The sequence below is a fragment of the Pseudophryne corroboree genome, chromosome 1 (genome assembly GCF_028390025.1).
Source record: "Pseudophryne corroboree isolate aPseCor3 chromosome 1, aPseCor3.hap2, whole genome shotgun sequence".
NCBI lineage: Eukaryota > Metazoa > Chordata > Amphibia > Anura > Myobatrachidae > Pseudophryne > Pseudophryne corroboree.
In genome coordinates this window covers 126,459,158-127,035,873 of record NC_086444.1, presented here as the reverse complement: position 1 = coordinate 127,035,873, position 576,716 = coordinate 126,459,158, and the positions used below count along the sequence as shown (strand labels likewise).

Below are 576,716 nucleotides of genomic sequence, written 5' to 3'. Positions count from 1 at the left end.
AGAAGTCTGTGGCTGTGATACTCAGTGTCTGCAAAACCTGCCGTGTGCTCCCATCTTCAAACAGTGAGTAACCATGGATAAACTAGCTCCTCCAACAGGCATGCTGATGTCTGGTAACTTGTCTGAAAACTGGAAAAGATTTAAGCAAAGGTTTAATATATATCTTGCTGCATGTGGAGCTGATTCAGAGACTGACAAAATGAAGGCATCCATTTTCCTCCATGTCATAGGAGAGGATGTGCAGGACATTTATAATAGTTTTCAGTTTGCTGAGGGGCAGAATATGGTGCTATCTTCTATAATGCAAAAGTTTGAAGATTACTTTGTGCCAAGGAAAAATGTGACATATGAAAGATATAAGTTTTTCACATGTGATCAGAAGTCTGTAGATGGATTTGATCAGTATGTTACAGAGCTGCAATCACTCAGTAAAACCTGTGAGTTTGGTGATTTAAAGGATTCACTGATTAGAGATCGTATTGTCTGTGGAATACCTGATAATGGACTCAGAGAGAGATTGCTGAGAGAGCAAGACCTAACACTAGAAAAGGCAGTGACTATGTGTAGATCTGCAGAAATAACTAAATTTCAAGCCAAAAAGTTACACAAGGAAGCTGATGTGCATGTAGTGCAGAAAACAGAGCCATGCAAATCTCCATTCTCAAGAATGAAGCAGTCTAATCCACAGTCTAATAAGGAAATGTGTAGTAGATGTGGAAATGCTCACAATCCTAAAATGTGCCCTGCTTATGGTAAAACCTGCATGAAATGTGGTAGACTTAATCACTTTGCCAAATGCTGTAAAATTAAAAGTAAAACAACCAAAGTGCATGCTGTTAAACAAACAGATGAATTCTTTGTGGATTGCATTGAACTTTGCAGTGCAGATAAGAAAGAATGGATTGTCCCTTTAACTGTGAATGAGATTGTCATTCCCTTTAAACTTGATACTGCTGTGCAGGTGAATTTAATATCATTTCAAGACTATAAGACTTTTAGAGTAAAACCTAAAATTCACCCAGCCAAAGTGAAAGTTACAGGGTACACTGGGGAGGAAATTCCTGGGAAAGGTACATGCTTAGTGACACTGAAATATAAGGGACAACAGTTTAAAACATCTCTACTGATTGTGGATAAAAATGTGCAACCGATTCTAGGATTAAGTTCCTGTGAGAAACTAAGCTTGCTAAAGAAAGTTTTTATGGTGACATCACAAGTAGAAGATGACTGCAAATCAATGTTTACAGAATACAGAGACTTGTTTGAAGGTCTAGGTTGTTTGCCTGGAGAGCATACAATAAATATAGACACACAAGTTTATTCAGTGATACACCCCTGTAGAAAAGTGCTGTTTGCACTGAGAGATAAACTGAAACAAGAGTTAAATCTCATGGAAGCCTAGGGGGTGATACAGAAAGTTGATGAGCCTACTGAATGGGTAAGCTCCTTAGTAATTGTTGAAAAGAAAAATGGACAACTCAGAATATGTCTAGACCCCAGAGATTTAAACAAAGCTATTAAATAAGAACATTTCAAACTACCAACCAGAGATGAAATCATGTCGCAATTTGCGGGAGCAAAATGGTTCAGTAAATTGGACGCATCTTCAGGATTCTGGCAAATGAAGCTAGATGAGGCCAGCTCAAAGCTTTGTACTTTTAATACACCAGAATGTCGATACAGATTTCTTCGACTACCATATGGAATATTGTCTGCTCCAGAAGTATATCACAAAAAAATACACATGATTTTTGAACATATTCCAGGTGTTGAAACAATGATGGATGACATTATTGTCTGGGGATCTACAAAGGAAGAACATGATTCTAGATTGAGACAAGTAATGGAACTTGTCAAGAAAGTGAATCTAAAGCTAAACAAGGACAAATGTGAATTTGGCGTGAATACACTTACCTTTATGGGCGACGTGGTCTCGGATCAAGGTGTAAAACCAGACCCAAGGAAAATATCAGACATAGTGAACATGGAACGTCCTAACAACAAAGACGACGTCAGAAGATTCCTAGGAATGATTACTTACTTAGGAAAGTTTATTTCTCAACTCTCTGAACGAACAGCCTGTCTTAGATGGTTGTTGGACAAAGATAACGAGTGGATGTGGTCACATGAACAAGAAGAAAGTTGGCAAAACTTGAAACAGATCATTACAGAGCAACCAGTGCTAAAATTCTTTGATCCAGCGAAAAGAATAAGAATTTCAGTAGATGCTTCGCAATTTGGCCTAGGCTCAGTGCTGTTACAAGAACATGAGGATACATGGCAACCAGTAATCTATGCATCAAGAGCACTGACAAGTGCTGAAACAAGGTATGCTCAGATAGAAAAGGAACTTCTAGCGATCACATATGCATGTGAGCGATTTCATCAGTTTGTGTATGGTCAAACATTTACAGTGGAAACTGACCACAAGCCATTGATAGCTATCATGACTAAATCATTGCATGACTGTCCCATGAGAATTCAATGAATGCTTTTCAGACTACAGAAATATGATGTACACTTGCTGTACTGTCCCGGCAAATACATGTACATTGCTGATACACTTTCTCGTGCTGTGGACAAAAGTGAAGGTTCCAAAAGTCTGATGGATGAAGAGATAGAAGCCTATGTTAATTTGATCGTAGCTTCTCTACCAGTGAACAGATTAGGAAAGAAACTGAGACAGATGACACAATGAAAGTGTTGAAAGATATCATTCTGAAAGGTTGGCCAGCAGAAAAACATGCGTGCCCACTGTCTATCCATGATTATTGGATGTACCGCAGTGACCTTACAGTTGTCGATGGTATTATTTACAAAGGCAATAGGTTTGTCATACCTGCATGACTAAGAAAAACTATGCTGTGCAAGATACATGAAGGCCACTTAGGAGAAGAAAAATGTAAGCGGAGAGCGCGTGAAGTTATGTATTGGCCAAGAATGAACCAAGACATAGCACAGACTAGAGCTAAATGTGAATTATGTCTTACGTATAGACCGAAACAACAAGTCGAGCCACTGAGTCCTCACGCAGTGCCAGAGAGACCGTACCAGAAAGTTGGCGCAGATTTGTTTGATTGTAATGGGAAAACATACATTGTCATGACTGATTATTACTCTAACTACCCTGAGGTGAAGACACTACATACAACTACTAGTAAAGCCGTAATCAATTGCATGAAGTCAATCTTTGCAAGGCATGGTGTTCTTATGGAAGTGTTCACTGACAATGGTCCTCAGTTTTCCAGTGCTGAATTCAGACAATTTGCTGATGAGTGGGAATTTGTCCATACTACGTCAAGTCCCCACTATCCATGCTCAAATGGGTTGGTGGAAAGTTCAGTAAAAACTGTAAAGAGTCTCTTGAAAAAAGCTCAAGAAGGTAAAGAAGATTTCTACAAAAGTCTTTTAATCTACCGCAGTACACCTTTACAGAATGGACTTTCTCCTGTACAAATGCTGATGGGAAGGAGGATTAGAGCAAATCTCCCGATACATGATGCACTGCTTAATACACATAACTCAGCGTTGGTCAGACTGAGTAAGGAACGTCAACAGGCGAAACAGAAACTGTTCCATGACAGGCGAGCAAAAAGCTTTTCTGATCTAAAATCGGGTGACCAAGTCCGTCTAAGAGATCACGAGAAAGGTATTTGGGTGCAGAACGGTATTGTGCAAGCACAAGAAGCACCAAGATCTTATACTATACGTACAGAGCATGGAACGGAAGTAAGAAGAAATCGGGTGGATTTAAGATCTCAACCTAACCATAATGAAGACAACATGACTGAAGAATACCCTTCATCTGACATGTATGATGATCCTCATAATGGTGAACAAACCACGATTCTAGAAAGGTCCAACATGGTAGATGAAACACAGACTGTGTATGGAGACCCAAAAGGGAAATACGCAGACCTGAGAGACTCATTGAAACGTGTTAGATGATGTTCTTAATATGACGTTGTTAATTGTTGCATTGAAGCGTACAGGGCTTATCTTTAAAGAAAAGAGGATGTGATGTTAGTGTATTAATATTTGTAGACACTCCCTTACTAATAGGTGTAAGCCTGAATCTTTAGTGATGGTCCCTGGGACCAGGGGGGTGCTGGGAAGTGGTGGTCCAGTGTGCAGGTGCCTGGAGTTGGAGGGAATAAACAGCACAGCAGTAAACTCACATGTCTCTGTGTCCTGATGACTGGATTTACAAACGTGTGAACAAAACAGTATCATGCTCTAGAATGAGATACATTCTGGAGCTTGGACCCAGTGGGTAATGCCATCTTTAGATGGCATTACCAAATAGAAGCCTATGGGCTTCTTTTCATGTTCTTTCTGTGAAGGATCCAATTGGATCCCTCCCAGCACCCCCTGCGGTGGCGTGTATCATTCTGTTCATGCACAGAACCCGGAAGTCCTTCTATTTCAAAGGACAGCTTCTATATGGGGAGAGCTGTCATTAACGCATTTCTAGGTACATACCGGTGTTATTAGCAGCAGTGTGTACTCGATAAGTGGTGGGATATATCGCATTGCGGATGCTATGGTTAGTAAATCCCACCCAGGAAGTGGGCGGCAGTGAGCAGCAGTGGCCAGTACAGGAGGCTGGTCTAGTCTCCAGAGTGTGGAAGAGCCACCCAATGGTTGTGAGTCCACCACACATTGTGGGAGAGTAGGTAAGTATGGGTTACACATTTCTCAGTGCATTAAAACGTCCACATGCCCTTTCCCTGTAGACAACTGAGAAGTAACATTACTGATACAGAACAGATCACAGTAAGCTATGTGTTTTAAATATTAAAGAATGGAGTTTATGCTTTTGGTTACATTAATTGGTTACAGCTCCTTAAAACAACTCGCCTTATTTTGTTAGTTTGTTGTGCAGATATTTACAAGGAGCTGTATAACTGTTAGGGTGTGTACACACAGTGAGATATTTTCTTACGATTTTGACTATATAGTCAAAATCATAAGAAAAGTTAGTGCAGATTGCAAGGTAAAAGTCACCTTGCGATACCGATGCAATGTGCGGTCAGCATCGCAAGCCTAGATAGACTGTGCAGGCAAGTCAGTTTTGACCATCTCGTAGAAAAGATAGTCAAAACTGACACTTAGCCAAAAAACGCACATTGGGGGTAATTCTGAGTTGATTGCAGCAGGAACTTTGTTAGCAGTTGGGCAAAACCATGTGCACTGCAGGTGGGGCAGATATAACATGTGCAGAGAGAGTTAGATTTGGGTGGGGTGTGTTCAAACTGAAATCTAAATTGTAGTGTAAAAATAAAGCAGCCAGTATTTACCCTGCACAGAAACAATATAGCCCACCCAAATCTAACTCTCTCTGCACATGTTATATCTGCCTCCCCTGCAGTGCACATGGTTTTGCCCAACTGCTAACAAAGGGGGTCATTCCGAGTTGATCGTAGCTGTGCAAAATTTAACACAGCTACGATCACCTTTCCTGACATGCGGGGGGACGCCCAGCACGGGGCTAGTCCGCCCCGCATGTCAGTCCGGCCCCCCTCGCAGAAGTGCAAAGGCATCGTACAGCGGCAATGCCTTTGCACTTCAGGAGTAACTCCCGGCCAGCGCAGCTTTAGCGAGCTGGCCGGGAGCCACTCCTCGCTCCCTGGCCCGCAGCGGCTACGTGTGACGTCACGCAGCCGCTGCGGCACGCCCCCCGTTCGGTCCGGCCACACCTGCTTTGGCTGGACAGCTCCTACGAAACGGCAGCAAAATGCCGCCGTTTCGCCCCCTCCCGCCCATCGTTCGCCTCTGCCTGTCAATCAGGCAGAGGCGAACGCTGTCCTGCCACGGCCGTCGGCCGTCCAGCATGCACAGGCGCACAAAGGCGCCGGCACATGTGCAGCAGAGACCCGTTCGCTCTGCTGCGTGAAAACGCAGCGAGCGAACGGGTCAGAATGACTCCCAAAGTTCCTGCTGCGATCAACTCAGAATTACCCCCATAGTCAGTATCGCAAGCACAGTCATTATATGCTTGTGATACCAACTTAGTCCCTGTCGCATAGTGAGAATCGGGGTTAGTCCGAATCTCACCATATGTAGACACCTTAACTGTGCCACATCTCTATTTATTTACACTAGTAATTTGTAACCTTCATATACTGGTTCACCCAGGTGCATTGCCGAGCTGTGATACAGGAGAAATCGGAATCAGGAAGCACTTGTGAGGTGTCGCATAGTGCTGCTCCACCTGCAGTGTAAGCAGAGACCTGGGGGACGGTGGGAACTGCTCACAGGCTAAAGGAGCATCAGAGTGCTCCTTTCAGCTTTTGGGATCTATTTACTAAGCCTTGGATGGAGATAAAGTGTGGGGAGATAAAGTACCAGTCAATCAGCATCTAACTGCCATATCACAGGCTGTGTTTGAAAAATGACAGGAGCTGGTTGGTTGGTACTTTATCTCCGTCCACTTTATCTCCATCCAAGGCTTAGTAAATACATCCCTTAATATTTAAAGCACTTCACCAAGTCAATAATCCTGTTCCTTTCTTTCGGCCCCTCCAAAGACACTAGGGGCATATTTATTAAAGCTCATTTTGCTGGAAAACTATCAAAAACATATTCAGGGGATCCCTGCAAAATCTAAGTATCCCTTATATGTAACTAGGAGATATCTGCTGCAGTCCCTCCATAGGTTTCTAAGGAGGCTGCTATGCAAGTCAGATCTAACAAACTCCAAGTGCAAGGGGACTTGGGAAGCTGATCATAGGCTGGAGGGGCAGTGGAGTACTGCAGAGGATGTACTGCAGGCCATAAGAAATCAGTTGCTGTCTCAGCTAATAATAACCTCTCACAATAAATATATAATATACATACGTCCAGTGTCGGACTGGGGCATGTAGGGCGCACCGGGGGAATGCAGTGGTAGGAGCCTATGTTAGGGGTGTGGCCAGTCTGCAGAGGGGGTGTGGCCAGCCACCTCATTGGTTTGACTAGACATTAGAGAGTGCAACGTCTGGGACCCTTCATAAACATATACAGTAAATTCAGCTGCTGCATGCATGATAATGTACCAGATTAATAACAGCAATGCACTGTAGAAAATACACCATAGTCCAGTATAATGTAACATATGTATAATATATAATTCAAGTGCACAGTCTGGAACCTGATCCTTAGAGCAGGAGGTGGGCCCCCAGGCAGTAGGGCCCACCGGTGGTTTCCCCTGTACCCCTGTGGGCCAGTCCAAGCCTGCATGCGTCACATATAAAGCAATTAGGATGGCTCCAGAAAAGCCTACAAAGTACATTGCCCGAGCCACAATATGAAGTGCAAGGGATTGTGGGTGCTAGAAAGGTCAGGACAAGAATCCTTGCGTATTAAATCTACAGTATGTGCCTGGTCTGGAGGGAAGATTCAGCGCAACTGTAAACCGTACCCTGTGCTTGCCTGTGATTATTCTAATTAGCACCACAAAGCACACCTTTACTAACGGGACATTCTGTGTTTGCTGTTTGTCTTCTCTCATCCTTTACGTTCTCTTCATTTACTTATTATCTCCAGCACTGTGTTCCTTGGCTCTGCCTAAGCCATACGTATACTTTATTAAGCAGAATTATGTCGGTTGTGACATGCACATCTATAAGGAACTCCTTCAGCAAACAGGAGGGAACGTAAACCTGGTGAGGATGACGTTCAGACTGTTTACAAAGAGTGGCACATTCCCTCACTAAGAAGTCTTCTGTTAGCTGAATGCCATGTAATTACAAAGTGTATAACTCGCTGGCATCTTCTACACTTCACTTTCTTTCCTCTCCATATCTGCGTCATTCTGTAAAAGTAAATATGAGCTGAGCACTTCTCCCAGGGCGTATTGTTAATAGATTCCAGGTGTCTGGAATATAAAATATGTTGCAAAACTGGTAAAGTTAAATATATTTTTTGTCATAGCCCAACTCCCAAGAAGACACACAAAGCATAAACATGTCATTACTCATATTATAAAAGCATAACTTGCAGTGAAATAAAGCCTTATAAATCAAGTATGTATAGTAAACATGTAATGCATACACATTGGTGCTGAGGGGTGGATTGGGTGGGCTGGGGGGGTGGGGGGTGGGCGGGGGGGGTGTCAGGTACTATATTCCCGGGCCCGGGCCTGATGGAGGGGCCCGAGTCTCCCCCCTTCCTTACCTGGCAGAAGCAGCTGCAACTGTTCTCTTCAGCCCAGCACACACTGCTGTGTACTGTGCTGCAATGTGGCCATGCAGAAACTAATTTTTCTGGATTTTTTCTATGCATGCAGGGCCACACCTCCCATGATTAGGCCACACACCCCTGAAAAGTACCTGGGCCTTTCCAGGCTCTCTACTGTCCTGTGTATTAGGGATGGCCATCGGTGTGGTTTCCATCGATGGTGATATGGAAAGTAACCATCGATGGCTGCCAACTATGCAGTCGATAACCGTCGATGGTTCCCATTATTGATGGTCATCCATGTTTTTTCACTGAATGGCCCATGGGCCAATCAGAATACAGGGGCGGGGCTTTGCATGTGTTGGGGAGGAGCTATGCTCTGTGTCCTGGCACCACATTGAAAAAATAAATAAAAATATATTTGGTTATACCTTTCCATCAATGGAGGGAAACCATCTGGTGCTCCCCCATCGATGGCAAAAGTATTCTACATCGGCCATAAACCATCGATGATTTTGAATCATCGATGATCGATGGCCATCCCTACTGTGCATGCATTTGAACATGAGTACATATCTGTAACTGGGCGCTGCCATGATTTCTCTGCATGTGTGTTATTACAAGCAAAAAAAAAAAAAAAAATCCAGACCAGTCCCTTGTTTTTTGGGGGGTTTTATTTGCTGCTAAAATATAAAAAGGTCTAAAAATAAATCATGATGTAAAACACTTTTGTTTCTAACAATTTTGATCAGGGCAGTAACTAGGGGTGCGCGAGCGGTGCTGTTGCTCTGGGGTGGCACGATGGTTGCCCATGACACCCTCGTGGGTTGCCTAAAGCAGCACCTTGCAGTCAGTGGCGCTGTTGCAGATGAAAAGCATGACTGTAGTGCAGGAAGACACTGAAAGTGGGCGTCTCAGTGCTTGCATATATAGATGTACACCAGGGAAGGGCAGTGTATCTGCATGAGCATAAAGTCACAGGCGCAACTGCAGCAAAAGATGCAAGGAAGGCAGTAACTGTGTCCAACTCGGAAACATGCCCTATGAGGAGGGATCTGCCCCATTCGACAGACCCCACCCCCTTGAAGACCACACCCCCATTAGGGCTGCTTACATAAATTTCCTGAGCTGGTTTTGCATCCTAATCTGCCCCTGTTCACACACATATACACTAGGAACCACTTCAGAAACCAATTAACTTACCAGTATATCTTTGGAATGTGGAAAGAAACTAACGTAGCCAGAGGAAACCTACAAAAGCATGGGGAGAATATATAAACTCTACACAGTGCCATGGTGGGAATGGAACCCGAGACCTCAGCGCTGTGTGACAGTAATGCTAGCCATTACACCAAACTTGTCAGCGTTATAGATATTATAGTGTGATGTAATGATCAGGAAGTATAGTCACTATAGAAATAGCAATCAGCCCGTGGCTCCTCTCAGATCCCAGCGCCTTAGGCAGCGGCCTTTCACATTTTAGCATGAAGGTGTGTTGGCTGCTGTCCTCATTGCAGCAGTGGTGAATTGGGAAGGGCAATAAATGTTTGATCTCTCTTTGCCATGACTGATGAATGCTGCCTTCACAAATGTCAGTCTGTCAGCCAGATATCAGAGCTGGAAGGATGTACTGCGTCAGGAGACATTACATGATTCTGCAGTACGTCAGCAGATAGCAGCCAGGCCATCAAGAATAAAAACTTAAATTAAACTGTGCAAAGTAGACAGTTCAAAAGGTCGACAGGTTCAAAAGGTCAACACAACAATGGTCGACATGAGTTTATTTGATTGTTTTCAATATTTAAAAACTTTTTCTTATTTTTTTTTCCATCCATGTAGACTATGATTGGGAATTGCCCCAAGCACGGCGAACAAAGCAGTACATAATGGGACTTTTTTATGGCAGAAATTGACAAAACACCCCAAAAAAACGAAAAAATTAAAATAAAAAAATGGTGTCAACCTTTTTTATGTTGACCATTTACATTTTGACCTTTTGACCCTGTCGACCTTTTGACCCTGTCGACCTAATGCATGTCGACCATTAGTGGTAGACATATTGGAGGAGATTCAAATGTTTGAAAAGTTGGTTGGGTGTCTGTTTTTTCCTGTCTATTAGATAGGGAAAAACAGACTCCCAACTGACTTTTCAAACATTTGACTCTCCCCCATTGACTGTAGACCTAATGATCCACCCCCGATTTTAACAGTGGGGAAAAAACAATATTCCACTACTATATTGTTTAGGATTGGCAGTTTATTAACATACTGTGACATAAAATATATTGTGTACATTTTCTATTAAATTATGACCTGTTTGTGAACCTAAATAACCCACAAAATGAAATGTTAGTTGTACATAGTTTATTTAGTGGGCAGCTTGCTTTACCCTTTTATGCCAAACTAGAGACTTTTGTCTGACTTATGACATGACTGCCATCTGTTAGTGTGCGGCACACGGATACTATAATTACTGTAACAGGCAGATGAGCTGCTAGTCTGAGTCAGCGGTTCTGCACTGACCCACTCGTAGCAGATGGTGGAGCTGACTTTGAGATGCAGTCAACAGGCAAACTGAGGTTTTTAATTATCGCTTTATTCCTCTTCTTTTACATAACAGCCCAAGGACTGACATGTTTATTATTATGTATGTGTGCTATGTTACTTTTATGTGTCACTAAGGGGGATATCAAATTAGCCCCGGTAATTTACCGGGGCTGATTGTCCCGCCGGGGGCTAGCTAATTAGCCCCGATAAGCCGCGGCACGCGCCGGCTTATCAGGGATTTTGTTTCACCCGCCTCCGGCAGGCGAAGCAGAATCCCCGGAAACAGCGGGCTGTTTCACATGAAAACACACAGGTTTCACTGAACCTGTGTGTTTTCGGGAGAAGGGTTTTTCTTTTACAGGCGATCCATCTGGCCTGTAAAAAAAAAATCGGTGAAACATCGGAAACAAGTCCGAAAAACTGCCATTTTTTGGACCCGACATTTTACCGGGGATAATTGGATATCCCCCTTAATCACTTACTGGGGGGAATTCAAATGTTTGAAAAGTCGGTTGGGTGTCTGTTTTTCCCTGTCTATTAGATAGGAAAAAACAGACACACAACTGACTTTTCAAACAATTGAATACCCCCCACTATGTCCAGTTTTTATATAATAAATGGAACAATTACTTGTAAGAAGTACTTTTTGCTAGTGATGAGCGGGTTCGGTTCCTGGGGATCCGGACCCCCCGAACTTCACCCATTTTACACGGTTCCGAGGAAGACTCGAATCTTCCCGCCTTGCTCGGTTAACCGGAGCGCACCCGAACGCCATCATCCCGTTGTCGGATTCTCGCGAGATTCGTATTCTATATAAGGAGCCGCGCGTCACCGCCATTTTCACTCGTGCTTTGGAGATGATAGCGAGAGGATGTGGCTGCGTTCTCTCAGTTTGTGTGTTCAGTGTGCTGCAAATATCTGCTAAGTGTGCTGCAAATATCTGTGCTCAGTGTGCTTGCAAATATCTGTGCTCAGTGTGCTGAAAATATCTACGTTCTCTGTTTGAAAAACGCCCATATCTGTGCTGCATTGTAGTATATAGTAGGAGGACAGTGCAGAATGTTGCTGTGACCACCAGTATATATATATATATAGCAGTACGGTACAGTAGTCCACTGCTCTACCTCTGTGTCGTCAAGTATACTATGCATCCATACCTGTGCTGCATTTTAGTTGTGCGCAGTATATAGTAGGAGGGGACAGTGCAGAATGTTGTTGTGACCACCAGTATATATATAGCAGTACGGTACAGTAGTCCACTGCTCTACCTCTGTGTCGTCAAGTATACTATGCATCCATACCTGTGCTGCATTTTAGTTGTGCGCAGTATATAGTAGGAGGGGACAGTGCAGAATGTTGCTGTGACCACCAGTATATATATATATATATATATATATATTTATATATAGCAGTACGGTACAGTAGTCCATTGCTCTACCTCTGTGTCGTCAAGTATACTATGCATCCATACCTGTGCTGCATTTTAGTTGTGCGCAGTATATAGTAGGAGGGGACAGTGCAGAATGTTGCTGTGACTACCAGTATATATATATATATATATATATATATATATAGCAGTACGGTACAGTAGTCCACTGCTCTACCTCTGTGTCATCAAGTATACTATGCATCCATACCTGTGCTGCATTTTAGTTGTGCGGAGTATATAGTAGGAGGGGACAGTGCAGAATGTTGCTGTGACCACCAGTATATATATAGCAGTACGGTACAGTAGTCCACTGCTCTACCTCTGTGTCGTCAAGTATACTATGCATCAATACCTGTGCTGCATTTTAGTTGTGCGCAGTATATAGTAGGAGGGGACAGTGCAGAATGTTGCTGTGACCACCAATATATATATATAGCAGTACGGTACAGTAGTCCACTGCTCTACCTCTGTGTCGTCAAGTATACTATGCATCCATACCTGTGCTGCATTTTAGTTGTGCGCAGTATATAGTAGGAGGGGACAGTGCAGAATGTTGCTGTGACCACCAGTATATATATAGCAGTACTGTACAGTAGTCCATTACTCTACCTCTGTGTCGTCAAGTATACTACAAAAGTTCAGTAAAATGACCCAAAAATCAAAATTAAAAGCGTCTGATGAGAAGCGTAAACTTGCCAATATGCCATTTACGACACGGAGTGGCAAGGAACGGCTGAGGCCCTGGCCTATGTTCATGGCTAGTGGTTCAGATTCACATGAGGATGGAAGCACTCACCCTCTCGCTAGAAAACTGCAGTGCCACTCCTAGATGGGCCAGGTGTTTGTGTCGGCCACTTGGGTCGCTTAGCTTAGTCACACAGCTACCTCATGGCACCTCTTTTTTTCTTTGCATCATGTGCTGTTTTGGGACTATTTTTTAAATCTGCCATCCCTGTCTGACACTGCAGTGCCACTCCTAGATGGGCCAGGTGTTTGTGTCGGCCACTTGGGTCGCTTAGCTTAGCCATCCAGCGACCTTGGTGCACCTCTTTTTTTCTTTGCATCATGTGCTGTTTGGGGACTATTTTTTAAATCTGCCATCCTGTCTGACACTGCAGTGCCACTCCTAGATGGGCCAGGTGTTTGTGTCGGCCACTTGGGTCGCTTAGCTTAGTCACACAGCTACCTCATTGCACCTCTTTTTTTCTTTGCATCATGTGCTGTTTGGGGACTATTTTTTAAATCTGCCGTCCTGTCTGACACTGCAGTGCCACTCCTAGATGGGCCAGGTGTTTGTGTCGGCCACTTGGGTCGCTTAGCTTAGCCATCCAGCGACCTCGGTGCAAATTTTAGGACTAAAAATAATATTGTGAGGTGTTCAGAATAGACTGGAAATGAGTGGAAATTATGGTTATTGAGGTTAATACATGTTGAGTATCCCTTATCCAAAATGCTTGGGACCAGAGGTATTTTGGATATCGGATTTTTCCGTAATTTGGAATAATTGCATACCATAATGAGATATCATGGTGATGGGACCTACATCTAAGCACAGAATGCATTTATGTTACATATACACCTTATACACACAGCAGGAAGGTAATTTAGCCAATATTTTTTGTAACTTTGTGCATTGAACAAAGTGTATCTACATTTACACAATTCATTTATGTTTCATATACACCTTATACACACAGCCTGAAGGTCATTTAATACAATAGTTTTAATAACTTTGTATATTAAACAAAGTTTGTGTACATTGAGCCATAAAAAAACAAAGGTTTCAATATCTCACTCTCACTCAAAAAAGTCTGTATTTCGGAATATTCCGTATTTTGGAATATTTGGATATGGGATACTCAACCTGTAATACTATGGGATCAAAATGACCCCCAAATTCTATGATTTAAGCTGTTTTTGAGGGGTTTTTGTAAAAAAACACCTGAATCCAAAATACACCCGAATCCGACAAAAAATTTTCAGGGAGGTTTTGCCAAAAAGCGTCCGAATCCAAAAGACGGCCGTGGAACCGAATCCAAAACCAAAACACAAAACCCGAAAAATTTCCGGTGCACATCACTACTTTTTGCTATATGTAGTTTTTGCTATACAGTACGCAGTCCATAGGCTACAATGGGATAATACCATTGTGGCCGGAGAGACTAACCAGCCACACGTGTAATGGCGGCCACAGCACTGAAGGGGTTAACCCCTAGTGCCTGGCGCCATTAGGAAGACAATGGGCGCTTGGCGCCACTTTTAAATTGTGCACTGGCGCTAGTCGCCATCTTTAAATGTATTGTGGGTGCTAGGCACCGGGTATTTAAAAATATATTTAATACTGTGTTTTCACCATGTTATATGTAATGCTCTAGGCACAGTTGTAGGATTGCACATTTACCATGCATGCAAATGCCAGCACTTAGAAGGAATGTGTAAGCTGTGTTGGTTTTAAAATGCTTTTACGTTTGAGGACAAATGGCCTTGGAAGCTTCTCACCTAGGAATTGAGATGCTGATGACCCTGGCACCTGGAAAGGGGTCTATGGACAAGCCATTTCTTTAAGATTGAGATGTGTCTTTGTGTAACTTTATAGACACATGCAGGTAAAAGGATTTGTTTGCTGTCTTCTCTGAATATTGTGTGAACTGGTTTTGCATGGAGAGAGGGTGAATGCAATTGAAATGCAAGTTACATTTACATTTGTGAAAGAGACAGGAACATGGTAATCAGATTGTGTTTGGGAAAGCCACTGGTTTGGTTATATATGAAGAGGAGCAGGAATGTGCTTTATCTAATTCTTAACTTTTGAAATGTAACTTGTATTTATTTATATTTTCTGTGATAACCTGATTGGTTGGAGTAGACAGGGAGGGCTTACCCCCCTGTTGTACTGTGTGTAGAACTGAGATAAAAAGAGGAGGCCTGTGAGCCTCCAGGGGTATTGTACCATCTTCTTTCTGCTGGAACATCTTGCTGTATGCTGTTGCCCCTAGCAATAGGGAAGAGTCTTTTTTAAGACTATTATTGAGCAAATAAACATCATCTGCCTCAAGAAGATTGCTTCATCTTGTGACCTACAGGGTTATGCCAAATATAGCCCCATCCTCCGGCTGTCCAGAGAAGCACCTAACGTCTCCAAGTTCCGCCTTCCGCCAGCTACCGGTAGAGGCCTAGCAAGTGGCTAGTGGGGATTCGTCAATACCACACAGGTGTGGTAAGGCAGTGTGTCGGCACATACAGAGCAGAACCGTGGTTCCAAACGCCACGGCAGGTTAGGAGTTTGGTGGTGGCAGCATAAACCCGCCCACAGCGCAGTGGGTGGAGTCAGTAACAGGCGGTTACTGGCGGTAAGCGGGAATCCCCTATGTGGTCAGGTCCCGTGTGACCTAAACCTTCCATTCTGTGCACTGGGAACGGGATGCGGAAGCGGTGAGTCCTTTCGTACGAAAGGCGTCCGGTCACAGAAATTGTTGGCATAGCGGTGGGATCATCCCAGGCGGCTTTTCGGTCACCCGATTGGAGAAGCCGAGTTACTCAGCAGAGGATTAACTGCAGCACAGGAGAACGCACAAGATGACGGACTTCAGCGGAACATCTAAGGGCGATCTGGAGATCGTGTGCCAGGAGAAGGCTGTGGATATCCCTTTCAACGCGTCCAGGAGCGTCATGAAGGCGGCGCTCATGAGCTTGGAGGAGTCCCATCGGGCGGAGGTGGAGAGCACTGACGGCGTCAGCATCGCAGAGGACGGCCCACCAGTGGACCTTCGTACGGAACCGGTGAGACCCACAAGCCCCGCCCGTTCTAGCAGCAGCCATGTTTCCCAGCAATCCCTAGCAGGGCCAGGATCCCAACGTCCCAGGGGGGGCGGCACAGATAGGCTAGCGGAATTGGGGGAAAGGGCAACGGAGCAAGAGCGCTTGATCATCATCCAGATGTGGCGTGATGAGCGGGCACCACAGGCCGTGGTACCCCGGGAGCCGTTGTCAGCTGGTGTACACAGATCGGGACGCGTTCAGTTTGCCAAGTTTGCAGACAGTGATGGGACATTGATGGACATTTACAAGTTTTTGAAAGGACTTATAAACTACACGATTTACCCAAGTCGGAGTGGGTGAGACACCTTGTGCCCACTCTGCATGGAGAGGCCTTGGAGGCCTATCGAGGAGTGGCCACGGAGGACTGTGGTGATTACGACGTAGTCGCGAAGGCCCTCCTCCAGCGATTCTTCATCACTCCAGAGTCTTACAGGAAGAAGTTCAGAGACTTGCCCAGGAATCCTAGCAGCACCCATGAGCGGTTCGCCACCCAGCTGCGGCAGTACGTGGTGAAGTGGGTGAAGGATTCTGAAGCCACTACATGGGACGCACTGATCGACCTGATCTGCAGGGAGCAGTTCTACCGCAGGTGCGCCCCAGAAGTGAAGGAGTGGGTGCTAGACCGGGAGCCACCCAGCTTAAAGATGGCTGCCCAGTTAGCCGACAAGTATGTGGAAATTCAGCCACAGGGGCAGAAGCGCCCAGCCAGCAGCCAGCTCCAAAAGACTGTACCATCAGGGGGACACCCCTCTTCAGCTCATTACCCCCAAAGACAAGCATCTTCCAACCCGGGTGCTCTTGGCAAGCAACCGCACTGCAGCGTCCCTGCAACTGATCAGAGATCACCGATGCCACGACTGGAGAAGAAGTGCTATGGCTGTGGGAAAATCGGACATCTGAGGATGAACTATCCTGCATCCCAAGCACCCCAGACTCGTGTCCCAAATCCGAGTGCTGGAGCCTGGCTCGCTTGTTTGACGAGAGGAGATGAGCCTACAGAGACTGTTCCCCCTCCAGTCAGTCCGATGGAGTGTGGCGAGAGACAGGTGCACTCTGCGGAGAGAGTCACCTGCATGGCCAAATAGCCCCTACACAACATGTGGAGGCACCTGCAGCCGGTCCACGTGGGACCCCTGCAAGGGGAAGGCCTAAGATACTCTGGGGCCTCAATCACTGTGGTGAGCCCCCACCTTATAGATCCTGCTGCAGTATTGCAGGGTCGCACTGCCAAGGTCACCCTGTCAGATGGAACGGAGAAAGAGGTTCCCATGGCAAGAGTCTACCTGGACTGGGGAGCTGGACCAGAGTTGCGAGAAGTTGCCATCATGGATGGTCTCCCAACTGATGTGGTCCTAGGAAATTATCTGGGTGGTGGGATCATCACCACGTTTGCTGGCGCCATTTCCCGGAGTCAAGTTCCACAACCACTGTTGACATCAGCTATTCTAGCACAGCCCAGCCCAGAGGAAAAGACTACAGCTGCTAGACAACTGCCAGCACAACCAACCACAGCATCAACCAGCCCAGAGGAAAAGATTACAGTGGCTAGATCAGCACATCGACCCCGCATGCCTTTTGCCTCTGGTATGCCTACGTCCCCTAGCAACGCAGAGGATGTCGGTTCCAGCTCGTTTGATCCTGTGGGGGTGCCCAAATGATGCTCCTGACCCAAGTGGTTTTCTAACTCCGGCGGTGAGTATGAGAAACCACACTGACTTTTCCATGACTGACCCCTACCAGACTGACCCTAGTAGTCCCCACCTAGATCCCCCTGTAGTGTGTCCCCATTTAGGAGAGATTGAGGGCCGCAGGCAGGAGTTTAGGGAGGCTCAACTCTCTGACCCATCCCTGAAAGGCATGAGGCGCCACTCTGGCAGCGGCCTTGACAGGGTTGGGGCAGGAAGTGTGACCTGGCGGGAAGGGTTAAGGTACAGGGTAACCGGGAAAGTGGGAGGGGATAGACCAGAGAGGGAACGTGTCCAGCTGGTCCCCCCAGGGAACTTTCCTGCACAACCGGTGTCGGTTGCCAGCGAAACCCCTTTGGACAGCCACTCAGAGATAGACCGTACCCTGAAGTGCCTGTCACAGAGCTTACCCTGGTCTGGAATGTTGGGTGACTCTCAGACCAACTGTAAGGCTGGTGCCATGCGTTGGCATCTGGGGCACTCCAGCAGTTATGTTGTCTCTGGGCCTCTGCCCATAGGAGAACCTTTATAGCAAGTTGCTGTGGACATAGCAGGTCCCCTGCCTGTGCGCTGTAGATCGGGGAAGACACGCAGCCTCCCTGTAGTGGATGCCACACAGGATCCAGAGGCTGGTGGTCTGGCCACCATCACTGTGGCACAAGTAGCGGACGAGGAGGAAAGAGTAGGCCTAGGTGACAGGGTAGGATTCCCGAGTCATAGGTCGACAGAGGAGGATTGGAGGGCAGGTCTGACAGTTAGGGCAGACAGTTGCCAGATAGGTATGACGGAGGTGCAGTGCCTGGGGCACCATGTGGGAGGAGACATGGGTAGGCCCAAACCAGAGGGGGTGGAGGCAACCAGAGGCTGTCCCCGACCCACATCACCCAGACAGGTACTGACCTTAGAACCTGTAAGGCCCTACGGACACGTTGTCATTGACTTTAGTCCTGTAGTGAACCCCTTTACAGAGATGGCTAGGAAGGGCATTCCGAAGTCAGTGGACTTTGCACCCGCTTGCGAGTTGGCATTCCAGTCATTGAAGGAGGCTCTGTTACCCGCTCCAGTGCTGATGGCGCACATTCTTGACCAGGACTTTGTTTTACGAACTACTGCGCCACTGCACGGACTGGGAGCAGTACTGAGCCAGGAGGAGCCATATGGGCAGGAGCACCCTGTGGCCTGTTTGAGCAGAATACTGCTATTGTGGAAGGTGGGATATGCCACAATTGGGACACCTTGGGTGGCACTTGTGTGTAACTGGTCCCCCACCGTGGTGACTTACCACCCACCTGTTAGGTGGCTGCAACCTACCTTAGGGAAATTGGACAGACTTGTGTGGTGGAGCCTTGAACTTGGACTTCAGGTGGACTATTTGAACATTGTGCACCCACGAAGAGAGGCCCACTACACTATGGATGAACTGTCTAGGCCGAAGCCTACACCCCCTAGGTAGCGTCCCCTTCAACACAAGGGACTGCGGGACCAGGAGCCATATCGTTGGGACATGACTCGCTGGTTTTTCCCGCTTGAAATGGGGGGGGGAGGAGTGTGGCCGGAGAGACTAACCAGCCACACGTGTAATGGCGGCCACAGCACTGAAGGGGTTAACCCCTAGTGCCTGGCGCCATTAGGAAGACAATGGGCGCTTGGCGCCACTTTTAAATTGTGCACTGGCGCTAGTCGCCATCTTTAAATGTATTGTGGGTGCTAGGCACCGGGTATTTAAAAATATATTTAATACTGTGTTTTCACCATGTTATATGTAATGCTCTAGCTACAGTTGTAGGATTGCACATTTACCATGCATGCAAATGCCAGCACTTAGAAGGAATGTGTAAGCTGTGTTGGTTTTAAAAATGCATTTACGTTTGAGGACAAATGGCCTTGGAAGCTTCTCACCTTGGAATTGAGATGCTGATGACCCTGGCACCTGGAAAGGGGTCTATGGACAAGCCATTTCTTTGAGATTGAGATGTGTCTTTGTGTAACTTTATAGACACATGCAGGTGAAAGGATTTGTTTGCTGTCTTCTCTGAATATTGGCCCTCATTCCGAGTTGTTCGCTCGCAAGCTGCTTTTAGCAGCTTTGCACACGCTAAGCCGCCGCCTACTGGGAGTGAATCTTAGCTTATCAAAATTGCTAACGAAAGATTAGCAAAATTGCGAATAGACACTTCTTAGCAGTTTCTGAGTAGCTCCACACTTACTCGGCATCTGCGATCAGTTCAGTGCTTGTCGTTCCTGGTCTGACGTCACAAACACACCCAGCGTTCGCCCAGACACTCCTCCGTTTCTCCAGCCACTCCCGCGTTTTTCCCAGAAACGGTAGCGTTTTTTCGCATACACCCATAAAACGGCCTGTTTCCGCCCAGAAACACCCACTTTCTGTCAATCACATTACGATCACCAGAACGAAGAAAAAACCTTGTAATGCCGTGAGTAAAATACCTAACTACATAGCAAATTTACTTGGCGCAGTCGCACTGCGGACATTGCGCATGCGCATTAGCGACTAATCGTTCCGTTGCGAGAAAAAAATTACGAGCGAACAACTCGGAATGACCCCCATTGTGTGAACTGGTTTTGCATGGAGACACAAGTTGCTGCTAAATCAGATTGTGTTTTATGAATGCAAACTAGTGTGTTTCGTTTACCAACAGTTTGATGTAAAATTTCTTAGGCTGCATTATGTGTGATGCAGATTATGTTTAATTTACAGTATAAGAACGTTGTCTATGTGTGAGAGGGTGAATGCAATTGAAATGCAAGTTACATTTACATTTGTGAAAGAGACAGGAACATGGTAATCAGATTGTGTTTGGGATAGCACACTGGTTTGGTTATATAGGAATGTGCTTTATCTAATTCTTAACTTTTGAAATGTAACTTGTATTTATTTATATTTTCTGCGATAACCTGATTGGTTGGAGTAGACAGGGAGGGCTTACCCCCCTGTTGTACTGTGTGTAGAACTGAGATAAAAAGAGGAGGCCTGTGAGCCTCCAGGGGTATTGTACAATCTTCATTCTGCTGGAACATCTTGCTGTATGCTGTTGCCCCTGTTTCATACATTTGAATTTTTCTTTTAGTCCCCAACAACTGTTATTTAATGTAATTTTGAAGAGCAAAAGAGACTTGCATTTACCCTCTGCTCACATGAAAGCAGTACTAGATTATTTCAGCGGCACAAAAAGTCTAAAATTGCTTAGGCGGGCCTCTTTACATATACCTACATTTGCAAATTACTAGGTTAAAAACCTGTAGTAAAAATTATTTATTTTGACAATATTGACTATTAGTTTTTACTACAGGTTTTCAACACGACTAAAAGTAGGTATATGGATAACTGGATATGAAATGGTACCTGCTGGATCCCATTAATGTCACCATGCTTATTAGCATTTGTGCTACTGGACAAGGTTGTGGTATTTCCCACACACTGGGGTCAATTAAATTAGCTATAAGCTGCACTTACAGTACCGTTGGGCTTGCATATTTTTGTTCATAGCCTCATAGTTCTGCAAGCAAAAATGTGCAAATCCTGTATTTTGCCAGAAGAGAGGTGGCAACCCTATCGGGGGGGGAGGGGGGATTCTACTGATCCCGCTCCCAGTACTTTTTCTATATGTAACTCATATGCTACAATGGGCTAACTCCATCTTCAGATTCGTTTAGCCACTGGGCCAAGCTTGGTAAATTTGAATAAAAAACAGACCAGAGCCCTTGTGAGACTGCTTTTGCAAGCGATAATGGGAGACTGTAGCAGATATCTCTGATATCTTCTGCGGTTCCCCGTACACACATTTGGGGGATACTTATAATTTGCGGGATATCCCGCAAATATTTATTGATAAATAGGAGAGTAAGCAAGCATGGTTTCATTTACTGTGACACCTCCTGCTGTAGTTTTGGTTTTGGGTTCGGTTCCGCGGCTGTGTTTTTGATTCGGACGCGTTTTGGCAAAACCTCACCGAAAAAATTTTGTCGGATTCGGGTGTGTTTTGGATTCGGGTGTTTTTTTCAAAAAACCCTAAAAAACAGCTTAAATCATAGAATTAGGGGGTCATTTTGATCCCATAGTATTATTAACCTCAATAACCATAATTTCCACTCATTTCCAGTCTATTCTGAACACCTCACACCTCACAATATTATTTTTAGTCCTAAAATTTGCACCGAGGTCGCTGGATGGCTAAGCTAAGCGACACAAGTGGCCGACACAAACACCTGGCCCATCTAGGAGTGGCACTGCAGTGTCAGGCAGGATGGCCCTTCCAAAAAATTGTCCCCAAACAGCACATGATGCAAAGAAAAAAAGAGGCGCACCAAGGTGGCTGTGTGACTAAGCTAAGCGACACAAGTGGCCGACACAAACACCTGGCCCATCTAGGAGTGGCACTGCAGTGTCAATCAAGACAGGATGGCCCTTCCAAAAAATTGTCCCCAAACAGCACATGATGCAAAGAAAAAAAGAGGCGCACCAAGGTGGCCTTGTAACTAAGCTAAGCGACACAAGTGGCCGACACAAACACCTGGCCCATCTAGGAGTGGCACTGCAGTGTCAATCAAGACAGGATGGCCCTTCCAAAAAATTGTCCCCAAACAGCACATGATGTAAAGAAAAAAAGAGGCGCACCAAGGTGGCTGTGTGACTAAGCTAAGCGACACTGTCAGATTGTGTTTGGGCTGTGTCCCCGGAGGGGGCGCTAGTGGGTCAGTGGAGGTAGATGGGAGAAAACGAGGAGGCTGGATAACGTTCCTGCGCATGAGCGCAATGGTATTTTATTTGGCAGATGATATAACACAGAATGGTAGCAGAAACAATAATAACAGATGAATAAAGTCAATCACTCAGTATGATAACTGAAAGTCTATGGCAATGGATGACAGATGACTTGAGAAAATAATATCCGGTAATATATAAACAGAAGAACAAGTGTTTGTGAAATGGTTCTGGTTTGGAAACCAGTGCAGGTTTTAAAACAGGAAACTTAGGCAGCAAGGTGTAGAATGGCAAACCTGAGCAGAGGCAGGAGTCTGACTTCACAGTGCAGGTGATGAGGCACTGGCAGCAGCAAGCTGTATCACAGGTGGAGGAATGAAACACACCTGGAGTCAGTCTTCAACTGCAGGCTGAAGCACACAAGGTGGTGATGAGTGTGAAGCCTTATTTGCAGGTTGCAGGTATTGCTGGGCCTTGAAGTTCCACGGAGCTGTGCAGAGTAACCAGGAGTACAAGTTCTTAAGCAGAGAACCAGGAACACAGGAGGAACAGGAACAGATCCTTTCACATGGGTCGCTGGAGAGACACAAAGTCCAGGATGCCTGCAGACTGATCCTGCAGTCTCTTATGTACCCCATGGTGCACAGGGATTGGATGAGTGAAGGAAAGTGGGTGCGGCCAAGCACCGGATTGGCCGCAGTATACTGGCTGTTTACAGACTGTCATGGCGGCGCCCACGCTGCGGCCTAGCAGGGACGCGGCGCGCTACATGCCCGCTGTCTCAGGAGTGTTCCCAGGCCCTTGATGATGTCCCATGGCAGGGGCATAGGTGACAGGTGACCGCAGGGAGCCAGGACGGAGTCCGCAGCGGCGGACGGATGTCAGCCTGGTAAGTCGATTCCTGACAGTACCCCCTCCTTTAGGGGTGGACACCGAACACCCACGTGGCTTGGAGGGATGAGTGCTGTGGAAGACACGGACCAACCTAGGAGCATGGACATCGGACGAATTCACCCAACTTCTCTCCTCTGGGCCATAACCGGACCAATCGACCAGGTACTGGAGACGTCCATACCGACAACGGGAGTCCAGAATTTTGTTGATCTCGAATTCCACGCCCCGCTGAGTTCGAACCTTGGGACCTACTGGAAGAGTATTCTGAAAGCGGTTTAGGACTAGAGGTCTGAGGAGAGAAATATGAAAAGCGTTAGGTATACGAAGGGAAGATGGTAACTTTAATTTATAGGCCACTGGGTTGATGACTCTTTCGACAGGGTAAGGACCAATGAAGCGTGGTGCAAACTTCATGGATGGGACCCTGAGACGGAGGTTACGGGTTGATAGCCAAACCTTGTCCCCAGGTTTCAAATGGGGAACCGCACGTCTCTTGCGGTCGGCAAAGACCTTGTACCGACTGGAGGCCTTTTTGAGGGAAACGTGAATTTTTCTCCAAATAGATGAAAACTGAGTCAGAGCAGTAGTGGCAGCAGGAACATCCATATGAGGGAGCTCTTGGAAATCAGGTACACGGGGATGTTGCCCATATACTGCAAAGAATGGTGTCGTTTCAGTGGCAGTATGGTATCGAAAGTTGTGGGCAAACTCGGCCCATGGGAGCAGATCGAACCAGTCATCCTGGGAAGATGAAACATATAATCTTAAAAAAGTCTCAAGTTCTTGATTGACCCTCTCTGTCTGCCCATTCGTCTGAGGATGGTATGAAGATGAAAACTTCAGTTTGACCTGCATGGCAGAACAGAGGGCCCTCCAAAACCTCGCTACAAACTGTACCCCCCGGTCAGATATTATTTCAGAGGGTAAACCATGTAAGCGGAAAATCTCCCGTAGGAAGATTTGGGCAAGTTTTGGGGCAGAAGGGAGACCCTGGAGAGGAACAAAATGAGCCATCTTGGTGAATCTGTCCACTACAACCCAAATGGTATTATGTCCTTGAGAAGGAGGAAGGTCGGTGATAAAATCCATGGACAGGTGTGACCAGGGACGACTAGGGATAGACAGTGGTTGTAACTGACCTGCTGGAGACTGACGAGGAGTCTTGTGCTGCACACATTTAGGACAGGATGCCACGAAATCCTGGATGTCCATTTTCATCTTTGGCCACCAATATGTAGCAGAAAGGAACTTGAAGGTCTTCAGGACCCCAGGATGACCAGTGAACTTGGATTGATGGGCCCAAGATAGCAACTTGGGACGGAGATCTGGGGAAACAAAAGTCTTACCAGGAGGAGGAGCTGGGGAGACTTGAGATGCAGCGAAAACCACGGGACTCAGGATGGAATGTGGCACTGAGTCAGATGTTCCTTCTTCAGATTCCATGGATCGGGATAACGCGTCAGCTTTCACATTCTGCGAACCTGGGCGGAAATGAAGCTTGAAATTAAAACGTGAGAAAAACATAGCCCACCTGGACTGGCGAGGGTTAAGGCACTGAGCTGCCTTTAAATATAGCAGGTTTTTATGATCCGTGTAGATATTAAACGGATGTTTGGCCCCTTCTAGGAGATATCTCCATTCCTCGAGAGCCAGCTTGATCGCCAGTAGTTCTTGATCTCCCACGGAGTAGTTAGCTTCTGCAGGAAGAAACTTTCGAGAATAAAATCCACAAGGGTGGACTTTCCCATCGGATCCCTTCTGGGAGAGAACAGCTCCAACCCCAACTGTAGAGGCATCTACCTCCAACTCGAATGGTCTGTTGACATCTGGCTGAGACAGCACTGGAGCAGACATAAAGGCTAGCTTGATCTTCTGGAAGGCTGCCAAGGCTTCTTCTGACCAGTTGGAATGGTCTGCCCCTTTCCGAGTCAGGTTGGTAATAGGAGCGATGAGAGTGGAGAATCCTCGAATAAATTTTCTATAGTAGTTGGCGAAACCCAGGAATCGCTGGATAGACTTGAGAGAGTTTGGAATGGACCAATTGGCAATAGCTTCCAATTTTGTCGGGTCCATCTGAAGATCCGATCCGGAAATTATATAACCCAGGAAGGGTATAGAGGGAACCTCAAAGGTGCATTTAGATAGTTTCCCGTAGAGCCGGTTCTCACGAAGACGTCGGAGAACTTCACAAACTTGTAGACGATGAGATGGAAGGTCTTGGGAGAAGATAAGGATATCATCTAAGTAAACAACGAGGTACTTATACAGGACATCACGAAAGATTTCGTTCACAAAGTGTTGGAACACTGCTGGGGCATTACTCAACCCAAATGGCATTACCAGGTATTCATAATGGCCATCTCGAGTGTTGAAAGCTGTCTTCCACTCGTCACCACTCCGGATTCTGATGAGATTATAGGCACCGCGGAGATCTAACTTGGTGAAGATGCGGGCTCCTTTAACTCTGTCAAATAATTCGGTAATGAGTGGTAATGGATAACTATTCTTGATAGTAATGTCATTGAGACCCCGATAGTCAATGCACGGACGCAGTCCTCCATCCTTCTTTTTAACAAAGAAGAAACCTGCACCAGCGGGAGATGATGACGGACGGATGAATCCCTTCTGAAGATTCTCTCTGATGTAATTACTCATCGCCTCAGTTTCAGGAACAGACAACGGGTAGGTGCGCCCCCTAGGTGGCTTCTTGCCAGGAAGGAGATCGATGGGACAATCCCATTCCCTATGGGGCGGCAGGATATCAGCAGCCTTTTCACAGAAGACGTCTGAGAAGTCTTGATAAGCTGCTGGGAGACTTGACTGTGTCTTTACTTCGGTAGACTTAATGGGACACACTTGGGCTAAGCAGGATTGATGACAATGTGAACCCCATGAGGTAAGCTGCAACGTTGACCAGTCAAACTGTGGATTATGTAGCTGGAGCCAGGGCATGCCCAAGACAATCTCCTGGGTGGCTTGAGGGATGACCAGGAACTTGATCAGTTCAGAATGGAGAAATCCAACTCCCAGAACCACTGGAACAGTTTGATGAGAAATGTTCCCCTTGGAGATTCGACTACCATCCACAGCAGTAATGTAAACTGGACAAGAAAGTTCACAGGTAGATAGGCAAAATTTATTTACCGCAGCTTGGGTGATAAAGTTTCCTGCAGCACCGCAGTCCACTAATGCTGACGCAGACTGGAGCCCAACTGGAGTCTCTAGCATCACTGGAAGGATGAGGTCTTGTTGAGAAGGAGCTTGACTGAAAGATCCTAACTTGACTCCTCCCTTACAAGTCAGGATCTGGCGTTTCCCGAACGCACCGTGCAGGAGTTAATCTGATGGCCCGCAGCAGCACAGTATAGGCAGAGTCTCTCACGTATTCTTCTTGCCCGCTCTTCAGGAGTTAGGCGGGACCTATTTATCTGCATAGGCTCGTCAGAAGAGGGAGACTGGAACTGTACAGAAGGTATGAACCTTGATCTGCGTGGCTCACTCCGAGCGCGTTCATTATTGCGTTCGCGGATGCGAGAGTCCAACTTAATGCACAGGGAGATCAAATCAGACAGTTGAACAGGAATGTCACGAGTCGCCAGTTCATCCTTGATCCGATCCGAGAGTCCGTGCCAGAAAGCTGCTACCAGAGCTTGGTTGTTCCACTGAACCTCTGCAGCCAACGTCTGGAACTGGATGACATATTGTCCCATGCTTCGGGTACCTTGACGAAGTTGGATCAGGTCTGCCGAAGCTGATGTCGCACGACCAGGCTCGTCAAAGATCCGTCTGAAGGTTGACACGAAGTCTGTGTAGTTGTTAATCAGAGGGTCAGCACGTTCCCACAGAGGAGACACCCAACTCAGAGCAGATCCAGAGAGTAAGGAGATGATGTAGGCAACCTTGGATCTTGGCGTGGGGAAATTATGTGGCAATAACTCAAACTGTATTTCACATTGATTGAGAAACCCGCGACATAACTTGGGACTGCCATCATACTTGCTCGGCACGGGCAGATGCAGACGTGACACTGGAGCTGATGCAGCCGGCATAGAAGAACTCACAGCACTGGCAGGTGCTGGAGTAACAGAAACAGTAGGAGAGAGTACACTAGGCAGGGATTGCTGTAGTGTATCTAATCGGGAGGACATCCCTTGCAGGAATTGAAGCATCTGCTGCTGCGCAACCTCTTGACCATCCAGACGGGAGACCAGATTTTGCAAGGCCTCTGACCCCACACTCCGTCCACCATCCGAGTCCATCGATCCTGGACTTACTGTCAGATTGTGTTTGGGCTGTGTCCCCGGAGGGGGCGCTAGTGGGTCAGTGGAGGTAGATGGGAGAAAACGAGGAGGCTGGATAACGTTCCTGCGCATGAGCGCAATGGTATTTTATTTGGCAGATGATATAACACAGAATGGTAGCAGAAACAATAATAACAGATGAATAAAGTCAATCACTCAGTATGATAACTGAAAGTCTATGGCAATGGATGACAGATGACTTGAGAAAATAATATCCGGTAATATATAAACAGAAGAACAAGTGTTTGTGAAATGGTTCTGGTTTGGAAACCAGTGCAGGTTTTAAAACAGGAAACTTAGGCAGCAAGGTGTAGAATGGCAAACCTGAGCAGAGGCAGGAGTCTGACTTCACAGTGCAGGTGATGAGGCACTGGCAGCAGCAAGCTGTATCACAGGTGGAGGAATGAAACACACCTGGAGTCAGTCTTCAACTGCAGGCTGAAGCACACAAGGTGGTGATGAGTGTGAAGCCTTATTTGCAGGTTGCAGGTATTGCTGGGCCTTGAAGTTCCACGGAGCTGTGCAGAGTAACCAGGAGTACAAGTTCTTAAGCAGAGAACCAGGAACACAGGAGGAACAGGAACAGATCCTTTCACATGGGTCGCTGGAGAGACACAAAGTCCAGGATGCCTGCAGACTGATCCTGCAGTCTCTTATGTACCCCATGGTGCACAGGGATTGGATGAGTGAAGGAAAGTGGGTGCGGCCAAGCACCGGATTGGCCGCAGTATACTGGCTGTTTACAGACTGTCATGGCGGCGCCCACGCTGCGGCCTAGCAGGGACGCGGCGCGCTACATGCCCGCTGTCTCAGGAGTGTTCCCAGGCCCTTGATGATGTCCCATGGCAGGGGCATAGGTGACAGGTGACCGCAGGGAGCCAGGACGGAGTCCGCAGCGGCGGACGGATGTCAGCCTGGTAAGTCGATTCCTGACAGACACAAGTGGCCGACACAAACACCTGGCCCATCTAGGAGTGGCACTGCAGTGTCAATCAAGACAGGATGGCCCTTTCAAAAAATTGTCCCCAAACAGCACATGATGCAAAGAAAAAAAGAGGTGTACCAAGGTCGCTGGATGGCTAAGGAAAGCGACCCAAGTGGCCGGCCTCCCTCCACATTTTTGTTCTCCATCTTTTAATGTGTGGAATTATATGCCAGTATCAATAGCAATGGCCTACTACTATATTTACTGCGCAAAACTAAAATGCACCACAGGTATAGAATGTAGATGGATAGTATACTTAATGGATGACGAGTGACGACACAGAGGTAGGTACAGCAGTGGCCTACCGTACTGCTATAAGTATATATATAGTATACTGGTGGACACTGTCAGCAAACTGCAAAACTGTCTAAAATGCACCACAGGTATAGAATGTAGATGGATAGTATACTTAATGGATGACGAGTGACGACACAGAGTTAGGTACAGCAGTGGCCTACCGTACTGCTATAAGTATATATATAATAAACTGGTGGACACTGTCAGCAAACTGCAAAACTGTCTAAAATGCACCACAGGTGTAGAATGTAGATGGATAGTATACTTAATGGATGACGAGTGACGACACAGAGGTAGGTACAGCAGTGGCCTACCGTACTGCTATAAGTATATATATATAGTATACTGGTGGACACTGTCAGCAAACTGCAAAACTGTCTAAAATGCACTACAGGTATAGAATGTAGATGGATAGTATACTTAATGGATGACGAGTGACAACACAGAGGTAGGTACAGCAGTGGCCTACCGTACTGCTATAAGTATATATATAATAAACTGGTGGACACTGTCAGCAAACTGCAAAACTGTCTAAAATGCACCACAGGTATAGAATGTAGATGGATAGTATACTTAATGGATGACGAGTGACGACACAGAGGTAGGTACAGCAGTGGCCTACCGTACTGCTATAAGTATATATATATATATAGTATACTGGTGGACACTGTCAGCAAACTGCAAAACTGTCTAAAATGCACCACAGGTATAGAATGTAGATGGATAGTATACTTAATGGATGACGAGTGACGACACAGAGGTAGGTACAGCAGTGGCCTACCGTACTGCTATAAGTATATATATAATAAACTGGTGGACACTGTCAGCAAACTGCAAAACTGTCTAAAATGCACCACAGGTATAGAATGTAGATGGATAGTATACTTAATGGATGACGAGTGACGACACAGAGGTAGGTCCAGCAGTGGCCTACCGTACTGCTATAAGTATATATATAGTATACTGGTGGACACTGTCAGCAAACTGCAAAACTGTCTAAAATGCACCACAGGTATAGAATGTAGATGGATAGTATACTTAATGGATGACGAGTGACGACACAGAGGTAGGTACAGCAGTGGCCTACCGTACTGCTATAAGTATATATATATAGTATACTGGTGGACACTGTCAGCAAACTGCAAAACTGTCTAAAATGCACCACAGGTATAGAATGTAGATGGATAGTATACTTAATGGATGACGAGTGACGACACAGAGGTAGGTACAGCAGTGGCCTACCGTACTGCTATAAGTATATATATAATAAACTGGTGGACACTGTCAGCAAACTGCAAAACTGTCTAAAATGCACCACAGGTATAGAATGTAGATGGATAGTATACTTAATGGATGACGAGTGACGACACAGAGGTAGGTACAGCAGTGGCCTACCGTACTGCTATAAGTATATATATATAGTATACTGGTGGACACTGTCAGCAAACTGCAAAACTGTCTAAAATGCACCACAGGTATAGAATGTAGATGGATAGTATACTTAATGGATGATGAGTGACGACACAGAGGTAGGTACAGCAGTGGCCTACCGTACTGCTATAAGTATATATATAGTATACTGGTGGACACTGTCAGCAAACTGCAAAACTGTCTAAAATGCACCACAGGTATAGAATGTAGATGGATAGTATACATAATGGATGACGAGTGACGACACAGAGGTAGGTACAGCAGTGGCCTACCGTACTGCTATAAGTATATATATAATAAACTGGTGGACACTGTCAGCAAACTGCAAAACTGTCTAAAATGCACCACAGGTATAGAATGTAGATGGATAGTATACTTAATGGATGACGAGTGACGACACAGAGGTAGGTACAGCAGTGGCCTACCGTACTGCTATAAGTATATATATATATATAGTATACTGGTGGACACTGTCAGCAAACTGCAAAACTGTCTAAAATGCACCACAGGTATAGAATGTAGATGGATAGTATACTTAATGGATGACGAGTGACGACACAGAGGTAGGTACAGCAGTGGCCTACCGTACTGCTATAAGTATATATATAATAAACTGGTGGACACTGTCAGCAAACTGCAAAACTGTCTAAAATGCACCACAGGTAAAGAATGTAGATGGATAGTATACTTAATGGATGATGAGTGACGACACAGAGGTAGGTACAGCAGTGGCCTACCGTACTGCTATAAGTATATATATAGTATACTGGTGGACACTGTCAGCAAACTGCAAAACTGTCTAAAATGCACTACAGGTATAGAATGTAGATGGATAGTATACTTAATGGATGACGAGTGACGACACAGAGGTAGGTACAGCAGTGGCCTACCGTACTGCTATAAGTATATATATAGTATACTGGTGGACACTGTCAGCAAACTGCAAAACTGTCTAAAATGCACCACAGGTATAGAATGTAGATGGATAGTATACTTAATGGATGACAAGTGACGACACAGAGGTAGGTACAGCAGTGGCCTACCGTACTGCTATAAGTATATATATAATAAACTGGTGGACACTGTCAGCAAACTGCAAAACTGTCTAAAATGCACCACAGGTATAGAATGTAGATGGATAGTATACTTAATGGATGACGAGTGACGACACAGAGGTAGGTACAGCAGTGGCCTACCGTACTGCTATAAGTATATATATATATATTATACTGGTGGACACTGTCAGCAAACTGCAAAACTGTCTAAAATGCACCACAGGTATAGAATGTAGATGGATAGTATACTTAATGGATGATGAGTGACGACACAGAGGTAGGTACAGCAGTGGCCTACCGTACTGCTATAAGTATATATATAATAAACTGGTGGACACTGTCAGCAAACTGCAAAACTGTCTAAAATGCACCACAGGTATAGAATGTAGATGGATAGTATACTTAATGGATGACGAGTGACGACACAGAGGTAGGTACAGCAGTGGCCTACCGTACTGCTATAAGTATATATATAGTATACTGGTGGACACTGTCAGCAAACTGCAAAACTGTCTAAAATGCACCACAGGTATAGAATGTAGATGGATAGTATACTTAATGGATGATGAGTGACGACACAGAGGTAGGTACAGCAGTGGCCTACCGTACTGCTATAAGTATATATATAATAAACTGGTGGACACTGTCAGCAAACTGCAAAACTGTCTAAAATGCACCACAGGTATAGAATGTAGATGGATAGTATACTTAATGGATGACGAGTGACGACACAGAGGTAGGTACAGCAGTGGCCTACCGTACTGCTATAAGAATATGTATATAGTATACTGGTGGACACTGTCAGCAAACTGCAAAACTGTCTAAAATGCACCACAGGTATAGAATGTAGATGGATAGTTTACTTAATGGATGACGAGTGACGACACAGAGGTAGGTACAGCAGTGGCCTACCGTACTGCTATAAGTATATATATAATAAACTGGTGGACACTGTCAGCAAACTGCAAAACTGTCTAAAATGCACCACAGGTATAGAATGTAGATGGATAGTATACTTAATGGATGACGAGTGACGACACAGAGGTAGGTACAGCAGTGGCCTACCGTACTGCTATAAGTATATATATAATAAACTGGTGGACACTGTCAGCAAACTGCAAAACTGTCTAAAATGCACCACAGGTATAGAATGTAGATGGATAGTATACTTAATGGATGATGAGTGACGACACAGAGGTAGGTCCAGCAGTGGCCTACCGTACTGCTATAAGTATATATATAGTATACTGGTGGACACTGTCAGCAAACTGCAAAACTGTCTAAAATGCACCACAGGTATAGAATGTAGATGGATAGTATACTTAATGGATGACGAGTGACGACACAGAGGTAGGTACAGCAGTGGCCTACCGTACTGCTATAAGTATATATATATATAGTATACTGGTGGACACTGTCAGCAAACTGCAAAACTGTCTAAAATGCACCACAGGTATAGAATGTAGATGGATAGTATACTTAATGGATGACGAGTGACGACACAGAGGTAGGTACAGCAGTGGCCTACCGTACTGCTATAAGTATATATATAATAAACTGGTGGACACTGTCAGCAAACTGCAAAACTGTCTAAAATGCACCACAGGTATAGAATGTAGATGGATAGTATACTTAATGGATGACGAGTGACGACACAGAGGTAGGTACAGCAGTGGCCTACCGTACTGCTATAAGTATATATATAGTATACTGGTGGACACTGTCAGCAAACTGCAAAACTGTCTAAAATGCACCACAGGTATAGAATGTAGATGGATAGTATACTTAATGGATGATGAGTGACGACACAGAGGTAGGTACAGCAGTGGCCTACCGTACTGCTATAAGTATATATATAATAAACTGGTGGACACTGTCAGCAAACTGCAAAACTGTCTAAAATGCACCACAGGTATAGAATGTAGATGGATAGTATACTTAATGGATGACGAGTGACGACACAGAGGTAGGTACAGCAGTGGCCTACCGTACTGCTATAAGTATATATATAATAAACTGGTGGACACTGTCAGCAAACTGCAAAACTGTCTAAAATGCACCACAGGTATAGAATGTAGATGGATAGTATACTTAATGGATGATGAGTGACGACACAGAGGTAGGTACAGCAGTGGCCTACCGTACTGCTATAAGTATATATATAGTATACTGGTGGACACTGTCAGCAAACTGCAAAACTGTCTAAAATGCACCACAGGTATAGAATGTAGATGGATAGTATACTTAATGGATGACGAGTGACGACACAGAGGTAGGTACAGCAGTGGCCTACCGTACTGCTATAAGTATATATATATATAGTATACTGGTGGACACTGTCAGCAAACTGCAAAACTGTCTAAAATGCACCACAGGTATAGAATGTAGATGGATAGTATACTTAATGGATGACGAGTGACGACACAGAGGTAGGTACAGCAGTGGCCTACCGTACTGCTATAAGTATATATATAATAAACTGGTGGACACTGTCAGCAAACTGCAAAACTGTCTAAAATGCACCACAGGTATAGAATGTAGATGGATAGTATACTTAATGGATGACGAGTGACGACACAGAGGTAGGTACAGCAGTGGCCTACCGTACTGCTATAAGTATATATATAGTATACTGGTGGACACTGTCAGCAAACTGCAAAACTGTCTAAAATGCACCACAGGTATAGAATGTAGATGGATAGTATACTTAATGGATGATGAGTGACGACACAGAGGTAGGTACAGCAGTGGCCTACCGTACTGCTATAAGTATATATATAATAAACTGGTGGACACTGTCAGCAAACTGCAAAACTGTCTAAAATGCACCACAGGTATAGAATGTAGATGGATAGTATACTTAATGGATGACGAGTGACGACACAGAGGTAGGTACAGCAGTGGCCTACCGTACTGCTATAAGTATATATATAATAAACTGGTGGACACTGTCAGCAAACTGCAAAACTGTCTAAAATGCACCACAGGTATAGAATGTAGATGGATAGTATACTTAATGGATGATGAGTGACGACACAGAGGTAGGTACAGCAGTGGCCTACCGTACTGCTATAAGTATATATATAGTATACTGGTGGACACTGTCAGCAAACTGCAAAACTGTCTAAAATGCACCACAGGTATAGAATGTAGATGGATAGTATACTTAATGGATGACGAGTGACGACAGAGGTAGGTACAGCAGTGGCCTACCGTACTGCTATATATAGTATACTGGTGGACACTGTCAGCAAACTGCAAAACTAAAATGCACCACAGGTATAGAATGTAGATGGATAGTATACTTAATGGATGACGACACAGAGGTAGGTACAGCAGTGCACTCTGCACTGTACTCCTCCTATATAATATTAATTATACTGGTGGTCCCCAGTCCCCACAATAAAGCAGCACACTGAGCACAGATATGGAGTGTTTTTCTTCAGGCAGACAACGTATACTGGTGGTCACTGTCAGCAAAACTCTGCACTGTACTCCTGCTATAGCTGCTCCCCAGTCCCCACAATTAAGCAGTGTGAGCACTCAGCACAGATATATTATGCAGCACACTGAGCACAGATATGGTATGGAGCGTTATTTTCAGGCAGAGAACGAATAAAAACTGGTGGTCACTTATCAGCAAAATTCTGCACTGTACTCCTCCTAACAGCTGCTCCCCAATCCTCCCCACAATTAAGCAAAAGCAATAAACCAATCAACTTCTAGTTCTACAATAAACGGAGTGGACGCCAGCCACATCCTCTCCCTATCATCTCCAATGCACGAGTGAGAAAATGGCGGCGACGCGCGGCTGCTTATATAGAATCGGAATCTCGCGAGAATCCGACAGCGGGATGATGACGTTCGGGCGCGCTCGGGTTAGCCGAGCAAGGCGGGAAGGTTCTAACCTGCCTCGGACCCGTGTAAACAAGGTGAAGTTCGGGGGGGTTCGGTTTCCGAGAAACCGAACCCGCTCATCACTAAATAGAACCCTGTTTAGATGATCACTGATATTCTCTTAGATATTTATTATCACTCAGCAGCACATGCTGTGCCTTACAAAATAGGAATTTCTTTATTTTTATTTCTGACGTGTTTCATTATTTATCATCAGTTCATTGAGCATTAGGTTGTGGTTATGCTGGATTGTCTGCTTGCTTTATGTTGGCTGGCCTTAATAAATCTCTATTAATTGGATTTTAATTATTAATATCTGCTGTTGATAAATATTACTTATAGTGCATTAATATGCCTACTGAGACATTGCTGTACACACATTTATACATTAAATATAATATAACTTGATTTTAAAGGTGGAAAAACACAGATTGTTACAAATTAAAGATTTCAAGATGTTTTTGCTTCTAGAACTGATTTATTTCAGTTAAATCCCTCTCATGTATCTGTTATATAGTAGTAAAAGTTATAGTAACTTACAATATGTATTGTCTGTTGTCATCATCATATTTGCATATCATTTTGCCATTTTATATTTTTTATTATTTCTTTTTCTTTCCGAAATATTTTTTATTGCCGCATTACAGAAAGTGTACAATCAAAACATAATGCAGTAAAGCAATTCTTGTTAAAAAAAAAAAAAGAAGATAAATAAGTTATCCATCCAGGTAATATACAAAGATCACAGTGTAACCAGATACATAAAAATGCAGAATCAAGAAATACAACCAAAATTATGAAAAAGAGTCTGTAATCAGGTTTTAGCACATGAATGCGCAGCAAACCGGGTTGCGGCGCAGTCTGAAAGGGGCCAGAAGAACTAACCTGGGTCGAGCGACCTTTTGTTTCAACTCAGTTAGTGACCAGGGTTGAACATGGCTTCAACCCGGTGCAGTGTCAACTGGTAAGCCGGGTCGATGCGATCCGGCACCCGTTCACACTAATGGAAAAGCCAGCACTTGCAGATGATGTCATCACTAAGTGCCACCTCTGGCCGTGATGCGGTGATGTAATCGACTCGGCAATAAGCCGAGTCGGGGCCGCCGGTCTTAAAGGGGTCTCAGCCGGGTTGCACTCAGGATGTAGCCGTGTACAAATCCCAGGAGCGACCCAGCAAAAGCGGTCTGAAAGCGGTAATAGTTACCATGCATGGACATCAAAATGTTTAAGCAAATAGTTAAACACAATGGATGAATCAAGAACCCCCCCCCCTCCCCCCCAATCCTGAGTACCCGACAGGAGCAATATACACGCACCAAGGGCACCCTGGTTTTGAAACTACCAAACACAGAGCCTAAGAGTGCCTGTTCTTAATTATGTACACTGATAATGAGAGAGAAATGAAGACAAGTGCCACATGTTATGCCCTCAAGGCTCACCAACCCAAGGGACCACTGCACATCCATGATCTTTAGGACTTACACTGGTCTCTTACTGCAACTAAAATCTTTGAATGATGTGGTAAGGAGCACTTTGCGCTAGTGAACTTACTTCTGTAGGTTCAAAAACATTATCTTACTACACACAGCATAACGCAACCTCTGATCACAAGCAATCCCATGCAAGTTGTGAGCAGAGAGTTTAAAGCCAATGCTTGGGATTTTAGACCCATCACCAGCAGCTCCCTGTACCTACAGTAGAATGGCCTAGCTGAAAGTGCAGTAAGCTCAGCCAAACATCTTGGGAAAATGCCCCCAAAATAGTACTGATATTGTTACAGCACTTCTTAAAGCTTTGCAATCCGCAGGATAAAGACTGATGTTACCAGCAAACATTCCCATTATTACAAGATCCATCAGCTTATCAAGGCTTTTCCCAAAAGTCCAGAATTTGTGTCAACTGAACGCCACATCTACCTGGCCACCCCCTCACTGTTTTACCTTTCATGTATTATCTCCTTCTGCGCTAGGAATGTGGATAAGGGTTTTGTCAGCATCTACCAAAACTTAGTTGAAGAACACTGTAGGAAGAGTTGGTGGGCCTGAACGTTGAGCACCATTACTGTATGCATGGTATTGTATGTCTAGTAATATGTATTTCTGTTATCTCCCATATGCTGGTAGCCTGTCCTTGCGTACAACACTACACAGAGCCCACAAGACCGCTCACTTCTCTGGATAAGTGGACTGCTCTGGGAGATTGGTCTTCTCCACAGGAGGCCAGTAGAGCTCCTCAAAATTTGGGAGTCTACCAAACATTTTACAAGAGATTAGAGAAGTATGAGTTTGTTTGATGTTATGGGACCTGCGGAAGGAGTATATTGTGTTATCCATTCCCAATACATTCCCCTGTTTAGCAGAACACTGATTTTATAGGAATTTCCATACTGTAGATGGTTCTCTGTTCTTTTCATTTCTGATATGTTTCATTATTTATCTCCAGTACACTGAGCATTAGATTGTGGCTGCGTTGTATTGTATGCTTCTATTCTGTTGGTGGACCTTAATAAATCTCTGCTAATTGGTTTTTCATTATTGATGTCTATTTGTTATAAATAATAGTTACGGTATAGTCATTAATATGCCTGCTGATACATTGTCGTGCACACTTTTATACATTAAGTGTAACATAAGCTGATTGTACATCACGGTACAAAAATCACAGGTTGCTACAGACTAAGAAAGATTTCACTGAGGAGCCGGACTATTTATCAACCTATAAATAGCAGGTTAAAACCCTGACTGTTGTCATATAATATTTTCATCTAATTTTGCCATTTAAAATTTTGCTATTTCAACTTTTTTAATGGTTATGTAATAAAAAAATATGACAGATCACAAACCCCCCCCCCCCCCCCCACACACACCCCTTGGATGCCACATTATTTAGCTTGTGCACAAATGTTACAAAGATGTAGAAGCCATCACTGAGTTCTGTGACCTCAGGATCAGACTGGCCCACAGAGGTCCAGGCGAAATCCCCGGTTGGTACCACTTCGGCCATTTCTAGACAATTTGGCTCACAGTACGAACAATAAAAAATGTGCCATCCCTCCATTGATATTGTAAAAATAAAATATTTGCACATACCTTCGTGGCCTTGCTGCATGGGGTGTGGCATTGCAAAAAAGACTACCTTACACCAACACAAAAGTGCCTCTTACACCATATTATGCCTCACACAGTAATGCCTCTTAAACCATATTATGCCACACATAATAGCGCCCCTTGTACCATATTATGCCACATACACAGTAATGCCCCTTGCACCATATTATGACTCACAGTAACACACCTGACAAAATATTATGCCCCACAAAGTAATAACCCTTCACCATATTATGACTCAAACAGTAATGCCTCTTGCACCATATTATGACTCACAGTAACGCACCTGACACACAGTAATGACCCTTTACCATATTATGACTCACACAGTAATGCCTCTAGCACTATATTATGCCTCACACAGTAACGCACCTGACACAATATTATGCCCCACACTGAAATGGTCCTTCACCATATTGTCATAGTATGCCCCACACAGTAATGCCTCTTATACCATATTCTGCCCCACACAGTAATGCCCCATTGCACCATATTATCATAGTATGCCCCACACAGTAATGCCTCTTATACCATATTCTGCCCCACACAGTAATGCCCCATTGCACCATATTATGTATTGCACCATATTATGCAGTATTGCCCATGACAGCCCCCACTCTCTATCAGTGCCATCACAGTGTCTGTGAAATACAGTCACATGTGAGCTTGTAAAGGTCAGTGAGAGGACACTCATGGACACATCCTACTTCTATGGAGGATATGCGGCAAGCCAAGTTTGCGTATTGGATCAGAGGTTGCGCATGTGCAGTTACTGTGGGAACAGACTGAGGAGACAGCGCACTTACTCTCCTCTAACAATTTTCAAATAAAGTGTTTTGCCAGGGCCAACTTAGCAGCAATGTAGGCCCCTGGGCAAAGCAATGCACCGGGGCCATGACCCATTCTCCAGCGGTAGGGAAGGGGGGGGGGGGGTGCTATCAGCGGTAGCTTTGATGTACCGCAGGCGGTAGGTGATTTCTATCTTCCGCTCAGCATGTAGGACCTGGAGCAGTAATTTCTGCTAATTACTTCTTTACTGCACAGATGGTGGGAGATTAGGCAAGAGGGAGAACACTAAACTGTAGAAGGGGGCATTGGGCTGAATGAAGGGGCCCTGGTACATGACCTCCAGCATGGTAAGGGGTGTTTAATACACAGGGAAGGGGTAGATAGTGGAGTGGGCTTAATATTCATTATTTTCCGGTGGTAGGGCAGCTTGCTTGACTGCAAGTATCTCCAGTTCCTGTAAATAGATGTCTTAGCTTTCAATGGGATAAAAACTAGAGAGTCCCATTTTTCATTAGGTTTTGGGGACTTGGAGATCAGAGTTCAGGAGCCAGAGCAATCCACAGACGACATTATAAAACTGCATACCAGACGTGTAGAGCTGGAGCAGGGACCAGCTGCTGGAAGGCTGATATCTCTGGATCTGGGCATTGTAGAGACAAGCTGCCAGTGTCCATCAAAAGGGGAGAGTCCCAGCTTTTTGAGTATACCCTCAGAAAACTCTATGTCAGACAGAACCCAAGATATATGACTGGGAAGAGCAATTAACAGGCTCTTATGGAGACCACTGCTTTGAAGTTGGATATCTCCGGTTCCCAAAGGCCGAATTTCAAACATCTGGTACCCCTGGAAAAAGGGGACTCTCATCTATCAGCCATTTTACTCCTGGGGACTTGGGCAACTGCCTATTGAGCCCATACAAAAAGACGGGCCTGTGTTTTGCCCATTACTGTATATCAGCCTCAGCGCAGGTACAAAACATTTCCCTTTCCCATATACCATTTTATTTATTTAAATGGTGTGGTCACAAATACCACTGGCACCACAGATGTATGAGTGCTGTAGGTTCTAGTCTATTGTTCATATTCCATTTTAGATATATTTTACAAATATATTTCCTCAGCTCAGAAACTGGCTGTCTCTGCTGTGTTTAGACACAATGGGGCAGATGTATTAACCTGGAGAAGACATAAAGAAGTGATAAAGCAGTGATAAGTGCATGGTGATAAAGTACCAGCCAATCATTACGGATTTGAAGAATGACAGATGGGAGCTGACTAGCTGGTGCGTTATCACCTTGCTCTTATCACTGCTTTATCACTTCTCCAGGCTTAATACATCTGCCCCAGTGTACTAACAGCCCATTCCTTTAAATATCTTGAGCAGGAGGTCCATTCATATTTATGTTATGCTGTAACAGTAGATGCTTTCAGAAGTAGCCGGAGATCTTCTGAAATGTGTGATGTCACTAGGGGCCATCGATGGGTCAGCTATCGATGGTTTTCTACCACTGGGGGTGGAGCTGGGACAAGCGCAATGGAACCGGGACTTTGGCCATGCAAGTGCAGTACTGAAAGGTGCTAGAAGTTTGCCAGTAGAATTCCCCCATTAATGGTAAAACTGATTACCTTTGGTAGGAAGCCATCAATGGTTACGAACCATCGATGGTCATTGGGTATGCTCAGAGGGCACTATGCATAGTCAGTGAGGATGATTCTTGTCAACAGCAGCACTCTTGTAAGGTATTAGGGCTTTTATACATTTCAGTGCACCGGCCTTGCTCTTTTCTGAGCATGTGTAAATGACTTCTTACAGCAGCCTGAGATCGAGGGGCATCGCCGGTCCTTCCGCAGCATACTATGGGGTCATTCTGACCTGATCGCACGCTGCAGTTCATCGCAGCACAGCGATCAGGTCTGAACTGCACAGTGTGCCAGCGCATGTCTGACAGCCGACGGCTGTCGTTGCCTAGCGATCGCCTCTGCTGATTGACAGGCAGAGGTGGTCGCTGTGCGGGAGGGGGCAGCACGGCAGCGTTATGCCGCCATTTTGTGGGCGCAGTCCGGCCAACGCAGGCATGGGCGGACCATGCAGTGGGCGGGCCGCAGCGGCTGCATGACATCACACGCAGCCGCTGCAACCCGGGCAGCGACGAGTAACTCCCGGCCAGCCGCAGGAGCTGCGGTGGCAGGGAGTTACTCTTCAAGTACAAAAGCATCGCCGCTGTTCAATGCTTTTGTACTTGTGCGGGAGGGGGCCGGCCCGACATGCGGGGCGGACTAGCCCTGTCCTGGGCGTCCCCCAGCATGTCAGTGTAAATTTAGCACAGCTACAATCAGGTTGGAATGACCCCCTATGTACTTATTCTGCATTCTCAGGGGGATCCTTTGTAGTTTATCTAGCTTTAATACTTCTAAATACTGCCTGCAATTCTATTTATTTATTTATGAATTACTGTAGCATTGACTTGTATAGCACCACTGTAATACTCAAGCACTGTAGAAAGTGAAACTGACACAAAGTAAACCATTATCGAAAACTGAGAGAGTTTGTGTGTGTGTGTGTGTGTGTGTGTGTGTGTGTGTGTGTGTGTGTGTGTGTGTGTGTGTGTGCGTGTGTGCATGCGTGCGTACGTGCGTGAAAAGTCCCTTCGTGAACATTAATTTTTGGTCTGTCACCATCAAAACAGTTTTAATAGGCTTTAATGATGCGTATTTAAATACTTTCAATTAATACCTGTGTGTACAAGGCCTTAGCGGTAATAGCTAAGAGGGTGTTGTCCTGATGTAATATAAACAATGTATAAATCTACAAATCCACACACTAATAATCCATGCAATTGAGATTTATTCACACATCACATAAACCGTCCTTGTTGTAGAAGCGTAGCAAGTCTTGGGAAAGGGGTGGTGCGGAACAGCAGAGCATTGGCTTGCCTAATACACGCCTCACAAGCCCACACCCGTGAGAACATATAAGATGTGTGATTATATAGTTAGCTATGTAATATGAACAGCAAAAATGTGAATTGTCATTATCATTTTTTTTACATTATTTAGGGGGACATTTACTAGTAGTAGTGGAAAGAGTGGAGAAGTGAGCCAGTGGAGAAGTTGCCCCATCAACCAATCAGCAGCTCTGTATAATTTTATAGTATGCAAATTATAGATGTTACTCCAGTGATGATTGGTTGCAATGGCTCACTTCTAGAGATGAGCGGGTTCGGTTCCTCGAGATCCGAACTCCCCCCCCCCCCCCCGAACTTCACGTGGTTTACACGGGTCCAAGCCAGCCCCGGATCTTCCCGCCTTGCTCGGTTAACACAAACGCGCCCAAACGTCATCATCCCGCTGTCGTATTCTCGCGAGATTCGTATTGCATATAAAGAGCCGCGTGTCGCCGCCATTTTTACTCGTGCATTGGAGATGATAGCGAGAGGACGTGGCTGCATTCTCTCAGTTTCTGTGTTCAGTGTGCTGCAAATATCTGTGCTCAGTGTGCTGCAAATATCTACGTTCTCTGCCTGAAAACGCTCCATATCTGTGCTGCATTGTAGTTGTGCGCAGTATATAGTAGGAGGACAGTGCAGAATTTTGCTGACCACATGTATATATATAGCAGTATGGTACAGTAGACCATTGCTCTACCTCTGTGTCGTCAAGTATACTATCCATATCTGTGCTGCATTGTAGTTGTGCGCAGTATATAGTAGGAGGACAGTGCAGAATTTTGCTGACCACCAGTATATATATATATAGCAGTACGGTACAGTAGTCCATTGCTCTACCTCTGTGTCATCAAGTATACTATCCATTTCTGTGCTGCATTGTAGTTGTGCGCAGTATATAGTAGGAGGACAGTGCAGAATTTTGCTGACCACCAGTATATATATATATATATATATATATAGCAGTACGGTACAGTAGTCCATTGCTCTACCTCTGTGTCATCAAGTATACTATCCATATCTGTGCTGCATTGTAGTTGTGCGCAGTATATAGTAGGAGGACAGTGCAGAATTTTTCTGACCACCAGTATATATATAGCAGTACGGTACAGTAGTCCATTGCTCTACCTCTGTGTCGTCAAGTATACTATCTATATCTGTGCTGCATTGTAGTTGTTCGCAGTATATAGTAGGAGGACAGTGCAGAATTTTGCTGACCACCAGTATATATATAGCAGTACGGTATAGTAGTCCATTGCTCTACCTCTGTGTCGTCAAGTATACTATCCATATCTGTGCTGCATTGTAGTTGTGCGCAGTATATAGTAGGAGGACAGTGCAGAATTTTGCTGACCACCAGTATATATATATATATATATATAGCAGTACGGTACAGTAGTCCATTGCTCTACCTCTGTGTCATCAAGTATACTATCCATATCTGTGCAGCATTGTAGTTGTGCGCAGTATATAGTAGGAGGACAGTGCAAAATTTTGCTGACCACCAGTATATAAATATAGCAGTACGGTACAGTAGTCCATTACTCTACCTCTGTATCGTCAAGTATGCTATCCATATCTGTGCTGCATTGTAGTTGTGCGCAGTATATAGTAGGAGGACAGTGCAGAATTTTGCTGACCACCAGTATATATAGCAGTACGGTACAGTAGTCCATTGCTCTACCTCTGTGTCATCAAGTATACTATCCATATCTGTGCTGCATTGTAGTTGTGCACAGTATATAGTAGGAGGACAGTGCAGAATTTTGCTGACCACCAGTATATATATATATATATATATATATATAGCAGTACGGTACAGTAGTCCATTGCTCTACCTCTGTGTCGTCAAGTGTACTATCCATATCTGTGCTGCATTGTAGTTGTGCGCAGTATATAGTAGGAGGACAGTGCAGAATTTTGCTGACCACTAGTATATATATAGCAGTACGGTACAGTAGTCCATTGCTCTACCTCTGTGTCATCAAGTATACTATCCATATCTGTGCTGCATTGTAGTTGTGCGCAGTATATAGTAGGAGGACAGTGCAGAATTTTTCTGACCACCAGTATATATATATATATATATATATATATAGCAGTACGGTAAGTAGGCCATTGCTATTGATATATTACTGGCATATAATTCCACACATTAAAAGATGGAGAACAAAAATGTGGACGGTAAAATAGGGAAAGATCAAAATCCACTTCCACCTCGTGCTGAAGCTGTTGCCACTAGTCATGGCAGAGACGATGAAATGCCATCAACGTCGTCTGCCAAGGCCGATGCCCAATGTCATAGTAGAGAGCATGTAAAATCAAAAAAACAAAAGTTCAGTAAAATGACTCAAAAATTTAAATTAAAAGCATCTGAGGAGAAGCGTAAACTTGCCAATATGCCATTTACGACACGGAGTGGCTGAGGTCCTGGCCTATGTTCATGGCTAGTGGTTCAGCTTCACATGAGGATGGAAGCACTAATCCTCTCGCTAGAAAAATGAAAAGACTTAAGCTGGCAAACGCACAGAAAAGAACTGTGCGTTCTTCTAAATCACAAATCCCCAAGGAGAGTCCAATTGTGTCGGTTGCGATGCCTGACCTTCCCAACACTGGACGGAGAGAGGTGGCGCCTTCCACCATTTGCACGCCCCCTGCAAGTGCTGGAAGGAGCACCCGCAGTACAGTTCCTGATAGTCAAATTGAAGATGTCACTGTTGAAGTAAACCAGGATGAGGATATGGGTGTTGCTGGCGCTGAGGAGGAAATTGACAAGGAGGATTCTGATGTGAGGTGGTTTGTTTAAGTCAGGCACCCGGGGAGACACCTGTTGTCCGTTTGATGAATATGGCCATTGACATGCCTGGTCAAATTACAAAAAAAATCACCTCTTCGGTGTGGAATTATTTTAACAGAAATGCGGGCAACAGGTGTCAAGCCATGTGTTGCCTTTGTCAAGCTGTAATAGGTAGGGGTAAGGACGTTAACCACCTAGGAACATCCTCCCTTATACGTCACCTGGAGCGCATTCATCAGAAGTTATTGACAAGTTCAAAAACTTTGGGTGACAGCGGAAGCAGTCCACTGTCAACTAAATCCCTTCCTCTTGTAACCAAGCTCCTGCAAACCACACCACCAACTCCCTCAGTGTCAATTTCCTCCTTAGACAGGAAAGCCAATAGTCCTGCAGGCCATGTCACTGGCAAGTCTGACGAGTCCTCTCCTGCCTGGGATTCCTCCGATGCATCCTTGAGTGTAACGCCTACTGCTGCTGGCGCTGCTGTTGTTGCTGCTGGGAGTCGATCGCCATCCCAGAGGGGAAGTCAGAAGACCACTTGTACTACTTCCAGTAAGCAATTGACTGTCCAACAGTCCTTTGCAAGGAAGATGAAATATCACAGCAGTCATCCTGTTGCAAAGCGGATAACTCAGGTCTTGGCAGCTGCGGTGGTGTTAAACGTGTGTCCGGTATGCACCGTTAATTCACAGGGAATTAGAGAATTGCTTGAGGTACTGTGTCCCCGGTACCAAATACCATCTAGGTTCCATTTCTCTAGGCAGGCGATACCGAGAATGTACACAGACGTCAGAAAAAGAGTCACCAGTGTCCTAAAAAATTCAGTTGTACCCAATGTCCACTTAACCACGGACATGTGGACAAGTGGAGCAGGGCAGACTCAGGACTATATGACTGTGACAGCCCACTGGGCAGATGTATTGCCTCCCGCAGCAAGAACAGCAGCGGCGGCACCAGTAGCAGCATCTCACAAACGCCAACTCGTTCCTAGGCAGGCTACGCTTTGTATCACCGCTTTCCAGAAGAGGCACACAGCTGACAACCTCTTACGGAAACTGAGGAACATCATTGCAGATTGGCTTACTCCAGTTGGACTCTCCTGGGGATTTGTGACATCGGACAATGCCACCAATATTGTGCATGCATTACATGTGGGCAAATTCCAGCACGTCCAATGTTTTGCACATACATTGAATTTGGTGGTGCAGAATTTTTTTAAAAACGACAGGGGCGTGCAAGAGATGCTGTCGGTGACCCGAAGAAGACTGGAGCAACAGCAAACACTCCTGAACCTGCCCCGCCATCAGCTGAAGCAAGAGGTGGTAACGAGGTGGAATTCAACCCTCTATATGCTTCAGAGGATGGAGGAGCAGCAAAAGGCCATTCAAGCCTATACATATACCTACGATAAAGGCAAAGGAGGGGGAATGCACCTGACTCAAGCGCAGTGGAGAATGATTTCAACGTTGTGCAAGGTTCTGCAACCCTTTGAACTTGCCACACGTGAAGTCAGTTCAGACACTGCCAGTCAGATCATTCCCCTCATCAGGCTTTTGCAGAAGAAGCTGGAGAGATTGAAGGAGGAGCTAAAATGGAGCGATTCCGCTAGGCATGTGGGACTTGTGGATGGAGCCCTTAATTCGCTTAACCAGGATTCACGGGTGGTCAATCTGTTGAAATCAGAGCACTACATTTTGGCCACCGTGCTCGATCCTAGCTTTAAAGCCTACGTTGTATCTCTCTTTCCAGCAGACACAAGTCTGCAGATGTTCAAAGACCTGATGGTGAGACACTTGTCAAGTCAAGCGGAACGTGACCCGCCAACAGCTCCTCCTTCACATTCTCCCGCAACTGGGGCTGCGAGGATAAAGGCTAAGAATTCCGAGCCCACCTGCTGGCGGTGATGCAGGGAAGTCTGGAGCGAGTGCTGACATCTGGTCCGGACTGAAGGACCTGCCAACGATTACTGACATGTCGTCTACTGTCACTGCATATGATTCTGTCACCATTGAAAGAATGGTGGAGGATTATATGAGTGACCGCATCCAAGTAGGCACGTCAGACAGTCCGTACGTATACTGGCAGGAAAAAGAAGCAATTTGGAGGCCCTTGCACAAACTGGCTTTATTTTACCTAAGTTGCCCCCTCTCCAGTGTGTACTCCGAAAGAGTGTTTAGTGCAGCCGGTCACCTTGTCAGCGATCGGCGTACAAGGTTACTTCCAGAAAATGTGGAGAAGATGATGTTCATCAAAATGAATTATAATCAATTCCTCCGTGGAGACATTCACCAGCAATTGCCTCCAGAAAGTACACAGAGACCTGAGATGGTGGATTCCAGTGGGGACAAATTAATACTCTGTGAGGAGGGGGATGTACACAGTGAAAAGGGTGATGAATCGGAGGATGAGGAGGAGGTGGACATCTTGCCTCTGTAGAGCCAGTTTGTGCAAGGAGAGATTGATTGCTTCTTTTTTGGTGGGGGCCCAAACCAATCAGTCATTTCAGCCACAGTCGTGTGGCAGACCCTGTCGCTGAAATGATGGGTTTGTTAAAGTGTCCATGTCCTGTTTATACAACATAAGGGTGGGTGGGAGGGCCCAAGGACAATTCCATCTTGCACCTCTTTTTTATTTTATTTATCTTTGCATCATGTGATGTTTGGGGCTAATATTTTTAAGTGCCATCCTGTCTGACACTGCCGTGCCACTCCTAGATGGGCCAGGTGTTTGTGCCAGCCACTTGGGTCGCTTAGCTTTGTCATCCAGTGACCTTGGTGAAAATTTTAGGACTAAAAATAATATTGTAAGGTGTTCAGAATAGACTGGAAATGAGTGGAAATTGTGGTTATTGAGGTTAATAATACTATGGGATCAAAATTACCCCCAAATTCTATGATTTAAGCTGTTTTTGAGGGTTTTTTGTAAAAAAAAACATCCAAATCCAAAACACACCCGAATCCGACAAAAAAATTTCAGTGGAGGTTTTGCCAAAACGCGTCCGAATCCAAAACACGGTCGCGGAACCGAATCCAAAACCAAAACACAAAACCCGAAAAATTTCCGGTGCACATCTCTACTCACTTCTCTGCTCTTATCAGTACTTAGTAAATGTCCCCCTATGTCTCCATTATCAGGCTGTTTTCCTGATGCACTGTTTTGTTGTATCACGGAAGTCTGTACACTGGTTAACAATTATTTCTTTATGCAAATAAAATTATATGTAATATTCTGGGTTTACAAACTTAGCCAAATCTGATCTGTTACCATTTGATTACAGATGTTTCCAGAAATGTTTTGTCGACTGATGAAAATAAATTGGTTATTAATGAAGTATTTATACCCATTTCCCACAGAAGCCCCAGTTCTGACTCTTATCCGACCCAGGATACTGAACACGGGTCAGAGCTGGAGCTTCTGATGTACTTACCCTTTCAGACTGCCACCGGGACTTGGGATATTCCTGGGTATTTGCTGTTCACACAGGATGCTTGGAGATTTAGGGGATCATTCAGATCTGATCACTGCTGTGCGTTTTCGCACAGCGGGTAATCAGGTACTAACTGCGCATGCTTATGCACTGCAATGCGCATGTACGGCGGACAGAAACAAAAGGCATCGCTGGTCAGCTAAGGGATGGTGTGAAAAGTCCGATTGCACGGGCGTTCGCAAGGTGATTGACAGGATGAAGCCATTTGTGGGTGGTAACTGATCATTTACTGGGAGTGTCTGGAAAAACGCAGGCGTGTCCAAGCGTTTTCAGGGAGGGTGTGTGCCGTCAGCGCTGGCTCCGATCAGCCTGTTCTCATCGCACTGTAGGAGTAAGTCCTAGGCTGCGCAGAGACTGCACAAAGTGGATTTTAGCAGCTCGGTGTACACATGCGATTGCACACTTGCACAGCAAATTTACACTCCCCCTGGAGGCAGTGACTATCTGAACGCAGGACAGCAAAATTAGCAGCCCAGAGATCAGATCTGAATGACCACCTATGTAATCTCCAAGTTCTCCTGAGCCCACCAATCAGCAGCCTTTCAGACATAACCTGGGTCAAATGGCCTGGATCATACCGTTCACACTGCAGCCAACCTGGATCGACCCTTTTAGACCAGCAATAATCCAAGTTCTCTGCTTGGTGTGAAAGGGGAGTAATTGAGACATAAATAAAAATTTCTAGTATGAGAAATTGTGGAAAACATCTTATGGCTGTAAACATGTACAGTATAGCTGGGAGGAGAATTATTAAATTCAGAACTATAAAATGAAGCATTTTTGTTGATGTACAGTAGAGTACCAATGTGTTCGTTTTTTAATTCACCTCAACACATTATCATCACATACAGCATACCTTCCAGCTGTCCCGATTCCAGCAAGACAGTCCCGCTATTTGGACACTGCTCCGCTTTCCCACCCACGGATCGCAGTGTCCCATGGGTGGGGGAAGGCAGTTGGGGGATCCTTTGATTACCCGCTGTTCTACTCTGCAAAGAAACAAGTGATCTGTGAATAGATGCCGTGCACAGCATCTATACAGTACATGGAGGTGAGCAAGGGGCTGCCTAGCTGTACAGGGAGCGCTGGGCAGAAAAGCGGTCCATACATTAAGGTCACGTCCCTCCCACCCGAGGCCATGCCCCCTTACTGGGTCACGTTAGGTTCGCCACGCTAGGGTCCAGATGCTCTGCACAGTAAAGTTGGGAGGTAAGCATACGGGATGTAGTTATGACACCGCGGGTCACATTACCGACCCCTACATCTCACACACTCCAAATCCCGACAGTTGGCATGCCAACTAACAGGGACTATTCCCACTCGTGGGTGTCCACAACACCCATAGAGTGGGAATAGAACCTGTGGCAAGCGCAGCTCACCACCAAGCCCGCAGCATGGCGAGCGCAGCGAGCCCGCATGGGGCTTCATTGCGCTAACCCCCCAGCCGGCATTCTGCGGCATTGATCCCAGCGTTCGGATGCTGCCTGCCAAGAGCCCGGACGCCGGTCAACCATACACATCCCATGCATACAGTGCCATTTAAAAATAAAAAGTTTTAGACCTGTGTAACACTAAGATGATATCCATTTATCCTCCTTAAAGTCTTCCCTATGCAGCTATTTGTCTCTTAGTTTCAGAATGCACCACCTTCTGCCTTCCATATATATGGGCCTAATTCAGACCTGATTGCAGCAGCAAAATTATTCTCTAATGCGCAAAACCATGGGCCTGATTCAGACCTGATCGCTGGGCAGTGATGTTTGCACTGCTGCGATCAGATAGTCATCGCCTACAAGGGGACTGTATTTTAGCTGTGCAAGTGCGAACGCATGTCTACCAGAGCTGTACAAACAGATTGTGTGCAGTCTCTGTGCAGCCCAGGACTTACTCAGCCGCTGCGATCACTTCAGCCTATCCGGGACCAGAATTGACGTCAGGAACCCTCCCTGCAAATGCATGGGCACGCCTGAAAATGGTCAGTTGACACCCACAAACGCCTTCTTCCTGTCAATCTCTTTGCAATCGCCCGTGCGAACGGATCCATTGCACAAACCCATTGCTGAGGGTCAATCCTTTTTTATACCCATGTGACGCACCTGCGCATTGCGGTTGCATGCGCAAGTCTGGACCTGATCGCCCGCTGTGTGAAAACGCACAGCAGTGATCAGTCTGAATTACCCCCCATGTGCACTGCAGGTGAGGCAAATACAACATGTGCAGAGAGTTAGATTTGGGTGGGGCGTGTTCAAACTGAAATCTAAATTGCTGTGTTAAAATAAAGCAGCCAGTATTTACCCTGCACAGAAACAAAATAACCCACCTAAATCTAACTGTATCTGCATATGTTATAACTGCCCCCCCCTGCAGTGCATATGGGGGGGTCATTCCGAGTTGATCGCTCGCTAGCTATTTTTTGCAGTGCTGCGATCAGATAGTCGCCGCCTATGGGGGAGTGTATTTCGCTTTTCAAGTGTGCGAACGCTTGTGCAGCCGAGCAGTACAAAAACAGTTTGTGCAGTTTCTGATTATGGTCTGAACTTACTCAGCCGCTGCGATCACTTCAGCCTGTCCGATCCCGGAATTGATGTCAGACATCTGCCCTGCAAACGATTGGAAACGCCTGTTTTTTTCCAACCACTCCCTGAAAACGGTCAGTTGACACCCATAAACGCCTTCTTCCTGTCAATCTATTTGCGATCGGCTGTGAAATGGATTCTTCGTTAAATCCATCACCCTGCACCGATCCGCTTTGTACCCGTATGATGCACCTGTGCATTGCGATGCATATGCATTCGCAGTTTCGCCGAGTTTTGACCTGATCACAGCGCTGCAAAAAATAGCTAGCGTGCGATCAGGTCGGAATGTCCCCAAGGTTTTTGCCATTAGAGAACAATTTTGCTGCTGCAATCAGGTCTGAATTAAGTCCTATATCTCAAGGTTGGAAGGTGGTGCACTCTGAAACAAAAAATTGTTGCAGTAGAGTGTCAGTTAAAAAACAATAATAATTAAAGCGTGAAGAATGGCACTGCGCAAAAGAAGGAACACCACCACTTTTAAAATGCAAATCTGGCATCATAAAATGGATCTGAATGACATCAGAGTTACGTCATTATGCAAATAGCTCACAACAGCAGACATAAACAAGTGAACAAAAATATGCATAATTACTGTGCAAAGTGCACAACAAACAATTCAGACACTGAATGCAAGATTGCAACATCTAATGCCTCCAACAAACTCTGTAAAATAAATGGAAAAATATAAATGAGATGTCAAAGAAGAAAATACTTGCATTACTGTAGCACCAGCAATCAACTGCAAATATATTAACGAATGCGTAGTACAGAGAGGGATAGTACCCAATAGTAAATTAAAATGCTAACAGCATTAACTGCATATGGCCACAAACTACACTACCGGCAGTCAGGATCCCAGCGGTCAGGATACCGATTCCGGAATCCCGACACCTAACAATGCCAACACACGCAATCCCGACCATCAGGGTCTATTCCCACTCGTGGGTATCCACGACACCCATAGAGTGGAAATAGAACCTGTAGCGAGCACAGCGAGCCTCCGAGCCTGCAAGAAGCTTCGTTGCGCTGGTCCCCCGCCAGCATTCTCGTGGCCGGGATACCGGCATCAGGATGCTGACCACCGGTCTCCCAGCCCCATCCCGCAGAAACACATCAGATAAATAGCACAAGTATGGAAATCAGAGTAACAAGGGGAAAAAACTACATACAGAGGGTCAGACCAGACCGATAACTAAATAAATGGATTCGCAATTACTACATTAATCCTACATATTTACACTTGTTACCTTGTTAATGTTCTCTTCTATATCTATGATAGAATAATTGTGTCAGATTGAATTCTCTAAAGCTGGGTGCACACCTTTTCAATCACTCCCAGTCTGGTGAGTACTGTGTCCCCAGCTTGACTTGCTGTGAGCAGCCTCTGAGATCCATACGCCTTTTCATGGCGCTTTTGTTGTTATATTTCTAACCATTTATAGCCTTCATTAAAAAGAAAACAAAAAAAATAGACAATAACTATGGGGGGTAATGCAGACCTGATCGCTAGGCTGCGTTTTCTCACAGCCTGTGATCAGATCTGAACTGCGCATGCGTATGCACCACAATGCGCAGGCACGACAAACCACAGCAACGGGGATGGCCGGTCAGCGACGGGATGGGGCAGAATTTCCAAACGCACGGTGATCGCAAGGAGATTGACAGGAAGAGCGCATTTGTGGGTGGCAACTGACCGTTTTCATGGAGTGTCTGGAAAAACGCAGGCGTGTCCAAGCGTTAGAAGGGAGGGTGACTGATGTCAAATCCGGTCCTGGACAGGCTTAAGTGATCGCAGCGGCTGAGTAAGTTCTGGGCTGCACAGACACTGCACAAAATCAGTTTGTGCAGCTCTGCTACACATGCGATCGCACACTTACACAGCTAAAATACACTTCCCTCGCAGGCAGCGACTATCTGATCACAGGGCTGCAAAAATCGCTGCCCAGCGATCAGGTCTGAATTACCTCCTATGTGTGCAGTAAGGGGTATGCACTAAGGGGTCGATTCATTAACTGTAGGCACAAGTCCGTGCGAGTAAGGGTGGCTGTATGCACACTTATGGCAATTTCAGATTTGCTGATTTTTGTTTGCAGCCCCATAGGACTTTGTTCAAAATCAGCGAATCCAGGGCAAGATGAAATACCATTGCTTTGCAAACTCACCTCCTCACGACTATTTGAATCGCCCCTAAGTTTATAAGTACTTTTGTTTGAGTAATGCACAATAACTTGGACAAAAAAAAATGTCAAGATCCAACAGCAAATACTCTATCGCAGTTTCCCAAACTGATCCATTACAGTCCTGGTTTTAAGGATATCCCTGCTTGAGCATAGGTACTTAATTAGTATCTCAGTCAATTTGATTTAACCATTTGGTCTCAAGCATGAATATCCTTAAAACATACCTCCCAGCTGCCCCAGCTTTTGTCACCCGCAGGTCGCAGTGTGGCACAGCATCTATTCACTGTGAGAGAGGGTCTGGGGGCATGGACAGCAGCTCACAGAGTGTTGGTCATGCCCCCACATCGGCAAAAATGGAGGCATGGCATGCGTTCGCGGCACTTCCCGGGAGGCCATGCCCCCTAATTTCGAGAGCACTCCAAAGGCACGCGTATGTGTCTCAGCTCCCAAAGTTGGGAGGTATGCTCAGGGTCGGACTGGCCCACAGGGGTACAGGGGAAACCACCGGTAGGCCCCACTGCCTGAAGGCCCACTCCTTCCTCTAGGGATCAGGTTCCAGACTGTACACTTGTATTATACATGGTAGATATGTTGCATTACACTGCACTAAACTATTGTGTATTTCACGTCTCTGTGGAGACTGGCCACACCCCCTTTGTAGGCTGGCCACACCCCAAAGTATGGGACCCTATAACTGCATTCCCCCAGGTGGGCCCTTAATGCCCCAGTCTGACACTGGGTATGCTTAAAACCTGGACTGTAATGGCATAGTTTGGCAAACTCTGCTAGCATATCATTGTTAAGTACTACAGGGGAATTTCAGATGGTTTCGCATTTTCTGTTCATATGTTCCAAAATTTGCTTCCTCTTCGGACAAATTTTTTTAAACATTTTTTTTACTCCCTATTAATTACATTGTGTGGGAACTGTACAAAGAGTTTCCATGGGAGTTAGTTTTGGTGAAATTGGGCTGAACTTCATTGTTCCGGTCATAACCATTAACATTACGTTGTTGTGCCCTGGCAATGTACAATTAAGTCCATTTAATGTCTGGCTTTGTATTTATTGCAATGATTTCTATGTGTATCCCTATACAGATATGTAATGGAGTTAATGACAAGTACATTAAAAATAGTGTGTGCACATTTTGTTTTAAACAAATATACCAGCTTAGATCACAATGTTCTGTATTTATACACCTGTTTAGTTTGTGCCTATCATAAGCGCCACTACTAAAGGCTATTGTTTTGCAGAGGTCAGTGTTTGGAATAACTTGTGATAACAATGAATGGCCTGAGTATTCCTACGTCTAACTAGCTTATGCCAAGTACAGAAAACAATTGAGTTTTGTGAGCGTCATTGTGTAAAATGTATAAGAAAATAAATAGAATAGAGAAATCGGTTAAGCAATGCTATAGTATTGTTTATACAGCTATATAGCAAATGCAGTCACAGAGAGAGTGTAAAAGGGGCTGTCACCTCTTTTTATGAGACTATAAACATGTGACATTTGTTGATCAACTTTTTTACATTCCTCGTACTTTGATTGGTTGGATTTTCTGTGACTTTTTTTTTGAGGGGAGATGTATCGAACATTTGAGAGAGATAAAGTGGAGGAGTTGTCTATAGCAACCAATTACCAATCAGCTTCTACCTATTACTCCTCTAGGACAGTCTATAAATGTCAGAAGCTTATTGGTTGTTATGGGCAACTTCTCCACTTAATTTCCCTCAAAGGTTTGTTATATCTCCCCCTGAGTCAAGAATGTATTTGCCAATATCAGAAATTCTTATCAACTGTCTCTAATATTGCAACATATGTAGCACAATACGAACAAGTTGATAAAGTACAGCAGAACATGAGTGCTTTTGGTCTTTATGATGGGTAATTTCACATCACAGTAATAAGCTGGAGGAGATGCTGACTTTTGGCCCATGCAACCATGCCATAAAATACAGTACATATATGTGTGGCTTAGCATGTCACTCAGAACTTTGGGCAGGACAGGTTGCTGGGAGAAGCGTAGCGTGGCCAGTGAATAGGTCATGGTCATCTACTCCTTGAATAGGCCCCTTCTTATCTAATGGTACTACTGGTGCAGGCGTAGTTGGGTGGGAGGGCATGGATACAGGTCTCTGCAGTTGAATTCCCCAGTCCTGTTCTCCCATTTCATTAGTCTGAGAGCAAGCATCATGATCTACCTTTATATGCACTAATTCAATAGCTGCATGCATTTTCTTCTGTCACTGCAGACACAGAGGCAATACAGATATTGCGCACTGGACAGTTTTGCAGATATTGCATATGTTCAACAGTACGGATGGTGTAATGGTTAGCATTACTGCCTCACAGCACTGAGGTCATGGGTTCGATTCCCACCATGGCCCTAACTGTGCGGAGTTTATATGTTCTCCCCGTACTTGCGTGGGTTTCCTCCGGGTACTCCGGTTTCCTCCCACAATCCAAAAATATACTGGTAGGTTAATTGGCTTCCAACAAAAATTAACCCTAGTGTGAATGTGTCTGTGTGTACATGTGGTAGGGAATATAGATTATAAGCTCCACTGGGGCATGGACTGATGTGAATGGGCAAATATTCTCTGTACAGCGCTGTGGAATATGTGTGCACTATATAAATAACTGGTAATAAATAATAATAATAAATAACTCTGCGCCAACCCCATACTGTATAAATGGTGCCTATAGAGCAAAGACAAATGTTATTTGGTCCATATGTGGGTTTATTGTGTGGTTGGCTGGTCTATTTCCATCTGTATTGTGATAAATGTGGTCATATCAACTTGGTGCAGAGACAAAGTTAAATTAAATGCAAGGAAATTGCAGTTTTACTACAGATAAAGAATAACCACTCCACCCAAGCTGGTTTCTCTGTTGTTTAAGTGCATGCTACAATTGTTACATTCACCCACAATCCTTTCAGTAAAGAAGGGTTTTATTTTAAGAAGAAGTATAATAAAACATATTGTTTTCTATAACATTAAATGTGAACTTTCAAACTCATTTTATTGAGTTATTGTGTCCTTTCCATTATTTTATTATGATGCAACAATTTGCTGTACAGTAGTGTATATGAAATGTATTCATAGCTTTGGATTTTATTTGCATTTTATTTTCACATGCAAAATGGATTAAGGCGGGATTTATATCGGCATATGGGATCCGGTCTCTAGGTCGACAGTAACTAGGTCGACACTATCTAGATCGACCACTATTGGTCGACAGTAACTAGGTCGACAGGGTTTCTAGGTCGACAGGGTCTCTAGGTCGACATGTTCTAGGTCGACAGGTCAAAAGGTCGACATGAGTTTTTCACAATTTTTTTCTTTTTTTGAACCTTTTTATACTTAACGATCCAGAGGGGACACGGTGCACTAATTGGGGTTTCTGGTCACTCTACAAAGAAAACGAAACAGAAAAAACATAAAAAAACTCATGTCGACATTTGACCTGTCGACCTAGACCATGTCGATCTAAAGACCCTGTCGACCAAGAGACCCTGTCGACCAATAGTGGTCGACCTAGACACTGTCGACCTAGTTACTATCTAACTTCCATACCACACCCTCGGTATATATGCTCAGCACACCATTTTATAGCAATGTAATGGTGCGCAGGGAATATACAGTATGCTAGGTTAGGGGCTTGCAGAGAATTGGGGTCCCTTATTGATGGGCTGCAAACTTAATTGTTTTGATCCAAATATGACAAAATCCCTTCTGTTTTATTTGCTAGATACCCAGATTTGCGGTATATTATTGTTAGCACTGATAGCAAATGTCTTTCTGGATTGTAGATTGTAAGCTTGCGAGCAGGGCCTTCCTACCTCTATGACTGTTATCACCCAGTTTGTTATTGTTATTTCAAATTGTAAAGCGCAACGGAATTTGCTGCGCTATATAAGAAACTGTTAATAAATAAATAAATAAATTGTATACACATATGGCATTACTACTGCCACGCGGCTCGTACCATGTATGTTATGGGTAAAACCAAGCATAGGCATATTTCTTTTACCCCAGTAAAACCACTGCTGCCAGGTCCAGAAAAGTCCATTGGCATTTCACTAGCGAGATTATTGTGTCAATATGACACCCTGACTCCTGGATAAACATACAAGGCCTGTGAGGTACCTTACTCAGGCACTGTATTTGTAAGATGTTCTTGATTTGACTTACAAAATGAGTATCAAATACAAACATACTTGCCGACATTTTAATTTCCCCCTCAAGGAACTCCTCTCCTTTTTTTAAACCTTTAGGTAACCTCAACCCTGTTTGATCCTTAGTTCTTTGCAAGGATATTCTTATGTTGGATAGACTAAACCTAAAGGTTAAAGGGGAGAATAGATAGTGGTTCTTATCTGCCGTCAAATTCTATGTTTCTCCTGGAGAGAGAGATGCATGTGATCACTGTGGAGGCTCTCGGCAATTGCATCAATAAGCCTCTCATGTCATAATGTCAGAATCAAGAGGAGGAGTGGGACTAAGAAGATAATTGTGCCATTGCACTCTCTGTCCTGCCTGGTGTGGACGGGATGCAGAAAAATTACCTACCCTTTCCAGAGTCCATGGGACCCCTAAAATGTGCTAATCTTCAAAATATTCTGGGAGAGTAGGCAAGTATGAATTCCATTCTCCAGGAAGATTTATTTTTTATTTTTGTTTCCCTTCCAAGGTAAGGTCACACTACATGCCACCACTAAGCATACACCTCATTAGGCTTTTCGTTAGGCCTCATCCAGGATTCTTTATAATGGGACAATAGTCAGGGGCACACACGATAAAATTGCAGAACAATGAAACTCCTCAGTAGAACTGATAAAACCTAACATCCCGCATTAAGTTAAAATGTATTTTCTCAAATTAGTGACCAATTTTAAGGTGTTAACATTATTTTGACCTTTTATATATATAAAAGTAATTGGTCTGTTTGTCTGTATGGTTATGCATTCAGACACCCCTTGCACTGATAGGGATGAAACCAATGAGAGGTGGTCCAGTTGGATCCTGGCCAGGTTTTAGGGGGTTGGGGTCCTGGTCGGACCTCACTACGGAATGCGCGGGGAAGAACTTTGACCCAGGGAGCCTGTTCTGGGCCTTTCACTGGATGGATTTGGAAGAAAACTTTTGCAGAGTGGTAACATTGGATCCCAGAAGACATACCAGGAAGTTGGGGTTGGTCAGACCTCATGGTGTAGTACGCCAAGCATAACTTTGACCCAGGGAGCCTGTTCTGGGCCTTCCACTGGATGGATTTTGAATTAAACTTCACAAAGTGGTAACATTGGATCCCAGAAGACATACTAGGGGTTTTAAGTCCCAGACGGACCTCCAGCTGACGTACATTGGGCAGAACTTTGACAGAGGGAGCAGATCTTGGCCTTCCACTGGACAGAATATGAGGAAAACACAGAGTGATAACATTGGATCCCAGAAGACATACCAAGTGGTTGAGATGCTGGTCAGACCTCCTGTTGGTGTACGCTGGAGAGAACTTTGACACATAGAGCCTGTTCTGGGCCTTCCACTGGATGGGTTTGGATGAAAACTTTAATGAACTGTAAGAACCGACAGAAATAACAATAATTCAATGACCTGAAATTAATGACTGAAATAACCATAAATCAATTAATTCAAATAACTGACAGAAATGGAGGTTATACCCAAAAGCCTTGGAATAGCAACATTGATAGAAGGAAAACTTTAAACCCATCTCACAGTGTACAGATGATTACAAAACTGTACAGAAAGGAAAGCTGGGGATTAGGGCTAATGGCGACCCCTTGGGCAATGCTGGGTACCTCAGCTAGTATTTTATAAAAGTAAAATTACAGTATGACCACTTTGGATTTTGTGTCAAATCTGGACTGGACTGATAGCAGACTGTTCTGTGTCAGGCAGTTACTTTTACATCCAAACTTTTATATTGTACCAAGACACCGATGTATGCCGTAACTCAGTGACATGGTCAGGCTATTTTAAGGACATACTAACCCCATCTTTTTCAAAATATGCCATTTAATGTAATTAATGTACTTGTACCTAAATATGTATATCCAACTATGTACAGAAATCATTTATATACATATTGTCACAGTTCTTGCAGCTTAATACCTACATAAATAGTTATAAATCTGACCCTCAGAGCCGAGCTTAGCTATAGGCAGGCTAAGCATTTGCCTAGGGCATCCGAGCATGTCTAGGGAGCATGTCCCTGCAGTATCACATGCTGGGAGGGACAGTCTGCAAACTGTCTGTTACTTTCCAAATGTATTCAATCAGTACTTGTATATACTGTTGTTTACATTTGTCAAATAGAATGCACACAGTCCCTTAAACTCCCTCTGACATGCTTTAATGCCTCTCACTTGTGAGACCTCAGACAGCAGAAGCCTGCAATTCCTGGACCTGTGACATTTTCACCGACTATATAAAGTTATTACTGGATGGCTCCTTATGATACCACATGTGTATTTTGGAAGACTGCTCCACATAAATCTGACATCACCTATACTGCTTGTGCACATGGGGGACCCTGTCACCCTGTGTATGTCCCTTATCTCTGTGCAAACCCCAGGTGACTGCAGGGACATAACATGGGCAGTGTTCTCCCCACACTTTATTTCTCAGTCAGTCCATGCCGTAAAATTCCCCTGCCATCCAGCACTATAACGTGGTCAGTAAGTTGCGCTATTTCTATATGAAACATCAGTGCAGCATGACTTTCGGACATGTCAGACTGGAGGGCAGAGCATATCGCTCCCGCAGTATAAAATAAAGGGCATGCAGTTGCCAGGAGTAACAGACACCAGCAAACACACTGAACAGTGAAGAGAATGGACATGCTTGATACTGGTCTTTTTGTTTAACCAGCAAGTGGCAGAATCTGGACATTGCTGCTATCTGTGTCCAACCAGCAAGCGAAAATAAAGGGTGAGGCTTGCAAAGGACGGCATACCCTGTGAGGTCACATCCCTTGTACGGGTGCCCAATTATCGGGAGCAAGCGTAAGCATGCACCCACCAATCCTGCCACCCCCATCTCACAAAACGCAGTCATGGATCCAAAGAGCTGCATGGGCGCACACACTGACTGCAAGCACGCCAGCAAGCAAAAGTAAGTTTTATAAAAAAAAACTACTAGCATTACTAATGTGGGGGATATGTGTAAGGTGCATTACTGTGTGTAATTATGTGTATTATGGGCATTACTAATGTGGGCCATATGTGTAAGGTGCATTACTGTGTGGCATTATGTGAATCATGGACATTACTAGTGTGGGCCATATGTGTAAGGTGCATTACTGTGTGTAATTATGTGTATTATTGGCATTACTAGTGTGGGCCATATGTGTAAGGGGCATTACTGTGTGTAATTATGTGTATTATGGGCATTACTAATGTGGGCCATATGTGTAAGGTGCATTACTATGTGTAATTATGTGTATTACGGGCATTACTAATGTGGGGCATATGTGTAAGGTGCATTACTGTGTGTAATTATGTGTATTATGGGCATTACTAATGTGGGCCATATGTGTAAGGTGCATTACTGTGTGGCATTATGTGAATCATGGACATTACTAGTGTGGGCCATATGTAGAACCGGCCCTGGTTGTGTTTACTCATTAGAGTGCTCTTTTTCATCTTAAAAAAATGTAAATGCCTTCTGCACTGTCTTTGGGTGAATGCGTGAACTAAACTGATGGGGCAGATGTGCATATGTGTCTATTACACATTGTATTGTCGCTACACCAAAATACATTGTTATACAACACAAAGAATAAATGGATGAATCTGCAAGTTTATAAAGTCTTAAAAATGTTACAACCTTCCGTGGGGTTGGGACAGCAGCAATGACCAGTGTACCTCCATAGTTATATAAAAATGAGATATCATATTAATACAAGATTTATGCCAAAACATAAGTTTATGAGTTAAAGCCAAGACCTTTTGTTTGTTTTAAATCCAAAAGTGTTGTAGTTACTGTCTAAGAAGGATCATTCGTTCCTACATTTTTCGAGATCTCTTCCAAACATCGTCCATTCACATGACATGTTCACATACTTATGCAACACAAATAAGGACAGTATTTCAGTGATACTGTGTGAGAGTACAGTAATGCGGAGCATTATGGCAAGTATAAAGGATACAGACCTCCGACGCACAACTCCACTTAATAGCAGAGAAGTAAGTTATTTCAATACACTCTCATATATGGATTTCCTAGGCCAGTGTTTTTCAACCACTGTGCCATAGCCAGGGCCGTTTCTTGGGGCAGGCGAGCAGTGCAACCGCACTGGGCGCCCGCCGTAGCACTAACTGTGGCTCCCTGCTTCCCCCTCCTATTTCTCCCCGAGTAACCCGCTCGGGGGGCGGAATTTCACTGAATGACGCGGTTGCGTCGTTACGTCACGACGCAACCCCGTCACTCCGCGAAACTCCCCCCCGAGCGGAGTACAGAGGGGGATCCAAGTTAGGAAGAGGGAAAGGCCGGCGCGAGGAGCGACTGGTGAGGCGGGCCGAAGAGCGGTAATCGCTTTTGTAAGTATTCTCTCTCTCTCTCAATGTGTAAAATGGGGACACCTGCCGTAATGTGTGAAATGGGGACTCTTGCCTGCCGTAGTGTGGGGATTTAATGTATCAAGGGAATTGCGGTGTGTGGCATAATATGGTGCCCCCTGCACCATATTATGCCACACACCGCAATGCCCTTGATACATTAAATCCCCACATTACTGTGTGGGGCTTAATATGGTAGAATTTTTTTTTCCTGTGGTGGTCGTGATCTGTTGGAGCAGGGTCAAAAACTGGATTGTGAGGTAGTCTTTTCAGACGAGGCCATGCCCATTTAAATGAGGCCACACCCATTTAGATGAGGCCACGCCATCTTGCCGAGTGCGCGCGCAAGTTTTTTTTTTTAAATCTATGTGTGTGTGGGGGGGGCACATTTTTTTATGTCATGGGGGGGCGCATTTTTAAATCCCGCACTGGGAGCCAAATTGGCTAGAAACAGCCCTGGCCATAGCACACTAGTGTGCCCTGTGCAGTCTCCAGGTGTGCTGTCATAGAAGCAGAGCCAGGCCCGTCAGAGTTTTGCCGCTACTGAGGCCCTGGAACGATCAATACTGGTGGGTTTAGTGGTTGCAGAGCCAGTTCTAATTTTGGGCCCGGGCAGTGTTGAGCTCTTCTGGCTTTCTCAGATGTGGCTCAGGTGTTACCTATTTAGAAGCTGCGACATGACATCCTAGGACACGCAACTGCACCATGCATCCCCATTATATTTGAGTTGAAAAACATGGTGTGCCTTGGCAATATTTAAATCTTGTTCAGTGTGCTGCGAGTTGTAAAAGGTTAAAAAATCTCTGTCCTAGGCTCTTGCAGAAGTGCCAGCACCATATCAAATTATGTATGGTAAAAGCATACCTCTCAACGTTTATATCTAGGGAGTCGTGTCGCTCGTGCCGCATAACCGTGCGTAACCTGAAAAAGGGGTATGACCTCAGTGAAGTGGGCATGGCCTCGTCCAAGTGGGCTTGACCTCACAACACTGACCCGTGGTTCGGTATTTTTTTTTGCGTGCTCAGCGCTCCCAGAGCAGCCGTGCAGCCGCCTGCTGACCTCCCAGCACTGAATAGATAGATGCATTGCGCATGCATCCCCAACTGCCCCACCCCACCTGCAGAACACTAATGCCTGTGGGAGGGACAGCAGGACAGTATCCAAATAGGGTCTGTCCCGCTGGATTTGGGACAGTTAGGAGGTATGGTAAAAGTAACAGGCAAATCCAAAACCAGTGATAATGGCTGTCATTCATAAAACATGTGGACAGTCAGAAGCACAACTGTAGTGTACACCACCACATAACTGACCCTAAGGATGATACAATAGGTAGGTAGGCACAATCAACTTAATTTAATATTTTTTTTGCAATGATTCAATAAAAAACTTTGATCCTAGGGGTGCAAAGAACAAAATTCTGATACTCTAGGGCACCATGATTCAAGAGAGTTTGGGAACCACTGGTTTAATTATTTAACTTCTGTAAACTTGTGCATATACATTAATACTGATTCACTGGGCTGCTATTAACTAAATATATGCTAAACTTCTACTAATACTTTATTGCTAACCAATCCACCTATTAACCTTTTGTTCAACGTACTTACTGCACATCTGAATTTTTCATCTCATTTTTCCATAGAACTGATCTACAGATCCACGGTTATCTTAACTAGTTTGCTGCACCTAGGCACTACATGGTTTATTAACATAAACCCTTCATCTATTGTTCTCAGCTGCAATACAATACAGAGAACAATACAGCAGGGGATTAAGTCATTACAGCAGGGGATTAAGTCCGACTGCCCAGTCTCAGTTAATCCTATTAAAGGTCAAGATAAACATGGATCCATCTGTATATAGATATATTGGTACCAGTAAGCAGGGATAGAGTGATTCTGAAATGCAAGTCATATGTTTATTTTATTTGTTATATTGATGTCTATCAAAAAGGCTCCTAGTTTGTTTGGATGCAGACACAAGTCTTTTAGTATAGGGGGGTCATTCTGAGTTGATCGCTCGCTAGCTACTTTTAGCAGCCGTGCAAACGCATAGTCGCCGCCCACGGGGAAGTGTATTTTCACTTTGCAAGTGTGTGAACGCCTGTTTTTTTTTGCAGTTTCTGAGTAGCTCTGGACTTACTCAGCCCTTGCGATCACTTCAGTCTTTTTGGTCCCGGCATTGACGTCAGACACCCGCCCTGCAAACGCTTGGACACGCCTGCGTTTTTCCAAACACTCCCTGAAAACGGTCAGTTGACACCCAGAAACTCCCTCTTCCTGTCAATCTCCTTGCGATTGGCTATGCGAATGGATACTTCATTAAATCCATCGGCCAGCAATGATTTGCTTTGTACCCGTACGACACGCCTGCGCATTGCGGTGCATATGCATGCGCAGTAGTAACCTGTTCGCTGCACTGCAAAAAACGTCAGTGAGCGATCAACTCGGAATGACCCCCATAGTTTCCAGTGCAGTGAACATTTTGTCTATTCCCTTTGCAGTTATTTAGAGGCATTTGCTAGTGCCTCACTTCATTTGCAGCAGGTGAAATCTGAACCTAGAGTTCCAGGATTAATTTGTGTTTTGTTTATTTTTCCATTATGCTGCCTTCAAATGATATTTTCTGCCTGCTGTTCCGGAATGAGACTCACAGATTCCACAAAGCTCTGTCGGGAAGAAGAGTTAGCCAGCCTTCTGGATACCTCCCCAGTGAAAGATATTGAGTCTGTGAATCGCTATCGTGGCCGCACCCCTTGCTGCACAATACCGCATTGTACAGCGGGAGGCGGGCCACAATTCTTGGTGCCATACACTCTGAGCCTCACATTAATACAACACCTTGATGCACATTTACCTATAGTATATGCAGATCCTACCCCCATTCTCCTGCTGTGCCTGGCAGGGAGACTGTAGAGTAGAGATGAGCGGGTTCGGTTTCTCTGAATCCGAACCCGCCAGAACTTCATGTTTTTTTTCACGGGTCCGAGCGACTCGGATCTTCCCGCCTTGCTCGGTTAACCCGAGCGCGCCCGAACGTCATCATGACGCTGTCGGATTCTCGCGAGGCTCGGATTCTATCGCGAGACTCGGATTCTATATAAGGAGCCGCGCGTCGCCGCCATTTTCACACGTGCATTGAGATTGATAGGGAGAGGACGTGGCTGGCGTCCTCTCCATTTAGATTATAAGAGACTGAGAGAGATTTACTGGAGCTGACTAGGAGGAGTACTGTTACTGTAGAAGTGTAGAGACTGAGTGGAGAGAGTTTACTAGTGAGGACAGTGCAGTTTACTTTATAATCCGTTCTCTGCCTGAAAAAAGCGATACACAGCACACAGTGACTCAGTCACATACCATATCTGTGTGCACTGCTCAGGCTCAGGCCAGTGTGCTGCATCATCTATTATCTATATATAATATTATATATATCTGTCTGACTGCTCAGCTCACACAGCTTATAATTGTGGGGGAGACTGGGGAGCACTACTGCAGTGCCAGTTATAGGTTATAGCAGGAGCCAGGAGTACATAATATATTATATAGTGAGTGACCACCAGACACACAGTGCAGTTTATTTAATATATCCGTTCTCTGCCTGAAAAAAGCGATACACACAGTGACTCAGTCAGTCACATACCATATCTGTGTGCACTGCTCAGGCTCAGGCCAGTGTGCTGCATCATCTATTATCTATATATAATATTATATATATCTGTCTGACTGCTCAGCTCACACAGCTTATAATTGTGGGGGAGACTGGGGAGCACTACTGCAGTGCCAGTTATAGGTTATAGCAGGAGCCAGGAGTACATAATATATTATATAGTGAGTGACCACCAGACACACAGTGCAGTTTATTTAATATATCCGTTCTCTGCCTGAAAAAAGCGATACACACAGTAACTCAGTCAGTCACATACCATATCTGTGTGCACTGCTCAGGCTCAGGCCAGTGTGCTGCATCATCTATTATCTATATATAATATTATATATATCTGTCTGACTGCTCAGCTCACACAGCTTATAATTGTGGGGGAGACTGGGGAGCACTACTGCAGTGCCAGTTATAGGTTATAGCAGGAGCCAGGAGTACATAATATATTATATAGTGAGTGACCACCAGACACACAGTGCAGTTTATTTAATATATCCGTTCTCTGCCTGAAAAAAGCGATACACACAGTGACTCAGTCAGTCACATACCATATCTGTGTGCACTGCTCAGGCTCAGGCCAGTGTGCTGCATCATCTATATATATTATATATCTGTCTGACTGCTCAGCTCACACAGCTTATAATTGTGGGGGAGACTGGGGAGCACTACTGCAGTGCCAGTTATAGGTTATAGCAGGAGCCAGGAGTACATATTATATTAAAATTAAACAGTGCACACTTTTGCTGCAGGAGTGCCACTGCCAGTGTGACTGACCAGTGACCTGACCACACTGACCACCAGTATAGTTAGTAGTATACTTATATTGTGATTGCCTGAAAAAGTTAAACACTCGTCGTGTGACTTCACTTGTGTGTTTTTTTTTTTTTTATTCTATAAAAATAAAACTCATTCTGCTGACAGACAGTGTCCAGCAGGTCCGTCATTATATAATATATACCTGTCCGGCTGCAGTAGTGATATATATATATTTTTTATATCATTTATCATCCAGTCGCAGCAGACACAGTACGGTAGTTCACGGCTGTGGCTACCTCTGTGTCTCTGCACTCGGCAGGCAGTCCGTCCATAATTGTAATACCACCTAACCGTGGATTTTTTTCATTCTTCTTTATACATACATAGTTACATAGACATCTTCTCTTTATCAACCAGTCTATATTAGCTGCAGACACAGTACAGTACGGTAGTTCACGGCTGTGGCTACCTCTGTGTCTGCACTCGGCAGGCAGTCCGTCCATAATTGTATACCACCTAACCGTGGTTTTTTTTCATTCTTCTTTATACATACATAGTTACATAGACATCTTCTCTTTATCAACCAGTCTATATTAGCTGCAGACACAGTACAGTACGGTAGTTCACGGCTGTGGCTACCTCTGTGTCTGCACTCGGCAGGCAGTCCGTCCATAATTGTATACCACCTAACCGTGGATTTTTTTCAGTCTTCTTTATACATACATAGTTACATAGACATCTTCTCTTTATCAACCAGTCTATATTAGCTGCAGACACAGTACAGTACGGTAGTTCACGGCTGTGGCTACCTCTGTGTCTGCACTCGGCAGGCAGTCCGTCCATAATTGTATACCACCTAACCGTGGATTTTTTTCAGTCTTCTTTATACATACATAGTTACATAGACATCTTCTCTTTATCAACCAGTCTATATTAGCTGCAGACACAGTACAGTACGGTAGTTCACGGCTGTGGCTACCTCTGTGTCTGCAGTCGGCAGGCAGTCCATAATTGTATACTAGTATCCATCTCCATTGTTTACCTGAGGTGCCTTTTAGTTGTGCCTATTAAAATATGGAGAACAAAAATGTTGAGGTTCCAAAATTAGGGAAAGATCAAGATCCACTTCCACCTCGTGCTGAAGCTGCTGCCACTAGTCATGGCCGAGACGATAAAATGCCAGCAACGTCGTCTGCCAAGGCCGATGCCCAATGTCATAGTACAGAGCATGTCAAATCCAAAACACCAAATATCAGAAAAAAAAGGACTCCAAAACCTAAAATAAAATTGTCGGAGGAGAAGCGTAAACTTGCCAATATGCCATTTACCACACGGAGTGGCAAGGAACGGCTGAGGCCCTGGCCTATGTTCATGGCTAGTGGTTCAGCTTCACATGAGGATGGAAGCACTCAGCCTCTCGCTAGAAAAATGAAAAGACTCAAGCTGGCAAAAGCAGCACAGCAAAGAACTGTGCATTCTTCGAAATCCCAAATCCACAAGGAGAGTCCAATTGTGTCGGTTGCGATGCCTGACCTTCCCAACACTGGACGTGAAGAGCATGCGCCTTCCACCATTTGCACGCCCCCTGCAAGTGCTGGAAGGAGCACCCGCAGTCCAGTTCCTGATAGTCAGATTGAAGATGTCAGTGTTGAAGTACACCAGGATGAGGAGGATATGGGTGTTGCTGGCGCTGGGGAGGAAATTGACCAGGAGGATTCTGATGGTGAGGTGGTTTGTTTAAGTCAGGCACCCGGGGAGACACCTGTTGTCCGTGGGAGGAATATGGCCGTTGACATGCCAGGTGAAAATACCAAAAAAATCAGCTCTTCGGTGTGGAGGTATTTCACCAGAAATGCGGACAACAGGTGTCAAGCCGTGTGTTCCCTTTGTCAAGCTGTAATAAGTAGGGGTAAGGACGTTAACCACCTCGGAACATCCTCCCTTATACGTCACCTGCAGCGCATTCATAATAAGTCAGTGACAAGTTCAAAAACTTTGGGTGACAGCGGAAGCAGTCCACTGACCAGTAAATCCCTTCCTCTTGTAACCAAGCTCACGCAAACCACCCCACCAACTCCCTCAGTGTCAATTTCCTCCTTCCCCAGGAATGCCAATAGTCCTGCAGGCCATGTCACTGGCAATTCTGACGAGTCCTCTCCTGCCTGGGATTCCTCCGATGCATCCTTGCGTGTAACGCCTACTGCTGCTGGCGCTGCTGTTGTTGCCGCTGGGAGTCGATGGTCATCCCAGAGGGGAAGTCGTAAGCCCACTTGTACTACTTCCAGTAAGCAATTGACTGTTCAACAGTCCTTTGCGAGGAAGATGAAATATCACAGCAGTCATCCTACTGCAAAGCGGATAACTGAGGCCTTGACAACTATGTTGGTGTTAGACGTGCGTCCGGTATCCGCCGTTAGTTCACAGGGAACTAGACAATTTATTGAGGCAGTGTGCCCCCGTTACCAAATACCATCTAGGTTCCACTTCTCTAGGCAGGCGATACCGAGAATGTACACGGACGTCAGAAAAAGACTCACCAGTGTCCTAAAAAATGCAGTTGTACCCAATGTCCACTTAACCACATGTGGACAAGTGGAGCAGGGCAGGGTCAGGACTATATGACTGTGACAGCCCACTGGGTAGATGTATGGACTCCCGCCGCAAGAACAGCAGCGGCGGCACCAGTAGCAGCATCTCGCAAACGCCAACTCTTTCCTAGGCAGGCTACGCTTTGTATCACCGCTTTCCAGAATACGCACACAGCTGAAAACCTCTTACGGCAACTGAGGAAGATCATCGCGGAATGGCTTACCCCAATTGGACTCTCCTGTAGATTTGTGGCATCGGACAACGCCAGCAATATTGTGTGTGCATTAAATATGGGCAAATTCCAGCACGTCCCATGTTTTGCACATACCTTGAATTTGGTGGTGCAGAATTTTTTAAAAAACGACAGGGGCGTGCAAGAGATGCTGTCGGTGGCCAGAAGAATTGCGGGACACTTTCGGCGTACAGGCACCACGTACAGAAGACTGGAGCACCACCAAAAACTACTGAACCTGCCCTGCCATCATCTGAAGCAAGAAGTGGTAACGAGGTGGAATTCAACCCTCTATATGCTTCAGAGGTTGGAGGAGCAGCAAAAGGCCATTCAAGCCTATACAATTGAGCACGATATAGGAGGTGGAATGCACCTGTCTCAAGTGCAGTGGAGAATGATTTCAACGTTGTGCAAGGTTCTGATGCCCTTTGAACTTGCCACACGTGAAGTCAGTTCAGACACTGCCAGCCTGAGTCAGGTCATTCCCCTCATCAGGCTTTTGCAGAAGAAGCTGGAGGCATTGAAGAAGGAGCTAAAAGGGAGCGATTCCGCTAGGCATGTGGGACTTGTGGATGCAGCCCTTAATTCGCTTAACAAGGATTCACGGGTGGTCAATCTGTTGAAATCAGAGTACTACATTTTGGCCACCGTGCTCGATCCTAGATTTAAAGCCTACCTTGGATCTCTCTTTCCGGCAGACACAAGTCTGCTGGGGTTGAAAGACCTGCTGGTGACAAAATTGTCAAGTCAAGCGGAACGTGACCTGTCAACATCTCCTCCTTCACATTCTCCCGCAACTGGGTGTGCGAGGAAAAGGCTCAGAATTCCGAGCCCACCCGCTGGCGGTGATGCAGGGCAGTATGGAGCGACTGCTGATGCTGACATCTGGTCCGGACTGAAGGACCTGACAACGATTACGGACATGTCGTCTACTGTCACTGCATATGATTCTCTCAACATTGATAGAATGGTGGAGGATTATATGAGTGACCGCATCCAAGTAGGCACGTCACACAGTCCGTACTTATACTGGCAGGAAAAAGAGGCAATTTGGAGGCCCTTGCACAAACTGGCTTTATTCTACCTAAGTTGCCCTCCCACAAGTGTGTACTCCGAAAGAGTGTTTAGTGCCGCCGCTCACCTTGTCAGCAATCGGCGTACGAGGTTACATCCAGAAAATGTGGAGAAGATGATGTTCATTAAAATGAATTATAATCAATTCCTCCGCGGAGACATTGACCAGCAGCAATTGCCTCCACAAAGTACACAGGGAGCTGAGATGGTGGATTCCAGTGGGGACGAATTGATAATCTGTGAGGAGGGGGATGTACACGGTGATATATCGGAGGGTGAAGATGAGGTGGACATCTTGCCTCTGTAGAGCCAGTTTGTGCAAGGAGAGATTAATTGCTTCTTTTTTGGGGGGGGTCCAAACCAACCCGTCATATCAGTCACAGTCGTGTGGCAGACCCTGTCACTGAAATGATGGGTTGGTTAAAGTGTGCATGTCCTGTTTTGTTTATACAACATAAGGGTGGGTGGGAGGGCCCAAGGACAATTCCATCTTGCACCTCTTTTTTCTTTTCTTTTTCTTTGCATCATGTGCTGATTGGGGAGGGTTTTTTGGAAGGGACATCCTGCGTGACACTGCAGTGCCACTCCTAGATGGGCCCGGTGTTTGTGTCGGCCACTAGGGTCGCTAATCTTACTCACACAGTCAGCTACCTCATTGCGCCTCTTTTTTTCTTTGCGTCATGTGCTGTTTGGGGAGGGTTTTTTGGAAGGGACATCCTGCGTGACACTGCAGTGCCACTCCTAGATGGGCCCGGTGTTTGTGTCGGCCACTAGGGTCGCTAATCTTACTCACACAGCTACCTCATTGCGCCTCTTTTTTTCTTTGCGTCATGTGCTGTTTGGGGAGGGTTTTTTGGAAGGGACATCCTGCGTGACACTGCAGTGCCACTCCTAGATGGGCCCGGTGTTTGTGTCGGCCACTAGGGTCGCTAATCTTACTCACACAGCTACCTCATTGCGCCTCTTTTTTTCTTTGCGTCATGTGCTGTTTGGGGAGGGTTTTTTGGAAGGGCCATCCTGCGTGACACTGCAGTGCCACTCCTAGATGGGCCCGGTGTTTGTGTCGGCCACTAGGGTCGCTAATCTTACTCACACAGCTACCTCATTGCGCCTCTTTTTTTCTTTGCGTCATGTGCTGTTTGGGGAGGGTTTTTTGGAAGGGACATCCTGCGTGACACTGCAGTGCCACTCCTAGATGGGCCCGGTGTTTGTGTCGGCCACTAGGGTCGCTTATCTTACTCACACAGCGACCTCGGTGCAAATTTTAGGACTAAAAATAATATTGTGAGGTGTGAGGTATTCAGAATAGACTGAAAATGAGTGTAAATTATGGTTTTTGAGGTTAATAATACTTTGGGATCAAAATGACTCCCAAATTCTATGATTTAAGCTGTTTTTTAGTGTTTTTTGAAAAAAACACCCGAATCCAAAACACACCCGAATCCGACAAAAAAAATTCGGTGAGGTTTTGCCAAAACGCGTTCGAACCCAAAACACGGCCGCGGAACCGAACCCAAAACCAAAACACAAAACCCGAAAAATTTCAGGCGCTCATCTCTACTGTAGAGGGGTCGAGATCTTTGCAGATCCCCCCTTCCCTGTTCTCCACTGCCTTGTTTCCCTCCAGTACAGCTGACATCATTGAGTTATACTGCATGGGAACTTTCCTGATGGCCAGCTCAGCTCCTTCCTGCATACTGTGATCCCACTACTTAATGGGGGTAATTCCAAGTTGATCGCAGCAGGAAATTTTTTAGCAGTTGGGCAAAACCATGTGCACTGCAGGGGGGGCAGATATAACATTTGCAGAGAGAGTTAGGATTTGGGTGGGTTATTTTGTTTCTGTGCAGGGTAAATACTGGCTGCTTTATTTTTACACTGCAATTTAGATTGCAGATTGAACTCACCACACCCAAATCTATCTCTCTCTGCACATGTTATATCTGCCCCCCCCCCCCCCCCCCTGCAGTGCACATAGTTTTGCCCAACTGCTAAAAAATTTCCTGCTGCGATCAACTTGGAATTACCCCCAATGTTCACACTGAGTGTGCAAGAGTATGAAACCTGTTCCACCAGAACAGCTCTTTTTTTGCAAGAGTTGTTTTAGCATCTCTTCATTAACACATTCCGGCAATAAGAAAGTACATCACAATACAATATACAATGAATGTATCCGTGGAATTCGCATTGATTTCCTGAATTACTGTATGATAAATATTCTACATAATCATATTCCACAAATATAAAACTTTTAAAACTATGTGAAGGCAGTGGGAAATTTCACAGTAATGATGTGGAGTCATCACCCCCAGGGCTCCTCAGAGATGAACCCTGTTACATTCCCAATGAGTGGGCTCCTGTGAAGCAGCTGTTGTGATCACGGGAGGCTGGTTATACCACACCTGCACTCCCAGGCCCCAGCAGAGGCCCATGTAAATCATACACCACCCCTGTGTCTTTGATTACCCCATAGACATGGTTGTTAGAGGATCTGAATACCATTCTCACTCCAGCATGCCCCTAAAGAGAAACACCAGGCTACACAAAGCTAATCCATGCTGACAAATGACCACAGGAATGCCTGTGCAGCATGACAGCAGAAGAAACACAGAATAGAACCAGCAGTGTTGTGTTGTAAGATTCCTACAGTGACTGGATTATGTTTTGTATCTCCACCTCGCGTGGTCTCTCCTTATTCCAGCTGTACTGCACCACCAGAAGCCATGCACCAATTCCAGAGGAGGTGATCTTATTGGAGGCTAGCAATGATGCTGTTGAACAAAAGCCACTTTCCCCGCCAGCAGCTACAGTTCTTATTCTACAACATTAATTAGGCATACAGTACTTGCAAGTTTTCCTCTAGCCCCCTCCAGGAGATGCCCTCTTCATCTCTGCCCCCCGCCTCCCTCCCAAGTGCAATGTCACCATTTTTTACATGGGCCCATGGGATGCAGAGCAACAATGACATAATATGTAACATCGATCCCCCAGACTGTCCACTTAACTAGGGTAGTGGGTGGGATCTGAAAGGCTGATCAACACTCCCTGGAGTCCAGGAGGGCTCCCAATATTCTGAAGTCTCCAGCTATGAAGTTTCCACTATGGCGGGGGCAACTTCACTATGGGGGACATGTACTAAGCAGTGATAAAAGTGGAGAAGTGAGCCAGTGGAGAAGTTTCCCATGGCAACCAATCAGCTGCTCTGTATGTGTTTATAGTATGCAAATTATAAATGTTATGTCAATGCTGATTGGTTGCCATGGGCAACTTCTCCACTGGCTCACTTCTCCTATTTTATCACTGCTTATTACATGTTCCCCTATGTCCTTTATACACTTGTATCCCCTTATTGTACAGCACTGTGTAATATGGCAGCACTTTAGACACACACACACACACACACACACACACACACACACACACACACACACACACGTAAGCAGGCACTCACACACATGTAAGCAGTCACATTCACACAAACATGCAAGCAGACATGCACACAAATGCAAGCACACAGTAGGACTAGCTATGCATACATTTACATACATACATACATACATCTTGATTCAGGTGTGTTCGTCATCACCCACATATATAGTGCATATATATTTATATACTAACTGAATATCCGTGCTTCGCTACATAATTTAAAGTGTAATGCCAATCTTTGTCAGGCCGCACCTCTGGCCTTCCCCGGATTGATGCTGTCAAAATGCTGGTGCTGAGGAGAATAATCCGCCTCCTTCTCTGCCTCGTGCCGCCTCTGATGCTGCCGTGCTCAGTGCTGTAAATGCTGGGACTACAGGCCAAGCTCCGCCCGCTGTATGTTACATATGTTAGGTTTGCAGACTGACTCTATGTCAAAGAGCCCTAGGTCTCCTTGCTTAGCTCCGACACTAACGTATGCCTCTGACACCCCCATGTGTGCCTCTGCCCCTACCCGTGTGTGCATCTGCCCCACCCGTATGCCTATGCCTCTACCAGTGTGTGCCTCTGCCCCTACCCGTGTGTGGCTCTGTCCTTACCTGTGTGTGCCTCTGCTCCTACTCGTGTGTGCTTCTGCCCATACCCGTGGGTGCCTCTGCCCCTACCCGTGTGTGCCTCTACCCTCACCTGTGGGTGCCTCTGCCCCTACCTTCTGCCCCTACCTGTGGGTGCCTCTCCCCCTACCCGTGGGTGCCTCTGCCCCTACCCGTGTGTGCCTCTATCCTTACCTGTAGATGCCTCTGCCCCTACCTGTATGCCTATGCCCCTACCCGTGTGTGCCTCTATCCGTACCTGTGGGTGCCTCTGCCCCTACCCATATGTGCCTCTGCCTCTACCCGTGGGTGCCTCTGCCCCTACCCATGTGTGCCTTTGCCCCTAACTATGGATGCCTGTGCCCCTACTCGTGTGTGCCTCTATCCTTACCTGTAGATGCCTCTGTTGCTACCCGTATGCCTATGCCCCTACCCGTGTGTGCCTCTATCCTTACCTGTGGGTGCCTCTGCCCCTAACCATTGGTGCCTCTGCCCCTACCCATTGGTGCCTCTGCCCCTACCCATGGGTGCCTCTGCCCCGACAGGTGGGTGCCTCTGCCCTGTCACATGGATGCCTCTGCCTCTACCCATGTGCGCCTCTATGTAAATCGCTCCCGGCATTCCACAGTTATGGCAAAAACTATGGATTTTTACATGTCACCTCTTCCCACCTTTTACCCCACAGTAATTATGTCCAGATTGTAAGTCACATCTGTACCAAGCTTGGTGTAAATTGCTCCAGGCACAGTCCTGAGTTATGCAGTTATGCTGCAACATACATACATACATACATACATCCGATTTTATGTATATATATATATATATATATATATATATATATATATACTTGCAATTCAGTTGGCACTCTATGGGTTAAGTAATCACAACTGACCTCCGTGCAGCGTTAGAGATGTCAGATGCAGTACTCCAAGAAGAAAACAGCACTGGACGCAATGAATATAAAAATAAGGTGTATTGCAAAAACGACAGCTGTTTCAGGGCAGCAGCCCTTTCCTCAAGTAGACAGCAACACCACCAACAAATGGACAAGTGGACCACCAACAAATGTCCATTTGTTGGTGGTGTTGCTGTCTACTTGAGGAAAGGGCTGCTGCCCTGAAACAGCTGTCGTTTTTGCAATACACCTTATTTTCATATTCATTGCGTCCAGTGCCGTTTTCTTCTTGGAGTACTATATATATATATATATATGGAAAGAATTGAGGCGGCACTCAGAGACTTGTAACAGCATTCGTGTAATTGTGCAAATAGTGCAAATAATGTCATTATTTGCACTATTTGCACAATTACACGAATGCTGTTACAAGTCTCTGAGTGCCGCCTCAATTCTTTCCATGTATGTTACCGGCTCCCGGTCGGGGAGGGCACCAGAGCAAGCCTAGTCCAGCATTGGACTATATGGAGTGCCGGAGCAGTTGTTCATTCTATATATATATATATATATATGCTTTCTGTCCTAAATAAGGCACACAGTCACCTATTGAACCACACATATACTGTACACATACACAAACACATACAACAAGTGGGACTAGGAAGATGGGTGTTGGTGAATCCTACGTGTCACAAATCGGGGACTTCATCTCTCATACCCTGCCCTGCAGTGCTTCCATAATGTGAGCCTTCCTGTTTCAGGGTGATGTCAATGATTCCCTAGGGTGCATGGGCACAGCCATGTTGGTTCTGATCAGCTGAACACCAATATCCAATCTTTTCCTGTCTGCTGCACTCACATGACTGCGTCCTCCTATCCTCTGCAAGAGTGCCCTACTTAAAGCTGCATCTGTCACTAGCACACCGTTGGAACAACGTGGAACTTTGCTTCTATGTGTCCACACTCTCTAGTGTGTACCTCTGTCTCTGATCTACTGTCTGAACCTGCACTCCTGTTAATGGGAACTGTGCAAGCTGCTTCCACCCTGCTACCTGAGAAGCTGTATCTTCCACCCTGCAGCTATCTATTATTGTCAGTGTCCAGCTTGCATAATTCCAACCTGTATTCGACTGGTGTGACCATCAATGGTGGTTGGGACCTGAGAGTCCTCTCTCTGAGTGTTGGAGTTCGTGCTGAGTCTTCAGTAGTGTGGTCGACTCTGGATGTTGGATCTATGCCCCTCTCTGAGGGTTTAGGCTCCAAACACTCTGGTATCTGGGTCATGCCATTTCTAATGGATTCCAGATGATTCCAGATTTATTATCTGTTTTTCCCCCTCTTCTGCTCTTGAGTACTCAAGCACTGGTGCCATCCCCACAGTCCTGAGGTTCAGATCTGGGGCTGAGCTCCTCTCAATTGTTTCTAGGTGCAGGATGGGGGTTTCCAGTGGTCGACGACCTCTCTGATGACACTAAATCACTTCCTATGCTGATGGCTCATCTGTGAGTAAGCATCGGATTCACTCACCATGATTCCTGTATCACTCGTCAGTGCAGTCCATGGGTCCTGACTCGGAACTGACCCTCAAGTCGGGTGATACTAAGGATGCACCTTGTGCCTTTCTATGTAGCAGTTTGTCTCTCCAGTCACCCCACAAAGTGATAAAAGGTGGTGGGCTTACTTCTCCAGGGTGCTGTTGGGGTAGCGACCATACCACCCACTATGCCTTGCACCCTGGGTGGCAGCAGGAGTGCACACTCCCAATTACAACCCTGAAAGTCATCAAAGTACCTTTGATGTCAGTGTTCCAAATTCCAAGGGAGCTGATTGCACACTTGACCCCTACATTTTGGGAAGCCCTCCCTCTTCTCTTATTGGTGAAGTAGAAGGGTCAGGGTTTAATTACACAAATAGCAAGCTGTGATAACACACATCCCCAACACTTGCCCCTTGATCTGGAAAGGTGATTCAAAATAAGGACAAGTTTGCTTGATTGCATTGTCTTGAATGTTGGTTCAGGAAAGCAAATAACTGCTTTCCATGTTAGTAGGTGACTGGGGCAGATTATTATGTCACTGCGCAACAAAGTAAATCATTACATTTACAAATGATAAAAGAGTAGAACATAAACAGAGTTATTATTTATGAAGAACATGTTAAATATTTAGTCTTTTAGATTTTATTTTAACATTCTAATAACAAAACTGTAGTATTTATAACATTTTCTGGGAAAAAATGAAGTGTTGCAAATAATGTACTCATGACTTGGTACAAAGCTGCACAGGAATAAATAAAGTAAATAAGATTATTATTAATCAAGTAATATTTTAGCATATAGCTAGTATTATTATTATTATTATTATTATTATTATTCCTTATTTAGTATATAGTGCATATACAGTACATACAGTATATAGGGCATTCTGTTGGGCTATGTATTAAATTCTGTATTGTAAGCTGTTGGCCAGCACTGCAGTGATCCATTGCACTGTCAGACATCCAAGGACTTTATCAGTTAGGTTATAAATATTATGCAGAGAAGTGATAGGATCTTATGCTTGGCAGTATGCTAGAGAGAATTTACGACAGCATTTTCTCTGTGAAATGTGTGTTTCCTCCCCTCCTCTTTGTAGCTGCATCAAGGAAAGACCCTGAAGGCTAAACTGCAGCAAACACAGCACCATCTTGTATATCATTCTCAATTCATGTGCCCGGGCATGCTGCCAGTATGGAAGGCCATTTCTGGAATGCCTAATAAGCAGAAGAGCAAAACCACCAGTGGCCTCGTATATACACTACACACAGCTAGAGCTGTCTATTGCCCAAAATTGTACAGTGATACAGAAATATGCGACGTAATGTATTAACATAGCAGCTGCTTTAAGCGAAGACAGAATGCAATGAGATGTCTTAAGTTGCGGCTGAGTTGTGTTACATTTTCTGCATCTCTCAGCTATTTTGTGCTTGTTATGCAGATTGATTAAACAGACAGCACAGTAACAAAGAGCACACAAATCTGATGTAATGTTTTGTGTCTTTCTGAAAATACAGGATGTCACCATGAGCAAATGCAGAGGGAGGAGGTTTGCAATTGCCTGAATTCCCTACTTCATGCCTGGACAAATACAGACTTGTTCCAATGCTATGAAGAGCAGGGCAGTCGCACTGTAGAATGGTGCTCACATCTGTGCTCACCCTACCGCCGCAACCAGCGGATAACTGGCTCCAAGGGCGTAGCTACCATAGGTGCATTGGGCCCAGAGCTGAGAGGGGCCCACTTTGGGTGATATGGAGGGGCACTTACAAACTTTTGCCTTGGAGCCTACAATATACCTAGTTATGCCCGTGGACTTACTCATTATAATTAGAGATGAGCGGGTTCGGTTCCCTGAGAACCGAACTCCCCAGAACTTCACTACCCGAGCCCGGATCCGAGTCAGGCTCGGGTTTTCCTGCCTGACTTGGAAACCAGAACGAGGCAAAACGTCATTATCCCGCTGTCAGATTCTCGCGGGGTTTGGATTCCATATAAGGAGCCACGAATCACCGCCATTTTCACTCCGGCATTTGAGAGTGTAGCGAGAGGACGTGTCTCCATCCTCAGTGTCCTGCATCAGTACAGTGGTAGTGTCTTGTGCTGCATCAGTCCAGTTCCAGTGGTGGTGTCCTCTGCTGCCATACTGTATGCCCAGTACTGCTGTATAAGTACAGTCCAGTGTTGCTGTCTTGTGCTGCATCAGTTCAGTGGTGGTGTATTGTGCTGCATCAGTCCAGTCACAGTAGTGGTGTCCTCTGCTGCCATATGTCCAGTGCTGCTGTATAAGTCTAGTCCATTGCAGTGGTGATGTGTTGTGCTGCATCAGTACAGTGGTAGTGTCTTGTGCTGCATCAGTTCAGTCACAGTGGTGGTGTCCTCTGCTGCCATATGTCCAGTGCTGCTGTATAAATCCAGTCCATTGCAGTGGTGCTGTGTCCTGCATCAGTCCAGTGGTGGTGTCCCTGTGCTGCTGTATATGTCCAGTGATACTGCCGTATATGTCCAGTGATACTGCCGTATAAATCCAGTGATACTGCCGTATTATGTCCAGTGGTACTGCCGTATTTATCCAGTGGTACTGGCGTAAAAATCCAGTCCAGTGATACTGCCGTATAAGTCCAGTGATACTGCTGTACAAATCCAGTGATACTGCCATATATGTCCAGTGGTACTGTCGTATAAATCCAGTAGTACTGCCATATAAATCCAGTCCACTGATACTGGCGCATACAGTATGTCCAATGGTACTGCCATTTAATTCCAGTGAAACTGCTGTATATGTCCAATAGTACTGCCGTATAAATCCAATGGTACTGGCGTATAAATCCAGTCCAGTGATACTGCCGTATATGTCCAATGGTACTGCCATATAATTCCATTGATACTGCCGTATATGTCCAGTAGTACTGCCGTATAAATCCAGTGGTACTGGCGTATAAATCCAGTCCAGTGATACTGTCGTTTAAATCCAGTTATACTGCCATATATGTCCAGTGGTATTGCCATATAAATCCAGTGATACTGCCGTATATGTCCAGTGGTACTGCCATATAATTCCAGTGATACTGCCGTATATGTCCAGTGGTACTGCCGTATAAATCCAGTCCAGTGGTACTGCCGTATAAATCCAGTCCAGTGGTGCTGCCATATAAGTTCAGTGGTGCTGTTCTGTGCTGTATATTATTTACTCCAAATAAAGGGATTATTAATATTCAATCCAAATGATTTTTAGTAGAGATGAGCGGGTTCGGTTCCTCGGAATCCGAACCCCCCCGAACTTCACCCATTTTACACGGGTCCGAGGCAGACTCGGATCCTCCCGCCTTGCTCGGTTAACCCGAGCGCGCCCGAACGTCATCATCCCGCTGTCGTATTCTCGCAAGATTTGTATTCTATATAAGGAGCCGCGCGTCGCCGCCATTTTCACTCGTGCATTGGAGATGATAGGGAGAGGACGTGTGCAGCGTTCTCTCAGTTGTGTTCAGTGAGCTGCAAATATCTGTGCTCAGTGTGCTGCAAATATCTGTGCTCAGTGTGCTTGCAAATATCTGTGCTCAGTATGCTGAAAATATCTACGTTCTCTGCCTGAAAAACACTCCATATCTGTGCTCAGTGTGCTGCAAATATCTGTGCTCAGTGTGCTTTATTGTGGGGACTGGGGACCACCAGTATTATATGTGGCATACTGAAATGTTAGGAGACAACAGATTTTGGAAAGTTCCAAAAGCCTTTTGATTCTTATCAGTGAGTGGGGGAGTTTATGGCCCCAAAACCAGTTACTTGCAGACCCTGTGACATGTAAGGAGTTCGGACAGGAAGTGTAGGGGGTTTAAGTAGAAGTAAAAAAGCAGAGGCTACAATTCAGTGTTAGCTGAGGACTGAGGATGGAAGGCACAGGCTAAGTGTACAGGAGAAACGCAGTCTGGGGACTGTGGAACAAGCATGCTACTCCACAGTCCCTGGCATTATAGAACAGCATGTAGGTGCTGCTAGGAAGACCAAAAGATATCCAGATATGCAGTGTGAGAGCCACAGTATTCAGAGTACAGTGGAAGGAATCAGGAACAAAGGCATCTTCAGGGATACCCAAGAAGCAGGACGGGAGGTGTGAGTCTGCGGGAGAGGACGACCTGGGTGAGTGGTAGGAAACCACATTTGGCGGAAGGCCCCCAGTAACGTGTCCATGAGAGATCCCGTTTAGATAGAGCCCCTAGCGAATGGGAGAGAACACACTGAAATGAATCTTAGTTTGCGGAAGCCGCACTACTGATTCCCAGAGACTGCGCTGGTATGTACTGTACTGTAATGCTGTCACATCATTGTTAATGCTGTCATTGCCCGTGAAGCAAATTAAAAGAAATGTAATCTGATGTAACCCCTATGAATATTACCCTGAAGAGAGGAGAACAAGAAATCAAATGTTATTGTCGTGATAACCCTGTCTGAACTGTGAATAAACTGCTTGCTTATGTGATGAGATGGCCTGGCGTGCAATGCTTTTAAAAACACTGATGGACCTGCCGCTGCCCGGCTATCACAACTATAGTAGGAGGACAGTGCAGAGTTTTGCTGACCAGTGACCACCAGTATTATACGTTCTCTGCCTGAAAAATGCTCCATATCTGTGCTGCATTGTAGTATATAGTAGGAGGACAGTGCAGAATTTTGCTGACCAGTGACCACCAGTATTTTATCAGTACGGTACAGTAGTCCACTGCTCTACCTACCTCTGTGTCGTCAAGTATACTATCCATCCATACCTGTGGTGCATTTTAGTTGTTGTGCGCAGTAGTAGGAGGATAGTGCATAATTTTGCTGACCACCAGTATATAATATATAGCAGTACGGTACAGTAGTCCACTGCTCTACCTACCTCTGTGTCGTCAAGTATACTATCCATCCATACCTGTGGTGCATTTTAGTTGTTGTGCGCAGTAGGAGGACAGTGCATAATTTTGCTGACCACCAGTATATAATATATAGCAGTATGGTACAGTAGTCCACTGCTCTACCTACCTCTGTGTCGTCAAGTATACTATCCATCCATACCTGTGGTGCATTTTAGTTGTTGTGCGCAGTAGTAGGAGGATAGTGCATAATTTTGCTGACCACCAGTATAAAATATATAGCAGTACGGTACAGTAGTCCACTGCTCTACCTACCTCTGTGTCGTCAAGTATACTATCCATCCATACCTGTGGTGTATTTTAGTTGTTGTGCGCACTGCGCAGTAGTAAGAGGACAGTGCATAATTTTGCTGACCACCAGTATATAATATATAGCAGTACGGTACAGTAGTCCACTGCTCTACCTACCTCTGTGTCGTCAAGTATACTATCCATCCATACCTGTGGTGCATTTTAGTTGTTGTGCGCAGTAGTAGGAGGACAGTGCATAATTTTGCTGACCACCAGTATATAATATATAGCAGTACGGTACAGTAGGCCATTGCTATTGATATATTAACGGCATATAATTCCACACATTAAAAAATGGAGAACAAAAATGTGGAGGGTAAAATAGGGAAAGATCAAGATCCACTTCCACCTCGTGCTGAAGCTGCTGCCACTAGTCATGGCCGAGACGATGAAATGCCATCAACGTCGTCTGCCAAGGCTGATGCCCAATGTCATAGTAGAGAGCATGTAAAATCCAAAAAACAAAAGTTCAGTAAAATGACCCAAAAAATCTAAATTAAAAGCGTCTGAGGAGAAGCGTAAACTTGCCAATATGCCATTTACGACACGGAGTGGCAAGGAACGGCTGAGGCCCTGGCCTATGTTCATGGCTAGTGGTTCAGATTCACATGAGGATGGAAGCACTCATCCTCTCGCTAGAAAACTGCAGTGCCATGCCTAGATGGGCCAGGTGTTTGTGTCGGCCACTTGGGTCGCTTAGCTTAGTCACACAGCTACCTCATTGCACCTCTTTTTTTCTTTGCATCATGTGCTGTTTGGGGACTATTTTTTAAATCTGCCATCCTGTCTGACACTGCAGAGCCACTCCTAGATGGGCCAGGTGTTTGTGTCGGCCACTTGGGTCGCTTAGTTTAGTCACACAGCGACCTTGGTGCACCTCTTTTTTCTTTGCATCATGTGCTGTTTGGGGACTATTTTTTAAATCTGCCATCCTGTCTGACACTGCAGTGCCACTCCTAGATGGGCCAGGTGTTTGTGTCGGCCACTTGGGTCGCTTAGCTTAGTCACACAGCGACCTTGGTGCACCTTTTTTTCTTTGCATCATGTGCTGTTTGGGGACTATTTTTTGAAATGCCATCCTGTCTGACACTGCAGTGACACTCCTAGATGGGTCAGGTGTTTGTGTCGGCCACTTGGGTCGCTTATCTTAGCCATCCAGCGACCTTGGTGCACCTCTTTTTTTCTTTGCATCATGTGCTGTTTGGGGACTTTTTTTTAAGTGCCTTCCTGTCTGACACTGCAGTGCCACTCCTAGATGGGCCAGGTGTTTGTGCCGGCCACTTGGGTCGCTTAGCTTAGCCATCCAGCGACCTTGGTGCACCTCTTTTTTTCTTTGCATCATGTGCTGTTTGGGGACTATTTTTTAAATCTGCCATCCTGTCTGACACTGCAGTCCCACTCCTAGATGGGCCAGGTGTTTGTGTCGGCCACTTGGGTCGCTTAGCTTAGTCACACAGCGACCTTGGTGCACCTCTTTTTTTCTTTGCATCATGTGCTGTTTGGGGACTATTTTTTGAAGTGCCATCCTGTCTGACACTGCAGTGCCACTCCTAGATGGGCCAGGTGCTTGTGTCGGCCACTTGGGTCGCTTAGCTTAGCCATCCAGCGACCTTGGTGCACCTCTTTTTTTCTTTGCATCATGTGCTGTTTGGGGACTATTTTTTTAAGTGCCATCCTGTCTGACACTGCAGCGCCACTACTAGATGGGCCAGGTGTTTGTGCCGCACACTTGTGTCACTTAGCTTAGTCATACAGCTACCTCATTACACCTCTTTTACTTCTTTGCATGGTGTGCTGTTTGGGAACTAGTTTTTTTTAAGTGCCATCCTGTCTGCCACTGCAGTGCCACTCCTAGATGGGCCAGGTGTTGGTGCCGCACACTTATGTAGCTTAGCCATCCAGCGACCTTGGTGCACCTCTTTTTTTCTTTGCATTATGTGTTGTTTGGGGACTAGTTTTTTTTTAAGTGCCATCCTGTCTGCCACTGCAGTGCCACTCCTAGATGGACCAGGTGTTTGTGCCGCACACTTGTGTCGCTTAGCTTAGTCATACAGCTACCTCATTGCACCTCTTTTTCTTCTTTGCATGATGTGCTGTTTGGGGCCTATTTTTTTTAACTCTGCCATCCTGTCTGCCACTGCAGTGACACTCCTAGATGGGCCAGGTGTTTGTGCCGCACACGTGTGTCGCTTAGCTTAGTCATACATCCACCTTGGTGCAACCTTTTGGCCTAGAAACAATACTGTGAGGTGTGAGGCGTTCAGAATAGACTGGAAATGAGTGGAAATGAATGTTATTGAGGTTAATAATACCATAGGATCAAAATTACCCGCAAATTCTGTGATTTTAGCTGTTTTATGTTTTTTTCAAAAATCATCCATATCCAAAACCAAAACCAAAACACGAAAGGGTGGTTTTGGCAAAACCAATCCAGATCCAAAACATGAGCATGGAACCAGAACACAAAACACGAAAAGTGCCCGCCGCACATCTCTAATCATAATGTGGTATAAAATGAATTGGAGGGCATTATATTGTTACATAATCTGAACTGGGAATGTGTAATGTGGTGCAATGTGAAGTGGAGGCACTGCAGTATGACATAATATGAACTGAGGGTGCTGTAATTTGACATAATATAAACTGGGGACACTGCATGTCATATTGTGAATTGTGGTCACTGTGTTGGATAATGTGTACTGGTGGTCCTACAATGAACTAGGGCATTACTAAGGTCATAAAATAAATTAGGGCACTACTATAGAGTATAACATTAACTAAGGCACAACTATGGTTCAGAAAATGAACTATTATGGGGCTTAAAATGAACAGCTGCTGCCGATAGGTGTCTCTCTAAAATTATTGGAACAGGGTCCCCTTCAAAATGGGCTATAGAGCCCACAAAATTCTGGCTACGCCCCTGACTGGCCCTTAATATGTCTGGAGTATTACATTCAGTGCACAGACTGAGATCTCAGTTACATATACTCGTATTTGCAAAGATATTGATAAGCCACCAGCCACTTCACGGTGGCTCTGATAGGGTGGCCGTGATGTGGCTGGTAGCTTAACCATATCTTTGCAAATATATGTAACTGAGATCTCTGCATTACTACTATAATATATAATGTAAATCTCATTTACTAGTCCATTATAGTGTGCTGGGGGAATTCTGTGTGTTTTTCCTTGTTTAGATTAGCCTCGTCCTTTGCAAGCACTTGTAATGGACCAACACATTTGCCATTCTTGTGTACCATTTTTCTGTGAGTCCACCCATACCGTTGTACTTAGTTAACAGTCTTAAAAAAAGTTGTACGTATGGCGCTTTCTCTATTTACAGATGTATTTAAAAGTTTGGGCAACCCTGATCAAATTGCATGGGAGGGATACGAGAGATGGGAGGGAAACACGAGAGATCAGAGACCAGATACTAGAATCGGATAGAAGTTCATGTTAGGCACTAGCAATGCACGATATTGGAGAGCCCTATGACGCCAACCCCAAAAACCGGAAGTATTCTGTGCAGTTCACTTGTCTTCCAAGGTTAAACACAACTCATATCAGGTGCTTTTCATTGAAATAACACCTGCTGGCAAACACATTTGGAGTTAGCATATTGGCATTTTGCCATGCTGGATTAGAAAAAGCACATATTGCTTATAAACATGGCCATTAACCCATTCACACATTCATTACATATTTAGAACAACATATTTTAGTTTTTCTGTTCTATAAATGTACACACTGTATTGTTAATATAGTAGTAGGTGTGTCTATTGTGCAATAACTTTAACAGCAGCTTAGAATGTGGTTTTCCCTGTCGGTGAATATGTGTATTCGCTGACCATTGGTAAAAGGCAACCATCACTGGGCTGCGGCTGCCTCTGGCCAATTTGGTGCCCTAGACAAAATTTTAGCTAGTTCTTCTCCCCCTAATGACCGCAGGCCGAAGGCCCAACTGTGTGCCACAAGCCTAACAGTCGATACCCTGGTCTAGGGTGGTAATGAGGAATGAGGGTGTCTCACTAGGCCCTTACCTTCTCTGCAAACCTCGGGTACTTTATTGTGCCTTCCCCACAGTGGCAACTCCGCACCTCAGCTGAACAACAGGAAAGTTTTTATAAGCTCTTTTGCAAGAGCCACCTTGCCTCCTGGGCTTAGGAGTCTTGGATTCTTCTGGCTTGACCCGACATCTTCCGGCTTCCACCTGTCTCCTTTTCTAGTCTTCTGTATTCTAGTGACATTAATCTTCTTCCTGCTAGATAGCCTCGTCTGTGTTGTGTCTTCCACGCCTCTTCGAGAGCTCCTCTATGCTCCTCCTCTACCGTCATACTGACTGGCAGAACATCATACTGAGTGGCACCATGATGCGGCGTGCCACAATTGCCATCACAGCTGCTTCTGATTGGCTGCCGATAAGTGAGCTGTGAATGGCTTGCAGCAGGCCCTAAATTTGAAAGACTGCAGTGGTTCCCCCATCGGCAACTGGTCCCAGCACTGACCACAGATGTGTCCCCAGAGGGAAACATCTCTACACCAGTCCAGACTCTGTACTATCTAGAGTAATGCCGGATAGGTGGTAACCCTAGGAATACCTCTTGAGCTAAGTCACTCTAGGCAAGTTAAATGTGCCCAGGGTCAGCCTTGAGCCAGGAACACACATACTGTATTCCCTTCTACCACATCTATCATCCTTAACATTAAATATGTAATTCTCTATTCTCTCTATTCCCTGACATCAAATTAACTAAGCAGCGAAAAGATCTGGAAAATACTGTGGGGATGATGGTAATTGCAAGTCCTTGTTTAAAAAAAATATATAATACAATTATTTCCTACAGTACATACATTAGATCTTGATAAGGAGGGCATATGGAGTTGCATCTCTCTATGTATAAAATAAAGTCCCTGGTAGGCGTCTGTCTGTTCGGTCTAATTTCGAGAACCGGATTGTGATGCAGTTTTCACCATTTTAGAGAGCATTTGACGAGGAAGGTTTCGTTGTATGTAACATTCTCCAATAGATGGAGCCTTCTTTATCTAACCCTGCCTAGTCGCAGGCGTGCACTTCCGGCGTGACTAGGCGAGCCATCTGCCTAGTTACACCGGGAGTGCACAAGCTGCTTCCCATTCAGAGCATCTCTGTCTGGGCTCGCGGAAGGGGACCCTCTACATTGAAGTGAATGGGGAGCATCTCCGTCCAGACGCGCACAGTGTCTAGGTGCGCCCCCTAGTCACACAAAGAGCCTGAATAACGGAGGCTCTATCTGTATGACAAAAGGTAGCTGAGCAGTGACAATTTTAGTATGAGTGATAATTTCAAGAAGAGAAAAATGGTAGTGCTCTACACTGCACACAATGGCCAACAGTGGTACTGCAGTAGGTGTGCTGCAGGGATTATCAGCATCAGCTTCCCTGTCTCTCCTCCTGCTCATAGAAGGCTTCAGCAAAGCATCCCATTCCCAGCTCATCCTTCACATAAGTCCCCAGACCCCATCTTTCCTTAATGCTCCTCCTTCACCTGCTCTATGAGTCATCAGTAATATAGGGCAAATCTTTCCCATGAGTGCCTCTGCCCCCTGCTTCCCATAAGTCATCAGTAATATACCCAAGTGTGTCTCTGTCCCACCTCCCCGTGAGTGCCTCTGAGCACTGCATCCCCAATTGTGCCTCTAACCACCCTCCCCATAAGTGCCTCTGCCTTCTACCTCCCAATGTGTGCTTATGATCTCCCCTCCCTATATGTGCCAGGCTCTGACCTCCCCCCAGAGTGCCTCTGATCCCCCCATGTATACCTCTCCTCTTCCTCCCCATGTGTCCCTCTGACCCACATGTCCATATGTTCCTCTGACCCACTCTCCGTATCTGTAACTCTTGCTTGGCCGACATCCATACTGTGCCTTTGACCCCTACCCAAGGCTGGTGGCTGCTGATCAGAAGTAGCATGGAGATTAATCTATGAGAAAAGGGAGTCATGCAGTGACAAGTTTAGTTAAGCAAGTAAAAGAAAAAATGGCCGCCCGAGCGCGCGGACGTTTGAAGGAGCATGTGTGACCGACCGGTCTAAGAGTAAACACAGGAATCGCCCACAGTAAATTAGTCTGTTGTGGCATCAACACATCTCTTTTTGAGGAGCTCTTTAATTAACATTTAAATATTGTATGACCATTATGCCGAGACGGAAAGTGAATATAGGCCCTCATTCAGCTTCAGCAGCAGTTTTGTTAAAAAAAGCAAAACTGCTACTGCTTACACTCAGGGCAAGGCATGGGGCAATGCTGCCCAGCATGTTAACCGCCGCCAGTGATGTGATCACAATTCAATTGTGATAGCATTGCCGAAATCGGCAATTAATGGTAACCGCCTGCATACGCAATTCGGCTGTGTATGGCGGCGCACTGCTGCCATGTTTCCTGTCACAGGAAATGCAGGTGACGTCATTAGGCCACCCTGAAAATGGCCATGACATGCCTGCATTTCCTGGACCACTCCACCCCAATGCCGTGTCGTCAGCCCCAAATGCCCACCGCCTGTCACTCACATTGCGATCACATCCTTCCAGGATTGTGAATGCCTGTGCACACGCGCGCTGCTGACTCCGCACATGCGCAAATGGCCAAAAAGAATCCGCTTGCAATTTCCAGAATATGGGGGGTATGCAATTAGCTCAGTTTTTTCGCCAAGGTGAAACATTTTAGCTTTTTCGCTATTTTTAGGGCGAACGGTGATTCGCCCTATGCAATAGCAGAGACGGATTTTCACCTAGGTGAAAAATGCAGCCACTGGCGAAAAACACGTGGATCGGCGAATCCACTCCCGATCCACGTGTTTTGACGAATCTGCAAGCGGTTTTCGATGGTTTTGGGAGCCATTTTCGCCAATGCCGATTCGCCTACAAAACAAAGGTGAAACGGCATGGGCGAAAATGTATTACAAACCGGGCGAAATTACCCGCAAATGAATACGGTGGGTCGAATTAGTTCAGTTTTTTTTGGCTAGGTGAAAAAACGGAGCTAATTGCATACCCCCGTATAACAACAACTGATGCTGAATTAGGCCCATAGGTTGTAGTATATGGTCAGGGACCTGCGGTGAGCTAAATGGCTCAGGAGGCACTGACTAACCCCAGAGCCAGATATACATGCAATATATGAGCCAAAGGGTACATCTGGGTATTATACACAGGTGCAGCATTATAAACTCCTGGAAATCTGGTGAGTTTTGATTAGAGATGTGGGGAAAGGATACACAGGTGAGGCACTGCTTCACCTGCCATAGACTTTTTACTCCAGAGTTTGGGCTATAAAAATTATTAGAATAATGCAAAGAAGATATTTCAAACAAATTATCAGTATTTTTCATATATTTTATTCAGTCAAAACTCTGGTTTAAACGTAAGTATGACAGGAAAGGCTCTGCCTCACCTGCCTCACCCCACCGCACGTCACTGGTACATGTTAATTCAAAATTGCTCCCATGCTAAGCTGAGGCAGGTTGCTAGTTAATAATAATACATTAGTTGAAAGGGAGGTGAGATTACTATAGTAAAACATTTGAGAAAAGTAAAGTTAAAGCGTACCTAAACCATTTTTCACCAAAGTATCTCTGGTACTAACGGTTATGATATTTTCATTCATTGTTCTGACAGTGACAATTTTATTATTGTTGTCTGACAGCTGCAGATTCATAGTGAGCTCATGCTGGGAATATTCCTGCATACAGTATGCCATAGATAAGCTTCAGGGCTTTCCCATGTAGCACAGCTCAGACTTATAGCATCATTGCAAAAATATTTGGAATATTACCTGGTTGTTAAGGAAGTGCTCCACATTACAATAATAGGAACTGGGAGGGTGCAGACAGATATATGGACATATTTGCCCAATATCTGATACAGATGAGATTGAAAGTTGCTCCACCCTGGGAGTGGCTAGAGAAACCGTATGTCATATGTGTATATTTCTGTTGTCTTTTCTCCATCATTGTCCATACTATAGATGAGCCAAATACTGAGAACCATAGAACAGATGCAAAGATACATTTTAATAAAATAAAAATATTTATGTATAAGCAATATCAAGAATACAATGGAAAAAGTCCTTATGTAGTCACAAAAGTATTAAAACTATTCACAGGTTTACATTGAAATAAAACTTGCCTGAGAGGTGGGTAGCTGCAAGTAATAATTGTACATCCTATGAATTTCTGGCTTACCTAGGAAGAAGATAGGATTATTTGGTTTTGGAAGGTGATTTATCAAAGATTGAAGGGAGATAAAGCGGAAGTGAAAAGAGAAAAAGTAATCAGCTTTAACCACACGACTGACTTTTTCCAAAAACCGTTCAGAAATTGTCGGAGGGAGTTTTATGAGTGAATTAGTTGAAGAACATGTATTTAAACTTAGCCAAAATGATTTTATTTAAGAAAAATATATTTTTTTTTTGATATTTGTAAAAAATATATATTTTCAAACATCGTAACATCGGCACTATCAGAGCATCTGGAACATTGGTGGTCATTCCAAGTTGTTCGCTAGCTGCATTCATTCGCTGTGCAGCAATGAGGCAAAAAAAGGCACTTCTGCGCATGCGCATGCGTATGCGGCGCAATGCGCACGCGCGACGTACTTTCACAACAGCCGAAGTAGTTTCACACAGGATCTAGCGAAGCTTTTCAGTCGCACTGCTGGCCGCAGAGTGATTGACATGAAGTGGGCGTTTCTGGGTGTCAACTGACCATTTTCAGGGAGTGATCGTAAAAACGCAGGCGTGACTGGCCGAACGCAGGGCGTGTTTGTGACGTCCAAACAGGAACTGAATGGTCTGAAGTGATCGCAAGCGCTGAGTAGGTCTGGAGCTACTCTGAAACTGCTGAAGCTTATTTTGCAGCCGCTCTGCAATCCTTTCGTTTGCATTTCTGCTAAGCTAAGATACACTCCCAGAGGGCGGCGGCTTAGCGATTGCATGGCTGCTAGCGAGCGATCAACTCGGAATGACCCCCATTGTGACAATTCGACAATGACGGGCTGATGGGCCAGTCCGGTCACAGAGAGTAGGGAAGGCAACGTGCAGCTTAGCTTTTGGCTCTCTGATTTGTGTCCCCTCTGCTGCCCGAAGTGCCTGTAGTGCCTGTTGCTGGGGTGTCCACACCCCCATGACTCGCGGCACGCCCCCCATGAGCAATGTCACGCACACCCCTTTTACGTTGCGCGTGCCCCCTTTTATGTGCACGTGTGCCTAAGGCGCGCGCGTGCACACGGATGGCAGGGCTACAAAGCGGCCCCAGTCCGTCCCTGCTTCCTGCACTCATTGCCATCATACCGTAGACCTGCAATTTATGCACGTCCACTTAACAACATCAGATCTTTCCCATTTCCTAGATCCTAGAACTAACAACTGGGGGAAGCGGTGATCAAATAGTCCTGTCCCTGTTTCTAGTTCATTAACAGTGTTTTTCCGTAAGTCTGTCATCACTCTACTCCTGTGTCTGTTTTACCTTGAACAGGCTCGCAGTCAGGGAAACAATTAGCAATGCCAAATAGCAACTTCCTTCATAATTAAATGCATAAAATGTTTACATTACTTAACTCTACAGTAAAAGTTGGTTAATGGGGACTAGTTTCATCAGTATATGCTATTAACCAGCAGACGATGTCTCAAAGGCTTCTGGATTGGATATAAAATTCTGACAGTTTCCTCACTTCCCCCTTCTAGTCCTTCACGGCTTTCAGGGCCGGTTCTTGCCCATTTGGCGCCCCGGGCGGGAAATAGGGGCATGGCTTCATACAGCAGGCGTGGTCAGTTACGCCCCCTGTACAGTAGAGTAGCGCCGCTGAAAAAGAAAAAAAAAGAATACTTACTATCCCCGCTCCCGACCGCTGCAGACCTCCGCTGGCGCCGCTCCTCGGATCTGCCATAGGCAGACACTAGAGGTCAATTATGACCCCTAGCGTCTGTCAGTCCCACAATGCTGTGCGGTGCGCGATGACGTCATCGCGCACTGCACAGCAAAGGTCCTCTCCACGAAGGGAAACTAGACGCGTAGCGTCTAGTTCCCTTCACAGCGGGGAACCAGCGGGACCAGCGGAGGACACAGCGGGCAGCATGGGGCACAGCAGTAGCGAATCTTGCCATGGTGCGGCGCCCTCCAGGTGGAGCTGGCGCCCTCCGGAAGGCGGCGCCCTGGGCAAAAGTCCTGCTTGCCCGTGGCAAGATCCACTACTGACGGCTTTATAGTAGCACCTGGCATCCAACTTATCCAACAACCACTAATGTAAAATAAAACAAAAAACTTTCAAGTGAGTATCGTATACAACACAGCAAATATAATAGTTATGCTCGGAAAGATTATAGATCTTGACGTCTACCTGATATTATTTAGTTTCTGTCCTGAGGTATAGTAGTGGATATTATATAAATATATTGGAAAGGCGAAAAAAAACACTAAGATGATCAGAGACTGATGGCCTTGGGCTGAAAATAGGCGGTCATTCCGACCCGTTCGCACGCAGCGGTTCTTCGCTGCGGTGCGAACGGGTTGGAACAGCGCATGCGCGGCGGCCGCACTGCGCATTCACGTCATTGCCCGGTGGCCGCACTGCGCATGCATGTCGTTGCCCGGCGGCCGCACTGCGCATGCACGTCGTTGCCCGGTGACAGCGGCCAGAACAAAGAAGAAAGTGATCACTAGCGTGATCGCAAGAAGATTGACGGAAAAGGCGTTCCGGGGCGTCTACTCACCGTTTTCCGGGCGTGGAGATCCGAACGCAGGCGTGTCCATGCGTTTGGAGGGCGGATGTCTGACGTCAATCTCGGGACCTTTGTCGCTGGATCCGTCGTACAGGGTGAGTAGGTCTGACCCTGGGCTTGTTTTGCAGGAAACTTTTTTAGCATAGCAGGGCTGCACAAGCGATCGCAGCCCTGCTATGCTAAAATACACTCCCCCATAGGCGGTGTCAGGTTGATCGCATGAGCAGCAAAAAGTTGCTACGTACGATCAACTCGGAATGACCACCATAGTCAACGGCCTATACTGAAAAGGGGAGGGGCTGAGATCAGTGATGTGTGGGTGTGGCCAGTACTATGGGCGTGTACTCCCCTACAATATCAGCCCCAGATGTCTCCCTAAATACATAAAAGCATTGCATCATTTTGTGAGATTTATGGCCGACTGTGTGGCCAAGCTGGTGACTGGTAATTTTCATGCTATAATAATGATGGGCCTTTTTTTATGTGAAGGCCTGGAGTTGTAGCCTTATGCGCCCCATTGTTAATCTGTCCCTGGAGATAATAAAATATAAGCTAATTGGTCCATGCAGTTGTTACAAATGTGTTATAGAAAAACACATCCCAGGGAGAACTGACAATGACTGAGAGTGAGATTGTGATGGCCAAGTGTGAGAGAAATCTCTCTGTAAAAGATTAATTTCAGATCCCGACACAGTTGAAGCTGTTAGTAAATCTCCTGATAGATGGATTGACGTTGGAAGCTGAGTGACATTACAGTAGAGATGACAACAATAGAACCTGATGCAATATGACGGAGAGATATTGTTACTGACGGGTGATGCATAGCCTTCCACTCTCCCTGCAGAACCTTCATGCCTTCACACAACTAGGTGACGCTCTAATCTGACAGGTCAATCAAGACTTGCCACCCTAGTGCAAAGGTGTTACCTTCATGTCCCCTACGCAAACAGTATATTTATTTGTGCAACGGAATATGCTGCGCTATATAAGAAACTGTAAATGCTACGTCTGTAGGAGATAGACACCTCCTGCATGCATCTGCAAGATCCGAGTGCTATGTCTGAGCATCGAATCACCATTGGGACCATCGGTTGCTACTCGCAATGGTAGCAGACTCCAGACAGCTAGGAAGTCTCCATCCAGTGATGCAGATACTTGCCTACCTGACCCTCTCCATGGGGGAGAAAATGCTCTGTTCCTGGACTTTCCTGGTAATGTATGACTGCCATCACCTGTGGTGAGCTAGGTAATTGATAAGAAAGGTGGTTTCACCACAGGTGATGGCAATCATACATTACCAGGAAAGTCCAGGAACAGAGCATTTTCTCCCTCATGGAGAGGGTCAGATAGGCAAGTATGCAAGAATGTATACATATTCTCCTCAATCTATTTACACCAGAGGTTCTCAAACTCGGTCCTCGGGAGCCCTCACAGTGCATATTTTGCAGGTAACCCAGCAGGTGCACAGGTGTATTAATTACTCACTGACACATTTTAAAAGGTCCACAGGTGGAGCTAATTATTTCACTTGCGATTCTGTGAGGAGACCTGCAAAACATGCACTGTGTGGGCCCCCGAGGACCGAGTTTGAGAACCTCTGATTTACACCATAGACTAGCATAACAGGCATATTGCTAATGAATTCCCTTATTACTGCTGCCCTCCAGCACCCGCTGCTAAACACGTCTGCCTCATTATATAGTAGTATGCCACCCCCTGACCCTGCAGCCTAAATACAAGCAATGGCTCTCTTCATTTGTGCTTGAATAGTTCATAATATTATTTGTGATTTTACTATTCATGAAAAGAGAATGCTGTTCTAGAGCGATATTGTATCCTCTTCAGCACAGCTTTGTGCTGGGGCTCATTACACATAGTTATATCAGTCCGTACACTGCTATCTGTATTAGCCTTTGCTAGTTATTTCCTGAGCTGTTCGGCAAATCAACTTTTGTACATCAAATATATGAAGAGGGAGAAAATGACTTCCTTATTTGTCCTATAAAGCTATTGTTACTATTTTTGTATTTATGACTGGCTGAAGTGATACATTTTCCTGTTTTGGGGACAGTCAGTCAGTACGTGTATGCTTTATGTCACAGTGCTTTGTCACAACTGGTTAGGGTCACACAGTGGCTGCCTAGATATATATATATTATTAACCAAAATACTGTTACTTAAACAATGTGTGTAGCATGTTTGCACTCATACAGTTTCTGCTTCTGCTCGGCGTGACCCTACAACCTATCTCTAAATGTTCAAGTAGTTATACAAAGAGGTATAAAAACCAACAGTACAAATTATGCCGAAAGAAGATATTTTACTTTGTAAAACATGTATGTATGTTGAATATGTTATATAAATGTATATTTGTTACCGGTACTTTTGCTAATATACAGTATTTATAGTTGTAGCTTAAAATACAGTGTACTCAATTTTAAGTTCATTAAGAACAAAAAGGAAAAATAGCATTTGACATAAAATTCTTGTTATCTTCTAACTTTAAGTCAGCAGTAACTTCACATCCTGCCATATGAAAACTGCCATAATGTTTCTTGCCCTTTCCAGCGTAAATACAGCCTCCAGTCTTACCTCTTCTGTTTTCTACAAGCCCAATGTAAACTCAGCATTAGGAAAAAGGCTACGCAGAGAGTACCACCTCAGCTAGAGCGTACACCAGTGACGTGCGGGCAGGGGAGGCATGGGAGACCGAGCCTCACCTGTCATGCGCCAGTATACTCCAGAGTTTTGACTATAAAAACGATTAGAATAATGCTTACCTCCCAGAATCGAGGGCGTGTAAAGAGGGTCGCTCTTGCGCAGCAAATCTGTGCACAACTGAAAAGGCTGCATGGCTTCACGGGAATACCGCATTCGCAAGCCACGCCCCTGTTTTCGTCACTGAAGGGGCATGCCCAGCGCCCTGTGAGCTGCTGACATACCCAAGGTTCTTATGTCTCCCGTGAAAAGATGCTGTGCGCATGCGCTATGGGTCTATTCACTGCTGCTCTGCTAACCAGAGCAACAAGTGACAGGAGCCTCCCAGGGACTGTCAGGGAGAGACCAGCGGAGAGGCTGCTAACAAAGAATATACTTCTGCACCTTTGTATAATGCCCAAATGAACCATCGAGTTAATATACAGATGTGTCCATTGTCCATAGTTACCACGATGCGCACGCGGGTTGGGTCTGATATGCTGGCAGAAGGGAAGACGGCGGTCAGAATACCAACCGCAGCATCCCGATGGTGAGAATCCCAACAGAGGCAAGTTTAGTATACTTACCTTTCCCCAATGCCCCCCTAAACCTAACCCCACCCTTCCTTCAGCCTTAACCTAACTACCCCACCCATAGCCTAACCCTAATCCTCTCCAGGGCTGTCTAAACCTAACCCCACCACCTGCAGCCTAACCCTAACCTTCCCCAGGCTGCCTAAACCTAACTCCCCCACCTGCAGCCTAACCCTCCCCAAAGCTGGCTAAACCTAATGCCCCATTCCCCGCAACCTCGACCTAAACCCCCTCCCTGCAGCCTTACCCTCCCCCCTGCTGCCTAAACCTAACACACTCTCCCCCATGGCTTACCTCTCCAGGACAGGTCGGGATTACTGCATCGGGATTGTGATCCTAGTCGGGATCCTGGCATCGGTGTTTCGACTGCCAGGATCCCGACCACCGGGATCCTGACCAGATCCCTGCACACACATAGCGGAAACAACATATTCCCGGGTGCGACTATCTGCACATATCCAAGAATGGTCACGCTAATTGCAGTAAATTAGTCGCACCGGCGAACAGTTGCCAGTGCAACGACAATTGACACATCTGTATGTGTGTGCAAATCTGATTCTGATACTAGCCAGTGCCTCCACAACCTTTGTCGCCCTCACTGCACCTCAAGTTCATATGTGGTATGTGGAATGTGCCCATGTGGATGCTGCACTAGTAGTGAAAAATAAGGATGTGGCATTAGATCTACAGTCATTAGGTCAACCCAATATGCTCGACAGACACAAGGTCGACATGGACAAAAGGTCGACATATGAAAGGTCGACACTGGAAAAGATTGACAGGTACAAAAAATTGACAGGGTCAAAAGGTCGATATGACAATGATCGACACAAAAAATGGTCAACACACTTTTTTTGCATTTTTGGGGTTAGTGTGGATAGTTCTGGTACAGTATCTGGGACCACCATTTGTAGAAACTCTTCGCTGGTCACACTTCAGACACTGTGTCTCGCTCTGCTCCGCTCGCTACAAGGTTACTAAAGGTTATGATCTGTGACATATATAGCCAAGGAAGGAAAAAGTAAAAAAAAATTTTTTAAAAAATCTCCAAAAACATGTTGACCATATGTGTGTCGAACATTGTCATGTCAATTACCAAACCCAGCCAAATCTCATCCTAACCCTGTTCTATGCTCTCTATGTACCCCATCTGTGTCACCCCTGTCTGTCTACCCCTCCCCTTAGATTGTAAGCTCTCACGAGTAGGGCCCTCTTTCCTCATGTGCTTATCCTTTTCTTACTTTAATAATCCTCAACTGCCCAAATCACGCAGTTTTTTGGCCACCTGGAACTTCTCTGTCATTTACTGGTGTAGTTATGCTTAGTTACCCTGTACTTGTCCTAAATTTTCATCAACTGTAAGTCACTGTTTTCCTGTTTTGATTATGTGCATATGTACTCTGTAATTGGGCGCTGCGGAACCCTTGTGGTGCCATATAAATAAAGGATAATAATAATAATAATAATAATAATAATAATAATAACCGTATGAACCTGTCCACCTTTTCCAGTGTCAACATTTCATGTCGACCTTTTGTCCGTGTCGACCTAATGCATGTCAACCATATGGGGTCGACCTAATTAATGTTGACCTAATCGATTATGAGTGAAATTACAGATGGCAATTTTGCGGATTTCGCATGGGAGCCGCTTCAGAAGTCGCATTTGAATGTGCTATACTGTAATTCGCAGTAGAAGGCCTCACAAGTCGCATAGCAGCACAAAACTACTCACACCTCAGTTTGCATCACAGGCCCTCATTCCGAGTTGTTCGCTCGCTAGCTGCTTTTAGCAGCATTGCACACGCTAGGCCGCTGCCCTCTGGGAGTGTATCTTAGCTAGGCAGAATTGCTAACGAAAGATTAGCAGAATTGCGAATAGAAAATTCTTAGCAGTTTCTGAGTAGCTCGAGACTTACTCCTACACTGCGATCAGCTCAGCCCGTTTCGTTCTTGGTTTGACGTCACAAACACGCCCTGCGTTCGGTCAGACATTCCCGCGTTTTATCCTGGCACGCCTGCGTTTTTCCACACACTCCCAGAAAACGGTCAGTTTCTGCCCAGAAACACCCACTTCCTGTCAATCACACTCCGATCACTTCAACGATGAAAATTCTTCGTTCGGACGTGAGTAAATCTACTAAGTTTTGTGCTAAAATACTTAGCGCATGCGCACTGCGTACCATGCGCATGCGCATTTTTGCCTTAATCGCTCTGTTGCGAAAATCGGCAACGAGCGAACAACTCGGAATGACCCCTACAAGTGGCCGTAATGCAACAAAATCCTCAATCAGCTGGTGCAGGACGCATTAAATCACGTACCTACATCCAGGCTACAGCAATCCCAGCCTCAGCCATGGCTGAGAGCAGAAAGTGAGGCTGCAGGTAACTTGGCATTTATTAGCATTCTTATTGCTTTAGTATTAATTATAATGGTTTGCACCTCTTGCCTATTTTTGTGTGTGCGATTTAGTGGGGCTTTGTTTGGGACTTGGGCAAAAAAATGGTTCACACATGAAAACATGCTCATGAAACCCAGCGCACTTATTTTGTGCATTGAGGTGCGATATTGTAGTGATTTTGGTGTGAACTGAAGTGATTTTCCAAAGAGGATTCTTAAAGGCCGTACACACTGTGCAATATTAGTGAAAGATTTGAACGATCTCGTTCATTAATGAGCGAGATACCATTAATATCTTTCAGTGTGGAGGCACCAGCTATGAACGATGCGCGGCCCCGCGCTCGTTCATCGCTGGTGCCCCATCGCCTGTGCATGCAGGCCAATATGGAAGATTTCGTCCATATTTGCCTGCACTGCTATGGAAGCCGGGTGACGGGGGGAGTGAAGAAACTTCACTCCCCCCGTCACTGCTCCTCCGCCTCCGGGTTGCCTGTCGGCCGTATCCGCCGTCGGGCAGCTAGGCGGCAGATCACTCAATGTGTAGGGCCTATAAGTAAACATGCAAATTCCACTGATAACAATGTTATTTGGATGATGATTGTACCGATGGTGATCTGCTGCAATTTGGAGTGCTTTGTCGCATTTGACATGCGACTTCCATGCAAGTTACTCCTTTATAAATTCACAATTCGCAAAATCGTTGCATTCAACAAAAAAACGTCAACTCAACCAAAGGCGACCTTTAGTAAATTTCCCCCTTGGAGTGTTGTTATTTCCTCCTTTATCTCCTCCTTACTATATACTAATAAATAATATAGAACGTTAGCAGCATCTAACTAAGGGCCTGATTCAGGTTCCAGTGCTGTTGGGGCTACAGACGCAATGTATCAATGTTCGGTATATGGCACATGCGCTGGACACGTGTAGTACGGGTCCTGCATCGTCGGACACAGTATGACTGCAGACGTCAGTTGATTGACAGTCTGCAGCTATTTGGGGACGGTGATAGCCTCCTTTCCTGGCCTCAGCAACAGCGCTGCCGTGACCGGTTAGAGCAGCGGTGGCCAACCAGTGGCTCTTGAGCCACATGTGGCTCTTTCTTTATTAAAATGTGGCTCCTGGCAGGAATGACACCTAGAGGAGCTGACTGGAGTGACACAGGAGGGTGCTGGCAGGAGTGACTCATGGGGACCTGTCTGGAGTGACATAGGAGGGTTCTAGCAGGATTGACATACGGGGGAGCTGGCTGGAGTGACACAGCTTTAAAAATGTATTTTATACCAGGGGCATGGCCTAGCAGGCACAAGGCCACACCCCATTTTTGCATGTATGCCTTCGGCTTGATGTTGTCTCTTTGACGTTCCTAACTAATTTTTTTGGCTCTTTGTCACTTGCTGGTTGGCCACCTCTGGGTTAGAGCAACCTCAGGGTTACTCTGCCAGCCGATGGTTTTGCAGGCAATCTGATGCTGCGTCCTTGGATACAGCAATAGGTTACACATGCATGCAGAAGGCGTCTACTTATACCAGACTCCTCCTGCGACATTACCATATGTAAGCAGCAGCGATGCTATTTCCAGCCACATACAGTATAAATCACCCCCTAGCAGCTGCTGCTTTGCTCACTGCGTGATTAGAGCCTTAAAAGCCTTCCTTTGTTTTTTCCACTTTGGAAACTCACCTGCTTGTGCTAGAGCCAGAAAACAGGAACCTGCTGTTTCTTTTCTATTCACCCACTAGGGGCAGAAGTTTTGATCACCTGAATAAAATGCCACTTGTAAGTTGAATAAGCAACACAGCCTTTATAATTCACTTTCAGTATTTTCTCAATAAAACAGTGAAAGTGACCCATAGTAAATAAGGCATATTTGCCCTTTCAGTCCTTAATAATTTCAACCCATCTATACATTTTGAAGAGGTTTCAGTGTTTTTAAGCCTGCAAAACCCTTCTCTGGACTTCACTTAATGGGGGTAATTCCAAGTTGATCGCAGCAGGATTTTTTTTAGCAGTTGGGTAAAACCATGGGGGTAATTCCAAGTTGATCGCAGCAGGAATTTGGTTAGCAGTTGGGCAAAACCATGGAGGTCATTCCGAGTTGTTCGCTCGCAAGGCGATTTTAGCAGAGTTGCTCACGCTAAGCCGCCGCCTACTGGGAGTGAATCTTAGCATCTTAAAATTGCGAACGAAGTAATCGCAATATTGCGATTACACACCTCGTAGCAGTTTCTGAGTAGCTTCAGACTTACTCGGCATCTGCGATCAGTTCAGTGCTTGTCGTTCCTGGTTTGACGTCACAAACACACCCAGCGTTCGCCCAGACACTCCTCCGTTTCTCCGGCCACTCCTGCATTTTTTCCGGAAACGGTAGCGTTTTTACCCACACGCCCATAAAACGGCCTGTTTCCGCCCAGAAACACCCATTTCCTGTCAATCACACTACGATCGCCTGAGCGAAGAAAAAGCCGTGAGTAAAAATCCTAACTTCATAGCAAATTTACTTGGCGCAGTCGCAGTGCGGACATTGCGCATGCGCACTAAGCGGAAAATCGCTGCGATGCGATGAAATTTACCGAGCGAACAACTCAGAATGAGGGCCCATGTGCACTGCAGGGGAGGCAGATATAACATTTGCAGAGAGAGTCAAGGTGTGTACACACGATGAGATAAATCTGTAAGAGTTTGACTATATAGTCAAAATCTTATGAAAAGTTAGTGCATATCTCATGGTGCTAGGCAGCTTGCGATACAGATTCGATCCCGATGCGCGCTCCCGTGGGGTCGGTTTCGCAAGGCTAGATAGACTGTGCAGGCAAGTCAATCTTGACTATCTAGTGTACTATCTAGTACAAAGTATAGTCAAAATTGGCACTTAGTCAAAATCGTACGTAGACAAAATCTCAAGCACAGACAGTCAGAATCTGTACTATCTGTGCTATCTGGTCTCTGGGGGAGTTCAGGGGAAATCGCATAGTCAAAATCTATCATAGCAGGGATCTCACCGTGTGTACACACCCTTAGATTTGGGTGGGGTGTGTTCAATCTGCAATCTAAATTGCAGTGTAAAAATAAAGCAGCCTGTATTTACCCTGCACAGAAACAAAATAACCCACCCAAATCTAACTCTCTCTGCAAATGTTATATCTGCCCCCCCTGCAGTGCACATGGGCCCTCATTCCGAGTCGTTTGCTCGGTATTTTTCTTCGCATCGCAGCGTTTTTCTGCTTAGTACGCATGCGCAATGTTCGCACTGCGACTGCGCCAAGTAATTTTGCTATGAAGATAGTATTTTTACTCACGGCTTTTTCTTCGCTCCGGCGATCGTAGTGTGATTGACAGGAAATGGGTGTTACTGGGCGGAAACACGGCGTTTTATGGGCGTGTGGATAAACGGAAAAAACGCAGGAGTGGCTGGAGAAACGGAGGAGTGTCTGGGCGAACGCTGGGTGTGTTTGTGACGTCAAACCAGGAACGACAAGCAGTGAAATGATCGCAGATGCCGAGTAAGGTTGAAGCTACTCAGAAACTGCTAAGTAGTTTGTAATCGCAATATTGCGAATACATCGTTCGCAATTTTAAGAAGCTAAGATTCACTCCCAGTAGGCGGCGGCTTAGCGTGTGTAACTCTGCTAAAATCGCCTTGCGAGCGAACAACTCGGAATGAGGGCCATGGTTTTGCCCAATTGCTAAAAAATGTCCTGCTGCGATCAACTCAGAATTACCCCCAATGTGGATTCCTGGATCTTTACTTTCATCAGAGACCCCATGAGATGTATGGGTGGCAGCTACGGCTGTGGTTCGTTGGGTCGACAGTAACTAGGTCCACAGTTATTAGATCAACCACTATTGGTCGACCGTGACTAGGTCGATGCCTGAAATAGATTGACGCAGTCATTAGGTAAACATGTAAAAGGTCAACATGACATAAGGTTGACATTAGTTTTTTTTTTTTTATTTGGTGTAATTTTCTTTGTAAAGTGACCAGGAACCCCAATTAGTGCACCGTGTCCCCTCGCATGGCGAGCGAGCTTCGGACAAGGTTACTATTCCCAATCATAGTCCACGTGGATCTTAAAGTATGAAAAAGTAAAAAAAAAAAAAAGTGAAAAACTCATGTCGACCTTTTTATGTGTCGAACAAGGGCGTAGCTACCGTGGGTGCAGGGAGTGCAGTTGCTATGGGGCCCCGACTACCCCTGGGACCCGCCTTCCCCCTGCACCCAGTCACAGTGCTGTGCAGGTCTTTCATGCTCCAGTGCCGGTAGCCCCACCGCTAGCTGCAGCGCTGCCGCCCGCGGTGAGGTGCGCCCAGCTCCTTCTCACACCGTTTATCTAGTCAGCGGGCAGCGCTGCAGAAGTCTACCCGCATGCTCTGCCCCCTCCCACATCCCACTCCTGGTCGCAGCGTCTCCTGCCGAGACGTCTCTCTATTCTCCCAGCTCAGTATGAGGTATGCCACTACTATAGTACCCTGTAGCCACGAGGAGCCGCTGTGTTTTACTGAGTGGAGGGTGGAGGAGCGTGGGGAGGAAGCAGGACTCCAGTCTGAGACAGTCAGCCCAGCCCAGTCTCCAGCAACATCTATTCCCCCCAGGTTGAAGTGTACAGCAGCAGCCAGCAGCAGTGACTCCGGTAAGACACATCTATCTGTCACTACTGTTTCGACCCTAATAACAATCTCTGCTATGCCCTCTGTTCTGTCATGGCCCTGTCACCCCTTTCCTTGCCCTGTCAACCCTGTCCTGGCCACGTCACCCCTGCCCTGGCCATGCCACCCCTGTCCTTGCCCTGTTACCCCTGTCCTTGCCCTGTCACCCCTGTCCTTGCCCCGTCACCCCTGTCCTGGCCCCGTCACCCCTGTCCTGGTCATGTCACCCCTGTCCTGGTCACGTCACCACTGTCCTGGGCATGTCACCCCTGTCCTGGCCCGTCACCCCTGTCCTGGCCATTTCACCCCTGTCCTGGTCACATCACCTCTGTCCTTTTTCTGTCCTGTCACTCTGATCCTGGCCCAACTGTACTGTACCTGTCATCTCAGTACTGGTCTTGTCACCCCTGTCCTGGCCCTGTCACCCCTGTCCTGGCCATGTCACCACTGTTCTTTTCCCATAACCCCTGTCCTGGCCCCGTAACCCCTGTTCTTGGCACGTTACCCCTGTCCTGGCCCCATCACCCCTGTCCTGGCCCCGTCACCCCTGTCCTGGCTTGAGGACAACTCTGTGAGTGTCCTTGAGTGGCCCAGCCAGAGCCCAGACTTGAATCCGATTGAACACCGACGCTTCCCATCCAACCTGATGGAGCTTAAGAGGTGTTGCAAAGAGGAATGGGCGAAACTGCCCAAAGATAGTTGTGCCAAGCTTGTGGCATCGTATTCAAAAAGACTTGAGGCTGTAATTGCTGCCAAAGGTGCATCAACAAAGTACTGAGCAAAGGCTGTGAATACTTATGTACATGTGATTTCTTAGTTTTTTATTTTTAATAAATTTGCAAAAATCACAAAAAACTTTTTTAACATTGTCATTATGGGTTATTGTGTGTAGAATTTTGAGGGGAAAATTGTATTTATTCCATTTTGGAATTAGGCTGTAACATAACAAAATGTGGAAAAAGTGAAGCACTGTGAATACTTTCCGTGCACTGTAAGTGAGCCGATTTTATTCATCACCTCCCAGCACACACTGATATGTTGTATTATTGTTTCAGGAGAGGGGACTGTACAGTGATATATGAGGAGGGTATAGTACAGCTCTTGGCCCATGCTGATATGTGATATTATTATCATATAGGGGAGAGGGGACCATACAATGAAATATGAGGGGGAATAAGACAGCTCCCAGCACACACTGATATACGGTATTATTATACAGGGGAGAAGGGACCGTACAGTAGTGTATGAGGAGGAGAGTGTAATATACACCCTGGCACACACTTATATGTGGTATTATTGTATAGGGGAAAGGGGACTGTACAGTGATATATGATGAGGGTATAAAACAGGTCACTGTGTATATAGTGGGGATATTTTCATTAAAAATAAAAATATCCTTCGGAATACAATCTTCTTACCGTTTCTGTCAACATTGGGTGGGGGCCCTTTCAAAATCTTGCTATGCGGCCCATAAAATTCTAGCTATGCCCCTGGTGTCAACCTTTGCCATGTCAGCCTAGTGACCATGTTGACCTAATGCATGTCGACCAATAGTGGTCGACCTAATGAGTGTCGACCTAAAGGCCGCATATCGCAGCTACGTGGGATCTGACAGCTGATGGGACTTTGACGGGCTTCCTAAGTTCAGGGGTGGATTTACCTAAATGTACCCCTGCCTAAGGTGTTGGGCTCTGCACAAGATAGTGATACATTTGTATAAACTCTTACTCATAATATTCAATATAAGATTACTACTGTACATTATATGTAGAGTATTTTTATTTAGACAAATCGGCAAGCTGTGATTTTTGCAGTAGAACGAACTCTGGAACTTGGTGTCAGGACATGTTGTATCACAATGTTGGCAGGACATATGAAGCAGCTAGGTAATTACCTTTTTACCTTGTTTGTTTCTTCAAACTGCTATTATTGTCTGAGTCTGGCAGGCAATGTGTTTTGTGTCTGCTCTGTGCATTGTGACATCCATCCCCTCCTTCTCCCCTTTCTGCCATTGCATGACATGCTAATAACTTTGATCCTGTGTCAACCATATTTATTTGTCCTCCAGAGAGTTACTGAAAATGACTTAATGATCTGCAGGGAGATAGGGAAGAACAATGACTATGATTGACTGATTGACAGGCAGAGGCGTCCGTGGGGCGGCGACGGAGCATTGCTGGGTCGGCGCATCGAAAATGGGGTGGGATGATGGCATTTTCGGAGCGGCTGCGTGATGTCACATGCAGCTTCTCTGATCAACAAAATTGCGGTAGACCGCCTGCATATGTAGCAAGGCTGCGGCTGCAGGGGGTCATCAACAGTTGCTACGACCGCAATTAAATTGTGGTCGCAGCCACTGGACAGGCCATTTAGCATGCAGGGCGGCCTTGCCCTGCAATGGGTGGCCCCCAACATTTTTAGCAGAATCTGCAATCCATAGTGAGTAACCCCTGATAATGTCGATATTATCTTAAACCATAAAGCTATACCTCTAGATACACTTATATCATGGAGCCGCTATGGCCGCTAGACTGAATACACGCGCTACGCACTCTGTACGCTATTTGCGTACAGAGTCCCGTACGTGGTACGTACTTGGCGTACACACGCCGCGCTGAGTGTACAGAGTACGTACAGCGCGCGCACACACAATTGATAACCTTTAAACCTTGTTAGTGATACAATGCAATGAAATGATTACACTTTAAACCCTTAGCAGCAAAGTACTGCAACGATGTTATACCTTAAACCTTAAGTAGCACTGACGGTATAAAGTACCCGCAGTGCGTACACCTTATCAATACTTATAAACCTTATACAGTTAAATACACTTTAAACCCTTGCAGGAAAGTGAGGACACAACACCGATTTGTAGTTGAAACCACAGGGTTCTAAGGCCACCGTGGATTATTTCAAAAGGTAAAACAGTACAAATCATACACTACAGGCTAACAAGATAAATCTAAAACAGAGTAATGGCTACAGAGAATGTACATACGTGAGAATGTTCGCAACGCAACCCGGCCGGTCCTCCGCTTGTCAGGTAGAAAGCGTTCAGAGTCTTCTGACCGGCCAGGCAACAATGGGCTTTTTATACACAACTTACATACACAATACAATGGTCACTGTAATCTCATTGTCCATTGGACACAGAGATGTGTCTTTACATTACAGGAGAGGTCATAGGTTGATTTGAAAATGTGGGCGATGTCTTTCTCAACTGCTCTTGTGGGTGGTATCCTCTGGATTCCCGCCGCATACATAATATACAGTAAATACAGCTAATATCTATATTCTACTTTTGCACATAATTATACGCTGGAACATGCGATCTTTCTCTAACCAACACCGAAATGTTACCCCTAAAATACCCTACAGCTGGATACTAGATATCACCTTCCAACCTTTATCGGACCCTTCCTATCATGCAAAGGCGAATCCCTTAGTCCTGGAACTGTTTAAACTGTTGATACTAGCTGATGTGGTGTAGCGTAACTATGTGTACAAAATGCACTATTTGGGTTAAATATGTAATGTTCTGATAACCCTCTATGCGCTCACAAACTCCGCCGTAAATACCCATACCACGCGCATGATCGCAGGAGCGATCCTACGCAAATTGCGGATATGTGCATGCACGGCGGAATAAGTGCACGCGCAGCGGGCATGTGTATGGGGTTAGTACATGGTGTATGCATTACAATATTTTTCGACTTTGACAGTCCACCCTTTGGCAGTCAACAATAACTGCCACTATCTAAACATAAAACAGAAAAATATACAATACAATATCTACAGATGATTGGATAAAAATATACAATGCATTATCCATAGATGGTTGGATGGTAGGAGGATAGGTGTAGGCGGGAAATGTATGACCTAGTGGGAAAGTAAAAGCATGTATGTATGAAATCCATGTCTTAGGGCCATGTATCATCGTGCCGTATATGTTCTAGATAAGGTTCGAGGTATTGCGAAGTATACATGAAATCCTTCTCATCCCGTATTAAGGGTCTGTAAGTGGGCCAACAAACACTACCGAGCTCTTTTCGGCTTCTTGTTCCAACAAATGGGGTGCACATTTAGTTGATGATACATGGAGGGGGAACACATGTGAATGCTAATATGTGGATATCACCTGTCGACTATGTGTGTCACTACCTGAAGGTTGTAGAGATGAAGATAAGAAACATGTCAAAAATACATTCACATAACATTTGCATAATCATTCTTGGGTGTTGATTGAAGTCTTCTCCGGATGGGTGTATTTTTGCTGAGGGAAAACAAAGGAGAAACGGGTGAAAGAAACGGACCGTGGAATCACGTCTTATCTCAACATTGTCTCTATTGATGGGTCATAAATGAAATCAGTTGCTGTAACAATGCCCCCGCTCCTCAAACTCATCACTTTGGTACCGCGCTTGCACCGCGTTAAAATTCGACCACACCTAAATATCAAACCAACCATTATGACAACTCCCAGGATACAAAGGAGAAACTTTCCTACATTCACGATAACATTTTGAGCCCATTCTCCTAAACCTGAGAGCTAATTGCGTGGGTTCAACCATGAGACCCAGACGGTCAGTTCATTACTCACAGCAGTAAGGGTAAGGTTGTGTCTCCTCCGGAACTCCCACTTCAATTGCAAGATATCGTCCATCTTTTGATCTATGACCTCGGTTGGGTCATCAGTGCTGTTTGTAATATACGTGCAGCACTTCACACCATACTGAGTTGCCAAAGTGACACAGTACCCGCCTGTCACCGCTGTGATATAATTGAGAACCATCCTGTGCTGGATCAGTTCCGTTTTGTAAGCTTGCAACTCCCTCCCTGTATACCTGAAGGTGTCATCATACATCTCGGTGATATTATCTATTAGGTTCGCTAGCGCGTGGATATACCTATAATTTATAATTCCTCTGGCGGTACGGGTGATGTCTAACGCGAATAGGAATTGAATCCCGGTGGATTCGTGGATCAAATCAGAGGCTGCGTGCTCTGTCCTATCTATGAGGTGTCTCTTAACGATGTGTTAATAATGAGTATAAGGAGCTTGAGCATTGCGGTGAACATCTTTCATCTTATCATGGGTTATGGTCATAACCTCTGGCAACACTCTTCCAATGTAACACAATCCCTCTGAGTTTGGGGCAAGCCACTTATATGCCTTCCTCCCACATATGAAATAAGCATCATCGGGGAGAACATATTGGACAGAATATGACATTACCATATTGCAAACCTTCCAAGTGAAAAATCCTATCCCTAACTCTCTCATCTGTTCAGTACACGTATCAGGCTGCATGATATGCGCACAGTACCCTGGTGATACTTCTCCAACCCGCATGGGCCTACTTCCTAGAGTATACCTATACCGAAAATACCTTCCACCGTCGGCTATTTGGCGTATAAGTTCAGAGTCTACGGGCATTCTATCAGCTCTGTGTGAAAATGCCATGGTTTGGTTATTCCATGACACTTCCCAATTTCCCGGCTTTCAGGAATTGGAAATGTTGAAACATACTAAGGATCTATCTACATGGTATTGGTGGAGCTTCAAACTGGGGGGCCTAGAAATATTAAATTTCTTGTCCACCGGTCTCCCATCCCGTAATTCAAATACCTCATCTATTGTTAAAGGATACGGTACTAGTCCTGACTTGCTCTGACTTTGAGGTACTTGTGAGCACACCCAGCATTCTGTTTGGTTTAAAACCTTACCCACTAATGAGTGATAGTCACTCAATGGATGACGGTCCATGTTGATATTAAGGCTGGACTGACATCTCTGGATGCACCTATCCTCAACTATGTTTTCACAGTTTCTACAAATACAATTTTCCTCAGCCAATAACCCTTCACAGTGCCTCCTAGTTTCTTGACTACCAGATCGTTTTCTGATACTCGCCTTTGCTCGGTGGACGTGTTGCTCTTGGAATTCTACAAATCCGTCCTTGCCATCAGAACCCATTCCAGATCCTTTCTCGACCTCTCTGGTACTCTCACCGAAACAGACTGTTCTCGTCAACAACAGGATTAACAGGAAAACCCGGAATGCAGTCTCTTGGGGTAAGTCCAGGAACAAGAAGGGGGAAGGAAGGTAATGGGAGATGGAGAAAATAAAAAGGAAAAAGAAAACTGGTGTGACAACCGCCTCTGGTCTTGTAGTTCTCCGTGCTCAGGTGTCGTGACAACAGTCCTGCCTCTCAACCTTCCCGGAACAGACACTCCAATGATACGATGTTCTCTCCGAGTCAGCGGCCTTTCTACAGGGAACATAAATCTTGCATTACATTGTGTTTAACTGTTGTATATTATCAGTTGTGTGAAGTAAACCATCCGTGGAAAATGAAAAAGAGAGAGAGAGAATAATAAAAAGAAAATTTGTCAGATTTGCGTTCACCATCAGGCTGTCACATCATCATGTCTATCGGTATCTATGCACAGTCTCCCTTCACCAGTATTTCCACTCTCCACCCTTTGTGCATGGCCAGGCACAGTGATGCTGGTGAGATATACTGGGTTTGGGCAGACCTCTGAAAAGACCGAGTAGACATGTGACGTTTGAGCTGTAATTCTGTCGGTGAACGTCAGAGATGAAGAGGAAACTTTGAAGACAAATCACAGAGTTTAGTAACAAAGAAGATTTTTACAAAGTGTGACATCTGGATTGGGCACTAGGGGGAATGATTCCCTAATCAGTCTGTTCCCTTAAAAAAAATGATATGTGTGTTATATCTCTACTGGGACTATCCCAGCCCTCAATCCAGTGTCTTGTCCATTCTAAGTTCAGAGGGAACCCGGTATCTTTGAGATAATTTCCTCTACCTGTGATGGACATGCTTCTAAAACAGTGAAATGCAATATTAGTCTTCATGGGTATTTTAACATATTTTGTGCTTCCTGGGTGGGAGCACTCTATATGTATACCATCTCTAACAAAACTCCTGTTAAATTACTTAGAGGTCACTTCTGCTAGAGAGAGAGAAGCAGAAGTTTAGAAGCCTCCTCCTAATTTCCGTAACTTCTGTCAAAAGGGTAAAGTTGCATTTATTGTGTTCTTCCCATTAACCGAATCTGTGTTTTTCTATACTGTATCGTGATTCCTTACTATATGTCCCTTGATCCTGTCTATGTGTTTAATAACGTGGCTTGTTTACTCTGTCTAGGGGTCTATATTGGCTATGTGCTCTACTACTCCTACAATTTCTAGCAAAATGTCCTTCATTTTTACAAATGTAACATATTCTCGGTCTTTTGTTACTACTAGGGTTTTGGGGTTTGGGCTGATGAGACTTTGGTGTAAGAGCCTGCATACTTTCAATCCTCAACCTCTCCTCTCGCAGTTTTCTACGCCTAGCAATATTCCTATGGTGTTCAGTTGCGCACTCTCTAAGGCAAGCTACTGTGACCCCTCTCCAATTAGGCAAAGATGTTTGTACTCTGTGCAAAGAATAAATTACCAAGGTAATTTGTCCGGCGCTGTTAAGAGGATATGCTTGTCCTTTACAGCTGCTGTTTAAAGGGATAGTTAGTCCCTGAGTGAATGATAAAAATAGAGATATATACAGCGCTAATAACAAACTGGATATGGGGAATTAATAATCACAATTTATTGTAAAAAATTGTTGCAACAACTAAATTCATTATAAAAAAGATATTACTTTATCAATAAAAAAAATCAGAAAAAAATATCTATAGGGCAGGCACAGCAATTTTTGTTTTGATAATTTACCACACGAGGAAGCCGAATAAGTACACTGGTACGAGTCCTTGGAATAGTAGCCACAGTCCTAGGGTGCAGTTTTCAGTGCTTAGCAGGTAAGGTCCAAATGCAAAGGCAGATCTTTGTGGTGTTTGATCCGGACTGAATTGAGTCCTGTTAGATTGCTGGATCTTTCTGCGCCTTATGGACATCCGCTATTTTTCCCAATTTGCTGGTGGACTTCTAGGCTGGTTTCCAAGTATCGAAAATGATTCCAGTGGCATACGGCTCCTCAGAACCTAATGTTTGTACTCTGTCCCTCACTGTTTTATCGAGTCCGTCCATCAGCGCAGAGACAACCACCTCTCTGTAATTTTCATCATTCCCTGCATCCGATACCCCTATGTATCTATCCATTATGTGTAGGGCCCGATGGAAATATTCAGATGCCATTTCGTTTTCCCTCTGCTTTATGGAGAAAATTTTCCTCCATTTAGTAGTTGTGGGGAAATACAACTCTAGTTGTCTGTTAATTTGTTCTATATTTTCCTGATTGTTTCTGTCAGTCATAGGACTGTCCATCTCTAATCTACAAACAGTGATGAATTTTTGGGTGTCAATATTAGGGGGTAGGCATGCTTTCAAAAATGTCCGCCAATGTTGGTTTGTTGGTTCATACACATTACCCAGATCAATGATAAATTTCTGACATCTGGCTAAATGCTTCTGAGGGTCGGGGAATTCTGAAATGATTGATCGCAGCTCATCTCTGGGCCACGGGCAATACATTGCATTATTCCTGGTGAGGACTACTTCCTGTCTATCAGTTCCCCCATTTGGAGTTACTATTTCCAAGACAGGGTGTAATCCTACCATTCCGTTCCTAATCTGTTTACTGTGTGGTGTTGTTGTTTCTGTGCAATAAACTGTCTCATACTTACCGGTAGCTGTGACCTCACCCGTTCTTTCATTGGGGAATATTGTTACTGCACTACCTGGTTGGACATGTCCCACCTGAGTTTCCTGCAACATGACTGCTTGGAGGAGAGCTGCGATTTGGCTGAATCCTTCATCTTCCTGTGACCTAAAACCTTGGAGAGACTTCAAAACAGGATACATTTTGCAAAAGTTAAGGTTAATACATTGCTCTTTCATATTACTATCATTTACGGATGTATCATTGACTGTAGCCTTCTGTTCCCCTTCGACCTGTGTCGACAATGGTGTGTTTGTGTTCTCATTCCCGCTAGGTTTGGAACCGGCTGCATATGTTAATTTCCCTTGCATATCGCCCTCTTGCTGCCATAAATTTAAACAGTTTGTGTGTCTGACCCTTTTCTTTTGGGACTTTATCAGACATATCCTAACCCTTAAATTCTGCAACACCTCTGGTTCAAAACTGCCTACCCTAGGGAATGGTTCCCTATCTTCCGCAGTCATACGTTCCCATTCATTGCATAAAACCTCTGTGTGTGATCCGTACTTCTCACACATTATGTACCTCGCTGACCCCTTGGGCCGCGGAATATCAACCTGAACCCTGGTTGATCGTCCCTTACTTGAGCAACTGGCCCCCATATTTTGCAGGTATTGCCTTCTCAGCTAATTCGTACAAAAAACAAAAATACTCAATATAAGGCAACAGTGAAAGTTCAACGAGTGCTCTCACCCACTCACGCCCACGTTGGCCAATACTACCATACACTGTTGATAGCGCAGGCAATGTACCCAACCTAGGGCCCCTGTGTAACCTCTATTCACTGAAAGTATCTGGGAGTGACTTACCCTTTCCAGTAAATATTGGTTGTTGGAGATTTCCTGAGTGACCAGCGAAACTCCCTTAAAACAAAAAACTTTTTACACAAATCACGCTTGCGTATGCTACACCCAGCGCTAATGATCCCGCGATTTTACGCAAAGCTCGTAAAAGGGTATCACGTTGAGCTAAGTATTGCACCCACGAACGCGCGGTCCAATGGCACAGTGTATAGGTAACTGTTACTTATCCGCCGTACGACCAATGGAATCGTTTTTCAGGCTGCGAAACCTCAGCCGGAGCGTATTTGAACGGGCCTATATGGGTTCTACGCCAACCACCTGGGCTGCGCTCTCTAAACAAAAACCTCGCTGACCTTTGGTCTGCGGTACTCTATACCTTTGCTGACCTTTGGTCTGCGATATCTACTACTTTGCTCCTTTGTACTTTAATCAATGTTAACGTGAGCAAGCCACTCTCACGCCACCAAGTGTCCACTCACCTGGTGTGGTCTCCTACGGGATCCCAAATTCCCTGGGTCCACAAAACCTTTATTGTTTGCACACTCACGCTCGTTCACTCATATACACTTTGGTTTTTTTCTGTACAGAAAATTAACTTTCATTTAGATAAAACAGCCTTGGTTCCAGAGGTAATACAGTAAAAAAGGTTTTTAAACTAAATATTGGAAACTGATCAATTTGTGCTATTATCGCGTGGCTACCGTCTCGCGCCTAAACTAAAACAATGCTATTGTGTGATTTGTACTAAGCGGTCGTACTTTTACGCACGTTGCGTAAACACGCCACGTGTGTATACCTTTACGTTGCGTACGCAGTCCCGTACTCTGTCCGAGACACGTGTACAAAGGCCGTACGTCCGCAGTACTACAAATCCCACACTTCTATAAATGTAAGCGATATTTAACTATAATCGCTCACTTAACACAATACACAGTTTCTTCTGTATAAACCTTTACAACTAGGCCAGGCTGCGTGTGCGTCTTACACTTACTTCCTTAAATATTAACTCTATATTTTAACTAAATAGCAACAAATTTTCTCAGTACAGGTCAAAATGAATCTAATAATCAATACTTATGGCAATAATGCGAGCAGATATGCAAAGTACAAAATACAGGTGTATGCGTGTGTTGTGTGCGCATTTGGCGCCAAACAGAAATTTACAGATTTTAACAATAGCTTTGCGTTCTTACCTTACGGATCCCTCCAGCATCCCTACAAACCATGCAGGGCAGACGCTTATCTAATCAGCACTAGTGTATCCACCAACCAAGAGAAGGCTTACGGGGGATACCTTTCCGCCCTTTGCTGATAGATAAAGTCTGCGTAAACCTGCTAGGCTGCGGGTATGAGGAAAAACCGGACGATACCCCCAATTGATAATGTCGATATTATCTTAAACCATAAAGCTATACCTCTAGATACACTTATATCGTGGAGCCGCTATGGCCGCTAGACTGAATACACGCGCTACGCACTCTGTACGCTATTTGCGTACAGAGTCCCGTACGTGGTACGTACTTGGCGTACACACGCCGCGCTGAGTGTACAGAGTACGCACAGCGCGCGCACACACAATTGATAACCTTTAAACCTTGTTAGTGATACAATGCAATGATATGATTACACTTTAAACCCTTAGCAGCAAAGTACTGCAACGATGTTATACCTTAAACCTTAAGTAGCGCTGACGGTATAAAGTACCCGCAGTGCGTACACCTTATCTATACTTATAAATCTTATACAGTTAAATACACTTTAAACCCTTGCAGGAAAGTGAGGACACAACACCGATTTGTAGTTGAAACCACAGGGTTCTAAGGCCACCGTGGATAATTTCAAAAGGTAAAACAGTACAAATCATACACTACAGGCTAACAAGATAAATCTAAAACAGAGTAATGGCTACAGAGAATGTACATACGTGAGAATGTTCGCAAGCGCAACCCGGCCGGTCCTCCGCTTGTCAGGTAGAAAGCGTTCAGAGTCTTCTGACCGGCCAGGCAACAATGGGCTTTTTATACACAACTTACATACACAATACAATGGTCACTGTAATCTCATTGTCCATTAGACACAGAGATGTGTCTTTACATTACAGGAGAGGTCATAGGTTGATTTGAAAATGTGGGCGATGTCTTTCTCAACTGCTCTTGTGGGTGGCATCCTCTGGATTCCCGCCGCATACATAATATACAGTAAATACAGTTAATATCTATATTCTACTTTTGCACATAACTATACGCTGGAACATGCGATCTTTCTCTAACCAACACCGGAATGTTACCCTTAAAATACCCTACAGCTGGATACTAGACATCACCTTCCAACCTTTATCTGACCCTTCCTATCATGCAAAGGCGAATCCCTTAGTCCTGGAACTGTTTAAACTGTTGATACTAGCTGATGTGGTGTAGCGTAACTATGTGTACAAAATGCACTATTTGGGTTAAATATGTAATGTTCTGATAACTCTCTATGCGCTCACAAACTCCGCCGTAAATACCCATACCACGCGCATGATTGCAGGGCGGAATAAGTGCACGCGTAGCGGGCATGTGTATGGGGTTAGTACATGGTGTATGCATTACAATATTTTTCGACTTTGACACTCCCTTAACTTGGTATTTAAAGAAAAAAAATCAGCGTTAGGTTGCTACATAAATTCTGACCATGGGGTAAATTTACTAAGATGGGAGTTCTATTTAAGATGGGATGTTGCCCATAGCAACCAATCAGATTCTACTTCTCATTTATCTAGACCATTCTAGAAGATAATACCTGGAATCTGATTGGTTGCTATGGGCAACTTCCCATCTTAAATAGAACTCCCATCTTAGTAAATTTACCCCCATGTGTAGGAATGATTTACAATAGTTTCCACATATAAAATACTTTGTTAGTTGTAACATTATTATTGTTTTTCTTCTAGATTATTTAACTGGATTTGTTATCTACACCACTGGTTTCATACTGGCCTTTTAAGGAATTATCATGACACTGTAGTTTGCAGATTTTAAAGGGACTGTATTTCTATGTGTGGGTTAATAGTGTGCATGAATCAGAAAATCGGTCCTTTGCAAACAGTGACAATGCACAGGCACTGATGATATTGGCAAGAATAACTTCTGGCAGGATCCGATGTGACAATAAAGAACCATTTCAGTTACAGGGGAGGTCAACTAAGCCAATTTAGTTTCACTTATTCTCCTCCGCATAATAACCTTTATTCGGGAGGAAATGAACTCAGTGGGCATAACAGTGCAGTTTAGATTCCCAGCACACTAAACAATTTAATTGCAGAAACACTTGTCTGTTAGTGTTGCAAGCTTCGGAGTCTCGTACGAGGATTCCATGGGGACTTCTTTCCTGGATCTAGGGAGAGAATTTCTGAAAAGCTGACCCCTCAAAAGGTAATGTACAGAAGACATCTGCGGCAATGAGCTGTATTTGTATGTGAGTCTGACTTGGCTTTATGCTTTATGTGTTTAGGAGTGGAACATGAGATCCCTTACATCAAAGCTGTTAATCACGGATCATTTTATAATACAGTAATTGCAGTATTCTCCTTATTGTCTGAAGTGGAGACTTATACTGTATGTTTAATATTTAGACATTTATTTTCCCCCTTTAATGTTAACTACAAAAGACAAGCGAATACTGCACTCTAGATACATAATGCATAAATAATGATCTCTAGATGGAAGGAGAGTTGCATTTAAATATGTTTAATTGAGATTCATTTTAATACTGTGTGTTTATTTGGTCACATAGGGACACATAGGGGCTCATACTGAGTTAGGCTTGTGCATATGCAGACAGGCAGTCTGATTTAGAGGTGCATGCAGCTGCATGCGTAGTTGCGATTTCACTTGCAGGGTCTATAAAATAATAGCAGAAGGGTGACTTTTATGAGTGACATATTTCTGTGATGCCGTTGTCTGAGCAGACACGTCATATACCAAATTAAAGGTCTTGGTCCATAGATTTGCAGAAAAATATTAGTTACTTCGTTTCATAGTTATTTGGCAAAATGTCCGCCTGCCATTTACAATGCATCACCAATGTGCTCTGGAAAATGTGACAGTTGGTGAACTCTCCCTGTGCACCTGCTGGATGATTTAGAACATGTGACCTGCTGGGTGGTCTGGAAACTGTGACCGTTATTTGCAGTTACTCACTAAGCAGGGATTTTTCAAAATCCGACTCCTAAGAGGATGATAAGTGGTAAAATGTTCTGCCCATCAAACCATTGCCTAGTTGAAACCAGGCATATCAGCTAGTACTAATGGCTCTGCCACCATCTTGTGCACATAGATGACCACTGACAGCGGCTGACTAGGGAATATCCAGAAAAGGGTTCCAACACACCTGTGTTTTAGTAGCCACTACCTGTTACCCAGTGGTGCAAGTAGAATTTTTCTTTAGTGGTACTGATAGTAAAAATAGGCATGGTCACATGTCATGAAGGGGTTTGGTCACACAAAACTAGGGAAGTGGCTACATAACAATAGGGGCATGGCCACATCATGCCACACACCAAATTGCCTCTTACACATTATACCAAACACCGTAATGCCCATAACACATTATGCCACACACCATAATGCTTATTACACATTATGCCACACACCATATTGCCCATTACACATTATGCCAGGCACCGTAACACCCATTACACATTATGCCACTCACCGTAATGCCTATTGCATATTATGCCACACACAGTTATGCCACTGACACCATTTCTATGTCCCACACACAAAAATGCCCCTTATAAATGATGCCCCAGTGGTGGGCTGGTTGTACTGAGTACCACCACCATATTTCTTAATGGACTCCGTACCACCCTACTTTCAGCACTGCTGTTACCTCCCCAAGACGATAACTACTTGTCACACATTTTGTGCATCTATCTTCTGTGCATACGCTATCACTATTCAATCGCTGCGTATGCGCAGTGCTGCTTGATAAATGCACGGTTGGAAATGCTGAACTGAAGCCGATTCGCCCAGGGATACAGATGCACCTGTCAATATCGGTATCACTTGCAGGTGCCTGAGAGCTGCAGCAAACACACACTGTTGATGATGATGATGATGGCGAGTGTCGCCAGCACTAGAGAGCTGCTTCAGTTTGCTGATTCACCTCTGAACTGATGCCGTTTTCTTAAATAATCACGTCTTTAGATTATTTTGTGGGTATTTTTTTAGAATTATTTGTTTGTTACTTTCATACACAAGAAGGAATATTATATCTGCTGTATTGTAGAAGGTTTTTATTTACTTAAACAAAACATAATACTGAGCGTGTGTTATTCTATCAAAATAAAGGTTAACAAATCAGGATTGTGACACTAAACTTAACGGCAGTATTTATCAGAAAACTTGTTGCCACCAATGGCCGACTAAACGCCTGATTCAGTGATGTACGTAAATGTATTTGCAGCTGTGAGTTTCTACGTAGCAGCTGTGCGGAACAAAATATGCAAATGTCTCAGCCGCAAGATACTTGGGTGCTGCGTAGCTGCCCTATCCAGCTATCACTTCAGTATAGCTCCATTTGTCCTGTGTTGGCCAACAGGGGAAACCCCCGGTGGGCCCCACGGAATGCGGGACCACCTCTTCCTCTAGGGTTCATGTTCCAGCACACTTGAATTATACATTATACAGATGTTACATTATACTGCACAGAACTATACTGCACAGAATTTTCTACAATGCGTTGCTGTTATTAGTGTGGTACATTTTCATGCATGCACTAGCAGTGTTTACTATACAGTATATATTTATCAAGGAGCCCAGACCATGCACTCTCTAATGGTTAGCCAAACCTCTGTGGTAGTTGGCCACACCCCCACTGGTGCCTGACAACACCTTTAGGGCCCCTAACACAGCGTTATCCCGGTGGGCCCTTTATGCCCCAGTCCAACACTGCATCCAGGCACAATCCAGTCTCATCTCAGTTAGGTACCACAAAGGGATTGACATGCAGTTTGAGATTTGCATTTAAAACTCAGTCCGAATAGGTTGCAGTAATGGAACTTTGGAACTTTAAAAATAAATAAATCACAAATTGCAAGTGACTTTCATACTGACTTTGAATAAGGCCCACAGTTAAGCGCTAAAAACAGATGTGGGGGCTTGTTACTGTTCATAAAAATGCTCCAAAATACAATTTACTAACATTTTTTTAGCAGCCCCACAGAAAATAATCCCCTGTGAGCCAACTTCCTCTTTCCTTATGTGGAATGTTTGAAACAGCTAAGATCTAATGATAATTTTGTTCATTTATTCCTCTTACTATTTCTGGCAATAGTCATATTTTTCTGTAGCTATCTTCATTTTTAGCCCTATTTCTTTGATATGTGAAGTATTGGGCTCTTGCAGGGGCAGATTGGGATCTGAAAGTAGCCCTGGAAAAATATGTATAAGTGGCCTTGTAATACGCCACTAGTGATGGAGTGGCGGTGTGTGAGTGGATCGAGTGGTACCTGCGTTTCCTGATCTTCTTCCTTGGCTTTCTGTACACTCGCTCTTAAAGCTTCCTTGGGGACTAGGCAGAGAGACAAGGACCCCCAAAGATCCCAACAAACATGTCACCACGCGTTAGGACAGTGACTGGTATTTTATTATAAGGAATAAGGGTGTCACTGCTGTTTTTGAGAGAAAATGGTTTAACATACACAATGGTACCAAATCAGGTAAAACACATGACAATCCTAACTGCTACAGTAATATCTTTCAGGTAACGCCAGTTATTTATTTATTTATTTATTAACAGTTTCTTATATAGCGCAGCATATTCCGTTGCGCTTTACAATTAGAACAACAGTAATAGAACAAAACTGGGTAAAAACAGACAGACAGAGGTAGGAAGGCCCTGCTCGCAAGCTTACAATCTATAGATAGTTACACCACACTTCACGGTCAAGCACACCTTTGCAAATGTAATACTCCACTTTTGCATGTAGTACAATATTAATTAAATTAACCTTGGCAATATTTCTAGTGTCCTCCAGATGGCAGTTGAATTTTTAGTTAGCAAAAGCACATTAAGAGGTAGAAGCAGTATGTCTCTCTTTGTTAGGATAGCCAAATGGAAGTAGTACAATTCCTGGTTTGGTGAGTTCATGTCCCCTCACTACAGTCTGTAATGCAACCTGCAGGGTGTGACAATAACTATATCACTGTCCAAGTCTCTCACATTGAGCCGGATGTACTAAGCAGAAAATGCAGTAAACCCCCTGTTTACCGCATTTTCCTGATGTACTAACCCCCGGCCGGCAGGTCAGCGCCGCGGCGGGGTACGCCAGCTTTAGCTGGCGATAGTCCATAGAAGCCTATGGGCTTCTCTCCGCTGCGCTGTGTGAGGGATCTGATCGGATCCCTCCCAGCATGCCCTGCGGCCGCCCCCGTCACCCCGCGCATGCGCAGACTGACTCCCGGGCCGAATCCCGGAAGTCAGGCTGCCGCTGTGCATCGTGGAGGTCTGCTCTTATTGGAAGAGCTGTCCTCCGCAATGCTGATCGCATTTGTTAGTACATTAGTACATCCCGCCCTTTGTGTGATAAGGGATGGTTTGTTGGTTTCTAACTCTCAATAGCAGCTGGATGTCAGTTGTAGTAGAGTGACTATGCTTCCCACTGACAGCCTGTTGTATCACACTTGGCTGAATGCAGAGCCAGATTAAGGCTATGGGGGGCCCGGGGCATTTCAAACAGGGGGGCCCCTAACGTAGAGGCAGGGAGATCAATTATATATATATATATATATATATATACCTGTATATACATATGGGATGTAGTTATATGACCGGTGGTCACAATACCGACGGCTACATTCTGCCCCCTCTCACAATCCCTACAGTCAGCATACCGACAAGCAGTGACTACTCCCACTCCCATCCGTAGAGTGGGAACAGAACCTGTGGCAAGATCAGCGCAGCTCACCACGAGCCCGCCGGGCATCTAAATGCCGAGATCCCAGGGTCGGTATGGTGACCGGCGGTCTCCAAATCACCGGTCACACAATACCAACCTATATATATATATATATATACGTACACACACACAAGTATATTATCTATCAAAGGCATGATGTCTGGCTTTCCCTCTGCATGAACAATGCTGCGTCAGGTGCCCGCCGGGTTTTGCGCTGGGTGGCCGCACAAATAAATCCACAATAGTCCCAATGGTGCAGCACTCCTGGCGTCTAAGTAATACCACTGTTTTAGGCATAAGTTTGACAACGTTTCATTGCCCTTTATTAGTGTGGCACTTTCATCAGGTCATGACACGTATAAAGGGCACTGAAATGTTGCCAAACTTATGCCTAAATCAGTGGTATTACTTAAACGCCAGGAACGCTGCACCATTGGGACTTTTATATATATATATATATATATATACACGCACACATATTTTATATATATATATATATATATATATATATATATATACACACATATATACACACACACACATATCTACACATATATATATTACATCGTGCACGGCTGCTGGTGATACAGGAGAGCGAGAGCTACAGCTCGTGCTGGCTCCACTTCTTCCGTGCAGCCTGCACATCCAGCCACTGACTGAGCCGCAGGCTGCTACATCACGCCATTGGACAGCTGAGCCGTCGCTCAGCTGTCCTGTGCTTCACGCAACGCCGGCGCCACTGCTGTTAGGTTGCCAGGGCAACCTATGAGGCGACGCGGTGTCCTGGAGCGCAGTGCTGCAGATCGGATCGGTAACACAGATCCGATCTGTGGCAGGTGAGGCAGCGGGGTCCTTTTTAGAAAGGGGGCCCCGGGGTACATACCCCCTGGGCCCCCCCCCCCCTTAATCCGGCTCTGGCTGAATGCTTTCTTCCAATGTGAGGGTTACCCAGCTGCCCTTAGTAAAAGTTCAATACAGAGTCTCTAGCTCCTGCTCTGTCTGGCCTCTCTCTCTTTCTGGCTCACACTGACTGACTGGGCACATAGGAGGTTGGCTGTCAGGTATCAGGCTGGGGATTCCCTGAGGGTCTGTCTGTTGCTGGCCCTCTCCTCCCTCTGATTTTACAGCAGCTTACCCTGGGGTGTTAGTGCTGCTTCCCAACGTGCCTGGCTGGTCACACTGTGATGTCTGCACCACTCTCTGTCCCTGTGTTGCGGCTCCTGGTGGCTGAGGGGATCTCTCCAGTCACTGGAGCTTCCTGCTGTCCTTCCACAGCTGCACCCCACTCTCAGGTACAAGCCAGCTCCCAGGCAGATCTACCCAGCTTGGCTCTGTCTCCTCACCCAGCTTTCTCTTCCCTCACCACAGGCTCCTCCCCTTCCTCAGTTCACAGGTCAGCCCGTTGCTGGGGCTCTGGATCTTTCCACTCTTCAGGTGCTGTGGCTGTCATCCTTCTGGGTCCTAGTGTTTCCCTGCTAACTGCTTGCATCATCCAGTAAGGGAACTGTTAACCCCTGCAGCACTGGAGCAAGTTAGTCCATTTACAAACGTGATACCCACTATTATTCATAGTGTTTTACCGGCGTATCACAGCCTCACATGGGCAGCACCAGAGGTATACTGTGTAACCAGTGCCGTAACTAGGCATTTTAGCGCTGTGTGCAAGAAACGTCATTGGCGCCCCCCTATGCAAAATAGGGTCAGTGCGCGCCACAGGCGCGCCAAAAAATATATTGGGGCGTGGCTTCATGGGGAAGGGGTGTGGCCACAAAATAATACCAATTCATATTACGGTGCACAGTAGCATACCGTCCAACATGACCCGCCCCACTAGGTACAAAATGCTCTGTTTCTGGACTTCCCTCTTAATTTATTATTGCCATCATCTGTGAAGAAACAGCTTTCTTATCATTTAACTAGTTCAACACAGGTGATGGCAATCATAAATTAAGAGGGAAGTCCAGGAACAGAGTATTTTGTACCTAGTGGGGCGGGTCATGTTGGAGGGTCTGCAGTAGTCTCCATTATTCAAATTATGCCGCACAGCAGCGCCACTACACCAGGTAGAGCCCCTTTTACACCTTACGGCAGACAGTCCCCCTTTTTACACATTATGGCAGACAGCGCCTCCTTTTTACACATTACTGCAGACAGCATCCCCCTTTTTACACATTACGGCAGACAGAGTCCCCTTTTTACACTGTACAGCAGACAGAGTCCCCTTTTTACACATTACGGCAGACAGCGTCCCCCTTTTTACACGTAACGGCAGACAGCGTCCCCCTTTTTACACATTACGGCAGCCAGTCCCCCTTTTTACACATTGTGGCAGACAGAATAGATAGATAGATAGATAGATAGATAGATAGATAGATAGATAGATAGATAGATAGATAGATAGATAGATAGATAGATAGATAGATACTAACCATCTCTCCCTGCTGGCTCAGGCTCTTCGGTGCAGGCTTCATGCAGCAGATCTCGGGCAGGGGAGAAGGAGGAGGATGGAGAGGGACTGAAGCCGCAGCAGCGCAGTGTAATTGGTGGTGGCGCCGCTGCAGCTGTCCCCTTCCTTCCGCATTGGCTGGCCGACGCCGCTGTGAATGCTGGGATGAGGGAAGTGCATCCTAGCATTCACAGCAGCGCCGGGCAACCAATGCGGAAGGAGAGAGGGACAGCTGCAGCGGCGCCACTACCAATTACATAGCATTGCTGCGGCTCCAGTCCCCCTCCCTCCTCCTCATCCCCTGCCTCCGGCGCTGCTCCTTTCCTCTTCTCCAGCGTGGTGCACACAGCACAGCACAGGCGGCTTGTAATGAGTCAATTTGCGCGACTGCGCTGTGTGTCAGGCACACCTGGCACACACGTAGTTACGGCTCTGCGTGTAACCATGGCGGCAGCACCACCCCTCACGTGCCAATAAAAAAACAGGCCCCGAATGCACATCGGCCTATCGGGGATCTTCGAGGAGAACCCTATAGCCAATCCGCCCCTGGGCTCTTGGACTCCAGGCATGTTGACACTATCACACCTAAAAAAATAAACTTCTGCCTGCCACCCCGTCACTGTTGCCCAGTGATGCAAATTCTGCTTGATGTGAAAGTCAAATATTATAATTAAGGTCATTTACTACGTGCAACACAATATAGAATACAGTAGTGCTTCTCTACACAGGAAAGCGGCTATGTTTGTTCATACTATATGCAAAACTCATAGTCATTGTTGTCTTTCTTCACGATTTGCATAGGTTTTCATTTTAATCTTTTATTTGGTAGCAAGCAAAAACTTGGAAGTACAATATTGCACAGTATATTGTTGTTAAATACAGTGAGCGGCTTTACTTAAGGAGTTCAAACATCCCCTTTAAGGGCCCATAATAAAATCTTGACCAATACAACAGCCGCAGTGCCTGTGTAGACAGCGGTAGTTACCAGCAACGGCGTGTCCTGAAATAGTGTGGGAAGATATTGCTTCATGCACAGAGGAACTTTTGGTTGCTTCTAGTGGAAAGATTGTGTGGGAATACTATTATGTAGTAACCGTGCCATGTTGGATTACCATTAAGTATGGGGGATTTAGCACAAGTGTATGTGCAAAGATGGCCACAACATATAAGATACTCTAGGAGAAGTTACAGCTGGTGTGACATGTGGGGAAGCGCTAGTAAGGAAAGGTGCTAGGATGGATCCTGACAACTGATTTATAAGAGAAATATACAAACAGAAACAGAGCCCTCCCTGGGATTTGAACACTCAAAGTTCACACAATGGCAATACAGTCATCTAATGCTCCCACAGTTTGGACTTCTCCTGGGATTCTTATACTACCACTAACAGTTGGCAGCACCTGACCATAGAGTCTTCCTGCTTTTGCCAAGCCCAACTCAACAGAACTGCCATAGACGTGACCAACTATCTTATGCTTTACATCATTTCTCCTAACATGAATCAGCCAGTTAGGAACCTTGGGTGTTGTATAGAAGATCTACAATGTCTGGGTCGACATTCATTATTTCAACCCCATATGGTCAAAATGCAGTAGGTCGACACTGGCAAAAGGTTGACATGCATTAGGTCGACACTGAGAAAATGACACAGGAAAAGGTTGACAGCTACAAAAGGTCAACACATGAAAAGGTCGACCTGTGAAATGGTCTACACAAAAAAGGATGACACAACATTTTAGTTTGTTTTTTGTGTCATTTTCACCATCAGAGCACAGTTTACTATTCCCAATTGTAGTCCACATGTATGGTAAAGTATAAAAAAAGTGTAAAAAAAATGCTAAATAAATTGTAAAAAGCTGTGTCAACATGTGTCGGCCTTATGCGTGTCACCCATTGCCATGTTGACCATTTGAACCTGTCGACCTTTTCCAGTGTTGACCTTTTGTCAGTGTCAACCTATTGCATGCCGACCCTTTGTCGGTGTCGACCTAATGCATGTCAACCATATGGGGTCGACCTAATGACTGTCGACCTAGACATTGTCTGTCTATACATTGGAACCCAGGAACCTTGATCCCAACCATTGGCTTACCTAAGATTGCATGATTACAGACTAGGCATGGACTTCCAGACTCCTGTGGTGATTCAACACATTTGGAACCATGGGTATTGGCCTGTCATTGGCAAAGGTCCCTGGAGATGGGCATGGGTAAGTCAATTTCTGTCCCTACGTCTACTGACATAGACTAGGAACAGGGTTTCATCAGAGTAATGTATTTAATTAAGATATTAAAACACAGTGCTATACAACTGCATAAGACATTCAATTAAATCATTTGTTTTTCCAGCTAAAGAAATAAATACACTATCAATTCCAAACATGGACAAAAATCTCAAATAAATAAGTGAAGTTGGAAAGTTCCACATTAACTGATCTTTACAAACTGGACATTTCAAGGCTGCACAGTGTCGTCTGTAATGTGGGAGTCCTGGGACCCATCAGGTTTCCTAGAAAAGTTTTGGGATAAATTTAAATGGCCAATTAGTTTTCTGTGTTCCTTGGAATGCTGACAGAGATATCAATTGTTAGAAGGATTCAGACCATTTTTTCATTGAAGCATGATCTAGACAAGAAAATCTGTCCTAGGAGAGGATGGAAAAATCAGTGGTTACTTTATGTTACTGCAGTGCTGTGAATAAATAACTTACTTAATATTTATTTAAATTTATTTTACCCTCACTGCTAACTATAGTATGTGAGCAATGTATCCATTTTCCATCATTTTCCATCATTGGTCCCAGTAAGTGGCATTGAAAATTGTGAAAAAAACAGAGGTGGGGACACTTCAATAAAATGGGCAAAGATATGGGCCAACATTGCGTAATGGAACAAGGAATGAAAGATACACTAGAGCTACATGGCAGAAAACAGTAGGAAAAAATTCCACCAAGTGACCATTCGCTTAAGTGGGGTATATAAATAATTATCACCCACTCTGCTTTTCCTTTAGTACAAGGGCAACCCATTGCTCATTGACTAGGCAACTGCTACATACATAGCACAACATGCCCTAGTTTTGTCTCCTGCCATCATGTCAGGTGCTCTGTTAAGTAAAGGGCGGTATTATAAGCTGCAGACCTGAGCCCAGTTTATCTTTCCCCTTTTCCTTCTGCAGTCGTGCTTCCCTGCTGCCAACACACAGCTGGTCATACTTTGCTATATTGTGGATAGTGAAATAGCTACAGTGATTCTCTCCATGTTGGCTGACCCAGGACTAATCTCCAGTTCCATATAATAGGTGAATGGTTACTCAGGGCAAAGTTTTATTCTTCTAATTGGTGGAAGGCTAGCTCCTGGACCAAACACAAATCTCCAGTCTGGGGAAAGGGCAAAGAGGACTAGATATTTGTTTATTATATCTAATCAGCAGCATTGAGTTTACATTACAGTCACCCTGCAGCAAGACGGGTAGCCCTTTTGGGGGAAAGGGGTGGGGGGAAGACAAGACAAATGAGAAGTGAGAAAGAGGATTCATCCAGTGACGACCAAGACTACTAATGTCATCTGATTGTTGACTAATTAGGGTTCCTTCCCGCTTAAGGGGTCTATTTACTAAGCCTTGGATGGAGATAAAGTGGGCGGAGATAAAGTACCAGCCAATCAGCTCCTAACTACCTTGTCACAGGCTGTGTTTGAAAAATGACAGGAGCTGGTTGGCTGGTACCTTATCTTCGTGCACTTTATCTCCACCTAAGGCTTAGTAAATAGACCCCTTGGTTCCAAAGTCACACAAATGTACAAATGCTAGTCATATGATAGGCAAAATGTAGCCGTGTCATTGCCACTTTTATTTTTTTGCATATTTGCTCATTGTGCTTCATTTTGGTGACTAACAGTATATAGTTGCACAGTACATGATTAGGCCATTGCTGTATCTTGCAGCTCTGTGTCACTGCAAGTATCCATTCCATATCTGTGCTGCATTTTGTGAGCAGTATATATAGTATTACAGTGCAGCATTTTGGTGACCAACAGTATATAGTTGTACAGTACAGTAGGCCATTGCTGTATCTTGCAGCTCAGTGTCACTGCAAGTATCCATTCCATATCTGTGCTGCATTTTGTGAGCAGTATATATAGTATTACAGTGCAGCATTTTGGTGACCAACAGTATATAGTTGTACAGTACAGTAGGCCATTGCTGTATCTTGCAGCTCAGTGTCACTGCAAGTATCCATTCCATATCTGTGCTGCATTTTGTGAGCAGTATATATAGTATTACAGTGCAGCATTTTGGTGAACAACAGTATATAGTGGTACAGTACATTAGGCCATTGCTGTAGTATCTTGCAGCTCAGCCACCTTCTGATCCCAAGCACTCTTTCAGATAAGAATTGTGTTATATGTAAGGAGCAACGAGGAGAGGGCCATCCATCTTTATAGCACTAACTAAGAGGGAAAAACTAAGGGTTAAGCTAAGGTATTGTGTAGGGTTTAGCGGATTGAGTTTTAGGTTAGGGTATTGGGGTTATGGTTAGGGTGAGGTTTGGGGTGAGGGATGAGTTAGGGTCAGGATTAGGGTAGGGATGCTCTGAGATCTGGATATATACATTTAAATTTCTTGGGGGATCATTCTGACCCATTCGCACGCAGCGGTCCAGAATGCGCATGCACGGCGGCCGCAATGTGCATGTGCGACGTTACCCGGTGACAGGGGTCGCCGGGTTATGTCGCGTCCTACGATGGCAGCGGTCGCAGAGCCGACCGCAAAGAAGATTGACAAGAAGGAGGCATACCTGGGCGGATCAGGACCGTAGGAGACCGTTTTCAGGGAGTGGTAAGGAAAACGCAGGTGTGTCCAGCAGAACGGAGGGCGGATGTCTGACGTCAAAGCCAGCTCCAGCATCGCAGAGATCGTCGCACAGGGTAAGTACGTCCAGGGCTAGTCTTCTTCTGCTTGAATTTTTTTTAGCTTAGCAGGACTGCACAAGCGATCGCAGCCCTGCTAAGCTAAAAGAACACTCCCCCATAGGCGTGGACTAGTTGATCGCCGCAGCAAAAAGTTGCTGGCTGCGATCTACTTGGAATGACCACCTTTGTGTAGATTCAGGCCTAGTATACAGTTTCAACTGCTGTGTAAGGTGGAATTGCAGCCTCCTTTACACACTCATCTATACACCTAGATCCTGTCCAGTCCAAGGAATACAAGTTTCTGATCCAATAATCCTGAGAATGCAGCCTATTGACTTATAATGACTAGTGACAATGTTATTAAGCGATGTTCTGTAATAAGATGATTTGGAGACACAAGATGGTTTCATCTACTGTATGTGGGCAGTTGGTTTACTTTAAATGTGACACAGGTGTCAAATCTACTTCCAAAAGTCCTAGGGCGTGATTCAGATTTGTACGCAATGCAGATGTTGATGCAAATGAGCGATTACTGGTAGTCAGTGCATGTGCCGCCATCACACTACATATGAACCAAGGTACTTTTGTGATGCTGCTCGAAACCAGGAATGAAAATAAAGTGCTCTGGATTGTTGAAGGAGGGGGGTCCAAACTACTGTAGTGATGAGCGGGTTCGGTTTCTCGGAAACCGAACCCCCCCGAACTTCACCCTTTTTACACGGATCCGAGCCATACTCGGATTCTTCCGTATGGCTCGGGTAACCCGAGCGCGCCCGAACGTCATCATCCCGCTGTCGGATTCTCGCGAGATTCGGATTCTATATAAGCAGCCGCGCGTCGCCGCCATTTTCACTCGTGCATTGGAAATGTTAGGGAGAGGACGTGGCTGGCGTCCTCTCCGTTATTGTTGAACTTGATTGTGCTGTGCACTATTGCTTAATTGTGGGGAGGATTGGGGAGCAGCTGTATAATGTAGGAGGAGTACAGTGCAGAGTTTTGCTGATCAGTGACCACCAGTTATCCGTTCTCTGCCTGAAAAAAACGCTCCATATCTGTGCTCAGTGTGCTGCATATATCTGTGCTCACACTGCTTAATTGTGCGGACTGGGGAGCAGCTGTATTATATAGCAGGAGTACAGTGCAGAGTTTTGCTGACAGTGACCACCATTATACGTTGTCTGCCTGAAAAACACTCCATATCTGTGCTCAGTGTGCTGCTTTATTGTGGGGACTGGGGACCACCAGTATAATATTATATAGGAGGAGTACAGTGCAGAGTTTTGCTGACCAGTGACCACCAGTATATAATTATATAGCATTACGGTACAGTAGGCCACTGCTGTACCTACCTCTGTGTCATCATTAAGTATACTATCCATCTACATTCTATACCTGTGGTGCATTTTAGTTTTGCAGTTTGCTGACACAGTGACCACCAGTATACTATATATAGCAGTACGGAAGGCCACTGCTGTACCTACCTCTGTGTCGTCATTAAGTATACTATCCATCTACATTCTATACCTGTGGTGCATTTTAGTTTTGCAGTTTGCTGACACAGTGACCACCAGTATACTATATATAGCAGTCAGGGCCGGTTCAAGGGCGCTCTGCGCCCCGGGCAGGAAAAGGGGCGTGGCCTAATACAGGGGGCGTGGTCCATTACACCCCCTGTACGCACCGCTCAGCAAAGTTACTCTCCACGAAGGGAAACTAGACGCATAGCGTCTAGTTCCCTTCACAGGAGGCGAACGGGGACGGCAGCGGGCAGCGGATGCGGACGGGGGACACAGCGGGCAGCAGTGGCGGATCTTGCCATGGTGCGGCGCCCTCCGGATGGCGCCAGCGCCCTCCGGAAGGCGGCGCCCCGGGCAAAAGTCCTGCTTGCCCGTGGCAAGATCCGCTACTGATAGCAGTACGGTACGGAAGGCCACTGCTGTACCTACCTCTGTGTCGTCATTCATTAAGTATACTATCCATCTACATTCTATACCTGTGGTGCATTTTAGTTTTGCAGTTTGCTGACACAGTGACCACCAGTATATATAGCAGTACGGTACGGAAGGCCACTGCTGTACCTACCTCTGTGTCGTCATTAAGTATACTATCCATCTACATTCTATACCTGTGGTGCATTTTAGTTTTGCAGTTTGCTGACACAGTGACCACCAGTATACTATATATAATAGCAGTACGGTACGGAAGGCCACTGCTGTACCTACCTCTGTGTCGTCATTAAGTATACGATCCATCTACATTCTATACCTGTGGTGTATTTTAGTTTTGCAGTTTGCTGACACAGTGACCACCAGTATACTTTATATAATAGCAGTACGGAAGGCCACTGCTGTACCTACCTCTGTGTCGTCATTAAGTATACTATCCATCTACATTCTATACCTGTGGTGCATTCTAGTTTTGCAGTTTGCTGACACAGTGACCACCAGTATACTATATATAATAGCAGTACGGAAGGCCACTGCTGTACTTACCTCTGTGTCATCATTAAGTATACTATCCATCTACATTCTATACCTGTGGTGCGCCTCTTTTTTTCTTTGCATCATGTGCTGTTTGGGGACTATTTTTTTGAAGTGCCATCCTGCCTGACACTGCAGTGCCACTCCTAGATGGGCCAGGTGTTTGTGTCGGCCACTTGTGTCGCTTAGCTTAGTCACACAGCGACCTTGGTGCGCCTCTTTTTTTCTTTGCATCATGTGCTGTTTGGGGACAATTTTTTTGAAGTGCCATCCTGCCTGACACTGCAGTGCCACTCCTAGATGGGCCAGGTGTTTGTGTCGGCCACTTGTGTCGCTTAGCTTAGTCACACAGCGACCTTGGTGCGCCTCTTTTTTTCTTTGCATCATGTGCTGTTTGGGGACTATTTTTTTGAAGTGCCATCCTGCCTGACACTGCAGTGCCACTCCTAGATGGGCCAGGTGTTTGTGTCGGCCATTGTGTCGCTTAGCTTAGTCACACAGCGACCTTGGTGCGCCTCTTTTTTTCTTTGCATCATGTGCTGTTTGGGGACTATTTTTTTGAAGTGCCATCCTGCCTGACACTGCAGTGCCACTCCTAGATGGGCCAGGTGTGTCAGGAATCCGCAGTCTCCATTGCATCACTTCCAGTGAACAGGGGTCTCCTGGCTTCAGTCCTCTGTTTTCAGAGTATTCCCTGTGAATTGGACCTGTGGAACTACAGGTCCCAGCAGTTCCAGTATTCAGTCTCCTGCAGCCCACAGCTCACTGTGCTCCACCTAACCAGTTCTATCTTTTGGTAACCACTGGTTTCAGCCAGCAGCCTGGAGTACACAGTGCTTCTAGTTAAACAGCATTAACTCCCGGTGCACTACTGATCCCAGCCAGCAACCAGCAGTGCATGGCATTAACTGTCTACAGTGTTATTCTCCCGGTTAATCACCAGCTCCAGTTAACTCACAGCTGATCTGAACACCCAATCCAGCAGGGTGTGTTCTCATAGAGATCATCCAATCATCACAGACCAAGGTGTTTAAACTCCAGTTCCTGGCTCAGTCTCTTTGCCTTGGACAACACGTCACATTCTGTGAACAGGCGGCTCCAGTTTGCAATCCTCTGTCTACAGAGATATCCTTGTGTATTGGACCTGTAGAACTACAGGTCCCAGCTGTTCCAGTTCCGTTCCAGTTTCCAGCTGTTCCAGTGTTCCTGTGGAACTACAAGTTCCAGCAACCACTCCAGCTCTCCTGCGACATTCAGTGTGCAAGTTCCTGTGTTCCAGTCTCCAGTTCCTCCGTGTTCCTGGTTACCTTCCTGAATCCTCCGTGTTCCTGGTTACCTTCCTGGATCCTCCGTGTTCCTGGTTACCTTCCTGGATCCTCCGTGTTCCTGGTTACCTTCCTGGATCCTCTGTGTTCCTGGTTACCTTCCTGGATCCTCCGTGTTCCTGGTTACCTTCCTGTTCCTCCGTGTTCCTGGTTACCTTCCTACAGCTCTGTGGAACTACAAGCATCAGCAACCCCTGCATCTGTATTTGGCTCCACACCTATCTACAACCACAGTGTGCTTCAGCCTCAGCAGTAGAGACTCTCTCCAGGTGCATTCCATCACCTCACCTGTGAAGCAGCTTGCTAGCTGCCTGTGCTTAACGAACTGCACTGTGAACATTCACGTGAGTCTCCTGCATCTGCTACCAGGTTGCTATACATTTATTACCATCTCTGCTGGCTCCACGTTTTAAACCACTCTGGTTTCCACACCAGTGGACTTATCCATCATACTGTCATATTACCATTCCTTCCATAGACTCTCAGCTTCCAAGCTGCACCATTTCCATTACATACTTTTTATTGTTTATTCCTGCACGTTATTCTGCTGCCTTGTTGTGTGAACATTTATGTTAATAAATAACATTGCGCACATGCGCAGGAATCCAATCCAGTCTCCTCACTTCTTCCATCCTACCTCCACTGACCCACTAGCGCCCCCTCCGGGGACACAAACCAGACCGAACCTGACAGTTTGTCCAAGGCCCATGGACCCGGATGGTGGTCAGAGTGTGGGGTCAGGGATACTCCAGAGTTTGGTGTCACGACTCAATGATTATGAGGCTGCACAACAACAACAACTGATCCTGTTTCTACAGGGAATGTCTATCCGTTTGGATACCTTGCAGCAATCCCTTCCAAGTTCTGTTGTTTCTCCAGTTCCTGTTCAAGTCACTCCTGCTCCAGTCATTTCAACTTTCCCTGCACAATCCGTTCCTGTGGATGGATGTTGCTCAAGTCAGTTCTATGGCAGTCCCTTCACAGCTAACTCTCCTGAGAGAGCGACTTCCTCCTTTGAAAGTTTCAAGACTCCTTTGTTGTCTGCTGTGAACTCTGAACCAATAAGAACTCTTTATCATCTATTGGAACAACTTCAAAGTCTCCTAACAAAAATCATTCTAATGATGCCAGAAATCCTGGGTGGTGCTTTAAACGCAGTGAAGAGTACTGCTCAAAGTTGAGACTAGTGCGACCTCCGTGTCAACTTTTCTTCAAACTAAAGTCTCTTCTCCTATGCAGAGAGAGGGCAGATTCCAGAGCTACCCGCGCTCCAAACTCACGGAAGCTGAACGCCGGCATCGCAAGCAGCTTCACCTCTGCTTTTACTGTGGGAGTTCTAGTCATCTTATTAAGGACTGTTCCTTCCGCAACTCAAAAGTTGGTGACAGGTCCCAACATCACAGTGTTTTCACCTGCAAACCTTCCAACGTATCCTCTACAGTTTCAAGTTCCTTTACCCCGGACAGGAGTGTCCAAAAAGTCTACGATTGGGGTCCTGTGACAAATAGACCCAAGCCCAAGTTCAGAAATCAACAGAGACTATCTATGTTACCCATAACTAAAGTAGTATCTGTGCCTACAGCCCGAGAAGGGGCATCTGTGCCTACAGCCCGAGAAGGGGCATCTGTGCCTACAGCCCGAGAAGGGGTATCTGTGCCTACAGCCCGAGAAGGGGCATCTGTGCCTACAGCCCGAGAAGGGGCATCTGTGCCTACAGCCCGAGAAGGGGCATCTGCGCCTACAGCCCGAGAAGGGGTCATCTGCGCCTACAGCCCGAGAGGGGTCATCTGCGCCTACAGCCCGAGAGGGGTCATCTGCGCCTACAGCCCGAGAGGGGTCATCTGCGCCTACAGCCCGAGAGGGGTCATCTGCGCCTACAGCCCGAGAGGGGTCGTCTGCGCCTACAGCCCGAGAAGGGGCGTCTGTGTCTACAGCCCGAGGAGGGGCGTCTGTGTCTACAGCCCCAGGTGGGGCATCTGATGTTCAGGTTCCAGAAGTGGCATCCGGGCATGCAACTCAAAGAAGTGTGTCTGATCTATTAACCCCAGGAGGGGTCTTTGGAGTTTCAGCCTCAAGTGAGGAATCCAGGGCCAAGATCCCAGGAGGAATTCTTAAAGCCACAGATACAGACATGAACTTTTGTTTGCCAACTTCAGAGAGTGCTACCAGCTCAGTACCACTCCAAGAGGGATCATCAGAACATCCAAATTCTGTCTATACAGAGTCAAGTGTCAATGGACCTAGCCCGGTTCCAGCCGTCGGTCCAAAGTCTCCACTGGTTCCAGCCAGCCTGAGTGGCTCCAATGATGGGCTACCTCCTTCGGTTCCAGCCGATTCCAGAATCCTCGGATCAAATCCGGTCCTATCCGTCAGTCCGAGGACTCCACCGGTTTCTGCCGCTTCAAGCTCTTCCGGACCCAATCCGGTCCCATCCGTCTGTCCGGATCAGCCTCCTTCGGTTCCAGCCGATTCCAGTAAGCCTCCTTCGGTTCCAGCCGATTCCAGTCTCTTTGGATCAAATCCGGTCCTATCCGTCAGTCCAAAGACTCCTCCGGTTCCAGCCGGTTAAAGCTTTTCTGGACCCAATCCGGTCCCATCCGTCTGTCCAGATCAGCCTCCTTCAGTGCAAGTCAATTCAAGTAGTCCTGTACAAATCCCGGATCCATCCGTTTGTCCAAAGTTGCTCTCTGTCCCTACCGATTCCAGTTCCTCTGAACCCGGTGTGGTTCTCTCCAGTGTTTCAAGTAAGCAACTCCCGTCGCTATGTCCAGAGTCTACGGTTCTTGCAGATATTGCAGTTGCCTCAACCCAGATGGAGGCTCTAAGCATCTCACCCCAAGATGAAGCTTCTAGCGTTCAGTCAACCTCAGCTGAGAATTCCCGTCAGTCAATCCAGGAGATGACGTCCTCTCTCCACCCTAGAGCATTTCAAGTTGATTCTACTCCTGCTTCTGAATGCTTATTCCAGTCCTCTACGCTCAAGTGTCCTACATGGTCTTCCGAGACTTCAACTGACATTCAGCCTTCCAAGTGTCCACTAGATACACAAGCTCCAGTCTACTTTGATGGTGACTATGCTCAGTTCCGTGCAGTGGCGAGCCAATACCTCGCTTTTACTGAGTCGGAATCTTCAGTGAGTATTACTCCAGCCAATGCAATCAGATACTTCCTCCTGTTCTTCAAAGGTAGAGCACTGGACTGGGCGAATCCTCTTATTGAATCTAAAGATCCGCTACTGAGTGATCTTCCGGCTTTCTGCGAAGCCGTAAAACAGGAGTTTGCTCCAAAGTTTATGCATTCAAAGTCATCTGGGCAATCTGGCCAATTTGTCAACAGTTTGTCTACTGCTAAATCCTCTCCAACATCTCTGTCTGTGCAAGATCAGGATACATTAGACCAAGCTATTAAAGATTTCCAAGCTGCAAAGTCAAGACAAGGTTATCAGACTACAGATTTGAAAGTTGCATATACTTCCGTGTCTCCATCCTACAGCAACACTTCTGAAAGTATTGACTCCCCGGATTCAACATCTGCTCAGTCTTCTGATCAGTCTTCCAGTTCTCAGTTTTTCGACTCAACTCTTTCCAAACACGATCAGGTTCTGTTGAATCAATGTATCAGAGATTTCAAGAATTACAAGAATTGGAGAGCTCAAAAACCAGTACAAAGTCTACCATCTGTTGATGTAAGTGTTGGCTATGCTGCCGTTACCCCTAGTCCTGGTGTCTCATATAGCTTCAAATTCACTGGTCCACAGGTTGTCTCAGATAATGTTGTTCCTAAACAAAAGGCTTCCATGACCACACTAGACCTGGACTTTGACTCTGAAAGTGAGTTTGTTGATGAAGACTCAAGTTACATTATGGGAGGTTCTATCCTTCCTAGCTATGCCTTTTCCCAGGAAGTAAATTATGTCTCAAATGACCATGAATGGTCTACTTGTTCTGACGAAGAAAATCTGTCTTCTGAAGATGAAAGTTGGGAAGACTATTGAGGACCTCTGCTTTTGTGTATTCCGAAGTTCTTTTTCAAGGATCCTCCAAGTTCCAGCGTGGGTGTTCGGTGCCCACCCATAAAAGGGTGGATACTGTCAGGAATCTGCAGTCTCCATTGCATCACTTCCAGTGAACAGGGGTCTTCTGGCTTCAGTCCTCTGTTTTCAGAGTATTCCCTGTGAATTGGACCTGTGGAACTACAGGTCCCAGCAGTTCCAGTCTTCAGTCTCCTGCAGCCCACAGCTCACTGTGCTCCACCTAACCAGTTCTATCTTTTGGTAACCACTGGTTTCAGCCAGCAGCCTGGAGTACACAGTGCTTCTAGTTAAACAGCATTAACTCCCGGTGCACTACTGATCCCAGCCAGCAACCAGCAGTGCATGGCATTAACTGTCTACAGTGTTATTCTCCTGGTTAATCACCAGCTCCAGTTAACTCACAGCTGATCTGAACACCCAATCCAGCAGGGTGTGTTCTCATAGAGATCATCCAATCATCACAGACCAAGGTGTTTAAACTCCAGTTCCTGGCTCAGTCTCTTTGCCTTGGACAACACGTCACATTCTGTGAACAGGCGGCTCCTGTTTGCAATCCTCTGTCTACAGAGATATCCTTGTGTATTGGACCTGTGGAACTACAGGTCCCAGCTGTTCCAGTTCCGTTCCAGTTTCCAGCTGTTCCAGTTCCGTTCCAGTTTCCAGCTGTTCCAGTGTTCCTGTGGAACTACAAGTTCCAGCAACCACTCCAGCTCTCCTGCGACATTCAGTGTGCAAGTTCCTGTGTTCCAGTCTCCAGTTCCTCCGTGTTCCTGGTTACCTTCCTGAATCCTCCGTGTTTCTGGTTACCTTCCTGGATCCTCCGTGTTCCTGGTTACCTTCCTGGATCCTCCGTGTTCCTGGTTACCTTCCTGGATCCTCCGTGTTCCTGGTTACCTTCCTGGATCCTCCGTGTTCCTGGTTACCTTCCTGTTCCTCCGTGTTCCTGGTTACCTTCCTACATCTCCGTGGAACTACAAGCATCAGAAACCCCTGCATCTGTATTTGGCTCCACACCTATCTACAACCACAGTGTGCTTCAGCCTCAGCAGTAGAGACTCTCTCCAGGTGCATTCCATCACCTCACCTGTGAAGCAGCTTGCTAGCTGCCTGTGCTTAACGAACTGCACTGTGAACATTCACGTGAGTCTCCTGCATCTGCTACCAGGTTGCTATACATTTATTACCATCTCTGCTGGCTCCACGTTTTAAACCACTCTGGTTTCCACACCAGTGGACTTATCCATCATACTGTCATATTACCATTCCTTCCATAGACTCTCAGCTTCCAAGCTGCACCATTTCCATTACATACTTTTTATTGTTTATTCCTGCACGTTATTCTGCTGCCTTGTTGTGTGAACATTTATGTTAATAAATAACATTGCGCACATGCGCAGGAATCCAATCCAGTCTCCTCACTTCTTCCATCCTACCTACACTGACCCACTAGCGCCCCCTCCGGGGACACAAACCAGACCGAACCTGACAAGGTGTTTGTGTCGGCCACTTGTGTCGCTTAGCTTAGTCACACAGCAACCTTGGTGCGCCTCTTTTTTTCTTTGCATCATGTGCTGTTTGGGGACTATTTTTTTGAAGTGCCATCCTGCCTGACACTGCAGTGCCACTCCTAGATGGGCCAGGTGTTTGTGTCGGCCACTTGTGTCGCTTAGCTTAGTCACACAGCGACCTTGGTGCGCCTCTTTTTTTCTTTGCATCATGTGCTGTTTGGGGACTATTTTTTTGAAGTGCCATCCTGCCTGACACTGCAGTGCCACTCCTAGATGGGCCAGGTGTTTGTGTCGGCCACTTGTGTCGCTTAGCTTAGTCACACAGCGACCTTGGTGCGCCTCTTTTTTTTCTTTGCATCATGTGCTGTTTGGGGACTATTTTTTTGAAGTGCCATCCTGCCTGACACTGCAGTGCCACTCCTAGATGGGCCAGGTGTTTGTGTCGGCCACTTGTGTCGCTTAGCTTAGTCACACAGCGACCTTGGTGCGCCGCTTTTTTTCTTTGCATCATGTGCTGTTTGGGGACTATTTTTTTGAAGTGCCATCCTGCCTGACACTGCAGTGCCACTCCTAGATGGGCCAGGTGTTTGTGTCGGCCATTGTGTCGCTTAGCTTAGTCACACAGCGACCTTGGTGCGCCTCTTTTTTTTTTTTTTTGCATCATGTGCTGTTTGGGGACTATTTTTTTGAAGTGCCATCCTGCCTGACACTGCAGTGCCACTCCTAGATGGGCCAGGTGTTTGTGTCGGCCACTTGTGTCGCTTAGCTTAGCCATCCAGCGACCTCGGTGCAAATTTTAGGACTAAAAATAATATTGTGAGGTGTGAGGTGTTCAGAATAGACTGGAAATGAGTGGAAATTATGGTTATTGAGGTTAATAAAACTATGGGATCAAAATGACCCCCAAATTCTATGATTTAAGCTGTCTTTTAGGGTTTTTTGTAAAAAACACCCGAATCCGACAAAAAAATTTAGGTGAGGTTTTGCCAAAACGCGTCCGAATCCAAAACACGGCCGCGGAACCGAATCCAAAACCAAAACACAAAACCCGAAAAATGTCCGGTGCACATCACTGGTCCAAACCAGTATTTTGCCTAGGGCCCCATGAGGTCTAAATCTGTCTCTGCTGCCAGGGGGAGTTAGGCTGCAGGATGGTGTGGGAACAGTTAGGCTGCCGGTGGTATGGACACAATAGGCTGTGTGTGTGTGTGGGGGGGAAGAGTTAGGCTGCAGGAGAGGCGTCTCTGTACACATAACAGTATGCAAGTTCAAGAACAGATGCTGCCAGTGGGCATATCTTTACACATAACAGTATGCAAAAGGCAGAACAGACACTTATGGTGGGAGTCTCTGCACACATAACAGTATGCAAGTGGTGGAACAGACACTTATGGTGGGAGTCTCTGCACACATAACAGTATGCAAGTGGTGGAATAGACACTTATGGTGGGAGTCTTTGTACACATAACAGTTTGCAAAGGGCGGAACAGATGCTGCCGGTGGGAGTCTTTGTACACATACTGTAATAGTATGCAAACGATGGAACATTTGCTGCCGGTGGACGTCTCTGTACACATGACAGTATGCAAGTGGGAGAACAGATGCTGCCCAATGACGGAAATTGTGAGTGGTGGGTCCAGGTGGAAAAATACGCTTTGGGCACCCCTCATCTGCCCCACCCCAAGTTCACAAATATGCAATAGAGCAGTGGGTGACAGGGATAGGCAGAGGGTGACAGGAAGAGGCAGTGGGTGACAAAGAGAGAGTGACAAGGAGGGGCATTGGGTGATAGGGATAGGGTAAAAGGTATAGGCAGTGAGTGACAGGTATAGGTAGTGGGTGATGGAGAGAGGGTGGCAGGTATAGGCAGAAGGTGACAGGAAGAGGCAGTGGGGACAGGGTGATGGAGAGGCATTCAGTAGCAGAGAGGGTGACAGGGAAAGGCAGCGGGTAACGAGATAGGAAGTGGGTGGCAGGTAGAGGGAGTGGGTGACAGGAAGAGGGTGACCGGTAGAGACAGAGGGTGATAGGTATAGTCAGCGGTGACAGTAATAGGCTCACTGAGAAGCAGCGGGTGACTGGGATAGGGTGACAGGGAGTGGGTGAAAGTTATAATCAGCGGGTGACAGGAAAAGGCTGACTGAGAGGCAGTGGGTGTGGGTGACTGGGAAAGGGTGACAGGGATTAGGTGACAGGAATAGGCTGACTGAGAGATAGTGGGTTACTGGGATAAGGTGACAGGGAATTGGTGACAGGTATAATCAGCGGGTGACAGGAATAGGCGGACTGAGAGGCAGTGAATGACTGAGATAGGGTGACAGGGAGACGGTGATAAGTATGTTGCATAAATTAGTTATTTTAACGTAGCCCAGAACTGCGGTGCATGGAGGGCAACCTTCTTCTTAATGCCGTGGACAGTGTCAGAAGACCATCATCAAGAACAGCCTGTTTCACACAGCGTCACAGAGGAAGTCGGATCTAGGGATGGCCATCCACCATCGATTATTCCTAATCATCGATGGTTTATGGCCGATGTCTAATGCTTTTGCCATCTATGGGAGAGAACCAGATGGTTTCCCTCTATAGATGGCACAACATAAACAAATATATATATTTTTTTTTTCAAGGTGCCGGGACTTAGAGCATAGCTCCACCTCCGACACCCGTAAAGCCCTGCCCCGAGCTGTGATTGGCCTGCAGATCATTCACAGAAATAACAGGGATGTCACACTCACAGCATCAGTGTACAGACACCCGAGTCAGCAGCAGCGAGCAGAGTGCTATTGTAATTTACTGGTGTAGTCGGACTGGCGGCGGGCGGTGCAGCGCTGCCGGCAACATACAATGAGTCAGTGTGACTTATTGTGATGTCACCAGCTGTGGGCCCCTTCACTTTGGCGGGCCCCGGGGCAGTGCATCAGCTGCACCACTGCTAGTTCCGCCATTGATGCTGCCAGTGGGAGCCTCTGTACACATGACAGTGGTTGTGTCATTATGATTAGTATATTTTCGCAGATCCACTGTGTGCGAAAAACTCAGTTGTGACTGCACCAGCGCCCACCACTGAATCAGACCTGAAGTCACATGGTACAGCTATGGCTACATAATTATTCTATTTACTCTCATTCACTCTGTGTGTCCTAGTCTGAGCGGGAAGCTGGAACACAGCATCACTGCACTGACTTTCTCATTTTGTTCTTCAATGGAAGCTTGTTTTGCCACACGTTTGAATAACAAAGTTATTGATTTAGTAAGTGCAGCAGTCCAAACAGATCAATGTGTGACATTCAGCCCTTTCCCAAAGTTTATTTAGATTTACTGGGAACTGTTAGCACATGAATAATAGCCATCAATAGTAGCTTATTTTAGATTTAGGCAATGGGTCAATCAGGATGTTTTTTGTTGAAACACCTACGGGGGTCTGCTGGCCATCGATATGTGTTGTATTTAAACAAAAGCACATATCTACATATTTTGTACTAGTCGGTAAAACAATAAGGTTATATGGTCTGTGAGCTGCTGGCAAACCCTCTCGTCCTCTGTCTCCTGTGAATAGACTCTGTGCGCATGCGCAATGCGTCTATTCACCGCTGCTCTGCTAAGCAGATCAGTGACTACACCCAACTGCTTCCCCCACCGCGGGACACTGCTGACCACGGGTGGGACAGCGGGACAGTCCCAATAAACGGGACTGTCCCGCGAAAATCGGGACAGTTGGGAGGTATGGTATATACAGTATGTCAGTGCAGATGATCAGTTTACATAGGTTGTATAACTTGTATATTGTTTAAGCCTCAAGTGTTTTGGTTCAGATTCAGTTTTTGGTTCGGTTAAAAAAACTATTTAATTAAATCAATAATCATTGATAAAAATCTATAAAAACAGCCGAAATCATGTAATTTTTGCAATCCAAAACCCAAAATTTGGAATTAAAATCCAAATTCCGAATAGTGGGAAGATACAAACTGAGGGGGTCATTCCGAGTTGATCGCTCTCTACCTACTTTTTGCAGCCGCGTGAACGCATATTCGCCGCTCACTGGGGAGTTTATTTCAGCTTTGCAAGTGTGCGAACTCCTGTGCAGCCGAGCAGTACAAAAATAGTTTGTGCAGTTTCTGAGTAGGTCTGAACTTACTCAGCCACTGCGATCACTTCAGCCTGTCCGGTCCCGGAATTGACATCAGACACCCGCCCTGCAAACGCTTGGACACGCCTGCATTTTTCCAACCACTCCCTGAAAATGGTCAGTTGACACCCATAAACGCCTTCTTCCTGTCAATCTTCTTGCGATCTGCTGTGCAAATGGATTCTTCGTTAAATCCATTGCCCAGCAACGATCCGCTTTGTACCCGTACGACACGCCTGCGCATTGCGGTGCCCACGCATGCGCAGTAGTAACCTGATCGCTGCGCTGCAAAAACTGGCAGCGTGCGATCAGGTCAGAATGACCCCTGAGACTCACCTTGGAACTGATCTCCTCAGGAGATCCGGACCGGGTTCTGGTTCGTTCCAATCCACAAAATTTGGTTGGATTTCTGGAGGACAGGACTGTACGTCTTTACCCCAAACACACACACTCTGTACCACCCCAACTCCCCTCTCTGCTCATTTATCCACCACCACCCCATAATCTATCCCTCACCCTCCACAATGTGCATACTTACCCCATTCTTGCCTACTTTTGAAAAACCATTTAAGTGAGATTGTGAAAGTAAAGGTGCATACACACTAGGCGATAATAGTAAACAACGAAGCTCATTTTGCCCTTCCTGAGCGACGTTGTTTACTATATTGGCCAGTGTATATGCCGCCGCCGCCGAGTGATGTGCGGCCCCACGGGGCATTACCCTCGCTGTCAGCCGTGCATGCAGCTCAATTTGGAACGTCATCCAAAAGCTGAACGCACTGAGCGATATCGTTGTCATATCGCTCAGTGTGCACGCACTGCCGCCAACTGCCCCGGCAGGGAAGGGAACACACTGGGCGACGTCGCTCATAGAGCACATCGCCTAATGTGTACCCAATTTAACACCTATCAGTGCTGAAGTGTACTTCTACATCTGAGAGGTGTCATAAAATTACTTATATGCAAATGTAAATGACCCCCAAAGTTAGTAAGATCTACTTGTTGAAGAAAAGACACTGATGCATACTTGCCTACCCTCCCGGAATGGCCAGGAGCGCTGGTAACATAACCGCATTCCGATCGGAGTGCACAAGTAAGGTCTGAGTGATGGATGGGATTTATTTTATGTACCCATGTTTTCCAAATTACAGTAGGAAATACTAGACCTTCATAAAGTAATAATTATACAGCGTTGTTGTTGTTGTTTTTTTCCTTGTTTTTTTTATACTGTCTGCATTTCATTGACTTCATTAATGAGGAGCCATTGTGTCTGAAGAGGGAATATACTTTGACACTTGGCTGTCAATAGAAATTTGAAGGGTTGCCGGCTACATTGTGCAGAAAGAGCATCTGTGTGCGCAGATAAAGAATTTCCCATTGTGATACATTTTCACACAAGTCTTTCAAAACTTCAACTGTAAATTGTTCTTTTGCAGGGCAGTGAGACACAAGTCTCTGATATTTTTAAACACATTGAAATAAATGTTTACAGTGAGTCTCAGGGTGTCTACTGACATCCCAACTGTCCCGATTTAGGCTGATTTGCGTGGCTTAATCAAACTTTTGTGGCTACACAATTGTCTGTTTTTGTTTAACAAAGTCCTGATTTTTCATTCTAGTATAACTTTTGTCTTTATTAAACTCTATGTGACTGGTTGACAAACCAAATTCTGAAATGATTTCTGAGTGTACGCAAAGATCTGTTTCACCCAATAATTTATTAACATTTTAGATTTAGGTGCATAATTTCCAGTGAACCAGAATACTTAGTGCATGGCAGCAGACTTGCCAATTTTAAGCCTCCCCTTTCTCCTTTTTATTTAATTCCATACAGTAGGTGTTACAAATTACAGGCAATACATTGCTTTATTTTAGAAACTATTAACTAATGAAAAAAAGCAAACTTTTTTCTGCACTGAGTGAAACTATCACTAATCAGTCTGTCTCCTCTAACTGATGTCCTTATTGGTCCTAATTCAAGGTTGATCGCAAAAGCAAAATCTTCCTCTAATGGGCAAATCCATGTTGCACTGCAGGTAGGGCAGATGTAACATGTGCAGAGAGAGTTAGATTTGGGTGGGGTGTGTTCAAAATGAAATCTAAATTGCAGTGTAATAATAAAGCAACCAGTATTTACCCTGCACAGAAACAATATATAACCCACCCAAATCTAACTCTCTCTGCACATGTTATATCTGCCCCCCCCCCCCCCCCCCCTGCAGTGCACATGGTTTTGCCCATGTGAGTAATTCAGACCTGATCGCTGCGCTGCAAATTTTGCTGTCCTGCAATCAGATAGTCGTCACCCAGGGGGAGTGTAAATTCAACCAGTGCAAGTGTGCGATCGCATGTGCACGCCGTGCGAAAATGTTCCTGAGTTAGCGGACAGCTGCAAATCTGTTTGCAACTCACTCACCATTGTCCAGTGTGTGCAGTCTGTGCGCAGCCCAGGACTTACTCCTGCAGTGCGAAAAGAACAGGCTGATCAGGGCCGGAGCTGACGTCACACACCCTCCCAGAAAATGCTTGGGAACACATGTGTTTTTCCAGACCCACCCTGTAAACGGTCAGTTACCACCCACAAATGGCCTCTTCCTGTCAATCACCTTGCGAACACCTGTGCGATCGAAATTTTCGCACCATCCTGTCGGTATTTGGTGACGCGGGTGCGCATTGTGGTGCATACGCATGCGCAGCCATTCAATAATTGGCCGCTGTGCGAAAATGCACAGCAGCGATCAGGTCTGAATCAGGCCCCTAGACAGCACCCATCTCCAACTCAGGAAGTAAAGTGAGACATTTATGTGGGGAGAGGTAGCACCAAAATTTGTCTTGCCTCCGGGCAACTGGGATAAAGTTACTCCATTGTGCTAGTGGTAGGGAAACTAACGGGCCAACTCAGACCCTGTCGCAGATGTGCAAAAAATGATATGAAGCGATTTCTGTGCAAGTGCGTACGCCAGTATGTGCATGTGCAAGGTCCTAAACTGTGTTCTCTTCAGAACACAGTTAAAGACCTAGAGGGGGCAGGAATGGGGCTTCGACGCTGCATATTGTGGGCGTCAACGCTCCATTATAGGGGCGCAGTCGGGACAACGCAGACATGTCCGGACCATGGGAGGGGCAGGCCATAGCCACTGTGACTCTTAACATGGCGGCTAGTCGTCTACCTTCGCTTCTAGGCTGCACATGCAGAGGGCTACTCAAAACATGCAAAAGCATCGACGCCATACGATACTTTCGCATGTGTGTGTGTGTATGTGTGTGGGGGGGTCAGTTTCCGGCATGTGGGGTGGACTTGTCCTGTGCTGAGCATCCCCCCACATGTCAAAGATCTCGCACATCTACAATCAGGTCTGAATCAGCCCCTAACTACTGGTGAATTTGCCAGAGAGAGTGCCACTGAAATGTAATAGGAATGAGGACGATGACTGCTTACTCATTTAATGCTCAAAGGCTGTTAGATGGGGATGATTTACCACCGAGGCATGAGGCTAAGGGGTCTATTTACTAATCCTTGGATGGAGAGAAAGTACCAGCCAATCAGCTCCTTACTGTCATTTTTCAAACACAGCCTGTGACATGGCAGTTAGGAGTCGATTGGCTGGTACTTTATCTCCAGCAACTTTATCTCCATCCAAGGCTTAGTAAATAGACCACTAAATTTGGCAAAGTTAGAAAAGTCTACGTGGAAGATGTATCAAAACTTCTCAAGGGAACAGGTAGCAAGGTTTCCCATAGCAACCAAGCCATCATTTTACAGACTGTAGTTAATAAATGATCGCTAGAGGCGTGTTGGTTACTATAAGCAACTTCTAGGGGATCCGGTCTGAAGATCGACAGTGTCTAGGTCGACAATGTTTAGGTCGACCACTATAGGTCGACAGTCACTAGGTCGACATGGATGGAAGGTCGACAGGGTTTCTAGGCCGACATGTGCTAGGTCGATAGGTCTAAAGGTCGACATGAGTTTTTCACATTTTTTTTCTTTTTTTGAATTTTTTCATACTTAACGATCCATGTGGACTACGATTGGAACGGTAAAGTGTGCCGAGCGAAGCGGTAGCGGAGCGAAGGCACCATGCCCGAAGCATGGCAAGCGAAGCGAGCCATGCGAGGGGACGCAGTGCACTAATTTGGGATCCCGGTCACTCTACGAAGAAAACGACACCCAAAAAAATAAATCCTCATGTCGACCTTTAGACCTGTCGACCTAGCACATGTCGACCTTCCATCCATGTCGACCTAGTGACTGTCGACCTATAGTGGTCGACCTAAACATTGTCGACCTAGACACTGTCGATTTGATGAACCACACCCACTTCTAGATGTGTCCTCTTTAGAAGGTTTAATACATTTGCCCCCACATGAGCGCACACAAACCCATATCACCAAGTACGCTGTGAAAGCAACGCTAGTTCCAACGGTAATAAATAAAAGTAGTGCTTATGCATCATCCAATTTGCTTAGCAGAAAAAACATGCTTACATAGTAGTATATGCAGTGATGATGAACAGGAAACCACCTTGCAAGTATTGGTAGCTGTCCTATGGTAGGCAATTATTAAGCACAGTAAAAATACATGTCCCACTAATTGCATCTGATAAGCAGCACACATGTCAATGGCCTCAGTACAGTGATGCGAGAACTACTGGCAGCGAAGGGGTTAGCAGACAAATATTTCCACAATAGTAAAAAGTAAAAGTGTATATGATTCATAAGAGATGTTTATACATTGTCACAGCTCTATCTACAGTATACAATGTATTCATTTAACAGAAGGCACATTTCAGATGTAGTGCATCGTAGGAATTGCTAAGCAATAATGGAACTTCGCATCTGTGAGGCGGCATGTTGTACCATGAATACTGCAAAGTTTCTCCCCAGCTTTGCTCATCTCTAGTATCTATATCATATTTTGTTAAAGACTGTCCCTACTACAACATGCATGCATGGTGTGAGCCATACTGCGCACCCCAACGGCTTCCAATGCTATGAAGATGTGACTGACCTATCGCCGGAGTAGAGGACCCACCATGGCGCTGGGAACAGGGGTAAATATGGGGACAGGATGAAGGAGGGGATGGCGGGTCTAGACAGTTTAGATGAAGAGGTCCTCAAGGCACTCCAACGGTCCAGGTTTTAAGAATATCCAAGGCTCAGCGCAGATAGTTAAATCAAATTGACTGAGGTACTAATTAAGTAATCTGTGGCCAAGCGTGGATATACTTAAAACCTGGACCGTTGGTGTCAGCGGTGGCGGGTCGCGCCAACTCCCGGCCGTTGCTAGGCAACGGGGCCTGCGCATCACTTCCGCCGCTGACTCCGTGTCCCCGGCCGGTTGCCTGGCAACTGGAGACGCCAAGCGGCCGCCCTGCACTTCAGTCCCAGATGTTACTTAGCAGCCGGGACGCCGCGCTCAGCGCGCCACACAGCAGCTGGGGCAATTAGGGTCCGGGGGGCTGGCCTGACTGGCTGTTCCATGATTGGTCAGCAGGACCTTTTTCATGGCAGCCAGGACGGTGTAGTCTCGCTGGTGATAGCTTCCTGTGGAGCTTGTCTTCCTGCCTCTGGTGTGTTCCTGCTTCCAGCTTGTGTACTCCAGTGTCCTGTGTCCAGTTCCTGAGTCCTGTCTGAGGGATCGTTTCCTGCTGTCGTCCGGGTTGCCATCCAGTAGAGTGGTCTGGTATCCGAAGCCTCTAGGTTCCGGTCGTTTCTTGTGTACACCTTTTGTGGTGTCGTGAGTAGCGGCTCTGCTGCACTTTATGGCTGAAGCTGTATTGTCTTTATCTATTTTTTGGTTGTGTCATTTTTGCAAAGGTTTCCGCATTGCTCTGCTCGCCTTATTACGACGGGTTCGTATTTGGCAGTTAGGCTGCACTACTTGATTTGCTGTTGTTCCAGGTGGCCGCGCTGCACATAAACTACTTTATTTTTTGTATCCTTCTCTGTTTAGTCGTGTTTTCCCCTTGTTCTCCTTTCCCCTTGTCTCGGTTAACGCCTTGTCTCCAATTAAGACCGGGGGGCATCGGAGTCTGGGCGGACCTAATTCACCCATTCAGATGCAGCTGCCGTGGGCACAAGAAACCATAGTCTTGCAGGCGTTAATCGACCACTGGGATGAACAATGGAGTCAGGGGTTTTTGTTAGGGGAAGCTGCATATCTCAGTTCTGCCGCAGCTCCACGCATCTGTACTTGGAACTCTTCTGTTGCCACCCTCTCTCCTGTGTTCCAAGTACGTAGAACATAACAGTTGGGGTGCCAGGGGGACTGCCTTTGAGAACATCTGGTGTATGGGAATGCAGGGAACAGGACAGGACAGAGTTGCCGATAGAGAGGTGGTGGGCTGAGCAGGGGGTCATTTAACTAGTACAATAATAGTTCTCTAAGGTGATTTCTTTTAAAATAATATTTGTGAGCGTTTATTTGAAACAACTTGTTGCAACAATGATAGATAGATATATATATATGAAACGAAATAGAGGAGATGGCGCCAAGGGAGTTATATCAACGCCCTACCTAAAAACGGACCCTTACAGTACTCTCCGGATAAATTACGTCAGATAACAAATACTAACATAAAAATGTATTAAAACAACATATAAACCCGACACAAATGTTCATAAGTATACAGAGTTGATACATTTACATTTGTCGCACAATTTGAACAATCAGTTTGTAGTGATGAGGAAAAAGCGTAGATATATCACTACGATTTCCTCCTTCTCCTTATTGTAGATTCGGAGGTAACATCAGATAATAGATAGATAAATAACCCAACGCGTTTCGTCTTGTTCCAAGACTTCATCAGGGGTAAAATCTCTTCATTTCAGAACATATTGTCAGCACATAAAAGGTCATTCAAAGATGTATGAACAACGTTTCAATATTTCAATGGGACTTGATTGATACAGCGAGGACCATACCTCATATATCATCAGCTTGAGTCTGACATTCAGATATTCGAATATGGGGAAGATTCATATGTGTATAGAATCTAACTGGTTCGCAAGCATAAGGAACCTCGTCGGTCAGCAGCTTGAACCTGACACTCAGAGACTCAGGAGTGAAGGCAATTCAAATGGGTATAATGTCTAACCAATTTAGAACACGTGGTAGACCCTCCAGTGGTGCAGTGCTGACAGCCAAGTCTCTGTATAATGAGCTGTTGTTCCAGGTGGCCGCGCTGCACATAAACTACTTTATTTTTTGTATCCTTCTCTGTTTAGTCGTGTTTTCCCCTTGTTCTCCTTTCCCCTTGTCTCGGTTAACGCCTTGTCTCCAATTAAGACCGGGGGGCATCGGAGTCTGGGCGGACCTAATTCACCCATTCAGATGCAGCTGCCGTGGGCACAAGAAACCATAGTCTTGCAGGCGTTAATCGACCACTGGGATGAACAATGGAGTCAGGGGTTTTTGTTAGGGGAAGCTGCATATCTCAGTTCTGCCGCAGCTCCACGCATCTGTACTTGGAACTCTTCTGTTGCCACCCTCTCTCCTGTGTTCCAAGTACGTAGAACATAACAGTTGGGGTGCCAGGGGGACTGCCTTTGAGAACATCTGGTGTATGGGAATGCAGGGAACAGGACAGGACAGAGTTGCCGATAGAGAGGTGGTGGGCTGAGCAGGGGGTCATTTAACTAGTACAATAATAGTTCTCTAAGGTGATTTCTTTTAAAATAATATTTGTGAGCGTTTATTTGAAACAACTTGTTGCAACAATGATAGATAGATATATATATATACTGTATGTATGTATGTATATATATATATATATGTATATATATATATAATTTATATAAAACAGAGACTTTGGTTATTGGCGCTAACAATAATATACTATCAACCTGTGTGTATCTTGCAAATAGGAGCTTTGGGATTATGTTCATATTTTGAATTTTAACTAGCTGTCCTCTGCAAGTGCCTACAGTAGTAAGCTAGCATATATGCACACCATTCACACCCCTTTCAGATTGATAATAGCCGGGTCACACCCGGGAATGTATACACGGGTGCTTCGCAGGCAGAGGCGTAACTAGGGTAGGGCGAGTGGGGCACGTGCCCTGGGCGCCTTGGCAGGCCCAGCAGAGGGGTGCGCCGCCGGCGGCCAGGGCATCATGCCCCACTCGCCCCCGTCACGCTGCAATGTGAGGGGAGGAAAGAGCAGCGTCTCTCCCTCCCCTCACCGCCGCTGCCAGCACCAGCAGCGCTGCGCGTGTCCGGTCTCCGGCAGCGTCAGCTAATCAGAGCTTGCGGACCGGCTCCTGATTGGCTGCCGGTCCGCGACATAGCCGCCGCCGGAGACCTGGAGCGGTGAGGGGCAGGAGAGGCGCTGCTCTGCGCTCTCCTCCCCTCACATAGCACAGCCACGGGAACCGGTGAGTGAGCAGGGGGTGGGGGGGGGGCATTGTGGGGCATGTATCTGGCACTGTGGGGCATGTATCTGGCACAGTGGGGCATGTAACGGGCACAGTGGGGCATGTATCTGGCACTGTGGGGCAATGTATCTGGCACTGTGGGGCATGTATCTGGCACTGTGGGGCATTGTAACTGGCACTATGGGGCATTGTAACTGGCACTGTGGGGCATGTATCTGGCACTGTGGGGCATTGTAACTGGCACTGTGGGGCAATGTAACTGGCACTGTGGGGCATTGTAACTGGCACTGTGGGGCAATGTAACTGGCACTGTGGGGCATGTATCTGGCACTGTGGGGCATGTATCTGGCACTGTGGGGCAATGTAACTGGCACTGTGGGGCATGTAACTGGCACTGTGGGGCATTTTCAGTGGCCACACCCCTTCTGGTGCGTGGCCACACCCCTTCTGGAGTGTGACCACGCCTGTTTTTCCCCCATGCGCGCCTTCGTCCGCGTGCATACTCCTTTTGGTGTTTTTTTGTTTTGTTTGGGTTTTTTTTTGGGGGGGGGCGCCACTCTTCATCTTGCCCTGGGCTCCGAAAACCCTAGTTACACCTCTGGTCCCAGGTGCAACCCGGCTTGAGACCCCTTCAGACTTGCAGCCCGACCCCGCATATTGCAGACCCTTCAGACTTGCAGCCCGACCCCGCATATTGCCGGGTTGGTGACGTCACCACTGACGATACCGGAGGCAGAGAACGGGTGCCAGGTCGCCTTGACCCGGCGTACCCGTTCACACTACACCGCATCCCGGGTCGATTCCGGATTCAACCCAGGATGCTCGACCTGGGATATTCTTTCAGTACCCTTTCGCACTGAGCAAATTCCCGTGTTGATGCGCGTTCATGTGCAATAACCAGGGAAATATTTGTCAGTGTTAAAGAGGTATCAGTTGCAGTTAAATGCACTCACCTGTCAACATTTAGACTCTGGCTGGCGTGTGAGCCACACCCAACTAGGCTATAGCACTAGGCAAAACCTTGACACTAAACAGAAAAGAAATATGCCGTACTCAGATTTACCCCTATTGTACATGGTGCCAGATGTGTGGCATTATTAATGTCATATATGTCTATAAAACAGGAAGACTTTTGTTATCGGCGTTGACCATAATATACTGCAAATCTAGGTGTATCTAGTAAATAAAAGTATGGGGATTTTATTCATATTTTGATCAAAATGTTTGCAGCCCATTGTCAAGGGACCCCAATTATGTTAGTATAACAGACCCACATGCTGAATCACCTCACTCTCCTCCCCCTGCTTGGCCCTGCCCACTTTCTGACTGGCCTGCCCCCTCTGCCATGCCCCTGCTCCCTTGCAGAAATAGGTTGATAGTCAATTAGTCAACCCCACATGTTCGACATGAAGTAGGTCGACTAGGTCAAAAGGTCAACAGTCAATAGGTTGACATGAAAAAGTTAGACACCATAAAAGGTCGACAGGTTCATGGAAATTGTCGACAAAAAAAAGGGCAACACAAGTTTTGTGGATTTTATGTAATTTTGTATGTTTAACCACATGTAAGGCAAATTAGTGGAAACGTGTACCCCCGCGTGCTCGCTTCGCTCATCATGCGTCGGGCAAAAGGCCTCGCTCAGCTACTGCTATACTCGGCACAGGTTACTATTCCCGGTCGTAGTCCACGTGGATGGTAAATGATGAAAAAGTTAAAAAATAAAATAAAAATGAAGCAAAAAATCGAGAAAAAAAAACTACATCCCCTGATGTGAATGGCCAGATATTCTCTGTATAGTGCTGCGGAATATGTGTGTGCTATATACATAACTGGTAATAAGTAAATAATAATATGGGTTGGCCTATTGACTGTCCACCTAATGATAACTGATGACCGATCATCCGGAACCCAGTTTGATAAATCCTCCAGCACTGATGGCAGTGTCTTGTCCCATTTGTCAGAGGTGGCAATCTGCTAATTAGTACATAGGAGGAGGTGTGCCTAAATAATAGGAATTGTGTCCAGGTGTTATGTATCTGTGTTACAGAATGAGAAACCAGTGTTAGCCGAGTCACTACTAAAGAAAGTTGTGACAGACTGTGTTACGACGGGATACGGTCATTAGGTTGACCACACTTAGGTCAACAGTCATTAGGTTGACCACTGTTGGTCGACATGCATTAGGTCGACTTGGTCACTTAGTACTAGGTCGACATGGAAAAAAGATTTACGGACCCCTTACCCATTTGAAATAGTGGTTGTGGACATTATTTCCTCCTTCATTGGACTGAGAATACTGTCCCTAGAACCCAGGGAGCGCACCACAGCAAATATTAGAACATCGACATGGAAAAAGGTCGACATGCATTTTTCAAATTTTTTCCCCATTTTTTAAAACTTTTTCATACTTTACGATCCACGTGGACTACGATTGGGAATAGTAACCTGTGCCGAGCGCAGCTGTAGCAAAGCGAGGCACCTTGCCCGAAGCATGGTGAGCGAAGCGAGCCAAGCAAGGGGACATGGTGCACTAATTGGGTTCCCCGTCACTTTATGAAGAAAACAACACCAAAAAAAGTTAAAAAACCCTCATGTCGACCTTTTCCCATGTCAACCTTGTTCGTGTCGACCTAATGACCATGTCGACCAATAGTGGTCATCTTAATGACTGTCGACCTAAGTTTGGTCGACCTAATGACACATACCCGTTATGACTTCTGTTCCATATTAGTTGATTATACAAAAAGAGAGAATGTCGGTAATTCCTGCCTGAGACAGAATTCCTCATTACAGAAATCGATGCTACGTGTTGAGTAACTTTTAGAAATCTAGCTTACAAACAAGCTAGGAGATTGTATTAGAGAAGAGAGGTCAAGACCGCAGCTGGGACCTCAGACCCAGGGCACTCTTCTCCACAAATAGCTCTTCCAGTGATCTCAAGTAACAATGCTCTGTATGGACCACTGGGACCTGTTGTTGTGGAAACTGAACATGTCATTCTCTTCTCCTGTACACTCCTCTAATACCATAATCATGACTCACGGTGTCAGCAGAATTACAACGAGTTTGCAGAATTCTCAAAATCAGCAATATACTGTATATATAAATACTAGCTGTTCTACCCGTTTCTGGTTTTCACGGTTGTAAATATAAATCAGTGTTTAAAATATGGTAATTCTATAGAGATGTCAATTTGAGACGTCTTAATGTAAGTAAATATTAATCCCTGGTTCTTGGCGTTACCCGAGGAGCACAGGCAGCAGACACAGTAAAAAAGTGACAGGACCAGTTTTGTAGTTTATTAAATTCTACACACTGGAGGTGCAATCAAAATTTTAATCTGATTGTCCATTTGGGCATTATTGTTCACGCAACGCAAGCCACACATTACTAATGACGTCATTATGTCAACCCCCTTTTCATCCGCTTACTAGGGAGGTTTATTAAAATTCTAATTACGTAGTTTTTCGTTTTCCCATCTGAAGAATATTTAACTTAAATTTCACCTGCCTAACATATCAGGAAGAGAATTAGTGATGAGTCAGCGAGTGAGTGAGTGAGTGAGTGAGTGAGCGAGTGAGTGAGTGAGTGAGTGAGTGAGCGAGTGAGTGCTTTCGCATTTATATATATAAGATTACAGACAGATACAGCTCTTCACCTTGCAGTCCCATAAGGGAGCACAGGAAAATGCACTGTGTAAACCTCCCGTATGTATTGAATTTGTTTGCACTGCACATCACCCGTAAGCAGTATCATTTTGTAAAGTGCAAAGATGGAGGGGGGGAGGGTTATATGACTGCCCCTAATCTCTGCATAGGGACAAGCGGCACTGCAGCAGCGGTGTAGACTGCAGCAGCTGTTCCAGGCAGCCTGCTAGCCAGAAGCAAGAGCCATGGGGCAATGATGGTGCCGTGCCAGGGCCCTTTGCTTTGTGCAACGAGACCGTTCGCACACCTCCTAATCACAGCCCTATCTGCAGTTGGCATCAGCCTCTCACTGAGAATAATACACCACAAAATGATAGAATCTGTGGGAATGGGGTGGGGGGGGGGAGTCAGGGTGTATCTTGAGGGAAATATTATGGACAATTATTTTATTTTTTTCTTGTTTTTCATGCAATGCTCGCCTCTTCTTCCTCTTTCCCATGCAAAAACAAAAAACAAAAAAACGCATAAAGATTTTTTGGGGTAGAGAACATAAAGTGAATAAGATCATCGGCGCAGGCCACCTGCACTGCAAGGATTAATTCTTGTCATGTTATATTTAAAAGAAAAATAAGACCTGTTAGAGCCAAATTTGTTTCTGATGTTGAATGCGCTGAATGTCTCGAGATATGTTGGTGGTTTATAGATCTTACATTTTAAATGATAGTTGCATAATTCTCATTAAACACAACCTGAATAATTCACGGTTCAGTACCCAGGCTGAAACTGACAGCTTTACAGGCTTTATCTTCTAGATATTCTCTCCAAAGAGTAAGTGCACTGTACTTTGCTGAACTTAAGAGGTCATGCGAAAAAAGCCAGGCCCCTCGGATAGAGTAATATAATATGGTGATACTTTCTCTGTAAATCACATTTAAAATCTCAGCTATACTATAGGAGATCCATTAATTTGCTTGTATTACAAATTATAGTGATTGATTTAAATCGGTTTAATAATAGTAATAAAAATAAATTCATACAAATGGTAAATCTCATCTCTGCCTGTTGTTTTTATTTTGTGTTTTTGCTTTCTGGGTTTTGTTTTAATGAAAGTAGTTTTTTTTAGAATGACTATTGTGGTGTTTTTCTTCTTCTTTTTACTGTACTTCAATAATCCCAGCATCCTCAGAAGCCATCCATAGATTTATTAGTCTTTCGGGATAATACAATAGACCTTTTGGTCTTTTGCTCTTCAAACAGATTGTTTTTTTGTGTGCAAAAAATATTAATGTTTTGTCTTGTCTAGTATGTGCTGTCTATTAATACTACTGGAACAAATTGGGTTTTTTGATGGCTCTCTTGTGCCAGGATGGCATAGAATAAATAATTTATTGCACACAGTGCTAGATATTCTTGATCAGTAATAAATAACATGTAAAGGCTGTTTTCACCCTCCCAGTATAAAGGGGGTAATTCAGACCTTATCGCTGGGCTGCGTAATTTGCTGCCCTGCGATCAGATAGTCGCCGTCTACAGGGGGAGGATTAAATCGCTGTGCAAGTGTGCGATAGCATGTGTAGCAGAGCTGCACAAACTGATTTTGTGCAGTCTCTGCGCAGCCCAGGACTTACTCAGCCACTGCGTTCACTTCATCCTGTCCGGGACCAGATTTGACGTCAGACACCCTCCCTTCCAACGCTTGAACAGGCCTGCGTTTTTCCAGACACTCCTTGAAAATGGTCAGTTGCCACCCGCAAACGCCCTCTTCCTGTCAATCTCCTTGCGAACGCCCGTGCGAATGGATCCTTCGCACAAACCCGTCGCTGACCGGTGATCTCCGTTGCTGCGGTCCGTTGCGCCTGCACATTGAAGTGCATACGCATGCGCAGTACAGATCTGATTGCACGCCGTGCGAAAACGCACATCAGCGATCAGGTCTGAATTACCCCCAAAGTTCATCTCTGCATTTGACAATGAACAGGTTGCAATACACTGCAATTGTTGGAGGGAACCCGGAATTCAGACTGGACTGAAGTAGCCCCTTAGCCAATCATGTTGCACTTTCCTTGTTAGAGTACCTAAACCTTCCATGCCCATGAGGGTGGAGAAAACTTTTAATTCTCGCCACATACAGTATAATTTTTAGATATATTTTTGGCACAACATTAAGAAGCTATTATTACACTTACACATGTTCTCCGATCTATGTTTACTGACAGACATTAATTCTTCAGACTTTATATGATTATTTCATTGAAAAACTAAAATACTGTATGCATATAGATGCCTTATATAAATATAGATACAGACTTATTTTTATTGAATTAATGAATCTTTTAGTAACCTGGTCACATCTCTGCCTCTTACTCTAAGTAATCTTCTATTTGCATTTCATGACCTCCAAAGGCAAAATGATCCATTAGGGACAGTGTTTGAATAGTACTGTAAAGAACATAGCCCTCCGAGGCAGGCCTGTGAGTGGGCTGTGCAAAATTGTAAAACTCATTGCCGCTTGCATGTCGGATAAAGACAGATCCGTAGGGACCAATCTGGATATCAGAACAGCTATTTGCCTTCTATTAGAGCGCTGCTATCTGAATACAGGAACAGACGTGTTTGAACAATTATTACATATATATTTTTAATCTCTTAAGGCTGATTAAGTTTTATTTTTCAGTCATGATGTTGACAAGGAGGTAGACTAATTGTCAGTATAATATAGATTCAGTATGATATCACAGCTGACAGGACGCCGGCGGTCAGAATACCAACGCCGGCATCCCAATAGTGTAAATCTCGACAGGGGGGAGGTAAGACTGGTCCCCCTGCCCCTTAACCCTAACCCTCCCTTACCACAGTCTAACCCTAACCTCCCCCTTAGTGCCTGACCCTAACATCCCCCCGGTGGTGCCTAAACCTAACTCCCTCTTTACCGCAGCCTAACCTAACCCTCCCCCCATAGTGCCTAAACCTAAACCCTCCCCCGGTGGTGCCTAACCACCCCTTCCCGCAGCCTAACCCTTGCCCCCAGGTGGCACCTAAACCTACCCCCCCCCTCTCCCCTCCTTGTTCTAACCCTAAATTGCCTGCTATACCTACAGAGGGGATACCGGCTGTCAGGATTCTGATGTTCTTTCTCCTGATTCCTCCAGGATTCCGGCACCAGCATTCTGACTGCTGGAATCCAATCACAGGCATCTTGACAGCATCCCGTCAGAGTAACCTGGCATTAAGACTGTTTGCATTATCTCATATAAGGACCTATTTATTAACGCTAGGCGGTAGGACAGTTTTTTTATTGCCACTTACAGCAGGAAATGGCCTTAATTTACCAATAAAATGATACCAAGGCTGCAGCAGCCGAGCACCTTGCTGGTCCAGCCTCCAGAGTTCTGCACATACATTAGCCGGCTAGCAAGCTGGAACTGAAAGTCTGGAGTCTGGCTTTTAGTTTCACTTGTATAAAAAAATGACTTTGCAACATATCACATGTGGAAAGATGCTTTATCCTAATAATAAAGTATTTTTACATTTCTTCTGCTCTCGTTTTCCTGAGATGGCATCAGCAGAAAAAGAATTGGAACAGCGCATTTTGTTCTCTTTCCTTATCAAAACAGATGTTGAAAAACTTTTCTTGTGTTTTGGACCTGGGTGCCAGTGTATCTTGGTGTAAGTACTCGTCACATAAACCCAGAGCATGTGGTACCAGTGCACAACTGAATGCAAGAGATGTGTATATGGATATTAATTAGGGAAGTCAATCCCGGGGAATTTTTTCAATCCCGGGTATCGGGATTGAAAAATCGCCAATCCCGGGATTCCCGGGATACCCGGGATTGGCTTTTACCTAGGTGGCCGCCCCCTCACCCCACCCCGTCCCGCACATATAACTCACCATATACCGGGGGCGGGCGGTTGGGGAACACTGTGTGAACGCTGCTGGTGTCTCCCAACAGCTAACAGCGCAGCGTGACCTCTCACGCTGCGCTAGGGACCTGGAAGCAGGAAGCCAGGCAGCGTCTGAGCGTCCTGTGGACGCTCAACGCTGATCCCTCAATCCCCGGGATTGGAGCTTCCAATACCGGGATTGAATCCCGGCCATTTTTGGGCCTAAATCCCGGGATCCCCCCGATCCCGGGATTGGCCACCATAATATTAATATATCCATATATTATTATATATGGATATTAATATATACTTGGCATATGGATATTAATATAAACTTTTTAATTGAGTATATATGCATCAAACTCAGCATCATCCTCTCTTTCCATTTAGAGTTGTCTTTTACCTTTTCTGTAGCTATAACAACATTTTGTGAGTCTCGGCAGGAGTTTTGGGTTGAAGGATCTGTGTTGTTTCAGGCAGAGGACTACCCAACAGTAACTACTAAACAGTGTACTGTACTACTTGATTGATGTATTCCTCCAATGTATAGTAGGGGTGCTATATGTAACTAAATAGTAGTGACAAATATATATTTATTAAAGATGCATCTCAAACCTAGGTACAGGATATATCTCCAGGACAAAGTCATGTTCTAAAACCATCTTCCATTGAACACCACGTCTCCAGGTTGACCCAGCTTCATATAAAGAGCTAACTTTTTGAGCAGGGTTGGTAATGCAACGATTTTCTGTGTTTTTAACTATGGCTGGTCACAAATGTAACAATGGCCCTCATTCCGAGTTGATCGCTCGCTAGCTGCTTTTAGCAGCATTGCACATGCTAGGCCGTCGCCCTCTGGGAGTGTATCTTAGCTTAGCAGAATTGCAAACGAAAGAGTAGCAGAATTGCTACTAAAAAATGTCATGCTGTTTCTGAGTAGCTCCAGACCTACTCTTATCTTGCGATCACTGCAGTCTGTTTAGTTCCTGGTTTGACCTCACAAACACGCCCTGCGTTCCGTCAGCCACTCCCCCATTTCTCCAGCCACTCCTGCGTTTTTGCCTGGCACGCCTGCGTTTTTTAGCACACTCCCGGAAAACGCCCAGTTAACACCCAGAAACACCCACTTCCTGTCAATCACTCACCGATCAGCAGAGCGACTGAAAAGCGTAGCTCGGACCTGTGTAAAATTGCATAGTTTTGTGTGAAAATAATTTTCGCGTGCGCCCAGCGGCCCATACGCATGCGCAGAATCGGCCATTTTTAGCCTGATCGCTATTCTGCTAAGAACAGCAGCGGGCGAACAACTCGGAATGACCACCAATGTTTCATATTGTGAGAGCAATAATTGTCTTTGGGGGTAATTCCAAGTTGATCGCAGCAGGAAATTTTTTAGCAGTTGGGCAAAACCATGTGCACTGCAGGGGGGCAGATATAACATGTGCAGAGAGAGATAGATTTGGGTGGGGGGAGTTCAATCTGCAATCTAAATTGCAGTGTAAAAATAAAGCAGCCAGTATTTACCTTGCACAGAAACAAAATAACCCACCCAAATCTAACTTTCTCTGCAGATGTTATATCTGCCCCCCCTGCAGTGCACATGGTTTTGCCCAACTGCTAAAACATTTCCTGCTGCGATCAACTTGGAATTACCCCTTTTATGTAGAATTAAATATATTTTCATTCTGTACACAAAGCTGATTTGGAGAAACATTGAGATTTTTGAAAGTCACCAGATTAAGAACAAACATCCGCTTCAGACACCAAGCGCTTGTCGTATGATTAGATGCAGATTCTTGATGCATCCTCTGTCCAACAACTTTATATTCAAATTGTCCACTATCCCAAGAGTATTATTGACTGATCCATATGTCTACAGCTTGCCGGATTCAGTTTTCGCTTTGCCGGTTACCCACTCTTATCATACCGCGGGATAGTGTCTCCCCTGCAGCCCTTTGATCCATTTAAAAAATATATATTTTCACTCTGCAGTGTCAATGTACTGCAACAATATGTGCAATGATGTGCATCATTTCACTTCCCTACATAAATATAGTCGTCATATTCGTGCACAGAACATTTTGTTAGAATGTGCACCATCGGAGGGAGGGTTCTAGTGCCACCTATCGGGCAGGAGTAGCACTATTTTACAATAAATATTTGTGGCTTATTCTCTGAAAACACCCATTTTGGGGGTTAACCGCAAATATTTATTATATCCCGAATGTATCTCCAATACCTGCTGTGATCCCTCCATTGCCGCCTACAGCCGCAGCCCCCAAAGGTTTCTCTGAACTATGCGATGATGCCAGATTTACCAAGCTCCAAAATGCGTCAGCCCACCGTGGCCTATCACATAATTAGCTGGGAGACAGTTCCCCCGGATACCTCCCCGGCAATGGTCACCACGCCGCTGGTCACCGATTCTGGGTGCTAATAATGCACACAGATGAATTCTTGATAAATGGACCATATACAAAGCAGTTACAGTACAGTCCATTTCACTAGTACAAATATTACACTCTTGATGCCAAGCACAACATGTTTGCCTACTACGACTAAAGTGTTTTCTGTATGGTTTGCAGCAGGGGAAGCCAACCCTGGTCCTCGAGAGCTACCAACAGTTAACGTTTTTCAGGTCTCCTCACAGAATCACATGTGGATCTTTTATAATGTGTCAGTGAGTAATGACTGCACCTGTGCACCTGCTAGGTAAGCTGGAAAATGTGAATTGTTGGTAGCTCCCAAGGGCCAGGGCTGGCTACCCTTGGTTTTTAGATATAAAAAAAGCTACATTTGAGTAAATCAAAAATCTTGCTGAAGTAAAGATGTACTGTAATATAAAAAAAAAATCACATATTATTCCACAATAACATGATTTTTTTTTTTTTCATTTTCGAATGCGCATTAAAATCTGAACCTCTGGAAATTCCTCTGTCCTCCCCTTGGGTCCTTACATCTTTGGGGACTAGTTGGAGCAGATGTTGGAGGGGTCTTGGTTTGGCTGCTGAATGTAGCATGCTTGAATGTTTGGCTGCTTGATTGTGGCAAGTGTTGGATTTGGCTTTGTTGTCTACTGGAAGCATTCGATATCCCAGCTGTCAGAATCACGGCGCGCAGCATACCGGTGCCGGGATCCCGACCACCGGCATACCGACAACTATTCTCCCTCTCGGGGTGTTCATGACAGCCCTGGAGGGAGAATAAATAGCGTAGCGCATCACCGTGCCTGCAAGCATCTCTTTTGCACTCGCCCCACTGCCAGCATTTCGGCGGTCGGGATCCTGGCGCCGGGATCCTGACAGCCAGGATATTATAGTACACCCGGTGTAGACTAGTGATAGCAATACAAATTTGATTACTATTTAAATTCTGGTTTGTGTTTTGCTCGCATGTACATTATGTTAGGTCAAGCAAACATCTGTCTGTAAGGTATGGTGCTGGTCAGTTTGTTCTGGTGAACTGTGATGCTGTATTAGTCCAAATCAGATTGTGGATATGAGCAGAAATGCTCTAAAATGGTTTGTCTGCTCATGCATAAACTCTAACTGAAGCTTCTATAAATCATGCAGTGTCCCATACACGCTGGACAGTGACTGTTCTTTCTTTGGCAGCTAATGAATTGCCTGTTCCTCTGTAGTCTCATTTCTTTCAACTGTGGGCCTCTCTGAAGGCCTAGCTTCCATGAAAGTGAGGAAGATTTCCTCCTGTTCCTGCTCAAGCTTTATCAGTAGTGGCGGTGTAGGGATGGTATATGGTGAACCTGACAAGACAATGATACATTCACCAGTGTATGCATTATGGGGGTCATTCCGAGTTGATCGCTCGCTAGCAGTTTTTAGCAGCCGTGCAAACGCAATGCCGCCGTCCTCTGGGAGTGTATTTTAGCTTAGCAGAAGTGCGAACGAAAGGATCGCAGAGCGGCTACAAAGTTTTTTTGTGCAGTTTCAGAGTAGCTCAAAACCTACTCAGCGCTTGCGATCACTTCAGACTGTTCAGTTCCTGTTTTGACATCACAAACACGCCCTGCGTTCGCCCAGCCACTCCTGCATTTTTCCTGGCACGCCTGTGTTTTTACGAACACTCCCTGAAAACGGTCAGTTGACACCCAGAAACGCCCACTTCATGTCAATCACTCTGCGGTCAGTAGTGCGACTGAAAAGCTTTGCTAGACCCTGTGTGAAACTACATCAGCCGTTGTAATAGTACATTGCGCGTGCGTATTGCGCCGCATACGCATGCGCAGAACTGACAGTTTTTTGCCTCATCGCTGCACAGCGAACTAATGCAGCAAGCGATCAACTCGAAATGACCCCCTATACTGGCAAAAGTATCACATTTGTGTAAAAATACATAAAACAGAGCTTGATTTCCATTTTTAATGGGCATAACATTCTTCTGTGGTTTGTCAGCAAAACCAACCAAGTTTTTTTTTTTTACCAACACCACAACAAATATAAAAACACAACAGGGAGCAACTTTATAAATACACTTTAGGTAGGCTAAGACCTTAAAAATACAAACAAACATAGCATTGGGCCTTATTGTGATATCATTTCTTCCGATAATATTGAGGTCAACAGCCCTTGTCCTAAACATGCACGATGACATAGATTAGTAAAGTTTAAAAAAAAAAACAATAATCAAGATTATACATGATCATTTAATTAGTCCCTTTTTCTTTTATAGTAAAATATAAGTTTGTTGAAGGCCATTGGTTTATTCATTTAAAAAAAATAATCTTTAAAAAGCTATATAACTGGACTAGTCGCCAACAGTTTCTCCATCATCCTGTGGTGGCTGTGGCCTTTTCGCTGGGCACTTGCGCCTTGGAGCAGTTCTCCACGTTACTCTTTACATGGTCCATTGAGTTTATAGAATCACACACAGATTGTCAAAAGTGTTTTTTCCTTGTCAAGGATGTCCTGTGTGACATAGTGCCCAGGATGCACTCATTGACTGGCATAGTTCTATGGAACAGGGCAATATTTTCTTCCAAGTTGAATCTGACATTGGGGCAGATGTATTAAGTCTGGAGAAGGGATAAAGCAGTGATAAGTGGAAGGTGATAATGCATCAGCCAGTCAGTTCCTAACTGTAATTTTTCAAATCTGTAATGATTGGCTTATGCGTTATCACCTTGCACTTATCACTGCTTTATCCCTTCTCCAAGTAATACATCTGCCCCATTGTGCCAACTGACTTCAAGGCTCCTCCTCACCCTCTGCCTCCTCAGCTCCTTCTCCACCTGCCTCAACTACTCGTTGGGGTCCCCCAGAGGCATAACTAAGGGGGGTCGAGCAGGGCACGTGCCCTGGGTGCCTTGGCAACCCAGCAGAGGGTTGTGCCGCCGGCAGCCAGGGCATCATGCCCACTCGCCCCCGCTATTGCTCTGCATGCTCCCGGGCTGTTCCCCATCCCACTACTATGTGAGTTGAGGAGAGCGCAGCTATGTGTATCTTTCACTGTGTGGGGCAATGTGTATCTGTCACTGTGTGGGGCAAAGTGTATCTGTCACTGTGTCGGGCAATGTGTATCTCACTGTGTGGGGCAATGTGTATTTACTGTCACTGTGTGCGGCAATGTGTATCTGTCACTGTGTGGGGCAAAGTGTATCTGTCACTGTGTGGGGCAATGTGTATCTGTTACTGTGTGGGGCAATGTGTATCTGTCATTGTGTGGGGCAATATGTATCTGGCACTGTGGGGCAATGTGTATCTGGCACTGTGGGATAATATGTATCTGGCACTGTGGGGCAATGTGTATCTGGCATTGTGGGGTAATATGTATCTGGCACTGTGGGGCAATGTGTATCTGGCATTGTGGGACAATGTGTATCTGGCACTGTGGGGTAATATGTATCTGGCACTGTGGCTAATATGTATCTGGCACTGTGGGGCAATGTGTATCTGGCACTGTGGGGTAATGTGTATCTGGCACCGTGGGACAATGTGTATCTGGCACTGTGGGGCAATGTGTATCTGGCACTGCGGAGTAATGTGTATCTGGCACTGTGGGGCAATGTGTATCTGGCACAGTGGGGCAATGTGTATCTGACACTGTGGAGTATTATGTATCTGGCACTGTGGGGCAATGTGTATCCGGCTTTGTGGGGCAATGTGTATCTGGCACTGTGGGGTAATATGTATCTGGCACTGTGGGGTAATATGTATCTGGCACTGTGGGGCAATGTGTATCTGGCACTGTGCGTGATATATGTATATGTCACTGTGGGACAATGTGTATATGGCACTGTGGGGCAATGTGTATCTGGCACTGTGGGTGATATATGTATCTGGCACTGTGGTACAATGTGTATATGGCACTGTGGGGCAATGTGTATCTGGCACTGTGGTGTAATATGTATCAGGCACTGTGGGGCAATATTTATCTGGCATTGTGGGACAATGTGTATCTGGCACTGTGGGGTAATATGTATCTGGCACTGTGGGGCAATGTGTATCTGGCACTGTGGGGCAATGTGTATCTGGCACTGTGGGGTAATGTGTATCTGGCACTGTGGGGCAATGTGTATCTGGCACTGTGGCGCAATGTGTATCTGGCACTGTGGGGAATATGTATCTGGCACTGTGGGGCAATGTGTATCTGGCACTGTGGGGCAATATGTATCTGGCACTGTGGGGTAATATGTATCTGGTACTTTGGGGCAATGTGTATCTGGCACTGTGGAGCAATGTGTATCTGGCACTGTGGAGCAATGTGTATCTGGCACTGTGGAGCAATGTGTATCTGGCACTGTGGGGTAATATGTATCTGCCACTGTGGGTCAATGTATATCTGGCACTGTGGGGCAATGTATATCTGGCACTGTGGGGCAATGTGTATCTGGCACTGTGTGAAAAGGGGACTCTTCCTGCGTACTGTGTAAAAAGGGGACTCTGCCTGCGTACTGTGTAAATAGGGAACTCTACTGCCGTAATGTTCAAAAATTGAATGAAGGTGTTCTGAGACACGACACAAGGGTTAGGTGATAGTGTGCTGAGAGGTGACACAGAGGGTAGGTGATAGTCATGTTGGCACACCCCATTTTCAGTAGCCATGCCCCTTCTGGTATGTGGCCATACCCTTTCTGGAGCATGACCACGCCCATTTTTTTCAGCGCGCGCACACATAGTTGATTCTATTATTGTTTTGTTTTTGTTTTTTTTTGGGGGGGCACCACTCTTCATCTTGCCCTGGGCTCCGAAAACCCTAGTTACGCCCGGTCCCCATACCTCCTCCTCTTCCTCCCTAAACTCAGCCTCCACTCACCAATACACACAAAAAAAAAAACATAAAAAAGACATTATAAGAACTTACCTCCCATTATGTCCCATAACTTTTAGTCCAAAGTCATCGGAAGCCCCAAAGGCTCGCCACAAGATATAGATCACAAGAAATCGGCTTACTATTGCTTTTACCCCATGGTAAGTAGCACTATTTTCTGTTTGTCTGGGTATTTGTAATTACCAGTTCTAGCTGTAGGGTTTGTTTTTTTTTCAATTTTCATTGCCAGAAAATATCAAAAGGTTTGGGGGCCTATTTCCCCATTTTAGGGGATACCCACAAATATTAAGGATCCACAGAATGTATTATGGAGGGACGGAAGCAGATATTTCCAATAGCTGCTGCAGTCTCTTCATTTCCAACAGTGGGCTGCAGTGGTATCAGATTTACCAAGCTCTGATGGCCCCGACAGGATAATGACATCTAAAAGATGGCGAAACACTATAGTAGCCTATAGACTACTATTACGCAAACATTACCGTGGGATGGCAACCTCCGCGGTAATGGCCACTGCACATGCTGCCAAAATAGAAAGATAATTATTGCTTTTGTGACAATTTCCATTCTTCAAACATCGCGGGGACGGGCCCTTTCGGAGCCCGTTACTTTATGTGATATTTATTACATTTGGAGGAAAGTTCATTTCTTATTGCCATGAATAGTTGTAAAAAGAAATTCTAATTATTTGGCTTGAAACCCAAATATGCACATTGGAGGTTTAAACTGCTCCACTTTCTGTAAGTGTATACAGGGCTAGACTGGCCATCTGGCACTTCTGGCAAATGCCAGAAGGGCCAATGGCTTGTTGGCCTATCCTGCCACACAGAGAATCGAGCAGCCTTCCGGTTCTCTATTTGACCACTCCCCCAGCCGTTCATGCATGCCCCCCACGAAGTCAAGACCCTCTGATTCACGGCATGCCCCTGTGAGCCATGGCCACGCCCCCTTGATGTGCGCACACGTACATTTACATGCCAGCCCCAGTCCATCCCAGTGTGTATGTGTGTACTATGTATATGCCCTTCATTGTAGTTCTTTGGTCTTTTGCTTGCAGTTACAATACCTTGATAACCTTTTTATTCTGTTACCATTTTTAAGTCAAGTTACCCACTGGCATTGTGTCAAGAATAATTTCACAGGAAAACCAGATTCACAGAAAATGTGAGAGCTCCCCCATACCACCTCATCACATGCCAGCACCATGCTGAACAGCATAGATGATCCTTCTGGCACTCCGGGGCAGTGGGTGATAGGGTAATGGGTTAAAGTGTAAAAAAAAATTAAGTTAATTTTTGGAACTAAATGTTCCATCCAGCCCGGTAGCCAATGACTACTTTGAAATGCTGGTGGTTACAGAACAATTTTGTGGCCATGATTTTACTCTTGTGCACAAGTTGCAAACTTGCGGCTTCAGTGTCGGACTGGGGCATGGAGGGCCCACCGGGAGAATGCTACTGTAGGGGCCCATGCTTAAAGGTGCAGCCAGGTTCCAGTGGGGGCATGGCCAGCCACCACAGAGGTTTGGCTAACCATTACATGTTCTGTGCCCCTTGGTACATATATAATAAACCAAACTATTGTGAAGTATAATGTAACAGATGTATAATGCATAAATCCAGTGCACTAGGATAGTCTGGAACTTGATCCCTAGAGGAGGAGGAGGTCCCAGAGGCAGTAGGGCCCACCGGTGGTTTCCCCTGTTCCCCTGTGGGCCAGTCCGGCCCTGTGCGGCTTCCTGGAAATGAGACCCTATACATCTGCTCATGTATTTTATATGTAGTTTACTTGCAGTATGATCGCAATCAAAATGTGCTGAATGCATTTGTTACTCAGGTTATTCTCCATGCTCTTCAATTAGCCAAAAACTCTGCTGTTAAATTAGTGAATCATTTTATTAAGCCTTCCTACCTTTCTCAGTGTAATATCAATGCGACTGCATGATAGTTTATGCTCTGTAGGGTAAACACATATATCACGGAACCGTGTTGCATTTTTCTCATGCTTTAAAATGACTGTATTGCGGAGGTGTAACTGATTGCTGCTTCTAGGCTATCCCATGGGTCCCTGATTACAGAACATGACACATTGCACCGTGTCCTCTGGACCCCATTATCCTCAGAAGGAGAGGTGATCTGTTGTCCTTGAGACATCTGACTACTATTATATGTCCAGGAGATGTGTGAAGGTGTAATTTTACAGCACAGCAAATTGACTGTAGACTAGATCATTTTTAGTAGCTATATAACCTTGTGGTGTAGACACGTTTTATATCAAATCTGTTTACTAACATTATAGAAATTGTCCAAAGCCTAGGTCCCTCGTTCTGGAATAAGGCAGCACCTATACAGTGACTCTGAAAAGTATTCTCATATCTGGGGTTTTCTATACTAAGCATTGAGGTAAAAAACCCAGCGCTTTTGATCATGTTTATGCCCAAAATGTAAAAGATCAGTGCTTTTACTAGCAACATGTGGCTAGTATTGCCCTTTCAGATTTCAGGCATAAAACACGATCAGAAGCGCCAGAGTTTTAGAACCGGCACTTAGTAAATACACCGCTTGGAATGTTTTTAGACATTGTTTGGCTGCAAAAAATACTTTGCCACATATGAATGATATCAATTTATTTTCTCTTTTTTTTTTTGTAACGTTGCATGCTGGAAAGAGCCAAAGAGGAGTTTTGAAACCTAAAGTTATTTATTTTTAGTCTATCTGGTTGACAAAATAACTAGTTTCTCTAGTGTGCTAGATGTCTACACTGGATTAGAGGAATATTGGCCCATCCTCTTGGAGATTGTCTGTCTGTTTATGGAACAGCACCTGTGAAACAGATTCTCAATGAGTTTGGTATCAGGGATTTCACTGGGATATTTAGTGTCGCTTTGGAAAGGGTTGGGGCTGAAATGCTGACGTTTAAGATGCTGGCGGTCAGAATACTGACAGTGGCATCCCAGTGGTTAGAATAAATATGTTAACCCTCCCCGTAACCCTAACCCTCCCTTACTACAGCCTAAACGTAACCCCCCCTTGCAGGCTAACTCTAAACCTCCCCGGTTGCACCTACACCAAACCTTCCTTCTTCCTGCAGCCTAAACCTAACCTCCTCCACCCCCATCCCCCCCGCAGCCTAACCTTAACCCTCCCTCTGCAGCCTAAACCCTAACCTCTACCACCCTCCCCATATGTCTTACCTCTCCAGCAGTCAATCGTTCGGGATCACATTCAGTATGCCAGCGCTGGCATTCCAAGCAGTGTCAGGATTCCGGCGTCGGTATTTCAACTGCCAGGATACTGACTACTGGGATCCTTGCAAGATCCCTTTGGAACGACTTTGGAACCATTGCCCTATGCTATCTGGGGGTTTTTTAATAGCTTTTTTGTGGCAATTGAACACGTTTCCTTGTACAATTTATAATTTGAAATTGTGTCCTAAAAGTTCTATTTCTGTTGTCTCTTTGAACTAAAAAAACATATTTTCCATCTGTGTTTGAGCTCTCTCATACTGTATGATATACTACAGATGGACTTTGAGGGTCTTCTTTTTGTAATATGTATTATATATCAACTTTTTTGCCAACTTCTTATACTGACAAGTCTTACGCCATGCTCATAATAAAGCTCAGTGACTGTCACAGACTGAAGGAGGTGTTGTGCTGCTAGTGATTGATGCTGGCTTACCTGCTACCCTGACCCTTAAGTGTGTGGCTGGTCTTTACCAGGGACGTTTCCGAAGAGTGTGATGAAGTTTGCAGCAAGACACCTGAAGATCACAGCTCCCATGTTTATCCCACTAGCAGCTGACTTGAGACAGACCTAAATAAAGAAGTCAGATACGGGCTCAAGGCTTGGACAGGAAGCCCAAGTGTGAAATCAAATGAGCAAAAGGTCAAGGTCACAGTAAAAACGAACAATCCAAGAGAGACTAGGCCAGTGAGAAAGAATAGATAGACAGCAGGCAAATAGTATAAGAAGCAAACTTGGACAAAAACTATAGTCGGAATTCAAATCACTATGAGATATATATATATATATATATATATATATGTATATATATATATATATATATATATATATATGCACACACACACACACACACACATATATATATATATATACAGCAAATAAAGAAGGCATCACTCCAGGTCTTGAAAGGTGCAAATAATGCAGTGTATTAAACAAATCACTTGTCCAACGTTTCGGGGCCCGCAGCCCCCTTGACAAAGGGGCTGCGGGCCCGAAACGTTGGACAAGTGATTCGTTTAATACACTGCATTATTTGCACCTTACAAGACCTGGAGTGACGCCTTATCTATTTTCTGTAATTGTATGTGAACGGAGGGCACCCAGGCTAATGATCTTAAAGGACCAGGAGTGCCGGGCACCACACCAATGTATCAATGCCTATTTCCCTATAGATTGTAAGCTTGCGAACGGGGCCTTCCTGTTATTACCCAGTTTCCTGTTATCACTGTTGTTCCAATTGTAAAGTGCAACTGAATATGCTGCGCTATTTAATAAATATATATTATATATAATATCTGAGCTCATTCTATGTCTAGCTCAAATACCACAGTGCTTTTCAGTAGCAGGTGCCACCACAGAGGAGAGAAGGTATAACTGTCAATCTACAATAGGCAAACATCAGAACTGAGAGTATGGCTATAGATGAACATTGGATACATGGCAGGTATTTTACACAGATGATCTTGGATTGGCAACACAGTGTCTCCACCCTTATAAATCTCCCTGAGTAGAGTAAAAACACTGAGACACTTTCCTTACAGGCATATCCATACACCAGTATACATTGTGTCAGTGTACATTGTAACCACTGCTGCATGGAGTAAATGGACTTGTCATTCCAGAACTAGCTCTTTAACCAATTTATTATTTTAGTATCTAATTTTAATATAATTGGCGATTGGGCTGGCATGAGACATTTGTGCAAGTCACCCACAGGAGAAAAAATGCAGATGACTCTGAGTGGGTTTGGTATGTGTGACCGGCGGTCAGGAGACCACCGGTCACAATACCGATGGCGGGATCCTGGCACTTAAATGGCCGTCTGGGGTGGTGAGCGCAACGAAGCTGCTTGCCGGCTCAGTGGCAAGCTGAGCTCGCCACAGGATCTATTCCCACTCTATGGGTGTCGTGGACACCCACGAGTGGGAATAGTCCCTGTTCGTTGGCATGCCAAACATCGGGATAGCGAGTGTTCGGGAAGTAGTGCCGGTATTGTGAGTGCCGGTCACATAAATACAGTATGGTTAGATAGACAGTGGGTCACGTCATTAACCTAGAGTAGTGTCTCTGCAATTCATGAGAAAGATGTAAGATTAGCCAGTAGTGTCCCTTACAGTAGCTGCGGGCATTAGTGAATTGGCTTCCGATGGCTCCGCGATAATCATGGTCACCTACATCATTAAATCATACCAGCTTCTGCCCACTCCCAAACACACATTACCATTAATAGTGATGACCTCAGTGATTTTCTGCAGTTGCAAAGCTGATGTGTACGAGGTTGTTTAATAGGGTGGACAAAAGGAAGGACTGATACAGTGTGGAACCTTGAAGGGCAGAACATCTGGACCGTGGAGGAGCTATACCCGGGACTAACCCTTCCATGCGAAACACATGCCTTGTATAGGCCCACTCTGGTACGCAGTCACTCCGTATGGTGGTGGATAATTTGTTGATTGTTATCTTATGAATTTTAAAGTTTTAGAATAAATGAAAAAAACTGTTTTACGCTATGAAAGGCGCTCTTCTCTAATTGCATTTGAGGTATCTTGAACGGACAAGAGAGAAAATACCTGAACGTGAAACAGGGATTACATCAATATTCCTTGGAAAGTTTGACGAACATTACCCGGATGACAAATACCCTAATTGGGGAGCGCAATTCACATTCTCTTTTTTTGCATATATGTTTATTTGGGGTTTGTGGTGACCTGGTGAATAGCTGCACCCCTCATATCTTAGCGCAGTAAATATACTCTTTGTTTGAGGTTGTTTAATAGTTTGTTTCTTCATAAAGTTATGTGCATGAGTTGGAGAGTTGGAAGCATGTTATGAGTAACAATCAGCGCCAGATGTTAACGAAAATGTTTTAATTAGTTTATTAAAATTTGTTATAGCTACAAGCAGTAGACATAAAAATATCTTTAGACAAATTGTTCCCAGGCTTTATATGGAATGAATAGATTGTTCAGCTGTTATTTATGAACTAACAGCTACAGTTCAGTTTTGAGTAACAAAGGAGTTTTAAGTGGGATTTAACAAATAACAGATAGTTTTCATGTAAAACAATTTTACAAGATAAAATGGCTTTTTCATCGTTAGTGTGTTTTGTTTGAGCATGACGTGTACGATTTTAACAAGAAAAGGTACAAAACAAAAAAATGTGTGAAGAAGCTTGTGTAACTATATTGCAGTCATTTCTGCACTCATAAACCAGAAATCCTATTGGTTTATGCTATTGTTTTTTGGCATCTGATAATGCCATCTCTTCCTAAATATAACTGTGGGCATCTGATAATGGCATCTCTTCCTATATATGACTGTGGGCATCTGATAATGCCATCTCTTCCTATATATGACTGTGGGCTTCTGATGATGCCATCTCTTCCTAAGGCTTGGGCCACACATAGCGGCCAAGCGGGTCCTGTTGAACTGGCCCCGCTTGGCCGGGAGGGGGGGTTTGTGTGCACACAGCTCCTGTTCTGCAGGATGCCACAGAACAGTATCCGGCCAGTGACACACAGGATTTCACAGCCACACTGTGTGAACACATGCACTGAAATGTATGTGTTAACATTAAAATCCCACCGTCCCGCGGCGGCGGGACTGACGCACATGTGTGGGCACCTGCATAGGCGCCCATGTGCATGCTCCTTCCGGTCAAGCGGGTCCCGCTGAAAATATGACTATGGAACAGTGCGATGCTCTCACTAGGCTTATGACACTGTTCTGCAGTTAAAGATGGCTTCAGATTGGTGTCTCTTGTTTACAGAATATAATTGATTCTTGCATTGTTTATATAATAATTCTCTAAGGTTTGTCCAATCTCCAACATACATGCTCAATGGAAGGCGTGGCGCACGTACCAACAGCTCACACTGATAAGGAGGCTGGTCAGGCTGGCTGACGGGAATGGTGCAAGTATAGTGCACTATGGGGAGTTTAGGGTTAGGCTGCAGGATGGGGAGGGTTAGGGTTAGGCTGCGGGAGGGAACGGTTAGGGTTAGGCACTAGTGCATAACCCTAACCCTCCGGTCCGGCAGTCTGTCCCTAACCCTCACCCTAATATGCACCATCGGGTCTCATGTGTATTTTGACCGTCGGGAGTCTGCTGACCATCTGTTTGGTGACCGCTGGGATCCTGACTACATCCCCACTGATTTATCTGCCTTTTCATTTCTCCTGTCACATTCCTGCACTAGATTTAATGGGGACTGTGTAGGAAAGGTATTTCTAGAGATGAGGGATGGCGTCAGGGGCATATCTACCCATTGGCCAGGATGGCACTCGCCAGGGATGCCAACCGAGGAGAGTTAAGTAGTGCACTGGAATACCTTATCACTGCACTACTATTTGAATGTACCGCCTGGCCTTGGGTGGCATCACCAGACGGCGCCACTCCTCATCCGGGCCAGGCACTGCTGATGTCTCCACAGTGTGGTAAGGATTACTGTGTGGGCATAATGTGTAAAGGGCACTTCCACTGTGTGAGCATGATGTGTAAGGTTCACCACTATGTGGTATAATATGTATAAGGGGTATAAGATCATGCCCCTATTTTGCTCATGATCCTTTCCTATTTCAAATATGAGGGGGCGCCAGTCCCTTACTTTGCCAGAGGTGCCCAAACCCCTAAATACACCCCTGGATGGCATTATGTGTCTTTTTACCTGCTCAAATGGAGAAAAGCAGGGAAAAGGTGTTCTCTTCCTGCTTTTCTCTGCTGACCCACCATCTCAGTTGTCTTTGGTCCCCTGACGGGTTTGGCTCCCCTGTCCGGTTTCCCAATCAGCATTAGTCTGATGGCACAGACACTGATTGGCACATTATTTATTATTTTTATTATTTATTAACAGTTTCTTATATAGTGCATACATACATACATACATACATACATACATACATACATATAGACAGTCATATAGGTAGGAAGGCCCTGCTCACAAGCTTACAATCTGTAGGGAAATAGGCATTGATACACAAGAATAGGTGTGTCCTGGTTGGAGCTGTAATGCCGGAGGTTGGTATCCCTGAGGTCAGCATCCCGACCATGGGATCACAGCTGCCAGGATGCTGGTGGGGGGCAAGCGCAACAGAGCACTTTGCGGCAATTTTGCGGGCTTGCCATGCAGCGGGCTCGGTGGCTTGCTGCGCTCGCCACTGGTTCTATTCCCACTCTATGGGTGTTGTGGACAAACATAAGTGGAAATAGGCCCTGTTTGCCAGCATTCTGGCTGCCAGCATTGTAAATGGTCGGGATCCCGGCGGTCAGTATACCTACGCCGGTAAAGCAACTACATCCTGGTGTTATCTATTGCATAATGATCCACCAGATTGCAAAAGTTTTTGGTGGGCTGTATGATATGTACACACAACAACGTTGGCCAGGGGTCAGGAGGTTGGGAGAAGGAAGAGAGAGAAAATATGTGAGGATAGGTGTGGACTGTACAGTGGGGATGTAAATGTATAGCAAAGTCTAAGAAGGTTATATGAGCGATTTTGGATTTTGATAAGCTTGACTGAAGAAGGGAATTCTTAGGGAGCACTTGAAGGTTTGGAGACTAAAGTAGAGTCTTTTTGTACATAGGAGGGCACTTCACAGAGTGGGTGCAGCCGGAAGAAAGTCCTGCAATCGTGAATGGGAGCAAATAATGAGATGTACATTGGTGTAGTTTTGTTAATGGCCTTGTGTGTGAGTAAAAGTATTTTATATTGAATACAGTAGAATACAGGTAACCAATGGAGGGACTGACAGAGTGGATCTGCAGCCGGTGAATGTCTAGAGAGGAAGATTAGCCTCACAGCTGCATTCAGAATGTATTGTAGTGGTGAGAGTCTCTTTTTGGTAAGACTAGTAAGAGGTCTATTACACTTATCAATGTGGGAGATATTGAGAGTATGGATTAGAGTTTTTGCAGTGTCTTGTGTAAGACATGGTCATATTTTGGACATGTTTTTAGATGCATGTGGGGCACAAAGGACAGTTCAGAGTCAAGGATGACAACAAGACAGCAAGCTTGTGGGGTAAGATTGTAGAGTTTGTAACAGTTATAGAGATATCAGGTTGGTAACTACTATTAGTCGGTGGAAATATAATTAGTATAGGTAGATTTGAGTATCATCCACATACAGATGGTACTGAAATCCCAAAAGTCTGAACAGATTGCCAAGAGATGTGGTATTAATTGAGAAAAGCAGAGGGTCTAAGACTGAGCTTTTGGCACTCCAACTGATAGAGGTAGCGAAGAGGAGGTAGATTCAGAGAGGTGGACACTGAAAGAGCGATTAGATAGGTAGGATGAGAACCAAGAAAGAGCTGTGTCCTGAAGACATAGGGATTGTATGAGACGAGAGTGGTCAACAGTGTCAAAATCAGTAGAGAGGTCTAGAAGAATACGAAGTGAGTAATGACCTTTAGACTTTTCAGTGACCAGTCAGTCTACTACTTTAGTCAGTGCTGTCTCTGTGGAGTGTTGGTAAAGAAAGCCTGGCTGAAGTGGGTCCAATAAGTTTTGGGAGTTAAGAAAGTGTGTGAGGTGAGTGTAGGCAAGTCTCTCAGGTCATGGGAGCTGAGAGACAGGACAGTAGTTTGAAAGAGTTTGGGTCAGAATTTAGTTTTTTTCAGAATGGTAGTAATCACTGCATGCTTGAACATTGAAGGAAAGATACTAGAAGAGAGAGATTACAGATTTAAGTTACGGTTGGGATGAGCACAGGAGACAGATCTTTACTTATTTGTGAGGGTATAGGATCAAGACAAAGGGCAGTAGATTAGGAGGATGAGAAGAGTGATGATACTTCATCTTCATTTGCGGGATCAAATGACGAGAAGGTGCCAGAGGATTCAGGTAGGAAATTGAGCATGTCACTGGCTGAGGAGGAGCATACCATTTTATCTCGCATCTTATCAATCTTGTAGGTGTATGTGAGCACACCTGTATGCACAGAGAAAAGAAAAAGCATGTATACAGTAGATACAGTTATCTGAAATAGTTTTGATTCTGAGAAAATCCTGAAATATTCTTAAATCTATTTTCTATACTGAATTCAGTCTAATGAGCCCCACCTTAAGGACCTCGTTACCAGAAGGGATCAACAGTACTGTCTGGAAATATCAATCTTAATTTTAATGCTTCAATTTCATATCAAGCTGTTTGGACTTGAAACAACTGGGGAGGGTTCCTATTTTTCTCAGCTGTAAACTCAATTACCTTTTTAAATGATTTCCAAGCTGCAGTTAAATGGCCCATAAACCTTGAGAATGGAAATGAGTACATGCATCTCATTCTGTAATGGTTTGAATAGTAGCCTGCTAGGTAGGGGGGAGCTTCAAAAATAGCCTGTGACTAACATCCCTCAGGCCGCATCACTGTGCAACGATCATCCCTGTTGAGACTGAAGACTTTGAGGCACGGCTGCTGTGGAGTTCACCAGCTCTGTATACTGACAGCTTATGATTATTCTTTTATTACATGCAAGTACGTGGTTTGCAATAAAAAAAATCCCTGATTGAACTCAAGTGTAAAAATAGCTACACAAATGCTCTCTAGCTTATTAGTTAATGGTATTTAGACATGTATTATTGTGTTTCTTTTGGAAAACACAATCTTAAAGCAGTTTTATGTCACCACTAAATGAGGTGCACTTAAGTCGTATAACCCAAAGGAAATTGTTTTGTTTATTTATAGCAATTTAGTACGAAGTCGGCTGCTCATGTCTCAAAGGGGTATTTTTTTTTCTATATGCAACCAGGATGATTTTTCCTAAAAGAACCAAAACCTTTAAAACCTTTAAAATAAAAGACATTACTATGGGTAATACATAAAGTATATATAAAAATACATAAAGCATATCAATGTTTTTAGGAAATGGTAAGCTCCTGTCAGTTTCTTTGCAAAAGATCTAAAAATGGACCAGGGGCAGATGCAGAAGTAAATGACAGTAGGGAAGCATGATAGCGAATTAGGGGCAGACCTTTGTGTGCGCCAAAGGTGGGCAAATTCCCGGAAAGGGGGCCGGGCCTCATATTTATTATTTATTAGCAGTTTCTTATATAGCCAGTGTCGGACTGGGGCATTAAGGGCCCACCGGGGGAGATGCTGTTGTAGAGACCCATGCTTAAGGTTGTGGTCAGGCTCCAGTGGGGGCGTGGCCAGCCACCACAGAGGTTTGGCTAACCATTAAAGAATACATTTTCTGTGCCCAATGGTAAATACTGTATATAATAAACCATTTTCTTGTGAAGTATAATGTAACATATGTAAAATGCATAATTCAAGTGCACCTGGATAAAGTCTGGAACCTGATCCCTAGAGGAGGAGGAGGGCCCACAGGAAGTGGGGCCTACCGGTGGTTTCCCCTGTTCCCCTGTGGGCCAGTCCGACTCTGTATATAGCGCAGCATATTCCGTTGCGCTTTACAATTAGAACAACAGTTATAGAACGAAACTGGGCAAAGACACAGACATAGAGAGGTAGGAAGGCCCTGCTTGCAAGCTTACAATCTATAGGGAAATAGGCACTGATACACAAGGACAGATGCTACCTGTTACATAATGGTCCAGCAGATTGCTAGGTTCTTAATGGGTTGTATGATATGATCACCCAGCAATGTTGGAAGACAAAATGTGAGGTTATGTGGACTGTACAGAGAGGATGTAACTGGATAGGGAAGCATTGAAGGTTATGTGGGTGGGTCTGGAATTTGGTAGGCTTGTCTGAAGATATGAGTTTTCGGGGAACGTTTAAAGGTTGGAGACTAGAGGAGAGTCTTATTGTGCGTGGAAGGGAATTCCACAGAGTGGGTGAAGCCCGGGTAAAGTCCTGTAATTTTGAGTGGGAACAGGTAATACATGTGGATGAGCAACGCAGATCTTGTGCAGAGCAGAGAGGTCTGGTAGGGAGATATTTTGAGACGAGTGAGGAGATGTATGATGGTTCAGTTTGGTTAATAGCCTTGTATGTAAGTAAAAGTATTTTATATTTAACACGGTAGAATACCGGTAACCAATGGAGGGACTGACAGAGCGGATCAGCAGACGAAGAACGTCTAGCGAGGAAGATTAGCCTCGCAGCTGCATTTAAAATGGATTGTAGTGGTGAGAGCCAATGTTTGGGAAGACCAGTATGGAGACTATTACAATAATCAATGCGGGAGATGATGAGTGCATGGATTAGAGTTTTTGCAGTGTCTTGTGTAAGATAAGGGTGTATTTTGGCCTCAAGAGGCATGGCCTCACAGGAAATGCCATATCCTGCAAGCCAAGATAAGTTATGTCCTACCTAACAGCTGGTTCTCTAGGCTCTGTTGGTGCTTGTCTGAATCTTGTAAAGTTTCGGACTGTCTGGAAAAAAGATAGAAAAATAATACCTGCATTTAAAAGGTGTCAAATAATTTAGATCCCTCCCTCTGAATCTGCAACTATCATCCATAGTGGTGTAATTGTCCCTTCCCTCCCTTCATAATATTTACCAGCACCTCTCCTCCCCTCTATAGCAGATCCCATCCAGCAGCAGCTCGAAAGGGGTCCATACATCTTCAATTCATTGGGAAAATCCACCATTTGTAGATGACTGGGTTGGAAATCCTTGATTTGCCGATTCCGACCCAAAGATTATTTGAATTGTCGAGTCAGGCATATTTTACATGCTGTATTATGCAGATTCCCAGACAAATCGCTGATCACTGGATTGATGTCGGGGAATCAGGGAATTGTTGGGTAGATGTATGCCCTGAAGTGCAGGCTGAGGCTGAGGTGCATGGGGCTTGTGGTAGTAGTTGCTGCTGTGCCCTGACGTCTCATCGGACTGATCCATGGAGAGTGGTCAGTGAATAAAAAACACCAAAAATGACTGATGCCTCCAAACCTTGTGCTGCCTGAGTTCTTGTTTCTCTCTGCATGTCTACAGCTTCTGGTCCTCTGCACTACCTGGTCATTCTGAGAATAGCCCAGCATTGTGCCTGGATCCTGCCAATATACTGTACTGTTCTGCCCATTTACAGTCTCCTGCCTTTTGCATCACCTGAGCTGCTAAAGTATAGTCTCCAATTCTGATTCTGGGTCCTGTCTGTATACTGTTATGCTCCTTCCAAATTTCACAAGCAGGTTACCGTCAAATCCACTTCTCTTTGCCCTGCAATTACAGTTGGTGTTCATATCTACTCCAGCCTCTTTCCTGCAGTCACTCGGTACCTGTGTAAACTCTCACTACCCTGAGTTAAGTCCTGGCGGCATCCCAGTAACGGTGAGAACATCCTCCTCTATGGGAAAATGGCAGCTATTAAATCAGAGATGTGCGGTGAGGTAAATGGCTCAGGAGACACTGGCTAGCCCCAGAGCCAGATTTACATGCAATATATGAGCCAAAGGGTACATCTGGGCATTATACACAGGTGCAGCAGTATAAACTCCTGGAAATTCAGTGAGTTTTGATCAGAGATGTGCTGAAAAGATAGACAGGTGAGCAGGGCTGTAACTGGGGGGGTGGGGGTGGGGGGGGGGGGGACTAAGGGTGCATGCGCCCCGGGTGCAGGATTTGAGGGGGCGCCGAGGAGTTACAGAAGAGCAGGGGTTTTTTTTGTGATACAGAAGTAAATGACAGTAGGGAAGCATGATAGTGAATTAGGAGCAGACCTTTGTGTGCGCCAAAGGTGGACAAATTCACGGAAAGGGGGCTGGGCCTCGTATTTATTTATTATTTATTAGCAGTTTCTTATATAGCCAGTGTCGGACTGGGGCATTAAGGGCCCACCGGGGGATTGCTGTTGTAGAGGCCCATGCTTAAGGGTGTGGTCAGGCTCCAGTGGGGGCGTGGCCAGCCTCCACAGAGGTTTGGCTAACCATTAAAGAATACATTTTCTGTGCCCAATGGTAAATTCTGTATATAATAAACCATTTTCTTGTAAAGTATAATGTAACATATGTATAAAAACCCTGCTCCTCTGTAACTCCTTGGCGCCCCGGGTGCAGGATTTGAGGGGGTGCCAAGGAGTTACAGAGGAGCAGGGTTTTTTGTGTGGTTTTTTTTACCGGCAGTGCTGTGCTGCTCCAGTGAGACAGCAGACAGCTCCCAGGGCAATGTATCTGACCCACCTGTCTGCGCGCAGCTGGCTCCGACGCTGTGCGAGTGAGCTCCAGTATCTGGGATCGCGCAAAATTACTGCCTTGCCCCGGGTGACAAAAATCCTAGTTTCGGCCCTGAGGTGAGGCACTGCCTCACCTGCCATAAACTTTTTACTCCAATTATTAGAATAATGCAAAGAAAATATTTCAAGCAAATTATTTGTATTTTTCATATACTTTATACAGTCAAAACTCTGGCACAAATGTTAGTATGACAGGAAAGGCTCTGCCTCACCTGCCTCACCCCACCGCACGTCACTGGCTATTATGGATGAAGACCTTTGTAACAAGGTTCTAAGAGTTTATCCAGTATCTTGGGTGAACCATAATAATTTCCCCATATACTGCCAGAATCTCCATCATCACCACAGCAAATAAAGGGAAGTTCACCACCTCCCGCTGTTCATTGTGCTTTCATGTTAGCGCCAGGGGTGGAACTGCCGGAGACAACGGAGTCTGTTGCCGCCGGGCTCCAGCCCTAAAGGGAAGGCACTTCCTCCATTATCTCCTGACTGTTCCGTGCCCTTCCTACTGGAATAAACAGAGGAGCCGCCGACTCGCCGAGTGGAGAGTAGCGTTACTTCTGCCCTTTTCAAGACCCAGCCCGGATTTTTATTCCACCGCAACATGCACTCACATAGCCGGCCAGCGCTCCAGCTGGCCACCTGCATGCTCCACCCCTCTCGGCTCCCAGGCTCTGCTGCTACTGCCCAGTGAACCAGGAGACAGCTGCTGTGAAATAAAGAGGAAGTGGCCGAGCTTCAGCCAGCGAGTCACTGGCGGAGAACAGCGATTATAGCTGCAACAGTTTAACGGGGTGTGGAGAGGCAAAGGTATGGGACGGGGAACTGTGTGGGGTGCAGGGCTGGGAAGCGGCTGTGTTTGTCCTGTTGCTAAGTAATGGAGTGAATGGGACTGGTACTGTATAAGTTACAGTATATATAGTGAGTGTGCGGTCGGGCTACCAACTACCTTGTCCCACAAGTGCTGAAATCAGGGCTGTGTCCTGGTCCTGTGTCACCACTCTCCTGTCCCTGTCACCTCTGTGCTGGCCCTGACTCCCCTCTCTCCTGGCGTCTGTCCTATCACCCCTGTCCTTGTCACCTCTGTCCTGTCCTCTCTGTGCTGGCCCTGTCATCCCTGTCCTGTGCCCCCTGTGCTGGTCCTGTCACCTCTGTCCTGCCCCTGTGCTGGTCTTGTCTCCCCTCTCCCCTGGCCCTTCTGTCCTGTCCCTGTCACCCCTGTCCTGTCCTTGTCACCTCTGTTCTGTCTCCTCTGTGCTGGCCATGTCACCCCTGTCCTGTCCCCTCTGTGCTGGCCCTGTCTCCCCTCTCTCCTGGCCATTCTGTCCTGTCACTGTCACCCCTGTCCTTGTCACCTGTCCTGTCTCCTCTGTGCTGGCCATGTCACCCCTGTCCTGTTCCCTCTGTGCTGGCCCTGTCTCCCCTCTCTCTTGGCCCTCCTGTCCTGCCCCTGTCACCTCTGTGCTGTCCCTCTCCTGTCCCTGTCACCCCTGTACTGTCCCTGTCACCTCTGTGCTGTCCCTGTCCTGTCCGGTCCCTGTCACCTTTGTGCTGGCTCGGTCTCCCCTTTCTCCTGTCCCTGTCACCTCTGTGCTGTCCCTGTCCTGTCCTTGTCACCTCTGTCCTGTCTCCTCTGTGCTGGCCATGTCACCCCTGTCCTGTCTCCTCTGTGCTGGCCATGTCACCCCTGTCCTGTCATCACTGTCCTGTCCCTGTCACCTCTGTGCTGGCCCTGTCTTCCATCTTTCCTGGCCCTTCCGTCCTGTCCCTGTCACCGCTGTCCTGTCCCTGTCACCCCTGTCCTATCCCTGTCTCTCCTCCCTTTTGTCCCTGTCTCCCTTGTTCCGTCACCTCTGTGCTGGCTCTGTCTCCCTTCTCTCCTGTCCCTGTCACCTCTATACTGGCCCTATCATCCCTCTCTCCTGACACTTCTGTTCTGTCCCTGTTAGCTCTGGCCTTGTCCTGTCATCTCCGTCCTGGTTCTGTCCCTGCCACCCCTTTCCTGTCCCTGTCACCCCTGTTCTGACCCTCTGAACTCTGTCCTGGTCCTGGTAACCCTCTCTTCTGTCCCTTCGGTTGTCCCTGTCCCCCCTGTCCTGGATCCTCTGTCATGGTCCTGTCCCTGTCACCCCTCTGTTCTGTACTGTCCCTGTCACCCCTGTCCCCTCTGTCCTGACCCTGTCACCTATGTCCTTATTGTGTCCCTGTCAACTCTCTCTTGTCCCTATCACCTCTATCTTGGTTCTCTATCTTGGCCCTGTCATTTCTGTTCTTCCCCACTTTACTGTCCCTGTCATCTCTGTATTAGCCCTGTCACCTCTCTCCTGTCCCCTCTGTTCTGTCCTGTACCTGTCACCCCTGTCCTGTTCCTGTCTTCTCTTTCTTAGACTGCCCTGGCCCCACTGTACTGTTCCTTTTATCTCAGTACTGGCCCTGTCACACCTCTCATGGCACTATCCCCCCTGGTTCTGTCACCTTTGTCCTAGCCCCAAATTATGTATAATTTTACCTTTTTCTCTTACGTCCTAGAGGATGCTGGGGACTCCGTAAGGACCATGGGCTATAGACGGGCTCCGCAGGAGATAGGGCACCTAAAAAGAACTTTCACTATGGGTGTGCACTGGCTCCTCCCTCTATGCCCCTCCACCAGACCTCAGTTAGATCTTGTGCCCAGAGGAGAATGGGTGCACTGCAGAGAGCTCTCCAGAGTTTTCTGTGGAAAAAGAATTTTGTTAGGTTTTTTATTTTCAGGGAGTCCTGTTGGCAACAGGCTCCCTGCATCGTGGGACCGAGGAGAGAGAAGCAGAGCTGGCTTGTTAAGTTGGGCACTGCTTCTAAGGCTACTGGACACCTTTAGCTCCAGAGGGAGTCGGAACACAGGTCTCACCTGGGGTTCGTCCCGGAGCCGCGCCGCCGTCCTCCTCACAGATGCCGAAGATAGAAGCCGGGTGAGTATGAGAAGGCAGAAGACATCATAGGCGGCAGAAGACTTCAGATCTTCATGAGGTAAGGCGCGCAGCGGTAAGCTGCGCGCCATTGCTCCCAGTCACACACACACAGAGCAGCACTGAAGGGTGGAGGGTGCAGGGTGGGGGGGGGGGCCCTGGGCAGCAATAAACCTCACATTTGGGCACTGACAAGGCAGATTAGGCTGCTATGCAGTAATTCTACGATCCCCCGCCATTTTCTATTAAAAAATCACCGGGACCGAAGCCCGCCATCGGGTGGGCGGAGCTTGATCCCCAGCACTAACCAGCGCCATTTTCTCCAAAGAAGCTGCATGAGGAAAATGCTGGCTCCCTGGTCTCTACCCTGCTGAACATTCAGGCTGGAAAAAAGAGGAGGGAGGCATTCTGAGCGCAGTGAGTGGGAATCTGGTCATTTTATATATATATGAAAGCGCTATATGGTCATATTTTTCCAGTGTTATTAAGCGCTGGGTGTGTGCTGGCATACTCTCTCTCTGTCTCTCCTAAGGGCCTGGTTGGGGTTTTGTCCCCTTATAGGTTAATCCCTGTGTGTGTGGGGTGTCGGTACGTGGTGTCGACATGTCTGAAGCGGAAGGCTTTTCCAAGGAGGAGGTGGAGCAAATGAGTGGTGTGTCCCCGTCGGCTGTGCCGACTCCAGATTGGATGGACATGTGGCATATGTTGAATGCAAGTGTGGCATCTTTACATAAAAGGCTTGATAAGGCTGATTCAGGGGGGACATCAGGGGGTCAATCCTCAGATTGGACCGACTCACAGGGCCCGTCGGGGTCTCAAAAGCGTCCCTTAACACAAGACACTACTACCGACACGGATTCTGATTCCAGTGTCGACTATGACGAAGTAAAATTGCACCCTAGGGTGACTAAAACCATTCAGTGTATGATTGTGGCAATAAGGGATGTGTTGCATATTGTGGATGAACCCTCTGGCCCCGACACAAGGGTACACATGTTTAAGGAAAAGAAACAGATTATTAACTTTCCCACATCTCATGAATTAAATGAATTCTTTGGAAAAGCTTGGGAGACTCCAGATAAGAGACCGCAGATCCCCAAAAGAATTTTTATGGCATAGGCATACCCTTTCCCTAAGCAGGACAGGGAGATTTGGGAATCACCCCCCACTGTGGACAAAGCCCTGACGCGCTTGTCCAAGAAAGTGGCGCTACCGTCTCCTGACACAGCAGCCCTTAAGGACCCTGCAGATCGCAGTCAAGAAACTACCTTAAAGTGTATTTATTCTCATACGGGTGCTGTGCTAAGACCGACAATTGCGTCGGCATGGGTGTGTAGCGCAATTGCAGCTTGGACAGATGAGCTGACAGATCAATTTGATAATATGGATAAGGATACTATATTCCTAACTCTAGCCCATATTAAAGACGCAGTCTTATTTATGAGGGATGATCAAAGGGACATTGGATTGCTAGCTTCTAGGGCCAATGCCATGTCTGTCTCAGCGAGAAGATCCTTATGGACTCGCCAATGGACGGGTGATGCGGATTCCAAGAAACATATGGAAGTACTACCCTACAAGGGTGATGTATTGTTTGGGGATGGGCTGACGGACCTGGTTTCCACAGCCACAGCAGGTAAATCAAATTTTTTACCATATATTCCCCAACAGCAAAAGAAAGTAACACCCTATCAGATGCAGTCCTTTCGGTCGCACAAGTCCAAAAGAGGTCGGGGATCCTCTTTCCTCGCCAGAGGTAAGGGCAGAGGCAAGAGAGCACCTGCTTCGGCAGGTGCCCAGGAACCAAAGTCCTCCCCGGCTACTCCAAAACCCACAGCATGACGCTGGGGCTCCCCTGAGGGAGTCCGCACCGGTGGGGGCACGTCTTCGACTTTTCAGTCAGGCCTGGGTCAGTTCGGACCTGAATCCCTGGGTGTTGGAAATAGTTTCCCAGGGTTACAAATTGGAATTCGAGGAGGTGCCCCCGAGCCGATTTTTCAAATCGGCCCTACCAGCTTCCACATCGGAAAGGGATGTAGTGTTAGCTGCAATTCAAACGCTGTGTATACAGCAAGTGATAATCAAGGTTCCCCTGCACCAGCAGGGAAGAGGTTACAATTCAACCCTATTTGTGGTCCCTAAACCGGACGGTTCGGTCAGACCTATTTTGAATCTGAAATCCCTAAACCTGTACATAAGAAGATTCAAATTCTAAATGGAATCTCTCAGAGCGATAATAGCCAACATGGAGGACGGGGAGTTTATGGTGTCTCTGGACATAAAGGATGCGTACCTTCATGTCCCCATATATGCCCCCCATCAGGAATACCTGAGATTCGCTGTACAGGATTGCCATTACCAATTTCAGACGTTGCCGTTTGGACTCTCCACGGCCCCGAGGATTTTCACCAAGATAATGGCGGAAATGATGGTGGTCCTGCGCAAGCATGGAGTCACAATTATCCCATACTTGGACGATCTCCTGATAAAAGCAAGATCAAGGGAGAAATTGCTGAACAGTGTGGCGCTCTCGTTGAGAGTGCTCCAGCAACACGGTTGGATTCTAAATCTACCGAAGTCACAGTTGATTCCGACAACTCGACTACCGTTCCTAGGTATGATACTGGATACGGAACAAATGAAGGTCTTCCTCCCAATAGAGAAAGCCCAAGACATACAGAACATGGTCAGAGACCTGCTAAAACCGAAAGGGGTGTCAGTTCACCAATGCACTTGAGTTCTGGGGAAAATGGTGGTGGCCTACGAGGCCATTCCCTTCGGCAGGTTCCATGCAAGGACTTTTCAATGGGACCTTCTGGACAAGTGGTCCGGGTCCCATCTGCGCTTACATCGGAAAATAACTCTGTCCCCAGGGACCAGAGTGTCCCTCCTGTGGTGGTTGCAAAGTGCTCACCTCCTGGAGGTTCGCAGGTTCGGAATTCAGGATTGGATCCTGGTTACCACGGACGCGAGCCTCCGAGGATGGGGAGCGGTCACACAGGGAAAACATTTTCATGGTCTTTGGTCAGACCAGGAGTCCTGTCTACACATCAATGTGTTGGAACTCAGGGCCTTTTACAACGGCCTTCGACAAGCGGAGAGTTTTCTTCGAAACCTACCGGTTCTGATTCAATCAGACAATGTCACAGCAGTGGCTCATGTGAACCGCCAAGGCGGGACAAAAAGCAGAGTCGCGATGGCGGAAGCCACAAGGATCCTTTGCTGGGCGGAAAATCATGTAAGCGCTCTGTCAGCTGTCTTCATTCCGGGAGTGGACAACTGGGAAGCAGACTTCCTCAGCAGACACGATCTCCATCCAGGAGAGTGGTGACTTCATCAAGAAGTCTTTGCAGACGTAACACTTCTTTGGGGAACTCCTCAAATAGACATGATGGCGTCACGCCTCAACAAAAAACTTCAGAGGTACTGCGCCAGGTCTCGGGACCCTCAGGCAATAGCAGTGGACGCTCTGGTAACATCGTGGGTCTACGTGTTTCCTCCTCTTCCTCTCATCACAAAAGTGTTGAGGATCATAAGACGAAGAAGAGTACGAACGATACTCGTTGTCCCAGACTGGCCTCGAAGGGCCTGGTACTCGGATCTACAAGAGATGCTCACAGGAGATCCCTGGCCTCTTCCTCTGAGGGAAGACCTGTTGCAGTAGGGGCCCTGTGTATTTCAAGACTTACCGCGGTTACGTTTGACGGCATGGCGGTTGAACGCCGAATCCTAACGAAAAAGGGGATTCCGGAAGAGGTCATCCCTACGTTAATAAAGGCTAGGAAGGAGGTGACGATAAAACATTATCACCGTATCTGGCGAAAGTATGTGTCTTGGTGTGAGACCAAGAATGCACCTACGAAAGATGTTCATCTGGGTCGACTTCTCCACTTCCTACAGACAGGAGTGGATATGGGCCTGAAATTAGGCTCTGTTAAGGTACAGATTTCGGCCCTCTCGATTTTCTTTCAGAAGGAATTGGCTTCTCTCCCAGAAGTCCAGACGTTTGTAAAGGGAGTGCTGCACATCCAGCCCCCTTTTGTGCCTCCAGTGGCACCATGGGACCTGAACGTGGTGTTGCAGTTCCTAAAATCACACTGGTTTGAACCGCTTAACAAGGTTGAGTTTAAATTTCTTACCTGGAAGGTGGTCATGTTGTTGGCCTTAGCATCAGTAAGGCGAGTGTAAGAATTGGAGGCTTTGTCACACAAGAGCCCCTACTTGATTTTTGATGTGGATCGAGCTGAATTGAGGACAAGTCCGCAATTTTTGCCTAAAGTGGTTTCTTCGTTCCATATGAATCAACCTATTGTGGTGCCTGTGGCTACAAGTGACCTGGAGGATTCCAGATCCCTGGACGTAGTCAGGGCCTTTAAAATTTATGTAGCCAGGACGGCTAGAATTAGGAAAACAGAGGCTCTGTTTGTCCTGTATGCGGCCAATATGATTGGCGCTCCTGCTTCGAAGCAGACTATTGCTCGCTGGATCTGTAATACGATTCAGCAGGCTCACTCTACGGCTGGATTGCCGGTACCAAATTCGGTTAAGGCCCATTCCACTAGGAAGGTGGGCTCTTCTTGGGCGGCTGCCCGAGGCGTCTCGGCATTACAACTTTGCCGAGCGGCGACTTGGTCGGGGTCAAACACTTTTGCTAAATTCTACAAGTTTGATACCCTGGCTGATGAGGACCTAGCGTTTTCTCAGTCGGTGCTGCAGAGTCATACGCACTCTCCCGCCCGATTGGATGCTTTGGTATAAACCCCATGGTTCTTACGGAGTCCCCAGCATCCTCTAGGACGTAAGAGAAAATAAGATTTTAAACCTACCGGTAAATCTATTTCTCCTAGTCCGTAGAGGATGCTGGGCGCCCGTCCCAGTGCGGAAACTCTGCAAGACTTGTATATAGTTGTTGCTTACATAAGGGTTATGTTACAGTTGACATCGGTCTTGGACCGTTACTGTAGTTTGTTCATACTGTTAACTGGTTATGTATGTTCCAGGTTACATGGTATGATTGGTGTGGGCTGGTATGAATCTTGCCCTTGGATTGCTAAATCCTGCCTTGTATTGTCCATCTCCTCTGGGCACAGTTCTCTAACTGAGGTCTGGAGGAGGGGCATAGAGGGAGGAGCCAGTGCACACCCATAGTCAAAGTTCTTTTTAGGTGCCCTATCTCCTGCGGAGCCCGTCTATACCTCATGGTCCTTACGGAGTCCCCAGCATCCTCTACGGACTAGGAGAAATAGATTTACCGGTAGGTTTAAAATCTTATTTTTTCAATGGGTGGGGGCACCAAACTCTAACTTGCCTCCGGGTGATGGGGAAGAACTTACCCCACTGGTTAGCCGTTAGCGCCCACTGTAAACTACCATTTTATGTAAGCAAACTTCACCTTTCCCTGGGTTTCTGGGAAATGCTGTTATGTACGCTCTAGTCCTGCTCGTATATCACATTCTACCAGCATAGTGCGCCATTGATAATAGCATACTGGTAATTTGGAAACTGTGTTGTCGGAAGGGCGCAGTTGAGCACCCCTTCCCTACACGATACTCATGTTTGAATGTTTTCTCAATTCCAGTACTTATTTTTCCATTTAATTTTTATTTTTATTTAATTTCATCAACTTCCAATTTGATCAATAAAAAATTATAGTATTTCCTTTTATCTTATTGAAACCCAAAAAAAAAAGACCCAGACAAAATGTTCAGTTTATCTGTAACACACAATGGTGGTCATTCCGAGTTGTTCGCTCGGTAATTTTCCTCGCATTGCAGCGATTTTCCGCTAAGTGCGCATGCGCAATGTTCACACTGAGACTGCGCCAAGTAAATTTGCTATGAAGTTTGGTTTTTTACTCACGGCATTACGAGGTTTTTTCTTCGTTCTGGTGATCGTAATGTGATTGACAGGAAGTGGGTGTTTCTGGGCGGAAACTGGGCGTTTTATGGGTGTGTGTGAAAAAACGCTACCGTTTCTGGGAAAAACGCGGGAGTGGCTGGAGAAACGGAGGAGTGTCTGGGCGAACGCTGGGTGTGTTTGTGACGTCAAACCAGGAACGACAAGCACTGAACTGATCACAGTGGAAGAGTAAGTCTCGAGCTACTCAGAAACTGCACAGAGAAGTCTTTTCGCAATATTGCGAATCTTTCGTTCTCAATTTTGATAAGCTAAGATTCACTCCCAGTAGGCGGCGGCTTAGCGTGTGCAAAGCTGCTAAAAGCAGCTTGCGAGCGAACAACTCGGAATGACCACCAATGTTCATTTTGTGGATTACAAGAGCAAAATTTAAATTCGGTTTCAGCTGTGACTGCTCATATATTTCAAGACTGGGAAAAGCATATATTATATTCAGGGACAGAAACTGAGTAATGAAAACAAGCAGACTCATTTTACTGTTTTCAGGAAGAAAAACTTTGAATATGTATAAAAAGATCTAGAACACTGTAAAATGCAGGAACACATAAAAATATGCTATTTCTTTAGATTATAAGATCTCAGTGGCAGGCCTTTCTTCCTCCATGTGCTTTTCCCTCCCTCACTTATAGCATCATCTCCTCTCCACTGCCAAGTGCCAACCATGGCTCTGAACCTCTGCGTTCAGCCAGCGCTGCTTTTGTGGGTATTATGACAGCTTATGCAGTGTTTATATTATTTATTTATTATTACCAGTTATTTATATACTGTAGTGCACCCACATTCCGCAGCGCTTTGCAGAGAATATTTGGCCATTCACATCAGTCCCTGCCCCAGTGGAGCTTATACTCTATATTATCTACCACATGTACACGCACACACATTCACCCTATGGTTTATTTTGTTTGGAGCCAATTAAGCTACCAGTATATTTCTGGATTGTGGAAGGAAACCAGAGTACCCAGAAAAAACCTACGCAAGCACAGGGAGAATATGCAAACTCCGCACAGTTATGGCCATGGTGGGAATCAAACCCATGACCTCAGTGCTGTAAGGCAGTAATGCTAACCATTACACCGTCTGTGCTGCCACAATATATATCCTCTATCCTATGTGTGCAATTTTTTTAAATAATGGGGCTAATTCAGTATGGATCGCTTGTGCGATCCCTTGCACAGTTTCCCGATTATCGGAACCCCGCCCAGTCACAGGACCCATTCTGCGCATGTGCAGTGTGTGTCCTGCATGTGTCATGCATTTTTCCAATAGTCTCTGCCAGATTGACAGGCAGAGGCATTCAGGAGGCGAGGTGGCGTTTCCGGAAACGGGGTGCATGTTTCTCCCATTTTATGGGAGGGGCGAGGCCAAAGTCTGTGTCTCGGACGCAAATTTCTTGAGACAGCCTGCCCGATGGTCGCAATGTTGATCCCAGACTGCTATGCGGTCACAGCACTGGGATCGAAAATGCAGCAAAGACGTGTTTAACACCTCCTACTGCATTTGCATTAGTGTGGATCGCATCTGTGAGCAGCTTTACAAATGTGATCCATACTGAATGAGGGCCTACGGCTTTTGCACTTTTTTCTTGTTATATTTGCAATGTTTATGTACTGTGAAAGGAGCTACGGACACCTTGTGGTGCCATATAGAAAAAAAAAACAATAATAATAATAGTCATGAGAAAAAGTAAGTATCTCACAAACTGGAACACCCTCATGATTTACATAAGCCAAGCAGTTCTGCCTTTTTGCTTGACGGCTCCTACTTGCGGTGGTTAAAGGCAGTGCAATAATTGCAGTGCAGTGCTTAAAGGCTGCTAAGCCCCCGCCCCTCCTATGATGTCACATGATCTGCAGAGGAGGCCAGGAGCAGGAAGCCTGTAGCCAGGTGGAATAAGTGCGCTAGGTGGCGCCTCTCCAGGCAACTGTGCATCTCTAAAACCATCTCTAAAACCTCCCCAGAAGGTGGACACAGATGCAGACAGGACAGCAACCTTTCAGCCATCTTAGCATTGCAGCCAGGGCAGCGGCACTTGTAGCAGCACCCTGCATAGGTCCTGCTTAAAAAGCTGTGGTTTCCTTATTTGGAGGCAGTCATGGTGGAGATTAAGCCATGACCTGGGCATAACAGAGGCGTGGCCTAAACCTTTTTCTAACCTGCAATGTTAGGAATTAGAGCTGTACGGGTTTGGATTTACTCGGATTTCAAAAATGGCATCTTATTGGCTATCCGCTCTCACGTGTTTTGAATAGCCAGTAAGATAAATCCAGATAAATCTGAATTTACGCTAGTATGGCGAAAAGAGCCAAGTAAATCCAAACCTGCACACCTCTATTAGGAATATGTCAGACACTCTATTTATTCAGAATCTTCTTCCTGTAAATGCACATTTTTCGCCTTACTGTTTGTATACAAATTCTGCTGACTAGAAATATTTTGCATTTAGTGCTTTATGCAAGAATGTCAAGAGCAGAATCAGAGGGGAATTGAAGTGGTCTGGGCTGTGAAGAGATGACCTAACCCTCCAAGCAGATGTCTGGGCCTTAAACGCAATAAATGATTCCCATACGTTTTTATGCTTGTATACTGAATCTAAGCCCAAATAAGTGCAGATTGTTCCTTTACATTTTCTTCTGTAGTGTTGATGATCAGGTCATCCTTTAGACAAGACAGTACTTGTAGAGATTTATTTACCAACAAAATATTAACTCTAGGAATGAATATTTATAAATTGACTCTTTACTGCAGTGAAGATTAGCAAATTGACCTTGACAGTCATTGGTATGTGACAGGAAAATAAAGTGTTCTATGTGAAAACTCTCTGGAGTAAATAATGAGCAGTATACACATCAGGAGATTATACAAGAGCACGAGTAAAGCAAAAGGCTGACTACTTGTTTTCTAAATAATTCAATATATTCCCTTTAATGGTATCAACACTGTAATCCACTAATCCTACTGTACGTACTGCAGCTGTTTGTATTAAAGCAAGTAGACAATAGATTTAGTACAGCAATTTGACAATGTTTATTTATGCAAAAAAAGGTAATAACCAAAATATTCTACATTACACATGGTGTTGTTAGAGACAGGGACAGTGGACGATTTCACACCAGGGTACAGTGCTGGCTTTGGGTAGTGGCGCTGAGAGGGAAGGAAGGGGATGCGGGTACTAATTACCCAGGCTCGGACTCCTGGAGTGGCCCGGTCCTCTGCCTCCTGCCCTCCTCCCGAGTATACCTATACTTAAGGCATCTTCCCAATGATATATTTGGGAAGATGGCACCTGCACATTGAAAGCAAAGACTTTGGCACTGTACCAGAGTCTTTGCTCTCTAGTGCACATGCGCCATCTTATCACTGGGAAGGAGGAGGGACCTGCTTCCCACAAGCTAGGTAGGAAGCAGGTGCCTTCCCTTGCGCCCCCTCCTGCCCCCCCCCCCCCCCTTGCATTAGAAATTATGTCACCTACCTGTGGTGGCCATGCCCACAGTTCATTACCGGGGCCCGGCGTGGCTCTCTACACCCCTGGCTTTGGGTGCAGGGTGTGTGGTGCACATCAGTGACTTTGAAGTCAATGGCTGAGGAGGCGCTTGCCAGTAACAGAGACAGGTTTACAGTTTTACACATACATATATGAACCAAATGGCTCATGTGGGCATTATACACAGGTACAGCAGTAAACATATATTGCAGAACCTCTGCATAAGCAGCTTAAAACTTTAATGGCATTGGTTGCTTCCTACCCTGTGACAGGGAGTAGGTTTTTCACAGGAAGGGATTGGTCCAAACCCTTCCTGTCAGTTTTATAGTCAAAGCTCTGGACTATACCAGATGAGGCTCTGCCTCTTCTGCCTACCCTGACTGCACGTCACTGGTGCACATGAGACCCTGGGTCCAGGGATAGGGGTGGGAGGCTGCACTGCACACCCTGCATTTTTAGACAGTACTTATCTGTCCATTGGCAGCACAGAAATTACCAGGAAAATAGTGCAAGTGCCATTTCCCTAAAATCTGGCATAGTGCCAGAGTAAATTTAGCTTATGTGCCACTGAGTGAGGGGGGTACTGCATGGAGGCTGCACATGGGTCTCCTCCTCTATTATGTGCCCCTGAGTAGGGGATAAGGCAATCTGATGATACCTCTGGTGCCTTGTGAGGCAACTGGGAAAATTATTATACCCCAGCCTTGTGCTTAGGACCAAATCTGCACCTCTCTGATGCTAGGTGAGGTGAGATAATACAGTAATCCCAGCTTGGCCCCTGAGGCGACTATCTCCAACCATTCTCATCACTAGCTGTGGCCTGCAATAATTGGAATGGGACATGAGATACAGGGATTCCATCCTGTTATTACTGTTAAGTATTGATTGATGATGCATGGGAGGAGCAGGGAAAGGAGAGGGAGAGGAAGTATTGTATCAAGCAGTGATAACACCATTTTGTTGGCGTTTTCACCAAAAAGAGGGTTATTACCACTTCTCCATAATGTATTAAAAAGCAGGGGTGCCTTTGGTTTCTATTAATAATGCCACCACCATAGCCAGCTACAGCGGCATAGTGTGATGGCCAATTACTTGTCTAATTACACATAGGGAACACATTACTGCTTTCAGTTTCCTGAGGTTGCTAGCTAAAATGTATGGGAACTCAGTGGTTTGGGTGCCCGCACCATGAATTTAAACAGGTTTAGCTGCTATACGCGACTAAACCCGGTATAATTGGGCAAGACCAGCATGATAAATTAATGGGTGCCGAAACAAATGAATTTCTCTGTCAGTTACCTATTAATGATTGCAGCTGTTAAAAGAACTGAAATGCCCCCATAGTGCCACTTGAGGATGTCCCCCTGTCACCTCTGTACATCATTGCTCATGCACCTTACATTCTAAATTACATCAGTGGCACACGCAGGGGGAGTTTCTGAGCACCCAGAAACCCCCCCTCCACAAAAAATAATCATACATTTTTTTGGGCTGCATGTTGCGAGCTGCGATAAGCCCCGGCCCTCCTGGCATTATATATATATATATATATATATATATATATACACATATATATAGGTGTATATACGGTATATATATATATATATATATATATATATATATATATGTGTGTGTAGATATATATATACACACACACACACACACACACACACACACACACACACACACACACACACACACTAGATTTACAGACCCAGCATATACTGGGTCACCTCAGTCCCCACCCCGTGCTTGGATCCACCCAATTAAGGAAACCCCCCCATGCAAATCCTGCGTTTGCCACTGTACAACTCACGTTTTCCCCTAGTCTTGCGCATGCACAACAGGCCCTGACCCTGAGTCATTAGTATCACATTAAAGCCAGACAGAGATCACAAGATGGGATGAGTTCCAGGTTACGACATCCTGCATCACTGATAACCAGCTATGCACAGAGATAAGTGAGATGTTAATACATCTACCACTATCTCCTATCACCTTGTAATAAGAGCACTGTGACTGACAGTGAGAGGCCAGTGACCACCGCATTGGTGGAGACGGTGTGTAGACCCAGTCTCTCTTTGGGTGGCAGACAGTGACAAAATTCCTGTGGTTCCAATCAATCATTTATAGATAAATAGTGATATTTCTTCTAGAGCGTCTAATGCAGAAGTCAGACTTAATTGGCCAGGACCCAGCTTTTTACTTTGTGATAATGTGATTCCTATGTCATTATTGTTATTGCTGTTGTTGTTGTTGTTGTTGTTGTTGTTGTTGTTGTTTTTTTCATATCATTTTATTATTGTCAATAATAAAAAGAGAATTAGTGACCAGTATAAAACAGCAGGGCTGCCTCAGAGGAGACAGTTATTTTAAATACTAGAGAATTCGGCGGCCATTTTGGGAGGGACATTTTTAAAATGTTGAAGGGGCAGGCGGAAAAAGCAGCCCCAGCTGGGACCCACAGCGGGCAGCTGTGGAGGGGTTCACCTGACAATGAACAGAACTCATGAGAGCAGGTACTGTGCATTGGGCCATTTTTACTATGTGGGAATAATATGTTGGTGACAGGGTAAAACTGTAGAGGTATAGTATGGTGACACGGGCATTACTGTGTGGGGCATAATATGGTGACAGGGATAAAAGTGGGGGCGTAATATGGTATCAGGCATTACCGTGGGGACTTAATATGGTGTATGGGGAATTACTGTGGGGGTATAATATAGTGTTGCTGACAGTGAGCATATATATATATATATATATATATATATTTACTTTCTTGTAGGGGGGTGGAGGACTGCCTGTTTTGTCAGTCCCTGGCCCCACAATTTCTGATGGTAGCCCTGTAAAACAATACCATTACAATCGATTATTAGTTTATATGTTGGTAATACATAACCATTCAAATGGAGATTGGTACCCACACTAGACTGCATTGATCAATGTTTTGCTCCCTGATCTCCCTGTTCTACTTTTTTAGAAAGTAAAAAAACAAACAAAAACGACAAAAAAAACAAATACAGTGTACAGTGGTTCCTGAATAACTATGGGAAACACTCATCTTGCTAATCATTTTGTACAGGATCTCTGTTCCTGCTCATATAATTAAGTAAACATTGACTTTGTAGAAATATGATATTGGAGGGTGGTCAAAAGCTTTCTGTGTGTATTCCAGGCCACACAAATAATCTTCTGTATATTCAAGGATCAAGCTGTGATAACTTTTTAAAACTATGGTTTAGTTCACTTGGGAAGAGACTAGAATGCACTCTGTAGAACAATGGATTCCCTGATGAGTTGCGTGTAATGCCTGTGTACGGGTTCACTACGATATGCCAGCAGTCGGGCTCCCGGCGACCAGCATACCGGCGCCGGGAGCCCGACCGCCGGCTTACCGACAGTGTGGCGAGCGCAAATTAGCCCCTTGCGGGCTCGCTGCGCTCGCCACGCTACGGGCACGGTGGCGCGCTGCGCGTGCCACTCTATTTTATTCTCCCTCCAGGGGGGTCGTGGAGTGTCGGTATGCCGGCTGTCGGTATGCCGGCTGTCGGGATCCCGTCAGTCGGCATACAGAAGACCACCCCTGTGTACACATTTACATTTGCTCATGACATTTCAAGAGTTTAGGGGTAAAATTACATAGCTAAAGTCTTAACTTGTGGCTGCAGGAATTTATGAGTAAATCAATTCCTACAGTATAGATCCTGTCAAAATTGCTAAAAAGTCACAGCAGTGCCCACACATAAGAACTGAACTCAAGAGCATAGTTTGAAACTTCTGGATCAAAGCGAAGTCTACTGTAGGTAACTTTATAATTAATGAGGCAAAGGATAATGGTGCTCCAGATTCATCCTTATTTTGAGCTTAAACAAGTCTCAGTGAAGGATTTTATTGGAAGCACAAGTCACATTGATTGTGCAAATCTTTTTCCTTTACTAAGACCAAGGATGGCCATCAACCATTGAAGCAATCAGTTTGTCTTGATAAAAGAGCGTAAGCTCTGAAAACGTTGGCATAAGCAACTGTGTCAGCTCTTTCTTTCAAAGTCTCTGGAGTGCCAGTTGCACACTGTCTACACTGTGTATATATATATATATATATATATATATATAATTTTCTATTTTCTCTAACGTCCTAAGTGGATGCTGGGGACTCCGTAAGGACCATGGGGAATAGCGGCTCTGCAGGAGACTGGGCACATCTAAAAGAAAGCTTTAGGACTATCTGGTGTGCACTGGCTCCTCCCCCTATGACCCTCCTCCAAGCCTCAGTTAGATCTCAGTGCCCGAATGAGAAGGGTGCACACTAGGGGCTCTCCTGAGCTTCTTAGTGAAAGTTTTAGTTTAGGTTTTTTATTTTCAGTGAGACCTGCTGGCAACAGGCTCACTGCATCGAGGGACTAAGGGGAGAAGAAGCGAACTCACCTGCGTGCAGAGTGGATTGGGCTTCTTAGGCTACTGGACATTAGCTCCAGAGGGACGATCACAGGCCCAGCTTGGATGGGTCCCAGAGCCGCGCCGCCGGCCCCCTTACAGAGCCAGAAGGCAGAAGAGGTCCGGAAAATCGGCGGCAGAAGACGTCCTGTCTTCAACAAGGTAGCGCACAGCACTGCAGCTGTGCGCCATTGCTCTCAGCACACTTCACACTCCGGTCACTGAGGGTGCAGGGCGCTGGGGGGGGCGCCCTGAGACGCAATAATAAACACCTTGGATGGCAAAAAATGCATCACATATAGCTCCTGGGCTATATGGATGCATTTAACCCCTGCCAAAATACATAAAAAAACGGGAGATAAGGCCGCCGATAAGGGGGCGGAGCCTATCTCCTCAGCACACTGGCGCCATTTTCCCTCACAGCTCCGTTGGAGGGAAGCTCCCTGGCTCTCCCCTGCAGTCACTACACTACAGAATGGGTTAAAAAAAAAGAGAGGGGGGCACTAATTAGGCGCAGTATTAACTATACAGCAGCTATAAGGGGAAAAACACTTATATAAGGTTATCCCTGTATATATATAGCGCTCTGGTGTGTGCTGGCAAACTCTCCCTCTGTCTCCCCAAAGGGCTAGTGGGGTCCTGTCCTCTATCAGAGCATTCCCTGTGTGTGTGCTGTATGTCGGTACTTTTGTGTCGACATGTATGAGGAGAAAAATGTGGAGACGGAGCAGATTGCCTGTAATAGTGATGTCACCCCCTAGGGGGTCGACACCTGAGTGGATGAACTGTTGGAAGAAATTACGTGACAGTGTCAGCTCTGTATAAAAGACAGTGGTTGACATGAGACAGCTGGCTACTCAGCTTGTGCCTGTCCAGACGTCTCATAGGCCGTCAGGGGCTCTAAAGCGCCCGTTACCTCAGATGGCAGATATAGACGCCGACACGGATACTGACTCCAGTGTCGACGGTGAAGAGACAAATGTGACTTCCAGTAGGGCCACACGTTACATGATTGAGGCAATGAAAAATGTTTTACACATTTCTGATAATACGAGTACCACCAAAAAGGGGTATTATGTTCGGTGAGGAAAAACTACCTGTAGTTTTCCTGAATCTGAGAAATTAAATGAGGTGTGTGATGATGCGTGGGTTTCCCCCGATAACAACTGATAATTTCTAAAATGTTATTGGCATTATATCCTTTCCCACCAGAGGTTAGGGTGCGTTGGGAAACACCCCCTAGGGTGGATAAAGCGCTCACACGCTTGTAAGGGCTCTATCCTCTCCTGAGATGGCCGCCCTTAAGGATCCTGCTGATAGAAAGCAGGAGGGTATCCTAAAATGTATTTACACACATACTGGTGTTATACTGCGACCAGCAATCGCCTCAGCCTGGATGTGCAGTGCTGGGTTGGCGTGGTCGGATTCCCTGACTGAGATACCCTAGATAGGGACAGTATATTTTTGCCTATAGAGCATTTGAAAGATGCATTTCTATATATGCGTGATGCACAGCGGAATATTTGCCGACTGGCATCAAGTCTAAGTGCGTTGTCCATTTCTACCAGTAGACGGTTATGGACACGTCAGTGGTCAGGTGATGCGTATTCCAAACGGCATTTGGAAGTATTGCCTTATTAAGGGGAGGAGTTATTTGGGGTCGGTCTTTCAGACCTGGTGGCCACGGCAACAGCTGGGAAATCCACGTTTGTACCCCAGGTCGCCTCTCAACATGAGAAGACGCCGTATTATCAGGCGCAGTCTTTTCGTGGATAAGCGGGCAAAAGGTTCCTCATTTCTGCCCCGTGACAGAGGGAGAGGAAAAAGGCTGCAGAAATCAGCCAGTTCCCAGGAACAGAAACCCTCTCCCGCCTCTGCCAAGCCCTCAGTATACGCTGGGGCTTTACAAGCAGAATCAGGCACGGTGGGGGGCCCGTCTCAATGAATTTCAGCGCGCAGTGGGCTCACTCGCAAGTAGACCCCTGGATCCTTCAGGTGATATCTCAGGGGTACAAATTAGAATTCGAGACGTCTCCCCCTCGCCGTTTCCTAAAGTCGGCTTTACCGATGTCTCCTTCTGACAGGGAGACAGTTTTGGAAGCCATTCACAAGCTGTATTCCCAGCAGGTGATAACAAGGTACCCCTCCTGCAACAGGGAACGGGGTATTATTCCACACTGTTGTGGTACCGAAGCCGGACGGCTCGGTGAGACCGATTCTAAATCTAAAATCTTTGAACACTTACATACAGAGGTTCAAATTCAAGATTGAGTCACTCAGAGCAGTGATTGCGAACCTGGAAGAAGGGGACTACATGATGTCTCGGGACATCAAGGATGGGGTACCTCAGGTTTATGGTACAGAACTGTCACTATCAGTTCAGACGCTGCCGTATGGATGGTCCACGGCACCCCGGGTCTTTACCAAGGTAATGGCCGAAATGATGATATTCCTTCGAAGGAAGGGAATTTTAGTTATCCCTTACTTGGACGATTCCCTGATAAGGGTAAGATCCAGGGAACAGTTGGAGGTCGGTGTAGCACTATCTCAGGTAGTGTTGCGGCAGCACGATTGGATTCTCAATATTCCAAAATCGCAGCTGGTTCCGACGACTCGTCTTCTGTTCCAAGGGATGATCCTGGACACAGTCCAGAAAAAGGTGTTTCTACCGGAGGAGAAAGCCAGGGAGTTATCCGAGCTAGTCAGGAACCTCCTAAAACCGAGCCAAGTCTCAGTGCATCAATGCACAAGGGTTCTGGGTAAAATGGTGGCTTCCTACGAAGCAATCCCATTCGGCAGATTCCACGCAAGAACTTTCCAGTGGGACCTGCTGGACAAATGGTCCGGGTCGCATCTTCAGATGCATCAGCGGATAACCCTGTCACCAAGAACAAGGGTGTCCCTCCTGTGGTGGTTGCAGAGTGCTCATCTTCTAGAGGGCCGCAGATTCGGCATTCAGGACTGGGTCCTGGTGACCACGGATGCCAGCCTGCGAGGCTGGGGAGCAGTCACACAGGGAAGGAATATCCAGGGCTTATGGTCAAGCCTGGAGACATCACTTCACATAAATAAAGCTAAGGGACATTTACAATGCTCTAAGCTTAGCAAGACCTCTGCTTCAAGGTCAGCCGGTGTTGATCCAGTCGGACAACATCACGGCAGTCACCCACGTAAACAGACAGGGTGGCACAAGAAGCAGGAGGGCAATGGCAGAAGCTGCAAGGATTCTTCGCTGGGTGGAAAATCATGTGATAGCACTGTCAGCAGTATTCATTCCGGGAGTGGACAACTGGGAAGCAGACTTCCTCAGCACGACCTCCACCCGGGAGAGTGGGGACTTCACCTAGAAGTCTTCCACATGATTATAAACCGTTGGGAAAAACTCGACAGGTATTGCGCCAGGTCCAGGGACCCTCAGGCAATAGCTGTAGACGCTCTGGTAACACCGTGGGTGTACCAGTCAGGGTATGTGTTCCCTCCTCTGCCTCTCATACCCAAGGTACTGAGATTGATAAGATGGAGAGGAGTAAGCACTATATTCGTGGCTCCGGATTGGCCAAGAAGGACTTGGTAACCGGAACTTCAAGAGATGCTCACGGAGGATCCGTGGCCTCTACCTCTAAGAAGGGACCTGCTCCAGCAAGGACCCTGTCTGTTCCAAGACTTACCGCGGCTGCGTTTGACGGCATGGCGGTTGAACGCCGGATCCTGAAGGAAAAAAGGCATTCCGGATGAAGTCATCCCTATCCTGATCAAAGCCAGGAAGGATGTAACCGCAAAAACATTATCACCGCAATTGGCGAAAATATGTTGCGTGGTGCGAGGCCAGTAAGGCCCGACGGTGGAAATTCAACTGGGTCGATTCCTACATTTCCTGCAAACAGGAGTGTATATGGGCTTGAAATTGGGGTCCATTAAGGTTCAAATTTCGGCCCTGTCAATTTTCTTCCAAAAAGAACTAGCTTCAGTCCCTGAAGTTCAGACGTTTGTAAAAGGGGTACTGCATATACAGCCTCCTTTTGTGCCTCCAGTGGCACTTTGGGATCTCAATGTAGTTTTGGGTTCCAAAAGTCACATTGGTTTGAACCACTTAAATCTGTGGAGTTAAAATATCTCACATGGAAAGTGGTCATGCTGTTGGCCCTGGCCTGGGCCAGGCGCGTGTCAGAATTGGCGGCTTTATCCTGAAAAAGCCCTTATCTGATGTTCCATTCGGACAGGGCGGAATTGAGGACTCGTCCTCAGTTTCTCCCTAAGGTGGTTTCAGCGTTTCACCTGAACCAACCTAATTGTGGTGCCTGCGGCTACTAGGGACTTGGAGGACTCCAAGTTGCTAGACGTTGTCAGGGCCCTGAAAATATATGTTTCCAGGAGGGCTGGAGTCAGGAAATCTGACTCGCTGTTTATCCTGTATGCACCCAACAAGCTGGGTGCTCCTGCTTCTAAGCAGACTATTGCTCGTTGGATTTGTGGTACAATTCAGCTTGCACATTCTGTGGCAGGCCTGCCACAGCCAAAAATCTGTAAATGCCCACTCCACAAGGAAGGTGGGCTCATCTTGGGCGGCTGCCCGAGGGGTCTCGGCTTTACAACTTTGCCGAGCAGCTACTTGGTCAGGAGCAAATACGTTTGTAAAATTCTACAAAATTGATATCCTGGCTGAGGAGGACCTGGAGTTCTCTCATTTGGTGCTGCAGAGTCATCCGCACTCTCCCGCCCGTTTGGGAGCTTTGGTATAATCCCCATGGTCCTTACGGAGTCCCCAGCATCCACTTAGGACGTTAGAGAAAATAAGAATTTACTTACCGATAATTCTATTTCTCATAGTCCGTAGTGGATGCTGGGCGCCCATCCCAAGTGCGGATTGTCTGCAATACTTGTACATAGTTATTGTTACAAAAATCGGGTTATTATTGTTGTGAGCCATCTTTCAGAGGCTCCTCTGTTATCATGCTGTTAACTGGGTTCAGATCACAGGTTATACGGTGTGATTGGTGTGGCTGGTGTGAGTCTTACCCGGGATTCAAAATCCTTCCTTATTGTGTACGCTCGTCCGGGCACAGTATCCTAACTGAGGCTTGGAGGAGGGTCATAGGGGGAGGAGCCAGTGCACACCAGATAGTCCTAAAGCTTTCTTTTAGATGTGCCCAGTCTCCTGCGGAGCCGCTATTCCCCATGGTCCTTACGGAGTCCCCAGCATCCACTACGGACTATGAGAAATAGAATTATCGGTAAGTAAATTCTTATTTTTACATTCTTTGAAATTTGTAGATGCAACAAAATGTTTGTGGTGTTATATTAAATCTTTTTATAATCAGAAAAATTTGTCGACCTCAAAGTTACTGTACCAATTCTTATTTCACATCAGTGATCTGCAGCTCCTATGGAAAGTCAAAGGGTTTTCATGAACAGCGAGCCCTGAGACATAACAAGTCTTATTGAAAAATAATGAGAATCAGTGATTTATGAACCCCTGATCATGCCGCTATAATAATCCAGGATCACTGTGACCTTTTGTTCTATAAAAGCCGATCAATGTATGAATGACAGCTGAATGTACCCATCAGAATTTTCTGAACAGCAAGTGCAGATATTTAAAGTAAAACATGCTGAGTGAATACTAGTTTTGGAAAAGGTTTTAATAAAAAACATAGGTTTGACTTCTTATTTTGTTAACGCATAGTTTAACAAAGGGTAGGTGGTTATTTATACTATTTAAGTGTAGGTTTGTTTGTTTTGTTTTTTTATGTTTTTTTGGGGGGTATTTAAGCAGTAAAGGTTTAAGAGGCTATCATAATACTTTTAATACCAATTAATAATACTAATACAGGTTGGTATCGAAATACAGACTGTCAGGATCCCGATCGTCAAAAGTGGAATCCCAACAGATACCAGTAAGTATTTGAACCCTATCTCCTTCCACAGCCTTACCCTAACCATCTCCTCCCGCATCCTAACCCTAAAGAGCTCCACCCACAGCCTTACCCTAACCATCTCCTCCCACAGCATAATCCTAACCATCTCCCCCAAAGCCTAACCCTAACCATCTCCTCCCACAGCCTAACCTTAATCATCTCCTCCCACAGCATAATCCTAACCATCTCCTCCCGCATTTGAAACCTAACAAGCTCCACCCACAGCCTATCCCTAACCATCTCCTCCCACAAGCTAACCCTAACCATCTCCTCCCACAGCCTAACCTTAATTATGTCTTCCCACAGCATAATCCTAACCATCTCCTCCTGCATCCGAAACCTAACAAGCTCCACCCACAGCCTATCCCTAACCATCTCCTCCCACAGCCTAACCCTAGCCATCTCCCCCCACAGGCTAACCCTAACCATCTCCTCCCACAGTCTAACCTTAATCATCTTTTCCCACAGCATAATCCTAGCCATCTCCCCCACAGCCTAACCTTAACCATCTCCTCCCACAGCCTAACCATAATCTTCTCCTCCCACAGCATAATCCTAACCATCTCCTCCCGCATCCGAAACCTAAAAAGCTCCACCCACAGCCTATTCCTAACCATCTCCTCCCACAGCCTAATCCTAGCCATCTCCCCCCACAAGCTAACCCTAACCATCTCCTCCCACAGCCTAACCTTAATCATCTCTTCCCACAGCATAATCCTAACCATCTCCTCCCGCATCCGAAACCTAACAAGCTCCACCCACAGCCTATCCCTAACCATCTCCTCCCACCGCATAACCCTAGCCATCTCCCCCCACAGGCTAACCCTAACCATCTCCCCCCCACAGCCTAACCTTATCCCTCCCCCTAGTGTCTAACCCTAACACAAAACCTAATACTCACCTTCGTCGGCATTGTGAGCATTGAGATTTCGGTGTCGGGATTCTGATTGTCAGGATCCTGACTACATCCCCTATACTGTAATATTGCTATATTTTTTAAGAGCACTAAATACTGCTGTTTTTTATTTTAAGTTGCTGACTGCATGTGTTGTTTCAGGAACACATGGTTTAAACCTTTAGGTCTGAGTTATATATATTAAATATGCGTCTCACATGACCATGCTTTATAGCGCTAAACTGGTTATGGTACTCACAGTTTGTGCACCAGACTTCCCCCTGGTGAATCCAATGGCTGTTAGCACACTTTGTAAAGTGCCGCCAGCGTTGTTGTACGGGGGTCCCCAGCTGACTATGTTAGCCTCCGGATCCCTGCTGTACTAAAGCAGGGAAACTTGTGTGAAAAAATAAATAAAGAAATAAAATAAATAAAATTAAAGAAATACCTAAAAAGCAAACTGGAGCTAGCTCCAGGGTGACCAGCTCCCACAGGCACATTTTTTAAACTGTGGAATGGTGGGTAGTAGAGGGGGAGGAGACTCGCACATTCTTTTATTTAGATGTGCCAGTTTCCACTAGCTAACCCTTCACTAACCCAGTGTAAGCTCCAGTGTCCCCTAGTGGAATGAGAGAGAAAACATTTTTATTATATGATCTTCCTAAGCAAAATGTATAGGTCAGGATGCACTAAGAAGGTGTAATACATTCCGCCACACATCGCATTGGCAACGCAGTAGTACTAATCCTAATGCATATGCACTAATACAGTCAGGTCCATAAATATTGGGACATCGACACAATTCTCATATTTTGGGCTCTATACACCACCACAATGGATTTGAAATTAAACAAACAAGATGTGCTTTAACTGCAGACTTTCCACTTTAATTTGAGGGTATTTACATCCAAATCAGGTGAACGGTGTAGGAATTGCAACGGTTTCTATATGTGCCTCCCACTTTTTAAGGGGCCAAAAATAATGGGACAATCTACTCAAAAGCTACAGTATTTCATGGACAGGAGTGGACTATTCCCTCGTTATTTCATCATCAATTAAGCAGGTAGAAGGTCTGGAGTAGATTCCAGCTGCAACATTTGCATTTGGAATCTGTTGCTGTCGACTCTCAATATGAGATCCAAAGAGCTGCCACTATCAGTGATGCAAGCCATCATAAGGCTGAAAAATCAAAACAAACCCATCAGAGATAGCAAAAACATTAGGTGTGGCCAAATCAACTGTTTGGAACATTCTTAAAAAGAAAGACTGCTCCGGAGAGCTCAGCAACACCAAAAGACCCGGTAGACCACGGAAAACAACTGTGGTGGATGACAGAAGAATTATTTCCCTGGTGAAGAAAAACCCCTTCATAACAGTTGCCCAGATCAAGAACACTCTCCAGGAGGTAGGTGTATATGTGTCAAAGTCAACAATCAAGAGAAGACTTCACAAGAGTAAACATAGAGGGTTCACCACAAGATGTAAACCATTGGTGAGCCACAAAAACAGGAAGACCAGATTAGAGTTTGCCAAAGAACATCTAAAAAAGCCTTTACAGTCCTGGAACAACATCCTATGGACAGATGAGACAAAGATCAACTTGTACCAGAGTGATGGGAAGAGAAGAGTATGGAGAAGGAAAGGAACTGCTCATGATCCAAAACAAACCACCTCATTAGTGAAGCATGGTGGTGGTAGTGTCATGGCGTGGGCATGTATGGCTGCCAATAGAACTGGTTCCCTTGTATTTATTGATAATGTAACTGCTGACAAAAGCAGCAGGATGAATTCTGAAGTGTTTCGGGCAATATTATCTGCTCATATTCAGTCAAATGCTTCAGAACTCATTGGACGGCGTTTCACAGTGCAGATGGACAATGACCCAAAGCATACTGTGAAAGCAACCAAAGAGGTTTTTTTAAGGCAAATAAGTGGAATGTTATGCAATGGCCAAGTCAATCACCTGACCTGAATCCGATTGAGCATGCATTTCACTTGATGAAGACAAAACTGAAGGGAAAATGCCCCAAGAACAAGCAAGAACTGAAGACATTTGCAGTAGAGGCCTGGCAGAGCATTACCAGGGATGAAACCCAGCGTCTGGTGATCTCTATGCGTTCCAGACTTCAGGCTGTAATTGACTGCAAAGGATTTGCAACAAAGTATTAAAAAGTGAAAGTTTGATTAAGGATTGTTTAGTTTGTCCCATTACTTTTGGTCCCTTAAAAAGTGGGAGGCACATATAGAAACCGTTGTAATTCCTACACCGTTCACCTGATTTGGATGTAAATACCCTCAAATTAAAGCGGAAAGTCTGCCGTTAAAGCACATCTTGTTTTTTCATTTCAAATCCATTGTGGTGGTGTATAGAGCCCAAAATATGAGAATTGTGTCGATGTCCCAATATTTATGGACCTGACTGTATATGCGATTAGTACCGCAAAGGACAGCTATTGTAATAACACTGAGAATACAACCTGTGGCGAGGGCAGCGAGCCACTGAGCCTGCAAGGGGACTCTTAGTGCTCACCCCCCTGCCGGCATTCTGGAGGGCGGGATGCAGCTGTCGAGATACTGACAGCCGGCATCCCACGCACCGGTAAATAGTATGTAACCCCCATAAACATGCCAATATATATATATATATATATATATATATATATATATAAAAAAACAATTAATAATTTTGGCGCTATTGTGATAAACAATAATCAATCAATTATAAAGAATAACATTCAAATATGTTTGCCTACATCAATCAACTCGTGTTGGATGGCTCAAGCTCCTTGTCTGCTTAGTACACCAACATCTCCACTCTAAAAAAAATATGAAGACAAGAGCGCCTCCTAGTGCAATAAGTCTTAATACAGCTGCAATTTTGCGCACATAAAGGGGCTATGGGGGTAATTCCAAGTTGATCGCAGCAGGACATTTTTTAGCAGTTGGGCAAAACCATGTGCACTGCAGGGGAGGCAGATATAACATTTGCAGAGAGAGTTAGATTTGTGTGGGTTATTTTATTTCTGTGCAGGGTAAATACTGGCTGCTTTATTTTTACACTGCAAATTAGATTGCAGATTGAACACACCACACCCAAATCTAACTCTCTCTGCACATGTTATATCTGCCTCCCCTGCAGTGCAAATGGTTTTGCCCAATTGCTAACAGAATTCCTGCTGCGATCAAATTGGAATTACCCCCTATAAGTGAACCCGTACCATGGGGGTCATTCCGAGTTGTTCGCTCGTTATTTTTTTCTCGCAACGGAGCGATTAGTCGCTAATGCGCATGCGCAATGTCCGCAGTGCGACTGCGCCAAGTAAATTTGCTATGCAGTTAGGTATTTTACTCACAGCATTACGAGGTTTTTTCTTCGTTCTGGTGATCGTAATGTGATTGACAGGAAGTGGGTGTTTCTGGGCGGAAACTGGCCGTTTTATGGGGGTGTGTGAAAAAACGCTACCGTTTCTGGGAAAAACGCGGGAGTGGCTCGAGAAACAGAGGAGTGTCTGGGCGAACGCTGGGTGTGTTTGTGACGTCAAACCAGGAACGAAACTGACTGAACTGATCGCAGATGCCGAGTAAGTCTGGAGCTACTCAGAAACTGCTAAGAAGTGTCTATTCGCAATTCTGCTAATCTTTCGTTCGCAATTTTGATAAGCTAAGATTCACTCCCAGTAGGCGGCGGCTTAGTGTGTGCAAAGCTGCTAAAAGCAGCTTGCGAGCGAACAACTCGGAATGACCCCCTATGTGTATAAAATAATACAGCTTATCACATATTCTGCAATGAAGATCCTAATAAGATCACTTGACTCCAAAAACGTATTCCAATCTGAAAAATAAATGAGGACAAAGGCGCTTCCTAGTGCAATATAGCCTAATAACACCAATTTGTGTGAGAAGGGGATATAGGTGAACCCAGGGCCGGACTGGCCATCTGGCACTTCTGGCAAATGCCAGAAGGGCCGATGGCCACATAGGCCGGTCCAGCGCTCACTGAGACATGCTGCCACTCAGCTGTCAGGGGAGGAGAGCGCGCCAGCGCGGCTATGTCTGGCGGCGTATAGTGGACTTCAAACCAGCCGCCGGTTCGTGAGCCAATCAGAGCTCGCAGACCGGCAGCCAATCAGGAGCCGCCGCTGCCGGTCCGCGAGCTCTGATTGGCTCACGAACCGGCAGCTGGTTTGAAGTCCGCTACACGCCGCCAGACATAGCCGCGCTGGCGCGCTCTCAGCTCCTGACAGCCTCAGTAACATCCCAGCCGGAGGAGCAGCAGCGGTAAGCAGCTGCAGCACTGCTGTGGGGGCAATTGGCTGGCACTGTGGGGGCAATTGTTTACCTGGCACTGTGGGGGCATTTGTATACCTGGCACTGTGGGGGCAATTGGCTGGCACTGTGGGGGGAATTGTTTACCTGGCACTGTGGGGGCATTTGTATACCTGGCACTGTGGGGGCAATTGGCTGGCACTGTGGGGGCATTTGTATACCTGGCACTGTGGGGGCAATTGTTTACCTGGCACTGTGGGGGCATTTGTATACCTGGCACTGTGGGGGCAATTGTTTACCTGGCACTGTGGGGGCAATTGTTTACCTGGCACTGTGGGGGCATTTGTATACCTGGCACTGTGGGGGCAATTGTTTACCTGGCACTGTGGGGGCATTTGTATACCTGGCACTGTGGGGGCAATTGTCTGGCACTGTGGGGGCATTTGTATACCTGGCACTGTTGGGGCATTTGTATACCTGGCACTGTGGGGGCACTCGGCTGGCACTGTGGGGGCATTTGTATACCTGGCACTGTGGGGGCAATTGCTTACCTGGCACTGTGCGGGCATTTGTATACCTGGCACTGTGGTGGCAATTGGCTGGCACTGTGGGGGCATTTGTATACCTGGCACTGTGGGGGCATTTGTATACCTGGCACTGTGGGGGCAATTGGCTGGCACTGTGGGGGCATTTGTATACCTGGCACTGTGGGGCATTTGTGGATCTGGCTCTGTGGGGGCATTTGTGGATCTGGCACTGTGGGGGCAGTTGTATACCTGGCACTTTGGGGCATTTGTGGATCTGGCACTGTGGGGGCATTTGTGGATCTGGCACTGTGGGGGCATTTGTATACCTGGCACTGTGGGGGCATTTGTATACATGGCACTGTGGGGCATTTGTGGATCTGGCACTGTGGGGGCATTTGTATACCTGGCACTGTGGGGCATTTGTGGATCTGGCATTGTGGGGCATTTGTGGATCTGGCACTGTGGGGGCATTTGTGGATCTGGCACTGTGGGGCATTTGTGGATCTGGCACTGTGGGGGCATTAGTATACCTGGCACTGTGGGGCATTTGTATACCTGGCACCGTGGGGGCATTTGTATACTTGGCACTGTGGGGGCATTTGTATACCTGGCACTGTGGGGACAGTTGTGGATCTGGCACTGCACTATTGGGGGCATATGTCTGTGTATCACGTCCCATTTGAATTGGCCACACCCATATTTTTGGCGCACGCGCCTTCGCCGCGCGCACACAGCACCTCTATGGGACACTCTCTGTCTGATTGGTCGCCGCTTAGCCCCGCCGGGAGTGCACACAGACGCTCTCATTCTAGTGAATGGGGCGCGTGCATGTCCACGCCCCTTTTCTGGAGCGCGCGCGCTTAGTTACAACCTTTATTTTTCCATACCCCCACTTCAACATTTCCACTTCAATCAATGGTTGTGTGTATTTTAATACAGAATGATGTACACTTGTATGTTGTTATAATATTAATTTATATTTGTAAGAGCATAGACTAAGAAGTAGGAGGAATAGTAAGGGGAGGAGTCAGATGCTGACACCGAGGTGGGCCTGTGTGCTTCAAAAATGCCAGGGCCTATTTTTGGTCCCAGTCCGGCCCTGGGTGAACCCGTATCATATACAAAAATGTCAGCTTATTTCATATACGTTTATTGAGGTCCTTAAGAAAGGTCACTTGACATCAATTCCATTTATTGAAGTTTTAATGGGAATCCAAATACAGAGAAAGAATATAAAGGACATACATAGTGTAATACAATTTAAAAAACTATTTGAGCTTCAACCATTAATAAGTAAATGCCCGCACAGTAAAGGTAATCAAAAAAAGGCTTATCTGAGATTCAGCATATCGCATAGTACCCAACACATGTTGTCCAGGTGGAGCTGTGTCCTATCCTCTAGACTTCCTCAGGGGTAATTCTATATCTATATTAGAGATGTGCGGCTGGCACTTTTCATGTTTTGTGTTTTCATTCTAATTCCACTTTCGTGTTTTGGTTTTGGCTTGGTTTTGCCAAAACCACCCTTTCGTGTTTTGGTTTTGGTTTTGGATCTGGATGATTTTTTGGGGGGAAACCATAAAAACAGCTAAAATCACAGAATTTGGGGGTAATTTTGCTCCTACGGTATTATTAACCTCAATAACAATAATTTCCACTCATTTCCAGTATATTCTGAGCACCTCACACCTCACAATATTGTTTTTAGGCCAAAAGGTTGCACCAAGGTTGATGGATGACTAAGCTAAGCGACACAAGTGGACAACACAAACACCTGGCCCATCTAGGGGGTAAATTTACTAAGATGGGAGTTCTATTTAAGATGGGTTGTTGCACATAGCAACCAATCAGATTTTACTTCTCATTTATCTAGCATCTTGTAAAAAATAATACATGGAATCTGATTGGTTGCTATGGGTAACATCCCATCTTAAATAGAACTCCCATCTTAGTAACTTTACCCCTAGGAGTGGCACTGCAGTGTCAGACAGGAGGGCAGATATAAAAAAAAGACCCCAAACAGCACATCATGCAAAGAAGAAAAAGAATTGCAATGAGGTAGTTGTATGACTAAGCCAAGCGACACAAACAATTGGCCCATCTAGGCGTGGCACTACAGTGGCAGACAGGAGGGCAGATATTAAAAAAAAAGGTCCCAAACAGCACATCATGCAAAGAAGAAAAAGAATTGCAATGAGGTAGTTGTATTCTATGACTAATCCAAGCGACACAAACAATTGGCCCATCTAGGTGTGGCACTGCAGTGGCAGACAGGAGGGCAGATATAAAAAAGGCCCCAAACAGCACATGATGCAAAGACGAAAAAAAGCTGCACCGAGGTTGCTGTATGACTAAGCTAAGCGACACAACCACCTGGCCCATCTAGTAGTGTCACGCAGTGGCTGAATGTCGTGAGTGGGCCGCAATTGTTCGGTCCACGGACAGCATCTCCTGCATACTCCAGTCATTTTTTAAAAAATCTGCAATTGGTGGACTTATACGGCAGTACCCCAGGACTAATACAGCAGTACCCCTGGACTCATATGGCAGTGTCAGACAGGATGGCACTTTTCAAAAACTAGGCCCCAAATAGCACCTCATACAAAGATGTCAAAGAGGTGCAATGAGGTAGCTGTATGACTAAGCCAAGCGACACAAACAATTCCAACTGGAATTATACATCCAAATCACTGGAATTATAAGTCCAAATCACTGGAATTAATTGGAAAAATCACTGTAATTAATAATTATACATCCAAATCACTGAAATTAATTGGCAAAATCACTGTAATTATATGTCCAAATCACTGGAATTAATTGGCAAAATCACTGGAATTAATAATTATACGTCCAAATCACTGGAATTAATTGGCAAAATCACTGTCATTTTACATCAAAATCACTGGAATTAATTGGCAAAATCACTGTAATTATACGTCCAAATCACTGGAATTAAATGGCAAGATCTCGCTATCGCCTGCCTAGTGAAGTGCAATCTAGATGGGATTTGGTACCGGGGACACAATACCTCCATCAATTGTCTAAATCCCACTGCACTATTGGCGGATACCGGACGCACGTCTAACACCAACATAAGTGTCAAGGCCTCAGTTATGAGTGCTTCCATCGTCATGTGAAGCTGAACCATTAGTCATGAACATAGGCAGGGCCTCAGCCGTTCCTTGCCACTCTGTGTCGTAAATGGCATATTGGCAAGTTTACGCTTCTCCTCAGACCATTTAAATTTCTTTTTTTGGGTCTTTTTACTGAACTTTGGCTTTTTGGATTTTACATGCCCTCTACTATCACACTGTGCATCGGCCTTGGCAGATGACGTTGATGGCATTTCATCAACTATGTCATGGCTAGTGGCAGCAGCTTCAGCACTAGGAGGAAGTGGTTCTTGATCGTTCCCTATTTTATCCTCCAAATTTTTGTTCTCCATTATGTTTCTGGAGTTATATAACACAATATGCGGCACAGGAATGACTGATGGCTGATGCACAGGACACTACCACTGGTCTGATGCAGCACAACACAGCAACACTGTGAGGGACTTCTTGTTGTTGTTGTTATTATTATACGGCAGCAGTGGACATATAGCAGCAGCATACACGGGTGTAGTACTGCTGACCGCCGGTCAGCTTACCGACGCCGGGATCCCGGCAGCATACCGACGCCGGGATCCCGGCAGGGAGGGGCAAGTGCAGCAAGCCCCTTGCGGGCTCGCTGCGCTCGCCACGCTGCGGACTCGGTGGCGGCCTGCAGTCGCCACGGGTTCTATTCACACTCTATGGGTGTCGTGGACACCCACGAGTGGAAATAGTCCCTGTTGGTCGGCATGCCGACCATCGGGATAGTGACCCGTCGGGCTGGTGGAGGAGGTCATGTGACTGTCGGTCAGCTGACCGGCGGTCACATGAATACCATCCGCATACACCACTGTGACTGCCTGGTCACTGGAATGACTGATGGCCAGGACACTACCACTGGTCTGATGCAGGACAACACAGCAACACTGTAAGGGACTTATTATACAGCAGCACTGGACATATGGCAGCAGAGGACACCCCCACTGTGAATGGTCACTGGACTGACTGATGCACAGGACACTAGCACTGGTGTGATGCAGGACAACACAGATAATTATACAGCAGCACTGGGCATATGGCAGCAGATGACACCACCACTGTGAATGGTCACTGGACTGACTGATGCCCAGGACACTACCACTGGTCTGATGCAGGACAACACAGCAACACTGTAAGGGACTTATTATACAGCAGCACTGGACATATGGCAGCAGAGGACACCACCACTGTGACTGGACAGATTCAGCACAAGCCACGGACACTGAGGGCACTGAGAGAACGGAGACACGTCCTTTCTGTACACTCTCCAATGCCGGAGTGAAAATGGCGGGGACGCACGGCTCCTTATGTGAAATCCAAATCCCGCGAGAATCCGACAGTGGGATGATGACTTTTTGCTTCGTTCTGGTTTCCGAGTCAGACGGGTAAAACCCGAGCTTGGCTCGGAACAGGACTCGAATGGTGAAGTTCGTTGCGGTTCTCTGAGAGCCGAACCCGCTCATCTCTAAGATAGATATATATAGATAGATAGATAGATAGATAGATAGATAGATAGATAGATAGATAGATAGATAGATAAGCAAAGACTGCGGCACTCCAAATTATGAAAAAATAGTGTTTAGTGATAGAGCATGTGAATACAAAGCTGCATCAAAGCTACATGCTGGGCTGTATATATATATATATATATATATATATGTTAAAAAAGCATATATAGGGGGCGCTCCATAGTGCATAAAAGTATTTAATAAAAATAGACAGACGTACAGAATAAGATTAAACTCGTACCGCAAGGTAACCAGTGTGGGCTGGTTACCACATGATTTTACAATAAACTCCCGACAAAGGCTGGAACCAGAAGTCACTTAGTCCGTATTGGAATCCTCACCCCGCCGTTAGCTGCTGCCTTTTGAGGGCCGCGAGTAGGAACACATCAGCCGTGGACTTCAGGATTCAACAGCCCCAGCGAGTACATGCGTCAGTAAGCTCCGCCTTAACGCGTTTCGTCATCGACTTCGTCAGAAGGCTGGAGTATCTGACGCTGTGATCAACTTTTATAGATCAAGCCCGTGAAGTTATACATAGTTGTACATAATTACAATTCATTTGTACCTAATAAACGGCATTGGACGCCTTAATCAGATCCAATCCATATTAATTTATTAAATATTGATCAATAGAAGATTTTTATAGAGTGTCACTTACACTCCGATGGTATCTCCAAGGTGGTATATAAATATATATATAGTTATAATTAGTTGAGGATAAATAGCATGCGGCCACTAAGATTGATGTAATTAGTGCCTCCAAGCCGTATTTTAGAATAACATTTATTAATACCATAAAATGCATATTATCTACAGATATTCCATTATTATCCTATAAGCTAGATGCAAAACCTCTTAGCTAATCAATATATATTTTTATTTTTAATGAGTGTTTTTAATGATTATTTCTAATGATTATTATTTTAAATAATGTTTTTTAATTTTTATATTTTATTTGTTATTTTATTTTTTCTACAAGTATATTCCTAGTCGACTAGTTGAGAAAAGGTGTTATTTCAAACCCTTCATTTAGACCCTTTGGTTTAATGGTATTAAGGGTTAATATCCAAAAGGTTTCCCTTTTTTCCAAATCTTTCTCTCTATTACCTCCCATTTTATTTAACCTTATATGTTCTATACCTTTAAAGGATAACTTTGTGGGGTCACTGGAGTGACAATCCTGAAAATGTCGCGGAATGCTATGATTGTTAATTTTATTTTTGATGTTTCTAGTATGTTCTAGAATACGTATCTTCAGCATCCTTTTAGTCTTACCTATGTATTTATAACCACAGGGACAGGTCAACATATAAACCACAAAGGTGGTGTTACAATTAATGAAGCTCTTTACATGGAAAGAATTACAATTATTACTATCCGAAAAAGTGGTCTTGTTTTTATCCATTAGTTTACAAACTTTACATCCTCCACACGCATAGCAACCTTTCAGATTCTCTAAAAAGTTTTGTTTATCCTTTTGTTCTTTTATTGGTTCTAATCGGCTGCGGGAAACAAAGGATTTTACATTCTTAGCTCTCCTAAAAACCACACCCGGATTTTTAGGGAGAAGGTTACCCAATACTGGGTCTAACTGTAAAATGTGCCAGTTCTTTCTAAGCACATTTTTAATGGCACCAGCTTCCACATTATAGTCTGTAACAAAGGGGCAATTAATTTCATGTGCATCTGCTGTTACCACAGATTTGCCACTAGCGTGTGTCTTGTCCTTATAGATAAGCAGATCCTGTCTGGATTTCTCTCTAGCTCGTATCCTAGACTGTTCTATGAGGTTCTCTGGATACCCTCGTTCCAAGAATCTCTTAGTATAAGTGGATGCCTGCTCGTCATATTTCTCTACATTAGCACAATTCCTCCTCAATCTAGTATATTGTGAGAACGGGATATTCCTTTTCCAGTTTGGCAAATGACAACTTCCAAATTCTAGATAGCTGTTACAGTCTATCTTTTTGAAATATGTATAAGTATTGATTTTTACTGACCCAGCAGATTCAGAACTATCAAGTATGAGATCTAAAAATTCAATTTTATTTCTATTTACTGTGTGGGTGTATAATAATATAGAGGATAAAATCATGGAAACTAAAAGCAAGAAATTTGCTCGAGATAAGAGTGATTATTTAAAAGATCAGGTGAGAAATTGGCATGTAATTAGAAATCAGAATAATAAAAGCAAACAAGTAGGGAAACCGAGGGAGGAATATAGAAAGGAAGGAGAAAATCAAGAAATTCGTCCCACCTATAGGGGGAATGCAGGGGTCACCAATATCTCTTATAAAGAAAAGGGTTGGCAACAGGTGAGACCCAAACAACAACGATATCCTAAACCCAATTATACACGTTCTAATAGGAGGGATGTTCAGCAGCATAATGGGTTTGTTCATAAAAATAGATATGAACGACTGCATTCATATAGGGAAGATAATCCATCTGAACGATCGGATTTTCAAACACACCAGCGGCCACCAAGGTGGAAAAACAGAACAGACAGATATCCAAGCACGGGGGATCAGACCCCAAGGCGTCCAAAAAGACGGCTAGGGGAAGAAGAGGAGCAGGAAATGGATCTAAGGGACCCAAAAAAACGAAATGTTCAGTAGATAATACAGAAAGTGGCCTATTTAATTTGTCTAAGGTTGAACTTAATGACATGGAGAAGAAGGTATTGAAAAAAGGGCTCTCTTTTGCCCCTTCATGTCATATGAATAAAACTCAGTTATATATTGATCTAAGTCTTTATGTTAGAAATTTGACACTTAAAAGGCACTATTTGCATAAAAATGATGCTCCATTAAGAAATTGGTCTAATGGGGAAGTACATATAAACTCAACAGGTTTGAAACCAAAATCTGTTTTTTTCCCTGTTGAGTCTAAAGGCCCATACGTGGAAATGTTTGCACAAACAGTTAAATCTGATATTGATAAACTTCAGAGAAATCTCACACCCGCAGTGTCTAATCTTACGAAAGCGGAATACAAGGCATTAAAAGATTTGTCATCTAACACTGAGATAGTGATTAAGAGTGCAGACAAGGGTGGAGGTATTGTAATTTTAGATCGGGCCTATTACGTTGAGGAGGCTTATAGACTTCTTGGAGACAGTGTATCTTATTTGAAATTAAGTGGTGACCCCACAACGGAATTTTTGGGAGAACTAACAGAACTACTGGACAGAGGACTAAGGAATAAATGTATAGTAAATGAGGAATATAATTATCTACTGAATAAACATCCCAAGGTAGCTACGTTCTACCACATACCAAAATTACACAAAGATTCACAAAACCCCCCCGGCCGCCCTATTATAGCCGGTATCGGATCATTAACCTCACGTATATCAGAGTTTGTAGATATTTATATAAAGAAATATGTGCCACTTCTAAAATCATATATACGTGATTCTACTCACATTCTACAGGTTATAGATAATTTGGAATGGAAATCTAATTACATGTGGTGTACTATCGATGTACAATCGTTATACACGGCCATCCCGCATTTGAAGGGAATAAATAGTGTTAGAAACATGTTGTTGCAAGATCCAGAATTAAATGCTCCCCTTGTGGACTTCATATGTGAGTGTCTGCACTTTGTATTAAAACGGAACTATTTTACTTTCCTGGATGACTGGTTTTTGCAGTCATGCGGGACGGCGATGGGGACGATTTGCGCACCCAGCCTAGCGAATATATACATGGGTGAATGGGAAAGCCAATCCCTAGATGTCTTTAAGGAACATATTGTACTGTTTAAAAGATTTATTGATGACGTCCTAATAGTGTGGAGCGGTGATGAAAAACAATTAGAAATATTTATTGACACCATTAATGTGAATGACTACAATCTTAAATTCACCCACACAGTAAATAGAAATAAAATTGAATTTTTAGATCTCATACTTGATAGTTCTGAATCTGCTGGGTCAGTAAAAATCAATACTTATACATATTTCAAAAAGATAGACTGTAACAGCTATCTAGAATTTGGAAGTTGTCATTTGCCAAACTGGAAAAGGAATATCCCGTTCTCACAATATACTAGATTGAGGAGGAATTGTGCTAATGTAGAGAAATATGACGAGCAGGCATCCACTTATACTAAGAGATTCTTGGAACGAGGGTATCCAGAGAACCTCATAGAACAGTCTAGGATACGAGCTAGAGAGAAATCCAGACAGGATCTGCTTATCTATAAGGACAAGACACACGCTAGTGGCAAATCTGTGGTAACAGCAGATGCACATGAAATTAATTGCCCCTTTGTTACAGACTATAATGTGGAAGCTGGTGCCATTAAAAATGTGCTTAGAAAGAACTGGCACATTTTACAGTTAGACCCAGTATTGGGTAACCTTCTCCCTAAAAATCCGGGTGTGGTTTTTAGGAGAGCTAAGAATGTAAAATCCTTTGTTTCCCGCAGCCGATTAGAACCAATAAAAGAACAAAAGGATAAACAAAACTTTTTAGAGAATCTGAAAGGTTGCTATGCGTGTGGAGGATGTAAAGTTTGTAAACTAATGGATAAAAACAAGACCACTTTTTCGGATAGTAATAATTGTAATTCTTTCCATGTAAAGAGCTTCATTAATTGTAACACCACCTTTGTGGTTTATATGTTGACCTGTCCCTGTGGTTATAAATACATAGGTAAGACTAAAAGGATGCTGAAGATACGTATTCTAGAACATACTAGAAACATCAAAAATAAAATTAACAATCATAGCATTCCGCGACATTTTCAGGATTGTCACTCCAGTGACCCCACAAAGTTATCCTTTAAAGGTATAGAACATATAAGGTTAAATAAAATGGGAGGTAATAGAGAGAAAGATTTGGAAAAAAGGGAAACCTTTTGGATATTAACCCTTAATACCATTAAACCAAAGGGTCTAAATGAAGGGTTTGAAATAACACCTTTTCTCAACTAGTCGACTAGGAATATACTTGTAGAAAAAATAAAATAACAAATAAAATATAAAAATTAAAAAACATTATTTAAAATAATAATCATTAGAAATAATCATTAAAAACACTCATTAAAAATAAAAATATATATTGATTAGCTAAGAGGTTTTGCATCTAGCTTATAGGATAATAATGGAATATCTGTAGATAATATGCATTTTATGGTATTAATAAATGTTATTCTAAAATACGGCTTGGAGGCACTAATTACATCAATCTTAGTGGCCGCATGCTATTTATCCTCAACTAATTATAACTATATATATATTTATATACCACCTTGGAGATACCATCGGAGTGTAAGTGACACTCTATAAAAATATTCTATTGATCAATATTTAATAAATTAATATGGATTGGATCTGATTAAGGCGTCCAATGCCGTTTATTAGGTACAAATGAATTGTAATTATGTACAACTATGTATAACTTCACGGGCTTGATCTATAAAAGTTGATCACAGCGTCAGATACTCCAGCCTTCTGACGAAGTCGATAACGAAACGCGTTAAGGCGGAGCTTACTGACGCATGTACTCGCTGGGGCTGTTGAATCCTGAAGTCCACGGCTGATGTGTTCCTACTCGCGGCCCTCAAAAGGCAGCAGCTAACGGCGGGGTGAGGATTCCAATACGGACTAAGTGACTTCTGGTTCCAGCCTTTGTCGGGAGTTTATTGTAAAATCATGTGGTAACCAGCCCACACTGGTTACCTTGCGGTACGAGTTTAATCTTATTCTGTACGTCTGTCTATTTTTATTAAATACTTTTATGCACTATGGAGCGCCCCCTATATATGCTTTTTTAACAGATACATTACATCCGTGGGAATCGGATTGATTAAAGGGGAGCAGCGGTCCGTGAAAATTTGAAGGAGGATCTAGTGACTTTCCAAGCATTTAATTTTATGCACTTGATTTTACAAACACATTTGTGGTTTTTTATTGTTCATTGCTATCTCAAAGTATAACCAGCGCTTACCCCTGTCTATATCTGTTATATATATATATATATATGTGTGTATATAATAAAACAGGTACAGGAAAAAAGGACTCGGTAGGCAGGTTTTCTGGTGAAACACTATCTTTGCTGGCATCAGAAACTGCTGGAACATAAAATAAACAAACATTTGAAGATTTAGGGGGACATTTACTAAGCATTGATAAGAGAGGAGAAGTGACCAAGTGGAGAAGTGGCCCATCAACCAATCAGCAGCTCTGTATCATTTTATAGTATGCAAATTTAGATGTTACTTCATTGCTGGCTCACTTCTCTGCACTTATCACTGCTTAGTAAATATCCCCCTAAACGTCTTAGCACTCCCTGTGCTCAACAGTGCTCAACAGTCATCCTGCTGCAATGACCTGCAGCCACTAGCCGCAATGCTCTACTGGCACAACCAACGTCCACAGTCCGTGGCACTATAAAACTGCCCCCTAATAGACATTAATGGAATGCACAGTGGGTGTTTGCGAGTTTTAGGGGTATATGCAATTGCGGTCGAATTCCCGAAATTGTCGAAAAACTGGACTTTTTCGCCGAAAAAAAAAAAATCGACAATGCAATTCTGTACTTTCCGTCAAAAAATCGGACTTTCCAAATTCGACTTTTTGAAATTCGATATTTGTCAAATTCGACATTTCTGCAATGGTACAAATGCGGCAATTCGACAAAAGTATATTCAATTGAAGTTTGGAAATTCGACAACAGTGCTTTTAGACAGTAAATTCGTCATTTTCAATCCGCCACACTTTGGTGGCGGAATCTAATAAAAAATGTTAAAAAATATTTTTTTTATTTTTTTTTTTTATTCGTAATAGCATATCTATTTATATTAGAAGGGATTAGGTACTTGGTTTGTCTATTTTGGAGGCACAAGTATTATTTATATATTTTTAAAAATATTATTATTATTTTTTTTAAATGTAATGGTAAAAATCAGGAAAAAAATTGTGTGGGGTCCCCCCTCCTAAGCATAACCAGCCTCGGGCTCTTCGAGCCGGTCCTGGTTCTAAAAATCCGGGGGGGGAAATGACAGGGGATCCCCCGTATTTTTAAAACCAGCACCGGGCTCTGCGCCTGGTGCTGGTGCAAAAAATACGGGGGACAAAAAGAGTAGGGGTACCCCGTATTTTTTACACCAGCATCGGGCTCCACTAGCTGGACAGATAATGCCACAGCCGGGGGTCACTTTTATACAGCGCCCTGCGGTCGTGGCATTAAATATCCAGCTAGTCACCCCTGGCCGGGGTACCCTGGGGGAGTGGGGACCCCTTCAATCAAGGGGTCCCCCCCCAGCCAACCAAGGGCCAGGGGTGAAGCCCGAGGCTGTCCCCCCATCCAAGGGCTGCGGATGGGGGGCTGATAGCCTTGAGAAAAATAGAAGAAAAAAAACAAAAAACCCGGACCAAACGGACTGAAAGGGGTCCCATGTTTACACATGGGACCCCTTTCCACGAATGCAGAGACCCCCCGTGACTGCTGTCACAGAAAGGTCTCTTCAGCCAATCAGCGAGCGCAACGTCCTGGCACTCTGCTGATTGGCTATGCGCGTCTGACCGCGGGTAACCCCACCGCTTAAACGCAAAGTTCCCACCATTGAAACTAATGGAGGGAGCTGTGCGATGCGCTGTCTGACAGCAGACGCGCATACAGCCAATCAGGAGAGTGCCACGAAGTAGCGCTTCCTGATTGGCTGAAGGGACCTTCTGTGACAGCAGTCACGGGGGGTCTCTGCATTCGTGGAAAGGGGTCCCATGTGTAAACATGGGACCCCTTTCAGTCCGTTTGGTCCGGGTGTTCGTTTTTTTTTTTTTTTGCCAAGTACGTGGATTATAATCTGGACACTGGATCAGGTGAGTATAATTTTATTCACAGGTACACGTGGATTCTACTTGGACAAGTGGACAGAGGTCGGCGTGTGAACATAGGTAAGTATGTGTGTGTCGACATGTGTGAAATAAAGTTGTACTGGAAAAAGAGTCTCTAGCTGGCAATGGGAGAGGAGGCACTTCCTATGAGCTCCTGCTAACTGGCCGATATAAACTTTAAAAATACCCTTTTTGGTGCCCTGGTGCCCCCTGCACTTACCCCACTGCCTCTGCTCACATCAACCCGGCCAGGGGAAGCGTGCTGCGGAGTCGGAGGGCGGCCTTGGCTGCCCTTGCGGATTGTGGCCTTCCCCCTCCTGTGAAGCCGGGGCCTCGATTTCGGCACGTCGCGGGGCTGGGCTCCGGAGCTGTCCGCGGGACTCGGGACTCTCATCTCCCCCCTTCCGGACCGTTGGCAACGGCTTGCGGTGGCCTCATCCCCTCTACAGATCCCTCCGGCGGAGCTGTGCAGCTGCTGAAACGGGCCTGCGGCCCCCCTGCTACCTCCGGCCACCGCGGCCTACCACACGCCCTAAAGCCGGGACCTCGAGTTTGGGGACGACCCGGCCGTGAGCTCCGGGATCGGAGCGCGGCCGCGACGGGCTCCCCGAGACTCCGGATCTTCCTCATATGTGTGGCTGGACACCCCAAATCACTCCCAGGGAGCCTCTGTGTCACAAGCGGCCCCACAGGGGGTAAAAGAGGGGAGAGAAGCAGCCCTATAAGTGCTGCAGTGGCCATCTTGGATTCCTGGAGCTCTAGCTGGAGAAGGCCGTGCACACCTGCAGCCCTAGAAGTCTCTACAGCACATCCAAAAAGGCTGCATTGCCTTCAGCACCCAGCCAACCTGGAATATTGTGAGTACCTGCTGCTGCCACAGCACCCATTTCTTATTTGCACCCCTGCTCCATAGAAGCCCACGACAGGAGCCCAGAGTCGCCATTTTACTTTCTGGCACTCAGCCATGGTAAAGATAAGCCGCACTATACCACACATTCCTCACCCCTGCAGGAGTACAGATTCTGTTTACACTACCGCCAGCATTGGCGACGGCTATGGAAGTGCTTTAATACCACCCATGTGTGCCCGGGCCACTGAATAGGGGATTGGTCTGCGATCTGCCCCGACGGCGGAGTTGACGCCTGGAAGAGTCACGGCCTCAGCGTTATGACACTCGGATCCATACATCCCAGACCTATCCTTAAGATGATTCTCAAGATGATTTAACGCAAAATAATAAAATTCTATATGTGCCATAGCTAAATGGTTGGACTCCATATATAACACTCTGGCACCCTACCCCCAGCTCCGCGGTTGGAGGATCGGACCTGACCGGACTACCCGCTCATTAAACGGACTCTGGCCTGTGTCCCCCCATCAATAATTTTTCTTTCCTTTTTCTTTTTTACCCCCACTCCTACCCTCCCTCTTTTTGATATATGCCACTATGTCCAAAAACAAAAAAGTATCGCAAGCTCCGACTAACTTCTTTGGCTCAAAGTCTAAGGGCCCACAGAACCCCACCATGGCCGCAAGCTCCCCCCCCCTCTCCGTGTTCGTCGGAAGTGGGTATCGATCCCCAGATACAGGCGGTCATGTCGAGCCTACTGGAGGGAGTGCAGTCCGCGTTCAAGCAGGAACTCTCGAACGCTATAGCTGAATTTAAATCGGACCTTACAGATCTCGGTAACCGGACGGACGCACTGGAAACAAAGACGGACGATCTCTGCCGCTCCCAACACCGCATTGACAGTGAACTCGCTAGATTGCACGAGGAAATGGAGACCCTCAAGGAGCGACAAGAGGACCAAGAAAACCGCTCGCGTAGAAATAATCTGCGCATACGTGGCGTTCCAGAATCGGTTCTCGGCCCATCGCTACCAACATTCTTGAGAGAATTCTTCACACACTTGGCACCGGACCTTATGGTCGAAGAATGCCTCTGCGATAGGGCACATAGAGCACTCCGGGCAAAACCATCTCCCGCCCAACCGCCCAGGGATGTTATTGTCCGTTTCCATTATTTCCGCTCGAAGGAGAAAATTTTGTCCTCCGTTCGAGATACATCGGAGATCCTGTTTAAAGGCACGCAGCTGCAGATCTTTCAGGACCTGGCACCCTCCACAATCCAAAAACGGCGAGACCTCCAACCGGTCACCCGGATCCTGCGACAACATCAGATCAGATACAGATGGGGATTCCCCTTCCACTTACACGTTTCGGTCAATAACTCTGTTCACTCGGTCAAGACCTTAACCCAAGGACAGGAACTGCTGGCAAAGCTAGATCTCCTCCCAGCATCAGCTGTAGATGACATGGCGGCCTCATCATCTAAACCGCCACACCCTCGGTCCCCTCTTCCTGACTGGACACGGGTGACCCGACAGCGCAATGTGGACAAGGATCCTACCTGACCTGGGGAAACCCCCCGATGTGTATAGTGTACGAACTGTTGGTGCAACGCCTCCACGACTCGAAACGAGTGAGAGCAGTGGAAGATTCGACCTCAGTTCAAATACCAGTATCGTAACCATCCTCGGTTAATGCTGTTATAATCAAGTTATAATTGTTTACACCCCTGTGGTATTCCCCCCCCACCTCCCTCCCTCTCCTTCAACCCCCCCCCCTTTTTTTTTTTTCCCCCTTCTCTCTTGCCAAATCCCCCCCCCCCTCCCCTCCCCTCCCCTCCCCATTTTTGTTTTTATGTTTGCATTTTTGTTGTCTGGACACAGTTCTCAATGTCCTATATTATATTATGTTTGCTATAAATGTAAAATGGTCATAGCCATTCTCAGCCCTCGTGGCCCGGGTGACTCACACCCTCTCACATGGTAGCTCAGTTACCCCCCTATAATCCCTTACTGTTGTTTATAATGTTACTTATTCGATGCTTTTTCCTAGCGGCCCCTAAATGGGACCCACAACCTCAGGGCTGTTTCCCCGTTTGGGGTATTTCTTCTTCTTTTCTATGTTCTTCCTTTTCTCTCTTTTCTTGTGGCCTCTGCTTGACCTTTCCGCTCCTTCTCTTGCTTGGCCCAGAGGGGTGGCCTTCGCCTGGCACAAATTGTACCTTGCTGGACTATACCTGTCAACATGCCACACTCCCCCACGTAAATAATCATGTCTCTTAAAATATTCTCGGTCAATGTAAATGGCCTGAACTCCCCTAGGAAGCGTACCGTGTTCCTGAGTGCTTGCAGACGTGAGAAAGTTGACATAGCATTCCTGCAGGAAACACACCTCACCGGTCCCCACACCCGGCTTAAGGGCAAATGGTTCTCCCAGTCCTATTTTGCCTCAGCAGACTGTAAAAAACGGGGAGTGGCCATCTTAGTTCATCGTAATATCCCGTTTATCCATTCCAGGACAGTGACAGACCCAGATGGACGGTTCCTTATGGTAATGGGTACCTTCCGCTCTAAGGCTCTCACTTTGGTCTCCACCTACGCCCCCAACCAAGACCAATCTTTGTTTTTTGATTCTCTCTCTAAACGCCTATCACGAGAAGCACAGGGAAGCATTATCATGGGCGGTGACTTTAATACCATAATCGACCCCTTGCTGGATAGATCCGGTCCTCCGCCTCACGCTTCCATTACGACCCTCCCTCGGGCTTCCCGCACACTTACCGCCACCATGAAACTCCACGGTCTCTGTGACACCTGGCGTTCCCAACACCCCCACACCAAAGATTTTACGCACTTCTCAGCTCCACATCAACACTACTCCAGGATTGACATGATCCACACCTCCACTGCCCTAGTGCCACTGATCTCGGATATGGGCATTACACCACTGACTTGGACGGACCACGCTGGGGTCTACCTCCTCATAGATATATACTGCACACCTCATAGGAAATACAAATGGCGTCTTGACGACTCGCTTCTACAACACCCCTCTGCACTGGAGGAAACCAGACTAGCGATCACATACTACTTCACTGAAAATATGTCTCCCGACATTCCATTTAATATCCTTTGGGAAGCCCACAAAGCCACGATTCGCGGCACCTTATTAGCAAAATCGTCGGCAATTAAGAAAAAAGCTGCACAGGAAATAGCCTCCCTCGAATCAGAAATAGCCACCTTACTATCCAAACATAAAGCATCCCCCGACCCCTCTTTGCTCACTCAGATAGACTCCCTCCGGGGACAACTCAACACCCTCCTATCCAACCGCGCGGCACTAATTCTTCGGAAACTGCAACAACGCTTTTACGACAAAATGGATAAAATAGATACCCTACTAGCCAACAAACTACGTCGTAAGCAGGCGCTGGGTGCAATAGATAAATTGTATTCGTCACAAAGAGGAACCTATACATATGACCCTGAATTGATGGCTGAAGATTTCCGCCTGTTTTATAGCTCCCTCTATAACCTACCTGACCCGCCCCTGCTGTCTCCTGACGGATCTGGGGGAGTGCGCTCATATTTATCTGATACCCCCCTCCCAACCCTATCCGACATTCAATTGGAAGCCCTTAATAGTCGAATCTCGGAGGAGGAGACAATAGCCGCCATACAATCTATGCGCTCGTCGGCTGCTCCAGGTCCGGACGGTTTCACAGCCCAATATTATAAACTCTTCGCGAAGGAACTGGCCCCACACCTAGCCTCCCTATTTAACGGTATCCTCGAGGGAGCCTCCTTCCTGCCGGAGACGACCCGGGCCGACATAGTGGTAATCCCAAAGCCTGACAAAGACCCGACTAGCTGCTTAAACTACAGACCAATCTCACTACTGAACGTTGACTTGAAGATATACGCGAAAATACTAGCTAACCGTCTGGGTCGCTTGATGCCTGGCCTGGTCCACCCGGACCAGGTCGGCTTCATCCCTGGACGCCAGGCGTCTGACAACACCAGAAGGGCAATAGATCTAATATACTCAATCCAAAAACGGAAACCTCCCTCTCTCATTTTGGCTCTCGACGCGGAGAAGGCCTTCGACTGCATATCGTGGTCTTTTGCCTTTGCAGTCCTTGACAAAATGGGATTCTCCGGAAACTTTCTAGAGGGAATTAAAGCACTCTACCGCTCTCCGTCGGTCCAGGTTATGGTTAACGGTGTCTCCTCCTCCAGTTTCGGGATCACCAATGGTACCAGGCAGGGATGCCCCCTCTCCCCTTTAATCTTTGCACTAGTCATGGAGCCCCTAGCAGCAAGGATCCGTAATAACAGTGCTATCCATGGAATATCCACGGGCCTATCCGAACACAAGATAGCGTTATATGCCGACGACGTCCTGATTTCCCTCACTGACCCAGCCCAATCTCTCCCCGCTCTTTTATCCGAGATCAGTTCATACTCACAGCTCTCTGGCTATAAAATAAACATGAACAAAACAGAGGTCCTCAACTTTTATATCCCGGCAGCTCTCAAACAAGACCTTCAAACTATCCTCCCCTGTAACTGGCATACCAAGAAAATCAAATACCTTGGTGTGTACTTGACCCACCATCACCACCAACTTTTCCAAGCAAATTATCCCCGTTTATTACAGACAATTAAGGAGGACTTGGTGGAATGGTCCAGTTATTTTATATCATGGATAGGCAGAATTAACTCCGTCAAGATGAGCGTGCTCCCCCGACTCCTGTACTTCTTTCAGACCCTCCCGATTTACGTCCCTACCTACGTCTTCAAGACCCTACAACGCCAATCCTCCCTTTTTATTTGGAATCATAAACGTCCCCGAGTCAGACTTAAACTGCTTCAACGCCCCTCCAGAGGCGGCGGCCTGGGTATTCCGGACTTTAAGAAATACTTTTACGCCGCGCAACTCGCTCAATGTGCACAATGGTGCAACGAGGGCGGGACACGGAAGGTCTGGGTAGGGATAGAGGCGGAGGAGACGGGCCTAGCTACACTATCCTCTCTACTGTGGCTTCACCGGAACCAGCGTCCCCGTGCGGCCTTATCGCACCCTGTAGTAAGTCGCTCCCTAGCGACATGGGACCTGACAAATAGACGGTTCAGTTTGGCCCCATACCCGTCCCCGCTAATTCCGTTATTTAACAACCCAGCCTTCCCGCCAGGTATGAGTAGAGCCACGCATACATCCTGGCGCTCGAGTGGTATACTATATGTTAATGATATCACCTCCACAGCTACTTTCCCACAATTCGCAGATATCCGTGAAGGAACAGTAATCCCCTCATCGGACTTCTTTCGCTATCTACAAATCAGACATTTCCACTCCACCATTACCACTACCCTTCTCCACAGACATTTATCCCCCTTCGAATACATTAGCTGGAAACGCACCAACACTAAAGGCCTCATATCAGACATCTACACCCTCCTGGACGACCTCCCCACAACATCCCGGGCCCCTCATGAATTGGCATGGGAAAAGGAATTGGGAGTTACTATAGACAATGAGGACTGGGTAGATATATGGGACAATGCTGCCTCCAGCTCCATCTGTGTGAGAATTAAAGAAAATATCTATAAATTACTCTACCGATGGTACTATGTCCCTTCTCGTCTGCATACTATGTTCCCCGACACTCCAGATGGATGCTGGAGGGGCTGTACGGACATTGGTTCGTTCTTACACATATGGTGGGCCTGCCCCAAAATTTACAAAATATGGGGTGAACTCATCACTTTGCTTTCGCGCTTATTTGACACCTCCATCCCCCCCGACCCCCAATACTTTTTGCTCCCCATGACTCTTCCTACCCTCAATAGACACCAAAACAAACTATTCCGACATATAGTTTCGGCAATGACATGCCAAATTGCCACAGACTGGAAGATCCCGACCCCCTCACCAATACCGGTGATAATCTCTCGGATATGGTATGTCCACAAAATGGAATACATGACCGCAGTCATTCGTAACACTTCGAAGCAATTTGATAAAGTATGGTCCCCGTGGCTAAACTTACAACAGGCTTCCTCCCCATTTATAACCTGACACGGCATGCCAAGGTCCTATCCACCTCTTGCCCCCGAAGGCTACCCCACCACCCTCTCTCTACCCCCCCCCCCCCTCTTTTCTTCAACCGGAGGTGCCCAGCCTCCTATGCTTTCCTGTCCCCTCCTGCTCGCTCTCTGAGTACTCTCTTCCTCTCATTTCCTCTGCTGACTCTCTATGACGGAAGGCCACTCCGTTGCCGAGAGTTTCCCACCTTTTATGTTTTAACTTGAATCTCTAAACATGGGAAAACACAAAAACAAAAAAGGATCCATTCTGTTGTAGTAACAATTTTCTGTAACTAAATTTGTTCTTTAAGCACCCAAAATGTTCGGGTGTTCTGTTATGTTATCATTGTACTCATTTCATGATCCATCCAATAAAATGTGTTAAAAAAAAAAAAAAGAAATAAAGTTGTACTTTCAAGGTGTGCGTGTCCTGTTTTTATTTGGGTATTTTTTTCCAGTAGAACTACAGGTACCAGCGGGCCCGTTTTTCTCCCGCATGCTGGTACTTGTGGTTCTCCAAGTACCAGCTTGCGGGGGAGGCTTGCTGGGACTTGTAGTACTACTGGAAAAAACAATATTCTTTCATTTTTCTCAAGGCTAGCAGCCCCCCATCCGCAGCCCTTGGATGGGGGGACAGCCTCGGGCTTCACCCCTGGCCCTTGGGTGGCTGGGGGGGACCCCTTGATTGAAGGGGTCCCCACTCCCCCAGGGTACCCCGGCCAGGGGTGACTAGTTGGATATTTATTGCCACGGCCACAGGGCGCTGTATAAAAGTGACCCCCGGCTGTGGCATTATCTGTCCAGCTAGTGGAGCCTGATGCTGGTGTAAAAAATACGGGGTACCCCTACTCTTTTTGTCCCCCGTATTTTTTGCACCAGTACCAGGCGCAGAGCCCGGTGCTGGTTTTAAAAATACGGGGGATCCCCTGTCAGAGGGGAAGAGCCCGAGGCTGTTTTATGCTTTGGAGGGGGGACCCAACGCAATTTTTTTTGGGGTTTTTTCCCGTTTTTTAAAAATCGGATCAAAATCCGTCAAATCGGCCATTTTTCGACAGCGGGGCTGTCGAGTCCGTTTTTTATTGAATATGTTGAATTTCGGCACCCACTTGCCGGAATTCGACGGTTGAATTGTGTCGAATTAAAAAATGGGCGAAAAATTGCCGCGATTCGCCGCTAATTGCATATACCCCATAAACCTTCTTCTGCTTCTGACTTCCTGCTGCTGAGGAGGAGCCGGCAGTGCAGACAGTTGACCTGTTGACAGCTTCAGTGGCAGTTCTCCTTATTTAGCAAAACTGGCTAGAATCGCATGCTGGGGGCCACCCAGCACAGGGTAAGCCACTCAACATGCTAATGGCAGCCAGCGACGCAACGTCGCATCGCCACTCACAACCACCCTGTGAACGCCCCTGCCTGATTAAAAGGCAGAGGCATTTGCATTACTGAGATGTGATCGCATTTCCCTGCCTGCGCACATGCAGTGTGGGCCCTACTTAGCCTATACCGGAGAGAATGCGATCGCATCTTAGTAGCATCTGCTCCTGAAAAGTGTCTACAGGGGTTGCCTAGCATCTCTAAGGTTCAGAACTTCCGGACTTCCCATGAAGTCACGCCCCTTCCCGTGAGGTCACACACCTTTTTTGGCACATGCCTGTGGTGCACTGGGGGAAGGGGGAGTATTGGCTGCATCGGTTGTCCCCAACCCATACTTACCGACTTTTTGGCTGCTCTCTCCGGGAGAGAGCAGCCAGGTCGTCTCGGCAGGGGGGCGGGCTGCGATGTGCGTGCAGAGGGGGTGGGCCGGAGGCGGACTGGGGGTGTGGTGACCACGGGATCATGTTGTGTAAGCCCCCCCCCCGCTGTTTAATGCCGCTATTACCGGCATTATACAGCAGGGGCGTGGCTATGATGACGCGATTCAAGAAGAATCGCGTCATCGCCTGCCCGGACCGCCCACTTTACTCGCTAAGTGGGCGGCCGGGCAGGGGTGCGACCCCTGAAATCGGGAGACTTGCCTGCTCTTCCGGGGGGCCGGGAGGGTCACCCGATTTTCGGGAGCCTCCCGGCCATTCCGGGAGAGTTGGCAAGTCTGCCACATCCCCAGTGCTGCCACTGAGCGCAATCCCTTTTTCTAACACTAGTGGAATTACAGTAGAGTCCCTCTGGGTAACAGGATCACTTTCATTAGCAGGGAAAACCCAATAAATATTATGGTTATGATTGAGATTTCATACATAACAAGAAGTTCCTCTGCAAACTCTGCATGGAGTTATCCTATAGAGATCCCTATGTCTGTAAGTTCAGAAAGTGATTGTTTGTAAAGGAGGTTAGATGATCGCGTCCCAACTGATTTAAACTCCTAGCTATGGCTGCTGACCATACAAGGTGTGAACAGAGAAATCCCCTGGCAAGCGTGAGTTACAGATTCTTGGGAAGTGGAGTGACACAGACAAAATGTCAATATCTATGGAATGGAATACTGGAAAATACCTAAATACAAAGTACCGTACAATGGGGGTCATTCCGAGTTGATCGCTAGCTGCTTTCGTTCGCAGCGCACCGATCAGGCAAAAAAGCTGCACTTCTGCGCATGCGTACGGGGCGCAATGCGCACGTGCGACGTACTTTCACAACAGCCGATGCAGTTTCACACAAGGCTAGCGACGCTTTTCAGTCGCACTGCTGGCCGCAGAGTGATTGACAGGAAGTGGGTGTTTCTGGGAGGTAACTGACCGTTTTCGGGGAGTGTGTGGAAAAACGCAGGCGTGTCAAAAACAAACGCAGGCGTGCCTGGGAAATGCAGGCATGGCTGGCCGAATGCAGGGCGTGTTCGTGACGTCAAAACAGGAACTAAATAGTCTGCAGTGATCGCAAGCTAGGAGTAGGTCTGGAGCTACTCTGAAGCTGCACAAAATTATTTTGTAGCTGCTCTGCGATCCTTTCGTTCGCACTTCTGCTAAGCTAAGATACACTCCCAGAGGGCGGCGGCTTAGCGTTTGCACTGCTGCTAAAAGCAGCTAGCGAGCGAACAACTCGGAATGAGGGCCAATATGTATTACCATATGATTTGGATTGATTGGAGATTAGTTGCAGTTTTTTGGTCTTTCTAAATATATCCATCCCCTTCACACCGCCTAAGGTTGCTTGAAAGGTTTATATTATTTTGCTAATGTTCAGTGATGAATTCACTATAAGGGCAGACTATAATGAAAAAGAACCTTTTCATGTCTCAGTCTATGCATGCTGTCTTTATTTAGAAACCGCGTGGGAAATGATTGCCAGTGTGATCTTCACGCTCCCTGGTATGTTTCAATATATTCTAGTCAATAACTATTATATAAAACACTGAGATCTAATTTAACTATGAAGAAAGAAAGATGTCAGTCTCTTTACATTTCACTCTTTACTGATCTGTGCTGGATTTCTCTTTTTATGCTACAGGTTGAGTATCCCATATCCAAATATTCCGAAATACAGAATTTTTTGAGTGAGAGTGAGATAGTGAAACCTTTGTTTTCTGATGGCTCAATGTACACAAACTTTGTTTAATACACAAAGTTATTAAAAATATTGTATTAAATGACCTACAGGATGTGTGTATAAGGAGTATATGAAACATAAATGTATTTTGTGCTAAGACTTGGGTCCCATCACCATGATATCTCATTATGGTATGCAATTATTCCAAAATACGGAAAAATCCCATATCCAAAATACCTGTATTTCCGTTCATAACCTACTTAGAATTATTCAGTAATACTAGCCAGAATTAGAGATGAGCGGGTTCGGTTTCTCTGAATCCGAACCCGCCCGAACTTCATGGTTTTTTTCACGGGTCCGAGCAGACTCGGATCCTCCCGCCTTGCTCGGTTAACCCGAGCGCGCCCGAACGTCATCATGACGCTGTCGGATTCTCGCGAGACTCGGATTCTATATAAGGAGCCGCGCGTCGCCGCCATTTTCACACGTGCATTGAGATTGATAGTGAGAGGACGTGGCTGGCGTCCTCTCCATTTAGATTATAAGAGAGAGAGATTTACTGGAGCTTAGGACTAGGAGGAGTACTGTAGAAGTGTAGAGAGTGCAGAGAGTTTACTAGTGAGTGACCACCAGACAGTGCAGTTTATTTAATATATCCGTTCTCTGCCTGAAAAAAGCGATACACACAGTGACTCAGTCACATACCATATCTGTGTGCACTGCTCAGGCTCAGCCCAGTGTGCTGCATCATCTATATATATTATATATCTGTCTGACTGCTCAGCTCACACAGCTTATAATTGTGGGGGAGACTGGGGAGCACTGCAGTGCCAGTTATAGGTTATAGCAGGAGCCAGGAGTACATAATATTATATAGTGAGTGACCACCAGACAGTGCAGTTTATTTAATATATCCGTTCTCTGCCTGAAAAAAGCGATACACACAGTGACTCAGTCACATACCATATCTGTGTGCACTGCTCAGGCTCAGCCCAGTGTGCTGCATCATCTATATATATTATATATCTGTCTGACTGCTCAGCTCACACAGCTTATAATTGTGGGGGAGACTGGGGAGCACTGCAGTGCCAGTTATAGGTTATAGCAGGAGCCAGGAGTACATAATATTATATTAAAATTAAACAGTGCACACTTTTGCTGCAGGAGTGCCACTGCCAGTGTGACTGACCAGTGACCTGACCACACTGACCACCAGTATAGTTAGTAGTATACTTATATTGTGATTGCCTGAAAAAGTTAAACACTCGTCGTGTGACTTCACTTGTGTGTTGTTGTTTTTTTTATTCTATAAAAATAAAACTCATTCTGCTGACAGACAGTGTCCAGCAGGTCCGTCATTATATAATATATAATATATACCTGTCCGGCTGCAGTAGTGATATATATATATTTTTTATATCATTTATCATCCAGTCGCAGCAGACACAGTACGGTAGTTCACGGCTGTGGCTACCTCTGTGTCTGCACTCGGCAGGCAGTCCGTCCATAATTGTATACCACCTAACCGTGGTTTTTTTTTCTTCTTTATACATACATACTACTACGACATCTCTTTATCAACCAGTCTATATTAGCAGCAGACACAGTACAGTACGGTAGTTCACGGCTGTGGCTACCTCTGTGTCTGCACTCGGCAGGCAGTCCGTCCATAATTGTATACCACCTAACCTTTTTCTTTGCATCATGTGCTGATTGGGGAGGGTTTTTTGGAAGGGACATCCTGCGTGACACTGCAGTGCCACTCCTAAATGGGCCCGGTGTTTGTGTCGGCCACTAGGGTCGCTAATCTTACTCACACAGTCAGCTACCTCATTGCGCCTCTTTTTTTCTTTGCGTCATGTGCTGTTTGGGGAGGGTTTTTTGGAAGGGACATCCTGCGTGACACTGCAGTGCCACTCCTAGATGGGCCCGGTGTTTGTGTCGGCCACTAGGGTCGCTAATCTTACTCACACAGCTACCTCATTGCGCCTCTTTTTTTCTTTGCGTCATGTGCTGTTTGGGGAGGGTTTTTTGGAAGGGACATCCTGCGTGACACTGCAGTGCCACTCCTAGATGGGCCCGGTGTTTGTGTCGGCCACTAGGGTCGCTAATCTTACTCACACAGCTACCTCATTGCGCCTCTTTTTTTCTTTGCGTCATGTGCTGTTTGGGGAGGGTTTTTTGGAAGGGCCATCCTGCGTGACACTGCAGTGCCACTCCTAGATGGGCCCGGTGTTTGTGTCGGCCACTAGGGTCGCTAATCTTACTCACACAGCTACCTCATTGCGCCTCTTTTTTTCTTTGCGTCATGTGCTGTTTGGGGAGGGTTTTTTGGAAGGGACATCCTGCGTGACACTGCAGTGCCACTCCTAGATGGGCCCGGTGTTTGTGTCGGCCACTAGGGTCGCTTATCTTACTCACACAGCGACCTCGGTGCAAATTTTAGGACTAAAAATAATATTGTGAGGTGTGAGGTATTCAGAATAGACTGAAAATGAGTGTAAATTATGGTTTTTGAGGTTAATAATACTTTGGGATCAAAATGACCCCCAAATTCTATGATTTAAGCTGTTTTTTAGTGTTTTTTGAAAAAAACACCCGAATCCAAAACACACCCGAATCCGACAAAAAAAATTCGGTGAGGTTTTGCCAAAACGCGTTCGAACCCAAAACACGGCCGCGGAACCGAACCCAAAACCAAAACACAAAACCCGAAAAATTTCTGGCGCTCATCTCTAGCCAGAATACCGATGCCGGAATCCTGACACCAGTCTGAATGCCGACACCGGCATCCAGAAAGGGAGCAAAATCCCGACGCCGGAATCCTGACAACCGGTGACACCGCACCGCAGCAGAGGTAAGCTGCAGGGGGGTGGGGGAGGTTAGGTTTAGGCTGCCGGGTGGGCGATTAGGGTTAGGCTGCGTCCAGGGGGGTTAGGGTTAGGCTGCGGGGAGGGGGGTTAGGGTTAGGCAATAGGGTGGGAGGGTTAGGTTTGTGTTTCAGGAAGGGGGGGTTTGCTTTAGGTACCTCTGGGGGGTGGTTAGGGTTATGCACAAAGGGGGGAGGTTAGAGTTAGTCAGCGGACAGGGAGGGTTAGGGGAGTGGGGAAAGGGTAGAACACGCTTAACTCACCCCTGTCGGTCTTTCAATGCTCGGTATCCCAGTGTCGGTATTTCAAGCGCTGGGATAACACACGGCGGTATATCATATTTGAGGTTACAAGTATACTGCAGATTCAGAGGACAGAGCAATACTGTGTTGTGTCCAAATTGTCACGATCCTGACTGAATTTCTTATATTCTATGACTTACCGCAGCATATTCTGCAAACATGCATCTGCTTCACATACTAACTGCAGTCTTGATTACTTGATGGTTAGCACTTGAGTAGGAATTTCTCTGTGTGAGTAATAGCCAAGATTCGGTGTTCAGCAACCAGACTTTCTGTTCATCACACCCAGCTGGCAGTAAGGTCTATATATGCTGTTTCTGCATAGCTCTCTCAGCATATTGTCTGTTTTCTAGTGTTTGGGCCTACTAGGCCTCAATCTACATCAAAGCCTAAGCTTGGAGTACTGCTGATGACAAATCCTGATCACCTGACTGCAGCACAGCCAATCACGTGACTGTCTGAGTTTCTCTCTCAAACCAAACATGGGTGCTGCCATGTTTGGTCCGGTCACCTGATCCTTCTGAGCCTATCCTGTCCCAGCCAATCCCTGCACACTGGCTGCTATAAGAATGCTGGGTAAGTACTGCCTAATGGCAAGTGCTATGATGGTCATACCCTGTATGGTTGTTTGCACTTATCAGCTTCCAGGTTACCTTGCTCCAGGAGATTCCATTCTGCCCTGAGACCTGAGTTCCATCCAGCTTGTAATACTGCCTGGCTCATCTGTGTTCTGCCATCGATATCAAGCTTCATTGGTATTCCGTCATCGCTCTCAAGCTCCATCAGTGTTCCGCCATCGCTCTCAAGCTCCGTCGGTGTTCCGCCATCGCTCTCAAGCTCCATCTGTGTTCTGCCATCGCTCTCAAGCTCCATCGGTGTTCCGCCATCGCTCTCAAGCTCCATCGGTGTTCCGCCATCACTCGCAAGCTCCAATGGTGTTCTGCCATCGCTCTCAAGCTCTATCGGTGTTCCGCCATCACTCTCAAGCTCCGTCTGTGTTCCGCCATCGCTCTCAAGCTCCATCTGTGTTCTGCCATCGATCTCAAGCTCCATCGGTATTCCGCCATCGCTCTCAAGCTCCATCGGTGTTCCGCCATCACTCTCAAGCTCCATTGGTGTTCTGCCATTGCTCTCAGCTCCATCGGTGTTCCGTCATCGATCTCCTGCTACATTGGTTTTCCGCCATTGATATCCTGCTACATTGGTGCTCCGCCACTGATATCCGGTATCATCGGTATCTCACCTATTTCCAGCGGTCAGTAACCTTGTGCTTATTTATATTGGGACTTCGTCAGTGGTTTGCACTGCATCTGAGTTTGCTGATGTGTGCTCACCAATATTGGGACTTCTTCAGTGGTTCATACTGCATCTGATATTACATCTTGCCATTGATGTTACATATGCAACAGCATTGCCTTTGTTCCTATGTTACTGCATTACCTGTGATACCGTTTATTAAGTCTACTACCATCTGCCACTATCTGTACCATCTTGCGTGCTGAATAAAAAGACTTATTTTATTTCTCATTCTCCTCCATTCTTGTCACACCTTCAGGCCTACACTCAAGTAATACCATATCCTGGTTTATGTACAAGATCTTTATTCAAGCTCCCAGGTTCACATTCCAGTCAGCCCTACGCCTGAGTTCTCCACTGGTCAGAGTCAGACCTCAGGCGTGACACAAATAAACTACTTTTCCTGACTGATATAAATAACCTTAGACATGGCAGCTATCTGCTCATCTGCTTCACAAATTCAAATCCTAAGACTCATATTAATTGACTCAAGCAATGGAGAGAATATGGGTGGTCATTCCGAGTTGATCGCAGCCAGCAACTTTTGCTGCTGCTGCGATCAACTAGTCCACGCCTATGGAGGAGTGTATTTTAGCTTAGCAGGGCTGCGATCGCTTGTGCAGCACTGCTAAGCTAAAAAAATTTCTAGCAGAACAAGACCAGCCCTATACCTACTTATCCTGTGCGATGGATCCAGCGATGATGGACTCGGCTTTGATGTCACTCCTCCGCCCTCCATTCTGCTGGACATGCCTGCGTTTTACTCACCACTCCCCGAAAACGGCTCCAAACGCTCTGGATCCGCCCAGCCACGCCTCCTTCCTGTCAATCTTCTTAGCGGTCGGCTCTGCGACCGCTTCCTTTGTAAGTCACGACGTAACTCGGGGACCCCTGTTGCTGGGCAACGTCGCGCACGCGCACTGCGCCCGCCGCACTTTTCTGCACCCGTTCACACCACAGCGATAAACCGCTGCGTGCGAACGGGTCAGAATGACCCCCATGGTCACAGCTTTTTATTTACCTTTCATCATAGGCTTAAGGACTGGGACGTATGTACCAGGAGACTAAATTACACTGGAAATTGTGTCAATAACCAAAACCAATTGTGTCAATAACCAAAACCAAGGCCTGTTCTGTGGGCAGAGAACTCTTCAGGACACCCACCAGACAGGACTGTAATGGATCCAATACAGTCACTGCTGGCGTTAACACTACTCACGTCATAGATGTGGAGTCTAATGCATACTTACCTACTCTCCTGTAAGGTGCGGGAGCTTCCTGATTTTTTGGGTAGCCCCCCAGAAGAGTGGGTGGATCTCCCATATCCTGCCCATTTCACTAGGAAGTGATGGGGAGTGTAATGACAGAAACTGCAGATCCATGGGGAGGGAGTAGAGCTAATATGATGTGATTTGTTACACCCACAGTGGAAGCACATGAGGACACAAAGCACACGGCCCAGCCCTCTCAGTGACCAGCTGCAACCCCTCATTGGGCATCTTCCAGAGAGGAGGTGTAAAAAGTTGGAATGTTTGGTCTAATGTTATGCAAGTTTCACCAGAGACCCTCGCATGTACAGTATGTATGAGCTTTGCTGCTGTCAGTCACAATGCATTTCACAGTCCTCAATTAAGTGCTCGACGTGATCAACACAAAAGGGTTAGACACTAGGGACAGTGATGAAGAAGAACTATCCAATATGACAAAGTATCTTGCAGTTCCAAGACCCTCTGTCTGCCCCTCAGAATGGGCTCCAGACTCCAGTTAGTGAACAAGGAAGTTTGGCTTGTGAGATCTTTGTCCCAACGTTACCCCCAAATACAAATTATGCAGCCCTGCCTTACCCAAGGGAAGCAATAAGCTCCTTTACTATTTAACCGCAACACAAAATTTGCTTAAAATGTAATAACATTCCATATTCTATCCCTACCCAACTCCTAAATGTACAGTAACATTACTAACCTCATTAGCTGAGGCCTGGATTGTAAGGAATGATCAAGGAATATGCAAGTGTTGCAGTGTTCTCCTGGATCGAAGCTTCAACGTGGTGGGGTTCTATACAGCTCACCAGCTGGTGAGTATATGCTGCTTGCAGGTAGGGGTGCAGTGCTGCTGGAACAGCTTCATGCATGTAATCACTAGGGTTTCTCTGGAGCAACCTGTAATTGGGAGACTTGTGTATCCTTCATGTCTCTTCTCACACAGTCCTAATGCCCAGCATGTATGTGCAGTAAAATGGATCTGAGATGGCTTGATGGGTACAATTAAGATGATATTTGTTACTATTCCTCAGGAGAACTCTATCGATCAGAAAAACTGGTCTCTAATGGTTCACAGAACATGCATTAGGGGGTTATTCAGCACGGGTTGCGGATTGCAGATTCTACTAGTTAGCAATCCCTTCTGTAGCATGCTGGGGGCCACCCATCGCAGGGCAAAGCCGCCCAGTATGCTAACTGGCGGCCACCTACTGAGACTGCAATTTTACACTGCAGTCGCATCAATTGTGGATGACCCCCTGCAGCCGATGCCCTCGCCCGTCCCGGTAACGCCTCTACCTGTCAATCAGTGATGCGATCTGAATACAGTAGTGGGCCATTTAAATGCAAATATATCACATACTGTACAGCAAAACAAATGTCCTTTGCTTAATATTATGCAGAAGTCCTGGCGAAGGGATTATTTTGAATTCATTCACTTTAATATATGTTCATGTTTCTTTAATACCTTTGATCATAGAAGCGTTATACTCCTGGACCAATTTGTTAGAACTCTGGGGAGAATAAAATGTGTAAATGTGCAAGACAATATTCTGTGAAATGTCAGGATCAGCATATAGCGTACAGCATATAGCATACAGCCATTGTGATGAGAAAGGACAAGAAAGGCAAAATAACAACTTGGCCTGTGTGAGGTGTTGTGTATAAAGGTCATCTCAAGGACAAGGCATCTCTGCCTCAGGCCCAATATATTAAAGGTGTTTTCCCCAAAAATCTATATTCCTTCCCAAGCACATGTACGTACATACATACATACATTAGGATTCATTTTTGGATTGTACAGTAGGAAGGAACCCAGGAAAACTTAGGACTATATTTACTAAGCAGAGGTTTTGGTGTAATTTAGGTACCGCTGTAAACCACCGGAAATTTATGATGGCTTCTATGTCTAATTGATAGCACTTACTAAGCAGCAGGTTTGGTGTTTAAACTGAATCCGCCATCAATCCCTGCCAGTCTCTTTTTTCATATTCTGTATTTGTCTATTTGAGGTGTTTTTTCTACATAGCCTTTTGTTTGTTTGTGTACTTCTGATAAAGTTGGTCATTCCGAGTTGTTCGCTAGCTGTTTTCGGTCGCTGCGCAGCGATCAGGCAAAAAAAACGCAATTATGCGCATGCATATGCGGCGCAATGCGCATGCGCGACGTACTTTAATAACAGCCGATGCAGTTTCACACAAAGTCTAGCGACGCTTTTCAATCACACTGCTAGCCGCCGAGTGATTGACAGGAAGTGTGTGTTTCTGGGAGGTAACTGACCGTTTTCGGGGAGTGTGTGTAAAAACGCAGGCGTGTCAGATACAAACGCAGGCGTGCCTGGGGAAACGCAGGCGTGGCTGGCCGAACGCAGGGCGTGTTCTTTACGTCAAAACAGGAACTAAATAGTCTGAAGTGATCTCAAGCTAGGAGTAGGTCTGGAGCTGCTCAGAAACTGCACAATCTTTTTTTGTAGCAGCGCTGCGATCCTTTCGTTCGCACTTCTGATAAGCTAAGATACACTCCCAGAGGGCGACGGCTTAGCGTTTGCACTGCTGCTAAAAGCAGCTAGCGAGCGAACAACTCGGAATGAGGGCCAAAGACCAATCATCTCTAGTGAGAGACAACATAATCTTCCATAGCCCAACTGGATGATATTCATGTCAATCAATGCTTCTCATCAGCAAGTACAGCGTGAGACATATCACTAAGACCGAGGGGTCTGTTCATCATCATTTAATTTATACAAAAGCAGGTAAAAAATAACATTTTCTCCTTCTTTTGTATAAATTAACTGCCAGGGCCATTCATTATAAAGGTAACGCAGGAGATATTACGGATATCTCATGCTTACCTTTCACTCCCAATCTGGACCACTGTCCCCATAAACTAGCATAAGGACCAAAATTCACCAAGCTACGGAAAATTTCAGAGCTTGACTTCGTGGACCTTCACCATCGTCAGGTGACCTTTGTTCCTGCATCCCGCTCCTTTCCTTCGTTCGGATCCCACTGCTACTGCTCAGCTCCTTCCACCCGAAGTCCAGCATGCGTAAACCCAAGTTCACACTTACACAGTAGCCAGTGCCGTTTCTTGTGGCGGGCTAGCCGTGCCTTCGCACAGGGTGCCCGCTTCCGCATTTTGCTTGCTCCCCTGCTCCCCCTTCTTCCTGTCATTAGTACTCCGCTCGGGGGGAGGAGTTTCACATAATGATGCACAACGCAATGCGTCATTTTGAGAAACTGCGCCCCCGAGCAGAGTACTAATGAAGGGTGGGAGGGGGAGCAGGGGAGCAACTGGCGGGCAGGAGGAGGAGGAGGGAGATGCGGGCTGGTGGGTGCTGTACACACCCTTGACAACGAGCACTACACAGCCCTGGCAACTAGCATTACACAGCCCTGGTAACTAGCATTACACAGTCCTGCCAACTAGCATTATACACCACTGAGCCCTGACAACTAGCACTACACACCCCTGGCAACTAGCATTACACACCACTTGCAACTTACATTACACACCCCTGAGCCACAACAACGAGCATTACCCCTGACAACAAATACTACACACCCCTGGCAACTAGCATTATACACCCCTGAGCCCTGACAACGAGCATTACCCCTGGCAACGAGCATTACACACACCTGGCAACGATCATGACACCCGTCCCAGAGCATGGAACCCCTGGCAACCAGCAAGAATCCCAGAGCATGAAACCCCTGGCAACGAGCATGACACCCAGCGCGTGAAACCCTTGGCAACGAGCAGGTAATTTAAAAGTAGTGAGAAGCTTTACTGTAGAGCATAATGTATCAAGGGCATTGCAGTGTGTGGCATAATATGGTGCAGGGGGCATTACTGTGTGGGTCTTAATATGTTGGATTTTTTTGTTTTCACTGCGGTGGCCCTAATCTGTTGGTGCGGGGTCAAAAACTTCCCATTTTACGCTGCAGTTTATCGCAGCGCAGCGATTGGGTCGGATCTGCGCATGCGCCGGCGCATGCGCCGGCGCATGCTGGACGGCTGAAGGGCGTCGTACCCTAGCGATCGCCTCTGCCTGATTGACATGCAGAGGCAGTCGCTGGGTGCTAAGGGGCTGGACGGCGGCGTTAAGCCACCGTTTAGGGGGCGCGGTCCGGCCAGCGCAGGCGTGGCCGGACCGTTGGGGGTGGGGGTGGGCCGCGGCAGCTGCGTGACGTCACACACAGTGTGTCCACAGCCACATTGTGTGACGTCACACATTCAGGGGTGGGGCTTGGGCTTCTGCAGCTCTGGAACCCATTGTTGCCAATTCCATATGTGAAACGTAGAAAGTACCATGGGCACATCGTGAGGCAGTTTTTAATAGTTAACTCTTTTCTGCTACTACCTTAATTATATATGGCGCCACGAGGGTTCCATAGCACTGTACACAAAAATTCCATACGTACAAACCGTAACAGACAAGTTTACAAATTTACAATAATAACACATATATAACAATTCTATATAAAAAAAGAAGAGAGGGCCTGCTTGTGAGATCATACATGTTAGAGTGAGTAGGTGATATGTACAGTAGTAGCACATAGAAAGAAGAGAGGGCCTGCTTGTGAGATCATACATGTTAGAGTGAGTAGGTGATATGTACAGTAGTAGTACATAGAAAGAAGAGAGGGCCTGCTTGTGAGATCATACATGTTAGAGTGAGTAGGTGGATATGTACAGTAGCAAGAGCTGGAGCTCTTGCTGTAGGTGAGAAAAAAGATGATAGAGGCAGTGAGAGGCATTATCAGTTACTTTTTGCATAAACACAGTATTATTGGAATACTATGTGATCACCCTGCCCATTATTATATCTGCAACATTGTGTCGGATTTTTTTTGACTAATTTATTTTTATACATTTAATATTATTGGCAGTTTTTTTCCTGGACTCTCTACTATAAAATATTTAAGGTCACTTTATTATTTGTTATAGTGTGGTACCAGCGGTTTTCACATTGTATTAATTTTTTGTGTTCTATTTAATTTAGATTTGTTTCTATTAATAAATATATATTTGTAATACTTGTTCACACAGAATGTATTGTATTTGCTAAGTGCCTATTGCAGTGCTGCTATATTTATTATATTTTATTTTGTTCTCTTATCTTTTGAGGTTTAGCATTCCTTCATAACAGCAGCTATGCTATTGTGCCTAGGGGTAAGTGTCGGACAGAGGATTGTCCAGCCATTACAGACCATGAAGCTGAAACTGAGTAACAATGGATAATTTGATTACACAGGGGTTATTTTTTAAGAGGAAAATCTGGTCCTGTGCCACGGGCAAATATAGGATTACTGGAGGGAAAATTCTAGGGGTTCTATTTATCACCATCCGCATCTGATGATGCGAATGACAGGTGATAAACTCGACCCAACTCGCACTACAATATTGGATGTATCAATTATTGCATGCTGTGACATGCCTCTCCTCAGCTTCATCTGGGTATTTTTCGTAAAAAATACCCCGAAGTCCTGCTGCGCATGCTCCACCACCGACAGGATCCCCCCCCATCGCGACTACCCCCGCGCACAAAAGAACCCCGGATTTTATACTTAGCCGTCAAAGAGCCGGTGTCCGCTGCTCCAGGAGGCTGCCGGGCGTCGGGTCCTTCTTCTGCGCTGTGACCCCCGTTGCTGTAAAGTCTACTGCCGCTTTCCAACGTTACTTACTGCACCGTGATCATAGCGCAACATATGGCGGACCCAGCGCCCGGCAGCGCTCACTGGAGCAGCGGACACTGGCTCCTGGGGCTGGTAAGTATGATTTTTTTATTTTTATTTTTTTTTAATACTTTGATCAGCTTATGTGTTCATCGGACACACATAGCTGATCAAACTGCTGGGTCCCCACACAGCTTGGCAAAAGGGTGCACATCGCAGTGCTGCCCTGTGATCTCGCCAGCCTGAGCTGGCAAAATTATCACAGGGCACACTGCAGTATTTTTCTATTTATTTATTTTTTGTAAATTCGGCGCAGATCGCATTTCCCATTGTAAGTATGGGGAATGCAATCTGGGTTACTAACACACACACACACACACACACACACACACACACACACACACACACACCAGACTTGGTAGGAAAATTCGCCGCCACTGGGCATGTGCAGCAGCTCCATTCCACCCTTTATAGTGCATGTAGTGGCCGCTGGCCAGGCTGTGGAGAAGGGGTGTTTCTGGTCAACTGGACCCCCCGCATTTGCCTATGTGCATACAGGGCTGTAGCTACCATAGGTGCAGGCAGTGCAGCTGCTATGGAGGCCAGAGCTGAGAGGGGCCCACCTTCCCTATCAAAGTTACATGTGTTATATACATTTTTTGCCATTGGGTGGTACGTAGGGGTCCTTTCAAACTTTTTACTTGGGCCTGCAATATATATAGGTATGCCCCTGGACCTGCTCATTGTAGTGTGGTATAAAATGAACTGGAGGACATTTTAATGTTATATAACATGAACCTGGGCACTGTAATGAGGCACAATATGAACGGGGAGCACTATATATCATAATGTGAATTGGGGGTACTGTGCGGCATAATGTGTACTGGCAGCTCTGAAATGTGACATAGGGTGAACATAATCCCTACTACGATTCATAAATGATACTAGGGCACTACTATGGGTCATAACATTAAATAAGGCTCTACTATGGTTCAGAAAATGAACTAGGGCACCATTGTAGGGCCAGGGCCGAAACTAGGATTTTTCGTGACCCGGGACAAGGCAGTAATTTGGAGACCCCCCCCCACACACACACACACACACAAAAAAAAACCTATCAGACTAAAATAATCAGATTATCAAACATTTTGAGAAAAGGGGATACTACTGGACAATATTCCCCTTTGTGCCTCAAATGCCCTATGCGTCACATGCCCCACCAGCGTGTTCAATTACATGCTCCTCTGTGTGTCCCCATACATTGCACTATATCATAACACTTCATCACTGCACTACATTCCCCTATCTACTGCACTACATCACTATACTACATCCCCTACACGCTGAACGACATTACTACACTATATGCCCCTATGCACTCCACTACATACCCTATATGCTACACTACATCACTACACTACATCCCCTTATATGCTATACCACATTGGTGCACTACATGCCCCTATATACTGCAATACATGACCACACTTCATACCCTATATGGTACACTACATCACTGCACTACACCCCCCTATAAACTACACCAAATCCCCCAATCTGGGAGGCCAAGCGGAGGTTGATACTGCTAACTGGGTGCACAGTGCGCTTCTATAGTAGTTGCATGGTGCACCGCATGCTAGTCGCAGCATTGCATGGCAAAGAAGAGAGTTTAAGACAGCAGCCAACATGGGAGAGATCCCAGGTACTGGGGCTCACCCGCACAGCGTCGGAGCCAGCTGCGGGCAGACAGGTGAGTCAGATACATTGCCCTGGGAGCTGTCTGCTGTCTCACTGGAGCAGCACAGCACTGCCGGTAGAAAAAACTAAACAAAAACTCCCTGCTCCTCTGTAACTCCTTGGCGCCCCCTCAAATCCTGCACCCAGGGCACATGCCCCCTTAGGCTCCCCCCCCCTAGTTACGGCCCTGATAGGGCAGAAAATTAACAACTGCTGCAGAGAAGTGTCTCTCTAGAAGCATTGGGACGGGGGCCCCTTCAAAATGTTGCTATGGGGCCCACAAAGTTCTGGCTATGTCCCTGTGTGCGTATAACCAGTTAGTATTAATGTTGTCCATTTTGATGGTAAAAGTAGTATGGCCACTGATCTGTAGTAAATTGAGCAGGTTGGCATGTGATGTAGTGGCAAATACCCCTTTCCTACTGACATGAAAATCTCTGGTTATTGCATGAGAGCCCAGGATTTTTGGCAGTGGAAACGGCGCTTCCCTGATCCAGTCACCCGGGAATCCTTCTGGGGTCCCTTGCAGGGTTTTAGACAGGAAGGTCCCAGGTGAGCTGCAGTGGAAACAGGTTACCCTGGCCGTCCGACCCTGGACCATTTCCAGCACTGTGAGAGCTGCATTCTGGCATAAAGAGATGATGGCATCTCAAAACGTTGATACCGCACCCGTGTGCAGTGGTAACGGCACTGATCCAGGAATTACCCGGAAAGGCGCCACTGAGGAAAAGGGGTATGTCTCGGGTCTGACTCGGTTTGGAACTGTGTTACCAATCTCGGGTCGAACCCAGGACCTCATTATGGATTTTTTTTGTGGCATATTAAATATTTATTTGTTTTTTTCTTTGATAGATATTAATATCACTATGAGTTAATTAGGTGTACACTGGGGAAATCAATGATTTCCCAAGCACTTGGGTGTAATAGATATCCACAATCTTAAAATGACTCTTTCTCCAGTGATAATTGTCATTTTCGCCGTAGTTAGCGTTTGAGCGATAGGCCCATTACCCTGATTGTTTATCTCAAACTTTTTTGGAGGTAAAATCAAAGACATGAATTACCAAAAGGCAACAGTAGTTTAAATAATTAATATTAAAGTAGAGTGATTCAAAAAGGAGTTATGGAAACCAAGGGCGTAGCTACCATAGGTGCAGGCAGTGCCGCTGCTATGGGGCCAGAGCTGAGAGGGGCCCACCTTACCTGTCCAAGTTACATGTGTTATATACATTTTTCACCAATCTTAGATACATAGGGACCATATTAATATTTGCCTTGGAGCCTGCAATATATCTAGTTATGTCCCTGAACCTGGACATTGTAATGTGGTATGAAATTAACTGGAGGGCATTATAATGTTACATAGTATGAACTGGTAGCACTGTATTATGTCATCATATGAACTGGGGACACTGTATATCATAATGTGAATTGGGGGTACTGTGTGGCATAATGTGTACTGGCAACCCTACAATGCGACATAATGTGAACTAAGGCACTACTATGGGGCATAAAATAGAATAGGGCACTACTATGAGGCATAACATTAACTAATATCCTACTATGGTTCAGAATTTGAACTAGGGCACTATTTTGTGGCATAAAATTAACAGGAGTGGAGAGTTGACTCTCTAGAAGCATTGGGACAGGGGCCCCTTCAAATGTTGCTATGGGGCCCATAATGTTCTAGCTACGCCCCTGATGGAAACGACTAAACCTTTGAGTGACGGCTATTACATAACTTGTGATGGGTCAATTTATCCATTAGTACAATTTGTTCTTTTTCCATGAAGCTAGAGTGGTAAACAGCAAGAACGGGGTCAGAAACCCCCCTGTATAGACGCCCATCATAAATGGTGCAGTGATTCCACAGTGTATCTCATTATACGCAGGTGTCAATACAAGGCCAGACGAAATGAGCTCATCGTTTTTCCAAGGCTATCACTCTGGCTCTATATTGCTTGTGTTGCATATGCACATTATATGTCGCCATGGTAACATATTAAAATACCACTATGCTTTTTATTTCTAAATATATATGATTTAATTTTATTCATTAATTCAGCTTGCAGTGCTTTGGTGAACCTATAATCATGACCTCTGTTACCTGGCAAATCAAACTGCATTTAACTGTTGCTGTGTTTGCAAAATAATTATGTACATTTGTTAATTTTCAGGTAATTTAGCTCATTAGCAACGGATATAAAAAAGATTGCTAATTGTCAGTTGTCAACACAAGCTGCAATTTCTTTCATCAGGGAGTAGAATAGTGGCGGCAGTATTAAAAATAGCGCTTAACATTTCTCATATCTCCAATAATATTAAGAAAAGGCTAAAATTTAAGATAAACAACAGTTTTTGGACATATTAAATGGTACAGGGTCCTGTACAGGCCGGGATTATTCTTCCAGAACTACAGCGGGTCTGATTCTGACTCAGATACAGGGGTAAATGTATTATAGCCTCACTTCCTGCTTCGCCCCACTACCGAGGTGAGGCAGGAAGGGACATAGACAATATGTAAGAACATCTCATCTGCCGAAGCAAGGGAGCGAAAGCTCCCCTCTCCAGCGTTGTCCCCCTGAGCTCACAGCGCGTCAGCTCTGTGCTGACGCACTGTGTCTACCTGCCCGGCTGGCTCCTCTGCGCATGTCTCAACTCTGTCCCTGCTTTGGTCTATGGGCATCGCCACCTGCAGCTGTCGAAATCGACAGCTGCAGGTGTCAGAACAGTCAGCGATTCTGACCGTTCATACGGTATTCTGTCGGGATCCTGGCATCAGTCTACTGACCGCCGGGATCTCAACAGCCGACATATCATACTGAAGCAGCCTGACACGTTATGCCACATACCGCAATGCCCGTGATACATTATGGCACACACTTTAAAGCCTGTGATACATTATACAAAACACCACGATGCCCCTGACACATTATGCCCCACAGTAAAGGTTCAAATTACTTTTAAATTACCTGCTCGTTGCCAGGGGTTTCATGCTCTGGGTTCCATGCCCGTTGCCAGGGGTGTAATGCTTGTTGCCGGTGGTTTCATGCATTGGGTGTCATGCTCATTCATTGCCAGGGGTTTCATGCACTGGGTGTAATGCTCATTGCCACTGGTTTCATGCGCTGGGTGTCATGCTTGTTGCCAGCGGTGTAATGCTCATTGCCAGGGGTTTTATGCACTGGGTGTCATGCTCATTGCCAGGGTTTTCATGCTCTGGGTGTAATGGTCGTTGCCAGGGGTTTCATGCTCAGGGGGTCATGCTCATTGACAGGGGTGAATGCTCGTTGCCAGCAGTGTAATGCTAATTGCCAGGGGTGAATGCTTGTTGCCAGGGGTGTAGCTTGTTGGCGGCGGGTAGTAGCTGGCACCCCTCTGCCTGTGCTGAGTGCTTCCTGCACTTCCAGGTAATGCTGCAGTACTGCGCAGGGAGAGGGGAGTCAGACGCTAGGGGGTCAAGTATGACCGCTTGCATCTGTCTCCTCCAAGGTGGCGGACACTTTTGGAGGGACATTAGCAGATTTCCCTGCGGACCGGAATCTCCCGTGGCCCCCCCCCCCCAAGCCTGGTGCCTCCAAGCCCCTGCAATGGCTACGGGGGCTGTAGGTACGTTAGTGTGTACTGTACCTGGTTGATAATGAAATTCATTAAAAGTGATATCTACTTAATGACTGTAGTAGATGGGATCCAGTCTCTAGGTCGACAGTAACTAGGTAGACACTATCTAGGTCGACCACTATTGGTCGACAGTAACTAGGTCAACAGGGTTTCTAGGTCGCCAGGGTCTCTATGTCGACATGTTCTAGGTCGACAGGTCAAAAGGTCGACATGAGTATTTCACGATTTGTTACTTTTTTTGAACCTTTTCATACTTAACGATCCATGTGGACTACAATTAGGAACGGTAACCTGTGCAGAGCGCAGCGAGGCACCTTGCCCGAAGCATGGCGAGCGAAGCGAGCCATGTCAGGGGACGCGGTGCACTAATTGGGGTTCCCCGTCACTTTACGCAGAAAACGACACAAAAAATATATATTAAAAACTCATGTCGACCTTTTGACCTGTCGACCTAGAGACCCTGTCGACCTAGTTATTGTCGACCAACAGTGGTCGACATAGTTACTATCTACCTTCCATACCACACCCGCTGTAGATACCATAGATTTTTAATTTTAAAATTAATGAGCTAAATTATATGATTACATTATATATAAATCCCCCATTAGCCATATAATACAGCCCATCAAAACAGAAGGGAGCCAAGCCAGTGTCTTTGGTACAGATTTAGTGATGTTTCGCTGCATCTGCGATGTGAATAAGGCACAACATGTAAACTACACCACTTGGTGCTGCTCAGTCCCATTGGGCATTTGCACCACATGGTGTATTGAGGCTTTGTGAAAGAAAACACTTCTGTATTATGGGATGTGGATATGATACCTGCTGTCAGTATACCGGCAGTCGGAATACCGGCAGTCGGAATATCAGCACCCGTCAGAATGCTGACGGCGGATTCCCGAAAAGGTCAAGAGATTGACGCCAGAATCCCAGTAGCCGGCGTCCCAACCATAAGTATAGTGGGCAGGTTAGGGCCAGGGCAGGGGGGGGATCAGCTTTAGGAGCCACCTGGTAGGATATGGGTTAGGCTACAGAGGGTGGGGGTGGGGGTGGGGGGTTAGAGTTAGGCACCACCAGGGTGAGGTTAGGGTTAGGCACCACCAGGGTGAGGTCAGGGTTAGGCACCACCAGGGTGAGGTTAGGGTTAGGCACCACCACGGTGAGGTTAGGGTTAGGCACCACCAGGGTGAGGTTAGGGTTAGGCACTACCAGGTGGAGGTTAGGGTTAGGCACTAAGGGGAAAGGTTAGGGTTAGGAGTAGGGGAGACAGGATAACATACTTACCCCTCCCTTGTTGGGATTTCAACTATCGGGATGCCAGCGTCGGTATTTTGACTGCCGGCATCCCGTCCAGTCAGTCATACTGAACCCCTGTATTACATAGCTCAAGAGGTTTTTTACCACACTAAACCTCGTGCCCCCGTAAAGTCAATAAAAACCATTAGTACAATAAATAAACCTAACCCTTAAAGAATTGTGACTGAGAGTAAGAGTGTAAGCCCAATCCTACTTTATACATGGTGTTTTACTATTATCATTGAAATCATTTTATTTTACCTGAATGTTATCGAAAATAGGATGATTACACAAAATAGTTCCAGTGAGCTGAAAGAACAATCCTTATTATCCTTATTGTTAGGATAGCAAGCGCAATACAAGTTATATAGATGAAATGTCATTGTATGTTATCACACTTAAAGCCAAATCAATACCATATAACGGCAAGTAACGATGTCACACTATAAGTTTCCGGTAATAGAGATTAGCACTGTTCATTATTAGTTTGACCTCCTGTAATTTATATTACATGTGGACTCAAATTTTCTTTATTGATTTAGAAGTTTGTAGGGGTCATTTATGATGTATTGGTACAAATATGTCCCTTCTGTGCTAAGCATGTGCATAGGGTGTTCTCATCCTGCTGTAACAGGGTTAAATCTAATGACCCCACCACTTGTGCTTGTACTGTATGTAACTAACCGGAATTCACACAGCAAATCAACATGGGCCAGTAGACTAACAGACATTCAAATGAACATCCTCCTCATCATAGTAGAATTATTTCAGTGCTCTCTGGGTTTATTCCTGTTAAATGTTTTAACTCAACTGTCCTTGAAGTCCATTTAGTACTGGGAAGAGACCATGGGGGTCATTCTGACTCGATCGCACGCTGCAGTTGTTGGCAGCGGTGCGATCGAGTCAGAACTGCCCATGCGCCGGCGAATGCCAGATGGCCGAAAGGCCGTCGTTGCCTAGCGATCGCCTCTGCCTGATTGACAGGCAGTCGCTGGGCAGGACGGGGCGGCACGGCGTCATTTGCCCACCGTTTTAGGGGCGCGGTCCTTGTGGGGGGCGGGCCGCAGCGGCTGCGTAATGTCACACGCAGCCGCTGCAACCCAGGGCATCGCCGCTGTGCGATGCTTTTGTACTTGTGCGGGGGGAGGGGGGGCCTGACATGCGGAGCAGACTCCCCCGCATGGGAGTCCGCCCCGCAGGTTGAAATGACACCCCATGTATTTTCTCCACAAATTTACTGGAGGGTGGCAGTCTCAAATTAGGTTTCAGAAATGCTTTAATAGTGTTCCCGCAAGGTTGTTTCAGCGGGGCAAATGATAAAATGTGTCCTGCCGTTATGGAGTTACCCCGATGAAACAACTTTCCCTCTGACATCCCCACCTGCAGGCCGCAGTGACCCATGGGTGGGAAAAGTTGCTGTTTAGCGCTCACTGCCGATGAATGCACACGGCATCTATTCACAGTGCAGGGAGACCTTGGGGGCAGCCCAGCATCTCCGTATCTGCGATGGACCACTCGGGAAGGGTGTGGTCTCAGGACACGCCCCCTTTCCAGACAGCTGCTTTCAATTAATGCTATAAAAGGTCTAGTTGGGTGTGATTCACAAACCAGCCCTTGTATAGATGTTACTTTCAATATGATGGTATAATAATGACTGTGAATTAATTCTGCTCTGTGGTGATGTTGGGGTACAATAAGGGAGCTGCTTTGGTGTAACCCAAATGCATCCTGGATGGAACGAGAGGCCTACTGAAGGAGGAATTCCATATAGTACACTTAGGGCCATGCAAGCAACATGAGAAACTCCACAGGCAAGTGTAAAATGAAGTAAATATTCTGCAGAGCATTTTTCAAAATTTCACTCCTCTCTAATGTGCTCCATTAGGAGAAAATGGATATTAAAGTCGTTCAAGCTATAATTGCCATACTTTCTTTTCTGTGCAAAAATGAACAATTACAGTAATAAAATAAGTCAATTAGGGCTTCATTTAGAGTCAGGAGCGAATTTACTTAGTAAAAATGCCTGAAAAAGCCACGCTTCGATGCAACGGGGGCAAATTCAACTATTTGTGTGTCTCTTTGCAGTTAAGGAAAATGCTGCCTACCTACATGTAGCGCACACATACTCAGCTGCATTCTTTCACACTGCAGTTTTATCACAATCCTTACTACTGTGTATAACCAGCCTTCCTAGTTTAAACGGGATGCAGTTAATATCCCGGCGTTCAGGAGACAGACAACGGAATCATGTCAGGCGGTGAAATGCCGCCAGTCGGAATCCCGACAACCGTGGGTTATTCCCACTCGGTTGGTGGATCCACGGCACCAACTGAGCGGGAATATAAACTTTGGCGAGCAAAGCGAGCCAGCAGGCCCAAAGCGCAGTGAGTGCAGTGACCCCACGAGGGGACTCGGCGGAATTCCAACAGACGAAATGCCCCTGTCGGTATAGTGACAGCCGGCATCCCGTCTGCCGGGATATCATATATAATCTGTTTAAATGTGTCCATACACTTAGGATAGTCCCCATGTCTGCAATTAAAAGAGAATGGATTTAGGGCCATGTGAGGATTTAGACAGTTGTGAAGGGTGTCTTTTCGTATACTAACCTGATTGTGCTAAAATGGAGCCTGGCGGTGTGGGTGGTCTCTCCTCTGGGTAAAGATTGCGCTGGGACTTTCTGTTTCCCCGGAAGTTATGGTGGATACTAGTTCCAAGTGGGCTAAAGGGCCTCTGATGCCAGGGGGAGGAGCAAGGTCAGTGGGATAGCACTTTCACTATCCACGTCAACAACTACTCCCCAGAGCAGAGCGAGCCACCGAGCCCGAAGCATGTTTGACTACATCTCCCAGCATGCTTCTTTATAAATTGCTGTTTCTTTAGCATTACCACCCAGTAGGACAGCATCTCCCAACATGCTTTCCTGTTTTGTTGGCCCTATGAAATGAACACCCCCGTAGTCATTTTTTCATACCTCCCAACTGTCCCGATTTTCGCAGGGCAATCCTGTTTTTTTGGGACTGTCTTGCTGTCCCACCTGTGGGCTGCAGTGTCTCGTGGTGGTGGTGGTGGGGGGGGGGGGGGGGGGCAGTTATGAGGATCCTGCACTCGCTGCTCTTCTTTAGAGCAGCAGTGAGTAGACGCTGTGCGCATGCGGAGGCAGAGAGACTGGGGGCATGCCAGCAGCTCACAGAGCGCTGGCCATGCCCCCATAGGGACAAGAAACAGGGGCCGTGGCCCGCGATCGTGGCATTATCTCGAAGTCATGCCCCTTTCTCAGAAGCCGTGCCCCCTTTCCCTGGCGGACGCGACTTCGCCACGCAGGACTCCCTCTTCCAGCAAAGCTAAAGTTGGGAGGTGTGTGCTTTCAAGGTGGTTTTAAACGGAAATAGGTGCCGAGAGCGGGGCGTGTCAGTCTTTCCAAATCATGTGTTGCTGGAAACTGCTGAAAGTGTGTTTTTTTAGCAGCTTGTGCTGAAGGTGTGTTAGGCGCCATGGTCCGCGATGTCCTCGCGGCCCGGCGCCTAGCAACTAGGGACGCCGAGTGTGCTAGCCGCCGGGTCCCTAGCAACGCTGGGACGCTGTGCGCGCTTAGCCGCCGGCTCCCTAGCAACGCAGGGACGCCGGGCGCGCTGAGCCGCCTGGACCCTAGCAACGGGGACGCCACGGGCGGACCGCGTTCCCCGTTGCAGGGTCAATCCAGTAACACACACACACTGGTCTTCTGGGCGTGCAGCAGGGCAGCTGCACGGCATTTAGGGTAATCAGGCTCTGAACATCTGATTAGAGGACTCCTTGATAAATACCTTCTCAGTGCTTCACACTGACGCCGGTAATAGCTTCCTGCATGCTGCTTAGGTTTGCTGAACGTCTGTTCCAGTCCTGCTGTGTCCGGTCATTCCTGTCCTCAGAGTTCCTGAATCTTGGAGTTGTCATCTCATCCCAAGAAGTCTCTGGTCCCCAATTGTCCGCAACCGTCGCCAGAGAATCTCGTGTGGTGTTCGTGAGTTGTGGCTCTGCCGTGTGCTGCGGCTCAGCCCGCTTAATTTTGTATTCTGTTTCGGAGCATTTGCGGAGGTTTCCGCTTCCACAAATCCTCTCCGGAACTCGGCAGTGCCAGGTAGGAGAGTGGACAAGTGGGTATTTTGGTTGTCCTTTTCCCTGGCGGTTTTTCCGTACATATTCTACTTTTAGGTTAGCTTGTAGCCCCTGGCTTTGTTGCTTAGTTAGAGGGCCCCTTGTTATCACCCTGTCTCGGATTTCTCTTTGTCTCCCATTAAGACCTGAGGGGGCATCGGAGTTGGGCAGACGTAATCCGCTCTTCAAACGCGGCTGCCATGGGCTCAAGCAACCATAGTATCGCAAGAGATTTCTGACAGCACGGGCGAGACAACGGAGTTAGGGCGCCAGGGGCTATTTCCGTTCCCACTCCCTTTCCCAGCATTACGTTCCAGTACTCAGGTCCCTGCTATAAGATCTCCCCAGACCAGAGTGCTGGAATCATAACATTGTGCTGGAAAGTTTGCTGGCATATCCTTGTAGCTACAGATGACAGGGTATAGTTGCTGGGACCTCACCGTGTTGGTGAAGCACAGTGGCCGTGTGGCCATGATGCTGAAGAGTCTGCTAGAGTTAATTACCTGAGACCCTGTTAGGAACTATATTATACTGGTGTAGCTGCCTCTGATGTGTTTTGGGGACTCTGCTGGGACTTCTGGGGAGACTGGTGTTAATTCTGGTGAGATGTTGTTAAAATCCCTTTATGTGATGTTACCTAGGAGGCGTCTGTTGTTTTTACATTACCTTTCGTAAATATGTGATTATAAGGCACCTACCCCTTATCTGTGTGAGTGCTGTATTTAAAGAGGGTCGAGAATAAAGGTGGGCTTTATGTCCTAAATCCAGTGCCCTCACAAGCCTTATTCAGAGGTGGATTCAAATGCTGTCTCTGCTGTGATTGCACACGCAGCAGATTTACAAAAATATGACAATGCCACAGCTGCTGTCTTGTGCACGCTGGTGGAGACTCTCATTCGCCGTACAACGACACACCAACAGTCACACCATCAATCAGAATGGTTGCTCAGAATCAGGGGTGTATCTAGGGGTCCGAGCGCCCCTGGCAAAGTAAGGGGCTGGCGCCCCCCCTCACACACACACACACACACACATTTGGAATAAGGTGTGAGTATTGTAAATGGGGCATGGTCTTGTGGGGGAAGGGCGTGGACACAATAGTATTTCCTATTCAAATTATGCCACACATTAGTGTCCCTCATTCACATTACACTGCACAGTAGTGTCTCGTATTCACGTTACACCATCCCTACCCCTAACCCACCTTTCCCACAGCCTGATCTTAACCCCCTCAAGCCTCTTCAGTGGTGCCTAACCCTAACCCACCCTTCCTAATCTCCCTCCCTGCAGCCTAACCCTAACCCTCCCACCCTCGCAGCCTAACCCTAACCCTCCCACGGGGCTTGCCAGTGGAGACTTTGGCACCAATTTGATCCGGATTTTGGCATTCTGCATTGCTATCTATGTTGGGATGCCAGCATCAGCATTCCGAACAGTTTCAGGATGCTGGCGTCAGCTTTCCAACCGCCAGTATGCCAAACACCGGCATCTTGACTGCATCCTGAATGAAATGCTAATGAGATGCTGTGAGATGAGCCTTAAATGGACCCAGCCATTAACCAAACACCATTAGTTGGATGGTAGAAGTGCTTTTTGTTAGAAAAAACATCAGGGTGCCATCACTTCCAAGATAAAATGATCAATTATACAATTAACTGATATACATTTCGTTGAACATGGCCTTGAAATAGGTAAGATATGTATTTTCTTTATTACACTCAACAAGTTAGTTTTCGCTTACTTACTACTTACTTACATGATCTAACATGCATGAAAATCGTGTAGTTTTCCAGGTAATACAGTCCCTTCTCCCAAACACTGGCACCTTTTTATTATCTTCAACAACAAAAGATCTATAACAAGTGCTGTGTACCTGGTGAGAGTCTTACGGCCGGTGCGGCGCCGGGGGCCGTCAGCACTGCACTGCACTAGTGATCAGACTAGTGTCCGACAGCACCAGATTTGTAATCAAGCTCACAATAAACTACAGTTCCCAGCAGCCCTTGCTGCCGGGAGCTCCCAGCAACAAGGGCTGCTGGGAGCTGTAGTTTATTTTGAGTCTGATTACAAGTGCGGTGCTGCCGGACACCAGTGCTGCTCCAGCAGTAACAGATTCTCACCAGGTACAGTCTAACAGTACTGCTTTTCTCTGCTTTGGCCGCGGGTGGCACTGCCAGGCAGTGCCCACTCCTTGCCTGGCGCCCCAGGCGAGTGCCATCCTGGCCAATGAGTAGATACACCCCTGCTCAGAATGTCTGTCACAAGTAAGCCACTGGAGCCTCTACAAGTGTATACAAATTTAGTCGCAGGCTCAGAGAAGCCCCTGGAATGGTCGCAAATCGCCTGCATTTTTGAATACACCACAGTACAAAAAAAATTGCTTGATTGTGCAATGATCACCATTGCATCCACCTCTGAATCAAGCCCTTAGTAATTAGTGGCAGGACATCTTGATTTGTCGGTATAGTCTGGCAGCTTGGAGACATGAATTCGAATATACCCCTTTCCAATGTGGAAGGTACGGTGAGGTCAGTGGACCTGATTCTTGTTTGTAAGCAAAGCAAAAAAAAAAAGCAAGTAACTGTGTCTGGAACAAACCATGGGGGTAATTCAGACCTGATTGTAGATGTGCTAAATTTAGCACATCTACGATCAGTTTCATGCGGTGGGACGCCCAACACTAGACTAGTCCGCCCCGCATGTCTGGCTCTGCCCCCCCCTCGTACAGGTACAAAAGCATAGCACGGCAGCAATGCTTTTGTACCTGAGTAGTAGCTCCCTGCCAGCGCAGCTCCTGCGCGCTGGCAGGCCACTACTCGCCGCATCCCGGGTTGCAGCGGCTGCGTGTAACATCACGCAGCCGCCACGGCCAGCCCCCCAACAGTCCGGACATGCTTCCGTACCGCGCCACACCAAAGGCATTCTAATGCCATTAGCACACCCCCTCCCGCCCCGTGACCGCCTCTGCCTGTCAATCAGGCAGAGGCGATCGCACCAGTGAGATGCTGATAGCATCTCACTGGGCTCCCAGGGTACGCGTGCACACTCCACAAAGTAATTCAGACTGCAATCGCTGCTGCTGCAGCAATCCAGTCTGAATTACCCCCTGTGTCTGGAACAAACCATGGGGGTGATTCACACCTGATCGCTGGGCTGCTAACTTTGTTGTCCTGCCTTCAGATAGTCACTGCCTCCAGAGGGAGTGTAAATTCGCTGTGCAAGTGTACGATCCCATGTGTACACCGAGCTGCAAAAATCCCCTGTGTGCAGCCTCTGCGCAGCCCAGGACTTACTCCTACAGTACGATGAGAACAAACTGATCGGGGCCAGAGCTATTGTCATACACCCTCCCTAAAAACGCTTGGGGCACGCCTTTGTTTTCCCTGACACTCCCAACAAACGGTTAGTTACCACCCACCAACAGCTTCCTCCTGTCAATCACCTTGCGAACGCCCGTGCGATTGGATTTTTCGCACCGGGATCGGTATGAAATACCTCCAATCAAAATACCGACGTGCAAAATACAGACACCAATTGACCGATGGTCAAAATCCCAACAAGGTCAAAATCCCGACATGGACAAAATACCGACATTTAAAATACCGACAATGTCAAAATACCGACATCTAAAATGCCGACAGGTCAAAATACCGACATGCTTTTTTTGTATGTCGACATAAGTCAACATGGACACCATATAAAGTGTACCGCGTCCCCTCGCATGGCTCGCTGCGCTCGCCATGCTTCGGGCACGTTCCCCCTCCAGGTCCACTGGGATGGTAAAGTATGAACAAGTCGGTTTCAATGAAAAAAATCATGAAAAACTCCTGTCGGTATTTTGACCTGTCGGTATTTTGAACTTGTCGGTATTTTGAATGTCGGTATTTTGTCCATGTCGGGATTTTGACCTTGTCAGGATTTTGACCATCGGCCAATTGGTGTCGGGATTTTGAACGTCTGTATTTTGATTGGAGGTAAACTGACTGCATCCCGCTTCCTTTTGTGCTTTACTTAGAAACACGAATCAGGCCCAATATGCAGAGCAGTTACTCTGTTTAACAACTTTGTTTTTTCAGAAACCAATAAAGATCATTTTTCCATGTTTATGTCCAGCCAAGTCCAGTTTAATTGCAGCATATAGACACCATCTTGTATCACATAAAAAGTTTTACAATGGTAAATGATGGTGTAATAAGCAACCAATCTATTATTTTACAATGTCTGGCGGCCACCCCTCCTATTGTCTCTTTTTCCATTTATTTTTATGTATTTATGTATTTATTTATTTATTTATTTATCTAAGCCCTGCATTGAGTTGTTCATGGTGCTTTAGCCATAAAGACTTAATAAATCATATTTCAAAGACACACACAGGCTTTGAATCTTCTGGTTTATAAGTCAGAAAAGGCACAAAGCCAGTGTTTTTCTTGTTCTCCTTCATATAAGGCTATAAAACCAGGTCAGCCCGGGGTGCAATGCTACTTCTTTATACCTCTTTTATATGTTAGATAGAAAGATGGAAGAAATCTATACTCTGTTTTATGTCTTTCCAAACAGACCTTGATGTTTCATAGAAAGATGTCATTGTACAGTGTTGTCAGATATGTACTAATTAATTTAACATTTCCTTTGTTCTGAAAAGTAAGAGGTGAATAAACATATGGACACTTTATATAAATGTATTGCATTACTTGCAACTTATGTATAATAGCTGTGAACTGAATATATAAGTTAGTTGCCCTCCCTTTACATAACACCGGTGTCTATTGTCAGTAACAGATCAGCCGAATCGTAACGACATATCGGGCATACTGCTCAGTGTGTATGCCCAGTATGCGGGTATCCGTGGTCGCTAGTGACTTCACTTGGTCGGCTCAGCTGTGCGCCCAACCGGGCAACAACGATAGCGACCTAGCTCTATGTAAGTGAAGGATGGAAAGATATGTTGCTCCAGCTTTCATACATTACTTAGGTAACATGTACTAAGCAGTGATAAAAGTGGAGAAGTGAGCCAGTGGAGAAGTTGCCCATGACAACCAATCAGCCGCTCTGTATATTTTTATAGTATGCAAATTATAAACGTTACATTAGTGCTGATTGGTTGCCATGGGCAACTTCTCCACTGCCTCACTTCTCCACTTTTATCACTGCTAAGTACATCTTCCCCTCAGGGGTCTGTAACCAGCTTAAGGCCCTCCTGCACAGATACATTACCCCATTTTAGAGGATTCTATATAAGTCCATCCTGTGATTTGGGCGCCATGTCACACAATCCCGCTACTGCTCAGAATACCAATATGAAATGCCGGCGCCACGGACTACCGGGACTCCAGACGAAGGACTACCGGGATTCCAGACTGTTAAGCCACTGGGAGGGGGTTAGGTTTAGGATGCGGGGGAAGGGTTAGGGTTAGACTGTGTGTGGGGGGGGGGATAGCGTTTGACTGCGTGGAGGGAGGGTTAGCGTTAGGCACCCCGGGGGATGGTTAGGTTTAGACTGAAATGAGGGGGGGGTAGGGTTAGGCACCACCAGGGACAGTTAGGGTTAGGCTGGGGGGAAGGGGGTGGTTAGGGTCAGGCTGATGGAAAAGGAGGGTTATGGAGGCTAGGGATTAGGGGTAGTATACTTACCAAGTACGTGTCAGGATCCTAAGCGTCGGGATATTCTGACTGCCGGTATCCCCTGCGCTGGGATCCCATTTCCATCCTGTATAAACCACAGTTTTACACTAATCCTTTCTTCTGTACATACTGTAACTGCCCTACCAGGAATATGGATCTGATCCCACAATAAAGAAAGTCAATAGTATTCATTTTGGGGGTAATTCAGACCTGATCGTTGCAGCAAATTTGTTAGCAGTTGGTCAAAACCAGGGCCCTCATTCCGAGTTGTTCGCTCGGTAAAAATCTTCGCATCGCAGCGATTTTCCGCTTAGTGCGCATGCGCAATGTCCGCACTGCGACTGCGCCAAGTAAATTTGCTATGAAGTTAGGATTTTTACTCACGGCTTTTTCATCGTTCTGGCGATCGTAGTGTGATTGACAGGAAATGGGTGTTTCTGGGCGGAAACAGGCAGTTTTATGGGCGTGTTGGAAAAAATGCTACCGTTTCCGGAAAAAACGCAGGAGTGGCCGGAGAAACGGAGGAGTGTCTGGGCGAACGCTGGGTGTGTTTGTGACGTCAAACCAGGAACGACAAGCACTGAACTGATCGCAGATGCCGAGTAAGTCTGAAGCTACTCAGAAACTGCTACGAGGTGTGTAATCGCAATATTGCGAATATATCGTTCGCAATTTTAAGATGCTAAGATTCACTCCCAGTAGGCGGCGGCTTAGCGTGAGCAACTCTGCTAAAATCGCCTTGCGAGCGAACAACTCGGAATGAGGGCCCATGTGCACTGCAGGGGAGGCAGACATAACATGTGCAGAGAGAGTTAGATTTGGGTGGGGTGTGTTCAAACTGAAATCTAAATTGTAGTATAAAAATAAAGCAGCCAGTATTTACCCTGCACAGAAACAAAATAACCCGCCCTAATCTAACTCTCTCTGCACATGTTATATATGCCCCCCCCCCCCCCTGCAGTGCACATGCTTTTGCCCACCTGCTAACAAAATTCCTGCTACGATCAGGTCTGAATTACCCCCTTTATACTTAGACAATAAGGAGACACAGATGAACTAGCCGTCCAACTGGCTGCTGCCGAATTTCAAACTGATCTCTACATTTGGAGAATTCAATATCTGGAGAGGATTTCTAATCAAGATTAGGGAGGATAATATATAATAAGTTACCAAGATTTCCGTGACTTGGCAAAATGTTATACACTATAACCTTTAGCTAAAACTCAGAAATATTCTGTAAAAGTTTTGTACACTATCAATAATCAAATAGCACCTTTCTAATAATAATATCTTGTAATAAAGATGGGTGCATTATAATTTAACTTTTGGCATTCAATAACCAATAAATTACATGTCTCAAATGTTTCTTGCATGGATCACTGATTAAAATAATTGGACTCCATTCTTTTATTTTTCCCCTTTCTGACATTGACGAAGGATGTTGTTAAGTGATTGTGTATCAGATTTGTGTGAGCCACAACACAGAAGTATTTATAAGACGCACTGACCCATTTAGTGAAATTGTTAAGCCAGGTCATGGTGAACGTAACAATGTGACAATAAAAAGACATGTTCATACACACACTTCTTTTGTAGCTCATAAATCCAAGAAGTACAATACCTGCTATGCACATTACTACTGGAGAATAGCAAGGGGCCTAATTCAGACCTGATCGAAGCAGCAAACTTTTTCTGTAATGGGCAAAACCATGTGCACTGCAGAGGGGAGGGGGGGGGGGCAGATATATAACGTGCAGAGAGAGTTAGATTTGGGTGGGGTGTGTTCAAACTGAAATCTAAATTGCAGTGTAAAAATAAAGCAGCCAGGATTTACCCTGCACAGAAATAAAATATCCCACCCAAATTTAACTCTCTCTGCACATGTTATATCTGCAACCCACCCCCCACCCCCTGCAGTGCACATGGTTTTGCCCATTAGAGAAAGATTTTTCTTTTGCAATCAGGTCTGAATTAGGGCCAAATCACTGGTCATTCAGTTTGCAAAATTATTAGCACTGCCCATTTGTAATTTCATTTTCTAGATGAAGTCATTAAATTTATGACTTGCAATTTTCTAAACCATGTGTTTCGGTATATCCAGCATGTGTAATGCTAATTCCTGTTTACACAGGAAACACTTTGTGCAAAAAAATCGATGTTTTTCCCCTTGAAGTTGTAATATATATCTTTTTTTCAGCCCCTATATCTTTGCAAAAGTGACACTGAATTTTGCCAAAGTCATATGCTATTGGCGTATTATTATGAAAATTATATGCTTTATTGGCATAGTGAGGGTTGAATTAACGCATCTGTATAATGAAAGTGCATGTAGAATGTAAGCGTAAGCATCACTAACGACCGTCGACCATTGATGGTTTCCTCCCGATGGTAAATAGTTTTACCACTGATGAGAGGGGTGGCGGATTTCTGATGCTTAACCCATCTACGGCCATTCCTATTGTGTGCAGTGGCTTGGTAATTAGTGGGTAAGTAGTTTGAGGGAAGAAAGGTGAGTATGTTTTGAGATGCGTTATTCTGAATGACTTTATGTGGGTGTTGAGTTTCAAAAATAAATAAAATAAAGTTTTCCAAGAAGTTTTAGGGGCCTATAAGGATGTTTTTTTTTTTTTAACTCTTTGGTAAATATGCAAATTAATTACTGTAATGGAGCATTTCAAATACAAACTTTTTTTAAAGCTAGAAGTGGAGGTAAAAAGCCATAGCGCTGAGTCACAAGCAGTGCCCACATTCGTGCACACAGTCATGTTGTAAAACCGCAAATACATCTGAGCCGCTAAAAAGCCGCAATGTGCATGCGTCACACGGTGTGTACACACAGAGGCACAGTTGCAATTGACACACAAGGTATCCAAAGTTTCTTGGAAATGTGCTGGGACGTGGCAATTTAGACGGACACAGATGGTCTATCTATCCTATGGGCCTGTTGTGGGAGTGTTGCGACCAGGACCAAATTAAGGGCCACATGGGCCTGGAGCTGAAAATTGTCAAGGGCCTATACTGAGATGGAGAGGTGTTGTGACCAATGCTGTGTGGCTGTGGCCCGAGTCACGTGTGGTTCACTATGTGAACCAATGTCTCCCTAAAAATACATAAACATAGAAAAATTGGATCATTTTGTGAGAAAACTACAAAACCAGTTTTAATACTTATGATTTATGATTTTTTTGGGTAGGTGTTATCATCCTAAGGCCAGCATGATGGGCCTATTTTTATGTGGAGGCCTGGAGCTGTAGCTCCATCCGCCCCATTGTTAATCTGGCATTGTTAATCTGGCCCTGGACATGTAATCAAAACTCAACGCTGTTGCGAACTGAACGCTAATTAGCTGTCATTTGAGGCCATACTGGATAGAAATTCTGCACCTAGCATGGGGCTGATGCAAGTTTTAATGGTACAAACAATGGTTGCCTCTAAAGATGTACAAGCAGAATTTCAGCATGTAAAGTCGCTCAAACTGGGCGTCTTAGTCCTTGCACCTGCAGACGCACGGATGTACACCAAGGAAGGGCTTGTAGCGGTATTAGCATAAAGTCGCACATGTTGCACTGGCAAAAGACGCACATGCATTATCCAACTCAGAATCAGCCACATGGGGACCTTTTAATTAATAAGCGTCATATAGAACAATAAGAAAGAGTCTTTCTTATTGCAGCTTATTTTAGCAGTTAAACAAGAGGCGCAGACTCGTCGTGGCCCCATATAAGTTAAAGATAATAGCAATAATAATAATAATAATAATATTAATAATGTTAACAAACAGGTTCATCTAGTCTGTCCTTTCATTGTGGGATATTGTCTTGTGCTTGCTCTCGTGCACTTCAGCCTCAGTTGCTTCCTAAAAAAGCTGATGTATTCCTTAGATACTATTTACAGGCACAATGGGAGTAGGCAGCCTACAATATGCTATACAAACGTTAGAAACAAACTCAGGATACACTTAAACTTAATTACTCAGCAGGAACAGCAAACACTGTGCCCTCACTGTGGCAGGCCTGGAAGCAACCCACTGGTGTTTGGCTTACATTAGAATATTCCAGTGAGACCTCATGTTAAATGTAAATATACTGGGCATATGGCACAACTGCATAGTTTTTTTTATCTCCCCTTAAAAATACCCGTAAGGGAACCTCCATGGCCCAAACGTGTGGGGGGTGGGAGCGTGCCTTGTGTGTATTTCATAAATGACAGCCAGCAAAGTGAAGGAGTTGCTTTTTTTTCCTATCAGGGTTTTATTTCAGCGTTAGGTTCTAAAACTTGATGCTTCCAATCGTGTTTATGCCTGACATTTATAACACAATGCTTTTACTACTGTAGCTGTAGCATTTCCCATTTAATTTTGGGCATAAAGCCGGTCTGAAGACCTGGGTTTTAGAACCCTACTCTTAGTAAATAAACCCCTTAGAGATAAGTGAACCATACTACTACTACTACTACTACTACTACTCCTTCTGCCTCCATTCTGAGATCACATGGAGGGGAGAACTAAGTGGAGAGTGTGAGGTTATACCATGCGATGTTTGACATTGAAGCTCCACACCTATTATGCAGTGATGACATTTGCCTCATCAGGCCCCACCCACCGCTGCACAATGACATGATTCCTGAACTTGTGCAAAACTGTCATTTTTTTGCCTGAAGAAGGTGTCTGTTGCACCGAGAAACGCATTGCTGAGACACAAGCACTGTCTTTTATGTGTGAAATCTGTTTCTATTTTTTTATTTATTTTACTTTTTACTTTTTTTATGATTTATCATCAGTATTTTTAGTGCCTATGTTTTAAAATATGTATTTGTTTGTGCTGTCATATATATTTTATTGGTGTAGAATCATTTTAAAACGTTTAATAGACTTGTTTTATATTCTCCATTTTTTATTCATCTATACACTGCAAGTGGAACTAATATTCTAAAGCAGAGGTTCCCAAACTTTTTTGAAATACGGATCCCTAGAAAATTAGTATTTTTTTCACATTACCTCTAGGCCAAAAAGTTTCTTACTGAGAAATTCATTAAAAAGTACTAAATTAAGTATACACATTACGTCAGGTAGAGCCCCTTATACACATTATGCCAGATCGAGCCCCTTATACAGATTTCGCAAGATAGTGCCCCTTATATACATTATGCCAGGTAGAGCCTCTTAAACACATGACTATAACATAGTAAGTCACCTGCGCAAGCCGCCAATTCAGGGTAAGTGCAGACAGTGCGCTCAAAGTAAACTGTGCTATGTGCAAGGCACCGTCTGCCCTACCCTAGTTTCGGCCCTGCCAGAGCATCCCCTACAATTACCCCAAGGCACCCCTAGCTTGGGAACCACTGTCCTAAATATATTTTGCTATATATCATTTTTACACCATTGGTTTCTGGGAGTGAAGGAAAGAATTCCCCAGACATATGTGCTTCTATCATTTCATTCAATAAAATTAATTTATTTCAGTAAGCCATTAGTTGATCTTTTCTATACAAAAAATGTCTCATTATCATATGAGTTAGAGCTATTCGGCAGGATGTAATGGTGTCTGAGATCGCCGGAGGTGCAGGAGGCCAGCTGAGCTTGGATTTTTATTTAAAGGGGCAATCATTTACAAGGCAAAACTATGCCTTCTAAGTGATTGCCCCTTTAAAAAAACGTTCCAGATCGTCTGGCATCCCGCACCTTCGGTGATCTCGGACTCCATTACATCCTACTGTAGATCTCCACTATGGGGGTAATTCCAAGTTGATCGCAGCAGGAAATTTTTTAGCAGTTAGGCAAAACCATGTGCACTGCAGGTGTGGCAGATATAACATTTGCAGAGAGAGTTAGATTTGGGTGGGTTATTTTATTTCTGTGCAGGGTAATACTGGCTGCTTTATTTTTACACTGCAAATTAGATTGCAGATTGAACACACCACACCCAAATCTAACTCTCTCTGCACATGTTAAATCTGCCTCCCCTGCAGTGCACATGGTTTTGCCCAGTTGCTAACAGAATTCCTGCTGCGATCAACTTGGAATTACCCCCTATATGGGAATAATTCTGATCACGACTAGAGCTGACAATTTTTTTTATTTTTTTATTAGAGCTTGCACATTGTTGGTCTATCAGTAAAGTACCTTCCTGTGGCTATTACCAGAACTCCAGGCTTGTTCATTCTGCTGAGGAGACGTTGCTGTGTAAAGTTTTAAAATAGTTTGAGGTGAAGCAACTTTATTTTTGTGTGTTTCTGTATTATACAAGTGGCAATAATTCTCTGGAGACCAAAATGCACTGACGCATGTAAATGACTCAATGGGGGGAAATCAAATGTTTGAAAAGTCAGTTGGGTGTTTATTTTTTCCTGTCTATTAGATAGGGAAAAAAACAGGCACCCAATTGACTTTTTAAACAATTGAATCTCCCCCAATAAATGCGGCTTTAGCACTGGAGAGAAATACCATTGTTACAATTCATCACAAAGGGATGAGAAAAGATGAGAACTCTTAAAGAGTTGTTAGGGATACCCCTTTTCCACTAGCTCTTAGAAACACGGGTAAATGCGCGGCGGCGCGCATTTACCCGTGTTTTTCCCTAGTGGAAAAGGGTCCTCCGGCAAATTCCCGGATCAAGTGATACGGGAATCCTACCCTGGTAGCTAGCCGGGTTGAACACGGCTAGCTGTCTAGTGTGAACGGGAGCCGCGTCGAGGCGACACGGCTCCCGTTCACAGTGTATGGGAGGGCGGCGCTGGGAGATCATGTGATCTCCCAGTGCCGCCCCTGCCGCGTCACTAGCCGCATCACCAACCTGGCAATTGCCGGGTTGGTGAGCGCTGTCTTTAGGGGGCTGTAGCACGGGTCACCGCCATGTCAGGCGACACGGCTGCGACCCGTGCTACAGTAGTGGAAAAGGGGTATGATATCACTAGTAAAGAGACCTGGCATATGCCAAGTCTCCTTGGTCCCATCACTGCTCTGTCCTGCCCACCGTGGTCCCACCACATCCCTGCTCTGTCCTGCTCCCTTCCTAGTGTATATACAGTACTTACCCCTTCCTGGAGAGCTGAGTGGTCCTTCAGAAAAGGGGCGGCAATTTCACATGCATGTCGGAAACGTGACAGACCGTAGTTCTTATATTGATTATACAGCAGCTCATTTCTACCAAATCAAGATACAAAATTGCACTTTACATGATCCAAAATTATGCTTTTCAAAGTTCTAATTACTGGAAGCAACAAAACTACATTACTAGGTTACATTGATTAATAACAATAAGTATGGTAATATTTAATACTTTTTTCCCAGGTGTTTAGATGGCTGCCCTGTGAAAGTCTACTTGGAGAATTTATCTGGAACACAGTCATCATGAAGAGAAGCAACAGTCCTTTATATGCAAGAGGTAAAAGTGTAAGTAGAAATGTTTTTACTCTCATATTCTACTCATGGTTGAAGGGTAAGAGCCATATTGTGTACATGCTTTCTTATATGTAAGGACTGATGGAATTTGCATTATTACATGATGTTTATATTGCCTTGGGAAACAGACTAACATATATTATCGCATATGTGTCATAATCGATCATTTTTTTTCTCTCTGTTTGTTAATTCTACTTTTAATTCATTTCTACTGTGAGACGTATTTTGAGAGAACGGCTGAACGTAAAATTTGGTTGAGGTAGTAAAATAAAGGTCTTACCATGTAGATATGCCAGTCGTAGAGAAAAATTCGATTGTGGCCACGGTTCGGGCGTTGCGGAGCAGCAAAGTTCCTATGTAAAGTCTATGGGAGAAGCGTGCATAAGCAAGTTTACATTTGTTGCTTGATATGAGTTTATTTAATTTTGACAGGATTCCACTAGTAATAGCTTTATTGTCAGTGGTAAAATGAATCACTATGTGAAAATTTCTCTGAGAAACGCATCAGTGGTCATGATTTACATCAGGGGTGCATCAAGAGGGGAGGAGGCCCGTGTGCAGATTCCTTCTGGGCCCCCTCCTCTCTAGCCGACAGAACTGTAGACTAGGGGACTCTAGCGCTGTCTCAGAGTCTAGCACGTATGTGTAGATCTCTGGGAAAATGGAGTGGCGGACATTTTGGCAGTGATTTCCTTACTGCACGTGTGAAAAGCTGGGAAAATAGCAGCCACGCCATTTTCCTGGTGATTTCTGTAGCGCTGCTGCTGCCGACCTGGGACCCATGTAAGTATTGAATAAAATGGGTGCATGGTGTGCGGTGAAGGCCCCCGGGGGCCCGTGCGCACCACACACACGGCACCCATTATAAATACGCCAGTGGCTTAAATCCCTCTCTCAACCATGGGGTAAATTTACTATGATGGGAGTTCTATTTAAGGTGGGCTGTTGCCCATAGCAACCAATCAGATTCTATGTATTATCTTCTAGAAGGTGCTAGATAAATGAGAAGTAGAATGTGATTGGTTGCTACGAGCAACATCCCATCTTAAATAGAACTCCCATCTTAGTAAACTTACCCCCATGTATGAACTTGGATGAGTCCTTCAGACTTCTTTAGTACCAGGGCCTAAAAGTATAATAAATATATATATATATATATATATATATATATATATATATATATATATATTGGATCATTTCTCCATTAATGTAACTCATTATACAGATATTAGAAGTCTAGGAGGACTTTTGTGCTGTTGTTGTTTTGTTATTCCTTATAATATGCAAGATTTTCCAATGGACACCTGTTTATACAGATTTTATTTGAAACAGTTTATACATGCAGTATTTTAGCATTACATGTGTATTATTAATGTGTTTGAGTGGGAAATGTGACTATAGCTAAGAAAATAAGACTGTAAGAACTTTATAAAATGTAAAAATACAAAAATTGGCATAAATGAAATTACTGGCTTGTCTAATAAGACAAACGGCCTGATTCTGAGTAAAACAAAAAAAAGTAACTTTGCACCTTGGTAAAGCTATGCTGCACTGCAAGTTGTGCAGATGTGAAATGTGCAGAGAGATTTAGATTTGAGAGGGGCATGTCCAAACTCAAATCTAAATTCCCCTAGAACAACATGTGTACCCAGTGACGTGGCAGCTCCAGATTGGCTTCCAGTCCGTGAGCTCCGATTGGCTAGCGGCCGGCACTGAACTCAAAATACCGCCGCCGCCAGCTCAGCCTCTATCTCTACATCCATAGTTGTCTTCTGGTGGTTCCGATCAATGCTAGTGCCACCCGGGCCCGCTCTTGGTCTGGACCCTGGATAGAAGTCCCATCTGCCCTTGATGGTGGCCTTTCCCTATTTAGAGGTAAGTCCTGAATAAATTTATAAAATGTGATGGTATGAGGAATGTTAGGGACCCATGTGATGAAGTCACTTGGCCGCAGTACATGGGCCGGCATATTTGCGCAAATGTGTGCTAAGAAGAACTTCAATTATACTCCATGTTAATTGTGACAGTTTATTTAAATTATTTTTATTATCAGTATTCTTAGTGCTAAGAGTGTGCATCTGCATCTCTCTTCCTCCGGCCTTTCCCATGACCTCAGTGCTGTGAGGCAGTAATGCTTGGTATATCTTTACTCACCGGTGTAAAAAATTATTATTTTACTAGTACTTTTAAATTAATAAATGCATGAAAAGAGGTTTGGGGATGGAAACCATTCCAATTACCCTATGTGACCGCTTGCTCAAAAGTAGCGGAGGTACACTGTCATCTTATGAATAAACTTACACTAAAGACAGCTGCTTTTAAGTTGGACTAAACAAGTCAGCTTTTATTTTATATATGTTTTATTTTCCATATATCTACATTTACTGTTAGAATATTGGGGGTCATTCCGAGTTGTTCGCTCGTTATATTTTTCTCGCAATGGAGCGATTAGTCGCTAATGCGCATGCGCAATGTCCTCAGTGCGACTGCGCCAAGTAAATTTGCTATGCAGTTAGGTATTTTACTCACGGCATTACGAGGTTTTTTCTTCGTTCTGGTGATCGTAATGTGATTGACAGGAAGTGGGTGTTTCTGGGCGGAAACTGGCCGTTTTATGGGTGTGTGCGAAAAAACGCTACCGTTTCTGGGAAAACGCGGGAGTGGCTGGAGAAACGGAGGAGTGTCTGGCCGAACGCTGGGAGTGTTTGTGACATCAAACCAGGAACGAAACTGACTGAACTGATCGCAGTTGCCGAGTAAGTGTGGAGCTACTCAGAAACTGCTAAGAAGTGTCTATTCGCAATTTTGCTAATCTTTCGTTCGCAATTTTGATAAGCTAAGATTCACTCCCAGTAGGCGGCGGCTTAGCGTGTGCAAAGCTGCTAAAAGCAGCTTGCGAGCGAACAACTCGGAATGAGGGCCCTTGTGCAGTGCATGTGATGTTTTACTGATAAATTGTTATTTTATTTGAACATTCCCTGTGATTGGACAGCGCTCTAATATGTAGTCCTATAACAATGGAACCAATGATGTATATTGGATAGAGGAGTGAACTTTTTCCATCAGCTCCTTTACTGTGTTTTTTTTAATTTTAATTATTACTATTCTTCTTATGGCTGCTGCCTCGTCTGTTTACTCAGGGTTATTGCAAACGAACGAAAATGGGTCAATGGAATGTCCTCCGTTAACACCAGTAGGTCACATGGGCAAGCACTGGTTACCATGGTGACATTTGGCTTAATATGCAGTGCCACTGGTGTTTTGCTCACATCAGTAGGTAACCTGCATTTCATTTCTCAGTAATAAGGGATGTTTTAAGTGTTTGCATGCAAATATAAATAGTAAAACATAATGATAATGTGACTGGTCTACTCTCTGCCCGTCTCCTGACCTATAGTGCTGGCAATGCTTTCTCCTCTGGAAGTTCTATAGTTACTATTTCCGGAGACTACACCACAATCGAGGATGCGGTCAACCCCCACAATCAATATTTTATCTGTTTAATTACTCTAGTATAAAGATCACAGCCAGAGGATACAAATTAGATAACTGTACAGTACAGAGGTGTAAATTCATCCCAGTCGTCCGGTGGCAAGTCGACATGAGTTTTTCATGATTTTTTTCATTGAAACCGACGCGTTATTACCTTACCATCCCAGTGGACCTGGAGGGGGAATATAATGGTGTGCCGAGCGCAGTGAGGCACTGTGCCCGAAGCGCTCACCATGTGAGGGGACGCGGTACACTTATACTGTGTCCATGTTGACCTATGTCGACATACACACACAAAACAATGAAAACGCGTGTCGACTTTTGACCTGTCGACATTGTAAATGTCTGTATTTTGACCTTGTCGGTATTTTAAATGTCTGGATTTTGACCTTGCCGGGATTTTGACCGTCGGTCAATTGTTGTCGGTATTTTGACCGTCAGGATTTTGATTGTAGGTGTTTCATACTAAACCCCATCACACACGCTCCCTGAAAATGCTTGGCCACACCTGCATTCCCAGAAAACGGCCAGTTACCATCCCCAAACGCCAGCTTCTTGTCAATCAACTTGCATACGCCACTACGATCCATATGCATGCACAGTCGATCAATAATCGGACGCCTTGCAAATTTGCACAACAGCGATCAGGTCTGAATCGGGCCCTATATGTCACATCATTTGGTTACTAGCGATTTATCGTTACTCCTGTACACACTAGAATAACCTTCATGACACTCTATTCTAGGGAGTGGCATGACGGTGACATCAAATCAGTCCGACATATGTCGTCCAGTTCGCCATACACACTGCACGATAGGCACAACATTTCTAGTGGTATCGCTAGGATTGATGTGCGGCACAGGTGACCAGCGACAGTTGCTAGTGACCAGCGGCAGCGCACATTCATGCGTACACACTGAGCGATGTAGGCGATTTTGATGCGAAATGGCATATTGGCCCGACATCCCTGAGAGGGGCCATGGAGAAAAGGGGCCACCATTAGTTTTCCAAGTAGTGCATAGTGTAACAATACAAAAGGCCATTTGTTTCAAACAAGTTGTTGACCAATGTTATCTTGATCCATCAACTTTTTTATATATATATATATATATATATATATACATACATATATAGCACACACGATCATACATACAAACATACAGAAACACACATACATACACACACAAGAACACACACATACACAGTTACACACATACATATATAATTACATAGATACATACACAACTACAAATATATACATACACAAACTTTTCGTATACAGTATACATACTGGGAGACGAGAGCAGACCGGCGGTACTGTGAGGACGGAGGGAGCTGCTGTGGCTGAGCACGCACGGGCAGCAGCTCCATTCCCCCCATCCCCCTCGGACTCTCTGTTGATGCAGCAGCTCCATGGTTGCGATCACGATCGTGGTCATGGCTTTTGCAGTCTCCACCTCAAAGATCGGTACTCTGAACCCCCCCTGTATGCGCCACTGAGAACCACTGCTATAAGGGGAAGAGCTACTGTACTAACTTTTGGTTTCAGTTCTAAACCAAAACCAACAGACATCAATAGGGTTAACTATATAAAAACTGACTCATTTTCATCTTGCAGGTTTCAGCTTCAATTGAAACCCGACGTCAATGTCAGTCGTTTTTTTTTGCAACTCTAAATGAAGTCAGTTTTGATCTTTTAGTTCAAAAGATATGTTGAACATCCTACTTAACCTAGCCTCCAGCCAAAATCCCAGTGGGCCCTGAATGGCCTCTGATTACGCCAACCTGTTTTTCTGTGTTTGTTTGTTTGTTTGTTTGTTTGTTTGTTTGTTTTTTTCAGGGCATTGGAGTAGGGCCTTTTAAAGGTGTGTACACTCGGTGAGCTAGATCCTTTCGATTTTGATTATATAGTCAAAATCGCAAGGAATGTTAGTGGAAATCGCAAGGTGTTAGGCAGCTTGCGATACAGATTCAATCCTGATGCGCACTCCTGCGGGGTCGGTATCGCAAGGCTAGATAGACTGTGCAGGTAAGTCAATCTTGACTATCTAGTGTACTATCTAATACAAAGTATAGTCAAAACTGGCACTTAGTCAAAATTGTACATAGACAAAATTGAATGCACTGATAGTCAAAATCGGATCTTCTGGGCTCTGGGGGGAGTTCAAGGGAAATCCCTTAGTCAAAATGGGCCATAGCAAGGATCTCACCGTGTATATGCACCTTAAGTTCTTGATCAGGCTCTGTTGTGGAGTTCCATAAACATCATATATGCAGGGGCATCATAATGCACCCCCCCCCCAAACTTGACAGAGGCGCAATCGCTGGGGAGGGGGAGCGCTTACCGGCAGATCACCGCGGAGACTTTAGTCCCACTTTGGAAAGTCTGCCACCGCTTCGTTCTGCCCCGTGTCCTGGCCGGCTGTTCACACTGATGCATTACTGGGTGGAGGCGTGGCCATGCTGAGCCTGCTTGGACATCCCTGCCTCCTCCCAGTACCGCATCTGTTTGAACAGCCGGCCAGGACAAAGGACATGGGGCAGCAATCAGCGGCAGCAGACTTTCCAAAGTGGGACTGGAGTCTCCGCCTCTGCGCGTTGATCCAGCAGTAAGCGCTCCCTGCAAGTGGAGGGGGGTGGGGGTGGGGGGTGGGGGGTAGGTGTAATCATTGGGGGTGCGCCAAAGGTTTTTTTTGTGGCGCCCCTGCATATTTGTATAAATATTATATGATGGGTACAGTTAGGAGCTTGTTGAACATAGACAGTGACTGCAGTGCTCAGATGCCCCCTTCTGCACACTGCATTTATAAAGGAACAAACACATACAGATGGGTCCATGGTTATCTTGGCTAGTTTGCTGCGCCTAGGCACAACATGGTTTATTAACCCTTCATCTATTGTTCTCAGCTGCAATACAATACAGAGAACAATACAGCAGGGGATTAAGTCCGACTGCCCAGTCTCAGTTAATCTTATTAAAGGTCAAGATAAACATGGACCCATCTGTAAATACAGGGGAGAAATATATTGTCTTCCCGCTGTTTAAACCACGGTTCAATTAGAACAACCCCATACACACGTAGCAAGATCTCTTAGCTTAATTCTCCCATTGCTATTTATAAGGTCTGTAGTATGTATGTTTTTATTGAAGATCTGAGGTGACTAAATGGTCCAGGAAGTTTTACAGTAGCTATTTTTATAGGCCAGGTATAACACATTTTGAGATCTATATACTAGAGCAAGTATGGAAAAAATATTGGTATCTTTTGCCCTGTCATCCAAATGAGTTGCTTTTGTTGGAGTTGGAGAGCGCTATTGTGTTACAGCAGAACAATGGGAGACTGACGTTTTCCACTTGGCTCCAGAGGGAACTGCGATTACTGCCATATGCCGCCAGAGAGCTGCTACTACTGCTAGAGAGCCTGGCACCTCTTGCATCCTGCACCGCTACCCAGATACTGTCACTTGTATGCTCCGCTCCATGCGACAAGCCTGTGTCTGTGAATAACTGTGGGTACAGCTGTACAATCATATTGCTACTAAATAAACCACCCTTCAGGATAAGTACTGGGCTGTTTGTTGTCTCAGGGCAGCCGCTGGCGTGTAGTAACCTGATGTGAGTTAATGCCCAGCAGAGGAGTTGGACCAAGGCTGCAGTTGACATACACGGTACTGTGATTTGGTATCAGTTTGGTAGGTTGACCCTACTTAGAGCAACAGTCACTAGGTCGACACTGACAATGTCGACATATGTGAATGCCCAACGCATGACAGGTCGACACATGAAAAGGCCGACATGGCTTTTTTTAATAAAAAAAATAGATTTTTAACTTTTTCATACTTTACTATCCACGTGGAGTACAATTCGGAATAGTAACCTGTGCCGAGCGCAGCAGTAGCGGAGTGAGGCACCTTGCCCGGAGCCGCTCGCCATGTAAGGGGACGCAGTACACTAACTGGGGTTCCTGGTCATGTTCCTGAAAAAAAATCACACCAAAAGCAGTTCAAAAAGCCATGTCGACCTTTTCATGTGTCGACCTGTCCAGTGTTGACCATTTTCATGTGTCGACCATTTGCCCATGTCGACCAAGTCAATGTCGACCAGTAGTGGTCGACCTAATGACTGTTGACCTTAACCTGGTTGACCATTCATACCAGGGCCCTGTGATTTATTATCATCATGCGGAATGTGCGCTTCTGTGTGCGAATCTGCTGGTGTTTAAATGTGATAATGCCGATATTATCTTAGATCGCAAAGCTATACTTCTAAATACACTTTTACTGTTGAGCCGTTATGGCCGCTAGACTACATGCACGTGCTACGCACTTTGTACGCTATTTGCGTACAGAGTCCTGCACGTGGTACGCACTTGGCGTACACACGCCGCGCTGAGTGTACAGAGAACACACAGCGAGTGCACATACAATGGATAACCTCTAAACCTTGTTAATGATACAATGTAATGATATGCTTACACTTTAAATCCTTAACAGCAAAGTACTGTAATGATGTAATACCTTTAAACCTTAAGTAGCGCTGGCGGTACAATGTACCCGCAGTGCGTACACCTTATCAATGCTTATACACAGACAGATTATTACACTATAAAGCCCATGCAGGAAAGTGAAAACACAACACTGATTTGTAGTTGCAACCACAGGGTTCTAAGGCCTCAGTGGATTAATTCCAATAAGGTAAAACAATACAAATCATACACTACAGGCTAACAAGTAAATCTAAACAGAATAATGGCCACAGAGAATGTACATACGTGAGAATATTCGCAAGCGCAACCCAGGCTGGTCCTCCGCTAGTCAGATAGAAAGCGTTCAGAGTCTTCTGACCGGCCAGGCAACAATGGTCTTTTTATACACAACATGCATACACAATACAATGGTCACTGTAATCTCATTGTCCATTGGACACAGGGATGTGTCCCTACATTACAGAAGAGGTCATAGGTGGATTTGAATAGGTGGGCGATGTCTTTCCCCAACTGCTCTTGTGGGTGGTATCCTCTGGATTCCCGCCGCATACATAAAATACAGTAAATACAGTTAATGTTCATATTCTACTTTTGTACATAACTATACGCAGGAACAAGCGATCTTTCTCTAACTAACACCGGAATGTTACCCTCAAAATACCCTACAGCTGGATACTAGACATCACCTTCCAACCTTTATCTGACCCTTCCTATCATGCAAAGGCGAATCTCTCTGTCCAGGAACTGTTTAAACTATTAATACTCGCTGACATGGTCTAGGGGAACTATATCTAAAATGTACACTATTTGGGTTAAATATGTAATGTTCTAATGACCCTCTATGCGTTCACAAACTCTACCGTAAATGCGCATACCACGCGCTAAGGCGCATGGCCGTGACAAGCTCCGTTATGCAAATTGCGGATATGCGCACGCACGGCAGACTGAGTGCACACGCAGCGGGCATGTGCATGGGGTTAGTACGTTAGGCATGCATTACAATATTTTTCGGCTTTGACAGTCCACCCTTTGGCAGTCAACAATAACTGCCACTATCTAAACATTAAACAGAAAAATATACAATACATTATCCATAAATGATTGGGTGGTAGGAGGAGAGGAGTAGGCAGGAAATGTATGACCTAATGGGATAGTAAAAGCATGTATGTATGAAATTCATGTCTGAGGGTACATGTTCTAGATAAGCTTCGAGGTATTGCGAAGTATACATTAAATCCTTCTTATCCCGTATTAAGGGTCTGTAAGTGGGCCAACAAACACTACCGAGCTCTTTTCGGCTTCTTGTTCCAACAAATGGGGTGCACATTTAGTTGATGATACATGGAGGGGGAATACATGTGAATGCTAATATGTATATATATATATATCACCTGTCGACTATGTGTGTCACTACCTGAAGGTTGTAGGGATGAAGATAAGACACGTATCACAAATACATTCACATAACATCCGTGTAATCGTTCTTGGGTGTTGGTTGAAGTCTTGTCCGGATGGGTGTATCTTTGCTGAAGGTGTTAATCAAAGTCTTTAGAATGTCCATCAAAGTCTTTAGAGTGTCCATCAAAGTCCTTAGAGTGTCCATCAAAGTATTTTCCGAATTAATGTATAGTTCATCAAAGTTTCTTCCGAATGAATGTATAGTTCATCAAAGTTCCTTCCGAATGGATGTATTTTTCCTTGAGGGAAAACAAAGGAGAAACGGGTGAAAGAAATGGACCGTGGAATCACGTCTTATCACAACATTGTCTCGATTGATGGGTCATAAGTTAAATCAGTGTTGTGTAACAATGCCCCCGCTCCTCAAACTCATCACTTTGGTACCGCGCTTGCGCCGCATTAAAAATCGAACACATCTAAATATCAAACCAATCATTATGACAACTCCCAGGATACAAAGGAGAAACTTTCCTACACTCACGATAACATTTTGAGCCAATTCTCCTAAACCTGAGAACCAATTGCGTGGGATCAACCATGAGACCCAGCCGGTCAGTTCATTACTCACAGCAGTAAGGGTAAGGTTGTGTCTCCTTCGGAACTCCCACTTCAACTGCAAGATATCGTCCATCTTTTGATCTATGACCTCGGTTGGGTCATCAGTGCTGTTTGTAATGTACGTGCAGCACTTCACACCATACTGAGTTGCTAGGGTGATGTTATGCACACCAGTGCCAGCAGGAATGTACTGGTGTCTGAATGGTGAGGGATGCAAAACAAATGAACTCACAGACAGACTGGGGAATATGACATTACATACACAGAAGGTGATAGGGTAACAAAATAAACACAAAATGAACAGAGAAGCCCAAAGGCTAAGAAACTGGGTGTCTCCCTAGTATTAGGAATGCTCAGATGGAAAGAAGCGAGATGTAGTGATTTAATACGTAGAGAACCTGAAATGCTGTTGCTAAGGGCAACAGCAAAACCCTAAAGGGTTACCAACGGGTGTGGCAGTAAACTCCTTGGTCAGAGATGGAATAATAGACACAAGGAGAGTCTCCACAATCCTAGTCCTCACTTGCAGTGCACTGGTTCAGCTTACTGCCACTAAACTGACACCTGAACACCTTGCACAGTGAGAAAGGATTTTGGCAGGCAAGTCTGAGAATACAGCCGCAAACTTGCTAGGTTCACAGAGTAGCAAAAGAACCCCAGCAGGTTAAACGACTGACTCCAGTCTTACTGCTAGGTCTGGATTGGCAGAGTGTAATACCAAATCCCAAGGCCTATTTGCAGTAAGCAACAAACAAATACAAAGTTTACACAGTACTAGCTAGCTTTCAGGAACTGACTAACCAACAAAGATTCAGCAGCATCTGCCTAACCTGAGAAGAGGGTTTATATAGCAGGTGCTGTCCACGCCCCACTCAGACCTCACAGACTGTGAGCACAAAAACCAGCACCGGATCCCCTGCCGTGCACAGAGCCTGTAACCACTGCACAGCAAAAGACCCAAACCGGAGTATCAGCTACGCTCAGGTTACTCCGCTAGCACTTGTCTCCCGGTTGCCATGACGATGTGGCAGCACAGAGCAGGAGACCCTAACAGTACCCCCCCTTTGACGAGGGGTCAAAGAACCCCTACCACCGGGTTTATCGGGGAACTGCGAGAAGAAAGAGCGTAACAGTCTGGGGGCATGAAGATCACAACTGCGCACCCACGACCGCTCCTCCGGGCCATACCCCTTCCAGTGCACCAAAAATGACAGCCGACCCCGAACCATCTTGGAGTCAAGAATCCTTTCAACAACAAACTCCCTCTGGCCACGTATCAAAAGAGGGGAAGGTCTTCCACTGGAAGAAGGATTACTAATCGCCCGTTTTAAAAGGGAACAATGAAATGTTTTATTGATACCCAAAGAACGGGGTAGATCTAACTGAAATGCCACCGGATTGATAACCCTAGTGATCTTATAAGGACCGATGAACCGGGGGCCTAACTTATGAGATGGCTGTCTCAACTTCAAATTCTTGGTAGACAACCAGACGAAGTCTCCTAATTTGAAGCTGCAGGGTCTTTTCCGCTTATCAAAAACCCTTTTGGTCACTAATGACACAGACACAAGGGCTTTCTTCACTTTCCTCCAAATACCTCTAAGGACCGAAACCACAGAGGAACCACCAGGCGTGGAGTCCAGGGGGTCAAAAGAATTGGCCTTAGGATGATGCCCATACACACAAAGGAAGGGAGAGATCCCTGTAGCAGAGTGAGCCGCGTTGTTATAGGCAAACTCCGCCATGGACAGATGAGCAACCCAGTCAGTCTGACACTTGGAGACATAACACCTGAGGAACTGCTCCAAGGACTGGTTCACCCTTCCAGTCTGCCTATTAGACTGCGGATGGTAGCCTGACGACAAGCTGACAGAAATCTGGAGATCGGAACAAAATGCCCTCCAGAATTTGGCCACAAACTGGGATCCGCGGTCAGAGACCACATCAAGTGGCAACCCGTGGAGGCGCACAACATGCAGCATAAATAATTCAGACAGGCGTCTGGCCGATGGCAGCCCAACCAATGGAACGAAGTGCGCCATCTTCGAAAACCTGTCAACGACAACCCAGATGGCTGTCATCCCCGAGGATTTGGGCAAGTCCACCACAAAATCCATTGAAATGTGGGTCCATGGCTTAGATGGAATAGAGAGTGGATGTAATGGGCCAACAGGAACCCCTCTAGGAGTCTTATTTCGGGCACAGATGTCACATGCCCGAACCCACTGATCCACATCCCTAGCCACCGAGGGCCACCACACCGCCCTAGATAGCAACTCCCGAGTTCTGGCAATACCCGGGTGACCTGCCGACTTCTTGGCATGGAATTCCAGGAGCACTCGCTGTCTTAACCTAGGAGGCACAAACAAAAGACCTACCGGAAGGTCTGGAGGAGCCTGCTCCTGTGCTCTAAGGACTAATGACAAGAGGTCCTGGGTAATGCCCACTTTAATACATGATGGGAACACAATGGGCAATGGCTCCTCGGTGGTCTCCTGGATTGGAGCAAAACTCCGCGAGAGCGCATCAGCCTTGATGTTTTTTGACCCAGGACGATATGTTATCAAAAAATTAAAGCGAGCAAAAAACAAAGCCCATCGTGCCTGCCTGGCATTGAGGCGCTTCGCTGACTCTAAATATGACAAATTCTTATGGTCAGTGAGAATTGAGACCACAAACTTAGCCCCCTCAAGCCAGTGTCTCCACTCCTCGAGTGCATCTTTAATAGCCAACAATTCCCGGTTACCCACGTCATAATTCATCTCGGCGGCGAAAATTTATGGGAAAAGTAAGCACAGGGATGAAGGCGATTATCAGACACCCCCATCTGAGAGAGCACTGCCCCAATACCCATCTCAGAGGCATCCACCTCCACCACAAAAGGACGCTCTGGATCTGGGTGTCACAGCACCTTGGCCGAGACAAATGCCCTTTTGAGACGGGCAAAAGCCGCTTTGGCCTCACAAGACCAGTGAGCAACATCCGCCCCTTTCTTAGTGAGTGCCACCAAGGGCGCCACTATAGACAAAAATCCAGCGATAAATCGTCTATAAAAATTTGCAAAGCCCAGAAAACGCTGAAGCGCCTTCAAACTAGTGGGCTGCACCCAATCCAGGACTGCCTGTACCTTGGAACCCTCCATTTGGAAACCTTCTGGGGAGATAATATATCCTAGAAATGCGATTTGCTGAACTTCAAATTCGCACTTCTCCAGCTTCGCCCCAAGCCGGTGGTCTCTGAGTTTCTGGAGGACTAAGCGTACATGCTTCCGATGTTCCTCCAGGGAATGGGAGAAGATTAGGATGTCATCTAAGTATACAACTAAGAATCTATCCAAATATTCCCTGAGCACATCGTTCATGAAGTCCTGGAAGACTGCCGGGGCATTACAGAGCCCAAAAGGTATCACCAAATATTCATAATGCCCTGAGTGGGTATTAAAGGCAGTCTTCCATTCATCCCCCTCTCTTATTCGGATTAGATTGTACGCACCGCGTAGGTCAATCTTAGAAAAAATGGTGGCAGTACGAAGCTGGTCAAACAAGACCGAAATGAGAGGCAGTGGGTATGAGTTTTTAATCGTGATACGGTTCAATTCCCTGAAGTCGATGCAGGGTCGCAACGAACCGTCCTTTTTACCCACGAAGAAGAACCCCGACCCAACTGGAGACTGTGAAGGTCTGATAAATCCCTTAGCCAAGTTCTCCTGAATGTACTCTGCCATAGCCTGAGTCTCAGGACGTGACAGGGAGTACAACCTGCTCTTGGGAAGCTTAGCATTCGGCAACAAATCAATGGCACAGTCATAGGGGCGATGGGGAGGTAGTACCTCTGCAACTCTTTTGGAGAACACGTCCGCAAAATCTGCATAACATCCTGGCAATCCTGGCAAACTTAGCTGCGAAAGCCTGACTGGAAGGCTCAAGCAACTCCTGAAACAATCAGTACCCCAACTAAGAATCTCCCCAGAGACCCAGTCAAATTGAGGATTGTGGGCCCTTAACCAGGGTAACCCCAACACCAATGGGGCAAAAGTACAGACAGTCACATAAAAGGACAATTTTTCATAGTGTGTGGCTCCAATAAACAAAGAAATCTGGCTAGTGCAAGAGGTAATTTTACCCTGGGATAATGGTTCCCCGTTTAACCCACAAATCTCAATTTCCGATGCCAAGGGTACTAAGGGAACAGAGTGTTTCAGGGCGAATTGGCGGTCCATAAAAACCCCGTCGGCCCCACTGTCCACAAAGGCCTCAGTCTTGACAGTTTGACCGAGGATCTTCAAGGTCACCGAAATGATAAAAGTCTTCTTGGGAAATTCTGACTTCTGGCCTGACAGGATATTTCCCATCACCCTCAGGCCCTGAAGTTTTCTGGCTTTTCTGGGCATGATACTACCACATGACCTTTATTCCCACAGTACAAACATAACCCCTGCTGTCTCCTCCGCGTCTTCTCACGCGAGGAGAGGCGGGTAGCCCCAATCTGCATAGGCTCCTCGGAAAATTCCTCAGAGTCTGAGGTTCCCTTGGGAAAGAAGGAAACCTCGGTCTCCCTTTCAAGCCTGCGCTCTCTCAGCCATCTATCCACCCGAATGGATAACTGCATGAGCTGATCCAAGCTATCAGGAAAGGGATATTTTACCAGTTAGTCTTTTAACTGGTTAGAAAGACCTCTTCGGTACTGGTGTCTCAGGGCTGGGTCATTCCACTGGGTATCATGGGCCAACCTCCGAAACTCCGTACAATAAACCTCAACTGGCCTTCGCCCTTGCTTAAGGATCGAAATCTGAGCCTCGGCTGAGGCCGTCTTGTCAGGGTCATCATACAACATGCCCAGTGCCGTAAAAAAAGCATCAACACTTTTAAGCGACGGACAGTCAGGCTGCATCCCATATGCCCAGACCTGTGGGTCTCCTTGTAGCAAGGAAATCACTATGCCCACCCGCTGAATCTCCGACCCAGAAGACTGAGGCCTAAGCTGGAAATATAGCTTGCAGCTCTCCTTGAAAGAAAAGAACTGCGAGCGATCTCCAGAAAAACGATCCGGGAGATTTACTCTCGGCTCCTTAACCCCTGAAGGTACTGCTGCTGCGGGAGCTCCGCCAGCAGCCTGCGAGGTGTGCATTTTAATGGACAAATCATTAAATTGTCGAGTCAGGACCTGCACCTGATCGACCACCTGTTGCAAAGTATTTTGAGGGGTATGCTCCATATTCCCACAAAATTTCAACAGGAGTATTAGGCTGCTGAATATGTTATGCACACCAGTGCCAGCAGGAATGTACTGGTGTCTGAACGGTGAGGGATGCAAAACAAATGAACTCACAGACAGACTGGGGAATATGACATTACATACACAGAAGGTGATAGGGTAACAAAATAAACACAAAGTGAACAGAGAAGCCCAAAGGCTAAGAAACTGGGTGTCTCCCTAGTATTAGGAATGCTCAGATGGAAAGAAGCGAGATGTAGTGATTTAATACGTAGAGAACCCGAAATGCTGTTGCTAAGGGCAACAGCAAAACCCTAAAGGGTTACCAACGGGTGTGGCAGTAAACTCCTTGGTCAGAGATGGAATAATAGACACAAGGAGAGTCTCCACAATCCTAGTCCTCACTTGCAGTGCACTGGTTCAGCTTACTGCCACTAAACTGACACCTGAACACCTTGCACAGTGAGAAAGGATTTTGGCAGGCAAGTCTGAGAATACAGCCGCAAACTTGCTAGGTTCACAGAGTAGCAAAAGAACCCCAGCAGGTTAAACGACTGACTCCAGTCTTACTGCTAGGTCTGGATTGGCAGAGTGTAATACCAAATCCCAAGGCCTATTTGCAGTAAGCAACAAACAAATACAAAGTTTACACAGTACTAGCTAGCTTTCAGGAACTGCCTAACCAACAAAGATTCAGCAGCATCTGCCTAACCTGAGAAGAGGGTTTATATAGCAGGTGCTGTCCACGCCCCACTCAGACCTCACAGACTGTGAGCACAAAAACCAGCACCGGATCCCCTGCCGTGCACAGAGCCTGTAACCACTGCACAGCAAAAGACCCGAACCGGAGTATCAGCTACGCTCAGGTTACTCCGCTAGCACTTGTCTCCCGGTTGCCATGACGACGTGGCAGCACAGAACAGGAGACCCTTACAGGTGACAAAATACCCACCTGTCACCGCTGTGATATAATTTAGAACCCTCCTGTGCTGGATCAGTTCCGTTTTGTAAGCTTGTAATTCCCTCCCTGTATACCTGAAGGTGTCATCATACATCTCGGTGATATTATCTATCAGGTTCGCTAGCGCATGAATATACCTATAATTTATAATTCCTCTGGCGGTACGGGTGATATCTAACGCGAGTAGGAATTGAATCCCGGTGGATTCGTGGATCAAATCAGAGGCTGCGTGCTCTGTCCTATCTATAAGGTGTCTCTTAACGATGTGTTCATAGTGAGTGTGAGTGTAAGGAGCTTGAGCATTGCTGTGAACGTCTTTCATCTTATTATGGGTTATGGTCATAACTTCTGGCAACACTCTTCCAATGTAACACAATCCCTCTGAGTTTGGGGCAAGCCACTTATACGCCTTCCTCCCGCATATGAAATATGCATCATCGGGGAGAACATATGGGACAGAATATGACATTACCATATTGCAAACCTTCCAAGTGAAAAATCCTACCCCTAACTCTCTCATCTGTTCAGTACACGTATCAGGCTGTATGATATGCGCACAGTACCCTGGTGATACTTCTCCAACCCGCATGGTCCTACTTCCTAGAGTATACCTGTACCGAAAATACCTTCCAACGTCGGCTATTTGGCGTATAAGTTCTGAGTCTACGGGCATTCTGTCGGCTCTGTGTGAAAATGCCATGGTTTGGTTATTCCATGTCACTTCCCAATTTCCAGGCTTTCGGGGATTGGCAATGTTGAAACATACTAAGGACCTATCCACATATTAGTGGAGCTTCAAACTAGAGGGCCTAGAAATATTAAATTTCTTGTCCACCGGTCTCCCACCCCTTAATTCAAGTACCTCATCTATTGTTAAGGGATACGGTACTAGTCCTGACTTGCTCTGACCTTCAGGTACTTGTGAGCACACCCAGCATTCTGTTTGGTTTAAAACCTTACCCACTAATGAGTGATAGTCACTCAATGGATGACGGTCCATGTTGATATTAAGGCTGGACTGACATCTCTGGATGCACCCGTCCTCAACTATGTTTTCACAGTTTCTACAAATACAATTTTCCTCAGCCAATAACCCTTCACAGTGCCTCCTAGTTTCGTGACTACCAGATTGTTTTCTGATACTCGCCTTTGCTCGGTGAATGTGTTGCTCTTGGAATTCTACAAATCCGTCCTTGCCATCAGAACCCATTCCAGATCCCTTCTCGACCTCTCTGGTACTCTCACCGAAATAGACTGCTCTGGTCAACAACAGGGTCAACAGGAAAGTCCGGAATGCAGTTTCTTGGCGTAAGTCCATCTTGCTAAGGGGAGAGAAAAAGGAGCAAGGAAGGGGGAGGAAAGGAGGGTAATGGAGAAAATAATAAAAAGGAAAAAGAAAAACTGGTACGACAACCGCCTCTAGTCTGTTGTTCTCAGTGCTCAGATGCCGTCTCAACAGTGCTGCCTCTCAACGTTCCTAGAACAGACACTCCAGTGATACGATGTTCTCTCCGAGTCAGCGACCTTTCTGTAGGGAACATAAATCTTGCATTACCATGTGTTTAACTGTTGTGTGAAATAAACCATCCGTAGAAAATGAAAAGAAAAAAAAAAGAGAGAGAATAATAAAAAGAAAATTTGTCAGATTTGCGTTCACCATCAGGCTGTCACACCATCATGTCTATCGGTATCTCTGCACATTCTCCCTTCACCAGTATTTCCACTCTCCACCCTCTGTGCATGGCCAGGCACAATGATGCTGGTGAGACATACTGGGGTTGGGCAGACCTCTGAAAAGACCGAGTAGATATGTGACGTTTGAGCTGTACATCTGTCGGTGAACGTCAGAGATGAAGAGGAAACTTTAAAGATAAATCACAGAGTTTACCTGCCCGCCCCTGCATCTACAAGGAATGATCTACCAGCTACATCAACTGTGACCTCAGGTTTACTACCAAGGCTAGCAATTAACTTCACTGGCTGCAGACTACGGCGGCGGGCCAAAATTTTTCCTATATGATCCCTGATCCCAATTACGTGTATCATAACTTTGCTCGTGTTCTTGTCTAGGGGGTCTGAATTTATGTGTGCTGTTACAGTTGCTGGCATAATGCCCTTCCCTTTTACACAGATAACAAACTCTTGGCTTCCTCCATGTGCCAGGGGCCTGGGGTTTTGGTCGAGTTGATGCTTCCAGTGCTTGGATGCTCATCACCATCAACCGCTCTCCCTGTGCCTCTCTGGTTCTTTGGATATTACGGTCATGCTCGATAGCAGACTCTCTTAATGCAGTCACCGAGATACCTCTCCAGTTAGGTTGAGTGGTTTGTACCCTTGTTCTCAACGTTTCTTTCAAACCGTCCATTAATACTGACACAGCTACCTCCCTATGATGTACATTTTCCTTAATGTCCTCGATCCCAGTGTATCTAGACATTTCCTGCAGTGCTCGGTGGAAATACTCAGATGCCGTTTCACCTTCCTTTTGTCTTATGGAAAATACTTTGTTCCATTCGACAACAGTAGGGAAATATACTCCTAATTGCAGATTGATCTGTCGTACATTCTCCTGAGTGTACTCCTCAGTGAAAGGTACTTCTGCATCTAATTTACAATCAGTAATAAACTTCGCAGGGTCAATATTGGAAGGTAGACATACTCGTAGCACTGTTCGCCAATCTTTGTTTGTGGGTCCGGTGGCATTACCTAATTCTTTAATAAACCTCTGGCATGCGACTAGATCTTTTCTGGGATCGGGAAATTCAGACATAATTGTCCTCAATTCTGCCCGGGACCAAGGACAATGCATAGCAATGTTCCTGACGGGAGTGATTCCCTGAGCGTCAGTCTTCCCATTGGGGACTGCGATCACCCTGACAGGATTTAGTTCAATTACATCATTCTGGGTTGCTTCTACAATGTGAGGTGCAATTGTCTCTGCATAATGTACTGTACCATACTTACCTGTGGACATGAACTCACCTGTCCCTCCGCTAGGGGGCTTTACTACTGCTCTTAACGGTTGGGCCGTGCCCACATGGGTGTCCTGTATGGTGGCTGCTGGAGAAAGTGATGATATCGTGCTGGGTTCAGCTTCTTGCTCGTATTCCTGAGGGAAGTTTAAGATGGGATACAACTTGCACGGGTTAGTATTTATACATTTATTAAGTTCACTCTTATTATCATTACTACATTTATCAATTTTACTCTTAGCATATATCAGTATGTCATTGTCTGTAGCCACTTTCTCCCCTGTAATATACGGTGGTGGTGTTGCGGTTGCCATCAGTTTCCTGCTAGGGTTGGAACCGGCTGTGTAAGCTAGTTCCCTTTGCATATCACCCTCTTGCTGCCATAAATTTAAACAGTTTGTGTGTCTAATCCTTTGTTTTTGAGATTTTATCAGACAGATCCTAAGCCTTAGATTATGCAATACCTCTGAGTCAAAACTACCTATCCCAGGAAATGGTGCTTTATCCCCCACAGTCATTCGTGTCCATTCATCACAAAAGGTCTCAGTGTGGGGACCATACTTCCCCGACATTACTAACCGAGCTGACCCCCTGGGTCTGAAATCTGCAGTCTGAACCCTGACTGCTGAACGTCCCTGTGTTGTGCACTTGGCTTCCATTGTGGACCTTTTTAACACGGGAAAACTTCCTAAAATGCACCAAACACAGTAGTCTACCGGTGGAAATCCTCAAAGTTCTTCCACTAACTTCTTCTGCTCCGAGTAGCACGGATCCGCCTTTTAGCAGACACGTGTAGCCGTTGCAGGCCCTACTTCGACCTATATCCCCTGGGCCTTTAGGTACCCAGTGAATATCTGCCTCTGGAGATTTTCCTGAGAGACCAGCGAAAACTCCCTAAACCTTTACTTTACACAAATCACGCTTGTATGTGCTTCACAGAACGCTTATGATGACGATATTTACGCACATATATGCAAAACTTCGTATCATGTTGCGCTGTGTATTGCCCACACAACCGTGCGGTCCAATCATACCGCTCATAGACACTTGCTATCTATAAGTGGTAGGATCACTGGAGTCTCCACATTGTGCTCCAAAACAGCCGGAGCGTAATACCACGAAAACTTTATCACACTCCGTTGCACGTATTCACCTAGACCGTGCTTCACCAAGCTTCACCAAGATTCACCAAGATTCACCAAGATCACCAAGTTCACCAAGCGGGGTTCAATATATTCACACCCTATTCAGCCCACACTAACATTCTATAGTTTTTTGATCAGAAAAATCCTTTCCTGTTAACTGATAGCTTTCCCCAGAGGTAATACAGAAAAAAAGGTTTTTAAACTGAATTTTTTTTTAAACTGAACAAATTTGTGCTATTATCGCGTGGCTACCGTCTCGCTCTTAACCTAAAACAATGCTATTGTGTGATTTGTATTTAGCGGTCGTACTTTTACGCATGTTGCGTAAACACGCCACGTGCGTAGGCCTTTACGTTGCATACGCAGTCCCGCACGCTGTCCGAGACACGTGTACAAAGGCCGTACATCCGCAGTACTACAAATCCCACACTTCTATAAATGTAAGCGATATTTAACTATAATCGCTTACTTAACACTACACACAGTTTCTACTGTATAAACCTTTACAACTAGGCCAGGCTGCGTGTGCGTCTTACACTTACTTCTTTAACTATTAACTATATTTTAACTAAATAGCAACAAATTTCCTCAGTACAGGTCAAAATGAATCTAGTAATCAATGCTTATGGCAAACATGCGAGCAGATATGCAAAGTACAAAATACAGGTGGATGCGTGTGTTGCGTGCGCATTTGGCGCCAAAACATGAATTTACAGATTTTAAAAATAGCTTTTGTGTTCTTACCTTACGGATCCCTCCAGCATCCCTTCAAACCATGCAGGGCAGACGCTTATCTAATCAGCACTTATTGTATCCCCCGACCAAGAGAAGGTTTACAGGGGATACCCTTCCGCCCTTTGCTGATAGATAAAGTCTGCGAAAACTTTGCTAGGCTGCGGGTATGAGAAGGAACCGGACGAGCTCCCAATTGATAATGCCGATATTATCTTAGATCGCAAAGCTATACTTCTAAATACACTTTTACCATTGAGCCGTTATGGCCGCTAGACTACATGCACGTGCTACGCACTTTGTACGCTATTTGCGTATAGAGTCCTGCACCTGGTACGCACTTGGCGTACACACGCCGCGCTGAGTGTACAGAGAACACACAGCGAGCGCACATACAATGGATAACCTCTAAACCTTGTTAATGATACAATGAAATGATATGCTTACACTTTAAACCCTTAACAGCAAAGTACTGTAATGATGTAATACCTTTAAACCTTAAGTAGCGCTGGCGGTACAATGTACCCGCAGTGCATACACCTTATCAATGCTTATACACAGACAGATTATTACACTATAAAGCCCATGCAGGAAAGTGAAAACACAACACTGATTTGTAGTTGCAACCACAGGGTTCTAAGGCCTCAGTGGATTAATTCCAAAAAGGTAAAACAATACAAATCATACACTACAGGCTAACAAGTAAATCTAAACAGAATAATGGCCACAGAGAATGTACATACGTGAGAATATTCGCAAGCGCAACCCAGGCTGGTCCTCCGCTAGTCAGATAGAAAGCGTTCAGAGTCTTCTGACCGGCCAGGCAACAATGGTCTTTTTATACACAACATGCATACACAATACAATGGTCACTGTAATCTCATTGTCCATTGGACACAGGGATGTGTCCCTACATTACAGAAAAGGTCATAGGTGGATTTGAATAGGTGGGCGATGTCTTTCCCCAACTGCTCTTGTGGGTGGTATCCTCTGGATTCCCGCCGCATACATAAAATACAGTAAATACAGTTAATGTTCATATTCTACTTTTGTACATAACTATACGCAGGAACAAGCGATCTTTCTCTAACTAACACCGGAATGTTACCCTCAAAATACCCTACAGCTGGATACTAGACATCACCTTCCAACCTTTATCTGACCCTTCCTATCATGCAAAGGCGAATCTCTCTGTCCAGGAACTGTTTAAACTATTAATACTCGCTGACATGGTCTAGGGCAGACATGTCAAACTCGTGGCCCTCCAGCTGTTGTGAAACTACAAGTCCCAGCATGCTTTGCCAGCATACCTTCCACTGATCAGCTGGTGAAGCATGCTGGGACTTGTAGTTTCCCTACAGCTGGATGACCATGAGTTTGACATGCCTGGTCTAGGGGAACTATATCTAAAATGTACACTATTTAGGATAAATATGTAATGTTCTAATGACCCTCTATGCGTTCACAAACTCTACCGGTAATGCGCATATCACGCGCTAAGGTGCATGGCCGTGACAAGCTCCGTTACGCAAATTGCGGATATGCACACGCACGGCAGACTGAGTGCACGGCATGTGCATGGGGTTAGTACGTTAGGCATGCATTACAATATTTTTCGACTTTGACAAATGGAAACCGCAAAACCAAGTCCCATCAAATGATGACAATAAAGAACAGAACATTTTCATTGATTACAGTCTAGTGAAAACACTTTATTCAAGCTATAAAATAGACACAAATCACCAAATGGAAAGACTGAGGGTTTTTACTAGATCTACTGTAGCAATCACTCACACTGCAGCCATTACATACTGATTATTCTGCTGAGATGCATCTATCAATAAAACAGAACTTATCTCTATAATTGATGAGATGCAATGGTATATCTGATATACTTTGCCCAAAAGAATAATTTGACCATCTATAGATCCACTCCCATCACTAACTATGAGAACAGATTGGATTTAAAACTGATGGACTCGTCATTTTCAGTGTGTTTACAAACACACACAACTCTCAACAATGGATCAACATAGTTGCCAGATTCATAGATGGCTGTATGTTGTTGTCGGCGCAGTGGAGTGATTTTTTTGCCCCTGTACATGCATCAAATCCGCCCTATGCAGCGCTGCGATGGATTAGCGATTGCGCACACTGAGAGGATTTATTTGTAAAGTAAGTGACAGGTAGTCAGCTTTTGTTGGAGGTAACAGGGGGTGGTTAGAGAAACGCAGACGTGTCAGAATCATTTTCTGGGCGTGCTCTAGTGAGTATCTCTGAATCCACTCGCAGCTGGAGAATCCCCAGGGTCTTAGGAGAGCTGCTCTGTCTGAGGCAGCATAGGCTTAATCAGAGGTTCTAATGTTTCCGATGTCCCCGCTTTGGTAGATAAGTGGCGGATGTGAGATACCGGAGGTGGGCATCTCTCTGTACAAGTTGGCAGCTGAGTCATTTGCGCATTTTCACAAGTCCACTGCATACTGTACATAATCACAGCTGAGACGGCATTTACATCCGTCTCCATACCTCCCAACTTTAAAGAAAGCCGACTTGCGACTCCTATGCGCAGTGAAACCGCACCCACCTGGAAAAGGGGCGCAGCCTGACAAAAGAGGGTGTGGCTTCGTGGGAATGCCGCGACTGCCTGCCATGCCCCCGCTTTCTGTCACTGAAGGGGGCATGGCCAGCGCTCTGTAAGCTGCTGGCATGCCCCCTCTCCCTCTGTCTTCTGTGAATAGATGCTCGTCTATTCACCACTGCTCTGTTAAGCAGAACAGTGACTACAGGAGCCTCCCAACTGCCCCAGCTCCCCCACCGCGAGATACTGCGGCCCACGGGTGGGAAAACAGGACAATCCAAAAAAAATGTGACTGTCTCGTGAAAATCGGGACAGTTGGGAGGTAAGCATCTCTGTATCAGACCCATAGAGCATATTGATTTTTGGGTTTTTTTCCAAGTTGAGCTGTGCAGTAATACACGCATAACATTATCAACCAATGGAATGGCAAAATTAACAAAATGAGAGAATGTTTGCCTGACATTACAAAGCAAAGGCATTTTAACAAAGTCTGCTCCGTTGTGTAAGCGGAGTCAGCCAACAAGCCTGTATATTACTTGATTAAATTCATAAAAATTCTCCAAATAACCTTTACATAAATAATAATGTTAACTAGAATGTTCATGTTTGATCGGAGAACGCAGTTCTTAGCTGGCCAAATAGCAAATTACCCTCCTAAGCTTGTCTAACTTACACCTGTGTTCATCATGACACATGATTTACAGATATTAGATTTGTCTCAGCTTTTAGGAAAAATATCTTGGTTTCTTAGTCAGCAAATTGAACTTATTGGGGAATATTTACTTAAGCTTCTTAGGGGTCTGTTTACTAAGCCTTGGATGGAGATAAAGTACCAGCCAATCAGCTCCTAACTGTCGTCTTTCAACACAACATGTGACATGGTAGCCGATTGGCTTGTACTTTATCTCCATTGACTTTATCTCCATCCAAGGCTTAGTAAATAGACCCCTAAAAGCTGGTTACTGTATGTTGCCCATAGCAAGCAAGCAGACTCTAGGATGCAATAGAGAAATGATTGACAGAATCCGGTTGGTTGCTACGGACAACCACTTTTCATTTTTTTAGAAGCATTAGTAAATTTATCCCCTTGAATTTAAAAATGATTGGTAGAAAATCTTTTTGCAATTTTTGAAAATCTTAAACTGTACGTCAGCATCCAGCTCCTTCCAGCCATGTAAATGTCTCTCGCCGTCTGGCTGTAATAGCTTTTACACGTCCATTGATGAATAAAAACCTAGCACGCTGTGAGCCAATCTGTACCCCAGTTGGCTCTTTCTTCTTGCTTTTACGTGTCAACAGGTGAGAAGTGGGAGGAGAAATTCACAGCGGGACGTTAGAAAGGTCATTGTTCATGCAGGGAAATCTGCCTTCCTAATTTCAGCTTGCTACTGTAATACTGACTGACTGGATTTTATACAGTGCTTCTGCAGCTGTGAGAATTACATGTCCATTTCCAGAAACACCGACATTATGTGCTGACAGCTGTGCTCCTTTTATACCCAATGATAACATATAGGGCAAGGTGTGCTGGGGGAAAATACAGAGTACTGATACACATTTTATGTCCAATGCTTTAAATGCTTATACTGTAGGTATCATTTATTTCCCTTGGATAAACTGTTTTATTTTGCAGTTTATCTCTACACCTGCATTTCTCACTTGTTTCCCTGGCTGCTTCACTTTACACTCTGGAAATGCTTTTAGTTACAGGATTAATGCAGTGGAAAAGCAGTTTACCCAATTCACACTCACTAAGCCTGGTAGGGTTATGCTCAGCCACCCTAAAGTAATTGTGTTCCTGACGCCAGTTTTTCTTTTTTTTTATATATATATATATATATTATTGGCTGTTTATTTTGGTGTGCACCTCACATTCTGGAATTCTTGTTGCAATAAAGAACCCAATATGCAAGTAATAGAATATATTATATGGATATAAACAAATAATACTAAATTTATTATTATTATTATTATTATTATTATTATTATTATCATTTATTTCTATTAACCAATCACATTACACTGCACAGAGAAGATTTATCATTTACATCAGTTCTTTCCCCATTGGAAGATAAAATATAAATTCCCTAGAACACATTAACACATATCAGGGTTCATTTGGTCAGAAGTCAATTACTTAACCAACCATGATGCATACTTGCCTACCCTCCCAGAAGCTGCGGGAAACTCTATTTGTGGGGTAGTTCCTCACAGCCCCGGAAGAGTAGGCGGCTCTTCCAAGATGGCGTAATAAATATTAATCACCAGCAATCATAGGGCTGCATGAAGGGCTAAATGACTGGAATTGCGTAATTTAGCTCCACCGATGCTGCAGACCTGAAAATCACAGGTGTTTATTTGTGTTGAGGGCAGGCCTTTAGCTCCACCCCTCGCCATGGACCAGCATTAGGGGTGGGGCCCAATAATGAAACAGTTAATAGTCCTGATTCTGAGTAAGACACATCGACATCCGTGTGTGCGTATGTTATATCTGCCTCCCCTGCAGTGCACATGGTTTTGCCCAATTGCTAACAAAAATCCTGTTGCGATCAACTTGGAATTACCCCCATAGTTTGAGTGACAGGCACCACCACTGGTTTTGCCTATTACATGGGACCACCAACCCAGGGCACCCCTGCAAGTGTTCAAAGGCACCCCAGGGTGCCACGGCACACAGTTTGAGAACCACTGGTTTATGCATTGACGACTGTCAGGTCTGTGTCTGTTCCCGGAGGGGTCACTAGTGGGTTAGTGGTGGTGCAATGGAGGAAACGAGTACGCTGAAGTAAGTTCCTGTGCATGTGCGCAAATGGTATTTATTGAGGAAATATAAGTAACTGGAGCAATGTAAATGTAAACGTATGATTCAGCATGGAAGCTGATAGAGTCTCTGAAATAAACTGTCACTTAGAGATAGTTTGGTCTGGGTACTGATGGTAACTGGGAGCAACCGATGACCGGTCTGGGAACCGATAGTGACTTGGAGTTACCGATGATTGGTCTGGGAACCGATGGAGACTTGGAGCAGATGACGATCGGCCTGAGAACCGATGATGAACAGGAACAGATGACTATTGGCCTGGGAACCGATGATGAACAGGAACAGATGACTATCGGCCTAGGAGCCGATGGTGAAAATGAACAGATGACTATTGGCCTAGGACCCGATGGTGAAAAGGTACAGATGGGATTGGAGAATCAAGTCATGTGAGCGCTCCAGTGCACAGGATTGGATAGAACCAAGTCAGCTGACTGCAGGTGTCATGGCAGCGCCCATACTCTGGAGATGGTGGGCATACATCGGGGTACACGCTGGAGAGAGTCTCTGCACATTGCAGGCAATCATAGAACATGCTGCCAGGCTGAGGCTGTGACCTCCGGAGGCCAGCACATCAGAGCACCGGTAAGTGACGTGATGCAAAATGCAGATTCCTGACAATGACAGTGGTGGATTCATTAGCTGTAAGGAGTGGTTAGGGGTGGCCTGGGACCACTACAGACTAGATTCTCTTAGCATAGCGTGCAAGGTTTCTCAGCCAAACATAGAATGTTTTGTGAAACCTTCTAAAGAAACGGTGCCCATCTTGACTTGCTACTTTGCCACTGAGATCGTAATGTTTCTGTTTTCAACTGTTGCCGATGGACAATATTTGTGTATCTGTTCTGCATCTTGTTTCCTGTCCTGTGCCACATGCTGACAAGGGCCAGGCCGGTTTATTGGAGCAGTTACTCTGAGACTCCTGCTGGCTCTCAGTCTTGTTATGTATATGTTGCAAAGAACTCTTTGTTATAATTGGATATTGGGAAGAAATATTGAAACCTTCTGTCCAGTGGTAACTGATAGACAGGTGATAACATCCTTTCAGATGTTATGTTGCTGTAGAAATTATTGCTCATGATTCTGTCTTGTTTCTTTATACTGTGTGAAAATGTTGACAGTGCTTATGCATTTATCAGCCATACTATCTGATTGCAGGAAGAATGGACTACAAGTGTTTTTATTTCCCATATCACTGTGAAGGCATGTAACTCTTGTGACGCATAAATTCTAATTAGCTCATCCCAACATAATGGGGCCTATTTATTAGTGATGTGCACCGGAAATTTTTCGGGTTTTGTGTTTTGGTTTTGGGTTCGGTTCCGCGACCACGTTTGGGATTCGGACACGTTTTGGCAAAACCTCACCGAAAATTTTTTGTCGGATTCGGGTGTGTTTTGGATTCGGGTGTTTTTTTTCAAAAAACCCTAAAAAACAGCTTAAATCATACAATTTGGGGGTCATTTTGATCCCATAGTATTATTAACCTCAATAACCATAATTTCCACTCATTTCCAGTCTATTCTGAACACCTCACACCTCACAATATTATTTTTAGTCCTAAAATTTGCACCGAGGTCGCTGGATGGCTAAGCTAAGCGACACAAGTGGCCGACACAAACACCTGGCCCATCTAGGAGTGGCACTGCAGTGTCAGGCAGGATGGCACTTCAAAAAAATAGTCCCCAAACAGCACATGATGCAAAGAAAAAAAGAGTCGCAATGAGGTAGCTGTGTGACTAAGCTAAGGGACCCAAGTGGCCGACACAAACACCTGGCCCATCTAGGAGTGGCACTGCAGTGTCAGACAGGATGGCACTTGAAAAAAATACTCCCCAAACAGCACATGATGCAAAGAAAAAAAGAGGCGCACCAAGGTCGCTGTGTGACTAAGCTAAGTGACACAAGTGGCCGACACAAACACCTGGCCCATCTAGGAGTGGCACTGCAGTGTCACGCAGGATGGCCCTTCAAAAAAATACTCCCCAAACAGCACATGATGCAAAGAAAAAAAGAGGCGCAATGAGGTAGCTGTGTGACTAAGCTAAGCGACCCTAGTGGCCGACACAAACACCTGGCCCATCTAGGAGTGGCACTGCAGTGTCACGCAGGATGGCCCTTCAAAAAAATACTCCCCAAACAGCACATGACGCAAAGAAAAAAAGAGGCGCAATGAGGTAGCTGTGTGACTAAGATAAGCGACCCAAGTGGCCGACAGAAACACCTGGCCCATCTAGGAGTGGCACTGCAGTGTCAGACAGGATGGCACTTCAAAAAAATTGTCCCCAAACAGCACATGATGCAAAGAAAAATGAAAGAAAAAAGAGGTGCAAGATGGAATTGTCCTTGGGCCCTCCCACCCACCCTTATGTGGTATAAACAGGACATGCACACTTTAACAAACCCATCATTTCAGCGACAGGGTCTGCCACACGACTGTGACTGAAATGACTGGTTGGTTTGGGCCCCCACCAAAAAAGAAGCAATCAATCTCTCCTTGCACAAACTGGCTCTACAGAGGCAAGATGTCCACCTCATCATCATCATCCGATTCATCACCCCTTTCACTGTGTACATCCCCCTCCTCACAGATTATTAATTCATCCCCACTGAAATCCACCATCTCAGGTCCCTGTGCACTTTCTGGAGGCAATTGCTGCTGGTGAATGTCTCCACGGAGGAATTGATTATAATTCATTTAAATGAACATCATCTTCTCCACATTTTCTGGAAGTAACCTCGTACGCCGATTGCTGACAAGGTGAGCGGCGGCACTAAACACTCTTTCGGAGTACACACTTGAGAGAGGGCAACTTAGGTAGAATAAAGCCAGTTTCTGCAAGGGCCTCCAAATTGCCTCTTTTTCCTGCCAGTATACGTACGGACTGTCTGACGTGCCTACTTGGATGCGGTCACTCATATAATCCTCCACCATTCTTTCAATGGTGAGAGAATCATATGCAGTGACAGTAGACGTCATGTCAGTAATCGTTGGCAGGTCCTTCGGTCCGGACCAGATGTCAGCACTCGCTCCAGACTGCCCTGCATCACCGCCAGCGGGTGGGCTCGGAATTCTTAGCCTTTTCCTCGCACCCCCAGTTGCGGGAGAATGTGAAGGAGGAGCTGTTGACGGGTCACGTTCCGCTTGACTTGACAATTTTCTCACCAGCAGGTCTTTGAACCCCTGCAGACTTGTGTCTGCCGGAAAAAGAGATACAACGTAGGTTTTAAATCTAGGATCGAGCACGGTGGCCAAAATGTAGTGCTCTGATTTCAACAGATTGACCACCCGTGAATCCTGGTTAAGCGAATGAAGGGCTCCATCCACAAGTCCCACATGCCTAGCGGAATCGCTCTGTTTTAGCTCCTCCTTCAATGTCTCCAGCTTCTTCTGCAAAAGCCTGATGAGGGGAATGACCTGACTCAGGCTGGCAGTGTCTGAACTGACTTCACGTGTGGCAAGTTCAAAGGGTTGCAGAACCTTGCACAACGTTGAAATCATTCTCCACTGCGCTTGAGACAGGTGCATTCCACCTCCTTTGCCTATATCGTGGCCAGATGTATAGGCTTGAATGGCCTTTTGCTGCTCCTCCATCCTCTGAAGCATATAGAGGGTTGAATTCCACCTCGTTACCACCTCCTGCTTCAGATGATGGCAGGGCAGGTTCAGGTGTGTTTGGTGGTGCTCCAGTCTTCTGTACGCGGTGCCTGAACGCCGAAAGTGGCCCGCAATTCTTCGGGCCACCGACAGCATCTCTTGCACGCCCCTGTCGTTTTTTAAATAATTCTACACCACCAAATTCAAGGTATGTGCAAAACATGGGACGTGCTGGAATTTGCCCAGATGTAATGCACGCACAATATTGCTGGCGTTGTCCGATGTCACAAATCCCCAGGAGAGTCCAATTGAGGTAAGCCATTCTGCGATGATCTTCCTCAGTTGCCGTAAGAGGTTTTCAGCTGTGTGCGTATTCTGGAAAGCGGTGATACAAAGCGTAGCCTGCCTAGGAACGAGTTGGCGTTTGCGAGATGCTGCTACTGGTGCCGCCGCTGCTGTTCTTGCAGCGGGAGGCAATACATCTACCCAGTGGGCTGTCACAGTCATATAGTCCTGAGTCTGCTCTGCTCCACTTGTCCACATGTCCGTGGTTAAGTGGACATTGGGTACAACTGCATTTTTTAGGACACTGGTGACTCTTTTTCTGAGGTCTGTGTACATTTTCGGTATCGCCTGCCTAGAGAAATGGAACCTAGATGGTATTTGGTACCGGGGACACAGTACCTCAATCAAGTCTATAGTTGGCTCTGAAGTAACGATGGATACCGGAACCACGTTTCTCACCGCCCAGGCTGCCAAGGCCTCAGTTATCCGCTTTGCAGCAGGATGGTTGCTGTGATATTTCATCTTCCTCGCAAAGGACTGTTGGACAGTCAATTGTTTACTGGAAGTAGTACAAGTGGTCTTCCGACTTCCCCTCTGGGATGCCGATCGACTCCCAGCAGCAACAACAGCAGCGCCAGCAGCAGTAGGCATTACACTCAAGGATGCATCGGAGGAATCCCAGGCAGGAGAGGACTCGTCAGACTTGCCAGTGACATGGCCTGCAGGACTATTGGCTTTCCTGGGTAAGGAGGAAATTGACACTGAGGGAGTTGGTGGTGTGGTTTGCGGGAGCTTGGTTACAAGAGGAAGGGATTTAGTGGTCAGTGGACTGCTTCCGCTGTCGCCCAAAGTTTTTGAACTTGTCACTGACTTATGATGAATACGCTGCAGGTGACGTATAAGTGAGGATGTTCCGAGGTGGTTAACGTCCTTACCCCTACTTATTACAGCTTGACAAAGGCAACACACGGCTTGACACCTGTTGTCCGCATTTGTGTTGAAATAATTCCACACCGAAGAGGTGATTTTTTTTGTATTTTGACCAGGCATGTCAATGGCCATATTCCTCCCACGGACAACAGGTGTCTCCCCGGGTGCCTGACTTAAACAAACCACCTCACCATCAGAATCCTCCTTGTCAATTTCCTCCCCAGCGCCAGCAACACCCATATCCTCATCCTGGTGTACTTCAACACTGACATCTTCAATTTGACTATCAGGAACTGGACTGCGGGTGCTCCTTCCAGCACTTGCAGGGGGCGTGCAAATGGTGGAAGGCGCAAGCTCTTCCCATCCAGTGTTGGGAAGGTCAGGCATCGCAACCGACACAATTGGACTCTCCTTGGGGATTTGTGATTTCGAAGAACGCACAGTTCTTTGCTGTGCTTTTGCCAGCTTAAGTCTTTTCTTTTTCTAGCGAGAGGATGAGTGCTTCCATCCTCATGTGAAGCTGAACCACTAGCCATGAACATAGGCCAGGGCCTCAGCCGTTCCTTGCCACTCCGTGTCGTAAATGGCATATTGGCAAGTTTACGCTTCTCCTCAGACGCTTTTAATTTTGATTTTTGGGTCATTTTACTGATCTTTTGTGTTTTGGATTTTACATGCTCTGTACTATGACATTGGGCATCGGCCTTGGCAGACGACGTTGATGGCATTTCATCGTCTCGGCCATGACTAGTGGCAGCAGCTTCAGCACGAGGTGGAAGTGGATCTTGATCTTTCCCTATTTTTTTAACCTCCACATTTTTGTTCTCCATATTTTAATGCGCACAACTAAAAGGCACCACAGGTATACAATGTAGATGGATGGATAGTATACTTTATGGATGACGAGTGACGACACAGAGGTAGGTACAGCAGTGGCCTACCGTACTGCTATATACAGTATAATGGACCTGGTGGACACTGTCAGCAGACTGCGTTTATAGTATAAAGAAAAAAAGACACCACAGGTATACAATGTAGATGGATGGATAGTATACTTATGGACAACGAGTGACGACACAGAGGTAGGTACAGCAGTGGCCTACCGTACTGCTATATACAGTATAATGGACCTGGTGGACACTGTCAGCAGACTGCGTTTATAGTATAAAAAAAAAGACACCACAGGTATACAATGTAGATGGATGGATAGTATACTTATGGACGACGAGTGACGACACAGAGGTAGGTACAGCAGTAGCTTACCGTACTGCTATATACAGTATAATGGACCTGGTGGACACTGTCAGCAGACTGCGTTTATAGTATAAAGAAAAAAAGACACCACAGGTATACAATGTAGATGGATGGATAGTATACTTATGGACGACGAGTGACGACACAGAGGTAGGTACAGCAGTGGCCTACCGTACTGCTATATACAGTATAATGGACCTGGTGGACACTGTCAGCAGACTGCGTTTATAGTATAAAGAAAAAAAGACACCACAGGTATACAATGTAGATGGATGGATAGTATACTTATGGACGACGAGTTACGACACAGAGGTAGGTACAGCAGTGGCCTACCGTACTGCTATATACAGTATAATGGACCTGGTGGACACTGTCAGCAGACTGCGTTTATAGTATAAAGAAAAAAAGACACCACAGGTATACAATGTAGATGGATGGATAGTATACTTATGGACGACGAGTGACGACACAGAGGTAGGTACAGCAGTGGCCTACCGTACTGCTATATACAGTATAATGGACCTGGTGGACACTGTCAGCAGACTGCGTTTATAGTATAAAAAAAAAAGACACCACAGGTATACAATGTAGATGGATGGATAGTATACTTATGGACGACGAGTGACGACACAGAGGTAGGTACAGCAGAGTCCTACCGTACTGCTATATACAGTATAATGGACCGGGTGGACACTGTCAGCAGACTGCGTTTATAGTATAAAAAAAAAGACACCACAGGAGTGTTTTTCAGGCAGACAAACGTATACTGGTGGTCACTGTCAGCAAAACTGTGCACTGTACTCCTGCTATAGCTGCTCCCCAGTCCCCACAATTAAGCAGTGTGAGCACTCGGCACAGATATATCATGCAGCACACTGAGCACAGATATGGTATGGAGCGTTTTTTTCAGGCAGAGAACGGATAAAAAACTGGTGGTCACTATTAGCAAAACTCTGCACTGTACTCCTCCTAACAGCTGCTCCCCAATCCTCCCCACAATAAGCTAAGCAATCAGATCAACTGTGTAGTATATAACTATATAAACGGAGAGGACGCCAGCCACGTCCTCTCCCTATCAATCTCAATGCACGTGTGAAAATGGCGGCGACGCGCGGCTGCTTATATAGAATCCGAATCTCGCGAGAATCCGACAGCGGGATGATGACGTTCGGGCGCGCTCGGGTTAACCGAGCCATACGGGAGAATCCGAGTATGGCTCGGACCCGTCTAAAAAGGGTGAAGTTCGGGGGGGTTCGGTTTCTCGGAAACCGAACCCGCTCATCACTACTATTTATTAAACAATATTTGTGGGATATCCCCTGAATCATGGGGTATCTGCAAATATTAAGGATCCCCTGAATTTACCACAGAGGGGGATCCTTCCATTAACAACAGCAGCTGCGGTTTCCATAGGTTTCTGAACAACCCAAATTTACTGAGCTTGGCCCTGGCAGCTGATATCTTCTGAACACGATGTTAGCTGCTGTAACAATACACCATATATCTGGAAATGTACTGTGTGTATATATGTGTGTGTGTGTGTGTGTGTGTGTGTGTGTGTGTATATATATATATATATATATATAATTGTGTAGAGTCAAATGGCATTAAAAAGTATTTCTAAAATATTTCTTAAACATTTTTTATATTTTACTACCTGCAAAAGATACATCTCCTTACAAATACTGCGTGTATGCATCCAGGCCATTTCTCCGTTACATTTCCACGAATACACCTTTACTATCCTCAGCTGGCTTTTGCACGTTTCACCTCTGCAAGCATGTTGAGTAAAATGCAACCTCATCTTCTATGTGCATGCATAATGGCCCCTCGGTGTTCAATGAGGTAGGTGTGTTGTATTGTTCTGTATATAAGTCCTTCTCACCATCATCATCTTGTCACCCTGATAATTTCCCTCCCGGGGATGACTGCTGATCCCTCCACAGCATGGTGAGCAGGGCCGGCTCCAGGCATGTTCGACTAGAGCGGCCGCGCGGGGCGCCACTCTTATAGGGCGCCGCACGCTGCGGCCGCCATATTCCTGCCTGGAGCCAGCCTTTAATCTGTGTGCCGTGTCCCACTCCCGGCCGCTTGTGTGCGCGCTATGCACGTTAGACGCCGGCGCCGCGCAGCGTGCATAGCGCGCAAACAGTATCGTTCCTCCGTCCGCGGCCCGCCCACCCGCCCGCGCCCACAGCAGTACTCCCGGCTCCCAGCACCGCAGTGTCAGTGACAGGTAAGTTAAAATCTGTCTGGCACTGTGTGGGGTCGTTTATGTTTCTGGCACTGTGGGGGCATATCTGCACTGTGGGGGCATTATGTTTCTGGCACTGTGGGGGGCATACCTGCACTGTGGGGGCATTATGTTTCTGGCACTGTGGGGGCATATCTGCACTGTGGGGGCATTATGTTTCTGGCACTGTGGGGGCATATCTGCACTGTGGGGGCATTATGTTTCTGGCACTGTGGGGGCATACGCATATCTGCACTGTGGGGGCATTATGTTTCTGGCACTGTGGGGGCATATCTGCACTGTGGGGGCATTATGTTTGTGGCACTGTGGGGGCATACCTGCACTGTGGGGGCATTATGTTTCTGGCACTGTGGGGGCATATCTGCACTGTGGGGGCATTATGTTTCTGGCACTGTGGGGGCATATCTGCACTGTGGGGGCATTATGTTTCTGGCACTGTGGGGGCATATCTGCACTGTGGGGGCATTATGTTTCTGGCACTGTGGGGGCATACGCATATCTGCACTGTGGGGGCATTATGTTTCTGGAACTGTGGGGGCATATCTGCACTGTGGGGGCATTATGTTTCTGGCACTGTGGGGGCATATCTGCACTGTGGGGGCATTATGTTTCTGGCACTGTGGGGGCATACCTGCACTGTGGGGGCATTTATGTTTCTGGCACTGTGGGGGCTTTTATGTTTTGTGGCACGGCGGGCATTTATTTATCTGGCACTGTGGGGGCATTTATGTTTGTGGCACTGGGGGCATTTATGTATCTGGCACTTATGTATCTGGCACTGTGGGGTCATTGATGCATCTGGCACTGTGGGGGCACTTATGTATCTGGCATTGTGTGGTCATTTATGTATCTGGCATTGTGGGGGCATTTATGTATCTGGCACTGGGGGCATATCTGCACTGTGTGGCCATTTATGTATCTGGCACTGCTGGGGGGCATGTCACGTGTAGCTGGCACTGCTGGGGGGTATGTCACGTGTAGCTGGCACTGCTGGGGGGCATGTCACGTGTAGCTGGCACTGCTGGGGGGCATATCATCTAGTGTATCTACTAGGCGTCTGTGGCTAGGCAATGTGTCTATCGTGCGCTGCCTGGCGCAAAGTGTCTATCGTGCTCTGCCTGGCGCAAAGTGTCTATCATGCTCTGCCTGGCGCAAAGTGTCTATCGTGCTCTGCCTGGCGCAAAGTGTCTATCGTGCTCTGCCTGGCGCAAAGTGTCTATCGTGCTCTGCCTGGCGCAAAGTGTCTATCGTGCTCTGCCTGGCGCAAAGTGTCTAACGTGCTCTGCCTGGCGCAAAGTGTCTAACGTGCTCTGCCTGGCGCAAAGTGTCTAACGTGCTCTGCCTGGCGCAAAGTGTATAGGAGGTTCTACCTGGTGCAATGTGTATTAGCTGCACTACTATGTGGTGTAATGCGAATTGCGACTATTCTGTGGTCATGCACCTTCCCCACGAAGCAACGCCCCTAAAATTTTGCTGCGCGCCTTCGGCGCGCACTGTCCCTGCTTCGGCATGTGGGTGGAGGAGCACCAAGCATTACAGTATGTACATCATTTTGCCCTCCTTACTTAAAAGTGTGCCCTCCTTGTGATCAGCATCCTGCCCTAAAACGTGAACACTATCATGTGTAGCTGGCACTGCTGGGGGTCTATTGTGTGTAGCTGGCACTGCTGGGGGGGCATGTCATGTGTAGCTGGCACTGCTGCGGGGCATGTCATGTGTAGCTGGCACTGCTGCGGGGCATGTCATGTGTAGCTGGCACTGCTGCGGGGCATGTCATGTGTTGCTGGCACTGCTGCGGGGCATGTCATGTGTTGCTGGCACTGCTGCGGGGCATGTCATGTGTTGCTGGCACTGCTGCGGGGCATGTCATGTGTAGCTGGCACTACACTGGAGACATTGTGTGTAAGGAACACTACTGTGGCTGTTCTGCATAAGGCTGCTAATTGTGTGCATAGAGGGGGTGTGAAAAAATATATTTATTTATAGTTTAATAATATGAAGTTACGAGGCCACACCCACTTTCCCAAGAGGCCACGCCCACTTTCTCCGAAGCGCGCGCACCTTCGGCGCGCGCATAGGGGTTGGGGGGCGCTTTTACATTTTCTCGCTCAGGGTGCTAGTAGGCCTGGAGTTGGCCCTGATGGTGAGTCATTAAAGAGTAAGCTCTGTCTTTCCATTCATAGAAGCTGTGAGATTTCTCTCCACTTTCAAGTCAAAAAGTATAATCTCCTTGAAATATTTCTCAAGTGCTCTGATGACTTCTTCTTGTCATCACAAATCCTTCTTAAGTATGTGTACAAGGCCAAATGTATAAATTAGATATCTCGAGAACAGTGATTGAGATAAAGTAATTGATAACCCTCAAAAGGAACAAAATGTGGGAAACGTGTAGCAATCATCAATTTCCTGTCATCACATAGACAACTTCACATGTGCCTGGTCATTTGTGGAATTTAATGATGTCTGATTATGGCTCAATGAGCTCTGAAGTAGTCTAGATATTAAAGGATGGTTTCTAAAATAAACTTGCTGGACATGGGATGAAGTCAAAGCCTGAAATGAGCACTATTTGTGCACTGACGGCAAACACACAACTGTAATCGCTAACGGGTCACGGAGGTATACTGATATCCATAAGCATGCAAGTAGTTATGTCAGTATTTCTGACACCACAAAATGTACTATATACTGTAGGGGACTTGTAACTCTTGCGGCTTCACACTGAGGGGTCTATTCATCATTATACTACAAATATGACCAACATGCTGCAAGCAGCAGCCGTGAATACTTAAACTCTGGAGCATTTCAATTTTCAACATTGCTCCAATGCGGAGACAGCTGATCAGCAAAGCTTAACACTGCCAAGTCTGATTCGTCACTGCAAGTGCTGCTCCCTTTCTCTGGAATTCTCTACCTCTCCCCCTCAGAGTCTCCACCTCTCTACAAAACTTCAAACAGGCTCTCAAGACCCACTTCTTCACCAGACCTAGCCAACTCACCTCCTAACCCTCTGTTCCACGCTCTCGGTCTACCCCATCTGTGTCACCCCTGTCTGTCTACCCCTCCCCTTTAGAATGTAAGCTCTCATGAGTAGGGCCCTCTTCGCTCATGTGTTTATCCTTTTCTTACTTTAATATTCTTCAACTGTACCAAATCCCGTGATTTTCTGCCACCTGATACTTATTTCAGTGTCATCTGCTGATGTAGCTATGTTTATTTACTCTGTACTTGTCCTATATTGTCTACAACTGTAAATTGCTGTTTTCCTGTTTTGATTATTTGTTATTTATTTGGCGCCACAAGGGTTCCGCCTCGCCCAATTACAGAGTACCTAAACTTTATGTATTATAATAATAATAATAATGTGTGAAATTGGGTTCACAATGCGCAGAAAGCCCTGATGTCGTGCAGAGGTAGCCCAACACAGGCAGAGGGAACTTTGCAGCCTGGGACTTCTTCTCGTAGGGATCCAGGAATCAGCACCATCAGAGGTTGGTGAAGTTTCCTGCATTAGTATTTTTGGAACTTGATGAATTTTATCCCCAAACAATAGTATGGGGACAATGGGCCATATCGGGACTGAAGGTAAACAGGAGATATCCGTGTTATATCCTGTGTTACCTTTATAAAGTCTTCATTTCTACAAAACTAGGTGACAATTGCAATTTTCACCGACTTATGCAGAAATTGAGGAATAATAAATAGACTCCTAAGGATTTATTTATTGTTTTACTGTGGAATTTTTTGTTTATTACCCACTTGCAAACTGGGATCCGGTCTGTAGGTTGACAGTAAGTAGGTCAACTCTCTCTAGGTTGACCACTATTGGTCAATAGTAAGTAGGTCAATATGGTTTCTAGGTCGACAGGGACTCTAGGTCGATATGTTCTAGGTCGACATGAGTTTTTCACATTTTTTTCAATTTTTTTGAACTTTTTCACACTTTACGAACCACGTGGACTACAATTGGGAACGGTAACCTGTTCCGAGCGCAGCGGCAGCGGAGCGAGGCACCTTGCCCCCGCGAGGGCACACTGTGGATGTGGATGTCATTGTCCAGCTAGGGACAAATGACCTGGCAAATGCTGAACTCATGGCCGTAAAAGATGAATTTAGGAAGTTAGGGACTGCTCTGAAGCAGGTGGCAACCACTGTATCTTTTTCAGAAGTATTGCCAGTACACAGAGGGGAAGACAGAACTCATCGCATCAGAAACTTCAATGTTTGGCTAAGGACATGGTGCACTGAGGAGAGATTTGGATTTATAGGCCACACTCACACCATCTGGCAAGATAGGAGCTTATACAAAAGTGATGGCCTGCACCCATCTTCAAGGGGAACGAGAATACTAACTGAACAGTTTGGATGCTTCATCAAGAACTATTTAAACTAACAGAGGGGGGCAGTGAACCAAACAAGAATAAAGAAATCTGCTCCCCCAACACAGAGTTATTGTTTCTGCAGGCAAAGGGAATAGGAAGCATATCCACAGCAACAGAAGATAATTCAGATCAAAACCAAATCAAAATAGGCAGAGAGAAGAACATAGCTAGGAACAGAAAAAGCACAAACAAAACTCTAAAAGCTATTTGTGCAAATGCTAGGAGCTTAGGAAATAAAATCCCAGAACTAATTGCAATAATGACAAGGGATGATCTAGACATTGTGGCAATTACAGAGTCATGGTACAATGAAAATCATGACTGGGACATAGCTATACCGGGATATACTTTATTTAGGAAGGACAGAATTGGAAAAATCAGAGGAGGGGTAGCAATGTATGTAAAAAAAAAAAAATGCATAAATACTACATTAATACAAAGTATTGAAGAAAAAACTGAGGCCCTTTGGGCGACCATAGAAACAGGGGAAAATTCGATTATTCGTATTGGCGTGATATGCAGGCCACCAGGTCAGGAAGAGGAACTCGACAAGTACCTATTGCAGGACATAACTAAAATGGCATTAAAAGGAGAGGTAATAAACATAAGACTTTAATCTTCCTGATGTAAACTGGGAAGTGTCTGTTGCTAGTTCCACTAGAAGAAGGGACATTTTAAATTCCCTTCAGGGAGCATCCCTCCACCAATTGGTGAGGGAGCCCACTCGGAAAGACGCTATATTAGACTTAATACTTACAAATGGAGACAGAATATCGGACGTAAAAGTGGGTGAAAACCTGGGATCCAGTGATCATCAAGCAGTATGGTTCAGCATAAAGACAGAGACTGACTCATCCCATACAAAAACAAAGGTGTTGGATTTTAGGAAGGCTGATTTTGTAGGGATGGGATGTGAAAGCGATTCTTTGGCAGAGTAGAGGAACTTGGAAGCCGTGCAGGAGAGGTGGGAAACATTAAAATGTGCAATATTAAAGGCAACAGACCTTTGTATCAAAAGTGTTAGGAAAAACACAAGGAAAAGGAAGCCAGTGTGGTTTGCAAAAGAAGTAGCAAATATTGTGAAAGCAAAAAAGATGGCTTTTAGGAAATATAAGCAGACACAAAATAATGAAGACAAAGAGATATATCTTGTTAGAAGGAGAATAAGAAGGTAATCAGATGTGCAAAGGCACAAGCTGAGGAGAAAATGGCCCAGTCAGTGGGTAAAGGAGGCAAAACTTTTTTTAGGTATATAAGCGAAAGGAGAAAAACAAAAGGCGGAATAATAAAACTAAAGACAGACACTGGGAGTCTTGTTGAGGGAGACAATTTAATAGCAGATCATCTTAATAATTATTTCTGCTCAGTATTTACTACTGAAAGAGAGGGGAAGGGGCCACAGTTAAGTTGCAGGGACATTCAGGAAAATGACACAACACAAATGACACAACTACAGACCAGTGAGTCTTACATCAGTAGTAGGGAAATTGATGGAAACACTCTTAAAAGAAAGAGTTGTAGATTATCTCAAATCCGACAATTTACAGGATCCCAAACAGTATGGATTTACTGGGGGGAGATCATGTCAAACAAATCTTATTGACTTTTTTGACTGTGTGACTAAAGTGATGGATAAAGGTGGAGCCATGGATATAGCTTATCTTGACTTTAGTAAGGCTTTTGACACTGTACCACATCGCAGACTGCTAAATAAACTTGAAAGTTTGGGATTGGATATTAGGATTATTGAATGGATAAGATCTTGGTTGAAGGATAGAAAACAGAGTTGTGGTAAATGGAGGTCATTCACAGGAGGGAAATGTTACCAGTGGAGTACCCCAGGGATCTGTACTTGGACCAATGCTTTTTAATATCTTTATTGGTGACATTGCAAATGGCATTAAAGTTAAAGTATGCCTTTTTGCAGATGACACAAAGGTATGCAACAGGGTAGACACACCAGGTGGGGTAAATCAAATGATTGAGGATCTAGGTAGAGTGTGGCAATTACAGTTTAATGCCAAAAAATGCAAAATCATGCACTTGGGTCTCAAAAATCCAAAGGCTAAATATAGTATTAATGGCACTATACTGGAAACTACTGAGGAGGAAAGGGATCTAGGAGTCACTATTTCAGATGACTTAAAGGCAGGTAAGCAATGTAACAAAGCAATGAGGAAGGCTAGTCAGATGCTTTGCTGCATTGGGAGAGGAATCAGCAGCAGAAAGAAAGAAGTAATAATGCCACTGTATAGGTCATTGGTCCGGCCTCATCTAGAATACTGTGTTCAATTCTGGAGGCCATATCTTCAAAAGGATATTAATACATTAGAAACTGTACAAAGAAGGGCAACTAAAATGGTGCGTGTCCTACATCACAAAACATACCCAGAAAGACTAAGAAATCTCAATATGTATAGTTTGGAGCAGAGAAGGGAAAGGGGGGACATGATAGAAACTTTCAAATATATCAAGGGTTTTAACAAAGTCCAGGAGGGAAACATTCTCCAAATGAAGAGAAGCAATAGGACACGAGGACATGCACTGAGACTGGAGGGGGGGAGGTTCAGGGGAAATTTGCGGAAAAATTACTTCACAGAAAGGGTAGTGGACAAGTGGAATAGCCTCCCATCGGAGGTGGTAGAGGCTAAGACAGTAGAGCAATTTAAACATGCATGGGATAGACATAAGGATATCCTTACAAAGAAATAAGGATCAAATAAGGCTAGAGATAAAAATAATGTAAAAAAAAAAAAAAAAGGGGCCAAGTGGTTCTTATCTGCTGACAAATTCTATGTTTCTATATTTCTATGTTAATTGGTATCCCGGTCACTGTACGGAGAAAACTACACCAAAAAAAGTTAAAAAAACCTCATGTCGACCCTTTTTCATGTCGACCTAGTACATGTCGACTTAGACTCCCTGTCGACCTAGAAACCATGTCTACCTACTTACTGTCGACCAATAGTGGTCAACCCATACACTGTTGACCTAAGTCTAATCTACCTAACATACCACACCCAACAAACCATGACACTAGAATAGTGGACCCAAGCTGTTAGTCATCCTGTTACTGAAAAGAACACAAACCAGCCCCGGCTGTATAGTACTAGTGCAGGCTATTCCAGCCCCGGCTGTATAGTACTAGTGCAGGCTATTCCAGCCCCGGCTGTATAGTACTAGTGCAGGCTATTCCAGCCCCGGCTGTATAGTACTAGTGCAGGCTATTCCAGCCCCGGCTGTATAGTACTAGTATAGGCTATTCCAGCCCCGGCTGTATAGTTTTAGTGCAGGCTATTCCAGCCCTAGCTGTATAGTCCTAGTGCAGGCTATTCCAGCCCCGGCTATATAGTACTAGTGCAGGCTATTCCAGCCCCGGCTGTATAGTACTAGTGCAGGCTATTCCAGCCCTAGCTGTATAGTACTAGTGCAGGCTATTCCAGCCCCGGCTGTATAGTACTAGTGCAGGCTATTCCAGCCCCGGCTGTATAGTTTTAGTGCAGGCTATTCCAGCCCTAGCTGTATAGTCCTAGTGCAGGCTATTCCAGCCCCGGCTGTATAGTACTAGTGCAGGCTATTCCAGCCCCGGCTGTATAGTACTAGTGCAGGCTATTCCAGCCCTAGCTGTATAGTACTAGTGCAGGCTATTCCAGCCCCGGCTGTATAGTACTAGTGCAGGCTATTCCAGCCCCGGCTGTATAGTACTAGTATAGGCTATTCCAGCCCCGGCTGTATAGTTTTAGTGCAGGCTATTCCAGCCCTAGCTGTATAGTCCTAGTGCAGGCTATTCCAGCCCCGGCTATATAGTACTAGTGCTGGCTATTCCAGCCCCGGCTGTATAGTACTAGTGCAGGCTATTATGTGTTCATTAAATGTATTTACATATTGCCAGCATATTCTGTTGGGCTTTATAATTGGGAACAAACAGTAAATGGCCCTGCTCAAGTTCACAATCTATAGGAAAATAGGAGTTTTATTCAAAGGGGGCTATCGAATTATCCGCAATTGTGCAGTGGGCATGAAAAATTGGTGTTTTCGTGGGGGTTTATCCCCCTATCCAATTAGGTCCTGCAGAAAACACCTGTTTTTCGCGCCAAAATATATAGGTCCTGCGAAAAGCCGCGGACCTATGTATTTTTGCGGCGCTTATCGTGTGTCTAGGGGGCACTAATCACAGACTATGCTTCATGTGCCTCATAAGTGCCGGCATCAGTGATAAGCTCCTGATAATTGTGTAGCCACCGGCAAACCAATTAGCTGTGGTAAATTACCATGGCTATTTGGATACCCCCCATTAGGTTGATATGGCACATTGTTCCAGCCAGATTATAAGAGTAAAAGGTATTTAGTGAGCTACAGTATATAGGGGGTCATTCCGAGTTGTTCGCTCGCAAGCTGCTTTTAGCAGCTTTGCACACACTAAGCCGCCGCCTACTGGTAGTGAATCTTAGCTTATCAAAATTGCGAACGAAAGATTCGCAATATTGCGAAAATACTTCTCTGTGCAGTTTCTGAGTAGCTCGAGACTTACTCTGCCAGTGCGATCAGTTCAGTGCTTGTCGTTCCTGGTTTGACGTCACAAACACACCCAGCGTTCGCCCAGACACTCCTCCGTTTCTCCAGCCACTCCCGCGTTGTTCCCAGAAACGGTAGCGTTTTTTCACACACTCCCATAAAACGTCCAGTTTCCGCCCAGAAACACCCACTTCCTGTCAATCACACTCCGATCACCAGAACGAAGAAAAAACCTCGTAATGCCGTGAGTAAAATACCAAACTGCATAGCAAATTTACTTGGCGCAGTCGCACTGCGGACATTGCGCATGCGCATTAGCGACTAATCGCTCCGTTGCGAGAAAAAAATACCGAGCGAACAACTCGGAATGACCCCCATGGTCAGAGCCGGCCCTAACCAATATGATGCCCTAGGCAAGATATTGGCTGGTGCCCCCTAGCACCACCGCTGGTTCTGCCTCTGACCTTACACCTCTTTCCCAGCACCATCACCCCTCACCCATAGCAGTCCTTGTACCCCCTATATTTTAAATAGGAACAGTTCGCACATTTGACGCACAGCCCAAAAAGGGGCATCTTCTTGCTGGGAAGGGGCATGGCCACACAATAGTAACCCCAATTCCACACAGTACTGCAACTTTATTCACATTTGATCATGCAATACTGTCCATAATTCATATTACATCCCACAGTAGTATCACTTTACCTTATAAACGTTACTCCTCACAGTAGAGCCCCTTATTCACATTACATCACACTGAATTGCTCCTTATTCACATTACACCACACCTTATTGCTCTTTATTCACATTAGACGACACAGTAGTGCCCTTTCTATATGCAACGCCACATAGTAGAGCACCTTATACACATAATGCCACACATTAGTAATGCATTTATACACAATTCTACACAGTAATGCCCCTTATACATGAGACACATTAATGTCCTTATAAACATAATGCACCTTACACATTATGACAACTTTTATTAATGCCCTTTTACACATAATGTCCCTTACACATATGCTGCACATTATTAATGCCCTTATACACATAATGACACACATAGTGCCCCCTACACATTTGCTGCACATTATTAGTGCCCCTATACACATAATGACACACATACAGTAGTACCCTGTTACACATATGCCGCACATTATTAATGCCCTTATACACATAATGACACACATAGTGGCCCTTTACACATATGTTGCACAATATTAAAGCATTTTTACATGACACACATAATGCTCCTTACACATATTCTGAACACTACTGCACAACCAACCCACTCACATGCACACAGCACTCACACTGCCACTAACACTGTGACCTCTGCCTCTGCTTGGATACAGATGTGTCCTCACAAATCTTGCATCAATGCTAACATCGGGCACCTTTTTTTTTTTATGAAAATGCATCTTATTTGCATTGCTATGTGGCTAGGATGCACAAGCAGCTTCTGCTGATTAAACTGATATGCAGCATGCCAATATACTGTGTGAGACTGTGGCTATATCTGCATATGAAATGCTACATACAGAATATAGGCATGCCGCATATCATTTTAATCAGCAGAAGCTGATGATGCCCCTAGGCATATCAAATGCCATAGGCAATTGCCTAGTTTGCCTATGCCTATGGCCGGCTCTGCCCATGGTGCAGTCAGACAGCAATGTAAGGTTTGTGTGAACTTTGTACAGGGAGATACTGAGGTGGCATTGCATAGTACATTGGGCCTAATTCAGACCTGATCGCAACAGCAAACTTTTTCTCTAATGGGCAAAACCATGTGCACTGCAGGGGGGGCAGATATAACTTGTGCAGAGAGAGTTAGATTTGGTGGGGTGTGTTCAAACTGAAAACTAAATTGCAGTGTAAAATAAAGCAGCCAGTATTTACCATGCACAGAAACAATATATCCCACCTGACTCTCTCTGCACATGTTATATCTGCCGCACCTGCACTGCACATGGTTTTGCCCATTAGAGAAAGATTTTGCTTTTGAGATCAGTTATGAATTAGGCCCATTATGTGATTGGCTCAGAAATTTGATAAGCTTTCCTTAGTAGGTGAGCTCGAAGGGTTTGCTGGGGGTTTGGAGGCTAGATGATATTCAAGTGCAGGGGAGGGAATTACAGGGGTAATTCTGAGTTGATTGCAACAGGAACTTTGTTAGCAGTTGGGAAAAACCATGGCCCTCATTCCGAGTTGTTCGCTCGGTATTTTTCATCGCATCGCAATGAAAATCCGCTTAGTACGCATGCGCAATGTTCGCACTGCGACTGCGCCAAGTAACTTTGCTATGTAGAAAGTAATTTTACTCACGGCTTTTTCATCGCTCCGGCGAACGTAATGTGATTGACAGGAAATGGGTGTTACTGGGCGGAAACACGGCGTTTCAGGGGCGTGTGGCTGAAAACGCTACCGTTTCCGGAAAAAACGCAGGAGTGGCCGGAGAAACGGTGGGAGTGCCTGGGCGAACGCTGGGTGTGTTTGTGACGTCAACCAGGAACGACAAGCACTGAACTGATCGCACAGGCAGAGTAAGTCTGAAGCTACTCTGAAACTGCTAAGTAGTTAGTAATCGCAATATTGCGAATACATCGGTCGCAATTTTAAGAAGCTAAGATTCACTCCCAGTAGGCGGCGGCTTAGCGTGTGTAACTCTGCTAAATTCGCCTTGCGACCGATCAACTCGGAATGAGGGCCCATGTGCACTGCAGGGGAGGCAGATATAACATTTGCAGAGAGAGTTATATTTGGGTGGGTTATTTTGTGTCTGTGCAGGGTAAATACTGGCTGCTTTATTTTTACACTGCAATTTAGATTGCAGATTGAACACACCACACCCAAATCTAACTCTCTCTGCACATGTTATATCTGCCTCCCCTGCAGTGCACATGGTTTTGCCCAACTGCTAACAAAGTTCCTGCTGTGATCAACTCAGAATTACCCCTACATATGGTACCTTTAAGTTACTGAGCATTGTAGCACAAGTAGCACGCCTTCGGTGTAAGATGGTAAGTCAACAGCCGTTTCGGTGCTCTAGTAGCACCTTCATCAAGGTGCCACTAGAGCACCGAAATGGCTGTTGACTTACCATCTTACACCGGAGGCGTGCTACTTATTCACATGCTCATTGCTCAGTAGCTGAAATATACCCCATGTGCTTTGTTCTGATACCCTCTGTCATGCTTCTAATATCTCTGTACAGCTTTTTGCACTTGCATTTTTGCACAATGTGTTTGAGCTTTTGATAAAGAACCTTTGCATTTATTGGAGGTGCCGGCCTTTTATTTGAGACTATTGCAACTTCAATATGTGACTGGCACTCAGGGCCGGTTCTAGACCTTGTGGCGCCCAGGGCAAAAGTTTCCGCTGGCGCCCCAGCCCCCCCCCCACACACACACACACATACACACACACAGGGAAAACAGGGTGAGTACGCGCCATAAAAATAGGGGTGTGGCTTCATGGGGAAGGGGCGTGGTCTGCCCCCTGTAGCTATGCCCTCAGTAGTTGTGCCCTCAGCAACTGTGCCCCCTGTAGCTGTGCCCTCAGTAACTGCCCCCAGCAGCTGTGCCCCCAGTTCTGTGCCCCCTGTAGCTGTGCCTCCAGCAACTGTGCCCCCAGTTATGTGCCCCCTGTAACTGTGCCCCCTGTAGCTGTGCCTCCAGCAACTGTGCTCTCAGTAGTTGTGCCCCCAGCAGCTGTACCCCCAGTAACTGTGCAACCAGCAGCTGTGCCCCCAGTAGCTGTGCCTTCAGTGCTGTGTCCCCAGTAGCTGTGCCCTCAGTAGCTGTGCCTCCAGTGCTGTGCCCCCTGTAGCTATCATACGTCATGACATCATCGCGCACGGCAGGCATTAGTAGCGGATTTTGCCACGGCGGCGGCGCCCTCAGGTGAGCAGCGCCCCAGGCAAAAACTCCTGCTTGCCCGTGGCAAAATCCGCTACTGCTGGCACTCCAGAACTGGACTTATATATTGTGAGCGGTTGGTTCACACATTCTCTCTCTCTCTCTCTCTCTCTCTCTCTCTCTCTCTATATATATATATATATATTTATATATATGTGTGTGTGTGTGTATATATATATAAACAGTGGTCGAAGTGGGGCGGTATACGGTGGTATGGTATACTGCCACTTTTTCCACTGACCCGGAAATGAGCAAATGAAAGTGCAGCAGGAGGCGAGGGAAGTGGCCATCCTGCTGCACATGTTGCTCCCGTCCCCGCTCGGCGGCCGGCGGCTGTGTAGAGCGCTGTACTAGCTCACAGCCGCTCACCGCCGCCAGCCACCCACCGCATGCCGCTCACCGCTGCCAGCCACCCGACGCTCACCGCCGCCAGCCGCCCACCGTTCACCGCCGCCAGCCGCTCACTCGTAACAAATGAGTCAGGTAATGTTTACCTGCTCTCACCCTCTCTCCCTGTCGTTACTGACCCTGTCCCTACGTCACTCTCTCTCTTCCAGCTGTCACTGTCATCACTCTCTCTCTCCCTGCTGTCACTGTCGTCACTCTCTCTCTCCCTGCTGTCACTGTCATCACTCTCGTCACTCTCTCTCTCCCTGCTGTCACTGTCGTCATTCTCTGTCCCTGCTATCACTGTCGTCACACTCTCTCCCTGCTGTCACTGTCATCACTCTCTCTCTCCCTGCTGTCTCTGTCATCACTCTCTCTCTCTGTCGCCACTCTCTCTCTCTCCCTGTCGCCACTCTCTCTCTCTCCCTGTCGCCACTCTCTCTCTCTCTCTCCCTGTCGCCACTCTCTCTCTCTCTGTCGTCACTCTCTCTCTATCCCTGTCGTCACTCTCTCTCTGTCCCTGTCGTCACACTCTCTCTGTCCCTGTCGTCACACTTTCTCTCTCCCTGTCGTCACACTGGCTGTCCCTGCTGTCACAATTTCAGCTCTTTCAGTGTGCTATAATGTGAATTTCGACTCGTTCAGTGTGCTACAGTGTGAATTTCGGCTCGTTCAGTGTGCTATAATGTGAGTTTCGGCTCATTCAGTGTGCTATAATGTGAATTTCGTCTCGTTTAGTGTGCTACAATGGGAATTTCGGCTCATTCAGTGTGCTACAATGGGAATTTCGGCTCGCTCAGTGTGCTATAATGTGAATTTCGGCTCATTCAGTGTGCTATAATGTGAATTTTGTCTCGTTTAGTGTGCTACAATGGGAATTTCAGCTCGTTCAGTGTGCTATAATGTGAATTTCGGCTCGCTCAGTGTGCTATAATGTGAATTTCGGCTCGTACCGTGTGCTACAATGTGAATTTCGGCTCGTACAGTGGGCTACAATGTGAATTTCGGCTCGTACCGTGTGCTATAATGTGAATTTCGACTCGTACCGTGTGCTATAATGTGAAAGGGGCACCAGTACTAGATAGTATAAGGGGTTCTACTACCCTGGACACGCCACCTTTTGGGTGACCACACCCCCTTTTGGGTGACCACGCCCCCTTTTCTGGAGCGAATTGCGTCCTTGACTTTTGCATACCCCCACTTCAAAATTTCCATTTCGACCACTGTGTGTGTGTGTGTGTGTGTGTGTGTGTGTGTGTGTGTGTATATATATATATATATATATATATATGTATATATATATATATATATATATATATATACAGGGGAAAAGACATCCACTGCTGCATTCATATAACTGCGATGCACACGCAGAAATTGAGCACCATCGTCAGTTGCGGTTGGCCCATGCAATTATACACACACCGGGCACCATGTTTTTCATCGCAGCTGACGTCAGATGCACGCCCCAAAAACAGCCCTGACACGCCTGCATTTTCCCAACCACTCCCCATAAACGCCTTGCTGCCTCCCACAAACGGTCACTTCCTGTCAATCAGGTCACGTCGCATTTCACTGGGCCTGCGATTGCAGAGTGTTCACACTTTGGTCTTCACGCACACGCAATGCATTCACTGCATGCGCAGTCTGTCAAATATCACCCAGTGCGTGCGTTCTGACATTTACAAATGATAGTGAATTACGCCCTTACTTGTAGTAGGTTTATTTAGCATTGCTATCTATAGGCACAAAATATTTCTAATGAAGGGAAAAGACAATTTTTTAGAAACATGCCCAGCAGGCTTTTATTATGAAATTGGATTAATTGCGTTTTTCATAAAATGTGGGAAAAGCAGTTGTCACTATAATCATGATAAGAAAAACAATTGCATTTATATGTAAATGTCAAATAAAATAGTTTCCTCCTATTCACAGATGGAGCTTTTTACAGTCCGTAAAATTACATCTGACATAATGTACGGTACCTTAGAATTGAAAAATTCACATCCACGTTTCTCCTCCAGCTCATTAGTAAGTAAAGATTCAAGGACACTCAGAAGGAGAGCAGGATTCACAAAGTTTAATGCTGTACTTATTATTAAATGATTCTAAAGTTGAAAGAATGTTACATTTTAAGCTGCACCAGTCATGCAGATTTACATGGCTAGCAAGATAAATATATGAAGTACTACTAATAATTGCACAGCTGCAATCCAGAACAAGGGTACTGGTCCTGAGCAGTTGAATGCCTGTTCTTATAAATTATCGACATGGAGAAAGACAGACCGTCAACTGAAGTCACACAAATGGTTTTTTAAATCTATTAAAACCACAAAAAAATCAATATAAAAAAACAAGAATACATTTAAGTACCAGTTTTCACATTTGTGATCCGTTAATGCATACAGAGGTATGTGATATAACAAAAGCAAATCATTCAAACCAAATACAGACAACAAGAACCAGAGGCGAAGCCAGACCTTTGTGAGCCCTATAGCAACATCTTGAAGGGGCCCCTGTCCCAATTCTACTAGCGAGGCACCGCTCTGCAGCAGTTGTTCATTTCATGCCCCATAATAGTGCCTTGGTTTAATTTCTGAACCATACGGGATCCGGTCTCTAGGTCGACAGTAAGTAAGTCGACATGGTGTAGGTCTACCGCTATTGGTCGACAGTAAGTAGGTCGACATGATTTCTATGTCGACAGGGACTCTAGGTCGACATGTTCTAGGTCGACGTGACAAGGTAGACATGAGGGGTTTTTTTAAAAAATAATTTTTAGAACTTTTTCATACTTTACGATCCACGTGGACTACAATTGGGACGAATCTCGCTTCGCTCGCCATGCGAGGGGACACGGTGCACTAATTGGGGTTCCCGGTCACTGTACGGAGGAAATGACACCATTTTTTTTTTAAACTCATGTCGACCCTTTCTCATGTCGAACTAGTACATGTCGACCTAGAGTCCCTCTCGACCTAGAAACCATGTCGACCTACTTACTGTCAATCAATAGTGGTCAACCTAGACACTGTCGATCTAAGTCTTATCTACCTAACATACCACACCCGAACCATACATAGGCGTTTCTATAATGGGTGCAGTGTGTGCGGTGCACACGGGTCCATACGGGTCCATGGGTCCGGCGGCCCACACCACACACACTGCACCCATAGAGTATATTTACCCCTCCAGAGTCCACGGCGACAGCCCTGCAGAGCGGGCACAAATCACTTGGAAAATGGCCGCTGCATCCATTTCCGAGTGATTTGCACTTGCGCACTCGGGAACAAGGCGCGGGTGCTATGTTCCCAGAGACCTGCACATGCGCAGTAGACTCTGGCACTATGCCAGAGTCTAGTAGCATCTGGAGAGGAGGGGCCCGCAATGGAAGCTGCACGCAGGTCCCCTTCTCTCTTAAAACGCCCCTGGATCCATAGTAACGTCCCAGTTCACATCATATTACATTGTAGGGCTGCCAGTACATAAAATATGCAACACAGTGCCGCTAATTCACATTATGACACAGGGGGTCATTCAGACCTGTTCACACGCTAGGATTTTCGCTGCGCTGCGGTCAGAACTGCGCATGCGTATGCACCGCAATGCGCAGGGGTGTCGTACGGGTACAAAGTGGATCGTTACTGGGTATGAAGAATCCATTCGCACAGCCGATCGCAAGGTGATTGACAGGAAGAGGGCGTTTGTGGGTGTCAACTGACCATTTTCTGGGAGTGTTTGGAAAAACGCAGGCGTGTCCAAGCGTTTGCAGGGCTTGTGTCTGACGTCAATTCCGGCCCCGGACAGGCTGAAGTGATTGCAGAGGCTGAGTAAGTCCTGGGCTACTCAGAAACTGCAAAAAACATTTTTGTACCACTCGGCTGCAAAGGCGTTCGCACACTTGCAAAGCAAAAATACACTCCGCTTTGGGCGGCGACTATCTGCTTTCAGCATGCAAAAAAACCCTTGCGAGCAATCAGGTCTGAATTAGGCCCATTGTGTCCCCCAGATTTTTACAATTGAATCTATATTTTGAAACTTTATAACAAACTACAATTTTAGAACTGATTTGAGGAACCTGGTTTGAGAAACACTTTGAAACAAATGCAAGCGTCTCTCTCAAGCATGAAGGCATTAATGCAGAGATTTAATGCATCCGAGCCAAAATCTACAAACATAAAATGCATTAACTAACAAAACATTTGTATGAAAGTTACAAAAATTGCAAGATACCTTCAGGTCTGTACCAGCAGCATATGAGCCAAGTTTCCGTTGCCCAATATTTATTTGTTTATTCTATTTTGAATCACCATAAAAAATTACAACCAGTACAAGTATATCGAATAGTGTAAATGTTTCACACATTCTTAACATACAGTATATAGATATATACAGAGCCGGCCCTAACCAATATGATGCCCTTGGCAAGATTTTGGCTGGTGCCCCCTAGCACCACCGCTAGTTCTGCAGGACATGCCTGGCACGAGTCAGCTGGCAGCTCTGCTAAAGTTGGGGCGCCTTTTGTTTATGAAAATGTGTCTTATTTGCATTACTATGTGGCTAGGATGCCCAAACAGCTTTTGCTGATTAAAATGATATGCAGCATGCCTATATTCTGTGTGCGACTGTGGCTGTATCTGTATACGAAATGCTACATTACAGTGATTTCCAGGAATACACTGCAACGTAGCATTTTGTATGCAGATACAGCCTCAGTTACACACAGAATATAGGCATGCCGCATATCATTTTAATCAGCATAAACTGCTGGTGCCCCTAAGCATACCAAATGGCCTAGGCATTTGCCTAGTTTGCCCATGCCTAGGGCCGGCTCTGGATATATATTTGCATTGAATAACAAAAAAACAAAAAAAATGAACACAGTAGCAGGAGCGTCACTTACCCCAGTGACACCCAATGCGGCATTGCGGAGGCGCGTCGCAAAAAGGGAGTGTGACTTAGTGGAGGGGGCGTGGCTTTGAATCCCAACCCCCATTTTTTGTATTTATGGGTGTTCCAGAGATGCGGGCTGTCCCCGAAGTCTGTGTGCCTGTACTTCCCGCAGATGAGTGACACCAGAATACTGTCTCCTACACTGTGACAGGAGCAGTAATATTAGAGTGCAGCACTCGGTTCCTGTCACTGTGCAGGAGACAGTATTCTGGTGTCACTCATCTGCGGCAGTGCCGGATCAAGCCTTAGGGGGGGTAGGGGGGCCCAGGGAAAGAACAGGGGGGCCCCAGGGAAGAAAGGGGGGGGGGAATATTAGATTGTGCATACCAGTGACGTGCGGTGGGGTGAGGCAGAGCGCAGCGTGCGCCTCTCGTGCCCCTCAGTCTCCGGCGGTGGTGCAGGTGTCTACCTTCAATTAGGCGCCGATCCGTGAGCCAATCAAAGCTCGCGGTCCGGCAGCCAATCAGGAGCCTTAGCTGCCGGTCCACGAGTTCTGATTGGCTCACGGGCCGGTGCTGAATTGAAGGTAGACACTGAGGGGCAGGAGAGGTGCATGCTGCTCTCTCCTCCCCTCACAGCAGCAGTGCGTTGAGCAGCAGCGGAGAAGGGGAGCGGTGGCCGGGAGGCAATCTAGCCTCATGCGGAGGTTGAAAGAGCTGCATGCGGCTCGAGAGCCGTGGGTTGGCCACCGCTGGTCTAGTTGGTGAGTGCAATGAGCGGCGGCCCGGCGGCGGTGGATACGGCATACTCACGTCTAAATTCTTAAGAGTTCGCCGTACCCGCCCACTTGCACCGCTGCTTAATATTGGCGTCAGCTGGGTTGAACTATTTAACTGATAAAAAAGGTACTTCAACACAGGTGATTCCAATCATAAATTAAGAGGAAGTCCAGGTAGAAAGCATTTTTCTCCCTCCTGGAATTATGGGTATGTTGGGAGGTATAGGTTGTTTATATTAAATTTAAATCTATGGTGTGTATCAGATTTAAACTAATAGTTTAATAATGCCTGGGTGCTGTTTATAGTTCCACCTAATAGAGAAAGAACTGTTTTATAAAGTTTTCTTGTAGTGGAACAAAGATAACTTAAACAAACTAAAAATACACCTAGAAAAATAAAATCTATAATTTATCTTGTCGCATGCAAGAATAGCAGCAGCCTCTGTACTTATTACACACTGAGACAGTACTCAGGAGGACTACTTGGCTCTGCTGCTGCACATGAGACAGGGCCAGTGTCGGACTGGGGCATGAAGGGCCCACCGGGGGAATGCAGTTATAGGGGACCATACTTAGGGGTGTGGCCAGCCTACAAAGGGGGTGTGGCCAGCCTCCACAGAGTCTTGAAATACACAATAGTTTAGTGCAGTGTAATGCAACATATCTACCATGTAGAATACAAGTGCACAGTCTGGAACCTGATCCCTAGAGGAAGGAGTGGGCCCTCAGGCAGTGGGGCCTACCAGTGGTTTTCCTGGTATCCCTGTGGGCCAGTCCGACCCTGGACAGGGCTAGTGATGTCGGTGTGCTCCAGCTGGGGGGGCCCTGACAGTGAGGGGAGGGGGGGGGGGGTTACAGTAACTCCTGCTGCCCCCCTTAATCTGGCTATGCTCAGCAGTTAAATCTTGGGTGGCCCGCACCCCCCTTGTGATGCCACTGCACAGCAGATATAAATCTCCCTCCCATGTACACACAAAAATGAAAAATCTTACAAAAATGCACTAGAGATGACTATTGATGGTTGGGCTCTGATGGTTCTCTGCCATTCAATTGTTTTCCATTAGTGCAGGGAGCCCCACTCCCTGTCATCCATCTCAGCCCCTTTCCTGATTGGATCATTGCTTAGGCTCTCCATTGCTCAACTCAGTCCCACCCCATCGCTCATTGTCCCTCTGCTGCCCCAACATACCATTGATGTAAAGGGCCAGTGGAGACCATCGATGGCAAACCCTTCAATGTCCATCCGAAACATATACTCACAAATTCATATAATATAGGCATGAGTAATTAAAGAAGCACAACTCACAGATGAATCCATAATTAGCTAATTAGAAGTGGATACCTAGTGCTGGTGACCTTCGTCATGTCAGCTTGTATTAGCATCAGCCCCCAGGCACTTACAGTTGATATTGCTTTGACAGGTATCTATGCTTTATTATGGTAGGAGATGGTCTGTGCCAAAGAGGATGGTCTGCCAAAGGTTTAGTGTGTGCAGCTTGGTCCTGACAGGGAAGGGAGAGTGGATAATGCACTTTTCCAACCTTTTAAAATATGTGACTTGATTGTGTCCACAGACAGTGTACCGAAGAGAAAAAAGTGTAATATAGTGTACTCTGTTTAACTGGCATAGCGGACTGGCATATAATGCTCACCTATTTTCATATGGAATCAGGCATTGGTAAAGTCACACCATTAACTGAGGGTGGTTGCATGGCGACGATGTGCTGTGTTTTGATTATATCCCTCTTCCCAGTGCTCAGAAAAGGTTAGAAAAGGGTCTACTGAATTTACTGATAATAATCCATAATTTGCTACTTTGTATGTTTTGTCCTGGCATTCTTGGTTATGTGTGTTTTGACATTCATTTGAGGTCCAGATGTCCATTGGTTTGTTATGAAACAGATTTAGGGGGTTATTCAGTACGGATTGCAGATTCTGCTTAAAAGCAGAATATGCAATCCGTTCATTCGCATGCTAGGAACCGCCCATCGTTGTGCAAGGCCGCCCAGTATGCAGAATGGCCTGCCCAGCGGCAGCGACTGCAATTTAATTGCGGTCTCAGCAACAGGGGATGACCCCCTGCAGCCGCAGCTTTTAAGTCCAACTTAAAATCCGTCTCTATATGTGCTAAACTGTGTCACTGCTTCATTTACAGTTGGCTGTAAGTACATTTTATGACCTCCAACTACGCAGCACTCCTTTATTGCATACTTGCCTACACTCCCTCATTCTGTAGGAGACTTAATGAAATAGCAGCAATCTCCCTGACTCCCTGAATAGTCAGCAATCTCCCTGATTGCACCTTACCCCCATTATGTAGCTGTTACATTCTTGGGCAGGCGGGGGGGGAAATAAATCGCAGATACATACATTCATATGGGAACATCAGTGCCCTTTCCCTGCATTGGTGATAAGGGGGGTCATTCTGAGTTGTTCGCTCTGTATTTTTTTCTCGCAACGGAGCGATTAGTCGCTAATGCGCATGCGCAATGTCCGCAGTGCGACTGCGCCAAGTAAATTTGCTATGCAGTTAGTTATTTTACTCACGGCATTACGAGGTTTTTTCTTCGTTCTGGTGATCGTAATGTGATTGACAGGAAGTGGGTGTTTCTGGGCGGAAACTGGCCGTTTTATGGGTGTGTGCGAAAAAACGCTACCGTTTCTGGGAAAAACGCGGGAGTGGCTGGAGAAACGGAGGAGTGTCTGGGCGAACGCTGGGTGTGTTTGTGACGTCAAACAAGGAACGAAACTGACTGAACTGATCGCAGATGCCGAGTAAGTCTGGAGCTACTCAGAAACTGCTAAGAAGTGTCTATTCGCAATTCTGCTAATCTTTTGTTCGCAATTTTGATAAGCTAAGATTCACTCCCAGTAGGCGGCGGCTTAGCGTGTGCAAAGCTGCTAAAAGCAGCTTGCGAGCGAACAACTCGGAATGACCCCCCAGGCACAATGATCCCTATGGCTACATGCATTTTAAATAAAGTTTCTCGTGGCCACTTACAGTATATGGAACCTCTTGTAAAGCACAATACACAAACACATTCTGCAAAGTATAAGTGTCTTTTCTTCAACAAGTAGACTTACTAACTTTGGGGGTGATTTACATTTGGATATAAGTCATTTTTATGACACACCTCTCAGATGTAGCAGTACACGTCCGCACTGATATGTGTTACTTTCACATCTCCCTGAAATGCTTTTTCAAAACTAGGTAAGTAAGTATGCCTTACTGTACTCACTGTAGTTTAGTCCATTCCTGCCCAGTCCCAGCTTTTTAGTTAAAGATAAGCGTCAGATGTCAGCAAATCTGCATGCATACATACAACATACATACATACATACATACATACAATACATGTACAGTACGGTTCAGCACTGCTCAGGTCTAGTAAAGTTGGATCTATTCTTTAACTGAACATTGCTGTCTTTTAAAGAGACTTTCAACATATATCCTTTATCATTTATCCAAAAATGATGTCCTTTAAAAAGGTATTACAATTAAAAACTGTGTTTGCTAGGTAACAATACCATACTTGCAGACCTCCCAACATTTTAAAATGCCAAATCGAAACAAATTAAGGTTTATCCATGATCCACCCGGGAATACCCACTTTTACAGAAACTATGCCCACAAATTCTGACTATCTAACCAGGTTTGGGTCCATTGGGAGCTACAGTATGTCAAAGACATGTTCACCAACTGCTTCCACCTAAATTCTCTCAGAAAACAAAGCTAAATCTTCTTTAGGAGGCTATTAGACCGCTAAGGTTACGCTATATCTGTTATACCCCTTTCATACCGCAAAAATAACCCGATATCAACCTGGTATAATGCCAGGTCAGAGGCGCAGTGTGAAAGGTCCAATGCCAGGTTCCATTGGGGAAAGACCCGTTTCCAATTCCTGGGTGGGACTCGGCATTGCAATCTGAAAGGGGTATTAATGATTGCTAGAAGCAGGGGGAGACTGAACAAACTGTTTGGGAGTTTGTGTTCCTGAGCCTGCACAGTTGTGATAGAATGCAGGTTATTACTGTATTGATTGCTAAAAGCCGGGGGTAGACCAAACTAATTGTGTGGGAGTTGGGATGGCTGAGTCTGTGCAATTTTTATGGAGAGTTTGGGGACCAGTGGACAGTAATCCCTGTTGGTGGTGGATGTAAAAGAAGCAAGGTATGTTCTAAGTGTGTTCGAATTAGTACGCTCAGACCACAGCCAGAGTACAACCTGTCAGGGATATTTCCAAAGTCTATCACATATATATTGTCATTTGAAATCTTCCATCAGAAGAACAGAACGTTTGCCATCAGGTAGAAGTAAAGAATAGAGAACCATACTCCTGGCAGATACTTATTCCCTCAAATAGATTTAAAGTCTTGGCAACTTCAGACTCATTTTTAGCTTTTTTCATGATGTCTCAGTCGCTTGGAAATGTCATTGCACATATATTGTTCCTCCAGACTTGCATCTCTGGGTCAATCATTTGAAATTTCTCTTGTGTACAAAGGACTAATATTTGATTTAAATATAAAAATGTAATCTTAACAAGCCAAATGGGTCTGAGCAATATGAGATGACACTGAAAGACATTTTCAAGCAATAACTGGATAGCTTATTTTTCTTCCCGTCACTGAGATTTAATGTTGTAGACTCAACACTGCAACCAATTTCTTATATCTATTCCCTCCTTCTATAACTCGACAGGCCAGTACTTCAGTTATTTACTTATAGACCTTTTAAAACATATTATGAATTAAAAAACAAGAGCAACAGAAAGAAAGAATACAGGTTACCTATTAGTTGAACAAAAAAAAAAAATGACATGAGATTTAAGTTAAATAATGGGGATTATAGGACCTGATTCTATTAGCAGCAATGAGCTGTTGAAGTGCCACGTGTTTTGTTTCATGATCATACTGTACATTGGGGCTAATTCAGGTTGGATCGCAAATCGCGATCCAACCGGAATTTTTACGATCGCATGCGCCCGCACTTTCTGCTGGGGGCAGCAAAAAATGTGATCGCCTCTGCCTGTCAATCAGACAGAGGCGGTAGATGGGCGGGGGCGGGGGGGTGGGCAATGCTCCGTTTCCAGGGAGGAGACGGAGTATTGCAGGGAGGAGACGGCGCCAATGGGGGCGGAGGCGGCCAAACGGAGGCAAGTCGGGGGCATGATCATGACAGCTGCTGACATCACACACAGCAGCCACAATCAAGAACATGGTGGCGGGACTCCTGCGGGCGCAGCTAAACTGCGCTGGCAGAAGCCATCCTTAGTTTCTGCTGCCAAGCAGATATTGTGATGCGTTCGCAATTTCTGCTTGTTCAAAGTGAGGAGGTGCCGGTCAGCATGCTGGGCGGCCTTGCCCAGCAATGAGCGCCCCCCAGCATGTGCTCCAAAGGATTGCAAATTCTGCTAATTAGCAGAATTTGCAATCCTTACTGAATTAGGCCCATTACTTGCAGTTGTGGTGACGAAAACATTGCTTATTGAATGAGCCAAGATTATTACCACAACATCACATGGAAACATTACGCGTGATGCTGCTGCTAAACATTTTGGTGCCCTGTGCTAGAAAGAGAACTGGTGCTCCCCCTCACCCATATTTGAAACAGGGATAGTCGTGACTTTGTGGGGAAGGGGCGTGGCTACAGAATAGCACCAATTCACATTACACCGCACAGTAGAGCCCCTTATATACATTACACCAGACAGCAGAGCCCCTTACACCAGAGCTTGCCAACCAAACAAACACAGGCCCTTATTCCGAGTTGTTCGCTCGAAAGCTGCTTTTAGCAGCATTGCACACGCTAAGCCACCGCCTACTGGGAGTGACTCTTAGCTTAGCAAAATTGCGAACGAAAGATTCTCAAAATTGCGAATAGAAATTTTTAAGCAGTTTCTGAGTAGCTCAACACTTACTCTGCCACTGCGATCAGTTCAGTCAGTTTCGTTCCTGGTTTGACGTCACAAACACACCCAGCGTTCGCCCAGACACTCCCCCGTTTCTCCAGCCACTCCCGGGTTTTTCCCAGAAACGGCAGTGTTTTTTAACACACTCCCATAAAACGTCCAGTTTCCGCCCAGAAACACCCACTTCCTCTCAATCACACAACGATCACCAGAACAAAGAAAAAAACCTCGTAATGCCGTGAGTAAAATACCAAACTTCTTAGCAAATTTACTTGGCGCAGCCGCAGTGCGAACATTGCGCATGCGCAGTTTGCGGAAAATCGCTGCGATGCGATGAAAAAGAATGAGCGAACAACTTGGAATGAGGGCCACAGTTCTCAAGGCACCCTAACGGTTCATGGGGGTCATTCCGAGTTGATCGCACGCTGCCGATTTTCTCAGCATAGCGATCAGGTAAAAAAAATTTAAAAACTGCACTTTTGTATGCACCGCAATGCGCACGCGCATCGTACGGGTAAAAACATCATCGTCGTTGTGCACTGCTTCTAGCGACGATTCCATTCGCACAGCCGATCACAAAGAGATTGACAGGAAGAGGGAGTTTATGGGTGTCAACTGACCGTTTTCTGGGAGTGGTTCAGAAAACACAGGCGTGTCCAAGCGTTTGCAGGGCGGGTATATGACGTCAATTCCGGGACCTCAGTCGCTAGAATCATCGCACAGGATATGTAACTACAGGGCTGGTCTTGTTTTGCACAAAATGTTTTTGTACCGCTCGGCTGCACGTGCGATTGCACACTTGCAAAGCGAAAACAGACTCCCCCGTGGGTGGCCACTATGCATTTGCACGGCTTCTAAAAGTAGCTAGCGAGCGAACAACTCGGAATGAGGGCCCATGTTTTATGTAGAGATGTGCACTTGAAATTCTTCGGGTTTTGTGTTTTGGTTTTGGGTTCGGTTCCGCGGCCGTGTTTTGGGTTCGACCGCGTTTTGGCAAAACCTCACCGAATTTTTTTTGTCGGATTCGGGTGTGTTTTGGATTCGGGTGTTTTTTTCCAAAAACACTAAAAAACAGCTTAAATCATAGAATTTGGGGGTCATTTTGATCCCAAAGTATTATTAACTTCAAAAAACAATATTTCCACTCATTTTCAGTCTATTCTGAACACCTCACACCTCACAATATTATTTTTAGTCCTAAAATTTGCACCGAGGTCGCTGGATGACTAAGCTAAGCGACCCTAGTGGCCGACACAAACACCTGGCCCATCTAGGAGTGGCACTGCAGTGTCACGCAGGATGGCCCTTCCAAAAAACACTCCCCAAACAGCACATGACGCAAAGAAAAAAAGAGGCGCAATGAGGTAGCTGTGTGAGTAAGCTAAGCGACCCTAGTGGCCGACACAAACACCTGGCCCATCTAGGAGTGGCACTGCAGTGTCACGCAGGATGGCCCTTCCAAAAAACACTCCCCAAACAGCACATGATGCAAAGAAAAAAAGAGGCGCAATGAGGTAGCTGTGTGAGTAAGATAAGCGACCCTAGTGGCCGACACAAACACCTGGCCCATCTAGGAGTGGCACTGCAGTGTCACGCAGGATGGCCCTTCCAAAAAACACTCCCCAAACAGCACATGACGCAAAGAAAAAAAGAGGCGCAATGAGGTAGCTGTGTGAGTAAGATAAGCGACCCTAGTGGCCGACACAAACACCTGGCCCATCTAGGAGTGGCACTGCAGTGTCACGCAGGATGGCCCTTCAAAAAAATACTCCCCAAACAGCACATGACGCAAAGAAAAATGAAAGAAAAAAGAGGTGCAAGATGGAATTGTCCTTGGGCCCTCCCACCCACCCTTATGTTGTATAAACAGGACATGCACACTTTAACCAACCCATCATTTCAGTGACAGGGTCTGCCACACGACTGTGACTGAAATGACGGGTTGGTTTGGACCCCCACCAAAAAAGAAGCAATTAATCTCTCCTTGCACAAACTGGCTCTACAGAGGCAAGATGTCCACCTCATCATCATCCTCTGATATATCACCGTGTACATCCCCCTCCTCACAGATTATCAATTCGTCCCCACTGGAATCCACCATCTCAGCTCCCTGTGTACTTTGTGGAGGCAATTGCTGCTGGTCAATGTCTCCACGGAGGAATTGATTATAATTCATTTTAATGAACATCATCTTCTCCACATTTTCTGGAAGTAACCTCGTACGCCGATTGCTGACAAGGTGAGCGGCGGCACTAAACACTCTTTCGGAGTACACACTTGTGGGAGGGCAACTTAGGTAGAATAAAGCCAGTTTGTGCAAGGGCCTCCAAATTGCCTCTTTTTCCTGCCAGTATAAGTACGGACTGTCTGACGTGCCTACTTGGATGCGGTCACTCATATAATCCTCCACCATTCTTTCAATGGGGAGAGAATCATATGCAGTGCCAGTAGACGACATGTCCGTAATCGTTGGCAGGTCCTTCAGTCCGGACCAGATGTCAGCATCAGCAGTCGCTCCAGACTGCCCTGCATCACCGCCAGCGGGTGGGCTCGGAATTCTGAGCCTTTTCCTCGCACCCCCAGTTGCGGGAGAATGTGAAGGAGGAGATGTTGACAGGTTGCGTTCCGCTTGACTTGACAATTTTCTCACCAGCAGGTCTTTGAACCCCAGCAGACTTGTGTGTGCCGGAAAGAGAGATCCAAGGTAGGTTTTAAATCTAGGATCGAGCACGGTGGCCAAAATGTAGTGCTCTGATTTCAACAGATTGACCACCCGTGAATCCTTGTTAAGCGAATTAAGGGCTCCATCCACAAGTCCCACATGCCTAGCGGAATCGCTCTGTGTTAGCTCCTCCTTCAATGTCTCCAGCTTCTTCTGCAAAAGCCTGATGAGAGGAATGACCTGACTCAGGCTGGCAGTGTCTGAACTGACTTCACGTGTGGCAAGTTCAAAGGGCAGCAGAACCTTGCACAACGTTGAAATCATTCTCCACTGCGCTTGAGACAGGTGCATTCCACCTCCTATATCGTGCTCAATTGTATAGGCTTGAATGGCCTTTTGCTGCTCCTCCAACCTCTGAAGCATATATAGGGTTGAATTCCACCTCGTTACCACTTCTTGCTTCAGATGATGGCAGGGCAGGTTCAGGCGTTTTTGGTGGTGCTCCAGTCTTCTGTACGTGGTGCCTGTACGCCGAAAGTGTCCCGCAATTCTTCTGGCCACCGACAGCATCTCTTGCACGCCCCTCTCGTTTTTTAAATAATTCTGCACCACCAAATTCAAGGTATGTGCAAAACATGGGACGTGCTGGAATTTGCCCATATTTAATGCACACACAATATTGCTGGCGTTGTCCGATGCCACAAATCCACAGGAGAGTCCAATTGGGGTAAGCCATTCCGCGATGATCTTCCTCAGTTGCCGTAAGAGGTTTTCAGCTGTGTGCGTATTCTGGAAACCGGTGATACAAAGCGTAGCCTGCCTAAGAAAGAGTTGGCGTTTGCGAGATGCTGCTACTGGTGCCGCCGCTGCTGTTCTTGCGGCGGGAGTCCATACATCTACCCAGTGGGCTGTCACAGTCATATAGTCCTGACCCTGCCCTGCTCCACTTGTCCACATGTCCGTGGTTAAGTGGACATTGGGTACAACTGCATTTTTTAGGACACTGGTGAGTCTTTTTCTGACGTCCGTGTACATTCTCGGTATCGCCTGCCTAGAGAAGTGGAACCTAGATGGTATTTGGTAACGGGGGCACACTACCTCAAGAAATTGTCTAGTTCCCTGTGAACTAACGGCGGATACCGGACGCACGTCTAACACCAACATAGTTGTCAAGGCCTCAGTTATCCGCTTTGCAACAGGATGACTGCTGTGATATTTCATCTTCCTCGCAAAGGACTGTTGGACAGTCAATTGCTTGGTGGAAGTAGTAAAAGTGGGCTTACGACTTCCCCTCTGGGATGACCATCGACTCCCAGCAGCAACAACAGCAGCGCCAGCAGCAGTAGGCGTTACACGCAAGGATGCATCGGAGGAATCCCAGGCAGGAGAGGACTCGTCAGAATTGCCAGTGACATGGCCTGCAGGACTATTGGCATTCCTGGGGAAGGAGGAAATTGACACTGAGGGAGTTGGTGGGGTGGTTTGCTTGAGCTTGGTTACAAGAGGAAGGGATTTACTGGTCAGTGGACTGCTTCCGCTGTCGCCCAAAGTTTTTGAACTTGTCACTGACATTATGAATGCGCTGCAGGTGACGTATAAGGGAGGATGTTCCGAGGTGGTTAACATCCTTACCCCTACTTATTACAGCTTGACAAAGGCAACACACGGCTTGACAAATGTTGTCCGCATTTCTGTTGAAATACTTCCACACCGAAGAGCTGATTTTTTTGGTATTTTCACCAGGCATGTCAATGGCCATATTCCTCCCACAGACAACAGGTGTCTCCCCGGGTGCCTGACTTAAACAAACCACCTCACCATCAGAATCCTCCTTGTCAATTTCCTCCCCAGCGCCAGCAACACCCATATCCTCCTCATCCTGGTGTACTTCAACACTGACATCTTCAATCTGACTATCAGGAACTGGACTGCGGGTGCTCCTTCCAGCACTTGCAGGGGGCGTGCAAATGGTGGAAGGCGCATGCTCTTCACGTCCAGTGTTGGGAAGGTCAGGCATCGCAACCGACACAATTGGACTCTCCTTGTGGATTTGGGATTTCGAAGAACGCACAGTTCTTTGCTGTGCTTTTGCCAGCTTGAGTCTTTTCATTTTTCTAGCGAGAGGCTGAGTGCTTCCATCCTCATGTGAAGCTGAACCACTAGCCATGAACATAGGCCAGGGCCTCAGCCGTTCCTTGCCACTCCGTGTGGTAAATGGCTTATTGGCAAGTTTACGCTTCTCCTCCGACAATTTTATTTTAGATTTTTGAGTCCTTTTTTTACTGATATTTGGTGTTTTGGATTTTACATGCTCTGTACTATGACATTGGTCATCGGCCTTGGCAGACGACGTTGCTGGCATTTCATCGTCTCGGCCATGACTAGTGGCAGCAGCTTCAGCACGAGGTGGAAGTCGATCTTGATCTTTCCCTATTTTTGGAACCTCAACATTTTTGTTCTCCATATTTTAATAGGCACAACTAAAAGGCACCTCAGGTAAACAATGGAGATGGATGGATACTAGTATACTTATGGATGACGAGCGACTGCCGACACAGAGGTAGCTACAGCCGTGGACTACCGTACTGTGTCTGCTGCTAATATAGACTGGATGATAATGAGATAAAATTAAAATATATATATATATATCACACTAGTACTGCAGCCGGACAGGTATATATTATGTAATGACGGACCTGCTGGACACTGTCTGTCAGACTCAGCACTGCAGACTCCTAAAGTAAGCTACTAGTATCAAGAAGATAGAAAAAAAAAAAACACGGGTAGGTGGTATACAATTATGGATGGACGAGCGACTGCCGACACAGAGGTAGCTACAGCCGTGGACTACCGTACTGTGTCTGCTGCTAATATAGACTGGATGATAATGAGATAAAATTAAAATATATATATATATCACACTAGTACTGCAGCCGGACAGGTATATATTATGTAATGACGGACCTGCTGGACACTGTCTGTCAGCACTGCAGACTCCTAAAGTAAGCTACTAGTATCAAGAAGATAGAAAAAAAAAAAAACACGGGTAGGTGGTATACAATTATGGATGGACGAGCGACTGCCGACACAGAGGTAGCTACAGCCGTAGACTACCGTACTGTGTCTGCTGCTAATATAGACTGGATGATAATGAGATAAAATTAAAATATATATATATATCACACTAGTACTGCAGCCGGACAGGTATATATTATGTAATGACGGACCTGCTGGACACTGTCTGTCAGACTCAGCACTGCAGACTCCTAAAGCAAGCTACTAGTAACAAGAAGATAGAAAGAAAAAAAAACCAATGGTAGGTGGTATACAATTATGGATGGACGAGCGACTGCCGACACAGAGGTAGCTACAGCCGTGGACTACCGTACTGTGTCTGCTGCTAATATAGACTGGATGATAATGAGATAAAATTAAAATATATATATATATATATCACACTAGTACTGCAGCCGGACAGGTATATATTATGTAATGACGGACCTGCTGGACACTGTCTGTCAGCACTGCAGACTCCTAAAGTAAGCTACTAGTTTCAAGAAGATAGGAAAAAAAAAAAACCACGGGTAGGTGGTATACAATTATGGATGGACGAGCGACTGCTGACACAGAGGTAGCTACAGCCGTGGACTACCGTGCTGTGTCTGCTGCTAATATAGACTGGATGATAATGAGATAAAATTAAAATATATATATATATATCACACTAGTACTGCAGCCGGACAGGTATATATTATGTAATGACGGACCTGCTGGACACTGTCTGTCAGACTCAGCACTGCAGACTCCTAAAGTAAGCTACTAGTATCAAGAAGATAGAAAAAAAAAAAACCACGGGTAGGTGGTATACAATTATGGATGGACGAGCGACTGCCGACACAGAGGTAGTCACAGCCGTGGACTACCGTACTGTGTCTGCTGCTAATATAGACTGGATGATAATGAGATAAAATTAAAATATATATATATCACACTAGTACTGCAGCCGGACAGGTATATATTATGTAATGACGGACCTGCTGGACACTGTCTGCAGAATGCGTTTATAAAAACACCACACGACGAGTGTTTAACTTTTTCAGGCAGACAATCACAATATACTGGTGGTCAGCAGACAATCACAATACTGGTGGTCAGTGGTCACTGGTCAGTCACACTGGCAGTGGCACTCTGGCAGCAAAAGTGTGCACTGTACTTAAAATATGTACTCCTGCTATAACTGCTCCCCAGTCTCCCCCACAATTAAGCTGTGTGAGCAGTGAGCACTCAGCACAGTCAGATAATGATATACAGTATTACATATGATGCAGCACACTGGGCTGAGCACAGATATGGTATGTGACTGTGTCACACTGTGTATCGTTTTTTTTTTCAGGCAGAGAACGGATTAATTAAACTGGTGGTCACTGGTCACACTATCAGCAGCAAGTAGTACTCCTCCTAATAATATGCTCCCCAAAATTTGTGTCTCTCTCTAGTACTCTAGTCTAAACGGAGAGGACGCCAGCCACGTCCTCTCCCTATCAATCTCAATGCACGTGTGAAAATGGCGGCGACGAGCGGCTCCTTATATAGAATCCGAGTCTCGCGATAGAATACGAGCCTCGCGAGAATCCGACAGCGGGATGATGACGTTCGGGCGCGCTCGGGTTAACCGAGCAAGGCGGGAAGATCCGAGTCGCTCGGCCCCGTGTAAAAAAACCTGAAGTTCGGGCGGGTTCGGATTCCGAGGAACCGAACCCGCTCATCTCTAGTTTTAAGTATATCCACTTTTGCCCACAGGTGACTTAATTAGTACCAGTCAATTGGGTTTAACCATCTGTGCTGAGCCATGGATATCTTTAAAACCTGGACCGTTAGAGTGCATGGAGGACCGCATTCTGGGGGTCATTCCGAGTTGATCGCTCGCTAGCAGTTTTTAGCAGCCGTGCAAACGCTATGCCGCCGCCCACTGGGAGTGTATTTCAGCTTAGCAGAAGTGCGAACGGTTGTATCGCATGGCGGCTACAAATTTTTTTTGTGTAGTTTCAGAGTAGCTCAAAACCTACTCAGCGCTGGCGATCACTTCAGATTATTCAGTTCGGATATGACATCACACACCTGCCCAGCGTTCGCCCAGCCACGCCTGCGTTTTTCCTGGCACACCTGCGTTTTTCCACACACTCCCTGAAAATGGTCATTTGCCACCTAGAAACGCCCACTTCATGTCAATCACTCTGCGGTCAGAAATGCTTCGCTAGACCCTGTGCAAAACTACATCGTTCGTTGTGCTCGTACGTTGCATATGCGCATTGCAACCGCATACGCATGCACAGAACTGCCGTTTTTTAGCCTGATCGCTGCGCTGCGAACAAATGCAGCTAGCGATCAACTCGGAATGACCCCCTCTGTCTTATACACATTGCACACGTTTTTACATTACATAAATGAGATTAAGGCAACCAGGGCTATAGAAAAGTAGAGTTATAATTTGGTTTCTTGTTGCTACATGTTTGTAGCTGTAGTCACAGGAATATTTGCTACAGCAGAAGGGGTGAATCAGGACATGGCATGTTTGTAATATGAATAACAAGAATACATAGATACTCCCATAGTTAAAAAAAAAATTGAATGGTCATTGGTCCAAGCTGAAATCCAGGAATAGACATTGTCCATGTGATAGGTAGGGGCTAAGCGGCTTCAAGTTAATAGTCAAAAAGTTCAGAGCCAGAATTAAATCCTGTCTATTTTTCAAAGTCCCCCTCCAGGTGATGACTATCACCCACAATCGCCACTGGTTGCATTCATTTGGAGACTCCTGCAATACTTCCTCATTTAAAGTAAGGAGAAGAGTATTTATCAAGAACATTGGCTATACAAGGCCCAAAGGGGTTTCTATAATGGGTGCAAGGTGTGAGGTTCACTCTGGCCCCTGGGTCCTGGGCAGCCCACACCACACAACCTGTACCCATATATTTTACTTACGCTTCTGGAGTTCCACGACGGCATTCCTGCACTGCAGACACAAATCACTTGGAAAATGGCTGCAGCTGCCATTTCCGAGTGAGTTGCGCATGCGTACTGGAGATGTCACAGGGAACAAGGCGCTGGCTACACGCTGCCACAATGAAGGCTGCACATGGGCCCTCTCCTCTCTTAAAACACCCCTGAAAAGGCGACCACTGTCCTCTTATAGCATTTCAGGATGACATTAGCTGGCGGCGGCATAGGAAAAAAGGGTTTTATTCTTAAATGAAAACATTTTTCCAATTATTTTAAATATTTTTTTTTTACAATTTTGTTTACCTTTTTTTTTTTTTTTTAAGAAGCAGACAACCTTTATTTTAAAATATATTGAGGTCTCTGGAATGGCATTCCAAGTCTGGGCTTCCATTCCAGTGCACAAGTGGGATCCGTGCGGTGCACAGCTACCCAGGTGAGTGTTTTGTAACTTTTTTAGAACCAACCATGATGTGTGGTGATAGAAAATTGGTCTTATGGGCCAATTTTCTAAATACAGTACGCCCAAAATACAGGCTATAGGATAACTGGACCTATTACAAGCAGTGCAGCATGGGGCTGTCTGCACCAGTGCCGTAACTAGACATTTTAGCGCTGTGTGCAAGAAACAGCATTTGCGCGCCCCCTATATTTAAAATAGGGCCAGCGCGTGGCGGAGGTGCGTGCCAAAAATATAGTGGTGTGGCTTCGTGGGGAAGGGGCATGGTCACAAAATAATACTAATTCATATTACGGGCAACAGTAGTCTCCATTATTCAAATTACGCTGCATAGTAGCACATATTACACCAAGTAGAGCCCCTTTTACACATTACGCCAGGTAGAGCCCCTGTCATACATTACACCAGGTAGAGCCCCTGTCACGCATTACGCCAGGTAGGGCCCCTTTCACACATTACGCCAGGTAGAGCCCCTGTCACACATTACGCCAGGTAGAGGCCCATTTTACACATTATTCCAGGTAGAGCCCCTATTACACATTAAAGGCAGGTAGCACCCCTTTTTACACATTACAGCAGGTAGAGCCCCCTTTTACACATTACAGCAGGTAGAGTCCCCTTTTACACATTACGGCAAGCAGAGCTCCCTTTTACACAATATGGCAGGTACAGTCCCCTTTTACACATTATGGCAGGTAGAGTCACAAGAGAGAGAGCAGGAGGTGGTGGGAGACAGAAGGACAGGAGAGAGAGAGAGAGATGGTTTTGAGGGAGAGAAACAGAAAGGTGGCAAGGTAGAGAGACAGAGTGGTGAAACGGAGACAGCGAGAGAGAGGGGTAGAGCACATGGGACATACGCACACACATACACACATACACACACACAAAACACTCACACACACACTCTCTACCTATGTGACAATGGCAGCGGCTCCCGGCATTTCCTGAGCGGTCCGCGGCTCCCTGCAAGGAGGAGGCACGGCTCCAGCCCAGGCTGGTGCAGGGACACACGGAGAGACCGAGCAGTGCAGCTGGCTATAATGTACAGCAGCAGTTGTACATCCAGCAGAGGAGTCGGGCGCAACGCTTCTTTATAGCGGGCAGCACTGCAGCTGGCGGTGGCCAATCGGTGTAGACGCAGATGGTGCGCCCACAGCACAAATGCACTGTGTGTGAAGCAACATCCACCCACACCTAGTTACGGCCCTGTGGGGAGGTACTGGCAGAGGGGGTAGGCACTGGCATAGAGCCCGTTTCAGGAGACATTTTTATAAAACATGTACACCTCAAAATGTATCTGCTCATCTCTAATATAAAGGTGTAATTAATTATTTATTAAGATGCACACAGCTGCCAGCGCTGACGTTAATGTTTTATTGTTCCATCATTTTGACGAGCTGGTAACTAGTCACTGCCGTATTTATAATGGGTGCAGTGTGTGCGGTGCACATGGGCCCCCTGGGTTCCAGTGGTGCCCACACTGCACACCCTGTGCTCATTATTTGTAATAGACTCTAGGACAGTGCTAGGGTCCCCTAGGGACCCTAATACCCACAGCTCTACAGCGCTGTCATCTAGAGATAAGGGGACTCAGACGGAGCCTGCACACCGGCCTCCTCCTCTATACCAAATGGAGCAACACCTGGGGCCAAATGTAATAGAGTGAGAGTTTCAGAAAGTGAGAGATTTGGTAAGGTTTTGCAGTTTTTTTTTACGTGGCAATCATTTACACAGCAAGATCAACCTGGTTTTGCAGTGTAAATGATTGCCACTTTAAAAAAAAAACCTGAAAAACCTTACCAAATCTCTCACTTTCTGAAACTCTCACTCTATTACATTTATCCCCTGAATTGCTTCATCGGGCACCATGTAGTGTCCGCCGGCGTGCAACACAATTGAATTTCCCACATAGATGTGAGGAGTAGCATTAGTCTTTTATTATATAGGATTGTGTTATTGTAAGCAATTTTATAATACATAATGATAAAAAAATTATATGTTTATTAAGGGGACAATGTAATGTTAAATCAATATTAAAAATCCAACTTTATTGCATAATAGTCGACTCCATGCCCCCCACCATACAATGCTGAGTTTACCGGCATTGCACAGCAGGGAGGGGGGGGGGGGGGGGGGGGCATAGCTACTATGACGCTATTAGATCAAGTCATGTCATTGGTTGCCAGGGTTTCCCACTTCACTCCTTAAGTGGGCGTCTGAGTGATGTTCGGGAGCCTCCTAGCTGTGCCGGTTGAGTAGACTAGTATGGTAAGTATTCCCCAGATGTACTCTGGAGGGATTGCAGCAGATATCTCCAGTATCTGCTGCAGGCCCTCTATTTCCGATACAGCCACAGTCCCCATAGGTGTCTATGGGGGCTGCGGAGCTGCCGGATGTATTCAGCTTTGATATGTGATGTATTCCAGAGGTTGGCCCCGATAGGATATTTACTCTATAGTAGCCTATGAGCTATTAATTTGCAGATTTTTTTCGGACGTTCCCTTTCCATCAGTCCCCGGTGAGTGACACATGTGCCATGCGTATAAATTGGCTGTCGAGGACCTGTATCAGGAAGTAGTCTGATAGTGTTATTCTGTTACACTGCTTCTAGCTCTTCATCAGGACGGTTTCTTATTAAAGCCCATCTCCTGCCAAGAGCCTTTTAGTAAATTTGTGAGAAAATAATCAAATGGACAAAATATTTATTCCATCCGTATTAAAAATGTGGATTGGGATAAATCTGCTCATCTGTATCTTGTTTAAAAGAAATGGTCTCGTTTATTGAAAAATTTAATAAATACATTTAAAAATCAAAAAGTATATTGAAAAATGTAATAAACGCATTTTAAAAAAATAAATAAAAGAACTGGTCTCTAGTAACTGTAAGGCTCCATTCATGGGTAGAGGAGTCCTATGCACAATTTCTCAGTTTAGTCTAACTAGCGCATCCGTTATCTAAAGTAATAACGCACACTACAATCAGATATGCGTGCTTTATATAGAGCTTTAGCTGCTCAGCGTAGTTATACTGACATATTTATAATAGAAATAATCAAATACAATGTTAATAAGTGTAGAAATATCAGTTTTAGTATTACACATTATAACATGTATCATATTTTGCATATAACATTGTGGTGTACTGTATATTAAAATAAAACGACCTTGACCATAAGGACTGATGTATTTTTTCTGAAAGGTATTGCCTGTTCTTTTTTCTTGGGATGTTATGACTTCATTAACTATGGATTTGGGAAAATGAAGAACGCGATTTAAACAGCAGGAAGCTGGTTATGAAAAATGTATATGATTGAAAGCTTATAGTCACGGGAATGAAAGGTAGAGTGAAATATAAAGGACATGTATAAAATGAAGAATGAAATAAGATCACCGAGCAAATCCAGCCTTTCATTTCCTATATAGTGATCAAAGAAGCCTAGAGTAAAAGCACAGTTATATAGGATGGCATTTGTAACATGTTGCTGACAAATTGACAATAAAGGAAAGTCGAATAGAAAATGCAGAGGCTAAAGAATTAGAGGATGGATGCAGTAAAAATGCAAATGCAGCAGGAGGTGTCTGTAGGAAAAAGACGCGTCCTGCCAGCAACCGTAATCTGATAGATGCGTCCAAAGACGCAGCATCGGATCATGACCATCGGTCGCGATGGTCACAGACAGTGGCGCCAAGGGTGGGGGGAGCGGGTACTCTTTACCTAAGCGCGGACATGTTGAAGGGGCCTGGGTACTGCTGCCGCCCCCCCGACCCCCACCCTATCAGGTTTGTGTACATCGCTGAGTTTATTTTGAAAAATAATTTTTGCCTTAATTTTTATCATTCACACCTTGAGAAGAACCTAAGAGACTTCAATGAGTCTGAGTGTTGGAGAGGGGTGTGGTCATAGAAGGGCGAATGGTTACAGCATTGCATCGAGGCCATTGGCAGGGTGTGTACTTCACAGAAAGAGTAGTGGATAAGTGGAATAGCCTCCCATCAGAGGTGGTAGATGCTAAGACTGTAGAGCAATTTAAACATGCTTGGGATAGGCATATAAATATCCTTACAAAGAATTAAGGTTCAAAAAGGGTTGAGATTACCTAAAGGATAAAAAAAAAGGGCAGACTAGATGGGCCAAGTGGTTCTTATCTGCTGTCAAATTCTATGTTTCTATTATTGATATGACATGTAATTATATTCTCCTGTCCTGAGGCCCATGGTGCTGAAGCAGAAATCAATGGGAAAATGGAATGGCCAGTCATTTTTTCCAGTGATTTGCACATGCGCGGAAGTCACAATGCCAGAGTCTACTGTGCCGCAGAGAGAAGGGGACTCACAGGGATCCTGCACAAGAGTCCCCTCCTCTCTTAAATGGCCCCTGACCTGGGGGTGATTACAGTGCCAGCTTGAACCATTTTCTACCAGTGCAGCTGAACGGAGCACCAATTTTCTGTCACCATATTCCCTCCTGAGGTCCCATGCATGGGCCACCACAAAAATCTGTTCCCAGAGAAGAACTGTGTGTGTGACGGACATCACGTCATGTCATGCAGCTGACAATCACGTACTAGCAGAGTCTGCGCATTGAGCATCGGAGTGGGGAGGGCCCACCAGTGTTTGCATCGCCAGCACAGCAGCTGCCAGTGCCAAAGCCAGCACCACCCAGCAGACAGGAGCGTAGCCTGAGACTGTGGGACAGACACTGTCAGGAGAGTGATTGAGAGTCAGGAGACAGACTCATAGCCGCAAGTACTTTATTTTTGCTACCATTATGCTGTTGTGGGCGTAATGTGTAAGTGGCACTACTATTGTGTGGCATAATGTGTAATGGGCACTACTGTAACTGACTCCATCTCAACACCACTGACTTTGGGCCTTTTGCTGAGATTGACTACATTTGCAACAAAAATGCAGATGTAATACATGTTAAAGAAAAAATGCAGTGATTTGTATACTCTCATACACGTATTTGGGGGGTCATTCCGAGTTGTTCGCTCGCTAGCAACTTTTTTCTGGCTTGCGATCAAATAGTCGCCGCCTATGAGGGAGTGTATTTTCGCTTTGCAAGTGTGCGAACGCGTGTGCTGCCGAGCGGGCCAAAAACATTTTGTGCAGTTTCTAAGTAGCGCTAGACTTACTCAGCCCTTGTGATCAATTCAACGTGTCTGGTCCGGATTTGACGTCAGACACCCGCCCTGCAAACGCCTGGACACACCTGCGTTTTTCCAAACCACTCCCTGAAAATGGTCAGTTGACACCCATAAATGCCCTCTTCCTGTCAATCACCGTGCGTTCGGCTGTGCGAATGGATTCTTCTTTAAATCCATCGCTTAGCAATGAACCGCCTTGTACTCGTACGACGTGCCTGCGCACTGCAGTGCATATGCATGTGCAGTTTAGCTGCATTTGAGATGATCGCTGCGCTGCAGATAGTTGCTAGCGAGCGTTCAGCTCGGAATGACCCCTTAATCAGCATAATATGTTAAAAGCATATGTAGGGTTAAGCGTGTGATAATCTTTAAATGTGTCTTGCTGGTGATTGTGAAGACAGACATGTTAATGCAGAATTAAATATATAAATATACTTAAATGAGAAAGATAAACGTTTCCCAACCAATAATAGCACCAGTGCCAATAGCCTGAGGTGGTTGCTATAATTGTGGAGGACAGTAGCACCAGGGCTGCCACCAGAAATTGTGGGGCCCGGGACTGGCAAAATAGGAAGCCCCCCCCCCCCCCGAAAAAAAGTAAAATAAAAATAAATATATATTCCAAAAAAATAAAAAATAATATCTCTATGCAGACACGAAGCCACCCCCTAAAGTCTGTGTTTACTGTTTTTAAGGTAGGAATATTTATTTATTTATTTTAGTTGACATTTTTTAATTCGCCATCAGACTACAGACTACAGGTGCGCCGCGGGCACATAGTCCCGCAGCACGCCGTCCACAGCATGGCCTCACAGAGTCCACAGCACGGCCGTACAGAGCCCACCCTCCCCACAAGCCCGACACAAACTGTCTCCCTGGCCCCCCTCACCATACCAATGATAACTATCCCCCACAACCCCTGCACCATCTGACAACCTGCAGCCGCGCCACCCCCCGCACAACCCCTTCACCATCTGACTCATTGCAGCCGTAACGCAGGCACATAGTCCCGCAGCATGCCGTCCACAGCACGGCCGCACAGAGTCCACAGCACAAACCAGCCCCCTTCACATTTTATTCCCTACATTCACATTTTATCCCCTGCAAAACAGCATGCCCTCCCTGCATAACAACATGAGTCTGACCACACCCAAAATAACAACATGAGTCTTACCACCCTTGCACAAAATGCCCCCCTTATGCACATCACATAGTATATGCCCTCCTCCTGCACAAAAATAACATGTCCTCTGTGCACACCATATATGCCTCTCCCCTGCACAACATAATGCCTCCCTCCTGCACACACACATGCCTTCCTCCTGCACACACACATGCCTTCCTCATGTAAACCACACATGCCTCCCTTCATGCACACCATACATGCCCTCCTCCTGCACACCATACATGCACACCATACATGCACTCCTACTGCACACTACGCATGCCCTCCTCCTGTAAAACCTCGCTGGTACTAGGTATACAAAATTGCAGTCACTGTATGTAGTGCATCACACTCTCCTCCGGCTGGTCATGGGTAAGGCACAGGTACCAGAGGGTCCCCTGAATAATCAGGTGTTTAATTACAGTTGCATTGTGGGAGTGGACTACAGGTGTCAGTGCAGTGCAGAAAGAATTGGGCACCAGGCCATCTCATAAAACAGCATAAACAATTTATTTAACATAAAAGCAGGGATAGCTTCTGAACACTCTCCTCCAGCACAAAGCATAATGGTTACATTAGATAACATATCACGCCAACTCATCCTGTACATCAATCGTATTGGTTACATCAGGGCACCTCCTCCAGGACATCACTTAATTGCAACGGCATAAATATGGTGAACAGCCGTACGTACCAGGACATTCTGTGGCCAGTAGTGCTACACATCACAGGTTACAGTCTCTCTCATCCATAATGAGGACTCTTGTCAATGGGGGGCTCCTAAGCATGCCGCGTGGCTTTCGACCACTCACCCAGATACATCCTCTCCTGAGACTCACACCTGGCACACTCTTCTAGGGCACCCCTAAAGGTGGGCATCACCCCTCACTGGACTCTGGGTACTGCTGCTCTCACACTGCAGTCTCTACCGCTGTCAGGTACCCTGCTTTGACTGGCAGCACTACCCACACATGCCTTCCTCCTGCACACCACACATGCCTTCCTCCTGCACACCACACATGTCTTCCTCCTGCACACCACACATGCCTTCCTCCTGCACACCACACATGCCTTCCTGCTTCACACCACACATGCCTCCCTCCTGCACACCACACATGCCTTCCTCCTGCACACCACACATGCCTCCTCCTGCACACTACACATGCACTCCTCCTTCACACTACACATGCCCTCCTCCTGTGCACTACATGTGCGCTCCTCCTGCACACCACACATGCCTTCCTCATGCACACCACACATGCCTTCCTCCTGCACACTACACATGCCTTCCTCCTGCACACTACACATGTCCACCTCCTGCACACTACACATGCCCTCCTTCTGCGCACTACATGTGCGCTCCTCCTGCACACCACACATGCCTCTCTTTATGCACACCATACATGCCCTCCTCCTGCACACCACACATGCCCCCTCCTGCACACCACACATGCACTCCTCCTGCACACTACACATGCACTACTCCTGCACATCATACATGCCTCCCTTCTGCACACCACACACGCCTCTGTGCCCACCATATATGCCTCTCCCCTGCATAACATAATGCCTCCCTCCTGCACACCACACATGCCTTCCTCCTGCAGACCACACATGCCTCCCTTCATGCACACCACACATGCCTTCCTCCTGCACACCACACATATCTTCCTCCTGCACAACACACATGCCTACCTCCTGCACACCACACATGCCTTCCTCCTTCACACCACACATGCCTCCCTCCTGCACACCACACATGCCTTCCTCCTGCACACCACACATGCCTCCCTTCTGCACACCACACATGCCCTCCTCCTGCACACTACACATGCCCTCCTCCTGCACACCACACATGCCTCCTCCTGCACACTACACATGCACTCCTCCTGAACACTACACATGCCCTCCTCCTGTGCACTACACATGCACTCCTCCTGCACACTATGCATGCCCTACTCCTGCACACTACACATGCCCTCCTCCTGCACACCACACATGCACTCCTCCTGCACATTACACATGCCCCCCTCCTGCACACTACACATGCCCCCCTTCATGCACACCATACATGCCATCTTCCTGCACACTACACATGCCCTCCTCCTGCACACTACACATGTCCCCCTTCATGCACACCATACATGCTCTCCTCCTGCACACTACACATGCCCTCTTCCTGCACACCACACATACCTCCCTCCTGCACACCACACATGCCTCCCTTCTGCACACCACATGCCTTCCTCCTGCACACCACACATGCCTTCCTTCTGCACACCACACATGCCTTCCTCCTGCACACCACACATATCTTCCTCCTGCACAACACACATGCCTTCCTCCTGCACACCACACATGCCTTCCTCCTTCACACCACACATGCCTCCCTCCTGCACACCACACATGCCTTCCTCCTGCACACCACACATGCCTCCCTTCTGCACACCACACATGCCCTCCTCCTGCACACTACACATGCCCTCCTCCTCCTGCACACCACACATGCCTCCTCCTGCACACTACACATGCACTCCTCCTGAACACTACACATGCCCTCCTCCTGTGCACTACACATGCACTCCTCCTGCACACTACGCATGCCCTACTCCTGCACACTACACATGCCCTCCTCCTGCACACCACACATGCACTCCTCCTGCACATTACACATGCCCCCCTCCTGCACATCATACATGCCTACCTTCTGCACACCACACATGCCTCTGTGCCCACCATATATGCCTCTCCCCTGCATAACATAATGCCTCCCTCCTGCACACCACACATGCCTTCCTCCAGCAGACCACACATGCCTCCCTTCATGCACATCACACATGCCCCCTCCTGCACACCATACATGCACTCCTCCTGCACACTACACATGCCTCCCTCCTGCACACCACACATGCACTCCTCCTGCACACTACACATGCCCTCCTCCTGCACAATACACATGCCCCCTTCATGCACACCATACATGCCATCTTCCTGCACACTACACATGCCCTCCTCCTGCACACTACACATGTCCCCCTTCGTGCACACCATACATGCCCTCCTCCTGCACACTACACATGCCCTCTTCCTGCACACCACACATACCTCCCTCCTGCACACCACACATGCCTCCCTTCTGCACACCACACATGCCTTCCTCCTGCACACTACACATGCCCTCCTCCTGCACACTACACATGCCCTACTCCTGCACACTACACATGCCCTCTTCCTGCACACCACACATACCTCCCTCCTGCACACCATACATGCCTCCCTTCTGCACACCACAAATGCACTCCTCCTGCACACCACACATGACCTCCTCCTGCACACTACACATGCACTCCTCCTGCACACTACACATGCCCTACTCCTGCACACTACACATGCCCTACTCCTGCACACTACGCATGCCCTCGTTCTGCATACCACACATGCACTCCTCCTGCACACTACACATGCCCTATTCCTGCACACCACACATGCACTCCTCCTGCACACTACACATGCCCTATTCCTGCACACTACACATGCACTCCTCCTGCACATTACACATGCCTCATCTTGCACACCACACATGCCCCCCTTATGCACACCACACATGCCCTACTCCTGCACACCACACATACCTCCCTCCTGCACATCATACATGCCTCTCTTCTGCATACCACACATACCTCCCTCCTGCACACCACACATGCCCCCCTCCTGCACACCACACATGCTTCCTCCTGCACACCACACATACCTCCCTCCTGCACACCACACATGCTTCCTCCTGCACACCACACATGCCTACATCCTGCACACCACACTTGCCTCCCTCCTGCACACCACACATGCCTCCCTCCTGCACACCACACATGCACTCCTCCTGCACACCACACATACCTCCCTCCTGCACACCACACATGCCCCCTCCTGCACACTACACATGCACTCCTCCTGCACAACACACATGCCCCCCTCCTGCACACTACACATGCCCCCTCCTGCACACTACACATGCGCTCCTCCTGCACACCACACATGCCCTCCTCCTGCACACTATACACACCTCCCTCCTGCACACTACACATGCCCCCCTCCTGCACCCCACATATGCCCCCCTCCTGCACACTACACATGCACTCCTCCTGCACACCACACATGCCCCCCTCCTGCACACTACACATGCCCCCTCCTGCACACTACACATGCGCTCCTCCTGCACACCACACATGCCCTCCTCCTGCACACTATACACACCTCCCTCCTGCACACCACACATGCCTCCCTCCTGCACACCACACATGCACTCCTCCTGCACACCACACATACCTCCCTCCTGCACACCACACATGCCTCCTCCTGCACACTACACATGCACTCCTCCTGCACAACACACATGCCCCCCTCCTGCACACTACACATGCCCCCTCCTGCACACTACACATGCGCTCCTCCTGCACACCACACATGCCCTCCTCCTGCACACTATACACACCTCCCTCCTGCACACTACACATGCCCCCCTCCTGCACCCCACATATGCCCCCCTCCTGCACACTACACATGCACTCCTCCTGCACACCACACATGCCCCCCTCCTGCACACTACACATGCCCCCTCCTGCACACTACACATGCGCTCCTCCTGCACGCTATACACACCTCCCTCCTGCACACTACACATGCCCCCCTCCTGCACCCCACATATGCCCCCCTCCTGCACCCCACATATGCCCCCCTCCTGCACCCCACATATGCCCCCCTCCTGCACACTACACATGCACTCCTGCACACCACACATGCCCCCCTCACACGCCCCTCGGTATGACCCTGCTGCTAATTGCACTGATTGACCCCTTATGTTTTATTCCAGTACCATACTATGCATTCTGTATTCTGGTAGAAGGATTTTTTTTTTTTTTTAAATGAATCTCCTTCTATGAGATTATAGCTCCTGATTAGTTTGACATTACTGTATTCTGTTTGAAATATGTGATCAATATAATTTGTTATTTATTTAATAGGATCCTTTTTTTTTAAATCTAATCAGCTATGCAACTTACTATACAGTACATATGTTTTTGTGCTGTGAATTGGACATCAGTTGTTCCCATTTTTGAAACTTCAGATAGAAGATTGATGGTTCTTCTTGGCAACATATATATTTCAAAAAGAGTACCTATTTTCTAATTTCACTTAGTGGACCAAAGATATTCTTATTAACAGAACATAAACTACATTGAATGAACATTGGCCCTCATTCCGAGTTGTTCGCTCGCTAGCTGCTTTTAGCAGCATTGCACACGCTAGGCCGCCGCCCTCTGCGAGTGTATCTTAGCTTAGCAGAATAGTTAACGAAAGATTAGCAGAATTGCTAAGAAATAATTCCTTGCAGTTTCTGAGTAGCTCCAGACCTACTCACAGATTGCGATCTGCTCAGTACGTTTAGTTCCTGGTTTGATGTCACAAACACGCCCTGCGTTCTGCCAGCCACTCCCCCGTTTCTCCAGACACTCCCGCGTTTTTCCCTGACAAGCCTGCTTTTTTTAGCACACTCCCGGAAAACACTCAGTAACCACCCAGAAACGCCCCTTTCCTGTCCATCACTTACCGATCAGCAGTACAACTGAAAAGCGCCGCAGGATCCACAGCAAATCTACTAAGTTTTTAGTTAAATAACTAAGTGCATGCGCCCTGCGTGCCTTGCACATGCGCATTTTGCAACAAATAGCAGCATAGCGAAAATCGGCAGCGAGCGAACAACTCGGAATGACCCCCATTGTTTTCCTGTATACAATAGTGATGAATGTTACAATATCCATATACCAGTTTGACAGGGTCTTCACGTCTCGTCTGCTGCAGTGTGACATTTCTATTTTCTCATTTGTACTATGGCCTCACACAGTAATAAACCACGGACAATGCCTGATATTTCGCAAATAAGAGCAGAACTCCTCTTGCAATTTATTTAGAAATGACGTCCCAGGTTAAATAACGTTTTATGCAAGCTGGTAAAGAACATTTTGCAGGTGGAAAAAGCTGACTCTCAAAGTTATGTTCACCTGTTTATCAATTTTCCATAAGACACCTGTGAGAGTGTGACTGGGGCTTTCTTTTCACCTGAAATGCAAGCTGTAGATGTGCGTCAGCAATTTAGTGGTTTCCTTTTTTCTTTCTGTATACAGATGTGTCCTCATACATCTTGGCAAAGTTTCCCAGCATAGCGTGTCATATGTACTCTCCTGCAAACACTTGCTAACAAGCGCTGTGTGTTCGCAGGCAGCGGGATTAGGACACTCCCACTGCCTGCCATATTGAGGGGGACTAAGTGGCAGTGTATGTGGCACGGGTAGCTGCTGTCATGCTCCCGCTACCCGTAGTTATTAGTGACTTTGTTTGGGGGCAATCACGAGTGTGTATGCATCACAGGAACACCACGCCATGCCGCATTTTTTTTAACAAAGATGTGTGAGGATACAGCTGTACTTTTTGTAACATTAGTAACAATTTATTTTGGGACATTTTGGGGGGTATTGACGCTAACTTTGCTGCCTGCAATACTGGATTTCTTGTATTCAATAATTGTTCCTCCAGTTTGAGACCCAGGAAGTGTGATACATTTGTCACCACATGGATAGCCACTTGTACTGAATGGGTTGGGTATGTGTGACCGACGGTCAGGAGACCGGTAACAATACCGACGTCGGGATCCCGGCTGTTAGCTGGCCGGCGGGGGAGTGAGGGCAATAATTCCCCTTGTGGGCACGCTGCACTCACCAAGTGGCGGGCTCGGTGGCTTGCTGCACTCACCACAGGTTCTATTCCCACTCTATGGGTGTCGTAGACACCCACGAGTGTGAATAGTCCCTGTTGGTCGACATGCCGACCATTGGGATGGTGAGGGTTTGGGATGTAGATTCCGATAATGTGACCGGCGGTCTCCTGACCGCTAGTCACATAACTACATCCCGTACTGAACAACTTCTATCTGCAGCTAGAATTTGGTGGTTTTCACGGGCAACAATCATTTAGACCTGCTATATCTGGGTTCACAATCCAGGGCCGTCTTGACAGCAGTGTAGGCCCCTGGGCAAAGCAATTTCCTGGGGCCCCTTCCCATCCTCTAGCGGTGGTGGTGGTGGGGGGTGCTATCAGTGGCAGCTTGTCACGAACCGGTCTCTCACCTTTGCGGGTTCTGGGGTTCATCCGTTGCCAGTGCGGTTGCTCGCGGTGCTGTGCGCCCGTGTGGGGACACGGCGTGATCAATGGCACAGGTAATGCAGAGTCTGGGAACTGTGAGTGCGGGGACCAAATGGCCTAAGGCACTGCGGTGTGTCTGCTGTATAGGAGGTGGCCATGTTGGAGACCAAATAGCTAATACAGAGCACTTGTGAAAACACCTGTGGGCAGGTGTAAGCCAATCCCGTGCTTGTGCTGCCTTTAAGTAGGCTGGGATTATGTTACTCTGGGCCAGTGCTTTGTTGTATCAAAGCTGTGCTCTAGCTCTGAGCTCTCTCCGTGCATTCCTGTGTGATTCCCGTGGTCCAGATATCGCCTCCGTTCCCAGAGGTCCGTCTGCAGCCTTCACTGCTGAAAGATCCACCGGCTCTCTGCTGTGCTGTCAGTTAATTGCACTCCTATTGGAAATAGTTGGATTCCCAGTGTCCTGCATGAGGTTACCTTGTCAGTCTGCCTATCATTCAAAGTCTGGAGGATTCTGTTTCTCTCAGCTGTTCGTTTGTTCAACTCTGCATTTAACCCATTCATCACCTTGTCTTCTACTACAGTTTCACAGTGATCTCCGGAACCCGCAAGTAACCCAATTCAGTACTTTTATTTGCTATGTTGTCATTACAAGGATAATTCATCACAGTCTCTCAGTTAACTCTCAAAGCTCCATTGCCAATTCTTACAGTTAATTCTCCATGTCTGCATTAACCAGTTAAACACAATCTGCAGTTCAGCATCAAAGCTTGTTTATATTTGCTATGTTGTCATAACAAGGATAATTCTTCACAGTCTCTCAGTTAACTCTCAAAACTCCATTGCAAATCCTTACAGTTATCTCTTCATGTCTGCATTATCCAGTTAATCATATTCTGCAGTTCAGCATCAAAGCTCGTTTATATTTGGACAATCCAACATTTATTCATCAGCTTGTTTTGCATATGTTTCCATGAACATTTCTTTTATGTATTTTTGAGTTTTCTCTTGCATATTATTCCTGCAATACTTCAGTATAATATGATGATTAACAACTTGTCAGTTAACTCTTTACTGAATTGTTATTTTGAATAAATATATGAATCGGAACTTTCTTCGTCCTCCCTGCTTTCTTCATAGCCCAGCACCTACACCTGTGGTTGGTCCCGGGTTAACGGATTCACAAAAACACCCGGACCTGACAGTAAGCACTGGCCACATGGATCCGTCAAGTGACCAATTCGCAGGAGGCGGTGCTACGTCAGATATCCTTTCCCGTCTGGAAAACCAGGAGTCTATACAGACACAAATAGTGCAGTTTATGCAAACTATGGCAGACCGTTTAGAGACTCTTCATACGGCTATTAAAACGTTCCAAGTCCAGATTCCAACCCCAGATGTCCCAGTTACCACTACAGCTTCTCCTGTGACGCTGCCTACGTCCCGCTTGCAGTTACCCTCTCCGAGTAAGTTTGACGGAACTCCAAAACTTTGCAGAGGATTCCTGAATCAATGCGAGATCCAGTTTGAACTGATGTCTGCCAGTTTCCCATCAGCTCGTTCTAAGGTTGCATATATTATTGCCCTCCTCTCCGGTCAGGCTCTGGAGTGGGCATCACCATTATGGGAGAGAGGTGATCCTATCCTCTCTAATTACAAAGAGTTCGTATCTTCCTTCCGGAGAATCTTTGACGAACCAGGCAGGACCACCTCAGCATCCTTGGAGATTCTCCGTCTACGTCAAGGTTTACGTCCTGTCAGTCAATATATTATTCAGTTTCGCACGTTGTCTTCAGAGTTAAACTGGAATGAGGAGGCCCTGATCGCCGCGTTTTGGAATGGACTTTCAGAAAGAATCAAGGATGATTTAACTATCCGGGATGTGCCAATTAAACTGGATGAATTGATTTCTCTCTGTAACAAACTTGATCTACGTTACAGGGAGCGATGTTTAGAGAAATCCAGGGCAGAGCGATCCAGTCCACGTGATCATCCTAGACCTCGACAAGATTCTTTATCACAGTCTCCAGTAATGACTGAAGAACCTATGCAGATTGGGCACTCTCGCCTCACAGAGGAGGAACGACTTCGTCGTCGACAGGGTAACCTCTGCATGTACTGTGGGTCCTCCGAACATTTAGTTAAATTCTGCAAACTCCGACCGGGAAACTCTCGCCTCCTAGCTTATTCAAGAGAGGTTAAGCTAGGAGTTACTTTAGAATCACGTTCTGGGAAAGAGCCGATCTTGTCTATTCAATTAGAAGTTCCAAGTTCTACAGTGAAAGTTTCAGCTCTCCTAGATTCCGGGGCAGCCGAGAACTTCATCTCCTCAGCCTTTGTCATACGGTCTAAAGTTCAAACCATGCCTCTGGAAGCAGCAGTTGCCGTTACAGCAGTGGATGGAAGTCGAATTCCAGATGGTATAATTACTCATCGAACCGTATGTCTCAAGATGAAAGTTGGTGAGATCCATTCCGAATACCTCTCCTTCTACGTGATTCCCAAAGCCTCTCAAGATGTGATACTTGGTTTACCTTGGCTGCAGAAACATAATCCTCAACTTAATTGGCAAACCATGGAAGTCCTTTCATGGGGTAAATCTTGTACCAAGGACTGTGTAGCTACAATTGTACCTCTTCGATCAATTAGCCTTTCCGATCTACCTCCGGTGTATCAATCCCTTGCGGATGTTTCCAGTAAGCAAGCAGCAGACTCTCTACCTCCTCATCGTGAATGGGACTGCCCAGTCGTCCTGGTTCCGGGCAAGACCCCTCCTAGGGGACAAATTCATCCGCTATCCATCCCAGAGACGCGAGCTTTCCGGGATTGGTCCACTCCTACAACTCTCAAGGGGATTCAGCGATTTCTTGGCTTTGCTAATTTCTATAGGAGATTCATTAAGAATTATTCTACGTTAGCTGCTCCTATCACAGCCCTAACTCGCAAGGGAGCAAATCCTACGAACTGGTCTTCTGAAGCAATCAAAGCCTTCTCTGATTTAAAGCAAGCCTTTGTGTCAGCCCCCATTCTTCGACAGCCTGATTTGAATCGTCCATTTCTACTAGAGGTGCATGCATCTACAGAAGCAGTAGGAGCTGTGTTGTCACAAGTCTTTGAAGATAAAAAGGTCCATCCCTGCGGATATTTCTCCCGTAAGTTCCTCCCGGCAGAACGTAATTATGTAATCGGTGAGCAAGAGTTACTTGCCATCAAGTTGGCATTTGAGGAGTGGAGATACCTTCTAGAAGGAGCTCAACATCGCGTTACAGTTTATACTGATCATAAGAATCTTCTGTATCTGCAGTCAGCTCAGTGTTTGAATCCACGACAAGCTCGATGGGCGCTTTTCTTCTCACGATTTGATTTCAAACTCACCTATCGTCCAGGGTCTCAGAACAAAAAGGCAGATGCCCTTTCCCGGTCCTTTGCTTCTTCTGAATTAAATGATGCTACCACGAATCAAGCCATTGTGAATCCTACGTCCTTTTTAATGACTCGAACCTCTCCAGTTCCTCCGCCTGGCAAGACCTTTGTCGCCACAAGTCTCCGAAAACAGCTGCTTACCTGGGCTCACTCCTCTTCCTTCATGGGTCATCCTGGGGTTCTAAAGACTCTCAAATTTATTCAACAGTCTTATTGGTGGCCACGTCTCAAAGCCGATGTCCAAGAGTTTATAGCAGCATGTCCTAAATGTGCCCAACATAAGAGTCCAAGAAGTTCTCCACCAGGGTTTCATCCATTGCCAGCCCTAGAGGTTCCAGCAGCAGATCAAGAGCTTCAACGTCTATCTAGCATCTGAAGTTGTGTACGTAGTCCTTGGTCAAAACTTTCGCTCGTTATAAATCTTTTGTAGATAGAAAACGTAAAACTGTACCGAATTACAAAGTGGGAGACCAAGTTTGGATTTCTACGCGCAATCTCAAGTTCAAAGTTCCTTCTAAGAAATTTGCTCCCAAGTTCATTGGTCCATTTCCCATTGTAAAGGTACTCAACCCTGTGTCATACAAAGTCAAGTTGCCACAGTCTTTGAGAATTCCTAACGCCTTTCATACATCTTTACTGAAGCCTTTGATTCTCAATAAGTTCCGTACTACCCAGTCCAAATCTCCTAAAGTTCACTCTTTGCAGAATGAGGAATTTGAAGTTAAAGAGATTGTGGACTTACGTTTCCGATATGGACGTTTACAGTTTCTGGTCGACTGGAAGGGTTACGGTCCGGAGGAGAGATCCTGGGTTTTCTCTGAAGATGTTCAAGCTCCAAGTCTGGTACAGAAATACTTCTCCAAAAATCCTGACAAGGTTCAAAGGTGTTCGGAGACCACCCGTAGAAGAGGGGGTACTGTCACGAACCGGTCTCTCACCTTTGCGGGTTCTGGGGTTCATCCGTTGCGAGTGCGGTTGCTCGCGGTGCTGTGCGCCCGTGTGGGGACACGGCGTGATCAATGGCACAGGTAATGCAGAGTCTGGGAACTGTGAGTGCGGGGACCAAATGGCCTAAGGCACTGCGGTGTGTCTGCTGTATAGGAGGTGGCCATGTTGGAGACCAAATAGCTAATACAGAGCACTTGTGAAAACACCTGTGGGCAGGTGTAAGCCAATCCCGTGCTTGTGCTGCCTTTAAGTAGGCTGGGATTATGTTACTCTGGGCCAGTGCTTTGTTGTATCAAAGCTGTGCTCTAGCTCTGAGCTCTCTCCGTGCATTCCTGTGTGATTCCCGTGGTCCAGATATCGCCTCCGTTCCCAGAGGTCCGTCTGCAGCCTTCACTGCTGAAAGATCCACCGGCTCTCTGCTGTGCTGTCAGTTAATTGCACTCCTATTGGAAATAGTTGGATTCCCAGTGTCCTGCATGAGGTTACCTTGTCAGTCTGCCTATCATTCAAAGTCTGGAGGATTCTGTTTCTCTCAGCTGTTCGTTTGTTCAACTCTGCATTTAACCCATTCATCACCTTGTCTTCTACTACAGTTTCACAGTGATCTCCGGAACCCGCAAGTAACCCAATTCAGTACTTTTATTTGCTATGTTGTCATTACAAGGATAATTCATCACAGTCTCTCAGTTAACTCTCAAAGCTCCATTGCCAATTCTTACAGTTAATTCTCCATGTCTGCATTAACCAGTTAAACACAATCTGCAGTTCAGCATCAAAGCTTGTTTATATTTGCTATGTTGTCATAACAAGGATAATTCTTCACAGTCTCTCAGTTAACTCTCAAAACTCCATTGCAAATCCTTACAGTTATCTCTTCATGTCTGCATTATCCAGTTAATCATATTCTGCAGTTCAGCATCAAAGCTCGTTTATATTTGGACAATCCAACATTTATTCATCAGCTTGTTTCGCATATGTTTCCATGAACATTTCTTTTATGTATTTTTGAGTTTTCTCTTGCATATTATTCCTGCAATACTTCAGTATAATATGATGATTAACAACTTGTCAGTTAACTCTTTACTGAATTGTTATTTTGAATAAATATATGAATCAGAACTTTCTTCGTCCTCCCTGCTTTCTTCATAGCCCAGCACCTACACCTGTGGTTGGTCCCGGGTTAACGGATTCACAAAAACACCCGGACCTGACACAGCTTTGATGTCCAGCGGGTGGTAGGGTGTTTTCTATCTTACGCTCAGCATGTAGGACCTGGAACAGTAATTTCTGCTAATTACTCCTTTACTGCACAGATGATAGGAGATGGGTCATGAGGGAGAACACTAAACTCTAGAAGTGGACATTGGGCGGAATGAAGGTGCCCCGGTACATGACTTCCAGGGTGGTAAGAGGTGTTTAATACGCAGGGGAGGTGTGGGATTAATATTCATCATTTTCCGGTAGGATGGCAGCTTGCTTGACTGCAGATATCTCCACTTCCTGGAAATTGATTTCTTAGCTGTGAATGGGATAAAAACACTAGAGAGTCCCACCTTTCAGGAGGTGCTGGGGACCTGGGGATAAGCGTTCGGGAGCCAGAGCAATCCACTGACGAAAATATAAAACTGCATACAAGGCGTGTGGAGCTGGAGCAGGGACCAGCTGCTGGAAGGATGATAATCTCTGGCTCTGGGCATAGTAGAGACAAACAGTCAATGTCCACCGAAGGGGGAAAGAGTCCCAGCTTTTGGAATATATCCTCAGAAAAACTCTAGATCAGATAGAACCCGAGATATCTGGCTGGGAAGAGCAATTAACAGGCTCAGATGGAAAAATGGAAAAAACTCATGTTGATCTTTTTGCATGTCGACCTTGTTCACGTCGACCTAATGGTCATGTCAACCTATTTCTAGTGTCGACATATTCACTGTCGACCAAAGGGTGTTGACCTACTGGGTGTCGACCTAAGTGGTGTCGACCCAGAGTGCGGATACCCTTACGACAGGGGAGCCTTGGGGAGGGGGGTGGATGCAAATTAGATTGTGCACACCTCCCAACATGACCCATTCCAGGAGGGACAAAATGCTTTCTACCTGGACTTCAATCAGTGTTAAACTATTTAATTGATAAGGAAGGTATTTCAACACAGGTGATTGCAATCATAAATTCAGAGGCAAGTCTAGGTAGAGAGCATTTTGTCCCTCCTGGAATGGGTCGTGTTGGGAGGTATGGGATTGTGTATATTACATTTAAACAAATGGTGTATATTAGATTAGAAATTGATAGTTTAATAATGCCTGGGTACTGTTTATAGCTCCACCACCTTTGTAGTGTAGTGGAACAAAGACAACTTAAGCAACCTTAAAATACACATAGAAAAATAAAATCTATTATTTATCTTGTCACATGCAAGAATAGCAGCAACCTCTGCTACTTACACACTGGTTCAGGATTCAGGAGGACTGTCTGTGTGTGTCTCTCTCTCTAGACCCAAATGCTCTCATTAGATAACAGGTTACACAGGACCCAAACACCCAGATGGGGAGGAGGAGAAGATGGGTTCCCTGGGACACGTACAGCTCTCCCCCCCCCCCCCCCCCCCTCATATCTCTCCTCTAGTCGGGAAGCTCTTTCGGTAGCATATGAAACCTGATACTCCTGTGTCTCTGCCTTCACTCCATACTGTACTGCTCGTATTCTGGCTGCCTGATTTTGCTGCTGCGGAAGAGGGAGAGCTAGTGATGTCAGTGTACTCCAGCTGGGGGGTTCCCCTGTCAAAGTGGGACACGAGGTACAGTATCTCCTGCGCCTCCCCCTTAATCTGGCTAATGGATTGACCCTCCACTTGCTGCTGGGTTACACATTCATTCAGTCTGCAGTTCAAGCAGTTATTTCACTTCTAGTGTACCAAGGCATTCACTATGATTCATTTGTTATATATGCTGTAGGCTGCTACAATTCTATGTTTTATTATTTATATTTTATTATATATTTGTCACACAGTAAATTATTTTATTTAATCTGTCTGCGCTCCCAGTATTCTTTTTCCGTTTGTTCCTATTAAGGGTTTGCTGCCCCTCTCTGGTGAGCAGCCTTCAGATTTCATTGTCAATTTGACTGGAATCAGATGCGCCTGGTATTTTTCGTTCTGTGCCTATATAACGCTGCCAATAACACCTGCACACAAGTCATTTCCAACTAGTTAGCTGCGGGCCATTATCAGCAAGGCAAGTGAGTAACGCTCAGTTGCATCTGAAAAATATTTAGCGTAAATGCAACAATTCATAATTATGTATATCATAATAATTGCAACAATGCTTTACAATACATAGACACCCTGAGTTCTAGATCATTTGCCAACCTAGTTGAATCCAACAATTTATGATGGGACCATGATTTTCAATTTTATATAATATTTTCATTTTTAGCTGCATTATTGTCATCAATAGGGCAGTGTATACATCACTGAAACGGAAAACTGCCCTCCGAGGAATACCTTTACCGGAATACATATCATTTTTATGAAAGTCATATTTTTAGCTGAAATAGGCAGAAAACAAAAGTGACCTCTATGACCTAGTTATTATGTTTTTCTCAAGCTAATATCTAGCTTTGCCTTTGGCTAGAGATCTGTTCTGCAGCAGGCTGTGGCTCTGCTGTGTCCTCATACATTTGCCTTCAATGAGATTATCTATTAAAGTCAGTTACTCTTGCTTACACTTAATATTCTGCTATCCTCTCTATAACATGTCTTTACACTCAGGGCCGTCTTAACAGCAGTGTGGGCCCCTGGGCACAGCAATACACTGGGGCCCCTACCCATCCTCCATGGGTGGGGGTGCTATCAGCGGCAGCTTTGATGTTCCGCGGGCAGTAGGGGCATAGTTGCCTACTCTCCCGGAATGGCCGGGAGGCTCCCGGAAATCGGGTGACCCTCCCAGCCCCCCGGAAGAGCAGGCAAGTCTCCCGATTTGAGGGGTCTCCCTGCCCGTCCGCCCATTTTGTGTGTAAAGTGGGAGGTCCGGGCAGTCGATGACGCGATTCTTGCTGAATCGCGTCATCATAGCCACGCCCCCTGCAGTGTAATGTCGGTGATCGCGGCATTACAGAACGGGGGGCGTGGCTTAAAGGAGGCGCCACCGTAACCCTGCCCCACCCCGCCCTTGCTCCGCCCCGTCCCGCCTCCGGCCCACCCCCTCCTTACGTCAGAGCGCTCCCCGGCCCGCCTGTTGAGCCGACCTGGCTGCTCTCTCCTGCAGAGAGCAGCCAGAATGTCGGTAAGTATGAGTAGGGGGTGTTCTATCTTCCGCTCAGCATGTAGGACCTGGAGCAGTAATTTCTGCTAATTACTCCTTTACTACACAGATGGTGGGAGATGGGGTGGGAGGGAGAACAGTAAACTGTAGAATGTGGCATTGGGCTGAATGAAGGGGCCCCGGTACATGACTTCCAGGGTGGTATGGGGTGTTTAATACATAAGGGAGGGGTCGATAGTGGAGTGGGCTTAATATTCATCATTTTCTGGTGAGAGGGCAGCTTGCTTGACTGCAAATATCTCCAGTTCCTTGAAAAAGATTTCTTAGCTTTAAATGGGATAAAAAAATAGTGTCTTACCTGTCAGGAGGTACTGGGGACACCTCTGAGGAGGTACTGGGGACTTGGGGACCACAGCAATCCACCAACAAATATATAAAACTGCATATTAGGCGTGTGGAGCTGGAGCAGTGACCAGCTGCTTGAAGGCTGATATCTCTGGTTCTGGGCATAGTAGAGACAAGCTGCTAGTGTCCACCGAAAGTGGAGAGTCCCAGCTTTTGGAATATATCCTCAGAAAAACTCTAAGTCATACAGAGCCCGAGATATCTGGCTGGGAAGAGCAATTAACAAGCTTGGATGGGGACCACTGCTTTGAAGTTGGATATCTCTGGTTCCCTAGGGCCGATTTTCAAAAATCTGGTACCCCTGGAAAGAGGGGACCATCAGCTATCAGACTAGGGCCCTTATACTTCTGGGGCCCTTGGTCAAGAGCCCATTGAGCCCACACGAAAAGACGGCCCTGTTTACACTTCCAGTTATGGTGCCTGCTTTCATCTAGTTTCATAAAGCATTTGGACTGACAATAAATATTAGAGGTCAGGGCTATTTTAGTCAGTATTCAAAAGATATATTTCTCAGTGGATGAACAGGGTACCGACTACAGATGCATACCTATCAACATTCTGGTGTGACCTAATGGAAAGGGGGCGTGGCTTCGCGTAGGTGACGCGATCGCTAGCCACACCTCCAAATTTTGTCACAGTGGGGGCACAGGCAGCACTCTGTGAGCCGCTGGCCATGTCCCCAGTCTCTCTCCTTCACTGGAATAGACGCTGTGCGCATGTGCATGAACTGAGCAGAGCAGCAAGTGATCAGGAGCCTCCCAACTGCCCCCCCCCACCACCACCACCGCGGGACACTGCAGCCCGCGGGAGGGACAGCGGGACAGACCCCAAAAAACGTGACTGTCCCGTGAAAATCGGGACAGTTGGGAGGTATGCAGATGAGCGTTTATTGTTCTACTTGAACCAGACGCACTCGAACTTCACGATCTGTAGCAACATCCGAGTCCGGCTTGGGGTTTCCTGCCAGGAAAAAATCATCTCGCTCTCGGATTCTCACGGGGATTTCAATTCTATAAAGTGCACCATTTCCACTCCGGTTGTTTAAAGAGTGCACTGAACAGAAGTGTCTGTCAGAGTGCTGGGGTGTATGGTGTGGGGAATGGGGAATGGGGCTGGTGGTGGTTGATGTAGGACTGGTGTATCAGTCCAGGGGTGCCCTGTTTGTCCTCTGGTGTATCTGACAAGGGGTGCTCTGTACACCTATGGGTGATCTGTCTGTCCATCCTGCGGCTTCGCCCCAGTGTAAAATTAAAATAATAAAAGCTAAAAAGCCTAAAATATCATTCTAAAAAATAATAATATTTTTTTTTGTTTGTGCTGTACCCTAGTGTACTATACTTTTTTTAATTTTATTTTCATAAGTACTATGACACTGCCGGTCAGACCGCAGTTTATTATTATTTTGTGCTCATACAAGTATTGTGCGACACTGTTGGTGAAATTAAACCACAGTGTTTGGATACTATTTCTGACTCATACACATATTGTGTGACACTATGAATGAAGGTAGTACCACGGTAATATATTTTCATACTCTTACATGTAATTGTGCGATACTGTTGGTGAAATTAAACTGCAGTGTTCAATAACTATTTCTGACAATACGCATATTGTGATAAGGAATGGGGTTTTGGACTGACCGCACAGATCCCTAAGCAATCCAATATATGTAAGATACACTTTACAACCTAAAGTCGATCCATGTAGGTGGCTAAATGCTCATCTACTGGAGAGGTAAGTGGTGCTCCCTGAGAGTATAATTTAAATGCAAAAAAGAATACCAAAAGAGAATGGTAGTAGACTCTCTTATGTTGGGGCACTTATGTGTGCACCAACATAGTAGAGTCTACTACCATCCTCTTTTTGTATTCTTTTTTGCAATACGCATATTGTGACACTGTGGGTGGTATATTTTCTTGTAGAAATTGTAGTGTGTGCTATACCCCACTTTGTTCGTGTTTGTGAATAGATATGGAGGACGAACGATTGAGAGGAGAGTATGACTCACATAATAGTGCTGCAGCTGCTGCCACCAGTCATGATGATACAAGTCTGTCAATGTCATCTACTAAGGCCGATGCCCAAGGGCATAGACAGCTTAAGACAGGGCATGTAAAATCAAAGAAGCAATATCAAAGAAAAGACTGGTCAAACCAAAGAAAAAAAAACATCAAAACTAAAGTTAGCTACAGAGAAAGATAAAATTGGCAATATGTCATTCATCACACAAAGTGGCAACAAAAGACTCAGATCTTGGCCTTTATTTATAAGTGGTGGTTCTGCAACTGTCAGTGAGGCATCTTCTGCTTCTCATGACAATACAAGAACTTTTCACTCAGAGTCTAGAAGAAGTGTCAAAAATGTAAAACAACTACAGAGTAAAACAAACTGCATTCAGAACCAACACTCATTCCTGAGGAACGTTTAGGGGTATCCACGTTGGCTATGTGTGAGTCTGACACTTCTCACACTGTCCTCATAGGGAAGCCTCTGTCACCTCCTTCCACTATTTCTGCACCATCTGCACATGTGGGGAGCAGTACATGTAAAGATGGTGATGAGGGCATAATAGAAATTGAGGATTCATATATGGAAGGGGCACAGGATGAGGGGGATATGTGTATACTACTACTATCTGACACTGAGGATGTTGATGATGATGTGTGTGTAAGTCAGCCACCAGTGGCTGCAGTTCTTGCCTATGATTAAAAGATTGTGATGCCTTGAGTTTGAAATTATTTTTCAACAAATCCTGACAATGATTGTGAGGGCATCTGCTCCATTTGTGAGGCCAAAGTTAGTAGAGGTATGAACGTTTGTCATCTAGGCACCTCCTCCAAGTTACATCATTTGCGGCGAATGCATGATAATTTATTTTACAAGATTATATTGTAATTACCCTCATCATCAACCTCCTCGTTAGTGATCGGCAGTAGTCCTTCCAAAAAATTGTTTTGTGGGGGCCCAAACAAAGCTAGCCCTTCAGCCACAAAAGTGTTAATCCTTGTCAATGAAGTGCTTGGTTTGTTATATTGTGCATGTCTTTTTTAATAGCCAAAATAAAGGGTGGGAGGGAAGGCCCAAGGACAATTCCATCTTGCACCACTTTTAATTTCTGCACTGCTGTGTGGCAATATGTGCTATAAAGTGCCGTATGTTTGTGCAGCTGCTCTGTCAGTTATACCCCTTTTCCACTAGCTCTAAGAAACACGGGTAAATGTGTGAGGGCCGCATTTAACCATGTTTTTCCATAGTGGAAAAGGGTCCCCCGGCAAATTCCCTGCAGAGTACTTTGAAAACACAGGGCTCATTCTGCTTCATGTAGACATTCAATGTTTGTCTACAGTATTACCTTTAGTTCTAGAACATGTGTAGCCACCTAGGATGTGCTGTAATGTTTTGAATCTAGCAGGAAGCCATGTTAGACAGGTCCACATGGGCACAGAGGAAAGCACCAGTGGCCCACTGCCAAGGGATCAGGTTCCAGATGGTGCCCTTGAATTATACATTTTACATAGTTTACCTTATACTGCACAGGACAATGGTGTATCTTCTACAGTGCATTGCTGTTATTAATCTAGTACATGATCATGCATGCACTAGCAGTATTACTATATATATATTTATTAAGGGGACCAGACCATGCACTCTCTAATGTTTAGCCAAACCTCTGTGTGGCTGGTCACACCCCTCTAGAGACTGGCCGCGCGCGCTCCCGAAAAGGGGGCGTGGTCTGTGAAAAGGGGGCGTGGCTTCGCGGGAGGACCCACGATCGCGAGCCACGCCCCCTGTTTTCATCACTGAAGGGGCATGCCCAGCGCTCTGTGAGCCGCTGGCATGCCCCCTCTCCCTCTGTCTCCAATGAATAGACGCTGTGCGCATGCGCGCAGCGTCTATTCTCCGCTGCTCTGCTAAGCAGGGCAGCGAGAGACAGAGACTCCCAACTGCCCCCCCCCCCCCCACCGCGGGACACTGCGGCCCGCGGGTGGGACAGCGGGACAGTCCCCAAAAAACGGGACTGTCCCGCGAAAATCGGGACAGTTGGGAGGTATGCTATTTACAGGTATTTATATAGTACACACATATACCACAGTGCTACACAGAGAATGGGGGTCATTCAGATCTGATCGCTGGGCTGCTAATTTTGCTGTCCTGCGATCAGATAGTCACCTCCTCCAGGGGGAGTGTAAATTTGCCGTGCAAGTGTGTATGTCTATGCCGAGCTGCAAAAATCCAGTGTGTGCAGTCTGTGCGCAGCTCAGGACTTACTCCTCCAGTGCGATGAGAACAGGCTGATCGGGGCCAGAACTGACGTCAGACACCCTCCCTGAAAACACTTAGTAACGCCTGCGTTTTTCCGGACACTTCCTGTAAACGCTCAGTTGCCACCCACAAATGGCCTCCTCCTGTCAATCACCTTACGAACGCCAGCGTGAACAGATTTTTCGCACCATCCCGTCGCTGACTGCCGATGCCAGTTGTTTTTTTCCGACACGCGTGCGCATTACGGTGCATACGCATGCGCAGTTAGGACCTGACCGCCCACTGAACGAAAACACACAGCAGCGATCAGATCTAAATCACCCCCAACATGTAGTCACTCACATCAGGTCCTGTCCAATGAGCTTACAATCTATATTCCCTACCACACACAGGTTATTTTTTTGTTAGGATCAATTAACCTTAAAGTATGTTTATGGATTTTGAGAGCAGCACCTGAATGCAACCCACGCAAACATGGGGCAGATGTATGAACCTGATGAAGGGATAAAGAAGTGATAAGGGCAAGGTGATAACGCACCAGCCAATCATTACGGATTTAAAAAAATGACCGTTAGGAGCTGACTGGCTGGTGCGTTACCACCTTGCACTTATTATTGCTTTATCAGTTCTTTATCCCTTCTCCAGGCTTAATACATCTGCCCCATGTTGAGAGCATGTAAACACCACACAGATCGGGCCTTGGAGGGATTCAAACCACAAACCTCAGTGCTGATGCAATAATGCTGCTAACCCTTCACCAACCGTGCTTCCCAGAAGTGAGAAAAAGCCATACTTGCCGACTTCTGGGCTGCTCTCTCCGGGAGAGAGCAGCCGGTCGGCTCATCGGGGCAGGCAGGAAGTGAGGTGACGTCCAGAGGGGGGCGGGCCAGAGGCAGAACGGGGCGGACCAGAGGCGGAACGGGGGCGTGGCTGATTGATCGTGTCATGTAAGCCACGCCCCCGCTGTGTAATGCCGCTATTCTCGGCATTATACAGCAGGGGGCGTGGCTATGATGACGCGATTCAACAAGAATCGCGTCATCGCCTGCTCGGACCGCCCACTTTACTCGCTAAGTGGGCGGCCGGGCAGGGGGTGACCGCTGAAATCGGGAGACTTGTCTGCCCTTCCGGGGGGCCGGGAGGGTCACCCGATTTTCGGGAGCCTCCCGCCCATTCCGGGAGGGTAGGCAAGTATGGAAAAAGCTTATATCAGAGACTGGACAACCCACCTAAAGATATTTAAGAAGGTTTAATAAAAATCATTACCTATAAACAGATTTTAATTAAAACTACATGGAAAATAGTGTCCAGTCTTGCTAGGCATATCATATCCCTGCCTATACTGTATAACTGTAACAGACAGGCAGAATATGTGCTTTAATATGAAACATTCAACTTTGACCTTTTAAAATGTTGGTGGATGTGTTATTTATTTTCTGATTAACTGGAATGTCTCTACCCGAGTAATCGGATACAGCGTGTTCTCTGTCTCATCACTTTCTGTTTTGTCTTTGATTCAGTACTGTACTGTGTATGTGAGAGAAATTAGATTAGTTCTCTTTTATATCATTGAATGTAGAGAATGAGATTTGAATGAAACATCAAATAAACAAAGGGAAATCATTTTTATAGTTGCTGGATTCACATTGATTATAAGGAACGCTGATGTTTGCACTCATCCAGATCTTATCCTTATATATACAGTATATATATTATCCTTGTGTATCCCAATGGTAAACTTATATTGTAAAAGCAACCCTGCAGACACCAAACTCATGTCTGACCTTTAGAATGAAACATTCGCCGTATAGGGAAGGATATTATTATATCTCGGCATATATCTTTGTTGTGAACATTTATGGGAATTGAATCTAGAATCTAGAATCCTTTCAGCACAGCCAAATTGAGAGGACAGGATTGTGCTGGATTTCTTGCTCGCAGTTAGACATGAGACAAGAATATGTTTGTGCATATTGGTTTAGTGGGGGGGGGGGGGAGCGGCATGGGGAAGGGGGGGGGGATCTGGGGTTGGGGAGGGTTTGAGGGTATAATTAGAACCTTTTAGCATTTCAGCACCCCCAATGTGCAAATATTAACTTTTTAACCTTTTGCATAATTACATTAGGGAAGCACAGAATAATTAGACAATTAGCAAAATGTGTTATCAAGGGGAAACATACAGTAAAAAAAAGTTGGTAATGAATTTATGGCCATATACAGTAAGTCTCTTCTTAGACTGACATCCCAGGTAGTATCTATAAATACCAACGGATTCTTCAGGTTGCGCTGCGTTCCCGGAACATCTCTATTAAGCATGCAAATTTTCCCAGTGATTTGTGCAGCTCTGGAGCCAGACGGAGCAGTAAGTATAATGAAATAAGTGCAGGGCATGCAGTGTGGGGCCCCTGGACTCAGGGGTCCGTGTGCTCCACTCACCTTGCATCCATTATAGATACGCCAGTTTGCCTGATGTACTTTGCATACTCTAGTCCACATTTACATGTAAAAGGGTGTGATGTTAGTGTATTAGAATGCTTAATATTTGTAGACACTCCCTTACTGATCTGTGTAAGCCTGAATCTTCAGTGATGGTCCCTGGGACCAGGGGGATGCTGGGAAGTGGATGGTCCAGTGGCAGTGTGCCTGGAGTTGTGGGGAATAAACAGCACAGCAGTGAACTCACATGTCTCTGTGTCCTGATGACTGGATTTACAAACGTATGAACAAAACAAGGTGTCAGAAGAAGTTTAACTTGGACTGCTAGTGCTCTGAGTGTGAAAGAATCTTGCAGAAGTCTGTGGCTGTGATACTCTGTGTCTGCAAAGCCTGCCGTGTGCTGCTATCTTCAAACAGTGAGTAACCATGGATAAACTAGCTCCTCCAACCGGCATGCTGATGTCTGGTAACTTGTCTGAAAACTGGAAAAGATTTAAGCAAAGGTTTAATATATATCTTGCTGCATGTGGAGCTGATTCAGAGGCTGACAAAACGAAGGCATCCATTTTCCTCCATGTAATAGAAGAGGATGTGCTGGATATTTATAATAGTTTTCAGTTTGATGAGGGGCAGAATATGGTGCTATCTTCTATAATGCAAAAGTTTGAAGATTACTTTGTGCCAAGGAAAAATGTGACATATGAAAGATATAAGTTTTTCAAATGTGATCAGAAGTCTGTAGATGGATTTGATCAGTATGTTACAGAGCTGCAATCACTCAGTAAAACCTGTGAGTTTGGTGATTTAAAGGATTCACTGATTAGAGATCGTATTGTCTGTGGAATACCTGATAATGGACTCAGAGAGAGATTGCGGAGAGAGCAAGACCTAACACTAGAAAAGGCAGTGACTATGTGTAGATCTGCAGAAATAACTTGATTTCAAGCCAAAAATTTACACAAGGAAGCTGATGTGCATGTAGTGCAGAAAACAGAGCCATGCAAAGCTCTATTCTCAAGAATGAAGCAGTCTAAGCCACAGTCTAATAAGGAAATGTGTAGTGGATGTGGAAATGCTCACAATCCTAAAATGTGCCCTGCTTATGGTAAAACCTGCATGAAATGTGGTAGACTTAATCACTTTGCCAAATGCTGTAAAATTAAAAGTAAAACAACCAAAGTGCATGCTGTTAAACAAACAGATGAATTCTTTGTGGATTGCATTGAACTTTGCAGTGCAGATAAGAAAGAATGGATTGTCCCTTTAACTGTGAACGAGATTGTCATTCCCTTTAAGCTTGATACTGGTGCGCAGGTAAATTTAATATCATTTCAAGACTATAAGACTTTTAGAGTAAAACCTAAAATTCACCCAGCCAAAGTGAAAGTTACAGGGTACACTGGGGAGGAAATTCCTGTAAAAGGTACATGCTTAGTGACACTGAAATATAAGGGACAACAGTTTAAAACATCTCTACTGATTGTGGATAAAAATGTGCAACCGATTCTAGGATTAAGTTCCTGTGAGAAACTAAGCTTGCTAAAGAAAGTTTTTATGGTGACATCACAAGTAGAAGATGACTGCAAATCGATGTTTACAGAATACAGAGACTTGCTTGAAGGTCTAGGTTGTTTGCCTGGAGAGCATAAAATAAATATAGACACGCAAGTTTCTTCAGTGATACACCCCTGTAGAAAAGTGCCGTTTGCGCTGAGAGAAAAACTGAAACAAGAGTTAAATCGCATGGAAGCCTTGGGTGTGATACAGAAAGTTGATGAGCCTACTGAATGGGTAAGCTCCTAAGTAATTGTTGAAAAGAAAAATGGACAACTCCGAATATGTCTAGACCCCAGAGATTTAAACAAAGTTATTAAACGAGAACATTTCAAACTACCAACCAGAGATGAAATCATGTCGCAATTTGCGGGAGCAAAATGGTTCAGTAAATTGGACGCGTCTTCAGGATTCTGGCAAATGAAGCTAGATGAGGCCAGCTCAAAGCTTTGTACATTTAATACACCAGAAGGTCGATACAGATTTCTTCGACTACCATATGGAATATTGTCTGCTCCAGAAGTATATCACAAAAAGATACACATGATTTTTGAACATATTCCAGGTGTTGAAACAATGATGGATGACATTATTGTCTGGGGATCTACAAAGGAAGAACATGATTCTAGATTGAGACAAGTAATGGAACTTGTCAAGAAAGTGAATCTAAAGCTAAACAAGGACAAATGTGAATTTGGCGTGAATACACTTACCTTTATGGGCGACGTGGTCTCGGATCAAGGTGAAAAACCAGACCCAAGGAAAATATCAGCCATAGTGAACATGGAACGTCCTAACAACAAAGACGACATCAGAAGATTCCTAGGAATGATTACTTACTTAGGAAAGTTTATTTCTCAACTCTCTGAACGAGCAGCCTCTCTTAGATGGTTGCTGGACAAAGATAATGAGTGGATGTGGTCACATGAACAAGAAGAAAGTTGGCAAAACTTGAAACAGATCATTACAGAGCAACCAGTGCTAAAATTCTTTGATCCTGCGAAAAGAATAAGAATTTCAGCAGATGCTTTGCAATTTGGCCTAGGCTCAGTGCTGTTACAAGAACATGAGGATACATGGCAACCAGTAATCTATGCATCAAGAGAACTGACAAGTGCTGAAACAAGGTATGCTCAGATAGAAAAAGAACTTCTAGCGATCACATATGCATGTGAGCGATTTCATCAGTTTGTGTATGGTCAAACATTTACAGTGGAAACTGACCACAAGCCATTGATAGCTATCATGACTATATCATTACATGACTGTCCCATGAGAATTCAACGAATGCTTATCAGACTACAGAAATATGATATACACTTACTGTACTGTCCCGGCAAATACATGTACATTGCTGATACACTTTCTCGTGCTGTGGACAAAAGTGAAGGTTCCAAAAGTCTGATGGATGAAGAGATAGAAGCCTATGTTAATTTGATCGTAGCTTCTCTACCAGTGTCTCTTGCAAGATAAGAACAGATTAGGAAAGAAACTGAGACAGATGACACAATGAAAGTGTTGAAAGATATCTTTCTGAAAGGTTGGCCAGCAGAAAAACATGTATGCCCGCTGTCTATCCATGATTATTGGATGTACCGCAGTGACCTTACAGTTGTCGATGGTATTATTTACAAAGGCAATAGGTTTGTCATACCTGCACGACTAAGAAAAACTATGCTGTGCAAGATATGTGAAGGCCACTTAGGAGAAGAAAAATGTAAGCGGAGAGCGCGTGAAGTTATGTATTGGCCAAGAATGAACCAAGACATAGCACAGACTACAGCTACATGTGAATTATGTCTTTCGTATAGACCGAAACAACAAGTCGAGCCACTGAGTCCTCACGCAGTGCCAGAGAGACCATACCAGAAAGTTGGCGCAGATTTGTTTGATTGTAATGGGAAAACGTACATTGTCGTGACTGATTATTACTCTAACTACCCTGAGGGGAAGACACTACATACAACTACTAGTAAAGCCGTAATCAATTGCATGAAGTGAATCTTTGCAAGGCATGGTGTTCCTATGGAAGTGTTCACTGACAATGGTCCTCGGTTTTCCAGTGCTGAATTTAGACAATTTTCTGATGAGTGGCAATTTGTCCATACTACGTCAAGTCCCCACTATCCACGCTCAAATGGGTTGGTGGAAAGTTCAGTAAAAACTGTAAAGAGTCTCATGAAAAAAGCTCAAGAAGGTAAAGACGATTTCTACAAAAGTCTTTTAATCTACCGCAGTACACCTTTACAGAATGGACTTTCTCCTGCACAAATGCTGATGGGAAGGAGGATTAGAGCAAATCTCCCGATACATGATGAACTGCTTAATACACATAACTCAGCGTTGGTCAGACTGAGTAATGAACGTCAACAGGCGAAACAGAAACTGTTCCATGACAGGCGAGCAAAAAGCTTATCTGATCTAAAATCGGGTGACCAAGTCCGTCTCAGAGATCACGAGAAAGGTACTTGGGTGCAGAAAGGTATTGTGCAAGCACAAGTAGCACCAAGATCTTATACTATACGTACAGAGCGTGGAACGGAAGTAAGAAGAAATCGGGTGGATTTAAGATCTCAACCTAACCATAATGAAGACAACATGACTGAAGAATACCCTTCATCTGACATGTATGATGATCCTGATAATGGTGAACAAACCACGATTCTAGAAAGGTCCAACATGGTCGATGAAACACAGACTGTGTATGAAAGACCCAAAAGGGAAATACGCAGACCCGAGAGACTCATTGAAACGTGTTAGATGATGTTCTTAATATGACGTTGTTAATTGTTGCATTGAAGTGTACAGGGCTTATCTTTAAAGAAAAGAGGATGTGATGTTAGTGTATTAGAATGCTTAATATTTGTAGACACTCCCTTACTAATCTGTGTAAGCCTGAATCTTCAGTGATGGTCCCTGGGACCAGGGGGATGCTGGAAGTGGGTGGTCCAGTGGCAGTGTGCCTGGAGTTGGGGGGAATAAACAGCACAGCAGTGAACTCACATGTCTCTGTGTCCTGATGACTGGATTTACAAACTTATGAACAAAACAAAGGGTTTTGTTTTTTTTTCATTTGAAAATTATTTGGAATACCTGAGGAAAGAAGTTGCTCCCTTAAAATCAAATATCAAAGGGTTATGGTTAGAGATGTGCGGCGGACACTTTGTGTGTTTTGGTTTTGGATCTGGATCACCATTTCGTGTTTTGGATCTGGATTGGTTTTGCCAAAACCACCCATTCATGTTTGATTTTGGATCTGGATTTTTTTGAAAAACAAACAAACATAAAAACAGCTAAAATCACAGAGCAGCTCCCAACCAGCGCAGCTTTAGCGTGCTGGCCGGGAGCTACTCGTCGCTCCCCGGCCTGCAGCGGCTGCGTGTGACATCACGCAGCCGCCGCGGCCTGCCCCCCCAATGGTCCGGCCACGCCTGCGTTGGCCGGACCGTACCCCCTAAACGGCGGCTTAATGACGCCGTCCAGCCCACTTCCGCCCAGCGACTGCCTCTGCCGCAGAGGCGATCACTAGGCAACAATGGCTGGCATGCCCCGGCGCACTGCGGCGCCGGTGCATGCACAGTTCCGACCCGATCACTGCGCTGCGAGAAACAGAATGACCCCCCCAATATTACATACTTGCCTACATTATATTTCGCCTCACCGGGAGAAGCCCGCAGAGGAGACGCTGCAAGAGTCTTGGGGGCGGGGCCGGACTGTAACATCACCAAGTCCCCCCCTCACATAAGAAATATGCTGCAATTTGCGGGTCCACAAAAAGGGGGCGGGGCTAAAATGGCACAATTTTTGTCATTTTAACCCCTTCCCCACCCGACGGACCCGCGAATACGGGAGATTATCTCTCCATCCTGCCCGCATCACTAGGGTGCGAGCAGGATGTGGGAGACCTGCCCACTCTTCCGGGGGTGCGTGGGGCTACCCAAAAAAACGTGAGCCTCCTGCAGCTTCCGGGAGAGTAGGTAAGTATGCAATATTGTTTTTAGGCCAAAAGGTTGCACCAAGGTAGCTGGATGACTAAGCTATGTGACACAAGTGGGCGGCACAAACACCTAGCCCATCTAGGAGTGGCACTGCAGTGGCAGACAGGATGGCCGTTTTAAAAACTAGGCCCCAAAGAGCACATAATGCAAAGAAAAAAAAAGAGATGCAAGATGGAATTGTCTTGGGCCCTCCTACCCACCCTTGTGTTGTTTAAACAGGACATGCACAGTTTAATAAACCCATCATTTCAGCGACTGGTGGTCCCCCTGGAAAAAGCTCGCCAAGTTCTCCGAATCATAGCTAGCTACAAACATACCACCTCTATATTTGATGACTTTTCACATTATGAGAAGAGACAAAAGGAAGAGGACAGTGTCAAGAAAGTAATTAAAAATTAAAGAGGCACACGCAATCAGGAACAACACACAGGTTTCCTCCTCCACTCCTATATCGGTGTGGAACAGAAAGGACTTCAACCAAGCAAATATATAATTACCACATTACTGGACAAACTGAAAAACTAAGGGCCAAAGCCTTCAAATTTGTACCCCCTTCTCCATTTTCAGGTATTAAGATAATCTTGGATTTAATGCTTAGATGCAAATAAACTGGTGTATACCACAGGATCAAGATTGGATATTTTCCAATCCACGGAGTCTGGAGACTTATTTTGTGAAAATCTCATGGGTTTCTTTTGTTCCATTTTTTTATTGCATTTTTATTTACATATTTTGTGGCAGATGCCTTATTTTTATTTTTCACAGCTCCCAGTTACACGCATGTGAGCATACCTGTGTGTCCCAGTTACACGCATGTGAGCATACCAGTGTCTTGTTTATTTTATTCATATTTAATTTTTAAATAAAGCAGCCCCTCCTGAGCCCCCACAGCAGTCCTGGATGGGGCAAGCTTAGTTCAAGTGGGTTTGGTACAGTACTAAGCAGGACTGTGCAGTGAATTTTTGTTATTGAGCCCCTGCCCTAGTGGAGCTTACCACTTTACAGTCCAAACTCATTTCATACTATAAGTAGAACTGTGGGAGGAAGCAATGCTAACTTCACAGTAGCTCCTGGCCCATCTAGTGCTGCAGTGCAATGGAAAGATGATGCAATGCAAGATCACTGAAACGCTGTTATTTTGACACTGCAAGGTCTTGAAATAACCCTACGCAACCCTTAGGAAAATAACCCTGTACCACAAATGCGCAACTTGTAAATAAATAATCCCAAAATGTGGAACATTAATAATAATAATAATAATAATAAATCAAAATTAACGTTGAACCATTGGAGCCATTAATTTGAGTGAGTCCCTAACATGAAATAATTGTGAAGAACCTCTCTGTAATGCTGGGTACACAGTGCACACTAAAAGATGTAGATAAGCGGGTTCAGACAGGGCACCCCTGGAATTATATGGCAGACATATTGACATAGGCGTGTTTGGAAAATGTAGTTTTCTCTGGCAGTTGCGCTAGATTATGATTCTGTCCCTTCTGAGACTAACTGACTTTGGCCACAAATGTGGTATCATTGGAGAACACTACGTCAAAATTGCAAACTCCATGTCCACCTTTGCGGCTATATGTTTTCACAAATCTGTCATGTTGAAGCTTGTTGCATATTCTGCTCTAGGCTTTAATTTAAACCTAGGATCAAGTACAGCAGCACCCCTGGAATTATACGGCAGCGCCCGGGACTTATACAGCAGATAGGCAGCACCCCTGGACTTATACAGCATGGACAGTACCCTTGGAGAATTACACAGCACAGCAGACAGGCAACAGCACCCATGGACTTAAACGGCAGTGGGGCAGCACCCCTGGACTGATAGGGCAGAGGGGCAGCACCCCATATAGGGCAGCACCCCTGGAATGATGTGGCAGACAAAGAAAAGACATGCAAGATGGAATTGTCCTTGGGCCCTCCCTCCCACCCTTACGTTATATAAACAAGACATGCACACTTTAACAAACCAATCATTTCAGCAACAGGGTCTGCCACACACCTGTGGCTGAAATGATTGCTTTGTTTGGGCCCCCACCAAAAAAGAAGCAATTAATCTCTCATTGCACACACTGGCGCTACAGAGGCAAAATGTCGTCCTCATCCTCAGATTCCCCCCCTTCAGTGTTTACATACTCATCCTCACAGAGAAATAATAAACAAACCACATAATTTAGATGTCAGTGGACTGCTTATGCTATTACCCAAAGTTTCTGAACCTGACAATGACTTATGATGAATGCGCTGCAGGTGATGTATAAGGGAGGATGTTCCTAGGTGGTTAACGTCCTTACCCCTACTTATTATGGATTGACATAGGCAACAGATGGCTTGACACCTGTTGTCTGGATTTGTAAGGAAATAATTCCACACCAAAGAGGTGGCTTTTTTGGTATTTTGCCCAGGCATGACAATGGGCATTTTCATCTCATGGCCAACAACTGTCTCCACTGCTGCCTTATTCAAACAAACCACATCACCATCAGAATCCTCATCGTCAACTTCCAGCTACATCAATATCTTCCTCATCTTGGTATACGTCTACAGTGATATCCTCAATCTCAATATCAGCAACTGGACTGGCGGTGCTCCTCCCAGCACCTGCAGGGGGCGTGCAAATGGTGGTAGGAGCCTCCTCTTTCCATTCAGTCTTGGGAAGGTCAGGCCTAGATATCGCAACCGCGGACGCACTTGTAGTCTCCTTGGGGATTTGGGCTATCTCTGAATGCACAGTTGTTTTTTCTTGTGCTTTAACGAGCTTTTTTTTTATTTTTCAAGAGGTAGGAGGGCTTCCATCCTCATGAGAAGCTGAACCATCAGTCATGAACATAGGCCAAGGCCTTAGCCTTTCCTTGCCACTTCATGTTGTGAATGGCATATTGGCCCTCATTCCGAGTTGTTCGCTCTGTAATTTTCTTCGCATCGCAGCGATTTTCCGCTAATTGCGCATGCGCAATGTTCGCACTGCGACTGCGCCAAGTAAATTTGCTAAGAAGTTTGGTATTTTACTCACGGCATTACAAGGTTTTTTCTTCGTTCTGGTGTTCGAAGTGTGATTGATAGGAAGTGGGTGTTTCTGGGCGGAAACTGGCCGTTTTATGGGAGTGTGTGAAAAAACGCTGCTGTTTCTGGGAAAAACGTGGGAGTGGCTGAAGAAACGGGGGAGTGTCTGGGCGAACGCTGGGTGTGTTTGTGACGTCAAACCAGGAACGACAAGCACTGAACTGATCGCACTGGAAGAGTAAGTCTCGAGCTACTCAGAAACTGCAAAGTAAAATCATTTCGCAATATTGCGAATACATCGTTAGCAATTCAGCTAAGCTAAGATTCACTCCCAGAGGGCGGCGGCTTAGCGTGTGCATTGCTGCGAAAAGCGGCTAGCGAGCGAACAACTCGGAATGAGGGCCATTGTCAGTTTTACGTTTCTTATCAGATATCTTTTTTGTTCTTAATTTTTGGTTCTTGGATTTTACATACCCTCTATGACATTGGGCATCGGCCTTAGCAAACAACGTTGATGGAATTGCAATGTTAAAGTCATGACTGGTAGCAGCAGCAGCTTCAGCACTGGTATTAGGAACTGGAAGTGGTTCATGATCTTTCACTATTTTTTCCTCCAAATTTTTGTTTTCCATTTCATAGGACAGCATCCCTTTATTATTACAGCACACAGAACAATGCCCCTTTATTTCTCTTACGTCCTAGAGCAGGCATGGCCAACCTGTGGCTCTCCAGATGTTGTGAAACTACACATCCCAGCATGCCTTGCCACAGTTTTAGCATTCCCTAATAGCAAAACTGTGGCAAAGCATGATGGGGCTTGTAGTTTTACAACAGCTGGAGAGCCACAGGTTGGCCAGGCCTGTCCTAGAGGATACTGAGGTCCATTTAGTATCATAGGGATATAGACGGGTCCACTAGGAGCCATGGGCTGGCTCCTCCCTCTATGCCCCTCCTACCAGACTCAGTTTAGAAAATGTGCCCGGAGGAGTTGGTCACGCTGAAGGAAGCTCCTGAAGAGTTTTCTGCATTTATTTTATATGTTTGTTATTTTCAAGCAGGGCTGGGTGGCACCAGCCTGTCTGCTTCGTGGGACTTAGGGGGGTATGGCCCAACCTCTTGAAGGGTTAATGGTCCCATTCCCCGCTGACAGGACACTGAGCTCCTGAGGTAACTATTTGCAAGCCCCACCACAGCGAGCGTACATTCCGGCAGCACGCCGCCACCCCTAACAGAGCCAGAAGAATGGAGAGTGGTGAGTACTGAGCCGGCGTCCCGGTAAGCTGGGCGCCGGCCATTATGGCAGCACGAGGGTATGGAGACGCGAGGCTTCTAAAGGGGGCGGAATGTGTCTCCAGACACAGTACACAACTGCGTCTCAGTACACTGTACACGGTACCCATACTGGCAACACAGCCTTAAAATGGTTTCTGTCCATTTTAAGCACCAAATTCCTGAGCCAGTATAAAAAAGTGGGAAGACCGCACAACATTGAAGGGGCGGGGCTTCACTATGAGAGGATCCAGCAGCTCGCCAGTGCCATTTTCCCTCTGCAGTGGACACAGACACTGACTCACAGGGACGCGCAGCTCCTCCAGTGTGTCTCCAAATTACCTCAGCGGTACCAGGGGGTCATGGCAGGGGGGAGCGATTACTAGTGTACTAGATCCCCTATCAGGGTACTTAGTCTGTATAAAATGGGGACTATTGCCTGCCGTAATGTGTGAAATGGGGACTCTTGCCTGCCGTAATGTATAAAATGGGGACTCTTGCCTGCCGTAATGTGGAAAATGGGGACTCTTGCCTACCGTAATGTGTGAAATGGAGACTCTTGCCTACCGTAATGTGCGAAATGTGGACTCTTGCCTGCCATAATGTATAAAATGGGGACTCTCGCCTGCCGTAATGTGGATAATGGGGACTCTTACCTGCCGTAATGTGTTAAATGGGGACTCTTGCCTGCCGTAATGTGTGAAATGGGGACTCTTGCCTGCCGCAATGTATAACATGGGGACTCTTGCCTGCCGTAATGTGGAAAATGGGGACTCTTGCCTGCCATAATGTGGAAAATGGGGACTCTTGCCTGCTGTTTTGTGTAAAATGGGGACTCTTGCCTGCAGTAATGTGTGAAATGGGGCTCTTGCCTGCTGTAATGTATAAAATGGGGACTCTTGCCTGCTGTAATGTGGAAAATGGGGACTCTTGCCTGCCGTAATGTGAAAAATGGGGACTCTTGCCTGCTGTAATGTGTGAAATGGGTACTTTTGCCTGCCGTAATGTATAAAATGGGGACTCTTGTCTGCCGTAATGTGGAAAATGGGGACTCTTGCCTGCCGTAATGTGAAAAATGGGGACTCTTGTCTGCCGTAATGTGTGAAATGGGGACTCTTGCCTGCCGTAATGTATAAAATGGGGTCTCTTGCCTGCCGTAATGTGGAAAATGGGGACTCTTGCCTGCCGTAATGTGAAAAATGGGGACTCTTGCCTACGGTAATGTGGAAAATGGAGACTCTTGCCTACCGTAATGTGGAAAATGGGGACTCTTGCTTGCCATAATGTGTGAAATGGGGACTCTTCCCTGCCGTAATGTGTAAAATAGGGACTCTTGCCTGCCGTAATGTGTAAAATAGGGACTCTTGCCTGCCGTAATGTGGAAAATGGGGACTCTTGTATGTCATAATGTGGAAAATGGGGACTCTTGCCTGCCGTAATGTGGGGATTTAATGTATCAATGGCATTGCAGTGTGTGGCATAATATGGTGCAGGGGGCATTACTGTGTGGGGCTTAATATGGTAGAATTTTTTTTCCTATGGTGGCCGTGATCTGTTGGAGCAGGGTAAAAAACTAGATTGTGAGGTAGTCTTTTCATAGGAGACCACGCCCATTTAGATGAGGCCATGCCCATTTAGATGAGGCCACACCCCAAAAAACCGCTAGGTGGGGGGGGGCACATTTTTGTTAATGTCATTGGGGGGGGAGCATTTTTAAATCTCGCACTGGGAGCCAAACTGTCTAGAAACAGCCCTGCTCAGCGTTCACAGAATAGTGGGACTGAACCAGAATGGGTTACTTTGTACGCAAAAGCGATCTCTGGCCCATATCCTGCAGTCTGACTCTGATGCTGAAGGGTCAGACATGGAGGAGGGTGAGGTAGACTTGGAGGTGGGGAATGCGGCTCTGTCACAGGGAATAGCGGCTCTTATAGAAGCTATCAGAGATGTTCTGCATATTCCTGATAAGGTGTCAGAGGAGTGTGAGGAATCTTATTTTAATGTAAAAAAGAAGTACTCAGTCACTTTGCCTGTGTCAAAGGAATTGAATACCCTGTTTGAAGAACCGTGGGTTAATCCTGATAAGAAATTTCAGATCCCTAAAAGGTTGCTCTCATCTTTTCCCTTTCCTCTGGAGGATAGGAAAAAATGGGAAAATCCACCGATAGTGGACGCATCAGTCTCTATGCTGTCATGAAAAATTGTATTGCCTGTTCCTGGTGCAGCCTCTCTAAAAGACACACCTGATCGTAAAATTGAGACTACACTCAAATCATTGTACACAGCTACTGGGGTGGCCCAAAGACCCACTATTGCATGTGCGTGGATCCCAAAATGGTCAGGTAACCTAATTGAGGGGTTAGCTTCCTTGTCTAGGGGGGATGTTTTACTCCTGCAGCATATACAGGACTCTGCAAACTTTATGGTGGAAGCCATAAAAGAGATAGACTTGCTTAATGCACGCAACACCGCTATGGTAGTGTCGGAACGCAGGGACTTGTGGCTACGCCAGTGGACTGCTGACGTGGACTCCAGGAAAGGCGTGGAGAAGGCCTACCATTCACAGGAGAGGCCTTGTTTGGAGATGAACTAGACAAATGGATCTCCACAGCTACTGCGGATAAGTCTACGTATCTTCCTTCTGCAGCCCCCTCCCCCCCACCACCAACAAGACCTATTCAGTTTCTAAGCAGTAGCGGATCTTGCCACGAGCAAGCAGGAATTCTGCCTAGGGCTCTACTCTCCCAAAAGTGCCGCCACAATCCTGAGGGCGCTGGACAACTGGAAAACAGACTTCCTCAGCAGACATGACCTGCACCCGGAAGTGTTCAGGTGCTTGACAAGTCAGTGGGGCTATCCACAAATCGATATGATGGCCTCTCGTCTCAACAAGATGCTCAAGCGGTATTGTTCCAGGTCGAGAGACCCACAGGCAGTGGCGGTAGACGCCCTGACGACTCCATGGGTCTATCAGATGGTGTACATGTTTCCTCCACTTCCTCTGATCCCAAGAATTCTAAAGAGAATAAAAAGGGAAAAGGTTCAAGCAATTCTCATTGCTCTGGACTGGCCAAGAAGGGCCTGGTATGCGGACCTTCTGGAGATGCTCCTCGAAGATCCGTGGCCTCTTCCTCTTCGCGAGGATCTTCTGCAACAGGGCCTGTTCGTCTATTAGAACTTACCGCTGCTATGTTTGACAGCATGGAAGTTGAACAGCTGATTCTAGCCAAGGGAGGGATCCCTAACAAGGTTATCCCGACTATGATACAAGCCAGTAAGGGGGTAATGTCTAAGCATTACCATCGTATTTGGAATATGTCTCTTGGTGTGAGAGGAGAAATTATTCTGCGGTGGAATTTCATCTGGGACGTTTCCTGCTTTTTCTGCAGGCAGGTGTGGATGTGGGCCTGCATCTGGGCTCCTTAAAAGTCCAGATTTCGGCCTTGTCCATTTTCTTTCAGAAACAATTGTCTTCTCTCCCTGAGGTCCAGACGTTCTTGAAAGGTGTTCTGCACATCCAACCTCCCTTTGTGCCTCCCACGGCACCTTGGGATCTCAACTTGGTGCTGCAGTTCCTCCAATCGGACTAGTTTGAACCATTACAAGAGGTGGACGTAAAATATCTTAGGTGGAAGACCGTCACACTGCAAGACGTGTGTTGGAGTTGCGGGCTTTGTCTCATAAAAGTCCCTATTTAATTTTCCATGAGGACAGAGCTGATCTCAGAACTCGTCAGCAATTTCTTACTAAGGTGGTGTCTGCGTTTCACATCAACCAACCTATTGAGGTTCTGGTGATCACTGACACTTCTGCTACTTCAAAGCCTTTGGATGTTTGAGGGCTTTGAAGGTGTATGTGAAGAGAACAGCTCATCACAGAAAAACGGACTCGCTGTTTGTTCTTTATTATCCCAATAAGATTGGGTGTCCTGCTTCAAAGCAGACAATTGCACGCTGGATCAAACTTACTATCCAGCATGCTTATTCCATGACAGGTTTGCCGTGTCCAAAATCTGTACAGGCCCACTCTACTAGGTTGGTGGGTTCTTCATGGGCGGCTGCCCGGGGTGTCTCAGCTTTACAGCTCTGCCGAGCAGCTACTTGGTCAGGTTCGAACACGTTTGCTAAGTTCTACAAGTTCGATACTTTGGCCTCTGAGGACCTTCAGTTTGGTCAATCAGTTCTGCAGGAACCTCGGCACTCTCTCACCCAGTTTGGGAGCTTTGGTACATCCCCATGGTACTAAATGGATCCCAGTATCCTCTAGGACGTAAGAGAAAATAGGATTTTAATTACCTACTGGTAAATCCTTTTCTGTGCTTCGTTCTTCCTGCAGTGTTACTTGGTTAAGTAATGTTGGTTCAGCTGTTGCTGTTCCTGTTTCAAGCTTGGTTAGCTTGGTTTTCCTCTTGTTGTGTATGCTGGTTTGGAATCTCACCACTATCCTTATCTATCCTTCTTTCAAAGTATGTCAGTCTCCTTGGGCACAGTTTCCTAGACTGAGTCTGGTAGGAGGGGCATAGAGGGAGGAACCAGCCCACACTATCAAATTCTTAAAGTGCCCATGGCTCCTAGTGGACCCGTCTATACCCCATGGTACTAAATGGACCCCAGTATCCTCTACAGACTACGAGAAAAGAATTTACTGATAGGCAATTAAAATCCTATTTTTCACAGCACCCCTGAATTTTTACAGCATACAAGACAGGGCCAGTGTACATTTATTTTCACAGTACCCCTGTATTTTTACAGCATACAAGACAGTGCCAGCACCTCTGTATTTTCACAACACCCCTTCAATTTTACAGCATACAAGACAGGGCCAGCACCCCTTTATATTCACAGCACCACTGTATTTTACAGCATACAGGACAGGGCAAGTGTACATTTATTTTCACTGCACTCCTGAATTTTCACAGCATGCAAGACAGGGCAAGTGTACATTTATTTTCATTGCACCACTGAATTTTCTACAGCATACAAGACAGGGCCATTGTACATTTATTTTCACTGCATCCATGAATTTTTACAGCATACAAGACAGGGCCAGTTTACATTTATTTTCACAGCACCCCTGAATTTATACAGCATACAAGACAGGGCCAGCACCCCTGTATTTTCACAGCATACAGGAGAACAGTGCCCCTGTACAGCACAGTGATAGCCATGACAGCAACACCTATGTACAGCTGCAGCACCCATAAACAGCACAGAAACACCAGTGACAGCCAGGACAGCACACCTAACATCACAGGGACACCACAGTGACAGGACAGCACACCACACCTAGAAAGCACACACTGACCCCACCAGACGCCCACACCCGCAGAGAGAGACAGAGGTCTGTCTCCCTCGCTCTACAAGTCCGGAGTGAAAATGGCGGTGACGCACGGCTCTATATGGAATCCAAAACCCGCGAAAATCCAACAGTGGGATAATGACGTTTTGCCTCGTTCTGGGATCCGAGTCTGGTGGGAAGTCACGAGCTGTACGCGGTTCTCGGCACGGATCGTGAAGTTCGGGGAGGTTCGGTTCTCTGAGAACCAAACCTGCTTATCTCTAGTTATGGTACACATAAACAATGACATAGATATTAGTGGGGAGATGTATCAAGCCTTGGGGGCATATTCATTATCCTTTAAATGTCACAATTTCTATTTTCTACACTACCCAGGGGGATGTAGAAATTATGACATTAATCAAACTCCGGAAAAGCATTTTTTCCAGAGTTTGAACCTGAAACTGTTTTCCATTCTGAGATGGCGAGCAGCCCCCAAATCTCAGCACAAGCTGCCGTTTACACAGCAGCTTGTACAGCAGGGGTAGGGGGAGAAAGGGGGCCGTTGCTGCTGAGCGGGCAGCCCTGGCAGTAAAGTCCCAGGGGTTGGTGTGGGGCCAAGGCAGCTGAGCACTCAGCTCCCTGTGCAGCTAGGCAGACCCTGTGCTGAAAGTCCCGGCAGGAGGGTGAGGAGGCCGCGGCTTCTGCTGACCTCTGCTGCCGGTGGGAAATCAATAAGATGCCGGCAGAGGGTGAAGATGTCCACGGCAGGGAGACACAGATGCTGGTGGGGGGGTACGTCGGACATATAAAATAAGGCAGTGGTGGTGGTGGTGGGGGGGGGTTGCTGCAGCCACTAACATACAACAAGGTGCAGGGGGGGGGGGGGGGGGGGCTGCTGCAGCCGGATGGCGGGGGTTTGATGCTGCGGCTTCAGAGGGGGAAAGTTATCACTTTCGGAAAAACTGACTTCTCAAACAGCCCAGTTTTTCAGAAGTGATCATTTTCTCATGGGGGCATGATGAATCATCAAAAAATTGTGAGAGAATTCAATGAGAATTGAAAACTAAAAATTCTCATTGCACAATTTTTCCGTGATGAATATGCCCCTTGGAGAGAGATACAGTGGAGAAATTGCCATAGCAACCAATCAGTCCCTACTATAACTGTCATTTCAGAGACTGTGCCAGATCAATGTCAGTCATTGGCGATGGGTTGCTTTGGGCAACTTCTCCACTTTATCTTTCTCCAAGGTTTAATGCTGTACATCTCCCCCTAAAAGAGAAATCTTTATGTTGGATAAATTAACAATGGACCCATGAGGATGGAAGGAATGAGAATAATCCATATTAGTTGGAGATTGAATTTTCCAAATGCCAATAAGATTAGTTGTTTAGATAAATTATTCAAAGTAGATGCGTATTGATGCCTTTTGTTTAAAGATTTCCTATCCGACTAAAGGAATTGCAAATTGCCAAAGTCGTCTTGTATTATAATACTAGTGAATTGTATGTCTAGAATTATACTTTTTAGCCAGTCATAAAAAGTTTCTTCCAATTCAGTATTTAAGTGTTGCAAATACACAGGGCTGTTTCTAAACAATTTGGTTCCCAGTGCGAACACAGAAAATGTCCCCGTGCCCAACCTATAGTCATGGTGGGGGGGAATGCACGCACTTCTGGAAAAGGAGCTTGCTCTAGCAGGAAATGGGCATGGCCTTGCTGCAATGGGCGTGGAAAATATTACCTTATACCATATTATGCCCTACACAGTAATGCCCCTTGCACGAAAGTATGCCCCACATAGTAATGCCCCTTGTGCCACACACAGTAATTCTCCTTGCACCATGCCTCACTTAGTAATAATGCATGCCCCTTAAAATTGGCACTGTACCTGCTCGTTGTCAGGGGTTCTTTCATGCACGGCTGGCCCGGCCCTACAGATGGCACTGCAAATACAGCAGTCTACTACATGCTAGCTCATGTGATTGCTTTATGAAGTAAAGGGTAGTTGCATTTTATGCTAAAGGATAGGTATTCCTCTAGATGTATAATACTTGCCCCAAGCCAGGAACTCTCTATGTTATGTAAGATATACAGTACTTTTTAGAAGTCTTTCCCCACCAGGTAATTATTCTTCCCGGAGGCCATTTCAATTTAAAGGTCAGCATTTAGAATAATAGGAGAGGTTACTGGAGGGTAATTGTGAGGCTATATACTGGGTATCTATAGCAGCTTCTCAGCCGTTATGTGCAGGCCATGTTTCCTTTCTTTCTTGAAGATAAATGAGAAGTCCTATAACTATATTATAGATCAAAGCAATACATACATAACATTGTTAATGCCAGTGCCATAACTACGTGTCGCACTGAGGGTGCAACGGCCCCCATTCCCTAAAGTCAGTTGCTTGTAATGTAATGTTTAAAAAGGGGGTCTGGCTGCCGTAATGTGTAAAAAGGGGACGCTGTGTGCCGTAATGTGTAAAAAAAGGGGACGCTGTGTGCCGTAATGTGTAAGAAAGGGGACGCAGTCTGCCGTAATGTGTAAAAAGGGGACACTGTCTGCCGTAGTGTGTAAAAAGGGGACGCTGTCTGCCGTAATGTGTAAAAAGGGGAAGCTGTCTGCCATAATGTATAAAAGGGGACGCTGTCTGCCGTAATGTGTAAAAAGGGGAATCTGTCCGCCGTAATGTGTAAGAGGGGCTGTACCTGGTGTAGTGGCGCTAATGTGTGGAGTAATTTGAATAATGGAGACTACTATAATATGTAATATGAATTGGTATTATTTTGTGACCACACCCCTTCCCCATGAAGCCACGCCCCTATATTTTTTGCGCATGCCTACGGCGTGCACTGCCCCTTTTTTACATGGGGGGGCGCCGATGCCCTATCTTGCACACAGAGCTAAAATGTCTAGTTACGGCACTGATTAATGCCATAATAATATGACACGTTTTTTACAGAGAAACCCAGTTCACCGAACACCTGGGTTAAAAATTCCCAAAACCTCTAAGTAAATGCCCTTTTTGCCCTAAACTGGTCCAGTTTTTAGGTGAAGAGCCACATTACAGGAGTGAAGTTACTACAAAGTGATCCAATAAAAATGTCTCAGAATCTTGAACCATAGAATTTGAATCAAAGAATTTGACGGCAGATAAGAACCACTTGGCCCATCTAGTCTGCCCCTTTTTTATTCTTTAGGTAATCTCAACCCTTTTTGATCCTTAGTTCTTAGTATGTGTAGAAGTAGCCATAAATCAACAATTACGATTCCATTCTATAGGAGACAATCATATGGCATTTATGGCATGTAACTGCAATTCCATTACAAATACTAATGAATGCTGAACATTTTGTAACTGTTGGGTGTATTGTTTGCCTATATTATTATTACAGAATACAGAGTCCAAATTAAAAAAAAATCTTGATTGGTCACACAGATGAATCCTACTCTAATTTTTAGCTATGGCAGTGCTTCTCAAACTTTTTTAAATTACGGCACCCTAGAGTATCAGAATTTTTTTCACGGTCCCTTTGGCAAAAAGTTTCTTATTAAGAAATTGGAAAAAAATATTAAATGAAGTAAATTGTGTATATATGTCATCCTTAGATTACATTATGTGGTGACAGACAAGATTCACTTCTGTTTGTCCACATAATTTATAATTGGCAGCCACCAGCACTGGTTTTGCCTATTACAATGACCATAAATAATTTGAATTGGCCCTGGACCACAAGCTAAGGCATCCCTGCAAGTGTCGTGCCGTGGCACACAGTTTGAGAACCACTAAGCTATGGTGATTTTGGGACTATTGAATTAAATTAATTTCTGAAAAATAAATGCTAGTTGGCAAGTAGGGATGAGTGGTTTGGACTTCTCCGAACACGGGGATCCGAGCACATCGGGTGTTCCCACCAGACTTGGATCCGAGCGCGAGGCCGAACGTCACAGTCCCGGCAATGGATTTTCGCGGGACATGGATTCTATAAAAGGTGCCGCGGCCAGGACTCTGCACCATTTCCCAGAGATAGCAGCATGCTGACGCGTGCTGCGCTTACTTTGCGTTAAACCCCCACCCATAACTCTACTTTAAAAAATGTATATATTGGGGGGAACATTTACATTTAGTAGGGAAGAGAAGTGGAACAGACTGTTTCAGACTCAGTGTAAAGGGCCCCATACACTACAACGATATGCCTGAGGCTGAAGTCGGTGGCGTTTTCCCTTGAACTCTCCCGGTAGCTTCCCGGGAGTGTTTCCATATGATTCCATATGATTTGGTACATTTTGCGTGCGATATATCGTATGCGATCCCAGCCATACCTGCGGGAACCAACATATCACGAGTGCAGCATTAACGATCTTGGGGAGCCGATCCGACCCTCACGGAACGCGCATCGGATCGGATCGGAAACACATCCAAAATGCCTAATTTCACCCGCTATATCGTCCTGAATGCCCGAAATTGGATGAAATCGGGCATTATTGTTCTAGTCTAGTATATGGGGCCCTTCAGGGATACACTGCTGCAAGCCTGTAACTGTTGTGTCCAGAGTCCCACAGGGGCTGTACTGTAGGTGGTACACTGTGTTGACTCTGCTGTTATAATTATAACTATGCTGTGTCCATTCCAGACTCACAAGGGGGTGCGCTGTACCCTAGTGCACTTTCTTCACGTGCATCTAACCCTGTGATTCACGCAGTCTGAAAGGAACTGCAAGTTATATAAAAAAATATATTGTTAATTTCTATTGTTTGTTCTATTTGGTGCGCTGTACCCTAGTGCACTTTCTTCATGTGCATCTAACCCTGTGATACAGTTTGAAAGGAGCTGCAAGTTATATAAAATATATCGTTAATTTTTATTGTTTGCACAAGAGGGTGTGCTGTACCCTAGTGCGCTTTCTTCACATGCATCTATAAGCCCTTTCATTTCGTGCAGTGATCTGCGAGCTGCAAGTTAAAAAAAATATAGTAAGGTTCTATTGTTGGGTGGGAAGGGGCCAAGGACAATTTCATCATGCACCACCATTCATTTCTCCCACTGCTGTCTGTCAGTATCTCATAGATATGCTATAAACTGCCATGTGTTTGTGTCGCTGCTCTGACGCTTAGTAAACCAGCCAGCTCGCTGCAGACTTTGGCCTGAAGTGGATGTAAACAACATTGTGAGCTGTAAGGTGGTCAAAATTGTCTGCAAATGACTTGAAATTAATCTTATTGAGGTTCATAACACTCTAGGGACAAAAAAAAGGCCAAAATGTAAGTAATTTTTTTTGGGGGGGGGTAAATTTTTGAATAAAATCCAGAGCCAGCCGATAAATCAAAACCAAATCCAAATCCCCAAAAAATGGCCCGGTGCATATACCTATCGGCAAGTCTTCAATCTATAGAAGTGAAATGATAAATATTGTACCCATAGGCTATGAAATCCCCAGTGTGATATGTGACCACAGAGTTCTAAAACTGCCTGAGGAGGTTCTGTTGGTTGTGACTGCAGTTATGTCAACACGCACGGATTTATTTCTAAGAATCTTTTGTTTTGCTGGACTCTCAGTTGTACATCTGTCATATGCTAATACTGCCACCTACTGCCTCTCCTATCCATTTGCCGGGTTCAGTATGATTGACTGGTGGATGGGATGCCGGCGATCACAATACCAACGCCAGCATCCCAAAATTTGAAATCGCGACAGGTTAGAGGTAAGTATGTTTTCCACTCTCCCGTACCACCTAACCCTAACCCTCCCTTTCCACAGCCTAACCCTAACCTCCCCCTGGTGGTGCCTAAACCTAACCCCCATAGCCTAACCCTACCCCTTCCCCCTTAGTGCCTAACCCTAACCTTCCCCTGATGGTGCCTAACCCCCCCCCCCCCCCCGGGTGGCACCCAAACTTATTCCCCCCGGCCCTAACCCGCCTACTATACTTACGGTCTGGATTCCGGCGGTGGTTTACTGACCATGACAGGATTCTGGTGTAGGCATTCTGACGGGTGGCGGTAATTCTGACAGCCGGAATCTTAGCTGCATCCCCTGCTGCCTCGTGGACCCCTATTTTCACCCCACCGTATGCTATACCTGTATGTTAAACCTCCACCACGTGGATCCATGCATACAGGGTATATCATACTACTACACACATGTTAGTTGTTCCCATGTATGCCTTGGGTCCTTGTGTGGCTTATCTCTCACAGTGTAACCTTTGTAGTATGACCAACATGGCTGCCTTACCTGGCATGCTCGTGGATGGGATGAAAATACATGGACCTGACAAGTATGTTGGGACCCTGTTCCTAGTGTTAGGTCACTGCAATCGCCTAATTTTGTGTCATCTCTTCTAGGCATAAACTATTCCACTCAGGGTAATCCTATGTAGTGTGCCTCACCTGTTGCCTTTGGTGGGTGGAAGGGAGGTTTTTACCCAAATGTCGGCAACAACCCTGCAATATGCTTATTGTGCGCTCTAGGTTTTTCTTTTACTTCTGAATCACTGTATTAATCCTTGTACTATATGCTGTGTTTTGATGCCTGGAAAGCACTTTGAGTCCTGCTGGAGAAAGAGGACTATATAAATAAAATTATTATTATTATTATTATTATTATTATTACTTGTGTTCTAGCAATATAGATGATTATTGTATACATAAAGGACATTCCACACCTAGCAAACCATCCATTAGATGCCTTTTTTAATAATTTAAATACCTTATTTTAGGACCTCAGAACCCTCTCCTCATGTTTCCAGAGATGGTAGAATCTGGACCAGTACAGGGAGCATACTGTGCGCACGGATGTCATCTACAGGGTATGCGGTCAGCATACCGCTCATCGGGATTCCGGCTATCACAATGCCAACGCCGGGATCTCGATTGGGGCACCATACCGCTGCCGGTATACCGGCAAGGTAGGTGATTTTCCCCCTATGGGTGCCCACGACACACAAAGAGGGAGAATAGAACCTTTAGCAAGTGTAGCTCACCACCGAGCCCGCAGCATGGCGAACGCAGTGAACCCACAAGTGGCTTTGTTGCACTCGCCCCCCTGCCGGCATTCTACTGCTCGGGATGCTGATGTCGGTATACTGACAGTTGGCATCCCATGCGGCGGAAATACATACCGAACCTATCTACAGCCTACATAAAACTAGTAAGAATGGGCATACAGGAAGATCCATAAAGACCAGAAGAGAAGGATGGGATGTAGTTATGTGACTGACGGTCATATAACCTCCCCCTACATCCCGCGCCTCTCATTCCCGACGGTCGGCATGCCGGCCACCAGGGACTATTCCCATTTGTTCTGCTCCCCCCCTTCCCAGCATTCCGCTGCTGGGATCCTGGTGGAGGTATACTGACCGCCGGTCATGCATACCACACCCTGAACGATGCCCTTACTATACAAATTAACCAGGGCAGTGGGTGACAAGTAATCACTAACCATACTGGGTGATAGAAGCACTAACTATACTCAGGATAATCCTAACTCACTAAAAAAACAATACAAGAAGGTTTTAGCAGGCACAGCTCATTGGATTTCAAGAGCAGGTTTCTCTCATAGGGGTATATTCAATTGAAGTCGGATCCATTTCGACATTCATTTGTCGGAATGGATCCAACCTGGGCTATTCAATGACATCTCCATTCGACTTCTAAAAAAGTCGAATTGAGATGCGGGAGGGGAGACGGGGGAGAGCCGCGTGCAGATGGGAGAGAGCAGCGCTACAGCAGCAGCTATATAGCCGCTGCTATAGCGCTGTTCTCCCCCGTCTGCCCATGGCTCTCCCCTGTCTCCCCCCCCGGTCTCTCTGCCTCTCCCCGTCCCTCCTCTCTCAGTCCCTGCATCACAGCCGCCGCTCACGGCAGCGCCCAACCTGATTCCAGCAAGCGAGGTCTGGCTTGCTGGAGCCGGGTGGACGCTGCTTTGAGTGGAGGCTGTGACATCCTCCAGCGCTGCTCACCCCTTCCCCGCCTCAGCTCTCCCAGTCTCCGGCGCTGCCCTCCCCATCTCACTTCGACTTTTTTTGTCAGTTTTGGCCCCGTTTTCAACACAAGCACGTGGATCGGCAGCTATTCCACCAATCCACGTGCTTTTCGACAAGTCGAATTCCTCAACTTGTCGAAAAATTTGGGGTTAGATTGAATAGGTCGGAACCCCTTCCGACCTAAAAAGTCGAAAACTGACATCTTTTCGACAGACGGCAGCTTTCGACTTCAGTTGAATATACCCCATAGAGACTCCATAGTCTCTCCTTTTCCCCAAGCAGTGTGAGAGAGAAATGATCAGGCTGACAGCCTTTTTAACACACCCAAACAGCTGAGAGCACTAATTAGCCATCTGTGAGACTAAAAGCCCAAACACTGAACTGGGCCTAAATGGATGGATAACCTGCTCTTTCTTCTCACATCCAATCCCGGGACCCTTATCCGGTTCTTAACAAAAGCTCTCAGCAGAACTAACACAATATTCCTGGGGTTTTAAAACACATAGGTAAGAATCCTGGAGCAAATATACCTGCCTTCCACCACTATTCCAGTGATCTTGTCACACTGCTAACACCATCTTCAAAAGGCATTAGCCTATTGTAGCCTATGGGCTACCTACCTTTTTCAATTTTTTTTACGGGAGAGGGATCTAAAATGATGCAATTAAAACAAGCTTCGATTGTGGTCCATCCAGGGTATTTTGTATACACCACTGTCCTCCCTGGCCACTACCACCCATCAGTGTCGGCACCCAGATCATGAGCTCAATATGCTCCACCCACACTACGCCACTGTGTGTAACTACTGTTATGTACAGTGATGTGCACAGCTAAACATTGCAGCTCCTTCACAGAGCAAATTAGCTCTTCGAAAATCAATTCTGTGAGATGTTGGGTCATGATGTGGAGATATGCACATTAACATATATTATGGTAGCCCAGAATCCATTTTTCTCTGGATGCCAGAGAAAAATAGTCAATGTTGGTGGCGTGCCAATGTGCCATTTTGTTACAGCCATTTTGCAGAATTGAATTGCCCCAATACTTTTTTGTTGCTCCTTTTATTATATTGAAACACAGGTCAGGTGTTACCGAGAGCCGACGCTACCATTAGGCACCTGCCGGCAGTGCCTACCAGCTCCAGTTGGGGTGTCACTAGTTTGCCTACAGTACAACAGAAATGAAGGATATCTCTGAAAAACATCCTTCATTTACATGATACTGCCAGCTGACTCGGGTATTACTAGTCACCGCTAGCCCTGTATTTTGCCCCTGTTAGCAGGTCCAGGGAAGGCTGGCAGCTGGCCACGCCACTGACAGTCACATGACTGATATGGCAGGTGCTGTGATGCTGACAGCATTGCGCGAACGCCCTGACCCTGCTCCTTCCTGCATAGGTTTCCATTGTCCATTTATACTCTCACCTGACCTCTGCCACTGTCCATCATGATGGACTGGAGGGACTTGGGACAGGGCCGAAACTAGGATTTTTGTCACCCGGGGCAAGGTAGTCATTTGACACCCCCCCCCCCCCCCCCCGCAAAAAAAAAAAAAAAATCTTTTACAATAAATAAATAAAAATAATTAAAAAAATATATAATAAATAAATAAATGAATAAAAATATTATATATATATATATATATATATATATATATATCTCTTTCAGAACTTTTTTACCTGAAAAACTGCCTTTTCTAACATAAATTTCATATCCAGGAAAAAGTGTCCCCATTTTACACAGTACGACAGGCAAGTGTCCCCATTCCCCATTTTACACATTGCGGCAGACAGGTGACCCCATTTTACACATTGCGGCAGACAGGTGTCCCCATTTTACACATTGCGGCAGGAAAAAGTGTCCCCATTTTACACATTGCGGCAGACAGGTGACCCCATTTTACACATTGCGGCAGACAGGTGTCCCCATTTTACACATTGCGGCAGGAAAGTGTCCCCATTTTACACATTGCGGCAGGCACGTGTCCCCATTTTACACAGTACGCTGGCAAGTGTCCCCATTTTACACATTGCGGCAGGAAAAAGTGTCCCCATTTTACACATTGCGGCAGGCACGTGTCCCCATTTTACACAGTACGCTGGCAAGTGTCCCCATTTTACACATTGCGCCAGGAAAAAGTGTCCCCATTTTACACATTGCGGCAGGAAAAAGTGTCACCATTTTACACATTGCGGCAGGAAAAAGTGTCCCCATTTTACACATTGCGGCAGGCACAGGTCCCCATTTTACACAGTACGCTGGCAAGTGTCCCCATTTTACACATTGCGGCAGGCACAGGTCCCCATTTTACACATTGCGGCAGGTGGTGGAGGGAGAGAGAGAGAGAGAGGAAGGGAGAGGGGCCGACTTACATTTGAAGCGGTTCTCGCCGCTCTTCAGCCGCCTCTCCCTCCTCGTCTGCGCGGCTCCCCCTTCTCCCTCCTCCGGCGGGGTTTCGTGGAATGACGCGTTTGCGCCGTGACGTCACGACGCAATCGCGTCATTCCGCGAAACCCCGCCCCCCGAGCTGGGCACTCGGGAGAAGGGGGTTTAAAAGTGCCGCGGCAGGTGTTAGGGGGTCTCGGCGCCCCCTCCAATCCGGCGCCCAGGTCGCCTGCCCCCCTAGCCCCCCCCTAGTTTCGGCCCTGCTTGGGAGCTATGAGTTGCCCCTTTTGCTCCCTGTTCCAAACAGCCAATACAGTCAGCTGGGCACAGGCTCCACACTATCTCACCAGCAGTGTGGGACCTGCTTCCTGAGGCTTCAAGTGACAACAGCACACAGGTTGAGAGTGGTGACAGTGCTAGGAAGATCAGCAACAGCTAAATGGGGTTGGGGGAGGGGAGGATGAGGGATGGGATTTTCACAGTTCAGGAAAGTTCATAGGTATAAGGGGAAAGCTTTGTGACATTTAATAAGAGGGTGAAGGGGTTAATGTCATAAATATAACATTGGGGGTAATTCCAAGTTGATCGCAGCAGGAATTTTGTTAGCAACTGGGCAAAACCATGTGCACTGCGGGGGAGGCAGATATAACATGTGTAGAGAGAGTAAGATTTGGGTGGGTTATTTTGTTTCTGTGCATGGTAAATACTGACTGCTTTATTTTTACACTGCAATTTAGATTGCAGATTGAACACACCCCACCCAAATCTAACTCTCTCTGCACATGTTATATCTGCCTCCCCTGCAGCGCACATGGTTTTGCCCAACTGCTAACAAAATTCCTGCTGCGATCAACTTGGAATTACCCCCATTGTTTAATGTTTTTATTGGATAAGAAAGGGATTCTTTTGATTACATTGTGTGGGTGACTGAATTCAAATGTCATTGATTGATGAAGGGGAGTTAATTATTAGTGGGTATGAGGGAGCTAATGATTAGAAATGGGCTAATTATGTTGAATGGGGCTGCTACAATGATGCTTGAATTCGTTAATGATTTTTGAGGCGTGTTATTTAATAGGTTTTATGGTGGTGACAGGGTTGTACGGCAGTCATAAAAATGCTCTCAGTATTGTATGTTGGTCACAGAAATGCTCTCAGTATTGTATGGCGGTTACAAATATGCTTTCAGTATTTTATGGTGGCCACATTTTTATTATTTATGTTAATAAATCTAAAAATAATATAATAATATTATAAGAAGTAAAGTTTGTATGCAAGGGGTTGGGGGGAGCAGGGGTGGTATTGTGTCGCTTTGCCTAGGGCACCCAGAAACCTTGCACTGCCCCTGGTGGTACCATGTTATAATCACTATAACCCCCTCACTAGTATATACTGTATATCCAGAGGTGGAACTTGTGAGTGGTGGGACGAGGTGCAAAAATATAATTTGGGCCCCCGTCTACCACCCCAGCCCAAGTTCACAATATGTCACACATCAGTGGGTAATTGAGAGGCCGAGGGTGGCAGCGGAATGTGAGGGGGGGGGGGAGGGGGGGAGTGGGTGACAGGAGTACAAGTACAATGTCCTGCGTGGTGCAGAGAAAAGGGGGCATATACCTTTGTGGAGGCAGGAATACAACGGCCTCTGTGGTCTGTGACAGGGCCTCCCACCTAGGGTTACCACCTCATCCCTTTCATTCTGGACACATTAATTGCACAGGTTCTGTGGCTGATTAAAACCAGGTGGAATGGAGTCTTGAAGTCAGCCAGCCACAAAACCTGTGTAATTAATATGGGTCCAGAATTAAAGGGATGGGGTGGTAACCCTACTCCCACCTCTTGGTCTTTCCTTAGTTTGCCACTCCTCTATCAGTCTGGCACACACAAGGTCAGCCGTGCCTACCTAAGGTAAGGGGCCTGCACTGGGCCATTCATCTCCATCTCATTGCTCAAAATGGTCTGCGAGGGGGGAAGGGGTACAGGAAATAACTCGTTGCTGGTCTGGGCAGCAGTGGCACTCTTAGGGCCTCAGTCAACTGCATTTGCTGCATCAATGGAAGTTCTGCCTCTGTATATATCTGTTCTATTACATACCTCCCAACTGTCCCGATTTTGGTGGGACAGTCCCGTTTTTCACGGTCTGTCCCGCTGTCCCACCCGCGGGTCGCAGTGCCCCACGGGTGGGGGGGGGCAGTTGGGAGATCCCTCCCTGTCACTCGCTGCTCTGTGGAGAGCAGCGGTGAATAGATGCTGTGCGCATGCGCACAGTGTCTATTCACGGCAGAGAGGGACAGGGGGCATGACCAGCAGCTCTCACAGCGCTGTTCATGCCCCCATAATGACAAAAACGGGGGCGTGGCTTGCAATAGCGGTACTTGCCGTGAGGCCACGCCCCCTTGCCGTTAGCCCACGCCCCCTAAAACGGGCGCGCGCCTTCGGCGCGTGTTGCTGTCCCTCCACCGCTGAGATCAAAGTTGGGAGGTATGCTATTAGACAGTACAAAGTCCAGCACATCAACCCCTCTGTCAGTAGTGAAACATGTTTGTTTGTTTTTAATTGTTGGCTTCTGTTGCCTGATTCACAATTGTAATATTCCACATGTATAATTAAATGAGGAAACAAATGACAGCTAAATTAAGAATGCCGAATTCAAGCAAATATCAGAAATATATTTTGTTTTATTACATTTATAAACTAACTACAGTAAAGATGTCTAGTTCAACCATAGCCGATTGAGCAAAGCACTAACGTACATTTTATTTTTGACTTGACAATTACACTTTTATAGTAACAATGTAAATCCTCCCTTCATTCGCATTTCCTGTCAGGGATCTGTCAGATAAGTGTTTATAATGGGGCAATTTCTAAACTCAATGCCTCTGGTTTCGTGTTTGCCTTATTTGACAGTTGGCATATTTGAAAATAAAAGTCTTTATAAAGAACAAATCAATAAATACTCATTCAGTGACTTTTAATGTGAAACCAGCTACTGCTTCTGGAAAAGGAAACCTGCCTTGCTCTGCCACCCTTATTAATACTTTTCCAGGCTCATGCAGTGCTTGCTGTACTGTGCTGTGACAGCAGTTGATCATCCTTGAACATAATTAGGGATGAGAGAACAGACTCTGCATGGTTTGTTTTAGTCGCATTGTGGCTGATTTACAGTTCCTGAATTGGATTTACAGTTCCTGAATTTGTGAGTTTCTGAGAAATGCAGATGACGCTTGTCTAAAAGGAACCAATGAAAATGCAGTAAAAACATCACATGATATCTGTTCTCTTACTTTAACCAGCCCCATATGCTATTTCAGTGCAGGCTATTGACAGTGAATGACATTGTGGCTGATTCAGAGTACAACACAAACCTTATGCACTAATACAAGGATCCGTAGCACTAATGGGAGGATCTATGTAGATTCAAGTAGGAGCCGCTCCGTCCACTGTTTGTCCATTCACAGCCACAATGCTCATACTGCGTGCAAGAGGTCCAACTGAGACAGGCTTCCCTTCTCTGTATGCACTGCACAGAATAGTACGGAACTCTAGATACACAACACTCCCATGAAATTCATGACACACCCACAAGACAGAACCATTCCTTTGCCACTGCCCAGCTCCAGCCCCCAAAATGCACATTGAAATACATTCAACTCAGAATCAGCCCCATTCTACTTATTTAGTGATGGTGTTAACATCACTAAATGAGGATGAAAAGAGGTATACTCAAATCTGAAATTAAAGTTTGTTGGGATTCCAGGTCAACTAATGTATAGGGGCCCCTACCAATTTCCAACAAATGAGAGCATGAGGGGAGTAATGAAAGCCAAGCCTGGATGAATGCTGCAAGGGGGCACCCAGCAGACGTGGCGGCCTACCCCCATGTTGTTTAAGGGGTGCAAGCTAAAATCTTGGTCTAGGCTTTCACTGGGAATAATCGCAAAACTATTCACTTTCCTGACTCTAAAACACTAGTATAGTGTGATCCCAATATACAGGGTAAAACCCTCCTGTAGGCTCAAACCTATCATATAAGGACACAGGACTTGGTGCTTGTAAGTGTAACCAATGTCATAAAGTGTGGAGATTGATGGGCACAGCGCAAGTGATAAATGCTACTAGAGAGAACAATACCAGGGAAAAGAGTCCCCCTCCCCCCAAAGTTTGAAGGGTCAGTTTCTGGGGAACAGGAGCGCATTATAGCATTGTATTGCATACATTTAAGGGTGGAATTGAATTAGTCCCGTTAATTTACTGAGCATGAAAAAGGGTAGTAGCCTTGAGCTTTAATGCCTGGGGCTATTCAACAAAACAGCCCCTTTTTCTCGCCCAGTAAATTAACCGTTAACAGGCTTTAACAATATATTCCAGGATAAGTTCCCAGATCTATGTGTTTACACTGTCGCAGCACTCAAAAGCAGACAATTTATCGGGGATTTATTTTCAGGTCGGCTCAGAACCAAAAATAAAATCACTTTTAACTGCAGCTTGTGGGCTGCCTTCAGTTCAATTGAATTGTCCCTGAGGATCAATTAGCCTGCAGTTAATTGAAATCCCCACTATACACTACAGTGGGCCCAGTAAAATCCACCACTTCAGGGAGCTCAGCTGAGCCAGCTGTAGTCTGTTTGACTGCACTGGCTAGCTGAGCTCACTGTGACTGGCAGTGACTTTCTATTGGAAGTCCTACCTGCCAGTCATCCGCAGGATAGACAGTCCCATTGGGAGGTGTTGCCTTATTTCTGTCACACCTCTACATGGACTCCACCATGGAAAAGGCTTAACGCAGTGGTTTCCAAACTTTTTTGAATCATGGCGCCTTAGAGTATCAGAATTTTTTTCACGGCACCCCTAGGCCTAAAGTTTCTTATTGAGAAATTTAGAAAGAAATATTAAATTAAGTAAATTGTGTTTATTTGTCATCATTAGGTTCAGTTGTGTGGTGAGGGATAAGATTTGCTTCTGTTTGTCCACACATGTTATGATTGGCAGCCTCCATACTGGTTTTGTCTATTATATTGGCCATAAATAATTTAAATTGGTCCTGGACCACCAACCCAGAACATTCTAATTACGTAGTTCTCCTATTTCCTAGCTGCAGAATTAAGTTCTACACACTTAAGGTGCAGTCCAACTTTTGATCCGATTGTCCGTTTGGGCATTATCGTTCACGCAACGCAAGCCACGCATCGGTAATGATGTCATTATGTCAACCCCCTTTTCATCCCCTTAGGAGAGGTTTATTAAAATTCTAATTACTTAGTTTTCCTATTTCACACCTGAAGAATACCTACAGTATGTTAATTTTCATCGTCCTAACATATCTGGAAGTAAGATAATTAGTGAAGAGTCAGTCAATCACTGAGTGAGTGAGTGAGTGAGTGAGTGAGTGAGAGCTTTCGTTGAGTGAGGGCTTTCACATTTATATATATATATATATATATATATATATATATATATACATACAAGAAAAGCACGGCACTCCAAGGACTCTTCTGCAAGCACCTTTAATAACGGTGTGTTAGCTCAACATGTTTCAGGGCATCAGCCCTTTCGTCAGGATACACCAATATATTGGTGTATCCTGACGAAAGGGCTGATGCCCTGAAACATGTTGAGCTAACACACCGTTATTAAAGGTGCTTGCAGAAGAGTCCTTGGAGTGCCGTGCTTTTCTTGTATGGATATATGGATTGTTTTGCACTAGGCACCAGGACCAGTTGTGACTACAGCGTGGAGTGCCGGCTGAATTGGATCAGTATATATATATCCATATATATATATCACAGTATATCAATGAAGATGGGAAAATTAATTTCAGAAATATGCCGGCAGCAAATTCATACACAAATTGTTGCCGGTTTGCAGATCGGTGACTTCAGCTGGAGAATCAGGCGTATTAATGGCAATGGAGTATAAAGTAGCCTATTGGCAAGCATGAACAAATATTACTATCTATTGGGGAACACTTCTGGGTTGCTCTCTGTGTCTGTGATTATTGATAGTCCTGATAACTGCACAGAGCCTTCTATACAGCATTACCTGTGGGACTTGTTTTCTTCCTTTTTTGTTTTAACACGAAAAATTAGATTTATCAGAGCATCTAGAAATGTGGAGCCGACATTATGTGGGGAATTCAAATGTTTAAAAAGTCGGTTGGGTGTTTGTTTTTTCCTGTCTATTAGATAGGAAAAAACAGACACCCAAATGACTTTTCAAACAATTGAATATCCCCCTATGAATGTTGCCTTGTAAATGTCAGCCTAATGACTACATCCCTAAGTGTAATTATAATCTTTACAATAATATACATTATGCTAACTTGGAAAAGGTCACGTCAGAGAAATGATGCTTAAATCTTGCATCTAATATACTGTATATATACTATACTATATTTTCATCTCCTCTCCATATTTTATAATTATGTGATAAAGACTGAGGATACATGCACTGCTGTATACAACACCAACATAGCACACAGCACTTTGTAATTTAATAATATTACCTATCCCAGTGGAGCTTGCAATCTAATTTGCCAACCGCTAGTGCACACTTATACGCATAAATGTAATCAGTAGTCAATGTACCTACAGTTTTGTATTTTGACTGTGGAAATAAACCACAGAAGCAGAAAGAAATCCACACAGGGGGATAACAAACAAACTCCATGCATGTAGCACTCTGACAGAATTCATGGAGCCATACTAACCACTGTGCCACTGTACACCCAATAAAACAAAAGTGAAAAAAGTGATGGTAAAAATAATCTAAAGTACATACTGTAAATGTGAATGAATTTAATGGCTAAATGAGGAAATATGATTTACAGACTTTCAGGACTCTATAATTGAAAAATAATCTCTTTAAATATTATAATGACTTTAAAAAGTTCACATCCATACTATTTACAGGTGGATTTCTATCTAATCTATTGATCAAAAATGCTAATCATATTGAAGGTTACGAGAATTAAGTATATTAGCACAGATGGAGTACCAGGATCAAGGGCTAAGTATTCTACAAATGTATTTAATGAATAAATATATTTATCTAATTGAAGGTAAATGTCAAGTCTGTGCCCCCACTGCTATGTACAACTGCACAAACCATTTTCAATACACTGTTTTCAATGAACTGTTTTACTGCGGGAGACTAGTGCATATGTAGAGTTCAACTTAAATTAATTTCTTTAGCATAAGCATAACCTTTCAGTGGTGCACACAGGGGGGGTTTCTGATTACCTACAACCCCCCCCCCTTCCCCAATGGACCAAAGGTTTGTTTTCCCTTGCTGACCTTGGTCCTGCAGCCCACAATCACAGCCCTGCCTCCTAGCAGCATTATGTCATAATTTGCAGGCATGTGGAGAAGGGCGGAGACAATTCTATGAGAATTGCATAATTTTAGTCCCATCCTACCAATAGATGGGTGAATCGTGACATTATTTTGTAGGAGTGGAGCCTAACAATCCAAGATGCCCGGCCCCTGCACACATCAACAATCTCCTGTGACATTTCAGGTTCCCAAAGCATGTAATTAAGTGTGTGCGTGCGTGCGTGTGTGTGTGTGTGGTCTATGTATTACAAGGTGTGGCTCTGCGACTGTACTTGTAAAAAATAAACCTGGACTATCCCAAAACGGTTATGCATGTTTCCTCCATCTTGCACGGAGCGTTTGAAGACGTTTTCCCTTGCATCATAAAAATACTTAGCTCAAAAGTGGAGCAACGTGTTAACTTAAAATTTTTAGTTCATTTGGACTAAAAATGCCCGCAAATCTTTTCGTATGCGATCCAAGGCTTACAGGACAGATTGTATGTCACATGCATGTGTGTTTGAGTGGCACAAAAGATTAAGTGATAATCGTGAGGATTTCGAAGTTGATGACTGTCCCGGAAAGGCTGGCTGTCACAATACAGACGCCGCCATCCCGATGGTCATGATTCCAACAGGGGTGATGTAAGTATTCTTGTGATGTAAGTATTCTTTGTCAAAGCCATCTTCACTTACCTGCAACAGAAAAAGTGTTGTAACTTTTGAACCATAACCGCTTTTTCAAATCTGTTTGCAGCAATACACTTTTCAGCAAATTCAAGATGGCCCATTTCAAGATGGCGCCCATGATCGGTACATACCTTAAAATATAGCCCACCTCACCCATAACTTACTGGAGTATTGTGTTTTCCCATTTCCTGCACAATTTTTGAAACAAGAGGGTGCACTGCGACTTTTGAATCACTATATATATATATATATATATATATATACAGTCATGTGTGTCCGCACTCATACAAACCATATTGGTACATCGCAGGGGTGTTCTATTAGAGATCCATCAAGATCCAGAATATACATTTTGTACTGTATGGGCACTCACCAAAGACAGAGTTGATTGAAGAAAAAGTGCATAGAGTCGACGTTTCAGTCCAAACTGGACCTTTATCAGGAGCATCTGTACTGCAGCACAGCCTGAGGACAATGTGCTGCTGTACAGGTGCTCTGCTGCGGGTCCTGATGAAGGTCTGGTTTGGACCGAAATGTCGACTCTATGACTTCTGCACCTTGAAAATATTTTGTGATAAAATTATTTTTCTTTAGTTAACTGTCTTTGATGTGCCCTATATATATATATATATATATATATATATATACACACACACACACAAGCACATACTATATTTGTGATAGTTAAGGCTTTTTTGTTCCATGTATTCAAATATCATTATTCTTATTATGTGTTTTTTTGTGAACATAAATCACATGTTGCCTCTTAGCTCTATATGATGCCGGGGTTTAAGATGCGTTTTGTGGGGGATTTCTTTGTCTGTTATTGTGTGAATCAGGTATGTTTGCTAGAGAAATCATTTGTTCAATAAGCAAGATCTTGTATCTGTTTTCTCACCATACCATTCTATCTTTGGCTTAAATCTGACATTTTCACTAGTGTTTTCTTTATCAGTTAGTTGTATAACGCTATTAGCTAAAGCCCAGTAAATGAATGTCATTTGTTTTGTTTCGTAGTACAGTCCAGTAGCTAAGTTACTATCTCCTATTATTCACTTTGTGTTCAGTCCGATATTGTGAGTCTTGTACAGTACATGCCAATGCCAGTAGCTCAATCTGTATTAATTTGAAATAAATATCTTAGATTCTTCAGAGAAAGATAATGTTCTTTGTTGGCTGGTGTTTTGATTATGCATCGTGAATCTAATGTAATGTATCACCTTCTACACAACAATCTAAATCTGTGCGGGCTTTAGGGATGGACTCCCATGGGTTTCCTAGTGCACTTCACATGGTCAATTGAAAACACACTTACAATAGAACCCCCTTGGTTCATGCATGTAAAGGTATCTTTCTTGGCAGCGGGATCTATCTACATTAGATTCACAATCCAGCGCCGAGCTTACCACTGTGCTATAATATATGTGATCTTGTTTGGTGTGGTGTACACCTGTGGATAAGCACGACTGCAGGATTTTAAAGCGCTAGTTTAAGAAGTAATTTTGTTCACATAGTTTTGATTATGCAAACCAATGACATTTGATTGATCTCTGTTGAACAAGCTTTAAGCCAGTGTTCACCAAACTGGGCACCATAGCCCAATGGGGTGCCTTTGGGCACTTGAAGGGGTGCTCTGGGTTGGTGGTCCAGGACCAATTCAAATTATTTATGGTCAATGAAATAGGCAAAACCAGTGCTGGTGTCTATCAGTCATAAAATGTGTGGACAAACAGAAGTGAATCCTGTCCCTCACCACACAACTGAACCTAAGGATGACATAAAAGCACAACTTATTTAATTTAATATGTTTTACTGAATTTCTCCATAACAAACCTTTGGCCTAGGGTGCCATGAAAGAAATTCTGATACTCTAGGGTGCCGTTATTCAAAAAAGTTTGTGAACCACTACTCTAAGCAATAATACTGCATTGGTGACTACTCAGTAGTCTTTACAAAGTACAATTATGACTTTGAATTTAGACTGTTCTGAGGTATTATGATGTTTTGTTCAACAGTTATTATTTTCTCCCTTTGATTTTCACTGAATAAATATTGGTAAATTGCAGGCAATTATTGGTACACAAATAAGGCTATTATTTTGTTGGATCGAGAACCGGGATAATCTTTTGAAGCTTTGACCTTGAAAATAATTTTCTCTAGAAATTGTCCTATTTTTCAGCTTACTATTTGTATTATTTATCATGTTATTATCATGCTCTTCCAGTCTCCTTTTTGGGGCTTATATTTATAGTAGTGGAGAATTCTATAATTACAGTATAGTCATTTTCAGGTCAGCGAAGACTGTGCAATGCACAACACGCTTTTATCACAAAGTGTCCCTGATAATAATAGGAAAATGCTGCCAACTGTCTGACATAAGAGCCCATAAGACCATCTCACACTTTGTTTTTTATTGTTGCCAACAGATGATGCTACACTAGGCTTTAAGAGTAAATGGACCATAAATTAGAATTTGTGCCATTACTATTCTATCCCAAGCCCTCTCATCCATTATTTTCTCTTTGAAACTAGATGATAGGTTAAAAAAAAACGTAAAAAAAAAAAACCTAAGTTAAAGTAAAACCCCTTTCAGATAGAATCCCTTGCTCTGACCAGGAATACTGAACATGGGCCGGAGCTGCCACAGAGACCTGGGTTATTCCCGTGTCGTCGCTGTTCACACAGGATGCTTGGAGATGACATCATCTTAATTGCTCCTGAGCCTGCCAATCAGCAGCCTTTTAGGCCTGACCTGGCTCATACCTTTCACACTGTAGCCGACTCGGGTTGGATCTAGGAATAACCCTGGTCGTGACCCAGGATGCACGACACAGGATGACCCTTCCACACAGAGTTGAGACCCGAGTTGCGCCAGCTTACCCTTGCAATTACCCGGGTTCTCAGCTCAGTGTGCTAACCAAAGTAATGCTGGGTACAAACTAGACGATATGCCCGATTCTGACATTTTGGAATGACATATACTTCATATCGTCCAGTGTGTATGCACTAGATTGTCGAATATGCGCGCCCCTGCGGATCATCAACGACATCCCTGTCGTCTGTTTATGCAGGTCAATCAGGGGATGTCGTTGATGACACATGCAGCATGGCCCCTGCTGTCGTTCGCGGCATCGGCAAGTGTGTATGCACTAGCCGATACCACCAGCCCGCCGCACACTTTATCGCTGGTACACACCATCGTCTAGTGTGTACCCAGCATAACAATGCTTCACAATGGTACCTAACAACTGAGGCTTCAGATAGTGTTTTAAAAACAACAACATCTTACCAGATCTGGTACTGACATATGTTAGGATGTGGTGCGCTCTATACCTGTCTCCTTCTGTGTACCAGTCTATGGGTGCATCCCCTAGTGTCAGACCTCTAGTGCCAGGAGTCACTTGGAGAAATAAGTTATATGATGTAGTTCCTGTTCCTCCATCTCAGAGAGTGTGACACACACAGAGACTGAGAGACAGAGTCCTGGTGTATAAGTGTGCACAGCTGTGACTGGGAGCAGATCTCAGCTACAGAGACTCACAGTGTTTCCAGTGCATGCATCATCTTCTCTACAGTGGGAGTCAGACTGCACGGCTGTGCAGTCCTCCATGCTTCACCACCACAGACATCTCCTGATAAGTACCGCTACCTAATGTTGTTACCTTGTGTGATATATGGGCTCCTGATTACCGATATCAGTGTTACATCTGAGTCACTTGTGTTCACTAAATAAACCTGCATTACTGTTTAAGTTATCTAAGTGTGTGGACTGACGTCACTGCACCAGATAGCCCAGTACACTCTGCCAACAACATAGGCATTGAAGAATTCTTTGTAAGTGTAGAATATACATTTCTAAGACTTATTAATAAACCTTGACAAAATACTAGCCTCTGGTTTGCATTTAAATGACCGTCTGCTAAAGTGCGGCCATGTGCCCTGAGACCTGTGTGCACAGAAAGATTTACCAGCTAAATTTTGGTGCCTGAAGTAAATTATGAAATGACTCACTCAGGGTCAGATGGGGATATACAATGGAATAAAGCAGACTCCAGGCAGGTTCCAGACTCGGTGTCATTAATCCAGTGAGAAAACCTACTACCTGCATGACTCTGCGTGACTCACTAACTGTAAAATCCATACTCCTGCATTTTATTTATATCTTTATAGCAAAGACATTTTTTTTCATGACATTTTAGTTTTGGCTGTATCACAACTAGAGGTGTGTGAAATGGCAGAATTACGCAATTTGTAGCAAAATTCCTTTTGTCTTAATTCAGGCAGAGGACATGTTACATCAATTTGCTGGATCCCAGCATCAATTTGAGCCATCCACTTAATATCAGCTATCTACAATCTCCATGGGAGCAGCAAGCTTCAAAATAAACAAGCTAGGGGCTTAAGAGTTATTATTTAGAATTGTTTAAAATAAACAAGCTAGGGGCTTAAGAGTTATTATTTAGAATTGTTTTTGTGCTTTTATCTTACTGTAGCTTGTGCATGTGATATTTTTGTGTCATTTTGAGAAGTCATTATTGATTTCTGCACTAGCCAAAAAATAACTCCTCATGGTCTATCGATAAATGGTCCTGCACCTGTGTCCTCTCTTCTCCAAATGGGGTAGCTGCTGTTAGCATTTTACAATAAAAAAGAAAACATGTTTCTATAAGGAAAATAAAAAACCAAAAACATATCAGCTGTGCCTGGGGATTCTAATATAGGATGTGGAGGTTTAATGCGAAGGGGATGGTGATTGGCTAATGGAAAAAACAGGAGTATCACACAAGAAAATAGGATTTTGGTACCTACCGGTAAATCCTTTTCTCGTAGTCCGTAGAGGATGCTGGGGTCCACATTAGTACCATGGGGTATTGACGGGTCCACCAAAAGCCATTGGCACTTTAAGAGTTTAAGAGTGTGGGCTGGCTCCTCCCTCTATGCCCTGCCTACCAGACTCAGTCTAGAAACTGTGCCCGAGGAGACGACATACTTCAAGAGAAGGACTTAACACAGATAGTGGTGAGATTCATACCAGCTCACACATACAAGGCACGTCAAGTCAACTAGCTTGAATTAATCAGCAAACGGCTGAAACATTACTTACCCAGTAACTATGCAGTACGCAACTAAACAAAGTGGTACTGAACCAAATAACATATGCAGGAAAACGAAGTGCTGGGCGGGCGCCCAGCATCCTCTACGGACTACGAGAAAAGGATTTACCGGTAGGTACCAAAATCCTATTTTCTCTAACGTCCTAGAGGATGCTGGGGTCCCCATTAGTACCATGGGGATGTACCAAAGCTCTCAGAACGGGAGGGAGAGCGCGGAAGCTCCTGCAGAACTGATTGACCGAACTTAAGATCATCAGAGGCCAAAGTATCGAACTTGTAGAACCTTGCAAACGCATTCGACCCAGACCAAGTTGCCGCTCAGCAAAGCTGCGTTGCCGAGACACCCCGGGCAGCCGCCCAGGAAGACCCCACCTTACGAGTAGAGTGGGCCTTAACAGATTTTGGACACGGCAGTCCTGCCGTAGAATAGGCATGCTGGATAGTGAACCTAATCCAGCAAGAAATAGACTGCTTAGTAGCAGGACACCCAATTTTCTTGGGATCGTATAGGACAAACAAAGAGTCCGACTTCCTGTGACGAGAAGTTCTCTTCACATAAATCTTCAGAGCCCTCACGACATCCAAGGACTTTGAAATAATCGAGGAGTCAGTAGCCACTGGCACCACAATAGGTTGGTTGATATGAAATGCCGATACAACCTTTGGAAGGAACTGCTGACGAGTCCGGAACCCAGCTCTATCCTCATGGAAGATCAAGTAAGGGCTTTTGCATGTCAAAGCCACCAGCTCAGAGACACGCCTAGCAGAATTTAAGGCCAACAAAGTGACCGCCTTTCATGTAAGAAATTTGAGCTCCACCTCCTGTAGAGGCTCAAACCAATCCGACTGGAGAAACTGCAACACCACGTTAAGGTCCCAAGGCGCCATAGGCGGTACAAAGGGAGGTTGGATATGCAGAACTCCCTTCAAAAAGGTCCGAACCTCAGGGAAGGCAGCCAATTGTTTCTGAAAGAAAATGGACAGGGCTGAAATCTGGACCTTCACAGATCCCAATCTCAGCCCCAGATCCACTCCTGCCTGCAGGAAGATGAGGAAACGTTCCAGTTGAAATTCCACCGCAGGAAACTTCTTGGACTCACACCAAGAGACATATTTCTTCCAAATACGATGGTAATGTGTAGACGTTACCCCTTTCCTAGCCTGTATGAGGGTAGGAATCACTTCTTTCGGAATACCCTTCTGAGCAAGAATCAGACGCTCAACTTCCATGCCGTCAAACGTAGCCACGGTAAGTCTTGATAGGCGAACGGACCCTGCTGCAGCAGGTCCTCCCGAAGAGGAAGAGGCCTCGGCTCTTCTTGCAGTAGATCCAGAAGGTCCGTGTACCAAGCCTGTCTTGGCCAGTCTGGGGCAATGAGGATTGCTTGAACCCTTGTTCTCCTTATGAGCTTTAGGATTCTTGGGATTAGTGGGAGTGGTGGAAACACGTACACTGACTGTAACACCCACGGAGACACCAAGGCATCCACCGCCACTGCCTGAGGGTCCCTCAACCTGGAACAATAACGCCGAAGCTTCTTGTTGAGATGAGAGGCCATCATGTCTATTTGGGGTAGACCCCAAAGATCTGTTACCTCCTTGAACACCTCCGGATGGAGGCCCCACTCTCCCGGATGGAGATCGTGTCTGCTGAGGAAGTCTGCTTCCCAGTTGTCTACTCCCAGAATGAAGATGGCTGACAGCGCCAAAGCGTGCTTTTCCGTCCAGAGGAGTATTCTTGTGACCTCTGACAACTCCGCTCTGCTCTTTGTTCCGCCCTGTTGATTTATGTAAGCCACTGTAGTTACGTTGTCCGACAGTACTTGAATGGCCCTGTTTTTAGAAGAGGGGCCGCCTGAAGAAGACCGTTGTAGACGGCTCTTAATTCCAGAACGTTGATGGGCAGGCCGGCTTCCAGGCTCGACCATCTTCCTTGGAAGATGACTGCTCCCCAGCCCCGGATGCTCGCTACCATCGTTAGCAGGACCAAGTCCTGAATTCCGAACCTGCGGCCTTCCAGGAGGGGAGGCAATTGGAGCAACCAGAGGAGTGAGATCCTTGCCCTTGGCGACAGACGAATTCTCTGATGCATGTGGAGGTGAGATCCCGATCACTTGTCCAGGAGGTCCAGTTGGAAGGTCTAAGCATGAAACCTCCTGTACCGGAGAGCCTCATAGGAGGCCACCATCTTTCCCAATAGGCGAATGCATTGATGAACCGACACCCGGGGTGGCTTCAAGACACCCCGGACCATGGATTGGATCACCAACGCCTTGTCCCGCGGAAGGAACACCCGCTGTACTTCCGTATCCAGGATCATTCCCAGAAACGACAATCTCCGGGTCGGTTCCAATGTGACTTTGGCAAATTCAGAATCCACCCGTGACTCTGAAGCAGCCGTGTTGTGAGAGCAATGGATTGCAGCAACCTTTCCCTGGACGATGCCTTTATCAGGAGATCGTCCAGATAAGGAATGATGTTCACGCCCTGTTTTCGGAGTAGCATCATCATCTCTGCCATCACCTTGGTAAACACCCTCGGTGCTGTGGAGGAGCCGAACGGCAGAGCCTGGAACTGAAAATGACAGTCCAGCAACGCGAATCGGAGATAAGCCTGATGCAGTAGCCAGATCGGAATGTGAAGGTACGCATCCTTGATATCCAGGGATACCAGGAATTCCCCCTCTTCCAGACCTGATATCACCGCCCTGAGAGACTCCATCTTGAACTTGAACTCCAAAGGGGTTCAATGATTTTAGGTTCAGGATGGGCCTGACCGAACCATCCGGTTCCGGTACCACGAAAAGGTTTGAATAGTAACCCTTTCTCAGCATGTGCGGTGTTACTGGCACAATGACTTGTGCCTCTACCAGCCTTTAAACAGCCTCTTGTAGCACTGTGTTGTCCTCCAACAGAGTTGGTAAGCCTGACTTGAAAAAACGATGAGGAGGGAGACTTTGAAATTCCAGCCTGTATCCATGAGAGATAATACTGAACTGTCTGAGTCTCGCTCCCACGGGGCCCCACCACCGGGCCGTCCCGTCCACCATCATGCGGAGGACTTAGGGGTGCCTGAAGCAGGCTTGTGTTCTTGGGAACCTGCAGCAGCAGGTATCTTGGACTTAACCTTACCTCCTCTGAAGAAGGTACCGGATGATTTGGCCTTTCTGGACTTGCTGTGCCGAAAGGACTGCTGCGAAGCTGAGGAGGAGGACCTCTTCGGAGCAGGAGCTGCTGAGGGAAGATACGGAGACTTACCCGCTGTAGCGGTAGATATCCACGCGTATAGGGCTTCCCCAAAGAGAGCCTGACCAGTATAGGGCAGCGACTCCACACTTTTTCTGGATTCCGCGTCGGCTGACCACTGGCGGAGCCACAGTCCCCGACGAGCTGAAACGGACATGGAAGAATTTCCCACAGCCATGAAACCCAGGTCTTTCATAGATTCTACCATGAAACCTGCAGAATCATGAATGTTGCGTAAATACAATGCAATGTCAGCCCTATCCATCGTATCCAAATCCTTCATCAAGGCAGACGACCACTTCACTATAGCCTTAGCAATCCATGCACTAGCAATAGTGGAACGTAATATATCCCCTGAAGCAGTGTACACTGATTTCAGAGTATTATCAATTTTTCTATCCGCCGGCTCCTTTAAGGCGGTAGATCCCGGTACGGGTAAAACCACCTTTTTGAGAGTCTAGATACAGATGTGTCAACAATTGGCGGGTTTTCCCACTTTTTCCTATCACACCAAACACACCACACACACACACAGGATGGGGTAAGACAGAGTTTCCCCCCCAAGAATGGCAAGAGAGAGACAGAGATTGGAGCCAGCCCACACCAGCGCTTAACAACAGGAGAAAACCCCCTTACCAGCGCTGACTTGTGCACCTTAATAGGACACACAGTCAAACGATTAGCCTCCCTTCTACAACCCCCTGGTACCGTTACAGTAATCTGGAGCTGCTGTGGAGGGACCAGGATCTTCCTTCAGCAAACAGCATGCAGGAAAATGGTGCTGGAACACTGCAGGGTCCGCTCTGAGGAGAAGCTCCGCCCCCTTCATGGCGCTATCTTCCCGCTCATCTGAGTTTGAAAATGGACTGAGGAGTTGTGCTGGCTGGGATCCCTGGGGCCCTACAGGCTTGCTGACCAATTTTGAGGGGTAGGCGCTGGCCCAGGGCGCCCCTCACAGCGTCGCACCGTGTGCCTCTGGAACCATCCTGAAGCGTGGTTAATACCGCGCTCCAACCCCTGTTGCCGCCATCTTCACACCGGCCCCCCGCTTGCTAGAGGGGTCGGTGACTAACTCACCACTTCCTTCAGCTCTGTAAGGGGTCGGCGGCATGCTGCTGGGACGAGCGGTTCCCCTGCGGCAGAGACCGATCAGCCCCTCTGGAGCTCAGTGTCCAGTCAGCGTAGTCAGTGACTCAGACCCCGCAGGGCGGACACTGCTCCCCCCCTTAGTCCCACGCTGCAGGGAGACTGTTGCCAGCAGCCTCCCTGTAAAATAAAAAACTCTAAAACTAAACTTTATTAGGAAAGCTCAGGAGAGCTCCCCTAGTTGTGACCGGCTCCTCCGGGCACATTTTCTAAACTGAGTCTGGTAGGAGAGGCATAGAGGGAGGAGCCAGCCCACACTCTTAAACTCTTAAAGTGCCAATGGCTCCTGGTGGACCCGTCTATACCCCATGGTACTAATGTGGACCCCAGCATCCTCTAGGACATTAGAGAAATTCTATGTACATTTCACTATATATATATTTCATTTCATATTTCTCTACATAGTCATCTTCAGTGATTTTAACATTCATATTGATTATTCAGAGTCTCTTGGAGCATCCAAACTACTCTCTGTAACCTCCTCCTCTCTAGGCTATATTTACTAAAGTGAGTTTGTAGAAGTGGAGATGTTACCCATAGCAACCAGTCAAATTCTAGCTATTATCTTCTAGAAGGTGCTAGATTAATGATAAGTATAATCTTGCTATAGGCAACATCTCCACTTCTATAAACCTGCACTCAGGGGTGTAACGAGGGTGGCTCCGGAGGAGTGCGATCTCCGTAGGCCGGAAAAGAGGGTGCAGTGCCACCTGCCTCCCTCCGCCTGCTATAGCACGGGCTGTTGTACAGGCATCCGAGGAGCAGGAGAAGCAGAGGGGCGCACAATGACTCATTGTTTGCTTGTAGCTGTGCAGCAGGGTTACTTCTGTCCTGCTACACCACTCTCCGGGCTGCTGCAGAACCTCTCTCTGTCCCAGCTGCTGATGAAGCACCTCTCTCTGCATTAGAAGCTGCAGAGTAACATGTATAAGCGGCTCTACTGTGGCATAATGTGTATAAGCGGCTCTACTGTGTGGTGTAACATGTATAAGGGGCTCTACTGTGTGGTGTAACGTGTATAAGGGGCTCTACTATGTAGCGTAACATGTATAAGGGCTCTACTGTGTGGCATAACATGTATGTGGCGTAATGTGTAAAGGGGTTCTACTGTGTGGCGTAAAGCATATAAAGTGCTCTACTGTGTCGCGTAAAGTGTATAAGGGGTACTACTGTGTGGTGTAATGTGAATAACGGACACTATTGTGCGATGTAATGTGAATAACAGACAATGCTGAATTAATAATCTGAATTGGTACTATTCTGAGCCATGCCATTTCCCCGTGAAGCCACGACCCTATATTTTTGTTGTGCGCCTTAGGCGCGCACTGTCCCTATGTTTAAACATGGAGGTGTACAAAGGAAACTTTTGCCCTGAGATCCATAAGGTCTAGAACTGGCCCTGTCACCAATTTAGGATTTTTAAATATTTTTTTCTTTTCAAATGTAACATGCACCCAATTCAGTACTGGAGAGGGGGTGCCAAAACATACCCTTGCACCGGGCATCATGGCACCTAGCTACACCTCTGCCTGCACTGCAGTGAATATAACCCCTTAGTCTCTCTGAAGACCAGAGGCGTATCTAAGGCAGGGCAAGTGGGGCACTTGCCCTGGGCGCCTTGGCAGGCCCAGCAGAAGGGGGCGCCGCCGGCAGCCAGGGCATCATGCCCACCCGCCCCCGCTATTGTTCTTCCCCCGTCCCGGCCGCTGCCATGTGAGGGGAGGAGAGCGCAGCGTCTCTCCTGCCCCTCTATGTGCTCACTGCTCTGTCTGGTCTCTGGCGGCGCTAGCCAATCAGAGCTTGCGGACCGGCTCCTGATTGGCTGCCGGTCCGTGAGCTCTGATTGGCTAACGAACCGGCGCCACATTTAAGATAGCCGCTGCCGGAGACTGGAGTTCATGTAGCGTTGAGGGGCAGGAGAGGCGCTGCGCTGCACTCTCCTCCCCTCACATAGCAGAGGCCAGCGGCAGCGATGACAGCCGGGATCTGATTCCTGAGGTAAGCAGCAGCCAGTGGGAGGGGAGGGGAAGGGGGGGGGGTTCTTGTATCTGGCACTGTGGGGTGCTGTGTATCTGGCACTGTGGGGCATTGTATCTGGCACTGTGGATCTGACACTGTGGGGCACTGTGTATCACTATCTGGCACTGGGGCACTGTGTATCTGGCACTGTGGGGCACTGTGTATCTGGCACAGTGGGGTACTGTATCTGGCACTGTGGGGCAATATGTATCTGGCACTGTGGATCTGACAATGTGGGGCAATGTATATCTGGCACCGTATGGCAATGTGTATCTGGCACTGTGGGGCACTGTGTATCTGGCACTGTGGGGCAATTGTGTATCTGTCATTGTGGATAAGACACTGGGGCAATATGTATCTGGCACTGTGGGGCACTGTATCTGTCACTGTGGATCTGACACTGTGGGGCAATATGTATCTGGCACTGTCGGGCACTGTGTATCTGGCACTGTGGGGCAATTGTGTATCTGGCACTGTGTAAAACGGGGACTCTGCATTCGTACTGTGTAAAAATTGAATGAAGGTGTGCTGAGAGACAACACAAGGGGTAGATGATAGTGTGCTGAGAGGCGACACAGGGGGTAGGTGATAGTCATGTTGGCACGCCCCATTTTCAGTGGCCACACCCCTTCTTTTTTGTGGTTTTTTTTTTTTTTTTTGGGGGGGGGCACTCTTCATCTTGCCCTGGGCTCAGAAAACCCTAGTCACGCCTCTGCTGAAGACTGATCTTCTACTCACCAATATGGCCACTGCCTTGTTCTTGTATTCTACATGTTTTAATTAGTTTCTGATTTCTTTCACACATTTGTCTCTCACTCATCACTTTGTCACTTGCATCACTTTGTCACTTGGAAGCTCTTTTACAACACCATAGACTCTCTGTTCTCACACTCTACCTACAGAAATCTCACATATTAATTTTAACAACTATCCACTTCTCTGCAGCTTCTAACCCGAATTTCTACATTCTCCATTCTCCTCCCCTGATATGGAATAAAGGGGTCTATTCATAGACATGTCAGAAAGGGAGGAATGAGAGGACAGTCGACATCACATGGGATACAGGCGGCGCTCACACGACTCCACACAGAAATTACAACAGACCCCTGTTGGTTTTCAACATTACAGAACATGTTCTTTCGTCAGGATGAACGACAAATATAACAAATATACAGTACAGTACGTTCTAAAACATTGAAATCCAAAAGGGGTCTGTTGTAATTTCTGTGTGGAGTCGCCTTAGTGCTGCCTGCTGCTATTTTGTAGAGATGAGCGCCGGAAATTTTTCGGGTTTTGTGTTTTGGTTTTGGGTTCGGTTCCGCGGCCGTGTTTTGGGTTCGACCGCGTTTTGGCAAAACCTCACCGAATTTTTTTTGTCGGATTCGGGTGTGTTTTGGATTCGGGTGTTTTTTTCAAAAAACCCTAAAAAACAGCTTAAATCATAGAATTTGGGGGTCATTTTGATCCCAAAGTATTATTAACCTCAAAAACCATAATTTACACTCATTTTCAGTCTATTCTGAATACCTCACACCTCACAATATTATTTTTAGTCCTAAAATTTGCACCGAGGTCGCTGTGTGAGTAAGATAAGCGACCCTAGTGGCCGACACAAACACCGGGCCCATCTAGGAGTGGCACTGCAGTGTCACGCAGGATGTCCCTTCCAAAAAACCCTCCCCAAACAGCACATGACGCAAAGAAATAAAGAGGCGCAATGAGGTAGCTGTGTGAGTAAGATAAGCGACCCTAGTGGCCGACACAAACACCGGGCCCATCTAGGAGTGGCACTGCAGTGTCACGCAGGATGTCCCTTCCAAAAAACCCTCCCCAAACAGCACATGACGCAAAGAAAAAAAGAGGCGCAATGAGGTAGCTGACTGTGTGAGTAAGATAAGCGACCCTAGTGGCCGACACAAACACCGGGCCCATCTAGGAGTGGCACTGCAGTGTCACGCAGGATGGCCCTTCCAAAAAACCCTCCCCAAACAGCACATGACGCAAAGAAAAAAAGAGGCGCAATGAGGTAGCTGACTGTGTGAGTAAGATAAGCGACCCTAGTGGCCGACACAAACACCGGGCCCATCTAGGAGTGGCACTGCAGTGTCACGCAGGATGGCCCTTCCAAAAAACCCTCCCCAAACAGCACATGACGCAAAGAAAAAAAGAGGCGCAATGAGGTAGCTGACTGTGTGAGTAAGATAAGCGACCCTAGTGGCCGACACAAACACCGGGCCCATCTAGGAGTGGCACTGCAGTGTCACGCAGGATGGCCCTTCCAAAAAACCCTCCCCAAACAGCACATGACGCAAAGAAAAAAAGAAGCGCAATGAGGTAGCTGACTGTGTGAGTAAGATAAGCGACCCTAGTGGCCGACACAAACACCGGGCCCATCTAGGAGTGGCACTGCAGTGTCACGCAGGATGGCCCTTCCAAAAAACCCTCCCCAAACAGCACATGACGCAAAGAAAAAGAAAAGAAAAAAGAGGTGCAGGATGGAATTGTCCTTGGGCCCTCCCACCCACCCTTATGTTGTATAAACAGGACATGCACACTTTAACCAACCCATCATTTCAGTGACAGGGTCTGCCACACGACTGTGACTGATATGACGGGTTGGTTTGGACCCCCCCCAAAAAAGAAGCAATTAATCTCTCCTTGCACAAACTGGCTCTACAGAGGCAAGATGTTCACCTCATCATCATCCTCCGATATATCACCGTGTACATCCCCCTCCTCACAGATTATCAATTCGTCCCCACTGGAATCCACCATCTCAGCTCCCTGTGTACTTTGTGGAGGCAATTGCTGCTGGTCAATGTCTCCGCGGAGGAATTGATTATAATTCATTTTAATGAACATCATCTTCTCCACATTTTCTGGATGTAACCTCGTACGCCGATTGCTGACAAGGTGAGCGGCGGCACTAAACACTCTTTCGGAGTACACACTTGTGGGAGGGCAACTTAGGTAGAATAAAGCCAGTTTGTGCAAGGGCCTCCAAATTGCCTCTTTTTCCTGCCAGTATAAGTACGGACTGTGTGACATTTTTGTTCTCCATATTTTAATAGGCACAACTAAAAGGCACCTCAGGTAAACAATGGAGATGGATGGATACTAGTATACAATTATGGATGGACTGCCGAGTGCCGACACAGAGGTAGCTACAGCCGTGGACTATTGTACTGTACTGTGTCTGCTGCTAATATAGACTGGATGATAATGAGATGTAGTATGTATGTATAAAGAAGAAAGAAAAAAAAACCACGGGTAGGTGGTATACAATTATGGATGGACTGCCGAGTGCCGACACAGAGGTAGCTACAGCCGTGGACTACTGTACTGTGTCTGCTGCTAATATAGACTGGTTGATAATGAGATGTAGTATGTATAAAGAAGAAAGAAAAAAAAAACCACGGGTAGGTGGTATACAATTATGGATGGACTGCCGAGTGCCGACACAGAGGTAGCTACAGCCGTGGACTACTGTACTGTGTCTGCTGCTAATATAGACTGGTTGATAAAGAGATGTAGTATGTATGTATAAAGAAGAAAGAAAAAAAAACCACGGGTAGGTGGTATACAATTATGGACGGACTGCCGAGTGCCGACACAGAGGTAGCTACAGCCGTGGACTACCGTACTGTACTGTGTCTGCTGCTAATATAGACTGGTTGATAAAGAGATGTAGTATGTATGTATAAAGAAGAAAGAAAAAAAAACCACGGGTAGGTGGTATACAATTATGGATGGACAGCCGAGTGCCGACACAGAGGTAGCTACAGCCGTGGACTACTGTACTGTGTCTGCTGCTAATATAGGCCCTCATTCCGAGTTGATCGGTCGCAAGGCGAATTTAGCAGAGTTACACACGCTAAGCCGCCGCCTACTGGGAGTGAATCTTAGCTTCTTAAAATTGCGACCGATGTATTCGCAATATTGCGATTACTAACTACTTAGCAGTTTTAGAGTAGCTTCAGACTTACTCTGCCTGTGCGATCATTTCAGTGCTTGTCGTTCCTGGTTGACGTCACAAACACACCCAGCGTTCGCCCAGGCACTCCCACCGTTTCCCCGGCCACTCCTGCGTTTTTTCCGGAAACGGTAGCGTTTTCAGCCACACGCCCCTGAAACGCCGTGTTTCCGCCCAGTAACACCCATTTCCTGTCAATCACATTACGATCGCCGGAGCGAAGAAAAAGCCGTGAGTAAAATTACTTTCTTCATAGTAAAGTTACTTGGCGCAGTCGCAGTGCGAACATTGCGCATGCGTACTAAGCGGATTTTCACTGCGATGCGATGAAAAATACCGAGCGAACAACTCGGAATGAGGGCCATAGACTGGTTGATAAAGAGATGTAGTATGTATGTATAAAGAAGAAAGAAAAAAAAACCACGGGTAGGTGGTATACAATTATGGACGGACTGCCGAGTGCCGACACAGAGGTAGCTACAGCCGTGGACTACCGTACTGTACTGTGTCTGCTGCTAATATAGACTGGTTGATAAAGAGATGTAGTATGTATGTATAAAGAAGAAAGAAAAAAAACCACGGGTAGGTGGTATACAATTATGGATGGACTGCCGAGTGCCGACACAGAGGTAGCTACAGCCGTGGACTACTGTACTGTGTCTGCTGCTAATATAGACTGGTTGATAAAGAGATGTAGTATGTATGTATAAAGAAGAAAGAAAAAAAAACCACGGGTAGGTGGTATACAATTATGGACGGACTGCCGAGTGCCGACACAGAGGTAGCTACAGCCGTGGACTACCGTACTGTACTGTGTCTGCTGCTAATATAGACTGGTTGATAAAGAGATGTAGTATGTATGTATAAAGAAGAAAGAAAAAAAAACCACGGGTAGGTGGTATACAATTATGGATGGACTGCCGAGTGCCGACACAGAGGTAGCTACAGCCGTGGACTACTGTACTGTGTCTGCTGCTAATATAGACTGGTTGATAAAGAGATGTAGTATGTATGTATAAAGAAGAAAGAAAAAAAAACCACGGGTAGGTGGTATACAATTATGGATGGACTGCCGAGTGCCGACACAGAGGTAGCTACAGCCGTGAACTACCGTACTGTGTCTGCTGCGACTGGATGATAAATAATGATATAAAAAATATATATATATCACTACTGCAGCCGGACAGGTATATATTATATAATGACGGACCTGCTGGACACTGTCTGTCAGCAGAATGAGTTTTTTATAGAATAAAAAAAAAACACCACACAAGTCACACGACGAGTGTTTAACTTTTTCAGGCAATCACAATATAGTATACTACTAACTATACTGGTGGTCAGTGTGGTCAGGTCACTGGTCAGTCACACTGGCAGTGGCACTCCTGCAGCAAAAGTGTGCACTGTTTAATTTTAATAATATGTACTCCTGGCTCCTGCTATAACCTATAACTGGCACTGCTCCCCAGTCTCCCCCACAATTATAAGCTGTGTGAGCACAGTCAGATATATACATAGATGATGCAGCACACTGGGCTGAGCAGTGCACACAGATATGGTATGTGACTGAGTCACTGTGTATCGTTTTTTTCAGGCAGAGAACGGATTATATTAAATAAAACTGCACTGTCTGGTGGTCACTGTGGTCAGTCACTACTAAACTCTGCACTCTCTACAGTACTCCTAAGCTCCAGTAAATCAAGTGTCTCTGTCTCAAATCAATCTCACTCTCTCTCTTCTAATCTAAATGGAGAGGACGCCAGCCACGTCCTCTCCCTATCAATCTCAATGCACGTGTGAAAATGGCGGCGACGCGCGGCTCCTTATATAGAATCCGAGTCTCGCGAGAATCCGACAGCGTCATGATGACGTTCGGGCGCGCTTGGGTTAACCGAGCAAGGCGGGAAGATCCGAGTCGCTCGGACCCGTGAAAAAAAACATGAAGTTCGGGCGGGTTCGGATTCCGAGGAACCGAACCCGCTCATCTCTACTATTTTGTGTATAAAATATACAGAAGGGGAGTATGGAGAAGAAGCACCACTACTTCTCTCTGCAGGGGTTCCTCTGATTGGCTGGTGTACATGGAGGGGGCGGGGGGAACAGGGAGGCGGCACGGATATAGCAGTCTTCACTGCTCTTGTCCCCTCAGCAGGCTCTCTACGCCATCCTGAGATGGCTTATGTTTCATTTAGCACTGAAAAGGAAGGTAGAGCTTTCAGTTTCTATACATCTATGAATCACTCTCCCCATACTACTGTATGGGGAAGCTATATCTGCACCACTGCGGAAATCTGAGATTTCTCCATGGTAACACCTTCTGTGAATGGGGGGACGCAGTGAAAAGCCCTGTAATCACTGACAAGGGGGTCGATTCTATTCGGCAACTTATGAATAGCGCCAGGAATTAGCTCCCGACGCTATTCAATTCAGCTGCTAGTGACCCGCAATTGTCGGGAATTCTTCTCTCATCCCCGGGGGATGAGAGAAGAAACCCGACAAAAGTGCTGCCTCGCGGCCGGCGCGAGGCTGATTCTGTCGGGAATCAGCATCGCCGCGGGTAGTTAAGTTGGAGAATGCCCATTCTCTCGACAAAACTACCTGTTAAGTCGGCGAGAACGGGACATCGCCGACTTAACTGGAGCTGAATTGAATAGCGTCGGGAGCTAATTCCCGGCGCTATTCTTAAGTTGCCGAATAGAATCGACCTCAAGGAGTTTTTCACTGCTCCATGAATAGACCGCCAAATCTTGATTATGTGACTCCTGCTAAACACTACCCCCAGGGTCAACCATGATCCCCCACCATGGATAACTAAAGAAAGGCTCTGCACTTAAAACCATGGGGTAGATTTACTAAAAATAAAAACTATGGGGTAGACTTATTAAAACTTCTAAAAAGAAAAAGTGGTGTTGCCCATAGCAACCAATTCACTTCTCGTTATCATGTCTCTACTACACTCTATAATGGTGCCTGGCAACCTGATGGATTTCAGGGGGCCACATAAGGCAGACCTCAAACCTTCTAGATGGCTGCACAATACGTTTAAGAGACATGTACTAAGCAGTGGAGAAGTGAGCCAGTGGAGAAGTTGCCCATGGCAACCAATCAGCATTGACGTAACATTTCTAATATGCATACTATACAATTGTACAGAGCAGCTGATTGGTTGCCATGGGAAATTTCTCCACTGGCTCACTTCTCCACTGCTTAGTACATGTCTCTTAAACGTATTGTGCAGCCATCTAGAAGGTTTGAGGTCTGCTTAGTACATCTTCCCCTAAGTCTCAGTGGTACTGGAAGTCAGAGGCATTGCCATAACTTTGCAAGCCCCATAGAAACAAGGGGCCCCTGTCCAATTGCTTCTAGAGAGACACCTCTCTGCAGCAGTTGTTAATGTTATGCCCCATAGTAGTGCTCTAGTTTACATTATGTCACATTGTAGGGCTGCCAGTACACATTATGCAGCACAGTACCACCAGTTTACATTATGATATGCCGTGCCCCCAACACATATTATGTTACATTACTGTGCCCCGGTACATATTATGCCACATTATGGTGACTCCACTTTATATTGTGCCACATTACATTGCCACAGATTGTTATGTAACGTTATAATGCCCTCCAGTTAATTTTATACCGCGTTACAATGAGCAGGTCCAGAGGCATAATCAGATATATTGTAGGCCTCAAGACAAAAGTCTGGTAAGGGCTCCAATGTATCACCCAATGGTAAAAAATGGAGCACAGTAACTGTGACAGGGAAGGTGGGATCCTCTCAGCTCTGTGCCCCATAGCAGCTGCACTGCCTGCACCAAAGGTAGCCTCGCCATTGCTGGAAATAAAATACATATATTTAATCAAAGAAAAATTGTGTAAGGTACAATCAAATTGTACAGTGGGGCTAATTCAGACCTGATTGCTGCTGTGCGTGTTCACGCAGCAGCGATCAGGTCTGAAGTGCGCTGGCACTGCAGTGCACCGGCGCATGCCAGACAAGTGACGGCTGTCGTAGCCCAGCGATGGCTCTGCCTGATTGACAGGCAGAGGTGGCGTTTAGCTGTCGTTTAGGGGGCGCGGTCCGGACAATGCAGGCGTGCCCGGACCGTTGGGGGGTTGGGCTGTGGGGCTACGTGACGTCACATGCAGCCGCTGTGACCCAGGCAGCGAAGAGTAGCTCCCTACCAGCGCGCAGGAGCTGTGCTGGCTGGGAGCTACTCCTGAAGTACAAAAGCATCGTCGCTGTGTGATGCTTTTTGAAAGGATTGCCCCTATATTCTTTAACCCTCGATGTGATGGCCTCTCAGACGTCCGTGAGTGTAAACCTTTAGCCACAAGTTACATGCACAACACAAGCAGTAAAGATTCACACTGTTTATTGTTCGTTTAACAAAAGTATATAAAAGAAAGGATTTAGGGCGTGTATATCCCAAGTCAATAACTAATTGGACAGAACACAAAAAGGGGCTAACATAACATGATTGGCTAGGAACTGCCGCAGTGGAAGGATATGCATATATGGGCAAGTTTGTACTTCAAATAGGGAGGTTGTTCACACGGTATAAAAAAGATAAGAGACAAGGACAGTAGCAAGAAATGTGCTGGAACATTAAGTTCTATAAAACAAGCAATTCTATGACATTGAAGCAGAGACAAGCTTTAACCCTTTCAATCCCCTCTTAGAATCATTATTGTTATACTATATGATTCTTGCAAAGCTTACGTCTTTCTGCACACCAATGGCGCAATTTTTAGCCTGAGCGGGAGTTGCAGTAATTGTTGGGCATTTTAAGAAGGGTTAATCGTTGAGTTAATGATGTTCCGTGTTTACCCTTTTCATCTAAGGCTTCAGCGGGCTTATAGCCCCATGGGGTACCTGTGTTCCAGGCAGCCGCGGACCATGAGCTGCAATCATTTCCCCAGTTATGGCCTGTAACGCAAATATAAGGTACCTCGGGGCTTAGGTTGTCTGTGGTGTCAGCGCGGATCTGGTAGTCAACAGACTTTTGGACAGCAGCTAGTTGGGGGAATTGGAAATAATCTAGTATGTAGGTTGCGCTGTATGTGGTGGAAGAGTTATACCATAGTGTCAGTTTCCCTTATTCTGAGTTATATCAACCTCAGTCATTGAGAGGGGAAAAATGGGCCAGTAGGGCTATCAAGATAGTCCCCAGGGTAAAGATAGGGGGCAGGTTCTTCATCGTTTTCTGTTCTTCTGTCTTCGCTAGGTGGGAGGTCAGGGCTGTCTGCCCCGGTTCGTACCTCACTGGAATCACTTGCTTCCCTCTCTAGGTCTGGTCTAGGAACCTTTTTTACTCGGGATGCATGGATCCAGGTAGGACTTTCCTCTGTCAGGACTGCTGTTCGGGTAACTGCTACGACCTCTGTCTCTGGACCATAGGTGAAGTCTCCTGGGCTCTTGTTCCTGGGGAGCACCTTCACCACGACTCTGTCTCCGACTTTAAAGGGGTGTGTAGGTTCCTGTGGATTCAAAGGGTTTTTACAAACAACCTCATGTTCAATTTCATTCAGTTTTGTTATCAGGGACCTGACATACTCTTCTCTGATGAGTTCTAGATCTCCTTCCTGTATTACCAACGGTTTCTTAGCCCAGGGTGTGGGGAAGGGTCTACCCATTAGTATTTCAAAGGGTTCAAAGGGTGAGTATCCTAGAGTTTTCTGTGGGGTCATTCTGATTTCTGCTAGGACAATGGGAAGGACCTGCTTCCATTTGTGGAAGGTACCTCCTGTGGCCTTCCTTAGTTTGTCTTTGAGGGTCCTATTCATTCTTCCTACGACCCCTGAACTCTGCAGGTGGTACGGGATGTGAAACTTCCACTCCACCTGCAGAGCTTTTACTAAGGCCTGTGTGATTTTGGCTGTAAAGGCTGAGCCTTTATCACTATTTATTTGCAGGGGGCACCCCCATCTAGGGATGATTTTCTGTGTTAGGATTCTTGCTACTGTCTTGGCATCCTCTGACTTAGTTAGGAATACTTCTGGCCAGCGGGAGAACATATCTACAATGACCAGGGCATATTCTTGTTTACCTGTACCAGGGATATGGGTAAAATCAATTTGTAAGTGTGTAAAAGGGGTGGTGGGGTATTCAAGATGCTGGTGTTTAGCTTTATTAGGGTTGTTAGGGTTGTTCCTGAGGCAAGTGATGCATCTGCTAACATACTGGTCCACAAGTGATTTGGCATTAGTAACATAAAAATCATTGGTTAGTAGGAGGAGTGTTGTGGCTTTACTATGGTGACCAACACCATGGTAATGGGCAATGAGCAAAGGGGCACTGGACTGGGGTATACAGGGTTTCCCCTCTTTGCAGATTAATCCTGATTTAGGATTTTTTCTGCAGAATTGGGTAAGTCCAGTCGGAGAGATCAGTATTAGTCGCAGCAGCTTGAAGTTGAGTGAGCAGATGGACGTTGTCAAGGGAGGGACATGCTCTAGTGAGTGCAATGAGTTCTGCAGCTTGCGCGGACTGATAAGGTATTGGCAGGGTTTCCAACACAGTGTCAGGGAGGGTGACAATGGCATAGCCAGCCTGGTATGTATTGTCATTGGGCCTACTACAGGAGCCGTCAACAAAAACTATGTCTGCGCCTGGTATGGGAACGGGAGACATGTCAAGTCTGGGAGAAGTTTCAGCTTCAATGGAAGCAGCACAGTCATGTAGGTCGGGTGGTTCATCCTCGGGACCTTTCAAGCCTAAAAGGGCATTGAGAATGGGTGCAGGGCCAGAAGAACTAGCAGTGTACTTAATGGTAAGGGTAGGGTTACTCAAAAGGAGTACTTCATATCCACTAAGGCGTTGTGCTGACATGTGCTGTGTGTGCAAGCCTTTAAGTATTGCCAGGACATCATGTGTGGTGTGGAGTACTGTGATGTGGCCTAAAGTGAGGGTAGTGGCCATTTCTGCAACCATTGCACAGGCTGCCAAAGCCCTGAGGCAGGCAGGCATACCTTGCACAGACACTGGCATGACTTTGGAAAAAAAATGCCACGGGGCGCAACTTCCCTCCATGAAACTGTGTGAGCACCCCCGCCATGGTTTTACAATTGTCCCTTGCATATAGATGGAAAGGTAGTACATAATTGGGGAGGCCAAGTGCCGGACTTTTCATCAACATACATTTTAAACTTTCATATGCAGTTAACATTTCTTGTGACCATTGTACAGTTTTAGGTTTGTCCTTCAGTGTGGCTTGTCTCAAAATGTTATCATAATAAGAGCAATCAGAAATCCACTGTCTGCAGTAATTTACCATACCCAGGAAGGACAGTAGTTCCTTCTGGGTAGTTGGGGTGACCAGGCCCAATACAGACTGTATGCGTTGTGGAGTGACTTTCCTCTCTCCCTGAGTGAGCACAAAACCTAAGTAATCAACATGCTTTTTACACCATTGCATTTTTATTTTGGACACCTTGTGTCCACATTCACAAAGCCAGTTTAGTAATGAAACACCATCCTCTCGGCAGGCCTCCTCAGTTTGACTACAGAGCAGCAGATCATCTGCATACTGTAGCAGGACTGAACCATGGTGAGGTTGCCAGGGCCCCAATGTGGCCTGGAGACAACAGGTGCGTCAATAATCTGCACCAGGTAAGTTGTTTACCCTCAAAAGAAAAGGCAAAAAGTAATTGTGTCTGTGAATCTACAGGTATGCTGAAAAAGGCATTCTTCAAATCAATTACAGAGAAGAACGCAGCATCTGCAGGGATTGCAGAAATGAGTGAGTTTACATCTGGAACAATTGGTGCAATTGGGACAATTAACTGATTGATCGCTCTGAGATCCTGTACAAATCTTATACTGCCATCAGCTTTGGCAACAGGGTTCACAGGAGTACAGTATGGTGATACAATATGTCTGAGAATACCCTGTTGTAAGAATTGCTGTATCATGGGGCGGAGACCTTCTATCTTTTCTGGTGAGAGGGGATACTGCATAGGTCAGAACACAAAACACTGGTTGTTGCACCGCTGTCCACTAAAAAGGGAATTTTACTTCCATTTATAATAAGTGGCAGCAGAGGTGAATCTTTACTATGACGGGTGAGTTGAATAAAGGCTGGGATACCCTCCTCCGGGCCCCGTCAGTGCGCGGGGTCTTTGGAATCTTCCCTGACTGCGGGGTTGGTTCTGTCTGTCAAAGCGTCTGGAGTTCTGATAGTTATGAGTGGGTGCAGGTTTCTTTACATCAAAACACCCTGCAGCCTCTTTCTCATACAGATGTTTTTTTTTTTTTTTTAAATCTATCGTACTATCAGAAATCCAGGAAGAGACGTTTTGCTTAACAGAAACTATGACAGAAGGTAGAAGGTTGTTAATGAAGGTGGAAATGAGTAAGCTTTCTGAGTTAAGCAAAGGTAAGCCAGCGTCATCTGTCCAGCAGTCCTTAAACCTTTTCCAAAACTCAGTAACAGACTCCGAAGGTTTCTGTTTACAAGCTACAGCGACAGGCAAAAAAGCACAGGCAAAGGAGCACGGGTTTTAAAGACTTCCTTCATATGTGTATCGCTGCGTCCTTTGCAAGCTTTGCGCAAATAAGATATACAGCCATCGAGGGTAATAGTGGGCTTGGGACAGTGTTTTACTATTATCTAAACTCTGGGCTACTGGTGCGTTAGGGATAGAGCTAGTGGACGCATTTTCTAGCAGTGGAGCTGGAGGCGATCCCATCTGGTGTGAAAGGGTTACTGCTGCCAAGAGATCTGTGTCTCCGAGCGCAGGATATATTGGAATGTAAGGGGGAGGGAGAGGGTTTTCAAAGATTTACAGTTTCTCACTTCTTCGCTTCTGTGCTGTTGGGAACTGACATTTTTTTTTTTATTTTTTTTTTAATCCTCCATATAGAAAGGGTAATTACTGCCTTCCCGTAGGAATGGGTCCTGTCCTGCTTTCTCTGTCCATCCCGCTAAATTATCCACCCATGGGTTAACTAAGTAATACTCTGAGGTAGAGTTGCGGGCGACATACATCTTGCATGTCTCACCAGGGAGGGGCGGGGGATATGTAGTTTTTTTTTTTACTCTGACTAGAGCCCATTGTCAGACAGTAATATAAATCAACAGTACAACTTTAAAAGAAAATATCTAAAATTTACAACACTCTACTATACATGCATCAGCTAACCAGTTAATTAGTCATTGACAATATCACAATATTATCTGTATAGTGAGAACATGAAATCTTTTGACGTGTACGATACTTACCATTCGTACAAGATGTCAGAAAAATACAGCGTTTTAAACAGGAAGCAGGAAAAGTGTTTGAGTAAAGATATCTGGCAGACGAAAACTTACCAGCCGTTTGACCAAATATAAGAACTTATCTCACTACAAACATACAAGAATATATAGACGATCAAATCGAGGTATTCTCTACGTTACGTATAGACTCCCAGGTCTATTTTAAGTATCCCAGATACTAACGTCACGTTATGTATAGACTCCCAGGTCTATTTTAAGTATCCCAGATACTAACGTCTTTGGAGAATTGCGCTTGGACCCCTGGTCCCTTCTCAGACGTATCTTTAAGTCCCAGACATTAAAGATGTTTGGTCACGTGTTCCCAGAACACTGACACGGATTCAGCTTCAGTGTATGACCGCAATCCCGTATGGCAAAGACAGACAATAAATTCTCTATCTTACCATCCGGGGACGATCACTGAATCGCGGACGGAGCCCCCACTTGAAAGGATTGCCCCTATATTCTTTAACCCTCGATGTGATGGCCTCTCAGACGTCCGTGAGTGTAAACCTTTAGCCACAAGTTACATGCACAACACAAGCAGTAAAGATTCACACTGTTTATTGTTCGTTTAACAAAAGTATATAAAAGAAAGGATTTAGGGCGTGTATATCCCAAGTCAATAACTAATTGGACAGAACACAAAAAGGGGCTAACATAACATGATTGGCTAGGAACTGCCGCAGTGGAAGGATATGCATATATGGGCAAGTTTGTACTTCAAATAGGGAGGTTGTTCACACGGTATAAAAAAGATAAGAGACAAGGACAGTAGCAAGAAATGTGCTGGAACATTAAGTTCTATAAAACAAGCAATTCTATGACATTGAAGCAGAGACAAGCTTTAACCCTTTCACTTTTGTACTTGTATGACGGGGCAGGGACTGACATGCGGGGCGGACTAGCCCTGTGCTGGGCATCCCCCCTCATGTCAGTGTGTCTGACTGTAGCTGTGCTAAATGTAGCACAGCTACGATCAACTCTGAATCCCCCCATTGTCTTAGACAATTTACGTAAATTGCAAAAATGACTTATATAGAGGTGTGTGACTCTGATTATCACAGATTGCTTTTGTTTTATGCAATTTACTCCTATGTTTCGGCATAATTTGCACAGAGCACGGTATAGGGCCTAATTCAGAGGCGATCACTGCTACAACAGTGATCGCACTCTGAAGCCCTTTACACAGTGCGCCCGCGCGGTGGGTGCATTGCGCATGTGCAGCCAGTGAGATGGTGCAATTGCCTCTGCCTGATTGACAGGCAGAGGCGGTCACGGGGAGGGAGGAGGCGTGCCAGTGGTGTTAGAAGGCCGTTGGTGGGGAGCGGTACGGACAACACAGGCGTGTCCGGAGCGTTGCGGGGGCAGGCCGCGGGGGCCACGTGGTGTCACGTGCAACTGCTGCGACCCAGAACGCGGCCTGCCAGTGCAGCTAGGCTGCGCAAATTGGGAGCAACTTGGCGGGTGCGACATGTGGGGGAATGCCCAGCACAGGGCCAGTCTACCTCGCATGTCAGGCCTTGCCCCCCCTCTGCATTGCATGGCAGTGAGCACTGAATCACCCCCATAGTTCCCAAAATCCCAAACACAGTTGCATGACACCATAGGGTTTGCATCCTGTCCCTTATTTATAAATGGCCCCTTATGACTTGAACTTGATGTATTGGATCTACTGTACATCAAACTAATGACAGTACTGAAATCAAGATTTCGTTTGCTGGGGTCAACGAGCTCAAGCTCAGCTGCAGGTCTTGGCCCACACAGACGTGGTCCCCATCAAAATATAATTCTAACAAATGTATTGTTCTCTGAAATAATTCAGTGACAAAATAAATCCAGTGTCATAGCAATGTTTTCTGGATACACCACACATTATGATAACACATCAGATATTCTGCATTTGATCTGTTTGATTTATGTTGTTTTGTGAAGCATTATCTTATTGCTGACAATCCAGCTCTCGTTCCCCTCTAGACTAGTGTGTAATATCTCTACAGGGACTATATAAACAGACTAAAACATTTCACTTCCCATCACTTATTCTCTGGACAAATGTCACTGTCAGCAGAATAATAGAGCAGAGAAGTATAGTATGCTAGCTGCACATTGGGGCTAATTCAGACCTGATCGCTGCTCGATGTTTCCGCGCAGCGGGCGATCAGGACTGAAATGCGCATGCGCCGCAGTGCGCATGTGCATGCCAGAGATACGATTGGCATCTCACCCCAGTGATCGCCTCTGTCTGATTGACAGGCAGAGGCGTTCACTGGGCGGGCCGGCGGCGTTCGGCCGCCAAATTGGGGGCGCGGTCCTGGCGACGCAGGCCTGCCCAGACCGTGCGGGGGGGCAGGCCGCGGCGGCTGCATGACGTCACACGCAGCCACTACGAATCAGGATGTGGTGAAAAGTCGTATACCAGCGCAGCATTGCTGTCAGTTAGGGACTTACTCGCCGGGTGCGCTGGCATCGCAGCCGTGCGATGCTATCACACCCGTGCGGCGGGGGGAGGGCCAGACATGTGGGGTGGACTAGCACTGTGCTTGGCGTCCTCCCGCATGTCAGGGTGGCTGATCGAAGCCGTGCAAAGTTTTGCACGGCTACGATCAGGTCTGATTTAGGCCCATTGTTTTGAATTAAACTGATTGGTACTTTCCATCTTTAATGATTATGACATTATAAGTAGGGATGAGCGGGTTCGGTTCTTCGGAATCCGAACCCGCCCGAACTTCATGTTTTTTTACACGGGGCCGAGCGACTCGGATCTTCCCGCCTTGCTCGGTTAACCCGAGCGCGCCCGAACGTCATCATCCCGCTGTCGGATTCTCGCGAGGCTCGGATTCTATCGCGAGACTCGGATTCTATATAAGGAGCCGCGCGTCGCCGCCATTTTCACACGTGCATTGAGATTCATAGGGAGAGGACGTGGCTGGCGTCCTCTCCGTTTATAGAGAAGAGAGTGAGACAGTAGAGAGAGACACAGTAGTAATTTTGGGGAGCATTAGGAGGAGTACTAGTTACTTGCTGAAGTGATAGATAGTGTGACTGTATATTATCTGACTTGTGGGGGAGACACTGACAGTGGGGAGCAGTTAGAGTCTGAGAGCAGGACTCAGGAGTACATATAACGTACAGTGCACACTTTTGCTGCCAGAGTGCCACACTGCCATTGTGACCACACTGACCACCAGTATAATATATATTGTGATTGTCTGCTTAGGAGTACTACTTGCAAGTTGCTGATAGTGTGACCAGTGACCTGACCACCAGTCACCACCAGTTTAATATATATATATATATATAATTGTATATAATATATATATAATATTGTATACCACCTACCCGTGGTTTTTTTTTTTTCTTCTTTATACATACTACTATAGTAGCTTACTGTAGCAGTCTGCGGTGCTGCTGAGCTGACTGTGTCCAGCAGGTCCGTCATCAGTCATTACATAATAAATATATATACCTGTCCGGCTGCAGTACTAGTGATATTATATATATATATATATTGATTTCATCTCATTATCATCCAGTCTATATTAGCAGCAGACACAGTACGGTAGTCCACGGCTGTAGCTACCTCTGTGTCGGCAGTCGCTCGTCCATCCATAATTGTATACCACCTACCCGTGTTTTTTTTTTTTTCTTTCTTCTTTATACATACTACTATAGTAGCTTACTGTAGCAGTCTGCGGTGCTGCTGAGCTGACAGTGTCCAGCAGGTCCGTCATCAGTCATTACATAATAAATATATATACCTGTCCGGCTGCAGTACTAGTGATATTATATATATATATATATTGATTTCATCTCATTATCATCCAGTCTATATTAGCAGCAGACACAGTACGGTAGTCCACGGCTGTAGCTACCTCTGTGTCGGCAGTCGCTCGTCCATCCATAATTGTATACCACCTACCCGTGTTTTTTTTTTTTTCTTTCTTCTTTATACATACTACTATAGTAGCTTACTGTAGCAGTCTGCGGTGCTGCTGAGCTGACAGTGTCCAGCAGGTCCGTCATCAGTCATTACATAATAAATATATATACCTGTCCGGCTGCAGTACTAGTGATATTATATATATATATATATTGATTTCATCTCATTATCATCCAGTCTATATTAGCAGCAGACACAGTACGGTAGTCCACGGCTGTAGCTACCTCTGTGTCGGCAGTCGCTCGTCCATCCATAATTGTATACCACCTACCCGTGTTTTTTTTTTTTCTTTCTTCTTTATACATACTACTATAGTAGCTTACTGTAGCAGTCTGCGGTGCTGCTGAGCTGACAGTGTCCAGCAGGTCCGTCATCAGTCATTACATAATAAATATATATACCTGTCCGGCTGCAGTACTAGTGATATTATATATATATATATTGATTTAATCTCATTATCATCCAGTCTATATTAGCAGCAGACACAGTACGGTAGTCCATGGCTGTAGCTACCTCTGTGTCGGCAGTCGCTCGTCCATCCATAATTGTATACCACCTACCCGTGGTTTTTTTTTTTTTTTTCTTCTTTATACATACTACTATAGTAGCTTACTGTAGCAGTCTGCGGTGCTGCTGAGCTGACAGTGTCCAGCAGGTCTGTCATCAGTCATTACATAATAAATATATCTACCTGTCCGGCTGCAGTACTAGTGATATTATATATATATATATATATATATATATATATATTGATTTCATCTCATTATCATCCAGTCTATATTAGCAGTAGACACAGTACGGTAGTCCACGGCTGTAGCTACCTCTATGTCGGCAGTCGCTCGTCCATCCATAATTGTATACCACCTACCCGTGTTTTTTTTTTTTTTTTCTTCTTTATACATACTACTATAGTAGCTTACTGTAGCAGTCTGCGGTGCTGCTGAGCTGACAGTGTCCAGCAGGTCCGTCATCAGTCATTACATAATAAATATATATACCTGTCCGGCTGCAGTACTAGTGATATTATATATATATATATATATATTGATTTCATCTCATTATCATCCAGTCTATATTAGCAGCAGACACAGTACGGTAGTCCACGGCTGTAGCTACCTCTGTGTCGGCAGTCGCTCGTCCATCCATAAGTATACTAGTATCCATCCATCTCCATTGTTTACCTGAGGTGCCTTTTAGTTGTGCCTATTAAAATATGGAGAACAAAAATGTTGAGGTTCCAAAATTAGGGAAAGATCAAGATCCACTTCCACCTCGTGCTGAAGCTGCTGCCACTAGTCATGGCCGAGACGATGAAATGCCAGCAACGTCGTCTGCCAAGGCCGATGCCCAATGTCATAGTACAGAGCATGTAAAATCCAAAACACCAAATATCAGTAAAAAAAGGACTCCAAAATCTAAAATAAAATTGTCGGAGGAGAAGCGTAAACTTGCCAATATGCCATTTACCACACGGAGTGGCAAGGAACGGCTGAGGCCCTGGCCTATGTTCATGGCTAGTGGTTCAGCTTCACATGAGGATGGAAGCACTCAGCCTCTCGCTAGAAAACTGAAAAGACTCAAGCTGGCAAAAGCACCGCAAAGAACTGTGCGTTCTTCGAAATCCCAAATCCACAAGGAGAGTCCAATTATGTCGGTTGCGATGCCTGACCTTCCCAACACTGGACGTGAAGAGCATGCGCCTTCCACCATTTGCACGCCCCCTGCAAGTGCTGGAAGGAGCACCCGCAGTCCAGTTCCTGATAGTCAGATTGAAGATGTCAGTGTTGAAGTACACCAGGATGAGGAGGATATGGGTGTTGCTGGCGCTGGGGAGGAAATTGACAAGGAGGATTCTGATGGTGAGGTGGTTTGTTTAAGTCAGGCACCCGGGGAGACACCTGTTGTCCGTGGGAGGAATAGGGCCGTTGACATGCCTGGTGAAAATACCAAAAAAATCAGCTCTTCGGTGTGGAAGTATTTCACCAGAAATGCGGACAACATTTGTCAAGCCGTGTGTTGCCTTTGTCAAGCTGTAATAAGTAGGGGTAAGGACGTTAACCACCTCGGAACATCCTCCCTTATACGTCACCTGCAGCGCATTCATAATAAGTCAGTGACAAGTTCAAAAACTTTGGGCGACAGCGGAAGCAGTCCACTGACCAGTAAATCCCTTCCTCTTGTAACCAAGCTCACGCAAACCACCCCACCAACTCCCTCAGTGTCAATTTCCTCCTTCCCCAGGAATGCCAATAGTCCTGCATGCCATGTCACTGGCAATTCTGATGAGTCCTCTCCTGCCTGGGATTCCTCCGATGCATCCTTGCGTGTAACGCCTACTGCTGCTGGCGCTGCTGTTGTTGCTGCTGGGAGTCGATGGTCATCCCAGAGGGGAAGTCGTAAGCCCACTTTTACTACTTCCACCAAGCAATTGACTGTCCAACAGTCCTTTGCGAGGAAGATGAAATATCACAGCAGTCATCCTGTTGCAAAGCGGATAACTGAGGCCTTGACAACTATGTTGGTGTTAGACGTGCGTCCGGTATCCGCCGTTAGTTCACAGGGAACTAGACAATTTCTTGAGGCAGTGTGCCCCCGTTACCAAATACCATCTAGGTTCCACTTCTCTAGGCAGGCGATACCGAGAATGTACACGGACGTCAGAAAAAGACTCACCAGTGTCCTAAAAAATGCAGTTGTACCCAATGTCCACTTAACCACGGACATGTGGACAAGTGGAGCAGGGCAGGGTCAGGACTATATGACTGTGACAGCCCACTGGGTAGATGTATGGACTCCCGCCGCAAGAACAGCAGCGGCGGCACCAGTAGCAGCATCTCGCAAACGCCAACTCTTTCCTAGGCAGGCTACGCTTTGTATCACCGCTTTCCAGAATACGCACACAGCTGAAAACCTCTTACGGCAACTGAGGAAGATCATCGCGGAATGGCTTACCCCAATTGGACTCTCCTGTGGATTTGTGGCATCGGACAACGCCAGCAATATTGTGTGTGCATTAAATATGGGCAAATTCCAGCACGTCCCATGTTTTGCACATACCTTGAATTTGGTGGTGCAGAATTTTTTAAAAAACGACAGGGGCGTGCAAGAGATGCTGTCGGTGGCCAGAAGAATTGCGGGACACTTTCGGCGTACAGGCACCACGTACAGAAGACTGGAGCACCACCAAAAACGCCTGAACCTGCCCTGCCATCATCTGAAGCAAGAAGTGGTGACGAGGTGGAATTCAACCCTCTATATGCTTCAGAGGTTGGAGGAGCAGCAAAAGGCCATTCAAGCCTATACAATTGAGCACGATATAGGAGGTGGAATGTACCTGTCTCAAGCGCAGTGGAGAATGATTTCAACGTTGTGCAAGGTTCTGCAACCTTTTGAACTTGCCACACGTGAAGTCAGTTCAGACACTGCCAGCCTGAGTCAGGTCATTCCCCTCATCAGGCTTTTGCAGAAGAAGCTGGAGGCATTGAAGGAGGAGCTAAAAGGGAGCGATTCCGCTAGGCATGTGGGACTTGTGGATGGAGCCCTTAATTCGCTTAACAAGGATTCACGGGTGGTCAATCTGTTGAAATCAGAGCACTACATTTTGGCCACCGTGCTCGATCCTAGATTTAAAACCTACCTTGGATCTCTCTTTCCGGCAGACACAAGTCTGCTGGGGTTCAAAGACCTGCTGGTGAGAAAATTGTCAAGTCAAGCGGAACGCGACCTGTCAACATCTCCTCCTTCACATTCTCCCGCAACTGGGGGTGCGAGGAAAAGGCTCAGAATTCCGAGCCCACCCGCTGGCGGTGATGCAGGGCAGTCTGGAGCGACTGCTGATGCTGACATCTGGTCCGGACTGAAGGACCTGACAACGATTACGGACATGTCGTCTACTGTCACTGCATATGATTCTCTCACCATTGAAAGAATGGTGGAGGATTATATGAGTGACCGCATCCAAGTAGGCACGTCAGACAGTCCGTACTTATACTGGCAGGAAAAAGAGGCAATTTGGAGGCCCTTGCACAAACTGGCTTTATTCTACCTAAGTTGCCCTCCCACAAGTGTGTACTCCGAAAGAGTGTTTAGTGCCGCCGCTCACCTTGTCAGCAATCTGCGTACGAGGTTACTTCCAGAAAATGTGGAGAAGATGATGTTCATTAAAATGAATTATAATCAATTCCTCCGTGGAGACATTGACCAGCAGCAATAGCCTCCACAAAGTACACAGGGAGCTGAGATGGTGGATTCCAGTGGGGACGAATTGATAATCTGTGAGGAGCGGGATGTACACGGTGATATATCAGAGGATGATGATGAGGTGGACATCTTGCCTCTGTAGAGCCAGTTTGTGCAAGGAGAGATTAATTGCTTCTTTTTCGGTGGGGGTCCAAACCAACCCGTCATTTCAGTCACAGTCGTGTGGCAGACCCTGTCACTGAAATGATGGGTTGGTTAAAGTGTGCATGTCCTGTTTATACAACATAAGGGTGGGTGGGAGGGCCCAAAGACAATTCCATCTTGCACCTCTTTTTTCTTTCATTTTTATTTGCGTCATGTGCTGTTTGGGGAGTGTTTTTTGGAAGGGCCATCCTGCGTGACACTGCAGTGCCACTCCTAGATGGGCCAGGTGTTTGTGTCGGCCACTAGGGTCGCTTAGCTTACTCACACAGCTACCTCATTGCGCCTCTTTTTTTCTTCTTTGCGTCATGTGCTGTTTGGGGAGTGTTTTTTGGAAGGGCCATCCTGCGTGACACTGCAGTGCCACTCCTATATGGGCCAGGTGTTTGTGTCGGCCACTAGGGTCGCTTATCTTACTCACACAGCTACCTCATTGCGCCTCTTTTTTTCTTCTTTGCGTCATGTGCTGTTTGGGGAGTGTTTTTTGGAAGGGCCATCCTGCGTGACACTGCAGTGCCACTCCTAGATGGGCCAGGTGTCTGTGTCGGCCACTAGGGTCGCTTAGCTTACTCACACAGCTACCTCATTGCGCCTCTTTTTTTCTTCTTTGCATCATGTGCTGTTTGGGGAGTGTTTTTTGGAAGGGCCATCCTGCGTGACACTGCAGTGCCACTCCTAGATGGGCCAGGTGTTTGTGTCGGCCACTAGGGTCGCTTAGCTTACTCACACAGCTACCTCATTGCGCCTCTTTTTTTCTTCTTTGCGTCATGTGCTGTTTGGGGAGTGTTTTTTGGAAGGGCCATCCTGCGTGACACTGCAGTGCCACTCCTAGATGGGCCAGGTGTTTGTGTCGGCCACTAGGGTCGCTTAGCTTACTCACACAGCTACCTCATTGCGCCTATTTTTTTCTTCTTTGCGTCATGTGCTGTTTGGGGAGTGTTTTTTGGAAGGGCCATCCTGCGTGACACTGCAGTGCCACTCCTAGATGGGCCAGGTGTTTGTGTCGGCCACTAGGGTCGCTTAGCTTACTCACACAGCTACCTCATTGCGCCTCTTTTTTTCTTCTTTGCGTCATGTGCTGTTTGGGGAGTGTTTTTTGGAAGGGCCATCCTGCGTGACACTGCAGTGCCACTCCTAGATGGGCCAGGTGTTTGTGTCGGCCACTAGGGTCGCTTAGCTTACTCACACAGCTACCTCATTGCGCCTCTTTTTTTCTTCTTTGCGTCATGTGCTGTTTGGGGAGTGTTTTTTGGAAGGGCCATCCTGCGTGACACTGCAGTGCCACTCCTAGATGGGCCAGGTGTTTGTGTCGGCCACTAGGGTCGCTTAGCTTACTCACACAGCTACCTCATTGCGCCTCTTTTTTTCTTTTTTGCGTCATGTGCTGTTTGGGGAGTGTTTTTTGGAAGGGCCATCCTGCGTGACACTGCAGTGCCACTCCTAGATGGGCCAGGTGTTTGTGTCGGCCACTAGGGTCGCTTATCTTACTCACACAGCTACCTCATTGCGCCTCTTTTTTTCTTCTTTGCGTCATGTGCTGTTTGGGGAGTGTTTTTTGGAAGGGCCATCCTGCGTGACACTGCAGTGCCACTCCTAGATGGGCCAGGTGTTTGTGTCGGCCACTAGGGTCGCTTAGCTTACTCACACAGCTACCTCATTGCGCCTCTTTTTTTCTTCTTTGCGTCATGTGCTGTTTGGGGAGTGTTTTTTGGAAGGGCCATCCTGCGTGACACTGCAGTGCCACTCCTAGATGGGCCAGGTGTTTGTGTCGGCCACTAGGGTCGCTTAGCTGACTCACACAGCTACCTCATTGCGCCTCTTTTTTTCTTCTTTGCGTCATGTGCTGTTTGGGGAGTGTTTTTTGGAAGGGCCATCCTGCGTGACACTGCAGTGCCACTCCTAGATGGGCCAGGTGTTTGTGTCGGCCACTAGGGTCACTTATCTTACTCACACAGCTACCTCATTGCGCCTCTTTTTTTCTTCTTTGCGTCATGTGCTGTTTGGGGAGTGTTTTTTGGAAGGGCCATCCTGCGTGACACTGCAGTGCCACTCCTAGATGGGCCAGGTGTTTGTGTCGGCCACTAGGGTCGCTTAGCTTACTCACACAGCTACCTCATTGCGCCTCTTTTTTTCTTCTTTGCGTCATGTGCTGTTTGGGGAGTGTTTTTTGGAAGGGCCATCCTGCGTGACACTGCAGTGCCACTCCTAGATGGGCCAGGTGTTTGTGTCGGCCACTAGGGTCGCTTATCTTACTCACACAGCTACCTCATTGCGCCTCTTTTTTTCTTCTTTGCGTCATGTGCTGTTTGGGGAGTGTTTTTTGGAAGGGCCATCCTGCGTGACACTGCAGTGCCACTCCTAGATGGGCCAGGTGTTTGTGTCGGCCACTAGGGTCGCTTAGCTTACTCACACAGCTACCTCATTGCGCCTCTTTTTTTCTTCTTTGCGTCATGTGCTGTTTGGGGAGTGTTTTTTGGAAGGGCCATCCTGCGTGACACTGCAGTGCCACTCCTAGATGGGCCAGGTGTTTGTGTCGGCCACTAGGGTCGCTTAGCTGACTCACACAGCTACCTCATTGCGCCTCTTTTTTTCTTCTTTGCGTCATGTGCTGTTTGGGGAGTGTTTTTTGGAAGGGCCATCCTGCGTGACACTGCAGTGCCACTCCTAGATGGGCCAGGTGTTTGTGTCGGCCACTAGGGTCGCTTAGCTGACTCACACAGCTACCTCATTGCGCCTCTTTTTTTCTTCTTTGCGTCATGTGCTGTTTGGGGAGTGTTTTTTGGAAGGGCCATCCTGCGTGACACTGCAGTGCCACTCCTAGATGGGCCAGGTGTTTGTGTCGGCCACTAGGGTCGCTTATCTTACTCACACAGCTACCTCATTGCGCCTCTTTTTTTCTTCTTTGCGTCATGTGCTGTTTGGGGAGTGTTTTTTGGAAGGGCCATCCTGCGTGACACTGCAGTGCCACTCCTAGATGGGCCAGGTGTTTGTGTCGGCCACTAGGGTCGCTTAGCTTACTCACACAGCTACCTCATTGCGCCTCTTTTTTTCTTCTTTGCGTCATGTGCTGTTTGGGGAGTGTTTTTTGGAAGGGCCATCCTGCGTGACACTGCAGTGCCACTCCTAGATGGGCCAGGTGTTTGTGTCGGCCACTAGGGTCGCTTAGCTGACTCACACAGCTACCTCATTGCGCCTCTTTTTTTCTTCTTTGCGTCATGTGCTGTTTGGGGAGTGTTTTTTGGAAGGGCCATCCTGCGTGACACTGCAGTGCCACTCCTAGATGGGCCAGGTGTTTGTGTCGGCCACTAGGGTCGCTTAGCTTAGTCATCCAGCGACCTCGGTGCAAATTTTAGGACTAAAAATAATATTGTGAGGTGTGAGGTATTCAGAATAGACTGAAAATGAGTGGAAATTATGGTTTTTGAGGTTAATAATACTTTGGGATCAAAATGACCCCCAAATTCTATGATTTAAGCTGTTTTTTAGGGTTTTTTGAAAAAAACACCCGAATCCAAAACACACCCGAATCCGACAAAAAAAAATCGGTGAGGTTTTGCCAAAACGCGGTCGAACCCAAAACACGGCCGCGGAACCGAACCCAAAACCAAAACACAAAACCCGAAAAATTTCAAGTGCACATCTCTAATTATAAGTGGCTCATTTGCTACTTCAGTTTATTGATTATATCTGATACAAAAGCTGTTGTGTATATGTGTGTATGGTTAACATTATTAATTTCTTTATTTTTAATAGCACCCAAAATTAATAACGCAGGGGTGATGCTAAACTTTCTGTCACCCGAGGAAAAGATTCCGCTTGCTGGTGTGTCCCCTCTCCCTCCATTCACTGCCATACCCACCACAGAGTATCGCAGTGTTCAGACCATGTTGCAAAGCAAAGGGGTGTAAATGCATTTCTTTTTTCATGCAGGTAAAATACGGGCTGCTTTTCCATGTAGCAAACAAATACTGGCCAGCTTTATTTTTATACTGAAATTTAGAATTAAGAGGCAGCATTTTTTCCCAGATTGCAGCCATGAAAACACATAGGTCTGCCACTTTCCGCAGATCTTATTTGTTTTCTCACGAAAATAGAAAAGCTTGAAAAAAAAAAAATTTTTTTTGCAGGTGAAAGATTTTTGGGTCTAATTGGATACCCCTCTGAAGCTGGCTATACACAAAGATTTACGTGCCGATTTATCACCATCCGCATCTGATGATGCAGATGACAAGTGATATCGGCCAAGCTCACAATGCGATAATTGAGTACGTTGCATGGATGTATCAATTATCGCATGCAGGGACAGAGCTTGAGAGAAAGCTCTGTCCCTGCAATGCCTCTCCGAAGCATCATCAGAGTATTTCTTCGCGAAAAATACCCTGATGACCTGCTGAGCATGCGCCGCCGTCTGTCACTCCCGCCACCACCGGGTCCTCCCCCCTTTGCGACTACCCCTGCGCCACAAACAGCCCTCCCACCGGGGATTAATACTTACCAGTCCCAGGACCTGGTGTTAGGTGCCCCGGGAGGCTGCCCGGTGCAGAATCCTGCTTCTGTACTGTGACAAGGTGCTGTGAAGTGAGCTGCCACTTTGCATCGTCACTTTACTGTAAAGGGGTCACAGTGCAGCACCGATCCCCGGCTCCTGGCACTAGTAAGTATGTTTTTTTCTTGTTTTGTTTTAACTTTTTTTAGCTGATCACTGGAGTCCGGTCCCGCACAGAGAAAGCTGTGCAAAAGGCTGCTTATCGCAGTGCTGACCTGTGATGTGCTTTTTCCCCTTTTTTTTTGTGTGTAAATTTGACTATATCGCATTTCTCATTATAAGTATGGGAAACGCAATGTGGATTACTAAAAAATTACAATTAAAGGGTTTGGAGCAGTTTTTTATGAAAAACACTGGAAAACACTGTAGAGATGAGCGCCTGAAATTTTTCGGGTTTTGTGTTTTGGTTTTGGGTTCGGTTCCGCGGCCGTGTTTTGGGTTCGAACGCGTTTTGGCAAAACCTTTGGCAAAAAACACTAAAAAACAGCTTAAATCATAGAATTTGGGGGTCATTTTGATCCCAAAGTATTATTAACCTCAAAAACCATAATTTACACTCATTTTCAGTCTATTCTGAATACCTCACACCTCACAATATTATTTTTAGTCCTAAAATTTGCACCGAGGTCGCTGTGTGAGTAAGATAAGCGACCCTAGTGGCCGACACAAACACCGGGCCCATCTAGGAGTGGCACTGCAGTGTCACGCAGGATGTCCCTTCCAAAAAACCCTCCCCAAACAGCACATGACGCAAAGAAAAAAAGAGGCGCAATGAGGTAGCTGTGTGAGTAAGATTAGCGACCCTAGTGGCCGACACAAACACCGGGCCCATCTAGGAGTGGCACTGCAGTGTCACGCAGGATGGCCCTTCCAAAAAACCCTCCCCAAACAGCACATGACGCAAAGAAAAAAAGAGGCGCAATGAGGTAGCTGTGTGAGTAAGATTAGCGACCATAGTGGCCGACACAAACACCGGGCCCATCTAGGAGTGGCACTGCAGTGTCACGCAGGATGTCCCTTCCAAAAAACACTCCCCAAACAGCACATGACGCAAAAAAGAAAAAAAGAGGCGCAATGAGGTAGCTGTGTGAGTAAGATTAGCGACCCTAGTGGCCGACACAAACACCGGGCCCATCTAGGAGTGGCACTGCAGTGTCACGCAGGATGTCCCTTCCAAAAAACCCTCCCCAAACAGCACATGACGCAAAGAAAAAAAGAGGCGCAATGAGGTAGCTGACTGTGTGAGTAAGATTAGCGACCCTAGTGGCCGACACAAACACCGGGCCCATCTAGGAGTGGCACTGCAGTGTCACGCAGGATGTCCCTTCCAAAAAACCCTCCCCAATCAGCACATGATGCAAAGAAAAAGAAAAGAAAAAAGAGGTGCAAGATGGAATTGTCTTTGGGCCCTCCCACCCACCCTTATGTTGTATAAACAAAACAGGACATGCACACTTTAACCAACCCATCATTTCAGTGACAGGGTCTGCCACACGACTGTGACTGATATGACGGGTTGGTTTGGACCCCCCCCCAAAAAAGAAGCAATTAATCTCTCCTTGCACAAACTGGCTCTACAGAGGCAAGATGTCCACCTCATCTTCACCCTCCGATATATCACCGTGTACATCCCCCTCCTCACAGATTATCAATTCGTCCCCACTGGAATCCACCATCTCAGCACCCTGTGTACTTTGTGGAGGCAATTGCTACTGGTCAATGTCTCCGCGGAGGAATTGATTATAATTCATTTTAATGAACATCATCTTCTCCACATTTTCTGGATGTAACCTCGTACGCCGATTGCTGACAAGGTGAGCGGCGGCACTAAACACTCTTTCGGAGTACACACTTGTGGGAGGGCAACTTAGGTAGAATAAAGCCAGTTTGTGCAAGGGCCTCCAAATTGCCTCTTTTTCCTGCCAGTATAAGTACGGACTGTGTGACGTGCCTACTTGGATGCGGTCACTCATATAATCCTCCACCATTCTATCAATGTTGAGAGAATCATATGCAGTGACAGTAGACGACATGTCCGTAATCGTTGTCAGGTCCTTCAGTCCGGACCAGATGTCAGCATCAGCAGTCGCTCCAGACTGCCCTGCATCACCGCCAGCGGGTGGGCTCGGAATTCTGAGCCTTTTCCTCGCACCCCCAGTTGCGGGAGAATGTGAAGGAGGAGATGTTGACAGGTCGCGTTCCGCTTGACTTGACAATTTTGTCACCAGCAGGTCTTTCAACCCCAGCAGACTTGTGTCTGCCGGAAAGAGAGATCCAAGGTAGGCTTTAAATCTAGGATCGAGCACGGTGGCCAAAATGTAGTGCTCTGATTTCAACAGATTGACCACCCGTGAATCCTTGTTAAGCGAATTAAGGGCTGCATCCACAAGTCCCACATGCCTAGCGGAATTGCTCCCTTTTAGCTCCTTCTTCAATGCCTCCAGCTTCTTCTGCAAAAGCCTGATGAGGGGAATGACCTGACTCAGGCTGGCAGTGTCTGAACTGACTTCACGTGTGGCAAGTTCAAAGGGCATCAGAACCTTGCACAACGTTGAAATCATTCTCCACTGCACTTGAGACAGGTGCATTCCACCTCCTATATCGTGCTCAATTGTATAGGCTTGAATGGCCTTTTGCTGCTCCTCCAACCTCTGAAGCATATAGAGGGTTGAATTCCACCTCGTTACCACTTCTTGCTTCAGATGATGGCAGGGCAGGTTCAGTAGTTTTTGGTGGTGCTCCAGTCTTCTGTACGTGGTGCCTGTACGCCGAAAGTGTCCCGCAATTCTTCTGGCCACCGACAGCATCTCTTGCACGCCCCTGTCGTTTTTTAAAAAATTCTGCACCACCAAATTCAAGGTATGTGCAAAACATGGGACGTGCTGGAATTTGCCCATATTTAATGCACACACAATATTGCTGGCGTTGTCCGATGCCACAAATCCACAGGAGAGTCCAATTGGGGTAAGCCATTCCGCGATGATCTTCCTCAGTTGCCGTAAGAGGTTTTCAGCTGTGTGCGTATTCTGGAAAGCGGTGATACAAAGCGTAGCCTGCCTAGGAAAGAGTTGGCGTTTGCGAGATGCTGCTACTGGTGCCGCCGCTGCTGTTCTTGCGGCGGGAGTCCATACATCTACCCAGTGGGCTGTCACAGTCATATAGTCCTGACCCTGCCCTGCTCCACTTGTCCACATGTCCGTGGTTAAGTGGACATTGGGTACAACTGCATTTTTTAGGACACTGGTGAGTCTTTTTCTGACGTCCGTGTACATTCTCGGTATCGCCTGCCTAGAGAAGTGGAACCTAGATGGTATTTGGTAACGGGGGCACACTGCCTCAATAAATTGTCTAGTTCCCTGTGAACTAACGGCGGATACCGGACGCACGTCTAACACCAACATAGTTGTCAAGGCCTCAGTTATCCGCTTTGCAGTAGGATGACTGCTGTGATATTTCATCTTCCTCGCAAAGGACTGTTGAACAGTCAATTGCTTACTGGAAGTAGTACAAGTGGGCTTACGACTTCCCCTCTGGGATGACCATCGACTCCCAGCGGCAACAACAGCAGCGCCAGCAGCAGTAGGCGTTACACGCAAGGATGCATCGGAGGAATCCCAGGCAGGAGAGGACTCGTCAGAATTGCCAGTGACATGGCCTGCAGGACTATTGGCATTCCTGGGGAAGGAGGAAATTGACACTGAGGGAGTTGGTGGGGTGGTTTGCGTGAGCTTGGTTACAAGAGGAAGGGATTTACTGGTCAGTGGACTGCTTCCGCTGTCACCCAAAGTTTTTGAACTTGTCACTGACTTATTATGAATGCGCTGCAGGTGACGTATAAGGGAGGATGTTCCGAGGTGGTTAACGTCCTTACCCCTACTTATTACAGCTTGACAAAGGGAACACACGGCTTGACACCTGTTGTCCGCATTTCTGGTGAAATACCTCCACACCGAAGAGCTGATTTTTTTGGTATTTTCACCTGGCATGTCAACGGCCATATTCCTCCCACGGACAACAGGTGTCTCCCCGGGTGCCTGACTTAAACAAACCACCTCACCATCAGAATCCTCCTGGTCAATTTCCTCCCCAGCGCCAGCAACACCCATATCCTCCTCATCCTGGTGTACTTCAACACTGACATCTTCAATCTGACTATCAGGAACTGGACTGCGGGTGCTCCTTCCAGCACTTGCAGGGGGCGTGCAAATGGTGGAAGGCGCATGCTCTTCACGTCCAGTGTTGGGAAGGTCAGGCATCGCAACCGACACAATTGGACTCTCCTTGTGGATTTGGGATTTCGAAGAATGCACAGTTCTTTGCTGTGCTGCTTTTGCCAGCTTGAGTCTTTTCATTTTTCTAGCGAGAGGCTGAGTGCTTCCATCCTCATGTGAAGCTGAACCACTAGCCATGAACATAGGCCAGGGCCTCAGCCGTTCCTTGCCACTCCGTGTGGTAAATGGCATATTGGCAAGTTTACGCTTCTCCTCCGACAATTTTATTTTAGGTTTTGGAGTCCTTTTTTTTCTGATATTTGGTGTTTTGGATTTGACATGCTCTGTACTATGACATTGGGCATCGGCCTTGGCAGACGACGTTGCTGGCATTTCATCGTCTCGGCCATGACTAGTGGCAGCAGCTTCAGCACGAGGTGGAAGTGGATCTTGATCTTTCCCTAATTTTGGAACCTCAACATTTTTGTTCTCCATATTTTAATAGGCACAACTAAAAGGCACCTCAGGTAAACAATGGAGATGGATACTAGTATACAATTATGGACTGCCTGCCGACTGCAGACACAGAGGTAGCCACAGCCGTGAACTACCGTACTGTACTGTGTCTGCAGCTAATATAGACTGGTTGATAAAGAGAAGATGTCTATGTAACTATGTATGTATAAAGAAGACTGAAAAAAATCCACGGTTAGGTGGTATACAATTATGGACGGACTGCCTGCCGAGTGCAGACACAGAGGTAGCCACAGCCGTGAACTACCGTACTGTACTGTGTCTGCAGCTAATATAGACTGGTTGATAAAGAGAAGATGTCTATGTAACTATGTATGTATAAAGAAGAATGAAAAAAAACCACGGTTAGGTGGTATACAATTATGGACGGACTGCCTGCCGAGTGCAGACACAGAGGTAGCCACAGCCGTGAACTACCGTACTGTACTGTGTCTGCAGCTAATATAGACTGGTTGATAAAGAGAAGATGTCTATGTAACTATGTATGTATAAAGAAGAATGAAAAAAATCCACGGTTAGGTGGTATTACAATTATGGACGGACTGCCTGCCGAGTGCAGAGACACAGAGGTAGCCACAGCCGTGAACTACCGTACTGTGTCTGCTGCGACTGGATGATAAATGATATAAAAAATATATATATATCACTACTGCAGCCGGACAGGTATATATTATATATTATATAATGACGGACCTGCTGGACACTGTCTGTCAGCAGAATGAGTTTTATTTTTATAGAATAAAAAAAAAAAAAACACACAAGTGAAGTCACACGACGAGTGTTTAACTTTTTCAGGCAATCACAATATAAGTATACTACTAACTATACTGGTGGTCAGTGTGGTCAGGTCACTGGTCAGTCACACTGGCAGTGGCACTCCTGCAGCAAAAGTGTGCACTGTTTAATTTTAATATAATATGTACTCCTGGCTCCTGCTATAACCTATAACTGGCACTGCAGTAGTGCTCCCCAGTCTCCCCCACAATTATAAGCTGTGTGAGCTGAGCAGTCAGACAGATATATAATATATATAGATGATGCAGCACACTGGCCTGAGCCTGAGCAGTGCACACAGATATGGTATGTGACTGACTGAGTCACTGTGTGTATCGCTTTTTTCAGGCAGAGAACGGATATATTAAATAAACTGCACTGTGTGTCTGGTGGTCACTCACTATATAATATATTATGTACTCCTGGCTCCTGCTATAACCTATAACTGGCACTGCAGTAGTGCTCCCCAGTCTCCCCCACAATTATAAGCTGTGTGAGCTGAGCAGTCAGACAGATATATATAATATTATATATAGATAATAGATGATGCAGCACACTGGCCTGAGCCTGAGCAGTGCACACAGATATGGTATGTGACTGACTGAGTCACTGTGTGTATCGCTTTTTTCAGGCAGAGAACGGATATATTAAATAAACTGCACTGTGTGTCTGGTGGTCACTCACTATATAATATATTATGTACTCCTGGCTCCTGCTATAACCTATAACTGGCACTGCAGTAGTGCTCCCCAGTCTCCCCCACAATTATAAGCTGTGTGAGCTGAGCAGTCAGACAGATATATATAATATTATATATAGATAATAGATGATGCAGCACACTGGCCTGAGCCTGAGCAGTGCACACAGATATGGTATGTGACTGACTGAGTCACTGTGTGTATCGCTTTTTTCAGGCAGAGAACGGATATATTAAATAAACTGCACTGTGTGTCTGGTGGTCACTCACTATATAATATATTATGTACTCCTGGCTCCTGCTATAACCTATAACTGGCACTGCAGTAGTGCTCCCCAGTCTCCCCCACAATTATAAGCTGTGTGAGCTGAGCAGTCAGACAGATATATATAATATTATATATAGATAATAGATGATGCAGCACACTGGCCTGAGCCTGAGCAGTGCACACAGATATGGTATGTGACTGAGTCACTGTGTGCTGTGTATCGCTTTTTTCAGGCAGAGAACGGATTATAAAGTAAACTGCACTGTCCTCACTAGTAAACTCTCTCCACTCAGTCTCTACACTTCTACAGTAACAGTACTCCTCCTAGTCAGCTCCAGTAAATCTCTCTCAGTCTCTTATAATCTAAATGGAGAGGACGCCAGCCACGTCCTCTCCCTATCAATCTCAATGCACGTGTGAAAATGGCGGCGACGCGCGGCTCCTTATATAGAATCCGAGTCTCGCGATAGAATCCGAGCCTCGCGAGAATCCGACAGCGTCATGATGACGTTCGGGCGCGCTCGGGTTAACCGAGCAAGGCGGGAAGATCCGAGTCGCTCGGACCCGTGAAAAAAAACATGAAGTTCTGGCGGGTTCGGATTCAGAGAAACCGAACCCGCTCATCTCTAGAAAACAGCCAAAATTGGTCAATCAGACAAATTGGTTAAGGGGCCAATTCAGTAAGGTTAGCAAGTTCTGCTAATCATGGTGGGGGCCGCCCAGCACTGGGCAAGGCCGCCCAGCATGCTGACCGGCGCATCCCCCCCCCCCTGCTTCAAGCAGAAATTGCGAACAGCACGCAATTTCTGCTTGTTGGCAGCTTAGCTGCGGCCGCAGGAGTCCCGGCACCATTTTTGCTGTTGCAGCGGCTGCGTGTGACACCCCCGACACGCCCCCGTTCGCGCGTACCAGCCCACCTTTTGGGCTGGCACGCCCCCGCAACGCTCCGTTTCCACCCAGAAAACGGAGCGTTGCCGGCCCCTCCCACCCCGCGACCGCCTCTGCCTGATTGACAGGCAGAGGCAATCGTAATTTCTGCGGTCCCCTGCAGAAATTGCGGGCGCATGTGCAGTAGGGCCTGCTGCGCATGCGCCCGCGGCCCATCAGGAAAAATTCCGTACGAATCGCTACTTGCGATTCATACTGAATTTGCCCCTAAATCCATTTAATTTAACCCCTTTGTCTGAACAACTGATTTTGTCCGTTTTACAGCATTGAGGAGCAAATGGTGAATTGTCATTTATTTCACTCCATGTAAAATTGTGCCGTTTATTATGATTGTTCTGATTGCCAGTGTTCTTAAGCTGGGGACACACTAGACGATTTTTTAAATGATTTGGACGGATCGGAACGACAAATCTTTCAAATCGTCCAATGTGTACACACTATTTGTGCGCACCCACGGTCATCAGTGAAGTCTTCTGAACGGCCCTACATGCAGTTCAATCTGAGGATGTCGTCAACGATGGCATACTCCTGGATGTGGCCACTGACGATATCTTTTGCAATATTGAACAGTGTGTACACACTATATCCAGGGGCAAACACAGGATTTACAGAAGGGAGTTTCCAGAGAGGGGTGGAGCCAAGCACAGGGGTGGAGACTGAGGTGACCCAGTATATGCCAAGTCCATTAAACTAGTGTAGATAGATAGACCTACATGAGATGATAAATAGATAGATAGATAGATAGATAGATAGATAGATAGATAGATAGATAGATAGATAGATAGATAGATAGATAGATAGAGATTCATGAGATTCATTGAGAGCTGGTCTGGCTTAATACTGTCAGTGATTAGACAGCTGATGGGTGCCAGCTCCAGCACATGCGTGTGTCTCCAGTCCTGCAGTACTGTGCATGTGACCAGTCACATACCTCCCAACTTTGGTCTGGGCCAGGGAGGGACATTATCGCACGCCGAAGGCACGCGCCTGAAATCAGGGTGCGTGGCCTATCAAAAAGGGGTGTGGCCTCACGGCAAATGCCGCCATTGCAAGCCACGCCTCTGTTTTCGTCATTATGGGGACATGAACAGGAACAGACACATGCGCACAGCATTTATTCACTGCTGCTCTGTTCAGAGCAGTGACTGACAGGGCGGGATCTCCCAACTGCCGCCCCTCCCCCCACCGCGGGACTCCGCGGGTGGGACAGCGGGACAGACTGTAACAGTTGGGAGCTATGCAGTCATGACACACGTGTGTATGACATCAGATGTTTGGAGAGAACCGGGATGTGCACAGAAAAAAACATGAGGTCTTACAGTGTACTTTATGACCGTATTTTATAATGTCCACCTACTTCAAATTCCAATCAGGTGGGAGTGGGGAATGGGGGAAGGGGGGTGGGGGGGTGGGAAGTGTTATTTTAAGTACAGTGTCTACCATCCGCCTGCTACAATCATACCTGGGGAGGAGACACACACTCACTGGTGATATATCAATATGCTGTAATACTCTGTTTTAAGTACTACCATGTATAGGAGATGCCTGCTACAGTAAGTGAAGCACTGATATATAATCAATACAGTCATACTGACTGAGGGATGTAATAATGGGTATTAAAAGGGATGGGTGACCTACTAGGCTGCTACAATCAGTAAAGGGGGGGGGGGGTATATATACTGCAGTCAACACTAATATAATCAGGTGTAATAAGTATTATAAGGTATTGGTGCCTGCATTATATATCAGTGCCCCCCCCCCTTCCCACACACACACACACACACACACACACACACACACACACACACACACACTGATTGTAGTGCCTTTAGTATGACTACATTATACAAGGTCTGACAATTAAGTTAGCAAACTCAACACCGTGCAGTAGTGGATTTAAGTCTAGGCAACCAAATCAGCCGCAAGGGCTTGGCGGCTCCCAGTGACTAGATAGCTGCCAGATGTGATTTTAAGGGCAGCACAGACTGTGTAATGGTAGCATTACTGCCTCACAGCACTCAGGTTATAGGTTCGATTACCACCATGACCCTAACTGTGTGGAGTTTGTATATTCTCACCGTACTTGCGTGGGTTTCGGGTACTCCGGTGTACTGCCACAATCCAAAAATATACTTATAGGTTAATTGACTCCCAACAAAATTAACCCTATCATCAATGTGTACATGTAGTAGGGAATATGGGCCCTCATTCCGAGTTGTTCGCTCGGTATTTTTCATCGCATCACAGTGAAAATCCGCTTAGTACGCATGCGCAATGTTCGCACTGCGACTGCGCCAAGTAACTTTACTATGATGAAAGTATTTTTACTCACGGCTTTTTCTTCGCTCCGGCGATCGTAATGTGATTGACAGGAAATGGGTGTTACTGGGCGGAAACACGGCGTTTCAGGGGCGTGTGGCTGAAAACGCTACCGTTTCCGGAAAAAACGCAGGAGTGGCCGGGGAAACGGTGGGAGTGCCTGGGCGAACGCTGGGTGTGTTTGTGACGTCAACCAGGAGCGACAAGCACTGAAATGATCGCACAGGCAGAGTAAGTCTGGAGCTACTCTGAAACTGCTAAGTAGTTAGTAATCGCAATATTGCGAATACATCGGTCGCAATTTTAAGAAGCTAAGATTCACTCCCAGTAGGCGGCGGCTTAGCGTGTGTAACTCTGCTAAATTCGCCTTGCGACCGATCAACTCGGAATGAGGGCCATAGATTGTAAGCTCCACTGGGGAAGGGACTGATGTGAATGGCCAAATGTTCTGTGTAAAGCGCTGCGGAATATGTGTGCGCTATACAAATAACTGGTAATAAATAATAATCAATACACTAGCACAACTACCATCCGCCTGCTATAATCGACTGGGGGCAGATTGAGGAGAATGCACTGAGAGGCGGCATAATGCGGCATAATGAGCCGGTCTGCTACAGTTGGTGGGCGGGGCACACGGAGAATTGTTTGAGGAAGGGGGCCCCAAATCGGTGTCTTGCTTGGGGCCTTATGAGGTCTAAATCCGCCTCTGGCTGTCGGCGCCCCTGCTCATCAATGAATAAATAATAAAATGACATTAAAAAAAGCAGTGTACCCGCAGGTTTATACAAAATAATCATAATAACAGTATTTTAACATTACTGTTCTACAATCCACTCCCTCAAGTGCAGATGCTGTAAGACGACTTGTGATGTAAAGCATAGTACAGCTACAGCTTGCCCTGTTACTAAATGTAGGGATAGCTTTAAAGCTCAAGGTGACATGAATAAATCAGAAAATATCAAGTCATTCATTAATTTTGACACATCATTTGTCATCTTATAAATTGAATGTCCTTACGGACACCAGTGTGCTGGTGAATGAAACACGGTTTAAGTACTTGGATTAAGGAGCATATCAGGAATACCAAGAAGGGTGTATCGAACCACTACAAGTTATTCCATCTTTGTGATCCAGAGGGACTATATTTTATGGGGATGTATTACATGTATTACTTAATTGAGGGATAAGATAATGAAATTGGACAAATCTTAAATTTATTAGATGTACAGTACCAACATAAAACTACAACACAGGAATGAAATATTGACGTGTATTTTACTAGGTTCAATTAACATACAGCACAATGGGGGTAATTCAGAGTTGATCGCAGCAGCAAATTTTTTAGCAGTTGGGCAAAACCATGTGCACTGCAGGAGGGGACAGATATAACATGTGCAGAGAGAGTTAGATTTGGGTGGGGTGTATTCAAACTGAAATCTAAATTGCAGTGTAAAAATAAAGCAGTCAGTATTTACCCTGCACAGGAACGAAATAACCCACCCAAATCTAACTCTCTCTGCAAATGTTATTTCTACACCCCCCCCCCCTCCTGCAGTGCACATGGGGGGTAAATTCCAAGTTGATCGCAGCAGGATTTTTTATAGCAATTGGGCAAAACCATGTGCACTGCAGGGGAGGCAGATATAACATGTGCAGAAAGAGTTTGATTTGGGTGGGTTATTTTGTTTCTGTGCAGGGTAAATACTGGCTGCTTTATTTTTACACTGCAAATTAGATTGCAGATTGAACACACCGCATCCAAATCTAACTCTCTCTGCACATGTTATATCTGCCTCCCATGCAGTGCACATGGTTTTGCCCAATTGCTATCAAAAATCCTGCTGCGATCAACTTGGATTTACCCCCATGGTTTTGCCCAATTGCTAACAAACTTGCTGCTGCGATCAACTCAGAATTACCCCCCATGTGCACTGCAGGTGTGGCAGATATAACATATGCAGAGAGGGTGAGTTATTTTGTTTCTGTGCAGGGTAAATACTGGCTGCTTTATTTTTACACTGCAATTTAGATTTCAGTTTGAACACACCCCACCCAAATCTAACTCTCTCTGCACATGTTGTATCTGGCACACCTGCAGTGCACATGGGGGAATCATTCCGAGTTGATCGCTCGCTAGCAGTTTTTAGCAGCGGCGCAAACGCATAGTTGCCGCCCACGGGGGAGTGTATTTTCGCTTTGCAGGAGTGCGAACACCTGTGCAGCAGAGCGCCTGCAAACACATTTTGTGCAAAACAAGACCAGCCCTGTAGTTACTTACCCTGTGCGCTGATTACTGCGACGAGTGACACGGTAATGACGTCAGATACCCGCCCAGCAAACGCCTGGCCGCGCCTGCATTTTTCCAATCACTCCCAGAAAACGGTCAGTTGCCACCCAGAAACGCCCTCTTCCTGTCAATCTCCTTGCGATCGGCTGTGCATTTGGAATCATCGCTAGAACCAGTGCAAAACCACAAAGGACTTTGTACCCGTACGATGCGCGTGCGCATTGCGGTGCATACACATGCACAGATTAGCTGTTTTTTTCACTGATCGCTACGCAGCTAACAACGGCAGCTAGCGATCAACTCGGAATGACCCCCATGGTTTTGCTGAACTGCTAACAAATTTGCTGCTACGATCAGGTCTGAATTAGGCTCATTGGGGGTCATTCCGAGTTGTTCGCTCGTTATTTTTTTCTCGCAACGGAGCGATTAGTCGCTAATGCGCATGCGCAATGTCCGCAGTGCGACTGCGCCAAGTAAATTTGCTATGCAGTTAGGTATTTTACTCACGGCATTACAAGGTTTTTTCTTCGTTCTGGTGATCGTAATGTGATTGACAGGAAGTGGGTGTTTCTGGGCGGAAACTGGCCGTTTTATGGGTGTGTGCGAAAAAACGCTACAGTTTCTGGGAAAAACGCGGGAGTGGCTGGAGAAACGGAGGAGTGTCTGGGCGAACGCTGGGTGTGTTTGTGATGTCAAACCAGGAACGAAACTGACTGAACTGATCGCAGATGCCGAGTAAGTCTGGAGCTACTCAGAAACTGCTAAGAAGTGTCTATTCGCAATTCTGCTAATCTTTCGTTCGCAATTTTGATAAGCTAAGATTCACTCCCAGTAGGCGGCAGCTTAGCGTGTGCAAAGCTGCTAAAAGCAGCTAGCGAGCGAACAACTCGGAATGACCCCCATTGTGTACTGAATTGTCACACTAAGCAAGTTATCTTTTAGCTACAGTTATATGTCCTATAGGCTATGTCGTTTCTTCATACATGTTTACTCTCCCTATAATGTAAACTGTTTAATGTGATATCATTTTGGTCATTTAAGCTTAAAGGTTTTATATGTGTATGATTTTAATTTTCTGTTTTTACGTACTGTATGTTTTTGCAGCAGCATTGCTGTTTAAGATAAAATATAGTATATACTCTAATATTATGCTACATAATATTGTTATGTAATATAGTACTATACTATATCAATTATTATTTGAATTGCTATATTCTTTGGCAATATTAAAAAAAGTATAAATCCACTATTATAAACATATATTTGCTTTGCACTTTAGAAATTAGTAGTTTTAGGAACATACTGACGATTTTCTGGCCTGTGCGCACATACAGCACTTGTTCTGCACGTGCGCGGCCCAGGAGATGTGTTAGCATCTCAGTGATGCAAATGCCTCTGCATGATTGACAGGCAGAGGCTTTCGCAGGGCGGTCAAGGGTGGCAAAGTGGCATTGCAGTGGTGGTACAGCGTAAACAGGGGTGGGTCTGGGCCATTTTCAGGGGGGCCGCGTGACGTCACATGTGGCCACTGCAACGGGAAACATGGATGCTCTGCGTCTGCCTTCACAGCCAGGGGGCATCCCTAATTCAGAGGTGCAATTGCAATTGAATGGGGAACGCATGGCTGGCAGCCATTTGCATGCTGGGGGGCCTTGCCCTGTACTAATTTAGCAAAACTGCAATTGAAGCTGAATAAGGTCTAAAAAACGTTTTTGTCTCTCACCTATTTTATGCATCTAACTATAACATCTTGTGGGAGATTGTGAAGAAGGAGAGATTAACAGGCTCCATATGCTCTGACCAGCGGTGCAAGTGTGCGGGTATGGGTGGGTACGGCGTACCCTTAAGAATTTAGCCTTGGGTACGCAGTACCTACACCGAAGGGCCGCCGATCCCCGTCCCTCCCTCCCCCTGCTGCTCCCCGCCACTCACCACCGCACCGCCTCTCCCCGCCGCACCGCCGCTGATGTGAGGGGAGGAGAGCGCAGCCTGCGCCTCTCCTGCCCCTCAGTATCTTTGTTTAATTCAGCGCCACCCGTGAGCCAATCAGAGCTCGCGGACCGGCAGCCAAGGCTGCCGGACCGCAAGCTTTGATTGGCTCACGGATCGGCGCAGAATTGAACTGAGCCGACCGCACCTGCCGGACACTGAGGGGAAGGAGAGGTGCAGGCTGCGCTCTCCTCCCCTCACACTCAGAAAAGCAGCGCTAGCAGCAGCGGTGAGCAGCAGTGGGGGGATGGGGGAGCTTCATGTACACCTGGCACTGGGGGCATGTATACCTGGCACTGGGGGCATATCTGGCAATGGGGGCATATCTGGCAATGGGGGGACATGTATCTAGCACTGGGGGATATCTGGCACTGGGAGCATATCTGGCAATGGGGGACATGTGTATCTGGCAATGGGGGGTCATGTATACCTGGCACTGGGGGATATCTGGCACTGGGGGCATATCTGGCACTGGGGGACATGTGTATCTGGCACTGGGGGATATCTGGCACTGGGGGCATATCTGGCACTGGGGGACATGTGTATCTGGCACTGGGGGGGGCATGTATACCTAGCACTGGGAGCATATGTGGCAATGGGGGACATGTGTATCTGGCACTGGGGGGCATGTATACCTGGCACTGGGGGATATCTGGCACTGGGGGCATATCTGGCACTGGGGGCATATCTGGCACTGGGGGCATATCTGGCACTGGGGGACATGTGTATCTGGCACTGGGGGATATCTGGCAATGGGAGCATATCTGGCAATGGGGGGACATGTGTATCTGGCACTGGGGGATATCTGGCAATGGGAGCATATCTGGCACTGGGGGAAATGTGTATCTGGCACTGGGGGATATCTGGCAATGGGAGCATATCTGGCAATGGGGGGACATGTGTATTTGGCACTGGGGGGGCATGTATACCTGGCACTGGGGGCATATCTTGGCACTGGGGGCATATCTGACAATGGGGGGACATGTGTATCTGGCACTGGGGGATATCTGGCACTGGGGGCATATCTGGCAATGGGGAGACATGTGTATCTGGCACTGGGTGCATATCTGGCACTGCGGGGACATGTGTATCTGGCACTGGGGGCATTTCTGTATCTGGCACTGGGGGGGCAATGTATATCGGACACAGTGGGGGCATTGGTGTATCTGGCACTGTGGGGCAATGTGTATCTGGCACTGTGAGGCAATGTGTATCTGGCACTGCGGGGCAATATATATCTGGAACTGTGGGGCAACGTGTATCTGGCACTACTGGGGTCATATGTGTATCTGCCCCTCCCACCATACGCGTATCACGCCCCCATTTTCATTGACCACGCCCCATGTGGCATTTGGCCACACCCATTAGGCACGCGCACACAGTACCCGTAAGACATTTTTTGTACATGCACCACTGGCTCTGACAAACCTACAATTGCACTGTGGTCGGAGAAGAGTAGGCGTCCTTATACAATAAGGGATGTATAATTCTATTATATATTGACTGATTTCAATAATAAGTGCCAATTGAAAGGACATTAAAAAATGTGCATTAGTTGTTCAGTGAAGGAGTGAGGTTCTCCTTATGTGTGTCCTCTTTACAGGCAACTTTGGCAGTGTGCGCATTTGATGGTACCTACCAATTGTTAATTTCTCTGACGTCCTAGTGGATGCTGGGAACTCCGTAAGGACCATGGGGAATAGCGGCTCCGCAGGAGACTGGGCACAACTAAAGAAAGCTTTAGGACTACCTGGTGTGCACTGGCTCCTCCCACTATGACCCTCCTCCAGACCTCAGTTAGATTTCTGTGCCCAGCCGAGCTGTATGCACACTAGGAGGCTCTCCTGAGCTCCTAGAAAGAAAGTATATTTTAGTTTTTTTTATTTTACAGTGAGACCTGCTGGCAACAGGCTCACTGCAACGAGGGACTAAGGGGAGAAGAAGCGAACCTACCTAACTGGTGGTAGCTTGGGCTTCTTAGGCTACTGGACACCATTAGCTCCAGAGGGATCGCACACAGGACCCGACCTCGTCATCCGGTCCCGGAGCCGCGCCGCCGTCCCCCTTACAGAGCCAGAAGCAAGAAGTGTCCGGAAAATCAGCGGCTGAAGACTTCTGTCTTCTCCAAGGTAGCGCACAGCACTGCAGCTGTGCGCCATTGCTCCTCATGCACACCACACACTCCGGTCACTGATGGGTGCAGGGCGCTGGGGGGGGGGGCGCCCTGAGCAGCAATATTAACACCTTGGCTGGCAAAACTGACACCATATATAGCCCTAGAGGTTATATAGGTGTAAATTACCCCTGCCAGATTTACACAAACAGCGGGAGAAGGCCCGCCGAAAAAGGGGCGGAGCCATCTTCCTCAGCACACTGGCGCCATTTTCCGTCACAGCTCCGCTGGAAGGATCGCTCCCTGGCTCTCCCCTGCAGTCCTGCACTACAGAAAGGGTAAAAAAGAGAGGGGGGGCAATAAATTTAGGCGCAGTATATATAATACAAGCAGCTATAGGGGAAAACACTCTGTATAGTGATATCCCTGTGTTATATAGCGCTCTGGTGTGTGCTGGCATACTCTCCCTCTGTCTCCCCAAAGGGCTTTGTGGGGTCCTGTCCTCTGTCAGAGCATTCCCTGTGTGTGTGCTGTGTGTCGGTACTGCTGTGTCGACATGTATGATGAGGATAATGATGTGGAGGCAGAGCAAATGCCTGTGAATGTGATGTCACCCCCTGCGGGGTCGACACCTGTGTGGATGGACTTATGGAAGGAATTACGTGACAGTGTCAGCTCCTTACATAAAAGGTTTGACGGCATAGGACAGCCGGCTACTCAGCTTGTGCCTGTCCAAGCGTCTCAAATGTCATCAGGGGCTTTAAAACGCCCGCTACCTCAGATGGCAGACACAGATGTTGACACGGATACCGACTCCAGTGTCGACGACGATGAGACTAGTGTACCTTCCAATAGGGCCACCCGTTACATGATTGAGGCAATGAAAAATGTATTACACATTTCTGATAGTACCCCAGGTACCACAAAAAAGGGTATTATGTTTGGTGAGAAAAAACTACCAGTAGTTTTTCCTGCATCTGAGGAATTAAATGAGGTGTGTGAGGAAGCGTGGACTTCCACCGATAAGAAATTGATAATTTCTAAACGGTTATTGGCAGCGTACCCTCCCGCCAGAGGATAGGTCACGTTGGGAAACACCCCCTAGGGTAGATAAATCGCTTACACGTTTATCAAAAAAGGTGGCACTACCGTCTCCAGATACGGCCGCCCCAAAAGGAACCTGCTGAGAGAAAGCAGGAGGCTACCCTAAAAGCTATATATACACACATGGGCATTATATTGCGACCAGCGATTGCATCGGCATGGATCTGCAGTGCTGCTGCTGCGTGGTCAGTTTCCCTGTCGGATAATATTGATACTCTGGATAGGGACAATATTTTGCTGACAATAGAGCATATAAAAACGCTGTCTTATACATGCGTGATGCACAGAGGGATATTTGCCGGCTGGCATCAAAAATAAGCGAAATGTCCATTGCCGCCAGAAGGGGGTTATGGACTCGGCAGTGGTCAGGTGATGCCGATTCAAAAAGGCACAGCGTCCGGTAAGTCCACAGCATGACGCTGGGGCTTCACAGGCGGACCCGGGTACGGTGGGGGCCCGTCTCAGAAATTTCAGCGCACAGTGGGCTCTCTCACAGGTGGATCCCTGGATCCTTCAAGTAGTATCTCAGGGGTACAGGCTGGAATTCGAGGCGTCTCCCCCCCGCCGTTTCCTAAAATCTGCCTTGCCAGCAACTCCCTCTGCCAGGGAGGCAGTGTTGGTGGCTATCCAAAAACTGTATTCACAGCAAGTGATTGTCAAGGTACCCCTCCTTCAACAAGGAAAGGGTTACTATTCCACAATGTTTGTGGTACCGAAACCGGACGGTTCGGTGAGACCCATCTTAAATTTAAAATCCTTGAACACATATATCAAAAGATTCAAGTTTTAAGATGGAATCGCTCAGGGCGGTTATTGCGAGCCTGGACGAGGGGGATTACATGGTATCCCTGGACATCAAGGATGCTTACCTGCATGTCCCCATTTACCATCCTCACCAGGAGTACCTCAGATTTGTGGTACAGGATTGCCATTACCAATTCCAGACACTGCCGTTTGGGCTGTCCACAGCACCGAGGGTGTTTACCAAGGTAATGGCAGAAATGATGATACTCCTTCGAAAAAAGGTAGTTTTAATTATCCCGTAATTGGACGATCTCCTTATAAAGGCGAGGTCCAGGGAGCAGTTGTTGGTCGGGGTAGCACTATCTCGGGAAGTGCTACAACAGCACGGATGGATTCTAAACATTCCAAAGTCACAGCTGGTTCCTACCACACGCCTACTGTTCCTGGGGATGGTTCTGGACACAGTACAGAAAAAAGTGTTTCTCCCGCTGGAGAAAGCCAAGGAGCTGTCATCTCTAGTCAGAGACCTCCTGAAACCAAAAACAGGTATCGGTGCATCACTGCACACGAGTCCTGGGAAAAATGGTAGCTTCCTACGAAGCAATTCCATTCGGCAGGTTCCATGCAAGAACCTTTCAGTGGGACCTCTTGGACAAGTGGTCAGGATCGCATCTTCAGATGCATCGGCTGATAACCCTGTCTCCAAGGACCAGGGTATCTCTACTGTGGTGGCTGCAGAGTGCTCATCTTCAAGAGGGCCGCAGATTCGGCATACAGGACTGGGTCCTGGTGACAACGGATGCCAGTCTTCGAGGCTGGGGAGCAGTCATACAGGGAAGAAACTTCCAAGGACTTTGGTCAAGTCAGGAGTCGTCCCTACACATAAATATTCTGGAACTGAGGGCCATTTACAATGCCCTAAGTCAGGCAAGGCCCCTGCTTCAAAACCAGCCGGTACTGATCCAATCAGACAACATCACGGCAGTCGCCCATGTAAACCGACAGGGCGGCACGAGAAGCAGGATGGCGATGGCAGAAGCCACAAGGATTCTCCGATGGGCGGAAAATCACGTCTTAGCACTGTCAGCAGTGTTCATTCCGGGAGTGGACAACTGGGAAGCAGACTTCCTCAGCAGACACGACCTACACCCGGGAGAGTGGGGACTTCATCCAGAAGTCTTCCAACTGATGGTAAACCGTTGGGAAAGGCCACAGGTGGACATGATGGCGTCCCGCCTAAACAAAAAACTAGAGAGATATTGCGCCAGGTCAAGGGACCCTCAGGCGATAGCTGTGGACGCTCTAGTGACACCGTGGGTGTACCAATCGGTTTATGTGTTCCCTCCTCTGCCTCTCATACCAAAGGTACTGAGAATAATAAGAAAACGAGGAGTAAGAACGATACTCGTGGTTCCGGATTGGCCAAGAAGGACTTGGTACCCAGAACTGCAAGAAATGATATCAGAGGACCCATGGCCTCTACCGCTCAGACAGGATCTGCTACAGCAGGGGCCCTGTCTGTTCCAAGACTTACCGCGGCTGCGTTTGACGGCATGGCGGTTGAATACCGGATCCTAAAGGAAAAGGGCATTCCGGAGGAAGTCGTTCCTACGCTGATAAAAGCCAGGAAAGAAGTAACCGTAAACCATTATCACCGTATTTGGCGAAAATATGTTGCGGGGTGTGAGGCCAGGAAGGCCCCAACAGAAGAATTTCAGCTGGGTCGATTTCTGCACTTCCTACAGTCAGGAGTGACTATGGGCCTAAAATTGGGTTCCATTAAGGTCCAGATTTCGGCTCTGTCCATTTTCTTCCAGAAAGAACTGGCTTCACTACCTGAAGTTCAGACATTTGTAAAGGGAGTGCTGCATATTCACCCCCCTTTTGTGCCTCCAGTGGCACCTTGGGATCTCAACGTGGTGTTGAGTTTCCTAAAATCACATTGGTTTGAGCACTAAAAACCGTGGATCTGAAATATCTCACGTGGAAAGTGGTTATGTTATTGGCCTTGGCTTCGGCCAGGCGTGTATCAGAATTGGCGGCTTTGTCATATAAAAGCCCTTATCTGATTTTCCATATGGATAGGGCAGAATTGAGGACTCGTCCTCAGTTTCTCCCTAAGGTGGTATCAGCTTTTCACTTGAACCAACCTATTGTAGTGCCTGCGGCTACTAGAGACTTGGAGGATTCCAAGTTACTGGACGTAGTCCGGGCCCTGAAAATATATGTTTCCAGGACGGCTGGAGTCAGGAAAACTGACTCGCGATTTATCCTGTATGCACCTAACAAACTGGTTGCTCCTGCTTCTAAGCAGACTATTGCTCGCTGGATTTGTAGCACAATTCAGCTGGCGCATTCTGCGGCTGGACTGCCGCATCCTAAATCAGTAAAAGCCCACTCCACGAGGAAGGTGGGCTCATCTTGGGCGGCTGCCCGAGGGGTCTCGGCTTTACAACTTTGCCGAGCTGCTACTTGGTCAGGGGCAAACACGTTTGCTAAATTCTACAAATTTGATACCCTGGCTGAGGAGGACCTTGAGTTCTCTTATTCGGTGCTGCAGAGTCATCCGCACTCTCCCGCCCGTTTGGGAGCTTTGGTATAATCCCCATGGTCCTTACGGAGTTCCCAGCATCCACTAGGACGTCAGAGAAAATAAGATTTTACTCACCGGTAAATCTATTTCTCGTAGTCCGTAGTGGATGCTGGGCGCCCATCCCAAGTGCGGATTGTCTGCAATACTTGTATATAGTTATTGCCTAACTAACTGGTTATTGTTATGAGCCATCTGTTGAGAGGCTCAGTTATGTTTCATACTGTTAACTGGGTATAGTATCACGAGTTATACGGTGTGATTGGTGTGCTGGTATGAGTCTTACCCGGGATTCAAAATCCTTCCTTATTGTGTCAGCTCTTCCGGGCACAGTATCCTAACTGAGGTCTGGAGGAGGGTCATAGTGGGAGGAGCCAGTGCACACCAGGTAGTCCTAAAGCTTTCTTTAGTTGTGCCCAGTCTCCTGTGGAGCCGCTATTCCCCATGGTCCTTACGGAGTTCTCAGCATCCACTACGGACTACGAGAAATAGATTTACCGGTGAGTAAAATCTTATTTTTTTGCATATTATACTGTATCATGCAGATGGCAGCGTTTGATGAGGAGGCCTGGAGCTGCAATTCCATCTGCCTCATTATTAATCCGGCCCTGGGCACAGGTACTTTAGCTATGTGACTGAGCAGCAAAAACTAGATGTGATTTTACAGGAGAAGACGCATCAATTATAGGAAAGCATCTGGCGGTGCACCCCGTACCTATTCCTACCAGGGGATCTGGTTACCATGCTGGCATTGTGGATGTCGGCAGTCAGAATACCGATGCTGGAATCCTGACACTGGTCACAAGACCGACACCGGGATACCAACATCAATGACATCCTGACCGTAACAATAACGGGGAGGGCAAGGTTAGGCTGCGGGGGGGAGATAGCTTGGGTTTAAGTTCTAGACAGAGTTTTAGGGTTAGGAAGCAGAAGGGGTTTAGAGATAGCACAATGAAAGAAAGGAAAGGGTTAGGCATTAAGGGGAGAAGGGTTAGGCTGTGAAGAGGGAGGGTTAGGGATAGGTACTAAGCAGGGATAGTTAGGGTTAGGCTGCGAGGAGGGAGGGCTAGGGGGGCAGAGGGGGAGGCTTAGAATACTTATTTACCAGGTGTCGGTATTCTGACCACTGGCATCCCAAGCGTCAGGATTCCGATACCATCCCCCTACCAGGGCCAGAACAGGGATCTATGCCTTCTTACACCAACCACGCCCCCTAAACATGTAATGTCATGACATCCCACCTAGGGAGAGTGGCCTCGGGCTCTAGGCAGAGCATCCTAAGAATGCTCCAGGCAGCTCCACAGGCTGTAAGGTGTTTGCCCAGAGCGTTCCTTGGAAGCCATATGCAGGTGCCATGGGGTATTGATGGTGCCATCCACAGGGCCATGCACTCTATGCAATGGCACTACTTGCACACAATTAGTTATGAACTTAGGGAGTCATTCCAAGTTGATCGCTCGCTAGCAGTTTTTAGCAGTCGTGCAAACGCATTGTCGCCGCCCACTGGGGAGTGTATTTTTGCTTTGCAGAAGTGCGAACGCTTGTGCAGCAGAGTGCCTGCAAAATCTTTTTGTGCAAAACAAGACCAGCCCTGTTGTTACTCTTCGTGCGCGTTGATTCTAACGACGGAGGGACGGCTTTGACGTCACACACCCGCCCAGCCATGCCTGCATTTTTTTCTGCCACGCCTGCATTTTTCCAAACGCTCCCTGAAAACGGTGTGGCCACCCAGAAACGTCCACTTCATGTCAATCTCCTTGCGATCAGTTGTGCGTTTGGAATTGTCTCTATAACCATTGCAAAACCACAAAGGACTTTGTACCCGTACGTCGCGCGTGCGCATTGTGGTGCATACGCATAAGCAGAAATAGCATTTTTTAGCCTGATCGCTGTGCTGCGAACAACGGCAGCTAGCGATTAACTCGGAATGACCCTCTTAATTCCTACACTTAGGGTAAGATGTACTAAGCCTTGGAGAGAGAAAGTACCAGCCAATCAGCTCATACCTGCCATGTTATAGGCTGTGTTTAAAAAAAGACAGGACCTGATTGGCTGGTACTTTCTCTCTCTTCATTGCTTAGTACATCTTACCCTTTGTTTGATGCCTGTAATCATCATCAGTGCAGACTTGCAGCAGCCAGCAAATGTAATGCCTGAAATCAGGTGTATTTACGTTTACGTCCAATGCTGCATAGACCGCAATTGTATTGACATGCCTTCACTTGGCTTTGCCCCAGTAAGAATGTCCCCTTACAGCCGGGTATGGGTCAATAGGTCGACAAGATTTAGGTTGACATTCATTAGGTCGACCACTATTGGTCGACATGCATTAGGTCGACATGGAAAAAGGTCTACATGAGTTTTTTTTACTTTTTTTGGTGTTGTTTTCTTCGTAAAGTGACGGGGAACCCCAATTAGTGCACCGTGTCTCCATCGCATTCGGGCAAGGTGCCTCGTTCCGCTACCGCTGTTCACGGCACAGGTTACACTTCCTAACTGTAGTCCACGTGGATCGTAAAGTATGAAAAAGTAAAAAAAAAAAAAGGGTGGAAAACCCATGTCGACCTAATGACCATGTCGACTTAATGGCCATGTCGACCTAGTGCATGTCGGCCAATAGTGGTCAACCTAATGACTGTCGACCTAATGACCATAAGCCTTACAGCCCAGTTACATCTTCTCAGTTGCAAGTGCAGATGTTGCCCATACTTGTGTGCGCTCAGTTCTAGACTATGCGGATGACGTGTAAGATACGCTCTGCACATGGGGGGTAATTCCAAGTTGATCGCAGCAGGAATTTTTTTAGCAGTTCGGCAAAACCATGTGCACTGCAGGGGGGACAGATATAACATGTGCAGAGAGCGTTAGATTTGGGTGGGTTATTTGTTTCTGTGCAGGGTAAATACTGGCTGCTTTATTTTTACACTGCAATTTAGATTGCAGATTGAACTCACCACACCCAAATCTAACTCTCTCTGCACATGTTATATCTGCCTCCCCTGCAGTGCACATGAAGGGTAATTCCATGTTGATCGCAGCAGGAATTTTTTTAGCAGTTGGGCAAAACCATGGGGGTCATTCCGAGTTGTTCGCTCGTTGGTGGTCATTCCGAGTTGTACACTCGCAAGCTGCTTTTAGCAGCTTTGCACACGCTAAGCCGCCGCCTACTGGGAGTGAATCTTAGCATATTAAAATTGCGAACGAAAGATTAGCAGAATTGCGAATAGACACTTCTTAGCAGTTTCTGAGTAGCTCCAGACTTACTCGGCATCTGCGATCAATTCAGTGCTTGTCGTTCCTGGTTTGACGTCACAAACACACCCAGCGTTCGCCCAGACACTCCTCCGTTTCTCCTGCCACTCCCGCGTTTTTCCCAGAAACGGTAGCGTTTTTTCACACACTCCCATAAAACGGCATGTTTCCGCCCAGAAACACCCACTTCCTGTCAATCACATTACGATCACCAGAACGAAGAAAAAACCTCGTAATGCCGTGAGTAAAATACCTAAGTGCATAGCAAATTTACTTGGCGCAGTCGCACTGCGGACATTGCGCATGCGCATTACGACTATTCGCTCCGTTGCGACAAAAAAATAATGAGCGAACAACTCGGAATGACGCCCGTTATTTTTTTGTCGCAACGGAGCGAATAGTCGCTAATGCGCATGCGCAATGTCCGCAGTGCGACTGCGCCAAGTAAATTTGCTATGCAGTTAGGTATTTTACTCACGGCATTACGAGGTTTTTTCTTCGTTCTGGTGATCGTAATGTGATTGACAGGAAGTGGGTGTTTCTGGGCGGAAACATGCCGTTTTATGGGAGTGTGTGAAAAAACGCTACCGTTTCTGGGAAAAACGCGGGAGTGGCAGGAGAAACGGAGGAGTGTCTGGGCGAACGCTGGGTGTGTTTGTGATGTCAAACCAGGAACGACAAGCACTGAACTGATCGCAGATGCCGAGTAAGTCTGGAGCTACTCAGAAACTGCTAAGAAGTGTCTATTCGCAATTCTGCTAATCTTTCGTTCGCAATTTTAATATGATAAGATTCACTCCCAGTAGGCGGCGGCTTAGCGTGTGCAAAGCTGCTAAAAGCAGCTTGTGAGCGAACAACTCGGAATGACCACCCATGTGCACTGCAGACGGGGCAGATTTAACATGTGCAGAGAGAGTTAGATTTGGGTGTGGTGTGTTCAATCTGCAATCTAATTTGCGGTGTAAAAATAAAGCAGCCAGTATTTACCCTGCACAGAAATAAAATAACCCACCCAAATCTAACTCTTTCTGCACGTTATATCTGCCTCCCCTGCAGTGCACATGGTTTTGCCCAACTGCTAACAAAAATCCTGCTGCGATCAACTTGGAATTACCCCCATGGGGGTTAATTCTGAGTTGATCGCAGCAGGATTTTTGTTAGCAGTTGGGCAAAACCATGGCCCTCATTCCGAGTTGTTCGCTCGTTCTTTTTCATCGCATCGCAGCGATTTTCCGCAAACTGCGCATGCGCAATGCTCGCACTGCGGCTGCGCCAAGTAAATTTGCTAAGAAGTTTGGTATTTTACTCACGGCATTACGCAGGTTTTTTCTTCGTTCTGGTGATCGGAGTGTGATTGACAGGAAGTGGGTGTTTCTGGGCGGAAACTGGCCGTTTTATGGGAGTGTGTGAAAAAACGCTGCTGTTTCTGGGAAAAACGCGGGAGTGGCTGGAGAAACGGGGGAGTGTCTGGGTGAACGCTGGGTGTGTTTGTGACGTCAAACCAGGAACGAAACTGACTGAACTGATCGCAGTGGCAGAGTAAGTGTCGAGCTACTCAGAAACTGTTAGAAATTTCTATTCGCAATTTTGAGAATCTTTCGTTCGCAATTTTGCTAAGCTAAGATTCACTCCCAGTAGGCGGCGGCTTAGCGTGTGCAATGCTGCTAAAAGCAGCTTGCGAGCGAACAACTCGGAATGAGGGCCCATGTGCACTGCAGGGGTGGCAGATGTAACATGTGCAGAGAGAGATAGATTTGGGTGTGCTGAGTTCAATCTGCAATCTAAATTGCAGTGTAAAAATAAAGCAGCCAGTATTTACCCTGCACATAAACAAAATAACCCACCCAAATCTTAACTCTCTCTGCAAATGTTATATCTGCCCCCCCCCTGCAGTGCACATGGTTTTGCCCAACTGCTAAAAAATTTCCTGCTGCGATCAACTTGGAATTACCCCCATAGTACTGGGGCTGACGTTCCCATTTTTTCATGATCACCACCCATGTACTGTTCTTACCTGCAGCTGATCACACACAAAAACCAACTCATAATACTTTAATATTTACTCCAGATCAGTTTGGAGTATATCTTTATTAAATTAAATACAACTGTGTTAGTGATGTAAACCTTATATTCCAAATATTTAGCAATAAACAGAAAAAGCATCTGCAGAATTCACAGGAAAAACCATTAGCTCTTTACCCCGATTTCCCTGTATTCATTGTCATTTTATACTTCTCACGGCCTATAAGGCAAAGCTATAACTAGTGCCAGGGTTGACCCGCGGCTTCACACTCTAGGGCCCAGTGTGCCATAACTGGTGCCAGGGGCAACCCGCAGTCTCACACTCTAGGGCCCAGTGTGCCGAGAACTGGTGCCAGGGGTTAACCTGTGGCACCATAAACTAGTGCCCAATGTGCCGAGATTGGTGTCAGGGGTCAACCCGCAGCCCCACAACCTAGTGCCCAGTGTGCCGAGACTGATGCAAGGGGTCAACCAGCGGCCCCCACAAACTAGTGCCCAGTGTGCTGAGACTGGTTCCAGGGGTCAACCCGCAGCCCCCAAGACCTAGTGCCCAGTGTGCCGAGACTGGTGCCAGGGGTCAACCCATGGCCTCACAAACTAGTGCCCAGTGTGCCGAGACTGGTGCCAGGGGTCAACTCACAGCCTCCATGACCTAGTGCCCAGCGTGCCAAAACTGGTGCCAGGGACTACCCATGGCCTCACAACCTAGTGCCCAGTGTGCCCAAACTTGTTACCTGGGGCCATCCGCGGCCTCACAACCTAGTGCCAAGTGTGCCAAGACTGGTGCCAGGGGTCAATCCATGGCCCCACAACCTAGTTCCCAGTGTGCAAGACTGGTGCCAGGGGTCAACCCACGGCTCCACAACCTAGTGTCCAGTGTACCAAAAATGGTGCCAAGGGCTACCCACGGCCTCACACCCTAGTGCCCAGTGAGACAAAATTGGTGCAAGGGGCTACCCATGGCCTCACAACTTAGTGCCCAGTGTGCCAAAACTGGTGCCAGGGGCAACCCGCTGTCTCACAATATAGTGCCCAGTGTGCCAAAACTGGTTCCAGGGACAGAGGCGTAACTAGGGTTTTTGGAGCCCAGGGCAAGATCAATAATGGCGCCCCCCCCCCCCCCCCCAAAAAAAAAATTATAATAATTTTTTCTTAATAAAAATAATAAATTAATAAAATGATAATAAAAAAAAAATACAAAAGGAAAGTATGTGCAGACGCCACCGGTGTCACTGCATATAAAGATGTCAGGGTGTGTATGTATGTGTATGTAGGTGCAGTGGTCGAAGTTGAATTTTTGAAGGTGGAATGAAAGAGTGCAGATAGCAATTATGCGCGCGCCGAAGGCGCGCGCGCTCCGGAAAAGGGGCTCGGTCACTCAAAAGGGGCGTGTCCTTCAGTGTAGTAGGACCCCTTATACTATCTAGTACTGGTGCCCCTTTCACATTATAGCACACGGTATGAGCCGAAATTCACATTATAGCACACAGTATGAGCCGAAATTCACATTGCCCCACACGGCATGAGCCGAAATTCACATTATAGCACACAGTATGAGCCGAAATTCACATTACCCCACATGGTATGAGCCAAAATTCACATTATAGCACACGGTATGAGCCGAAATTCACATTATAGCACACGGTATGAGCCAAAATTCACATTACTCCACATGGTATGAGCCAAAATTCACATTTCCCCACATGGTATGAGCCGAAATTCACATTACAGCACACGGTATGAGCCGAAATTCACATTACAGCACACGGAATGAGCCAAAATTCACATTACCCCACATAGTATGAGCCGAAATTCACATTATAGCACACGGTATTAACCAAAATTCACGTTACAGCACATGATATGAGCCAAAATTCCCATTATAGAGTTAGGGGATCCTACACCCAGAATTAACATGGCCTGTGGGGCACTATGATGAGGGGAGCCCACCCCCTTAATAGACTAATTGCAGAGTTTAGCAGCGGAAGGGCTGCAGCGGTTTCTCACCCCAAGCTGCGGCGCTTCTGCCACCTCCGACACTCCACATCTTCGGCACCACCCGGGATGCAGAGCACCGCACCGGGTATGCACCCTTTTCAGTGTGGTCTGCTGCGCTCCGAAGGGGTTCTTGTTTCATGCTGCAGGATCCCGATGTGCGCCTTCCTCCCTGCTGTTACTGTCACGGTAAGCATTAGTATCGTTTACCGCAGAGGCCATTTTCTGAGGCATATGTGTTAAACCTCAGGAACTGAGATGCCCTTCTCACCATACAGCTGTGTGGCCGAGCCGGGCGGGGGGACAGCCAGCAGCAGCATGCCGGATATCAGCAGCAGAGGGTGCGGGCTGTACATACTTGAGGCAGCTGGATATTCAACAGTGCTGAAAGCCTCCGGAGCCCGCACCCCCGGAGCTGCAGTACACCGGCAGAGGACACCCATCCCCCGAACCCTGCGTAGCCCAAAGCCGGAGATCAGCAGCATGTTGAACGCGGAAGCAGAAGCTGCTTATTGCCGGTCAGCATGCTGCTGATCTCCGGCTTTGGGCTCCGCATGTGCATTACAGCCCCCACCCTCGGCTGCTGATATCCGGCATGCTGCCCCTGCTGCTGGCTTTCCACCCGCCCGGCTCGCCCACCCAGCTGGATGGTGAGTGAGAAGGGCATCTCAGTGCCCGTGGTTTAATACATATCTCTCTTCGGTAAATGGCCATTAGTACATCCCACACACACTGATTACACACACACACAGACTGGCCACCCCCAAATCCTACACACACCCACTCAGACTACACACACACACATTCTCATACTTTCCTCTCCCCCACACACACACTGGACTGCAAAAATTTACACACACTGACACTGTTCCCCACACACACAATTAACACACACGCACACTGTCCCACACACCAGTGGCGTGCGGTGAGGTCAGTGGCGTGCGGTGAGGCACTATAGCCATAATGTCCGCCGAATCCTGCCGATGACCCCTACCGCCACCGAGCCAATGCCCGCCACTGCCTCTGAGCCGATGCCCGCTGCCACCACCATTGGCTTACAAACTCGCCCACCATCAACTGACCCAGCCCTCCGCCACTAATTTGCAACTCAGTCCAAAGTCGCCAATGCCCGCTGCATGCCTGCTCATCATACTTGTGATATATTGTACATTTTTATAGAAAAAAATAATAATCAGTGTTTGGGACTGGGAAGGGAGTGGGAGGAGGACATGAATGCAATTTTGTTGTCCAGGGTTTCCATTAACTTAATGGAGAAGGGTCTGAATGGGTTAAAAATGTAAAAAAAAACTGCGTGAGGTCCCCCTCCTAAGTATAACCAGCCTCGGGCTCTTTGAGCCGGTCCTGGTTGTTTAAATACTGGGAAAAAATTGGACAGGGGTTCCCCGTATTTAGACAACCAGCATCGGGCTCTTAGTCCGGTCCTGGTTCCAAAAATACGGGGGACAAAAGATGTAGGGGTCCCCCCGTATTTTTAAAACCAGCACCGGGCTCCACTAGCCAGGGACATAATGCCACAGCCGGGGGACACATTTATGTAGGTCCCTGCGGCCGTGGCATTACCCCCACAACTAGTCACCACTGGCCGGGGTTCCCTGGAGGAGTGGGGACCCCTTAAATCAAGGGGTCACCCCCCCTCCAGGCACCCAAGGGCCAGGGGTGAAGCCCGAGGCTGTCCCCCCCATCCGTGGGCTGTGGATGGGAGGCTGATAGCCATGTAAGTAAAAAAAGAATATTGTTTTTTGTTGTGGAACTACAAGGCCCAGAAAGCCTCCCCCGCTTGCTGGTACTTGGAGAACCTCAAGTACCAACATGCAGGGAAATAACGGGTCCACCGGTACCTGTAGTTCTACAACAGAAAAAATACCCAAATAAAAACACAACTCACACACCGTGACAGTAAAAATTTATTAAAGCACACTGACACACTCACACATACTTACCTATATCCCACGCCGGTCACGTCCACTTGTCCAGTAGAATCCAATAGGGGTACCTGTGAAAATGAGAGACAGATTACTTACCTACATCCCACGCCGATCACGTCCACTTGTCCAGTAGAATCCAATAGGGGTACCTGTAAAAATGAGAGACAGATTACTTACCTACATCCCACGCTGGTCACGTCCACTTGTCCAGTAGAATTCAATAAGGGTACCTGTAAAAATGAGAGACAGATTACTTACCTACATCCCACGCTGGTCACGTCCACTTGTCCAGTAGAATCCAGTAGGGGAATCTGTAAAAATGAGAGACAGATTACTTACCTACATCCCACGCCGGTCACGTCCACTTGTCCAGTAGAATCCAATAGGGGTACCTGTAAAAATGAGAGACAGATTACTTACCTACATCCCACGCTGGTCACGTCCACTTGTCCAGTAGAATCCAGTAGGGGAATCTGTAAAAATGAGAGACAGATTACTTACCTACATCCCACGCCGGTCACGTCCACTTGTCCAGTAGAATCCAATAGGGGTACCTGTAAAAATGAGAGACAGATTACTTACCTACATCCCACGCCGGTCACGTCCACTTGTCCAGTAGAATCCAATAGGGGTACCTGTAAAAATAAGAGACAGTATACTTACCTACATCCCACGCCGGTCACGTCCACTTGTCCAGTAGAATTCAATAGGGGTACCTGTAAAAATTAAAATGATACTTACAAACTGCAATCCACAGGAGGAGAGAGAGAGAGAGAGAGAGAGAGAGGGGGGGGGGGGAGAGAGACTAACCTGCTGCTGCTGCTGGGGAGACCGGCACACACTGCAGGGCCACGACGGGTGGACGGAGCCGGCGGAGGAGGGGGAGAGCCGCACACCGCCGCTCCTGTCAGCGGCAGCGGAGGAGGTCGGGGCGCACACTACAGACGCCAATAACCGCCGGGACAATTAACACACACACACAATTAACACACGCACACTGTCCCACACACAATTAACACACACGCACGCACACTGTCCCACACACACAAATAACACACACGCACACTGTCCCACACACACAAATAACACACACGCACACTGTCCCACACACACAATTAACAAACACGCACTGTACCACACACACACAATTAACACACTCACACTGTCACACACACACACACACACTTAACACACACTTAACACACGCACACTGTCCCACACACACACAATTAACACACACGCACACTGTCCCACACACACACAATTAATACACACGCACACTGTCCCACACACACACAATTAACACACACTCAAACTGTCCCACACACACACAATTAACACACTCACACTGTCCCACACACACACACACACAATTAACACACTCACACTGTCCCACACATACACAATTAACACACACGCACACTGTCCCACACACACACAATTAACACGCACTCAAAACTGTCCCACACACACAATTAACACACTCACACTGTCACACACACACACACACAATTAACAAACACGCACTGTCCCACACACACAATTAACACACTCACACTGTCACACACACACACACACACACAATTAACACACACACACTGTCCCACACACACACAATTAACACACACGCACACTGTCCCACACACACACAATTAATACACACGCACACTGTCCCACACACACACAATTAACACACACTCAAACTGTCCCACACACACACAATTAACACACTCACACTGTCCCACACACACACACACACACACACACACAATTAACACACTCACACTGTCCCACACATACACAATTAACACACACGCACACTGTCCCACACACACACAATTAACACGCACTCAAAACTGTCCCACACACACAATTAACACACTCACACTGTCACACACACACACACACACACAATTAACAAACACGCACTGTCCCACACACACAATTAACACACTCACACTGTCACACACACACACACACACAATTAACACACACACACTGTCCCACACACACACAATTAACACACGCACACTGTCACACACACACACAATTTACACACACTCAAACTGTCCCACACACACAATTAACACACTCACACTGTCCCACACACACACAATTAACACACACGCACTGTCCCACACACAACACACACGCACACTGTCCGACACACACACAATTAACACACACACACTTAACACACACACACACACACACATACAAAATGTCCCGCACCCCCTTCCCGCTCACCTGCACTCACTGCTGTTCAGGGGCCGCACGCCCCCCCGAGGTCGCGCATGCGCGCACCTCCGCGGTCGCGATCGCGCACGCAATCGCGTACACAGTCACTTTGCAGGGGGGAGTAGGGGGAGGCTCCTGGCTGCCGCTGCCTGTCTATTGTGACAGGCACAGCAGCCGGGGAGACAGGGAAAGCGCCGCGGGTAGCGCCGGCGGAATCCCTGAAGCATGGGGCGAGTGGGCCGTGCAGGTGCCGGTGGCGCCCCCCTCTGTTGGGGCTGCCATGGCGCCCAGGGCACGTGCCCTGCTCGCCCCGTGCTAGATACGCCTCTGTCCAGGGACAACCCGCAGCCTCACAATCTAGTGCCCAGTGTGCCTAGACTGGTGCCAAGGACAACCCACAACCTCATTATCTAGTGCCCAGAGTGTCAAAAAAAGCAGACGGAGGCCGAAACTGGTGCCAGGGGAAACTTGCGCCCTCTCAATTTAGTGCCCAGAGTGCAGAAACAAGCAGACGGAGACTGAAACTGCCCAGTTTAACAAAAAGGCGGCAGGGCCAGATTTCCCGCAAGGCAACGTAGGTGCCTGAGGTTCGCAAGGGACCTGTGGGCACCAGGAAATCCGGCCTAGGCTCTGTTCCCTGAGGAGCACTGCACTGCATGTGTGCCAGGTGCCGCGCGTGACATGACGTTACGCGACAGACCCATCCGCTGTGTGCCATGAGCAGTGAGCATTGGCGTGCGGAGTTCCATCGGCACATCCCAGCCAGAAAATAAGGAAGTCTGCAGTTCTGGGTTGCTGTACAGCAATAGTGCGGGAGGATGATGTGGTGAGGGATGAGAACAGCACAGTCAATACTGAAGTCTCTAAGATCCTCCTGGCCATAGGACAATGGAAGAGGATGAAGAGGGTCATTTCCCAGTTCAACCTCATGCCAGGAGAAAGAAGCAGGGCACAGGCTGCCTTATGGGAGGTTGGATAAGACCCATCTCTTATTGGCATGCTCTCCTTGTGACTGGCTTCCTTTTGATTTTATATGATTGAGTTACACTGACTTGCTTTGTATTGTGTCCTATTAAACCACTTTAATCTATACTTGCCGACTTTAAAGATCTCTCCGGTAGAAGCCTGGAGAGGAGACACCGCAGAAGATTTCGGGGGGCGGGCCATGACATCATTAAGCCCCGCCCCCACATTGGGCAATGCAGCAATTTGCGGGTCCGCGGGAGGGGGCGGGGCTAAAATGATGCAATTTGCATAATTTTAACCCATTCCCCACCCCACAGACTCGCGAAAACAAATTAGCAATAAGAAGCCTTTTTTCCACGATCACGGCTGTGAAGACACATAGGGCCACAATTTTCCATAGATCCTACTGTATGTGTTTTATCGCACAAAAATAGGTGATAAAAAAAGTGAAAACTCCTTGCAATGTCCTTTACCTGGGTCTATATTAAGTCCAGTATACAGTAGACTAATCACAACCGGCGATTGCTTCTTTAATTCCATTAGGAATTAGGAATTAATGAAGCGATCGCTGGCTGCGAATAGTCAAAACTCGGCATGCCATGCAGCAAGCCGTGTTGCAGTCTGGTGCATCGCAGCAAAGATGAGCATGGTTACATCTGTACTGTCCTCTACCTTGATCTCCCAGCAAAAGAATTGCACCGCTTACAGCTGGTACAAAATGCAGCTGCCAGGCTGTTAACCAGCCAGCCCAGTTCTAGCCACATAACACCCATCCTCTATTCCTTTCACTGGCTGCCTGTAAGATTGCAAATCTATTTCAAGATTAGTTTATTAACTTTCAGAGCTTCACAGGACCAGCTTCTGGTTCCTGACTGGCAGCTCGCTTACTGCAATCTGCAGAGGAAGGACTATTCGAGGTACCTAGTATCTCCTTTCATTCATCTGGGGTCTAACTTTTATCTTTGCGGCCCTGACTCTACTGTATGCAGTGTCGGACTGGGGCATGAAGGGCCCACCGGGGAATGCAGTGGTAGGGGCCCATGTTTAGGGGTGTGGTGAGTCTCCAGAGGGGGTGTGGCCATCCACAACATTGGCTTGCCTAACCATTAGTGAGTGCATGGGCTGGGCCCCTTGACAAATCTATAAATACTGCTAGCGCATGCATGATAATGTACCAGATACATATTGGCAATGCACTGTAGAGAATAGTGATGAGCACCGGAAATTTTTCGGGTTTGTGTTTTGGTTTTGGGTTCGGTTCCGTGGCCGTGTTTTGGGTTCGAACGCGTTTTGGCAAAACCTCACCGAATTTTTTTTGTCGGATTCGGGTGTGTTTTGGATTCGTTTTTTTTTTTTCAAAAAACCCTAAAAAACTGCTTAAATCATAGAATTTGGGGGTCATTTTGATCCCAAAGTATTATTAACCTCAATAACCATTATTTCCACTCATTTTCAGTCTATTCTGAACACCTCACACCTCACAATATTATTTTTAGTCCTAAAATTTGCACCAAGGTCGCTGGATGACTAAGCTCAGCGACCCAAGTGGCCGACACAAACACCTGGCCCATCTAGGAGTGGCACTGCAGTGTCACGCAGGATGGCCCTTCCAAAAAACACTCCCCAAACAGCACATGACGCAAAGAAAAAAAGAGGCGCAATGAGGTAGCTGTGTGAGTAAGATAAGCGACCCAAGTGGCCGACACAAACACCTGGCCCATCTAGGAGTGGCACTGCAGTGTCACGCAGGATGGCCCTTCCAAAAAACACTTCCCAAACAGCACATGACGCAAAGAAAAAAAGAAGCGCAATTAGGTAGCTGTGTGAGTAAGATAAGCGACCCAAGTGGCCGACACAAACACCTGGCCCATCTAGGAGTGGCACTGCAGTGTCACGCAGGATGGCCCTTCCAAAAAACACTCCCCAAACAGCACATGACGCAAAGAAGAAAAAAAAGAGGCGCAATGAGGTAGCTGTGTGACTAAGATAAGCGACCCAAGTGGCCGACACAAACACCTGGCCCATCTAGGAGTGGCACTGCAGTGTCACGCAGGATGGCCCTTCAAAAAACTAGTCCCCAAACAGCACATGACGCAAATAAGAAAAAAAAGAGGCGCAATGAGGTAGCTGTGTGACTAAGCTAAGCGACCCTAGTGGCCGACACAAACACCTGGCCCATCTAGGAGTGGCACTGCAGTGTCACGCAGGATGGCCCTTCCAAAAAACACTCCCCAAACAGCACATGACGCAAAGAAGAAAAAAAAGAGGCGCAATGAGGTAGCTGTGTGACTAAGATAAGCGACCCAAGTGGCCGACACAAACACCTGGCCCATCTAGGAGTGGCACTGCAGTGTCACGCAGGATGGCCCTTCCAAAAAACACTTCCCAAACAGCACATGACGCAAAGAAAAAAAGAGGCGCAATTAGGTAGCTGTGTGAGTAAGATAAGCGACCCAAGTGGCCGACACAAACACCTGGCCCATCTAGGAGTGGCACTGCAGTGTCACGCAGGATGGCCCTTCCAAAAAACACTCCCCAAACAGCACAGGACGCAAAGAAGAAAAAAAAGAGGCGCAATGAGGTAGCTGTGTGACTAAGATAAGCGACCCAAGTGGCCGACACAAACACCTGGCCCATCTAGGAGTGGCACTGCAGTGTCACGCAGGATGGCCCTTCAAAAAACTAGTACCCAAACAGCACATGACGCAAAGAAGAAAAAAAAGAGGCGCAATGAGGTAGCTGTGTGACTAAGCTAAGCGACCCTAGTGGCCGACACAAACACCTGGCCCATCTAGGAGTGGCACTGCAGTGTCACGCAGGATGGCCCTTCCAAAAAACACCCCCCAAACAGCACATGACGCAAAGAAAAATGAAAGAAAAAAGAGGTGCAAGATGGAATTGTCCTTGGGCCCTCCCACCCACCCTTATGTTGTATAAACAGGACATGCACACTTTAACCAACCCATCATTTCAGTGACAGGGTCTGCCACACGACTGTGACTGAAATGACGGGTTGGTTTGGACCCCCACCAAAAAAGAAGCAATTAATCTCTCCTTGCACAAACTGGCTCTACAGAGGCAAGATGTCCACCTCATCATCATCCTCCGATATATCACCGTGTACATCCCCCTCCTCACAGATTATCAATTCGTCCCCACTGGAATCCACCATCTCAGCTCCCTGTGTACTTTGTGGAGGCAATTGCTGCTGGTGAATGTCTCCACGGAGGAATTGATTATAATTCATTTTAATGAACATCATCTTCTCCACATTTTCTGGATGTAACCTCGTACGCCGATTGCTGACAAGGTGAGCGGCGGCACTAAACACTCTTTCGGAGTACACACTTGTGGGAGGGCAACTTAGGTAGAATAAAGCCAGTTTGTGCAAGGGCCTCCAAATTGCCTCTTTTTCCTGCCAGTATAAATACGGACTGTCTGACGTGCCTACTTGGATGCGGTCACTCATATAATCCTCCACCATTCTTTCAATGGGGAGAGAATCATATGCAGTGACAGTAGACGACATGTCCGTAATCGTTGTCAGGTCCTTCAGTCCGGACCAGATGTCAGCATCAGCAGTCGCTCCAGACTGCCCTGCATCACCGCCAGCGGGTGGGCTCGGAATTCTGAGCCTTTTCCTCGCACCCCCAGTTGCGGGAGAATGTGAAGGAGGAGATGTTGACAGGTCGCGTTCCGCTTGACTTGACAATTTTGTCACCAGCAGTTCTTTGAACCCCAGCAGACTTGTGTCTGCCGGAAAGAGAGATCCAAGGTAGGTTTTAAATCTAGGATCGAGCACGGTGGCCAAAATGTAGTGCTCTGATTTCAACAGATTGACCACCCGTGAATCCTTGTTAAGCGAATTAAGGGCTCCATCCACAAGTCCGACATGCCTAGCGGAATCGCTCTGTGTTAGCTCCTCCTTCAATGTCTCCAGCTTCTTCTGCAAAAGCCTGATGAGGGGAATGACCTGACTCAGGCTGGCAGTGTCTGAACTGACTTCACGTGTGGCAAGTTCAAAAGGTTGCAGAACCTTGCACAACGTTGAAATCATTCTCCACTGCGCTTGAGACAGGTGCATTCCACCTCCTATATCGTGCTCAGTTGTATAGGATTGAATGGCCTTTTGCTGCTCCTCCAACCTCTGAAGCATATAGAGGGTTGAATTCCACCTCGTTACCACTTCTTGCTTCAGATGATGGCAGGGCAGGTTCAGGCGTTTTTGGTGGTGCTCCAGTCTTCTGTACGTGGTGCCTGTACGCCGAAAGTGTCCCGCAATTCTTCTGGCCACCGACAGCATCTCTTGCACTCCCCTCTCGTTTTTTAAATAATTCTGCACCACCAAATTCAAGGTATGTGCAAAACATGGGACGTGCTGGAATTTGCCCAGATTTAATGCACACACAATATTGCTGGCGTTGTCCGATGCCACAAATCCACAGGAGAGTCCAATTGGGGTAAGCCATTCTGCGATGATCTTCCTCAGTTGCCGTAAGAGGTTTTTAGCTGTGTGCGTATTCTGGAAAGCGGTGATACAAAGCGTAGCCTGCCTAGGAAAGAGTTGGCGTTTGCGAGATGCTGCTACTGGTGCCGCCGCTGCTGTTCTTGCGGCGGGAGTCCATACATCTACCCAGTGGGCTGTCACAGTCATATAGTCCTGAGCCTGCCCTGCTCCACTTGTCCACATGTCCGTGGTTAAGTGGACATTGGGTACAACTGCATTTTTTAGGACACTGGTGAGTCTTTTTCTGAGATCTGTGTACATTTTCGGTATCGCCTGCCTAGAGAAATGGAACCTAGATGGTATTTGGTACCGGGGACACAGTACCTCCAACAAGTCTCTAGTTGGCTCTGCAGTAATGATGGATACCGGAACCACGTTTCTCACCGCCCAGGATGCCAAGGCCTCAGTTATCCGCTTTGCAGCAGGATGACTGCTGTGATATTTCATCTTCCTCGCAAAGGACTGTTGGACAGTCAATTGCTTGGTGGAAGTAGTAAAAGTGGTCTTACGAGTACGACTTCCCCTCTGGGATGACCATCGACTCCCAGCAGCAACAACAGCAGCGCCAGCAGCAGTAGGCGTTACACGCAAGGATGCATCGGAGGAATCCCAGGCAGGAGAGGACTCGTCAGAATTGCCAGTGACATGGCCTGCAGGACTATTGGCATTCCTGGGGAAGGAGGAAATTGACACTGAGGGAGTTGGTGGGGTGGTTTGCGTGAGCTTGGTTACAAGAGGAAGGGATTTACTGGTCAGTGGACTGCTTCCGCTGTCGCCCAAAGTTTTTGAACTTGTCACTGACTTATGATGAATGCGCTGCAGGTGACGTATAAGGGAGGATGTTCCGAGGTGGTTAACGTCCTTACCCCTACTTATTACAGCTTGACAAAGGCAACACACGGCTTGACAAATGTTGTCCGCATTTCTGTTGAAATACTTCCACACCGAAGAGCTGATTTTTTTGGTATTTTCACCAGGCATGTCAATGGCCCTATTCCTCCCACGGACAACAGGTGTCTCCCCGGGTGCCTGACTTAAACAAACCACCTCACCATCAGAATCCTCCTGGTCAATTTCCTCCCCAGCGCCAGCAACACCCATATCCTCCTCATCCTGGTGTACTTCAACACTGACATCTTCAATCTGACTATCAGGAACTGGACTGCGGGTGCTCCTTCCAGCACTTGCAGGGGGCGTGCAAATGGTGGAAGGCGCATGCTCTTCACGTCCAGTGTTGGGAAGGTCAGGCATCACAAACGACACAATTGGACTCTCCTTGTGGATTTGTGATTTCGAAGAACGCACAGTTCTTTGCTGTGCTTTTGCCAGCTTGAGTCTTTTCATTTTTCTAGCGAGAGGCTGAGTGCTTCCATCCTCATGTGAAGCTGAACCACTAGCCATGAACATAGGCCAGGGCCTCAGCCGTTCCTTGCCACTCCGTGTGGTAAATGGCATATTGGCAAGTTTACGCTTCTCCGACGACAATTTTATTTTAGATTTTTGAGTCCTTTTTTTACTGATATTTGGTGTTTTGGATTTTACATGCTCTGTACTATGACATTGGGCATCGGCCTTGGCAGACGACGTTGCTGGCATTTCATCGTCTCGGCCATGACTAGTGGCAGCAGCTTCAGCACGAGGTGGAAGTCGATCTTGATCTTTCCCTATTTTTGGAACCTCAACATTTTTGTTCTCCATATTTTAATAGGCACAACTAAAAGGCACCTCAGGTAAACAATGGAGATGGATGGATACTAGTATACTTATGGATGGACGAGCGACTGCCGACACAGAGGTAGCTACAGCCGTGGACTACCGTACTGCGTCTGCTGCTAATATAGACTGGATGATAATGATATAAAAAATATATATATATCACTACTGCAGCCGGACAGGTATATATTATATAATGACGGACCTGCTGGACACTGTCAGCACTGCAGACTCCTAAAGTAAGCTACTAGTATCAAGAAGATAGAAAAAAAAAAAACACCACAGGTAGGTGGTATACAATTATGGATGGACGAGCGACTGCCGACACAGAGGTAGCTACAGCCGTGGACTACCGTACTGCGTCTGCTGCTAATATAGACTGGATGATAATGATATAAAAAATATATATATATCACTACTGCAGCCGGACAGGTATATATTATATAATGACGGACCTGCTGGACACTGTCAGCACTGCAGACTCCTAAAGTAAGCTACTAGTATCAAGAAGATAGAAAAAAAAAAAACACAACAGGTAGGTAGTATACAATTATGGATGGACGAGCGACTGCCGACACAGAGGTAGCTACAGCCGTGGACTACCGTACTGCGTCTGCTGCTAATATAGACTGGATGATAATGATATAAAAAATATATATATATATCACTACTGCAGCCGGACAGGTATATATTATATAATTAATGACGGACCTGCTGGACACTGTCAGCAGAATGCGTTTATAGAATAAAAACACCACACGACGAGTGTTTAACTTTTTCAGGCAGACAATCACAATATACTGGTGGTCAGACAGTGGTCACTGGTCAGTCACACTGGCAGTGGCACTCTGGCAGCAAAAGTGTGCACTGTTAAATAATATGTACTCCTGCTACTGCTCCCCAGTCTCCCCCACAATTAAGCTGTGTGAGCACTGAGCACTCAGCACAGTCAGATGTACATAGATGATGCAGCACACTGAGGCTGAGCACAGATATGGTATACTGTTACTGTGTCACTGTGTATCATTTTTTTTCAGGCAGAGAACGGATTATATTAAATAATAATATAATAAAACTGCACTGGTGGTCACTGGTCAGTCACTAGTAAACTCTGCACTCTCTGAGTACTCCTAAGCTCCAGTAAATCAAGTGTCTCACTCTCACTCTCTCTCTTCTAATCTAAATGGAGAGGACGCCAGCCACGTCCTCTCCCTATGAATCTCAATGCACGTGTGAAAATGGCGGCGACGCGCGGCTCCTTATATAGAATCCGAGTCTCGCGATAGAATCCGAGCCTCGCGAGAATCCGACAGCGGGATAATGACGTTCGGGCGCGCTCAGGTTAGCCGAGCAAGGCGGGAAGATCCGAGTCTGCCTCGGATCCGTGTAAAAAGGCTGAAGTTCGGGGGGGTTCTGATTCCGAGGAACCGAACCCGCTCATCACTAGTAGAGAATACATCATAGTCCTGTGCAGTATAAGGTATCATATGTATAATGCATAATTCAAGAACACAGTCTGGAACCTGATCGCTAGAGGGGGATGAGGGCCCCCCAGGCAGTGGGGCCCACCGGTGGTTCCCCTGTACCCCTGTGGGCCAGTCCGACCCTGACTGTATGTAACTCATTTCCTCACACAGTTTCGAGACAAACTTTTTAGTCCTTCAAAAACAAACTCAAGGCTCACGCATTTCACAAATGTCCCTTTAGCTCTAAAAAAAAAAAAAATCATACACAACCTAAATGTTAAGCGGTCTACACCTAAATGCAATATAAAGCACTTTGAGTCCTATTGGGAGAAAAGTGCTACAGTATATATATAAGATGTTACCCTGAAGGCTATATGCACACTAGTAATATAGATTTATGGGGCTAATTCAGACCTGATCCATGCAGCAGCAATCAGGTCTGAAGTGCGCATGCACATGGCAGACAACCGACGACTGTCTTAGCCCTGCGATCGCCTCTGCCTGATTGACAGGCAGAGGCGTTCACTGGGCGGGAGGGGGTGGGCCTGTGGCCGTTTGGCGGGGCGGGCCACGGCGGCTGCGTGACATCAGATGCAGCCGCTGCGACCCGGGCAGCGATGAGTAGCTCCCTGCCAGCTAGAGCTGCGCTAGTATGGAACTACTCCTAAAGTACAAAAGCATCGCCACTGTGCAATGCTTTTGTACTTGTGCGGCGGGCCAGGGCCTGACATGCGGGGTGGACTAGCCCTGTTCTGGGCGTCCCCCCGCATGTCAGGGTAGCTGATCATAGATGTGCTAAATTTAGCTACGATCAGGTCTGGATCACCCCCTATGAGTAGATATTGTTTTATCTTACTTCCAGAAAAGATGTTGTTGCACTTTGAAGCCCCTGTGATTTTCTATTTAAGCACTCCAGATCCATGTTGAAAATAAAAGCAAAACACATTCTTGGACTATCCGCATTTACTAGGCTGTATGAATGTGCATGGAGGGTCTGATCCAAAGCAAAAGAACAAAACAAGTAACTTTGAGTTTGCACATTGGTAAAGTCATGTTACACTACAGGTGGGGCGACAGTGTGCAGAGGGACTATAGCTGGGTACACATGGTACAATTACCAATAGTAGCAGCAAATTTGTTAGCAATTGGGCAAAATCATGTGCACTGCAGGTGTGGCAGATATAACATGTGCAGAGAGAGTTAAGGGCCCCATACACTTATCCGACCGCATAACGGAGGGGATCGCAGGCGATCACCCCGGGAGCCTCCCGGGGGGGCAGGATCACCCAAGACACATCGGATGCTGTCCTTTTGCATCCGATGTATCCTGGGCAATCCCAGCTATGCCCCCAGGTCAGACTAGATTGAATGTGCAGCACATTCAAACTGGAGGATCCGATCCGATGCTCACGGAAACGCGCATCGAATCGGATCGGACTGGAGACACCTCAAAAATGCCCGATTTCACCCAACATATCGGGCCGAATGGGGCTGAAATCGGGCATAATCACTCTAGTGTATGGGGCCCTTTAGATTTGGGTGGGTTATTTTGTTTCTGTGCAGAGTAAATATTGGCTGCTTTATTTTTACACTGCAATTTAGATTTCAATTTGAACTCACCCCACCCAAATCTAAGTCTCTCTGCACATGTTATATCTGCCCCCCCCCCCTGCAGTGCACATGGGGCCTAATTCAGACCTGATCACTCGCTAGGGTTTTTTGCACTGCTGCGAGCAGATAGTCGCATGTGTAGCCGAGCGGTACAAAAATTATTTGTGCAGTTGCCCAGAACTTACTCAGCCCTTGCAATCACTTCAGCCTGTCCGGTCCCAGAATTGACGTCAGACACCCTACATTTTTCCAACCAGTCTCTGAAAACGGTCAGTTGCCACCCACAAACGCCTTCTTCCTGTCAATTTCCATGCGATCGGCTGTGCGAATGGATTATTTGTTAAACCCATCGCACAGCAACATCCGCTTTGTACCCGTGCGACGCGCCTGCGCATTGTGGTGCATACGTATGTTCAGTTCTGACCTGATCGCAGCGCAGCGGAAAATGACCCCCATGAAGAATGACCCCCATGGTTTTTCCCAACTGCTAACAAATTTGCTGCTACGATCAGGTCTGAATTACCTCCTGTGTGTATACAGGAGTGATGCAGGAGTGTTAGCCGATCTAACCAATCTCATTCAAGAGATCAAAGGAAATTGCACACTGAGCAAGAAATTGCTCGTCATGTACAGGTGCACACTGATCTGATAATCGCTCCGTCGAATCTGAGTTTTCTTTGGAACGGCAGCATACGTGTACCCAGCTTCAGAGTTTTAACTCAAATCTAAATTTCAAATTAACAATTAAGCTGCTCAGAATTTGTGGGCTATATGCAAAAGCAGCCACCATTTATCCTGCCTGAAGAAATTAAGTATTTGCACCCTTTGTATTGTATCATGGTTTGCTCCAGGTGTACAGGTACTGTACTTGCATTTTTTGCTTTGCTCCCACCTCAGAATCAGACCCTGAAAATGTACTGTATGTATGAGCTACTTCTACTATATGTATGAGCTACTTCTACTGTACTATATGTATGAGCTACTTCTACTGTACTGTATGAGCTACTTCTACTGTACTGTATGAGCTACTTCTACTGTACTGTATGTATGAGCTACTTCTACTGTACTGTATGAGCTACTTCTACTGTACTGTATGTATCAGCTACTTCTACTGTACTGTATGTATGCGCTATTTTTACTGTACTGTAGGAGCTACTTCTGTACAGTATGTATGAGCTATGTTTACTGTACTGTTGGAGCTATTTCTGCTGTACTGTATGTATGAGCTACTTCTACTGTACTGTATGTATGAGCTACTTCTACTGTACTGTATGAGCTACTTCTACTGTACTGTATGTATGAGCTACTTCTACTGTACAGTATGAGCTACTTCTACTGTACAGTATGAGCTTATGTATGACCTACTTCTACTGTATGCAGGGCCGTAACTAGGTGTGTGCAGAGTGTGCTCCGCACATAATGCTGCAGGGTAGGGGGCGTTGTTGGAGCAGTTGTCAAATTTGAATTATCTAGTTACTTTCACTTGCATGAGTGCACCCAGCCGCCCTCATGAGTGTACCCAGCCGCCCTCATGTCTTCCACTCACCCCCGAATGAAGCACGGCTACGATTCACCTCCCAATGGCAACTCTGCCTCCAGCATGCCCATCCGCATCAGTGTTCCCTTCCAGCTGACACACGGTCCCGTTCACTCCCCATCTGCCTTCCCCATTGCTCCCCCACAAGGCATAGTCATACCTCCCAGATTTGACCATGCACCTCCCCCAGTTCCTGAGTCCATCGCCACTCTCGGCGTACCTGGTCAAGTGAATAGCCTAGTTGCATTAATAAAAGTCAGTAAGATATCTTTAGCAAAAGTAATGTTCATTGGAAGTCAAGAACAAGCAAACTGCCACTGGTTGTAATAATACCTAGTAGACTGCCCATCAATTAAGGTAACAGGCTTACTTAGTAATAAGCAATGTCATATTAAGATGTAGCTATAGTACTCACCACCAGGTAATGTCTCTGCTTCTGTTGTAAGACAGATATGTTGAATGCTGCTCCAGCATTTAGAAATGAGAACTGCTGACTGCCTGTCTGCACTGCCTGTAGTTGAGGAAGCCACTTAAGGCTGCATGACTCACATGATTTAAAACACTTGAAAAACAGATTTAATCCTAAATACATTGGGTGATGACAAGACGTCAGTTAATCTATTTTATGTAGTCCACAGCAAGACTTTGATAAGATACGTCCATTCTTGCCATTTAGTAATAATACTATTTTGCACTTTACAAAAAGGCAGTTTTCCAAGTGTAATATCACTGCCATTTGGAAAATCTAGTCACTTATGGCACCATCTGTGTGAGCTAATCATTAAAATAAACTCGCCAGTATATTTGCTGGCTAAGCAAAGTGCTTAAGTTATCAAAGGCGTTTATCAAAGTCTGTGTTTATTTAATACACAAGTATCAATTCACTGAGAAAATGTTCTGCACTTGTCAGATTTAATGGCTTCAGACAAATAATTGGAGGCAGTTGGAGTTAATCAAAGCACTATCTTAGTTTAAAAACAAACCACCTTCCTCATTGGAAAGGCAGGTGACCTTTACGGGTCTTCTTCAATGACATTATTCAAGCAATTTACAATAAACGCACCTTGTCCATATGTAACTGAAGAACTATTGCTCTAGCTAATGAATGCCATTCATCACACAGGTACAGCTTAGCACAAAGCTAATACCAAGACAGGTAAACAAGCCAGTCACATGTGCAAACCAAATTATCTAAAGTGCACAGAGAACATGGGCCCTCATTCCGAGTTGTTCGCTCGGTATTTTTCATCGCATCGCAGTGAGAATTCTCTTAGTGCGCATGCGTAATGTTCGCACTGCGCATGCGTCAAGTAACTTTACTAAGAAGAAAGTAATTTTACTCACGGCTTTTTCGTCGCTCCGGAGAACGCATTGTGATTGACAGGAAATGGGTGTTACTGGGCGGATGTACGGCGTTTTAGGGGCGTGTGGCAGGAAACGCTACCGTTTCCGGAAAAAACGCAGGCGTGTCTGGAGAAACGGTGGGAGTGCTTGGGCGAACGCTGGGTGTGTTTATGACGTCAGCCGGGACCGAAAAGCACTGAATTGATCGCACAGGCAGAGTAAGTCTGGAGTTACTCAGAAACTGCTAACTCGGTTTTGATCGCAATATTGCGAATACATCGGTCGCACATTTAAGATGTTTAGATTCACTCCCAGTAGGCGGCGGCTTAGCGTGTGTAACTCTGCTATAATCGCCTTGCGAGCGAACAACTCGGAATGAGGGCCCTTGTTCCAATGCAGCAGGATTAGGAAAGCCTCACTCATCATGTACACGACGCCTTATCAGCAAATCTTCAAATTGTAATAATCTGCATTAATAATCATCTTTATTGCTGTTCCTCAGAGCAAGATCCTCTACACTAATAAAATACTGTTATAAGAGGTTTTTTTATATTAAATAATCTTATGTACCACTCTATTACATATAGATGTGGCCTCATGCGCCTAGCGTCTCCATGCCATATGGTGCAGGATGCCTGGCGCACCCGAGATGTTCTGAGAGGAGTAGCAGACCATATTTTTCTTCAAATTTTGCATCTTATACGTATCACAGATGCAGGGAACCACCACTCGCAGTTACTAGAGGCAATGGATTGCGATTCAAGCCGCGCAGGAATTAGTTTTATATACACATACAAAATTGCAGATGAGGCACAATGGAACTTGGCATGAGATAAAGCCACAGCAGCACGCATGGGAGCCCGTCTTATGCAGATTAAATGAGCAGCAAACAGATGTACAAATTTTGCACATTAAATTGATCAGTGCAAACTAGCAATGTAGTTCTGTCACTTCAAGTTTTATATATGCGAATAAGACTCACATTTTCAGCGACAAAGATGCTTGGTGCAATCGAGTCACACGGGACCTGGCGCACCGAGAGGGGCTATTTGGCGCGACTCGAGCAACAATGTATGAGGACTCATCTGTAGTTGGTTTAGTGGTATATTTAAAGTATGTCCTCCTTTGTGTTTTATAAATAGTTCTTATGCAGTATACTGTTGGTTTTGGGTTACAATCACTTTTCTCTGACGTCCTAAGTGGATGCTGGGACTCCGTAAGGACCATGGGGAATAGCGGCTCCGCAGGAGACTGGGCACAACTAAAGAAAGCTTTAGGACTACCTGGTGTGCACTGGCTCCTCCCACTATGACCCTCCTCCAGACCTCAGTTAGAATCTTGTGCCCGGCTGAGCTGGATGCACACTAGGGGCTCTCCTGAGCTCCTAGAAAGAAAGTATATTTAGGTTTTTTATTTTACAGTGAGATCTGCTGGCAACAGACTCACTGCAGCGAGGGACTAAGGGGAAAAGAAGCGAACCTACCTAACAGGTGGTAGTTTGGGCTTCTTAAGCTACTGGACACCATTAGCTCCAGAGGGATCGACCGCAGGACCCGACCTTGGTGTTCGTTCCCGTAGCCGCGCCGCCGGCCCCCTTACAGAGCCAGAAGCAAGAAGTGTTCCGGAAAATCGGCGGCAGAAGACTTCTGTCTTCAACAAGGTAGCGCACAGCACTGCAGCTGTGCGCCATTGCTCCTCATGCACACCTCACACTCCGGTCACTGATGGGTGCAGGGTGCTGGGGGGGGGGGCGCCCTGAGGGCAATATAAGACACCTTGGCTGGCAAATCATCACAATATATAGTCCCAGGGCTATATATGTGATAAATTACCCCTGCCAGAATCCATAAAAAAGCGGGAGAAAAGTCCGCAGAAAAAGGGGCGGGGCTATCTCCCTCAGCACACTGGCGCCATTTTCTCTTCACAGCGCAGCTGGAAGACAGCTCCCCAGGCTCTCCCCTGTAGTTTTCAGGCTCAAAGGGTTAAAAAGAGAGGGGGGGCACTAAATTTAGGCGCAATATATGTATACAAGCAGCTATTGGGGGAAAAATCACTCAGTTATAGTGTTATTCCCTGCATTATATAGCGCTCTGGTGTGTGCTGGCATACTCTCTCTCTGTCCCCCCAAAGGACTTTGTGGGGTCCTGTCCTCAGTCAGAGCATTCCCTGTGTGTGTGCGGTGTGTCGGTACGGCTGTGTCGACATGTTGGATGAGGAAGGTTACATGGAGGCGGAGCAGAGGCCGATAAATGGGATTTTGCCCCCTGTGGGGCCGACACCAGAGTGGATGGATAGGTGGAAGGTATTAACCGACAATGTCAACTCCTTACATAAAAGGCTGGATGACGTAACAGCTGTGGGACAGCCGGCTTCTCAGCCCGCGCCTGCCCAGGCGTCTCAAAGGCCATCAGGGGCTCAAAAAACGCCCGTTACCTCAGATGGCAGACACAGATGTCGACACGGAGTCTGACTCCAGTGTCGACGAGGTTGAGATATATACACAATCCACTAGAAACATCCGTTACATGATCTCGGCAATGAAAAATGTGTTACACATTTAAGATATGAACCCAAGTACCACATAAAAGGGGTTTTATTTTTGGGGAGAAAAAGCAGCCAGTGTTTTGTTTCCCCATCAGATGAGTGAATGAAGTGTGTAAAGAAGCGTGGGTTCCCCCAATAAGAAACTGGTAATTTCTAAAAAGTTACTGATGGCGTACCCTTTCCCGCCAGAGGATAGGTCACGGTGGGAGATATCCCCTAGGGTGGATAAGGCGCTCACACGTTTGTCAAAAAAGGTGGCACTGCCGTCTTAGGATACGGCCACCTTGAAGGAGCCTGCTGATAAAAAGCAGGAGGCTATCCTGAAGTCTGTATATACACACTCAGGTTCTATACTGAGACCTGCAATTGACAGGGATAATATTTTGCTAACATAGAGCATATTAAAGACGTCGTCTTATATATGAAGGATGCACAGAGGGATATTTGCCGGCTGGCATCCAGAATTAATGCAATGTCCATTCTGCCAGGAGGGTATTAGAAACCCGGCAGTGGACAGGTGATGCTGCCTTTAAAAGGCACATGGAGATTCTGCCTTATAAGGGTGAGGAATTGTTTGGGGATGGTCTCTGGGAGCTCGTATCCACAGCAACAGCTGGGAAGAAAAATTTTTACCTCAGGTTTCCTCACAGCCTAAGAAAGCACCGTATTTTCAGATACAGTCCTTTCGGCTTCAGAAAAGCAAGCGGGTCAAAGGCGCTTCCTTTCTGCACAAAGGCAAGGGAAGAAGGAAAAAGCTGCACCAGACAGCCGGTTCCCAGGATCAAAAATCTTCCCCCGCTTCCTCTGAGTCCACCGCATGACGCTGGGGCTCCACAGGTGGAGACAGGTGCGGTGGGGGCGCGTCTCGGGAACTTCAGGGACCAGTGGGCTTGCCCACAGGTAGATCCCTAGGTTCTGCAAGTAGTATCACAGGGATACAGGCTGGAGTTCGAGGCGACTCCCTCTCGCCGTTATCTCACATCAGTCTTGCCTGCTGCCCTCGGAGAAAGGTAGTACTGGCGGCAATTCACAAGCTGTACTTCCAGCAGGTGAAATCAAGGTACCCCTCCTTCAACAAGGCCGGGGTTACTATTCCAAAATGTTGTGGTACCGAAACCAGACGGTTCGGTGAGACCCATTCTAAAATTGACATCATTGAACACTTATATACGAAGGTTCAAGTTCAAAATGGAATCGCTCAGGGCGATTATTGCAAGCCTGGAGAATTTCATGGTATCACTGGACATCAAGGATGCTTACCTGCATGTCCCTATTTACCCTCTTCACCAGGAGTACCTCAAAATTGTGGTACAGGATTGTCATTACCAATTCCAGACGTTGCCGTTGGTCTGTCCCCGGCACCGAGGTATTTACCAAGGTAATGGCCGAAATAATTATCCCGTACTTGGACGATCTCCTTATAAAGGCGAGGTCCAGGGAGCAGTTGTTCGTCGGAGTAGCACTATCTCGGGAAGTGCTACAACAGCACGGCTGGATTCTGAATATTACAAAGTCGCAGCTGGTTCCTACGACGCGTCTACTGTTCCTGGGTATGGTTCTGGACACAGAACAGGATAAAAAGGGTTTCTCCCGGAGGAGAAGTCCAAGGAGTTGTCGTCTCTAGACAGAGACCTCCTAATATAAATACAGGTGTCGGTGCATCAATGCACGCGAGCCCTGGGAAAGATGGTAGCTTCTTACAAAGAAATTCCATTCGCCAGGTCCCATGCAAGAATCTTCCAGTGGGATCTGTGGGACAAGTGGTCCGGGTCGCATCTTCAGATGCATCGGCGGATAACCCTGTCTCCAAGGGCCAGGGTGTCGCTGTTGTGGTGGCTGCAGAGTGCTCATCTTCTAGGGGGCCGCAGATTCGGCATACAGGACTGGGTCCTGGTGACCACGGATGCCAGCCTTCGAGGCTGGGGGGCAGTCACACAGGGAAGAAACTTCCAAGGCTATGGAAAAGTCAGGAGACTTCCCTACACATAAATATTCTGGAACTAAGGGCCATTTACAATGCCCTAAGTCAGGCTAGACCCCTGCTTCAACACTGGCCGGTGCTGATCCAGTCAGACAACATCACGGCGGTCGCTCATGTAAACCGACAGGGCGGCACAAGAAGCAGGATGGCGATGGCAGAAGCCACAAGGATTCTCCGATGGGCGGAAAATCATGTGTTAGCACTGTCAGCAGTGTTCGTTCCCGGAGTGGACAACTGAGAAGCAGACTTTCTCAGAAGACACGACCTCCACCCGGGAGAGTGGGGATTTCATCCAGAAGTCTTCCAAATGATTGTACACCGTTGGGAAAGGCCACAGGTGGACATGATGGCGTCCCGCCTCAACAAACAGTTACAAAGATATTGCGCCAGGTCAAGGGACCCTCAGGCGATAGCTGTGGACGCTCTGGTAACACCGTGGGTTTACCAGTCGGTGTATGTGTTCCCTTCTCTGCCTCTCTTACCCAGGGTAATGAGAATAATAAGAAGGAGAGGAGTAAGAACTATACTCATTGTTCCGGGTTGGCCAAGAAGAGCTCGGTACCCAGAACTCCAAGAAATGATCTCAGAGGACCCATGGCCTCTGCCGCCCAGACAGGACCTGCTGCAGCAGGGGACCTGTCTGTTCCAAGACGTACCGCGGCTGCGTTTGACGGCATGGCAGTTGAACGCCGGATCCTGAAGGAAATGGGCATTCCGGAGGAAGTTAGCCCTACGCTATTTAAAGCTAGGACAGAAGTGAACGCAAACCATTATCACCGCATATGGCGGAAATATGTTAAGTGCTGTGAGGCCAGGAAGGCCCCAAAGGAGAAATTTCAGCTAGGTCGATTTCTGCACTTCCTACAGTAAGAGGTGACTATGGGACTAAAATTGGGTTCCATGAAGGTCCAGATTTCGGCTCTATCGATTTTCTTCCAAAATAGAACTGGCTTCACTGCCTGAAGTTCAGACTTTTGTTAAGGGAGTGCTGCATAGTCAGCCCCCGTTTGTGCCTCAAGTGGCACCGTGGGATCTCAACGTGGTGTTGGATTTCCTGAAGTCGCATTTGGTTGAGCCACTTAAATCCGTGGAGCTACAAAACCTCACGTGGAAAGTGGTCATGCTGTGGGCCTTGGCGTCGGCCAGGCGTGTATCAGAATTGGCGGCTTTGTCATACAAAAGCCCTTATCTGTATTTTATATGGATAAGGCGGAATTGAGGACTCGTTCCCAATTCCTACCTAAGGTGGTATCAGTTTTTCATGTGAACCAACCTATTGTGGTGCCTGCGGTTACTTGGGACTTGGAGGATTCCAAGTTACTGGACGTAGTCAGGGCCCTGAACAGTATATGTTTCCAGGACGGCTGGAGTCAGGAAAACTGACTCGCTATTTATCCTGTATGCACCCAACAAGCTGGGTGCTCCTGCTTCTAAGCAGACTATTGCTAGCTGGATCTGTAGCACGATTCAACTTGCACATGCTGCGGCTGGACTGCCGCACCCTAAATCTGTAAAAGCCCATTCCACGAGGAAAGTGGACTCTTCTTGGGCGGCTGCCCGAGGGGTCTCGGCTTTACAACTTTGCCGAGCTGTTACTTGGTCGGGTTCAAACATTTTTGCAACAGTCTACAAGTTTGATACCCTGGCTGAGGAGGACCTAGAGTTTGCTCATTCGGTGCTGCAGAGTCATCCGCACTCTCCCGCCCGTTTGGGAGCTTTGGTATAATCCCCATGGTCCTTACGGAGTCCCAGCATCCACTTAGGACGTCAGAGAAAATAAGATTTTACTCACCGGTAAATCTATTTCTCGTAGTCCGTAGTGGATGCTGGGCGCCCATCCCAAGTGCGGATTGTCTGCAATACTTGTTTATAGTTATTGCTTAACTAAAGGGTTATTGTTGAGCCACCTGTTGAGAGGCTCAGTTATATTTCATACTGTTAACTGGGTATAGTATCACAAGTTATACGGTGTGATTGGTGTGGCTGGTATGAGTCTTACCCGGGATTCAAAATCCTTCCTTATTGTGTCAGCTCTTTCGGGCACAGTATCCTAACTGAGGTCTGGAGGAGGGTCATAGTGGGAGGAGCCAGTGCACACCAGGTAGTCCTAAAGCTTTCTTTAGTTGTGCCCAGTCTCCTGCGGAGCCGCTATTCCCCATGGTCCTTACGGAGTCCCAGCATCCACTACGGACTACGAGAAATAGATTTACCGGTGGATAAAATCTTATTATTATTATTATTATTATTATTATCATTTTAACTTCATTAAATAAATGTAAACACATTTTTCACTGTTAATAACTTATTCTACAATTGTTTCCTGCAACAAATATTAAAATCTGTCTTTGTATAACAACTCGGAACAGTAGGTCTCTTATTTTACACTGCCTACTGTGTTCTAATTTATTCTGATTTGGATCTAAGCAGGGGCACTATGGGACAGAAGAAACACGTTACAGCCTGCCAAAAGAATAAGACAGTTTCTGCCCGTTGAGAGAAATAGAGTTGCTTTGTAATTTATGTAGACAAAGCACTGTTCATTGAATACAAGTAATCTGGCGTAAATAAGTAACTTAATAACTACAAATTGTATGCCTTTCTATACTTATAACTTACAAAACTATTTTTGGGGGGTATTTTGAATGTTGTGTTTTTTATTTTGTTTTTTAAACAAAATATTGTGTAAAATAAAAAGCACAATTGATGTGACATTGCATCTGTGGTAGAGAGGATGATGGAAAGCAGTTATAAATGTACAGGAAATTATTGCCGTTTTAGAGTACTGTCATCAAGGCATAGTGTAAGTGAAAGATTGTTAAGGTTTTAACAAACTACAGTATATTAATAGTAAAGTAATCTAATACCTATAGTCCGCTTTAAAGGTCATTAACATCTTGTAGGAATAGCCAAAGCTAGCCCTATTATAAAATCAGGTTCTCCGTCTCACATTTAATATCACAAACATACATTTATACCAGTTATTTATATAGCACATAAAGAATATACAAACTCCACAATCAGGGTTGCTGTGGTGGTAATTGAACACATAACCTCAGGTCTGTGAGGCAGTAACACTAACCATTACACCATCTGTTCTACCCGCGTGAATCCCTTTCCTGTTTCCTACTGTATTGGACTACACCTGATAATATTTCCAAACACACTCAGAAATTTGGCACATCCATAATGCTGCTAATTACCAAATGCCAAATACTCTCCCATAAATAATAGAGAAACTATGGCATACTGTATTTACTGTAGATACATATATCTTTTATAACAGCTGCCTCTGCGGTCACATTTTTGTCTGGGTCATAGGTCATATAGGCAGAACTGGAGGCTAATCTGGGATGTGCACACTCATACCCCTTTCACATCGCAATAGCGGTTCGCACCCGGGACTTGTTTACCACTCCTTCCCTGGGTGCGACAATATATATAATGGTGTGTACAGTATACGTATAATGTATGTACAGTGTCTGAAATCATTTCCTTTCTCATTGTCAAAACATTGCTATTGTACTGTCCTGTATATAACCTTTAGTACACAGTTTAGGTTAAATGTACTAAATAGTGGGTTTTGCAGTCTATTATCAGTGCCAGCAGCCCTTAATGTCTGGGCATGCTGCCACTTGCTGTTCGTCAAGTGCCATAATGCCGGGCACTCTGGCTGGGACATGTAGTCCACCTGTGTAGAACAATATATTTAAACTTTATTTACACTAGTACCTCCGCACCCAAAACTGCATGGGTGTGTAGTGGAACCGTATGGGGTCCCAGTTTACCTAGGGATTCCAGCACAGCTGAGGGCTGGTTGCCATTATGGCAGGGGGGTCTCATTCTGTTCACCCCCCTGCTAAAGCATCAGGTGCCCTGGCTAGTTCAGCCTAGTGCTGTTTATTGAAAAATAGCGGGCGGGGGGGGGGGGGGGAATGACACTCCATGCCATCCCATCCCCCTCTCCCCCCCCCCCCCCCCCTTCCCCTTATTTTTCAATACCAGTGAAAAGCGCAGGTCTATTATTTGGGCCGGATTGCATCGGTTTTGCAGTGGATTCTAAACCCGCAGCATAGTCAATCCAGGATTTGTATTCTTCTAGTTGCAATGACATCAATGGTGAGCCAATGTTCTCTTGCCATTTAAAGTCAGTGCTCCTGAGGGATTACCATTGGATTTAGTTTTAGTTAATCAACAAATTGCTAACACGCTGGGAATCCTTCCAAACACCAACAAAATTATACTTATTAAATATACCCCTTTGGGCCCAATCCAATTAAGTGCGAATCTGTGAATGGAGATTTTGTTTCATGATATTTAAAGCGGCAATCATTTACAATGCAAAACCAACCTTGTTTAGCCTTGTAAATGATTTCCGCTTTAAAAATAAGGACATACTCGCACATATTTATGCACCTCCGGCAGCTCGCACCCTATTGCATTTACCCAAATATGTGACTGGCTCATAACCTTTATCTTGCCCACTATAAATCTGTGATTGGTTGTCTATTTGCAGCCATGATGGTGAACAAAATGTTGGTTTTGTCAGGGGTCAGTGTCATGTGAATTGGAATATTGGGTTGACATAGAAAAGTGATGATGGATGACAAAGTCAGGTATCAGTTTGAAATGGAAGTGTAAATCATTAGTCTTGAAAATAATGTAACTCCTTTATTTGACAATTTATGAAGACTTAAAATCGAATCCGGTCAAATGGTCGACAGTACCCATGTTGTTAGGCAGCGAGTGGGGGGGGGCTAGGGTTTGGCACTAGAGGGTGGGTTAGGGGTAAGGATTAGGGTCAGGGGGAGAAATACTTACCAGACCACTGCAGCATCAAAAGTCCATATTGTCTGCGATCACAAAAATTATATCTGTATTGTCTGGAGGCCACAAAATGCTCTCCGTATTGCCTGGTAGTAAAATGAATGCTCTTAGTATTGTGGTACAGTCACTAAAATGCTATCAGTATTGTCTGGTGTTCACTTAAGTGCTCTCTGCATCGTCTGGTGTTCACTTAAACGTTTTCTGTATTTTCTGGCAGTCACTAACATGCTCTCCATATTTTCTGATGGTCACTAAAATACTCTCCGTATTGACTGACGGTCATTAAAATGCTCTCGGTATTGTTTGACAGTCACTAAAATGCTCTCTATATTATCTGTCAGTCATTAAAATGCTCTTAGTATTACATGGTGGACATGCAGACAGTGGTAATGTTATTGTTGTTAGTTTTTCTAGTGTTGTTATTTATATATTTATGTTATTCGTAAATCTAAAAATTAATATAATATTTAAAGAAGTAATAATAATAATAACAATAATAATTAAAAAAATTATAATTTTATTTATATAGCGCTCTTTCTCCAATAGTACTCACAATAACTTAACAGAATTAACATAATACAGTACAGAAAAATGAAGAACAGAAAAGCTTTTCTAAAAATACAGAGAGCATGTAGACACTAAAGGGCTTGAGTAAACAAAAAAGTTTTTTTTGAAGGATTCTATAGTTGGGGCCTCTCGCACTGTGCAGGGAAGTGAGTTCCATAGAGTTGGAGCTACATGGCTAAAAGCTCGACCCCCAGATGAATTACGGGAGATTCTAGGTACAGTACTGCTAATAGTCCTTCGTCTACAGATTGCAGTAATCCAGTATGGCAGTATAGAATCAGAAGCTGCTTCAGGTGCCTTGAGCCCTGGTCATGTAGTGCTTTGAAAGTCAGCAAGCCCATCTTGCAGACAATTTGCCATTTTACCGGCAGTCAGTGGAGTGAGTAGAGAATGGGTGTTATGTGGCTGGAACGGCCTGGCAGCTGCATTTTGTACCAGCTGTAAGCAGTGCAATTCTTTTGCTGGGAGATCAAGGTAGAGGACAGTACAGATGTAGCCATGCTCATCTTTGCTGCGATGCACCATGCTGCAACACGACTTGCTGCATGGCATTCCGAGTTTTGACTATTTGCAACCAGAAATCGCTTCATTAATTCCTAATGGAATTAATGAAGCAATCGCCGATTGTGATTAGTCACAGAGTATACTGGACTTAATATACAGGTTATCAGTCGCAAACGCAAGATTTATAAAGGGGGTTTTTCAAATGAAGTCCACAATCTCCCACTCTGCGGAACATTAGAGCAAGTGCGGGAGTCTGGCGGAGCGGAAGAAGAACCTTGTAACAACCCTGAACATAAATGTAAACACTGGTCTTTTTATACACTGGATACTGTATGGAATACAGTATTAATATTTAACACTATAGCTGGTCTCTAATATAGGCTGTATTAAACATTTAATAATATAAATAAGTGGTCAGGAAAAGGTTAAACATACCATAATAAATTATTACACAAACAATAGAACCAGTACTGCACTTTCTGTCTCTTCTTCCTGGAAGCTCCTCTCTGGTCCAGTGTACTGACTGAGGGCTCAGATCCACACACACACAGCAAACTTCATAGAAGAAGCTGCTACCACTGGGCATGTGCTGCAGCTCTGCTCTGTCCCTAACACTGCATGATGTGGCGTCAGCTCTAGTAATCATATTATATATAGCATTGCTATTGTCATAATTTGAGCCACTTGCCAAGAGAAGGGGGGTTTCTGGGCAACCAGAAACCCCCCCTGCCTTTGCCTATCGGTTATGATCACATTTTAAAAACGTGTCTGAAAATAATGTGGTTCATTTATTCTGAAATGCATTGTTTCTAAAGTCCTAACAATTTCTGCTATACCATCCATCATACCATAGATGGGTACTGTACGGTGCATACAGTTAATATAAAACTAATTCTGTGGGAGCAGAAATCTTTTGCTCTGATTGCCTAATTTAATGCGTAAAAAAATACTGGAGACTAACGACAGAAAAAAACAAATGTCTGCTGCAACTTACATGCTGCAACTTACAACTTAAGGTCTCTTATGGGATCGGGAGGTCGGCATTTAAAATATTAAACCACGCATAAGATTTGCCCCTCTCCTCGACAGTTGCAGGAGTGTAGCAGGAGCATTTGAAGTTGTTTATCTGCTAACGCTCCTGCATTGCTTCTGCATACATTTTCCCCGTGGTCAGGATTCGGCGCTCTCTCTTTGTGGGCAGTACAGGGGGGTGTAATGGTTAGCATTACTTCCTCACAGCACTGAGGTCATGGGTTTGATTCCCACCTTGGCCCTAACTGTGTGGAGTTAGTATATTCTCCTTGTGTTTGCGTGGGTTTCTTCCGGGTAATCCGGTTTCCTCCCACAAACCAAAATTATACTAGGTTAATTGGCTCCAAACAAAAATAAACCATAGTGTGTGAGTGCATGTACATGGGCAGACTAGATGGGTTAAGTGGTTCTTATCTGCCGTCAAATGCTATGGTCGAGACTTTTTTTTTTAAAGGGGCAATCATTTACAAGGCAAAGTTTAGCCTTGTAAATGATTGCCCCTTTAAAAAAATGTCCAAGTTCGGCCACTGAACTCGGACTTCATTACATACCAGCCTATGTTTCACACCTACTGTATACAGTTGCTGGGTCCATCAGCATAGCGGGGATTGGGCTGACAATGGTATAGGTGTGTACCCTGTTTAAGGACAATGATGCAAGTACCGTAGGTCCCAGGCTGTGGAATGACTTCCTATCTGAGATAAGCTACCACCTTGTATATGTAACTAGGGTAGAGGAAAGCCTGTACCGTGCTGTGTTTATAATAAGAAAAAAACAAAAGCCTGTAGCTTCCTTGCCTGTCTCTAGCCTCCACTCCAGATGGTTTACTGAACCTGTACCACACTGGGCATTTCCAACAGGTCTCCAAACAGATTGTAATCTCAAATATTTTTTTCACAAGCCCAGTGATCATTGCATTTAATTATTGCATTTACTTTTATGGTCCCCATGTATTTTATTCTACCCTCACACTCCTTGAAGGAATATGTCATTTTATTTTTTTCAAAGCCAGTGCTTCATAAATATATTGATAATATATATTGATAATATATTTATATTTTTGGTGGACTGTGGTGTATACAAGCTTGGGCTGTGTACTAGCCTCATATTATAATAAAACGGCCCTGACCCAAGTCATATAGGGCCTAATTCAGCATGAGTTGTTGTTGTGCGAAAATTCGCACAACGACAACTCACTCCACTAACATGCCGGGTCCTGTTCCCCCCCCCCTCCCCCTTGCTAAAATGCGAGCTCTTCGCTAAACAGCAAAGCACTTGCATGTTTAGGGTTGCAAAGACAGTCCATGTTTTGGGTCGCAGTGGCTGAGTGTGATGTCACACAGCCGCCACAGCCAACCCCGCAACCAATCCAGACACATCTGCATTGTCCACAACGCCGCCCACTAAACACTGCGTCGACGGCCCCGCCTATCCAACGAACGCCTCTGCCTATCAATCAGGCAGAGGCATTCGCATAAGTGAGATGCCGTAGCATCTTACTGTGTGCGCAAGCACAGTGTGGCTCCTGCGCGCACACACACCTCACCGCGGCTTCAGTATGCGAACGCTTCACTGATGCATTCCATACTGAATTTGACCCATAAAATGGACTTTTACATTATGACAGTTCAAATATGTCACAAACAATATTTAGTTACAGTTTAAAAAAAATACTTCTTTCCATTTTACTTAGGTGTCAGATGAGGCTCTTCACTCCAAAACGGAAGAAGATGGGATTTTTGAGGACATGGAGCCATATCTGGTGCGGAGGCTGTCTTGTAGAACTCTTCAGCTGCCTCCGCTGGCTTTCAGACTTGCAGAGCAAGCCGAATGGGATAAGAAGACAGATGCTGACAGCCCGCAACGGCCAACTTCTCTCGCCCTGAGGATCCCTCCACTGATTGCAATCACAGCTGCTGACTCTACCAGGTAGGATGTGAAAATCAGAAATGTGTGATTACATTCATTTACGTTAAATGTCTAAAACTCATCTTGAATTTTGCTGAATTTTAAAGATGTTTTGTACTTAAAAATAGGAATACAGTATAAATTTGTGTTCTACAGAATCAAAATTAATCAAACTTTTATTTTTACTGTATATGCAAAAGAAAATGTGCCATGCTGTATTCAGTTAGATACATAGATGGAGCTAATAGTTTTTCTTTAGCCAATCATCACCATCGGGCGCCATATGCCGCATCTGCCAGTTTATAGACTACTCCCTAACTTCTTTGGTGTCGATTCAATTCACCGACAGTTGAATAGTGCCAGGAATTAGCTTCCGTCGCTATTCAATTCAGCTCAAGTTAAGTTGGCGAAGGCAAGTTCTCCCGGACTTAACAGGTTGAATTGTCGGGAGAACGGGCTTTCTCTGACTTAACTCCCCGCCGCGATGCTGATTCCTGACAGAATTAACCTCGCGCCGGCCGCGGCGTGGCAGCACTTTTGTCGGATTTCTTCTCTCATCCCCCGGGGATGAGAGAAGAATTCCAGACAATTGAGTGACACTTGGCGCTGTATTGAATAGCGCCGGGAGCTAACTCCCGGTGCTATTCAACTGTCGGTGAATTTAATTGACCCCTTTGTGTCCTGCCTCTATATCGCAAACAGAAGTGCACCTGGGAGCATGAAGCTGACAAAAGTAGATACAGATGGAATACTTCTAGAAAGGTGTTGTCTATTTTTTGTACTGACTATGCTAAGTACACACGTTTTTTTTCAGGGTCGAATGACAAGTGGTCTGATTTTTATGCCACTGTAAGGTCCCAATATCGTGTTACACATTAAGCAAATTAATTTTTTCTGTCACATCATAATAAATTTGCATATGTCTGCCAACAAGTAAAATGAAGTAATCAGGATAAACCGTAGGAAATATGGGCAGAGTGGGACTGATTCAGATGTGGTTGGATGGCGTATCGCTGCAGCTTACTTGGAAGCAGCAGCGTTGCACAGATATGCTAATGCAGCAGCAGGTGTCTGGTTTAAGTAGACGCCTCCTGCATGCATGTGTGATCCACTGCTGCGTCCGAGGATGACTTGCGACACCATGGGCCAGTTGAGTGACCCATGAAGTCATGCAAGTCAGCCGCTGCAGCTCCTACCAAGAGGCCAGGAATCCTCAGTCAGAAGACAGAGATCCTGGAAATTTGCCCTCCCCAAAAAATGGAGGCAGTGCCCCTCTCCGTCCCCAAACGGGTTCAGACTGTCAATCTCTTGACGTCTGCATCCACAGTGCGTCCGCCAACGCAGGACCTATACTATATATGCGATACTACACATGCACAGTACAGGTGCGGTGCATGTGCAAAATACTAGCCATTGGTTACTTTGCTACCAAGCCTACAAATGCGTTGGGATCTGAATCAAGAAACACACACACACAAACACACACACACACACACATACACTGTACGATATCGGAACCTTTTAACTGATATCTTTGCCAAGACTGACCGATCAGATAATCGAAGCTGAGCATTTATGGGATTTTTTTGACCATTTACATGGCTTTTTGCTAAAACACTTATGCATACACACGCCACAATTAAACAGGCCAATCACCCAATTATTGACAAACGGCAGAATACTTGTATAGTGTGTGTACTTAGCTTTAGTCTTTCTTCACAGAAGTTGCCTTTAGATGTACATCACAGACTGGTTCAGATGGCAGATAACAGGGTGCAGGGACATTCTGATAGCCTCCAGCCTCTTTTGCTACTGTAGGATTGTCATTAAAAATGTATAGACAGAAAAGAAGCTCTTAGAAAAGAGGTGGCACTCTCCACCGGGTACAATCTTGTACACTCTCTTTGTGACACCCTCCTTTTTAGGGATGTGAACACGTCTTACTTGTATTATTCTAGTCTTTTTTTGTACTGGCATACGGCTATTTCACACGCAGCAGTTTTGACCGGATGGCAAAAAGCCATCAGTGTTTTTCCCATGCATGTTTTTTGATTAAGTATTGCTGCATATGGGGGCTCTCAGACAGCACGGTCACGGCACAGCTGCAGAGTTGCACCCAGAAATATCCACTGGAACGTCCGGCTGTCGTTTCGGGGCCATGCCGTCCTTAAAGGCAACAATCTGAGTGTGTGAATGTGCGCTTTCACACACAATGGGTTTTTTGTGCCGTGCTGCTGCTTGGCGCATGTGCACAACCTTAAACACAGCACAAAACCGGTGTGTGTGTAAGGCACTGACGGATGGCAAAAAGCCGGACAAAGTTTGTCTGGCTTTTTACCATCTGGACAAAACCGCTGCGTGTGAAATAGCCCATACGGTGTATGGTCTTGTTTCCACTGAATATATCTTGTAACAATAACCAGTTAGTTTTCCTTTGGCCTTTGTGTTTCAGGCGACATTGTTGTATGTACACTTTGTTCCTTCTGATGTATGGATCTTAAATGTATGGTTTTGTTGTTCAGTTGTCCAATAAAATACTTTAACAAGAATACATAGACAGGGGGTTGTAGAGACGTTAACAACTCTATACAAATGTGGATTCATCTGCGCAAGTTATTTGAAAGAGCAGCTTCTTCTCTTATTGCAACTGAGGTAAACCTGCTATCCAGCAATTAATTACTTAAACTAGAGGTTCCCAGACTCCGCCATTACAGCCCAGGTTTAAGGATATCCATGCTTGAGCACAGGTGACTTAATTAGTACAGTACCTTAGTCAGTTTGATTTAACCATCTGGACTCGAGCATGGATATCCTTAATACCAGGGCTGTAATGGTGGAGTTTGGGAACTTCTGGCTTAAGCAATCAAACATAAACATGTCATCTAGGAGTTGGATATGCTTTTATGTGTTGTATTACTTTACATGTATTAATGTGCCATATAATAGAAAGTAACAAATAGATGATATTACATCTAAAACAAGCTGTGTTGCTGTTTGTCAGTGTGTATAGGATGTGTATGATTATTTGTGCACTTATATGGCTTGTTGTACTCCTATTACTGGGTTCAGGATTGGATGATGTTTCTCAGGAATTTTTTTTTTTTCTTCAAGATATACTTTGAATAGTCAGTAGCAGTTGTATCATAATTCGAGTTATCTGATTGGTTAGTAGTTGTCCTTTGTGTCATATGACTATTGTGGTATTCATAAGACACTACTGCACAATAATTTCAGTACTGTTCACATCTTATTGCTTCATGTTTTTAAATGTTTGTTTTTTTACATGTCTTCTGCAAGGTATTACATTGGAACTTTACAGCAGTAACGTGATTATAATATGCTTCCTAATCATTGCATTTGTCCTGTAATGCAATGTGGCCCTTTACTGTACACCGATTGGTGGATCTCACCCCCAACCTACCTGACTTCACCAAGTTTGGAAACGAGAAATATGGAACATGGGTTTTTAGTCATATATTTATTTTTATTATCACAAGGAGCAACTTATTGGATCCATCAAGTCAATTTTAGCATTTTTGAGTGAGGATATTATACAATTTGCTTTTTTGAATGCTGACTTACTATAGCTCATAGGTTTATTTTAAGCCTTCTTTCTCTTTTCCATTTTTTAAAAGAACTGTGGTATCCTCTTCCATATTCACACTTGATGTAATGATGACAAGTATAAGTTTTGCCATTTTATATGCACGTTAGTAATGATTATGAACCTATAGTAGATAGATAGATAGATAGATAGATAGATAGATAGATAGATAGATAGATAGATAGATAGATAGATAGATAGATAGATAGATAGATACAGGGGCAGATTGGACATAGGGCTCACCAGTAAGATTCCTGGTAGGCTGACGTGTCTGTGGGGCCTGTTTTGTATGTTATTATGTGGCCCCACCCCCCACATGACAGGCAGCCCACTGCACTCAGTACACTGCTTTGTCGCATTCATTCTATTATTCCATCTCTGCAGTACAGCAACCCTGCAAATCCAGTAATACTGCCATGGCTACACAGGATGTTATACCTCTTGTGCTGCCCATGTCGGGCCACCTCTACAAAATTTTACAGGGCCACTTTTAGTTCCCAATCCGCCCGTGGTCTTAGCAAAACTGCAGCAAAAGACGCAAAGAAGGCAACAAGGTTTTATATATATATATATATATATATATATATTCTGATGTGAGTGTATTGGCAAATGACACGTTTGTCATTGCGGGACTGCCTGAGATCTGCATATACCTCGGCTGCACTTGCCTTCTCAGGAGATGAAATCTACGTGGGAAAGGATTGGACGTAATTACAGTCCTGATCGCTCCTATTCAGGACATTCCAATACGTTCTTTAGAGTGTATTTGTTTTACACAGTTTTTATGTTACATTTGCAGAAATTTGCATGTCCCGCTGTCAGTGGTCCTGGGCATTTCTTTATTAGCTGTCACTGTAAGCTCTATCCAGATCTATTTTTGCCATTTTTAAATAAGCCTTTGCAAATGATATTAATATACAAAGAACAATGGAAAATGATTTCAATGTGTAGAAAATAAGGAATAATACTGCTCACATGGTCATTTCTGCAATGCAGTGGTATTTCCAGAGACAGACAAGTGGTAATACCTGGATTGTGCAATTAGGGACACTAAAGCTGGGTACACACTGAAGTGACGGGAATTTATTCTGTCATCACAACGAATGCCCTTGAGCCCAGATTGAGTGTTCACACTGGAACGAGTTTATTCAAGAACGGAACATTCATATTCCATCCTCCACTAGCATAAACAAGGTCGCCAGCGATATCGCTAGGTTTGATGTGTGACACATGGCGCTAGTGCCTGATGCCAGCGACCGCATCAGCGCACAATCACCTGTTCACACTGAGCGATGTAGGCGTTCAGTATGTGTGTCACTAGGCAAGGTTTTTACAGCTTGTGAAGAGCACATTTTCTGTTTGTAATATTACTCTCTGCATTTATTGATGTTGGTCCTTGTGCTGTGTATTCTTTATGCTGCGCAGGTTTTTAAATGCATTGTAACCACTTTCACCATTCCAGCTTCTGACTGACTTTTGTATTTTTATTTTTTTATTGTTTATTTATTTCGGGTGCACAAACGGAATAGTCTTCCTTCAATGCACTGTCATCTACAGTATTGTTCAGTGTATTCTTTAGAGAGATTGTATTTCCCTGTACAGAACTTATAGAATATCTCCCAACTGCACCGATTTTAGCGGGACAGTCCTGCTGTTTGAGGACTGTCCTGCAGTCCCACCCGCAGGCGATTGAGAGGTTGGGGGACATGCTGTCATTGCTCTGCCTCACAATGCAGCATCCATTCAATGTACAGGGAAGGCTGGGGGCAGCCCAGCAGTTGACGGATTACTAGGCTCGCCCCCAGCGTGATGTAAAAATGGGGGTGGGGGGGAAGACGACAAGTGATCACACACCCAAATCATTGTCATGTAAGGGGCGTGGATTAATGGAGCCACACCGCTTTTTTAGACATGCGCCTGCGGCACACAGACGGGTCCCGATTTGCAATAATAGAATGTTGGGAGGTATGGCTATAGCATTACCTTCTTCTATATGTCATATGTACAGATGTACACCAGTGAAGGACTTTGTAGCGGCATGTACATAAAGTCGCAGACCGGTGACTGCCAAACGCCGCGGCCGTGCCTGCGTCCACCTCTAAATATTCTTATTCTTGTCTTTTACTATTGTTACCCTGGGAATACTTGGAATACAGAATCTCAACAACTTTTCAGTTTACTTCATGTTACCTTGTATGTGTAATGAGTTTAGGCAAAGTTACAGTCGGAACAATAGGTTTGTGGAAAAACAACAAGCCCCAGCTCCAACATCCAGCTTACAAGGTGCTGGCTGATTTGACAGGATAACTTGACAGTACTGAAAGGATTAGAAAATATCACTGCAAGGGATTTGCACACGCGGTGATAACAATGTGACAGATCTGGCAGCGCACCAGCTTGGGGTAGCAGAAATAATGAAAGCCAATGATGTGATCAGGTTCTGCTGTAACACTGACATGACAGAAACAAGTGAACAGTTCCTCTGCTTTCTCTGTTCTCACAGTAATTGCAGCTTCCCTGCTTGCTTAGGAAAACTTTATGGAAGATGAGTTCATATAAGGGGTTCAGTATGATTTACCAACAGTCGGGGATGCCGGCTGTCAGTATACTGACAACAACATCCCGGCCGCCAGTAGTCAGTATCCCGGCAGTGGGGCGAGCGCAAAGAGTCCCCTTGCAGGCTCACTGCGTTGCCACGCTGTGTGTTTGGTGGCTCGCTGCACTCACCACAGGTTCTATTCCCACTCTAGGGATGTCATGGACACCCACGAGTGGGAATAGCCCCTGTTAGCCGGGATTCCGGCTGTCAGTATTGTCAGCAGTCGGGATTCTGGCATTTGTATCCTGACCGCCAGGATCCTGAGTGCCGGCAAATTGACCGCATCCCCATATAAGACCAAATGCCTTATGATTAAATGCACTAGGCCTAGGCACACTGTGATTGGTGGAGTTAATGAAAAAAAACAAAAACTTTTTCCTCTCTAATTATAGCACTGTGGGGGGTATTCAATTACCAGCGATCATTGATCGCAGGTAACTGTGTTGCCGGGGGGGCTATTCAGTTAGCCCCAATAAGCCAATGCGAGACGCGGTTTATCAAGAATTTTGTTTCACCTGGCAGGCAGGTGAAACAAAATCCCTAAAAACAGCTTCTACCAAAATTATAGAGGTTTCACTGGACCTGTGTGTTTTCATGTAAAAAGGATTTTTTTTCCAGGTGACCTAATTGCATACATCGGGGGGGGGGGGGGGGAAATATCGAAGAAACGTCGGAAAAATCACGAAAAGCATCAGTTTTTAGCTCCCAATAGTTTTTCACAGGTGTGTTGAATTATTGAATTCATTCACTGATCTCCTATACACCAAATAGTCTAAAATCTGCAGTTTTACAACCTTTATATCAGAACTGGAATTTTAGGTAAGGTCATCCTGTTTAAGAACTTTCATGTAACTACTCATTATATATTTCCATGATAAATAATCCACTTATTGCACTTGATTCTCAGGGGTAAATTTGCTAAAGTGTGAGTATTTCATAAGATGAGACGTTGCCCATAGCAATCAATCAGATTCTTCTTATCATTCATCTAGCACCTTCTCATACCTCCCAACTTTGATGAAGGAGTAAGAGGGACTCCAGCGCAGCGAAGCCGTGCGCGACCCAAAAAGGGGGCATGACTTAGTGTGTGAGTGATGTGGCCTCAGCCGAGTGGGCATGGCCAAGCGTCACGGACACGTTTTCGGCATTTTGGGGGCGTGCCCAGCGCTCACCGAGCAGCTGGGCAGTCCCCTATTCCTCTCCCAGCATTGAATAGATGCCGTGCGCGTGCGCATAGCATCTATTCAGTAATCACCGGCTGCGGATGATCAAAGCCTCCCCCAACTGCCCGCCTACGGGACCCGCGGGAGGGACAGCGGGACAATGTCCGAATAGCGGGACTGTCCCGCTGAAATCGGGACAGTTAGGAGGTAGGCCTTCTAGAAGATAATAACTAGAATCTGATTGGTTGCTATGGGCAACATCTCCACTTCTAAGTGGCTCACACTTTAGTAAATATACCCCTAAATCAGATGCAGGGGAGTGATGTTTTTGCCTGCATGCATCTGAGCTACACTGCATGCATCTAAGTTACACTGATTTTGTTCATGCAAGAAACCGAATGATTGCTATAAGGAAAGAGTTACAGATGTAGCCACGCTCAAGTACAGTAAATTCAGTCTTATAAAGATATGTCTTTTATCATTTGAAAAGCTATTCTTGAATTGTACAGTATTTCTTGGTAAAAAGTAGCATCTACAACTTTTTTGAATTTTGAATGTATATCTGTGTGCATGTCTGAGTCTGTATATGAAGACCAATAGAGCATGTTTTGGGAAAATTCTAAAAAAAAACTGTTTATGCTACTTTTTACACAGATATACTGTACAATACAAGTGTGTCCTTTGCAGTAATCAAACCCTAGCTCACGGTCATGGTAAACATTGGCGTTATACTATGCCAAGAGAGCCATGGAGACAAGTAACTGACAGTGCTGAGTGTCCCAAATCTATCGCTGATTGTAATGATTGTAAAGATTGTAATGATTTTTATTACTGTTGACAACACCAACATCTCCCCTGTTCTCCAACTCTGTTGTCTGGGTGTGACTCTTGATTACTCCTTCTCCTTTGACCCCCCACGTTTACTCTCTGGCTAAATCCTGTCAGTTCCACTTAAGGTGGGTACACACTGGCTGATATATTAGTCGTTCTCTTGAACGGCCGATATATTGTGGGTCCGTCGGCCAGTGTGTACGGGCGATATGTCTGTGAACTCCGTCGTTCACAGACATATCACGTCGGCCCCGCAGCACAGCCGACGGCCAATATATCTACCGATATATTGGCGCGTCGTTGTGTGTGTACGGGCGGGCGGCCAACCACCCATACACATGCTGCGGCAGCCAGCAGTGATTGACAGCTGAACTGACGTCAGTCCCCAACAGATCGGGCAGTGTGTATGCTCAACACACTGCCCGATCCGTCCATAGATATATCTGCCGATCAATTGATCAGTAGATATATCTATCAGTGTGTACCCACCTTTAGGCAACATCGCTCGCATCAGACCGTTCCTTTCCCAGCATGCAACCAAACTTATTATCTACTCACTGGTCATTTCTCGATTTGACTACTGCAACTTTCTCCTCACTGGCTTCCCACATCCTCATTTTGCTCTCCTCAAATCTGTTCTCAGTGCTATAGCTAGACTCATCTTCCTCTCTCGCTGCTCCCCATTTGCCACTCCCCTTCGCCAAAATCTGCACTGGCTCCCCTTCCTCGACAGAGTCCTCTTCAAGCTCCTCACTCTCACATACAAGGCCCTATCCACTGCTCCCTACATCTCCAACCTGATCTATCTACATACTCCCTCCCACCCTCCCTGGTCAGCCAATGACCGTTGCCTCTACTCCACCATGGTCACTGCATGAAACACTGGAATCCAAGAATTCCTCCGTGTTACCCTCCCTATCAGACTCTCCCCGACCTTGCAAAGCTTCAAATGGCACTGAAAACCAGGTCATCAAAGTGTACCCTTCCACCACATAACCAGGTTCGAGAACACTCTCCCCACACCCTGCCTTGTGCCTTGGCCATCTCTACCCTGCTACTGTCTGTCTTCCCTCTCCCCCTAGATTGTAAGCTCCCTCCTGTTCTCACAGCCCTCTTCTCTGAAACTTCAACCTTTCACAGCGCAAAAATCACCCGTTATCGACCCGGTATATTGCCGGGTCAACACGGGTCACTGTGCAATGTGAAAGGGCCCATGGAGAATTCCCGAGTCGCCTGACCCGGTAATTCAACCCAGGTAATAAGAAGGGTTATTCCCGGGTTGAATACCGGGTCAGTAGCAGTGTGAATGGGTTGCCAGGTCGATGCGGCCCAGTACTCATTTACAGCACCGCCTCCGCACCCAATGCCAGCTCCGCCCCCGCCTCTATGGCAACCCCACACGGCATATTGCTGGGTCGGTAAGCCAGCTGTTAGTGACCAATGCCGTATCCCACCTGGGAAGGACCCGTTTCCAATTCCCGGGTGGGATGCGGCATTGGAGATGTGAAAGGGATATATGTGGCCATTAAACCCCGCATCTCCTCTTACTCATAGCCATTCATCTCTCCCAATGGCTGCATCCCCCAAGTAGTACACCGATTACTCCTTCGCTTACCTTACATTCCAGCTGAATTGTGTATTGAGATTTGTGGTGCTAATAGTCACTTGTGCTCCGTTTAGTTTTGGTAACTGTAATGTGATGTTGTGTTTACTCTGTATTGTTCTTATGTGTGCTGTATGTAAGGCAATGCGAACCACTTGTGGCACCTTATGAATAAAAAACAAAAGCAATAATTATATTCAGTGGTCCTTTTAACAGGCCATTTTTAAAGCAGACTGTATACGTGGCGTATTTACATTTTTAGAGCCGCTAAGAAATTATTACTTTTCTGACATCAGCGCTGTATTTTGCTGTAATATGCATTGACTGCTTGAATGTATTCAAATTCCTTTCAATTGACATCCAGTCAACCGTCTGATTTAAATGCTCAGCTGCTTCTCAATTAGAGGACACTGCATACATTCTGTACAAATGAATTTTAAATGGGAAAAAAAATGTGTGCATAACAATGGCTATTTTATAGCTTTTCTGAGTAATGTTTAATGCAGCAGCGTGATTATGCAGGATAAAAAAAACTAATACATTAAGGTTGTTTTTGACACATAATAGAAGGTCATTTACAATAAGGTTGGAATAATAATAAAGAAAAGCTAGGTGTAAGACAAAATACACAGTAATAATTATACCAAAAAAAAGTTATTGTATGATGTTCACTTAAAAAAATCTTTATATATGTAGAAATACTATACAAATACAGTATAAACAATGCTATGACATCTTGATTTTAGATTGTCTGAGTAACTGTATGTGTAAGGGAATTCATTCAGGTCCGATCGTTGTTGCGGCGATGTTCGCTACTTTGCGCATACGCAGGACCTGTGCTACTCATGTGCGAATAGGTCCTGCAATGTAGTACAAAGTACGGCATCAGACTGTCAATCACTGGCCGGGAGGGGTTTTCCTGCCGTTTAGTGGGAGGAAAGAGGTCGTCCCCATGGGTGCGGCAAGCCGCCCAATGGTGTCGTAGAAATCCGATACTGCAGGTTGTATCACTACTGCAGCAGAAGGGTTCTACTTGTAATAGACGCCTCCTGCGGCATTACCATACAGTGCTATCACTGCTGCTTGCTTGTCACTCCAACCACATCAGGTCCAATATGCTTACATTTTTCATTTGTTTGTGCGATATAGCCTCACCATGCACTTTGGCTGCTGTTAGTGCTCTTCTGCTCCCCCAATATTTGTGCTGCAGCGACTACTAAACATGTCTGATGGAGGGTATAATGTGAGCACTCATTATTTTATAAAGTAGCAGCATATACTGTAGATATTGTCCTGTGCTATAACATAGGCTTTAGTACTGTATGTATTGCCGGAGGTTGGGCATGGGATACCAGCAGTCAAAATACTGACGCTGGGACCCCGATGAATGAAATCCCGACATGGATGAGTAAGGGATACTCTCCCCAACACCCGAACTCTAACCCACCCTTACCGTAGCCTAACCCTAACCTATCCCCTTAATGCCTAACTCTAACCTCCCTGCGGTGGTGCCTAAACCTAATCCCCCGCGCAGCGGCATTTCTAGAGAAGAGGGGACCCATGTGCAGACTGCGTGTGTGGGCCCCCTCCTCTCCTGTAGCCGTCACCGCCGCTGCTAGCGCCCTCAGCGCTGAGACTCTGGCACTGCGCCATTTTTCCGGAGTCCTGCGCATGCGCTGTAGACTCTGGCACTGTGCCAGAGTCTCTAGTGGTCAGTGCGCTAGCAGCGGCGGTGATGGCTACGGGAGAGGAGGGGGCCCACACACAGTTGCCGATGGATGCCGGAAAGGTAAGTATAGAAGAAATGGGTGCAGTGTGTGCGATGTGGGCCCCCTCTGGGCCCAAGGGCCCGTGTGCACCGCACACACTGCACCCATTATAGATACGCCAGTGCCCCCGCGCCCGCAGTCTAAACCTCCCTCTCCTGCAGCCTGACCCTAACCCTCCCCGCACTGTACATGCTATGGTCGGTATGCTGGCTGTCAGGATGCCGACATCGGTTTCCTGCCCCTTTCTGAATTCCAGCATTCTAGATTCTGACTGGTGTCGGGAATCCAGCGTCGGAATTCCAACTGCTGGGATCCCGACAGCCGGCATATTCACCGCATCCCATAACATACATTGGTACCAACAGTGTAGAATATTTTGAGGTAAGAATGGACAAGTGAGAATTTGAATCATTATACACACGCTCGTCGTCATTGTTAGCCAACGAGGCTGGAACGTGTGTTTAGTTTAAACCTATAGGGTGAACAGTTCTCAGTGTAGGGGCATGCATACAGTAAGTGCCCAGCATGATTCTGGCACTTACAGCTGTCTGCAGCTGGAGAGGTGGGATATGGGAACAGTGCTTAAAGTGGTCCTAGATAGGTGGTGGAACTCCCCCCCCTTACACACACACATACACCCCACGCTTGTGTAATAAAATGAATCGCACGTGCCGCTTAAAGGGCGTGGTCTCAAAAGGGTGTGGTCACCCAATAGTATCCCCAATTAAAATTACGCTGCACAGTAGTACAATCATATTCACATTACACCACATAGTAGTGTCCCTTATTCATGGTATGACACACAGTAGAGCCCCTTATACAATGCCCTCAGTAGTAGTGCCCCTTATGCAATGCCAACTGCAGTAGTAGTGCCCACAGTTGTAGTGCCACTTATGTAGAGCCCATAGTATTGGTGCCCCTTATACAGTGCCCCCAGTAGTAGTGCCCCTTATGTCCCCAGGGGTGATGCCCCTAATTAAGTGCCCCGTATGCAATGCCCCTGTGTAGTTATGCCCCCATAGTTATGCCCCCGTAGTTATGTCCCCAGTAGTTATGCCCCCAATAGTTATGACCCCTATAGTTATTCCTCCAGTAGATATGACCCCTGTAGTTATACCCCTTATAGTTATGCCCCCAGTAGTTTTGCCTCCATAGTTATGTCCCCAGCAGCTATGCCCCCAGTTGGTTTGCCCTCCCCCTCCCTCCCTCGTAGTGCCGCTTACACACACACACGAAAAATAAACACACAATACTCCCCAGCCCTGCTTCTGCTTCCGGACCCCTGCCCTCCGCCGGGCCATTCGTTCCTCGGAAATATGGGACAGACGTCATAACGTCTGTCTCCCATTGTGCACTCTGTGGGACTCAGGAGCCGGAAGTCTGAGCTCCTGCCACCGGCTGCCACTGAGAGGAAGCAGCTGGGTACCCGCTGGTAACAAATTCTCAGCAGGCACCCGGCATTTCCCTGGGTTAGGTGAGCCGGAGGAGGCAGAACTGTGTTCCGGCTCTAAACGGAACTGACAGAACGCAGTTTCGCCCCGTTCTGGTTCACTTTAACCTCTGTATGGGAGGGAATGAGCATACTAATGTACGGCAAGTACAACAAGGGCAGATTTGCGCAAATGGGAACTCAAAGACACATATTGCCTATACTCCTGGGAAAGGCAATTTATTTGCGGGTGATCAGGAGTAAATGCAAATACTAAATGATGATGATGATTTCATTAGCCAGCATTAGCCACCTGCTTGTGATTGGCTATTTGCACAGCTGATGCTGATTGGAGGAAGATGGGGGCCCAAACGTACATCATGCCTATGGCTCCCTGGGGTACTAATCAGGCTATCCCTACTGCAGGAATTTTCTTGACAGCAATATTTGTGGAAGAAAACAGATGGACAGAAGGAATGAAGACCAAGGCCTTCACTGATGCCTTTTCACTGGTTGCTACTATTTATTTTCTTTGAAGCTTGGGAAGCTTTCCAATCTCTTGCAAATCTTAATGTAGAAAAGTAAATACAAATAGCGTACACACGCTTTAGCTCACATAGAAAACGTATCTCAGTTCTTGACATTCTATTTATTAATGTTTATTGAATTCTTTACAGTATTTATATTATGATTCGTGCAACATTATGCATGGAGCTTCAATAAAATATCTGCAGACTGACCTTGACCAGTACAATACGGAAAGTACATTTCTTTTCTATTACCATTTAGTGAGAGTGAAGTAGTCAACACATTTATTGTGTGCTTGTTTAATGCTGAAAACCAGTGACATTTCCAGGGGCAAATGTGGTGCAACCCCGACCTGCTCCTAATTGAGTCTCCTCATATTGTATGTGTCCTGAAAAGGTTCATTAACAAACGTGTGCCCTACATTTTGCACCTATTTTTGTTAAAAATCTTCCTGGTTTTTGCTAGGAGTGTGCAATGAGATCGTTGCGTCTGCAGGAAGTATAACATTTTGTAGTTGATGGAAGTGCTGCATTGGGTGTGTGAAAGTGTAAGCAGGCTGTGTGCATTAATGTACAGAATTATCAGGGACGTGCGGTGAGCTAAATGGCTCAGGAGGCACTGGCTAGCACCAGAACCAAATTTACACGCAAAATATGAGCCAAAGGGTACATGTAGGTATTATACACAGGTGCAGCATTATAAACTCCTGGAAATTTGGTGAATTTTGATCAGAGATGTGTGGAACAGATAAGCACTGCCTCACCTGCCATAGACTTTTTACTCCAGAGTTTTGGCTATAAAAAATGAATAGAATAATGCAAAGAAGATATTTCAAACATATTCTTTGTATTTTTCATATACTTTATATAGTAAAAACTCTGGCACAAACGTTAGTATGGCAGGAAAGGCTTTGCCTCACCTGCCTCACCCCACCGCACGTCACTGATAATTATATATATATTATCTATATATATATGCAATCTTGTTTTGGCAGCACACCAATAACAGCTTACCTGTCTCTGTGCCCACCTTAGTAACCAAGGCTGGTTACACAGTACAACTTTCACTGTAGGCGGCACTCGGTTTATTTCCGAGTGCCACCTACAGTGAACATTATATATATATATATATATATATATGTGTGTGTGTGTGTGTATATATATATATATATATATATATATATGGTATGGTATGTGTGACCAGCGGTCTCAGCATACCTCCGCAGGGATCCCGGCAGCGGAATGCCGGCAGGGGCGGGCGAGCACAACAAGCCCCTGTGGACTCACTGCGCTTGCCACGCTGAAGGCTCGGTGTTGTGGACACCCACGAGTGTGAATAGTACTTGTTGGTCGGGGCATGCTGACCGTTGGGATTGTGAGGGTGCGGGATGTAGGGGGGAGTATTGTGACATTATATATATATATATATATATATATATATATATATATACCAAATAAATGCTCTCCTCCTGCGCTATTTTATAGGTATTAGATAGAGTGAGATAAGAAAGTTTCTTAAGAAAGGCAGCCTGTTTCCCTGAGTTCCTTGTTAGACTGAACTAGGTATAGAAATGTGGAAAAAAAGGGGAAATTGGCGCCCAGGGATTAGTATAACCCGTAGAATGTACAGGACCCTATGGGTTTCACAAATATTACTGATTTTAAAACAAAAGCATTAACTGTTCCTTCATAAAAGTTTATTAAAATTTACAAAAACAAAATGACATGTCCATCATTTTACATAGACATTATGATGTAATTTCTCTTATAATGATCCATCAATGAAGTTGTGGAGGAATGTAGACAATTTTAAACAACATCTTAAATCCTTCCTCATACGATATTCAGAGATCACATCAAGTAAGAATTAAACACACAAAGAGGATAAAAGGGCTGAAATGAGCGTGGGCTGTATAGGCATGAAGAGAAAATAAGCATTAGCTTGTCACTGATAACTGTAGTGCAACTGGTAGGTTTTTGATTGATAGATTTTTTTTTGCTGTTCCCTGATTATTATTTTTTTAAGAGGCCAATCACATTAGTTCAGAGGTTTTTTTTTATTCAGTATACATTTTTCTTCTCCCTGCCTCTTCTCAACTTGTAATTCCCACCCTCCTTTTTGTTATCCGTTATTTATTTGTTTGTTTGTGATTAACGCTCACTGTTCCTTCAGAGGAGGCACATCGTGTTTGGAAGGCACTGCTCACCGAGAGACACATTGGGTGCAAGCGGGGATTGCCGGGCACTTCCTTTTAATCCAGGCAAGAAGGCCTTTACCTTAGTTCTCTGCCTCAGAGACAGGGATAGTACTTGCCAAATAAGGGGAGGTGGCTCCTAGATAACCCAGGTTGTGCCAGGTGGGCTGGTAGGTTCACCCTCATATGTTATTTGATGGTTGTGGATTGACTAAAGTCGCTGTTCTGGGACTTCTTGTCACTCTGAATTACACCAATTGAATTTCAGTTATTAAAAAGAGCTGTGACCTCAGTTTCGCCAAATATCATTGTTTGTGAATTCATTTATTTATTCATTTTAAATTAAGTTTGGTTTATTGGTTTATAATAAAGTCAGTTCATTTGGATTAAGGCCAACAACTACATGCAATTTATTGTCATCTCTGGGAAGACAGGAGTTTGGTACATGAGGTTGAGAGCCGCTGATTGCATATTTCCAGCCAGATTGGAATGATAAAATAGTACTTATGTCTTTTAAGTAATCCAATCAGTACAGAAAAAAAATCAAATGTAAGTTTTGTTTAAACTGTGTAGAGTGGTGCTAATCCGGTAGAATCATTTATAGAGGGTAGAATGTGGTTCTGGTATCTGATAGGCATGCTGAAAATATGGGAGCAAGCAAAGAGTGACGATGACGTGCGCTAATCATTCTTGAGACTGAGGTGGGATACAATGGGGGTCATTCCGACCAGATCACTCGCTGCAGTTTGTCGCAGCGCAGCGATTGGGTCGGAACTGTGCATGCGCCGGCACCGCAGTGCGCCGGCACATGGCAGTCATCGTTGCCTAGCGATTGCCTCTGAGACAGAGGCGGTCGCTGGGCGGGAGGGGGCAGGCGTGCCTGGACCGTTGGGGGGGCAGGCCGCGGCGGCTGCGTGATGTTTCACGCAGCCGCTGCGACCAGCGGCAGCGACTAACAACTCCCGGCCAGCCGCAGGAGCTGCGCTGGCCGGGAGTTACTCCAGAAATACAAAAGCATTGCCACTGTGCGATGCTTTTGTATTTGTGCGGGGGGGGGGGGGGGGGGGCGGACTGACATGCGTGGCGGACTAGCCCTGTGCTGGGCGTGCCCCCGCATGTCAGGGAAGATGATCGTAGCTGTGCTAAATCAACTCGGAATGACCCCCTATATACTGTATGCTGAGACAGGTGACGTACGGTGCTTCAGTCTTTTTCATGGATTTGTGTGTTAGTAGAAGGATTATATTGGATCCAGCAGAATACGGACTTTACCAATGTAGTAACAGAAAAGACAAAAGGCTTTGCAAGGGAAAGCATTTTACCGGAGATGGCAAGTGACAGAGTCTACTGCGGAAATCAGCCAGGGAGAGAGGTGGTGGCCGGGAGAGAGACTACACACAGGCCCTCCCTCTCTTGCAGGGCCGGACTGCCCATCTAGCCAGGGCCGGTGCAAGGTTACTCGGAACCCTAGGCAAAACTTAATCCTACCCCCCCCCTTCCCTTATTCACGTTGCGTTACAGTAGTGCCTCATATTGATGTAAGATCCATAAGCAAGGCCTGATTCAGAGATGTATGCAAATCTGATGGTTTATGTACATCTCTGATGGGTATTGATTTGCACATGCACAGATCAGTGGAAACGATGACAAGCGCATTGTCCCCCAAGCTGCAGCATGACTGGAGGCGGAGCGGGGGTGGCGATAATGACCGTTTTACAAAACAGGTTTTGTCTGACCCGTTTTGTAGGCATGCGGAGGCCAGATTTCCTAGCCGCGTAACATCGGCCATCCTGCCTAACCCTAGGGTTACTCAGATGAATGATGGCCACACAGATGATCCGATACTACATCATTGAGCGCAGCAGAGGAACATAGAAACCGTCAGGGAACGTCTATTTACACAAGAACACATGTATTAATAAAGAAGAAAAGCGAAGGCCATATACAATAGCACTATAGAGAACTTAATTGATTAGCTGCCTTAATTAACACAACAGTACTAAGCATACTCAGAGTAAGCTAAATATCTGTATATATGTCAGCCAGGTAATTAAGTCATAAGACAATCCTATCATAGTGAGAGTACTATCAGCAATAAATTCCTTATTCTATTTTCCTTATAGAAATATATAGCAAAATGTAAAAGGTAATCTGCCACTGTATTTTATTCTATTCCATTAATGATATGCTTACATCAACAATGTACTTATTTCATTGACCAGGAGCAGACAGGCGGCCAGCAGATGGTGGCAAACGGTGATGCCTGTGGGAGCATGGAAGGCTAGGGGCAGCAATCGGACCTCCCTGCCTACGGCTGCAGTAGGAGGAGAGAGAGGACGATGCTGCTGCTGCCTGCGCGGACTTTAGGACACAGCAGCATCGCGCTGCGGTTCCTGCTTGATGCTGGGGTCCGTCAGCAGCGCGGCAGATGCAGCTCACCTTGGAGGGGGGGGGGGGCAGAGTAGACCCACACTGCGGCCCCCTGCTAGCCAGCCCAGCGCAACATGAGTTTAGGTAAAACTTATTCAGGAGGAGCACGCCGTCCTCCAGTGGCCGGCGCTCATAGGCAGCTGCCTACAGCTGCCTAGTGGTAGCGCCGGCCCTGCATCTAGCACTTCTGGCAAATGCCAGAAGGGCCGATGAGCTGGTGGGCCGGTCCTCTCATTCAAAGAGATGGGAAGGCTGCGCGCAGCATCCACCTCTCTGTTGTAGACATTTCCCCTTAAGTTTCACCTAGAATCCAAGATTAAATGGCTGAAAAAATATTAAAGTAGGCCAACATGGATGGTGGAAGATGAGGAGATAATAGATATATGACTGTCATCTGCCTTGAGGTGATACTGTAACCCAAAGTCAGGGCCATCTTATCATATAGGCACAATAGGCAGCAAAACTAGGGGCCTCTGAGCAGGGGTGGGTGGTCACACAATCAGAGCGGTGAGGCAGCATTCTCTACCTGCCTCCCAGCCTGCAGCCAGATAGAAAATGCCAGTCAGCGCGCTAATTGGTGGATCGCTAGAGTGAACCACCAATCAGAGTGCTGCCAGGGGCAGATCCATAGTGTCAGATCCTTTGCTATCGTCTGTACGTGAACTATGGGCCCGATTCAGACCTGATCGCTGCTGTGCGTTTTCGCACAGCGGGCGATTATCGATAGACTGCGCATGCGTATGCACCGCAATGCACACGCGCGTCGCCAAACAACAATAGGCATCGCCGAACAGCGACAGGCTGGTGCAAAAATTTTAATCGCACAGCCATTCACATGCTGATTGACAGGAAGAGGCCGTTTGTAGGTGGTAACTGACGGTTTTCTGGGAGTGTCAGGGACAGGGCAGGTGTCCCCAAGCATTTTCAGGGAGAGTGTGACGTCAGCTACGGCCACGATCAGCCTGTTCTCATCGCACTGTAGGAGTAAGTCTTGGGCTGCGCAGAGACTGCACATACTGGTAAAAACATTCGATGGTGAGTGAGGTGCGAACGGATTTGTAGCTGTCCGCTGACTGAGAGATATTTGTAGCACGGCGTACACATGCGATCGCACACTTGCACAGCGAATACACACTCCCCTTGGGCGGCAACTATCTGAACACCGGACAGCAAAATTAGCAGCACGGTGATCAGATCTGAATCACCCCCCTATATTTTCAGTGATTTCTTCATAACACATTTTTCTCATTTTGCATTATATTGTTGCCCACTGCACTGACTTTTGTGCTGCTGTAGTTCCCCTAATCAGGTGACCTTTTCAGCTTACTATACCTTAAGATGTAAAACTGGCAATGCGATATGGCTACACTTTTCTGTGATATATAGACCCTTTACTATTTTCTGATTGAAAGAGCAATGTCAAAATTCATCTGATGCACAAATTAAACTTTGAACATATAAAAATCTTATTCTGTGAATAAGGAAATTAGCACACTTGCTATGTTAAATAGTTTTGATCGAAGTGAGCAGACACTGATAGGTAGAGATTTTAATGATGTTAAAAATTGAACCTCATAGCACACATAGTCACATTTACTGTTTTACATCTTTACATGAACGAGTTAGTAAATTTAATGTCACGGGTTCTAGGGCACTACAGTGACTGCTGTATTCTATCTCCTGTTAATTTCAGAATTAAGGGTAATTATATATTAATATATTACCTGCAAAAAGCTATTAAAAAAAAAAGCTGCCCCTCTTTTGCTTAATTGTCGTCAGTCCATAAATAGTATTATATAATCCGAGTTCTCGCTTTGTACTTTGTATGCAATGATTGTGTGACCAAGAACAGCATGAATTTTGGATCTGATTCAGAGATGTGGTTGACAGGAGAGAGAAAGAAAAAACATAAAGTGCAGAGACCTTTATAACAATTTGTCTTTTTGTATGAGACAAATGCAAACTCACAAAGCAACGTATGATAGTAAGCCCATCTCCATTTCTTTCTCTTATGCTGGCTCCCAGGAAGTTTATCTTCTTTTTTTGCAATTCCCAACCTGTAGATAATGTGTGTGTGTCTGCCTCGTAGGTAGGACACAATGTTTTGCACACATAAAACAAAAGGAAACTGATAGTGCAGAAGTCCTTTTAAAAGTTTACAGGTTTTTTATTTTTTACAAATTTACACTCACATGACAGAAAATTTTTAAAGCATATAGACTCTCTATGTCACCTCCCACGACTGTCAGAAAAATCCCACCAGAGCGCTGAGTTCGTATTTAACAGCAAGTAGGCTACAGTCCCGGGAAACGTGCAGCTTACCCTAATGCTGGTGTGCTGGCAGACAGCAGGATGGTGATCAGGGCCGTCTTTTCGTATGGGCTCAATGGGCTCTTGTTCAAGGGCCCCAGGAGTATAAGAGCCCTAGGCTGATAGCTGAGGGTCCCCTCTTTCCAGGGGTAACAGATTTTTGAAAATCGGCCCTGGGGAACCAGAGATATCCGACTTGAAAGCAGTGGTCCCCATCCAAGCCTGTTAATTGCTCTTCCCAGCCAGATATCTCGGATTCTGTCTGACTTAGAGTTTTGAGGCTATAATCCAAAAGCTGTGACTCTCCCCTTTTGGTGGACACTGGCAGCTTGTCTCTACTATGCCCAGAAGCAGAGATATCAGCCTTCAAGCAGCTGGTCCCTGCCCCAGCTCCACATGCCTAATATGCAGTTTTAGATTTTCGTTGGTGAATTGCTCTGGCTCCTGAACTCTGATCCCCAAGTCCCCAGAACCTTCTGAAAGGTGGGACTCTCTAGGTTTTTATCCCATTCAAAGCTAAGAAATATATTTTCAGAAACTTGAGATATCTGCAGTCAAGCAATCTGCCCTCTCACCGGAAAATGATAAATATTAAGCCCACTCCACTATCCACCCCTCCCCTACGTATTAAACACCCCCTACCACCCTGGAAGTCATGTACCAGGGCTTCTTCATTCAGCCCAATGCCCCCTTCTACAGTTTAGCCCCATCTGTGCAGTAAAGGAGTAATTAGCAGAAATTACTGCTCCAGGTCCTACATGCTGAGTGGAAGATAGAACAACCCCTACCACCCACGGGACATCAAAGCAGCCACTGATAGAACCCCCCACCCCTACCACTGGAGGATGGTTAGGGGGCCTAGTGCATTGCTGTGCCCAGGGGCCTACACTGCTGTTAGGACGGCCCTGACGGTGATGCACACCCGCTTAACGGGTTTCGGTTTCCCTATTTCAAAAGCGGATGGTGCCAAACTAACCTAACCTTCCTTATATACCCCTAGATCCTCCCACTTAATCAATCACAGCTGTAAAGTAATTCATAAAAGTTCATCAGCGGTGTTCACATTGTTCGTGACTTCCGGTCACGTGATCCTGCGTTCCACCGATGGTCACGTGTCTTCCGGTCACATGATCTTGCGTTCCGCAGACGGAGTTCCAATCTAACTTCCGGCTTCCGGTTTCTGCGGTTCACGTGCGTTCCAAAGTCCGCGATAGCAGAAGTCCGTTGTATATCAGCTGTGTGATCGAGGGGCTCCACAATTTTTATACAACGAAGATGGATAAAAGAGAAAACAACATATAAGTAAAACTATATAACATCTTAAAATTAATTCATTTAAAAACAACTTTAATTCGAATTTCCCATTGAAGCCACGTGGTACTACTGTTTTTAAGTCGAAAATCCATTTCATTTCTGTTTTAGCTAGTCTCGTTTCTATCTTTTTATCTTTCCAGTTTCCTACTACCTGTTCTAAACCCCAAAAGTTCTTTATTTCACATTCTTTGGATTTGTGCATTGCTTAAAGTGCATTGAGAGAGTGTGTGTTTCAAGACCTTTTCTAATGTTATAAATGTGCTCACAGAGCCTTACTTTTAACATTCTATTGGTCTTGCCTACATACAATAGACCACATTTACACTCTATTGCATATATCACATTTTTGGACATGCATGTAATAATTGATTGATTTTATAGCATGTGCCATTGATATTAATCTCTTTGTATTTTGAAGTGTTGGTTTTAACAGTTCTACATACCAGGCAAGACCCACATCTGTGAAACCCACGCACATGCTCACTACTTCTTTTATTATCACTTAATGCACTTTTTACTAATTTATCTTTAAGAGATTTGGATTTCCTATAAATAAAAGATGGTCTTATGGGAATTTTTCCTTTTAGAACTGGATCTTGTACCAAAAGTTTCCAATTTCTCCTAAATATCGTTTCTATCTCTCGATGCAAACAACTGTACCCGGAAATAAAAGACCATTCAAGATTTTCCCTAGATGTTTTTTTTGGTTTTTCAATCATTAATTCTTGTCTTGACATGGATTCGACTCTTTCTTTAGCAGCCTGTAATTTTTCCTTTTTGTAGCCCTTACTCTCAAAGCAGCTTGACATTTGGTCTATTTGTGTGTTACAGACCTGTATTTCAGAGCAATTTAGTTTTACTCTTACAAATTGTCTGAAAGGTATTCCTTCCAACCAATTTGCATGGTGTTGACTGTTTTTCTCAATGAGTCAGTTGGATTTTTATATAATTGTGTTTCCAGTTTATTATTTTTTACGTATATATTTAGGTCTAAGAAGTGTATTTCTTTTTTGCTCTGGGTATAAACCAATTTGATGTTTTTATCATTTTGATTCAGCTTTTCACAAAAAAGTTAAAACTCTCTTTACTTCCTTTCCATAAAAATAGTATGTCGTCAATTAAGCGGTGCCAGGACACCAGGCCTGCCCCAGCCAACTCATCCTGCCACACCACCAACTCCTCCCAATAGGACATGAATAAGTTGGCATAACTGGGGGCAAACCTGGTGCCCATGGCTGTGCCAACCTGTTGGAGATAATGATCTCCATTAAAATAAAAATAATTGTTTTGCAAAATGAAGGCTATACTTTCTACAATAAATTCCTTCAAGGAATCCTCCATATCACTTTTATTTAAAAAATATGATACAGCCTCCAAGCCCTGTGCGGGTTCACTTATAGTGTACAAAGTGCTGACGTCAGCTGTACATAAAAAAAAGTCTGTATTCCAGTCTATGAGTTATCATTTTCTTAATGTATCTGTTTATTTAAATAAATGTGATATGGAGGATTCCTTAAAGGAATTTATTGTAGAAAGTATAGCCTTCATTTTGCAAAACAATTATTTTTATTTTAATGGAGATCATTATCTCCAACAGGTTGACACAGCCATGGGCACCAGGTTGCCCCCAGTTATGCTAACTTATTCATGTCCTATTGGATGGAGTTGGTGGTGTGGCAGGATGAGTTGGCTGGGGCAGGACTGGTGTCCTGGCACTGCTTCATTGACGACATACTATTTGTATGGAAAGGAAGTGAAGAGAGTCTTAACTTTTTTTGTGAAAAGCTGAATTAAAATGATAAAAAACATCAAATTGGTTTATACCCAGAGCAAAAAAGAAATAAACTTCTTAGACCTAAATACATACGTTAAAAATAATAAACTGGAAACACAATTATATAAAAAAAACAACTGACTCTAACTTTTTCATTGAGAAAGACAGTCAACACCATGCAAATTGTTTGGAAGGAATGTTAAAAGTAAGGCTCTGTGAGCACATTTATAACATTAGAAAAGGTCTTGAAACACACACTCTCTCAATGCACTTTGAGCAATGCCACAAATCCAAAGAATGTGAAATAAAGAACTTTTGGGGTTTAGAACAGGTAGTAGGAAACTGGAAAGATAAAAAGGTAGAAACGAGACTAGCTAAAACAGAAATGAAATGGATTTTCGACTTAAAAACATTAGTACCACGTGGCCTCAATGGGGAATTCGAATTAAAGTTGTTTTTAAATGAATGAATTTTACGACGTTATACAGTTTTATTTATATTTTGTTTTCTCTTTTATCCATCTTCATTGTATAAAAATTGTGGAGCCCCTCGATCACACAGCTGATATACAATGGACTTCCGCTATCGTGGGCTTTGGAACGCACGTGTACCGCAGATACCGGAAAGCCGGAAGTTAGACCGGAACCCCGTCTGCGGAACGCAAGATCATGTGACCGGAAGACACGTGACCATCGGTGGAATGCAGGATCACGTGACTGGAAGTCACGAACAATGTGAACACCGCTGATGAACTTTTATGAATTACCTTACAGCTGTGATTAAGTGGGAGGATCTAGGGGTATATAAGGAAGGTTAGGTTAGTTTGGCACCATCCACTTTTGAAAAAGGGAAACCAAAACGCGTTAACCGGGTGTACATCACCGTCCTGCTGTCTGCCAGCACACCATCATTATCCCCTGGAAAGGTAAGCTGCACGTTTCCCGGGACTGTAGCCTACTTGCTATTAAAAACAAACTCAGCGCTCTGGTAGGATTTTCCTGAAAGTCGTGGGAGGTGACATAGAGAGTCTATATGCTTTTAAAATTTTCTGTCATGTGAGTGTAAATTTGTAAAAAATAAAAACCTGTAAACTTTTAAAAGGACTTCTGCACTATCAGTTTCCTTTTGTTTTATGTGTGCAAAACATTGTGTCCTACCTATGAGGCAGACACACACACATAATTTACAGGTTGGGAATTGCAAGAAAAAGAAGATAAACCTCCTGGGAGCCAGAATAAGAGAAAGAAATGAAGATGGGCTTGCTATCATACTGTTAGGGTCTCCTGCCCTGTGCTGCCACGTCGTCATGGCAACCGGGAGACAAGTGCTAGCGGAGTAACCTGAGCGCAGCTGATACTCCGGTTCGGGTCTTTTGCTGTGCAGTGGTTACAGGCTCTGTGCACGGCAGGGGATCCGGTGCTGGTTTTTGTGCTCACAGTCTGTGAGGTCTGAGTGGGGCGTGGACAGCACCTGCTTTATAAGGCCTCTTCTCAGGTTAAGCAGATGCTGCTGAATCTTTGTTGGTTAGTCAGTTCCTGAAAGTTAGCCAGTACTGTGTAGCTTTGTATTTGTTGTTGCTTACTGCAAATAGGCCTGTGGATTTGGTACTACACTCTGCCAATCCAGACCTAGCAGTAAGACAGGAGTCAGTCGTTTAACTTGCTGGGGTTCTTTTACTACTCTGTGAACTTAGCAAGTTTGCGGCTGTATTCTAAGACTTGCCTGCCTAAATCCTGTCTCACTGTGCAAGGTGTCAGGTGTCAGTTTAGTGGCAGTAAGCTGAACCTGTGCACTGCAAGTGAGAATTAGGATTGTGGAGACTCTCCTTGTGTCTATCATTCCATCTCTGACCAAGGAGTTTACTGCCACACCCGTTGGTAACCCTTTAGGGTTTTGCTGTTGCCCTTAGCAACAGCATTTCGGGTTCTCTACGTATTAAAACACAACATCTTGCTTTTCCCATCTGAGCATTACTAATACTAGGGAGACACCCAGTTCCTTAGCCTCTGGGCTTCTCTATTCACTTTGTGTGTATTTTGTTACCCTATCACCTTCTGTGTACGTAATGTCATATTCCCCAGTCTGTCTGTGAGTTCATTTCTTTTGCATACCTATCCGTTCAGACACCAGTACATTCCTGCAGGCACTGGTGTGCATAACAATTCAAACAGCAGTACATTCCTGCAGGCACTGGAGTGCATAACAGTTCTGACACCAGTACATTCCTGCAGGCACTGGTGTGCATAACATATTCAGCAGCCTAATACTCCTGTTGAAATTTTGTGGGAATATGGAGCATACCCCTCAAAATACGTTGCAACAGGTGGTCGATCAGGTGCAGGTCCTGACTCGACAATTTAATGATTTGTCCATTAAAATGCACACCTCCCAGGCTGCTGGCGGAGCTCCCGCAGCAGCAGCACCTTCAGGGGTTAAGGAGCCGAAAGTAAATCTCCCGGATCGTTTTTCTGGAGATCGCTCGCAGTTCTTTTGTTTCAAGGAGAGCTGCAAGCTATACTTCCGGCTTAGGCCTCAGTCTTCTGGGTCGGAGATTCAGCGGGTGGGCATAGTGATTTCCTTGCTACAAGGAGACCCACAGGTCTGGGCATATGGGTTGCAGCCTGATTGTCCGTCGCTTAAAAGTGTTGATGCTTTTTTTACGGCACTGGGCATGTTGTATGATGACCCTGACAAGACGACCTCAGCCGAGGCTCAGATTTCGATCCTTAAGCAAGGGCGAAGGCCAGTTGAGGTTTACTGTACGGAGTTTCGTTTCGGAGGTTGGCCCATGATACCCAGTGGAATGACCCAGCCCTGAGACACCAGTACCGAAGAGGTCTTTCTAACCAGATAAAGGACCAACTGGTACAATATCCCTTGCCTGATAGCTTGGATCAGCTCATGCAGTTATCCATCCGGGTAGATAGACGGCTGAGAGAGCGTAGGCTTGAAAGGGAGACTGAGGTTTCCTTCTTTCCCAGGGGAACCTCAGACTCTGAGGAATTTTCCGAGGAGCCTATGCAGATTGGGGCTACCCGCCTCTCCTCGCGTGAGAAGACGCGGAGGAGACAGCAGGGGTTGTGTTTGTACTGTGGGAATAAAGGTCATGTGGTAGTATCATGCCCTTTTACAACTGGGGACTGTACAGCCAGGGAAAAGCGAAGACAGATGGGAAAGTGGGATTTAAAGATGTTCTCCAGTGCTTGGAGAGCCTGTCCCAGGAAAGTGATGTGTCTGTGGAAGAAATCACAGTGATTCTAGTGTTGCTGAGGAGGTGCGGAGATACCGCTAGTGCGGGAGCATGCTGATATCCCCGGGCAGATTGCCCCCGCCTCAGTTGCGGATGCATGTTGCAGTACAGGCGGATGCGGATTGCGGATGGCATGTGGTCAGCCGAGCAGCATTTGGAGGAGGCCCCTGGTGGGGAGTGTGTAATGGCTGCCAGCAAGGTGGTGGATACGGAGGCTGGAGAGAGGCAAGCCGGTGGGACGTCTACTATGAAGCAAGCCCCGGCTGGCGTGGATGGTGAACGGTCTGTGGGAAGCAAGTTTGTGCATCAGGAAGATGAAACTGTGAGTACGCCAGATTTAATGGCGGATGGTGTAACTATGCAGCCAAATACTGGTGATTCGCAGTGGTTAATCTAGCTATGCAGCCAAATGCTGGAAAATGTCTGCAGAGGACAATGCAAATATGCAGCCAAATGCTGGTAACATGTCTGCAGGGGTTAATTTAGCTATGCAGCCTAATGCTGGTGATATGTCTGCGGTGGACAATGCAAATATGCAGCCTAATGCTGATGATGTGTGGCTGCAGTGGACAATGCAAATATGCAGCCTAATGCTGATGATGTGTCTGCAACTGAGAAAATGGAGGTGCAGGAAGCCTCGGGATGTATGGAAGGCAGGGCTGTTTCTAGACCTTGTGACGCCCAGGGCGAAAGTTTCCTGTGGCGCCCCAAGCCCACCCCACCCCGCTCTCCCAGGTAAAACAGAGTTGGTGCGCGCCTAAGGCGCACTGTCAAAAATAGGGGCGTGGCTTCATAGGGAAGCAGTGCGCCCAATAGTTGTGAGCCCAGTAGCTGTGCCCCTTGTAGCTGTGCCCCCAGTAGATTTGCCCCTTGTTGCTGTGCCCCCAGTTGATTTGCTCCTTTTAGTTGTGCCCCCTGTAGTTGTGACCCCAGCAGTTGTGCCCCCTGTAGCTGTGCCAGTGCCCCCAGTAGTTGTGATTCCCGTAGCTGTGCCCCCTAGCTGTGCCCCTTGTAGCTGTGCCAGTGTCCCCAGTAGTTGCGCCCCCTGTAGCTGTGCCAGTGCCCCCAGTAGCACCGCCGCCGGCTCCTCTCTCCTATGGGAGAGACGTCATGACGTCTCTCCCATAGTAGCGCCGCACAGACACTAGGGGTCAATTAAGCCCTCTAGTGTTTGTCACTGGAGCCGGCTGCAGCGGGAGCCCACACAGCCCACGGCGCCCGCTGCAGGGGGGGGGGGTTGCGGGGGGTCGCCGGGATCAGGAGTAGCGGCTCTTGCCACGGCGGCGCCCTCTGGGCAGAGGTGCCCTAGGCAAAAAGCCTGCTTGCCCGTGGCAAGAGCTGCTACTGATGGAAGGGGAGGATGGTCTGGTGTCTGCTGGGGGAGAGCAGCTGGGGATGGCAGCTATGGTCGTCCGGCGGCAGATTCAATTCCTATAGTGGAGGTGCTGGTTGAAGAGAAAATAGATATGGAAACATTAGTTCTGGAGCAGGAGATTTGCATGTTAAAAAAGTCTGTGGTTGTGAAAAAGACAAAGAGGAATAAAGCATTCAGCAGAGATAGACCTGCCTTGACAGTTGAGCTGCGGGAGTTAGAAGGAAGGCTAAAGCTGAAAGAAGATGAATTGGAGGTCTTGGTGTCCAAACTGGCTGCCGCTAGTGAGAGTGGCCAGTCGGAGGCGGAGCCTGTAGACGTACTTCCACCTAATGTTGTTGTAGAGGTTATGGATAGTGAGGAAGGCTCGCATCCAACTTATGAGGCCATCCGGCAGTTGGAGGGGGAGGGGGCAGCATTGCCGTCTGCAATGTGTGTGCAGGATAGTGATGTTCAGCCGTCGTGAGTTATTGCTATGGATACTGACAAAGTAGAGATGGCAGCAGTCTCTGGGCAAGCAGTGGCTGTGTTGGCAGTAGCCGTGTCGACAGTGACTTTTGATGCTAAGGTCGGAAAGGAAGTTGAGGGACAGTGGTCGGGTGAGCCTGTACAATGCCCTGAGGAAGCTGATCCGGCAGGTGGTAATGTTAAAAATGTCAGTGCATTGGTTGGTAAGAGCCCGGCAAAATCGGCACAGGGTATCCTGGCTTTGAATAAAGGGAGTCTAAACAATGTCCAAACGCAGCTGGTAGAAACAATATTCGGTAATTTGGAGGTTCCTGTTACAGTGGGGGCTACTTTGGCGCTAATAGAAATGGAGACTAATAAAAATAGCAGTGCAAACCCTGTGCCAGTTGTAGTAGGTGCTTCACAAGGGGTTAATACTAAAAATGTGCACATTCGCCATTCACCAGACCTCACATGGTTCACCTTTTTTAGAGGTAGATGTAGGAGTAGAATAGATATGTTTTATGTTAAGGAGAGTTCGAATACTGCCAGGCTGACCAGCACTGGTTGAAGATTTAGGGGTTCCATTCTATTTATTTAGCTGTATAAGAATGTCCTAAGGTACAGACCTTAGCCGGAGGACCATTCTGTCTCACATGGAAGGAATAAGTATGTACAGCGGGGAGAGGGAAGTACAAAGCGGGGGCAGGACGGGATGGAGGTGGCTCACAGTGACCCAACATATGCCAGGTCCATTTACTAATTATTTTACACAGCGCAAGGATGTGTTCCAGTGCATTTCAAAGGCCCATTCATTTCAATAGCTATTCTATTACTGTTGTTAATTGACCTTTAATAGATTTCTACCAGCCCTATGCCTTTTACGTTATTGTAAGGTAAGGACCTGGCACTTAGCTGATCTCTCTTTCATCATACTTTATTATATAAGATACCTTCAGGTACTCAACCCTAAACTTTGACCTTGGCCTAGTGTTATTACCTAAAGCCTTTGTCTTCCCGTGAACCCTGACCTCACCTGCGTCATCTTTACCTGCTCTCGAAGGGTGGTACTCTTCCTGGCTTTCAATCACCCTTTTACTCAAACCATCCTTCAACTCCAACATCCCTTTAAGCAACCCTCTGGAATAATAGGTCTGCTAGGGCTCAGGTTCATATATGGGCTTCTTTGCTCCAACTACCTAACTCATTAACAGGCCCAATGACTCCTCAGAATCCATGCTCCATGAGTCCACTTTACCTTTAGGAATCTTTTCCACTTCACAAGTTCCTGATCTTCCTACAGTACATTCACCTGGGCTCCTACAGAATTCCACGTTACTGCACCATCACGGACTTTAGGCACAGTACCTTCACAAACTGCTCCACTACTTAGTACCTCTGCTAATAGAATTATCTTTCATTTGTTAGGTATACCACAGTGATGATGGCTCCCTTTGGAGCCCCTGTCTCTGCCAGTGTATCTTAATACATCCAGGCAATCATTCATTTCTTATTGCCCTGAATAGCTGTGCTAAGAAATTATATGTAATTATCGGCTCTAGGATACACTGATAAACAAATATGCCCCCATGGCTCTCCGCACTGCCTCATCACCTTCTCCATAACCCAAATTAACTGTCTGTGATTTTACTCTTTATCTTCACCCCTCTCTAGTATATAATCTGTAACAAGCAGGATCCTCTCTACCCGCTATGTCTTGTCTAACACGCATTTGTCTTCCTGGCGTGTTCCTTGTCATGTCTTGTCAAGTCTTATACTTTCTCTGCACATCTACATCTCGTTCTGTTAATTTTCTCCATGCTTTTATTATGCTGCTCAATAGAACTCACGTTTTTCTATTGGTATGCTTATTGTTCTCAAGCTTGTCATCTATGTCAGTTATGTCTGATACTGTGACACAATACAAATAAATGATTTTGATTACAGTAGATCTGCCCATCTAACGTCATACATGAAAGCATCAGCTATAAAACTATTTGGGTGATTCAGCGTTAGGAGCAAGAAGAAAAATGATTTGCATATTGGCAAAACCTAGCTGCTCTGCAGCTGGGGCAGATTTAAATGTGTATAGAGATTTAGAGATGGGGTGGATGTGTCCTAGCTGAACACTAAAATGCTGTTTCAAATTATAACAATAAAGCAATACAGCATTTGTGAGCTACATGTAAAATCTGTCAGTATTTACCCTGCATGCAAAATCGATAAAAATGTATTTCCTCCCCTTGTATTGCAACATGGTTTGACTAGTTGCAAAGTTGATACTTTTTTTTTTTCTCCGCTTTGCTCCCAATTCTGCATCAGCACCTATGTGATTTACGGGATGTAGTTATGTAACCAGCGGTCAGGAGATACCTCCCCCTACATCCCGCCCACCTAGAATCCCAACAGTCGCCATGACGACTAGCAGAGACTATTCACACTCGTGGGTGTTCACGACACCCATAAAGTGGGAATAGAACCCTTGGCAAGCGCAGCTCACCATCGAACCCGCAAGGGGCTTGTTGCGCTCACCCACCCCCCAGCCAGCCATCTCGATGCCGGGATCCCGACATCGGTATGATGACCAGCAGTCTCCTGACACCGGTCACACAAACCCAACCCACGATTTACACATGTCCCTAAGTTATTGGACCAAAATTCGGTCAAGGAAAAGTTTGCCATGTTCTTTATATTCCTTAAAGTGACTCCTGCAATTTCTAACATTTACCTAATGTTGTTTCTTTGTAACAACATTCATTACTTTTATGTCTAAATGGAAGCAGCTGGTGGCATATTGCTTATTGACTAGGAAACAGGGAATTTAATGAGCAGCTGTCGAACTGGGTTCTCTGCACAGGTAGAGATCTCAGTGCAACTTTTCTGTAATAAAATAGTTTTCTTTTTTTAATCTAACGTGTTGCACTCAGAAGCCCAAGAGAAAATTTGATGAAAGCTTCAGCCTATCCTAAGAGAGTGATTGCTACTTGCAGGTGGTTCTCTAATTAGCATCGGTGGATCAGACAGGGTGACTCATTCGCTGGATGATAAACATCTTCTCAGGTTCATACAAGTGGCTCATATGCAGCTGTTAAATATCCATTTTTCATATTTTATACTGGGTTAACACGAGCGTTCCCTAAATAAGTACAGGTGCTCAAAAAGAAAGTTAATAATAAATCTGGTAAGTTGATCTCTGCTGTGTTATTACTGCATCACACAGCAGAGGCAATCATTTTGTGGGTCACATCATTATTCATGTGAATGGAACCTATTTGTTAGAACTAGTGAGTCACGTTGGATATCTGAGCAATTGCACTGGTTCCAAGTGTACGGTTAGTATGTACGTACGTGGGAAGCTTAAATAAGATGTTTGTCTATGGATGGCTACATCAAATTGCCTTAGAGACAAAATATTCTTGTACTTAAAAATACAAGGAGGGGCGCACAAATTAAAAAAAATAAGATTTTACTCACCGGTAAATCTATTTCTCGTAGTCCGTAGTGGATGCTGGGGACTCCGTAAGGACCATGGGGAATAGCGGCTCCGCAGGAGACTGGGCACAACTAAAGAAAGCTTTAGGACTACCTGGTGTGCACTGGCTCCTCCCACTATGACCCTCCTCCAGACCTCAGTTAGGATACTGTGCCCAGAAGAGCTGACACAATAAGGAAGGATTTTGAATCCCGGGTAAGACTCATACCAGCCACACCAATCACACCGTATAACTCGTGATACAATACCCAGTTAACAGTATGATAACAACTGAGCCTCTCAACAGATGGCTCAACAATAACCCTTTAGTTAGGCAATAACTATATACAAGTATTGCAGACAATCCGCACTTGGGATGGGCGCCCAGCATCCACTACGGACTACGAGAAATAGATTTACCGGTGAGTAAAATCTTATTTTCGCTAACATCCTAAGTGGATGCTGGGGACTCCGTAAGGACCATGGGGATTATACCAAAGCTCCCAAACGGGCAGGAGAGTCCGGATGATTCTGCAGCACCGAATGAGCAAACTCTAGGTCCTCCTCAGCCAGGGTATCAAACTTGTAGACTCTTCCAAAAGTGTTTGAACCCGACCAAGTAACAGCTCGGCAAATTTGTAAAGCCGAGACCCCTCGGGCAGCCGCCCAAGAAGAGCCCACTTTCCTCATGGAATGGGCTTTTACAGATTTAGGGTGCGGCAGTCCAGCCGCAGAATGTGCAAGTTGAATCGTGCTACAGATCCAGCGAGCAATAGTCTGCTTAGAAGCAGGAGCACCCAGCTTGTTGGGTGCATACAGGATAAATAGCGAGTCAGTTTTCCTGACTCCAGCCGTCCTGGAAACATATACTTTTCAGGGCCCTGACTACGTCCAGAAACTTGGAATCCTCCAAGTCCCAAGTAGCCGCAGGCACCACAATAGGTTGGTTCACATGAAAAACTGATACCACCTTAGGAAGGAATTGGGAACGAGTCCTCAATTCCGCCTTATCCATATAAAATACAGATAAGGGCTTTTGCATGACAAAGCCGCCAATTCTGATACACGCCTGGCCGACGCCAAGGCCCACAGCATGACCACTTTCCACGTGAGGTATTGTAGCTCCACGGATTTAAGTGGCTCAACTCAATGTGACTTCAGGAAATCCAACACTACGTTGAGATCCCACGGTGCCACTGGAGGCACAAACGGGGGCTGACAATGCAGCACTCCCTTAACAAAAGTCTGAACTTCAGGCAGTGAAGCCAGTTCTATTTTGGAAGAAAATCGATAGAGCCGAAATCTGGACCTTAATGGAACCCAATTTTAGGCCCATAGTCACCTCTGACTTGTAGGAAGTGCAGAAATCGACCTAGCTGAAATTCCTCCTTTGGGGCCTTACTGGCCTGACAGCACGCAACATATTTCCGCCATATGTGGTGATAATGGTTTGCGTTCACTTCTTTCCTAGATTTAAATAGCGTAGGGATAACTTCCTCCGGAATGCCCTTTTCCTTCAGGATCCGGCGTTCAACCGCCATGCCGTCAAACGCAGCCGCGGTACGTCTTGGAACAGACAGGCCCCCTGCTGCAGCAGGTCCTGTCTGAGCGGCAGAGGCCATGGGTCCTCTGAGATCATTTCTTGGAGTTCTGGGTACCAAGCTCTTCTTGGCCAACCCGGAACAATGAGTATAGTTCTTACTCCTCTCCATCTTATTATTCTCATTACCCTGGGTATGAGAGGCAGAGAAGGGAACACATACACCGACTGGTACACCCACGGTGTTACCAGAGCGTCCACAGCTATCGCCTGAGGGTCCCTTGACCTGGTGCAATATCTTTGTAGCTTTTTGTTGAGGCGGGACGCCATCATGTCCACCTGTGGCCTTTCCCAACGGTGTACAATCATTTGGAAGACTTCTGGATGAAGTCCCCACTCTCCCGGGTGGAGGTCGTGTCTGCTGAGAAAGTCTGCTTCTCAGTTGTCCACTCCGGGAATGAACACTGCTGACAGTGCTAACACATGATTTTCCGCCCATTGGAGAATCCTTGTGGCTTCTGCCATCGCCATCCTGCTTCTTGTGCCGCCCTGTCTGTTTACATGAGCGACCGCCGTGATGTTGTCTGACTGGATCAGCACCGGCCGGTGTTGAAGCAGGGGTCTAGCCTGACTTAGGGCATTGTAAATGGCCCATAGTTCCAGAACATTTATGTGTAGGGAAGTCTCCTGACTTTTCCATAGGCCTTGGAAGTTTCTTCCCTGTGTGACTGCCCCCCAGCCTTGAAGGCTGGCATCCATGGTCACCAGGACCCAGTCCTGTATGCCGAATCTGCGGCCCCCTAGAAGATGAGCACTCTGCAGTCACCACCACAGCGACATCCTGGCCCTTGGAGACAGGGTTATCCGCCGATGCATCTGAAGATGCGACCCGGACCACTTGTCCAACAGATCCCACTGGAAGATCCTTGCATGGGACCTGGCGAATGGAATTTCTTCGTAAGAAGCTACCATCTTTCCCAAGGCTCGCGTGCATTGATGCACCGACACCTCTATTTGTATTAGGGGGTCTCCGTCTAGAGACGCCAACTCCTTGGACTTCTCCTCCGGGAGAAACCCTTTTTATCCTGTTCTGTGTCCAGAACCATACCCAGGAACAGTAGACGCGTCGTAGGAACCAGCTGCGACTTTGGAATATTCAGAATCCAGCCGTGCTGTTGTAGCACTTCCCGAGATAGTGCTACTCCGACGAACAACTGCTCCCTGGACCTCGCCTTTATAAGGAGATCGTCCAAGTACGGGATAAGTACTTCGACCATTACCTTGGTAAATACCCTCGGTGCCGGGGACAGACCAACGGCAACGTCTGGAATTGGTAATGACAATCCTGTACCACAATTTTGAGGTACACCTGGTGAAGAGGGTAAATAGGGACATGCAGGTAAGCATCCTTGATGTCCAGTGATACCCTGAAATTCTCCAGGCTTGCAATAATCGCCCTGAGCGATTCCATTTTGAACTTGAACCTTCGTATATAAGTTTTCAAGGATTTCAATTTTAGAATGGGTCTCACCGAACCGTCTGGTTTCGGTACCACAACATTTTGGAATAGTAACCCCGGCCTTGTTGAAGGAGAGGTACCTTGATTTCACCTGCTGGAAGTACAGCTTGTGAATTGCCGCCAGTACTACCTTTCTCCGAGGGCAGCAGGCAAGGCTGATGTGAGGTAACGGCGAGGGGGAGTCGCCTCGAACTCCAGCCTGTATCCCTGTGATACTACTTGCAGAACCTAGGGATTCACCTGTGGGCAAGCCCACTCGTCCCTGAAGTTCCCGAGACGCACCCCCACCGCACCTGTCTCCACCTGTGGAGCCCCAGCGTCATGCGGTGGACTCAGAGGAAGCGAGGGAAGATTTTTGATCCTGGGAACTGGCTGTCTGGTGCAGCTTTTTCCTTCTTCCCTTGTCTCTGTGCAGAAAGGAAGCACCTTTGATCCGCTTGCTTTTCTGAAGCCGAAAGGACTGTACCTGAAAATACGGTGCTTTCTTAGGCTGTGAGGAAACCTGAGGTAAAAAATGTTCTTCCCAGCTGTTGCTGTGGATACGAGGTCCCAGAGACCATCCCCAAACAATTCCTCACCCTTATAAGGCAGAATCTCCATGTGCCTTTTAAGGCAGCATCACCTGTCCACTGCCGGGTCTCTAATACCCTCCTGGCAGAATGGACATTGCATTAATTCTGGATGCCAGCCGGCAAATATCCCTCTGTGCATCCTTCATATAAGACGACGTCTTTAATATGCTCTATGTTAGCAAAATATTATCCCTGTCTAGGGTATTAATATTATCTGACAGGGTATCAGACCACACTGCAGCAGCACTATTTATGCTGAGGCAATTGCAGGTCTCAGTATAGTACCTGAGTGTGTATATACAGACTTCAGGATAGCCTCCTGCTTTTTATCAGCAGGCTCCTTCAAGGTGGCCGTATCCTAAGACGGCAGTGCCACCTTTTTTGACAAACGTGTGAGCGCCTTATCCACCCTAGGGGATATCTCCCAACGTGACCTATCCTCTGGCGGGAAAGAGTACGCCATCAGTAACTTATTAGAAATCACCAGTTTCTTATCGGGGGAACCCACGCTTCTTTACACACTTCATTCACTCATCTGATGGGGGAACAAAACACTGGCTGCTTTTTCTCCCCAAAAATAAAACCCCTTTTATGTGGTACTTGGGTTCATGTCAGAAATGCGTAACACATTTATCATTGCCGAGATCATGCAACGGATGTTCCTAGTGGATTGTGTATATAGATCTCAACCTCGTCGACACTGGAGTCAGACTCCGTGTCGACATCTGTGTCTGCCATCTGAGGTAACGGGCGTTTTTTTGAGCCCCTGATGGCCTTTGAGACGCCTGGGCAGGCGCGGGCTGAGAAGCCGGCTGTCCCACAGCTGTTACGTCATCCAGCCTTTTATGTAAGGAGGTGACATTGTCGGTTAATACCTTCCACCTATCCATCCACTCTGGTGTCGGCCCCACAGGGGACGACATCCCATTTATCGGCCTCTGCTCCGCCTCCACGTAACCTTCCTCATCCAACATGTCGACACAGCCGTACCGACACACCGCGCACACACACAGGGAATGCTCTGACTGAGGACAGGACCCCACAAAGTCCTTTGGGGAGACAGAGAGAGAGAGTATGCCAGCACACACCAGAGCGCTATATAATGCAGGGATTAACACTATAACTGAGTGATTTTTCCCCCAATAGCTGCTTGTATACATATATTGCGCCTAAATTTAGTGCCCCCCCTCTCTTTTTAACCCTTTGAGCCTGAAAACTACAGGGGAGAGCCTGGGGAGCTATCTTCCAGCTGCACTGTGAAGATAAAATGGCGCCAGTGTGCTGAGGGAGATAGCCCCGCCCCTTTTTCGGTGGACTTCTCCCGCTTTTTCTGGAATACTGGCAGGGGTATTTTTACATCTATATAGCCTCTAGGACTATATATGATGTAGATTTGCCAGCCAAGGTGTCTTATATTGCCCTCAGGGCGCCCCCCCCCCAGCGCCCTGCACCCATCAGTGACCGGAGTGTGAGGTGTACATGAGGAGCAATGGCGCACAGCTGCAGTGCTGTGCGCTACCTTGGTGAAGACCGAAGTCTTCTGCCGCCGATTTTCCGGACCTCTTCACTCTTCTGGCTCTGTAAGGGGGACGGCGGCGCGGCTCCGGGAACGAACACCAAGGTCGGGTCCTGCGGTCGATCCCTCTGGAGCTAATGGTGTCCAGTAGCCTAAGAAGCCCAAACTACCACCTGTTAGGTAGGTTCGCTTCTTCTCCCCTTAGTCCCTCGCTGCAGTGAGTCTGTTGCCAGCAGATCTCACTGACAATAAAAAACCTAAATATACTTTCTTTCTAGGAGCTCAGGAGAGCCCCTAGTGTGCATCCAGCTCAGCCGGGCACAAGATTCTAACTGAGGTCTGGAGGAGGGTCATAGTGGGAGGAGCCAGTGCACACCAGGTAGTCCTAAAGCTTTCTTTAGTTGTGCCCAGTCTCCTGCGGAGCCGCTATTCCCCATGGTCCTTACGGAGTCCCCAGCATCCACTTAGGACGTTAGAGAAATAAAAGTGGAGTATAGAGATCAGGGCAAACTTGTAGGAGGGCTGTGGAGGACAACAAGGATACTCCTGTTGAAGCCCCAAGTGCAATTGGCCTACAGAAGCCTAAGATAAGCAGGTTAATGATCAAAGGACAGTGATAAAGTAGAGGTGAACAGAGTCACAACCGTTGTCAGTCGTGTAGTATTATTATTATTATTATTATTATTATTATTATTATCCTTTATTTATATGGCGCCACAAGGGATCCGCAGCGCCCATTACACAGTACATAATAAAATGAGCAAACAAGAAAACCGCACTTACAGTACAGGACAAAATAGGACAGGTATGGAAAACCCGGGGTTAGGTGCCATCAAAGGGAGTATGGAGTATAAGATAGTGTAAGTAAGAAAAGGAAAGGCACATGAGGAAAGAAGTCCCTGCTCTTGCGAGCTTACAATCTAAAAGGTGAGGGGCTAACAGACCAGAGTGACACAGACGGGGTAGACAGTGAGCATAGACAAGAGGGTTAGGAGGAGAGTTGACTAGGTTTGGTGAAGGAGTGGGTCTTGAGAGCCCGTTTGAAGTTTTGTTGAGAGGTGGAGAGTTGGATGGGGAGAGGTAGAGCATTCCAAAGATAGGGAGCAGCACGTGCAAAATCTTGTAGGTAGAAGTGGGAGGAGGTAATTAGTTGGCAGGAGAGACGGCGTGCATTAGCAGAGCGAAGAGGACGGGTGGGAATGTAAAGAAAGATAAGGTCAGAGATGTAAGAGGGAGAAGAGTGGATGAAGGCTTTGTAGGTGAGTGTGAGAAGCTTGAATTGGATTCTGAATGGGAAGGGTAGCCAGTGACGGTCCTGCAAGAGAGGGGATGTGGATGTAGTATGTTTGGTGAGGAAGATGAGACGGGCAGCCGCATTGAGGATAGATTGAAGTGGAGAGAGACATTTTTGAGGGAGGCCAGATAGGAGGAGATTACAGTAGTCTAATCCGGAGATGACCAGTGAGTGAATGAGGGTCTTAGTAGCATCCTGGGTAAGAAAGGGTCTGATCCTGGAGATGTTTTTGAGAGGTACTGAATGTGTGGTTTGAAGGAGAGGCAGGAGTCAAGGATTACTCCAAGACATCGCACTTGGGGGCTAGAGGAGATAGTTGTGCTATCAATGGATAATTAAATTGTGGGAGGTGAGGTTATGTGGGAGGGAAGATGATCAGCTCAGTCTTAGACATGTTAAGTTTAAGAAAGCGCTGGGACATCCAGGAGGAGATAGCAGAGAGACTTTTGGAGATACGAGTGAGGAGAGCAGGGGAGAGGTCAGGGAAAGAAAGGTAGATTTGAGTATCATCAGCGTAGAGATTATATTTTAAGTCAAAAGAGCTAATGAGCTCACCTAATGAGGATGTGTAGAGAGAGAGAAAAGGAGAGGCCCAAGAACAGAACCTTGGGGGACACCTACTGGTAGAGGAAGTGGGGGGAGGTGGAGTCATGAGAGAAGACAGAGAAGGAATGGTCAGAAAGGTAGGAGGACAGCCAGGAGAGAGCAGTATCACGCAAACCAAGGGAGTAAAGGATTTGCAGGAGGAGAGGGTGGTCTAAAGTGTCAAAAGCAGCAGAGAAGTCAAGGAGAATAAGCAGAGAGTAGTGGCCCCTGGATTTCGCAGCAAGGAGGTCATTGCAGACTTTTGTGAGGGCAGTTTCAGTGGAGTGCTGAGGACGGAAACCAGACTGGAAGGGGTCAAGCAGTGAGTGGGAAGAAAGAAAGACAGTGAGGTGGTTGTAGACAATACACTCAAGGAGTTTGGAGGCAAAAGGGAGAAGAGAGATGGGTCGGTAGTTGGAGAGATTGGTTGGATCAAGGCTAGGTTTTTAAGAATAGGGGAGACAAGTGCATGCTTGAAGGCAGAAGGGACAGTGCCTGATGAGAGTGAGAGATTGAGTAGATGGGCAAGATGGGAACAGGCAGAAGAAGAGAGGAAGCGGAGAAGGCGGGAGGGGATAGGGTCAAGTGGAGAGGTGGAAGGGGGTGAGGACCATGACTTCCTCTCCAGATACAGGGAAGAAAGATGTCAGAGTTGGTAGGAGGGAAAGAGAGGGGGGGTTGAGAAATGGAGGAGGGAGGTTGCTCAGGTTCTGTTGGGATATTATGTCCTGACGAATGGAGTCAATTTTGGATGTGAAGTAGGTGGCAAAGTCAAGAGCAGAAAGCGAAGAGGGCAGTTAAGGTGGGGGTGGGCAGAGGAGCGAGTTGAAAGTGGCAAAGAGGCGCCTGGAGTTTGAGGATTGGGAGGAGATAAGGTTTTAGAAGTAAGACTGTTTTGAGAGGGTAAGTGTAGCAAAGTAAGATGAGAGCATAAATTTGTAGTGGAGGAAGTCGGTCTTATTGCGCGATTTCCTCCACTGACGTTGAGCGGTACGTATAAAGCTGTAGGGCAGGGGTTCCCAAACTCCATTATAGTCCAAGGTCTAAGCAAGGGCGTATCAAGAGAGGAGGAGGTTCATGTGCAGGATCCATCTTGACCCTTCATCTCTTGCCAGAAGTGCTGTAGACTCTGGGCACTAGGGGACCTTAGCGCTGTCCCAGAGTCTAGTGCGCATGAGCAGGTCTCCGGAAGGTGACTTAATTAGTTACTTAGTCACTTTGATTTAACCAGCTGAACTCAAGCAAGGATATCGTTAAAACCTGGACTGTAGTGGCGGCGTTTGTGAACCTCTGCTGAAGGGCACCTCACCTACCTGCCTTTAGAGTAGAACAGGCAGCGTTAATGGTAGCCTTCATGGTGATAATGTATTAATGAGACACAGTATATGTGGACAGCACACTTGGTCTAGCGTTAATGAGCGCCTGAAATTTTTCGGGCTTTGTGTTTTGGTTTTGGGTTCGGTTCCGCGGCCGTGTTTTGGGTTCGAACGCGTTTTGGCAAAACCTCACCGAATTTTTTTTGTCGGATTCGGGTGTGTTTTGGATTCGGGTGTTTTTTTCCAAAAACACTAAAAAACAGCTTAAATCATAGAATTTGGGGGTCATTTTGATCCCAAAGTATTATTAACCTCAAAAACCATAATTTCCACTCATTTTCAGTCTATTCTGAATACCTCACACCTCACAATATTATTTTTAGTCCTAAAATTTGCACCGAGGTCGCTGTGTGAGTAAGATAAGCGACCCTAGTGGCCGACACAAACACCGGGCCCATCTAGGAGTGGCACTGCAGTGTCACGCAGGATGTCCCTTCCAAAAAACCCTCCCCAAACAGCACATGACGCAAAGAAAAAAAGAGGCGCAATGAGGTAGCTGTGTGAGTAAGATTAGCGACCCTAGTGGCCGACACAAACACCGGGCCCATCTAGGAGTGGCACTGCAGTGTCACGCAGGATGGCCCTTCCAAAAAACCCTCCCCAAACAGCACATGACGCAAAGAAAAAAAGAGGCGCAATGAGGTAGCTGTGTGAGTAAGATTAGCGACCCTAGTGGCCGACACAAACACCGGGCCCATCTAGGAGTGGCACTGCAGTGTCACGCAGGATGTCCCTTCCAAAAAACCCTCCCCAAACAGCACATGACGCAAAGAAAAAAAGAGGCGCAATGAGGTAGCTGACTGTGTGAGTAAGATTAGCGACCCTAGTGGCCGTCACAAACACCGGGCCCATCTAGGAGTGGCACTGCAGTGTCACGCAGGATGTCCCTTCCAAAAAAAACCTCCCCAATCAGCACATGATGCAAAGAAAAAGAAAAGAAAAAAGAGGTGCAAGATGGAATTGTCCTTGGGCCCTCCCACCCACCCTTATGTTGTATAAACAAAACAGGACATGCACACTTTAACCAACCCATCATTTCAGTGACAGGGTCTGCCACACGACTGTGACTGATATGACGGGTTGGTTTGGACCCCCCCAAAAAAGAAGCAATTAATCTCTCCTTGCACAAACTGGCTCTACAGAGGCAAGATGTCCACCTCATCTTCACCCTCCGATATATCACCGTGTACATCCCCCTCCTCACAGATTATCAATTCGTCCCCACTGGAATCCACCATCTCAGCTCCCTGTGTACTTTGTGGAGGCAATTGCTGCTGGTCAATGTCTCCGCGGAGGAATTGATTATAATTCATTTTAATGAACATCATCTTCTCCACATTTTCTGGATGTAACCTCGTACGCCGATTGCTGACAAGGTGAGCGGCGGCACTAAACACTCTTTCGGAGTACACACTTGTGGGAGGGCAACTTAGGTAGAATAAAGCCAGTTTGTGCAAGGGCCTCCAAATTGCCTCTTTTTCCTGCCAGTATAAGTACGGACTGTGTGACGTGCCTACTTGGATGCGGTCACTCATATAATCCTCCACCATTCTATCAATGTTGAGAGAATCATATGCAGTGACAGTAGACGACATGTCCGTAATCGTTGTCAGGTCCTTCAGTCCGGACCAGATGTCAGCATCAGCAGTCGCTCCAGACTGCCCTGCATCACCGCCAGCGGGTGGGCTCGGAATTCTGAGCCTTTTCCTCGCACCCCCAGTTGCGGGAGAATGTGAAGGAGGAGATGTTGACAGGTCGCGTTCCGCTTGACTTGACAATTTTGTCACCAGCAGGTCTTTCAACCCCAGCAGACCTGTGTCTGCCGGAAAGAGAGATCCAAGGTAGGCTTTAAATCTAGGATCGAGCACGGTGGCCAAAATGTAGTGCTCTGATTTCAACAGATTGACCACCCGTGAATCCTTGTTAAGCGAATTAAGGGCTGCATCCACAAGTCCCACATGCCTAGCGGAATCGCTCCCTTTTAGCTCCTTCTTCAATGCCTCCAGCTTCTTCTGCAAAAGCCTGATGAGGGGAATGACCTGACTCAGGCTGGCAGTGTCTGAACTGACTTCACGTGTGGCAAGTTCAAAGGGCATCAGAACCTTGCACAACGTTGAAATCATTCTCCACTGCACTTGAGACAGGTGCATTCCATCTCCTATATCGTGCTCAATTGTATAGGCTTGAATGGCCTTTTGCTGCTCCTCCAACCTCTGAAGCATATAGAGGGTTGAATTCCACCTCGTTACCACTTCTTGCTTCAGATGATGGCAGGGCAGGTTCAGTAGTTTTTGGTGGTGCTCCAGTCTTCTGTACGTGGTGCCTGTACGCCGAAAGTGTCCCGCAATTTTTCTGGCCACCGACAGCATCTCTTGCACGCCCCTGTCGTTTTTTTAAAAATTCTGCACCACCAAATTCAAGGTATGTGCAAAACATGGGACGTGCTGGAATTTGCCCATATTTAATGCACACACAATATTGCTGGCGTTGTCAGATGCCACAAATCCACAGGAGAGTCCAATTGGGGTAAGCCATTCCGCGATGATCTTCCTCAGTTGCCGTAAGAGGTTTTCAGCTGTGTGCGTATTCTGGAAAGCGGTGATACAAAGCGTAGCCTGCCTAGGAAAGAGTTGGCGTTTGCGAGATGCTGCTACTGGTGCCGCCGCTGCTGTTCTTGCGGCGGGAGTCCATACATCTACCCAGTGGGCTGTCACAGTCATATAGTCCTGACCCTGCCCTGCTCCACTTGTCCACATGTCCGTGGTTAAGTGGACATTGGGTACAACTGCATTTTTTAGGACACTGGTGAGTCTTTTTCTGACGTCCGTGTACATTCTCGGTATCGCCTGCCTAGAGAAGTGGAACCTAGATGGTATTTGGTAACGGGGGCACACTGCCTCAATAAATTGTCTAGTTCCCTGTGAACTAACGGCGGATACCGGACACACGTCTAACACCAACATAGTTGTCAAGGACTCAGTTATCCGCTTTGCAGTAGGATGACTGCTGTGATATTTCATCTTCCTCGCAAAGGACTGTTGAACAGTCAATTGCTTACTGGAAGTAGTACAAGTGGGCTTACGACTTCCCCTCTGGGATGACCATCGACTCCCAGCGGCAACAACAGCAGCGCCAGCAGCAGTAGGCGTTACACGCAAGGATGCATCGGAGGAATCCCAGGCAGGAGAGGACTCGTCAGACTTGCCAGTGACATGGCCTGCAGGACTATTGGCATTCCTGGGGAAGGAGGAAATTGACACTGAGGGAGTTGGTGGGGTGGTTTGCGTGAGCTTGGTTACAAGAGGAAGGGATTTACTGGTCAGTGGACTGCTTCCGCTGTCACCCAAAGTTTTTGAACTTGTCACTGACTTATTATGAATGCGCTGCAGGTGACGTATAAGGGAGGATGTTCCGAGGTGGTTAACGTCCTTACCCCTACTTATTACAGCTTGACAAAGGGAACACACGGCTTGACACCTGTTGTCCGCATTTCTGGTGAAATACCTCCACACCGAAGAGCTGATTTTTTTGGTATTTTCACCTGGCATGTCAACGGCCATATTCCTCCCACGGACAACAGGTGTCTCCCCGGGTGCCTGACTTAAACAAACCACCTCACCATCAGAATCCTCCTGGTCAATTTCCTCCCCAGCGCCAGCAACACCCATATCCTCCTCATCCTGGTGTACTTCAACACTGACATCTTCAATCTGACTATCAGGAACTGGACTGCGGGTGCTCCTTCCAGCACTTGCAGGGGGCGTGCAAATGGTGGAAGGCGCATGCTCTTCACGTCCAGTGTTGGGAAGGTCAGGCATCGCAACCGACACAATTGGACTCTCCTTGTGGATTTGGGATTTCAAAGAACGCACAGTTCTTTGCGGTGCTTTTGCCAGCTTGAGTCTTTTCAGTTTTCTAGCGAGAGGCTGAGTGCTTCCATCCTCATGTGAAGCTGAACCACTAGCCATGAACATAGGCCAGGGCCTCAGCCGTTCCTTGCCACTCCGTGTGGTAAATGGCATATTGGCAAGTTTACGCTTCTCCTCCGACAATTTTATTTTAGGTTTTGGAGTCCTTTTTTTACTGATATTTGGTGTTTTGGTTTTGACATGCTCTGTACTATGCCATTGGGCATCGGCCTTGGCAGACGACGTTGCTGGCATTTCATCGTCTCGGCCATGACTAGTGGCAGCAGCTTCAGAACGAGGTGGAAGTGGATCTTGATCTTTCCCTAATTTTGGAACCTCAACATTTTTGTTCTCCATATTTTAATAGGCACAACTAAAAGGCACCTCAGGTAAACAATGGAGATGGATGGATTGGATACTAGTATACAATTATGGACGGGCTGCCGAGTGCCGACACAGAGGTAGCCACAGCCGTGAACTACCGCACTGTACTGTGTCTGCTGCTAATATATAGACTGGTTGATAAAGAGATAGTATACTCGTAACTAGTATGTATGTATAAAGAAAGAAAAAAAAACCACGGTTAGGTGGTATATACAATTATGGACGGGCTGCCGAGTGCCGACACAGAGGTAGCCACAGCCGTGAACTACCGCACTGTACTGTGTCTGCTGCTAATATATAGACTGGTTGATAAAGAGATAGTATACTCGTAACTAGTATGTATGTATAAAGAAAGAAAAAAAAACCACGGTTAGGTGGTATATACAATTATGGACGGGCTGCCGAGTGCCGACACAGAGGTAGCCACAGCCGTGAACTACCGCACTGTACTGTGTCTGCTGCTAATATATAGACTGGTTGATAAAGAGATAGCATACTCGTAACTAGTATGTATGTATAAAGAAAGAAAAAAAAACCACGGTTAGGTGGTATATACAATTATGGACGGGCTGCCGAGTGCCGACACAGAGGTAGCCACAGCCGTGAACTACCGCACTGTACTGTGTCTGCTGCTAATATATAGACTGGTTGATAAAGAGATAGTATACTCGTAACTAGTATGTATGTATAAAGAAAGAAAAAAAAACCACGGTTAGGTGGTATATACAATTATGGACGGGCTGCCGAGTGCCGACACAGAGGTAGCCACAGCCGTGAACTACCGCACTGTACTGTGTCTGCTGCTAATATATAGACTGGTTGATAAAGAGATAGTATACTCGTAACTAGTATGTATGTATAAAGAAAGAAAAAAAAACCACGGTTAGGTCACTGGTATATACAATTATGGACGGGCTGCCGAGTGCCGACACAGAGGTAGCCACAGCCGTGAACTACCGCACTGTACTGTGTCTGCTGCTAATATATAGACTGGTTGATAAAGAGATAGTATACTCGTAACTAGTATGTATGTATAAAGAAAGAAAAAAAAACCACGGTTAGGTGGTATATACAATTATGGACGGGCTGCCGAGTGCCGACACAGAGGTAGCCACAGCCGTGAACTACCGCACTGTACTGTGTCTGCTGCTAATATATAGACTGGTTGATAAAGAGATAGTATACTCGTAACTAGTATGTATGTATAAAGAAAGAAAAAAAACCACGGTTAGGTGGTATATACAATTATGGACGGGCTGCCGAGTGCCGACACAGAGGTAGCCACAGCCGTGAACTACCGCACTGTACTGTGTCTGCTGCTAATATATAGACTGGTTGATAAAGAGATAGTATACTCGTAACTAGTATGTATGTATAAAGAAAGAAAAAAAAACCACGGTTAGGTGGTATATACAATTATGGACGGGCTGCCGAGTGCCGACACAGAGGTAGCCACAGCCGTGAACTACCGCACTGTACTGTGTCTGCTGCTAATATATAGACTGGTTGATAAAGAGATAGTATACTCGTAACTAGTATGTATGTATAAAGAAAGAAAAAAAAACCACGGTTAGGTCACTGGTATATACAATTATGGACGGGCTGCCGAGTGCCGACACAGAGGTAGCCACAGCCGTGAACTACCGCACTGTACTGTGTCTGCTGCTAATATAGACTGGTTGATAAAGAGATAGTATACTACTAATATTATATACTGGTGGTCAGGTCACTGGTCACTAGTCACACTGGCAGTGGCACTCCTGCAGCAAAAGTGTGCACTGTTTAATTTTAATATAATATTATGTACTCCTGGCTCCTGCTATAACCTATAACTGGCACTGCAGTAGTGCTCCCCAGTCTCCCCCACAATTATAAGCTGTGTGAGCTGAGCAGTCAGACAGATATATAATATATATAGATGATGCAGCACACTGGCCTGAGCCTGAGCAGTGCACACAGATATGGTATGTGACTGAGTCACTGTGTGCTGTGTATCGCTTTTTTCAGGCAGAGAACGGATTATAAATAAAAGTGGTGGTCACTGGTCACTATCAGCAAAACTCTGCACTGTACACTACTGAGTACTCCTAATGCTCCCCAAAATTAGTAAAACAAGTGTCTAAACGGAGAGGACGCCAGCCACGTCCTCTCCCTATCAATCTCAATGCACGTGTGAAAATGGCGGCGACGCGCGGCTCCTTATATAGAATCCGAGTCTCGCGATAGAATCCGAGCCTCGCGAGAATCCGACAGCGTCATGATGACGTTCGGGCGCGCTCGGGTTAACCGAGCAAGGCGGGAAGATCCGAGTCGCTCGGACCCGTGAAAAAAAACATGAAGTTCTGGCGGGTTCGGATTCAGAGAAACCGAACCCGCTCATCTCTAGCGTTAACATTACTGCCTCACAGCACTTAGGTCTTAGATTCCATACCCACTAAAGTTCTATCTGTGTGGAGTTTGTATGTTGCATCTTAGCTGTAGGAGGCCGTAAGAATGGGCCAAAGAAGGCCCCTAGTGTCAGCAAGGTTACCACAAGGCTAGGTGAGAGACTGCTGCTTATTTTATAAAGTACTGTCTTACGAATCTTACTTGTTACACTGTTACAGGCAGAGAGAGAGAGAGAGAGGAGGCATTATTCACATTGCTGGTGAGTGCATATAGGTGTTATATGGCAACGGCTAATGTTATTTAATATGGGATATTCCCAGCAGAGTCTATCCTTGCAGCAGTTGTGACATGGAAGAGGAGACATGATTGAGTGATCAGTACAGAAGAGTCTCCTTGTCTCACAGGTGAAGTCATGTAGTTATTTGACAGGTGGGCATTATCACCAATGAATGAAACAGTCAATGATATGATGGGTGCGTGTATTAGTGGGACACTAGGGTCATTGAGTTCATGGGGTCTACAACCAGTAGCGTAGAAAGTAGGGGTGCAGTGGGAGCCACTTCAGCTGAAAAGATGCAATAAGTTGGCACATGTGCTGGTCTCAGTGGCATGGGCTGGATTAATGACAGAAAAAGAAGAAAAAATAACCTGGCACTGATAACTAACTAAAATCAACTTGTGTTCCCACTGGTATAATACCAAACCTTTAATTATTCAGCAGCAGTAAGAGAAATTGACTTGGGATTTACAAGTCAAATAAAACACCTGAATCACCAGGTGTATATATTAGAAACAATACAACAACTATTCCCCTGTGCTATAAATTGAAAACCACGGTATGGCTAGAAATCCAATAATTCCAATTCCAATAATTTATATAATATAGTTTAATAAAAATGTTTTTATTTTATATATATATATATATATATACCGTGTCTCCCCGATAATAAGCCCTACCCCGAAAATAAGCCCTACCCTTGCTTTTGGAAACTGGTCCAGAATAAGCCCTACCCCGAAAATAAGCCCTATTAAAATTCCCATTACCCGAGTCCGTGCACTAAATTCAATGCCCCCAGCTCCACCCCCGCTAACCCCCTTCACCGCCGCCCTGCTTGAGGGATGCTGTACAGTACTGTATCAGCCGTTGAAGACTCCAGCTCCCAGTCCCAGGGATGCTCCCTGCGCATGATGTCACCGCGCACATCACGCGGCTTCTGTACACGGCTTGAGCAGAGTAGCAGCGGCGCCGGCGGAAAGCAAGAAGAACAACTGGAAACTGGAACTGGAAAGTGCTGTAGGTGAGGAGCAGGACTGGGGGCATGGTGGCTGTAAGGGGGCATGGTGGCTGTAAAAGGAGAACTGGGGGCTGTAAAAGCAGGACTGGGGCATGGTGGCTGTAAAATAAGCCCTACCCCGAAAATAAGCCCTATGGTGTTTTTTGTTGAAAAAAAATAAAATAAGACAGTGTCTTATTATCGGGGAAACACGGTATATATATATATATATATATATATATATATATATTTGACCGGTTAAAAACAATAAAAAAAAATTCATATATCCTATTTAATAACACTATTTAAATAAAAAATTAAATACATAAACAGTAAGAGATTAAAGAAGGAGAGTATAGGCCCTTTAAAAGACAAGTTGGGAATCTTAATCAAAAATTATAATGACATAGCGAACAAACTAAATTAGTTTTTTTCAACGGTATTTACCAGAGAGAACCAAATGCAGCGTCTAACACACAATCTCAACAAAGATAATGTCCCACCGCTAAATGCTTATTTTAGTGAGGAGGCAGTCTGTGACCGATTAAAAAATGTAAAGATTAATAAGTCGCCTGGTCCCGATGGAATTCACCCAAGGGTTCTTATGGAGCTGCACGCTGAACTAGCAAGACCACTATTTTTGATCTTCATAGACTCAGTTAAATCAGGTATGGTTCCCAAAGACTGGCGTATAGCAGAGGTAGTGCCGATATTCAAAAAGGGGAGCAAAGCTGAACCGGGTAATTTTAGTGATATGCACCGGACATTTTTCGGGTTTTGTGTTTTGGTTTTGGATTCGGTTCCGCGGACGTGTTTTGGATTCGGACGCGTTTTGGCAAAACCTCCCTGAAAATTTTTTGTCGGATTCGGGTGTGTTTTGGATTTGGGTGTTTTTTTACAAAAAACCCTCAAAAACAGCTTAAATCATAGAATTTGGGGATCACTTTGATCCCATAGTATTAATAACCTCAATAACCATAATTTACACTCATTTTCAGTCTATTCTGAACACCTCACACCTCACAATATTATTTTTAGTCTTAAAATTTGCACCGAGGTCGCTGGATGGCTAAGCTAAGCGACCCAAGTGGCCGACACAAACACCTGGCCCATCTAGGAGTGGCACTGCAGTGTCAGGCAGGATGGCACTTCAAAAAAATTGTCCCCAAACAGCACATGATGCAAAGAAAAAAAGAGGCGCACCAAGGTCGCTGTGTGACTAAGCTAAGCGACACAAGTGGCCGACACAAACACCTGGCCCATCTAGCAGTGGCACTACAGTGTCAGGCAGGATGGCACTTCAAAAAAATAGTCCCCAAACAGCACATGATGCAAAGAAAAAAAGAGGCGCACCAAGGTCGCTGTGTGACTAAGCTAAACGACACAAGTGGCCGACACAAACACCTGGCCCATCTAGGAGTGGCACTGCAGTGTCAGGCAGGATGGCACTTCAAAAAAATTATCCCCAAACAGCACATGATGCAAAGAAAAAAAGAGGCGCACCAAGGTCGCTGTGTGACTAAGCTAAGCGACACAAGTGGCCTACACAAACACCTGGCCCATCTAGGAGTGGCACTGCAGTGTCAGACAGGATGGCAGATTTAAAAAATAGTCCCCAAACAGCACATGATGCAAAGAAAAAAAGAGACGCACCAAGGTCGCTGTGTGACTAAGCTAAGCGAAACAAGTGGCCGACACAAACACCTGGCCCATCTAGGAGTGGCACTGCAGTTTTCTAGCAAGAGGATGAGTGCTTCCATCCTCATGTGAATCTGAACCACTAGCCATGAACATAGGCCAGGGCCTCAGCCGTTCCTTGCCACTCCGTGTCGTAAATGGCATATTGGCAAGTTTACGCTTCTCATCAGACGCTTTCAATTTTGATTTTTGGGTCATTTTACTGAACTTTTGTTTTTTGGATTTTACATGCTCTCTACTATGACATTGGGCATCGGCCTTGGCAGACGACGTTGATGGCATTTCATCGTCTCGGCCATGACTAGTGGCAGCAGCTTCAGCACGAGGTGGAAGTGGATCTTAATCTTTCCCTATTTTAACCTCCACATTTTTGTTCTCCATTTTTTAATGTGTGGAATTATATGCCAGTATCAATAGCAATGGCCTACTACTATATATACTGCGCAAAACTGAAATGCACCACAGGTATGGATGGATAGTATACTTGACGACACAGAGGTAGGTACAGCAGTGGCCTACTGTACCGTAATGCTATATATTATATACTGGTGGTCAGCAAACTGTGCTAAACTGATATGCACCACAGGTATGGATGGATAGTATACGTGACAACACAGAGGTAGGTACAGCAGTGGCCTACTGTACCGTAATGCTATATATTATATACTGGTGGTCAGCAAACTGTGCAAAACTGAAATGCACCACAGGGATGGATGGATAGTATACTTGACGACACAGAGGTAGGTACAGCAGTGGCCTACTGTACCGTAATGCTATATATTATATACTGGTGGTCAGCAAACTGTGCAAAACTGAAATGCACCACAGGTATGGATGGATAGTATACTTGACGACACAGAGGTAGGTACAGCAGTGGCCTACTGTACCGTAATGCTATATATTATATACTGGTGGTCAGCAAACTGTGCAAAACTGAAATGCACCACAGGTATGGATGGATATTATACTTGACGACACAGAGGTAGGTACAGCAGTGGCCTACTGTACCGTAATGCTATATATTATATACTGGTGGTCAGCAAACTGTGCAAAACTGAAATGCACCACAGGTATGGATGGATAGTATACTTGACGACACAGAGGTAGGTACAGCAGTGGCCTACTGTACCGTAATGCTATATATTATATACTGGTGGTCAGCAAACTGTGCAAAACTGAAATGCATCACAGGTATGGATGGATAGTATACTTGACGACACAGAGGTAGGTACAGCAGTGGCCTACTGTACCGTAATGCTATATATTATATACTGGTGGTCAGCAAACTGTGCAAAACTGAAATGCACCACAGGTATGGATGGATAGTATACTTGACGACACAGAGGTAGGTACAGCAGTGGCCTACTGTACCGTAATGCTATATATTATATACTGGTGGTCAGCAAACTGTGCAAAACTGAAATGCACCACAGGTATGGATGGATATTATACTTGACGACACAGAGGTAGGTACAGCAGTGGCCTACTGTACCGTAATGCTATATATTATATACTGGTGGTCAGCAAACTGTGCAAAACTGAAATGCACCACAGGTATGGATGGATAGTATACTTGACGACACAGAGGTAGGTACAGCAGTGGCCTACTGTACCGTAATGCTATATATTATATACTGGTGGTCAGCAAACTGTGCTAAACTGAAGTGCACCACAGGTATGGATGCAGGCCCGGCGCTACCCGCTCAGCGAAGGGATGCAGTGCAGGGAGGCGCTGGGACAGAGAGGCGCTCCCCCTGCTCTGAATCCCTTCACTGCTGCGCCGTCCTGTCCCCCTGCTGCTGCTGTGACTGTCACGGTATGACAGTCACTGGCAGCAGCGCCTGCTGAATGAAAAACCTCCTACCTCCCCTCGTGTGACAGCGGCTGACGGGCTGAGTATGGGACAGAAGGGGGCGGAGCTAACCGTGCCGAAAGGGGGCGGGGCTAAACGGGCCATAAGGGGCGGAGCTACACTGACCAGGCTGCAGTACAGAGGGAGACTGGCTTAGGTAAGTGGTGTGTGTGTGTATATATATATATATGGTGAGTGTGTATGTGTGCATATGGTGGGTGGGTGTGTATGTGTGTGTATATATGTGTGAATTGTGTGTGTGAGGTATGTCTGCGTACGCGCACTTTATGGTTGCTAGTATTGGGGGGGCATTACGTATAATGACGCTACTACTGGGGGAGGCCATTACATGCAAGGACGATACTACTACTGGGGGGGCATTACGTATAAGGACGCTACTACTACAGGGGGGCATTACGTGAAACTACGCTACTACTGGGGTGGCCATTATTTATAAGGACGATACTACTACTAGGGGGGAATTACGTATAAGGATGTTACTACTACTGTGGGTGCACTACGTATAAGGATGCTACTACTACAGGGGGGGCTTTACGCGTAACGACGCTACTACTACTGGGAGGGTGCATTACGTATAAGGACGCTACTACAGGGGGGGCATTACGCGTAACAACGCTACTACTGCTGGGGGGGGCATTACTTATAAGGACGCTACTACTACTACGGGGGAATTACATATAAGGAGGCTTCTACTGGGGGTGCATTATGTATAAGGACGCTACTACTACTGTGGGGCATTACGTATATGGACGATACTACTATTAGGGGGAATTACGTATAAGGACGCTTTTACTACTGGGGGTGCACTACGTATAAGGACGCTACTACTGCTGGGGGGGGGCATTACGTATAAGAACGCTACTACTACTTGGGGGCATTATATATAAGGACGCTACTATTACTGGGGGGGCATTACGTATAAGGATGCTACTACTGGGGGGGCATTATGCATAAGGACGCTACTACTATGGGGGGGGCATTACATGTAAAGATGCTACTACTGGGGGGGGGGCATTACGTATAAGGACGCTACTAGTACTGTGGGGGGGCATTACGTATAAGGACGCTACTACTACTAGGGGGGAATTACGTACAAGGACGCTTCTACTACTGGGGGTACACTACGTATAAGGACGCTTCTACTACTGGGGGGGGCATTACGTATATAAGGAAGCATCTACTACTGGGGGTGCACTACGTATAAGGATGCTACTACTACTCTGGGTGCATTATGTATAAGGATGCTACTACTACTGGGGGGGCACTACGTATAAGGATGCTACTACTACTGGGGGCATTATGTATAAGGATGCTACTACTACTGTGGTGCATTACATAAAAGGACGCTACTACTACGGGTGGGGCATTACGTATAAGATTAATAAGATTGTGCTACATTGTGGCGTAATTTTAAATGGGGGTACTATTGTGTGGCCATGCCCCTTACTTGTGAGACCACACCCCTTTTCCCGGCGCACGCCAACGGAATATGGGAGGGCGCAATTTTATAGTTTGCAGGGGGGCGCCGAACACCCTAGCACCGGCCCTGTATGGATGGATAGTATACTTGACGACACAGAGGTAGGTACAGCAGTGGCCTTCTGTACCGTACTCCTATATATTATATACTGGTGGTCAGCAAAATTATGCACTGTACTCCTACTATATACTACAATGCAGCACAGATATGGAGTGTTTTTCAGGCAGACAACGTATACTTGTGGTCACTGTCAGCAAAACTCTGCACTGTACTCCTCCTATATAATACTGCTGCTCCCCAGTCCCCACAATTAAGCAGTGTGAGCACAGCTATATGCAGCACACTGAGCACAGATATGGAGTGTTTTTCAGGCAGACAATGTATACTGGTGGTCACTGTCAGCAAAACTCTGCACTGTACTCCTCCTATATAATACTGCTGCTCCCCAGTCCCCACAATTAAGCAGTGTGAGCACAGATATATGCAGAGAACGGATAAAACTGGTGGTCACTGATCAGCAAACTCTGCACTGTACTCCTCCTATAATAAAATACAAAGCAAGCACAAATACAATGAATAACGGAGAGGACGCCAGCCACATCCTCTCCCTAACATTTCCAATGCACGAGTGAAAATGGCGGCGACGCGCATCTGCTTATATAGAATCCGAATCTCGCGAGAATCCGACAGCGGGATGATGACGTTCGGGCGCGCTCGGGTTAACCGAGCCATACGGGAGAAGCCGAGTATGCCTCGGACCCGTGTAAAATGGGTGAAGCTCGGGGGGGTTCGGTTTCCGAGGAACCGAACCCGCTCATCACTAGTAATTATAGACCAGTTAGTTTTACATCTATAGTGGGGAAAGTATTGGAAGGTATTCTAAGGGATAGTATTCAGAAGTTCCTTGAAGCCAATAAGGTCATTAAAAGGAACCAACATGGATTTGTGAAGGACAGATCATGTCAAACCAACTTACTTGTCTTTTATGAAACAGTAAGTGTGAACCTTGATCAGGGTAAGGAGGTGGATGTAATTTTTTTAGACTTTGCCAATGTCACAATCCGGGTAACTAGACACCATTTTCTGCCAGTTACGTGCCTCCTGAGATTGGCTCAGCATTCCAGGGCCGGGGGTTCAGCTTGCTAGGTGGTGTATTGTTTACATTACCTTGTTTGTTGTTCCACAGCGCTGGCTCAGCGGCCTTCTCAGTGATGTCACTTACTACCAGTATGGTGTTCTCAGTCTCGCCGCAGCGCGCGCGATCTTACGGCATTGGAGATGAAGGTGACGTTCTCTCTGCACTGCGGCTGCCGCCGCCATCCCTATGCCGCTGTGTGCGTGAAAGAGTGAGGAGCCTTCTGTTACCGCGGCCTTTGCTGCCATTGTAGTTTGGCACATTATTCTTTTCCCCTTCAAACTCTGTCATGGGCGCAGCCATGTTCGATGTAATCACATGTTACTCTTTCATACCAATCTGCTGTGCTGCTGGAGCCTGGGGTGATTGTCAACCAATGCCTGCTTCCCAGCAGGTATAAATATCCTGTCCCAGCAACCAGGAAGCTGTCAGTGCTTCGTTTGTCATTCTGGTGATTCCAGTCTCTCCTCTGCGGTGAATGTTCCAGTCTTCAGTTCTCCAGAGACCAGCACCAGTTTAACACCTTGCGGTGCAGCCTGACTTCCCTGACTTTGCACTCTGTTCTATTATCAGCTCCCACCAGCAGCTTCCAGCGGTGCCTGGTTTATATTTCCTATCAGGACTTTGCTACTAATACCATTCATATCAACACATATCATCTCAGTGCTACATCTGCGATCCCCAGCATCCACAAGCACTCCCAGCTAAGTTCCTTGGGCACCGGTCTCATCCGGCAACACTCAGAGACTCTCAAGAACTGTCTTATACCTTTTTCAAATAACCACTGTGGTATAAGTTTAATAAAAGTCTTAAAAGTTATTTCCAGTTGTCGTGGTCACGCCTTCGGGCTTTGGTGCTGCAGCTGCTCTGCATGTTTAGGCGTTTCATCTCGCCTCCTAAGTTCAGCTATCCATCAGCACCTGCAACTGAGGCTTCCCACCACCAGTGCCAGCCCTCAGTTGTGACAGCCAAAGCTTTCAACACAGTACCACACATGTGACTTATCTATAAGCTACAAGAAATAGGGCTAGGGAGCACAATATGCACTTGGGTCAGTAATTGGTTAGATAATAGGGAGCGGCACGTTGTGGTTAATGGATCATTTTCAAATTGGACTAAAGTGCTAAGTGGTGTGCTACAAGGGTCTGTACTTGGACCACTATTGTTCAACATCTTCATTAACGACCTAACAGTAGGTCTAGAGAGCATGGTGTCAATTTTTGCTGATGATACCAAATTGTGTAAGGTTATAAATACGGAGGGGGATGCTGAGTCTCTTCAGAACGACTTAGTTAAACTAGAAGCATGGGCAGCAAAATGGAGAATCAGATTCAATACAGACAAGTGTAAGGTAATGCACTGTGGGGGCAAGACCAAAAATAACACCTACATACTAAATGGGGTAATACTAGGGGATTCTGTAAAAGGACTTAGGTGTTCACATAGATAACAAACTAAGCAGTAGTACCCAAAGTAGGATTGTAGCAAAAAAGGCTAATAAGATATTAGCATGCATAAAATGGGGAATTGATGCAAGGGACGAGAGTGTTATATTCCCATTATATAAATCACTAGTGAGGCCACATCTTGAATACTGTGTGCAATTTTGGGCACCATACTACAGAAAAGATATCCTGGAGCTACAAAAGGTTCAGAGGCGGGCGACCAAACTAATTAAGGGCATGGAGACGCTGGAATACGAGGAAAGGCTTGCAAGGCTAGGCATGTTTACATTGGAAAAGAGGAGACTAAGTGGGGACATGATCAACATCTACAAATATATAAGGGGACAATACACAGATCTTGCGCAGGACCTGTTTTTGGTTAGATCAACACAGAGAACTCGTGGACACTCGCTCAGGTTAGAGGAGAGGAGATTCCACACAATACGGCGTAAAGGCTTTTTCACGGTAAGGATGATACGTGTTTGGAATTCCCTGCCTGAGGGAGTTGTAATGGCGGACTCAGTCAACACCTTTAAGAATGGATTAGATAAATTCCTAATGGATAAGGATATCCAGGGTTATGGTGCATAGTCACGCACTATAGTTATTATAAAAAAGAGGGATAAAACGTAACGGCAGACATCAGCATCAGTCAAAATTTTATACCAAATAATCCTGCATAGGAGACCACAAATAGGTTGAACTCGATGGACAAATTGTCTTGTTTCAACCAGAGATACTATGTTACTATGTTACTATATCAGGTGGCGGTTTTGAAAAAAATTCTGGAGTTGCCCTGGATGGAAGAGAAGAGAGTAATTATAACTCTCCCATGTATTAAAGAACATGGCAACATTTGTTAACACTCTCGTCCCTAGCATCAATTCCCCATTTTATGCATGCTAATATCTTATTAGACTTCTTTGCTGCAATCTTTGGGTACTACTGCTTAGTTTGCTATCTATGAGGACACCCAAGTCCTTTTCCAGTACAGAATCCCCTAATTTTACCCCATTTAGTATGTAGGTGTTATTTTTGTTCTTGTTACCACAATGCATTACCTTACACTTGTCTGTATTGAAGCGCATTCTCCATTTCGCTGCCCATGCTTCTAATTTAACTAAGTCGTTCTGAAGCGACTCAGCATCCCCCTCCGTATTTATAACTTTACACAATTTTTATAACTTTACACAATTTGGTATCATCTGCAAAAATTGACACCATGCTCTCTAGACCTTCTGTTAGGTCGTTAATGAAAATATTGAACAATAGCGGTCCTAATACTGAGCCTTGTGGCACACCACTTAACACTTCAGTCCAATTTGAAAAAGATCCATTAACCACAACGCGCTGCTCCCTATTATCTAACCAATTTTTGATCCAAGTGCATATTGTGCTTCCTAGTCCTATTTCTTGTAGCTTGTAACTAAGTCTCATGTGTGGTACAGTGTCGAAAGCTTTTCGCAAAGTCTAAAAAGATTACATCCACCTCTTTACCCTGATCTAAGTTTGCACTTACTGTTTCATAAAAGCCAAGTAAGTTGGTTTGACAGGATCTGTCCTTCACAAATCCATGTTGATTTCTTTTAATGACCTTATTGACTTCAAGGAAGTTCTGAATACTATCTCTTAGAATACCTTCCAATACTTTCCCCACTACAGATGTAAGACTAACTGGTTTCTAATTACCTGGTTCAGCTGTACTTCCCTTTTTGAGTATAAGCACTACTTCCTCTATACGCCAGTCTTTGGGAACCATACCTGATATTACTGAATCCTTAAAAATCAAACATAGCGGTTTTGCAAGTTCAGAGTGAAGCTCCATTAGAACCCTTGGGTGAATTTCATCGGGACCCGGTGACTTATTAATCTTTAAAAATTTTAATCGGTCACAGACTACCTCCTCGCTTAAATAAGTACCTATCAGTGGGATAGTCTCATTATTGAGATTATGTGTTAGTCCCTGAATTGGGTCCTCTCTAGTAAATACTGTTGAAAAAAACTCATTTAGTGTGTCCGCTATGTCATTATCATTTTTGCTTAAGACTCCCAATTTGTCTTTTAAAGGGCCTATACTCTCCTTCTTTAATCTCTTGCTATTAATGTATTTAAATAATTTTTGGGGATTCGCTTTGCTTTCCTTTGCTACTAGTTTTTCAGTTTCTACTTTAGCCGCTCTTATTTCCTTTTTGCATATTTTGTTACAGTCCTTATAGTGCTGAAATGACTCCGCTTCCCCGTCAGATTTATATTTTTTAAATGCTCGCCTTTTCTTGCCCATAAGTTCCTTTATCTTTTTGTTAAGCCACTTCGGTTTATGATTTTTATTCCTTTTTTTTGCTGTTCGTAGGAATAAATTTGAGAGTATTTTTAGCTAGCAGGGATTTTAGTACCTCCCATTTCTCCGTAGTATTTTTTTCCTAGAAACAAACCTTCCCATTCAATATCCCTGAAAAATACCCTCATCTTTTCAAAATTCGCTTTGCTAAAGTTTAGAGTCCTCGTCTAGCAAGTATAGGACTGTTTATGAAAACTGATATTGAATGTGACCATATTGTGGTCGCTGAATCATATGGGTTCCCCTACTATAATACCTGATACTAAATCCCCATTGTTTGTTAATACCAGGTCTAAGATTGCATTGTACCTGGTAGGTTCCTCAATTAGTTGAAAAGTAGTTATCATTTGGTGTGTTTAAAAACATATTGCCCCTAGCAGTGTCACATGAATCGTTTTTCCAGTTTATCTCTGGATAGTTAAAATCTCCCATCACTACTATGTCACCTACTCCTGCTGCTCTTTCAATTTGCTACAGTAACAATTCCTCATCAGATACATTAATGCCAGGCGGCCTATAGCATACACCCAATACCAACTTTTTAATTCCTTTATCCCCGCATGCAATTTCTACCCATAACATCTCGACAGAGTCTACAGTCCCCTCCAGAATATCTTCCCGTATATCAGGTTTTAAAAACGGCTTTACGTAAAGACACACCCCTCCACCCTTTTTATTTAGTCTGTCTCTCCTAAACAGTGTATAGCCCTCTAGATTGACTGTCCAATCATGAGATTCGTCCCACCAAGTTTCAGTAATGCCTATAATATCATACTGTTTGCTTGCTGCAAGTATTTCTAGTTCGCCCTTTTGTCCAGTAAGGCTTCTAGCGTTCACATATATACAACTAAGATAAGTATTTCCCCTTGCGTTAGGGACATCTTTCACCGTATGTAGCAACGATGACCTGTAATCGTCATTGGTTAGTGCTTTGGTAAAATCTCTTTTAGTACCCATGTTTGTAACCTTACCGGCTGCTCTTACCCTCCCCCCAACTTCTCCCCCATTTCGTTTACTACCACCATCCCCACTATTCTCACTGCATGACCCTTAGTTTCTTGCTAAACCCACCCCCCAGGCTCCTAGTTTAAAATCTCATCCAACCTTCTAACCATCCTTCCTCCCAGCACCGCTGCCCCTTCCTCATTCAGGTGCAATATGAACTGAGAATATTTAGATTTTCCTGATTGCAGATTCATTTTTATCATACTTACTTAGCCAATAAATAGATAACTACTGCGCTTGTGGATGCTTGTTACTTATAACACATCAAGTATATACTGTGTGTGTGTGTGTGTGTGTGTGTGTGTGTGTGTGTGTGTGTGTGTGTGTGTATATATATATATATATATGTATATATATATATGAAAAAAAGAAATGAAAATAGGCGCCTCCTAGTGTAATATTGTCAAATCTTAGGTACCCTTCACCAATAGCCACACTCTAGTGAATTGAAGGAGCACCGTATTAGGTGGAATTCCAACCACCTGATGATAAGTTGTGTATCACTCTGTCACAAATCTGTTATCTCCCTTGGTATCAGTATGGTCTAGGCAGGAAATAACTTGGTGGTGTTCTGACATATGACCAGTCTCATGCCTTTTTGCTGAATCTCTCGTCCATCGGACTATTCTGATCCTTCAGTCTCTGCTGAGCTACCTGGCCAATGTTTGGGTCACTTTGGGGGTCTTCATCTGTTTTAGTAATAAAGGGTCTGAATTAGGTCCCAATGTACTTGGGGCATGAGCAGAGCCAGATTAAGGTTCACATGGGCCTGGAGCCCTTTCAGCCTATTTTCATTTGTTTATTTTCAGAAATTTGGAGGTACTGTCTGAACAACATACTTATTAGAAAAAAGGCGGCCACCCCTAAAAAGGATAGGGGGAGTGTTTTCAAGAATTTCAACATTTACAATATACTAAAAGGGATTATCCATATACAGAGAAAAGAGTAGCGCCTACTGTCACCCTTCCCAGATAGATATATATATATATATATATATATATATATATATGGGAAAAGGGGAGGATAGGGGTATCTGCGACTAGCAGTGTCTAATATATTGATATAAAAATGAAGAATATTAGGATACGGTTTATATAAAAAAAAACACAATATTTATTTATACAATTTAAAACATGATGTTGGATAAAAAGTATATGGAGAGTAAAAGCCTAAAAAAAATTTTTTATAAAAATTACAAGGTACAAAAAAGAAAAAATGACTGGCTATGTGCAATTTAGCTAGAACCCAGGATAAAAAATTCATTAATCTAAAACCTATAATATAAAATTGATATATATATTTTAGAGATAAGAGAGTGGTGCTTATCTTTAGAGATGGAGAGTCAGTAGAGGTACACCCATATATATATATATATATATATATATATACACACACACACACACACACACACACACACACACACACACACACTGTGGCAGAGACAGCATTGTTCCATATGAAAGTAATGTGGAGGATCCAGACCAGGTTTTGGAAGCAGTAGCAGAATCCCAGGTGTGTGATCAGCATCACCTGGGATTTCCTGATAAAAGGGTTTCCAGGGCAGAGTCACCTTGCTCTCGACGGTGGAATAGCTACCCGAGTGATAGTCCGGGTTGTGTGGGTTAGACTAGGGACTGCTCGAGCCTATCAAGAGTTTGCTATGCTACTGCCTGTAATACCGACTGTATGGAATCAACTTGCTATGTGGTGACCTGCCGTGCAAAATAAACACCGAAAGTGTTCATCTAAGTCCCCGTGTGTGTGATCCTTGTCACAAATGGTGGAGAACGCGAGCAAGGAAATGGTGTACAGCAGAAACTGTCGGTAAGCATACCGGTGTTTAAACTGCAAGTTTTTCCTTTTTCTTTTCTTCCTCTCTGGTTATGCAGTGCAAGTAGCAGCCTTAAAGGGCCATAGCATTATAGGCAGACTGTTTGCTGTATTGTGTTAAATAGACAGCAAAACAGGTGGGTGTTGGCTTGGACTGTTTGATAAGCCTGGCACATTATATTAAACCTCCAAGGTTTGTCCTTAAAGGGGCCACACAGGGCAATATGGAGGAGTTACTAAAAAAAATTGCTGAACTTGCAGTTGGGCAACAAACCCAGATTCAAATGTTACATGAGGGGCAACAAGCTCAGATTCAGATGTTACATGAGGGGCAACGAACCCAGGCTGAAAGACAGCAAACTCAAATGCAAATGTTGTGCGATGAGTTAAAAGCGCTTAAAAAATCTGAGCCAGAGCGGGAAAGGATACCAAAGCTCACCCCAGCAGATGATATAGAGGCATTCCTTTGCACATTTGAGCGCACGGCCACGCGCTTGGGATGGCCGGCAGAGGAATGGTCTGACAGGCTGGCTCCCTGTTTAACAGGGGAGGCACAGCGGGCATATGTGGACATGACTGTGGCTGAGGCACGCTCCTATCCTGGCCTGAAAAAGCTATACTGGATAGGATTGGAGTGACGGGGCCCAGCAAAGCCCAAGAATTCCATGACTGGTGGCTGGAGGGCTCTGATCCTCCCAGGATTCAGCTGGACAGACTAGCCCGACTGACAAGGGCCTGGTTGCAGCCGGATAAAAACTCTGCAGTACAGATTGTAGAAGTAGTCGCACTGGACCAGGCTATGCGAGTGTTAGACCGTTCGGTGCAGCAGTGGGCCCTTCAGGCTGACCCCTAGACATTTGAGGAGTTGGCGGTGGTGATTGAGCGGCACCTGACGCTGGGAAAGCTGAATAAAGCCAGGTCAGGATACGGGCCAACACCTAAACCCAGGACTCAGGTCCCAGTAGTTAAACCAAAGGCTCCGCCTCCCTTGGTGTGCTTTGAGTGCGGCAAGCCTGGTCATGTACAGCGGGACTACCCGAAACAGGGTGAGCCAATTAATTGCAGTGCGGGGGAAAACGGCTTGGCCGTTGGTCAGCATGGTGGCGGGGGTATCCCACTCAGAGTCCTCCCTGTTCCGGGTGCAGGTATGGGTGGGACACCGGGAGATTTGGGCCCTGGTGGATACCGACAGTGAGTTCACCATTGTTGCGGACAACATGGTTCCCCTGGGAGCTGACAAGGTCCAGCCTCCTGTCAGGGTGTTGTGCGTCCATGGCGATGTGGAGGAGTGCCCACGTGTCTACTTACCTCTGGTCGTTCAAGGACGGTCGTTAAAGGTGGTGGAGGCGGTGACCTCCAGACCCCCGTATCCGCTGATCCTGGGCCGGGACTTTCCATTGCTGCAGGAGCTGGTTACCTGGCATGCTACCCACAAACCTTCCACCACTGAAACAACTCAGAAGCCAGAGACCAGAGACTACCAAAGACTAGCATCCAGGAGAGAGTCTGCCGGTCCCAGATTACCCCAAGAGACTTAATCCGAGGCCCATTGGAACCCAGTTGGTGAGAAGATATCACTGCAGGACTTTGGGAGAGATCAACGCGATGACAGCAATTTGGCACACGCCTTTGAGACTGTTAAAGTAGTTAACGGCAGGGTAGTTGATGCTTTACCATCAGAGGGTGTACCATATTTTGTGTTGAAAAATGATTTGCTGTATTGTGTCGCTACTTTACAAGGGAAACGGGTAGATCAGCTCTTGGTTCCCCGAAAACTGGAGCGGTTGGTGTTAGAAGCCGCCCATACGCATTTGTGGGGTGGCCATCTATGGGGAGGAGAAAACACTCCAACACATCCAGTTAAGGTTCTTTTGGCCCGGCATCTATGCTTCCATTAAGAGGTATTGTCAGGAATGCCCAGTCTGCCAGAGGACAGCCCCTCGGCCAAAGTTTAGAGCTCCACTAGTACCCCTCCCTATCATTTCCATACCTTTTGAGTGGATTGCTATGGATCTGATAGGGTCAGTGGAAAAATCTGCTCGAGGGCACCAATACATATTGATGGTAGTTGATTATGCCACCTGATACCCAGAGGCTATACCCCTGCGCAATATGAAACCTGGTACTATTGCCAGAGAGCTACTAACCATGTATACCCATTTTAGAATACAGAAAAAGGTCTTAACGGACCAGGGCACACCTTTCGTGTCTAAACTCATGAAAGATTTATGTCGGTTCCTAAACGTAAATAGGATAATCACCTCAGTGTACCACCCACAGACAGATGGCCTGGTAGAAAAATTTAATAAAACCCTTAAGCAAATGATAAAGAGGGCAGTGTCACAAGAAAAATGAGATTGGGATGCCAGGTGACAATCGAAGTCATGCTTACTCCTGAACAGAAACTGGAAGTAGTGAACTTGGTGAAACGCTACCAAGATGTGTTTTCTGCCATTCCGGGAAACACAGATGATCCAACATGATGTGGTGACTCCACCCAGGGTGGTCATTAAACAGAGGCCGTATCGCCTAGGGGTTATCGAGGAATCCACCATTGAGTGGAATAATCCAATTGTCCTAGTACCAAGCCTTCAGGTGCCTTACGGTTCTGCAATGACTTCCGTAAATTAAATCAAGTGTCCCGGTTTGATTCCTACCCTATGCCCTGTGTGGATGAGTTAGTAGAAAATGTAGTCAATATCTCACTACACTTGATTTGACAAAAGGTTATTGGCAGATTCCGTTAACAGAAGCTACTAAGGCAAAAAGAGCCTTCTCTACCCCAGAAGGCTTATTCCAATATAAAATGCTCCCATTTGGTTTACATGGTGCCCTAGCAACCTTCCAGAGAGCTATGAATAAGTTGCTGCAGCCCCACAGGGAATATGTGGCTGCATATTTAGATGACATCGTTATTTTCAGCTCTGATTGGGAGTCACACCTACCATAGGTTAAAGCCGTTTTACAGTCTCTACAGGACACGGGACACGGGTTTACCGCCAATCCCAAGAAATGTGCCATTGGTATGATTGAGGCCAAGTATTTGGGGTACATTGTGAGTAGAGGACAGGTTAATCCTCAGCCTAATAAGGTAGAAGCAGTGCTCACCTGGTCCAGACCTAAATGTAAATCACAACTTAGGACATTTCTCGGTTTGGACGGATATTATCGCAGGTTCATTCGAGATTTCGCCGCTAGAGCGGCTCCACTAAGCGAATGTCTTAAACAGTTCAAAGAGAAGATAACGTGATCTAGACCAGTGGAAACTGCTTGGCAGGATTTAAGACGAGCTTTGTGTACTGAGCCTGTCTTAGAAACTCCTGTTATGCACACCAATGCCAGCAGGAATGTACTGGTGTCTGAACGGTGAGGGCTGCAAAACAAATGAACTCACAGACAGACTGGGGAATATGACATTACATACACAAAAGGTGATAGGGTAACAAAATAAACACAAAGTGAACAGAGAAGCCCAAAGGCTAAGAAACTGGGTGTCTCCCTAATATTAGGAATGCTCAGATGGAAAGAAGCAAGATGTAGTGATTTAATACGTAGAGAACCCGAAATGCTGTTGCTAAGGGCAACAGCAAAACCCTAAAGGGTTACCAACGGGTGTGGCAGTAAACTCCTTGGTCAGAGATGGAATAATAGACACAAGGAGAGTCTCCACAATCCTTGTCCTCACTTGCAGTGCACTGGTTCAGCTTACTGCCACTAAACTGACACCTGAACACCTTGCACAGTGAGAAAGGATTTTGGCAGGCAAGTCTGAGAATACAGCCGAAAACTTGCTAGGTTCACAGAGTAGCAAAAGAACCCCAGCAGGTTAAATGACTGACTCCAGTCTTACTGCTAGGTCTGGATTGGCAGAGTGTAATACCAAATCCCAAGGCCTATTTGCAGTAAGCAACAAACAAATACAAAGTTTACACAGTACTAGCTAGCTTTCAGGAACTGACTAGCCAACAAAGATTCAGCAGCATCTGCCTAACCTGAGAAGAGGGTTTATATAGCAGGTGCTGTCCACGCCCCACTCAGACCTCACAGACTGTGAGCACAAAAACCAGCACCGGATCCCCTGCCGTGCACAGAGCCTGTAACCACTGCACAGCAAAAGACCCGAAGCGGAGTATCTGCTACGCTCAGGTTACTCCGCTAGCACTTGTCTCCCGGTTGCCATGACAACGTGGCAGCACAGAGCAGGAGACCCTAACAGTACCCCCCCTCTGACGAGGGGTCAAAGAACCCCTACCACCGGGTTTATCGGGGAACTGCGAGAAGAAAGAGCGTAACAGTCTGGGGGCATGAAGATCACAACTGCGCACCCACGACCGCTCCTCCGGGCCATACCCCTTCCAGTGCACCAAAAATGACAGCCGACCCCGAACCATCTTGGAGTCAAGAATCCTTTCAACAACAAACTCCCTCTGGCCACGTATCAGAAGAGGGGAAGGTCTTCCACTGGAAGAAGGATTACTAATCACCCGTTTTAAAAGGGAACAATGAAATGTTTTATTGATACCCAAAGAACGGGGTAGATCTAACTGAAATGCCACCGGATTGATAACCCTAGTGATCTTATAAGGACCGATGAACCGGGGGCCTAACTTATGAGATGGCTGTCTCAACTTCAAATTCTTGGTAGACAACCAGACGAAGTCCCCTAATTTGAAGCTGCAGGGTCTTTTCCGCTTATCAAAAACCCTTTTGGTCACTAATGACACAGACACAAGGGCTTTCTTCACTTTCCTCCAAATACCTCTAAGGACCGAAACCACAGAGGAACCACCAGGCGTGGAGTCCAGGGGGTTAAAAGAATTGGCCTTAGGATGATGCCCATACACACAAAGGAAGGGAGAGATCCCTGTAGCAGAGTGAGCCGCGTTGTTATAGGCAAACTCCGCCATGGACAGATGAGCAACCCAGTCAGTCTGACACTTGGAGACATAACACCTGAGGAACTGCTCCAAGGACTGGTTCACCCTTTCAGTCTGCCCATTAGACTGCGGATGGTAGCCTGACGACAAGCTGACAGAAATCTGGAGATCGGAACAAAATGCCCTCCAGAATTTGGCAACAAACTGGGATCCGCGGTCAGAGACCACATCAAGTGGCAACCCGTGGAGGCGCACAACATGCAGCATAAATAATTCAGACAGGCGTCTGGCCGATGGCAGCCCAACCAATGGAACGAAGTGCGCCATCTTCGAAAACCTGTCAACGACAACCCAGATGGCTGTCATCCCCGAGGATTTGGGCAAGTCCACCACAAAATCCATTGAAATGTGGGTCCATGGCTTAGATGGAATAGAGAGTGGATGTAATGGGCCAACAGGAACCCCTCTAGGAGTCTTATTTCGGGCACAGATGTCACATGCCCGAACCCACTGATCCACATCCCTAGCCACCGAGGGCCACCACACCGCCCTAGATAGCAACTCCCGAGTTCTGGCAATACCCGGGTGACCTGCCGACTTCTTGGCATGGAATTCCAGGAACACTCGCTGTCTTAACCTAGGAGGCACAAACAAAAGACCTACCGGAAGGTCTGGAGGAGCCTGCTCCTGTGCTCTAAGGACTAATGACAAGAGGTCCTGGGTAATGCCCACTTTAATACATGATGGAGACACAATGGGCAATGGCTCCTCGGTGGTCTCCTGGATTGGAGCAAAACTCAGCGAGAGCGCATCAGCCTTGATGTTTTTTGACCCAGGGCGATATGTTATCAAAAAATTAAAGCGAGCAAAAAACAAAGCCCATCGTGCCTGCCTGGCATTGAGGCGCTTCGCTGACTCTAAATATGCCAAATTCTTATGGTCGGTGAGAATTGAGACCACAAACTTAGCCCCCTCAAGCCAGTGTCTCCACTCCTCGAGTGCATCCTTAATAGCCAACAATTCCCGGTTACCCACGTCATAATTCATCTCGGCAGGCGAAAATTTACGGGAAAAGTAAGCACAGGGATGAAGGCGATTATCAGACACCCCCATTTGAGAGAGCACTGCCCCAATACCCATCTCAGAGGCATCCACCTCCACCACAAAAGGACGCTCTGGATCTGGGTGTCGCAGCACCTTGGCCGAGACAAATGCCCTTTTGAGACGGGCAAAAGCCGCTTTGGCCTCACAAGACCAGTGAGCAACATCCGCCCCTTTCTTAGTGAGTGCCATCAAGGGCGCCACTATAGACGAAAATCCAGCGATAAATCGTCTATAAAAATTCGCAAAGCCCAGAAAACGCTGAAGCGCCTTCAAACTAGTGCGCTGCACCCAATCCAGGACTGCCTGTACCTTGGAACCCTCCATTTGGAAACCTTCTGGGGAGATAATATATCCTAGAAATGCGATTTGCTGAACTTCAAATTCGCACTTCTCCAGCTTCGCCCCAAGCCGGTGGTCTCTGAGTTTCTGGAGGACTAAGCGTACATGCTTCCGATGTTCCTCCAGGGAATGGGAGAAGATTAGGATGTCATCTAAGTATACAACTAAGAATCTATCCAAATATTCCCTGAGCACATCGTTCATGAAGTCCTGGAAGACTGCCGGGGCATTACAGAGCCCAAAAGGCATCACCAAATATTCATAATGCCCTGAGTGGGTATTAAAGGCAGTCTTCCATTCATCCCCCTCTCTTATTCGGATTAGATTGTACGCACCCCGTAGGTCAATCTTAGAAAAAATGGTGGCAGTACGAAGCTGGTCAAACAAGACCGAAATGAGAGGCAGTGGGTATGAGTTTTTAATCGTGATACGGTTCAATTCCCTGAAGTCGATGCAGGGTCGCAACGAACCGTCCTTTTTACCCACGAAGAAGAACCCCGACCCAACTGGAGACTGTGAAGGTCTGATAAATCCCTTAGCCAAGTTCTCCTGAATGTACTCTGCCATAGCCTGAGTCTCAGGACATGACAGGGAGTACAACCTGCTCTTGGGAAGCTAAGCATTCGGCAACAAATCAATGGCAAAGTCATAGGGGCGATGGGGAGGTAGTACCTCTGCCACTCTTTTGGAGAACACGTCCGCAAAATCTGCATAACATCCTGGCAATCCTGGCAAACTTAGCTGCGAAAGCCTGACTGGAAGGCTCAAGCAACTCCTGAAACAATCAGTACCCCAACTAAGAATCTCCCCAGAGACCCAGTCAAATTGAGGATTGTGGGTCCTTAACCAGGGTAACCCCAACACCAATAGGGCAAAAGTACAGACAGTCACATAAAAGGACAATTTTTCAGAGTGTGTGGCTCCAATAGACAAAGAAATCTGGCTAGTGCAAGAGGTAATTTTACCCTGGGATAATGGTTCCCCGTTTAACCCACAAATCTCAATTTCCGATGCCAAGGGTACTAAGGGAACAGAGTGTTTCAGGGCGAATTGGCGGTCCATAAAAACCCCGTCGGCCCCACTGTCCACAAAGGCCTCAGTCTTGACAGTTTGACCGAGGATCTTCAAGGTCACCGGAATGATAAAAGTCTTCTTGGGAAATTCTGACTTCTGGCCTGACAGGATATTTCCCATCACCCTCAGGCCCTGAAGTTTTCCGGCTTTTCTGGGCATGATACTACCACATGACCTTTATTCCCACAGTACAAACATAACCCCTGCTGTCTCCTCCGCGTCCTCTCACGCGAGGAGAGGCGGGTAGCCCCAATCTGCATAGGCTCCTCGGAAAATTCCTCAGAGTCTGAGGTTCCCTTGGGAAAGAAGGAAACCTCGGTCTCCCTTTCAAGCCTGCGCTCTCTCAGCCGTCTATCCACCCGAATGGATAACTGCATGAGCTGATCCAAGCTATCAGGCAAGGGATATTGTACCAGTTGGTCTTTTAACTGGTTAGAAAGACCTCTTTGGTACTGGTGTCTAAGGGCTGGGTCATTCCACTGGGTATCATGGGCCAACCTCCGAAACTCCGTACAATAAACCTCAACTGGCCTTCGCCCTTGCTTAAGGATCGAAATCTGAGCCTCGGCTGAGGCCGTCTTGTCAGGGCCATCATACAACATGCCCAGTGCCGTAAAAAAAGCATCAACACTTTTAAGCGACGGACAGTCAGGCTGCAACCCATATGCCCAGATTTGTGGGTCTCCTTGTAGCAAGGAAATCACTATGCCCACCCGCTGAATCTCTGACCCAGAAGACTGAGGCCTAAGCTGGAAATATAGCTTGCAGCTCTCCTTGAAACAAAAGAACTGCGAGCGATCTCCAGAAAAACGAACTGGGAGATTTACTTTCGGCTCCTTAACCCCTGAAGGTACTGCTGCTGCGGGAGCTCCGCCAGCGGCCTGCGAGGTGTGCATTTTAATGGACAAATCATTAAATTGTCGAGTCAGGACCTGCACCTGATCGACCACCTGTTGCAAAGTATTTTGAGGGGTATGCTCCATATTCCCACAAAATTTCAACAGGAGTATTAGGCTGCTGAATATGTTATGCACACCAGTGCCAGCAGGAATGTACTGGTGTCTGAACGGTGAGGGCTGCAAAACAAATGAACTCACAGACAGACTGGGGAATATGACATTACATACACAGAAGGTGATAGGGTAACAAAATAAACACAAAGTGAATAGAGAAGCCCAAAGGCTAAGAAACTGGGTGTCTCCCTAATATTAGGAATGCTCAGATGGAAAGAAGCAAGATGTAGTGATTTAATACGTAGAGAACCCGAAATGCTGTTGCTAAGGGCAACAGCAAAACCCTAAAGGGTTACCAACGGGTGTGGCAGTAAACTCCTTGGTCAGAGATGGAATAATAGACACAAGGAGAGTCTCCACAATCCTTGTCCTCACTTGCAGTGCACTGGTTCAGCTTACTGCCACTAAACTGACACCTGAACACCTTGCACAGTGAGAAAGGATTTTGGCAGGCAAGTCTGAGAATACAGCCGAAAACTTGCTAGGTTCACAGAGTAGCAAAAGAACCCCAGCAGGTTAAACGACTGACTCCAGTCTTACTGCTAGGTCTGGATTGGCAGAGTGTAATACCAAATCCCAAGGCCTATTTGCAGTAAGCAACAAACAAATACAAAGTTTACACAGTACTAGCTAGCTTTCAGGAACTGAATAACCAACAAAGATTCAGCAGCATCTGCCTAACCTGAGAAGAGGGTTTATATAGCAGGTGCTGTCCACGCCCCACTCAGACCTCACAGACTGTGAGCACAAAAACCAGCACCGGATCCCCTGCCGTGCACAGAGCCTGTAACCACTGCACAGCAAAAGACCCGAACCGGAGTATCAGCTACGCTCAGGTTACTCCGCTAGCACTTGTCTCCCGGTTGCCATGACGACGTGGCAGCACAGAGCAGGAGACCCTAACAGCTCCTGACTTTAAAAAGCAATTTGTGTTACAAACGGATGCCTCTGGGACAGGATTAGGAGCAGTCCTATCCCAAGAGGTAGATGGAGAGGAGAAGCCCATCCTCTACCTTAGCCATAAATTGTTGCCCAGGGAGCGCAGGTACTCAACTGTAGAGCAGGAGTGTTTGGCCATTAAATGGGCAGTTGAGTCATTAAGGTATTATTTATTGGGATGAGAGTTTTAGTTGGTCACAGACCATGCACCCTTACAGTGGATGCATACAAAGAGGTGAATGCTTTTGTGACCTGTTGGTTTTTGGTTTTGCAGCCATTTAAGTTTGAGGTGAGGCATCGTCCGGGGAAACAGCACCTCAATGCCGATGCCCTTTCCAGGAGGTTTGTAGGTCCTGTTCCTCCAAGCAACCCTATGGTGAAGCTAGGGGAGGAGGAAGAAGGCGAGGTGGGATACCTCTGGAAGGTGGTGGAAGGCTCTGTGCCTGGGCGGATGATACAGATGGGGGTGGGTGAGGCAGAGAGCTCACCTGAAAATAGAGTAGCTTCACCAGGGTGATTGAAGCTAAGGGGGGAGGAGTGTGGCAGAGACAGCATTGTTCCATGTGAAAGTAATGTGGAGGATCCAGACCAGGTTTTGGAAGCAGTAGTATAATCCCAGGTGTGTGATCAGCATCACCTGGGATTTCCTGATAAAAGGGTTTCCAGGGCAGAGTCACCTTGCTCTCGACGGTGGAATAGATACCTGAGTGATAGGCCGGGTTGTGTGGGTTAGACTAGGGACCACTGGAGCCTATCAGGAGTTTGCTATGCTGTGAGTACCTGTATGCTACTGCCTGTAATGCCAACTGTATGGGACCAACTTGCTATGTGGTGACCTGCTGTGCAAAATAAACACTGAAAGTGTTCATCTAAGTTCCCGTGTGTGGGATCCTTGTCACTATATATAGATAGAGAGAGAGAGATATTAGATTTTTTTTTTGTATAACCATTGGTCCTCAGAAATGAATAAGTATTAAGAATTTATATTAGGAAGGCCTGTATTTATATAATATCACATTTATTGTGCAATCACAATCAGAAATATGCTTCAAAAATATACATTAAAAAAAACAACAATAAAATTATAAAATTCCAAGGAGAGTGATGATATCAATTATTTGTTCTCTCCTTCATATGCCTACATTAAAACAAGTAATTTGATTCCTATGATAGTATAAAATAGTTTGGAGATAGTAACTATTGGCAAGCTCCCAGACTTTATCCTCCTCCAAAGAATGAAAATAATGTATTTTAGTTAATTTGTAACAATGATGAACATCATTGTTACAAATGAACTATATAAATTAACTAAAATACATTATTTTCATTCTTTGGAGGAGGATAAAGTCTGGGAGCTTGCCAATAGTTACTATCTCCAAACTATTTTATACTATCATAGGAATCATATTACTTGTTTTAATGTATGCATACATCAGTCCAGTCACAGTGGTGGTGTCCTCTGCTGCCATATGTCCAGTGCTGCTGTATAAGTCCACTCCAGTGGTGGTGTGTTGTGCTGCATCAGTCCAGTCACAGTGGTGGTGTCCTCTGCTGCCATATGTCCAGTGCTGCTGTATAAGTCCAGTCCAGTGGTGGTGTGTTGTGCTGCATCAGTCCAGTCCATTGCAGTGGTGCTGTGTTGTCCTGCATCAGTCCAGTGGCGGTGTCCCTGTGCTGCCGTATAAGTCCAGTGATCCTGCCGTATAAGTCCAGTGATCCTGCCGTATAAGTCCAGTGATCCTGCCGTATAAGTCCAGTGATCCTGCCGTATAAGTCCAGTGGTCCTGCCGTATAAGTCCAGTGGTCCTGCCGTATAAGTCCAGTGGTCCTGCCGTATAAGTTCAGTGGTCCTGCCGTATAAGTCCAGTAATACTGCAGTGTATATGTGTATGTGTGTATATATATATATATATATATATATACAGTATATATATATATATACATCTATACCCTGTTGCAAAGCGGATTACTGAGGCCAAAACAACTATGCTGGTGTTAGACGTGCGTCTAGTATCCGCCATTAGTGCAGTGGGACTGTAGTGCCAACCCTAGATGGGCCAGGTGTTTGTGCCGCACACTTGTGTCGCTTAGCTTAGTCATACAGCTACCTCATTGCCCTCTTTTACTTCTTGGCATGATGTGCTGTTTGGGTACTATTTTTTTTTAAGTGCCTTCCTGTCAGACACTGCAGTGCCACTCCTAGATGGGCCAATTGTTTGTGTCGCTTAGCTTAGTCATACAGCTACCTCATTTCCCCTCTTTTTCATCTTTGCATGATGTGCTGTTTGGGGCCTTTTTTTTATATCTGCCATCCTGTCTGCAACTGCACTGCCACGCCTAGATGGGCCAGGTGTTTGTGCCACCCACTTGTGTCATACAGCCACCTCGGTGCAACCTTTTGGCCTAAAAACAATATTGTGAGGTGTTCAGAATAGACTGGAAATGAATGTTATTGAGGTTAATAATACTGTAGGGTCAAAATTACCCCCAAATTCTGTGATTTTAGACGTTTTTATGTTTTTTCCTAAAATCAGCCTGATCAAAAACCAAAACCAAAACGCAAAAGGGTGGTTTTGGCAAATCCAATCCAATACCAAAACACGAGCGGGGAATTAGAACCAAAACCAAAACACAAAACACGAAAAGTGCCCGCCGCACATCTCTAGATAATGTGCTGCTACAGTATATCTCACTTTTCATGGTAATTTAATTCTATGCAATGCATGTTATTGTTTGATGCTACTGTTTCTTGAGTCATGTTGTTGCTTGATTGCAGTGTTTTGCAAGAACCGTATAATTTTGCTTGTTTTCACTTCAGTAACAATATGAAATACATGCAAAATAGCTGTAAAAGTCTTTTTGACATGATATAACATAAGATTTGTAGTGATAGATCCAGTTTGTGTTGGTGCATTGTACACTTTTTATGAATGCAAGCAAGGTCACTCATTGCTGCGTGGGTCCGAACTGTAATGTGTAGCAGTTTTTATATATTAGCAAATTATTTGGTAAATAGACCAAAAATGCTATGTAGAAAATAACCAAAAATTGCATAGTCAGCCATGTAACTAAATATTATTTCACTTTTGAAAATACTTTGATTTTAAAAGTTATATTGTATTTTTTAGATTTTAAAATACTCTTAGCCTTGTTTAACAGATCTGATTTTAGAAATACTGATCTGATTTTAGTGACTGCTTTAGTGACTGCTTTATATAGTTTTGATCTTGATTTTAAGAATTTTCTAGAAATGTAAATAGTTTGGCTGAAGATGGGGTATATGTAGTAGGGTCTGAATTTTCTGGAGGTGCAGGATGCCGGCTGATCTCGGATGTTTTTTTGAAGCAGCACTCAAGACAAGACAAAACCATGCATTGTAAAAAAAATTGTGCTTAAAAAAAGAAAAAGTCCGAGATCAGCCAGCATCCCGCACCTCCGACAAATTCGGACCCTATTACACATGCCCCAATGGATCGCTCTAGAAAAGTGTGGTGTATTCTGTACATTTTTAAGATGAAATTGAGAATCATAGTACCAAAATTTAGATCTGAAAAATTATAGAATTTTCCAGAACATACTTTACATTTTTTTTCATGTTAAAAGATTATAACTTATATGGTTCTGAGCATAAATGACAAAATTTAAATATGATTTAGCTTAATATTGAATCAATGATAATGTAGATTATTCTAAAAATTATTCTTTTGTATGACATACCTTTAGATTTTATTTTAACGCTATGGTTTAACTTAAAATATGCAGTTGTCGTGTTTCTTTCCAGCAGTTAAACAATTGTTTACAACTAAAAAATTCTGTTTTCAATATTTGTTGCGTTGTTGCTATGTGGTCTAATAACTTACTTTTTTCGATAGTAAATAATAATGTAAGGTTTGTCAGCTTTACCGTGAGATCTGTGGAAGATATTCGCCAACAAACAAACAAACCAAGAAACAAACTTAGTTTATGTAAATATATACAGTAGATATGTTTTTGGTTTTTTTCTTAATCAGTTTTGTCACTATTAGAACAACCTTACAGCAGTAATCTTTAACTCAGTCAGAGGCAGCAAGAAATGTATTAATTGAATCTTTCTTTCAAAATAATCCCATGTCTCCTGTCATTTGATTGCATATGTTGCCATAATGAGCAGAGGGTATATGTATTAAAGTTTGATTCTGTATTAGATTTTAAATTCGATTTAAGTTGACTCAAATCTAAATTCTTTTTCACTTTTAAAATCCAACATTTACTAAGATTTGATTTTGAAATTAATTTCAAAATAAAATGTAATTTTGTGATTTTGTTTTCAGTTTCAAAATCATCTATAAAATGACCCTAAAAAAAATCACCTATATAATCACTCTACAAAATTACCTATAAAATCGAATACAAAATAAAAAAAAAACATCCTCATTTATTCCCATTGGTCCAAATATATCACATGCAAGAAGCTGCTGTGGTTGCTCTAATTTTGTATTGTGTACATCTCCAAGGGTGGGGCGTCTGCACATACACACAGGGCCGGCCCGACGCATACGCGGGCTACGCAGCCGTGTTGAGCGCCGGGCCGTAGGGGGCGCTGCTGCAGAGAGTGAGTCACAGTGACTCACTCTCTACAGCAGCGGTGGCTAGTAAGCGGCTCGATCCGCTCCCGGCCACCGCTGCCCGGCGCGCACTGACGTCTCCAGCGGCGGTGTGTATCTGAAATTCGGCGCCGGCTCGTGAGCCAATCAGAGCTCGTGGACCGGCAGCTGAGGCTCCTGATTGGCTGCCGGACCGCGAGCTCTGATTGGCTCATGGGCCGGCACCGAATTTCAGATACACACCGCCGCTGGAGACGGAGGGGTAGGAGAGGCGCGCACTGCCCTCTCCTCCCCTCACAGCAGCAGCAGGTGAGCAGCACTTTTTTTTTTCAGGGGGGGAGGCACTGTGGGGACATGTATCAGCATATCTGTGGGGGCAGATCTGGCACTGTGGGGGCATGTATCAGCACTGGGGGCATATCTGGCGCTGTGGGGGCATATCTGGCACTGTGGGAGGCACTGTGGGGGCATGTGTATCTGCACTGGGGGCATATCTGGCGCTGTGGGGGCATATCTGGCACTGTGGGAGGCACTGTGGAGGCATGTGTATCTGCACTGGGGCATATCTGGTGCTGTGGGGGCATATCTGGTGCTGTTGGAGGCACTGTGGGGACATGTATCAGCACTGGGGGCATATCTGGCGCTGTGGGAGGTACTGTGGGGATGTGTATCAGCACTGTGGGCATATCTGGCACTGTGGGGGCATGTGTAGCAGCACTGGGGGCATATCTGGCGCTGTGGGAGGCACTGTGGGGACATGTATCAGCACTGGGGGCATATCTGGCACTGTGGGAGGCACTGTGGGGGCATGTATCAGCACTGGGGGCATATCTGGCGCTGTGGGAGGCACTGTGGGGGCATGTATCAGCACTGGGGGCATATCTGGCGCTGTGGGGGCATGTGTATCTGCACTGGGGGCATAGCTGGCACTGTGGGGATATGTGTATCTGCACTGGGGGCATAGCTGGCACTGTGGGGATATGTGTATCTGCACTGGGAGCATAGCTGGCACTGTGGGCATATGTGTATCTGCACTGGGGTTATATCTGGCACTGTGGGGACATGTGTATCTTGCACTGGGGTCATCAGTCATCCACTATCTCAATGTCACCCTGCCTCAGTCACCCATTATCTCCCTGTCACCCCTGCCTCAGTCACCCACCATCTCCCTGTCACCCCTGCCTCACCAGTAACCTATTATCTCCCTGTCACCCACTATCACCCTGTACCACGGGGAGTACAGTTGTGTAGCCACACCCCTTTCTTGTAAGACCACACCCCTTTTATCCCATCAAGGGGCGCCAAAATAGATTTTTGCTTACTAAAAAAAATAAGCTTGGGCCGGCCCTGCATACACAGGGCCTGTTTTGTGTGTGTGCAGAACGGGTCCTGCATTGTCACACACAGTGTCCCCTAAGCCGTAGTCTGTCACTGTTTGGGGGCAGGGAATCCAGAGACGCAGGAGGTGCGCTGCATCAATCTCTGAATGAGGGCCATAATTCCTACAGCCACAGTGAGCCACATGTTTGGGGCCCTTTTTTTACTAGAGATGTGCTCAGATCCATAAATGTTTCTTGATTTCTTTTAAAACTGATAAGAACAGCTAAAATTCTGTATTTTGGACATGTCTCACGAGCCTCTACAGTATTAATAATATCTGGCCTGATTCATTAACAGACGCTATGGCGATTGTCGGTGCGATTGTACATGATGAGGATGTGCAAAATTATTTCAAACACCCAGCAGCTCTGAAAAGTGCAGAGATGCCCAGCGGAGCCATACCAAAGGCACAGCAGCTGCGTACACATTGCCAGTGCACACGCACATCCTTTCATAATCGCCAGCTCAATTAAATCAACAGTCACGCAACATGGCAGCCTGAGCAGAGAGTGCACCCAGCAACACACCCCAAAAATGACTGTGACACGCCTGCATTTTTCCACCACTCCCTCATCAATACCAACAAATGGTGCCTGACTGTCAGTAGAGAAGCCACACACTTTTAAGTGTGTGGCCGCCCCGCACACATTACTAACCGTATACCGAGGGCGGGTGGGTGGGGATCTCTTTCTGCACTCCCTCAGTGCTCGGCTGACAGCGCAGCGTGACCTCATGCTGCGCCGGGGGAGCCGGAAGGAGGAAGCCGGGCAACGTCTGAGCGTCCTGTCGACGCTCAACTCTGATCCCTCAATCCACGGGATTGGACCGATCCCGGGATTGGCCACCATAACTGTCAGTTACTCTGTGTAAAGGTAAATGCTGCTAGCGGCATCGCTGATTAACTTTGGCGCATACGCTTATTTGCAAAAACATCAGCATAGCCTCCGTCATCTCTACATTTATAGGCATCAAAATTAAGGTTTAGGGAATGTTGTCTAGAAGCTGAACTCTCCTATCTGTTATTAGTCTTTTGTCACGTCTAGCAAAGTTTGGGGATCCGGCAGCTGAGATTTGCCCAAAGAGGTAGCAGGCTGTGGAAGAACAAGATGAGGGGGTTGGATATAGTTCCTTTGCATGGGACACGGAGCAATGAAGGATGTAGGCGGGGTTTGAGAGTCAATGGAGAGTATTTATTATGTACAGAGCTGAGGTAGAAAACTGAGGTTGGTGAACGGTGACTTGAGAACGTGGTCGTAGACAAAGAACTGTGAGTGAGGGTAAAAACGAGGCTGAAGACAAGAACCGTGGACTGTGACTTATAAGATGAAACTGCGGTAGAGGAGCTGAGAACTGTGGACGGTAGTTTGGGTCGTGACTGGAGACTGAGAACTGTAGACTGTGGCTTGAAAGATGAAGCTGGAGATAACGAGCTGAGGACTGTGAATGGTGGTTCGAGGACTTGGCTGGAAGTAAGAATCTGCGGACTGTGGCTTGGAGGACGAGGCAAGAGACCCGGGGTCATCCGTGCCCAAAGGGTCTTACTGAACCGGGTTTTCCAAGAGCGTCTCCATGGGCAGCAGCAGGCTAGGGACGGCAAGACTGCAGCAGCAACTGAGAACTGGCAAAGCAGGGTTAGAAGTACCAGAATACAGCAGGAATCCTGGGAGCACAGGCTAAAGCACCTACAACAGGGTTGTAACTTGAAGCACTGGCGTCCCTGTCCTAAACCAGCCCCCTTTTATAGGAAGAAGTCTCCCTGGATTGGCTGGAAAACTAGGAACAGGAATTATGTCTCCAGCATGGCGGCGCCCAGTAATGCAGACCTTTTCTGACAACATGCTGCTCACTGCCCCTGGTCTCCTAGGCAACGGTTTAGCGAGAGGGAGGCACTGCATCGGCGTCCCGCCGCCACGAGCGGACCCCCTCAGCGCCATTACCGCTGCCTGTACCCCTGAACCCAGCACCGCAGCCCTCCACCACCGCTGCCCAGCCGCCTGTGAAGCCCGTCCCGCGGCCCCAGCATTCCCGTAAGACCCCGGACGCTAACATCTTTTATTTGGGGGCTTTGTAGTCCGATTTTGTGTTTGATTTGTGTTCGATTTTCAATGCGAATGTTAGTAAACCAGGGGATCCTATATTTATCTATGTAAAAGTACCAATGTTTTGCCAATATTTGATATTGAGTGGGATTTGGTTTTAGTTTCGATTCTACATTCAATTTTGCCTTTAGTAAATCTCCAAATGCAAAATCGAATTTAAAAAATTGAAAGCAGAATCACAAAAAAAAAATCAAATCTAACATTAGTAAATTTACCCCCAGAGCTTTTAAACTGTTGTGGCTTTCAAATTGGGTCCAACACTCCGATATCTACAGAATACAACTATGTGTATCAATGCGTTGTTGGGTAAAGCAAGAAGAGGTATAACCATGGCTATGTCTATCACGGGGAACAGTGACGTACCATATCACAAATGGCAATTTTTGGTAGAATCGAGGCAAGAAACACAACATTGACACATTTTGGCACTAGGCAGGCACAGACTGTCATCACTCATTTTCTTGTGTGTCAGTACATTGACCAACACAAGCAATAGTTTGACCCAGCAGGTTAATCCAATAATGTTGATTAATAATGGTAGTCAGTGATGAATGAATGTAACCTGTTTAGTTTGCCTGTGTCCCAGGAATGATGATATCGGCTTTGCTGTGATGAAGAATATAGTCTGCAGGGTCGGGCTGGCCCACAGGGGTACAGGGGAAACCACCGGTGGGCCCCACTGCCTGAGGGCCCACTCTTTCCTCTAGGGATCAGGTTCCAGACTGTGCACTTGTATTATGCATGGTAGATATGTTGCATTACACTGTACAAGACAACTGTGTATTTCAAACTTCTGTGGAGGCTGGCCACACCCCCTTTGTAGGCTGGCCACACCCCTAAGTATGGGCCCCTATCACGGCATCCCCCCGGTGGGCCCTTAATGCCCCAGTCCGACACTGATAGTCTGGTTAGGTGAATGTGAAAGCTTATATTGAATTATCACACCTACTGCATTGTGGGATCACCTCTGTCAGTGACCTTCTGCTACTAAGCCATTATAGTTATTCCCGTTTTCCTGCTGACCTTCATTATGTGACTATAATACTGCATACACAGGGCATGACCAGTAACAGAGAATCTTGCTGCATTTCACAGTTATTACTGATACTAACTGATAAATAATATGTAGCAGACCATAGCTAATGTGTCTAAATACGTTCTGTTACCTTCATTCATCTTTTTTTCAGCTTACCATTCTTTGATTATGTTTATCTCTGTTTTATAACCCAAAGACACTACATATTTACTCAAAAAAACAGTTTTTTTATTTAAAGGGAATTACAACAAAGGATTATTTTGACACTTGTATACATTTTATTTTTATGTATCATTAGATTTGTTCTGCTATTACTGCTACTAGTGATGAATCTGCAACCAATGTTTGGTAGATGATTCTTCAAAAGTTATCATTTGATAAATACAGTATGGACAATGGGGCTGATTACATCCCAGATGCAGTCCTGATTCTGTCGCATTTAACCGAAATTTCTGGACTGCGCATGTGCTGAAGCTGCAGTGCACGTCTCGCGATAGTGCAACGGCATCCGGTCACTACGACCATTTAGCTGCAGCCTGATTCACAAGCTGTAAAAGTTTTGAAGCAGCAACAGGAAGTGTTTCAGTAAAGGGGGGCATAAAGGTGCCATTTTCTGGGCGTGGCAAAGTCACTGCCTGCATCCTTGGATGCAGTTTCACCTGCCCTGACAGCGTAGTTTTGCCGCACCCCCTGAGATACCAGGGAGTTACACAGAGGTCTGATGCTGCAAAGATGGTCGTGATGTTGATCTGATGCTGCACCTTCGGATGCAGGCAGTGAATCAGAGAAGCCGACAGTTGGCGTCTTTTTATACAAGATGCCTCCAGCGGCTCTTGCATACTGTCACACAGCCATTGTGTACAAAGCGATATTTGCGGCCACCTCTGCATTCGGCCCACTGTCACAGAGGAGATTGCAGCTGTCTTTTGACTTTGCCTTGGCTGGTAATACAGTAACCACATTTATATGCATTATAATTCTCTTTTAACAGAACAGATCATTTTTGAGTAGTTGTGATTGCATTGCATAGTGTAACGGTGTATGCTCTAGTGATTTCTTACTCCACCAATACACCGCCATACAGTACATATAATGCAGATCATTGAGGTTTGTGCTATATGTTATGCTAATTGGATAAGGTTTGACTGTAGGACAGGATTCACACACTGTTCTCTCTGACCCTGCTGCTAAAAATAACCTAGATTTACTATGATACAATAAGAAAGTAAGCAAGACAGGAAATTCACCAGAGACATAAATACGCATCAGCCCGTGAGGTCCCAGCTGAGGTCATTAAGCATAGATTCAAAAGGCCATCCAAGCGTGGTAATCAGCGCATCATACAATACCGTGTGTCTGAAGTCACGGATCTGTCTCATATATAAAGTTCAAGTTCAGAGAAGCCAAGTCCGTTCAACAACATGACGGCATGGATGCGATTCTGGACTGTATAATACAATGAAGTGATCGATACCCTGAGTGGTGACCTCACACCATGGGACTAACAAATACTGTATAATGGGGGTAATTCCAAGTTGATCGCAGCAGGACATTTTTTAGCAGTTGGGCAAAACCATGTGCACTGCAGGGGGGGGGCAGATATAACATGTGCAGAGAGAGTTAGATTTGGGTGGGTTATTTTGTTTCTGTGCAGGGTAAATACTGGCTGCTTTATTTTTACACTGCAATTTAGATTGTAGATTGAACTCACCACACCCAAATCTATCTCTCTCTGCACATGTTATATCTGCCTCCCCTGCAGTGCACATGGTTTTGCCCAACTGCTAACAAAATTCCTGCTGCGATCAACTCAGAATTACCCCCAATATCTTTGTGTATGCTGTAGATATAAATCACATACAGATCCAATTAGTCTAAATAATTGCTTTTTAGTATGTGTGTATTCATCAAAAGGATTATGAATGAATCTATTTATTAAGTTGATTACATTTTCACTGAAGAAAGGGATTTACTTAACTTTGATTTTTCTGGTGTTAACCTGCTGTTAAGTTGACCGAGATTAATCCTGTGATCTGCAGTTTACCCTTCCTTCCCTGTCCAGTCGGCAAACTAACTCCCCCCCCCCCCCCCCCCAAAAAAAAAAAAAAAAAACACAAACACGCCAGTCCTGGCCAGTAATTTCCTCCCTGCCCAGTGTAGACATACTCTGGGCGGGATGTACTAAGCGGATGATGCGGTAAACCCCTGTTAACACATTTTCCTAATGTGCGAAGCCCGGGCCGCTGGGTCAGTGCTGTGGAGGGGATCGCCAGCTTTTGCTGGCGATACCCAATAGAAGCCTATGGGCTTCTCTCCACAGTGCTGGTGTCCAATCGGATCCCTCCCAGCATGCCCTGCGGCCGGCCCTATCATTCTGCACATGCGCAGAATGACTCTGGGGGCTGAAACCCGGAAGTGAGGGAGACGCCGGGGATTGCGAAGGACAGCTCTTATTGGGAGAGCTGTCCTTCGCAATGCTAATCGCATATGTAAGTATATATGCGATTAGCATCGTGACGATCGGCAGCGATGTCTGTTAGTACATCCTGCCCTCTATATATGGGTGTCACGGAGAGAGAAAGAGAGATAGACTGTAGTCAGCAGCGGCTCTTGCCACGGGCAAGCAGGCTTTTTGCTTAGGGCGCCGCTGCCCTGAGGGCACTGATGCCGCTGCCGTGGCAAGAGCCGCCCGGTACTGTGCCGGTGCGGTGCGTCTGACGTCATCGCGCACCACACAGCATTATGTGAGCGGTCGCAGACGCTAGGGGTCATAATTGACCTCTAGTGTTTATGCAGTGTGCGGCGCTATGGGAGAGACGTCATGATGTCTCTCCTATAGATCCGAGGAGCGGCGTCCGGAGACGGAGAACAGCAGCGGTAGCAGTTGGGAAGCACGAGCAGGGCTGGTGAGTTTTTTTTTTTAAGCGCCGCTACTAGGGGCACAGCAACAGTGGGCACATCTACTGAGGGCACAGCAACAGGGGCACAACTACTGAGGGCACAGCAACAGGTGCACAACTACTGAGGGCACAGCAACAGGAGGCAAAACTACAGGGGCAAAACTACTGAGGGCACAGCAACAGGGGCAAATCTACTGAGGGCACAGCAACAGGGGGCAAAACTACAGGGGCAAAACTACTGAGAGCACAGCAACAGGGGCAAATCTACTGAGGGCACAGCAACAGGGGGCAAAACTACAGGGGCAAAACTACTGAGGGCACAGCAACAGTGGGCACAACTACTGAGGGCACAGCAACAGGGGCAAAACTATTGAGGGCACAGCAACAGGGGCAAAACTACAGGGGCACAACTACTGAGTGCACAGCAACAGGGGCACAACTACTGAGGGCACAGCAACAGGGGGCAAAACTACAGGGGCCCAACTGCTGAGGGCACAGCTACAGGGGTACAACTACAGGGGGCGAATCTACTGGGGGCACAACTACAGGGGGCATAACTGTGACCACACCCCTTCCCTATGAAGCCACACCCCTATTTTTACCACACGCCCGCGGGCACCCGAACCCTTTTTTTCCTGTGTTATTTTTTTCGCCCTGGGCGCCACAAAGTCTAGAACTGGCCCTAACTGTAGTGGGTATATTTACTAAGGTGCAGATTTTTAAAAGTGAGATGTTGCCCGTAGCAACTAATCAGATTCTGCTTATCATTTATCTAGCACCTTCTAGAAGATAATAGCTATAATCTGGTTGCTATGGGTAACGTCTCCACTTCTAAAAACCCACACTCTAGTAAATATACCCCTAGGTGTCAGGGAGAGAGAAACAGAGACAGAGAGAGACTGAGGGTGTGAGAGAGATTGAGAGAGACTGATGGTGTGAGAGAGACTGAGGGTGTGTGAGAGGGAGAGAGAGACTGATGGTGTGAGAGACTGAGGGAAAGAAAGAGAGAGGGAGAGAGAATGAGGGTGAGAGAGAGAAACTGAGGGAGACTGAGGGAGAGAGAGAGAGACTGAAGATGGGAAAGAGAGCCTGAGGGTGAGAGAGAGAGAGACTGAGGATGAGAGTCTGAGTGAGAGAGAGACTAAGGACATGTGTGAGATAGAAAGAGAATAAGGGAGAGAGAGAGACTGAGAGAGTGTGTGTGTGTGTGAGAGAGAGACTGAGTGAGGGAGGAAGAGAGGGGGGAAGACACTACCTGTTATAGCAGCAGGTCTCTGATAGGAGCGGGCACCTCACGACATGATTCCCCTCCCCTTCCCGATACACCTGCTAATCGCAGAATTATGTCCATGAGGGGGCAGGGCTATGATGGTCAGCTACAGCCACTCGCCCTAGAGATGGAGACAAAGCAGTCTCCGTTTAAAAAAAAACAACAACTCAGCCTACAGAACTGCGTTGGTGCAGAAAGCCGGCAGTCAGGACAATGTTTACCTCAATGGGGAGGCCCTGGGA

At 45.9% G+C, this 576,716-nt stretch overlaps 1 long non-coding RNA gene across 1 annotated transcript; it reads left to right on the top strand.

Moving 5' to 3' along the window:
* The first annotated feature begins 115,356 nt into the window (after positions 1-115,356).
* LOC134983809 (uncharacterized) lies at positions 115,357-492,636 on the top strand. Its single transcript, XR_010191712.1, has 3 exons — positions 115,357-115,627; positions 264,959-265,060; positions 492,397-492,636. It is a non-coding gene; the product is annotated as an uncharacterized LOC134983809 (long non-coding RNA).
* The last annotated feature ends 84,080 nt before the right edge of the window (positions 492,637-576,716 follow it).